A 576,716-nucleotide genomic window follows, 5' to 3' on the forward strand; every position below is an offset into this window, starting at 1 on the left:
AATCTAAATTGCCTGCACAATCTACCAAGGCTTTTATATTTAAATCACAGACAAAATGGTACATATTACCTTCAAGTTAGGGTGATCAAGCATTTGCCCAGCACTGTCCCATATTTGGCAGAAAAAGTCCCACGACCAGAACACCCTCAGCTCCAGGCCAACCAAGACAACTGGTCACCCTACCTCAAACAACAGTACAACAACCAGAATAATTATGTTCTTTAAAATTTCACCTTATAGACGATTTATAAATAATAATAATGAATTCATTGAATAAAGAAATAAAACATTGAGCTGGCTATTTTACATTATAGACTGAACTGGGTTTTTAAAAATTTTATTTTTAATTTTTAGTTGGAGTCTTACTTTTTTTACCCCATGTAGAAAGAGAATTAGTTTTGTTAATTAAACAAATCATCCATTATGTATCAGCCATCATGGTCAACAGCTGAAATTTCTCATATATTCACATACCACAATACGGTCTCATTAAACATAAGAATATCGAAACAAATACTAGAATAAATTCATTCAGTGAAACTCTAAAAAATAGTACTGAACCATAGGAGAAAAAGGAAGTCATTTAAATAGCCAAAGCTGTAAGAAAAATATTTTTGTTCTGAAATGGTCATGATTTCTCTTTCTCAGATGACAGAGGGTGTTGGGTAGAGATGTCAGCTTGGAAAGGATCGTCAGAATCCCTGGTAGGTGCTTTTTAACTGCCACTAATTCACTGCCAAATAATGTTATACAAATTATGTAGCCCAATGTTGTCTTAAGTGGATCTTCTGCAGTATCATAGTGAAATTTTGCTGATAGCAATATTATGAGCCTGAATCAATAATATTATGGGTCTGCTAATGAAGGAGCTGTAGCCAAAAAAACAAGGTGGAGAAACAACTATTAAAATGACATCTTGCATTCCTTTATGGTTTATGGAAGTTTTTAATGTATTTTATGATTATTTCCTTTTTATTGCATGGGTGACTTATGGTTATGAGAATTTACCCAAGTTCGCTTCGCTGATATGTGGAAGAAGAGGGCTAGGACTCAGCTTCTGACTTCTAGTCTGGCGCTCTCTCTAGTTTTCAGCTCTTTCCACTGTGTTTCAGACTTCGGAAGCCATTGAAAGTCTGACAGCTACAGTACCCTCTCCTCGAAACAATATCCATGTGCGTAGGACCTTTCCTATCAGCTGTAAGACCTGGGATGAGAGTACAGAGGGAGAGCCACACACCTCATGCCACAGGTTTCCCTCATCTCACCCTGTCCTACGCTGCCCATAGTAGTCTCGGGTTCCCCTGTCATCACTGGTCTCACCCTTTTAAGATCTTCAAAGGAAGGCCAAGTTCAAATATAGAATTCTTGGACTCCTTGGAACTTTTCTCTGGAAAGTGGTGACTTTCTCATCCCTGGCCTTCCCAACCCTTGGTGGGAGGTGGGGGCTGAGGGAGAATGGACTTTAGGATGACGCTTGAGCTATTTAGGTTGAAAAGTCCTGGGTTCTAGGGGCAGAACCATGGGCCAAAAAAGGAGGAAGCAGGCTTATAGTGGGCACTTTGCTTGGACCTCTGGGACATCAGGTCTGGTGGAGAGGGGCACAGCCAGAGTGGGGCATGCTAAGGCATCCGTCTTCCCTGATCTAAGAACAATGGTACATGTACACATACTCAAACACAATTGTATATACAACTTCTGGGATTCACAACTGTGGTATAGCTCTTCCACAGATCCCCAGCTAAGAACTTCTGATATCATTACTTAAGAATAGCAGTAAATCCCATTTGTATTGCTCTTAATAAAGTATAAAATGCTTTCACACTTAAAGCTCATAATCTCATTTACTTGATTCTCAGTTCTATCCATCCATTCATTCATCCATTCAATCCATTCATCTACTTTCCAAAGAATGTGCCAGGAGCGGGGCTATCAACTGTACAGGTAAAAGCAGATCCTTTCAAAAGGTTCCACAGTTACCATAGGACCAAGCAATGCTACTCCTACATACACATGAAAAAGAAATAAAACATATATCTATTTAAACACTTGTACATGCGACTTCACAGCAGCATTACTTATAATAGCCAAAAAGTAGAAACAACCCAAAAGTTCATCAACTGATGAATGGATAAACAAAATATGGTCTATCCATACAATGGAGTATTATTTCACAATACAAAGGAATAAAATACTGGTGCATGGGAATAATCTGAAGACTTTATGCCAAGTGAAAGATTCCAGGCACAAAAGCCACATCTAGTATGATTCCATTTATGTGAGATTCCCCAAACAGGCAGATCCACAGAGGCAGAAGGTAGATTAGAGGTATGCTAAGGATATGTAGGAAAGGCATAATGGGGTGTGGCTGCTAATGAGCAGAGGGCTTTTTGGGGGTGATGAAAATGTTCTCGACTTAGCTGTGATGGTCACACAACCTCCGGAATATACCGAAAACCAATGAATGGTATACTTTAAAAGGCAGAATTTTATAGTATCTGAATTATACCTTAATTTTAAAATAGATTTTCAGAACAAACCAAAGCAGATCTTGTTCTTGTGTTTATGAAGCCTGGCTCCCTTCGAGGTCTCTGCACTTATTAGGACAGGTTTCAAGATGGGGTGACCTGGCCTCACAGCGTGCCCACCATTTTATCCGTCCCCTTCCTGACAGGCCAGTGAAGGATTTGGCAGGAAGGAAACAGGTAGCTTCGCTTCTCAGAGTCGGTTTTCCACAGGTGACCTCCCTGGGCTGGGACACACACCCTGCTCCGGCGTGAGAGCTATCCCAGCCCGCGCACAACGCTGACCCCGCGTACCCCCAGGCTCCCGCGCACCCCAAAACCCCCGAGCAATTCCTAGCCCCCATCACATCTCCCAGCCCCCCACGCACCCCCAGCCCCCGCGCACCGTGGGCGCCCACGGCAGGGCTCTGGAGCCTCCTGCGCTGCCTGCCAGGCTGCCTGCACCGCAGAGGCCAAACAGGCAGCCGGCACATCCTGCCTCTTTTAAGTGGCAATTTCCTTTGGGGGTTTCAGTCAAGTGCAGCCCTGGGAAAATCTCGGCGAAGAGCTTTCCGAGAGGAAGCGTTCCCTGCACTTCCCGGAGAGTTGTGAAGCTCGAGAACTTTCTCTTTTGCTGGACGCGAGCCTCTGCAGAGTAATTAATGAACCGAGCGGGGCGCAGCTGGGAGGGCAGGCGCGGAGCGTCTGCTTCTGACTTCTGCAGGCAGAGGAGGAGCGGGTGGTGGAAGAGAAAGATTTTAAACGTGGAGGTTTCAGGTGGAGGAGGGAGACCTGGCAGGGATTTCATGGCCTTGAGATATGGTTGTCTTGGCGCCTCTGGAACTTTGTTTTCCTCGTGGGAAAGGAGGAATCGATTTCTTTCTGTAGGGGCTCATTACCACCTTTTTTTGGTGTGTATGGGGTTGCTGGTTCCCCCTTTAGTTACCGGGCAGGGTGGGCGGAAAATATTTCTCAATATTGGGCCGAAGACCACCTGTATTTGCATCATTTGGGTCGCTTGTGAGAAATAGGCCCCCCAGCTTCCTCCCTGACCTACTATATTGGAAATCGGGATTGGGGGATGGGGTGTGTGTGTTAAGGGCGGGGTGGGGGGCGGTTTCTAGCATAAAAATGTATATTTTTAATAACTTTGCTGGATGATTATTAAGCATGCTAAAGTTTAAGAGCCTCTGGTGGCCACAAAGTCCTTGCTGCTGAAGCGGATATGAAAGAACTAAAACCAAAAAAAAAAAAAAAAAAAAACACAAAAAAACAGCAGCACTTAAGAGCAGCAGGGTTGAAAGGGACTGGGTAGAATACAAACTAATGTCTTATTTAAAAAAAATAAACAAAACAAAACTGCCAGCGGATCCCCCATTGAATCACCACCCTACTCATTCACCTGCCCCGGGGCGCAAGCTGAATGGCTGCCTGATTAGCAGCCCTTGTCTGTGTCCTCAGGTCGGGGCTTCTTGTCTGTCCACAGAGTGGCTGCTGCTGAAAGGCATGGAAGGGTAAGTTCCTTGGCTGCCGTTGACATTGCCTTTGCCAGAGCTGTCATGAACGCTCTTCTGCCAGGTACCCCGTGTGTCTGATGTGTGTCCTAGTGTGAGGAGCTCCTAGGGAGGGAGAGCCTCCGAGTTAAAACGTGGTGAGGTATTCATTAAGATAGACAGGCAAACCCCATCCCAATGACTGAAGTCGACCTAATCCATCACTGAGCCTTCGAAGCAATCACCAGATAAGAAGCAACAGGAGACAAGAAGGAGAAAAGGCTTTTCTATAGGAAAGAAGGAAGATTTAATAAGTGCCTTAAAATATTTAGGAAGGACAAATTTTGAAACTGAAGGCTTTAAGTAATCACAAAAAGTTTTGAAGGAAATTCACTTGTGTATGAGGGTACATGTCTACAACTTGTTCAAGTATCAGTTTAAGCTCAAATATTAAATTTAACCATAAACGAGGCTGCCATCATAATAAACCTCAGAGCCCACCATGATATCAGAGGCCTATTTAGCCTGTGTTACCATCCTTTATATTTTCTTGGACTCCTTAACTATTTATCTTTGTATTCATCATGAAGACTTGCTGGCCTCATTCTTCTTGAATTTATGTTGTTAGTTGTCTTCGTTTTATTATTTTGTTTTTGAGTTACGGTCTCCTTCTGTTCCCAGGCTGGAGTGTGGTGGCATGATTAGGGCTCGCTGCAGCCTCAACCTCCCAGGCTCAAGCCACCCTCCTGCCTCAGCCCCAAGAGTGACTGTGACTACAAGCGTGCACCACCATGCCTGGCTAATTTTTGTATTTTTTTGTAGAAACAAGGATTCACCATGCTGCCCAGGCTGATCTCAAATGCCTGTGCTCAAGCGATCCACTGGCCTCAGCCTCCCAAAGTGCTGGAATTACAGGCACTCAGCCTTTTCACTTTGTAAAATGAGGCAGCCTACAATAGTACAAACAATTAAAAAGCTGGAGTGAGAGCCTCTGATTAACAGGTTTATATATTATTTAAAGTTGCAATGGTATGAACTGCAGAAGAACAAAAAGTAATAATTCAAATATAAAACATTTGGAGGTGGAAGAGGAAACTTAGAATAAATGAGCTAAATCCTCCCCTTTTCATATTAAGGTGTCTAGAGATATTATCTCAAGATGATAAATGGGGAAAAAGAGGTTAAACCTCTTATCTAGATTTATGGGGGTAACTGCTAAAAGAACCAAAAACAAACAGTTAAAAGAGGTTGAATCTGGGGAGTGGGATGGGGTGGAGGCAGACAGCAGAGGGGTAGAGGCTGCTGCTTTTCAGACCTTAAGTTCTTCTGTCCTCACTGATATGTTCCCACACATATGTATTACTTCAGTGGATTTTTTTAAAAGCAAAACCAAAAAGTCAGGAGAAAGGAAAATATGGTAGGAACATAAAATTGAGTCAAGAATTAGGTCTAAAAACACATACCGCATTCATTCACAGATTTGCTGCAGCTGGGCCACACATTTGGCTCTAAGCTGTGCCAGAGCAATTACAGAGGAACCCCTGGTCAGTCCATTGATAATATCCACAAGATGAAAACAGACCAACTAGAGAATTTTGGCTGCTCCTTGCTATTAAAATATCAGAATGAAATTTCTTCCAGGGATCTTCCTAAAGAAGACATGGAGAGATGATTAATATCCTCAACAATGTCTTTGAAATGTACAGAATAATGGTTTTCATGTTTTGTTTTTTCCCTTAGAATTCTCAACCCAGATTGCTGGTGTCACACTCAAGTGCAAGTTAGATAAATAAATAACTCAGTTCCCTGCTTGATCCAGGGATGGATTTTGGACTATCTTGAAAAAATATGCAGTTTTGTACTAACAGAATTGTTACTTTTAATTTTTAAAAATTAAAATAGAATTTCTCTCAACTGAGCTACTGAAAATTATTAGCTGAAAATGAGTTTAAAACTATATTTTCTAATTAACACCTGTTTTACAGCTAATCAATGTTGTCTGTTGAAATAGATCTGTGTATCCTAATAACCAGTCAAGTTGAGAGACAGATATTTTGTTTGTGATATTTGTGTCTATGCAAACATAAAGTACTATTATAAACACAACTATCTATACATATACACATTTCCTGTGCTTCTCTCTGGACAGCAAAGCCATGTTCTAATGCTATCTTCAGAATGTATATGGTGGGGACAGCCTAACAAGTGAAATGTTGTATTTCTGGTACTTCAGCAATTAGATAATATTGCATAGAAACTCAAATTTAATTTTATACTAACAATTATGATTTTCATATTACAAAATAAATGTGTTTATTAAAAATGAAAATACATAAAAAGAAGTAAATAGAACAGTTATTAATAGCATTAACTATTAATTAGTATTTTCTAAAAATTAAATAATATTCTATCGTACTCTAATGGACTATGATTTCCTCTAATACCAGTGTCTGTCTTTCCATATAATTAGACATTCTTGCAGAAAATCTTTTTAAAAGTCGATATAACCCATCACTCTGGTATATATTTAGGTTATTTAGCTAGTTGCCCACTGTTGGACATTCATTTAAAAAAAAACATGATATAGAAATTCAATATTAAAGGTTGAATTGATGGTTTCTTTAATATACTATTTCCCAAAAGAAAAATCTGAGGAAACTGAAAGATATTCTAAACAGGACAGACGTTTTTTCACAGTCCCATTTAAATTATATGGACAACAGTTTTTAACTACTATATAGCTTCCCAATACTTAGATACTTCCTTTCAGTTTGAAAGAGAAATTTCATGGTGATTAATAGAAGTATGGCTTATTAAAATATTTTAAATTAAAGAGTTGACTAGGGACGCTGAAATACTCTCATTCTACTTCACATTTGTGATGTTACTGGTTAAGTAAGACACTATAACTCACCTGGACCTACAACTCTCCTGGTCTCTTTTCCTATTTTAAAACTTCAATGACTGGGAAATATGCCTTCCCCTGTTGTTAACCCTCTAGTAGCATGATTCTTTAATTGCTCCATGGATCCTTGGTGTTTTGTAAGCTGAGATGACTGAGATGACTTATTGCCACAATCTAATAATGTATGTATTTTTCAAGTTTCCAGAAAAAAACTTGCTGGATAGAATTTTCTCATTTGAACATTTTTCTCCACAAATTTTACTTAAAACTTTGGCATCTGCTATGGCTTGTCTTTTTGAGACTACGTACAAAAAAAAAAAAACCAAACAAACAAAGAAACAAATCAACAAAACCCAAAACTAAAAATATCTTACAAACAGGCAATAAACAAATGGTAATGGAAAATGGAAGAACTCATAAGATACCTGTTGTTTAGTGCCACTAACTTGTTCTTTTCATGTCTGTGACTATTACGGCAGATCACACAGATACATATGTAGGTAATATCTGTCTTATTCTAGTAATCTTGTTTCTGGATTCTAGTTGACATGACAGAATGGAGGATATGAGCATGTACATCCCGGTGTTCTGGAACGAGTATAGTGCCACCTAGGTGTTTGGCCCTCCAAACCTGAGAACAAAGCAGTTATGTTCTGCATTGTGTGAACATCATGGAGTGCACTTACACAAACACACCTAGCTATAAACTTGGAAAATAAATAAATAGCCTATTGCTCCTAGTCTACAAACCTGTATAGCACGTTACCGTAGGAATACTGTAGGCAACTGTAACACAATGATAAGTATTTGTGTATCTAAACATATTTAAACCTAGAAGAGGTACAGGAGAAATATGGCATAGAAGATCAAACAATGGCACACCTGTATAGGGCACTTATCATGAATGGCACTTGCAGGACTGGAAGTTGCTCTGGATGAGTCAGTGAGTGAGTGGTGAGGGAACGTGAAGGCCTAGGACATTACTGTACACAATGGTGACTTTATAAACACTGTACACTTAGGCCACACTAAATTTGTAAAAGATAAAGTAATTGCACTATGACATTTCCACAGCTATGATGTCACTAGGGGATGGGAATTTTTCAGCTTTGCTATAATCTTAGGGGCCAATGTCCTACAAGTGGTCTGCTGCTGACTGCAAAGTCATTATGCAGGACGTGACTGTAACGCTGCAGGTAGAAATAAACTGCCAGCCCTTAGTGAATTACAGCTATGCTAAAATCATGACTTCTGCCAAAGCCCTTCTCCAGAAATCCCTGGCACACTCAGATAAAATGCTTCAACTCACGTCGCGTGTCTTGCAGTAGCACATGCTTCCAACAGTTTTTCTCCACCCCAGGCTGTAACAATAGCACTTGAACTGATGGAACACTTCTCAGTACCAGCTATCTCACTTCTCACGAAGCCCTTGGGGGTTTGGTGGGTAGCGGTGGGGGGGTGGTGGTGGGGGGGGGGTGGGGGGGGTGGGGGTGGGGGCGGTGTGTTCCCATTCCTGTTGTATCCACAGGGAAGTGAAAGTGCAGAGTTAAAAAAAACTCATCAAAGGCTGCAAAGCTGTAAGTGCCACTTCTTGCATTGTTTTCCTTTAGGGTTTTTCTCTGGGACACTCCCAGATCCTGTCTGAACATAGTTGTTAAGAGGCATCTGGTAGTTCTTGAATATGGGATTGTGAAAATAATAATCCAAACGGGACAACAGAAGAGGCTTTTGCTGACTGTGCCTATAAGCCTTGCCACATGACTTTTGTGTAGACTAGTCAGGGGGTACTTTTATAAACAAGGCTAGGTGAACATTTGAAGCCTTACTGTTCTTCAGATACTGGCCTAGAGGTAGGCTCCCTTCCTAGCATCTATTTGCTCTGTGATCTTAGGTAAGTTGTAGGTTCTCGTTGAGTATCAACTTCCTCATGTACCATTTTGGGGGTAGGACTAGATGAGCGCTCATGTCTCTCCCAAATTCAACCTTGTCTGACACAGCAACCCTCACCCCTACCCTCAAGCCCAAAAGGCTTGTGGAATCTGTGACTCCTACTGTGTTTTCCACGGGTGTCTCTGTGGGCTTAGTATGTCAGCAAGTCTACAGATTCAGCTCTGAGGATTGCCAGCAAAGGGCCATTTGTTGCACTCACACTCAAGGTGAGAAGTTACAAAAAGGTGATTTTATGTGGGATGGGCTTCTGGCCTACAATGCCTGCTCCCAAGGGTGCCCTCTCAATGCACAGTTCAAAGCACTGCCCAATACACATGCTGATTTCAGTGCGGCTTTTTGTAATGCCAAACGCCACTGACAAAAAGTGGGAAAGCCTCTCTCATTTTTATTGTGCTCCTGGCCATTCCAAGAGTCATTTCCTTTCCTTTCAGGGAGATAAAGAGACATATATTATGTGGGCAGAAGATGCTGCGTTCTGGTCAATAACGCAGGCCATAGAGGTCAATGGCTTTAAGCCAAGCCTGGCTGAAAGCTGCCATAAATTTTCAAAGGTTGGGGGAGGAAGATTTAGAGACTGATGTACACTGGCTGAGAGGAGGAAAGACACTGGGCATAAATGGGCCTCTAAAAAAGAACAGAGTTATCAGTCCCGTAAAATCCTGCAACAGTCTATACCGGGTCCCTGGAATGGGGAGAATTTTGCCCACCCAAGTTTTACTATGGACGAGAGACAAATAAAAAAAGATCTGAAAATAAATCTCCTAGGCCAAGTCATCCCTTGAGACTGAAACTTGAAGCCTTCTTCTCCGATTTTCCAATTCATCAGCATCTTCAGTGTTGATGAACCGACTCCAAGCTTGACGGCACAGCCCCATAAAGCTTCCATCTTGTCTGGTCTTAACTTGTTTCTCTGTCTTTCTCAAAGCCTACTTTAGTAATTGCATTAATATAAAAACATCGTATATTCAAACTCCACCTCCACCCTCCTCTACCTAAAAGCACCTGCTTTTGAAAGCCACCAAATTTATTTACCAGTTTTTGTAGAGGACTGGAAGTGTGTGTGTGTGTGTGTGTGTGTGTGTGTGTGTGTGTTGTGTGACTGTTGTAGAAATAAGGGTGGCTTCATCTCTTCTAAAAGCATGTGGGCTAAAATGTCCATCAATATAGCACTTGTAATTCCACAGTTACTAGAAGCACATGACAAATAACTTTTTAATAAAATTACTGGAGATATTGTAAATAACAAGATATTGGATTAGATGAATATGTCTGCCACAAAGTTCTGTTTTCATTCCATTAAACACATGATAAACACGAGAAAATACTAATAAGGAATCAGTACTAGGAAGTTTAATCCCACAAGGGGTACTTTGTGGCCTGTGTATGTGTATGTGTACATATGCATATTTGTGTATACAATAAGGATTTCCCTCAGAAGACAAAAGATGAAAATGCAGGGATTCTTAAACAAAGAATAATTACTTTAGGGGCTTAAAAAATCTTACATTATGTTTTATTTACTACTCTGACTCTTCACTTTGGTTGGCATTTTGCAAGCCTTCACATAGCCCTGAATAATTTTCTAAGCCTTATGCATATTTTATCTCAGTTCGTCAACCCTCTGAGAAACTGAAATGCAGTAAGAGTAAATATCTTATTTAGTAATTTTCAACAGCAGATCTGGGGTTGAAATAATACTAAAACCTGACAATGCATTTTTAAGTGGCTGCATCCATGCTAAACATGTTATAAATATTAACTTATGATTCTTCCAGTAAGACTCAATGATTCAAATACTATTATCTTTGCCATTTTACAGATGATGCAACTGAAGTTCAGAGAGGGTAAATAACTTTTCCAAGGACACATGGAGAATCAGTGTCTGAGTCAGGACTTATGTCCAGGTGATATTGAGGCCACATTTCCTTTAGAATGAATTTGAATGGAAACTTAATTTCAAGTCGCAATCCAGATAGTGGGTACATTTATACCAACAGCAGAAGAACATGGGAATTTCTTAGGGAAAGAAAAAGACAGCTTAACATGGTGAAACAGTACATTTTGGTTTTAATTTAACTTAGCTAACTCAATTGGCATCTCAGGTGAGTATTTAGCAGTAAGAAGATATTTATAATCAGATCTTCAAAAGTATCCTAAGGCCACCATTTATGTCTATATGGCACTGTGCCCAGGAAGATGTCACGTGCCTCACAAAGTCCCTACATACTATCTAGAAGAATTTAGTGTAAGAGAAAGTTAAGCACATTTTGGTGCCATAATGAAGGCAGGGAAGTTGGAGATGTTTATCATGTAGCCTACAGGCGCCAATAAGCCAACAAAGACTTGAAGTTGTAAACAAAATTCACTATCTCCTCCACTGGTCAGATCCAAAGAATAACCCCTAATAAACATTCTAGAGAAATGTAGAAATCTGTATCAGGGACTGGCTACTGCAAGAAATAGACCCTTTCAGAAGCAGAAGAAATTATTGTTGATCTGCATGAGGGTCTTAGAATATTAAAACATAAATGCCTAAATGTAATGTTAACAATTGCGGTATATTTTAAACGATGACATTTACCTGATAATGCTTCTAACACATACCCGTAAGTGCGGTGCCCTACAAATGTGCTACTCAGAGAATAATTACAGGATATATAAAAATATTAATTTATAGTATTCCATTGGGGGAATACGCCATTATAAGGACACTCATTTAAAGGTGTATGATGAATGACTTTTTTCACTGTACTAAAAAGAACAATTAAACTTGGGCTTTCATGTACTCACCCCTAATTACTTTCTACCCTGGAATAATTTTATTCCACTATTCTACTATTCTAGCTGTCTTTCATAACCTGCTCCCTGGAGGGAAGTTGGAAGATGAAGAACTATTTATTTTCATTATATTTCTTAGGTCCCTTTTCATTAATTCTCTTTTTACTATAATTCAAGGCATTTCTTTACTGTTTTACAGTACATCTATACTGCTTTTGAGTCTGGCAACTTCCCAAAATACACTATTAGCTGCTAGCAAGAATCATACTGGAAGGAAGTTAAAGAGTACATTTGTGTCTCTTCTCAAAATTAAATAGCGGAGCACTTTGGAGATAATGCTCTGCTAATCTATCTGTATTTTTGATCCAAGACACAGAATGGGATTTTCAACATCCCAAGTTTTGCCAGTGTCTCAAATAAGAAAGATGCTACCTTTAATTTTTAAAAAGTTAAAGCTATTTTGCCCGTTCTCTTCACTAATATTTGAAAGCTATTCTAAGCTGTATCTTCATTCACTCATCAAAAATGTGGTTAATAGTCTACTCCATGTAAGACATTGAGCTAGAAATTCAGAATAGAAAAATGACTTTTCAAAAAAAGCCCTGCTCTCAAGGAGCATAATTTGAATACTATGTTTTTCTACCAATTTAAACATGAGATGATTCAAAGGAGGTATGTAAGCAAATTAATGCAAGAACAGAAAACCAAATACTGTTATGTTCTCACTTATAAGCAGAAGCTAAGCATTGGGTAATCATGGACATAAAAACAGGAACAACAGATGCCGAGGACTGCTAGACAGGGGAGGGAAGGGAGCAATGGTTGAAAAACTAACTTTTGGGTACTATGCTCAGTGTCTGGTTCATTTATATATAGGTTCATTTATACCCCCAAACCTCAGCATCATGCAATATACCCAGATAACAAACCTGCACATATACCCACTGAATCTAAAATAAAAGTTGTTTAAAAAAAAAAAAAAAGGGAAGGATGAAGGAAGTGAGAAGAAATTAATTTGATTTAGCAAAACAGGCACAACTCAGAAATAACTGTTTAATATAGGTTTGAAAGGACTTTTAGTTCATAATGGAATCCTCTTCTCATTGTCAGGAAGGATTTCAAGACGTAAATGCCATTTTTCACCAGTCTTACCCCTTTGCAACATCCCATATGGGACGACGCCTTTTTGAAGCTTCAGAATCCCTTTGTTTCTGTTAGACCATGAGGTGTAATGTTCATTCCAGTATAATGCGCATGCAGGTGCCAAGACACTGGAAGTGAATTGGAACTTAGAAGCCTTTTCTCACTTACATCTGTCTTTGTTAATCTGTTCATGGTGTGTGTGTGTGTGTGTGTGTGTGTGTGTGTGTCTGTGTGTCTCTGTGTGTGATTGTATATATTTGATAGTTACAGGAAAAAAAGGACCATTCTAAATTGCTGAAAAGAGTCAGATTCATGTTTGAAGGAAAAGATGCCTAATTTGTTTGATCCACCCCTCATGTATCTCATCAGTAATCTCTCTAATCTGGATGAACTGGTTTTTACACGTGTTTCTTTTGTGCATACAGAGTGCTGCTGATCAGTCACACCATACACATCTCAGCTGCTTTTCTTTGAATTAAAGAATCTGGACAGCAAAATCAGAACACTAGCATGGTCAATACGGCACTGAGTTGTCATGTCCAGGCATAAAAGACATTAAAATGCAGACTCGGCTGGGACAATTTTATTTGTGATTCTCCTGAATCAGGGACAAGATGCCTTTGTTTTATAAAGAAAATATTAGCAGGACCAGGCTCTTCTGGCACAAAAGCAGGTGGAGGAATATACACCCCCTCCTAACCCGGGAAAGGGAGGGGAAAAGAAAGGAGGGAGGGAGGGGAGAGAGAGAGAACATAAAAGACTGAGCAGGAAGGACACAGCACGCCTCTGGAAATGGGCTCCTTTCGTGTAAGAACAATTATCCAGTCCCTGCAGCTGTTCACTAGACTTAATGCCCCAGTGCATTTTGCATCTATGTTTCCTTGTACCTTTTCCACGTTTATTAATTTCCATAGCTAAAACCAGAAGTGAAAAGGAGTAATTCTGCCCTTGCCATAGAGGGTGGACCACGGCAGTTACCTTCGCTTGTGGCATGCTTAGTGAATGCCGGGCACTAAGCATCTTACATATATCATCACATGGAATCCTCACAATACTCCTTTGAATTAGGAATGATCACCCCTAATTCAGAGATGAAGAAATAGAGACTCAAGGATCTCACAGCAAGTTGCAAAGCCAAGATCTCTCCAAAGCCAACACTCTGAATTCCCAGTCCTCAACTAGCTGCTGATAATTAAAATGGAGGTTTTTCCTATTACAGTGTGAATAAACTGGTTTTATACATATATCCCTCAGAGACTTGGGCACCAAGAAAACTCCATCTTTTCCAAAGGAGACTGCCAAGTTCCTACTCCATACCAGCTTAGCTTTAGGAGTAGCCTGGCAGTTTAGGGATTGTCTGTGGTTCTGGGAATCATCTCAAATAGAGTGGGGAAGATTGTCACCCAAGGTCCCAATTCGTTTCAAGAGTAAAACTGCTAGGACTTTAGATTTTCAAGTTTATCGTGGTCAATGGCGAAAATTGGTTAAATTTCTGTGCTCACTACCTTCTGCCCCCTCTTAACCCTCACTGAGTGGTTCATAACTGGCCACGAGCAAAGGTGGCCATCCCTATCACTAGGCCCACCCCCTGCCCACCCCAAAAGCCTGCTGGTAAGTAAAACTGCTCAACAGTTTAAGTGGAGCTCTAATTAATGAGTCTGATTCCTGCCTGACACGGGCTCATTTTTAACCTGGTAAACTCATTAAACTTCTGCTCTTCATTTAGCCATGGGTGACCAGAGTATCATAATTTCAACTAAGTGTGCTCAGTGATTTAATGGGCCTTGAGTTTCCCACATTCCCATAGTGTCCCATCTGAGGAGCTCAATCAGTATCGCTAGAAGTTTATTTAGTGCAAGGAGAGATCTCTCTGATCTGTCCTGAATTCAACCGAAGGCTTTAAAGACGAATGAAAGCAAACCGCTGGCTCCACAATTTCAAACGACCCATTCTGCTTTAACCGTAAATCAGCTAAGGAGTCTGAAATGCAGACAGTTTCCAGACAGACCAGGTCATCTCTTGAGTTAATGAGACAACCCATGCGCAAGCACAGCGCCTGCCTTTACCAGCAGATGCCAGCACTTCCCCTTCTCAGATAAGAGAGGGCCCAGGGATTTGGCCCCCACTCCACACATTCTGAGGTTTTTAAAATAAAGGCAGATTAAAAGAAACAAAAACAAACAACACACACACGAAACACAAAGATTGTTCTCTATCTGTTTTCATTCTGTGTCTGCCCAGTTAATCACATCAAAGGGAATTCTCAGAAAGAGCTATCTTTTTTCTCATTGTTGTTACTGCTATTTTTGGGTGAATGTGTGGATGTCTAATAAATAGCATTCTCATGTAAAAAAATTTCAAAACTCAAACAGGCCAGGGCTAGTTTGGTTTCTAGGTTCTCATGAAGTCCCCGTCAATAGCAAGCTCCCAGTAAGTGTTTTATAACAGTGACAGCTTTGCAAATACTGTAACATATGTAACTTGGACTGGGTCAATACATGGCGGGGAAATCAGACTGTGAGATGGTCGAGCTGTTCATTTTGGCTGTCTTTACAATCAATCAGCCAGACCAACTGAGCCTGCAGTGATACTCACTGATTATTGAGAAAGCTAAAACAAATGGATTGGCCGTGCTGTCTGCCAAGGCCCATTCGATAGCTACAACCTCTGTCAGGATACAGACAGGTGCCATCTTTTGAAAGCCAAAGTTATTAGAAACAACTCACAGGTTTTTCCAAAAGTAGGCTGCACTGTGGCTGCTGGAGGGAGGGAGGGATGGAGGGGGAGAGAGGAGAGGGAAGGGAGGGAGGAAGGGAGGGAGGGAGGGAGGGAGGGAAAGAAGGAAGGAAGGAAGGGAGGGAGGGAGGGAGGGACAGAGAGAGGGAGGGAGGGAGGGAGGGAGGGAGGGAGGGAGAGAGGGGGAGAGAGGGAAGGGAGGGAGGGACAGAGAGAGGGAGGGGGGAGGGAGGGAGGGAGAGACAAAGACGGAAGAAAGAAAGAAAAAGAAGGAGAAAGAAAGAAGGAAAAGGAAAAGAAGGAAGGAAGAGAATGAGTTCTATGTATTTCAATACATTTTGTTAGATTGATTTTGCAGAGTAACCCACTGTAGAAACCCAAAGTTTACAGGCTTTGGTGCCAGGCCACAGAATAAAAATTTCTGTCTTACCAATTGCCCCAGTTGTTTCTTCTTTGGTTACCTTTTGCTGTTGTGCTTAATTCAAAAGCTTGTAACAGAGTAGTCGTCTCAAACACATTAAGATAAAATTCTTAAAAAGAAACCCAAGTTCCAGAAGTGAAACGCAGGACTCCTAAGCCCTTTCTTATAACCTGCACAAGTGACTGGGTGTATTAAGCTACCACAGTTCCTTGTCATATTCTTTACTTCCAGCCAACTCAGCTGTGACTGCAGGAAGGATGAGTGTATTGTGTGAGCTGCCTAATCCAAATGTCTCTGAGTTGCTAGGTTTAGGCCAAGACGTTCCAAGAAAAACGAAGGCAGCCTCCCAGTCTTTGCCTAAAGTTGATTCCAATCACGTCTACTTAGAAGGCATTATCTTCACAGTATTTTCTTTGGGGACTTCATTGGTTGTAATAGAGATAACAAACAAAACCTACGTATCAACATTTCCAGTTAGAGAAAAAAGAGAAAATTGCAAGTAAAATAAATATATGTGAGGACAGTATTTCTAACTTCATTGAATTTCCTTAAGGATCTGGTGGAGATTGAGAATAGACTGACTACTAAGAAAACAGAGCTAACAAAAGGTGGGGTCTCAGAGATTTTAAGATGTTTATTATTTACTCATCATAAACTACTAACTATCTTTGGGGTATGAAAAATCAACTCCCCACCTCCCTTTTATTTTGTTTTGGTGTATTTTTGAGACAGCGTCTCGCTCTGTTGCCCAGGCTGAAGTGCAGTAACGCCATCTTGGCTCACTGCAACCTCCACTTACCAGGTTCAAGTAATTCTCCTGCCTCAGCCTCCTGAGTAGCTGGGATTACAGGCACCTGCCACCACGCCTGGCTAGACTGTGTATTTCTAGTAGAGACGGGATTTCATCATGTTGGCCAGGCTGGTCTTGAACTCCCAATCTTAGGTGTTCTGCCTGGGCATGAGCCACTGTGCCTGGCCCCCACCTTCCATTTAATCAAAGCTTTGGAGGAATCAAATTAAGGGAGATGACAGTGGTGAAATCGTTTTTCTGAGATACAAGGGAAGTCATGTGCAGGTCAGCAAAGAAGATAGAGGGAATGTATTATGTGATCATACTAACAAGAAATATATAACAAAATGTAATGAAATAGTCAAAGACTTTCATATCTACTGTGTTGTAGACTGGAAGTTGTCTCACCAATCGATATTCTTTCACCACGAAAAAAAAAAATCACTTAAGCAATAGAATCTCCTGAGTTTTAGCTGAGTGGCTGTCCAGTTGGACACTACATTTCCCAGCCTTCCTTGAAGCTAGGTGTGATCTCGTAACTAAGTTTGGCTGTTGAACAGTGTACAGAAGGGTCATGTCCTCAAAAGGAGGCTGCCTGCTCTCCACTTTGTCTTTTCCCCTTGCCAAAAACTGGAACGTAGACATGGTGGTGGTTCATTATCGATCATGTGGATTAGAACAACTCCTAGTGGATGGTGAAAAGAAGACACTTGGATTCGTGGATCACCTTGTGGAATGAAACCATCCCACAACCCTGGCCTGCCACCAGCCTGGATGTTTGTGAAAGAGGTGGTTTAGCGGAGTGCCTTGCTAATCGAGTGTGGTGTTTACACCAGCAGCAGCACCTGGGAGCTTATCAGAAATGCAGAATCCCAGACCCATCCACTGAATTGTATAATCCACATTCAAAAAGCATCTTCTGAAAATTCATACACACATTAGAAGCTGACTAGCATGAATATAGTGGTTAAAAGGATAGATTCTGGAGCCAGATCCTGGGTTCACATCTAAATCTGTGACTTAATTAGTTGTGTCTCTTTGGGCAAATTATTAAAATTCTATGTGGCTCAGTTTTCTTATCTGTAAATTAAGGATATTAATAATATCTTCCCCTAGGGTTGTAAGAATTATATCTGGTAATATAAGTAAATATATAAAGCTAGAGGTTGGTATAAAGCTATAGAAGAGTTTGCTATTATTATCACACACACACAAAAACTTGTATCTTGTTTAAGCTATTTGGTCTCTGATAAAGCTGTCAGACTTATAGATTTATTATAAAGTCTGTCGAGGGCCAGCAAGGTTTTTGCATAACGGAGAGGCTTTGTAACCACAGGAAATCTGTAAACTAACATTTTAATAAATCCATCTACTGTTAAAATAATAGGTCTGGGTGAAGATTTGGAGAAGGGTAGAAATTGTGTCACGTCTTATAACAACCGTGTATGTTGGCATTTTCAGGATAATCTTTACAGTAACATGTATTTATATTCAATGAACATTTATTAAGCACATACTATGTGTCAGGCGTTTTCCTAGGTGCTTGGGAAAAAAATCAGTAAAGAAAACTGACAAAACTCACAAAAAGCCCCACCCTCATGAAGTTCATATTCTAGTGCAAGTGTGGGAAGTGGTCTCTGGAGATGGGGAGTATCCATCAAGTTTATATTTCATTATCAGGTTGTGGTTCACGCTATGTTTCCTAATTACTAGTTTGGAAAATTTAAATATCGTAACTAGAGGAAGTGAAAAATAGATTGAAACATCCTATGGTCTATAAGATTGTGGTTACTATAAAATCTGTCCAGGGCACTTCCTGTGAAACTCTCAATCCAGAGCATTTCAGATTGCTGGTCATTGTTGAGGGTGACCCGCTGAGCCAGATCACCTGGCTCACTGTTTCAGCCCCATTTTTTTCAGTTGAATGGGCAGCTCTGTATACCAGGCATTCCAGGCACCTGTTGAAATGGCCACCTGGATTTGTGTGAGGTTTTGTGTGGAGACCTGCAGCCTGGCTGAAACAGCCATGGTGGAAACTGTGGCGCTTTTCAGCCCAGGAATCTCCTGGTCTGTGGGCAGTAAAATCTCATTTGGAAATGTGGCGATCACTCACCCTCTGTGTTCTTCTCACTGGGAACTACACTCCTGAGCTGTCTGTTCCTATTAGGCCATTTTGGATCTCTCCCTGTCTGATTTTATCTTGAAGGTGCCCTTAATCAGTGAAGTAAATTCCTTTTCATTCTCAATTTCCTCAGAGTTTATATCATAGCTGAGACATAACTTTGTCTAATGGCTTTTTTATATCTAACAAGATAATCACATATTTTTGCTTCTTTCTTGTGACATATTATTTCATATACACTGTTGGGTTTTGTTGGCTAATATTTGCCAGACATTTTTTTGCCAGTTTTCATAAGGTGCAATCGTCTATAGTTTTCTTGTGTTTCTTTGTCTATATTCAGTATAAGGGTAATACTAGTTTCATAATATTAGTTGGAAAATGTTTTCTACACCTCTATTTTCTGAAATAATGTGTATAAGATTAGTATTAGTTCTTCCTTAAATGTTTGGTAGACTTTAAACGTTTGAAGCTATGTGGGCCTGGATTTTTTAAAATATATGTTTGATAAGGTTTATAATTACAAATTTATTTTTTAAAGTTGTATAAGGCTATTAACGTTTTCTATTTCTTATTAGGTCAGTTTTTAAAAGTGTTATTTTTCAAATACTGGACCAAATACTTGGATCATTTCATCCAAGTTGTCTAATTTATTATTCATAACATTGCCTTATTATCCCTTTAATGTTCTTTAGCATCTGTATCATTTCCCCTCTTTCATTCTTGACATTGGTAATTTGTGTCTTCCCTGTTCTTTTTGATTAGTATAACTATAAGCTTATCAATTTATTAATTTTTCCCAAAGAAAGGTATTTTTTCCATTGTTTGTTCATTCTCTATTGTATTGATATGCCTTCTCCTGCATAGCTATAAATCAGTAAGTGAGAACTGATCTTAGAAGAACATGAAAACATAGTGGGAAAAAAGCAAATAAGGAAAAACATTAAACAACTATAGTTTTCAATGTGTTCAGCTAGGCACCATGGCAGCTCTGAGAATCACACACATTGTTCTCTGTCCTTAAGGATATCATTGTCTAATACTCTGCTGCTCAAACTTTTCCGTAAAGTTACACCAAATGTCAGAAAAGACTGAATAAGTACTTTTCATGACATAGGGCAGAGATTCTCAGACTTTTTTAGTTCATGGAAACCTAGTGTCTCAGTTTTCTCAAGGCACCTCGGATCAAAAGAAATCTATACAATTCCACTTATGAAGTAGATAGGTGCACATCATTTAATTTTTATGTCCTAATAACAAGTAGCCATTAAATAACAATACAAATATTTTTATTCAATTCTTAAATAACTACAAGTACTTATTAATGGGATGTCCACCTATTAAGCACTGAACAACTTTTAAAACTTTGGACTCACATACTGCCTATCTGTTTCATATTTATTTTCATGCAGTAGTTGCTTTTTTTCATTGCAACTGCTAAAAAGCAGCTTATCAAAGATATGTTATCAAATGAAATGTAGTATAATCTAATATCAAAAATATTATTATCCTGAGCTAGTAGTTTGCACACTGTTCGCTTGATATTGAATATCTCTGCTTTTTCCTCAAAAAAAAATAAAGCATTCCATGATGCCCCATGAGTCCACTCTAGTTCCCTGAGGTGCCTCAGCACAGTTTGGGAACTATGGATTTAGGGTGAAAAAGAAGAAAGCTCCTGAGAGCTAAATATACTTGAAAGTTTAAATATGTTAAATCTTTAAGGTTCATCTAAAGTTTTTCTTCTATTAAACGATACAATTGTATTCAAACATGATTTTATACTTCATAAAGATACCCCGTACTTATTTTATGGATCCCTGTATTCCCTGAGATACCATAGCAGAGTCCTGGGGATACCTCTACTGCAACTTGAGAGACAAGGATCTAGCTATGGAAATAAGATAATGTATACAGATGAGAGGTTGACCGAAAATCCAAGGCAACTCCACCACTAATGCTGGGTAAGGAGGAAGTAAAACAATATGACCATGTAATTTATAGTCTTAACCAGGATCTTTCTGAGACTGAAAGGGAGTGATACCAGTAGTAACTGGGAAAACAGACATAAACAAGGGCTAATCCCAGGCAAATAGGGAGGCATGTTTTCCTGGGAAAGATTGAAAATCATTGATTTTGCAAATTTACTGGGACTATACATGCATTCGCCAATAAAACATTTTCCACCAAGATCAAGAGAGTCCCTATTATATCCACCTCTGGATTTAAGAATAGTGAAACATTTCCCTCGACATTGCAACCCCTTCTCTGGGGAAAATAGCACAGCTAGGTCTTTTTTCTCACATAACGGCTAACTCTGAGGAACCTCTTTCAGTGTAAAAGCCTCCCTACATTCTTCTGAGAGGTGCACCATTGTGGCTTCTTTATTGGAGAAGTTCTCTTCTTCTGCCCATATCTATAAGAAGAGAATCTGGAACTCGTAACAACCAACAATCATGTGGGTTAACCATTACCATTTAAATCAGCAATTGAGTTCTAAGGTACTTAAAATTATGTACATAGATAGTAATGCCATCTTTTCTTCTACAGGAAAAAAGAGGCTGACTTTTTTTTTCTTGAGATGGAGTCTTGCTCTCTCACCCAGGCTGGAGTGCAATGTCACCATCTCAGCTCAGTGCAACCTCCACCTCCTGGGTCAAGTGATTGTCTTGCCTCAGCCTCCTGAGTAGCTGGAGTTACAGGCATGTGCTACTACACCTGGCTAATTTTTTGTATTTTTACTAAAGACAGGGTTTCACCATGTTGGCCAGGCTGGTCTCGAACTTCTGGCCTTGTGATCTGCCTGCTTCAGCCTCCCAGAGTGCTGGGATTACAGGTGTGAGCCACCGTGCCCAGCCTGCCATTTTTTTAAAGTAGTTCATTTAACTATCATAAACGTATGTTCAATTTTAATTCTGGTAAAAATTGTCTTATTTTTCTACATTTTTTATGTAGCCACTTCAATCAATTCTAAGACGCAAATATCTTTATATTTTGCTCTTTCTGAAATTAGGATACGTCCTACAATTAATGATATATCATAGTTTAACTGAATTAGGTCACTGTTTTCTGTGTGGTGGTACACAACATAATGATGTGTCTTTATAATTAATGGGGTCTTAGATTTAAAGAGATAAAGTTATTGTTCTGTAATAGAAAGATGATACTATTCATGTTGGAGTGATGTGAAGATTCAGCAATAAACTTTGTTTACAGGTAGGAAATGTGATAGAGTGAATAAAAAACTAGAATATGAGTAGAAACTCTCAGGTTATTTTTCTTTTGTTTTCTTTTTTTATTGAGATGTTAGTAAGGATTTTTGTTGTCAAATCAAGTGAGAGATACAACCGTAACACAGAAGATACAAATAAGTTAATTGTCTTGCTAATTTAGACTCAGTTCTCTCTGTGGAAAGGTCAGCTACTTTTGTAGACAAGATACCATCCAAAACAAAAACAGCAGATATTTGAGGCAGTGCTCAATACAATGGCTGAATACATATGTAATACATAAAAATAAGGCAGTTTCCTATTTTCTTTCCTCAATAAGCTATGTGAGCATATAAAGGTATGGGTCTCCTTTTAGAGAAAAATGCTTTTGTATAGAGAAATTATAATTTCCTCCATCCCCCTCCAAAAAAGGTGTTAATCCCCGAGATGAGCAAGGCAATCAAAACAGGGTAATACTAGTTTCTCATGAACCTCAAGACTATAACTATAGCTACTATCTTCTTTACCTAAAAAAACTTTAGCTTCCTTTTATCTGTACCAAACCAGTACACTAAATTTTTTCACTTACAAAGTTTTCAACCCTGTTGGAATTAAATTAATCTCACTGTAAAATACAAGAAAGAATAGGTAAGACCAGTGTTTGCTCTGTGTAATTTGTAAAACAGAAGCATTTTTTCCAACAACACTGGGCCTGGAGGTACCACATTAATAACTGGCTGCAGGCCAAAATGATCTTTTAGGTCTGCTAACAAGGCAGGGAGGGGAGAGTCCAGTTTCAGCAAAGATGAGGAGTTCATGCTAAGTTTCGCTTTTAGCTGTAGCCAGATCTCAAACAGATCCTAGGTCTCCCTAACTGACAAGGCCAGAACATAGTACCTTCACAGGGTCAAGAGGGCGAAAGTTGTCTAAACCAGTCAGTGAACATCGCTACTGCATAATTCGTCAGTGATCACACTGATAGTGATACAGGCATCAAGAAGTCTGGGTTTTGGAACAACTTACACATTTGTTATAGCAAAATATTTGTGTCCCCCCGCCATTCATCTGTTGAAACCTAATCACCAGTATAATGGTAGTTAGAAGTGGGGGCTTTTTGGTTGTGATTAGGTCCATTAATTGTATTAGTCCATTTTTATGCTGCTGATTAAGACATAGCCGAGACTAGTAAGAAGAAGTTCAATGGATGTACAGTTCCACATGGCTGGGAAGGCCTCACAACTACCGAGGAAGGCAAGGAAGAGCAAGTGACATTTTACTGGATGGCAGCAGGTAAGAGAGAGAGTTTGTGAAGGAAATTCCTGTTTTTAAAACAATCAGATCTCATGAGACTTACTCACTATCGTAAGAACAGCATGGGAAATACCCGTTTCCATGATTCAATTACCTTTCACCGGTTTCCTCCCATGACAACATGGAAATTGTGGGAATTACAATTTGAGATGAGATTTGGGTGGAGACGCAGCCAACCATATCAATCATAAAGGCATAGCTCTCATGAATGGGATTGGTGCCCTTATAAAACAGACCTCTCTCATACCTTTTGTCATGTGAGGACGTGGCAAAAAGAGAGCTGTCTATAAACCAGGTAGTAGGCCCTCAGCAGACACTGCATCTGTAGAGCCTTGGTCTTGGACTTTCCAGCCTCCAAAACCATGAGAAATGCATTTCTGACATTTATAAGCCATCTAGTCTACAGTATTTTGTTATAACAGCTTGCACTGACTAAGACAACATCATTTACCTAATAAGCAATGATAAACGTTCTTGTCTAGAGTAAATGACACAAAATATAATATATTACTGCTGAGGTTATTTAGTCTGACTTTAAATTCAAGCAGTACAAATGAATTCTTCCATACAATAAAGACAAACTTTGTACTCATGCTTCTCAAAGCCAATTATGTCTCCAGCTCTAGCCTCAGTTAAAAAAATTTTTTTTTTAAAAATATACTTTCCTTATGTTTGAGCCAAGCTGAAGAAGGAGTGGCGAGCAAAACACTATCCAGAATCCCTGGAATAGAAAGAGCTCTAGAATCCAGCAGGTATAAACATATTCAAGTTTGAGATTATGGTCTGTGGCAATCATTTCTGTCCTTCTATCGCTGGGATGTTCATCGTTGCTGGCTTAAAGGTTGCTGGATTTACAGCCATGCAGGTGGCCTGGATATAGCCTGAGAATAGGTCAGTTTCACTGGAAAGGGGCTACTTTTTCCCTCTGTAGTCCAGGTGATAAAGCCTCCTGAGGCAGACTCCTGTGGTAGGGGTGGCAGGGCGGGCTTTGTTCAAATATGCTCCATTTTTCTGATGAGTTTCTGTCTTTATCCCCACTTCTAAAACTGAACTTTGCTGGAATTTGGACCAGATAAGGCTGTGGAAGTACCAGAAGTGAACCAGTCTCTGGGTTTCTGCTTAGGGAAAGGTTGGGTGCTGCTTAGAGTGGACTGGGCCATTCAGGCGGCCTCTCTTTTTTCATTATTTCTCTCCTATGGAATTTTGGTTTGTGGAATGCTTCTGTCACTTAAAGGTACTTGATCACCTTGGTGGGAAGAACTTTGTGGGATGTGTAGCAGACATCTCTCAGCCTTGCCTATTGGTCACAATGCTGAATGCTCTCCTGTCTGTTTTGTAATAATTCACGATGACAATGGTAACTCTATCCTTCACTACCCAGACCTTAGCCATACTGTCAGTGGCCATAAGGTCATGGTAGGGGGGATACAGAGTTTTCTCTTATTCTACCGAGGTACAGAAATAGCTTGTTTCCAGGGAATTCTGCTCACATCTAGAGAAGAGGAATCAATCCGTAGGGTCCTTGAGGGGATCCTTATAGCCTGGCAGTACAGACTCATGGGTGGGATATCTTGCCTAGAGAACAGCTAGGCTTAAGAGCAGGCTCCCCTGGTTGTCTTGAAGCCATTGAAAGACTAGGACCCAGGTGATTTAGAGCTGAGTCCGTGCCACCACAGTGAAATGATGTGACAATTATGCTGATAGATACTCATGAGAAATATTGCCCAGCTGCTGCAAATTAGCAAAGCTTCCCTAGTAAAGTCTACTTTGTAGACTTTGTAGAGGTCTGTTTGTTCTCCACCATGGGGCTTTCTGTAACCCAGGCTCCACAGGACAGACAGAGGATCTATGGTGCAGTAGGGACCCAAGCCACGGTGTGGGCATTACTATGCTGGACTCCAGGCAAGTCTGGGCCTTGGGCACAGATAGGAGAGTATGGGCTGTGCAAGTGTAGGATTCCGGCGTTAACTTTCCTCTTTACTAGGTAAGTGACATTGAACAAGACACAATATCTCTAAGGCTGTTTCTTTGTCTGAAAACTGAGGATCAAATACTTACTCTGTCTACTTCATGGGGTTCTTGGAACATCAAACAGTCTTTGTTCTCATTGGTTTTATGAATCATGGAGGTATAATATAATTGTGTGAAATAAAAGACAAAGCATGTAAAAATACTGTGTGAGGTTTAAAGGGGCACACAAATGCAAAAATTACTGTTTCTGACTTTTTAATGGTAAATACAAGGTGAAATATTATTTTTATGTTCAATTAAATCCAACCATTATTTCTGAGGCCCTGCTTTAATACATGATTCTTTGGGACGTAGTGTTAAATTATCCACATGCACCTTAAGTCTGAGCAATTTTTGTGTGGTAAGTCCCCCACCCCCTGCCAAAAAAAGCAAAGATATAGCAGCCAGTGTTCTGGTGTTCTATGGCCTTTTTTTCCCCCCTAAGATCCACGCTTTGTTTCTTGCTAACTCACCTCTCACTGTAAATGTGTATAGGAAAAAAAATGTGAGTACCATAGATTAAGGCTGGAGACAATTGGCAGAACACAGGAGGAGAATCAGTGATGGAGGGAGGAGGTGGGAGAGAAAAAGAGGGACCTGGGAAATAGAAAAAAGAAAAGAAAATGTACACGTAAAATCAATCCTCCCGACTGTGGCATGCGGAGAGAAGGAACCAAGCTATAAAATTGGAAAGTGAGGACTTCAGATTCAATCAATCGGATGCCAGATGGACACGGCTTTAAAAAATGAGGCTATTATCACTGAAGTTCATTTGACGGAGCTTATGTGTGAGAGTCAAGGGATGATCACTCTTGTCTACAATCATAAAATAAGCTGCCATGGTGATTTATCACTTTACTCTTCTAATACAACCCAACCTTTAGGAGTGTCTATAAATTTGGTTCCTACCTTTTGAAAACTCTTACTATGTCACTGTAGATTAGCCCAGTCCTTGGCACATAGTAGGGATTTGTTAAGTGTTTGGTGTATAAATGAGTTGAAAGAATGCAGATCTAGTTATTTTATCTTTTCATGGTTTCAAAACTAGAAAAGAAAACTATACCTCTTACCCTTTTATGTCCTTAAACACAGATTCTTATTTAAGATTCCTCTAACCTAGGCAAATAACTTAGTAATAGCTAGGTGGTACTCACTGAATGATTACTGTGCTAGGCAGTGTGTTAAAAAGTTTACATAATCTCATTCAATCCTTGCAACAACCAGTGAGCACATAATTATCTCACTTTAAAAATGGAGAAAATAAAATTGAGGGAGGCTACCCTTAGAAAGGGAAAAAGTTTATACACCTAGTAAGTTGGGATAAGGTTAACCACCTGCATATGGGTTTTCTTTAATAATCATATTTTCACAGAAAAGTCTCAAGGAAGCACACCAAGAATTACAACTACCCTTTTCTAAACTGCAAAGGTGTGCAGAAAGTGTGTCCATTGAGGATAAACTATTGGCAGTAACCTTGAGAACAGAAGGAGTGGCTAGAGCAGGAGCATGTGGTTGCTTTTTGATGCCAACCAAAGTTAGAAATGCATTTTACATCCTAACACACACACATACACACACACTCACACATAACCACAATTAAGTATGTACATAACAGAAATGAAACGTTCACTGAGCAACGTTTACTGCCATTATGTGCGATGCATGATAATATTTTCCATTCTGTTCTTTTCCACTTACTTCTCTTTCCTTCTTTCCAATTCTCTTCCATTCTATATTATTTTATTACTTTAAATGCTGGTTGGGACCCAGTTATAATTGACTTCACTGTGCACTCGTGGGTAATGAGCTGCAGTCTGGAAACCAATGAGCTGGAAGGCTATAAAGGTGAAGGAGCCTGGAATATTGGGCTGTTATTGTATTTACTGTATGGGCTAAAGCAAGTAAGTTTCTTTGAACTTCAGATCCTTATCCATAAACTGGGGATAATAATAATAATACATACCTCGAAGGGATGCTGAGAAGAGTGAGCAATAAACATACACACCTACCCTAGCACCTAGTGTGTCCCACAGATGTATGGTGACAGCAGCGTAATAAGGTGGTTAGGAATGCAGAATGTTGGCCCTGTCACAAACTAGCTGTGTGATCTTAGGCAAATCACATAATCTCTGAGCTTTGGTTTACTCCTGTGTAAAAAATGAGGAAATAATAGTATTTAGTTAATAGGGTTGTTGTGAGCATTAAGTGTGATAAGAAGAGAGAAAGACAGAGAAAGAGAAATGTCAGAATTGCTCTATTTCACTCATTGGTATCTTCAAGAGGCCAAATCAAATTTGGCTGCAGCAAAGGAAATTATTTTTAGTGAAGAAAGGTTAGATCCAAAATTGGATTCCCTCTCTTTGTTCTTCCTTGACAGTGTTTTCACAAAACTCAATCTTTGGCTTGGGGTTAAAGGCCTTTTTTTCCCAATAAGTAGACTTAATAACATCAAAAATGAATAAATGAAAAAACTCTACAAGTTAAGTAGTGGAAAGCAAGTTTCATCCTTTGCAGGTGAGCTAAACAACTCTATGACATGGCCACACACTCCCTAAAGCCTTCCTTCTTACCACCTGTGCCAGGCAACCTCTAAGATATCCCCAATACTTCCTGGTATTCATACTCTGTAATACTCTTTTTCCATCAAGTGTGGATTGGACTAAGTGACTCATTTCTAACTAATAGGATAAAGTAGAAATGACAGTGTATGACTTAGACACTATGTCATAAGAGGTAATATGGCTTCGTCTCTCTCTTCTGGAGCTCACTCTGAAGGAAGCTAGCTGTCATGTGGTGAGCAGTACCATGAGAGGCCCATGTGATGAAACACTAAATCCTCCCACCAACAGTGAGGGAAGTGAGCTTGGAAACTGATCCTCCAGTCTCTTCAAAAGAATATAGCTCCAGCCAACAGATACCCTGAACCAGAACCACCCAGATAAACCACTTTGACCCAAAAAACTATGAGATAATATATGTGGTTTTAAGCTGCTATGTTTGGGGATAATTTGTTACACAGTAATAGATAGCTAATATATCACCCTTGAGCCTTGCTTCCCACATCATCTGTGTTAGGTCAGTCAGTTAATGATTTATTCATTAATTCTCTCATTCATTCCATGAGCTTTTATGGACTGCTCATTATGTGTTTGGCAGTGTGACTCTCTTCAAATCCTAACTTTAAGGAGTTTCAGACTAGTGGTGGATATACTGTGGGCAGACTCTTCCTGTTCAAAATGCTAGGTGCATGCTAAATGCCATTATGTGCTTTTGATAGAGGGCCTTGGAGACTCAGAGGAGGAACAAGGACTTCCTGCCTGGGCAGATGAAAGGACACACAGAGAAGATGACACGTGACCTAAGCCTTGATACCAAGATGTGATGGCTTTGCCATGTGTCCACTTGGTTGGGCTGAACTGCCTTCCCCAGAATTTCCTTTCTTCTATGTTTCTAGGTTGGGTGGGCCACAAGGCAGATTCCCACCCACAGAGAAGGGAAGCAGCAGTCATTTCTTAGTGTACAGGTATGAGGGGCTCCTAACTCACCTTGTTGGTGGGAAGCAGCAGCTGGCCTGCCATTGCTCTACTTTCCCCTGCGACCTTCAGTAGCATGTCTGACTCCCAGGCGAGGTGTGTGTGTTTAGCTCTGGGATGAAGGGCTTTGACTTCTGAAGGATACTCTCGTCAGCAAGGTGAGAAGCAACATGAGGGGACACGGTTTTAGTCCTGTTTTTGCTTGAGGTGCCAGCCTATTCCTGATTTTCTCTTCCTGTCTTCCCCCATGGACTTCAAGCTCCAGCCCTACATGTAGAGACAACAGCCTTACAGAGACTGCTTAACCAGGGCCCACGACCATGTAAGCCAGTTCCCTGTGACACACAGGAGGTAACTGGTAAATAGGTGGAAATGACGAGAAAGAGCACTGGATGCAGAGAGAATAAAATGAACAAAGGAGTGGAAGGGAAAAGGTACAAGTAATACGATAAGCACTTGCGTAACACCGGTTGTGACCAATCAGAATGAAGGCAGACCTCAGCACTCGCCAATCAGAACAAATGCTTGCCACAGGGCTGAAGCAGGGTTCTGGATGGCCTGGTGTGTCCCTTTTAGTTACTGAATTATAAGGTCTTACTGAAGGGAAGTCTGGGTGGGTCTCGGGGTGGTTAAAAGTATGGGAATGGGGATCAGAGAAGCAACTATTTACCAACTGGTGCCGAAATGTTTTAATATTTTAACAACTTGTGCTGTCATATGGATGCATTCCAGCTAAATGGAAGCTCTGAGAAAATATGTGTGGTGTGTGTGATGCGTAGCAAGTTGTTTAATGTGACTGGGATGTTAGCTGGCTTGGGGTATGGCTGTAGTTTTAACCCCCCAGTGACTCAATTCAATCGAATTGACTTAACCTGTTTTGTCTTAAGTGGCCATAGTCAAAACAGCTATGAAAAGTACTCCATGCAGAAATGCTACTTTATACCAATTACAGATGACCAAGAACCTATCCTTTCACTGAATGAGAGATCAGAAAGCAGGAATTTTAGCCAGGAGTCTGCTACTTTCACACTGTGACCTGGGCAAGTTACTTACCATGACCCATCCTGCAGCTAGAAGGCAATAGCCTTACTTGGGCTTCCCTCTCTGTAATTTTCTTGAGACCTGGAATGATCCTCCATTCTTTAAAACTATAATTAAGGCACATTTCACCCAAGAAGCCTGCCCTTAACCTCACAGGCTCAGCATGAAAATTTTAGGCTGTGGTAATTACTTTACATCAATTGATCTTTTATTTCCCTGTTCTCTTTAGTTAGCATCACAGGTGTGCAGCTTATCCCTCCTTTTGATTGGCTTGATCGCTCAACAGATATATGATTTACCAGATATCCCGTTTATCCTCTGTAATGTCCCCTGGTACCTAGAGCTCTTCATACAGCAGGTGCTTAATAAATACGTAAGTGTTCATATAGCACTTTGGTAAATGTTCCAGTTCCAAATAAAAATCAAATGAGACATTTTAAAATATTTAAGGGTTTTAGATTGTGTCTAGCACTGTATTGTCCCTACTTCCCTTCCACTGGCATGAATAATTAAGAATAGAGTTGGATCTCCGTGTGTGAATGCCCATAATAGTATTTGTGTGCATATAATAACAGTGTATAAATTAACTCATTTTGCTTCAAATTAAAAGCCATTCTTGTTTAACAGTTAGTGGGTATGAACACAAAGATCATTTCAGCATCTTAGAGCCACTAATTTCTTGTAGATAAGCTCAAGCTACCAAAAATTAATATTTATTATTAAGAAGAAATTCAAATCTTAAAGAGAGAAAAATAATATGGTCAACTCTGAGACACTTCAGATATTCTTGTCTTTGGAGAGTTAGGGTAGTTGGGCTTAATCTGCCACATTCTCACTAGTAAAAATGTCACTATTGAACTCACTATGCTTCTGGAAAATGAGAAATACAGATTGAATATTCTATAGGGAAAAATAAACACAGGAAAATGTTGGACCACGGTTTTAAAATAAGCGTCTAAACCCAAACAACAAGTGGATATACAACTAAGAGAGTAGTGATATGCGAATGCAATTGCTGAGAGTTTGAAATTTTGAACATGAATTTTTTCCTCTCAAGCAATTAAATTAGTAGAAGAAATTACTCTGAAAAAGCTGAACAGAGATGACTACAAACAAATAAAAAATTTAAGGCTTTTGATATTACCGTGAGGCCAATTTTTCTTCTTAAGCCTGGAAGAATTTCTGAAAAATTCTAAGGTAAGTATTTTCTGCTTGACTTGTTTTTTCTACTTAGCATATATATATTTAATTGAAGTTGAATATGTATACTGCATCCATGGGTAAAAATTAACATAGATATTTACCATGACCTTGTGATGTATACAAGGCAGAACAGAATAAGAATTTTTCTTCTCCAGTCTATTTCCCTGGAATAAATCATAAATTGTTCCATTGTTATTAAACCATTTTTCAATAGTGCAGCTCCTAGCATTAGCATAAATAAATACCTCTTCTAAATACAGAAAGCTAGTCACTGTTTTCTTCCCCCCACCCCTTTTTTTTAATGGGATCTTTCTTTGTCACCCAGGCTGGAGTGCAGTGGTGCTATCTCGGCTCATTGCAACCTCTGCCTCCCAGGTTCAAGCTATTCTCCTGCCTCAGCCACCCGAGTAGCTGGGATTACAGATGTCCACCACTACACCTGGCTAATTTTTGTGTTTTAGTAGAGATGGGGTTTCACCATGTTGGCCAGGCTGGTCTTGAACTTCTAACTTCGTGATCCGCCTGTCTTGGTCTCCCAAAGTGCAGGGATTACAAGTATGGGCACCACGCCTACCTGCGAGTAACTGTTTTCTTTCATCCAATCCTTCCGCCAGTTTGTTCACTAGTTGAAGTGAACAACCAGTGTTGTGTGTGTACTAGTGTGTGTAAGTGAAAAACCAGTTTTTAATTCTTAGCAAACTGCTCATTCCTCAACAGATGAAAAATCTCTTAATCTATGCCAGTGCTCTTTAGTCAGAATTGGTCTTCTGAGTCTATATTTTACTTCCTATCACTTTGCTTTCATGAAGAGCATCACAGAAGCTTATTCATTAGCATTCAGAGTCAGTCTCTAATGTAGGGGTAGCTCTAATGCAATTTACGTTTAGTTCTTTCCATGCTTCCAGTTCTTTACATCAAGCTCTCCTATTAGCTCTGAGGATAAGTGAGCCAATCAGAAAAGGTTTTGAGCCCTTAGCAAATCTCATCATAAAATATATCCAAACACTGTAATGTGAATGCAATCTTCATTAAGAATTTCCACCACCTGCTTGCTGAAGCCACAGCACAGCTCCACTCATAATTACCATGCAGGGGGCAGCATTAGTTAACAACATTAGACAAATGTTGCCATCTCTTTGTGCATGCTCATTAGCGCCAGGTGGGAAAATACAGGCATGGAAATTTTGGGTTGGCTCAGGCTTGGACAGTATTTATTCAGCTAACTTTCTGAGAATCCTTGAAAACCCAAAAAGGTTGGATTTGAAATAATTTTTTAAAAAACATGCTTCAGGGACAGTGTTAGTGTTCAGCTTCACTAATGAAAGCAGAAGGTTACTTTCACAGCGATGTGGCATTGGGCAAGTTGCTTACTTTCTCGGTTTCCCCAACTATAAAACAGGGATGACAATTTTATCCACCTTATAGGGTTTGTATTCAGATCAAATGAGGTGATACAAACAAAGCACTTTGAACAGAGCCTGGTGTGTTTTCATCATCATAGTCTTCTTCATCATGATCTTTGTTTTGCTAACTCTGCTTTCCATTGTTCATCTGAGCACACCAGGGAGCCCACAGGGACCCACCTGGGCCACAGAGAGCAATTTGACTCTGAAACACAGCAGCTTTTGTTTTCTTTTCTTTCTTAACCTACATCCTTGGAGCGCTTATTAAGTGCCAGTCACTATGCTAAACTGTTTGCAAACATTTTCTCATGTAAATCTCACAACAAGGCTAACAGGATAGATACAACTGTATTATAATTTCCATCTTATAGATGAGGAAATTGGAATTTGGAGAAATTAACTTGCTTGTAGAAGTAAGGTCCACAGACTCTAAGAAGTGGATGGAATTATATTTCATATTAACTTTGCTTTAGGTGTTACATTGACCTCAAGACTAATTATGAAACAAATTTTTAGAGCTGGAAAGGCCTTTCCCATCATGTAGTGCACATGTAGGAGTTAAGACTTAGAGAAGTTAAGGACTTCACTCAAGGTCATACAGCCAGCTGTGGCTAGCTGGGACCAGAAACTTTACAGAGGCCCTTGCCCCTCCAATGCTCTGTTTTTTCTCTATGTATTATTTTGCATAATTAATAGATTTCTTCAAAAGTGAAAATATTTAAACTGTGCATTGATCTCAAGGCATGAGCTTCTGCAGCAAGGAAATCATTTATATAAGAGGAAAATTAAGGGGAAAAAAGAAATACTTGGGATAGGTTTTTGAAATTTAAAATTAAACACAATTGCTTAAGTAACATCTTAAAAGATGGCATTATAGTCATACCCCAGAAGCCACAAATATGATAATAAAGGTTTACAGTGGCTGTTTTACCAGACATTCTTCAATCCCATTTTCTTTCCAGTGTTTATAACTAGGACGGAACTGAGGGAATTAAGAACAGCCTTCTTTCAGCTTCTCTAAGACTTCTGGTGTTTTAAAACTGAATTCCTGAGGGCAGGGAGGAAAAGGGAATTCCCTAACCTCTGCCCACCACCTCCTTTGCTACACACACAGACACACACACACACACACACACACACACACACACACACACTCTTCCTCCCAGAACGAAGTGTACTTTTCTTTTCTTTTTTCATCTATTCTGTCTCACAACCTCCACTCCCTCCCCCAAAACCTAAACTTCAGAACTTGGCTCAGTGGCATTCCCTCAAGATCAAAGTTAAATGGTAATTTCCATGAAAAACAAAGTCATTTCAGTCTCGCGCTCTCTCTCACTGAAGGCCTGGGTCTCACGCCAGTAAAACACACAAAAAAATTCCCCACTCCCTTTCTCGTCAGGATGACTCTCCATGCTCCCTATTCCTTTCTTCCGGAGTGTCTTCACTCCTGATACATTACTGTTTTTCTGTAGAGATGTCCACAGGAAGTTGCAGCTTCTAATTTAAGATTCAGCTACTTTCAGTGTCTCTTTTTCTCTCCTAGATAGGCAATGCCTATGAGGCTTAAGGCTGTAGCGAGAAAAGAACCAAGAAGCAGGGCAGTAGAAAGTTAGAAGGTAGAGAGAGGGAGCAGTGATGAAGAGGGGATCTTAGGAAATTCATATTTAGTAACTTTCTATATATTCAGTATCTTTGTGTGCATGAGAAACATATTCTAATTTTCCATATGAGTAACCTCAAGCTCACAGAATCTTTTCAAATATTCGAGATCACAGAGCTTCTAAGTGGCTTAGTTAAAATACTCCAGGCTTTTTGACCCCAGAGTCAAACAAAACCCATTTCTTGAGAATATCATAATAGAAAGGGATGAAAACTGGTCTCAATAGAAGTTACGAGCTTTCCTAGGGATTGCAACATGAAGTGTCTGTGCAAGAGTGTGAGTCAGTGACATAAATATAGGGAGGAGTGGGAGAGACTACCAGACATCATGATACCACCTTTACATACCTCCACTGCCTTGCTTCACTCATCTTCAGGGGAATCAGTCACCTGACCACTCAGCACAAAAAATGGGCCAAGAACAATAGCAAGGAAGCTGGAGCCTGGCAATGCCCCTTACCCTGTCACTGCCCCATCACCCCTCCATGCATAATCACAGATATGACCAGGCAGCTCCTTTATTGCAAGGTGAATGAGGAGGTTTTGACTTTCCCCTGAAAGTGGAAGGGGACCCACTCTAAAATCACTAACATTTTTCAGGAATCCTTCCACAAAGTAACCAATTGAAGAAACTGATAATAGGGGGAGTTCATATTTCCCTTTGTCTAAGGTGTCACTGAGTTTGACGCAAATTAAAATAACTGTCTTCCTCAAGAAATGGAAACAGTAATACACCATTTTGTTGGGGAATAACTTCAGAAAAATAAAATATAGGTGTGTGAGTGTTTTTCTTTTTCTTATTTGGAAGGAAAATATCAAATTCCGAACACAGGAAATCTCCCTGAGAGTCTGCCTCCAGTAGGAAAGCTCATTTTGCATTTTGTAAGTTTTATGAGAAAAGCATTAAGCTCTAATAAGTAGTTACTGTAGTATTTTTCCTTGGATGTTAGATTCATTTGTTGAGAATACAATAATACCATGGGATGAGGACTCATCCTCACAGAAGTTATGAGCTATCCTAGAGATTATGACATAAAATGTTCATGTATCTATTATTAAAAAAAATGAATCTGTTTTCTGTTGCTCCTTTTTCACTTAGTAGGAGAAAAAAGAAAAAAGTACTCTACAGAGTCTGTTTAAACAAACATAAAGACGAAGTCCTAGAGTGTATGTTCAATAACATCTTGGCTTAATAGACGGTCCTGACTTGGAAACAAGTAGATTTTCTGATATGATTGGACAGAAATATAAAATAATGGAAGGTAGAATTAACATTTCATGATCACACTCCTATGTCCATTGTCACCTAACTTTATAGTGCTATTTCACTCTTATTCTGGGCTAAACCATATGACCTGGGTTGGCCATGGGATATTAACAAATGAGGTGCAAACAGAGGCCTGAAAAGCACTTACGGATTTCCACTTGTTCTTGTCGTCTACCATAGCCCTGAGCATATATTTGCATTATCTTTCTGCTCATACAGAACAGAGCAAAGTCACCTCAGTCATGCAAGCTAAACTATCCTAGGTCAGTCAACAACCAGCCAATCCCTGCACAAGAGCAAAAGAATGTCTTAGCTGATCCAAGATCAGTAAAATCTCCTAACATGCCTCCCAGATGCATGAATAATAAATGTTTATTGTTGCTTGGTTTGTGGTGGTTTGTTATACAGCATTATTATGATACTAGATAACTAATACAAAACCTACAGTGATGAAATGGTTTCTGGATATCAAAACATATTATATATTGTGTTACATGTTACATGAAAGCCACAGTAGGAATATGTGTTAAGATAGAGTGTAGGCCTTTATGGGCAAGCCACTTCCAGATAGGGGAAGGATTCTCACTTAAAAGAGGAGATTATTCCTGATACCAATTACTCAGGGAAAAGCAGTGTATCTCCAAGCAGAAATTGAATCTGAGAGTATGGACCATTGTCAGTTGGGTAATATGGCAGGGTCTCTCCTGTGCAGGAGCCTTTTTCTAGGAGGATGTTTCTTTGAGGGGCCATTCAGAATGACTTCTGCTGTGTGGGAACTAGCCAGGAGCTGAGCAGTGAAGAACCCAGGAGGTTCCATGTGATGATGATGATGATGATGATGGCTGACACGAACTGAGCAGGTTGCTTACTGTACTCAGGTCTTGACATATGGCAGCTCATTTAATCTTCATAACGACCCTATAAGGTAGGCATTTTCTTTCCCTTGTTTTACACTTCAGGAAACTGAAGCCCAGAGCTATATTAAGTGACTTTTGCCCTTTGACTAAGGACAAAATAACAATTAACAAGTAGAGCTAGGTGGCCACAAATCTGGCTCAAGAACCTCTATTCTAAAGAGCTTATGGAACCAAACAACAAACAAGTTGAATAAGAACCAGGACTTTATACTTTGTAAGCTGGGTTGCTGATGGTTCTAGAACTATGTTTCTGACACTGTATGGTCAGGAAATTTTCACCACTATGAGGCCAATATGTTGGTGGCAGCAGGAAGGAAATTGAAAGATAGAGAGAGAGCTACTGTGGTAATGAGAGTGAGAGAGAGAGAAGGAAAAAAGTCTTGATGAGAAGGTAAAGTTGGGGCATGAAGTCAAATGCTCTTAGTCAGGGAGTCTTACTTTGTTCCCAGTTTTCCCAGGAGATTGTCTATGGGTGTTATTTTCTTAGAGGTTCTGGGTTTAATTTTAATGAAGAGAGTGGCCCTTCCTTATGTTTTGTATGTGCCAGGCAGTTTTGTAAGCTTTTCACATACATTATGCATTGAATTCTAACAACAACTCTTCAAAGAAGAAAGAGGCTTTTATCCTTAAAGATTAGTGCTATTTGAAGTGTGAATCCTGGACACGTGGCAGGCTGTGGACTCTTTCTTTCCAGTCCACAGCAAGGCAATACAGAAATGAAAAGTGGGCTGTTCAGAAGCTTTGAGAGAGTAATTTTCTGCTTGTTGAATCTAATAACCTTTAAAAAAATGAGTATATATCTTATATGTCTACATTTTTCTATTTAATTTTCCTGGAAATTCATATATTTTTTCAAAAGTATTTTTCCGCAAATGGATTGGAAATTTAAGAAATACAGTTTCAGAAGCATGATTCTATAACATGGAATGGAGGCTCAAAGAAACTGAGTAACTTGCCAAAGTTTCAGTCATTATGAAAAGAGCAGGACTAAAACTCAAGTCTTAATCCAATGCCCATCATATCATTTATTTTTATTAAAATTAATTTCCAACTTGACTCTACCCGCCTACACTTGCCTATTTAAATAATGATGTTAAGCTTGTCTTTTTTTGGGGTGGGAAGAGAATGATGGGATCTTTCGAATGGTGGTCAGTCAGGCCATTGCAAATGTAGAAATAGGACTTCGAAAAGAACGTGAAGCCAGGTGCAGTGGTGTGCAACTGTAGTTCCATCTACTCGGGAGCCTGAGGCGGGAGGATTGCTTGAACCCAGGAGTTCAAGGCCAACCTGGGCAGTAAAATGAAATCTCCACTTCTAAAAAACAGACAAAGACAAAATAAAAAATGATGCTACCAGTGTGTTTGTGTAGCAGACACTGCCATGACATTTACTTGGGACATGATTCATGCAGCATGACTTGGAAATAACAGTGAAAGCTTTTCTCTTGCTCCTTCTGCAACTCCCTAAGGGAGAAAAATAGGAAATACATAAAATTCTTATTTAAGAAAAATTGCTTAACAGACCCTACATCCCGTGAAGCAGTTCGTTTTGTGGTTTGAAATTCAAAGGAATTGTTTTCTATCATCTGTTAAAATAAAATCATGCTGTGATTACAGCAAGGAGTAGAAGATAGACATGAGCATTGGAACAAGACACACTTAGATTTGGGTTCTGCCTTTACCATTTTCTTGCTCTGTAACCTTGGCATCATGCTAATATTTCTGAATTTTTTTCCTCATTTATAAAATATGAATAATCCATACCTCACAGGATCTGGGGATAATTTAATAAAGGTAACTCACATCAACTACTTTTATCAAATATGAAGTAGAAGGATAATTATACCAGATATCCCCCAAACCAGATACATTTAACCTGCTTTTTAAAGATTCTCCCAAATGTTGTAGCTTACAATTTCAAAATAATTAACTAAAAGGTTTTTGAAAAAATGTTTAGTTATTTAGCTAGCAGGTTTTTTGAAATAAGGGATAAAACAAGGTTATTTGGCTCAGTTGAAAAAACTGAGCTAGCTGAAGAGTTTGCATGTTTTGTTTTCCCTATAGAAAGAGTGTAGTAAGTTAGGATGATATTCTGGTTTATCATACACTGAAACTTGTTTCATTAAATGTGTGATTTATTCACATTTATAGATTATTGATAATCTTATCTGATAAGAATGTTAGAGAGTCATAAGAGAAAGTAAAATTAGATTATATAACAGATGGTTTCTGGTATATGATAAGCACTGAATAAATGTATTTCCCCCTTATTCCACTTTACTTATAGGTGCTATAATTTCTAGGTCAATGTCACTCTATAGAATTTAATTATATACAATTACTACTGTTGTAGATTCTTACATTAAGACTTAACAGAATGAAATAATTTCTACTTGGGAGGTAGAAATGCAATGATTTAACACTGCTATAAATTTGCCCTGAAACCCTATAGTGAAATATCTCCAAACGAACAATAATAAAATCTGCATGATAGACAATTTTCAAGGTCTATACTTCATGTAGTTTCTAAAGTGGCACAGGGAGCCTTTGGCACTTCCTCAGTAATCTGTCCCTAAATTGTGTCAACAAATGCTTATGTACTCTTTATAGTTTTGCCTGCTTTTGCCTTTAACCATTTCAATATTCTTTTCTGAGCAAAACATAATCTATGCTTTAGAACATTAACTGATTTTCTTTGTAACATCCTACAGGGTCTGAAGACCAAAGCCTCCCTCGAGAGCTCATTTTAGGCAACATTGGAAACGATTTGAGAATACCACATAGGATTAGTTAGAAAACCACCTGGAAACCTTTAGTTCTTCCATCATGCTGTCACTTAGGTTGAATCTACACATTTTTGGATTCTTCTAGAGCATATCTATTAACAAGTTCACTGAGTTATTTAAGCACTAAATGAAATTAGGTCTGTAAAAGTACTTTCCAAACTACCAACAATACGCAAAGGCTGCAGAATGGCCAGATATTATGTCATAGGATGCTTTTGCTTCCTCACAGTCCCGTCAGGGTCACAAGATGGCTGCCATGGCCAAGTGTTGCAAAGTCTACAGCAGTGTACTAAGCAGGAAGGATGGGAGGAAGACTCCTTTTTATTGGGTAGGAAAATATTTCCCAGAAGCCCTATCCCTCAACAGGTTTCCTGTAGATTTTTGTTGGCCAAAACTGGGTCACATGGTCATCCCTAAGGGAGGGTAATGGAATAACTAATCTCAGGCAAGTGGAAACAGGATTACCATGGTTGGTTTCGACCAAAGGAACACAAAATGGTCTGATTTAAAGGTCTATGACATCTTGGCTTTAGTTCTCAGAGCCTAGCTTAGCTTTTTGGGGCTTCCTTACTTGTTGATTCCATATAAATAATTTCATTTTAACACTCCCTAGATATACTGACGATATATTCTGATTTCTCTTCTTAAATATACTTATCATTTTCCCAAAGAAAGTATGGCAATCTCAAAAAACATCTTCCTGTGTGCCTGAACTCAGTTACATGAATTTTTCCATGTTAATCCCTATACTTCTTGTTCATCTCATGCAACATGGAATTGAAGGGAAATAATGAGATTTGTAATCAGATGGACGTGTGTCTGAGTTGGGGCTTTATCGCATGTTAGTTTAATTAAGCTGTGGCACTTCTTTGAACCTCTGTTTCCTCATCTGCAAAAGGAAGACAAAAATATTCAACTTAAAGGGATAGCAAGTATCAGGCATATAGCAGGCATCCAAAAAAGGTTCATTTATGTTTATCTTTATTATCATGACACATATCCATTTCTGTGATTGCTTTATCTCTAAAACTGGTTCCAACTTTTCACTTGACTCATTTGACTTGGAGATTGTTCTTTTTTCTTTTGTTTTCTTTTTTCTTTTTTTTTCCTGTCCTGCTTTTGTTTTTGTTTTGTGGCTTATCCTGGTTTTAACCCTGTATAGGTGGCCCTCCTTATCATGGGCTTGCATCCTCAGATTCAATCAACTTCTGATTGAAAATACTTAGAAAATGACCTCCTGGGCTCAAACCATCCTCCCCAGCAGCTGGAACCACAGGCCCATGCCACTGCACCCAGATAATTTTTAAATTAAGTTTTTGTGGCACCAGGATCTTGCCATGTTGCCCAGGTTGGTCTTGAACTTTTAACCTCAAACCATCTTCCTGCCTCAGCCTCCCAAAGTGCTGGGATTACGGCATGAGCCACTAAGTCCAGTGCAAATTTTAAAAAAATACAGTAAAACAACTACTATTGCTACAGCTTTCATATTGTATGAGGTATTGATATGGCTTGTCTCTGTGTTACCACCCAAATCTCGAATTGTAATCTCCGTGTGCTGGGGGAGGGGGTTAGTGGGAGGTGACTAAATCAGGGGACAGACACCCCCCTTGCTGTTCTTATAATAGTGAATGAGTTCTCATGAAATCTGGTTGTTAGAAAGAGTGTGGCATGCCCCCTTCACTCTCCCTCTTCTGCTCTCCTATGGCAGGACATGCTTGCTTCCCCTCCACCTTCCACCATTATTGTGAGTTTCCTGAGGCCTCCTCCCAGTCATGTTTCCTGTTAAGTCTGCAGAACTATGAGTCACTTAAACCTCTTTTCTTCATAAATTACCTAGTCTTAGGTAGTTCTTCTTTTTTTTTTTTTTTCTTTTGAGATGGAGTCTCGCTCTGTTACCCAGTCTGGAGTGCAGTGGTGCAATCTTGGCTCACTGAAAACTCCACCTTCTGGCTCAAGCAATTCTCCTGCCTCAGCCTACTGAGTAGCTGGGATTATAGTTGTGTACTACCATGCCTAGCTAATTTTTGTATTTTTATTAGAGACAGGGTTTCACCATGTTGGTCAGGCTGGTTTCAAACTCCTGATCTTGTGATACACTCTCCTCAGCCTCCCAGAGTACTAGGATTATAGGCGTGAGCCACCATGCCCAGCCTGGATAATTCTTTATAGCAGTGTGAAAAGAGACTAATACTTAAAAGTAACACAGAGATGATTTAAAGTATTGAGAAGAATGTATATAGATTATATGCAAATGCCCCACCATTTCACATAAGGAATTTGAGTGTCTACAGATTTAGGTGTCTGCAGGGGAATACCTGGAATCAATTTCCTGTGGATATCAAGGGACAACTGTACTCTTTCAGGACATGCTCATTGGTTCTAGTATTCTGCTATTTGTCTGTTGGTTTTAATACGACTCTGAATAAAAGACACTCAGACCCCTGAGCCCTAGTCTGGAAGATATAGCAAAAATAAATGCTTGTGAAAATGAAAAAAAATAAACATAGTGGACATATTTTAAAAAGTGCAATAAAGATTAGCGAAGTCCAACTACAGTCACAACAAAGGCTGGCCATGTCAGGAAAAATATATTCAATATATATTTTTTACACATAAAATAAGTTTTTGTGACGTATTTGAGTGTAGATTGGAGATTTATCTCTAAAAATTTCTATATTTCTGTGTGTGTGTATGAGAGAGACAAAAAATTACATAAAGTGCATCAGGCAAAATGGAAATTGATGAATCTGGGTAAAGGGTACACGTTGGCTTTTGCAGCTTTATTGTATGTTTGAAAGTACAGCAAAATAAAAAGCACTTAAAATGTACAGACATTTCAATGAAATTCTCACAACTGAAGTATGTATTGAATATATTAGAGTGGTGGCTTGGGAGAGTGGGAGTTGAGACAGAGATATAGGAGAAAAACAAGGAAATAAAATCAGAATGAGGTCTTGCAATAGCTGATTGATGATGGCCGTGGACCATGAACTAGAGGGAATCATGGCCTTTTCTCTCTGCAGCAAGGTCGTAAGGGGACGATGAAGAGATAGGTGCAAGCTCCTTGTACATCTGGATACTCTTCTGAAGTATTAACTTCGGCTTGACTTGCTGAATTTTGCCCTTTCCCATGTGTGTCAGACAAGTAGCTGGACTCCTGGTATTTCCCTGCTTCAAGGATTTTCATAGGGCAGAAATCAGGAACAGTTTGAAGACAATTATATCTCCTGTCTTTTGTAAAAGCCTAAGCCAAACGATCTTCAGATGATGAGTGTATTTGAGGGTATTTAGAAAGAAGAGGGAGAGACTCACCTAGAATAAAAAGGAGAGAGAAGGAAGAAGCAATCTAGGGCAGGTGGGCTCTGGACACAGCTCTGAGACCCACCAAATAGTCATGTGTCTTAACTGGACCAGAAAAGACCATATGCCTAGGATAATAGGTAAAATGATAATTACCTTAAAGATAATCAGGGTGGACAGATAAGTGATGACTAGGGTGTTATCCCTGGTGTTATTCAGCTGGGTAAGACCCTTTCAGAACTCTGAGAGGGGAGTCTTGGTAACTCACATTTCCTGCCTGGTTAAACAGATGGATGTTCAGACTTAGATTTAATTTGATTGCAGAGCAACAGGAGATTTTCTTTACTCTTGGATTTTTCAACTAAAAGTCCAACATGCCTCAAGCACATACATGGTTCTATTTATAAAATAGCCATTTACAAAGCTGGTTTTTCAAACATGTAACTGTTTGTAATACTCTGTATAATATTATGTTATCACCTGCATCATATCATCATTTGATGCTTCAGCAAAAGAATAGAGGGGCCATTTTTATCAGTTCCTCAAGAAGAGAGCCTTAGAAATGATACATTCTATGTACTTTTGTTCAGAAATAACCCCTAGTTTTTATCTTTAGCCTCCTCCAAATGCCCTTAAAAAAATGTCACTCCAGTAGACAGAGGAAATGTGACCCTAGTATAATTTCTACAGTCTTCAGAAAGCTCAGGGTAGGGGACAGGCAATAGAACAGGTAATGGAATGGTGCTCAAGCAACTTATCAATGTCATGATTCCTAAGAAAAATTCAAAGAAAGAAAAGGGTACTTTTTTCTTCAGAGTATTTAACAATTTTAGAAATATCAATTGACTCCCAGTACTCTACATAAACAAAGACTAAAGAAGGCAGATATCCACATCTAATTCTTAGGGGTAGAGCAGTGAAGAAAATAGAAGAAAATAGATACTATAATTCTATAAGTTGGCAGAATTGAGGTGAGTGAAGAGAAAACTTATATTCTTGCTAAATGAGCAGCTGGATGGGAGGACAAGAAAGGAAAAAAGCTAGAAAGGGTAGATGGAGGCAGAAGGGGGCAGATAAAGAGCTCTACTGAACAAAACAGTCATGTTTCTCTGTATGTTTAGGAAAAATGCCTTCATGCTTGCAGAGGAAGACTTAAAGAAAAATCTGGTTTATAAAGTATTAACAAAGGTTCAGACATGCTTGATGTGCTTGAGATGGCACGTGTGTGCTCTGTCTTTTTAAGTAGTAAATTAGATCTTTTTCTACAGGTAGGTATTTGAAGCAGAGAGATAAAATAATGAGCCCAGTGTACTTCAAGTAATGGAAACATCTCTTTCTGGCAGCTTTTCAGCATTTTGAGCTTGAACCTGACATGACAGCCTGTCCTGGCTTACCCAGGATTACTTAGAATTGTGCTTCTTAAACTTTCATGTGTGTATACATCTCCTGAAGTGATTAAAAATGCAGTTTCTGGTTCAGTGTGTCTGAGCTGGTGCCTGAGTTTCTTCATTTCTACTAATTTCCAGGTGGTGCCAATGCTACTCCTCGTCAGACCACATTTTGAATAGCAAGGGACTGGAACACATACATATATTCAAAGATGCACAGTATGTACATACACACATGGATCTGGATACACTTATGGGTGCAAAAAGTCATTTGTTCATTTGTTTAGACAAATTTTGAGTGTATTATTTCAGAGTAGGTACTGTACACATATATCTATACATACGTTTTAGGGCTGATCTTTGCAGATGGATTTTAAAACGTTTGGAACATTTTTTAGGACTGATCTTTGCCAACGGATTTTAAAAGCAGAAAAGATTTCTTTGCTTCCCCAAGACATTCCATCATTCTCCAGTATCGATCTCTACAAGTGCTTTGCTCTCCTACTCTTAGATACTAGCCGACTTTAGGATGGGAAGCTGCTGCCTGATATTATTTATGTACAGGAGATGATCCCAATATTCTAAGGGATTCCTCTTCATTACCTGAAATTCTTAAAACTGCCATAAGACATAGAGGTAAAAACACGGGTATTAGAATCAGGAAGCCTGTGCTTAAATCTTGACTCAACACAACTTCAACCTCCTTGAGCTCCAGTGTTTGCATTTGCAATATGGTGATAATAAATTTTCCCTCATGGGAATGGCTACTCACCTAATTCAACAAATACCTATTGTAGGTTGATTGCCTGCAAAGGACATGGAAATATAGTTGCTTAAATTTCTCAACTGAAGGAATTCACTGCCTAGCAGAGAAAACAAAGACAGTAGACACATGTAAAGGAAATAGCACAAAGAAGTGGCTTACTTACTTCTTGGTAAAAAAAAAAAAACTCTTCCTAATCTTCAAAAACAACAACAACAACAACAACAACAACAACAACAAACTGTCTTCCTTTTTTTCCTCCAGTAAGTGAGAGCTAAGTTGGGCTTTGAAAAATAGGAAGAGTTACATGGTGGGAAAGGAGAGAATCATCACTAAAATTGCAGATTCTGACTCAGCACCTAAGGTGGGGCATGTGATTCTGGATTTCTAACAAGCTCCAGTTAATGCTCATAGTGTTGGTCCTTGGACCCACATTTTAAGACGCAAGTAGGGCATTTAGGTTAAAGAAACACCAGTACAAAGGTGACAGTGAAAAGCAACATGGTAGGTTTGAAGGATAGCAGCAGCTGCTCAAAATGGTTGCACCTTCAAGTACAGGGAAGGAAGTGACGCTGGAAAGTTGGTAGAGTTAGAGCAAGTGAGAATTACATGAAGAGAAAACAGTTAAGTTTTTCTGGCATATAGTGGACACTCAGAAATGGCTTATTTCGACCACCTATTTCACCAAAAATCCCACCAATGAGACAGGTATAAAGAGAATGCTTAATATGAGACAGTAAGATATTTAATCTCTTACTTTCATTTGAGGCCTGAGTCTACTTAATTCATGAAAATTAAGTAAATGAAAAGACATCTAGATGGTCATCTTCCCTGCCTCAGAGAAAGAAAGTGATTTCCAGGTTCAAACAGGGTTAAGCAGAAACCACTTCACAGGGCCAAATATTACATTAGGACAAAATTGTTCAGAATTAAATGAGATAACATGTGCATTCCTAGCATGTCATAAGTGCTTAACTTAGTTTCTCCTACTTTGAGCGGAGGAAGCCTCTGTATATTACAACTTCAATCCACAGGACAGGTGACTTATATTCTCACCCCCAAATACTACTCCTAATCACTTCATATTATAAAAGTTTTATTAAGACTTGAATCTCCTGTAAAAAGAAAATGTCCCCAAGAGGGAAACACTTGTTACTGTCTTCCCCCCTTTATAATGAATGCATCTTGATGCAATAAAAAGACCCTGATGGAGTATGGAGCTAGCACAAACCAATAAGAAAGATGTAAAACTTACAAATAAAGAATTTCTTATTTCTTCAGATTGTTTCAAAAAGCTAAGATACCCTTAAAAGCTTTAGAAAAATATGATGAATGTTCCCCAAACAACTTCATATATATGTAGCTCACTGGCCCTGATTACATTAATTCATCATTCATTCTTTCAGAAAACATTTCATTGAACACTTAGTATGTGTCAAGCATTGTTATAGCCACTGAAATACTAAGTAGAACAAAATAGAATCTATGACTCTAAGGTTCTACTAATAATATTGCAGAAATTCTCTGTAGTTATTTAATTTATTTTGTAAAAGAAACAAAGAGACCTAAGCAAACACGGGAAAGCATAACAATGTTTCTGTGTGTTGGTATACGGATTATTTGTTCTAGCATTTTGGTAATTTTTTGTATTTTTGGAATCTCTCAAAACAGTAATTGTATTTTTAAAAATCTCCTGTATCAGTCAACTATTTCTATAACAAAGCTGATGATCTAGGCTTGGCTTTAAGGGGTGACTCTGTTTCAAGCTATGTCACTGGCTACACTAGGCTTCTTACTAAATTGGACTTGGGTCTGCTCTATGTGTGTTTGTTCTGGGGCCCAGGCTGAAAGGACAGCACTTACCCAGGGGAAGTTCTTTACAAGGCAGTATGGCAGTCTGACTGAACAGAACATTTTAAGTCTCTGCTTGCATGGTGTCTGTGAATGTCCTTTTGCCTACAACAAGTCACTTACGTGATCAAGCCCAATGTCATGGGGAAGGAAAGTATACTCCACCTACCCACTGTGAAGTTAACCAGTCAGATGGTCAAGTACAACATCAATGGAGGAGGGAGAACAGAAGGAGTATGTCTTTAAAATGTCTATCATGCTCTCCAAACCAGTGGAAAAACCTGAGCTAAATATCTGAAAAGACTGCAATGGGTGAATAATGCAGAGGTATTTTACTCTGGCTATGGGGAGAAGTGTCTGGGAAGACTTCATGGAGGAAGTGATACTTGAGGAAATGTTTTCCAGATATACCAAATGGGCAATGGGTTCTGGGTAAAGGAAACAGAGTGTACAATGACACAAAGGCCCAAAAGAGCTTGATTCATACTGGAAACCAAAAGCAATTCCTTATGAATGGAAGTGTGAGTGTGTGCAGGCTGTGCATGCTTGCTGGGGGAGGAGAAATGAGGAGGTTGGTGGGTTTCTAAAACAGAGCAGAAGAACTCATAGAGCCATGCATAGTCAGTCAACAAAGGGCCTTGAACCTCATAAAAAGGAGTTTAAATTTTATCCTGCAAAGACCTGGGGACAGTGAAAAGGTTTACAGCAGCAATGTGACTTGAGTTTATTGATATTCTGGAAGAGCACGATGGCTATAAAAGGAAGAATAGATTGGAGGGTGACTAGTCAGGAAAGAAGGAAAGGAGTTAAGATGTGATTAGACTGGCTTCACTGCTAAATTCTACCAGATATTTAAGGAAGAATTAATAGCAATCATTCTCAAACACGTCTAAAAAATAAAGAGGAAGAAACACTTACTAACTTATTCTGTGAGGCCATATTACCCTAATACCAAAAGCCAGACAAACACAACAAAAGAAGAGACCAATATCCCTTATGATTATAGAAGCGAAAATCCTGAACAAAGTATGGACAAAAGAAATCTAAGGACATGTAAAAGGCTTATATACTATGACAAAGTGACATTTATTCAAGTACTACAAGAATCATTCAACATAAGAAAATCAATCAATATAATACACCACATTAATAGAATATGAGAATGAAACTTCATGGTGTGGGAAAGGGATTTGACGAAATCCAACATTCTTACACACACACACACACACACACACACACACACACTCTCTCTCTCTCTCTCTCTCTCTCTCTCTCAGGAAACCAGGAATACAAGAGAACTTCTTCAGCATGATAAAGGACACTTATGAACAGCCACTGTTAGCATCATACTCAATGGTGAAAGGTCAAAAGCTTTCCCCCAAAGATTAGGAACAAGACAAGGATGCCTACTTTCATCATTGTCATTCAACATTGTACTGGAAGTTCTAGCCGGAACAATTATGGAAGAAAAATGAAATAAAAGACATCCAAACTGGAATGACAGAAATAAAACTATCTCTATTCATAGATGACATGTTCCTATCTATTGAAAATTCCAAAGGATTCACATACAGACCCACAAAACCCCAATCATACTAGAGCTAATGAATGACTTTAGCTAAGTTGCAGTTTAGAATAACAATGAAAAAAATCAATTGTATTTTTTCTTTCATTGGAAATGATCAATCCGAAAAAGAAATTAAGAAAACAATTGCATTTACAATTACATGCAATTGAATATAAACATCTAGAAATACATCTAGAATATAAAAATGAATGTAACACTAGCATTTTAAATCTAACTAAAGAAGTGAAAGACTTGTACACTGAAAACAACAAAACACTGCGGAAATAAATTGAAGAACAACATTAATGGAAATACATTCCATGTTCATGAATTTGAAGATAATACAGATAGTCCCAACTTACAATGATTAGACTTACTGTTTTTTGAGTTTATGATGGTGGGAAAGTTGTAGGCATTCAGCATGCTCCCCAACTTACAATGGGGTTATGTCTAGAAAAATCTGTACATTGAAAACATCGTAAGTCAAAAACGCATTTCTGGCTTACAACATTTTCAGGTTATGATGGGCTTATCAGGATGTAATCCTGTTGTAAGTTGCAGAGTATCTGTATTGCTAAGATGAAATACTACCCAAAGCAATCTACAGATTCAATACAATCTCTTTCAAAATTCCAATGGCTTTTTTTTTTCTTTTTTTCAGAAATAGAAAAGATAATTCTCAAATTCATGTAGAATTGCAGGGGATCCTAAATAGCTAGAACAATACTGAAAAAGAAGAACCTTGAAGGACTCATAATTCCTAATTTCAAAGCTGTAGTAACTAAAACAGAATGGTGCTGGCATAAAAGAACATATAGACTAGTGAAATAGAATTGGAAAGTCCAAAAATAAACCCAGGTCAGCACAGTGGCTCACGCCTGTAACTCCAGCACTTTGGGAGGACAAGGTGGGTGAATCACCTGAGGTCAGGAGTTTAAGACCAGCCTGGCCAACATGGTGAAACCCCATCTCTACTAAAAATACAAAAATTAACCAGGTGTGGTGGTGTATGCCTGTAATCCCAGCTACTTGGTAGGCTGAGGCAGGAGAATCTCTGGAATATGGGAGGTGGGGGATGCAGTGAGCTGAGATCATGCCACTGCTCACTAGCCTGGGCAATGGAGTGAGGCTCCATCTCAATAAATAAATAAATAAATAAATAAATAAATAAATAAATAAGTAAACCCAAACATTTATAGCCAACTGATTTTTGATAAGGGTGCCAAGATCATTGAATAGTAAAAGAATAGTCTTTTAAACAAATGGTCCTGGAACAACTGGATAACCACATGTAAAATAATAAAGTTAGACCCCTACCTCACACTCTGAAATATTTAAGGGGGAGGGGAGAGGAGTATATGGGAACTTGTACTTTCTGTGAAATTTTTTTTAAAACTAAAACTAATCTAAAAAATAAGTATAATTTAAAAAATGAGACATCAATGGACACCACCAGAATAGCTCAAATTAAAAAAAATTTACAGTAACAAATGGTGAGGATTTAGAGCATCTAAAAATCTTATACATTGCTGATGGGAAGTGGAAATAAACACTCACTTTGGAAAACAGTCTGGCAGGTTTTTTTTTTTTTTTTTTTTTTTTTTTTTAAGTTAAACATATATTCACCATATGACTCAGCAATCCCACTCCTGGGAATTTGTACAAGAGAAATAAAAACATGTCCATAAAAAGGCTTACTATGAAATGCACATAGCAACTTCATTCACAAAAGCCAAACATTAGAAGCAAAAGTCCATCAACAAGGAATTGGATAAATAAATTATTGTATAAACTTACAATGGGATACTATTTGGAAAAACAAAAAACGAATTACTTATACACGCAACTTATATGAATCTCAAAAACATTATAAATGAAACAGCAAGACACAAACACTATATGCTATATTATTTCATTTCTATGAAATACTAGAAAAAAACCAAAGCTATATTGACTTAAAGCAAATTAATTCTTGCCAGGGACCAGGGTCAGATAGGTTATTGACTGCTATAAAGGCAAGGGAATGTTTAATGAGTAGTGAAAATGTTCTAAATTATAGTTGTGGTAGTGGTTACATGACAGTTATGCATTTGTCAAAATTTGTCAAATCTTACACTAAAATTTGGTAGATGTCATTATATATATAAAGTATACTTTAATAAAGTTGATTTACAAAATCATAGTTAAAAAGTAAAAAAATAAACCAATAACTTAAACACAAGACCTAAAACTATAAAACTCTTGGGAAAATAGGGGTAAATCTTCACAGCCTTGGTTTGGCAACAGATTCTTGAATAAAACACCAAATGCATGAGCAAGAAGAGAAAAAATAATAATATATTGGATTTTATCAAAATTAAAACCTTTTTTTCATCAAAGGATATTATCAAGAGAGTGAAAACACAACCTATTGGATGGGAGAAAATATTTGTAAATAATATATCTGATAAGGGTCTAGTATCCAGAATATATAAAGAACCATTATAATTCAACAATAGCAACAACAACAAAAAAAAACCTCAGTTTAAAAATAGGCAAAGGACTTAAATAGAAATTTCTTCCCAAAAGATATACAAATGACCAATAAGCACATGAAAAGGTGCTCAATAGCATTAAGGAAATACAAGTAAAAACTGCAAAGGGATACCACTTCCCACCCACTAGGCTAGCTATAATCAAAAACTAGAAAATAAGTGTAGGTGAAAATGTGGAACTGGAAGTCTTGTACATTGCTGGTGGGAATAATGTACAAACCAATTATATGTGGTTTGGTTGCTGTACAAAACTGTGTGGCTGCTGAGCCAAAAGTTAAGTATAGAATGACCATAGGACCTAGCAATTCCATCTCTAGGTATATAATCCCAAAAGAACTGCAAGCAGTACTTAGCAAATACATGTACACTCATGTTAATAACAGCATTATTCACATAGCCAAAAGATGGAAAAAATCCAAATGTCCATCAGCAGATAAATGAATAAACAAATTGTGGTATATACATCCAATGTAATATTATTCAGCCACAAAAAGAAATGAGGTACTGATATATGTTACAATAAGAAGGAGCCTAGAAAACATTATGTTATGTGAAAGAAGCAAGACATGAAAGATTATACATATGGTATGATTCCATTTATACAAGTTATCTCGTAAATCTATAGAGACAGAAAGATTGGTAGCTGTCAGAAGCTGGGGGAAAGGGAAACAGGAAGTAACTACTTAATGGGTATAGATTTACTTTTGGGGTGACAAAAATGTATTGGAATTAGATAGAGGTGGTGGTTGCCCAATATTATGGTTGTACTAAACGCCATCGAAATGTTCAGTTTAAAATGGTTATTATTATGTCAATTTCAACTCAGTTAAGAAATAATAAGGATATTGTTGGTCTTGATGAAAAACCATGAGCTTGAACTCAAGCAGAGGCCATGACAAAGGAGGAAAAGGAGCAGAACAGAAGAATGGTAACGGAATGACACTGAAACCCCTCATGTGGAAGAGCTCATGCTCTGTTATTATAGATGGGAACATGGAAGAAAGATGGGGTGTGAAGTGTGGGGGACAATGAGTTTAGTTGGGTCATGAGGGTTGGTGGTACTTGTGGAGGTGTGCAGGTAGAGAGGTCTCACTGTCAGGTGGACCTCTTTGCCACTGGAATATAATGGGAGAGAAGAGCTATAGGATACCTTGGTAGACAGACCTTATTCATAAAATTCCCTTCTGAATCAAATTATTGACAAAATAAGAAATCACTAAATTCTTACCTTCCTAGTACTGTGACACAAGTCCTTTCAGTAAATTCAGTTTTGCCCTTTAATTGATTAGTGAGGGTTGAGGTTTACATATTAAGGATTCATCTAGGGATATACAGCACATCTATTCTAGAGCCAAAATTTGTCCTATGCTCAGACTCAGCATTCCTCTTAAACGCCCCACTCACCAGGTTCCACTTCACCACTGACAGCAGCATTTGGCTGCTTAGTCTTCTGAGGAAATGTATCTATTTTCCAAAGTCTCTCCAATTCCAGATAATTAGCTGGAGCAGGTTTTATTGGTATCCTAAAGCCAGAACAAATTCATTGCTCTGAGCAAACCGAGCCTGATAATCCTTCTGCATCACACATTAGTATTCTCTGTGCCACCAATCCTTACATAGAGGAAGCACTTCTTCGCTGTAGGAGCACTGAACCAGCAACACCCATCTCTAAATTGTTACCACTCCCCGTCTTGTGTTCATGCCCCATAAGCTTAAAGTTTGGAATTTATTAGAAAAGTCAATTGCATTGAAAACAAAAACACTTTTGTAAAAGTATGCTAAAGGCATTCAAGAATTGAGGAAGAAATTATGAGTGCTGTGGAAATAGTTCCTTATTCACATCTGGAAAACATTTGCTAGGGGCACAAGGAGGGATGAATGAACTGCAGGTATGCATAGGAATTTAAGGTTTTTTCCTCTTTTCTTAAACTGCCTTCTCTCCTGTCACCCTTTTGGCTCCTCCTTAGTCTTCCCAGACAAGCTGCCTTGCAAATCTGCCCTTGCAAAGTTCTCCCATTCCAATTTAATTCTCTTTCCTTTTTTGTAGATGATTTTGAGCCACACAGCCCCAGATGGTCAGTCTGGGAACAGACACAGGCTTTTTCAAAGAGACAATATTGATTCCCTCTAGACCCACAATGACCTCTTTCTTCTAGCTCTTCTTACTCCAGTTCACAAGGTTTTTAATCCCCACTGAACACCGCACTTCAATATGGGTCAGAGGATGGGCCACAACTCAAAATCAACTGTTCCGATCCAGGAAGTTTGGACTGGCACAATCAGCAGGGTCTGGTGCCATTGTTTTTCACAGGCTCTCACCAGCTGGTCTGGCTATGCTTGGCTAAGAATTAGACAAGGGAGGGAGGATCTGGCTTGAATAGGAAGACAGACAAGGGCTGGCTTTAAAAGGTGACACCCTAAGGACAAGCTTGAAGGGACAGGGAATAGGCCACGTCTCTCACAGAGGTGGTTCTGCTTTTGTGGAAGAACCAAGGCAGGCAGGAGATAAACAAGTTGACACACACTTATCAGGCTCTGAAACAAAACCAAGATCAGAAGAACACTAAATCCACTCATTCCAAATCACACACTCCCCTCTGACTCCAGATCTAAGGAAAAACCTCCAAGGAGAACTTTGGTTCAAATTTTAATTTTCACAATAGGCTTGTGCTACACAAACATGCTCACAGCCATTAGATTTTCTTTTGGCAAGATAACTTTCTCAAGTGTGTGAAGCGTCATTTACCTAGCAGCAGGGAAATAAAAGGTGTCCTACTTAAATGAATTCTGTGGTGTGCTAACATACCAACGTTGTAAAAATGTAAACAATGCTACATAAAAAATTTTATAAAAATGTATTTTAATCGTAGATGTTAATATTATTATTACATATTTAGATTATTCCATTTGTGTTTAAACAGAGTTCATTAACCATAATAACTTTATATAAGGAGACAATATTATAAATGGTTTTGATCATGAGCTCCAGAATTAATAGAATTCTGTCATTCACTCACTAAGTACTTTGGAAGAGTCTTTTAATCTCTATAAGCTTTATTTTTCTCATTTGTAAAATGGGAGAGAGGTGATAATACTACCTACAGTGAGAATGAGTCAGACACTCTTACCATAAAAAAATACTTAACGTAATGCTGACAAATCATAAGCAGCTAATAAAAAGCATGAGTGCACTATTATTACTAATTTTTGATGATCATCATAAAGAATGTCAATAATTACACCTAATACAGTCAGTCCTTTTAGATAAGAGTTTGTTAAAGTGGATATGAATTCCACGGTGTTCTTGGGCTATGCTTGATGCTAAGTGATCTGTCACTATTCCTGTTTCTCCCTGTTTCTTAGCCTTTGCTTCTTGACATGGTATCCCATAGTTCTTCCCTTGCTGCTTTTAATCTGATCTCTCTGTCAACTAAGAAGAACCTTCCCTCTCTGCCGTCTGTCACTCACAAAGGAACCTACACAACCATATGGGCCAAGTCGGTAAACTTACATTTTTACCCAATGACAAATAAGCATACGAACCCTTCAAGACTTTCTTGCAGAGAAGAGTGCATGGGTTTTATAACAATAAGTTCTTTCAACTTGTGTAATGGTCTCTTGAAGTGAGGACATATCCACTACAAAAGCAGAGAACAGCACTATGCAGAGAGGGAATGGACGGCACAAAATCAGAGAGACAGGTAAGTGCCCAGCACATCAGAGAAAAGTTAGAGTTTGCTGTGGCTAGAAAATGCTGTGATATGATGAGACTGGTGATCTAGGGCTCAGTTCTTCAGAGCCATGTATAAGACTAAAAGAATGACTAAAATTATAGACATTTTCAATATTTTATGTATTAAGTGTTGTACCTGCATTATCTCATGTCATCCTCACTATAATCCTGTAAAATTTGTAACAATTATGCCCATTTTCTAGATGAGGAAATGGGTTTAGGAAGACTAAATCAATGTCTTAGGGCCAGTCCAGAACTATAATAGTTTCCCTTTATCCACGGGTTTGCTTTCTGTGGTTTAGGTTACCCATGGTCACCTATGGTCAGAAAATATCAGACGAAAAATTCCGTAAGTAAACAATTCATAAGTCTTAAATTACATGTCATTCTGAGTAGCATAATGAAATCTTATGCTGGCCCTCTCCATTCTGCCCAGGACAGGAGTCATCCCTTTGTCCAGTGGATCCATGCTGAATATACTACCTGCCTATTAGTCAGTTTGTAGCTGTCTTCGTTATCAGATAATAAAGAAATAAATGAATAAATAAAACAGTATCCATAGGGTTCAGGGTTGTATTAGGGTTCTCTAGAGAAACAGGACTAATAGGAGATTTTATATATATATATATATATATATATATATATATATATATATACACACACACACATATATATATATATATATATATATATATATATATACACACACACATATATATATGAAAAGGAGTTTATTAAGGCGTATTGACTCGCAATCACAAGGTGAAGTCCCGCAATAGGCTATCTGTAAAGTTGGCCTAGGATCACAAGGTGAAGTCCCACAACAGGCCATCTATAACCTGAGGAGCAAAAAAGCCACTTCAAGACCCCAAACCTCAAAATTAGGGATGCCAACAGTGCAGCCTTTAGTCTGTGGCTGAAGGCCCAATAGCCCCTGGCAGGCCACTGGTTTAAGTCCAAGAGTCCAAAAGCTGAAGAACTTGGAGTCTGATGTTCGAGGGCAGGAAGCATCTTGCATGGGAGAAAGATGAAGGCCAGAAGACTCAGCAAATCTAGTCCTTCCACGATCCTCTGCCTGCTTTTATCCTAGCTGCTGATTAGATGGTGCCCACCCAGATTGAGGATGGGTCTGCCTCTCCTAGTCCACTGACTCAAATATTAATCTCCTTGGCAACACCATCACAGACACGCCCACGAGCAATACTTTGCATCCTTCAATTCAATCAAGTTGACAATATTCACCATCACAAGTACTATCTGTGGTTTCAGGCATTCTCTGGGGGCCTTGAAACATATCAACCATATATAAGGCAGGACTACTGTATTTGGTTCCAAATGCTCTCCTTATAACTACCATCCTATACTGTCCTGAGAATTAGTCTGTGATAATAATTTTTACTTCATTGTATAGGCAATGGGGAGACAGGAGAGGTTTTAAGTGAAAAAGCAATATGATGAGATTTATTTTTAGGAAAATAAGTCGGTGCTTGATTATAAAGGAAACTGAAAGGAGGAAGAACAGTCTAGACATTCAAAATAGACATGAGCAAGACTTAAACTGAGGTTTTGAACGCAGGGATGGAGAGGAGGGCAGGGGCCCTAGAGTTATTTCCCGGGTAGAAGCAACAGGACTGGGGGACTGGATGGAGGAGGGAAAAGGAGAAGTAAAGTAAGTCACCCAAGTTTTTAGCCACCTGAATGAGTGAACTGTATGCTTCAGCCATCTACGATGAAGCAGCATGGCTTATTCTATCTTCCAGGAAATAGAAACACTAATGTTATCACTTTAAAAGGGGCCTATTATCATACATGATTGGATTAAACAGGATTGTTTAATACAGGACTTGTCAACATCTTTAAAAGCTACTGTGTATTGACAATCTCCAAGAGAACAACTCCATATGTACCAGGGGGATGTCTTGTAGCCTTGGTCATATAGGTCTGGGGCAAGAAGGATACCTAGAGGCAGAGGTTTGGGGCTTATTTTCTTCAGCAGCAGATCTTTGATGGCAGCATTTCTGTATTTTCTATCATGTCTGCTTACTTGGTAGGTGTTGCTTATTGAAGATATTTTTAAAATTCTGAAACTGATGGCTATGCATCATGAGTTGGAAATGCAATGTGGGTGAGAACTAAAATATATCTACCTCTGGGTGAAACCAAATTATATACAAACTGTTTAACATGCCACTCAAACTGGCTAGTCTTTGGAACCATTGAAATAAAATGTTCCTTAACTGAATACAAATATCAGAGACAAGATTTGATTAATTATTTTACATGCCTCTACAAGAATCAGGGGAATCTTAGACTTCACTGGAGCATAGGTTCAGGTTAAATTCATCTCAGTTGACTGGGTACTTACTCATCTCATGGGAAAAAAAAATCACCCATGCCATTTTTTGTAGCATCACATCAATTCTTTGTACATTGGCAGGAATATGATCCCAGCTGCACAAGTATGTGGTTTCTCTGGTCATACAGTAAATGTACTTGTGACCTTAAATAACCCACAAGGGTTTGAATGTCAGAGCTGGGAATCCCTTCCTGGGAATCACAGGTCAATCTGTTGACCTATCATTTTTCATCAGTGTGGGACAGATTGACTCTTGTTATCAAAGTTCTACTGGAACATCTAGTGCCACCATGGCTCACTTAGTCAGTGAGAGTCCACAAACTAATTTTTTTCATTCTTATTCTACTCAAACCTTAACGCATACAGAGAAGTGTCCTGTATGCTTTATGGAAATTAACTTTCAACCCCATAAGGTAGCATCATAATTAACCCTACTTAGTTAATGGAGGAGATGAGGTACAGAAAGATGAATGCAGTTGCCCAAGATCACACAGCCTCACACAGCAGAATGATTCTCTCCATCCACAGGTTATCTGGAAATTGATCATATTATAATACTTCCAGCAAAATTTCCCAAGCTTCATTCACATACTGCATATCCACCTACCACCTTTAACAGTGTATTTAAAAAATCACTTAATGTATTTAAAAAATCAATAGACTTTTAAAACTTTAGCTATGTCCAAAGAATAGAATACATAAATTCACAGAACCGATGTGATAAATTTTCCCTCGAATCCACAAGAAAATGAATTCTTGACTATTTTAAATTTTTGTCTTTGTCTTTCCTAAAATTTATTTTACGACTAACTTTGGATGTTTACTTTTCCTCTGAGCAGCTTATATCGTAAACTAGAAAATTATTCATTCTGAACATTAAATATGTGCAGTCATTTGATACAGTTAACATTTATAGAGTACCTGCTACTATGTTCAGGGCAGCATGCCACATTAATTCTTCATTCCACATCTCCCCCTCCATGAAGCTAAACCTGATAAGCAGAGCCCACACAGAGTTCTCCCCATCTTGGTCTGAGAGTGTGCAGGAGGTAATTGAGTGTTTCCTGGTCCTGTTCTATTCCCTAACTATGTCTTCTTTCCAAGGAAAATGTTACCCCTCGAGAACGCTACCATTATATCTCCCATTACCACTAGTAACAGAGCCATGAACTTCATGTTAGTGATTGAAAGCACAATCATTAATGCCCATGGAGAAAGTTGTCAGATCTGAAAACAGGAAGGGAAGGAGAAAGATCCAGTTATTGAGACCCCGCTATTTCTGAGCATCTTCCCATCATTATCTTGCTCATTTGTAATTAATCTTCACAACAGCCCTGTATACTAGGAAACTGAGGTAAAGATAGACCAAGTGGATTGCAGAAGTTCACATAGCTGGCAGGTGGCAGAACTGAGATCTTCCTGGCTCCAGGTGAGCTGCTGTTTCCAATGCAGCAGGCTGCTACACCTGCTTCTAGTGGAAAAGAACACATTAAAAGGAGTGAAGACAATCTCCTTCATCAGGGAAAGACACTGCAATGTCTCATGATCTCAAAACACGAGTCCTCTGCTGCCAATTGTTAAATTTTAAGGCAATAACAAACTGTGACCACTGGGGCGGGGTGGGGGAGGGGAACTATGGAAAGACAGCCTTAACATGAATAACCAGGGTAATTACCCATGCACACGATAAATTCTATGGGCAAGAGTCTTGACCAAGCTCTCACCCTCCATTCTGAGTCACACAAATTCCTGACTAGAACATGGCCAATTGGTTTATGTCCCAATGTGTTAGGCACCTGTGGGTCCAGCAGCTGCAAGGTTTTCCATGTTGGCTCATTCACAGTAGTTTAACAAGTCATGCCCAAGAGGAATTGAGGACCTGGCCCTTGACTCTGTTGAAGCCTCACTTAGCACTCTCATATTGAGAGACAGAAGTTGGCATGCTGTGAGGGTATACCCAAGATGGTGAGCAGAGTGGCTTCCCAAGGACCTCTGAGTGCCTCTGCATATGTGAGGATGGGACATGGGCTGCCATCTACTGCCCTGAAGATAGTGTGGCTTCATGCACCAGGCCTCAGCAACTCTCTACAGCACCCTGAGTGCCTACCTCTAGTCTGCCCTAGAACTAGCTTACGCTGTTGAAGCCTTTGTATGCTCTGCAGAGAGAGACATACTTCACTGAGAAGTCCCTTCCAGCATAGAGAGTGAGAGGGGTAGGATTTGAGAAGTACGTTTTCCAGAGAATGGAGATATTGCTAATTAAAAATGACTAAAACAACTTTTTACCTTAAACTGTCATGGACATTGAATTTCAGTAGGAGGAAATGCCCTGGTAATTTAATTTGGGGGATGGTGAGGGGATTTAACCCCTGTGGTAGTTAATATCTCAGCCTTTTTTTTTTTTCCTCCATAGAATGATAATTATTTCCCTTACGTAGGACTATTATAGGCATTGTAGATTGAAAACTGGTACATAAACTTGCAACAAATATTGGCTCCTTTCTTCTTTCTTCTTTCATGCATAACTTTTAGACTTAAAAATATCTCTATTTAAAAATTAAAATCTTAATTCAACATTAAACTTTCCCCTCATGACTATTTTAGAAATATGTTCATCCTTCAGTCTCTTTTTTAACACACATGCCACAGAGGTAAAGAGAGTGTGGAGGTTGTGTGTGGGTGCCTCAGAATGTCCTGGCTCTTGGGAAGGAAAGAAAAACAGAAAGAGCTGAACTTTATTCCCAGAGTACACTCATGCGATGAGCCACAGGACTCGGGCTGCAAAGTGGCCATGTGAAAATGCCTGGGAACCTCGGTTTTTTTCATAAGGACAGTAGATATTTTGAGCCAGCTCCCTCCTACTAGCAAGGAGAGGTTAAGAATGATCATAACTAATGTTCTTTTAGGTACCAGACATTCTCTGAAGCATTTAACACATTTAAATTCTTTCACTTTCTTTACAGAATTAATTTTCTGCAATAATCTTCACTGTAGACATGAGGAATCTGAGGCACAGAGCAGTTAGCTAGTTAGTTCAAGACCATTCAGTTGATAAGTGGAGGAGCCCATATGCAAATCTAGGCAGTGCACCCTGGCATCTAGCCCTCAATCACTCACCATTTCCTGATGCTGAAGAGATGGGGCAGGCACCATATGCTTAGTCAAGGCAGCCTGGCCTACGTCCCTCTCGTCTTTAGAGATGAACAGGCACACACACACAACACACACACACACACACACACACACACACACACACACACACACACTGCTGAGCTACCTTCTTAGAGGCTATCTGGGGAGAAAGGTAGACTGCATTCTTTGGGTGAGGTAAAGGGAAGGTTGGAAGAGACCACTTTTTCGACCTTTTTAAGAAGACTCATGCTTCAAGACAGGTGTTTCAGAGATACAGAGCCAGAAGAGTAAAATTACAAAGATGCTTATAATTGTGCATGAAGTATGCAATAGCATGGGTGTTGGATAGGGTAGAGTTGGGAAAGAAATATGGTGCTGTGAAGAAAGGCTGGCTCCAGATTTCAGAGATTTTCTTTGCATCAAAGTGTTTGATTTTACTGTTCAGGGCAGTGAGCCACCAACTTTTCTATCCTGCAGTTTTAGGAGAGTGACTGCATATTTTCATAAGTTCTGGGGCAGTGTTAGGAGTCAGTGATTCCTGTGAGATTCCTCTGGAATCCCATATTTAGTCTCTAACATTTGAGTCGATTATGTGTTCCACTCCATAACATATTTATATTTGTTAATATACGGATACATTACATTCATCACTTTTGGCAGTATAGAAGATCCATCATGGCTGGGCATGGTGGCTCACTCCTGTAATCCCAGCACTTTGGGAGGCCAAGGCAGGTGGATCACCTGAGGTCAGGAGTTTGAGACCAGCCTGGCCAACATGGTGAAACCCTGTCTCTACTTAAAAAATACAAAAATTAGCAGGGTGAGGTGGTGGGCACCTGTCATTCCAGCTACTCAGAAGGCTGAGGCAAGAGAATCATTTGAACCCAGGAGGTGGAGGTTGTAGTGAGCTGAGATGATGCCACTGCACTTCAGCCAGGGTGACAAGAGCAAAACTGTGTCTCAAAAAAAAAAAAAAAGATCCATCATGATTATCCTATGCCTTCATACTCTCCATAACAAGTAACTCCTGACCCCAAGTGGTACCTTTCCCTGGTTTGAGAATTGTAGCTCTAGTTACGAGGAGCCATTTAGAAGGTATTAAACTAAGCAGCGACATTACTGGATTTGAATTTTAGAAGGCTCTCAGTGGTAACAGCATGGAGAATGAAGTAAAGGAGAGCAAGGCAAGAGAGAGGGAGACAACCAGTTGGGAAACTGTCCATTATTGCAGGCAAAAGATGGTGAAAAAAAGGCAAAAAAGCAAACAATTTGCTGAGCTCTTCAGCTAGCCATGCTTCCTGAGAATAATTATGAGAGAGAGCACAGGGCATTTTCCTCAAGACAGGAAGAGAGATTTAGAACTTAATTATCTCCAGTTTTACTATTTCTTCTTAATAATTTTTGGAATCTGATCTTGGTGCTAGATTCTCAATAGTCGGACTAGGCATGAGTTCAGGGAACCAGCAAAACAGTGACACAGAAAGAAAGAGAAAGAGAGAAATTAGAATAAAGATAATTCCAGCACCCATTTAAGCTCAAAAGGTAAGTTTATTTTATAATTTGATACAACTTTCATTTTGACTTTCATATGGAAGTAGAGATACCATATTAGTTTAGGCCAGGATGCCTTTTAAATTCTTAAGCTATTCTTTGGATGAGGAACTGAGGTCCCCATTTGTGAGTCTAAGATTAGAAGAGGGGGTCAGGATCATTCCGCATACTCACACCAAGCATCAGACTCACCCAGCAACAGAAAGGGAAACCCCAGTCACAAATGCGCTGTTATAGATGAAGGGAGGCAAACAGAGAGAATTTACTGAGTGGTTAGAAATGATTCCACTGATGAAAAAAACAGGCATCCAACAGCAGCTAGGAGCAAGCAAGACAAACTCCAGTCTTCACAATTCCACCCAGATTCAGCTCTGTTTAGATTCTACCTGATGACATGGACGGACTCAGACAACACATTTTATTTGCCAGTGAAACACTATTAGAAACAACAGTTAATTTGCCTGTGTCCCTCACTGCAAGGGAGAAGCTGTTATTTTCCTTTTCCGTTTGAGACAGATTTATATCTGAATTTTATCAATAGAAGATTCAGCATTAATTTTCTCTGGCTCTTTCCAATAGGCCCTCCTAGTTTCTAATTCTTAGTTCATATCTGGCATCCTCATATTTTTGGGGGAAAAAAAGCCAATAATATTAAGGATAAGCTATGCAATAAAAAAATTATATTAATAATAATGCATGTCTCACTATTCAGCACTTACTCTGTGCCAGAAGCTATGGTAACTAATTTATATTCATTGTCTCAATTGATCTCCACAATGAAACCACAAAGTCTGTAATGATCATTTTCTCCATTTTAGAGATGGGAGATTGGGATTTAGAGATGGCAGAGCTGGGATTCAAATCCTGGCAGATGAACTCTGAGACTGCCTCTCTTCAGAAATGGGTCTCCCATTTAGACCCATCCAGGGTTTTCCATTCAGGGGTAAACTCAGCCTGCACTTGCACACACATACCCTGTTTTGAGTTCAACTTCCTTCGGGCAGTAGTACTTCCTGAAGCCTGTCAGTGATTCACTTCCAGGTCACCTCTACTCTCTGTGAGCCGTGTGAGACGTTTTAAATGCCCAAGCCACATTCATTTATTGTAGCTCCAGCATTTCTTTTCCTAGGGACATGCTATTTTCATTAGGATTAAAACAGCCCTCAGCAATAAATATTAAAAACCTGCCCAGTGAAAAGAGCAGCTTCCCCAGAAGCTTATGAGGATTAGAATTTTTAAGCAGGCCCCGCTTCCTATGACCACCCCTCTTCTCCATCCCTTTGTGTGCTCCCACATGGGTGTGCTTTCAGCATCAATCAGATTTGCTGTTTTGCTCAAATCCGTTCATACTAATTGTTTGCCCATATTGCTGTATGCTCTGGACAGAACGGTCTGGGAGAAATAGAAACTCACTCCTTCTCCCACCCCTGGGGGGATTCGGATTTTGTGTGCTTGATCTTTGTTGGTGGCAAGATAAAAATGCTTGCTATACATAGCAGCTTTCCTCCTTCATGTTCAACGGCAGCCCTGATGATGGGAGACCTCAGCCATCCTATTTGTTCTAAAGCCACCCACAGAAGAATCAGACCAGCAGAAGCCAGAAATAAGCTAGCTGGGGCTGCAAGTCTCTATGTGTGTGGTGGTATAGCAGAGAGACGGGAAAGTCAATTATTTTCAGTATGGATTTTGGTTCCACTGCTTCACGGTGTAAGATGGGGATCCCCCGTTTGTTCATCTGTAAAATGAAGATGCTAATACGTACCCACTGGGGCTGTTGGGAGAATTAAGGACCTATATAAAGTGTTTAGTGCAAGACTTGGAGCAGGGAGACACTGCTTTGCCTGACACTCCCTCCCCTCTCCGACTGCAAGCCTGAGCAGTAGGTGAGGCATTTATTATTCATGTTCATAAACATCCCCAAAGACTTGTGGTTCCTGTATTAAAAACCACATTGAGTGTTCCCAGCTAATTGGGTATCCTTGGGCCTGAGTTTTTCCACACAAATACATGAGCTTGGGATATTTTTAAAGTATACAGTAATTGCATTCTTGGACAAATGGTACATTTTCTAGAAAAGCACAGAGAATTCTTTCAGCACCCGGGCCTAGGTAGGAATTGCTTGATGTATGGGTAGCAAGTCATAGTAACAATGATTTACAATAAATACTTCAACAAAGAAAAGTCTAGGTAAACTCTATATTTCATCCTCCTGGCAATGAGCTACAAAAGGTTCGCATCTTAAATCAACTGGTGGTTGTACCCCAGAAGGATGTGGTCTAAATAGATTTGTGTGACAGGGTAATTACTCATCACGGAAAGGATCACAGCTGTCATTGTGGCTTCTCAGTAAGCAGTGAGTGAGTGAGCAGTTATGGAATTACAGGGCTGACCTCCTGTGCACTGCCCCACAGTCGTCCTGAGCCACAGTCACAGAGTTTCATCAGGGGAACCTAGAAGGCACAAAGCGGTCAACACCCATGGCTGAGAATACAAAGTCTAGAAGGGACCTCTTTTCAACTTCTTCATTCTGATCACTGTTGGTAATTTTGCCAAGTGAAAAAAGGGCTAAGTAGGAGTTCCCCAGTTTAGGATCTTAATGTTCAAGATCAGGCCTGAATGTTCAAGACAGCGTGGAGAGGTCCAGAGACTGCAGTCTTTGGAGTGACACAGACCCGTGCTGGAATTTCAGCCTTGCTGCTCACTGCATGATTGATCTGGAACTAAAAACACTCCACTTATCTCATTTCTTATTTTTCTAGCTATAAAAAGTACGTGATAATTCCTACTTTAAGAGATTTTAAACTAGTATGTACGAAAATAGTTGGCACTTAATGAACGTTACTATTTCACCTTTTGAAGTACCATTAGGTTCCAGGAACTGTGCTCAGCATGTTACACACACTTTGCTCATAACAACTCCCTAGTTTATGGATAAAGAATTGGAAGAATCTTGACCTAGTAGCTAGTATACAGCTAGTGAGTAGCAGAGACAGAATTTGACCTAGACAGGTTGGATCCAGACTGCCCTATAATCATCACGAGGAGAAAATATACCTTCAGCTGGAGCTTTGGAGTCTTTTTGTGTCAGTTCTCAGTAAAAATTGTATAGGGTCTCTATCTTCAAAGAGCTTATCCAGTCTCATTACAGGACAAGAGAGAAATATCAGAACACAAACAGCCCTGAGTATAGACCACCTGGCAACCAACAATAACTGCTGTGGGAGCTCAGTGAAGATCAGGAACTGACTCCAGGACCCACAGATCCCTCCTCCCATAGTCTTCAGATCTGCCACTTTTTTTTTTTTTTTGCACTGGAGTTTCTTATGGGTCAGTGCTACACAATTGTAAGGCTCTGATTTTGAATTAAAGGATGAACCCCAGCTTTGGCTTACGCATAAAGACAGGAAGTACACATGCCGTAGAGACTAAGTTAACAGTAAAATGTGATACTCTTCCTCCTCTATACACAGAGAAACCTTTCATGGGAAAAATAGGATCATTGTTGAGAGAGGATAGTTACGTATGAGATGGTACGAAGGATGAAAGGAGGTAGGAGTCATAAGTTGGAATTATTGCTTTTTAATTTTAGAAAGGTCACCTGATCCCAACAGATAGTAAGATGAATATTATCTTGGTATCCAAGAGCAAAGATCACATTTTGAGGCCCTTTCTCTCCCCATCCATTGCTCTAATGGGCCCACTGTCACTTTTAAAATGAATAATAAAATGGAAAGGTGGCAGTTGCATTTTGTGGGCCACAAAGGAGAATGTCAAAGGCTGGAGGATCAGCACTTTGGTTCTCATGGCAGGACCTGCATTGTCCCAGGTGCACCAGACATCCTGTCCTCTTAGATCCCAGCAATGAGTGGGCTGAGGATGGGAGGGAGCATGCACCCAGCCTCCCGCAAAGCCGTAGAGTGCTCTGTATGCCTCACACCGCACCCTCTCACCCTCCTGGCACTCTGTATTGTCTCTCATCTGCATGGGGAGAGGGGAACTGTCCTGCAGAAAAAATCTGGAAGGGGGTTAAGCCTAGCAGGAAGAGGAAGGAGCCAAGAAAGCCAATTAATTTTTCTTTGCTGCTTAAATCATTCTCGCCCAATCTGCTGAGCTGAGAATAAGCATAACTGTCCCCAAGGTGTCAAGGCCCTGCCTTTTTTTGGTAAATCACATGGAAATCAGAAATAGATCTACTGTGAAAAAGAGGCATCTCAGTCCACCCTCAGCTGGCAATGGTTGAATTTGGTGAATATTCATCTCTATTCCATGTCATCCGCCAGCTTTGAGGTCTGTTTGCCATATCACTAAAGAGGTTGCTAAGCATCTTCCTACAGAGTCTTTAAGATTTGTTACATGGATTTGGGCATTATACAAACATATCTTTGATCACGATGTCTCTGGCTAAAGGTTGCCTCTCCCAAAGAAATAAAGCTTCACAAAGAAACAACTACTTTGATCCAGCACTAAAATATTTACTAGAGTGATATCTCCCAAGATGTGTCTCCTCAAACATCAGTCCTATGATATATTCCCAGAAAAATATACTTCATGGAAAATATATAAGTCCCTTCTTAGATATTTACAATATGCATCAGCATATTGAAAGTGAGAATATTGTTCATAAGAGTTTAATACAGCATTTCTAAAATTTATTTGTTCATAGAATTCTTTTGATTTTCACAAGTTAGAGGCAGCCCTCAGCCCTGCTTTAGTGGAACATACTTGGGTGAATGCTGATGAATCCACAAGGACTGCTTTAGTACCACCGTCTCTGGTGCAGAGGCAAGCATTCTGCTTTTCACTGCAAGATTCAACATCGGAAGAGTAATAGTAACACCAGTAGCACTACCATCTCACACCAACTCTGTGTCTACACAGGCTGTTGAACCAGCACTGATGTACCAGTAGTTGAAAGGCATTTCTGAGCAATGTGCAAGGCTGCCATGTAAGAAAAACAATTAACATTTTCTTCTACCAAAAGGTTTACTGTAAGCTACTAACCTTGTTTTTGTTTTGTTTTGTTTTGTTTTGTTTTGTTTGTTTTCAGTAAAAATTATTAGTTTGGTACCCTTTTGAAAAGATAATAGCATAACAAAAGAAAATCTACCCAGGGTATATTCAGGCATGAGCACAGAGGGACTGTCACTGCACTTACTGTTAAACACTATGAGGCAGGTACTCTTATTAGACCCATTTTGTAGATGAGAAAACTGAAGGTAACGTACCTCAATGTCTCACTGCTGGTACATCACAGAGATAGGACTTGAACTCAGGCAGTAAGAGTTGAGAGATCACTCTCTTAACCACACAGATGGGACAGTTAAGTGGTAGAAACTCCAAACTGGTACATTCACAGTGACTGTCACCAAAAAGGCCACAGAAGTGTCTGGCCTGTCTTCTTCCATATGTAGAACAGCCAAACACTTCTGGATCTTTCCTCCCTCCTTGCCCACTGCCCATGTCTGGTGGCTTGAGGAGGGGGCAACAGCAGGGCTGGCTGGATTCCACATAACAGGGTTTTTCTTACCTGTGGCCTCCACACACATTCTCCACCTACCTATAGGGTTGACTCTATGGATGTACAACCAATGCATTCACAGCGGGCCCCATGTTTAAATGGCCCTGTGCTTGGTTTAACAGCCTACTGTCAGCATCCTGCAATTCTTAATAACTTTTGAAAAGGGGGCCTGTACTAGGCCCCATAAATGATAAATCTGGTTCTGCCTATTTGGTATTATTTTGTGTAGCAAATCTATATGAGAGGATCCCCCAAAACGCATAAAGAATGGTCACTGCAGATAACATATGGCAGCTAACCAAACACTTGAACACATTCACCATAGAAAACTATACCCATGATCACAGGTAAAATGATGCTTGTAAGACTCTAATCCAGCAATTAGTCACATATCCACTTATCTACAGGTCAACCCAAAGCCATGATTGTTTTCTATGTGCACATGGTGAGCATACTATTGTCAGAGAGAAACCCACCACTGCAGGAGAAACTACTTATTTTATGAGATCTTATTTAGAAATTACAAGCTATCAAAATGTTCAGACATTTTGGTACAGTAGTCCTACTTCGTGGAATTTAGATTCAGGAAATATTTTTTTAAAAGTATGAACCTCATATTCCTTGAAGTATTAGGAAGAAGGCAAGAAAAAACTACCTAAATGTTTAAAAAAGGGCTATGGTTAAGTAAATTATGGGTTCCATTTGATAGAATGAATGCCAGGGTTTGGCATGTAAAGGGCCAGGCAGTAAATATTTTATGCTTGTAGGTGATAGGGTTTCTGTTGCAACTACCAGCTCTGCTGTTGTAGCATGAAAGCAGCCATGGGCAACACAAAAATGAATGCATGTAGCTGTGTTCCAATGAAACTTCATAAAAACAGTTAGTGGACCAGATCTGACTGGCAAGAAGTAGCTTGCCAAAGCCTAGTACTGTCACTTAAATGATGATTATGAAGACTGCCTGAATGTGGGATGTTTAATGAAAAAGAAAAGGGTAAAAACTTGTATGACCATAATGATTACAACTGCATATATGTATATGTCTATGTATATAGAAAAATCTGGGATAAAAAATTCTATTCATATGTAATTAGTTGTTGGGCTAGAGTGCTAAGATTCTGGGTAATTTTCTTTTCTTTGCTCTAAGAGAGATTTTCTCAGCCCTGATATTCTTTTATATACAGAATGCTGAATATGAATAAAATAGATATAGATACAGACCCCTTAGAACCAGTATTAGCCAACAAGCAGCTAATAGACGACAAGGGAGCATTGGCTGCACTCATGCAATCACCATTTGCTTCATAGCCTTTGCTTCCTGAACGTTTAGCTCCCTACCTTTGGAGGTTTCCTTCCGTTGGCCTGACGCCAGACATGGGCAGGACATTTCTGTTGACCGGTGGTGAGCTGGGCCTATGACCACTCTGTGGGTCAGCCTTTTCCAGGGAAGCTGGGCATACAACTGAGCAGCTGAGAACCTGCAGTGGGAAGAGGGGGGAAAAGAGAAGTGGCACTGTGACATTCTTTTAGAGGAAAAAGGATAGTGCTAACTCTATCTTACCATGAATCCATCCGGTCAGTGACAGAATACAGGCTACCATACATTTGTGTATAAGACCACCCACCTGAAAGACTCTTGTTTTGCTTTATTGAACTATGGGAGATGTCCATTAGTGGACTTCACCATATACAGATGTAGTAAAAGCCTGACCAACGTGGTGAAACCCTGTCTCTATTAAAGATACAAAAATTAGCTGGGCCTGGTGACGAGCGCCTGTAATCCCGGCTACTCAGGAGGCTGAGACAAGAGAATCGCTTGAACCAGGGAGGTGGAGGTTGCAGTGAGCCAAGATTGTGCCACTGCACTCCAGCCTGGGAGACACGGTGAGACTCTGTTTAAAAAAAAAAAAAATGTTGAGCTGGAGTTTTATACGGAATTTTTTCCTTGCGCTTGAGGAAAAGGATTTGGTTTTGTATATGTGTTCACGGCAATATGCTGTACCTTGTCTCATTAAATTCAAAGAATGAAAGATTATAACAAATAGGCACTGCTTTTATTAAGCAGGCCCAACAATGCGCTGTGAAGTTGATGTTTTTTCTTCCTGTGGGATTTCATAATGAACCTGAGTTGATATAAAGAGGAGATTTCTGAACGAGGCAGACTTGAAAACAGTGTCACTTTTTTTGGAAAATAAAAAAGCTTCTTTTTTTCTTTCTCCTTGAAGGATCTGATACTAAATAAGAGATTTTCTCTTTATTGCTCCAGTCTGTTGGTTATTGCAATGAAATAATTTCCTAAACTATACCTTTGTTACTGTTACTGGTTTTCAGGGAAATAGTTGTACTATATCCAAATATGGGCATTAAAACTTTATAATAAAATCCATAGAAAGGAGGGTGTCTACAGAAAAGTCTCTTGAATTGTAATCTGCGTGGACTTGAAAATCACCTCAAAGATTAATGATTACCAATTACTTTATTCATAATTAATCACAAAGACAGGCAAATGGGAAGGTCCTCTTTCTTTTGAACAAATTGTTGGGTTCAGGAAATTATCCCATAGCAAGTACTTGGGCAAAGATGATTAACCTCCTGGCAATCCTAAAAGTGTTTAAGAAATAAAAATAATTAAGGAAACAAATTTTGAGGGTTTAATCTGACTTTACATATGTTATCTTGTTTAATCTTCACAGTGGCCTAAGGAATAGACACTGATATACCTTTTTTACAGACGAGGAAGTACGTAACAAGATCAAGTATCTTGCTTAAGATCACAAAGTTACTACATTGCTAAGCAAGGACTTGAACTCAAGCCTCTGAGTCTCTAAAATTTCATTTTTTACCTACTCCATTATACTGCCAAATCAAAGGGAAGTTTCTAAAGGATGAGGTGGGGTGGGGCACTGTGATATACTTAAGAAATCATTCTACTACAAGGACACGTGCACACGAATGTTCATTGCAGCACTGTTTACGATAGCAAAGACCTGGAACCAACCCCAATGCCCAACGATGATAGACTGGATAGGGAAAATGTGGTACATATACACCATGGAATATTACGCAGCCATCAAAAACGATGAGTTCACGTCCTTTGTAGGGACATGGATGAACCTGGAAACCATCATTCTCAGCAAACTGACACAAGAGCAGAAAATCAAACACCGTATATTCTCACTCATAGGTGGGTGTTGAACAATGAGAACACATGGACACAGGGAGGGGAGCACTACACACTGGGGTCCGTTGGGGGGAAATGGGGGAGGGGCGGGGGGGTGGGGAGGTGGGAAGAGATAGCATGGGGAGAAATGACAGATACAGGTGAGGGGACGGAAGGCAGCAAACCACACTGCTATGTGTGTACCTATGCAACAATCTTGCATGTTCATCACATGTACCCCCAAACCTAAAACGCAATAAAAAAAAAAAAAAAAAAAAAAAAAAGAAATGGAGAGGGCATTTCTTAAGTATACCAAGGGAAGGTTCTCCCAGAAATTTCAATTAGATGTAAAAGGGTAAAAATAATTTTACATTGTTTTCAGAATGTAAAATTATTCTGAAACTAGAGGCCAGTGATTCAACCAGGAGCTAAAGAGAGCGTGAAAATGGGAAAATCATGAGTAGTCAAAAATAATTAAGAACACCAAGATCCCATTCTCTGCTCCATTAAAAAAAAACAAACAAAACAAAAACCAAAAAAAAAAAAAAACAAAAAAAAAAAAACCCAGAAAAGAAACAAGTTTATCTGTCATATGAAAATAACCCAAAGTTGAGGGTAGGGCATAGGGTCAGCCATAGCCAGCATTTCAATACCTTCTTTTAGGAAATTTATATTATATTCTGTCATATCACATTGTGCTTATGTACACACAAACATAGTCACATATTAAAATACCCTATTTATCTGGCTTAATAAGAAAACATGATATAAATAGAATACAATATATACACATAGTATGTTAAGTAAAGAAATCAAGAATATATTTTATATTTACCTACTTTTTACATTTACATAGTAATATGTAATTAAGTTTAAAAATTAAAGAAATAAAAATGTACCCTACATTTATCTACATCCCGTATTTCCATATTCGTACACAATTAACTTAATTGCATATGAATTTAATATGAAATTAAATGCATATTACCTGCTCAGGGTATTTATCAGAAACATTATGAAGGGTATTAGGAAGGGGAGGGGCATGGTTAATAGATACAAAAATATAACTAGGTAGAATGAATGAGATCTAGTATCTGATAGCACAACAAGGTGACTACAGTCAACAATAATTTATTATACATTTTAGAATAACTGAGAGTATAACTGGATTGTTTGTAACATAAAAAAGGATAAATGCTTGAAAGGATGAACAGTCATTTATCCTGCTGTGATGATTAAGCATTGTATGCCTGTATCAAAATATCTCATATGCCCCATAAATATAAACACCTACTATGTACTCACGAAAATTAAAAAATTAAAATAAAAACATTCTTTCTAAAATTCATGCCATTAGATGTCATCAAGGCCTAGGAAATTCTCTGTCTCTCCATTATATAACACCAAACTACCATGCTCTTTGAAATCTAAAGCCTGCAATTTTAGGGATAGTCTGTATGGTGTCAAGAAAATAGTATATACTTTGGCATTACAAAGATCTGGAATTGACTCCCAACTGTGTGTTCTTATGTAAGTTGCTTAAGTTTTGCAAGCCTAACTTTTAAAATTTATAAAATGGGTATATAGTGCTTGCCTTCCTAAGAGCATTGCTATGAAGATAAAAGAAAATACATATCAAGGACCTATATATAACAAAGCTGAGTGCTCAGCATGTAAAAATTATTTTTACTACATTATTATTAGTGTCAACATCCTTGCTTTCTAGTGTGGGTGTTGTTTTCTCTAGTAAAATCCCAACTCTTAATTAGCTCACTCTATCATGCTAAGGACTGGTAAATCAGATGACAGCTGATAAAGTTTACTAGAATTATGTCCATAGTAGGAATAAATGAGCTCTGAGCACATAAAAAACATAATTTTCATGAGATCAATTTTGACTGTTGAAAATCAGACTCCCTGCTGCAGTGCTCTGTTCTAGAATCTTAAACAGACATGTAATAGGTTTCATCTTGTGTACCAACAGTGATCTCTTGGAAGTGGCTGCCTGAAAAGCTGGGTTGAAAAAGATTCTGCACCTGAGTCCTACTTTGGTTTTAGTATGAAAAGGTACATTGATTAACTGGTAATGTCTGCCTTGGGCAAGGGAAGGGGCTGGGATAATTTGTGTGACACATGTGCCACATATTTGCTCAGTCTAATCTAGGTACTCAGGCTCTCAAAATCATTTACCTTTATATAAATGGGATATACATGTGTGAATATATACGTATATAAATTCACATACATAAATCCATATAAGTGTTTATAAATCCACTTACGAGTATGTAAAGTAACCACTTTACTGAAAAATCTGAATGCAATGGGGATTTCAACATGGAACAATTTTATGTTTCACAAATCACTGTTACATCAGAAGTCCCTTTGGGCACATTCCATTAGTTTCCGTTAAAATCTAGTTACTTAAAATAGAATTAGTTCAATACAGTTTGAAAGTCTAATCCCAAAACTATTATAAATCTCCTGTCCTCTTCTGCAGCAAAGCTTGATGTGTATTTTAAGAGACTTGCACAGGTGAGGGTAAGTGGGCCTCTCTTTTAATTCCTTTTCCTCCTCCCTCTTTTTTTTTTTTTTTTTTAGATGGAGCCTCACTCTGTTGCCCAGGCTGGATTGTAGTGGCACGATCTCAGCTCACTGCAATATCAGCTTCCTGGGTCAAGCAATTCTTTTGCCTCAGCCCCCTCGAGTAGCTGGGACTACAGGTGCACACCACCACATCTGGCTAATATTTATATTTTTAAATAGAGATAGAGTTTCACCACATTTTGGCTAGTCCGGTCTTGAACTACTGACTTCAAATGATCTACCCACCTCGGCCTCCAAAAGTGTTGAGATTGCAGGCATGAGCTACTGCACCTTCTTCATTCTCTTAAGTCTGACTCTGGGATATGTCCTCTCCCCTAGACTATCCACCTGTGGGTCTCTATATATTTTGCGAAGAGGAGCTGGGAAGGGGCACAAGGGAGGGGATAAGGTCTCTGGCTGGCTGTCTACAGTGACTCATGTCTTTGGACTCATTTTGTCTTGGCCTGGCTCTGTTTGCCACTGGTCACTTCTGTGCATGGATATTCTCTATTTGGTTTTAGAGGATGGTGGTGACCTTGACTCTACTTCTCCATTGGGTAAATATATCTACATTTGTCTCCTACCATAGTTCCACACTTCCAACTTCCTCTCCAGATGAGACAACCCTCACTAGATAGCCACGCTGGCAGCCCTATGACTTCTGCTTCCTATACTGGAGCCCTAGAGAAATCCTTTTATATCTCCTAAAAGGTAAAGTTTGCTCCCATCTTCTTCCCAAGCATACGACATCACTGTAGTTCAGCCTAGGTCTCTGCTATCTTCAGAGACCTTTAGGAAAGAGGCAGGCTCTACACTCTATGTTCACTCATGCCCCAAATTCCAGAGGTTGCATTGAGGTCTCCCACTTACTCCCCTTCCATCCTCTGCTGTACCCCACTGGCAGCATCCAGGAGGGCCTTCAGTGTTCCAGCTCAGAAGAATATGCAGAGAGTGATGCTGTCAAGATGGGAAGAACAGGAGTTTTCTGGCTTCTCTCTCCCACAGAAAGTGAATTGGCAACTGTCCACAGGCAAGAATACCATTCTGAATATCCAAGAACTCAGGAGTAAGGCTGAGACACCCTGTTAGACTGCAGAACTGAAAAAAGCCATGATTGAGTGGTAAGAAAAATGGTTCTCATTAAGCCTACTCCCCTTGCCCAGGCTAACACAGTGCCATGCACAACGAATTCTGGACTCATAGTTTCTACAGTAGGAAAACTGAGTTGGAGGTGGACATTCAGCCTCCCCACCATTCTGGGGAGCAGTTGAAACAGGCTCACTCCCATCTCATCCTATGGGAAATATTGAGAGTAACAGCAGGGCTACTATGGGGTCAGTTAGAAATAAAGAAGGGGTGTTCAGCTACTTGGGAGGCTGAGACATGAGAATCACTTCAGCCCAGGAGGCAGAGGTTATAGTGAGTTGAGATTGTACCACAGCATTCCCGTCTTGGTGACAGAGTGAATTCTGTCTCAAAAACAAACAAACAACAACAACAACAACAACAACAAAAAACCACGGGGGTGGATTTCACAGCAGCTATCACCACACAAATTTTGGTAGTTGCTCCGAATTTTGGCCAATGGAGGTGCACATCAGACTACGGGAAACATGGTCCACAGGTCTCTTAGGATTGAATCACTAGCCACCTTCTCCACATGGCCCAAGTGCTCTCCCTAAGTCTTCCCGAGGTTGAGAGGCAACTATAGATGAGTAATTACCTGAGGAAGGAACATCTGTCCCTGTCTAGTACTAGTGGAGAGGTGACCCAACTAAGCCCTGGTTTTCTCATTAAGTCTTTCCCATGCCAGGAGACAACTGCAGGCCAGCAATTACCTATGCAGGGAGCATCTGGTGCTGCCCAACCCCAGCTGCAGCATGGTTACTCAACCAAACCTCAGTGTTCTGCTTAAGCCTCCTCTAGGCCAGCAGGCAAGCCCATATCTACATATACCTGTGGAGCAGAGTGTGTGGCCCTGCCCACCTTGTGTGGCCAGACAATAAGCCCAGCGACCTCACTCAGCCTTGGAGTCCATTGCATGGCTGTGCTCAACTACAAATTCCAAACAATAGTGCCATCTAGCCAGGGAATACATCCTACAACCATGCCTAATCAGATATAATTTCAGTGCCCAGCTCTACCTCATGGCAGAGTCCAGTCAGTGGTCTCACTGAACCACAGAGCACAATCAGCAATACCATTCACCCTCAGAACAGAAGAAGCAACCCAGCTCAACTTGAGAAATTGACAGCAAAGTCTGCATGCTCAATGTTGCCACAAGCCAACTCATCCACCTTCCAGGCAAGAGTAAATAATAAAGGTATATCACCATCAAAGAACACCTGGCGAAGCCAGAAGAGGTGGCCTTCTCCTCCAATAAGCAAGCCTCACTATAAGAACACAAAGATAATGAAAAATTAGGGAATTATTGTACCACCAAAAGAAACTGATAAATCTCTGTTAAGGGACCCAGAATAAATGATGATCTATAAAATGGCTGACATATACTTCAGAATAATCCTCTTGAAGAAGTTCAGGGAACTGTAAGAAAATATGGATACAAAATTAAGTAAAATTTGAAAAACTATTCATGAACAAAAAGAGAACTTAGATATTACATCAATAAAAAAATTATAGAGATAAAGAATATAATAACTGAACTGAAAAATTCAATAGACATTTTCAACAGCAGACTTGATCTAGGAGAAGAAAAGATGAGGGCATTTGAAGATGGGAAATTTGAAATTATCCCTTAAAAGGAGAAAGATAAAAATGAAAAAGAACAAGGCCTACAGGAATTATGGGACACCAGCAAGCAAAATAACATTTGTATAATAGGAATTCCTAAGGGAGAAGAGAATGAAAAGGGCCTACAAAGCATATTTATGGAAATAATGGCTAGAAATTTCCCAATCAAGGGAAAGAAAATAACATTTAGATACAGGAAGCCCAGAGATCATGAATCAAGTTTAACCTAAACAAGAGTTCACCAAGACACATTATAATCAAATTATTGAAAAATCAAAGAAAAGGAATACTGAAAACAGCAAAAGAATTCAAGAAAACATCAAAAGAATTATTTACTACAATCAAGTGGGATTTATCCCTGGAATTCAAAGATGGCTCAACATATGCAAACCAGCAAATGTGATATATCATATTGACAAAATGAAGGATAAAAATCATATGATCATCTCAATAGATGCATAAAAAGTGAGAAAATTCAACATCTTTTCATGACAAAAACTCTTAACAGATTAGGTATAGAAGTCATTTACTTCAACATAAACAATAAAAGCCATATGTGACAAATCCATAGCAAACATCATTCCCAATGGTGAAAAGTTGAAAGGTTTTCCTCTAAGATCAGGGACAAGGCAAAGATAACCACTGTATTAGTCCATTTTCATGCTGTTGATAAAGACATATACCTGATACTAGGTAACTCACAAAAGAAAGAGGTTTATTGGACTTATAGTTCTATGCAACTGGGGAGGCCTCACAATCATGGCAGAAGGCGAAAGGCATGTTTCACATGGTAGTAGACAAGAGACAAGAGCTTGTGCAGGGAAATTCACCTATTTAAACTGTCAGATCTCATGAGTCTTATTCACTATCATGAGAACAGCACAGGAAAGACCTGTCCCCATGATTCAATTGCCTCCTACCAGGTCCCTCCCACCACACGTGGGAATTCAAGATGAGATGTGGGTGGGGACACAGTCAAACCATATCACCCACTCTCACCACTTCGTTTCAACATAGTACAGAAAGTCCTAGCCAAAGGAATTAGACAAGAGAAACAATAAAAGGCATCATGATAGAAATGAAAGAGGTGAAATTGTCTCTATTGGATAATGACATGATCTTATATATAAAAGACTCCAAGATCCCATCATAAAACTACTAGAACTAGTAAACAAATTCAGTAAAGTTGTAGGATACAAAATCAGTAGCATGTCTACATACTAATAATGAATTACTCAGAAAGAAAGAATAAATAAATAATACATTTACTCTTTATTCTTTATTTCCATTTACAATAGCAACAAAATATTAAATACTTAGGTATAAATTTAACCTAAGTGGTAAAAGACTTGTATATTGAAAATTATAATTGCTGATGACAGAACCCTAAGAAAACCCAAAGAAATAGATAGATACCCCATGATCACGGATTAGAAAAATTATTATTGTGAATATGTTCATACTATCAAAAGTGATCTACAGGTTTAATACAATATCCATTAAAATTCCAATGTCATTTTTCACAGAAATGGAAAAAACAATTCTAAATCCATGTGAAACCACAAAAACCTCTGAATAGCCTAAACAGTCTTGAGCAAAAAGAATAAAGCTGGAGGCATTACACTCTCAGACTTCAAAACATATTATAATGTGGTTGTAATCAAGCCAGTATGGTAGTGGCATAAATGTAGGCATGTCTACCGATTGAACTGAACTTAAAAAAAAAAAAAAACAGATAAAAACCCATGCATTTATGGTTAACTAATTTTTTTACAAAGATTCCAAGGACACACAATGGAGAAAGGATGGTCTCTTCAATAAACCGTGTTGGAAAAACCAAACATACACATTCAACAGAGTAAAATTAGAGCCCTAGTATCCTACACTATACACAAAAATCAACTCAAGATAGATTAAAGACCTAAATATAAGACCTGAAGCTATGAAACTACTAGAAGAAAACATAGGGGGAAAGCTTCATGACATTGGTCTGGGCAATGATATTTTGCTAAGACTTCAAAAGCACAGGCAACAAAGCAAAAATTGACAGATGAAATGGCATCAAACTAAAAAGCTTTCATACAGTAAAGGAAACAACTAACCAAATGAAAAGACAACTTCCAGAATGGGTGAAAATAGTTGAATACCATGTGTCTGACAGAAGGTTAATATCCAAAATATATAAGAAAATCAAACAACAGTATAGTAAGAAAATAACCTGATTGAAAAACAGGCAAAGGACCAGAATAGAAAATTTTCAAAAGAAAACATTCAAATGGCCAATAGGGAGAAGAAAAAATTCTCAGCATCACTAATTATTAGGGAATTGCAAATTAAAACCACAGGGAAATATCACCTCAAATCTATTCAAGTGGTATTTATCAAAAAGATAAAAGATGGCTGGGCAGTGGTTCCTGCCTATAATCCTAGCACTTTGGGAGGCTGAGGCAAGAGGATCACTTGAACTCAGGAGTTTGAGATCAACCTCAGTAACAAAATGAGACTCTTTCTCTATTAAAAAATAAAAAATTAGTTGGGCATAGTGATACATGCCTATAGACTCAGCTAGCTACTCAGAAGGCTGAGATCAGAAGGTCTCTAGAGTCTGGGAGGTCAAGGCTGCAGTGAGCTATGATCATGCCACTGCACTCCAGTCTGAGTGACAGAGCAACACCCTGTCTCAGGAAAAAAAAAACCAAGAAGTTTGGAGTAGTTGCACTGAAAAGGGAATTCTTATACAGTGTTGATGGGAATTTAAGTTAGTACAGCCATCACGAAAAGCAGTATGGATAGTCCTCGAAAACTAAAAATAGAACTGCCGTGTGACCCAGCAACCCCACTTCTGGGTATACATCCAGAGGAAATGAGATCAATTTGTTGAAGGGATGTGTGCACCTCCACGATTATTGCAGCATTATTCACAACAGCCAAGATATGGAACAGATGAAAAAAGAAAGAAAAATGTGATATATATACACAATGGAATATCATTTAGCCTTAAATAGAGAAAAAACTCTGTCACTTGCAACAACATGGGTTAATCTGGAAAGCATTATGGTAAGTTAAATAAGCAAGGCACAGAAGGACAAGTACCGCATGCTCTCACTTGTATGTGGAATCTAATAAAGTTGAATTCATAGAAGTACAGAGGAGAATAATGGTTACCAGAGGCTGGGGAGAAAGCGTGTAGAGGGGGAGGAAAAGTTGTTGTCCAAAAGAGTACAAAGTTTCATATAGACAGCAGGAAGAGCTTTTGAGCTTTATTGCACAGTAGAGTGACTATAGTCAATAGCTATGTATTATATATTTCAAAATAACAGAGTATTTTCAAATGTCTCATCATAAGAAATGATAAGTACGGTGACAGAAATGTTAATTAGTTTGATTTAATCATGCTACATTCTATACATTTACCAAGATCACATTGTATCCTACAAATGTACAGAATTATAGTTTGTCAGTCAAGACATTGATAATATATTTTAAAAAGAAATAAACAAAAAAAGAACATGCAGTTTGGGTAGGGAGATCCTTGTCTCCCCTCTTTACTGGGGAACCCTCAATCTCTAAACTTGTGTCCCGTCTTTACGTATATAGTACAGCTGTTGCTTCTACGTATCTGGTGCTTAGCCTAACCTCGGCAGGTCAGAATATCAGAAAGGAAAGATGAACACAAAGTGGGGAAGAGTAAGGTTGAGCTGGAACCTGCATCAGTCTCACACTTCTGAATCTCCAACGTCGAAGATGGGTAGCCTTGTAAAAGCAGGTGAACTGTGCCAAGATGTTAAATATGTATCTGATCCAGGAGTTAGTTGAAGGAAGAAATATGGTAAGAGTCAGAAGAACTGTGAACTGGGTTGTTGAGTTACATAAAATCAGTTCAACATGTCTGAGCTGCTATAGCCTCTGACCTCCTAAAAGTAAATATGTCTGCTACTTCACTTTCGCCATTCAATTCTCATGCAAATGTCACTGTGGCCACCCCCATCCCTGACTACACAGAGAAGAGAATTCTGGGAAACACAGTTCTGGCTTAGCTAGGTTGACTCAGTACAAAAACACTACAAGGCCAACTCCAGTGATTCCCTCCTTTTCTCCAGCTCCCTCAACTTTCCATCTTTTTGTACAGATTCCAAAAGATCTAGGAACTGGGTAGTGGATAATGATAGCAGAGCTAACCTCTCAATAGTTCTGGATGGCATGTAGCCCAGTTATTAAGGATCTTTTAAAAATATACACTCTTTGATTCTTCCTGTTCTCAGTTTTGGACTCGAGTCACCAATTCCAAGGCAATAGGAAATGTCCCACTCCACATCCCATTATATAAGACTGCATGTAAATGAATTTTCGGAAAGAGAAGGGATCACTACTAGATCATCCATATACAGCTTTAGCTATTTAAGCATTTCTTTCTATTATTGCATGAACATGTTCACAAGTGTAATAACAAATTCTAAAGTCTACATCACAATTTTACTAATTCAGATCTGTACCATAGATTGGGAAACATAGGTGAGTGCTTTTTGAACTACAGGAGGAGTATATAAATTGATATCAAGTAGATCCTTGTTATTTTAGCTATATAATCCTTCCCCTTTCTAAGAAACATATTTCTATGGGACCAAAATGTTATTTTTTAGCTTGATTGTACTGTATTATTATAGAACTTAGAGTCCTTTCATAAGATATTGTTACTAGGAAAAACATGAAAATGTAATAGGTACTTTATTGATTTATACATACAATACCAATTCTAAGGCTTGGATTAGGAAGACATCTACTCAGGATATAAATGTGGATGTATAATAAACTTTTTAAAAAGTTTGTGAGGCCAAATGAACTGCATTTGTAAAATGTTCTACACTGACTCCTAAGTGATTTCCTGAGTATGTTTTACTTATAATTTATGTTCCATTCACCCATATCCATTCACTACCAAAAAGGATTTGAGGTGACTGATTTTCTAGATTTAACCTAATTCTATGCATAATTCAATATAAATAAACTGTGAACTATGTATGATTTATTTTACTCTTCAACTAAAGCTGTGTAAATATTTTCTCTGAACACTAAATATTTCTAAATCATGGAGAATATATTTAAATTAAGTGAACAATTTGTTGAAAGCAAGTATAATAAAAACCTACAACTATAAACACACACACACACACACACACACACACACACACACACACACACAAATGTAGAAAAAGATAGGAGAGGATCCACTCCCAGCTGTGAAAAGCAGTTCTCTCTGAAGAGGAGAGTGGGACCGCAGAAGGCAGGAAGAAGGGGCGTACTTGGGTATTAGGAGAGATAAAAGAGGGCTTCCACTTGCAGTTTTTACAATTAATATAAACTGTATGAATATGCATTTAAGGAAATAAACACTATTTTAATTAAAAGATAACATAGATTTTAATTTTAAAGGGCATAGTTGCAGAATAAAAATAAATTAATCATATTTTTTTCATTTTAATTTTTTTGAGACAGTGTCTCACTTTGTTGCCCAGGCTAGAGTGCAGCGGCATAATCTTGGCTCACTGGAACCTCCACCTCCTGACTTCAAACAATTCTTGTCTCTCAGCCTTCTGAGTAGCTGGGATTACAGGTGTGTGCCACCACTCCCAGCTATTTCTTTTTTTTTTTTTAGTAGAGACAGGTTTCACCATGTTGGCCAGGCTGGTCTTGAACTTCTGGCTTCAAGTGATCCACCTGCCTCAGCCTCTTGAAGTGCTGGGATTGCAGGTGTGTGCCACCATGCCTGGCCTCAAAATATATTATTCCAAATATAACACTGTATGCATATTAATAATAATAAATTTTTCTGTTATCTGGCCCAAAAATATCTTTATCATATATAATTAAGTTTAACAAAACAAGGATATTAGAAAGCATGTTTGGAGTGTGTGTGAGTCAGGGGTCTCTAGAGGGACGAACTAGTCGTCTGCAAGCTGAGGAACAAGGAAGCTACTGTGAGTCTCAAAACCTCAAAAGTAGGAAAGCCAACAATGCAGCCTGCAGTCTGTGGCCAAAGGCCTGAGAGACCCTGGAAAATCACTGGTGTAAGTTTCCAAGAGTCTAAAAGCTGAAGAATTTGGAGTCTGATGTTTGAGGGCAGGAAGCACCCAGCACAGAAGAAAGATGGAGGCCAGAAGACTCATCAAATCTGCTCTTTCCATGACTGATTTCATGCTGGCAGCTGATTAGATGATGCCCACCCAGATTTCCAGATTGAGGGTGGGTCTGCCTCTCCCAACCCACTGACACAAATGTTAACCTCCTTTGGCAATACCCTCACAGACATATCCAGGAACAATACGTTGTCTCCTTCAATCCAATCAAGTTGACACTCAATAGTAACCACCACAGAGTGATTGCAATTTTATAAAATGTTATCTATCTCCATCTTTCTTCCTCTCTCTCTCTCTGTCTGTCAAGAGTGTATGTGTGTGCACACGAATGTTCATTGCAGCACTGTTTACAAAAGCAAAGACCTGGAACCAACCCAAATGCCCAACGATGATAGACTGGATAGGGAAAATGTGGTACATATACACCATGGAATATTACGCAGCCATCAAAAACGATGAGTTCACGTCCTTTGTAGGGACATGGATGAACCTGGAAACCATCATTCTCAGCAAACTGACACAAGAGCAGAAAATCAAACACCGTATATTCTCACTCATAGGTGGGTGTTGAACAATGAGAACACATGGACACAGGGAGGGGAGCACTACACACTGGGGTCCGTTGGGGGGAAATGGGGGAGGGGCGGGGGGGTGGGGAGGTGGGAAGAGATAGCACGGGGAGAAATGACAGATACAGGTGAGGGGACGGAAGGCAGCAAACCACACTGCCATGTGTGTACCTATGCAACAATCTTGCATGTTCTTCACATGTACCCCAAAACCTAAAATGCAATAAAAAAAAAAGAAAAAAGAAAAAAAAAGTGTATGTGTGTGTTTTTTTCATGTGTGTAGAGGAATTGCCACAGGATAACCTATACACTAAAACATTAGAGTGATCATGTCTAGGTGGAGATTACAGGTGATCTTTCTCCATCTCCCTTGCTGCTGCTGCTTCTCCTTATCCTCTTTCTCCTCATTGTTCTCCTTTTCCTCCATTTTCTCTTTCTTCATGCTCATTTTTCTATATTTTCCTACCTTAAATTTGTGTTACTTTTATAGCTTAAAAATTATAACCTTAAAAAGTAAATGTCAGATAACAGTAACCATCCACATAATAGGGTTTTTGAGAACCCAGTACACATCAGCCACTATGTAAATTCAGTCAGTCCTTACCATCCCCTCTCTGAGGTAGGTATTGGTGTTATTATTATTTTATACACTTAAAAAAACTCTTATAAAGTGGGCCTGACACACCTGTAATCCCAGCACTTTGGGTGGCCAAGACTGGAGGATTGCTTGACGTGAGGAGTTCAAGACCAGCCTGGGCAACATGGCAAAATACTGTCTCTAAAAAACAGGCAAAAATTAGCTGGGCATGGTGGTATGCAGCTGTCATCCCAGCTCCTCAGGAGGCTGAGGTAGGAGGATCACTTGAGCCCCAGAGGCAGACGTTGAGTGAGCTGAGATTATGCCACAGCACTCCCAGTCTGGAAGACAGAGGGAGACCCCATCGCAAAAGTAAATAAGAAAAAAAAAAAAAAACAAAGAAAGAAAAAAGAAAGTAAGTGACTTGCTCAAGTTCATACAGCTAGAAAGATAAATTTAAATTTATTGGCCTTCAAAGCTCAGGCTCTTTCCTCTACATCACAAAGTACAGCCACAAATACTTTTTACCTTTTCTCCTTGAAATTTAGGAAAGTCAAATGAAAACTTGGAAATAAAAGATTACATTACATTCAACATCATTTAAATAAGGATATATAAAAGAGTTCCCATATGGCTCTTTTCTACTAGTCGTTACGTTTTATTTGTCCAATTGGAGAATTACAAATGAGAAGTTCACCCATCATGGGCACTTACATACTTTTGAGGTAATATACTGTATATATAGACATGACATATAAATGCACATATATATTTATATAAATTATATATGTGTACGCAAATATCCAAATATACAAGATTAGGAAATGAAAAATGAACATCTTCACATTAAAATAAGCAACTTTTCATGTGAATAATACAATAATTTTTATTTTTTAAAGTTACAAAAGTTAGGGAAGATAAAATTGGAAGGTGAGTGTGGATACATACATGTTAGTATGTGTACAATCAATTTGTTCTTAAAAGTACTGAGTTGTGCTAAGTTTTACTTCTTTGTATATTAAGGATTTTTATGAAGAATTGTGGAAAAGATTTATATGTATTTATATTTTTATATACACACATATATGTATATAATCTAAGGCAGCTATTCCAATTACTATTAATATTGGATTATTAACAGTAATCAAAATAGATCCACAAAAGCCACAGTACCTGGAGAACGAGCTCTGGATTTTCTTGCCTTGGAATATGTCCCATGGGAAAAAGGCCATTAGGTCACAGAGATGAGGTTCATGCAGAATCATCACGGCAGCAACAAAAAAGTTTCCAAGCAGACAGGTTCAGTATAATCTCCTATATGGATTATTCTGTCCATTTTCCTGGTGCTGTCTTCTTTTGTCTGCTTTCCAACTGCCGTCCCAAACTTCAGCTCAGATTTCTCCCTATGTGTTGGGCTACTCCTAATAATCATCTAATAATCATTTACTTATTTTATATCTAGTATTTTCAGTATATTATTATTAGCAGGAGAAGCCAATGGTCCCCAAGCTGCCAGCATCATCTCCTCTTACACCTCGCAGGTGCTGGACAGAGCAGCCCATGCCCATCTCTTCAGTTTCTGCCAACTCTGCCTCAGTTGACTACACTCTTACCGTAATCCAGATTCACCTTATTCTAGTGATTCCCAATATGTTAACAGTCTAAACCAGACATCCCGAAACTACGGGCCCGCGGGCCGCATGTGGCCCCCTGAGGCCATTCATCCAGCCTCCCGCTGCACTTCAGGAAGGGGCACCTCTTTCATTGGTGGTCAGTGAGAGGAGCACAGTATATGGCGGCCCTCCAACAGTCTGAGGGACAGTGAACTGGTCCCCTGTGTAAAAAGTTTGGGGATGCCTGGTCTAAACTCTGGCCTTACTTGTTTCTCCCAATGCCTCGCCTAAACTCCTGATTTAATGTATTCGATGCCTACTACCTAAACCAGATACATTTTTCCTCCTTCAGTGTTAACTACATTTAAGATACATTTTCTTATCAAAACCGTCTGACACTCTACTGCTTATGTCTTTCTGAAATGTCCTCTCTAAAAGGAAATGCATCTTTGCATTTTGAAAATTTTCTTCTCTATACAACCCACAAAATCTGTTTCCACTATATACCACAGAGGTCATTTTTGAATGATAAAAATACCAAAAACTTATTCAACCCTTATCATATAACAGGTATTTTTAAGCCGATTCATAGATACTTGTTTAACCTGTTTAACAACCCTTGGGGTAAGCACATTGCTAGCCACAGTTGATAGATGAAGGAACTAAGGCACAGAACAATTCCACAACTTGCCCAAGCTTTCACATCCTGCAAGTAGAGGAGGCAGGGCTTATGCCAAGTCAGTCAGGGTCACAGGCCATGTGCTCAGTAACTGCACCACCCCCCTTCACAATTCCTGTTGCTGAAGTCCACGCAGTGGGGTCCCTCATCCACATGCTCACCGTCTCACCCATAAAGGAATCATGATAACTAAGTCATATTACTAAAGGAAAGATCTCTGCTGCCTCTCTCTCACCAGTTCCATTCTGGGTCCTCAGTGTAAGACCCTGATGGCAAAGAATGTGAGTTGACTGTTAATAGAAACAAAAACAGTCAAACGAACAAACTCAATCCTTTGCTATTATCCTGCCTTGAATGGCAAATGTTCCCCAGAACAACCATCTGTTTGCTAATAAGGAATATCACATTACAGAACTGATGAAAAAGCACGTATTGGAATATCTGCTATGTGGCAGACATTATTCTATGCATATTCACCACATTAATGTACTAAACTAAAGAAGATGAGCAGAGAGCGGTATGGCCATGAAGAAGGTGGAGATCTGCAACCAACAGCAGACATAATATGGAAAAAGTAGTAAATTTAAGTGGGAAGAAATGCTTCAGTTACTAACATAAGAAAAAATAAAATGACACTGTGTATCGATTGTCATTTAGATACCGAGCAATCTGAAAAATTGGTCTATTCAGTTATAAAAGCCACGAGACACTGACTCTAAAATCATATCCACTATATATTTTCACAATGGATGTGAGTGAGGACATGGAAATAAAATGTATGGTCCAAAGGTTTGAAATTATTCCTTTGATCTGATATTAAAATGTTACAACAGAATGTAGTTAATAAGATCAACACACAAAGGATGGGTTTCCCATGCCTGATTTTAAAGAATATTTCATGTACACTGCTCTGCATTTCCATGGAAACACAAGGGGAACTCCATAGTGCAGTGAGCAGGAGGTAACAGAGAAAAGAGAGAGAATTAACAGCCTTGGTTACTGTTAATCATTACCTGGGTAGCAATTATTGCTTTTGGAAATTGCACAATCTTTATAGCTGTCACTCATTGGTGACCTCAGATTTCATTTAGTCTGGAAGCCAAAGGATTTAGTTCATTTCATTTGCATTCAGAAAGACCCCCACCTGTAACCACCAATCCCAAGATATGTCAAAGTACCTTTTCTCAGATCTTGCTTAGAAAGAGCACTCGTATGTGGGAGAAAAGGGACAATCTGTATAGCCTTAAGGCACCAACTTTTTCATTTACCCAGCTCTTGGCTCCTAGTGATTTTGTTCAGAATTAGAGAAGAGTTAGCCAAATGCCCAGAGAAGCAGCTGTTCCTCTAAAACAAACTGGAAAGGAAAACAACCGCTCCTCCTGCCCCCCACTAGAGGAAGGCAAATGGTTCCCAAACTGGTGTTTTTCAGGATTGTCTACCACTCTACTTAGGAATATGTTTTCCAATGAACTAAGGCCCCGTGGACATCCTAGAGCGAAGAACCTCTGTTCTATAAAGGAATATGGTGCTCGGGCATTAAGAAAGAGTGAAAAGTAGACAGAGCTGGTTAATCTGGCCTTTACTTAGCTGCATTTCCATGGAAATGCTTTCCCATTTTCCCAGTTGTCTCTGTAAATCAATTTAGATCTGCTTTGCTTAGGCTCCGGGCAGACAGAGTGGAATCACAGTCCTTTAAAGAGGTGTGAGTTTTTCTCATTTATCATCCTGGGGTGCTTGCTTCAAAGCCTAGTTGGAGGACTACTTAAAGGAAAACAAATCTAAACAAAACGGAACTGTGCCGTCTGGATTTAGTTGAAAATCTTGAGAATGTGCGGCAGAAAATTCCAAGCACAGACCTAGAAAGCGATTTGCAAGAGACCTCACAAAGGGCTTAGAAAAAATAAACAATCAATGAACTCATATCCACAAACACACACGCACACAGTCAGTGAGACTGGAATAGAAATGTGAACTTTATTGGAACCCACATTTGGCACAGGAATTCATTTTCCCAGCTTTGGCCTTCAGCAAGTAGGTTACTACTGAATTTTTGACAAGGCTGCCAAGCTTGACAGCCTTTCTACATTCATTGGTTCCCACTCAACCCTGTAAATATTTAAGCTATCTGTGGCACTGGGAATGTGATTAGATTATGTGATTCGGATTAGTAGATTCTCTGATAAGGAAAGACTTTAAGTTTACAAATTTAGAAAGTGTGAAAATGTGTGTGTGTGTGTGTGTGTGTGTTCACTTGTGTGTGTATATCCAGCTTTAAAGACGAGCAGGACATAGGTCACTGATTTTAGTTACTACAAAAACAGAGGGTGGCAGAGAACATTTTAAAGCCATAGAAGAGGACTGCTCCCAAAGCATGAAGCATCTGAGCCCAAAGAGATTTTGAACTAGGGTTTTCAAGTGTTTTTCAGTCTGTGGACATCTGTTGACTTACTGAGAAACACCTGAGGGGCAAAGAAAACCATTGTAATTCAGCCATCTGGTCGTCTTCTTGTTCAAGCATCTGTCCTCTGTACCCTCTTCCCTAGACCACCAGGCCAGTGGTGTTCAACGCTTTTTGATCTCAGCCTATTGTAAGAAATACATTTCACAATCCAACCCAGGATATTCACAATACTTCCATAGATATTATGGAAATAAATGTTCATGAATAATACTTAACCGAAGTTCACTTTGGTATTTTCTAGTCTATTCTATTCTGTTTTATTTTCTTTAATGCTTGTCATGACTCACTAAATTAATTTTATGTGTCACTAATGAATTGTGTCCTGCTGTTTGAAAACACTATGCTAGAATGTATTAACCTTAAGGGCAAGTATTCTAATCACTCTGTAACCCAGCTCCTAATACTTGGTCACTCAATAAGTATTTAATGAATAAATGAGTGGTAAATCAATAAATGAATAAGTTGAAGCTATTATTCTATATTCAGTATACAAAACAAGAATATAGACCAGCCTAGATAAGTAATATTTAAGCTACAAATTAGTCAGGAGAGATATAAAATAAAAGGTAAATATCCCCCTGCAGGTGGTGGTTTTAGATATTTGGGTGAGCATTATTACCTGCTCCTTGGTAATAGTAATAACAAGAGCTATGATCATAACAATAATGACTGCCCACACTTATTCATCAGCTACCACATACCAGCTGTTTCTGCGCTAGGAGAGGAGCTATGAAGATGAATGCCCTAATTCCAGTTCTTAAAAGGTTCTGCTATAGCACTCTTCCAATGCCTCTCCCAATGACCTGGAATGACCAAGTGACCTGGAATTCGAATCCCAGGTGAAATCACAGTATGGTATGGAAAGGTGGAAATGGCCTCTATAAGAGAGTCAGAGATGACAGTGACAACATCTCATGCCAACGGTTTTTATAAACATCTGCTCAGTGAACAGAGGAGTAGGGAGAGAGAAAAGAGGTCGAAGATGCATCATTGCTATTCAAGAATTATTCAGGACAACTTCTTTTGCCCCTGATAAAAGACACTATGCCATCCTGTGGAAACATCACCATAATAGTGACAGAGTATTATGTATTGATAAAACTTGCTGTCTTCGAATCCTGATCTGCTACTTCCTAACTGGCGTTGGTCAAACTGCATATTCTTTCTTTGCCTCAGCAATAGGATGGGGATTCTTTAAGATCTATTTCATCAGGCTGTTTTAAGGCAGAGCTTAAGAATGCAACTGCCTACAGGGGCCTGATGATAACTGAATGAAATTAAGGTGGTAAAAATTAGGGAATGGCATTAACTGTAGAAAACTGGAGAGCACAGGCCTCATTTAAGGCATTCAAATTTATCTTTTGAAAACACAGTTCCAGCCTACAGGCCAGATTTGTCTGCATGTCATCAGTCTGCAATTAAATAAGACAATGATCATAAAATGCTCCCACAGTGCCTAGCACATAGTAAGCACTCTATAAATTGGAGCTATTATTTTCTTGCATTTTAAAAATCCCTAGAACCCTTTGCAGATTCTCTTTAAGAGAGGAAATGAATGGCCTCAGAATTACTCCATTGCATGCCCCAGTTAATGGCATCATTAAAAATAAACAGGCCTTGAAGAACACACAACAGGGACAGGACAGTCTCTTCAATAAATGATATTGGTAAAACTGGATATCCACACGTGGAATAATGAAATTAGACCCTATCTCTTAACATATTTAAAAACACTCAAAACGAATTAAAGACTTAAATGTAAGACCTGAAACTATGAAGCAACTAGAAGAAAACACAGGGGAAAAGCTCCTAACATTAGCCTGGGCAATGACTTTTTGGATAAGACCGTAAAAGCACAGGCAACAAAAGCAAAATATAGACAAATGGGATTATGTCAGGCTAAAAAGCTTCTGCACAGCAAACAATCAACAGAAGAGACCATTTACAGAATGGGAGAAAATATTTGCAAACTATCCATCTAACAAAGGGTCGATGTCCAAATTATATAAGGAATTCAAACAACTATACAGTAGGAAAAGAAGTTAAAAACAGGCAAAATAACTGAATACAAATTTCTCAAAAGAAGACATACATGTGGCCAACATGTATATTTAAAAATGCTCAGCCATCACTAATCATCAGAGAGATGCAAATCAAAACCACAATGGGTTATTATCTCATCCCAGTTACAATGACTATTATCAAAAAGACAAAGATAGCATGGAGAAAAGAGAACCATTGCACACTGTTGGTGGGAATGTAAATTAGTACAGCTATTATGAAAAACGGTAGGGAAGTTGCCCCAATATTAAAAATGGAACTACCGTATGATCCAGTAACCCCACCACTGTGTATATATTCAAAGGAAATGCTATCAGTATGTCAAAAAGATATCTGCACTCCCATGTTTATTGCAGCGTTATTCACAATAGCCAAAATACGGAATCAATCTTAGTGGCCATCAACAGACGAATGGATAAAGGAAATGTGATCTACATATACAACGAAATACTATTTAACCGTAAAAAGGAATGACATACTGCTGTTTGTGACAACATGGATGAGGACAATACATTAAGTAGAATCAGCCCAAACCAGAAAGACAAATACTGCATGATCTCCCTCATGTGGAATCTAAAATGTTGATCTCACAGAAGTAGAAAGTAGAATGGTGGTTATCAGAGGTTAAGGGTTTTGAAGGGAGGAAGGGATGGAGAGGCGTTTGTAAAAGTATACACGAATACAATTAGGACGAATAGATTTTAAGATCTATTTCATAGCAAAGTGACCACAGATAATGACAATATATGGTATTCTTGAAAACATGCTTTCACCACGGAAATGATAACTATGTGAGGTAATGGATTTGTTGATTGCTTGGATATAGCCATTCCTCAATGTATATATACTTCAAAACATTGTGCTTTACATGATAAAAACATGAAATGTCAATTTTTTTAATGGGCTTTAGCTTAATCCAGTGACACAGTAAGTCAAGAAGCCTGCAGTCAGTCGTCTTCATATAAGAGAACGTGAAAGATCTCATGTCTAGGAAGCCAGAACCACCCACGGTGTGCAGGGAACTGTGCAGGAGAGACCCCTGGAATATACATTTAGGACTCTGATACCATTGCAATGATGAGTAGGAAGGCAGTCGCTGAAAGAAGCAAAGAAGATGGGATTCCTGCCAGCTGGTATTCATCTCCACCTGCCCAGCCCTTCCAAGGTTTTGGAGCGGGACAGACCTCGGGGTACGGTCCTCATTTCCCCCACTTGCAACACCCAAGGGGATTTTACCGGTCTACGCTTCACGTGTCTCCTGTGTTACACCAAGGGCGGTAGTGGATTAGCACTGATGCTGCAGCCAGCACTCCACTGCATAAGAGGGGTTCAATACTTTTAACCTTCCTTCCTCCCCGTTTCCTGGAATAGTTTTACATTGTTCTGGCTATTTATTTTTTTTGCTCGAACACCTCCTCAACTTCCACCTGTGTAAAAATGGGGGCAGGACAGTGCCCAAAGTCTCATCAGTTCTGCCTGCTCTCACGCTGCCACTCCCTTCCCTAATTGACTTCCATGGGTTCTAAATGACCCAAGTGGCTCCCCACCCTTCCCTCACTTCTTCCGCCTTCCACAGAAACGTGCCATTCTGCTCGGGCTTCTACCCCCGCCTTGCAGAGCCCATCAGTCTTACTAGAAAGCTCCCCAAAGAGCAATAAAAAGTTATGTCAATCTCAGGCCCACCTGTGGCATCTCTTGAGTACACATCCCCCTGTCCATCCTCCTCCTTTGATTCCAGGCTTTGTAAATCTTTTACCACATGTTGTCAAAAGCCCTGGCAGATCCCCCAAATCCTTCCCTGATAACACTCCTTCTCTTTAAACAACCTGGCAGTACTTCTAAGTGAGAAAAAAAAAAACCCTAAAATAAAATACACCGTGTTTAGTCTCTAAGGTCATTTCCTGGCTTTGTCCGGCAGTTTCTGTTTCCTCTAACTAATCACCAAGTGACAGTCCTGGATTTATTGTGGAGACTACTTGAAAGTTTGGGTGAACCTCTCAATCCAGACTACACACACCCTCTACCACCCTTCCTCCCACTTCCCAGCAATTTCTCACTCACTGTGATTTAGTGTAGGGCCTTGAGGTGCAACTGCGGCAGGAGACACATCGTTGTCGCTAAAGCTATTTGGAAGGCAAAGGGGCCAAACCAGCATGGTCTGCACAGCTGAGTGCTGTGGTTATAACAGAGCCCATGGGTCCACGCCTGGCTGGGGGATGGCAGCCTTCCACATCCCAGGCAGTAAGTGGCAGGGGAGCTGTGTGTCATTTTTGGCATGCTCATCATTCATTTCCAGCTTTCAGTAGGTGCCCTTTAATAATGACACCTAATATTTAAAAAGTATTTTCATGGGGAAGGCGAATTGCTTTACTTCACTTACTATCACAACAACCACGTGAGGTAAGAACCCCTTAACAATTTTTAGAGATGCCACAGTTCCGACCTCAGTCCATCTGACTACACCACCCATGCTCTCATGCTTTAGTCTCTGTTGGGCTGTGATATCCTCACCCCATAGTAATGATCCAAAGGTTCGATACCGCCTGATCTCAAGAGAAAACAGTCATAGTCAAATTCACCGACACTTGTGAAATGTCAGGCAGTTTTTGAGATAACCACATAGATTATTGCATTTAACCCTCACAACTACCCAAGAAAGTGCTTATGTTTATGAGCTCCGTTTTACAAAGGCAGAAATGAGATTCCATGTTAGAAGCAGCATTTGAACTCAGGCAATATGAACTTAATCCTTGAAAGTAGCTAAGTTCCTGGTGTGCGTGCGTGCGTGTGTGCGTGTGTGTGTGTATATGTGTGGTGGAGAACAGCCAGGTGAAACAAGCGAACAGTTATATTACGGTGTGACAAGCCCCATGTTAGTGTCACACACAGGGTGCCATGGCAATCATCCCGTGAGCCAATCATCCAGTCACTCATCACATTTCCTACGCTCCGATGATCTTTGGGGATCATAGAAAATGAGGCTGCATTAAACCTGAGGGTTTTTTGAAATGGCATCACAAAGTAGGTGACATTGGAGGTGAACTTTGATGGGGTAGAAAAGTTTACTACATTAGAATGTTTAACAGGAACTCTCTGGAGAGCACCTTTTAGATCAAGGTAATAGCATATGCAAAGGCATTCAGCGCCATGGGCAGGATCGAGGCCCTGCGCTGGGCCCCCATGGCTGGAGGGAAGAGGCAGGGCGTGGAGTGACTTGACAGTGGAGCTGAGGCCAGATGTGAAGATCCTTTTACATTGTTCTATCACATTTGAAATTATTTCTGAAAGTTATTGGGAACCTTGAGAGGTTTCAGGGGAACAGTCCTGTGATCACCTGGTGTTTTAGATAAATCACTACCTAAAGGGTGAACCAAAGGGGAAGTCATACCTGAGGTCTGGAGAGAGCTGCTAGGGTAACTGAGCTCCTCGCATACAACCATGCAGAAGTGCACTGTGAGAGTGCAATTGCGCCACACGGAAAGTCTCCAAGTACCAGACTATGAAGAGGAAGGGGACGGACTGGCTGCACCAATAGGGTGAGCCACTCACCTGGTCATGCATCCCATTTTCTATCCTTCTATGATCTTCGGGGACTGTACTCACAACTTCCTGGACAAACCCCACCCTTTCCGGCTCCACGGCTTTCTCTACCACTGCACCATCACTTACAGAGCTCTCGGTATGCGCCAGGCACTGTTGCAAGAGCTGTAACTACTAACTCATTTAATCTGCTTATATAAGGTAGATATGAGGTGAGTATAACCATAATCACAGTTTTACAAACAAGAAAAGTATTACTATTTAGTGAAATGAGCCCTTTTAGGAAACTACCAGGAGAGAGGAGAGAAAAGGGGAATTTGCAAATGTAGTAGCCCTCAGTATGTGATGCTATGTAGCTAAGTGATGACTCCACCTGATGGTCGCTCCACCCTACTCTCACCTCATATAGTCACTGGCACTTCCCGCTGGAGGAAAGAAACCCTTTTGATAAGGAAAATATCTGTTAGACTGCTTCTTTATTCCTTGGCCCCTCCAAAAACATCATGTATGCTGTGAGAACGCCACTCTGCTTTCAATATTTAGAATACATAGAGAAATAGGTATGGATATAGATATATATGTATACACGTACATATATTTACACACATTTATATGTATACACACGTATATATATTCACACCCTCATACATATGTATGTATAGGTGAAGTGAATTGCTTTACTTCACACATACATGCATATCCTGTGTGTGTGTGCATATATGTGTATACATATTCTTTTTAAGCAGAGAAAAATCTCATGATGCATTGAAATGCTAAGAATTCATTAAATTTTTAAAAATTAAAGAGCAAGTCACTAATTAACGGATTAAAAATAAGTTTAAAATTAATGCACCACAATTCTGAGGGAAAGATGTACTTTTTTAAAAGAAATGAAAAGAATGCTCAGAATAACACCAATGCTTATCACAGAGTGATGTGAGGATTCACTGAGATGAGCTGTACAAGGTCCCACCACAACGCTTGTTATAGAGCACAGCCTCCATATACATCATTTCATTTCCAGGTCCCCAGGGATAGAACTCCAGGCCGCTGGCCAGCCCCAATCCTGACTAGGGTTTTGGCACCTGTATCCAGACAACCTAGGACTCAGACGCAAGTCACCTCTGTTGCTGTAGGGGCAGTGGTGGGCTGTTAAATGTAGGCTCTGACTTAAATAGTGTGCACCAATTCTAATTGTGTAAATACTCCCATATTCACTGATATCAAGATACCAATATGACGTCAGAGAACCTAGAGTTGAGAGGGACACACTCTGGATCTTACGAGTCAGTGTCTGCTTTTCAAGCTCCTGATTGCCCCAGGGGACTGCATGTGTCTAGTCTGACGGGTTCCTATGTGTTTCCTAAGGCCTGATCTATACCTTGAACAACCTTCTGTTAACCAACCATCTGATCAGGTTCTTTGGTCTGAGTTACCCTGGACCATTTTAATTGGTTAAAACTTTGGGTGGGAGTTGAGGCCAGGAGATGCTCTTATCTCTTTCAAATGGGAGCTACTTCAACCTAAATTCCCTAATTCTTTCTGTTACAATGATTGCACATCTTTTCACTGTTTAATTAACAGAGAAGGAGAGCTCTCTAGTATATTTGACCCAGAGCAATTAAGCCACCAGCAAAGTTTGCAAGGAAAAGAAGGATGATGATTTAATTAGAGATTAAATAATGAATTATTAATTATTGAACTGAATTAGTGTTCATTAATTAGTTTGTAAAGTGCAATAATTACATCTTTTGTGTTTTAGTATGGGACTGTGTCTCATAATTATCTGCTAAGTCAATTATGTAGCCATTAGCATTTTGCCCAAGGGTCGGGTTACCATTATTTTTTGTTCTCTGCAGACTGTAGATGACGGAGAAGTATGGTAACTATGTTCCTTCACATAAATTGTATCCTGTTTACAGTAACATGTTAGACAACTTAGGTCACTGAGTGCTCAGTTCTGCAGTTATTGTGGACAAGGGGATGAACAATTCTGCATCATTTGCAGTAGAAAGCATTTTGCCCTTAGAGTTTCTGCCATTAATGAGGTGGTAGTGGGAGCTGATTCTAGTAAGAAACAGGAAGGACCCAACCCAGGGAGGAGCAGGTTAAAGGTGAGGAAGGGTAGGGACAGGAGTAGGGGGTGGGAAAACACACAGTGTATTGCAAGTTGACTTAACAATTCTTCATTCCCAGCACCTAACTCAAAACTAGAAAACGGCAAGATGTAACTCCAATTTCTTTCTTTACAGCTGGTACGCTTTGCCTTTTGGGGTCAAAAATACCTTGACGAATCAGATATTCAACACTTACACAAAAGATTGAATACAATTTTAGAGTTCACAGGCACCCTGAAGTTCATTCATGAACTCGCAGATTTGGATTTTCAGGGTTTAGAAATCTGCCTCTTAAATAAGCAGTTAGAGGAGGTTTTCTGTGTCTGAGAAACATAACTGGGTGGCTTTCTAAGTTAAAAACCCCTCCTACTTGGTGTTTTCAAAAAGACCCTTGAGCAACGTAATCACAGTGAAAGAATAACAGCATCACACATACCTGGCTCCGAATTCAAGCTTCTCTACTTAATTGCTGGGCATGTCATTTTACTGTTCTAAGCCTCGATTCCTTCACCACAAAAAAGTGGAGACTTGCAATGAAATACCTGATATGGTACCTTATAGGGATGTAATACCTAACATGCAGGGCTGCTAGGAGAAATAAATGAAAAAATAAATTGGAAAATACTAGTCTTAAGAAGTGTTTGTGACCTCCCTTTTAATTTTTAGTAGACAGGTAGAGGATAGAGAGTTGATAGAAATAATTTGTAACGATGGACAGAATTGTCATTAGAGTGTGAAGAACTGAATAATTGCTAAAGGAATGCACTATAATTTGCTAAATCAAGGCTATAATGATATGCCTGGTATCTGAAAACACATTAGCATGCTAAAAGGAAGTCCCACCAGTGCCATGACAGCTTACAGATGCCACAGCAACTCCCAGAAGTTACCCTATATGGTCTAAAAAGGGGAGGAACTCTCACTTCTGAGAATTCCCTGCCCCTTTCCTGGAAAACTCATGAATAATCCACCTCTTGTTTAGCATATGATCAGGAAATAACCATTAAAAATAGCCTACCAGCTGCTGTGCCTAGGGAATAGCCATCCTTTCATTCCTTTAATAAACTTGCTTTCACTTTACTCTGTTGGCTCACTCTCGAATTCTTTCCTGCAAGGATCCAAGAACCCATGTGGCCTCCTAGGCTGAACGTCAAAATTATTACAGTAGCACTGTAGATATTTTTCCAGACTGGACTGGAACAGTGAGGACAAAATTGACCAAAAAGAGATAAAGACATGGAGGAAGTTTTGCCAAAGATCTAAAAGGGATTGAAAATGCCTCAAAAGCACTGTCAGCTCTCACTGGTTGTTCTTCCTGCTTGATTATCTACATTACCCCTTCCTTGCAGAACGGTTTCAACCTGGATGAAATTTGTTTTTATTATAGAAATATTCCTCAGGTTTTATAACAGAAGTCGATGTAAAAGCATAAGATTTTCTCTATGCAAATTATCTTTGCAGAAATAAAAGATGCCTAAATTGCTTTGGGACATCTCTTTCTTTGTGGTATTGCATTACTTTTGTCTTCACTTCATTCTTTCAGATATTTTACAAATGGATTCAGCTGCTGGGGAAAATGTACTTATTCCTAAACATTTTGGCCTTCGAAGATTTAAGAACCAGTAGATACTGTTTAAAATGGAAAAAGCATTGATCCCACAATTGTCGGCAAATGTCCAACAGGAAAACCACATTCTATTTTAAGGGAGCTTATATTGCGAAATTACGTTGATGAACCTGCATGTTTGAAATTCATACTCCATTTCCTCTAAAGGAATGTCATCAATAGTAAATTGTGATGTTTCCCTGGTTTTCCCAAGAAATAATGTAGTTACAATGTGCTATATAATTACATTAAAAATACATATACTAAAACAAAGTACTGTACTATTATACCTATGGAAATTGAGAAAAAAATAGGAGCAATGAATGTGGTGGAATATTGAAGTCTAGGGCTGAGTCCTAGTTCTAATTTTTACTGACTTTGGGAAAATCAGTGAAGGTTGCTGAACATCCACAACAGTTAGGTATGAAAACCCTTGATTTTCTATGTGAAAGGAAGTAAGTTCTAAATAAGTTTGGTCAGTTAAATATGATGATTAAATAAGATAATATTTGTAAAGCACTATAGTGTTCATCATATAGGAAGTACTCAATAAATATTAGCTATCATTACCAGTATTAATCATTTTGAATTGTTGGAAACTTAATTCAGATGTGTAAGTTTGCTAAGAATATGCCAGTTCCTGAAAAAAGTGGAAACTTGCAATGAAAAATGAAGCTGCAGAAGAAAACCTCTCAAGATTTCGAAAGGGGCTGTACATGGTGGCTCAGGCCTGTAATCCTAGCACTTTAGGAGGCCAAGGAAAAAGGATTGCTTGATCCCAGGAATTCAACACCAATCTTAGCAACACAGTGAGACCTCATCTCTGTAAAAAATAAAAAAGTTAGTTGGCCGTGGTGGTGCACGTGTGTAGTCCCACCTACGTGGGAGGCTGGGAGGCTGAGGTGGGAGGACCACTTGGGCCCAGGAGGTCCAGGCTACAGTGAGCCAGGGTAGTGCTGTACTCCAGCCTGGGTGACAGAGTGAGACCCTGTCTCAAAAACAAACAATTTTGAAATGGACATCTCTCTGCACCTTTGAAAGGTTTAAAAGTTGATGATGCTAGGTTTTCTTCTCACCCAGTTTTATGTCAAAACATCTGCCTTGCCATGCCCTACAAAGAAAGTTATCAATAGCAGAACAGTAATTCCTGGCCTGAAATGGCTAGGAGTATCATTCAGCTCAGATAGGAATCATGAGGAAGAAGGAAAGGCAAGAGAAAGAGACAGGGAACACGACTCATAAGATAATAGAAATGGAGGAGAGAAAAAGAGACAGGATGCGGGGAGAGAATGAAATAGCTTAAGACTTGTGTGATTCTCTCTCAGCAGAAATTGTGAAAAGAAACGGAAGCAGATTCAAAGAGCTCTCCATACCATCTCCCAAGTGGCAATAACATCTTAATTTTATTTGTTAATTTATATTTTATTTTTATTATATATTGACAAATTTTAGTTGTATATATTTACGAGGCACAAAGTGATGCTATGATTTTTAATAAGATGTCAAATAATTAAATCAAGCTAATTAACCCATTCTTCACCTCAAATATTTGATGCTTGTTGTAATGGTAACATTTGAGATGTATTCTCTTAGCAATATTGAAATGTACAGTATTCAGTTATTAGCTATATTTACCACATGGTACAATAGAACTTAGAAAAAAATTCGAACTTATTCCTCCCATCTAACTGAAGCTTTGTACCCTCTGATTATCATCTCCCCATTCCCTCATTACCTAGTCTCTGGTAACTACCATTCTGTTCTCTGCTTCTATGAGTTCAATTGTTTTAGATTCCACGTGTAAGTGAGAACATGCAGTATCTGACTTTCTGTGTTTGTCTTATTTCACCTAGCAAAACATCTTCCAGTTTCATCCATGTTGTCACAAATAACAACATTCCTTCTTTTGTAAAGGCTGAACAGAATTTCATTACGTGTATACAGTCATTTCAGTCTCCCTGGGGGATATGTTCTAGGACCCTGGAGGATACCATAATCTAGGATGCCTGAGTCCCTTACATTAAATGGTATAACATTTGCATATAACCTATGCACATCTATCTATATGTATATATATCTATATGTGTGTGTATATCTATCTATCTATCTATATATGTATGTATACACACTTTTTTTTCTTTTCTTTTTAGATGGAGTTTCACTCTTGTTGCCCAGGCTGGAGTGCAATAGGACGTTCTCAGCTCACTGTAATCTTTGCCTTGAGGGTTCAAGTGATTCTCCTGCTTCAACCTCCCAAGTAGCTGGGATTACAGGTGCTGAAAAAAAATATCATAGAACCGTGCCCAGCTAATTGTTTTTTATACTTTTAGTAGAGATGGGGTTTCGCCATATTGGCCAGGCTGGTCTTTAACTCCTGACCTCAGGTGATCCACCCTCTTTGGCCTCCCAAAGTGCTGGGATTACAGGTGTGAGCCACTGTGCCCGGCCTATATTTTAAATCATCTCTAGATTACTTACATACCCAACACAATGTAAAGACTATGTAAATACTGGTTGTAGTTTTTAGGGAATAATGACAAGAGAGAAAAGTCTGTACGTGTACAGACTCAACCATCCACTTTTTTTTTTGCCAGAATATTTTAGATTTGAAGTTGGTTGATTCCACAAACGCAAAACTCACAGACACTGAGAGCTGACTGTATATGACATTTGCTCTATTTATCAGTTGATGGACACTTAGGTTGATTCTACAACTCAGCTATTGTGAATAGTGCTGCCATACATATGAGTGTGCAGATATCTCCATCATATTAATCTAGAGGATAAAGTGAGACTACTGAATTGACAATAACATTTAGCTATGGTTCTAGGGCAAGGATAAGTGAGTCAAATGTAAAACATTCTCCCATATAGACTATTACAAGTCAGATACCTATGATTTGGGCAATGTCTAACACAGTGGTTCTTAAGTAGGGGGGCATTTTTGCCTCCCAGGGAATATTTGGTAATGTCTGGAGACATTTTGGATTGTCTTGACTTTATGACTTTGGAAAAAAGAAAAGACAAGGGGTGGGGTCTGTAAATGGCCTCTAGTAGGTAGGGGCCAGAGATGCTACAAAACATTCCATAAGGAACAGCTCAGCTCTTTAACTAAGAGTTAGCCAGCCCCAAATGTCAAAAATGCTGAGGTTTAAAAAACCTGACCAAATGCAGTATCAAAAAATCATTTTTAGGATCATGATCACAACATTACCACTTCTAAAGTTTTGATCTAAAAACATCAGAATCGGGAGGGCTTGGGGAAAATGTGCTTGTTTCCCATTGTCTGACAATATAAATGTTGGATGCTTCAGGCTTTCAGCTCTGCGTCATCTGAATTCCCAAGTGTGGCAAACTGTGGCAAACTGTTTTAAAACTGAGTCTCCCCAAAATATTTCCATATAATTAGAGTCATTAACTCCAGAGTTAAGTTGATCGCTCTTGAATTCCACCTCTGCCATTTCCTGCCTGTGTGAGCTTGAACAAGTTAACCTCTAAGCTTCAGTTTCTTTGTTAAGTGAAGACAGTAATAGCCCTCATAAGGGATGAGAGATGAATGAGCTAACGAATAATAACAGCTATTGCCCTTGTTATTGTTTTAACTGTTCCCTCTCAGGTGACTGGGGTCTTTTGCCCAATACCCCAGTAAGAACCTTGGCTGCCTCTTAGCCTGGAATTCTATATTGCAGTGTCAGAAGTGAAAGGTCCAAGTCTAGAAGCCTGACTCAATGCCATGCTCTCTGCAGGTGACCCTGTGAACAAAAACTTAACACACTGCAGAAATGCTGAGTGTGAGGCACTTTTATTTGCAGTGCTTTCTCTTCTCCCACCTTCTCCCCTTTCTATGATATTTCAGCGGAGTCAGTAAAAGTATCAAAAAAAAAAAAAAAAAAAAAAAAGGCTTTTCCTGCAAGATAAAATCAGAAATTAAACTAAAACTCGCAGTCTCTTCATTTGCATTTTAAAAGTACAAGTTTCACAAATAATAAGCAAAAATAGATGGTTAGATTATAGGCCTGATATTACAGTGGCACAGATAATAGAAGGGGTAAAACCACGTGGAGGCAAAAAATAATTTCTGCTGCTAAGGAGGCAGGAAAGATAAGTCAAGAAAGGTCTCAGAAAGAGAGAATCAAACTGAATTTATTTTTTAAGTTATATAAAAATTTTTTTAAAGCAGGCGTAAAATGTGTTTTTTAAGCAAGAAAATGGATGGGTCTTAAATAGAAATGGAAATTCAACATAATATAAAATGTCACAGAAGTAATGGACTAAGAGAGAACAGATGTTAAAACTTAAATTAAAAAGGTGTGGGTGAAGGAGAAAAAGAAAGCAAGAGGAAAATATAGACAGAAGGGGGAAAGGAGGCAGCATGGTGTGGTGGAAAGACGCTGAACCAGACGGGCTGGCCCTGAGTCTTAGCCATGGTGTGTCTCGTCTGTGACCTTGACAAAATCTCAAACTTCCTTGTGCCTCAAATGACCCAAAGGGACTACCTGTGTTCCACTATGTCTAGAGTCATGCTGGGCCTGTCCTGGTGCACTGCAGGGGTGTGGGGCAGATGAGGAGGAGCTGGAAGCTGGAATAGGGGGTGCCCACTGGAATTCGGCAGCTGGTGGCAAGAGTGAGGGAAAGGATGGGAGGGAAGCCCAGTCCAGGGCGGAAGGAAATCTCTGGAAGGTGCAAGAACAATGGTGGATATTAGGGAGAAGGCGGCGTGATAACAATGGCATTCCCACAGGTGACCCAACTACAGTGGGAAGAATTTAGGAGCAGGTGAGACAAGCAGAAAAACGGAGGTTGGGATTGTGAAAATTGGCAGCAAGGCCCCAGTCCCTGGGCTTAGGTTTGGGGACATGTTTCCATTCCCCAGGGGTGGTTCACTGGCTGGGCAACTTGGAGCCCAGTGCTGGAGACTTGGAGGTACTGGGCACAGGGGAAGAAAATGAGTTGTAAGAACTGGAGAATGAGGTAGGAACCAAGTCACAGAAACAAGGATAAAAAGTCTCTCCTATATCAGGAAAGAGGCAGAGCTGGCACTGTAGGGAAGAGACAGCAAGGACCAAGGATACCAGATATGGGGATGCTGAGAAAGTTCTCTGTAGCTTTAATATGTGTTCATTTATTCATTCATTTACTCAGTTTAGGCAGAGGATAAATGATGGGTTCTTAATAGGTGCTAAGTTGTGTGGTCAAGTCTCATCTTTTCCATTTCCCAGCTCTCTGTCATTGGGTGAGTAACAACATTTCTAACTTTTGATTATAAAATAAGACTGAAACTATTTCATAAATTGATTGTTGTGAAGTATGTAAATATATTCATGGCACAGTCCCAAGAACAATGTGCATGCTCAATAAATGGAAGCCATCATCATTCATTCATTCAACATGTAACCAACACTTACCATCTTCTGAGTCTAAGTTGAGAGAGATGGAACAAGTTTTTGCTAGTGTTTAAAGATCTTGGTGCTATTAAAAATCTTGGTGCTATATTTTGTTGTAATAAATAGAACAAAAACAGGTATATGTGAGAAGTTTGAGAGACATTGTGCTCTAAGGAATATGAAAAGCAGCCGGAAAAACTTATGCTAATGCTAATATGGTTCAGAATGATTCCAGCTTCAGGGTGGGGAAGAAGGGCTGGTTAAGATGGAATAATGAATCAAATGGTGGCTGTGCTGTTGCTGGGACTTCTGAGCTTACAGTAAGATGCCAGAGGGCCTTGCCGGTTCTATCCCAATGTGCGTCACCCAGTTCTTTTGAACTCCCGCCAAATGACCTAGGCAAAAATGCCTTCAAGTGCAGGAATCTGAGTTCCCATTGGCTCTACTTTTCCAAGATCCACTTCTAGACTTGTTCTTTGCGGCTGCATGGAAATACATGAAGTAAGTTCTGAGGTTTTAAGTGGTTGCAGAACTAGTTGGGAGTGCCCACAGTCATTCATCAGTGAAGATGCATCATGGCTATTTGCAATTATTTTCCCTTCTGGAAAGCTGACCCAGGGAAGAGAAAGGATAGCACAGCCCCAGAGCCTACATGAGCTGCTTTCCACATGTATTTTGTAGTTTTAACCCTCACAACAAACTTAGGAGTTGAGCCGTTTGTCCACTTGTGGCAGATAAGGGTTAAAAGCTTAATAATTTTCTATGGGTCACACAATCTATGTGAAGGGGAAACGACCTGAGCACAGACCTGTTTAACTCCTAAGGTAATGCTTTAATTCCCTCTTACAAAGGGCAGCTCTGCTAATTACAGGCTCGGAATTTTTTTGAGGACATCTACTTTCTTTTAAAGAAGCAATGTCTACAACTAAAATAAATTAACCTGTGTGCATACATATGAGAATGAGGAGTGTGTGTGTGTGTGTGTGTGTGTGTGTGCGTGCGCACGCGCACGCACATGCATGCACAGGAAAAGAAAGAGAGAGACAGGGAGGTATTTCTTCTTTCATGTATAAAGCAGCAGCCCCTCCTCTTTCTTTTTTATTCCAGTGTAATCTATGCACATGCAAAATAATTATTTCTTCCTGTAGGAAGTGTCAGTCCTCCAAGCAAAGAAGAAAAGGCTACAGCATATGTTACCGACACATGTTTTTGCTAGTCTTGTCTCTGTTCCGCCTGCTGTGGCAATCAGCTTTTGCAAATACTGTCACTTACCAAATACAAAAAGCATGTGCATGCCCAGCCAATGGCCTGGGATAAACACAACCAGGCTTTTTGACTTGGAACATCCACCCAGAACAAGGGTTTTGTTTCAAAAGAACAAAACCAGCCTTGTATCATCAAAATCACTGGTGGGGAGAGAGACGGCAGTTAGGATAGAGGAAGACATGGACCCAACCCAACAAACTGCTTCAGGGTTGGCCTCATACATATGAAGGAAAATTGAAAGTATTTCATAGTGGGTCTGCTCAATCCAGTCAAACGAAAGATGGGCAGGGCTCAAAAACACTGCTGGAGAAGTTGGTATCTGGCCAAATGGCTAAGTAGCCAGTTGGGGGTCTGAGAAGCACACGCACAGAAGGGCTTTGAGCTCTGCCTCTTGGCAGGTTGCCCACCCATCAAGTTCTTCCAGAGCAGGGAGTTGGCAATGCGCACTCCTAATCCCAGAAGCACTTGACAGGTAGGCTTGCTGCCGAGAGCCCCCCCTCCCGATCCCCCCAGGTGCCAGACTCTGCACTGTGGCCGCGGCAGCTCCAAGCACTAGCATGAGACAAAGGAGAAGAGTCTGGCACCTGTGGTGGTGAGCCTGTCATCTTGTGGTGGGGCATTCGTCTGGTACTTCCTGGCTTGGCAAATGTGACGTTGAGGCATGGTTTCTGGTGGGTAGACTGTGGCAGGAATTGGCTGGGGTCAAGAAGGCACAGCTCTGGAGACCTCCAACCTGCCAGGAGCCCAGCACTTTCCAGAAGGCAGCTTCTAAGTATATTTAAATAATAAGCAGGAAGAGATGGTGGACATTTGTGGTGTCTCGGGAAAGAAAAAGAACAGCTTCACTTAAAGATACAGTCACAAGAGGGAAATCTGAACTAAGTGTACGCCCCTTAGGAACTCTGGAATATTGGAGAAGGCATCAAGGATCTCATTTGCATGAGGATATCTGAGCCTTCTGGAAGAAATGGTATAGAGGACTTTTACAGCTGACAGCCAGATTCTGCAATCCTGGAACTAAGACTTCTGAAGGAAGAATGAAAACCAGAGTTATCTAACCCTGGGGGACTGAGTTGGAGGAAGCACCCACCAAGGCAGAAGTGAGAGGACCTGGCCTTCCTTCTCGGTCCTAGGACTTACAGTGGAGGGACAGGCTTACGCAGCCTTCCAATATTCTCCTTTTCAGTAGCAAAGAATACAGGTGTACCTCCTTTTATTGTGTTTTGCTTTATTGCACTTCGCAGATAGTGTGTTTTTCACAAATTGAAGCTTTGTGGCAACAATATCTGTGTGCCATTTTTCCAACAGCATGTGCTCCCTTCATGGCTCTATGTCATGTTTTGGTGATTCTTGCAGTATTTCTAACTTTTTCATTAGTATTCTATCTGTTATGGTGGTCTGTGACCAGTAATCTTTAATCTTTGATGTTACTACTGTAATTGCTTTGAGGCACCACAAACCATGCCCATGTAAGACGGAAAACTTAATGGATAAATGTTATGTGTATTTTAATTGCTCCGATCACTGGCTTTTCCTCATCTCTCTCCTCTTTCTTGGGTCTCCCTATTTCCTAGAAACAACAACATGGAAATTAGACCAATTAATAACCCTACAATGGCCTGTAGGTGTTAAGGTGACAGAAAGAGTCACACATCTTTCACTTTAAATCAAAAGCCACAAATGATTAAGCTTAGTAAGGAAGGTATGTTGAAAGCCGAGACAGGCCAAAAGCTAGGCCTCTTGCACCAGTTAGCCAAGTTGTAAATGCAAAGGAAATGTTCTTGAAGGAAATTAAAAGTGCTACTCCAGTGAACAAAAGAATGAAAAGAAAGTGAAACAAACTTATTGCCTATATGGAGATATACAAAGAGATGAATGTTGTTTTCTTGCTTGCTAACACAGCACCCATTCTGCAGCCCATGTATCAAACAGTAATTTTAACTTTCAACTGTCGTTATTTAAGAAGTACATTTTGTAAGGTGATATCTGCCATAGATAGTGATTCCTCTGATGGATCCGGGCAAAGTAAATTGAAAACCTTCTGGAAAGGATTCATGATTCTGGATGCCATTTAGGGCATTGGTGATTCATGGCCGGAGGTCAAAATATCAACATTAATGAGAGTTTGGAAGAAGCTGACTCCAGCCCTCATAGATGACTTTGGAGAGGTTTAAAACTTCAGTGAGAAAGTCACCGCAGATGTGATGGGAATAGTAATAGAACTAGAATTAGAAGTGAAGCCTGAAGATGGCACCGAATTGCCACAATCTCATGATAAAACTTGAACAGATGAGGAATTGCTTCTTACGGAGGAGCAAAAAGAGTAGTTTATTGAGATGCAATATGCTTCTGATAAAGTTGCTGTGTTGAAATGGTGATGAGGATCTAGAAAAAACTTGGTCGATAAAGCAGTGGTAGGGTTTGAGAAGACTGACCGATTTTGAAAGAATTTCTACTGTGGGTAAAATGCTATCAAACAGCATCACATGTTACAGAAAAATCTTTCATGAAAGGAAGAATCAATCAATGCAGTAAATTTCACTGTTGTCTCATTTTAAGAAACTGTCACAGCCATACTAGCCTTCAGCAACCAGTACCCTGGTCAGCAGCCATCAACATCAAGGCAAGACCTTCTACCGGCTAAAGAGTATAACTCACTGAAGCCTGATCACTAGCATTGTTTTAGCAGTATTTTTTATTATGTATATTTTTAAACATAATGCAAACTTTTTAGGCAAAATACTATTCCACACTTAATAGACAATAGAGCAAATGTAACTTTCATATGCACGAGGAAACCAAAAAAATGTTTGTGACTTCCTTTACTGTGATGGTTTGGAACCCGAACCTGAAATACCTGAGGTATTCCTGTATATGGTAAGCCTTAAGGCCTAAAGGTCTGCAATCAAAAAAGACAGAACCTACCATTTCTGCCGTGAAAAGAGCAGTATTTGTGAGCACAGGACCCTGAACCACCATGAACCCATGGGGAGGGCAGGGAGGATGTTTAGTTTTACTTAACACTGGGAGGCAGGGTTGTGCTCATGGCTGTGGAAGTACCTCTTGCTTCATTCCTTTTGCTGGGTCAAGGAAGCCAGGGTATCTGGATGAAAGAGTCTCGGCTTGGGTCCCCACTGGGTTCTTGAGATAATGTACATTTTATGTCATCTAATAAATTGGGGATAAAAATTGTACGTGACCCAGAAGATCATAAAAGGAACTAATGTGGAGCTATAAAGCTCCAAAGAAATGCAGACTTGTTATTTTCTGCTACAGTGTTAGAATTTTGGTTATCCTATTTTTTTTTGTTTCTTTGTGTATAGGCCCTAATGCTACCATGCATGCGTCTATTACTAAGTCATTAAGTGCCAGAATACTCAGTCAAGGAAAAATTACCCCCAAACACTCATACTTGGTTGTTTTTAGAGTGACTCAGCACAGGGTAAGCACATGTCTTACACAGGCTTCATCTTCATGTGCTACAATTCATCTGGCTTGTGGCTGTCAACAATACCGAGGACCTTTTGAGAGCAGGAACCATCTTTTCTATCTCTACCTAACTAGCTTCTAGCACAGTGTCTGGTATAAAGTTAGTGCTGGTATATTTTTGTTAGATTAAATAAAATGTATCAATTTAGATGCTTTAAACATTTCTATATGTGGATCGTATAGATATACTCATGCATTTGGGCAAAAATTCATTGAGAACTTACTATATGCTAGACCCTGTGCCAGGCACTGGGTATATAATGTAAAATGGAAGCTTGAAGCCTAGTGGGAAAGACAGACTTCACCAAATGATCACACTAATAAACACAGGATCGCAAAAGAAGCACAGATTTCTCAGAGAGCATGTACAAAGCAACTGATCTACCAGGTGGGGAGGCTCCCTAACGAAGCGATACTTAGCTAAGACTTGAAAGAAGGGTGAGTATTAATATGGTTAAGTAAAACACAAAAAGGGAACACTGACATGTTATTATGAATACTATGTGCCACACAGTTCTGCTGGCCTTCGATGCATACTTCTGTCATTCTCACAAGAGTCCTGTTTGGAACTACTATGAGTGTGCCTAATCATCCGGTGAGAAAACCAAGGTGTGAGTGGCCAAGTATCTTGCCCAGGAGCCAGTGAGCGATGGGGTTTGAACCTGGTAGGCTGGTTCTAGAGCCATGCTCCCCACATATGGAAAGAACAACTCATGCAAAAGACTTGTGCCTTAGCAGTCCACAGAGAACAGGTCTTACTTACCCCTAGGCCACCCAGCCTCCTTGCTGCTCTCATATCAAAAGTCCCAACACAGAAAGATCTCCTTTCAGAAGAATTCTCTTGAGTGTGATGTCCTCATCTTGTTTCATCTGTAAGGCATCTTTTTTTTTTTTTTTTTTTTTTGAGATGGAGTTTCACTCTTGTTACCCAGGCTGGAGTGCAATGGCGCGATCTTGGCTCACCGCAACCTCCGCCTCCTGGGTTCAGGCAATTCTCCTGCCTCAGCCTCCTGAGTAGCTGGGATTATAGGCACGCACCACCATGCCCGGCTAATTTTTTGTATTTTTAGTAGAGACGGGGTTTCACCATGTTGACCATGCCGGGCGCGGTGGCTCAAGCCTGTAATCCCAGCACTTTGGGAGGCCGAGGCGGGTGGATCACGAGGTCGAAGGCATCTTTTTTATGTGCTACACACATGCTTGTGGAGCCAGGGTGCTGAGGCTGAACGGCCCAAAATAAAAACAAGTCCCCACTGTGCTGGGGTGGCCAGCAAATATCTCAACAGAGAGGCTGGTCAGCATCCATCTTTATATTGTCTAATTGCTTCTGAAGTGAGAAAAGAAAAAGAAAGGGACAGGCAGACCCAGCGGGTTTCTCTGTTGCATCTGATGACTGTAACTCACAGAGTAAGGAAGTCCTTAGGCAGACAATGCCCAATCTTCCTCCAGATTGGCAACACCAAAGAAAGGCTTTTTCATGGGCCTTTAAAATTGGTTGTCAACGGAAATGCAAATTGAGTTCATCTTTGTCTTGAAGCCATATGTCCTCTGGGATAAAAACAACATTTTTTTCTGTTGAGAATGCTGTCCAGGGTTTACTTGCTTACTACAGCTTAAGTGTGCACAATCTGGTCAGGGAGCCGTAAAAGGAGAAAGTGAACACTCAGAGTTACAAGTGAACCTCTACAGTCTTTAGAAAGAGAGAAAAACAGTTTGCAAACTGAGAAGCAGAGATGGAAAGGAAAGCCACTCTGTGGTGGGACACTGCCCACTTTTTCACAGGGGCCCTTACTCATCTCCCTTTATCGCCAGAGAATCTCATTTGCTATTTGATGTCACTTATTGCCTTTCAACTTTTTCAGCCAAGTTTTTCTCTCTTCTTAAAACAGTTTTCTTCCCAGTGACCCTCCAGGGTACTGCTTCTTTCCATCTACTTTCTAGTAAGATCCAGGATTCTTTCTTTTCCCCTTTTTGAATTCTTCTTTCCAGTGTCCACATGGAACAACCAGGAAGGCCACTTAGGGAGCCTAATTTTTATGGGACTACTATTCCTCTCCCTAATAATGTAAGTCTCTAGCTCTTTGCACTAGAGTTTGGGAAGGAGCCAGGTTCAGCAAGAGCGTATCAGGACCAGAGACTCAGAACAGCATCTGTCCAGCCTGAGGTTACAACAAGTGAGACTGACATGAAGGCCCAAGGGGAACAGTAACAGGTTCCAGCATTTGAGAACACAAGCTTTGGGGTCAAGTTGCCTGGACCTAAATTCTAGTTCTGCCACTTTCTAGCTCTGCAGACTGTTTGTTCAATCTTTCTAAGCTTCAGCTACTAATAATTAAAAAGGGAGGGCTATAGGGTCTACTACATAAGATTCTATAAGATAATACTTATGAAGCACTTAGCACTGTACCCAACAAAAGTCAGAGTCAGGTTAAATGTCAGCTATTTTCACTATTAAGATACAAAGATGGAAAGCAGTATCTTAGTTAGTTTGGGTGCCATAACAAAACACCAAAGCCTGGGTGGCTTCTAAACAACAGAAATGTATTTATTATGCCTCTGAAGGCTGGAAAGTCCAAGATCCACAATGGAAGATGACCCTCTGTGAGGAAGTGGGCCCTCACCAGACACTGAGTCTGCACTGTATCTGGAGAGGGCCCACTTCCTCCTGGAAGGCCATCTTCTCATTGTAATTATACATAGAGGAAATGGGGAGCTAGCCCTCTGGGGTCTCTTTAATAAAGAAAGGAATCCCAATCATGAGGGCTCTTCCCTCAAGACCTAATCACTTCCCCAAAGCCCCACCTCCTACTACCATCACCTTGGGGGTTACGATTTTAATGTGAGTTTTGGGGAGACACAAACATTCAGACCACTAAAGGATGAATTAAAGCAGGTAGGTTTGTTAGTAATAGATAAATAGTAGCAGTAGATAGATAATAGTAGTAGTAGTCAGATAAAGTAGATAGGTTAGTGGTTAGGTTAAAGTTAATACGGGAGGCCAATAGAAGCATGGTCAGGATCACATGGCAAAAACACTTATCCTACCTTGATTCCTTAGAGCAGGGAAAACCCAGGATTGGGATGCAAGACACCAGATTATTAACAATAGCTACCACTTATTAAGCATTACTACATGCCAAGAGCAATGCTAAATGCTTTAAATAACTTGTTTAAATACAATCCCCATAGTACTATGAGTGTAATTGTTATATCCTTGTAATGCTAGCACACTGTCTAGCACATAGCAGGTGCTCAATAAATAGTTGTTGACATTACAACATTTTGCAGCACTCCTAGGTTATCCTTTTTCAATATACATCATTTTCTTGGTAAGTCAAATGAGAAGGCTATTTTATTGGCATTTGACTTTTAACTACCTGAAGCACAGTAGAACGTACGTGTGTGATCAAACCTATCACTAGGATATTTCTACATTGGTGAAAAATCTTTTTTTTTTTTTTTTTTTTTTTTTTTTGAGGCGGAGTTTCGCTCTTGTTACCCAGGCTGGAGTGCAATGGCGCAATCTCGGCTCACCGCAACCTCCGCCTCCCGGGTTCAGGCCATTCTCCTGCCTCAGCCTCCTGAGTAGCTGGGATTACAGGCACGCGCCACCATGCCCAGCTAATTTTTTGTATCTTTAGTAGAGACGGGGTTTGACCATGTTGACCAGGATGGTCTCGATCTCTCGACCTCGTGATCCACCCGCCTCAGCCTCCCAAAGTGCTGGGATTACAGGCTTGAGCCACCGCGCCCGGCTCAAAATGTTTTCTGTATTTGTCTAGATTGAAAAAACCCAGCACAAGCCAACGATTTGTCAAATGGGATATTATTTAGAGAAATTGCTTGATGTTTTATAGGCTCACAAAGCTAGACTGAAAAATACTCTTCTTGGCAAATGTATAACAAAGTAATTAAAGGAGCCAACATTCAAAACAGGGAAGAGAAAATCTGAAACAGACACTGAGACAAATAAAACTAGAATATAGCTTCAGCTGGGTGGGGAAATACCAATTCATTCAGCAGTCCCTAAAAGGGAAAAATGAAATGCTGTAAAGTAATTCCCCTTAGCACATTTAAAAAAACAAACACACAAACAAACAAACAAGGATCTCAGTATTTCTAATGTGAAAAGATTTTATAAGTAGTAAAACCAAAGTTTAAAAATCTTCCCAGAAAAATTTAGATCCAGGCCTTTACTCCCCCCATCCTTTTTTTTTTAACTATTAGATATTTTATCAGCAATCCAAAGTGTTGGGTGACTTTAGAGGACAGGTATCATTAAAGGGCAACTATATATAAAAGGGACCTCCCTTTTCTTATCTAACAATAGACAAGGTATTAAGATGGGCAGCAAACTCTATTTTCTTTCAGGAGAATAACGAAATAGACCAAGCAGGAAAGGGACTCTTTTCTGTTTTGCAATGGTTATTGTACCCGAACACCACATCCATCCATCAATGACTTTATGTCTGAACACCTATGAAAATGTCCATATATTTCATAGTGTAGCACTCCACTAAGTGAGTGCATTAAGTTATTCCATGACTCCAGTGAACTTTTTTTTTTTCTTGGAGTATCTAGCTAGCTCATAGTTTAGTTACCATTTTTGGATGTGCATACGAAGCCACAGTCACTAAAGTAGGTGACACCCTTCTTTAATTCACCCCTAAATACAAACACTGACACACTCACACTAACCAATTACTCACATTGTTTCAGTCATGGTCAAATTAGATAAAGCTACCCTAAGTATTTACAAAAGAAAACATTCAATCCAGGTGACTGGTAACAAAGACGATAAAATACTTAAGAGAGCACATGGAGGGGACATAGAGGCAACCAAAGGTGAGGAACATCAGGAAGCTATGGTCACCCATAAACTAGAGGGATTAAAAGAACTTTGGCAGAAATTACTGGGTAGAAACTAGAAATGCACTGCATCTGTTACAGAGGAAGTCAGTGCAATGGAACAGACACGGCTCTCAGGAAGATGGGCCCAGATGCGAAGAGAAAAGGGAAAAACAACCCACCTCTTCCTTCCTTCTGCCCATAATCTTGCTTGTGTGCCCCAGTGGTTAAACCTAGCAAGAAGCTATCTGACAAAGGACACTGGGAAATACAGCTTTCAGGTGTTAGTCACCCTGTGGACTGGAGCAGAGCAGGAAAAAGGTATGGAATCTATCTGTTATCAATAGGCCAAGAACTGCCAATCACACACACACACACACACACACACACACACAAACACACACACACCCACACACCCCCCCCCCCTTGTTTTCAACATCAGAATTGTCACTCTGAATTTGAAGCTAATTGAATCAATGAAAAATAAGTAAAACTGACCAGCCTGGTCAACAGAGTGAAGCCCCATCTCTACTAAAAATACCAAAAAAAAAAAAAAAAAAAAAAAAAAAAAAGAAAGAAAGAAAGAAAAAAGAAAAGAAAACAATTAGCTGGGTGTGGTGGCACATGCCTGAACCATAAGAATCGCTTAAACCCGGGAGATGGAAGTTGCAGTGAGCCCATATCACGCCACTGTACTCTGGCCTTTCAAATAAATCAATAAAGCCATCTATCAGCAAGACAATTTAACTTTCCACGTCTACTTAGTTCTAGGAATCTAGGATGTCTTTCAATTCAAGGGAGCTTAGAAAAAAAGGAATGGAGACCTCATGCTTACCATATGTTAGGATCAGTGTTTGATGCTTTTTGAACATCATATGACTTTATCTCCACATCAACTCCATAGGTTTATTACAGGATGCAACGTTATAAAGATATATCAAATCTACTTGGTAGGTGAAGAAACTCAATGACGTGAATACATTACCCAACATAGTACAATAAGTAAATGTTGGAGCCTGGTTTTACATAATTTGGGTCTGACTTAAAATTTTCACAGACAACACGCAATCAGGGATGCAAATGATATAAAGCTGTAGCCTAACCAATTGCTTTCTGTTTTACTGTCTGTTATAATGATGTCATGATTGAAAAGGGGGGAGAATGAACTGAACTAAAACATAATTAAAGGGTGTATGATTTCCAAATTAACAGCAGAACACTAGAAAAAATGTTAAATAATCAATAAGGGAATAAAATAAAAAATACGTAAAAGAAGAAACATTAGAAAGTACCTAGTGAGATGGTAGATCTAAGCCCAAATATATCATTAATTACATTAAAGGAACTAAATGTACCAGCTAAGAGACAAAGATTGTCAGACTAGATAAAAGCACAAGATTCAACAATATTTTGTTAAGAAGTGACACCTTGAAACCAGAATATAGTTTAAATATAAAAGAACAGGAAAAGATATACCATGCAAACACTAATCAAAATAATTTATAACAATATCAATATTGAACAAAAAGTATTGCTAAAAACAAAGAGGATCACTTCATAATTATAATACTTTATATCATTTAAAGATTTAATTAGACTAATTTTTGATAGACCTTATCATGATACTGGGACATTTTATATATTCTCAGTATTTGATAGAAAAGCCAAAAAAATCAGCATGGATAGAGAAGATGTTAACATCATGACTAGACAACTTGATATCACGGACGTACAGGGAACAGTACTGCCAACACTTGCAATGTGAGTATATTCTCGTCAAGCATACATTGAAATTTACTAAAAGTTACCACATACTGAGCCATAAATTAAGACAAAGGCATTCTTCATCTCTGTTACTGGGAACTTTTTTTTTCTTTTCTTTTCTTTTTTATTTTTCCCCAAATCTACCTTCCATTTGCCTGTCTTGGTCTGTGTATATCATTTCAAAGGTTTTCTGAAATGTATTGTGATCCTTGGTGAGCTGTTAATATTTAGGGCTCAAACACGAGAGAGCTGGTTTTAAGCTCCCAGTATAGAAGGCAGGGCTTTCATTATTCACAAGGGACCCCTAATGTCACTGTCAATCGTCTTTTCCATGGGCTGGTTTTACTAAGAAGAATCCTTTAATTCCCCGTTTTCTCATATGTAAACTCGGGATAATAATTGTTCCTGGCTCACAGGACAGTGTAAGCATTAATGAGGTAATCCATATCAGGTGCTTAAAATAGTTCCTGGAACATGTGAACGTTCAATATATATTAGCCTCTGTTATTCAGAGTATTCAACCACCCTCATGGTTTCAATATTGCTGATGAGATGTGTTGATGATGCCCAAACATATACATCGCTTCCTTAACATTTCCATGTGGATATAGCTCAGTCGCCTCAAACTTAATATATCCACTGTTCTCTCATCTCAGTAAACAGCACTGTCACTTTCACACCTTTGAATCTTTTGTTCCTGGTCACATTCTCAAACCAGAATCCCAACTCCCCTTTTATGAGTTCATGGCCCTTCTCCCTCAACTGAGGTAGAAGGTACTAGGTGGCAAAGACATTCTCTGCCGTCTTCTCCTTCCAGGTTACGGACAGTGTGTCTCTGCACTGGCTGTGACTGAACCAGTGCATAAAATACAATGAGGCACTGAAATAAGGAACAATTGTAACCAATTAACACCGTAGTTGTAAAGCTTGATTCTTTAAAGATTTGATTTGTTTCTAGTTTCTAACTCCTTGATCTTCTTCTGTTCCTGTTTTTTCCATGGGGTTTATTTTTTTTCCTTGCTTCAACCCATCTTCAGTTATTTTCAGATAGAGCCTCATTCTCTCCACCATTTGGATTTTGCTTCATTTCATTTTATTTCCATTTCCTCATAACATTGCTTATGAGGACTCTCCCTATTCCCCAATTGTCATGCCCTGACAGCTGTTTCCTGGGCTCCTGGGCATCATAAGGTATCCGTGGATTCTTCACAGCAGACTGTTAAATTTGGAAATGAAGACTCTCATTCAGATATTTTTGGCTTTTTCTTTCAGACGGCACTGTTAGACCACTGGGGCTTCGTGTTGTTTATTCTCAGAGACTTCCTGGGGCATCAAGAATGACTTAAAACGATTAGTATGCTGCGCACCGGCATATATGACATCCAATCGCCCTACACTAAGCTGAATTTCAATGAGTTTTGTGTAAATGAATCAGAAACATATGGATTTCATATTATCTACACTTTTTTAAAAGTAGGAACTCAGTATTTGGGTTTCACTGAATATAAAATATTTGAAACTGAGATACAGCAAATCAGGGAAGAGAGGCTTTCCTAATTCTTGATAGCCATCTTGTCTCTGATATTCTAGTTAGTAATTGTGTTTGTTGATTTCTCATCAACTTCACTGTGCTCGCTTCTACATTTTCCTTCCTTATTCTAAATCCCTATTTATCCTTCCACTTCATCCATCTATCCAATAAATAGCTATCTGTTGATATTAGCACACGTAGAGCACTACTCTGCCCTGCCTGTGCTACCTCCCTGGAGGGCTCTATGAGCAGAGATTTCCAACACATTGTGAAAGTGTCACAATAGAGGGGCATAAAACGAGCCTTGAGGAGAGGGTAACTTTTTGTGCATTTTACATTTTCCTCCCTTTCGTTTGCTTTTCTTTTCACTCTCTTCACAAAGGTACTCTCCATTTTACTATATTTTCCTGCTCTGACCATCGTTTCTGGTCGTTTTTCTCCTTGCTACCATTTGCATGTTTATGTCCCCAACCCTGAAAATTTATACGTTGAAACCGAAATCCCAATGTGAAGGTATTTGGAGGTGGAGCCTTTGGGGATAATTAGGTCATGAGGGTGGAGCCCTGATGAATGAGATTATGACCTTATAAAAGAGACCCCAGAGACCTCCTTTACTCCTTCCATTAGGGAGTTTTACAGCAAAAAGATGGCTGTTTATGAACCAGGAAGCAGGTCCTCACCAAACACTGAATCTGCCAGTGCCTAGATCTTGGACTTTCCAGCCTCTAGAACTATGAGAAATAAATTATTGTTGCTTAGAGGCCACCCAGTATATGGTACTTTGTAATAGCTGCCCAAACAGACCCAGACACTCCCATCGGAGTTTTCTACAGCCACATTAGCGGCTTTCCAATTCCCCATTGTATAAATGCTTAGGCCCATCTGCCACTGCACACGCATAAGCAGTTTGATGCTTCCTCTACTTGACTCTTCACCATCGTCCTGAATGGAATCCCCATAGTCTGAGCCTTTTGCTGCCTTAGCCTGCATCACTTTGTTAGAGGTCTTCAATTTTATTTTTGGCAGGGGTGCCAAGATGGCCGTGAGAAGGCAACCCTGGAATGCAGCTCCCAGCCAATGAGACACAGAGGGCCAGATGACTTCACAATTCCAAATGAGGGGCCTGGTTAGTTTAGGTGGGACTGATAGGGCACTGAAAATAGCCCAGGGAAGAAGCCACAGGGGGCAAATCAAGACTGCGGTGGGGGGTGTCCCCACCGGAAACACGCAGCCAGCTGCAGCCAGCTCGTGGCGGGGGCGCTTCACCCCTAGGGGCTCCCATTCGGATCCTGTGCTTACCTCATCCCTCCTGCAACCCATGGTCCACGAGAGCCCTGCCAGACTGAGGCGCTGCCTGGGTAGTCAATGCAAATCTGAGCAGCGGCTCCTGCGGGGCTTGGCAAGTTGTCGCAGGGACCTGGGTGGGAGTTTGGACTAACGCCAGCGGGACGGACCATCCCACAGGGGGAGGCAGAGTTGAAAGCAGGGAAACAGACCATAAGGCCTGGCAGGCCCCACCTCCACAGAACTCAAACTGAAGCCCTTGCTAGAGAGCTTGGCACCAAATACACCAGTTTGACCCAAACCAGGAAGATCGAGCTCTGGGAGAGACGCCATTGGGAAGGCAGGGCCCATCTCACCTGCAAACAAACCCCAGGGAAAGACCACCCACCCAGCAACCTGACTGAACCCGAGAGAGCCCAGCATCGCCCTCTACCGGCCAAAAGAGATACAGATCCAACCTCAACAGAAAAAAATGTCCACTCAGAGAGAACTCCAGAAATCACCAACTTCAAAGATTAAAGGGAGATAAAACCACAAAGATTAGGAAAAAACAGTGCAAAAAGGATGAAACCATCGACGAAAAGAACACCTCTTTTCCTCCCAGGGATCACAACTCCTCACCATCAAGGGAACAAAAAAAGACAGAGAATGAATTTGACAAATTGACAGAGTAGGCTTCACAAGGTGGGTAATAACAAACTTCTCTGAGTTAAAAGACCATGTTCTAATGCAATGCAAAGAAACTAAAAACCTTGCAAAAAGGTTAGATGAAATGCTAACTAGAATAACCAGCTTAGAGAAGAATGTAAACAACTTGATGGAGCTGAAAAACACAGCATGAGAACTTTGCAAGGCATATACAAGTTTCAACAGCTGAATCAATCAAGTAGAAGAACGATATCAGAGATAGAAGATCAAATCAATAAAATAAAATGAGAAGGCAAGATTAGAGAAAAAAGAGTGGAAAAAAAAAAAAAGCCTCCAAAAACTATGGGATTATGTGAAAAGACCTAATCTATGCTTGATCAGCATACCTGAATGTGACAGGGAGAAAGAATCCACGTTGGAAAATACTCTTAAATATACTATCCAAGAGAATTTTCCCAACCTAACAAGGCAGGCCAACATTCAAATCCAGGCAATACAGAGAACACCACAAAGATATTCCTCAAGAAGAGCAACCCCAAGGCACATAATTGTCAGATTCACCAGGGTTGAAATGAAGGAAGAAATCCTAAGGGCAGCCAGAGAGAAAGGTTGAGTCACCCAAAAAGGAGAGACCATCAGACTCACATCAGATCTCTCAGCAGAAACCCTATAAGCTAGAAGGGAGTGGGGGCCAATATTCAACATCCTTAAAGAAAACAACTTTCAACCCAGAATTTCATATCTGGCCAAACTAAGCTTGATAAGTGAAGGAGAAATAAAATCCTTTATGGACAAGCAATTGCTGAGAGATTTTTTCGCTACAAGACCTGCCTTATAAGAGCTACTAAAGGAAGTACTAAACAGGGAACAGAACAACCAGTACCAGCCCCTGCAAAAACGTACCAAATAGAAAAGAATGACGAGGCAATGAAGAAACCACGTGAATTAATGGGCAAAACAACCAGCCAGTAACAAAATGGCAGGATCAAATTCAAACATAACAATATTAACATTGAACGTAAAAGGCCTAAACACCCCAATCAAAAGATACAGACTGGCAAACTGGATAAAAAGTCAAAACCCATCAGTGTGCTGTATTCAGGAGACCCATCTCACATCCAAAGATTCACATAGACTCAAAGGAATGGAAAAAGATTTACCAAGCAAATAGAGAGGAAAAAAAAAAAAAAAAAAAAAAAAAAGCAGGGGTAGCAATCTTAGTCACTGCTAAAATGGACTTTAAACCAACAAAAATCAAAAGAGACAAAGAACACCATTACATAATAGTGTAAGGATCAAAGCAACAAGAAGAGCTCACTATCCTAAATATATATGCACCCAACACAGGAGCACCCAGATACATAAAGCAAGTTCTTCACAACCTACAAAGAGACTTAGATTCCTGCACAATAATAGTGAAAGACTTTAACACTCCACTGACAATATTGGACAGATCAATGAGAAAGAAGGTCAACAAGGATATCCAGAACTCAAACAAAGATTTGGACCAAGCATACCTAATAGACATTTACAGGACACTCCACCCCAAATCCACAGAATACACATTCTTCTCAGCACCACATTGCACTTGCTCCAAAATTGACCATATAATTGGAAGTAAATTACTCCTCAGTAAATGCAAAAGAATGGAAATCATAACAAACAGTCTCTCAGACCACAGCACAATCAAATTAGAACTCAGGATTAAGAAAACCACTGAAAACTGCACAATCACATGGAAACTGAACAACTTGCTCCTGAATGATGAATGGGTAAACAATGAAATGAAGGCAAAAATAAAAACGTTCTTTGAAATCAACAAGAATGAAGACATAACATTCCAGGTCCTATGGGTCACATTTAAAGCAGTGTCTAGAGGGAAATTTATAGAATAAATGCCCACAGGAGAAGCAAGGAAAGATCTAAAATTGACCCCTATCGTCAAAATTGAAAGATCTAGAGGAGCAATCCTAAGGGGGGGGGGGGGGAAGATCAAAAAACCCAAAACCAAGCAGAAGACAAGAAATAACTAAGATCTAAGATCAGAGCAGAACTGAAGGAGACAGAGACACAAAAATCCCTTCAAACATTCAATAAATCCAGGAGCTGGTTTTTTGAAAAGATCAACGAAATAGACAAATCACTAGCTAGACTAATAAAAAAGAAGAGACAGAAGAATTGATCGAATAGATGCTATAAAAAACAATAAAGGGGAGATCATCACCGATTCCTCGTAAATACAAACTACCATCAGACATTACTACAAACAACTCTATGCACATAAACCAGTAAATCTGGAAGAAATTGATAAATTCCTGGACACTTGCACACGCCAACTAAGTCAAGAAGAAGTTGAAACCTGAATAGTCCAATAACAAGGTCTGAGGTTAAGGCAGCAATTAATAGCCTACTGACTAAAAATAGTCCAGGTCCAGATGGGCTCACAGCCGAATACCAGACATACAAAGAGGAGCTGGTACCATTCCTTTTGAAACTATTCCAAACAATATAAAAAGAGGGAATTCTCCCTAACTTTATGAGACCAACATCATCCTGATACCAAAATCTTCTGGCAGAGACACAACTAGAAAAGAAAACTACAGGCCAATACCCATGATGAACATAGATGCAAAAATCTTCAAGAAAATACTGGCAAACCAATTGCAACAGCACATCAAAAAGGTTCTCTACCACAATCAAGTAGGCTTCATCCTGGGGATGCAAGGCTGGTTCAACATATGCAGGTCTATAAACGTAATCCACCCCATAAACAGAACCAAAGACAAAACCCACATGATTATCTCAATACATGCAGAGAAAGCCTTTGACAAAATTCAAAAGTCCTTTATGCTAAAAACTCTCAATAAACTAGGTATGGATGGAACGTATCTCAAAACAATAAAAGATATTTACGAGAAACCCACAGCCAATATCATACTGAATGGGCGAAAACTAGAAGCATTCCCTTTAAAAACTGGCACTAGACAAGGATGCCCTCTCTTACCACTCCTATTCAATATAGTATTGGAATTCTAGCCAGAGCAATCAGGCAATAAAAAGAAATAAAGGGCATTCAATTAGGAAAGTAAGAAGTAAAATAGTCCCTATTTGCAGATGACATGATTGTATATTTAGAAGACCCCATCATCTCAGCCCAAAACCTCCTTAAGCTGATAAGCAACTTCAGCAAAATCTCGGAATACAAAATCAATGTGCAGAAATCACAAGCATTTCTATATACTAATAACAGACAAACAGAGAGCCAAATCATGAGCAAACTCCCATTATCAATTGCTACCAACAGAATAAAATACCTAGGAATACAGCTAACAAAGGATGTAAAAGATCTCTTCAAGGAGAACTACAAACCACTGATCAAGGAAATAAGAGAGGACACAAACAGATGGAAAAACATTCCATGCTCATGGTTAAGAAGAATCAATATTGTGAAAATGGCCATACTGCACAAAGTAATTTATAGATTCGATGCTATCCCCATCAAGCTACCACTTACCTTCTTCACAGAACTGGGAAAAAAAAACACTTTAAAGTTCATATGGAGCCAAAAGAGCCCACATAGCCAAGACAATCTTAAGCAAAAAGAAAAAAGCTGGAGGCATCACACTACCTGACTTCAAGCTATGCTACAAGGCTACAGTAATCAAAACAGCATGGTACTGGTACCAAAACAGAGATATAGACCAATGGAACAGAAAAAAGGCCTTGAAAGCAATGTCACACATCTATAACCATCTGATCTTTGACAAACCAGACAAAAACAAGCAATGGGGAAAGGATTCCCTGTTTAATAAATGGTGTTGGGAAAACTCGCTAGCCATATGCAGGAAGCTGAAACTGGACTCCTTCCTTACACCTTATACAAAAATTAACTCCAGATGGATTGAAGATTTAAACATAAGAACTAACACCATAAATACTCTAGAAGAAAACGTAGGCAATACCCTTCAGGACATAGGCACAGGCAAGAACTTCATGACTAAAACATCCAAAGCAATGGCAACACAAGCCAAAATAGATAAATGGGATCTAATTAAACTTAAGAGTTTCTGCACAGCAAAAGAAACAATCATTAGAGTTAACCAGCAATGAACAGAATGGGAAAAAAATTTTGCAATCTACTCATCAGACAAAGGGCTAATATTCAGAATCAACAAAGAACTAAAACAGAGTTACAAGAAGAAACAACAAACAAATCCATTCAAAAGTAGGCAAAGAACATGAACAGACACTTTACAAAAGAAGACAAATATGTGGCCAACAAACGTGAAAATAATGCTCATCATCACTGGTCATTAGAGAAATGCAAGTCAAAACCACATTGAGATACCATCTCACGCCAGTTCAAGTGACGATCATCAAAATATCTGGAAACATCAGATGCTGGAGAGGATGTGGAGAAACAGGAACACTTTTACACTGTTGGTGGGAGTGTAAATTAGTTCAACCATTGTGGAAGACGGTGTGGTGATTCCTCAAGGACCTAGAAATAGAAATTCCATTTGACCCAGCAATCCCATTACTAGGTATATACCCAAAGGATTATAAATTGTTGTATTATAAAGACATATGCACATGTATGTTCAATGCAGCTCTGTTTATGATAGCAAAGACCTGGAACCAACCCAAATACCCAATGATGATAGACTGGACAAAAAAAAAAAAAAATGTGGCATATATACACCATGGAATACTATGTAGCAATAAAAAATGATGAGTTCCTGTCCTTTGTAGAGACATGGATGAATCTGGAAACCATCAAGCTCAGCAAACTGATACAAGAATAGAAAACCAAATACTTCATGTTTTCACTCATAGGCAGGTAATGAACAATGAGAACACTTGGGCACAGGGAAGGGAACAACACTCACAGGACAAGGTGGGGAGGGGGAGGGGAGGGGAGAGGAGGGGCAGTGAGGTAGGGTGGGGAGGATGGAGAGGGATAACACCAGAGAAATGCCTGATGTAGGCACTTTGGGAAGCTGAAGGGGGAGGACTGCCTGAGCTCAAGAATTCATGACCACCCTGGGCAATGTGATGGAACCTCATCTCTACCAAAAACAACAAAAAATTAGCTGGGCGTAGGGGCAGGTGCCTGTAATCCCAGCTACTAAGGAGGCTGAGGCAGGAGAATCTCTTAAACCCAGGATGCAGAGGTTGCAGTGAGCCAAGACAGAGCCACTGCACTCCAGCCTGGGTGACGGAGTGAGACTGTGCCTCAATATGTAAAAAATAAAATACATCAATAAATAAACAGATATACCAGCTCTAAATTTTATATTCTTACTGCTGCACTATAGAGCTATGCTATGGTAGAAATAGCAGCTGTGTGGAGTATTAAAAAAATTTAGAAACTGAAATTTACTATACAAACTCTAATAAGAACCTAGCATGTTCTAGAAGACATCTTCCTCACAAAGATCATATATAAAATGGTAGCAGTACCTATACATAAGAAGATGTGAGATTTAAATGAGCTCATATATTTAGCAAAGAGCCTGGCATTGGTAACAGTATCCATTTTCCCAAGAAACAAAAGGCAAATTGAGCACTGTGTGTATGTACATATATATATTCATGAACAAATGGGTGGATGGTTGTATAGAAGACTATTATAAATAATATATAAATGGCTATATTTTTCAGATTCGAAGGAAGTGAAAAGAGACTCCCCTACTGAGGATACACGAGGACGTGGGATGGGAGATATTGTGGTCATCTGCAAAATACAATCTACCACAAAAGATTCTATTTCTAATTCTGTGAATGACCAACAAATGTTTGGATTAGTAATTTGAAGTTTGTACATTGTTGATCATCCTAAGTTCACACTTTTCTTAATGAGTTAATTCTGTAATAAGCAGTTGAATTTTTTTTAGTTCCTCTCTATCAAAAAGTTTTCCTAATCTGTGTGAATTCCCTATTGGATACATCTCAGTGGAAATCAGATTCTTACCTTTTACTATGGCATCTGCTAGCAACCAAAGCAAAAGCCCATGACCTGATCTCTGCCAACTCAACCCCCTTTTGGTCTCTGAAGCTTACTTGCATGGCATCAAGACCTATAGATAGGTAGATACGGCCATCAGCCTATAATCCAGCAACGTAATGTGAGGGAAGTTCTATATGCATCTCCATGCTCTTGAATGACACTAATGAACAAAGAAATTACATTTTTTCTTTTGTTTCTCCTTTCTCAAAATAAAAAATTTTAAAACCCCTCTCTTTACAACATTGTATTCTCTCAATCATTTTAAATTGTTTGGAGAGAAATATTTTCCTTAACACTTGTTGGGGTATTATTGGGAGAAATTATCTCTCCTTAGAGCCTTAACTTTATTTCAAATCCAGAGTGGAAACAGACATAATTTTTAAAATCCCAAGTAATTTTTGTTCACTTGATTGAACCACAAGTGTGTATGTGTGTGTGTGTGCATGTGCAAATGCACATATCACATATATATTCACAAATATTGGGCCAGAAGATTCATATTCTCAATGAAATTCTTTCTGAATTACTCTTGCTATTCCTAAAGCCATCATTTTTTAAAAATTAAATTTGAAAATATGATGATCATTATTATGTTATTAAATCATTCTTTCTAAATATTAGTAACATATTCGCTACCCTTTTGATGTACTGGGTCAAGTATTTTGTTTTACTGTTGTAAACTAGGTACATTTCACCTATCAGTAAAGGAGCTTGTGTCTTCAGCTCCTTTCTATTGTAGTAGGGGTAGATTTATCATATCTAGTCTTTCCTAACCAGACACCAATTAGTTGTGAGATGGCTGGTTAGAGTAGGGACTGTGGCTAAAAAATGGAGGGAAAATTCATTTGCTTACACGGAGATAAAACAAAGTGTTCACATTTGTCCCGTCATTTGTTCAATATGATCTAGATATTTGAAACTTATCAAACCCTTGGATGGAATACTTGTTCTCATCAAATACATTCATTCTTACTAATGATAATTTACATATGAGCAGGTATATTATTACTATTCAAGATGCAGAGGGTTTTTTTACACTTGAAAGTAGTAGTAGTAATCCTTTTCATTTGTTTAGTATATTACACCTTTCGAAGCACATACTAGTAATTCTTAAAACTGTGTGAGGTAGATATTATCCTCATTTTCCAGGTGAGAAAACCGAGGCTGAAAGTGGTTATTTGACTTCACAAGGTCAAGTTGTAAGTATCAGAACCATGATATGAAACTACATCATCTGACTGCAGTTCAGTAGGCTATCAAAACTATTCCCATGTTATTTTCCATTGGATTTTGTGGTTATCCTTCAGAAGTCCTTACTTTGGTAAACAAACAAACAAAACCTTTAAAATAAAGTCTAACAAAGGAGCATCAACATTTAAGATTGAACTTCCTGGTCAGAAACTTCCTGGCTCACAACTAGAGATTTCTAAATGATGGAAAGAGGGCAGTTAACATGTGTTCTTTCTTTCAGCCATAACTTTTCTTGTAGGTTTATAGTTATGGTTTGGCTGTGGAGTACAAAGCCATAAAACTTAATTGAATAGAAGTCAGATCAAGGTCTTTCAAGATAGACATAATGTAAGTCACACAAATAAAGATGAACCAACAATTTTTTAAAATTTATTACAAAGACCCAAGTGGAAAACACACCCTAATTTATAAAATCTCCCCACTGTGAAGCATATTTTGTGTGGCACACGGAGGAATAAACCCATAACTATTATTATTGGGAATGAAAGCTATATCATAAAAGTCATATCTGGAGGCTCAAAGTATGCTTCTGATACAAACCCATGCCCTTCATACACACACACACAAAGAACAAAGATATTTAGGAAAGGCTCAGATTTTCTCTACATTGGAGCATAAGTAACAATGACTCCCCCATGTAAAACCTCTTGCCAAGTCACATTAATACAATAAATATATCAAATACAGGCTGCATATAGAGACTCATGTCTGTAATCCAAGCACTTTGGGAGGATCACTTGACCCAAAAGTTCAAGGCTGCAGCGAGCTATGAATTGAGCCACTATACTCTCTTCTGGGCAACAGAGTGAGACCCTGTCTCTAACAAAATATATGCCTATACACACACACATACATTCACATGTACATGCATACATACATACATATATACATACAGTTTTCCACCCTGATTTCCACTGTTCTATAAGTTGGGGTCCCTTTTATTCCAATAAAATAACATCCATCAGTTCAGTCTGGGAATGCTTCAAAATGCTATTTTGATACTTTATTTTGCCCCCATGCTGCTGTAGTTGCATATTCTTCTCCCAATTTCTGAGTTAATCCTGTCCTACCCTGGAGTTAGTGAGTGCATTGACTATAGATAAGTATTTAAGGCAAGACTACATAGTTAATGTGATAGGCTGAATAATGGCATCCTAAAGGTGCCCATTTCCGAATCCCTGGAATTTATAAATATCTTCCCTTAAGAGGTAAAAAGGGACTTTGCAGATGTGATTAAGAATTCTGAGATGGAGAGATTATCCTGGATTATCCAGCTTGGCCCAATGTATTATTCACAAGGGTCCTCATAAGAGGGATGCAAGAGAACATTTAGAGAGAAGATGAGCAAGGATACAGAGAACTTGAACAATAGTATAAACCAGCTAGACCTAACAGACATACATAGAAAACTCCATTGAACAACAGCAGAATACACATTCTTCTCGTGTCTACATGGAATGTTCTCCAGGATGGACTATATACTAAACTGTAAAACAAATCTCCATAAATTATAAAAGATTGAAATCTTACAAAATATCTTTTCCAATCACAAGGAATAATGCAATTAGAAATCAATAACATAAGGAAAACTGGAGAATTCTTAAACAACATACTCTTAAATTGGTCAGAAAATAGATCACAAGACAATTAGAAAATACTTTGAGATGAATGAAAGTGAAAACACAGTATATCAAAACTTACAAGATGCAGTAACCACAGTGCTCCAAGTTAAATTTATAGCAAGCTGTAAATGCCTATATTTAGAAAGAATAAAGATCTCTTTCAAATCAATAACCCCATTTTATACCTTAGAGAACTAGAAGAAGATCAAAGTGAAACCAAAGCCAGCAGAGGGAAGGAAAGAATGAAAATTAGAGCAGAGATAAGCGAAATAGAAACTAGAAAAACAATAGAGAAAAATCAGTGAAATCAAAAGTTGATTCTTTGAAAAGATTAACAAGTTTCCCACACCTTTAGGTAAGTTCATGAAGAAAAAAGGGAGAGAAGATGCAAATCACAAAAAACAGAAATAAAGCTGTGGACACAAACAACTGTAAGTGAACAAGTTGGATAACCTAGATGAAATGGACAAATTCCTGAAAACATGCAAATGATCAACATGTACTCATGAAGAAATATACAATCTGAATAGACTTAAAACAAGTACAGAAACTGAATTAGTAGCAAAAAAAAAAAAAAAAAAATTCTTCTCAACAAAAAAGAGCTCAGGACCAGATGGCTTTGCTGGTGAATTATATCAAACATTTAAAGAAGAAAAACATCAATCCTTTTCAAACTCTCCCAAAAAATAGAAGAGAAGGGAACATTTTCTAACCCATTCCAAGAAGCCAGCTTTATTCCTGATACCAGAGTCAGACAGAGACATCACAGGAAAACTGTAATTTAATATTCCTCATAAACATAGATGCAAAAATCCTTAAAATATTAGCAAACCAAATTTAGAAACATATAAAAAGGATTATTATTAAGACCAAGTGGGATTTGTTCTAGGAATGTAAGATTGGCTTAATATATGAAAATCAATGACTTTTATACACCATTGTAACATAGCAAAGGACAAAAGCCACATGGCTATCTAAGTAGAGGCAGAAAAAACATTTGACAAAATCCAACACTGATTTATAATTACGATCTCTCAACAAACCAGAAATAGAAGGGAACTTTTCCAAATTGGTAAAGGGTATCCATGAAAAAATTCCAGTTAACATACTTAATGGTGAAAGAAAACTGTGTGCCTAAGAAATTAAAGACCACCAGATTAGAAAGAAAGAAGTAAAACTATATTTGCAGGCGACATGTAGAAATTCTTAGGGAACACACACACACAATGTGGAGCTACTAGAATGATTTTAGTAAGGTCGCAAGTTGCAAGATCAACATCCAAAATTCAATTTTATTTCTGTAAACTAATAGCAAATAATGAAAAAGTAAATTAAAAAAATTATTTTATTTATAAAAATAAAACAGAATAAGATACTTAACTGTAACGTTAACAAAAGAAACTCAGGATTTGTATACTGAAAACTACAAAACATTGCTGAAAGTAATTTAAAAATATACTCATAAATGGAAAGATATTCCATGTTTATGGATTATAAAATTCAAGTATTTATTATAAAAACTGACAAGATAATTTTAATATTTAAATGGCAATGCAAAAGACCTAAGGTAATCAAAGCAATTTTGAAGAAAAACAAATGTATTTACTATAAAGCTACAGTAACAAGACAGTATGGTATTCATGTAAGGATAGACCTATACAGATCAGTGGAACAGAATTTGTCTAGAAATATGTCTTATGTTTATGGTCAATTTATTTTTATTTTGTTTTCTTTGAGACAGTCTTTTTCTGTTGCCCAGGCTGGAACGCAGGGTGCATAATCTTGGCTTACCAGAGCCTTCACCTCCTTAGTTCAAGCAATTCTCCTGCCTCAGCCTCCCAGATAGCTGGGATTACAGACCTGTGCCACCACGCTCAGCTAATTTGTGTATTTTTACTAGAGATGGGATTTCACTATATTGGCCAGGTTGGTCTTCAACTCCTGATCTCAAGTGATCCACTTGCCTTGGCATCCCAGAGTGCTAAGATTATAGGCGTGAGCCACTATGCTCAGCTACTCGAATGATTTTTAATAAAAGTGCCAAGACAATTCAGTGAGAAAGGGATCGTCTTTTCAACAGATGGTTGTACTAGCACAATATACAAACTTTAATTTAAAATGGATCATCAATATCAACGCAAGAATTAAAAGTATAGCACGTCTGGAAGAAAACACATAAGAGGATTTTTATGGCCTTTGGTTAGTCAAGGAGTTCTTAGGTTAAAACCAAAGCACAAGCCATAAGGGCGGGGGTGGGGGGAACCTGGCAAACTGGACTTCATAAAAATTAAGAATGCTATATACATCTTGGACTACTATGCATCTATAAAAAGGATGAGTCTATGTCCTTTACAGGGACATGGATGAAGCTGGAAACCATCATTCTCAGCAAACCAACACAGAACAGAAAACCACACACCACACGTCCTCACTCATAAGTGGGAGTTGAACAATGAGAACATATGGACACAGGGATGGGAACATTACACTCCGGGGACGGTCAGAGGATGGGGGTCTAGGGAAGGGCTAGCATTAGGAGAAATACCTAATGTAGATGATGGGGTGACGGGTGCAGCAAATCACCATGGCACCTGTATACCTATGTAACAAGCCTGCACGTTCTGCACATATACCCCAGAACTTAAAGTAGAACAACAACAACAACAACAAAAAAAAAAAAAAAAAAAAAAAAAAATTAAGAGTGCTTCAAAAGACCAAAAGACACCATTAAGGAAAGGAAAGGACAAGCCACAGAGTGGATGAAAATATTTGCAAATCATATAGCTAATAAAAGTCTTGTATCTAGGCTGGGCATACTGGCTCACACCTATAATACCTGAGCTTTGGGAGGCTAAGGCAGGAGGATTGCTTGAGGCCAGGAGTTTAACACCAGCCTGGGAAACAGAGCATCTCTCCAAAAAGGAAAAAAAAAAAAAAGACCCAGGCATAGTGGCACATGCCTTTGGTCCTAGCTATTAAGGGGGCTGAAATGGGAGGATCACTTGATCCCAAAAGTTCAAGGTAGCAGTGAGCTATGATTAAATAAAAATAAAAGACTTGAATCTAAAATGTATAAATAACTCTCGAAGCTCAGTAGCAGAAACACAAACCAATTAGAAAATGAGCAAAATGACATGTGAATGGCTAACAAGCACATGTGAAAGTGCTTGACATCATTAGTCATTAACAAAACAAAAACTACAGGGAGTTACCACTGCATATCACCTAAAACGGTATGTTAAAAAATAGTATCCTGATCAATTGCTTGTGAAAATGTAAAATGGTACATCCACTACCCAAAACAGTTCAGCAGTTTCTTAAAACATTACACATAAACTTATCAAAGAACCCACCAATTCTACTCTTAAGAATCTACCTGAGAAATAAAAACATATGTAGAAGGATTTTAACATAAGTATTCATAGCAGCAGTACCATAATAGCCCCAAGCTAGAAATAATCCAAGTGTCTAACCATCTGATAAATGGATAAATAAAATGTGGTGTATCCATATAATGGAATATTTGTCAGCAGTTGAAAGGAATGCAAACACTGATACGTGTTAAAATATGGATGGACCTCAAAAACATAGTAAATGAAAAACGTGAGATCCACAATGATACATACTGTATGATTCCATTTATACGAAATGTACAAAAAAATGCAAATTTATAAAGACACAGAGTAGATCAATGTTGCTGGGGCTGGGAGTGTGTGAGTGGGTATTCATTGCAAACAGATTTGTGGGGAACTTAGGGGGCAAGGGAAAAGTTTTAAAATCAGACTGTGCTTGGAGTTTGTACATCTTTATAAATTTGTTTGAAATTATTGAATTGTAATTTATGGTAAATAAATTATTGCTCAATAAAGCTGTACCATTTTTTGTTTCATTTTTGAAGGGAATAAAAAGCCAAGAAAAAAAAATTCAGAGTAGGTTGTTATTTACATAGGCTGCTGCGCTTACTTTTATTGTAGCACTTAATTACACTCTCTTCAAATCAGCTGTCTAATTCTCTGACTTTCCCCCTGGAAATGTAAATGGAACACAACTGATGGCTTTGATAATTATTCTTTACTGCATTAGGTATTTAGATGGGGGCTACCTTGCTTGGCCAACTGACATCTCAAGCATCTGGCACTGAAGCTGAAAGCAGAAATCTGGAGGAGCCAGGAGATTAAAGAGAATAAAAGGCATGCAATATCCATATGATTCCATGAAGACATGTTTCATCGAACTGTTCAATGCACCCAAAGAGCCCAGGGTGAGAATCCCACTGGAATGACAGTTGACGTGCCTACCAGTCACCCTGGGGCAGGGAAGTGACACCAGCCTAAAGGAGAAAAGGAGGAGGGAGAGACAGTGAAAGTGAGTAGCGAGAACAAAATGTGAGCAAACAGCCTTCGTTACTGGCAGTTTGTCTGATTCCAAAACTGGCGTCCAACTGATGAGCTGCTGGAGACATGTGAGGGCCATTTGTATTCTCAAACCCCAAACATTCGTGTCATGGTCCTAAAACAATGACTCCTACAGCTATCACATTTCATAGCTCTGGGGAAAACCAGAAAAGGACAGCTTGGGCAGGGGTTCAAAGAGGAAACGTCTTCTGCCAAACCGAGCGGCCCCACTTCCTCTCTGCATAAGAGTGCGGTGGTGAGATGGACCTGCTTCCAGCAGTCTCCCAGACAAGACAAAGCGTCTCACCTGTGAATCAAAGTTCAGTGAGCAGCATAACAGGCTGGGGCAGGTTCCCATTTCACCCAGATTCTCCCCATAAAAGGCAGAGGATAGAGTAAGAATGCCAGTCCCAATATCCCATAAATGCCTGTGGATGGTGACGTGGGCTGGACAGAGGAATGGAGAGAGAGAAAAGGGAGGGGACCCTCACAGGAAGCTAATGTTTCTCAAGGGCTCACATGACAAGCCTTGTTAGGCACTTTTAGTCCTTTCAGCAACACTATGACGTGGGCATTGTTATAACCACTTTCCAGATAAGAAACTGGGGTTCAAAAATATTTTTTGCCTGTAAAATAGCTAACATTATGCATCATACCTATATACAGGCAAGAATCTAAAGCTTAAAATCTTGAGTGACTGGGCCGGGCGCAGTGGCTCACACCTGTAATCCCAGCACAACCAGGGTGGAAAGACCACGAGGTCAGGAGACCGAGACCATCCCAGCTAACTGTGAAAACCCATCTCTACTAAAAATACAAAAGTTAGCTAGGCATGGTGGCACATGCCTGTAGTCCCAGCTACTTGGGAGACTGAGGCTGGGGAATCGCTTGAACCCAGGAGACGGAGGTTGTACTGAGCTGAGATTGTGCCACTGCACTCCCACCTGGCAACAGAGCAAGACTCCCTCTCAAACAAAACAAAACAAAACAAAACAAAACCAAACAAAACAAAACCAAAAAATGTCTTGAGTGACCAGTGTTACGCATTTAGTAAGTAGCAGATCTGGGATTTAAATTCAGGTCCTTAGGAGCACTGAACCCCTGTTCTTTTTTATTACATATGCCACACTGTCCAATCAGATTTAAATAGTTTAAAAACATGTTCAGCCTTTTAGCTTAGGCTTTCTGATTTCTTGTTTCTGGATGATAATAAGCCAGCCAAAAGTCCTCCTGGGATTTCTTTTCTCCCCAAGGGCTGGAAGAATAAAAACACACCACCGTGCCCTTGAAGCTTCACTAACAATCACAGCTATAAAGGCTGGAGTCAATGCTGAGAGGATATTATTAACAAATGGCTTTAGAAAACCTTCAGAGGGTTTGCAGCCACCCACACCATTTGTAAAATCTTAGGGAAGAAACCTGATCCAGTAAATGATTGGGAAAAAACAAACCCTAGTATCAGAAATATAAAAGGAGGAGGATCATTGCCTTTAGACAATTTGCTTTATTGTGAACAATAAAAATGTTCCAGTTGATCCAACAAAAAATAATAAAAAACAAGGCTATTTTTAAAAAGGCATTTATAGGACTGCGGTTTCATTTCCTTTGCCTTTAGATCTTCAGGCTCTCATTCTGAGCAGCAGATGCTGTCATATAAGGCAGACCACCTGCTTTCCAGGGCATCTCTGCAACAAATAGCTTTGAGAGAGAGAGAAGAAAGATCACAGGATGAAAAGGAAAGAATTAGAAAGGGGGGAAACAGGAAATTAAGAAGTTGGCTTAATGCACATCTTCTGAATTATTCAACTGCTAAAAAGCCGACAGATTTCTTTTGACACTTGACTGTCTCACTCTGTGTCTATATCCATATTCCACTTTTTAAGGACCTACTTTAAGAGAATTCTGTCCATCTGCACAGCCCAGCTTTGTGACATATTTATCTTTCTTTGCAAAATGGAGGCATAAAAGTTTTATGGAACATGGATATTAATTAAATGGTATTTTAGTTCAGGGAAGTTGCCCAGCTTAAAAAGGACTCCTAGGAGTGAATCCTTTGTAAAGAACATGTTTTTGGAAATAAACATAGCCCACATTCACTCACTACCTCCCTCCAGCAAAATGACTTAGACATTGTTTTTGAGTCCCAAGGTTTCTAAATGCTTGTTAAACTCTTACTTAAAGCAACAGGTAATGACTTGTGTCTGCTGAACTGACCTCAAAGGCTAATTGTTTGGAGTGAACTGGGTCCCAATATGCCAAGGAAAAGAAGACATTAAAGAAATCATTCATATAATTCCAACCCACTTAACACACTCACCAGAAACGTACCAATAATAAAAGTGATAACAGGAAAATGTTCACAGTTTGGAAATCTCAGGAAACAATTTGTTCTAGATGGCATTTTTTCTATATCAAAGGTTTTCTTTTTATTAAAAACCCAAACGTTATTTTAGATTTTAACTGGTTTTAAAATCTTGTCAAATGTATCATTTGTTTCTTTGCCTTCTTAAACAGTATTTACTTAGTTATAATTTATTCAATTAATATTTCTAAAAGAATCTCAGAGAACTATGATATATTAAACATAATTTGAACTCTTCATGATGTCCCAGGATGCTTGCGTCAAACACTAGTGACAAGGATGGGTCTAAAACAAAGCAAGGCCCTTAGGAAGATAAGAATTCTTATTCTTATCTTAGGTCATACTCTATGGTGGCCATATCCTCCTGTGTTGTTTTAATTCTATGTCTGATTTTTAAACTTTTTTCAATCTTTCTTGGAGATACAGGGTGTATAGGTGCAGGTTTCTTACATAGGTATGTTGCACCCAGGTAAGAAGCATAGTACCCAATAGGTAGTTTGTCTACTCACACCCTTTCTCCTTCTCCTAGCTAGTAGTCCACAGTATCTGTTGTTCCCATGTTTATGTCCAGGTGTACTCAGCATTTGGCTCCCACTTGTAAGTGAGAACATGCAGTATTTGGTTTTCTGTTCCTGCATTAATTCAGTCAGGTTTATGGCCTCCAGCTTTATCCATGTTGCTGCAAAATACATAATTTCATTCGTTTTTATGGCTGCGTAGGACTCCACAGTGTATGTGTACCACATTTTCTTTATCCAAGCCACCATGGATGGGCACCTAGGTTGATTCCATGTCTTTGCTATTGTGAATAGTGTGGCAATGAACATATGAGTGTATGTGTCTGTCTGGTGTAATCATCTATTTTTATATGGGTATATACCTAGTAATGGGATTTCTGGGTCAAATGGTGGCTCTAGATTTTTTGAGAAGTTTTCAAACTGCTTTCCACAGTGGCTGAACTAATTTACATTCCCACCAACAGTGCATAAGCATTCCCTTTTCTCTGCAACCTCACCAGCAACTGCTATTTTTTAATAATAGTCATTCTGACTAGCATTTTCACCCAATTCTTGTACCTGTTGCTTCTTGAGCAATTGGTAACATTCAAGCTAAGTCTCTCAATAAATTTTTTGGGGATGCTTATATTAGAAGTATAAATTAGAAATAATAAATAAATTAGAAATAAATGATTCAGTGGTATGCCCTAGGAGTTGCTCTTGCTTGGGAGTGCTGAATGATGTCTTCCTGGAAGTGTCCTGACCCTAAAATACAGGGGATTGTCCAGAATTAGGGCTGAAAGGAGGTAGCAATGGCCATGCTCTTTCCCATACTAATATGGCTGAGTTTCGAAAATTAACTGATCCTATTTTCAGCCTGTTCATCTTCTCATGGCCCTACTGATTCTTCTGTTTCAATTTTGCATGTTTATTCTGATGACTCCCAGTTATTTATTTCCAGTTCACAGCTCTCACTGATGCATCAAACCTACAAATGGGACAACTGATTGGACATCTCCACTGGATATCCCAAGAGCACAACAAACTCAAAATGTTCCAAACGAATCCTATTTTCACCTCCCAAAACTACTCTTGTTTTTCTTAGTGTAGCAATGATCCCAACATACGTCTTCTTTGATAAGCCTGTTTTCCTTGACTTTCTTCTCCCTTATCCAAGCAACCACCAAAATGTTTGATTAAAACATTACATTAAAATTATGCAAATACAGCTTTACACACTTTGTTGAACTTAGTAAGGTATGCTGTCATATGCACAGAATTATGTCATTTTATTAGGTTTTAAGAATTTTTTTACCAAATGTAAAATTTTGCCTCCTATATTAAAATTTTCCTTAAAGTACTGCTTTAGTATCAGTCAGTCTTACAGTACTCTTCCCATGACAGCACTATTATAATACCATATATAATTGGCTATTTAACAGCACTATTATAATACCATATATAATTGGCTATTTAAACTATTTTTATTATAAACATGCAAACAGAAAAGTACATAAACTTACATGTAAAGTTTAACAAATTGTAGTAAAGCAAATACTTGTATAATTACAATGCAGGTTAACAAATATAACATTGCTGGCACCTCAAAATCATCCAGGCATCCCTTAAATATCACAATTCTCTCTTCCTGCCTAAAGTGGTCACTATTCTAATTTCTGTGGTAATAATTAGTTTCTTTTGTTTTCGTCACCTACGTATATACATCCTTAAGTAATACAATTCAGTTGCCTTAGAATCTTCTTTTTACATGTTCTAGAAATGGCACTATGCTGTGTGTATTATTTTGCTCCTGCTTTTTTTTTTTAACTCAACATTATGTTTGTAAGATTCATCCATATTATTTTATATAACTGAAGTTTTCTTAAAAATGACTATTTACTTGTCTATCTCTTCAATGGACTCTTAGTATCTTTCATGTCCCTTCTATTCACCACTGTTTCCACTACTTCCTAGTATGTATTCAAAAAATATTTGTTGTAAAAAACAAAACCATCTGTATCTACACAACTTACTGTCCACGTTAACATGACCTTATTATGCCACTGCTTTCATCCGTATGACTTTATTATTCCAGGAAAATCTTGCCCCAAAAGACAACAGCTACAAATAACTTTATTATTTATTTCAGAAGCTTCCTTGTAAAATCCTTTAAATGAACATGAAATTGCCCAGCTCTTTAATCAATGGCATCACACAACTGAAACAACTTCTTATTCTCCAAGATTCTCTGAACCTCTTGGCTCTAAATCTGCTTTGTTGGGTTCACAAATCCTAATATATTATGAGTGTTACTCAAACCTAATCAAGCCTCCAAACTGAAAAACCGGCCTTAAACAAAACTCTAAAACTCAATAAATGTCTCAATTTTGCTGTCTTTTGAGATGCACTAAAATTTTGTCAAGGTAGTGGCAGGTGATTGTACAAGCATTTGCTTTATCACCATTCATTACTCTTATAGTAAAACTAAGCTCAGCTTTGTCTCGTAAACAGATTGTTTGGATTATATTTTCAGGAACCTATCGTTTTAATATGATTGAGTTTGTAAATGAACCAAAGAAACCGCAGGCAGCATATTTAGGTTAGAAAGGTGGTGTGCTGAGTCGGGGAGAAGAAAACGGAAAAAAAAAAAGGGTGGTGTGCTTTGGCACAGCACAGCATTCCCGCTAGCTGCTAAAGCATCTAGCGCTTTGCAAAGAATAACAGCAGAGGCAAAGTCTTTCATGAAAACTAGTTTATAAAGGCTGCTACTTAAAGATTTTACTTTATGCAAGATCACTAGGATAGCCTGAGAATAGACCTTGAACAAGGTATGATTAATGCTCAACAACCCTCTATGGGTTTACAAATAGACCTTCAGAACAAGACTGCTTAGCCCATACTTCATGCTTTCTAAGCAAAGATGGACAGAATACTCCCAGGGTGCCTGTACAAATATTTGTCATGGCCAGTGATATGTTTTAGATCTATGTCCCTGCCTGAATCTCATGTTAAATTGTAATCCCCAGTGTTGGAGGTGGGGCCTGGTGGGAGGCGATTGGATTATGGAGGTGGTTTCTTAGAGTTTATCACCATCCTCCTTCATGCTGTTGTGATAGTGAGTTCTTGTGAAATCTCGTTGTTTAAAAGTGTGTGGCACCTCCCCAGTCTCTCTCTTCTTTCTCTCTGAGCATGTGAAGTACCTCCCTCTCTCTTTGCCTTCCACCAAGATTGGAAGCTTCCTGAGGCCACCCCAGAAGCAGAAGCTGCTATGTTTCCTGTGCAGTCTGCAAAACTGTAAGCCAATTAAGCTTCTTTTCTTTATAAATTACCTAGTCTCACAGTGTGAGAATGGAGTAACACAGCCAGTAAGTTTATGAAAGCCTTAAGCAGACTGAATTAAGAGATTGGAGTTCCATTCATTAGAAGAGGTAGGGGATTCAGAGTTTCCATTCATTTCCATCATTACTATCACGAATTATCACAGGATCAAAACACCAGTACAATGGTGAGACTCTGAGCTCAGGATAGAGGAAATGAATTTTGCATGTGCAGTGGATTTGACTTTTTGGAGACTTGAGGGTCACTGTGGTAGGATGAATAATGTCCTCTAAAATGTGTCTATGTTCTAATCTCAGAATTTATAAATGTTACATTATACGGTGTTTGGGGAAAAACTCTCTCGAACCATGTTTTTCCTCTACTCATACCACCACAATTATCAACACAGAATAAGACTAGAGGGGAAAGGTGAGTGGTCCTGTGGAACCGAGCCCCCAGCTTGTAGGATTCAACACTATCTCTGGATAGACAGTGTCAGAACTGAACTGTGGACACCCAGCTGTTGTCTGCTGCAGTCACAAGTCTGGGCCTCCAGAACTTCTGACCAATAGGCTTCAAGTTGGGGTTCCCACAACTCCCTCTTTGGGTTTGATGGATTTGCTGGAGTGGCCCACAGAACTCAAGGAAACACTTAGGCTGACTTGTTTATCATGAAGGATATTTAAAAGGGTACAAATAAACATGCAGATGAAGAGATACAGAGGGCATGGTCTGGAAGGGTCTCAAGTACAAGAACTTACGTTCTTGTGGGTTTAAGGTGCCCCACCTCCTGGCAGATGAGTTTTTCTTTACCTTTCCACCAGCCTGCACGTGTTAAGCTCTTTGGAAGCTCCCAAACTCTGTTCTTTAAACCTTTCATGGAGACTTCATTGGTCATCTATGACTGAAGCACAGACAACTGTTTCAAAATGTGATTGGACAAAAATTGTATGATATAAACCCAGCAAGTCCTATCTATTTAGATCCTTCTTGGTCTCTCTGTGCAACATTCCTGTCTCCAGAGTATGGGGCAGGACCGTCTGTGCAATGAGGGTCTTATGACCCACAAGCATATTAGAGTCCTGCCTTGGGCAGGTGAAAGGAGGACAAGAGAAGGTCAGAAAGATTTTGTTTCCTGAGGCCCAAAGTACCCCAGGATTATAATAAAAGACTGTAACTCCCTGTTATGGAATTTCTGATCTAAGAACTGTCGATAAAACCATATATATGCATATGGTTACGTAGTGATCTATATATTGTGATCTGTATATAGTATTTATAATCACAGTAACACATATAGCAAAAGAGACTTGGCAGGTATGAGTAAGTCAGACATCTTGAGATGTGAAGATTATCCTAGATTATCTAGTTGGCATGATGTAATCACAATGGTCCTTTTGAGAGACATGTGCGAATCCTCAGAGTCAGAGGAGAGGATGATGTAATGATGTAAGCAGAGAGTAGAGTCTCACCCTCCGAAGATGGAGAAAGGGGCCATAAGCCAAGGAATACAAGAAGCTGAAGGAGGCAAAGAAACAGATTTTCCCCTCAGAGCATTCAGAAGGAAGCAGACCTGCTAATATAATAATCTTAACCCACTGAACCTGCTTTTGGACTTCTGACTGCCAGAACTGTAAGAGAATAAATTTGTTTTGTTTTAAGCCACTAAGTTTGTGCTGATTTGTTATAGAGGTTACAGGAAAGTAACAGAGGCATTATACACAGCTCCATTAATGAGATTAAGATACTATGTTAGTTTTTTTATGGTTGTATTGGAAATTATCACAAATGCTGTGACTGAAAACAATACACATTTATTATTATCTCAGTTTTGTAAGTCAGGAATTCAGGTACAATTTAGCAGAGCCCTCTGTTCCGATCTCACCAAGCTATAATCAAGGTGTTTTTTGAGGCTGGAGGCTCATCTGTGGCTTAGGATTTTCTTTTAAGCCACAGTTGTTAGCAGATTTCATCTTGAAGCTGTAGACGTTATGGTGTTTGGGGGAGAGGGTCTCTGACGTCTTTATCTTTGGCCTCTAGATGCTTTATTTAAAGGGCTTATCTGATTAAGTCAGACCCACTAAGAATAATGTCTCTTTTGATTAATTCAAAAGTCGACTGGTTTGGGATCATAATTTTATCTTTGAAATCTTTACACCTTTGCCATATAACATAATCTAATCACAGATATTCCATTCTATTCCTAGATCCCACCAACACTCAAGGGGAGGCAATTATACTGAGTGTGTACACCAGGGGGTGGAAATAATGGGGACCATAGCTTACAGTCCTGCCTACCACAGACACATAAATGTAATATATAATTTTAATATTTTCAGAGATATTAATTTGTGTATCTTTAACTTCCACAGCTCTAGTTAAAACTCATTCACCATTTCCATTTTTTCCATAAAGCCTTAGGATCTTAAAGCAAAATTCTCATCCTTCTAGAGTTTGCAGAAAATCTAACTGAGAAAATTATTTTTCTATATGCATATATGTATACATTATATATGCATAGGTACATAATACTAGTAAAATACAAACACTTGTATATATTTGTGTGTGTGTGTCTATATATATATATTCTTGTAGAGAAAATTATTTTTCTACAGATTAGAAATCTTAGAGAAAAGTTGAGAAATTGAGTTACCCAGAATTATGAAAAAAGCAAGACAGTGGAAGCCTGGCATCAAAATCCAGGTCACAAGAATTCTTACTTGAAGCTCTACCCACTGTTCCATCACATACTCAGTATTTCCTTCTCACAAAACATATTATAACCTCCGTAGTAGAATTCAGATTTATATGCCATTAATGCCAATGATTTCCAGCAGGAGACCATAGTATGAGTTCTCACAAATGCTAGTGTTTTTCCTTCACACCTCCAGGGGAGCTTTCATTTTCTAACATTATCAATTAAGCACTAATACTCACTCTGTTCTCACTGCTTTGTGTATGTGCCTAAGAAATCGACATGGCCTCATTGCTCAATGCACACGTACTGTTTATTAGGCTCACATCCTTGCCACTTAGCCATGGAGTCCAATAATTTATCTGTTTTATTTAGGACAATTAATGGTATTGTTGGCAACCATATTGCATCGATAATTTGGCAGTTCTTATTAGGTCATGCCTAGCAGGCTCATGCAAATAATAGGAAGAGAGGAAGGAAGGAAGGGAGGGAGGGAGGGAGGGAGGGAGGAAAACTGCTTTTATTTTGTAGTTGCCTTATTCAGATGCCTTTCTAGTAGAAGATGCAGGTCAATGTAAATCAAGCTGCTATTTAATATGCTGCTCCTATAGTGCTGGCAGGAATCTAGTAAGATTAGAATATTAGAATATTTTCTAACATTCCAATTTGTAAATAATGCTTCTGTTTTTCTTTTCTCATTTGCCTTCTCTTGGAAATCAGAATTTCTACTGCAACAGACAAAACTCTAGGATAGGAGCTAGGGGCTATGGCTTGCGGTCCTAATTCTTCCTCTAATATGTTATATGATTTTTGACAAGTTACTCTGAACCTTGGCTTTACATGTAAGAAATAATGGAAACATGTAAGCTCCATCCAGCTCAAAAATTCTGATTTTCTATTGACTTAAATCCAAATGAAATTCAGTTTCTTTTTTATGCAATTTTTTTTATGTCACTACTTTGGTATTTCTACTTTTATTGCTTTTTAATAGCCTGTAAGTAACTCATATTCACTGTAACTGTTAACAGCAAAGTAGAAATGAAATTGGGAACAAAAATAATGATAAAACTGCCAGCCAGTGAGCAATTAGTATGTGCCTAACACCACGTTAAGTGCTTTACACATTTTATCTAATCCTTGGGATAATTCTCTGGTAGGATTATTACCACCATTTTACAGATGAGGAACTGCAGGCTTAGAATAATTGGATCACCTTGCAAAGTTATATTCCTAAGCTAGTCAGGAGTGAAGTTCGAATGTGAAAGTATGTCACTGGACTCCAAAGACTGTACTTTTAAGCATTAGACTTTTACATCACCCCTCACTTGTGGATGGCCTATCAAGCCCAACACGGTTAGACTGTAGGGTGACCCAAAGGGGCAATGCGGACTGTGGTTTGCACCTCACACTTCCCTCCGTTCCCCTCTTTGTAGGATATGAGGAGATCTGATGGCTTGTAGGTAGGGGTTCATTCCCTTCTGCTTTTAAATTTTACACTCCCCAGGGTCTCAGGGTCCTTATTAGCATTCTCCCATGCTTGAAGAATCAGGGGAGCTACACTTGCACTACTGCATCCCAAAAGACTCCCTTTTACTAGTAAACACTGCAGGGAAAAAAAATGACCACATTCCACCACCATCTTGCCACCCATTTGAAAAGAAATTGTGGGGAATGCTGGCAAGATGGCCACCTAAGAACAGCTCAGGACTTCAGCTCCCAGTGAAAGTGCAGAGGGTGAGTGGACGCCGCATTTCCAGACGAACTCTTATTGCCCACAGACCAGGAGATACCCAGGCAGAGGGGTCGCCAGCGTGGCAGTCCCAGCCGGTATGGCTGTTTTGGCCCCCGCAGGGCTGATTCCGCCCGCACAGCTGCTGTGACCACGCCCTGTGGCTGCGGTTCTCCGTACAAAAGCCACTGGTCTGGGAGCCCTCTTAGCTGGCGAGCAGAGCCCTGAGACGGCAGAGCTGCCCACTCATCTGAAATAGCGAGTCAGGCCAGGAGATTCCTAGGCAAAAAATCCGCCAGAGCCGGCGCCACAGTTCGAGCTGACTCCGTGAGTCGCAGCACGGGAGATCCCGGCGCCTTTTCAACAAGCGACCGGAACGTGGGGTCGTTCAACTTAAAAGAAAAGACTCTGGGTCAGGGAGCCAGGTGATCAGGCTCGGGTGGTCCCACCCCTCCACCCCCAACAACAACGAAAACAAAAACAGTAATTGGAAACCCTCTGGGTTGAGCCCTCCAAACCAAGCACAGCTGAACCGGGAGGGTCTGGCTCCGTGGGGGAGGGGCTTCCGCCATTACTGAGACTCTCCACCACTAGGGAGGCAGGCTGCCGTTGCCGAGGCAACCCGCCGTTGCCGAGGCAACCTGCCACAACAGAGAGAGTCCGCCATAACAGAGGCGGGGCCACCCTTGCCGAGACAGTTCTAACTACGCCCATATAAAAAGGACTACAGGGAAGAGCTCAGGACAGCTGGGCGGAGCCCACAGCAGCTCAGCAAAGCCCCTGCAGGCAGGCAGTGGCGAGGCCTGCTGCTAGCTGGGCGGGTCAGACCTGAAAGAAAAATGAAAAAAGGCAGTAGTGCAACGAAAACTCATAAAGCTCCAACTCCCTGGGACAGAGACAGACAACAGGTGGATAAACCCACAAAAATGGGAAGAAACCAGCGCAAAAAGGATGAAAACTCCCGAAACCAGAACACCTCTCCTCCTAAAAGGGATCACAACTCCTCACCAGCAAGGGAACCAGACCGGATGGAGAAGGAGGGTGATGAAATGACAGAATCAGACTTCAGAAGGTGGGTAGTAAGAAACTACAGTGAGCTAAAAGAACATGTTCTAACCCAACGCAAAGAAAATAGGAATCTTGAAAAAAGATTGGACGAACTGCTGACGAGAATGGACAGCATAGAGAGGAGTATAAGTGAATTGATGGAGCTGAAAAACGCAACACGAGAACTTCGTGAAGCATGCACAAGCTTCAACAGCCGAATTGACCAAGCAGAAGAAAGGATATCAGAGGTCGAAGATCAACTCAATGAAATAAAAAGAGAAGGCAAGAACAGAGAAAAAAGCGCAAAAAGGAATGAACAAAATCTTCAAGAAATGTGGGACTATGTGAAAAGACCTAATCGACGTCTGATAGGTGTACCTGAATGTGATGAAGAGAATGAATCCAAGCTGGAAAATACTCTTCAGGATATTATCCAGGAAAACTTCCCCAACCTAGCAAGGCAGACCAATATTCAAATCCAGGAACTACAGAGAACACCACAAAGATATTCCTCAAGAAGAGCAACCCCAAGGCACATAATCGTCAGATTCACCAGGGTTGAAATGAAAGAGAAAATGCTAAGGGCAGCCAGAGAGAAAGGTCGGGTTACCCACAAAGGGAAGCCCATTAGACTCACAGCAGATCTCTCAGCAGAAACCCTACAAGCCAGAAGAGATTGGGGGCCAATATTCAACATCCTTAAAGAAAAGAACTTTCAACCCAGAATCTCCTATCCAGCCAAACTAAGCTTCATAAGTGAAGGAAAAATAAAATCCTTTGTGAACAAGCAAGCACTCAGAGATTTCATCACCACCAAACCTGCTCTACAAGAACTCCTGAAAGAGGCTCTACACATATAAAGGAACAACCAGTACCAGCCACTCCAAAAACACACCAAATGGTAAAAGAGCATCAACACAATCAAGAATCTGCATCAACTAACCAAAAAAACAGCCAGGTAGCATCAAAATGACAGTATCAAATTCACACATAACAATACTATCCCTAAATGTCAATGGACTAAATGCCCCAATCAGAAGACACAGACTGGCAAATTGGATAAAAAGCCAAAACCCATCAGTGTGCTGTATCCAGGAAACTCATCTTACATGCAAGGATACACAAAGGCTCAAAATAAAGGGATGGAGGAAGATCTACCAAGCAAATGGAGAGCAAAAAAAGGCAGGAGTTGCAATTCTCATCTCTGATAAAATAGACTTTAAAGCAACAAAGATCAAAAGAGGACACCTGCATCCTCCCAAGCCTAAACCTGGAAGAAGCCGAAACCCTGAATAGACCAATAACATGGTCTGAAGTCGAGGCAGCAATAAAGAGCCTACCACCCAAAAAAAGCCCAGGTCCAGATGGGTTCACAGCCGAATTCTACCAGACATACAAAGAGGAGCTGATACCATTCCTTCTGAAACTATTCCAGACAATCCAAAAAGAGGGAATCCTTCCCAAATCATTTTACGAGACAAACATCATCCTGATACCAAAACCCGGCAGAGACTCAACAAGAAAAGAAAATTTCAGGCCAATATCCATGATGAACATAGATGCAAAAATCTTCAATAAAATGCTGGCAAACCGATTGCAACAGCATATCAAAAAGCTCATCCACCATGATCAAGTAGGATTCATCCCGGGGATGCAAGGTTGGTTCAACATATGCAAGTCCATAAACGTAATTCACCACATAAACAGAACCAAAGACAAAAACCACATGATTATCTCGATTGATGCAGAGAAGGCTTTTGATAAAATTCAACAACCCTTTATGCTAAAAACCCTCAATAAACTAGGTATTGACGGAACGTATCTCAAAACAATAAAAGCTATTTACGACAAACCAACAGCCAATATCATACTGAATGGGCAAAAACTGGAAGCATTCCCTTTGAAATCTGGCACTAGACAAGGGTGCCCTCTCTCACCACTCCTATTCAATATAGTACTGGAAGTTCTAGCCAGAGCAATCAGGCAAGAAAAAGAAATAAAGGGTAACCAAATTGGAAAGGAGGAAATCAAATTGTCTCTATTTGCAGATGACATGATTGTATATCTGGAAGACCCCATCATCTCAGCCCAAAATCTCCTGAAACTAACAACTTCAGCAAAGTCTCAGGATACAAAATCAACGTGCAAAAATCACAAGCATTCCTATACACCAGTAATAGACTTCAAGAGAGCCAAATCAAGAACGAACTGCCATTCACAATTGCTACAAAGAGAATAAAGTACCTAGGAATACAACTAACAAGGAACGTAAAGGAACTCTTCAAGGAGAACTACAAGCCATTGCTCAACGAAATAAGAGAGGATACAAACAGATGGAGAAACATTCCATGTTCATGGTTAGGAAGAATCAACATCGTGAAAATGGCCATACTGCCCAAAGTAATTTACAGATTCAACGCTATTCCCATCAAGCTACCAATGACCTTCTTCACAGAACTGGAAAAAAACACCTTAAACTTCATATGGAACCAAAAGAGAGCCCGCATAGCCAAGTCAATTCTAAGCAAAAAGAACAAAGCAGGAGGCATCACACTACCGGACTTCAAACTATACTACAAGGCTACAGTAATCAAAACAGCATGGTACTGGTACCAAAACAGAGATATAGACCAATGGAACAGAACAGAGGCCTCAGAGGAAATACAACATACCCACAACCATCTGATCTTCGACAAACCTGACAAAAACAAGCAATGGGGAAAGGACTCCCTGTTTAATAAATGGGGTTGGGAAAACTGGCTAGCCATGTGCAGAAAGCAGAAACAGGACCCCTTCCTGACACCTTACACCAAAATTAACTCCAGATGGATTAAAGACTTAAACATCAGACCTAATACCATAAAAACCTTAGAAGAAAATCTAGGCAAAACCATTCAGGACATAGGTGTAGGCAAGGACTCCACGACCAAAACGCCAAAAGCAATGGCAACAAAAGCCAAAATAGACAAATGGGACCTAATCAAACTCCACAGCTTCTGCACGGCAAAAGAAACAGTCAGTAGAGTGAATCGGCAACCAACAGAATGGGAAAAAATTTTTGCAGCCTACCCATCTGACAAGGGTCTGATATCCAGAATTTACAAAGAACTAAAGCAGATCTACAAGAAAAAAACAAACAAGCCTATTCAAAAATGGGCGAAGGATATGAACAGATACTTTACAAAAGAAGACATACAGGAGGCCAACAAACATATGAAAAAATGCTCATCATCACTGGTCATCAGAGAAATGCAAATCAAAACCACATTGAGATACCATCTCACACCAATTAGAATGGCGATCATTAAAAAATCGGGAAACAACAGATGCTGGAGAGGATGAGGAGAAATAGGAACACCTTTACACTGTTGGTGGGAATGTAAATTAATTCAACCATTGTGGAAGACAGTGTGGCGATTCCTCAAGGACCTAAAAATAGAAATCCCATTTGACCCAGCAATCCCATTACTGGGTATATATCCAAAGGATTATAAATCATTCTACTACAAGGACACGTGCACACGAATGTTCATTGCAGCACTGTTTACAATAGCAAAGACCTGGAACCAACCCAAATGCCCAACGATGATAGACTGGATAGGGAAAATGTGGTACATATACACCATGGAATATTACGCAGCCATCAAAAACGATGAGCTCACGTCCTTTGTAGGGACATGGATGAACCTGGAAACCATCATTCTCAGCAAACTGACACAAGAGCAGAAAATCAAACACCGTATATTCTCACTCATAGGTGGGTGTTGAACAATGAGAACACATGGACACAGGGAGGGGAGCACTACACACTGGGGTCCGTTGGGGGGAAATGGGGGAGGGGTGGGGAGGTGGGGAGGTGGGAAGAGATAGCATGGGGAGAAATGACAGATACAGGTGAGGGGACGGAAGGCAGCAAACCACACTGCCAAGTGTGTACCTATGCAACAATCTTGCATGTTCATCACATGTACCCCAAAACCTAAAATGCAATAAAAAAATAAAAAATAAAAAATAAAAAGAAATTGCTATAAAATTAATACGGTCATCCCTCAGTATCCCTGAGGAATTGGTTCCGGGATCTCCCTCGAATACCAAAATTCATGGATGCTCAAGTCCCTGATATAAAATGATGTTGTATTTGCATATAACCTATGTACATCCTCCTGTATATTTCAGATCATCTCTAGATTACTTATAATAGCTAATACAATGCAAATGCTATATAATAATAACAAGAAAAAAGTCTGCATGTGTTCAGTACAGCTGCAATCATTCTTTTTTCTGAATATTTTTGAGCTGATGTGGTGGGATTCACAGGTATGGAACCCAAGTCACAGAGGGCCAACCACATGACACATAAAAAATTAGGACTGAGCAAAAGATTCAAAGCAAAAAGTTCCTTAGAATTTCATAGTTGGATGAGCATTATAAATCATTTTTGTTCCTAGATGATGGAAAACAAGAGAGAGCTACCGAGTTTATAAAAGTCACCCATCTACTCAGTGTGATAGGAATGAGATTTACACCAGTTCCTTGACTTTCCTGGTGTTGTACTTTTCTTATTAGCAGGAAGTTCTGATTATAGGACACAGACACATGAAGAGAGAACCCACATGACGGTGGAGGCAGGGACGGAAGGAGGCCAACGGCAACTGCCAGACGAAGGATATCAAGGTGCACCAATAAATACCAGAAGCTGGGAAGAGGCAGGAAGGACTCAGAAAGAGTATCCTCCTGTGACACCTTGATTTGGGCCTCCAGAAAAGTGAGAAAATAAATGTTAAGCCAACTGCTTTGTGGCACTTGGTTGTGGGAGCCCTAGGCAATGAGTGCAGGGAGCTAAAGGGAATAGCAGGTTCCTGGGCTGGGGGTGAGGAGCCACCAAGGGGCAGGTGGAGGAAAGTCCAAAAAATGGTAGATTATTTCCTTATCTTGAGTATTGTGAATATTGCTACAATGCACATGGGAACACGGGCACATTGATAAGGAAATGTGTGATGCACACACACACACACACACACACACACACAAATACATACATATATAACAAAATATTATTCAGCCTTAAAAAGGAGGTCTTGCCATTTGCCACAATATGGATGGACATGAAGGCCTTAAGCCAGACGAAATAAACCAGACACAGAAAAAAAATATTGCATGATCTCACTTATATGTGGAATCTTTTTAAAAAAAACATTCAAATATTCAAAGTTAGAGAACAAAAAAGTAGTTATTGGGGCAGGACGTGGAGTGGGGAAGAGATGGAGAGATGCAGGTCAGAGGGACGCACAGTAGCAGACATGGAGGGTGAAGGAGTCTGGAGCTGTAACGAAGAACACGCAGACGAGTTAATCAATTCAATCAGTGATTTTTGTTAAATATTTCAGCTGCTCTTGTCAAAAATAAAAAGTAACTATGGGAGATGACAGCTATGTTAATCTGCTTCACTATAGTAACCATATTACTATCTACATGTATCGTATATAACATCCTGTCGTAAACCTCAAATACACATGATACAATTTATTTCTTAAATAAAATGTTTTAAAATAGTTAGAATTCCAAAGACAATTGTGTTCTACTTCACAGTCAGAATTCTACTGTGTGGTGCCCCTGCTTTAGTCCCAAGGAAGACCAGCTTTCAGGTGAGCACCTGCTACTCCCAGCTGCCCCGACCGAGCTTTCTGCAGAGCTATTAGTTGAGCAGCTCAGAAGTGCCTCTAGGGTCTCATGCTAAACTTGACCAGAATACCAAAAGTTAACCATTCTTTGCAGCTTAAGAATGTAGAAGGAGAAATCTCTATTCACTTGAGAAAGCTCCCAAGAGCATCTGATAGCTGCAAACTTGACATATATGTGATTCCTGTCATCCCTGCTAATCCTTTCTGATTTTTTGCTTGTTTCTTCTTGAATAACCCTCAACTGTGAAAAGCAACAGGGTGACTTTTATAGCCATTTTATCTGTAAAATATCCCTTTCCAAGTCCAGGAAAATACATCTTAGATGCAAGAACTAAATTAGAACTCTATTGGAACTAGAGGTTGGGCTCCACTACAGAGAATATGTAGGGAATGTACCGATGATAGTGAGGAGGGGCACAGGGCTGGAACAGCTCTGGGATAGGATTGGGGGATGCTTTCTGGCACAGGTTTACACCTGGTATTTCAGTAGCACTAGGGAAAAAAAAATGCCAGATGAACCTACAGGCTGCCCCTTTTTCTTGCAAGAGCACCAACAGAGGGAAGTCCCAGAGGCTTCAGTGCCAGACTGTGCACTCCACAGTTGCTGTAGGAAGTGGGAGCAGCTCTGAGCAGAACTTCCACATGGGCTTGTTTCTATTGCTATTAAAGGACTGCCCAATTCTTCCAGCCACCCCTCTTCCTCACCCCCACTCCCCAGCCCCCAACCAGGGCAGGTGCCAGCTGACCACTGAAGCAGGCTCTGCAGTGGGTACATCAGCTGAGACTGCTCCACCCACTGCAGAGCCTGATTCTGTGGTCAGCATAGGTTTCTGGGGCTTGTGACCATCTCCCCGCTGGCTGAAGTGAACTCTAACCACTACAAGAACAAGATGGTCATGTTTATCTTCTCTCCCTTCTTACCTTCCACAAACCAGAAATAGGCTTCGATAACTATAGCTGTGTGAAAGCCACAGAAATCCCACCCAGACAGGCCATGAGCATGGAGAAGCTGCTTCCAGAACCATTCCACCCGCCTCCATCTCCTTTCTGGCTGCTCCTTCAGCTCTAAGCTGGGCAAGCATCCTCTTTCTTTTGTCTTCCAGTTGAGCTCTGACCTTTTAGAGTCCCCTATCCAGGTTGCTGTAACCTAAAGACCCTTTCCTCCAAAAGAATGCCTCCCTATCCCAATCCTCAGCAAAAAGCATTCCCTATGGCAGTCCTAAGTCAATACTTTGGAAGAAAAGGGGACATAGATATACAGAAATAAAGAATTGTATGTGCTTCCTAATGAGCTTCATATAGTTACAGTTCCTGGAATATTCATATCTTAAAATACTAGTAACTTCTTGTAGTGGATTGAATGGTGACCTCCAAAAGAAATGTTCGTATGCTAGAACATGTGAACGTGACCTTATTTAGAAAAAGAGCCTTTGCACATTTAATTAAGAACACTGAGATGAGATCACCCTGAATATCCAGGTGGGCCCTAAATCCAATGACAAGGGTCCTTATAGAAACCAGAAGAGTGGAAAACACAGATGCAGAGGCAGAGGTTGGGGTTATGCAGCCACCAGAACCCGGAAGAGGCAAAGAAGGATGAGAGCCTAGCGAACAGGTTTTGGTTTTGGACTTCTGGCCTTCAGAAATCTGAGAAAATCAAATTACATTGTTTTAAGCCACAAAATTTGTGATAATTTGTTATGACACCCCTAAGAAATAAACAAACTTGTTAATTTCAAGAGGCACAGCCATGCAACTAACTACCTCGTTGAACGTAAATATACGCAGTTTTTTGCATTACCTTTCTTGCAATTTTCTGTGCAAATATAAACATACATATGCTTTGCTTTTCCTCTTATTTAATGCAAATGAGATATTATTTTGTTTTCCCACTTATTTTTTTTCCATTTAATATGTCATGGGCATACTGCACATTGACCACAAAAAGTTATTTAACTCCTCCCTGTAAACGTACCTTTAGTTTGTTTCTGTTATTTCACTATTTTGAATAATGGAACAAAGATAGCAATATACATATATCTTCATGTACAAGCACCATATGTCTGTGGGATAAATTCTTAGAAATGAATCCTGTAGGTTGAAAGGCAGGTGTTACCTAATTATCTTCTGAATGAATTGTTCCCGGTATCACTGTCACAGGGTTTGAGAGGTCCTCACCAGATGATATCCACCATTTTAAACATACTGGCCTATATTTTAACCTGAACCCAACGTAAATATTCTAATTAATGTTATTTCCTTCACCTCAGGGAAAATATCCTCCTCATATGGATTGTATTGTAGTTTTGTTCCCTCAGCCCTGATATGTACTACTGGGTTAATGTCAGCCATCCCTCATCATCTTTCAGGGGATTCTCACTTTAACCTGAAAAATATTTTGACTTTTGAGATCCTGGCTTGATGAGGTACGTGAATTTCCTGCCGCTTCACCAATCTTATGCCAGGTAAATTTGTCTATAACATCATGTACCTTAAGTCTCTCTTCCAGTCGACTGAGATTTTATTTGGTGATTATTTGACATTAATTGACAACATTCCAGGAATTAAGAATACAAACTTGATACCCTTAACTAGAGTGCTTGTCTGAGCAGGCTGCTGTATTTATTTGGGATAACACCCTTACTAAACTGAATTTTGTACATATGTACATTGTCATAGTTGCATGGGAGATCCAGGTTCTTATCTTTTTTGGCTGATTCCTCTTCCAGGAAAATCACATGGAGAAAGTGTTTTGGAAGGACCCACATGACCCTCTTCTCCCAGTTTATTCATCATCTATTTGCAGAGTTCTGTCAGTGGTGTTCAAGGCGGCAGCTCTGCTGTTCTGCAAATCCACTATTCTCGTCACATCCTTGCCAGGAGCGCGGCAGCCTGTGATCCCACCAGCCTCCCCTGCTCTGAGGTGGTTTTCTCTCTGCATGGCTGCTCTGGGGCACCGCCACCAGCTGGCTGCCTGTCAGCCGTGTGAGATGTAAATGTCCTTGCGCTTCCAGTCCTCCTTTACCACTTCTTGACATTTTGCTGTAATCTGGAAAGGGAGGTGGAAGATGCTCTGCACTTCCCACTTCTATTCCCCATGCTGGGGGAGCAAGGGAAGCACAGATTGTAGCTTGTAATTGATTTCAAATCTTTCTAAAAACAGGTTAAGAATTTTATATTATGTGCATGTTACCACAGTAAAAACAAAAACAAACAACAACAAAAATTAAGACCTGGAAGCACCCCCATTATCTTCCTTTCGAAAAAGCTACCCAAATAAAGCATTTTTAATCTGAACTGTGTCTCTCTCATCTCTGAATTATTCTGTGTCTCAATAGAGAAGCACACAGGCGATCGTGCCTTTCCTTGGCATGAATGCCCCGATTTCCAGGGTGCTGATAAGCCGTTCGGTGTTGTGCTGCAGTGCTGGGGACACTAAGCATATCTCCTTGTATATCTCACTCAGACAGCAAATGATTCCATCATGAATTCAGAGTTTCTGAAATTTTTGTTTCAGCCTCACCTTCCACTGTACCTTATGTGATTGGAGTACATATACTCAGAGGGGAGACAGGATGAACAAAAGTGCATGGCCAAGACCTTTCATTCTTTTTAGCCTCTCAGCTACTTGCTCTTTGGGGCTTCAGGGAGGACTGCCTGCGTCTCTAATTCCCCATTCCCAGCAGCAGTGCTGCACCTTACCACTGACCACATGAGCAAATGGGAACAAAACAGTAGACACCATGCTTTTCAGGCCACAGCCCATGTCTGAACAGGGACCTGAAAAAAGGTGGAAATAAGTGAGGGGTGGGGTAGAGTGCCACAAACTGGCTGGGGGTCAAAGTTGGAGGCAAAAATAACCATGGTGAAGGATTTCGATCCCAACAATGTGGGCTCATTACCGTGCTTCTCGCATGCTGTATTAGAGATGCATTAGCAGCCGAATTGCCATTCAGTCAAGTCTGCCAGTGTCTGGAAATCATTTTAAATACCATTTAGTAGCATTTAGATTATTTTATGATAACACAGTACCCATTGAAAGGATTATTAAACTCGTATTTGCTGTGGCCAGGGAAAAAAATAGAACATCTCTTCGAAAGATGACTCCCACAATTGCCCCTTCAGCAATTATTCATTTAGGAGCCTCTCTGCCAACATTAGAGCCTGATATAAATTGGCATATGCTAATGCAGGGCTCTGCTGTGCGTTTCTCCTTTAGGAGTTCAGGCTCTCATTACCTATCAATTGATGCACAGGATCCCAGACCCCATTTCCTCTAGTTTGATGTCACTGTTATATTGTTTGCTCTGAGCCAAAGTAATTTCTTTTCCTTTCCATATACCTATTGCTCCTTTGGTAATGGGTTTCCAGAGCAATATTGCAAATAATAAGCCAATGGTCAGAGTTTGCTTGCTTGCCTCCAAAAATAATACCTCATTAGGCAGCAGATCTTGGCTTTTCACTGTGGAGTGGGAGATTTATAAAAGGCATCATGTCTCATGGCTCTCAGAAGCCTGTAACTCACTTAAGGAAGATAATGTTGCCAAGTTAAACCTGGTGAGCTTCTCAGCAGGTACCTGAAAGCTGAATAACTAATATTTTAATTACACAAGCACATTGCTAAAAAAAAATTTTCAAGTAGCATACTTCAAGGGCAGTGGTCTGCTAGAGTTGACTTGTCCTGGCTAAGGAGGGCCAATGGCATACCTCTCTTCTCAACTCCAGGTTCAGTGACTTGGTGTCAGCTTGGGATGCTGACATAAAAATTGGGAAACACTACAAATCAGAATCCCTCTCTCCCTCCCTCCCTGCTTTCCTCCCTCCCTCCCTCGCTCGAGCCCTCCCTCCCTCTCCTAACCCTCTCCTTTTTTTGTTCCCCACAGAGCTTATTATTAAATATTCAGCATGTCCCACAACCTCAGTGGACTCTTCAGAGTGAAACGGTTCCCCAGACACCACTGGGTAACAAGACCTCATTCATTGCTGGAGGCTGACCATGAAAGTAGGCTGGCTGTTCCCTGGGTAGCACCAACTCTGACCCCAGGCTCATTATTTCTATGCAACTCATTCAATTCAATTTCTACACCTTCAGCTTCTCACATATCCCCCTAGATCACAACCAAGGAGCTTCAACAATGAAAGTACCATGAGCCTGATTATGCTCAGTTTTTAAAAAAGAAAAAAAATTACTCTTTTCAGGAATCTAGTTATGAAAAATATTAAGAGGTTTTGTGTATAGTTGAGGGTTTTGAGAGTTAGAGGAGACTGGGAAAGGATTGCTTCTGTTATTACATCTGTTGTTTTCCTGGAAAAAAAAAAAAAAAAAAAAAAAAAAAAAAAAAAAAAAAAAAAAAACAGGGAAAGTCTCAAAGTCTGTTTTGTTTGTTTTATTTTGCTTTGTGAGGAGACAGAGGGTGTTGCTCTGTCTCCTGGCCTGGTGTGCAGTGGCGTGATCACAGCTCGCTCCAACCTCAAACTTCTAGGCTCCAACAGTCCTCCCACCTCAGCCTCCAGAGCAGCTAGGACTGCAGGAGAGCGCCACCATGCCCAGCTAATTTTTAAAAATATTTTTGTAGAGATAGTATCTCCCTATGTTGCCCAAGCTGGTCTCAAAATCCTGGGTTCAAGCGATCCTCCTGCCTCAGTGTCCCTAAGTGGTAAGATTACAGGCGTGACACAGGCATGAGCTGCTGCACCCGGCCCCAAGGTTTGTTTTGAATGCTTTTAGCTTAAAGCTTTAATTATTAATGAATCAAAATTTCATTATGTAAACTCTTATCAGTACTTATATTCTAATGTGAAGAAGAAAGGTTTTGATGGAGGATGAAAGATCTAGAGGAAAGAGGATTCATGAGAAGAGAATGAAGCTTCCAAATAGAAATATTCTCAACTCATCATTACTTCCAGGACTAGCCTAGATTATAATAGCATTGTTTGACTAACATTTGAATTTCATAAGCACGCCATCCAAAATATTCAAGTCACATGAAGAGTACAAAATGGAAAGTCAAGTCTCTTTCCACTCATTCAGTTCCCCATCTCACTGCTACAGCTAGTTAATGGCAAAACTTTATTGTATTAATATATCTTTACAATATACAATAGTGTATTTGAATGCCAACTCTGCTATTGTATTTGATTATTAAGTATTTATTATGAGCCCATAATACTCACCAAAATTTTTTCAAATATGCTTTTGCTCAGACATACAGACATCAAACGATATTCATTAGTATTAAAAACCTGACTTGTTCATTGCATTAATTAAAAAAAAAAAAAAAAACAGTGTTTTTACTGCCTTCCCTTTGGAATTTTTTTTTCCCTCCAACTTAACCTTAATACAGTAGAGAAAATGCATGGAAAGTGAGAGTCCAGAGTTGATTTAACTTCTATTGGCAGGATTTTCTGCCCATGAAGATCCATGCTCCCAGAAGACTGCACACTGCTGGCTTCCTGTGTCCTCCTTCATCATAGCTCACTAGATGCATAAAACCAGATGAAACTGTTGCTCCTCCCTCCCAGAGAAATTTTTTGCTAGAGTCAAGACCATCAAAAATCTCCTAAAATGTTCACAATGGCAGCCTTCGAACATCCCCTCTCCAGCAATATCAAGGATCCAGATTTGGTCCTTGATATTGATTTGGCCTTTGATATTGATTTAGCCCATCCTCCCCATTCTCCACTGTTCATTCATTGAGCCACGTGGCTCGTATTGCCAGCACACCTGCTCAGGGCGGCTCACCCCTGTCTCCTGGACCCTTGAGGCTTGAGATACATTGCATGGCACATGACTCACTTTGAGCCCACAGCCTCCAAACCCTAAAGTGTTTGTGTTTGCCTATTATGGATTTCTGACTAAGGAGAAAAGGGTAAAACCCTGATCTTGTTATATGGCCTTTGCTGCATCACTGCCTTAACCACTGGCCTCTGACAGTTCCCTTGTCAAGAGAAGTGGATGTGCCGCACTGAGTTTTTTTATAAACAGTACTCTGTGGCTGTGAGGTGGCCCTCGCAGGTATTGTTTTTGTTGTCACAGTCTGAGTCTTGTCTCAGCCACGCATATCTATTCCTAGGTCACTAGCCTTTGCTCCTCTGTTGCCTGTTGTTGGTGTGTCTCTTAGTTTCTTGTACCACTTAGTTCCTAAAGCCTAGGCAATGCTATGCTAGTTGAGAAAATGATTATGCTTTTCTTTTTGTTCCTGACCAGGAGAACCTTAGCCCAGAGCATCTGGAGCAGCTAAAGAAGACACTCACTGGTGTTGTGGTTATATGCATGAGCCTTGTCTTGAGCTACACTTATAAGAGGTTATTTGAGTTTTTTGACCCACAGACTCCTACATATATTCTGTCTCTGCTCTTCCCTAGAATGATATTGCAAGGAAATAACCACTTTCCTTCCTAAATAGGCTACAACTCAGATACTTCAAAGGTGGCTGTGGAGATTAAATTCTGCACATAGAAATGACAGCTGGACCATATCTGTCTGGCTCTTGTCTGAATTCTTCTATGCAGAGCTTTATCTTTTCTATCTGCTTCTCCCCTCATGCTAGTCTGAGGATTTAAAGTTAGAGAGACATGAGTTCATTCTGGTCCCAAATGTGGACATTCATTCATTCATTCAATAAATATTGAGCACCTACTATATGCCAGACATTGTTCTAAACTCTGGTGATACTGGGGAAGATTCTTGATCTCTTCAGCTTTGCACAGCTAAAACAGGAATGAAATGTTTACATAAGAATAGATGTTAACAATAGGAACATAAACAAAGAGAAGCCCAGAAATCTAAATTATATGGTTTTCAAGATACACTTGATCTGTGGGGCTCATATATCAGGTCACATGTGAAATCTCAGCCTCAAAATTAGACTCACCGCTCAAGAAATAATTTGTATAAATCTGCTTTCAAAGTAGAGATCCGACTGCTCATCTCTCAAAGAGAGATAATATTTCCTCTGTCTACCATGAAAGCCTGTCTTGTTCCATAGGAGGCAAAAATTATGTAAAATTAACATCTTTGGATGTTCTATAGCTGGCCTTTCTTTTTTCCTACTTGATTTTAGCAAGATCGCAACAGCTGCATTGGAGGCCGGCCAAGATGGCCAACAAAATCAGCTAGTGTGTGTGCCCTGCTCTCACGGAAAGAAATAGAAGGAGTGAGAAAGTACAACACCTTCATCTGAAACATCCAGGTACGTGCACTGCGGTTCATCAAGAAAACAACTCAACCCACAGAGAATGGAGAAGAGCGAGACAGGACAACCACCCACCTGGGAGCAACGTAGATCTAGAGGAGCCTCTTGCCCAGGGAAGCAGTGAGTGGGTGATCGGGGGACCCACACTTCTCCCACAGATCTCTGCAACCCCAGGTCTGGAGATACCCTCTTGAATCCACTGCACCAGGACTTCAGTCTGACAGTCAGAGCCCGCGGAGTCTTGGCAGAGCAGCCTCTCAGGTTTACATGGAACCACAGGAGCTTTAGATACCCGGGCTTCCCAGCAAAAGCAGCCACAACTCCAGCAAAGCAGGAGGTTGGAACCACATACATACCCCTAGAAAAGGGGCTGAATCTAGGGGGCTGAGCAGCCACAGGCAGCAGGCCCCACTTCTGTGGCCTCTCACAGGATGAGTCAACCAAGAGTAGAAGCTTTACATGTCCCTGAGATGGAGCTCTCAGATGGAGGGGTGGCTGCCATCTTTGTTGCTTTGCTGCCTTAGCCATTGCTTCTTTTGAGCTCTAGGGAATCAGAGGCAACAGGGACTGGAGTGCTACTCCAGCATAGTGCAGCAGCTCTACGAAGACATGGCCAGACTGCTTTTTTATGTGGGTTCCGGATCCCATTTCTATTCACTAGGAAGAACTTCCCAGCCTAGGTCAACAATCATCCCCACCAGGTTTTCAGCAGCAGTTCCAAGCCTCCTGGGACAATGCTCCCAGAGTGGAGTGGGCCACCATCTTTGCTGTTTTGCATCCTTAGCTGTTGTTGCCTTTGGGTTTTGTAGAGTCCACAGGGACTGGAGGCTGGAGTGGACCCCAATGCAATATAGCTACTCTACAACAAAAGGGGTCAGATTGATTTTTTAATGTAGGTCTCTGATCCCATTTCTCCTCATTGGGCAGGAACACTCCATAAGGGTTCCCAGGCTCCCCAGCTGGTGTGCTTGGGCCAGCAACAAGTCTGCACTTCCCTGGGATGGTGTTCCCAGAGGGAGAGGCAGGCAGGCTACCATCTTTGCTGTTTGGCAGCTTTCACTATTGATACTTTCAGGTAGTGGAAAGTCCAAAGTGACTAGGGACTAGAATGGACTCCTACCACACTGCAGCAGCCCTAAACAAAAGCGGTCAGCGCCCATTCCCCTGAAAAAAGGGGGATGAAGGCAGGGAGCCAAGTGATCCCAGCCCCACAAAGACCAGCAAGCTGAGACCCACTGGCTTGAGATTTTCACAGCCACCACAGCAGTTTGAGCTCGACCTGGGACAGTCGAGCTGGGCGGAGGCAGGGGCATCCACCATTACTGAGGCAGTTCGAACCTTGTCTGTGTAAACAAAATCGCAGGGAAGTTTACATAGCAGTTGGGCGAAGCCTGCAGCAGCTCAGCAAGGCCTCTGCAGGCAGACTGTCACTAGATTCCCTTCTTGCTGGGCAGGGCATCTCTGAAAAAAGGCAGCAGCCTGTCAAGGTTTTATAAATAAAGCCCCACCTTCCTGGGACAGAGCACTTAGGAAAAGGGGTGGTTGTGAATTCCACTTCAGCAGACTTAAACGTCCCTGCCCAGCAGCCCTGAAGGGAGCAGTGAAGCTCCCAGCACAGTATTTGAGCTCTGAAAAGGGACAGAATGCTGGACAGACTGCCTCCTCAAGTGACTTCCTGACTCCCATGTATCCCAAGAGACACCTCACACAGGAGAGCTCTGGCTGCCATCTGGCAGGTACATTTCTGAGGCGAAGCTACCAGAGGAAGGAACAGGCAGCAATCCTTGCTGTTCTGCAGCTCCCATGGTTGATTCCCAGGCAAGCAGGGTGTGGAGTGGACCTACAGCAAACTCCAGCAGTTCTGCAGCAGAGGGGCCTGTTAGAAGGAAAACTAAAAAAAAAAACAGAAAGAAATTGCTTCAACATCAATAGAAAGGACATCCAGTCAGAGACCCCATCCAAAAGTTATCAAATTCAAAGATCAAAGGTAGATAAATCCACAAAGATGGGAAGAAACCAGAGCAAAATGGCTGAAATCACCAAAAACCAGAAGGCCTCTTCTCCTCCAAGGGATCACAGCTCCTAACCAGCAAGGGAACAAAACTGGATGGAGAATGAATGTAACAAATTGACAGAAGCAGGCTGCAGAAGGTGGGTAATAACAAACTTTTCTGAGCTAAAGGAGTATGTTCTTACCCAATGCAAAAAAACCAAAGAACCTTGAAAAAAGGTTAAACAAAATGCTGACTAGAAGAACCAGCTTAGAGAAGAACATAAATGACCTGATGGAGCTGAAAAACACAGCATGAGAACTTCACAAAGCATAAACAAGTTTCAATAGCTGAATTGATCAAGTGTAAGAAAGGATATCAGAGATTGAAGATCAACTCAATGAAATAAAACAAGAAGGCAAGGCTGGAGAAAAAAAGAGTGAAAAGAAATGAACAAAGCCTCCAAGAAATATGGGATTATGTGAAAAGACCAAATCTACATTTGATCAGTATACCTGAATGTGACAGGGAGATCGAATCCAAGCTGGAAAACACTCTTCAGCATATTATCCAGGTGAACTTTCCCAATCTAAAAGGCAGGCCAAGATTCAAATCCAGGAAATACAGAGACCACCACAAAGATGTTCCTCAAGAAGAGCAAATCCAAGGCACAAAATCATCATATTCACCAGGGTTGAAATAAAGAAAAAAAAAATGCTAAGGGCAGCAAGAGTAAAAGGTCGGGTTACCCACAAAGGGAAGCCCATCAGACTCACAGCAGATCTCTTGGCAGAAACCACAGAAGCCAGAAGAGAGTGAGGGCCAATATTCATCACTGTTAAAGAAAAGAACTTTCAAACCAGAATATCATATCCAGCCAAACTAAGCTTCATAAGTGAAGGAGAAATAAAATCCTTTATGGGCAAGCAATTGCTGAGAGATTTTGTCACCACTAGGCCTGCCTTAAAAGAGCTCCTGAAGGAAGCACTAAACATGGAAAGGAACAACTAGTACCTGCCTCCAAAAACATACCAAATGGTAAAGACCATCGACACAATAAAGAAATGGCATCAAGTAACAGGCAAAACAACCAGCTAGTATCAAAATGGCAGGATCAGATTCACACATAACAATATGACCTTAAATGTAAATGGGCTAAATGCCCCAATCAAAAGACACAGACTGGCAAACTGGATAAAGAGTCAAGACTATTGGTGTGCTGTATCCAGGAAAACCATCTCGAGTGCAAGGACAAACATAGGCTCAAAATAAAGGGATGGAGGAAGATTTACCAAGCAAATGGAGGTGGGGGGGGGGGAAGCAGGGGCTGCAATCCTAGTCTCTGATGAAACATAGTTTAAACCAACAAAGATCAAAAGAGACAAAGAAGGACATTACATGATGGCAAAAGGATCAAGGCAACAAGAAGAGCTAATGATCCTAAATATATATGCACCCAATACAGGAGCACCCAGATACATAAAGCAAGTTCTTAATGACCTATAAAGAGACTTAGACTCCCACACAATAATAGTGGGAGACTTAAACACTCCACTGTCAACATTAGATAGATCAACAAGACAGAAAATTAACAGGGATATCCAGACTTGAACTCAGAGCCAAGCAAACCTAATAGGCATTTACAGAACTCTCTACCCCAAATCCACAGAATATACATTCTTCTCAGCACCACATCACATCTACTCTAAAAATGACCACATAATTGGAAGTAAATCACTCCTCAGCAAATGCAAAAGAACAGAAATCATAAGAAACAGTCTCTCGGACCACAGTGCAATCAAATTAGAACTCAGGATTAAGAAACACTCAAAACCGCACAACTGCATCGAAACCAAACAACCTGCTCCTGAATGACTACTGGATAAAGAATGAAATGAAGGCAGAAATAAAGATGGTCTTCAAAACCAGTGAGAATGAAGACCCAATGTGCCAGAATCTCTGGGACACATTTAAAGCAGTGTCTAGAGAGAAATTTATAGCACTAAATGCCCACATGAGAAGTGAGGAAAAATCTGAAATCAACACCCTAACATTAAAATTAAAGGAACTAGTGGAACAAGACCAAACAACTTCAAAAGCTAGCAGAAGACAAGAAACAACTAAGATCAGAGCAGAACTAAAGAAGAGAGAGACACACACAAAAAAACCTTCAAAAAAAATCAATGAATCTGGAAGCTGTTTTTTCTTTTTTTTTGGGAAAAAAAGAAAAAAAGAGCAACAAAATAGACCACTAGCCAGACTAAGAGAGAGGAACTGAATAGATGCAATAAAAAATGATAAAAGGGATATCACCTCTGATTCCTTAGAAATATAAACTACCATCAGCGATTACTACAAACACCTCTATGCACATAAACCAGTAAATCTAGAAGAAATGAATAAATTTCTGGACACTTACACCCTCCCAAGACTGAACCAGGAAGAAGTTGAATCCCCAAATACACCAATAACAAGGTCTAAAGTTGAGGCAGCAGTTAATAGCCTACCAACCAAAAAAAGTCCAAGACCAAATGAGTTCATAGCTGAATTCTACTGGAGGTAGAAAGAGGAGCTGGTACCATTCCTTCTGAAATTCTTCCAAACAATACAAAAAGAGGGAATCCTCCCTAACTCATTTTATGAGATCAACATCATTCTAATGTCTAAACCTGGCAGAGACACACCTAAAAAAGAAAATTTCAGGCCAATATCCATGATGAACACTGATGCAAAAATCTTCAATAACATACTGACAAACCAAACCCAACAGCACATTAAAAAGCTTATCCATCATGATAAACTCAGCTTCATCTCTGGGATGCAAGGCTGGTTCAAGATACACAAATCTATAAATGTAATCCATCACATAAACAGAACCAAAAATAAAAACCACATGATTATCTTGATAGATGCAGAGAAGGCTTTTAACAAAATTCAACAGCCCTTTATGCTAAAAACCCTCAATAAACTAGGTATCAGTGGAACGTATCTCAAAATAATAAAAGCTATTTATGACAAGCCCACAGCCAATATCATACTGAATGGGCAAAAACTGGAAGCATTCCCTTTGAAAACTGGCAGTAGACAAGGATGCCCTCTGTCACCACTCCTATTCAACATAGTATTGGAAGTTCTGGCCAGAGCAATCAGGCAAGAAAAAGAAATAAAGGGTATTCAACTGGGAAAAGGGAAGTAAAATTGTCCCTATTTGCGGATGACATGATTTCATATTTAGAAGACCGCATTGTCTCATCCCCAAATCTCCTTAAGCTGATGAGCAACTTCAGCAGAGTCTTGGGATACAAAATCAATGTGCAAAAATTACAAGCATTCCTATACATCAATAACAGAAAAACAGAGTGTCAAATAATGAGTGGATTCCCATTCACAATTGCTAAAAGAGAATTAAATACCTAGGAATAAAACTAACAAGGGATGTGAAGGACCTCTTCAAAGAGAACTACAAACCACTGATCAAGGAAATAAGAGAGAACACAAACAGATAAAAAAAAATTCTATTCTCATGGTTAAGAAGAATCAATACCATGAAAATGGCCATACTGCCCAAAGTAATAGATTACATACTATCCCCATCAAGCTACCATTGGCCTTCTTCACAGAACGGGGGGAAAAAAAAAACCTTAAACTTCATATAGAACCAAAAAAGAACCTGCATAATCAAGACAATCCTAAGCAAAAAGAACAAAGCTGGAGGCATCATTCTGCTTGACTTCAACTATACTACAAGGCTACAATAATCAAAACAGCATGGTACTGGTACCAAAACAGATATATAGACCAATGGAACAGAACAGAGGCCTCGGAAGAAATGCTACACATCTACAACCATCTGCTCTTTGACAAACTTGACAAAAACAAGCAATGGGGAAAGGATTCCACATTTAATAAATGGAGTTGGGAAAAGTGGCTAGCTATATTCAGAAAGCTAAAACTGGACCCCTTCCTTATACCTTAACCAAAATTAACTCCAGATGAATTAAAGATTTAAACATAAGACCAAAACCATAAAAACCCTAGAAGAAAACCTAGGCAATACCATTCAGGACATAGGCATGGGCAAGGACTTCATGACTAAAACACCAAAAGCAATGGCAACAAAAGCCAAAATGGACAAATGGGATCTAATTAAACTTAAGAGTTTCTGCACAGCAAAAGAAGAAGAGGAAGAAGAAGAAGAAGAAGAAGAAGAAGAGGAAGAGGAAGAGGAAGAAGAGGAGGAGGAAGAAGGAGGAAGAAGAAAGAAGAAGAAGAAAGGAAGAAGAAGAAGAAAGGAAGAAGAAGAAGAAAGGAAGAAGAAGGAGGAGGAGGAGGAGGAAGAAAGGAAGGAAGGAAGGAGAAGAAGAAGAAAGAAGAAAGAAGAAGAAAGAAGAAAGAAGGAAGAAGGAAGAAGGAGGAGAAGAAGAAGAAAGAAAGAAGAAAGAAGAAAGAAAGGAAGAAAGAAAGAAGAAAGAAGAAGAAGAAGAAAAGAAGAAGAAGAAAGAAGAAGAGGAAGAAGAGGAAGAGGAAGAGGAAGAGGAAGAAGAAGAAGAAGAAGAAGAAGAAGAAGAAGAAGAAGAAGAAGAAGAAGTAGTAGTAGTAGTAGTAGAAGAAGGAGAAGGAGAAGGAGAAAGAAGGAGAATGAGAAGGAGAAGGAGAAGTAGAAACAAAAACCAATCATTAGAGTGAACCGGCAACCAACAGAATGGAAAAAAGTTTTTGCACTCTACCCATCTGACAAAGGGTTACTATCTAGAATCTACAAAGAACTTAAACAATTTACAAGAAAAAACAAACAACCCCATCAAAATAGTGGGCAAAGGATACAAACAGACACTTTTCAAAAGAAGACCTTTACACAGTCAACAAACATATAAAAAAATGCTCATCATCACTGGTCATTAGAGAAATGCAAATCAAAACCACATTGAGATACCACCTCACACCAGTTAGAATGGCGATCATCAAAAAATCTGGAGACAACAGATGCTGGAGAGGATGTGGAGAAATAGGAACACTTTTACACTGTTGGTGGGTGTGTAAATTAGTTCAACCATTGTGGAAGACAGTGTGGTGATTCCTCAAGGATCTAGAAATAGAAATACCATTTGACTCAGTAATAACATTACTGGGTATATACCCAAAGGATTAGAAATCACTCTATTAAAAAGACACATGAACGTGTATGTTCATTGTGGCATGTTTACAATAGCAAAGACTTGGAACCAATCCAAATGCCCATGATAGACTGGATTAAGAAAATGTGTCACATATATACCATGGAATACTATGCAGCCATAAAAAAGGATGAGTTCATGTTCTTTGCAGGGACATGGATGAAGCTGGAAACCATCATTCTCAGCAAACTGACACAAAAACAGAAAGCCAAGAGCTGCGTGTTCTCACTCCTCAGAGGATGTTGAACAATGAGAACACATGGACACAGGAAAGAGAACATCACACACCAAGGCCTGCTGGGAGGTGGGGGAGCTAGGGGAGGGATAGTAGGGGATAGGGGGATTTGGGAGGGATAGCATTAGGAGAAATACCTAATGTAGATGATGGGGGGATGGATGCAGCAAACCACCACCATGGCATGTGTGTACCTATGTAACAATCCTGCACAATCTGCACATGTACTCCAGAACTTAAAGTATTAAATAAAGAAAGAAACAAAGAAAGAAGAAAAAGAAAAGTGGTCAGACTGTTATGTGGGCCCCTGATCCCATATCCCCTCACTGGGTGGGTCCTCCCAGCCTGGGTCTCCAGCCATTCCCTGCTGGGGTAATTGAGCTTGGAGCAGCTCTGTAATTCCCTGGGATAGAGCTCCCAGTGGGAGGGATGGATTGCCCTCTTTACTGTTTTGCAGCCCTCGCCTTTACTGTCTCCAGGCTCTGGTGAGTCTGTAGGGACCGGAGACTGGTCTGGACCACCAGTACAGAACACCCACCTCATGGAAAAGTGACCAGACTGTTTTCCATGTAGGTCCCAGTCCACACTTCTCACTGGGAAGGACCAACCAACCTGGGACTCCAACACAACCACTCTGCCCCTGCCCGATCACCACAGACAGACCAGCATTTCCCCAAGGAAGAAACCTTAGCGTCAACCCTCAACCTCTCTGCCCCTGCACTTGCAATGCTACTGCCCTAACAGCTCGCAGGCTGGAAAAGGATAAAAGGCCTAGTGACTATACAGGTACCTCCAGCACACCATATCCTCCATATGAAGAGTCCAGCCTCTCATCCCTGGGAACCTCCACTCCACTGTTCACCAGGCAGAGTCCCTAGTTCACGACCACAGAACAGTCACCCCACCCACAGTGAATATACCCACTAGTAGCGGCCCAGAGTTTTCCTGGGGAGAGACTCCCAGAGGCATCTGACAGCCCCCCGCCACTGCCACAGTAGCAGTTCCATTCCTGCTGCCTTTCGTCTGACAGCTATGCCCAAGCTTACAGCATGCCACAGTCACCCGAACTTACAGCACACCCAGCACAGAGAGGAGACCAGTTTCTCCTCCTCGTGAGCCCTTGACTCCCTGATCCCCAACAAGTGGAATCCCAAGCTCACATTGGCAGTGCAGCTACCCCACCCCACTGGCTAAACCCTCCCAGTAACTGAAGCTCTGTGTTTCTCAGAGATGGGGCCCAAGGGGCAACCAAAAGTCCCTCTTTCCCTGCCTTTCTGTTGGTACTATCCTGCTACCTTCAGACTAAAAAAGGAACAAGGACCCTAAGTGCTTTATCCACACCTCCAACACTCAGAAGCTCATTGTTTAGTATTTTTTTTGTTTTGTTTTGGTATATAGTTTTTTTGTTAAGGTATCCTATTTATGTTAACATGCAATGGGCTTATTCAAATAAACACATAAAATATTTTCCGTAAATTCTCAAATTTAATTTCTAATATGGTAAACATTAATAAATATAATCTACATAAACAAAACTTATTTGGAGCCTGTGATGGTTAATTTTATGTGTCACCTTGACTGGGCCACAGGGTACCTAGATATTTGGTCAAACATTATTCTGGGTATTTCTGTAAACATGTTTTTGGACGAGATTAATATTTAAATAAGTAGATTGAGTAAAGCAGATTGCCTTTCCTATTGTGGATGGGCCTCATACTATCACCTGAATAGAACTAAAAATCTGAACTTTCTCCATGTGAGAGAAAATTCCCACCAACTGCTGTGATGCTGGCTTTTTTTCTGCTTTAATACTCAAAATGAAGCGTGGCTCGTCCTGGGTATTCAGCTCACTCACTCACTCTGCAGACCTTAGGACTTGCCCATCTCCACAATCGGGTGAGCCAATTCCTCATTTGTATGTATCTATCTGTAGTATCTGTATTAGTCTGTTTTCGTGCTGCAATAAAGACATACCCAAGACTGAGTAATTTATTTAAAAAAAAATTTTAATGGACTTAACAATTCCATGTGGCTGAGGAGGCCTCACAATCATGGTAGAAGGCAAAAGGCATGTCTTCCATGTCTTAGAGCAGACAAGAGAATTGAGAATCAAGCAAATGGGGAAACCCCTTATAAAATCATCAGATCCTGTGAGACTTATTCACTATCACAAGAACAGTATGGGGAAAACAACCTCTGTGATTCAATTATCTCCAACTGTGTACCTCCCACAACATGTGGAATTATGGGAGTTATAATTCAAGATGATATTTGGGTGGAAACACAGCCAAATTATGTTTCTATACATCCATCCATTCATCCATCCATCCATCCATCCTACCAATTCTGTTAGCCATCCATCCATCTATTCTATTGATTCTTTTCCTCTGGAGAACCCTAAAACATAATCCTTAGTAATTTTTAAGAGTATAACAGCATTATGAGACCAAAAAAGTTTGTTAACTATTGTTATAGAGTATATAACCTTATATCAAAGTATTACCAGGTATGACCCAGAATGAGTCTCTTTTTATTTACTTTAACTCAATAAGCCACCTTAATCTATAACCCATTCTTTCTCTCAGGAATATCTTCTTATGTGTATCATTGATTATTGATTTAGCCTCCTATAAGGACATCAATTATCCACATGTTGTTGACTCTTCATTCTCTGTTCTCTATGTCAATTATCTTTCCTCTCCAGTTTTTCTTACTTTTCTCTGTGTTTCAATGCTGTTATACTAATCCTTCTTATTTTACATATCTCTCGTTGCAATTACTTCTGTTGCCTTTTTATGCTACTATTTTATATCTTAATACCTTTCTGTTTCATAGAGGCAATGGGTTCCACTTCACTATTGCTCATTCCAAATAATTTCCTGGTTGCTTCTTCTGGATTTTACAAGAAAACATTATTTTGGAAATATACTTTTCTTCTAAGTGTTTTCTTATATTGCAGTTTTATTTTTTTTGGCTTGAGTTGAATTTTATTCTTTTTATAATGTTTCTCTTTGCTAATTCTTTAGTTGAAGAATTCTTTAAATTTTTTGGTTGTTATTATTCTGTTGTTTTGTTTTCAGAAAGCACTGTTGTTTGGTGAATGACTAATAATTGGCTCTGTTACTGCCTCTTGGGTGATGACTCCTTTTTCCCCAAATCTACATTTGGAATGTAGAATGACAGGCACTGGGTTCTAATCCAATTCCCAGCGACTTTCACCTAGTTCAAACTTACTAAATAAATAACTTATCTTTGTCCTACAACCTGATTTTCAACCACTGTAAATCAATATAACACATGATAAACAATTCTTAGCTTACACCTTGAATAAATATCCTCCAATGTCCACCCTACATGGTATACTTGGGGATTACAGCTTTGAGAATTAGCTCCACCATCATCATGATTCCCTACCTGCCTCTTGCCCTGTTCATTTTGTTGGCCTCTATCTCTGTAGATGTAATAGGATGATTGGGAGCAAAACTGATAGACAGAGTACTCAGACTGCCCCATAATTCACCATACTTGAGGTGAATTCTGAGTAATTTTTCAATACACTCCAACCTGCTTTATATTATAGGAAGCAAAGATTCACCACAAGATAGTGGCATTGAGTTATCTGAAAAATTTAGTCTTCAGTATTGATATGAGTTTTTCTATTTCTTCTATATCTTTAAAAATACTATAGTTGGATGTTGAGAGTCAATGGAATGAAAATTAAAAGACACATGTCACTTTGAGATCTCTGGTGTTATTAAATGAATTTCTAAATTATTGTAACTCTGAAACCTATGACATGAGTTCTACTGAGAATACAAGTAATCAGACTTCTTATAGGATGGACTGGGTATGATTCTCCCCTTAAGGTCACTAAGACAGTCCTAGTGTGGTTGCTGACCAAGTAGAATAGTGTCAAGATTGGATCTAGGGTTTCAGAATGTTAAAGAATAGTAAGAAGGTGGTACCAAGTATATAGTATATATAAAATATAAAATCTGGGGAAAAAGACTCAAGGGTCAAAGTAGAGAATGTTACTTAGTTATTAGGCTCTAAAAATGATCAAAGGGACAGATATGACTAATAACACTAAAGGTCATTCATTCAACAACATGTATTCATAAATATCCATTGATTTCAGACTATGTTACTAGTCCTCAAGCCAACGAAATATAGAACTCAAACAGGAATCCATAATAAGATGAGTGGGGCTGGGCGCAGTGGCTGAAGCCTGTAATCCCAGCACTTTGGGAGGCTGACGCGGATGGATCACAAGGTCAAGAGATCGAGACCATCCTGGTCAACATGGTGAAACCCCATCTCTACTAAAAATACAAAAAAGTAGCTGGGCATGGTGGCACTTGCCTGTAATCCGAGCTACTCAGGAGGCTGAGGCAGGAGAATTGCCTGAAGCCAGGAGGCGGAGGTTGTGGTGAGCCGAGATCGCGCCATTGCACTCCAGCCTGGGTAACAAGAGCGAAACTCCGTCTCAAAAAAAAAAAAAAAAAAAAAAAAGATGAGTGGGAAGGTCTAGAATTTTTGTTAGAAATAAGGCTATGATGCCCAAACTCTTTTCTTATTTTAAAGAAATAGAATCCAGATAGATACTGAGAAATACTTCTGCGACATTATATACTCATTATATTTCCATTTGATCTCCTTTCTTTACCCTCTAGGCCCAGAGCAAAGGAGTCATGTTGTCCCTTTGACCAAAGAGGAAACTGGCCTTATGCTCCAAATATAATAAACTCAGCATTAGGCCTAAGAAATCTAAAGGCCTTTGGCCAGCTTCCTAAAGATACGAACTGGCCACTTCCCATTTGTTCCTGAAGTGGGAGGAAACATTCAGGCCACAGGCATGCCAGGTTACAAGCCTGTCTGCAAGGGATTTCTAGAGAATCCATGTTCCACTTGTGACTGTCTCTCTATAAAACACAGGATGAAGGGAAAGATATAGTTAAATTCAAGTCAAGCTCCCTTAGGGAAAAATCTCTCACAATTTCTTTACTAGTACAATGAGTAACTCTGGTTTGGTATTTTCAGAGGCATTCCTAGCTTACTCTCTTAGCTCTTCTGCCACTGATTTTACACCCTGCTCTCCTTTCCAAGTATTGATTTAGGATATGCACAACTTAATGAAAAGAAAGCCAACAAAGAAATAAAAGCTTTAAAACACATCATTATGCAAATGGTAATGTATTTGCTGCCTCCACTGCCAACAGAACAAAAAGATAAAGGTGTATGTAGCAGCAGACAAATTTAGGTTAGTCACTGGAGGAAACTAGACATTACCCATCAAAGGACGACAACAACATGGCATAGGTTTCCCAAGGGAGACTGGAGAGCTTCTTCAGCAGGCTTTTGATATAAATGGTTGACAACAATATTTCTTGAAATATGTTAATAGAGTTCTATCCAGAGATAGGAGAAAGTACTTGATAATGTCCCCTGCCCATCCCTTGCTATTTGATGATTATAAATCATATAACTGTAATAACCCATTCACCTGGAAAAGGGCACTTATCTTTATCTCCTTCTCCCTTAAGCAACAAAACCCTTACCTTTTCTGAGCTGAAATCTGCTCACAGGTTACTTTTTGGTACTGACTTTCCTGTTTGTTCGCCAGCCTGACAAAAGTGTGTATATCCTATAAATTCTTATGGTTTTAATGAAATACCCAAGCTCTTCCTTCAAAAAAATTTTTAAGAAAAAAAATGTAGGTTTCAGGAGGATACAAGGAAGACAAACTATTATTTGCTTGTGTTAAAGGCCAGGCTCCAAACACTTCCCAAAAATCCTTTTCAGGCTCCTTCCAGGGGATGACCAAACATCAACCCTACACAAAACAGTCAGAGATTCAAGCTGTAGCTTTTCCTGCCTCCAAAGTTGACTAACAAGGCTTAACTGTAATTTCTAGGTACCTCAATTCTGTAATTCATTCCATTTTATTTTGTAGAAAATAGCTGCAATACATAAGGCCTTGGTCATGGTAGAATGTTAATAAGGATTTTTCTGCAGCCCCTTTCTACTGAAATGTGTCCAAATCCCACCACTCATGGCAGTTTCATAATTCTTTAATAACCACTCACCCATGAGCATGTCATCAAGACTTTTTGAGTCATGCTATCATTTGTATTACTGTCTCTGATTATGGGGCTTACATCATTTTCTTTTCCTATTCCAATTCATTTTTTTTTTTCTCAAGGCAGGTTCTCATTCTGTCACCTAGGTTAGAGTGCAGTGGTGCAGTCACAGCTCACTGCAGCCTCAACCTCCTGGGCTCAGGTGATCCTCCCACCTCAGCCTCCCAGGTAGCTGGGACAGCAGGCACATGACACCTGGCTAACATTTTGTGTTTTTTCGTAGAGACAGGGTTTTGCCACGGTGCCCAGGCTAGTCTTGAACTCCCAGGCTGAAGCCATCCACCCGCCTCAACCTTCCAGAGTGCTGGCATTACAAGCGTAAGCCCCTCTGCCCGGTCTCCCACTTACTTTTTAGTTCTCAGCTTAAGTATCTCTTTCTCAGGCAAGACTTCCCAGATGTTCCATATTAGGTTAGATACACTTACTAAACAACTATGTACATCTGTACCCAGGTGCATTTCTCTTGCACATCTCTCATCATAAGTGTAGATATTTGTAGAAGGTCTGCTTCTCATTAGACAATAAGTTCATGAAGATGGAAGGCTTTCATTAAGTTCACTACTCTATTTTCAGCATCTACCACAGTGTCTGACAGTATTCAACAAATGCTTTAAGTTATGTAATTCATTAATAAATTTTTAATACTCCAATGCTATAATACTTAAAAAAGTTAATATTTCTTTTTACTACCACAGATTCGAGTTTTCACTCTGAATACTTCATTTCACAGGATTTATTTAAATTCCTTCTCCACTGATCATTTTCTCATTTTAAGGAGAGTTCTTTTGTTTTGTTTTGTTTTATTTCTTCCATCCCCCTACTACCTGGTCCCCTGGTCCTTGAATTTTGGAAAGAAGCAAATTTCTTACAGACATTTTCTTTCTACAGGTATTGTGGGCCCTAAGAGAGAGACTAGATTTTCTGCTAATCTAGGCAGAGATGGGACTGCAAATTAATATAAATGAAACTAATTTTAACAATATATAATCATGTGTCATGTGAAAACATTTTAGTCAACAACAGACCAAATATACTGACAGTAGTTGCGTAAGATGATAATGCATATTTTTACTATACCTTTTCCATGTTTAGATGTGTTTAGATATACTAATGCTTACCACTGTGTTGTAACTGCCTACAGTATTTACTACAGTAACATGATATACAGATTTGTAGCCCGGGAGCAATAGATTATTCCATGTAGCTTAGGTGTGTAGTAGGCTATACTATCAGCTAGGTTTGTGTACGTATATTCTGTGATGTTCGCACAATGACAAAGTTCCACATTTCTCAGAATGTATCCTTATTAAGTGATATATGACCATATATGTAACCTCAAATGTAATGCAGACTAGTGAAGGAGATTATGCAGAAAGTAATTAACACAGCAGTCCTGAGACTGCTACCCTCAGAAAGACCTGCATGTAAGGTAAGCCCGTGGCTGACATCTAGGGACTTGAATTTCAGGAATATTTCCATAACCCTAACTGACAAGAGTGGTTCATTGTGCCTAAACGGCAAATAGTGTGGGTTATACTGTACACTTGCTTCTCTTCTGTGAATCTCAAACTTCAGTATATTCTAAGTAGAGAGTGCATATGTGACCAGCCCCCAATAAAAATCCTGGGTACTGAATTCCTAAGGAACATCCCTTGGGAGACAGCATTTTACATGTGTCATCACAACTTGTTTCTGGAGAAATTAAGTGTGTCCTACATGACTCTGTTGGAAGGGAACATTTGGAAACTTGCTCCTGGTTTCCTCTGGACTTTGCTCATACACCCATTCCCTCTATTGATTTTGCTTTGGATCCCTTCATGGTCATAAATCACGGTCATGAATGACTACATGCCGAGTCCTGAGAGTCCTCCTAAATCATCACCAAACCCAAGGATGTGGTCTGGAGAAACCCAACACACAAGAAGAACACACAAGTAATACCAATCAAAATTTTTTCAGTCACATGGAATGCCACTTTTTCAACATGATTCTGGAATTTTAGCTGGATAGTTCCATTAACATTATTTTTTTTAAAGATTTCCTCATATTTATGCAGCTATCATTGTCTTCTTTTTATATAAAGAGTGTTCTTTTTTCTTACATAGATACAGAATTATGTTAATTTTTTATTATGTTAAAACTTTCTATTTCGATGTCAAGCAATCTGAACTGCAAGGGATTTTGGAAGAAATCTAGTCCTACCCACTCACTTCACAAAGAAACTGAGGCCACAGCAGAAGAAATTTAAGGAAGGCTTCAACTGGCTTTAGAAATGAGCCCTCAAGATATGTGTGGTTTTGAAAAACCATTTAAACACTAAATGTAAAGTCACCAGAGTCTAGTATTTTTGATTGTTATATTAAAGCAAGAAAATAAGTGACAGGCAGTATTTTTTGTAGCAGGAATTTCCTTTGCTCTGAAATTGACCCAATTATGTTAGGAATTCAAGAAGATCTGTTGATAAGTGGTATCATCAGTCTAAAAGCTTCTATAAATAATCAAATCAACTCCAAAATAATATCTCACCCAAAGAAGTCCAACTTCTTTCACTAAATGCACTTTTTTTCCCACTCTTACACTAACCTCAAGCGGTTGTGAAAATCAAAGGCCGGCTCTGTGTACTTTCATCATATTCCAACTGTACCAGCCTCCTCCTACTCTTCCTGTTCTCCAAACTATAGGAAGGCAAGCCTTACACGCCACACAGAGGCAGTAGCAAGTGGGGCTAAAAAGTACCCATTGTTCCTATGTCCTCCCTTTGGTAAATTGTCATGACTCTTATTGATACTGGAATTAAATTTTAAATTATTTTAAGGGAAGGAAAAAATACTGATCCAATTAAAATTCATTTTGTATCTAATCATTCGAAAAATTACAGAGTTTCATAGTGATTTTTTCTTTCTCTGGTTTTGGACATGATTTACAAAAAACATAATGCTAGATTTCACCAATTCTAAGACTAAAACATGTTCTTAGCAAATTGTAACATCTCTCACATGAGGATTCATTTTATAATCAACAGCATGTCATAGGTTTAATTGGCAGCAGTTTCTTCTTAGTAGTGTGTTTAAAAAATGGAATCTTATACTTGATTATAAGATGAAATATGGTGGATACGTTTAAAGCACCTGTGAATTCAAGTAAACTGTGTGCTGGATATCTTCTGACACCCTTTCAGCTTTACTTTCCCCTTCTCCATCTTGCTAGCAGCCCTGGGAAGCTGACTTGTGGTGATGGCATCAAGCCGGTTCCCTTGCCCTACTGCTTTTGGTTGGATTTGGCAAACGCGAGGCACTGGCAGGAGAGTGGGAAGGCAGCAAGAGGGTGACGGGGATACATATTCTTATTCCTCACCCATGTTCTTCTGCAGGGTCATACAGGTTAGCCAGACACCCCTACTGAATGCGCAGGCTTTGCAGCCAGTCCAGCCATCCCTCTCCAGGTGTTAACTGTTCTCTCTCCTTGCCCCTTGACACCTAGGGTTTGTGCCCTCTCCAGGTGTTATTAGCCTAGAGGTACTGCATCATCTCTTGTTGCTTTTCTAAACAATGTCTTCATATTTATAAATAAGCCCCTTATTGATCGCTTCCCAAATTTCCAGTTTGCATATGCCATCTGTTTCTACTAGGGCCCTAACTGATACAAAAGTGCTTCAATCCTTGCTTCTCACGAACCAGCAGCATCTACGTCAGCTGAAAGCCTGTTGGAAATGTAGATTCTTGGGCCCCTCCTAGACCTACTGAGACAAAATCTGCATCTTAATAGGTTCCCCAAAGGTCTCAGTGTACATTAAAGTTTGAAAAGCACTGGTTTAACATACTGGTAGATACAGTCAAATCTAGCATCAGAATGTTAATGGCTTATTAAGATACTATTATCTGGTCCCCTTTGTCCACTGGGGGATGCTTCTCCAGCCCTTCTTTTATTATTTAAGCCAAAAAGATAATGCAAAATCTAAAATAAAATGTTCTTATTTGGCAAACTTAAAGAATCTTGTATAAAGAGTTGTTGATTCTGATTCTCATCTTCAAAGTAATTTCATTTTAAAATCAGCAGCACATTTGGAAGCAACCACAGAGGAAAACCATGCTTCCAGATATAGTTACGAATAATAACTAGGTCCATCTATGCCAAACACCATTAAGAAAATGCAAAAAAGTAGAGCTAACTGGACAAAAATCTTTGCCATATTGCATGTAAGTATTGGTAATTGGAGCCTCATTTGTCAGCACTAAGCTATTCATATTGATTTTTCTTTCTTTGCAAACTGGAAGTATGGGACACAGAATGAAGAAATGATTGTAAACAAGATCTCTCTGGATGAAGAAAAAAAGAGAACATTTCGTTAAAGTAAGAACACAATCCTCAATAATTTTCGACACTTGTCTGGCTGCAAGGCCGAATCTGCAGGCGGCTTTAAAATCCTGTGAATTTGCTGGTCTGTTTAAAACACTTCACACATTATTCAAAGGAAAAATCAGACGTGCTATGTATACAGATAGCTTTAAAGCCTTCCTTCCAGGTTAAAGAAATTTATGGGAATGCAGTTTAAGTTATTCATCCTCCTTACCATGTAAGATTACCTTGCTTTGCACCAGGTGTTCTTGAAAATAATCTGAAACTTCCCCATATTAAAGGAAAAATATTTGATTTATAGCTTGGGTTTAAACCTATAATGAGGCATTCCATTCTGAGTGATCTCACATACTCAAAGCAATAATAACCCCAGGGTGTCAGTGTACAGGAAGCCCTGCCTAGATGGACATTCTGCAGGGTCTGTGTCAGCCCTTTTTCTCTCTGCTCAGATTTGCTGGGGAGTGTGGTCCCTGGGGCCCTAAGAAGGGTCTTGGCTGAAGGTGAATCACTTCATTTTTAGTGTATCAATCTTGAAGAGCCCCCCTGACTTCCACCCTCACCAGCCACCTGCCCCTCCCCCAACCACCTCACCGCCATATTTGGTAAAGTGCAAGAAAACAAAGTTAGGTCTCCCATCTCTGAATGTCAGACTGACACTCATGTGGTGAGGGGCGCATGGTTAGGGGTGGAAAAACACAAGGCACAAATGAAGCAGTTAATTCTGGGTTCAACTTGTGGCTCTAGTACATTAGATAATTTGGCTAATGTGACATGCCTGGCAGCCACCCTGCCATGAGCTCCATCCTCAGAGTTTTGGGACATAGACCCCTCTTTTGCAATGGAGCATCTCCATGTCTTTTTGCTGATCTCTGGTCAAGTCATCTGGGGCTCTCCCCCAGGACTGGTCAATAAATCAGCTCAGCCCTTTCAAACCCCACAGTTCTAGGGAGCAAGGCATGGTGATGAAGAACAGATTTTACACCCACACTGCCTGGAGCCAAATCCTGGTTGCACCATTTACAGCTGTGAAAAGTGACTTCAATTCTCTGTGTCTCCATTTCCTCAATGGAAACTGAATTATTACTCTTTACAGGATTGAGGATTAAATGATTAATATGTAAAAAGCACACAAAATAGTGCTTGGCAAATAAAAGAGAATTATTTATATTTTTATGATTAGTATTACGTTCATTAAAAGTAGATTGCCAGATAAATATCTTGGCATGGTAAAACTTAGCTTTGCTAGTTTTTAACTGAAATGTCCACTGTTTAAAAGTTTGGTTAATATTTCCATAAGTTTTATCTATTGGTTATAAAAAATTTGTAAAATCGGGCATTATTAACATTTTAATGTATTTGCTTTCGAGTCATTTTTTTCTCTGAGCATGTTTGTAAAAATGCATCTGTATGTATATCCATTTTATTAAACAGCATGTATATATGCTTGTCTTTTGCCTATTTTCAATTATTCTTCATAAACATAATGCTTTGATGAATGGTCTTCTACATAAATTTTTATGTGCCGATTTCCTCTTTCAATCAAGATGGAATAACTGCATTCAGATTTACATTTCCACATAAAACAACAAAAGCAATCAGAAAAAACATATATAAAACAATAGTTTGAGCTGCTGAACAATAGGCAGCTTGGGACAGTGATCCCTGAGAGAGGGGAGACAAATGAGGTGAGCCCTATGATTGCCCCCACTTTTTGCCTGGAAAGCAATTCCAGACCATATTCTAGGAATAAAGAACCCAGACGGCAGCCAGTGGTTTTCCTGGTTCGAAGAGACAGGCTTGGGAGTTCTGAGAGGCTGAGGTTGATTGAGTCTGTATGACAGTGTTGGAGAAAAGTGAGCTGAACAGAAAGAGTGGTCCAAATATCTGCACAGGAACACCCATTCCCGCCCCCAAATAGCACAGATGTGTGAGGAAACTATCTGAGGTCAAGGAAAGAACCACCACAAAGGGGCAGATGAAATAATTAATGCAGCTCACACAGGGCCAGAGAGTGTCTATGTTCCATCTACCATGTGAGAAAACCTTATAATATTTAGGATATCAAGATAGTGCTCATAAGGCAATCACTTCAGTTGTGGAGCTAACCTAGTCCTGTGGTCCCAGCTAACAAAGCCTAAAGCAAGACATGAAAGGACAGATGGTTTCTAAGGAACTTCATGACATTTCTGCAAATATTTTCTTATAAATGAATACCCAAGAAGAATGCAGTACACCATGCCAAAAGTTCCACACTGAACTCAAAGAGAAATATTTGGAAGAAGAGAAGCCCATCTTGTCATGAGTAGGGGATATTCTGACCCAGTAATGCTCATTCATTCATAAATCTAATGAGTAACTACCATGTGCCATGAACCTCTACTCATTTAGCACCAACCAGTGGAGTCACACCCTTCTCCACATTCCATTCAGATAGCTAGTTCTCAGTCACTGTTTGAGGAACTAAGATATGGCCCAATTCCATACCATGCTCTGGCCAGCCTTTCTATAAGATGCTCTAAGGACAAAAGAAACTTTCTTTCTACCCCTGAAAGTTTGAGACTTTGTGTCTATGAAACAAACTGACAAAAGACAGATTGACAGGGGAAAAGACATACAAAGTTATTCAAATACAAGTATACAGGAGTCATACAAGTATGAAACTCAAAGAAAGACCAGATTGTTGAAGCTTAAATACTCTTTTCATAGAGGAGAGGAAAATTGGGGTTGTGGGAAATTTTAGAGGAAGAATAAATGAATTTTAGGGGAAATTAATCAGCTCAAAGAACATACAATAGCCTGAGACAAAGTATCTCTGGGCTCTGGGGAAAGTGGCAGCAAGTTATGGGAAGGGAAGGGGCAGAATTGCACTGCTAACAAAGGTTATCTTATCACACAGGTAGTGACTCAGGTAATATCCCTCAGGAGAACAGATGAAATTCTGTCCAGATGGGTAAAGGGCCAACTTTAGTTTCTTCTTTGGTGATTAATCTCTCCTGCTTAATGAGATTTCAGGCAGGAGACTGAAGGCAATTGTGTTTCTTTTGGAAGAACTACCCTCAGTCAGACATGGAAACGTCAAAGAGAATTCTTCCCTGTGCTTGGGGGAAAAAGGAAGGGAAAGTTGGAGAGACCTCGATTCTGAGGCAGTTTCCAAGGTACCTCCAATTTCCTTTAATTCAAAGTACCCAGGAAGCCAAAGCATCACACTCTGGGGTATTGATTTCTGACCCCCAACAATGTCTGTACAATGAACAGAAAGAAGACTATCCAATGAACATTCAAACTTGGTTTCTTAAGACATAATCAAATTGTGCTGCCTCTGAAGGCTTGATTTGTGCTAAGCCAACAAAAGGATCTGCTGGTGAAGAACACCCTGTTATAAAACTCACTGACACTCTGTGTCCAAGGCAGAACACACTGAGAATTCTGCTTTTCTCCTGTTCTTGGATCACACACTCAATAAATGGACTATCTATAGTGTGTTAAATGCCTGCCATCTTCTCTTTCCAAAATTGGCTATTAGATGGTTTCAATTTGAGACAATTTTAAGCAATGATTATATCAAACAAGAATCTAATTGGGGGAAAGTAATTTTTGGCAAAATCCCAAGCCAAGAGATTTTTTATCTGAGAAAATTACATACCGAAGCTGCCAACTCAGAACGAAAATCTTAGCAGCATTAAACACAATTCTGCCATTGTCCATTTCTATCAACTGTATTTAGTGAGAAGCCACACAGGACGGGGTAGAAGTTACTGGGAATTATTCTAAAGTTGTCTCAAGACCAAAAAATAAGATATGTGCCATTTGAAGGAAACTCAATAATAGACTCTAGTCCATTTTCCTGATTCAGAAGCCCAGCATGCACCATGACTTTGTTCCAATAGCTCTTACACCAGAATGCCATTCTCATAGTTTTAAATGTATCCAGACCTTTGACACTTCACTTATTCAAAAGCTTTTGCCATCTGTTTCAGTCTTCATGGATCTGTCTCTTCTCTGAGTGCCTGCAGATCTTCGAACCCTTAAGCATTTGATGAGGCGTGGTTTCAAAGAGAGCATTCATTCTCTGAGAGTTCTGATAGAGTGCCCAGAAAACAAGACCAGGTCCTGTGTTTCTCTTGAATTCATCACATAGTCCATCAGAACAATGGATTCAGTTCAGAGGCTAGTTTTCCTCTTTGTAGTTCTCCAATGGGCTTTTATAGCACCCTGTGCTTAATTCTTTCTCAGCACCTACCACATTGTGTTGTGATCTTTTCAATGCTTCTCTCTTTCAGTTATTAAATGAGAGTTCCCTGAGACCTGAGATCATGTCTAGGATGCATTAATATTCCAAGAACATACTTCAAAGAAAAATCCAATGCATACTTATGGAATGTATATAAATGAGAGAATGAATGCATAAAGAAATGAATTCTAGAAGCTCAGTAACTACTTATTGATCAGTTCATTGACTCTGAGGTAAGGGAGCAGAAGAGTTGTGTCTGTGCTTAACGAAAGTTGAAGACAATAGGCAACTTAGATCATCCAACTGTAATACAGGAGAGAAATGAGAAACAAAAGCAGCCACAGTCAGGTTAAGCCTTGTTAATAACCAAACGTTAAGACCAGTCTTACAAGTATACCAGTTTCTACCTTTTGAACAATTGTCTGGTCTTTCTACTCACTGCCTAGGAAATGTGCCTCTACCACTGTGGAAAGAAATCCAATCTCTTGGCTTCATTTCATCTGGTAGGATTAGGCTAGAAATGTATTTTGGCAGTGACTGAGAGCCCCTCCTAGCCCCCCTCCCCCATCATCATCCGGAGCCAAAGATAACACCTCCTTCCCTTGAAAGCAGGTATGGTCAAACAACTAGGTTCTGGCCAGTAGAGTATTAGCAGAAGGAAGGTATATGACTCCTGGAAAAATTCCCCAAAATAAAGAAGTATGCTCTTTTCTTCCTCTCCTTCCCTCCCATATTATAACAGAAGTTGTAACGTGGAGGAGGACGGAGCAACAGCATGGAAGGAGACCGCATCTCAGATATCAGTCTACATATTAGCCTCTTGCATGAAAGAGGTAATTCTGTCATTTTTTTCATTTCATGGTCTTTTGTAACAGCAGACTAGCTATGTCTTTACTAAGGCAACAAGAAACCAGCTACCACCTTTGTATGTAATAGAACTGCTAAGAGAGTACTGGAGAAAATATGAGGGAGAAAATTCAGCTTTTTAAAGTACCTAATGTAAATGCTTTTAAAAGTACCCTTATAGACAAAAGGCAGTATGCTAAATGACAATTCTAAAAAGTACTTATTCTGTTTGTCACTATAGAAATGAGGAAACTGAAGCTCAGAGAAGTCGACTCGCTTGCACAAGGTCACATACCTAGTACATGGTGCCAGGTCTGTTTGATTTCAAGGTCCACACTATTTCCCATTTACAACTGCACTAATAGTAACTGCTAACATTTACTAAGGCTTATTATGTGTCAAAACCTATGCTGAGCATTATGCATGAATTACCTAATTTAATTCTCCCAAAATTCTTTGAAATCAGTATACTATTGTCCTAACTTTACAGATGAAGAAAGAGGGCATTAGAGTTGTTATTAATATTATAAATTACTCCCAAAGTTATTAAATTAGTAAGAGGCAGTGTCTTAGTTTAAGCAGAGTCTGATTGACTCTAGGGCTCAACTCTTACCACCTTCAGCTTAACTACGAGCACACCTTCATATTAAACAATTACTGCATTGTAGAAGGAATGTCCAGCGTCCAATCTTTGACTTAGGCTAAAGATATTTCAACCTTCTGAACCCAAGAGTTTATTATGCATATGGTGGCTCATATGTGGTTTATCTACTCCTGTGTAGAGCTGGTGAGAATAAAAAGAAATAAAAAAACCTTTCTCTTAAATTATTTAATTCACAAGAACTACACAATAAGATCCAACTGCCACTACCAGTATGTACCTTACTGCATCAGCTGTTAATTTACTAACCTAGATCAATCAGTCATTGTATAGAAGTTGAAAGAAATTCATTATACATTTTTTGAACAATTTAATTCTGCTGAAATTCTACCAAGAAACTAGGAACATTACAAAGGATGAATGAAAAAAAAGACACAAATGAATAAAGCTTCCACATGACCTATATAAATCTAATAACAAAAGTGACCTATGTAACTCTAATAACACAACCTGATAAAGACATTAGAAGACCAAAAACGATAGGCTAATATCTCTCATGAGCACACAAGCTGTGATAAACAAGTCTAGGGTAGTCTTGCCTCCTGGTGTTCATGCCCCAAGATCATCTTCTCCCCTTCCTAGAGTGCAGGTGAGAACTGTGACTTGCTTCTAATCAATAAAATATGTCAAATGTGGTGGGATGTCACTCTTACTATTTCATCACATTATTTAAGACTATGTCTTGCTAGGAGACTAACTCCAGAGATATTTCTTAGCTGGCTTTGAAGAAGTCACCATGTTGGGAGGTCCATGTGGCAAAGAAGTGAGAGTGGTCTTAAAGAGCTGAACACAGCCTTTGGACAACAGCCAGCAAGTAGAGACCCTCAGCTGTACAACCATAAGAGAATAAATTATGCTAATAACCTAACCAAGCTTGGAAGCAGATCCTTGCCTAGTTTAGCCTTCCAATGAGAATGTAGCATGGTCAATACCTTGTGAGACTTTAAGCCTAGGATCCAATTAGACTACGACCAGCTCTTGCCTCCCAGAAACCGTGAGGCAATAAGTTACTTTAAATTACCACATTTTTTGTAATTTGTTATGCAGATTACAACACTTGAATAAAAATATTCTCAACAAAATTCAGCAATTCAAATCCACCAATATATAAAATAGGAATTAATTTCAAAACTGCAAAGTTGGTTCAACATTCAAAAATTCATGAGTTATTTTCCACATTGGCAGAAAAAAAAGGAGGTAAAGTCATAATCATCTCAATACCTGCAAGAAAAACACTTGACAAAATTTAACACCTCTATGGTAAACACTCAGAAAACCAGGAAAAGGAAATTTTCTCGATCAGTTAAAGAGCAACCACAAAAAGCCTACAGCTAATATCCTAATGAATAGGGTAAGGCTGCATGCTTTCACCAAAGATAAGAAACAAGACAAGAATGTCTGAGCTCACCTTTTCTGTTCAGCATTGTACTGAAGTTCCCATACAGTGCAATAAGGAAACCCAAGAAGTAATAGTCATAAAGATTAGAAAGGAAGAAGTAAAACTGTGTTTATGCAGAGACAACACAATTGTTTATATAGAAAATCCGAAGGAATGGTATTAGCTTTATACTGCTGCCATGACAATTATGACAAACTTAGAGGTGCGGAACAACACATATTTACTGCCTTGTAGTCTTATGGGTTATAAATGTGACACAAGTCTCACTGGGCTGAAATCAAGACTGTGGGCAGGGCTTTGTTTCAATCTGTTCCCTTGACTATTCCAGCTTCTAGAAACCACTCACATTCCTTCATTTCTTACCCTCTTTCTTGATTTTTAACACCAGCAGCATTGTTATCTCTCTGATCATTCTTCACACACAAATATTTTTTCCTAATCTGTGGCTTGGCTTTAAGTTTTCTACTATTTTGAAAAATCGATCTAAATTTTGATTGGGTAAATGTATCATATTTTTATTTTATGGTTAGCAATTTCTTATGCCCTAGTAAGCAGCTTTGTCTCTATTCACAATAGCAAAGACATGGAAGCAACCAAGATGCCCATCAGTGGTGGACTGGATAAAGAAAATGTGGTACATTTCATGGTATACCACGCAGCCATAAAAAGAATAAGTTCATGTCACTTGCAGCAACGTAGATGGACCTGGAGGCCATTATCCTAAGTGAATTAATGCAGAAACAGAAAACCACATACCACTTGCTCTCATAAGTGAGAGCTAAACTGAGTACACATGGACATAATGAAGGGAACACTAGACATCAGGGCCTACTTGAAGGTGGAGGTTGGGAGGAGGGTGAGGAGTGAAAAACTATCTATTGAGTACTATGCTGATTATCTGGGTGATAGAATTATCTATATACCAAATCCCCAGGTAACATTTACCCCTGTAACAAATCTGCACATGTACCCTCTGAATCTAAAATAAAAGTTGGGGGAGGGGGGGAGAAAAAGCAGCAGCTTTGCCCAATCCAAGGTTGCATAGCTTCTAGAGAGTTTCTAGTTTTTGTTTTATGCAGAGGCCTACGATCATTTTCAGATTTATTTCAAATTAATGTTTCGTATGGTGACAGGGATCAAGTTTGGCTATCCAGTTGACCTAGATCCATTTATGAAAAATAGTATTCTTTTTTCATTGAATTTCCTTGGCATCTTTATTGAAAATCAATTGATTTTATATATATGCCTATTTGCAAACTCTACTCTATTTCCTTTATTTATTTACCTATTCTTTAACCAATATACATTGCCTTAATTACTGAAGTCTTGTAAGTCTCAAAATTAGGTAGTATGGCTCCTCCCCAAATTTGTTACTCTTTCTCAGGCTTTTTTCAAAATTGTTTTGGGCATGTTAGATTCTTTGCATTTAATTTCTATAGAAATTAAATTCTAATTTCTAATTTCTATAGAAAAGCCTATTGGGATTTCCACTGAAATTGCATTGCATTTATAGGTCAATTTGGGAATAAATGGCATGTTAGCAATATGAAGTCTTCCAATCCATGAATGTTGTATAGCTGTCATTTACCTAGGCCTTCTTTATTTTCCGCCAGGAATATAATGTAGTTTTCAGTATAACAATCCTAAAAGTTCTTTGTTAGACTTATTTGATGCTATTATAAATGAAATTTTTAAAAGTATCACCTCGCAAATATTTGTCCAGGGGTTGAAAAACTATTTTTAGGGCCAAAAAACTTAGGTGCAGATCATGTGCATGTTTCTTAACAAAGAAATTAAAGTTATATTTGATTTCCTATCTGTCAATAAAATTTGGTTAAGCACCTACTGTATGCAAAGCTGTAGTTACCCAGGAATACTTTATTACATAAAAATGCTCTAGAGGATTTTTGAAGAAACGTGTTATAAGTGCTCACCAGGAATGTCCACTTTTTCTAGCAAATTTATAACTCAGTGGTTCTCAATCCTGATTGCACATTAGAAATACCTGCAGTGTTTTAAGAAAACACTGATATCCAGATCCTGCTCAAAGCTACTCCTAAGCAGAAATTTAAAACTTCTTTCTAAAAAGTTATTCCAAAATATTATTTTCCTTACCACATACATTTTGGACATGGTGCTGTTATTTTTCCTTCTTAAAAAAATATCCAGGCCCCTTTTAACTATATTACTTTCATTCTTACACACCTAGAGCTGTATATACGGCATGCATTACACATAACTTCAAAAAAATGAATGGAAGATTGCTTGCTAACAAAAACAAAAGGAAAAGAGAAATCTGCTAATGCAGCATTCCAAGGCATCTCCTGGGAATGTGTTCATTGGACTGAGGGCATTTCAGTGAGTTGAGCTGGGATCACCAAAGGTTCCATCGAGACTGGATACATAATTTGTTGGGTTAAGTACAAACTGAAAATAAGGGTCTCTTGCTCACAAATTATAAGAATTTCAAGACAATGACAGTAGAGCATTTAACCAAGCATGGAACTGTTCTAGGCATAAGGCCCTGTGCAAATGCACTGATTACTTGTCTATGAAGCCCCTCCTGGTTCTGAAGACCACAGTGCTCCCTGTACCCCCGATAGAGCTGCACACTTGCCGGCAATCAGGCATACAAGGAAAAGCAGTTGGTTGCATTTCTATCCCTATGACCATGAATTTATGTTGTTTGTTCATTTAAAACTCTACTTCTTAGGCTGGGTACAATGGCTCACTCCTGTAATCCCAGCACTTTGGGAGGCTGAAGCGGGTAGAACACTTAAAGTGAGGAGTTTGAGACCAGCTGGCGAACATGTTGAAACCCTGTCCTACTAAAAATACAAAAAAATGAGCTGGGCATGGTGGTGGGCACCTGTAATCCCAGCTACTTGGGAAGCTGAGGTAGAAGAATCACTTGAACCTGGGAAGCAGAGATTGCAGTGATTCGAGATTGCACCACCGCATTCCAGCCTGGGTGACAGAGCGAGACTCTGTCTCGAAGACACAAACAAACAAATAAAAACTCTACTTCTTAATTTTTGACTTATCCCCTCTTTTGACTCCTAGAGAAATCATTTTAAATTAAATCATCCTATCTTCTTGCCCTTGTTTTGGAAAAGGATACATATTTTTAGTGTTGCAAGTTTTCTTTTTTGACCAATTTCCATAAAACTTGAAAATCTGAAATAAGGACTTAAATCCCAGTTCTATTTTTATTGAGAGCCAGTCAATAAATATCATTCCTGGAGATTTCAGTTCTTGTCTTAAAGACTAGCAACATCTACTGATCACCCACTAGATGCTTTGTATTTGACTCATTCTATTCAGGCTGCTGTAACTAGACTAGGTGGCTTACAATAGACTACATGGCTTATAAATAACAGGAATTTGTTGTTCACAGTTCTAGAGTCTAGGAAGTTCAAGATCAAAGTGGATTCAGTATCTAGTGAAGACCTCCTATCTGGTCATACATGGTACCTTCTTGCTGTGTCCTCACATAATAGAACCTACAAGCTAGCTCTGTGGGGTCTTTTTTCAAAGGCACAAGTCCCAATTATGAATGCTCTATCTTCATGATATAATTACCTCCCAAAGGCCTCACTGTCTAATACTACCACCTTGAAGTTTAGGATTTCACATAATTTTTGGAGGGCATCTACATTCAGAACATAGTTTATTCATTTTTCTCCTCATGACAAAATTATAAAGGAAGAAATACTTTCTCTACTTTTCAGCAGACAAAGCTAAGATTCAGAAAGTTTAAGTAACTTGTCCAAATAGGAGGTACAGAGCAGTAACCAAGATTATAAACTCAAAATCAGGCAGATCTAGTTTCAAATCTTATATTTGTACTTACATGCATGAGACTGAAAAAATACTGACTCTTCTGAATTACATTTTCTATAACCGTACAATAGAAAAAATAATGCCTGCCTCATAGGATTGTCATATGGACTGAGCTAATACAATCAAAGTGCCTAGATAAATAAGATAAATAATAAACAGTGGTAATTATTAAAGTCATATGTCTAGTAAATACCAATGCTTAAATTATTTCTTCTTCTCTAAAAATGGCATTGGTAAATTTTCCACTCTCTTGTTTTAGATTATTCCTTGATTAAAGAAAAATAGTGAGCATCAACTATCTCCCAGTTAGCTTGAGGCCAGAACAAAAAACTATTAGTGCAAATATTGCAGACAATGTATAGTGCTCACTAGTATTTTGAAAATACTACACCTAACTCTTCAAAACCTTGGCTTTCTTCCCCACCTCTGATATTTAGGCTTAAATACCAAGAATATCTTTATTTCATAGAATAGCATGAAAAGTTGTTTTGCGAATGCACTTCAATGAGTTAACAGTCTTTCCAATACGTTCTATTCATCCTTGACACAATGGTGGACACCTGGCATATGTAACTCCTTTTATAATTTCCTTCTCAGTACATCTCCTATGCATAACTATATGATCTGATATATTCTGTCTTGGCAAAGTGCCATATATTTAACAGGCAGGAGAATGTGGGGCTTGATTATAATAGGCAAGAGAGAAGAGCTTCACATTTTCAAGATTCCAAAAGGCTAAAAAAAAAATTAAAAAAAATTAAAAAAAATCTATGATTCTGTACTATAAACCTGTGAAGAAAATAGGCAAACACGTTATTGAAAAAGAGAAAAAAAAAAGCTTTGGTATCTTTTTGATCACAAAAACTTGCACATTCCAAAAATTTTGGATACAGGAAAATTTAAAGAAAAAAATTTCAAGTTTCCAACCTCAAAGCCAACTGCATTTTGATGACTTTTCTTCAGATGCCATGTTGCCGCTCAGTTTCTGCCTGTATCTTTCTGTCCCATTTCTTCTTTCCTTTGTCATATACCTAGTGCCTTCATGCCAACTTCCATACATTCCCTCACCCACTGCTTCTCATGCGTTATGGACCAGTGTGGAAACATGGTGCCCTGTGCGCTAGAGTTTTCGTAATCCTCTCACCCCAGAGAAGTTTAATGTGCCCTGAGTTCCCTCTCCTATGTCTGTGGCCCTCTGCCTAAACTAATCTGGCAACACAACTGCTTATATTCAATAACTATACATACTCGACAGAGGCCTTGTTACTTTCAGAAGAGAAAACAGAGGGTAAGAATATTGGGTAACCCAAGGAAAGATTCACTTATTGAAGATAGGGCCATAAAAATTCATAAAACAAACATATGCTGAACATGGCTGGAGGTAGCACCTCAGTATGGTAGAAAGCATGGACAAACAATAGATCTAGATTCAAATCCAGATGCTCACTAACAGGCAACTCCCTTAACTTCTCCGAACCTCAGTGAAGTGGTAAAGTCAACTGCATAAGCTTGCCATGAGGCTTTAATGAATAACAAGTATAAAATGCCCAGTTCATAAGAGTTCCTTTAAAAAGATTAGTGCAAGGGGCTATGAGATTTTTTTTAAATGAATTAGATATGATTGTGTCCGCATGGAACTTGCTATCTAGAAGAATAAATAATACAGACACAAAAGTAATAATAATACTCATTTTTTAGAACTCATTATGATATGGATACATGTATTCATTTTACAGATGAGAAAACTAAGGCTCAGAGAAGGAAAGTGACTTGACTGAGGTCACAAAAACAGGAAATTACAAAATTAGAATTTGAACCTTTATCTGCTCAACTGCACATTGCATTAATATAACACAGGTGCTTATTTTTAAACCTTTATAAGTCTTATAGCCAGTGAATATACTCAACACAGGTGTAGATTTTACACTTCCTCTACATACAAGACTATAAGACACCTATACAAATGTTCTAGTACAGGGTCAGGGGAGAGTGATACCAGTACTCCCTCGGCTGCCCCAACTATTGTCTCAGTAGGTCATGTGTCCCCTCAGACCACTGTCTCTGGGTCCAGTTCAGCACAAGAGACTCACTTATGAGTTGCAGCCCTTGTGGCCTAGACTGTCTTTCAACTTTATTTGGGGCTCCAGAGCACTCTAGCCCATGGTGGTGAGGCTTGTGGAAACTCAATTGCTGACTGTGGGGATTGGCAAGTCCCCTCTGGCTAGGGCTGGTTTAAAAGCTCCCTCCATGGGTGGGTATAAGCTGAGTTTGGTCTAGTTTTTCTTTCTGCCCTAACAGGACAGTACGGAGTTCAATCACTCACAATTGCTGTGCTCTCCCTCTCCCCAACACACAGAATTGCTCTCTAGACCACTCTGCAGCTGCCAGCAGATGGGACAGGGGAAGGATGGTGCTGGCTGGTCCAGACTGTTTTTCCTACCACTTCAGCGCATCATTCAGTGATGTGAAGTTAAAACCAGGTACTGTGAGTGCTCACCTGATTTTCGGTTCTTATAAAGGGGTGTGTGTGTGTGTGTGTGTGTGTGTGTGTGTGTGTAGATATTTGTCAAACTAGTATCCTTGCAGTGGAGTTTTCTATTGTGCCATCTTGCTCTGCCCCAAATTCTCTGCCTGCATTTTTAATTTTTGTCAAGTTAGTATGTGTAAAAACGTATCTTTCTTTGCTTTTGATGTGAAATACCATGAGTAGTTGGAGCATTTCTTTATATGCTTATGAAAATGTTTACAGTTCTTCTTCTGTGAAAACCCGATCATGCCTTTTACTCATTTTTCTACTAGGTGGTTCACTATCTTACTGACTTGTAGGCATTGTTTTCTAGATATTAAACTTCTGTCAGTTAATTGCCCTTAAGCTTCCTACTTCCACTAGTTTATCCACGGCAATCAATCAGCAAGGTTAATTGTTCTGTAGAAACATCACCATACATGCCTACATAATCATCCCTAAATTCTTTTTAGAATTCAGCACATTAAATTTTAAAAATACATTTGAATACAACACAAATGAACACACTTTTTCTTTCATCCTTACTCCAAAGTTAGAGAGAGTTCCGGAAATGAGTGAGTCTTTAAGGATCAAAAGTGTTCAACAAAATCTTAGAAGAGGAATTTTGCCCATCCACCACTCATCTTTGTGTTTTTAGTTTGAGAGCATATTAAACACACATATATTTTGTGTCCATGCATATCCTTAATTCCCTTAATTATACCAGTCCTGAATTGTAGGCAGGAACAGAATGTGTTGAGGAGAGGGGGAGAATGTAGCACCAGAGGCAGGGAATGTTATTGGTGTTGCCTCTGTCTACAGGGTATATCATATTTTTAGGAAGAGGAGAAAAAAATACATTCTGAACTGGTTTTGGTTACTTACATTACAGACGGAATATCCATGCCTAGAACAGCTTTCATGGATTTGTCAATTGACATAAATTAAAACCAGACCAAACTTCGTTTCATCTTGTTTTCTATATATTTTTCTTGCCTTCTCCCCCTTTTCTTTACCCCACCCTAACCCCTCTCCTCTTCATGTCTTTAAAAATATTTTTGCTTTGTCCACATTTTCTGCTGTATTCAGACACATTTTCCCAATGCTCCGGTTCCCTTTCTGCCTGAGGGAATGTTTCCTCTCTCCTTCATTGCTTCATTCTAATCCTCTCAATTATCTAAGCCTCTGCCCAGAATCCCTAGTAAACATTCTGAAAGAGGGATGGGGCTCCATCTTACTGATTGAATAATTTTAATTTTTCTTGAGAAAAAAATTAAAGTCTAACTCTTTGTTTTATGCAAACATCATTTTTATATTAAGGCAATTACTTACATGTTTCCGTTATTTTAACAACAATGGAGAGAATTCCTTAACTTCAGAAAAACTTCTAAACACAAAAGCTTATCCAGCTCAGGAGAGGCAATGATGGAAAAAATAAAGAAGATTGTCTTCAATAAGACCTAGGTTTAACCCCAGTTCCATCTCTTTCCAGGGGTGGGACCGCTCTGTGAGTCTGTTTCCTTCTCTGTGAAACATTTAATGTGCAGGTATATTGTAGAGACTTTCAATGAGATAACTTGAGAACAGGAAAGGTCATTGTTCCAGTTAGGGTTCTAACTTAAGATTCAGGTTGCTTATTAGAAGGATAAGAGATGGACTGGAAGGTTAGGGAACAGTCATGGCAAGAAGTGCTAACCATGGTGCCCTGGAGGGCACAGAAACAGCAACAAGACCCATGTCAGGCAGTAGGCATGAATCAATTACCAGCACTTTTAGTCTTGTGGCAGTTTCTTAATGAGAGGACAGATGGTCACTCTATTAACACCCAAATTTTTCCCCAACCAGATAGCTGATTTTCCAAAGAAAATGAAAAAAATTTTGGAGGAAAAGTGTGTGTAACAGGGGCCCAACTCAGCCAATGCCTACTGTGTAGGAGCTCAGTGCTAATTCCATTTCTTAAACCTTTTGGTTTTGCTTAACATTCCCGGACTTTAAAATGAAATCGTGTAATTTCAGATTGATTTAGAAGGACCCACATCCCCAGGTCTAAGTCACCTGCTTAAGTCTTTAGGGTAAAAGAAAGTGTAGGAAAGGCAGATGATTTGTGTGTTTTAGAAATAAATGCATACTATAGTCCACACATTTTTCTTCCCTTCTCTGTCCATCATTTAGTTTGTAGGATTCTGAAGGGACTGGTGAAGGAAGAGATATCGTCTTCAAATGTTGCCAGATGAGACACACAGGTCCTGAGAGAAGCATTATTCCAATATTTATTATTGGATAATATGTCTTTAAAGATGTTAAGATTCATGTAAATAGAGACTATAATTCTTTTTACTGTTACTGCTAATAATAATGCTAATATCTCAGTAGATTTTGATGTCAAAACTAGAGTAATTATAATTTTAACTATTGGATTGCATTACTCTAATGTATTAAAACCATATTAATCAGAACAATGTTTAAAAGAGAACCCAGAGGGCCGGGTGCGGTGGCTCAAGCCTGTAATCCCAGCACTTTGGGAGGCCGAGGCGGGTGGATCACGAGGTCGAGAGATCGAGACCATCCTGGTCAACATGGTGAAACCCCGTCTCTACTAAAAATACAAAAAAACTAGCTGGGCGTGGTGGCGCGTGCCTGTAATCCCAGTTACTTAGGAGGCTGAGGCAGGAGAATTGCCTGAACCCAGGAGGCGGAGGTTGCGGTGAGCCGAGATCGCGCCATTGCACTCCAGTCTGGGTAACAAGAGCGAAACTCCGTCTCAAAAAAAAAAAAAGAGCCCAGAATTTTCAAAGGCCTTTTTCCTCCCGATCTCAAAATATATTTGTAGTGTGAAGTTAAGACTTTTTGTAGAATTAGAATGCAGAAAGAAATCCTACATTTATAGTCAATTTATTTTCAACAAAGGTGCTAAGACAACTCAATAGGGAAAGAATAACCTCTTCAATAAGTGGTGCTTGGACAATCAGACATTTACCTGCAAAAGAATGATGTTTCTTACCTCATACCACATACAAAAATTTAATTCAAAAATTAAGTGAAAAGACATAAAACTCTTTGAAGAAAATATAAGAGTATATCTTCATGACCTTGGATTAACAAAGGATTCATACATATGATGCCAAGAGCATGAGCAACAAAATTAAAAATATATAAAATGGACTTCAAAAGTAAAAACTTTTGTGACTTCATGGATACTACAAAGAAAGAAAGATAATTCACAGAATGGAGAAAATATTTTCAAATCGTATCTCTCATAAGAGCCTAATATCTAGAATATATAAAGAACCCATAACTCAACAGCAAATAAAACAATCAACTCACTTTTGAAATGGGCAAAGAACATGATTAGAGATTTCTTCTGAGAGAAATGGCCATACAAGTGGTCAGCAAGCTCATGAAAATATGCTTAATATCATTAGTTATTAGGGAAATGTAAATCAAAACTATAATGAGACACTTCACATCCACTTAAGAATGGCCATAATTTTTCAAACACAGAAAAACAACTTGGTGAAGACAATATGGAGAAATCAGGATCGTCCTACACTGCTGGTGGAAATGTAAAATGGTGCAGCTGCTGGTGAAAACTGTTTGATGGTTCTTCGATACATTAAGCATAGAATTACCGTAGGACCCAGCAATTTTATCAGCAATTTACCTGAGGAATTGAAAACAGATGTTCTAACAAAAACCTGTACCTGTATAGCACTGTTCCCAACAGCCGAAAGATGGAAGCCACCTAAGTGACCACCGGCTGATGAACAAATAAACAAAACGTGGTATATCCATATAATTGACTATTATTCACTCATAAGAAGAAATGAAGCACTGATATATGCTACAACACGGATGAAACTTGAATACATGCTAAGCAAAAGAATCCAGACCAAAAAAGGCCACACGCTTTATGAACTTATTTATTTGAAATGTCCAAAGTAGGCAAATCTGTGGAGACAGAAAGTAGATTAATGCCTGCCAAGGATTAGAGTTGGGGAGGAGAATAACAGCAATGGCTTAAAGAATGCAAGGTTTCCTTTTGTGTGTCGCAAATGGGAACTAGATAGAGGAAACGGTTGCACAACATTGGGAATGTGCTAAACGAAATGGTAAATGTTATGTCATGTATAATTTACTACAAGCACACACACACGTTAAGATTTCCTAGAAGGGTTTTTTTTTGTTTTGTTTTGTTTTGTTTTTGCCTGTAATTCTATTGTTTCTGATCTGAAGCTGCTGTGTAGAGATTCTTTCCCTTTGAATCTAAAACTTAATCCTCAGCCATACACCTTTTCATCTTTATGGCAACCCAATTCTCCTGGGTATAAGACTAGCTAATAATTGTATGCCAGAAACGTTTTATTTATTTCTTAAATATTTACAAAACTCCAAGTATGTGACGATTATTTTCTTAGACCCTGAAGATACCACCACGAATAAGAAATAAATATCCACTCTCAAAGTTAGCTCATTGCAAAGAGACAAGAAATAAATCAATGAAATAGGTAATTTCACAAGCTCTCAGTGTTATGGAAAAAGTAAAATAAGGTGGCATGGTGGAAAATAATAGGGAGAGAGGGGGATATAGTTCAGCCTGGGTGGTCAAGGAGTGCCTCTCTGAGGTGACATGTGAGCTGACATCTTGCATTCAGAAAGGTTTCAGGGGAAGAGTCTTCCAGGCAGAGGAAACCACGTAGACAAGAACCTAAGGCAAGAAAGGCTTTGGGTTGTTCAAAAAGGGCTCGAGTAGCTAAAAGCAGAATTAGAAAAAGAAGTCATTGATTTAATGTGAAATATAGGCATGAATCAGATCCTGTAAGGCTTGTAAGTTTATTAGGAAAGCTATTGCAGATTTTTTTTTTTTTTTTACACTGGTTCTCCTGACTTGATTTTAAAAGGAACCGAAAATCTGGATTTTAAGTGAAAACTCCTGATTTTTAAATGTTGGCAACTAAAATTTTTTTTGATGGGGGAGCAGGGTCTCACTCTCACCCAGGCTGGAGTGCAGGGGTGTGATTTCAGCTGACCGCAACCTCTGCCTCCCAGGTTGAAACCATCCTCCCAACATCAGCCTCCTGAGTAGCTGGGACTACAGTTGCGTGCCACCACACCCGGCTAATTTTTTGTATTTTTTGTAGAAAGAGTTTCCTGTTGCAGAATTTTAGGGAAGGGAAAACATAATCTGCTTAGTACTTTTAAAAACAGCACCACTCTGGCCGCTAAGTGGAGAATGTGTTGTAGGATGCTGAGTAGGAGACCAGTTAAGAGACTATGGGATTAGACTATGGATGCAAGGCAATGGTGGCCGGAGCTACATGGGAACAGTGGAGGTGGAAAAAATCATCTGAGACTCCTTGCCCTGTTGTCTGCCTTTCATTTGTGGCCCATTTCTGGTTTTGGACATCACATAGGATACCCTGCCATAGACCCAGCCTCAGTAACCTGTCCCAGCATGACTTTCCTGCCCTTATCTCCTGCATGGGGGCTGGAGGGACAGTATTCACAAACCACAACAACAAAAGTAGTGAAGAACAATAGCCTGAAACGTCTTCTGTTTTCCAGAATGTGGGCTCCGTAACAAATACACTGATCCAGAAACTTCCTGTTTATAAAAGGGGTCCAGCAGTTCAAAGCAGGGCTTGCTTTACAGGGAAGCAATACATTCCCTGCACACACAAGCAGAGCGAAGACTCTTAGCCCTGTCAATACCCCACTGGAGGGGATCTCCAAAGGCCACAAGATCATCTCCCCTCAGAGCAGGTTATTTATCCCATTGTGAGGCCAGATGGGGTGCCCAGATTCCAGGCTTCTCTGTGTTTCCCACCATTCATCCTTGAGGACTAGCATGAGGACCGGACTAGAGGCAGATGAAGAAATGGATACAGAATCCAAAGTAGACCAAGAATTTGCATGCAGGGAAAAGGACACCTGTCATGACATGCCTTGGAAAACAAAACTCCTTCACACTTCAACTTCCTCAGGAAAGGCCCAAGGTCTTAAAGGAAGATGCCCCACACAGATTCCCTGTTTAGAGGAAAATATAACTTCATTGTAGCAAAAGTCAAAGGCCTAAGTAGTAAGATGCAGGGGCTTTCATGTGATGAGGGAAAGCTGTGAGCCGTAGGAGGCTTTTGCTTATTCTTATTCCTGTGGGTATAATAAATTGGAAAGGAAAAGAAGCTGAAAGCTGAAGAGCTGCTACAGACAACTGCAAAAGGTTCAGGGATGTGCTGGGCAGATCAAGCACAAGGGTCCCTCTAAATTTCCTTAATTTATAAACAGACGACCAGACAGCATATGCAGGCCACTGAGCAAAAGCAGCAATAATCTAAAAGGACTGAAACATACAGCTACAGTGTCGTAAGAGAATAAAACGTACGGCCAGGTTAATCTGAGGTCTGTAGCTAATGAGGTGCATAACTGTGACTGTGCTTTGGGAATAATTAGGCATATATGGTAAACAGTTTATGTAATTAAGTGTAATTTTTGTACTTTTACGTAACTGAACATATTTTAGCTTTTTCTTTTCTCACTTTTAGTTTTCTAGTGTCCATACTATTAATACTGTACACATGGGTAATTTTTTCTGATTCTAACACTGTATTAGCACCCTCAGGAGGCAGACCCAAACCAATTAGCATTTGAACCTTCACAGTCTCTCCCTTCTACCCACACCTGTGTTTAGATCTCCCTGTCTTCCAAGGAGAAGCCTCCTTAGTTAGAACAGTTATTTGGGCATCACCATGTAGAAGCAGAAAGGGAAAAAGAAAACCCAGTATATCCATTGGGACTGAGAATTAGAGAAAAGTTAGCTGCAAGAATTTCTGAAGTGCTACATGAAAGAGTTAGATGATGGAGACAAGAGGAATTATTTTAAATGTGTTGCTGTGATCCGCTATTGCATCAAGAAATGCAAGTAAAACCTTTACATTATTTTGAAATTTCTATTGATTGCTAGATTTTTGCTTTTTGAGTTTTTGGCCATGATAAAGCTCTGAGACTAGACCACATGGGTCATATGATAAGTGTTTTAATCATTATTTCAAACGCTGTTACAAATATCTTTTAAAGGGCTCAAATCTCTCTCCCCAGTGGCATGGATTCCACTTTCACCAATTCTTGTACGAGATCTCAGGACCCTGGACTACCCAATTCCACTCAACCAGTCTGTCTGTCAATTTTTCACACATATGCAAAGCTTCATACACAGAAAGGATTATTTAAAACTATTTGGTTAATCACAACTGCTAAAATTATAAATGTCAAAACTTAAGTTTTATTATGTCTTTAGGTTCAATTTATGAATTTTGTTATTCTGTTTAAAAAAATCTCAAAAGAAAAGGTTGGTAGTATGTGTAATTATAAATTTAGCAGGTTAGATTTCACTAAGTGGTATAACCTATTTAAAATTAATTAAAATGTCAGAAACATTTTATGACAGTGTTTTGATTTGTCAATGTGCCTAGGCTACAGTCCCCCAGTTAATGAACCCAACTTGAATCTCAGTGTACCTATGAAGAGATTTGAATCCTATTCTGTTCACTTTAAGTAAGGGAGAGATTATTCTGGGTGAGCCTGACTTAATCAGTTGGAAAGCCTAAAAGTAGGGCTGAGGATTTTCCCTCCTAATAGCCTGCCTTATAGACCTCAGACTTGCTTAATCAGCCCTTGCATTGCAAAAGCCAATTCCTTGTGATAACTCATACATGCGTGCATGCGTGTGTGTGTACACGCACACACGCACATACACAGTTCTTACTAGACCTGCTTCTCAGATTAAACTCTTGACAGATAAACATTTACACATTTCAAATTTGATATAACTGATTCTTTCACAAACTTCAAATATCTGACAGGGCAAAGTTACGAACAATATAAGCAAAACTTTTATAAATCTGATAGGATACATTTTAAATGTTAAAAATATCAGGTTTTCTTAAACACGCAACACTGCTTGAAAAACTAATTATATTCTTACTTTTTTCAAATTAAAAATTACAAATCTAGTAATAATTAAGCATTGCAATGACAATCACAAAGCTAATATGCAATTTCTCTAAATTGTCAATTTTTCTCAACATTTCAAATGTCTAAAATAACAAAAAAGATTAAGATAATTATTCTAATTTACCTTCTGAAAACACAAAAGTATAAGTTTAATCTACTTCGTTATTTCTCTATTTATTTGTATACATTGCTAAAGTTACTCAACATCACTTACCCAGCTCTTAAAAGTCATAAAACTTAATTTGAATCAGGATAAGTGGTTTAATTCAGGAAAATGAAACAAACAACTGAACAGCAAGCTTGGCCTAAGATATATTCAAAAGATTTTATTTTGCAAGTGGGTCAGAAAAAGTTTTTACAGACAAATGCTTATGAGAAATATCTAAATATGAATTCAGTTTAACTTAATAAGGTGAATTCTATTTGACTCTTTCCTGTTTTGACAGAGGGGAAACTTCCAAAGAAATGGAGGTGACTGAGTTGAAGACAAGCAGGTTTTAATGAAAGGAAACAGGAACAGACCATGGAGGACAAAGTTTAGGAAACTGACCCAACAATGTACACATAGATTCATAGCTTCATGAAAACTGTGATACTGACAAGAGCTGAAGCTGTGAATATGGAGAGCCAGAAAGATATTCAAGAAAGCTTCATTAGAAAAACTGGGAAAGCTTTGGTGAGGCCACAGGAAAGGTCTACGATGATTTGAGAAGCTATGCTCCAGGTGGATGGATTGACTCTAAATACTGCCTATTATGAAGAAACATATCTATATCACGAAGAAGAAGCATATAGAATGAAGTTAAGGATTTTTTGTTGTCATTGCTTTAAACTTCTCAAGGAGGGTTTCCCTTAAAAAAAAAACAAAACAACAATAACAAAAGAAATATACTTGCAACGAGAAATGGAGGAAAGAGACCTGGAATCACGGAGGCCAGGGCAACTGCAGTCTGAAGACTTCACAGCAACTTCCAGAAGAGTTGAGGCCCCTGAGACTCCAAGAAAGAAAACCAGAAGAGCCACCAGGTTAAAGAGTCTAGTGTAAGTTTGCACAGTTTTAGAATAGGGATTTAGAGACTGGTAGGAATGAGAGCAGCTGAAGATGTAAAAAAAATTGGAGGCAATAAGAGAAAGGAAAATTTTCCGAAGTGTTATCAGAGTCCCATTAGTTCTCTTAGAAAAATTCAAATAAAGCCTGGAACTACATTTTAGTTAGTTTTGCTTGCTGGACTATGTGTAGAACTGCACCAGGGCCACTAAATGGTCTGTAATTTATTCAGATCACATATATTCAAGCGATTCACTAAATTCTTCTATGCAGAAATGGAAAGGTATACTTTTCGTTGTTTGCCAAAGAATGGCTATCAACCACTTCACCAGAAAAGCAAATCTGCTTTCCAAAAAGTCATCTCTTTTCTTATATTCAGGAACAAAAAAAATCTATGTGCCTTTTGCAGGTTTGTGTATTTCTCAGGATCCACATTATGTGTTTCAAAGAAAATGTATACTGCTGGTGGCAGGGTCCTTTTAGTCAATAATTTATTCAGCAACATCTTTTTAGAAGCCTCCATGTGCCCAGCACAGTGCTAGGTTCTAAGATCGAGAGATAAGGCTCAAATCCTTCAGGAAATTTGCAGCCTGATGGTGAAGACTCTCCACCACCAGGATTCTCCCAATCCTTTTGGAAACTGACTTAGCAACAATTATTTTAAAATCAGACAAATTTTAATTCTAACTCAATAAATCTATTCCAAGAAATTTGACCTGACAAAATGATTTTTATTTTCTAAATTTAATTTTTAATTACAATTAAAAATTTTAAGTTTTAATTATATCAATAATTAAAAGACAGATGTCAGCTCCAATCCTGTTTCTGCTGCTTATTAGACTATTACTTAGTTATTGTGGGCTAAGTAATTGCAGATAGCTAAGTACTATCTGCAATATGAAGATAATGATTCTAGCACACGAGGTCATTGTAAGCATTAACTGCGATAACACACGTAGAGTTTATCACTGTGCCTGAGACACGAAAGATGCTTAATAAACAATCATGTCTCCCCTTAAGTGATAACCACAGAGGGATTACAACTACACGGAAATCTATAAACATGTGAATAAGGCTAAAAAATGATGTGCTTGAACTAAATAGTTTTGCTAATGTGATGGATCATTAGATGGTTTTCTTTTTTTTTTTTTTTTTTCTTGAGATGGAGTCTCACTCTTGTTACCAGGCTAGAGTACAATGATGAGATCTTGGCTCCCTGAAACCTCTGCCTCCCAGGTTCGAGTAATTCTCTTGAGTAGCTGAAGTTACAGGTGCACGCCACCACACCCGGCTAATTTTTTGTATTTTTAGTGGAGACAGGGTTTCACCATGTTGGCCAGGCTGGTCTTGAACTCCTGACCTCAGGTGATTCACCCACCTCAGCCTCCTAAAGTGCAGGGATTACAGGCATGAACCACTGCACCTAGCCAAGGTTTTCTTTTTTCTTTCTTTTTTTTTTTTTTAATTTCCTAGAATGCTTTTTGGGGGCTGAAACTTCAAGCTCCAGACTCTGAAGTATATCCATAAATTTCATGCAGTCAGGAAATGCATTTTTCCTTTTCCAAAGACAAGACACATTCTGAAACATAATACAGAAAGAGCATTCTTGATTTCCATTCATGATCGGTGTCAGACATTCAGCAGCATGACTTAGCCACTCGTTTATTAGCCACTCAACAAACATTTACTGAAGATCTACTATGTGTCAGACACTAGGCTGGTGGCTGGATATTCGGAGTGAAATGATATGATCTTTGCATTTGAGGGCTCTATTTCTGGTATTTACTGACAAATCTATTATTACAGAATAAGTAAGCCCTACCACAGCACTGTGCCCAGTGTCACTACAGGAATCTGGAAGAGAGGTATCTCCATAAGCCTGCTTAGTTACAAAGCACTTCCTGGAGAACACAGAGCTTACACTGAGTTTTAAAGGCTGAGAAGTAGTAGCTACATAAAGAGGAGTCATGCCCAGAATAAAGAAAAGTACATACAAAGGCAAAGAAACAGCCCCAGCGACCAAGGGCAACCCAAAACAATCATTCCACACTTAACACTTAGGTGGTGCTCTCTGAAATTGTTCCGATTAATTTAAACCATGTTTCTCATTTACCAAGTTTTCTCACCAGAACGGAAGCTTTAAAACTGAAATTGCCCCAACATAGTTACCACTTTGCTCCCATACCGACTGAAAGACAGCCACAGAAATCATAAAGTTTGCAATAAACTGACCACAAATTATTTTTCAGAAAACAGGTCCCACTTAAGGATTAATGATAACTGATCATAGCCTCTAAGGAACACATAACAATAGCAATGATTCAGAAAAGCAGAGAGACAGAGCGTCCCCTAAAACAGTTATTTTCTCTGATGTCTTAGTTTGGCAGAAGATGGACTTCCTCAGTGACCAACAGCACTGGATTTTTACCCAGAATGTGTCTAAACACCTTTTCTTTTAATATCACCTTTTCAACCTCGTAGCAAGGACTTCATGCCACGTTGAAAGCAAGCAGTGGAGAAGGGCAAATTGAGTACAACTAGCAAAAAGGCTGTGCTTATGCTAATGACAGAGAATGCTCTCTAATATATAGATGTTATATTAAATGGAGGCACATCTCACACAGGCAGGCATCCGCAGTTTGGATAGAAGGCACGTGATAATTGTGGTCAAAAAGTACTGTTGAACATCCCATCAGCCATCCACAAAGAGTAACACACGTTTTGTGTTGACAACCCTGTTCACTGACGTGTGGGTAAATGAATAATGCATACGGTAAGAAAAGTCTGTAAGTGGCACCTATGCAAATGAAATTTAAGGCATTTTCATGTTAAGTATTTAAAAACTCATGTGCATAGTTGAATTTAAAAACTTAAACATGTGATGCGTCTCCACTGCTCAATACTTAATGCCAATGGAGGTGTCTAGGATTTGTACGGGCCTAAGGAATATATTCTGGCAGAGAGAATACTGAAGTTGAAATCAGAAGACTTGAGTTCAAGTTCTCCTACTGCAACTTATTGATAAAGAGGGCTTGCATCTCAGTCACACCAAACCTTTATGATTTTTGTCCAAAATGTCAAGATAATCTTGGAAATACTTGTGTCTATATTTTGGCTTGTGATATGTTGACATTGTGTATGAGATATGAGAGTAAAAGAGCCCTGGGCCACTGGGCCAGGAACTCATGGCTTCTATTCCTTTCTAGGCTTAATAATAAAAAACAATCCAGGACCTTTTTATTTCCCTTGGGTATCTTTACTCATTCTCTTACTCACTGCTCAATGAATATTTAGACTGTTTCTAAAGCTATTTTTAAACAGTAACAATATTTTTAAACAGAGTCAAAAAGGTTTCCCCCAATAGCCTCAAATATTGAATGAAAAATAGCCACAGGAATCATAATGTTTGCAATAAATGGACCACAAATTATTTTTCAGAAAACATGTCTCACTCAGTATTGATAACTAAATTTCAAAGTTAGGGAACAGAGTGAATAGTCAAGTTGTCAGCCTATCTGCCAAAATGAGTAGTACAATGATTCAAGAAAGAGGGAAACTGAGGCAGACAACGACACTGAGAAGGAACATCGTTCCGCTGTCCACAGCCCTGAGAGCTAAGGAAGTTATATATGTGATCATTGCCCCGGACCACTATCTTTGGAACCCCTTACAACTTTGAAAACCAAGATAACTTGTTTTTATCCTAACCTCTATACACTCTAATGGAGACAGCCCTTTGGATATGAATGGCTAAATTTGATTTTTCAAAGATGGTTGGTAAACTAGGCTTCATTTAGGATTTCCCAGGTACCTAGAGACTATTTTCCAAATAATTCAGGCTCAATAAAACTGCCAAGTGCGTTCTGTCATTTGATTTTTTTCAGATATGAGTAATTTAATCCATATGTTGCTCATTCATAAAAATCTCTACAATGTAATTTAAGATTTTTAAGAGCCATTTGTTTTCCCAGGAGGTCCTGGAGCTTACTTATTATTTTTCTAGAAACTATTATTTAAATCAAGTTTCAATACAGGTGGCTCTCTTTACCTTATGAATTTTGGACATGAAAAATTTAGGTTAGGTTAGAAAACAGATTCCAAAGTGATTTGCTTATTATTGTATTTGTAGACTATTTGTTCTGATGTCAATTTTTGTGGCTATTTACCTCAACCGTGTATGGAACTTAAAATCGTAGGAGTAAGCAATTCCTCCTCTATCCCAGCGTCTCATGGAAAGATTCTAAATCTCCATGCTCATGTGGGAGCTATATTTTCCCAGGGAACTAATGTTTCATTTATAAAATTCCTTTTTCAGTGTTCTCATTCTTCTATTTTCCTAGAAGATGAACTCACCTCATGCAGTCAGGAAGTGACACGTCTGTATCAGCAAGAAGAATCCTCCCCAGCAGATGAGGCTCAAGTTCCAACCTCAAAAAGTCATTTCACTCCCAGGCGAAGGCCGTACTGATGATGCCAATTCAAAGTCTCTGCCTTTCTCTTTTCCTTATTTCAACTTCATCTTCAAAAAGATAAAATCTGCCTCAGAAACAGCTTAGAAATCTGTTCTCACCCCCCACTCCTCCCCGCCTCACGGTCACCCTCCATTTTCTTTGGTCTGAAACCAATGGTGTAAATGAATTCACTTCTACATTGCTAATTGCCGTGGAAGCTGAGAACTCAGAGGCTGCAAATACATCTTTGTGGGGTTTTGTGCCATTTTGAAAGTACCGCTAGTCATTTAACTGCCTTGAGGAAACAACTCTACTACCCAAATGAGAACGGCCTCTGAGAACTGTCTGTTCCGTAGTAATTAAATGCAGGGCCTCTGGAAGCCGACTGCCTGCAATAAAATCTCAGGGCTACCACTTACTCCCTGCAAGTCCTCAGGCAAGTCGCTTTAATCCCTCTGTGCCTCAGTTTCCTCATCCATAAAATGGGGTTGACAGCAATATGTACCTGAAAAGATTATTGTGAGCAACTAATGAAATTAAGAGTTAGAACAAGGCCCAGCATAGTGTAAAGCATTCAAAAATGGCAGCTTTTCCGGGATCTCTCCCCTCTGACTAACTCCCTCCTGGGCCAGCAAACACTCTAAAGAGAATTCCCAAGCACCCGATTCAAGAGCTAGACACTTTACATGTACCTTTGCCTGCCATCTATTAATTTATTCCACAACTATCTATGGAGTTATGTGCCAGACTCTGTGCTATGAGCTGGGGTATTATTTCATTCCCATAAAAATATAGACCCAAGACTCACTTTTATCAACTGGTAGCAAAGGAAACAATACAGGAACCAATGCTCTTCTCTGCCCCGATCTGCCTCCTGTCTGAATCCGCACACTAAGGCTGGAGAATCAAATTTGTCCCAAATGGTTCTCACACACCAGAGACCCATTAACTTAAAACGCACTGATGCTTCTGGGAGAAAAAGACTGAAGGCTGTCAGCACTGTGTATTAACAGCTTCCGTCCAGCAGGCCCAGGCTCCTGACCCAGCTAAGGGGCCCCTTTTGCGTGGAAAGGGCCCGTGCTGCTCAACGAGACTATGTGGCGCGTTCGTTCCCTTCCAGGTGCTCAGGGACTGATGCGTGCTGCTCATTAGTGGTAAATGGTAGCTACGTGTGGAAATCCCAGCGTACTGCAAAGAGAATGCAACCCTAAGGAACCATAAATCACTTGCATTGATTCTCAAACTGACTGAGATGCAGCCAGAGAGTTGTTTGTTCAGAATTTAATTTGATTCATCAGCCATTGGACAGGGTTTTATTTGCTGTTAAACTGCTGCATTTCCAGCTACTGAAGCTGACTCAGGTGTTGCTGAGTTTTTGTCTTTGGGGTGGGGGAGGGAGGCAGATCTGTAGGCAGAGACGGTGGAATGCATTTTGTCCAAACCCTACTTCTGCCAGCGTGGAAAGCACTCAAGTGAAAAGTAAAACACGCTGATCACGTGTCATGGTAGATTTGGGTACCTGCTGCAATTGGGGTGCCATAGCTGGGCACAACAAGAAGTGGGTTGTGTTTGGCATCTTCTAATGGCAACCTTTCTATTCCCTTGTGAAGACCAAGGCATGGTGGATAGTATAGACTGCTATATTTACAGCTATTGGATGCAGCTCTAACAAGCCGACAAAAAAAAAAAAAAAAAAAAAAAGACCCCCTTATATATTTCCAGCTCTCAGTTAATCAGCCAACTGAAACCTTGACCTCAGAATTTTTCGCTTCCTGTTCTGCACCCCCTGATTTTCCCCTCCATATTAGCTGTTCACTATACTAAACTTAGCCTGAGCTATCCCATGATAATAGGCCACCTCCAGGGTCTTGGTATTATCCACCCACAAACTTTCCGCTTCTCTCAAAAGGGTCCTAATTTGGACAATACATTATATAATTATTGTATTTATAATGTGTGAGTCTCCTGCTAACTTGCAAACATGTCTTCAGGATTGCCTCAGAAATGAAAGCCTTGTCTTCCCAAAATTGAAAATTCCAGTCTCTTTCCTCTACCCCTCACCTGCTTTCCCTTACCTCCGATTCAACCACGACTCAAGTGAATCCTCTTGTCACACCTCCTGAAAAACTGAGGCTACGAAGCATGAGCTCCTTTATTTTTTTTCCTCTCTTCCCCAGAAGATTTCTCTATTATCGCTTACATTTTATGGCTTTGGAGGCAGCAAGAGTAGGTTCAAACGCCCAATCTGTCCACCATGTAGTGGCTATGTAAGCTTGGGCAAGTTTCCATGCCTACAAATTGAAGACCATCATTTCTATGCCACAGAACAGCTGGTATAATTAAGAATGAAAACAGCCATGATGAGGCTCACCTCGTGCACATGGTAGAGGGCATTATGAAAGGAGAGTTGCGCGGCTGTCTTTCCTCTATCTCTTCCATGTCTTAGCACCTTCCCCTACCTATGCTTTCTGTCTTATTGCTCTCTACTCTGTATAGGGACTTGATCCTGCAGTTGGCCCCCACTTACTGCAAGACCATCTGTGGTCCTCTCATTGTTGTGGTTTTCCCCTTGAAATTTATCAAGCCCTTACTTCTCCTATCCTGAATAATCTTTCTTGAGCTACAACTGTCTTGGCTTAGTCTAATATTTCACTCCTAAAATGACTGTGAAGTCTTCTGCTACCAGCTGACTGTATGCCACAGCTTAACATCTCCTTAATTAACTGAAATCTGGCTGATATTCTGACCATTCTATAATACTTGAGAAAGCCCTTTCTCATGACCTAGTATATAGATCACCACCACACACCCTTTCTAAGACATCTCTCTGATAACTTGAGTCATAATGCTCCCCTTTCTAGAAATGACGTGAGTGCCCTCAGGGTAGCGTACTGATGCTCACTCAAGCCCTTCTGTGATCTCAACCTCTCTTTCTGCACCTAACATGCTGTAAAGATAAAATTACAATAATTTAAAGAAGGCCAGCTGTGGTTGTTCACACTTGTAATTCCAGCGTTTTGAGAGACTGAGGTGGGGAAATCATTTGAGCTCAGGAGTTCAAGACCAGTGTCACCAAATAGCAAATCCCCATCTCTACTCAAAATACAAACATTAGCCAGGTGTGGTGGCAGGAGCCTATAATCCCAGCTACTTGGGAGGCTGAGGCAGGAGAACCATTGGAACCTAGGAGGTGGAGGTTGCAGTGAGCCAAGATTACACCATTGCACTCCAGCCTGGATGACAGAGTAAGATTCCACTCAAATAATAATTATTATTATTATTTAAATAGTTTCGTGATGAAATAGGTGAAGAAGATTTTGCTTACTATTTCCCTTCTTAGAGATTCTGACTGTATGTTAACAGATTAAAGGGTCTTTGAAGAGTTCCATAGGAGACAATACTTACCTGCTCAATAATTACCTTTTGCTTAGTAACACCCATGAAATACTTAGTTTTATTAATATTTGAATTTTTACTGTACAAATGTCTCCTCAAGTTATTCCTAAGTTACTAGCAAATAAAATTTGTGTTACATATTTTTTGTATGCCTCTCAAAGCCCATTTTCAGACATGGACATAGTATTAATATATACCCATTATAAACCAGACTGCAAGGTCACTGTTAAATATTTTTCTTGTTTTTTTAAATTAATTTACACTACATTTGTCTGAAATGAACGGGAAAGCAATGAACTATAAAGTTTCCATGACACAACTATTTTCTTTGGCTCTCCCAAATGCCTCATTTCTTCAAGTCTTTTTTTCAGAGATGGAGCCTTACTCCATAGCCCAGGCTGAAGTGCAGTAGCACAATCTCGGTTCACTGCAACCTCTGAGCCTGGGTTCAAGTGATTCTCCTGCCTCAGCCTCCCAAGTAGCTGGGATGACAGGCACCAGCCACCACGCCTGGCTAATTTTTGTATTTTTAGTAGAGACAGGGTTTCACCATGTCGGCCAGGCTGGACTCGAACTTCTGACTTCAAGTGATTTGCCCACCTTGGCTTCCCAAAGTGCTGGGATTACAGGTGTGAACCACTATGCCAGGCCTCTCCATGTCTTATATGACCTGAAGAAGGAAGGAGGTCACCTGCTAGAGCCAGGAGCCATGCTGGCTCCATTCAACACATGATCGCATGTAAGCTTTACAACCCTGTGAAACAGACATGATTATACACATTTCCACTGATGATAAAACTGAGGCTCAGAGTCACCCACCAATGAAGTAACAGAGTCTGCATTCAAATGTAGGTCTGCTGATTCTAAAAATCTGTGCTTTTTGTACACAAATTGGCAGCCTTTACTAATAGTGAGGTGAGTAGAAGCGACATGCAAATGTAGCAGGTAGGAGAAGAGAGTGCCCAAGAAGAGAAAACTATTTGTCCAGTGGCTGGGATGATACGCCCTTGCCAAGAGCATTGTGAGACACAGAAATTATAGCTGCCAGCTGCCAACTCTCAATCTTGGGCCATAGAGAACAGAGGAGAAAAAGATACAGAATAAAAAGAAGACTGAAAAAGAAACGAAAAGTAATATGCTCAAATAGCCTCAGCTGCTGCAATGCTATTTGCCCTAGAGAAAAAAAGAATACTGTTTTTCCTGACTTGACTTAGTGCTAATCAACTGGTATCGTGAAAATTCGACCAGACTATGCCAGGCAGTTTGTCTACTGCAAAAGATAATGAGAGAAAAAACTGTAAGATTCCATTAGAGCCACAGACTGTGTTTTATACTTTTCTCCCATGCGTGTTTCCTGCTTCCTAACAATCAAATACATAAGTGTTTACTAAATGCCATTTCAATGAATAAATGAAAATAGGTTTATGTCACAGAGCTATTTAAGTTCCCTACCACTGTAGCCACAAAACCTTTAAGAAGAAACAAGGTAGGGTATGAATTTATAAGTAAAATTGTTTCCAAATTGGTATTCAGAAAAGAGGAAATACATTAACATTGCTTGTGGGTGGTTTAGTACATCCATCATCAAAATGTCAATATTTCTACACATACGACTCTAATATTTTGATGGTGCATTATCATAACATCTAGTATTCAATCAACACTGCTGTGCATTCATGACCTCTGCAGCAAATCAAACTGTATCTTGTCAATCTATGTTGAGTGCAAGATCCACTGATGGAAATAATTTCTTCTACAAGACAGAAGTAAGGCTCCCTACATGTTACATGGTAAGTGAAAAACCAGTACAATGGGAAACAAATGGCTGGGTGGCCACACTTCACTAGACAGTAGGATGATAAGGGCAGAAATAAAAGAAGAAACACTTAGTTTGTGGTGCTTTTCACAGAGGATTCTTGCACCCTATATGAAAACCCAACTCTCTGAGGCTTTTTCTGTGAAATCACTGGCAGATAGGAACTTTTCAGCTAGCACATGTCAAAGCTTCTGCCAGGAATGTAAACTGTACAATAATTTTTTTATGTCTTTAGACACCTAAAACAGAAACCTTAAACACCCAAGTGTCAAAATAAGACAGATAACCCAATAAATTTGCTAGAGCAGGGACAGGGAAAACAAACACAGCCTTCTGTTATACGGATGTCTGTTAACTCGCTCCGACCACTAGCCTGAAACCTTAGCCTGCCACACGTCTTTCCTGTCGGGCTGTTTATTTAGACTCCCGTAAAGCCCCTCAGCACCCATTTTTAATTTTCAGTTTGCTTCTTGTCAGCTTTCTGAAAAGCATAGCAAGATCCACTGTTTAACAAAAACACACACAAATCAGAGAAGGAGGAGATGGATGGCAGAGGGTGGTGGGTGCAGGCATCCCCAAATGCACTGTGGGGGGACCACATTCCTGGTCTCATTTGTTTGCAATGGAGTGCAAGGGTTGTCAATCGGGGTCATTCAATCTTGCATGCCTGGATTTAACTATATGGCTATCTTCATAGGGAAGGTTTTGCGTCGTTCGATGCTATATTCTGCATTCATTGATAAAACACTCTGTAAATGCTCTTTGGAAATGTTGGTTAAAAAAAAAAAAAGAAAAAAGAAAACTTCAGTGGTCCTAGTTCATTTCATTCTGATAGTTTTCTATTCTTGATTAGATGGCTTCGAGAGGCCTCAAGTAATAATCCTGTCCTTCCAAAGAAGGATAATAGACTTTTGAGTTTAAAGATGATCATCAAATAATGTTATTCTCTTTAAATGCACCTGATAATCCACCAAGCAGCAACTACTTCTCAAGTAATTGTTACATGCAAAGTGCTGTAGTGAGACCTGAGTAGAGAAAACATACTTTGTGAACCAAAAATTGGAAGTCAGGGTTTCATGTGGAATAACTGCAGCAGATTCCAACTCAAGAGGCATCAGGGAGATGCACGGCAGGTTCCCCCAATACTGGGATTTACAGGCATTTTGATAACTTGAGCAGGGCTGATATTAAAGACTATTTAAAAGTGGGCTCCTTGCTCTGTGAAAGCAAGGCCTATAATCTGCAAAAGTAAGTCTTAGAATTATGGGGGATGTAACATTTTTTCATCTCTTCACTGTCTCCCCACTTTCACCCCCATGCAGTTGGAAGCAATCTCTCAGTTTCCCAGAAGCCCATAGGATCAATTTATACTTCTTCTTTAGGTAGGCATCAATCTCAACCGCGGATTGTAATTTATTCTCGCATATTATAGTGATTTTCCTAAGAACGTAAGATTTTCGAGAACTGGTGAGCAAAGAGAGAAATAAAAGTTCTTTTAAAAAAGTAAATTGCGCTTGTGATTCCATCACGTGTGTGTGTGTGTGTGTGTGTGTGTGTGTGTGTGTGCGCGCGCATATACAGGAAGAGGCAAAAGTCCCAGGTCACCTCCAACACATGCAATCCCACTCTTTCCCCACGGATAACCAATGTTAACACTTAACAGCCCTGTTTTCCTGGACTTATTCTGTGCTTAAATTTGAGATACAAGCATATATATGTATACATGTATATGCATGTATGTATACATCATATACAAATAGCCATACATACATGTATTTCTTTGTCACAAAGATGGGATTCTGCTGTATCTATTGATATACAATTTGTTTTTATATTAACATTTTATTTTGTATATCATGTCAAGACAGTACATACTTTTCTATGCATTCTTTCTAATGGTTGCATAGTATGGCATTAAATAATCATAACATCTTTTATTTAATGAATCCACCAACTGGGGAACACATAGCTCATTGCCAATTTTTGGTATTACAAAAAGGCTGCAATTCACATTCTTGTGAATATATTTTTTTCACTGATTTGTGTTACTATTTCTATAAGGTAGAGAGTCCCAGAAATGGTGATGCAGAGAACTGGGACTTGCCTGAGTTATTAATTTAGAAATTATTAAAAAGAAATAATGTAAGGTGGAGGGGCGAGGAATCATCAGCATCAGAAGCAGAGAGTCTGAAAGGCCAGCGTTGGTAGGGTCTGTCTGAGTCATGTTGAGAGAAAAGGAAGTCCGAGTCTCTGACATCAGGTGACTTGGTTCCACTGGCAAAACATCCTCTCTGAGGGGATCAAGTGCTACCAGCTCTCTTAGGTGATAACTCTAATTTTAGGTGATGATTGAATAATTTAAATATTGTCTAATTCCTATAGTTTATTCTGATTCTGATTCTATGCTCGCTAGGCAACATTCTAAATATAATATGGTTTCCCCAAAGATCTAACATGAGAAAGTTGAGTATAGGGGAAAATGTAGGCAGTAAACTCTCTGCCAGTCTGTGCACTGGATTTCTGTAAATCCTCCATGAGATACGGATCCTCTCAGTATAGTGGTAAAATTTGTTTTAAACCTATAAAATAGCCACCCTGTGGGTCCTGTTGAAAGACACCCTGTCATTAATATGATCAACATCTTGCCTCCAATCTATATTTTCAATTCCCAATGCAGATAACTAGTAGGCTCCTAGAAGGCAAGAGACACCCTTGATCTGAGTCTGTCATCTCCACTAGTAGGACAGTAGCAGAGTGGGCATCCATTACCAAGTCAGTTTCTCAATGTCCTTCACAATTCTCACGTCCACTCCCACTGCGACTCCGCTAGTCAGGATCTTATCCACAACATCAGCACTGCTTTCAACTGACTCCACTGTCTCCACTCTTGCTCTCCTTGAAAGCACATGAAGATAGTGTCCTCATATTTACAGAATAACGTAGAGCCCCCTGTGAACTGACCCTAAGACGCAAGATCTGGATCCATCATACCTTTGCAGTCCGATTTCTTCTACATCTCTTCTTTCATCTCCAGGCCTCTGCTTATATTATTCTCTTGCATTCCCACTGCCCTCTTTTTTGAGAAATCCAAAATAAATTTGTAAGATAGAATACATAAATGTCTTGCTGAAGAGCAGGGGCTTCTGTACTCAAGCAAAGGTTAATTGGGCTGGATGACATGCAGAGGGACGGGGAGAGTTGTGGGCTCACCAGTCAGGAGGACTTATCTGTCCCTACTCAACTCCATCCCCAGCTAAGAAAAAGTTATGGTGCCCATCAAAGAAAAAGGTTCAAAGCTTGCATTGTTGCAAATCCATACGAACGACTTTAATAGTAGGAACACTAGAAATTGTTAATGAATATAAAATGTTTATTATATAGAAATAAATTTTTGTTATTAAATATTTTCTAATATAAGGCAATTCAAGATCGGGACACCTTTCCCAGAAAGATTCTTATTTTACTATAATGCATGGAACATGTAATGCCCAAGTTCCAAGGATAAATTCTTGTCTAAAAGTTGTCCTGGTTTACTGTTTACCTTGCTGCTAGGAAACAGAGAAATACCTAACCATGTACTCACTACAAATGAAGTACTGACTTGGGTTTGGATACCTTTCCTGGCATTCAGTATTTACTCGAAAAAGGTTACAAAAATATCCAGAGCAGCTCTCTCCTTTAAATCAGATACCCAGTCCTCTGAGATTTGAGATTAGCTCACCTCCAAAGTTAGGATCCCCAGGTCTGCGAGACATGTAAAAAAGGTAAAAATTTCACAGAGGAATGAAAATCATGTGATAATGTGTGAATACTGTATAATACCATTTTGAGACAAAAATAAATGGGCAACATAATTATGCCTTAATTGGTCTTTATGTCAAGGTCTGGATGTCTGAACATTTCTCTTTCATATCTTATTTTAGAAGAAATAAAAATTGGACCAAAGCTAGAGAAAAGAGCTATTCCTGAGTTTGGCAAGTGCCCAGTGTAGATGTGCAGTAAATTCCTGACCAAACAGACCCTAACTCACAGGCTTCAATCCTTAACCTGATTTTTTTTTCCCTGTGTTCCACTTTAATAAGAGATTTTATCACAAGAGAAGAAGATCTCATTGAGGATTTTCTTCTGAAAGAAACTCACAAATTTCAGATGACTGCCCGTGGTCAGTATCAATTCTACCTATCTTGAGGAGCCAGCATCATAAAAGGAGTGCAACTAACCAGGGACAAAGAGACCTAGACCTAACCTCTTCCAAGTCTTGACTTCCTCATGCAAGTCACTTAGTCTTCTTGAGTTTCAATTTTCTTATTTATGAAATGTGGCTAACGACCCTGGCCGTCTCAGTCTCAGAGGAGGACTGGGAAAGTTAAATGAAGTAACATATAGGAGAATACTTTACCTCCCCAACACATTCTTGTCACTGACATATTGTCACTTTTCTATATTCAACCTAAAGATGTCTCCTGTGTTCTAGAGTTAGATGGGTACTATATGGGCAAGACAACTGTATGTCCTAAATTTTCCTGGGTGACCTGGATTTCAGCAGTTCTGCCTGACTGTCCAGATAAGTATATGCCTCAAAGTGTGCATTTTTACATAGGTTGGAAAGGGGAAAAGATAGCCACTTAATTTTTAATGATATATGTAAACATATATCATGTAATTAGAACTCTACACACAATATTTTAATAAGGATCACCTTCGTCTGAATGACATAGCATGGTCAATGATTAAAAAGTCTTTTATTTAAAAAAAAACTAAGTGCAAAAAGAGGATGCAACATGGAACTCTCTCAGGAGAGAAAAGGAACAAAGAGCTATCCAAGGCGTCTGTTTCCAAACAGGTAAAACTTACCCTTTGAATTAGATAAAACGCTTCTGTACCTTTTACTATGGGCATGAAGTCAAAGGAGGCATTCTTTCGATCAGAGCCGGATGTGAGTTATGATTACTTTAGAAGAAAATGCCTTTCACGGAAGTCTTTGGCAGCTGTATAGCTGGATTAGAAAGGAGTTAATTTAAGTGCATAAATAAATGGAATCTATATACATAGGAATTAGAGAATGTCATTCCTGACGTTTCAAAAGAATAGATTCTGACCTCAGTTGGAATATGCATGTAATGTGTCTCTCATTCCATCCCTAGCAATACTAATTGGTGTATTATTATTTCAACACTAAACAAAGAGAAATAGCACTTGTCCCTGGACCAACATGTTACCGTAGAAGTCCCAGTCTCAACACAAGGAATATTCTGTCAGTGGATGGAGCACATGCCCCTTGAAAACCCCACACAGCACAGGTGGTAAGTCACCCAGAAAGCCAATTCTGTTTGAATGCTTATGAAACCTCTAAGGAGAAATTCAAAACATTTTTTAAAAAATCACAGTTGTAAGTGAAATACTTCCAGAAACAATAAGCTGGGAAAGCATATGAAAAAACTCAGGGGTTTTTCTTCTACTTGAAAAGCCAGTCTTTCCTTCCTTTTTGACGTCTGTATGAATGCAGTATTTTAACAGGAGGCAATGATGACTTATGTCTGTATCCAGGTTGATTCTGAAACATTGAGCAGATTTGTACAACAAATCCTCAAGGAGGTGAAAAGTCCTGGTGAGAAACTCATCTAGTCCAGTTTGCAACTGCAACATCCAATTCAGGCAAACTCCTGGTAATTCCAATGACTTACCGCTCAAATCTCCGTCCAATGTGGCTGTTTGGTTTCAGTTCTCATTACTCTTCCATCTATGGCTCAGGTACAACCACTGCAATAATGCACACCAACAATGAGGAGACTTTTTGTTTTTGTTTTGAATCTATCAACCTGAACTTGGAAAAGTTAGAAATAATGACTTCCATGGGGATGATTTTTTTTCAGGCAGACATATTGAAATTATCCTAATTTTCCTTAGGATCATGTTTAAGATCAGAGATTGGCAAACTTTTTCTGTAATTGTAAATGTTTAACTCCACAGATTATACAGTTTCCATTGTAACGCCTCAACTTTGCTATTACATCATGCAATCAGTTACAGATAATATGTAAACAAGTTAGAATGGCTGTGTTCTAATAAAGTATTTTATGAACATATATTTGAATTTTATATAATTTTCATTTGTCAACAATATTACTTTTCTTTTGACTTTTTCCAACTATTTAAAAATGTAAAAAACACTCTTAGCTGGTAGACCATACAAAAACAGGCAGAAGGCCACATTTGGCCCATGGGCCAAAGTTTGCTGACCCATGTCTGACAAACTCAGAAGGAAAAAATTGCCAAGGGACATTTTCAGGAGTCACTACAGAGGAGGTTAGCTATGGCTGCAGCCCCTTCCTCAAAGGTTAAAGGCCAGTCACGGGTGACAGTCATTAGTGCTGGCCACTGAATATTCTCTGTTCTTTCCCTAGTCACATGGTAGCATTGTCACTTCCCACACCCTTATAGTCACTGTAGCATGTGACTATAGGAGATGTGAATGGAAAAGACATGTATTCCTTCCAGGTGAAAAATGAGTAAAGACATGATTTACCATATTCCCTTCTCTAGGTTATGGTACTTATGAATGGGTGAAGTACCCACAACTGACCTGCAGGTCATGTACCCTAAACAAGAAATAAGATTCTGTTGTGTGAAGCTACTGAAATTTTAGGGTGATTTGTTCACAGGTTAGCCTAGCCTGTACTAAATGCAAATGGCTTATTACATACTATGATCAGAAGATGACTGTGGCTCCTTAAAATAAAATATTTATACCTACATCAGCAGAAGACAGCCATTTGGCCAACAGAAAATAAGTTACCACATGTAATCATGGATTTATTGTCCTTCAATCTGTAACCTATTGAGAAAACTATATATATATATATATATATATATATATATATATATATATATATATTAGATAATTGTTAGATGCACTCAAGGGGTTATAAGACAGATAGTCTCATTCTGCTGATGGAAAAATAAAGTGCTATAAACTTTCTAGAAAGTTAATTTCTTATGCCCACCAAGATCTTTTATAATTTTTCAAACTTTTTGACTACAAACTCTATTTCTAAGAATCTAGCCTAAAAATCTAGTAAAGAATTCAGGCAAATATTTGTGAATAATGATATTCATTCTTGTCAAAATAATAAAAAGGAACTGAAAATAATTGTATGCAGCTTTATGAGAACTAATAGAAATTATGGCATATTCGTATAATGAAAAAGTTATACAACTATTTAAAATTAAGTTTATAAAGCAATTTAATAATGAAAAATAAATTATACTATAAATTCTATAATTCAGTGACATACACCTATATTTACATATAATACAGAGAAAGAGACAAAGAGAAAAACTGGAAGGAAACGCACCAAAACATAAACAATAGTTATTAATTTATTCCCTTGACATTTGTATGCTTTCCAAATTTTCTATAAGGAATGTATATTACTCTTCTAATCAAAGAAAGCAGTGAAAGGTGTTTTTAAAGTCATCCCAAACCAGCCAGCCTTAGACCCATCTCCTCAGAGCACCCCAAGTCTGTTTCTTCTTTCCATAAGCTATGAAATCCCCAAGTATCCTCTGTAGTGAAGAAACTCCCTACTTTCTAAACATTTTTACTTAGAACCCCTAATTAAGTTGTAGCATAAAACAACCCCAAGAAACTCACGCATAGAAATCCACATCAGAAAAATGGGCTGGGCCAGGCGCAGTGGCTAACGCCTGTAATCCCAGCACTTTGGGACGCTGAGGCAGGTGGATCACAAGGTCAGGAGTTTGAGACCAGCCTGGCCAGCATGGTGAAACCCCATCCCTACTAAAAATACAAAAAATTAGCTGGGCGTGGTGGTGGGCTACTCGGGAGGCCGAGGCTGGAGAATCGCTTGAACCCTTCACAGTCTGATCAGGTATTCGGTGCATGGCTTTCTGTTCCGTGGTTACAGCATCTTGGCTATTTTTTTTTTTTTTAATTTTATGGGACCATCATCTATAAGAGCTTCCTCAGAGGGCTTTGCTAGATCCTCTGCATTCAGCTGGCCAAACGAGCCATGCAAAAAAAAGAGAAAAGGGATACATCACTCTACCTTCATTCCATTTGCCAGAGAACAGTCACATGACCCCACTTAACCACAAGTGGGACTGAGGAATGTGGTCTTCCTATCTGTTCACAAATGGGAGGCGAGGATGGGGAACATCACCAGTCTCTGCCTAACCCACTACAGATAACTGAGAGTAGCTTTCAGCTCTCAATACTGCGTATTCCGGTTTACCTTAATCTTTTTCTAAAGGAACTGTACCACTCAGTTCATCTTTCCCCTACCAGATCCCCCAAATTGGTTTTGAATCCCACCTCCAATAAGTGGTTTTAAATGCCCCAGTCAAAAGAACTCATTCCTTTCTTTATGGACCTATTACATGAATTTCTATTATAACTATTCTCGGAGTCTGGGGCTTATATTAGGGAAATGGTGTGTTTTCCTTCATCAAAGGTAAGGGACTGAGCCAGGTATTATTCTTCACCATCTGCCGTGGTGTCCAGCCCCAGGTTTTCACATGCTAGGCACTGAGCAAATATTAACTCCCTTCCATTGCTTTTCCATCAACATTTGCGAAAGCTAACAGGGCAAAAATGCACCAGCCAGTGTTTCATAGAAATGCTGCCGGCTTTAGCGCTCCCTCTTAACAAATATTATATGAAGAACATTTATAAGAAGGTCCAGAAGAACCATCCAAGAAGGACATGAGCTTTAAAACCTCTTTGGGGATTGATTTAAGAACCAAAGGATCTAGCATAAGGTTTCTGATTCCTCTGATAATCCTACCTATTTTTCAGACTTTAAAATTCTCTGTGGACTTTGCCTTTTCCTGGAAAATCCAAGTTCTTTAGTAAATCAACTTTTCAGCCCAGTGGGTATAAAAACAGTCTGTGTAGTAAATGTGCTTTAGCTTTGCTGAGTTTGCAGGCAAGAAAGAAAAGCAAAGAAATAAAGTAAAAGTGAGAGGTGTGAACTTTCCCCATCCATCTTAATGGAGTGCTAACCTTCCTGCCTCAAGGTGACTGTTTGAATTCTAGAACTATTAAACAACAAGCTGAAATCCAAACACTCAGTCTGGGAGTGAAATTGCCTTGAAAAAGGACAGCTGTGTTCAGTTTTGACTAGGATGCAGGCTTAAGAAAGCAAGCACACCCCAAATAAACTGATTTTGGCTGTCCTCTGCCAGCTTTAGGCTCTATAATCCCTCCTCCTTGCTCTGCCCTGAAATGTTCACCCCGTTTGAAAGCTGGATTAGATGTAAAATGGGGCCTTGCTTTTAGGGATGGCATCTGAGGGCGGGCACATCAAATGAAAGACATTATCTTTTGTCAGAGAGCCCCTCAAAACTCTTAGAATTCAGAGTGCTTGTGATTGTTGATTTTCACCATTTGGAGTAATTTGTACAGTGCCTAGTACCAGGGATTGTATGGAGGGGAAAAGCAGAAAGAGGCTAGAGACTGACTAACAGAGCTTAACTTAAAACATTTAAAAGCAACACATGCTTATATAGAAAATTTAGAAACTGCAGACCGAAAGAAATAAACAAAAATTACCCAAGTCCGTATATTCCAAAACAAAACTGTTAACATTTCGGTGTTTTGCCCTGTAACAATTTTTCTCTGTATAGGATTCAGAAGGAATTTTTGTTCATTGGTTTGAAGCTATTGACCAGACCAGAAGAGAGACTGCAGGAGAAACTGAATCCAAAAAGGGCAACCTCTAGGCTTAATTTCCAAAGCATCCTTCTTGATAGTCTTCTCGTTTATAAAATAAAAGGACTGGAACCAAACAACTCCCTGCTGGTTCTGGTGTTTGGTAATTGGGTAAAAGCGTAAGAGAAAAAAACACCTGCTTTGAAGTCAAGTCAGACATGGACTTCATTTCCAGCTTTAGGACTTAGCACGTGTTTCACCTCGGGCAAATTCTTTAATTTCTTGACCTAGGTACCTCATCTTTAAAATATAAATAATAATATTACTTCATAATTACAGTATTTTAAAAACTAAAGGACATCATCTTGAAGATAATAAACAATCGAAGTTGTAATCATTGTTCTATGATTAATATGGGCTTGGGAGGAGTTTTAGGGAAGCTTTCCTAACATAACCCTCCTTCAGTTTCTCCTACTGTCTCAGTTCTGTCTGGTCAATAACTTCAAACAAAGGAACAAAAATTCCTACTGAAACCTATGCAGAAAAAAAGTATTGCAGGGCAAAATACCAAAACATTAACAGCATTGTTTTGGAATATACAGTCTTGAGTAATTTATGTTTATGTCTTTCTGTCTGGCAGTTTCTACATTTTCTATGTAAGCATGTGTTGCTTCTAAATGTTTTAATAAACATTTTTGACTAGGAAAAAGAGTAAATATTCAGCAGATACTGCGTGATCAGTAGGCTAATTATTAATCAGCTCTTTGCAGATTGCTGTTGCATAAATTGTGCAACTGTATACCACAGATTTAATGGGACAGTTCTAACTACGGACATTTTGTTCCATTTGTTTAACTTAGTCTGGTGTATATGGTTACTCTATACTGTTACACCAGTTGTTTGATTTAGTCTGAAATATATGATTACTCTATAAATGAGATACAATAGCAAATTACTGAAAACATACATGCTCCCACCTATCTAGGAGCTTCCATCATTAAAAAGTCCTGTGTGCATACTAAGATAATAATCAAATCAAACTATGTGATTCCTGAGCAGAAAGCAAGCACAAATTGCAGGGTGGCAAGCGAGAAAGTCACACTGGGTAATGGCAGCCTGCTGTGTTTGAACAGAGAACTCGTCTGGATTCAATGGAGCACTTTATGTTGATTGGTGGGAGAGATGACAAAGGAGGAGGGAAACGGGGGTGGGCGGGGGAAGCTTAAAAGGTAAACTAGAAATGGCTAAACAGTTTTCACCAGATGTGAAAGAGATGCAGTGGAGATGGGATTTTAACAGGATTTAGGAATTACAATAATTACAAAGAACTCCATGGACCTTAGGCTTACAAAAAAGAAGCATGTGACTCTACAGGTATCAGTCAGGTAACATTACATAATGTGTGGCTATAACCATGTTAGATTCTTTGCCAACTCAGTGTTTTCTAAGGTTAAAAAAAATTGATACCCACATAAATAAAATGTATTGGGCTCCATGTAATAGAATATAAGATTAAAAATGACTTGAAAAATGGAAGCCCAGAGGCATAGTGGTCTCCAGGTTGATGCAGTGACTCAGCAATCTCGAGGATCCAGACTTTCCAGGTGTGTTTCCCCTGCCATATTCTGTGTTTCATGGCCGTCTGCATAACCCAAGATGGCTGTAGCCATTCCAAGCATCATATACTCATACAACCCTGGTGTGAGTGGGGCAAGGAAGGCCGGAGGGACAAGGAAATTCTCTCTTATCAGGGAGAAAGAGATTTCCTGTAAGTTCCTCCAATGAATTTCCTATGTATCAATGGTCACCATTGGGTCAAACGGCCATTGCCATCAAGAAAAATAGGAAGGCAAGGGTCTGTGTTTTTAGTTACTAACACAGGCTGTGGTCTCTACCCACCTGAAAAAAGAAAATGGTGGCAATTAGCTATTGTGTACAGAATCAACAAGGAGTATCATAAGTGTTATATTTTAAACAAATTAAAATGCATGACTTCTTAGCCAATACTGCTTAAAATAAAAGTACCTGTATTCCTCATACCACCTCTCCACCACCACCTTTACCCTCCCCTTCACTCACACATATACACAGAGAGAACAAGTATTGGCCTGATTTTATTTTTTCTCTTTACTCTTCCGTTGGCTGCATTTATAGAACAAGATTATATTACAATTACAGAAGAGAGCATTTATTTTTCGCCTCTTAGATTTCTGTGGATTTTCCTGTTTGTTTCAGATGTAACTAAAGGAATTATAACAACAAAAAACAGAAGCCAGGAATATGTAGTTTTTGTGAATGTTTGTTTTCCTGAAAAACTTGAAAGAAATACTTAACAAACATTTTTTTAAATTGTACAATAAATGATAACTATTATATGTCCTTAGACATGGAAAGAAAATTAAGCAAAATAGGCATTACATAGACATAAGGGACATAATTGAAGCATCTTTTATTATTAACTCTTTTATATGCCATCAGCATAGTTTTTAAGACCAAAGGTGAATATGTTTTCATCACAGTCTAATTTTAAGTAAATAAAAATTGTTTCAGAATAGTATTTAAAATCAAAGGTCACCTATCCTGAATGACTTCAGAGTAATTAAAAAATGAAACTAAAAATGGATGACAAATTCCTATCTGCTTTGTTTTGCTTTCCAATAAAAACTAAATGCAACACAAAATAAGGAGAGTAATTTAAAATTGTCATGCATTATAATAATTTCTTTGTAATTAGAACACTTCATCTTTTATAAGAGCTTATTACTGTACCTGTGTAGTATATCTATCTGTGCAAATTTTTCTGAATTCCCTCAGGTAATTAGTTTTATGAAATATTGCTGGATGGCATATTCTCCCTCACCATTACTCCTGAGTTTTTATAAAATACAAGCATTCTTACTACAATGTTATGTTGAAAATGCAATTAACAGAAAATACTGTATGATATTCATGTCAAACATTACTTGGGTAAAATGCATATAGACTCTAAGTAGTCCTAGATGACCTAATTAGGCAAAACAAATTTATCTCCCAAATCTTGACACTATATTCCTTCTCTGAAGCAGATATTTAAGACCTTGGAAAGCAGCTGATTCTGCATTTAACCTCACAGCCTCCCATGACTTCATACCATATTATACAGTGAATCTATAAAATGACCCAGGATAATTCGTTTCAGCTCCATTTCAGTGAAGTCTTCATCCCTTTAGCCCATTGGCCAGCCCTACCTTTCTGCTGGATCCTATTTGCAACATCTTTATTACTTGCCATTTTGGAAGCCACAAACCATCTCAGATCTTTTATTCATCAACTCTTCGCCCAAGGCACATATGTTGCTAAACTCTCTCCAATAATTCAAAAAAAGGGAAACTTCATTTCCTTATGTTAAACAGTGGCATCCTACTGTTGTCTTTGCCTTTCCTGTTTATACTGAACCCTACACCAGCATTTTCCCTGCCAAAAGGTTCCACCAATGTCTAGAGTTTATCTGTTTATTAGAGTCTTGCACCCTTGCACCGTTCTCTTTCACTAAGTATAAGATAGCTATTTCCATTTAAAGGTAATTATTGCTGCAGTACTGCAACAGATCAATTAACATTTTCCCAAGTCAGTAGTACAAAGATCCAAGACAAAGATAAAGGAGAAAGATACTTCTGTTCACCAGACTGGAGTTGTAATTGGTTTTCCAATTAAGACTAGTTATCATGAGAAATTATTGGTTCCAAGACTAGAATGTTTACTAAACATTTACTAAACTGCAGTTACTTTGAGCCAAAGCAATAAGACAAGGCAAAACAATTTTTAAAAACTTATTACAATTTTTTATATTAATTCATTTGTCGAATATCTACTAAGTACTCAGAACTTTGATAAATAAGTGGGGAAGATGCAGAAGAAACACAAAACAGTAAATTTGTTAAACTATAGGAGTGTTTTCCATTAAGGATGATTATGGCCACATGAATCAAATCTCCCTACAAACTGCAAGATCAAAAAGAGGGAATAAATAAACCACACAAGAACCACACGTTTAACACTACCTTAAAAAGAAAATGCCATGAATTTCAAATTACCCACAAGACATAACCTTAATTTTAAAATTTTTACAGAGCTCTATTGGCAATACATTCTCAGAGACTGTAATGTAAGATACTGTCTTTGAGAGACTTCATAAAAATCAGGGGAAGAAAATAGAGTACATAGGTGAAACAGAAAAAGAAAATCACCCTCAAAAAGATGAAATTCAATATTAATTGCTAAAATGCTAAGCACATATCTGAGACTTTATCTGGAATAATACAAATGCTTAAAAAATAATTAAAATTTCTACTTCAAAAGCCTAAGATGGAAAAAAATAAGCAAACACACACACACACACACACACACACACACACACACACACACACAAGAAAAGATCAGAGCAGAAAATAAAGCATAAAGCAGAAAACCTATAGACTAACTTAATATTTCAAAATACTAGTTATTTAAAAGAGAAGCCAATAAAATAAAAAAACTGCCAAATAATTTATTTTTAAAAATGAGAAAACATATATATAGAAAATGAATGACTTGGAGGAATTACCTCTTGATACAAATAAAAGTTCTTTAAAAATTTATAAAATACTGTTATATATACTTCTATACAATTAAATTTGAGAACTTAGACAGAATGCATAAATTATTATGAAACTAAGCTTTGACAAAATTAACATTAAGAGAAATAAAAGTCTTTAAATGACAAATTTCCAGAGAAGACATAAAAATTATCAGGGAACTATCTCCCCAAGAGCAGCAGGCCAGCAGGCTCAGATGCTTTCATAGAGGAATTCTAATCAATCTTTAAAGGTGAGATAATCCCAAAGCTACATAGATTGTTTTAGAGCACAGAAAATCAATTAAAAATTCTTTTTGAAGTAAGTATAACATTGATACAGAAACCTGATTTTGATAAATAGCACAAAAAATAAAATTATAGGCCAATATCACTGATGAACATTAATGAAAAATCCTAAATAATATATCAGACAATAGATTCTAATACCTTATTAAGAAAATACAATCAAGTTAGATTTATCTAAGGGATGAAAAGATGGTTCAATATGAGAACCTACATTAACATAATTCCCTATGATAAGTCTAAAAGACTTATTGCCTCTCTAAATCCTGAAAAGTTCTTTGACAAATTTGATACCCATTCCTAACAAAATCTCTCCAGAAAATAAGAATGGATGCATATTTCTTTACTTTGGATATTTAATTTTATTTCTTTGACATGAAGATATGAAGATACACACACACTCCACACCACACGCATATCTATGTATCTACATATATATCTTACTTAATGAGGAGATGCTACAGTCCTAACAGGAGCTGGGGAAAAGGCTAGAAAACCTCCTATATTAGCTACTGTTTAATATTTTACTGGAGATACTAGCCAATGTAATTAGATACAACAAAATAATTAGATGCATAAGAATTAAAAGACAAATAAAACTATGTCTATATGCAGATGAATAATAGTTAAATGGTAAACTGTGGAGAATCAATGATGAAACTTAATGAAAGAATTCAGCAAGATAGCAAGAAACAAAATTAACCTATAAAAATCAGTAACCTAAACTTGGCATTGTGGTTTGAACCTGCAGTCTCAGGTACTCCAGAGGCTGAGGTAGGAGGATTGCTTGAGCCAGAAGTTTGAGGCCAGCCTGGGCAATATAGCAAGACCCCCTTAAAGGAAAAACAAACTAGCCTTCATATACACAAATAATAGTCAGTTAGAAGATAAAATTCAAAAGAGAAAACTTCATATAAACCAGCAACAAAAATAAAATGCCTAGGCATAAATTTAACCAAAAAAATTCACAACTTGTATGAAACAAATCATAAAATACTCTCAAAAGATATGAAAATAACATTGAAAAACATATCTTGTTCTTCATATCTCAACATCATCATATCAGTTCTCTTTGAACTAATTTATAAATTCAATTCAACCCAAATAAAAATGCTACAAAGTATTTTTTTCCTGCAAACTAGACAAGTTGATTCTGAAGTTCATTTAGAAAAATAAACATACAAAATAGCTAGGAACAAAAACTGAAAAGAAAGAACTATGGTTTGAGCTATGAGCCCTACCAAATACTTAAAAACACTGAAATGCCTCTATAATTAAAGGTGTGGTAATGGCATATGAACAAAAAGATCAATGAAATAGAACAGAAACAGAACACTCTAATATGGATATTTAGTACGCCATAAAGTGGTATCTCAAATGACTGAGGCACCAGAGACTTAAATAAATGATTTTGAGACATTCAGGTAGACATTTAAAAAAAGAAAAAGTATATATCCATTGTTCCCACCATACACAAGAATAAACTCTAAATGCATCAGGGATCAATATTTTTCTCTTTCTTTCTCTTTCTCTTTCTCTCTCTCTCTCTCTCTCTCTCTCTCTCTCTCTCTCTCTCTCTCTCTCTCTCTCCATATCTATCTCTATCTCTCTTTCTTTTCTTTTTTTTTTCCAAGATGGAGTCTTGCTCTGTCACCCAGGCTGGAGTGCAGTGGCACAATCTTGGCTCACTGCAACCTCCACCTCCCAGGTTTAAGCAATTCTCCTGCATCAGCCTCCCAATAGCTGGGATTACAGGCACCACCATGCCCAATTAATTTTTGTATTTTTTATAGAGACAGGGTTTCATCATGTTGGTCAGGCTGATCTTGAAATTCTGACTTCACAATCTGCCTGCCTTGGCCTCCCACAGTGCTGGGATTGCAGGCATGACCCACCATGCCTGGCTAAGTTTTTTTTTTTTAAATGAAATTGTGTAAGTACTAGAACAAAACCTAATGAATGTGTATATAACTTGGGTAAAGGAAAAAGGTTTCCTAAATGTCACTCAAAGTCCATGTGTGATAATGCAAAGACTGACAAATTTGATCACATAAAAGTAAAGGGTTTTTAAATTAAAAACAAACACACCAGAAACAAAAACAAATGATAATTTGGTAGCAACAACTGCAATATATATCACAGAAAAGGAACTATTATCCCAAATGTATAAAGCACTTTTTAAAATTGGGGAAGGGGGATGGAAACATGAGAAATCCTATAGGAATATGGACAAAAGACATGAGCAAAAATAATTCACCAAAAATAGGTAAAAATTACTTTAAAAATATGAAAAAAGTTAAACCACATTTATTGTAAGATAGATACAATCCCAATGACATAATTTTTCACCCATCAGATTGCCAAAAATTCAACAGTTGACTATGATCTGTCGGCAAAGCTCTGGAAAAACAAGCATACTCACATTGCTGGTAGGACTGCAAAATGATACAATTCTATAGAGGGGAATTTGGCAATATCCAGCAAAATTACTACGTAGCAATCCCAACTCTATAAAGCTATCTTGAAAATAAACTTTTAACAATATGAAAACAAATATGCATCTGATTATTCATTAAAGCATTACTTGCAATGGCAAAACACTGGAAACTATCTAATTGTCCAGAAATAGAAAGACTAAGTGTTTAAGCATGTCCATATTCAGGTGGGTCTTAGGAGGTTGATTGAACAAACTAAAGTATATCAATGACATGTAGTATGCAACCGTAAAACATAAGGAGAAGATCTCTGTCAAATGACAAAAAATATTTCCAGGATACCTTAGTAGGGGAAAAAATAACAATGTACAAGAATATATATAGTATGTTTCCTCTTAGGTAAGAAAGAAAATACAGATATCAGCTTATTTTTGCAAAAAGAAACACAGTAAGTTTAAGCCAGAAAGTAGTGCAATTGGTTACTTACAAAAAGTATGAAAGAACAGGGATAAAAGGAATAGTAGAGGGAGGATACTTCTCTGGGCATACTTTTATATATGGTTTTGACTATTGAAATGTGTTAATGTCCTTCATATTAAAAAGGTAAAATTAAATCAGTAAGAATGGCAGTAGAAAAAGGAAAAAAAACCTAAATCGCTAAACAGAAACATGTAAACCCAACTGTATTTCTTTTATGTTATCCAGGCTAGAATGCAGTGGCACAATCATAGCTCACTGCAGCCTCAACTGCCTGGGCTTAACCTATCCTCCCACCTGAGTAGCTGGGACTACAGGCACACACCACCACACCCAGCTAATTTCTTTACTTTTGTGGAGACAAGGTTTTACCATGTTGCCCAGGCTTGTTTCAAACTCCTAGGCCCAAGCAATCTATACACATTAGCCTCCCAAAGTGCTGGTATCACAGGTGTGAGCCACTGTGCCCTGCTATCCCCATTGTATTTCAAATGAATGGTGTAACCACACTGAATGGGAAAAATAAAAGGATACATTTAATTAACTTTTAAACAAAAGACTTTGATCATACACATTCTCAATCCAGTGGAAAAAAGAATAGCAAGCAAATCTTGAACTCTTTCATAGATTTGTTTTTATAATTGTATGTCTATGTAGCAATTCTGAAACAATTTTTTCTGTCTTGTAGGATTGAGAAAATGAGTAAATACATTTGTTTTATTGGAAGCTGAAGTTCTTACTGTGGAGAAAGAAACATACAAATACGGAATGGGGAAAAGCAAGAAAGAATCCTGTGGGTTGAGCTGGAATTGACATCAGTTTAAATCTGTGATTTTGCAAATAGATAGATATAGGTAGGCAGACAAAGACCTAGGAGCAATAACACACCAGTAGCTATGAACACACCTAGCATCCAAATCTTGGTTTCTAAATACCATTCCCCAATAAAGGATCAGTGTTCCTTGGACAAATGATTGATTCTACTGCTAAGGCAGGCAAGGTACAAAGTGAGACTGGAACAACTTGTTGTGCCAATAAACATGTGTAAGAAATGTTTCAGTCATCAGTAAAACAGCAGAGGTGAATTATAATACAAGATATAGGGTCTTACCTTTTCATCCAGGCTGCAGTGTAGTGGCATGATCATAGCTTACTGCAGCCTCAAATTTTAGCCTCAAGTAATCCTCACACCTCAGCTTCCCAGGAATCTGGGATCACAGGCATGAGCCACCATCCCCAGCTCTATTTTGTTTGATATTTGACTGCAGCAGTTTTTAGGCTTTACCTCTCCCTCTTCCTCTTGTGTTCTACTGTGAATAGCTGGAAAGAAAACCTTGACACTCTTTCCTTTCTTTAACACTGACAGGGGATTCAAACCACAGAAGTCCCACAGGGCATTAATGCATGCGTCCTACTCTGAAATGGTACAGAAAAAAATGTATTCAAATTATGTATATGATATGTGTGTATATATCTAACTACCTATCTACCATTCTATACTTATGTACATCTATCATCTATCAGTGTCTATCTGTATAGACCTAGGTAGATAGTTATAGAAGATTGAGAGAAAAAGATAAAACAAATGTGGCAAAATGACTAAAAACTAGTCAATCTGATAAAAAGCATATTGGACATCTTGGTATTATTCCTTAAGCTTTTCTCTAAGCTTAAAATTATTTCAAAATAAAAAGCCTTAAAAAAAGTATAGAATATGACACCAAGATCACAGGTAGCAAAATAAAAAATAGATAAATACAACTTCATCAAATTATCAGATTATCAAGATAGTGAAAAAATAACTTACCAGATGAAAGAAAATATTTACAAATCATGTATCTGCTAATTGATTAATATCTAGAATACATAAAGAACTCCTACAACTCAACAACAAAAATCAAATAATCCAATTCAAAATGGCCAAAGGACTGGAATAGACATTTTTCAAAAAAGATAACTAAATGGCCAATAAGCACAGGAAAAGATGCTTAATATCCTTAGTTATTAGGCAAATACAAATAAAAACTGCAATGAGATAACACTTTACACCCACTGGGATGGCTAAACTATAGAAGAAAAGGTAAAATAACAAGTGTTGACAAGAATGTAGAGAAACCGAAGCCCTTGTGTATTGCTGCTGGAAATGTAAATGATGCAGCCACTGTGGAGAACAATTTGGAATTCCTCAAAAAGTTATAGAGCTACCAAATGAACCAGTGGTTCCACTCCCAGGTGTGTATCTCAAAAAAATTGAAACCAGGGATTCAAACAGGCATTTGTTCACCAATGTTCATCCCAGCACTATTCACAGTAGCCAAAGGTATAAACAACCCAATGTCCATCAATAGATAAATGGATAAACAAAGTGTGGTATATACATACAATGAAATATTACTCAGTCATGAATAGAAATGACATATTGATACATATTACAAAATAGATAGACATCAAAAATACTGTATAAGTGAAATAAGCCAGACACAGAAGCACATTGTAAGATCACACACAAAGTACCAAGAACAGGCAAATTTTTTGATATAGTAAGTAGAATTAAAGATAATCAGGAGCTGAGAGGGAAGTTGTTAGTGTTTAATGAATACAGGGTTTATGTTGGGATTATGAAAAAGTTTGAGTATAGATTTAGGAGGATCATGGCAGATAGGAGGCAGGACTAGATTGCAGGTCTCACTTGGATGGATGGAGCAGCATGTGGAATCTTGCATCGTGAACTTTTGCTCCAGGACTATTGCAGGAATAAATCACGAAAGCAAAGAGAACTCACAGACTCTCTGAAGGAAGCGGAATGCTCCTGCAGGACCTGGGAGACATCCCAAATGCTAGCAGGTGCTGGTATCCGTGGCTGAGAGATCCACATACAGTTCATATCACAGGACTCTGTGCAGACAACCCCCAGTACTAGCCTGGAGCCTGGTAGACCTGCTGGGTGGCTAGATCCAGAAGAGAGATAACAATCACTACAGCTTGGTTCCCAGGAAACCACATATCTAGGAAAAGGGGAAGAGTGCTACATCAAAGGAATATACCGTGGGACAAAAGAATCTGAACAACAGCATTGAGCCCTAAACCTTCCTTGACATAGCCTATCCAAATGCGAAGAAACCAGAAAACCAATTCTGGTAACATGACAAAACAAGGTTCTTCAACACTCCCAAAAAAATCACACTAGGTCAACAGCAATGGTTCCAAATCAAGAAGAAATCCCTGACTTACCTGAGAAAGAATTCAGAAGGTCAGTTATTAAGCTAATCAAGGAGGCACCAGAAAAAAACAAAGCCCAATTTAAAGAAATCAAAAAAGTGATATAAGAAGTGAAGGGACAAATAATCAATAAAATATATCGCATAAATAAAAAATAATCACAACTTTAAGAAACAATGAGAAAACTTATAGAAATGCAGAATACTCTGGAAAGTCTCAGCAGTAGATGCAAACAGGCAAAAGAAAGAACTTCAGAGCTCAAAGACAAGTTTTTTTTATTAACCTGATCCAACAAAGACAAAGAAAAAAGAATAAGAAAACATGAACAAAGCCTCCCAGAAGTCTGGGATTATGTTGAACAACAAAACCTAAGAATAATCAGTATTCCTGAGGAAGAAGAGAAATCTAAAAGTTTTGAAAGTGTATTTGGAATAATACAGGAAAACTTCCCTGGCCTTGCTAGAGACCTAGACATCCAAATACAAAAAGCTCAAAGAACATCCAGGAAATTCATCCACCTAAAGATCATTGCCTAGGCACATTGTCATTGGGTTATTCAAAATTAAGACAATGAAAAAGGAATCTTAAGAGCTGTGAAACAAAAGTACCAGGTAACCTATAAAGGAAAACCTAGCAGATTAACAGCAGATTTCTCAGCAGAAACCCTACAAACTAGAATGGATTGGGGCCCTATCTTTAGCCTCCTTAAAGAAAACAATTATCAGCCAAGAATTTGTATCCAGCAAAACTAAGCTTCATAAATGAAGAAAAGATACAGTCTTTTTCAGACAAACAAATGCTGAAGAGAATTCACCACTACCAAGCCAGCATTATAAGAACTGCTAAAAGGAGCTCTAACTCTGGAAACAAATCCTGGAAACACATCAGAACAGAACCTCTTTAAAGCATAAATCTCACAGGACCTACAAAAAATACAATTAAAAAAAAAAGATATACAAGCAACAAATAGCATGATGAATAGAATAGTACCTCACATCTCACTACTAATGTTGAATGTAAATGGCTTAAATGTCCCACTTAAAAGATAAAGAATGGATAAGAATTCACCAACCATGTGTCTGCTGCCTTTAAGAAACTCACCTAACACATAAGGACTCACATAAACTTAAAGTAAAGGGGTGGAAAAGACATTCCATGCAATGAACACCAAAAGCAAGTGGGAGTAGCTATTCTTATATCAGACAAAACAAACTTTAAAGCAACAGCAGTTAAAAATGACAAAGAGGGACATTATTTAATGATAAAAGGCCTTATCCAACAGGAAAATATCAAAATCCTAAACATACAAGCACTTAACGGTGAAGGTCCCAAATTTATAAAACAATTGCTACTAGAACTAAGAAATGAGATAGCAACATAATAATATTGGGGGGCTTCAGTACTCCACTGACAGCACTAGACAGTCATCAATACAGAAAGTCAACAAAGAAAAAATGGATTTAAACTATATGCTGGAATGATAGACTTAACAGATATTTGCAGAACATTCTACCCAACAACCACAGAATATACATTCTACTCATCAGTGCTTGGAACTTTCTCTAAGTTCTTTACAGAACTGGAATTCTTCATAGAACTAGAAAAAAACAATTCTAAAATAAATATAGAACCAAAAACGAGTCCACACAGCCCAAGACTAAGCAAAAAGAACAAATCTGGAGGCATTACAACTATACTAGAAAACCATATCACCAAAACAGCATGGTGCTGATGCAAAATAGGCACATATACCAACGGAACAGAATAGAGAATCCAGAAATAAACCCAAATACTTACAGTCAACTCATCTTTGACAAAGCAACCAAAAACATAAAGTGAGGAAAAGATATCCTATTCAACAAATGGTGCCAGACAATTGGCAAGCCACATGTAGCAGAATGAAACTAGATCCCCAGCTCTTACTTAATACAAAAATAAACTCAAGATGGATTAAAAGCTTAAATCTAAGACCTGAAACTATTAAAATTCTGGAAGATAACATCGGAGAAACCCTTCTAGACATTGGCTTAGGCAAGATTTCATGACCAAGCACCCAAAAGCAAATGTAATTTTTAAAAAGATAAATAGCTGGGACTTAATTAAATTAAAGGGCTTTTGCATGGCAAAACGAACAAGCCCATTCAAAAATGGACGAAGGATATGAACAGACACTTTACAAAAGAAGACATACATGAGACCAACAAACATATGAAAAAATGCTCATCACTGGTCATTAGAGAAATGCAAATCAAAACCACATTGAGATACCATCTCACACCAGTTAGAATGGCCATCATTAAAAAATCTGGAGACAACAGATGCTGGAGAGGATGTGGAGAAATAGGAACACTTTTACACTGTTGGTGGGAGTGTAAATTAATTCAACCATTGTGGAAGACAGTGTGGCGATTCCTCAATGATCTAAAAATAGAAATCCCATTTGACCCAGCAATCCAATTACTGGGTATATATCCAAAGGATTATAAATCATTCTACTATAAGGACACATGCACACGAATGTTCATTGCAGCACTGTTTACAATAGCAAAGACCTGGAACCAACCCAAATGCCCATTGACGATAGACTGGATAGGGAAAATGTGGTACATATACACCATGGAATATTATGCAGCCATCAAAAACGATGAGTTCGCGTCCTTTGTAGGGACATGGATGAACCTGGAAACCATCATTCTCAGCAAACTGACACAAGAGCAGAAAATCAAACACCGCCATGTTCTCACTCATAGGTGGGTGTTGAACAATGAGAACACATGGACACAGGGAGGGGAGCACTACATGCTGGGGTCCGTTGGGGGGAAATGGGGGAGGGATGGGGAGGTGGGAAGGTGGGAAGAGGTAGCATGGGGAGAAATGACAGATACAGGTGAGGGGAAGGAAGGCAGCAAACCACACTGCCATGTGTGTACCTATGCAACAATCTTGCATATTCTTCACATGTACCCCCAAACCTAAAATGCAATTAAAAAAAAAAAAGGAACAGTCAGCAGAGTAAACAACCCACAGAATGGGAGAAAATCTTCACAATCTATATACCTGACAAAGGACTGATATCCAGAATCTACAACAAATTTGAAGAAACTAGCAAGAAAAAAACAATCCCATCAAAAAGTGAGCTAAGGACATAAATAGACATTTCTCAAAATAAAATATACAAATGGCCAAAAAAATGAAAAAATGCTCAACGTCACTAATAATCCAGGAAATGCAAATCAAAACCACAATGCGATACTACCTTACTCCTGCAAGAATGACCATAAGCAAAAAATAAAAAATAATACATGCTGGTGTGGATGCCATGAACAGGGAACACTTCTACATTGCCGGTAGGAATATAAACTAGTACAACCACTGTGGAAAACAGTGTGGATATTCCTTAAAGAACTAAAAGTAGAACTACCATTTGATCCAGCAATCCCACTACGGAGTATCTACCCAGAGGAAAAGAAGTCATTGTAGGAAAAAGATAATTGCACATGCATGTTTATGGCAGCACAATTCACAGCTGCAAAAATGTGGAACCAACCCAAATGCCCATCAGTTAATAAATGGATAAAGAAACTGGCATATACATAAGATGGACGGCTACTTAGCCAGAAAAAGGAATGAATTAATGGTATTTGCAGCAACCTGGATGAGATTCAAGACTACTGTTCTAAGTGAAGTAACTCAGGGATGGAAACGAAACATTGCATGTTCTCACTTATAAGTGAGAGCTAAGCTGTGAGGATGTGAAGACATACGAATGACACAATGGACTCTGGGGACTCAGGGGGAAAGGGTGGGATGGCGGTGAGGATAAAAAACTACAAATTGGGTGCAGTGTACCCTGCTCAGGTTATGGGTTCACCAAAATCTCACAAATAACTACTAAAGAATTTTATTAATTTAATCCAACACCACCTGTTCCCCAATAACTCTGGAAATAAAAAATTTAAGAAAAAAAGAAAAAGTTTGAGATATAGATAATGGTGATAGTTACACAACATTATGAATGACTTAATGCCACTTAATTATGCACTTACGATAAACACTATGCTATGTATATTTTACAAGTTTTTAAAAAATCAAAAAAGAAATGTATGTGAGAAAAGTATTACATAACTTTAAATATGATGCAAGATACATTAGAAACCATCAAAGTGCTCTATGGTTTGAATACAAAGAATCTGGTAGACACTTTCTTTAAAGCAAACAAACAAAAATAAAAACCTTAACCCATATCTTAGGAGAAAGAAGACTCTCAGTTTTGAAACCATGATGGAATGTACTGTGTATTATTATTCTTTAGTGGTAATCTAAGTAAACTGTAAGTTCCTTTAGATTGAAAATCTTCACTTTGTATTCCAAGATCTGTTATTAGATAAATAATTGTATGATGGAAGAATGGAGGGATGAATTAATTGGACTGAAGTTCTAAGCTTTATGGGTTAGAAAAAAACTAAGGTCTGAAAAAGTCAGAGAAGAGATCATGGAGAGGGTGTGAGCTGAGGTAGGAAGGACGTGAGGATTTGGAAGGGCAGAAAGATAAAGTGACGACCCGCTGGGTGAAAAACAGAGGCACTGACCAGTCTCATGCTTCCATGAAAGCGTAACGGCACTTGGGCTTTTTCATTCTTACCTTAGAGGCACTATGTTAAAAGCTAGGTTTTTCAGGTTTTTGGCTGAGCTTCTAGGCTCCAGTTCCATGAAGCTCAGATTTGTTAGGTGATCTTGAGGCTTAAAAATGGAATAGTGAGTCTTTTTCTTCTATTCACCCCAATTGAGCCATTTCTGAGTATAATATCTTCTAATTTAGGTAATTTTACTGGAAAAGGTCAAATGATTTATGATGTATAAAATTATAGTTGTGATTTCAGTTAGATGAATCAGAGAGTAAATCATAACCACAGAAAAAGAACAGCCTCGTAGATCAATCAGAGAATATCCTACCTGAAAATTCCAATATAAAAAGAGAGATCAATAAAGGTTTTGGAGAGCAATAAAAAACCTTTTTCAGAAATATCGTCATTAAAATAACTTCCTATAATCTCCCCCACTAGAAATAAACTCTGAAAAGGACTGGAAACAGCAATGGCTGGAAACACAGTGTACTACCGTGCAGAAGAAAATTGCCAGCCATAGACACTGATAAGGATGCGTAAGTTTTGTTTCCAGGAATTCAGCCAAGGGTATAAAAGAAGAAGTTAGACATTGGTGACTACAGGTCTTAGTTCGACTTTGCTTATAAACATTCACTTCCATATTTATTTTTCCCTTGCTAGTTTGAGAAAAATATAAATGTATTGAAATGTAAAGATACTAAATGCACAAAGCAAGTCGTAAAATCTGCAAATAAGCTTATTAAATACATGCTTATGAATACAAACTTTAGAATTCTGAGAAATATGCACCAAACTTCTAGAAAGAACTTTCTTACTATCTATTGTTCCTTATATATTTTAATAGTAGCAATATTTATTAACACAGTTTTTACTATGCACTCTTCTTTGTCTTTGATTTACAGAAATGTCTATTTTGAATTATTAACACGGTTATTTTGGCCATAGGTCTTCATAACAAATATTAGATTAGCTAATATTTATTTTTACTTATTTCTGTGAAGTTTTTTACTTTTACTTATTATCATTATTCCTGATATAGGCCATTTGTTAAATATATGTTTGTCAATTTAAGTTTCATGTTTGTAGTACGACTTTTTATTTAAACTTTCAAAAGTTTTTTTGAAAAAGGCCTTACCAGGCCAGATTTCCAGATTTTCGATTTTAAAAATGTTAATCCAACCCTGTTATTATCATATTTACCTCACCTTTTTTCCTGCCCCACCATCTCTAGAAAGAAATATCCTTTTTTTTTTTTTTTTTTTTTTTGAGACGGAGTTTCGCTCTTGTTACCCAGGCTGGAGTGCAATGGCGCGATCTCGGCTCACTGCAACCTCCGCCTCCTGGGTTCAGGCAATTCGCCTGCCTCAGCCTCCTGACTAGCTCGGATTACAGGCACGCGCCACCATGCCCAGCTAATTTTTTGTATTTTTAGTAGAGACGGGGTTTCACCATGTTGACCAGGTTGGTCTCGATCTCTCGACCTTGTGATCCACCCACCTCGGCCTCCCAAAGTGCTGGGATTACAGGCTTGAGCCACCGCGCCCGGCAATATCCTTTTTCTTCCTCTAAATTATTTCTCCCCAGTAGCTACTTTGTCTTTTGCGTAGCAACAGAGAAATATCTCCTCTAAAGGCCAAGGTCAAAGATACCAAAGGAGTACAAATGACCCTTTTTCTGAGGAGCAGGAATTTAGGTAGAGGTGTTGACCCCATTATATGATCTGATCAAGTCTTGAGAGGAAGCAAATGGTATGTTTGGGACATATAGAGTAAGATGCAAGACTGGGGAACCAAAGTGTATCCTGGTGTAGCTCTAAGTCCTAAGTTGATCCTTTAAGCTATTGGTGAACAAGAAATTAAATAAATAGATACTAAAATATAAGTAACTTGATTAAATGGATTCTAAAATATAAAAAAGTGTGCAAGACAAGGATTTATTGAGTGTTGATTACACCACATATAGTATACTAGTACACTATTTACATTATTACATAAATGTTCACAATAACTTTGAAAGCAAGAAATAAGCATCTCTCTTTTGAAGATGAGGGAAATTGAGTCACTGAGGAATTACAGAAATTGCCCAAGGGGACACACTCAGTAAGTAGAGAGCCAAGATTCGAACCCCTATCTATCTGCCTCCTTACTTTTTTACATAACATCTTTTTATATTTATACATAATATCTTCGTTCAAGTCAATATTCAGCCTCACCATTCTAAGCAAACGACTCCATCATTCACAGCATCTGCTATTAACTGTAGAGTCTGGATTGATAAGGTTCAGTTTGTTCCTTTCATGTAAGTGTAAATATTTTCAACCTTATAAGTGCAGGTAAAAAGTTAATGATCTGAACTGTTCAGAGTGAACCCATCTTCACAGTAATTCTTACAAACAAAATCACAGTGGCTTTCCTAATCCAATTTTAGCAAGAGAAAATGTTTCATGAAAGTAAATCATGGTAAAGTCCTATAACCTATCAGCTGTTACTGTCCTTTGCACCTCCTGTCCTCGGGTGCTAGACTGCTGTCTGCCTCCCCACGCAGTGCGCAAAGGCCTTTATTATTACCAGCTGAGAGCCAAGGCAGCTGAAGGGCACGTTGTCACTACAGTTTGCTCCCCCACATGTCAACATATTCTGAAAGCTACTGACATCTGATTTTAACTCCTTGCTGCCTTCTGTTCCTCTGACTTTGACAGATTTTAATGAGACGAGTGCTAGCCCGGGGTTTCCCTTCTCCACCTTCCCTGCCTCACCCCTCAGGAATTCACTTTTGTGCTGCATCCTTTGTGAAATGGCAAACTAAATAAGAAAAACCGCTGATAAGGAGGAATAGACTTATGCCCAGAGGATAAACTTAGCAGAGCTCACCTAGGCTGGCTGGCATTGAGCCCTGCCTCTACCTTTTTACACGTCACATAAAAGAGAAACAGCCAGTGCTTCCAGGACTCTTCGGTGTAAGTGCCAGGAGACGTGTCAAGCACAACTCAGTTCTCCAGCACATTGATACATTTAGTGTTTATAAAGAAAATTCAAGTGAGTCATCAGGTATACTCTCAACCCACATACCTAGGTGGATGCTCAGAATAACGTCCCTTTACTGAGCGCCACGTTCTAGGACTCTGTAAGAACAGCTTTGGGTTCAGAAAGACCTGTGTCCAAAATCACACTTCAATCACTTGGGGAATTTTCTTCAAAGAGTTTGAAAACTTCCCTTGCATATGGCAGACCTCCAGCCGGGTAAAGAGAATTACTGTGACCCCCTTCATCCCCTCATCTCCCATAAGGTTTTCTAATATCTCAGTTTAGAAACTCAAGGTTGGGTGCAGCTGGAAGAGAAGACCGTAGAAAGCTTGAGTAAGTGGAAGAAGATTCCTGGGGCCCAAGAAAGTTTGCCATGCTTGTCTAGAAAACAGCCACTCAGTCACATTGCCCTGCAGTACAGAGCCACGGGATGTCTTCAGGGCAAGGGTTCTGAGGTAGTGCACCCCAAACCTTATAGCTTGACCACAGCACACTAGAGGATGAGTAGTCCCACATGCCCCAATCAGAGAAAAAAAGGAAATGAAATGTCCTGTTGTGCTGACAGGTGGCCCAGAACATGAGATCATCATGACTAAAGGCGGTGGTAAAATATTCAAACATCAGCAGACGCCGGTCCATGCCCAAAGGCCAGATGGGACCCATTTTATCACCAGCAGAGACTGGACAAGGACACAGAAACTAGGGAGCCCTCCTCCTGGAACCACCATGTTGTTTCTGAAAGCTTCCCTCTGTGCACAGATGTCTTCCCAAAGAAAGGAAAAAGGAAAGGGAAGGGGAAGAAGTCTTCAAAGACTGTGCTCTACCCCAAAGTCAATAGATTGAGACTGAGATAACAACACTTAAGTTGACTGGAAAAAAATCAGCATGACAAAATGAATAGAATAGACTGTGCTCCAGGACAGAATGAGAGTTAAGTGCAAAACTAAATTCCAACATGGTTAAAGAAAACAGTTACATTTTAAATTGCAGAGTGTGCTAGTATTACCTGATAAACATATTGCTTCTATTTCTCTCTAAATATTGCTAAAAATATTATTGAACATAACTGCACAGAAAGGAACTTAGTACACTCACGACCAAAAATTTTTCCTAAGATGACATTAAGCCACAAATCAATATCCACTGATTGGTTCAACCAGTAACCAACATAGTATATTTACAGTCACCCATGGTGCTCCATATGTCCCATGAGGGCATCAATAAAGATTTTGGCCATTGCGTGGCTGAAATCGACATACACAAAATCTAGATAGAGTATGATGTAAGAAACAAGTGCAGGCTGTGGAGTTAGAAAATCTCTCTTTAAATTCCACAAAGTATATTTACTTCATATATTTATGATTTCTTTTTTTAAAAAGTTTTTGCATTTGCAAAGTGAGGATCAAATTCACTAATAACACCTGAATCAAGACCTGCTATGACGATCAACGGAGGTTACATACATTGTAAATAATAACCGCTGTGCAGATATTGGTTATTATCTCTTAATATATGGATGTCTTATTTAAATCTCATTATTTTAAAAAAGAAATGATGGGTTTGTTATATGCCTTTGTGACAAATCCATGTTGACTTTCAGTGATCTCTGTTTAACTTTTCAAGTACTTATAAACCATCCATTTTTTAAAATTCATCCAAAAAATTTGCCAAGGGAAGTTTCAGAAATCCTCTGTCTATTTTTTAAAACAAGGACTTTTTGGCATGTCTCCAGTTATTAATAATTCCATGGAGATTACTGGCATGGTTCAATGATAACATTTATAATTCTTTTAAGTTTTCTAAGACATTAATAATTAGAGCCTAAAGACTTGGGCATAAGTATAACTACCCCGTTGACTCTTCAACTAACCTGTTCTTTTCCTACATCAGGCGAAGTACACAAACCTCCAAGCCATGTTCGTTTGCTCCTCTTCAATTTAAAGATAATGTTCCTTAACACAAAAGAGAAGCCAAATGAGAAATCAAGAACTCTGCTTTCTCTTAATTTTCTTGTAATAGCATAGCTTGCTACTAAGAGTGAGCTGTTTCTTCCCCATTTCCCATTCTTGCCCACAACTGAGCTCACAGTGGGCTCTGTCCTTTCTGACACTGACACCCTTCTTGAGAGTGGTACTCCTCTTTGGCAGCTCTCTTTGGTCATAAGCCCCTCCTGCCACCTTCAGCACATGTTCATGTCAAAAAGAAATTGTCTTAAAAGACAGCCCATGCAGAAAAATTCTTGGCATTTGAAAGAAAGCTCCAGGTACCAAATTGGAGCCCAGATTGTAAGGGATAGTGACTAATAGTTTTGTAGTTAACCAGTCCCAAGTTCAAACACTAGTTCTTACAGTCTCCAGCAGTACATCCTGGGGAAATAAAAATACCTCTTTATCTCCAGCAGTACATCCTGGGGAAATAAAAATACCTCTCTAAGCCTTAGTTTTCTCATCTGAAAAAAAAAAAAAAAAAAAAGAATGCCTGTATCATCAAATCACATATAAGTGATGATATATTTCAAAGTCCAGCAGCATCCTGCTCTGGTGGGCGTGTAAAGAAGCTTGGTAAAAAAGAAATGAATTCACATTAATGTCTAAGTATAAAGGCAGAAAATAAAACTTCATGGTAAGAACCAAAATCTTAACAATAGGCATATTTGGGCCACAATCTTTTCACTTGTCTGAATGTTCTAAGATTCCTGTAAGAGGCAACGATTCCTTTTAAAGTTGATTTATAAAAAGAGTTCAATAGTTCAGTCCTCTCTGTTTAAAGATAAAGCAGGATTTTTTTTTTTTAACTCTCATGTTTTAAAAAGTCTTTTAGAAGAAACACTCCCCGGGGAAAACACAGTTTTGAACCGAACCTAGTATCTACCTTAGTGGCTCATAGCTGGACTTGGGAAAAGGAATTCTGTCTTCACAGGAGCATTTAGTGAGCTATGATTATGTGATCATCCCAAAGACAGGTGTGGGGAGGACTAATATATTAGCTCAGGGAGCGTTCGGCATAGCTGGAAAGAGAAGATTAACCATAATATAAGTATGTGCCCTATTTTGTATTATGGATTATAAATATAAGAAAGAAGATCAGAGAAGTTGGGATGAGTGTGACGTGAAGCAGGATGTCCCCAGAACTGCTTTCTACAGCAACACAACCATGTCCCTTCGGAGAGTTGCTTACTGGCAACTAAACTATATTGCTCACTGGTATGTTGGAGGAACCTGTTTAACTTTGAATAAAACAATCATTTCTTAAACATACTTGACAACAGAAGCTCTTTTTTAGGGAATACTTTTAGCAACTTGCAGAGTTACCCAACCTCAGAGCTAAGGTTAGCAAGAACAGATTCATGCAGGATATGCACTTGCTCTGGGCCTTGAGGAATGGGTAACTTCTAGATGAGCAGAGGATGGAAGAGGCTTCAGAGTATGAATCATTAAAGGGGTAAAAACATAGACTCAAGACATATCTATGATCAGGGCTGATCTTGAGAGCTAGAGGTAGGCCTAGAAGGAAAGGGGGAAAGGGTCAAGTAGCCCCAGATTTTAAAGTTCAGAAGGGTGTGGACCAGAGGTTTTCAAAAGGCAAACTTTGCATCACCTGCATCAGAATTTGCATTGGTGCTTGTTAAACAGTACTCAGCTCCATCAAACTCAAAAGCTTCTACACAGTGAAGAAAACAATCAAAAGTAATTGAGAGAAATACAATTAGAGAATGGGAGAAAATATTTGCAAACCATACATCTGGCAACAGTTAATATCCAAAATATGTAAGGAACTCCAACGACTCAATGATAACAAAACAAATAACCCAATTTAAAAATGGGCAAAGGACCTGAATAGAGAGTTCTTAAAAGAAGACATATAAATGATCAAGAGGTTCACAAAAAAATGCTCAGCCACATTAATTATTAGGGAAATGGCAATGAAAACTACAATAGGATATTACCTTATACCTGTCTGAATGACTATTGCCAAAAAAAAACAAAAGATAGGCTAGGCATGGTGGCTCATGCCTGTAATGCCAGCACTTTGAGAGTCTGAGGCGGGTAGGTCATGAGGTCAAGAGATCGAGACCATCCTAATCAAAATGGTGACAGCCCGTCTCTACTAAAATACAAAAATTAGCCAGGTATGGTGGTGGGTGCCTGTAGTCCCAGCTACTCAGGAGGTTAAGGCAGAAGAATCACTTGAACCCAGGAGGCAGAGGTTGCAGTGAGCTGAGATTGCGCTACTGTACTCCAGCCTGGCAACAGAGCGAGACTCCCTCTCAAAAAAAAAAAAAAAAAAAAAAAAGATAACAAATGTTGGTGAGGTAGTGAAGGTAAGGAAGCCCTTGCATAGGGGGTGGGAATATAAACTAGTACAGCTATATGGAAAACAGTATGGAGCCTCCTCAAAAAATCAAAAATAGAACTACCATATGTGATCCAGCAATCTCACTGCTGAGTATATATCTAAAGAAAATGAAATCAGTATGTCAAACAGATAATTGCAATCTCATGTTTACTGCAGTGTTATTCATGATAGTTAAGACATGAGATCAACCTAGTGTCTATCAGGGATGAATGGATAAAGACGATGTGGCATACATACACATGATATTCAACCTTAAAGAGAAGGAAATCTTTTCATTTGCAAGAACATGGATAAACCTGGAGGACATTATGCTAAGTGAAATAAGTCAGCCACAGAAAGACAAATACTGCATGATATGACTTACACATGGAATCTAAAAAGCTGAACTTATGCAAGCAGCGAATAGAATGGCGGTTATCTGGGTTGAGCAGGGATGTTGAGGAGATGTTGGTCAAAGAATACAAAATTCTATTAAGAGAGGAAGAATCAGTTCAAGAGATCTATTATGTAACATGATGACTATAGTTAACAGTATATCATATTCTTAAAAATTACTAAGTATTCTCAACACACAAAAACGTATGGGAGGTAATACATATGTTAATTAGCTTGATTAGGACATTCCATGATGCATCCGTATTTCAAAACATTATATTGTACACGATATATACAATATTATTTGTTAATATTAATAAATTTTTAAAAAGGAAAAAACATTACTCAGCTCCAACCTCAGTTCTACTGAAGGTGGTCCTGATAATTTGCATTTTAAAATAGCTCCCAAGGTGACCTTTAAGCACTCCAAAGTTCGTGAAAACTAGAAGCCCGGTACAGAAGGGGAAAAACAAGCTAGATTTGACTGGAAAATAAAGTTTAACTGGAAAAACAAACACCCCTACACTCATGCATTTATTTATCCGAGATGTATTGAGCACCAGATGTATGCCAGGCCCTCTTCAAGGTCTCAGTTTGCTTTGCTTTTGTGATTGGAAAAAAATTGGTTCCTGCCCTCTTGGGACATATACCCAATGGTCAATTAAGATATATTTATTGTTTAGGAGCCTTGGAGTTCTGACTTGGGTGCCGTGATGAGGCTTCCTTAGCTCACTTTCTGAGGAGTGGGCCGACCTTAAGAATAGGGAGTCTACTGTTAGCACACAGGGTAGTGGGTGGTGGGGGATGGGCGGGTGGGACTCATTAGGAGCCCTAAAGGCCCCTGACCATTTGATCAATCTTGAAAATGTGGTGTCTGCCTTATTCCTGAGGCCCATTTCTACCCAGTGCCCTATTGAAATAAGTAGATTTTTGCCTCAGTCCATTTCCCCACGCCTCTATCCTGTTTCCCTGCTTATCTCTGAACACTTATCTCTGTAGTATCTCTTCTGATCATTCTGACTGAAACAATCTAACTGGAGTCCTGCTTACTGGCTGGCTTAACTTCCTGGACTCTCTTGGAAGTACTCTCTCTTGACCATCTGTCTTCCTGGAGCCACATGGATGGCCACTCCCAAACTCCCAACCACAGCGCCTCGACCACCTCCCTACTCGACACATTGAATTCATCTTTTGCCAGCTACCTACCTGAACTACAACCTACTTTTGCTGTTGACTCAGGTGGTTTTGTAGAGTCAGCTTTGTGGTTAAGCAGTCCCAGGTTCAATTCCTAATTTTTACAATCTCGAACTGCACATCCTTGAGAAATGAAAATATATCTCTAAGCCTTGGTTTTCTCATTTGGAAAAAAAAAAAGAAGAAAAATAATGCCTATCTCCTCAAATTATGTAAGATTAAATGTGATGATATACTTTAAAGTCCTAGTACAAAGTCTGGCACAGAGCAGGTATTTAATCAATGAGAGACATTTTTATTAATCTTGGGCATCTTTACCCTCCAGACTGTAATTTTCTTCTAGCACCTATATCCATGCCTGTTTCTACAACTTCATTCTGACCTTTGGGCAGGGGCGTGGGGTAAGAGTGGAGTACGGGGATCAAGTTCTGAGTCCCGTCCTTATGCACACTCTCCAAAAATGGCACCTTTACAAAGATTTTTAGAGGTAATATGCTGACTAAGCTAGAAAAGGCATGAGGGGAGAGCATTGTGAAATCAAGGCCTGGAGACAGTGCTCCCTGTCTCATGAGCCAGAAGAGCTGGTCCTATTCTCCCTCATCCCCATCCCATCCCATACCATCCCATCTCGTCCCATCCATGTACCTATGCTTATTTCCAGTGGTGTCAGAACCTGGTTTGGCCCCTAGCACCAACATATAATGGAGCAGATCTAGGCTGACCTCCAATACAACATTGCTTTGATATGCCCATAGGTTCTACAGAAGACCTACTTAAAAAATTTTTTTTTCTGTCATTCATTTAATTACCCAATAATTTGCCAATCAGAACTTGGTGGACATTTTCCAGAACAAATAGTAAAAGAGAGAATTCTCTGCCTCTATTTTCTCCTTTTTCTTACTACCCATTGCTTACTCAATTAAGTCCAAACGTATGAGACTGGAGTACAAAGTCCCGAGTGATCAGACTCACATTTCCCATATCAACAGCCTCATCTCATCCCCTTCAGCCATCCTTCAGCTTTCAGCTGCAGTCATGCTTCAATTCTTGCAGTGCTAGAACTTTCCTCTCTCCAAATCTCTTTGTTCATGCTGCTCTGTCTCCCTGCATACTTCCTCTCCAATTCGTTACCTGGAAAACTTTCATTCAAAGTTGAATACTCTGCCCAGCGGTCATTTCCTTTAGGAGTCATACCCTCTCCTTCTCCCATTCTTGGCTAGGTGCATTCTGTTGCACCCACAACATTCGAACAACTCGTAGCAATGCGCTTCTCAGACCATACCATAATTAATCATCTGTTTATGGTCAGCCTCTCCTAGACCCTTGCTACTCAAAGTGTTAGAAATGCAGAATCTCTATGCCCACCTCAGACCCATTGAATTAAAATTTTAATTTTAAGATCCCAGGTGATTCCTCTGCTCATGAAAATGTGGAAAGGCTGCCTTAACAGGTAGACTGTGCAGATCCTCAGAAGGTGGGACTGTCTTTCATCTCTGAAGCGTCAGCAATAGCACGGTACCTGGCAATGTCATAGGGCTGAATTTGGCATCATGTCTGTGCCCTGATCCCCATCTGGTCTCTTAGATTGGTTTTCTATCCCTGTCAGAAGAGGGTTAGAGTCAGAAGCTGTTTTCAAGGGATGCCTTGTAGAATTTCTGCTACAATGTCCATGCAACAAGGTGCATCCCAAAATCAGAGGATGCGCTCCACTTCTCTTCATGGGATCCAGCACGGCTGGACGAGTGGACCCCTGGTTGCTTTGGAGTTCCCATCTGAGGTGCCATGATGAGGCTTCCTTAGCTCATTTTCTGAGAAGTAGGCTAGCCTTAACAATAGGGAGTCTGCTGTGAACAAATGGGTGGGTCAGGGGCACTCATTAGGAACTCCAATTAACACTTTAGGGATCCTTGCAGGAACCGAAGGTCCTGAATGAGCAAATGAGAGCAAGAGTAGTGTGGTAGGCAGAATAACGGCCCCCAGCTATACATCCACATTCTAATTCCCAAAATCAGTGAGTTTTACTTTACATTTATGTATATGGTGAAAAGGGCTTTGCAAATTTTATTAAGGATTTTGAAATGGGGAGAATAGCCGCAATTATCTTGGTGGGCTTGAGATAATCACAATGGTCCTTACAAGAGGAAGGCAGGAAGGTTAGAATCAGGTAAGTAGGGGAAATGACAACAGAAACAGAAGCTGGAATGATGGGAGGAGAAGCCATGAGCCAAGGAATGAAGATGGCCTCTAGAAACTGGGAAAAGCAAGGAAACAGATGCTCCCTAGAGCTGCCTAAAGGAACCAGTCCTGTTGGCACATGGACTGTAGCCCAGTAAAACTGATGGTAGGCTTCCAGCCTCCAGAACTATAAGAGAATAAAGGTGTGCTGTTTTAAGCTACCAAATTTGTAGTAATTTGTTACAGCAGCATTGGAAAATTAATACAAGTAGGAAACCTGAGTTGTTCATATTAATGTGAGTCCCTTTGTTTACAAAGCCGGGGAATGCTATAATATCTGGGTTACCCAAGCTAAACTCTGACAGTTCTAGACTGCCAGAAATTAGGGTGTTGCTTTTTTCTCCAGTTGATTGGCTCTTAGAGAGTTCCAGGAAAAAACATACTTCCTTGGGGGTGTTGGTTGGGAAAAGCAAGAAGTTGTTTCAATCTCAATTTTCAGAAGATCCAATGTTTTTAAAGCAGATTTACTACTCCACACAAGAATGCTCTCCCAAAGGCATCTTTCCAGCCTAAAACCCCAAGTAGTTCTTAAGAGCCAAAGTTTCCAGAGAACAACAATGAAGTCGTCATCCTGTGTTGATAAATCGACTGCTGGGAGCTCTGGAGATTTGGTGGGGAAAGCCAGTCATCACAACCGTGTAGTTAAAGTCCCTGGGGCCATCAATGCCGAAAACCAGTAGCTTCTATTAATAAATCACTACCTTCCCAGAAGAACTGTATTTTTTTTTTATTATTGTTGGTTTATGGAAGAAATCTTAAAGAAAAAAAGTGTGAGGAGTGGGCAATGTCAGATCTGTCTAGACCATGAAATCCACCTGACATTATGATTCTTATGGACCATTTGAGCTATCCCCTTTGAAAGATCTCATTAAAAGTGGAGCTCTCAACAGCTTTGAATTTCACATGGCATGAGCCTCCCTTTGGAGAGCTAACAATGGTCTAGATGCCAGAGAATCCCAAGTGCTGAACAGTTTCCTTGGTGTCCACAGCTAAAGCTACTTTCTCAAGGTTTCTGCAAATCGCATTACTTTAGCTACGGATTTCTGATTCTGATCCCCCTGGAAGAGGTTTCTCCTAAGTTTCCAGCCCTATAAACAAGTGGCAGTGACTGCACAATTCTGCCTCTGAAAGGGACTGCCCACCTTACCTGCCTAGAGTAGCATTCTCAGTCTAAGCGTGCTGGGAAGGGAGGGGAGATGGGCTATTCATTCAGATTCTAAGACAGCCAGAGTGGGGCTGATCCAAGCATCCAGGAGAAATGACAGCTTAATTCCTGGAGCCCCACTGGGAAGCCATGGCAGGGGTTAATTAATTTCCTCTCCAGCGATTCCTTGGGAGAGTTTGCATTGGTTCATAGCTGTGTGAACCCACAACACTCCCTGCGTGAAGTCTGGCGAAAGAGGCAAAATGAGCTTGTATGCATTTCTCTGCTGGTATCTTTGTTTCTCCATTGCTGGAGATAAGTCAGGTAACTCATTGACTATGCTTGGAAAGGACAGCAGCCAGGGCAGTCTTCAGGGAAACTGCAAAATATCCTAGGTTTTCCTCTGGCTTGTCAAGACAATTCTTTTAGGGCCCATCTTCCTATCTCTCTCAGATCTTTGCCCTACCAAATTAATATAGGCAAACTCCAGATAATAATTTAAAAATTTTAATCACCTATTAGATTTATGCAATAAACATATCAATATCTAACTTATGCCAGAAGCTAATAAGAAGTGATTTAATAAGGGAAGTAACATTTCCTAAGCATCTAATATACATCATACATTGTGCTCATTTATACTCAAAATTCTCTGGAGAATACACTCCTTCTGGCCCCACTGTATAAAGGAGAAAAGTGAGGCTCAGAAAAGTTAAATAATTTCTCCCAGCATCATGTAACTAGTAAGTTATGGATAAAGTAAGAATTTGAACCTTGTCTGTTGGACTCCAAATCTGTGCTTTTTCTGTATTAGTTATGAGCTTGAAATCTGGAATTAAAAAATAAAAATTTTTTTAAAATCACTAAATTTAAATTTGGGCTTTGATACTTAGCAATTGTATGACTTTGGGAAAATTACTTAAATTCTCTGAGTGTTTTCATCTTTAAAAAGGGATGACAAAAATGGTATCAACTTCGCAGGATTAATGAGGATTAGATAATATTTATATATTGGTTAGTACAGTACTTTGTACATAATAAGTTCTCCAAAAGTGTTAACTGTACACGATTATTTTTCCATTCTCTTCTCAAGGAGCTTACTCTCTAACAGCAATTTCCACACTAACATGCTTCCTGTCTCTAAAATTTCAATATTTGTGAATTAAATTTTAAATATTGTTTTCCCTACAGCAAAAATCTCAGATAGAGTGCTCTTGAGTCACTTAGGGTCATAAAATTGGCCTAATCAAGTTAATCACGATGTTTTCTAGACCTTTGTTTTTTATTTTTTTGCAGGACAGACAAGACCTTTGGATCTCTTACTCCCACTGATAAAAATATCTATTATTGCTTTTAGCTTAAAGAATATCATTGGTGATCTCCTCACTAAGTATATAGTTTGTATACTTACTGCTTCTGTGGACATAAAAATATCTCTAAGGGTTTTGTACAATCACATGCAATCTCAAGATCCTGATTCAATTGTTTCCTATAAATGAGTTCATAAATGATGCTTTCCTGTGCCTGTGTAATTTATCAGACCATAATCCTCACCACGTATAAGTACACTGTAGGAGGTGAGTGCCTAAGACCAGAAGTGAAGTGTAACTGCACAGCTAGCCCAAAGAGCATTCTGGCAGTATCTGGAGAAACTATGAGAGTTTGTGCCCTCTGGCTAGGTAATTCCATTCCCTGGCATATATTTAAGAAAAATTCTCACATGGATCCGCCAGGGACCACCTAAGAGAATGTAGAGTATGGCTTCCTTGTGACAGGAGAGAATTCAGGGCAAATTAGACATCCATGAAGAGGGAAACAGAAGAGTAAAATGTGGTGGTAAGTGCCCTCTAAGGGATACTATGCAGTGAGTAGATGCAATGAATTTTATTTAATTTTAGCTGTGTGGATAGATCATAAAAGAAATCTCAAATGAAAAAAGAGTGAGGTTTCCAGCACAAAACCAACTACACTCGGGCGGCATGTCTTATTTTAAAAGGGTACACACATATTTATGAACACTGTTCAAACATGTTAGAGGGTCCTGGCATGGACCAATGAAAATAAGATGCTATATGCACAGAGGGGTAAGATGAACTCAACTTTCCGCAGCTCAGGTCCAACCAAACCAAAGCAAGTAAGGGAGAGGTTCAGATCAACTGCAATAGGCATGTGGAGGAAAGTGTAAAAATCCTAATTTTAAAAGATCAAACAAATTTTCATGGAAGAATTGGCATTCTAGCTGCAGGATTAGGTGGTTGAAGGTGGAAAAGGTCTTTGAAGTCAGAGGTAACTGCTCAAGCAAAGGCTCTTAAAGAAGCCAGAAGTTAATCAGGAAAGGATGCAATGAGCATGGTAGCGAAGGACTGGGACAGAGTGGGTGAGAAGGCCAAGAAGAAGGACAAAGGCTGGAGTCGGAGAGGCCCTGAAAGCTGCACTAAAGACTATTTTGTAGACAAGGGGTAGCAGGTGAATGTTTTAAACTGAGAAGATATACATATTTAAGAAAGGTATTCTGAGAGCTGAGTAGGGAGAAAGCTGACGATAGTCAGAGATACATCTTGTAGAGGAGGAATCATTTACACCAGAATCACACGGACACTTATTAGAAATGCAGCTTCCTGGAGCCTACTTCAGTCCATTGTGTCAGAAGGGATCCAGATACAGCCCTGGAATCTACATTTTTAAACCAGCCTCTAGGTGTCACTTAATTCAATCAAGATTAAAAACTATGTCATCTTAAACCTCAGTTGCATATTAAGATATAATCAGTTGGAAAGACATTTAAATTCCTGATACCAGGGCTGCTCATCAGACAAATTGCATTGAAATCTCTGGGCCTGGGGCCTGAGCATCAGTATTTTTTGAAGCTCCTTAAGTAATTCCAACATGCAGCCAAGGCTGAGAACCACTGCACTGCCAAGAGCCTTCTTTAGAAAACTCAAGAGCCAGCAAGACTTCCCCTTATTCTATCTTCATTTAATCTCCAGCTAATTTGATTCTCTACTTAATTGGATCAAAGCCTCAGGCTCTAAGTCACTTATATTAAAAATATAAATTACCAAGCCTTTTATTTCAAGAACCCCTAGGCTCACAGTACAGTGCTTTTTCATCCCTAGTCTTGGGCAATTGACATTTGATTATCATAAAAGGGCTAAAGTCGGAATTAAATAAAAGTAGCAAGTGCTCTAGTTTCCACTGGTGAAAAGAAACAATAGCAGGTGGTGGAACAGTCCACATGCCTTGGTATTGAGTATACCTTGAAATCATCTACATTCAAAATATTTGATGCATCTATCAATTAAGGTAACAGGAATGGGTTTGAAATAAAGTAACAGATTGGATTTGTAACCCTGAATAGTATTAAGGCACACCAATTAGGCCTTGAAATTTTATTATTTATTAGTCAGTGAACAGACTTCTGCTTTAAAATGGTACCCGGCTAGAGCTTCCTCGGGTATTCTCCCAGCTTCCCTTTAAAATTTCTCTGAAGAAAAAGAAAAGCAAGAAAACTTGAAAGCTCATACCACCCAAAACAAAGAGTATCAACCCAGTGCCAGAATCTGGGAAGACTTTTCCTTAAATAGAAATTATATATAATTTATTTTTAATATATGTATTTTAACACCCAACTGACATCCCTTAATGAAATGTAGTTGATCTTTTAATATATAAGCAAATGTCTATCAATATAGGTTCTGAAATTAATACTGGATGCGGAAACTGATAAACAGGATAGTTTAAAGATGATAAATATTTTAGGATGTTAATTTTTAAAATACGTAACAGAGAGACGTACAAAAAATAACTGAATATAGACACTAAGTTCTTAAACAGAATATACTGTATTGCTACTGAAAGTTATCTGTAAATTGAATGACTTATCTACAGAAATCCCAACAGGGTTTTTATTTTATTTTGAAATATGGCAAAATGATCCTATGACTTAAAAGAAAAATCAAAGGGGGCAGTGCCAAGAAAACACTGACAAGGAAGACTTTCTCTATCAGATGTTGAAATTTATCAAAGAATTCTACTAATCAAATAGAAGTAGCGCAGGAATAGAATCACTGGACTAGGATAGAGAGTGTGTAAATATGAAAATTTAATACATGATTAAATGAGGTATTTCTAATTATCACAGAAAAAGATTGACTGATTTTCTGGGAAAACAAAAGTAAGCATTCCCTCCATCATTCCACTAAGAAGAATTCTGGGCAAATCAAAGATTTAAATGCTTTAACATGATAAAATGTCTTTTAAGCCTGTTATGGAAACCAGAAATCAAAGAATGAAGATTGATAAATCTGCTTACCTATAAGACTTAGACTTCTGTATGGAAGAAAGAAGGAGAAGAAAGAAGAAAAAATACTTCCATAAACCAATGGATATCAGGTAAGGCACTATTCTTTAGAGACTTAAATCCATTTGACTTAAGCCCCATTGCAGACCCTTTGGTACTCTTCATCACCTCTCCAAGATTACTGTACACATTCACATGCTTGTGTCCACTCCTCACCCTTCTCAAAAAATTTTTTGTTCTAAATTAATTCACAGCTTGGTTACTTTTCTTTGATTTCCCTAAAATTTCATTCAAAATATTTATTTAACAGAGTTTATTGAAGGTTTAGAATTTGAAGAGATATACCAACAATATCAAATTGAATATCAGATAGCTTTGTCCTAAGAACTCCTTTGTATAACCCACCGTTTGTAATATATTATTAACAAAATTTTTCTGCAGGCTTTAGTTTCTTGCCATGTTGTCTATCCCTATCTATCTCTCACAGTATTTTTTTCACCTCTCACTTCTCAACTTTTTCTAACTCTCCACATTTCTATTTTATTAATGAATATTACATGAATTAGAAAAATGCGCAAAAATAGAAAATACCCAGGTCAAGTAAAACAGCATCATTGACATTTGAGGAGACACACACACACACACACACACATACACACACACACACACACACTCTACATCTTTTCCCATCACAACCACCACTCCATCTGCTAGAAATTAACAATATTCTAAGATTGCTGGTAATTACATTCTTGTTTTTCTTTATACTTTAATTATCTAGGCATACATCCGTAAACCATAAGTTAGTTTCTTTTTAACTTTTTATTAATAGAATAATATTGGATATGTTCTTTGTGTCTCACTTTTCTTCCCCAACTCACGTTGATAAGGTTCGTCCACGCTGGAACATGTAACTTTAATGTATTCACGTTCACAGCTGTATAGTTTTCATACTACCATTATTCATCTGTGTTACTGCTGATGGCTATCTGCATTATTTCCAGTTAGGGGAAACTATAAATAATGCTTCAATGAAAATTACTGTATATACACCTTAATATAATAAATATTATTTATATACACATTTTTCTGTGTCCCTACACTAGGTGTTTACACTAGTCTAACCAGTGATTCATGAGAATTTCTGATATTCTACATCTCCAAAAACATTTGGCATCAACAAACATCTAAGTGTGTTTTTACTGATATTTTAATTTATATTTATCTGATTACTCATTAGATTTTAGGAAATTTTTGTATATTTATTGACCATTTGGATTTCTTCTTTGTGAAATGTCTGTCTAAATCTTTTGCCTGTTTTTTAAATTGGTTGTCTGCCTTTTTCTCTCAATTTGTAAGTTATATATATATATATATATATATATATATATATATATATATATACTCAGCACTAATCCTTTATCAATTACATGTATTGCAAAAATCTACTTTTCTCTCTCATTAGCATGTCTTCCATTTAATGTTTTCCAGCCTACCCATGAGTTCGGCTGGCCCTTTGCTTCACTGTTTCCTAATGAACTGCTCCCTCATTGTTCATCATCTAAGTGATGCCTCAAGATGTTCTCCTAAGCAAAATTAATTTCTCACTTAAAATGGTCTCATGGCAGAAGTTAAAATAACAAAAAGCTTACTTCATTATACAAGATTCAAATAAAAAGAAAATTTTTAAAAATTCATATGATAGTTATTGTCCATAGTATACAAAAATAGGTTATACAAAACCATAAGAAAAAGTCAGAGACCACTTAAAAATGGGCAAAAAATATGAACAGGCAATTAATAAAAGAAGAAATACCAAAGGTCAATAAATACGTGGTATTTGCTTAATATCACTGATTAACCAAATGTAACTAAATACAGTTTGATATAAACATTCACCTATGACAAAGCTTGACCAAACTCTATACTTATGAGAGCACGGAAAACAAGGACTATCATGAACAGTTAATGGAAGTATACATTTGAACTTGCTGGAACACTATTTGACAATACGTATAAGAAAAAGTCAATGCAGTCTTTGAATCTCAAATATATCTTTTTAAAGTTTATCTTAGGAAGATACATGCCTAGCTGTGAAAAGAAAGATGCAGAAGGCTTTCATTGCAACATTATTAATAGTAATGAAGTGAAGTGAAATGCCCGGCAGCCCCCAGGGCCGGTTACTGTCTCCACAGGACTGCACTTGCATTGTCTAACAAGTGGGTTTCAAAATAATGCCACATAGGCTGAACATTTTACTTGCCCAACATATGATAATTGATTTTTTAATGTGAATTTAATGCCTTACTTAAAAATTAGTAGATTCCACTTTAAAATCTGGATTTAGGACTTCTCTAGAAAAATCAGATTCAGTGGCTCTGAGCCATCTATATTTTCTTATGATAACAATCATCTAGAATTAAACTCCCCTACAGTTTGCCATTTCCTATGTCAGGCCTAGCTAACACCTGCACTATTTTAGTTTATAGCCCATAGGATAATAATTCATTACATATCTTGCCAAAGAGGCTTGCAAAGGATTTGCTTTTTCCTGCCTTTTAAAATAACTTTATTTTCCTAATTATAAAAGTAAAGCAAGCTCACTGTGGAAAAGTTGAAACATGAAAATGCATTAAAAAAGAAACCAAGAATAGTAATATCATCCCCTCCTAAAAACAACACTTGTGGAATTTGTATATGTATTATTTCAATTCCTTTGTCCATGCATATATGCCTTGTATAAAATAGAAATCATGCTTGTATTCTGATATTTTCTGAAACATCCCACTGTATGGATGTCATAAAATTTACACAGCCCTTCTTCTAATGTTGAACATTTGATTAGATTGCCTGTGTTTTTGTGTGATGGGGGGTTGTTTTTGTTTTTAGTGTAGTAAATAATAAATAATGCTGGAGTGAAGATCTTGTCCTATAGTTTAGCATTTCTGTATTGCCTGGATAAGAGATTTCCAGAAAGGAAATTTCTGAATGAAAGTATATAAAAGCATTTTTAAGTTCCTTTCTACAGAGAGGATCGCCAAATTGGTTTCCAAACTTAGTTGGATGAATGTATGTTCTCACAATAGAAAAAGAGACCCCTTCTTGAATGTATACGTTTTCCCATAGATATAAATAGTTTGGGGCCATTTTTATCACTGTAGCTTCTGAAGTCCATTAATTCTGCTGATTGGGATGATGTATTTTATTTATTTAGTTAGTTAATTATTGAGACTGGATCTCACTCTGTCACCCAGGCCGGAATATAATGGCACAATCATGGCTCACTGCAGTCTCAACCTCCCAGGCTAAGGTGATCCTCCCCCCTCAGCCTCCTGAGTAGCTGAGACTACAGGCATGCACCACCACGCCCAGCTAATTTTGTATTTTTTCTTGAGACAGGATTTCACTATGTTGGCCAGGCTGGTCTTGAACTTCTGACTTCAAGTAATCCGCCCACCTTGGCCTTCCAAAGTTCCGGGATTATAGGCATGAGCTGAGCCAGGCCATGATTGGGGGTGATTTTTCATATCCATGTTAACAATAACATTTCCTTGTCAGTGAGGACCTTGCGAGGCCATAAAACACACAGAAGCAGGATCGGTTCAAAGAGACTAATATCATTTCTGAGGTCACACCTGCAGTCTCTCATGAATGTAAAGGTGAAAAATGAAAAGGTACCTGAAACACAACCCTGACATCACTATCCCTGCAAATCCTTACCGCACAAAGACGGGACGGCCACCTCCCAAGAAAAAGATGCTGAAGATTTCCCTTCCCCTTGGCTGCATCAAAGAGAGTAAAGGCGGTTACAAAACACCCCACTCTTAAAGGCAGTCATCTCCAGATGTTGTAGCCCCAGGTACCAAGGCTCTACACCAGATGTGAATCCCAGGGACTGAGGGGTGAGAGAGCTTGGAGCACACAGCTGCAGATGATGAGGTCATCAGCACAGTTTGGAGAAAGGATGAGTTCACTCGGGAAAGGGGGAAAAAAGCATGTCACTTTTCTTTTTTCTTGTTTGAAGTCACTAAGCTTCAGGGTTCAGGAGTGAATTGTTGCTCTGACTTTATTCTTTGGAGGCGGGTGGCTGCCTGCCAGAGGCAGCTGCGTGCGGGTCATTTGCATTGCATGCAGTCTCTGGTTTTAGAGGGAAGCTCTTCCTTTCCTTAGATCATCTGCTTCTTTAGAGTCAGAGCCACTGCCTCACACAGATTGTATTCGCCCTTTAATCTTTTCCCCTCCCTCTCCCTGACTTACTCCATGCAGTTTAACAAGCTTCCCAGACAGGTCCAGCAGGCTCATCCCGATAGCTTTGAAAGCCAGCTGGCGGACAAAGGAGGAATTATTTCATACACTCGTGGCTGGGTGGGTGTGGAAGAGAGGCAATTTGTGAAACACATGGGGTCCCCTTGCACCTCTCTCTCTCTCTCTCTCTTTCTTTCTTTCTCCTCATCTCTCTCCCCAAGCCATCCACCCCGAGGTGCTAATACCTAGATACCTAGTAGCCTGGGTTTTGGCTGGGTCTGACCTTCTGAAGCAGTTAAGATTGCTAAACTTTCAACCGGCTCTGGCAAACCTGGTGGGGCCATGAGAAAGCAGTTTCCCAGAAGGAGGAGCAAATTCTCTTTTGTGTATGGGCACATTCTTGAAGTTTCACCAAGGTGATGCAGAGGCTAAACGGAGTGTGGATCAGGCTGTCCAACGTGGGGAAACTTCCTTTTAGCTAAATGAGGCACCTCTTTTTTTGGATGGTGCAGGAAAAGTAGAAAAGAAACAGAAGGTAGACTAGGCATGGGACAAGGAAGTATGGACCTTTTTCTGGAGAGAAAAAGTTGTTTCTGACCAGCCTATTGCTTATTAACTGACAAGAATGTTTCAGGTGTCATTTTATTTTATTTTTTTCTCTCTCCAGTTAGGGATGATTTCGGCCATTACTTTAGAAATGATACCAAATGGAGAGGAAGTGGTCCGTTTCAACTTCATCTGTGAAACTCAAGCTGGATAGAGTCCATGTACTAGGAACCAACAAAAAGAACAATCAGAGAGGTGTGTTAGCCACTGTTGAACACCTATGTGCTGAGACAGGCACCATATATTACTAAACCCAAGATGTTCTTCCCATCCTCAGAGAGCCTAGCAATCAATAAAGCAGAGAGCCGCTTAATAATATCAGATGGACTACCAGTGGCAACTGGGAGGGTCCTGATTCTTATTACTAATGTTGCTATGAGGCATCTTGAGGGTGTTTTAAATTTTTAATCATTTTAGAGTGAGAGAATATCTATTAACTACAATTCGAATAGCAGGATTTTCAGTATTTTTCAATTTGCTTTGAGAATAAAGAAAAAGGGAGAAAAGGTAACAATAGGTTTTTTTTAAAATAATGTTTCAAGAGCTATCACAATCTCCCAAGCATTCTGTTACCCAGGCTGGAGTGTAATGGTGCAATCTCGGCTCACTGCAACCTTTGCCTCCTGAGTTCAAGCAATTCTCATGCCTTGGCCTCCCGAGTAGCTGAGACTACAGTAACCTGCCGTCATGCCTGGCCAATTTTTTAAAATTATTTTTGTAGAGACGGGGTTTCACCATGTTGGCCAGGCTGGTCTTGAACTCCTGACCTCAGGTGATCCACCTACCTCGGTCTCCCAGAGTTCTAGGATTATAGGCGTAAACCTATATTTCATAGTATATTCACTATGAAAACCAGCGGGTATTCGGTTTTCATAGTGAATATACTCAGATTCTTCAGATAAGAAAAACAAACACCTTTCTTTACCAACCATTTATACCAGATACTGGTTAACACTGCCACATACCTTATTGTGTTTAATCTTCATAATAACCTTAAATATATATATATATATATATATATATATATATATATATATATATATATATAATTTCCATTTCACAGAGTAGCATCTAGCTCCACACACTTCAAATCTGGTTTCTCCTCCACTGCCTACGTATCTCCAGTGTCAAACACTGTTAAGACACTTTCACGTGGAGATATTGGGAGTCAACTTCTGTCTCTGCCTCTTTCTGTGCACCCTGCCAGGGGGGTCAGCACACTGGGCTGTAGGCATGGCTAGAAACCATTCCTATACCCAGATGGCCAGCAGTAAAGTAACTGCCTGTGGAAGAGACGTTGATTCTCACACATTTATTCCACTAAACCCACACTAAATGTATCTCTAACTCAACTGTCTTAGATCCCTCCAACCCGTGCAACAGAGGGGAAATCTAATAGAGGGAAAGTAGAAATGGAGACAGTAGTCAACTCATCTGGTTTAAAACACCTTACTTTTAGAAATTTTGCAACAAAAATACAAACATAGGAACACATTGCTAGCCGCCTTCTCAGGGGTCTCAAAAGAGGCCCAGAAGCTGAAGCTTTATTAGCTTCATAGTAAATTGGCCTCTGCCCAGGGACTCTGTCATTGTCCAAAGCATTTGGCATTGACTTCAGAGCTTACTTCATGCGTGTCTGAATAGCCTCATTGGTAGCTGTAAGGGTTGATTGGATTTTTGGAAGCAACCAAAGTCTTTTGGACTAGAGTGTTATGGTTCAGGTAATTGGTCAAGCTGTGGAGTCCTATTTGGAGGTCACAAGTATGGTGGTTTTCTTCTGTAGCTCATTAACTGTATCTGAGAACAGTTCTCTAAAACAGGGGTTTTGTCCTGCGAATCACAAAATACAGCCTGGGATTATTCCAGGGTCCTTTAAGAAAGAAGCGGCACCATCCACTTTGCATCTCCCAGTACCCAAAGTCCAGACTGTAACTCAGCCAGTTGTCTGTCTCCTTCAAGTACACAGAGTGGGACACAGAGCTGGAATGTCTCTTGGCTGCATGCTCCAGACTGGGGATTTGCTTATCCTTACAGCTAATAGCTATCATGAGCTCTGTCTTTGGGAAAGGGTTTTGTTTTGCCCTAAACTTCATCCCATGGCTCTAATCCCACTGCATTTGTCATCTTCAGCCTCACTGAATACAGAGAAAGGGAGGCTTCAACCAGCTTGCCAGAGAGGTAAATAGGTTTAAACTTCACCACAGATGGCCTCATCTCGCAGTGCCAGATTTTTATCAACAACTGGTGTGGCTACTGACATGGCAAAAACACCACAGCTAGGCCTGGCTCCTGTCCACTTCTGTGATAACAGAGACCAAGATGGGATAGAAGACACAGTGACAGCTCAACAATTCGAGGTAGAGAAGGGACAAGAAAGAAAGTGAGAGATTGAGGGAAAAGAGAACTGTCATGTCATAAACTAGAAGTGATTTAATAGAGTGAGTATGAAAATGAAAGCATATTGAATTTGTCTGATTTGTTTACTTATTTAATGCCTGCCTCATTCTACAGAGGACTATGCCCTTTGTATTTTTAATTAGGGTTCTATCAAAATGGAAACAGTTTTCTTAAAAATTCTCCGCTTTGAGTTTAAAGAGAGGAGGAATGTAACATTTTTAAATTGTTCATTATTTCAAAATGTCATTCTTTCTGTCTCCCTATGTAGTCAGCTGCCACTTCCCCACCATTTGCAATGCCTTTTCCTCAAAAACGTGGCAATTAGGGTGAGTATGTATTCATCATTGGTATACAGCCACACATCAGCAGTTGTCTGGAATAGGGAGAAAAAGAGAGAGGGAAATCAAAAAAAAAAAAAAAAAAAGAAAGAAAGAAAGAAAGAAAGAAGAAAGGAAAAACATTGTTTGGCCTGCAATCTTTGGGAAGTCGCCAGAATCTTTTTCTAGCCAACCAATCCCATTCCATGGGGTGTGTGTGTGTGTGTGTGTGTGTGTGTGTGTGTTCATGCTCTAAGCTTGGGTGAGCATGGAACACTCAGATGCCCACCAATTGCTGAGATACGTGAAGCAGAAGAAGTGCTACTAGCAGTGGTCATGGTCCAAGTGATTATCAAAGCCCTTCTCTTCCTGATCAGGTTTTGTGCAAAACACACGAGAGAATGAAAGGAAGGACTGATGACTGCTTGTTTGGCATTTCTTTGTAGTCAGGGCCTTTTCTTCCCCTGAGGTGGTGGTTGTTGTTAACTGAAATTGTGTGAAACTCCTTCTGTGCAGAAACTGGAGCTTCCTCTTTGAAGCCGGAGGGTCTTTGTTTTACACCTAACTTGGTGCCATTTTCGACAGGAGCGTTTGTATTGGGGTCTGGTCAATGCCTGCCACCCAGAATTCAGTGAGGCTGTTTGCCAGGTGGGAAAAAGCAGTTATGGTGGGGCCTAAGGGGATAGTTGTGGGTTTCAGGAGGGGAGAGATGGGGAGGAGTTGCCCATAAATAGAAAGACAAAGGAAAACACTAAAAGTTGACTTTGAATGGCGGGTTGGAGCTCTCAGTTCTCTTTTGGGATTTAAATGTGCCAGAAAAGAATGTTCTGGGACTGGGAAAAAGAGGGGAGGAAGGCAAGTCGGCTATATTGCTGGATTACAGAAAAATACAAGGAGAGAGGGTAGAAGTTTACAAAATGTAACTATAATAAAACCTTTAATCCCTGGCTTTGAGAACAGGAATGGGCTTAGTAGGCATTAACTTAGAAAGCGGTAATTTCCAGGGTTTCCCCAAAACACTAAATTTCACTTTTTGAAGTTTGTATTCAAATTTTTAATTTAGAAAACACTCAAAGGCGTTAAATGCTCAATTTGTAATGCACTGGAGTAAAGTAGATTTCCATCTCACCAGAGTTAGATTTCAAGGTTGGCAAATATTGCTTATTAGCAAAATTGGCTTGAATATCCTTAAATCCCCCATTAATTAACACACATCCCTGAATAATAATTCTTATCCGCACTAAAGTTGGAGAACCAATGACTAAAAGGGGGGAAAAAAAGACTGTGTTCGCATGTCACGATTTTCTTTAATAGCACTACTAAATCTAAGCTGTGAACAGGGCAAGAGTGGCAATCTCCAGAGTGTGTCTGCTTGGCGATGGGTTTACTCCCCTCCCTTTCTGCATTAAACTCCTATTACCTTAATACATGTCATGATATTTTTGTGGTGGTGGCAATTAAACTAGATAATACAGTTCTTCTTATGGCAGGGAGTTGCCCCAAAAGTTAGCATGTGAATTTGCTCCTAATTCGGCTCCACTGTATACCAAACCATTAACTTTTGGGCTCAGCCCTACCATTAATTAGCAGTTGAACCCAAGCAAGCAACTTAAGCCCTCAAGACTTGCATGTATCAGAGGACTAGCTGACCTCTTTTTTTTGGTGGGAAGGAGACGGAGTTGTGCTCTTGTGGCCCGGGCTGGAGTGCAATGGCGCAATGTTGGCTCACTGCAACATCTGCCTCCTGGGTTCAAGCAGTTCTCCTGCCTTAGCATCCTGAGTAGTTGAGATTACAAACATGTGCCACAACACTTGGCTAATTATTTTTGCATTATTAGTAGAAATAGGTTTTCACCATGTGGGCCAGGCTGGTCTCAAACTCCTGACCTCAGGTGATCCACCTGCCTCAGCCACCCAACGTGCTAGGATTACAAGGGTGAGCCACTGCGCCCAGCAGGACTAGATGACTTCTAAATCCTCTCCTTTACTAACAGTCCATGCTACTACTTTAAAACCTCATTTTGGCCAGGTGCAGCGGCTTACGCCTATAATCCCAGCACTTGAAGAAGTAAAGGCCAGAGGATCACTTGAGGCTGGGAGTTCAAGACCAACCTAGGAAACATAGTGAGACCCTGCCTCGAAAGAAAGAAAGAAAGAAGGAAGGAAGGAGGGAAGGAAGGAAGGAAGGAAGGAAGGAGAGAGAGAGAGAGAGAAAGAGAGAGAGAAAGAAAGAAGTAAAGAAAGAAAGAACAAGAATGAGGAAGAGGAGGAGGAGGGAAGGAGGAGAGGGAGGAGGAGAAATTAGCTGGGTATGGTGACAGGTGCCTGTAATCCCAGCCTCTGGGGAGACTGAGGTGGGAGGAGTACTTGAGCCCAGGAGGTCAACATTGCAGTGAGACCCACTGGACCACTGCCCTCCAGCTAGGACAATGGAGCAAGACTCTGTCAAAGAAACAAAGAAGGAAGGAAAGTGAGAAGGAAAGGAAAGAAAGAGAAGGAAAGGGCAGGGAAGGGCAGGGCAAGGCAGGGCAGAGCAGGGCAGGGCAGGGCAGGGCAGGGAAGAGCAGGGCAGGGCAGGGCAGGGCAGGGCAGGGCAGGGCAGGGAAGAGCAGGGCAGGGAAGAGCAGGGAAGAGCAGGACAGGGCAGAGCAGGGCAGGGCAGGGCAGGGCAGGACAGGGCAGGGAAGAGCAGGGCAGGGAAGAGCAGGGCAGGGCAGAGCAGGGCAGGGCAGGGCAGGACAGGACAGGGCAGGGAAGGGAAGGGCAGGGAAGAGAGGAAGGAAGGAGAGAAAGGGAAAAAAAGGAAAAGAGCCCTCATCTTTTGTCTGATAGCATTACACTGGGCTTTCACTGTATGCTATTTTAGTTCCATGAGAAGGTCACTCAAGTAGGGCCAGATTATCAACTAATGGACAGCTGACTCGGCTTCATTCTGGAGCCAGAAGCTGCTCCTCTACTTTGGTTGGACACCTGCAATCCCCGGACTTGGGACCTAGTGAATACCAGGTATAAAATAGGTAAATACATGATCATAAACTGAAAGGAAAAAAAAAAATACCTCCCAACCCAAACTCTGTGGTAGTGGTACCTTTATGGTTCATGTTTGCTGGGTTGGCCTGTGGCATATACACATCAGCAGACCCATAATGTTGCGCCCTTTCAAACAAATATTCTTTGAATATTTATTTAACATGTATTTAATGTAAATGGTCCGAAACTCTTCCTAGTTACGAAAACTGTTTTCAGAAACAGTCGCATTACTAATTCACTCTCTTTGACTGAATTATATTCAATATATTAATACGAAAGAACATTCAAAAAAATATGAAAACACATTCAGAGTTTAAAGATAAAGAACTAAATATGTTAAATACAGATGTAATGAGCTCCAAAAAGCCAAAGATTACTGCTTGTGTATTTTGAACTAGAAATGAAGAAGCTCCAGAGGCAACTTACAGGGTGAAGTCATTGAATTGCATTAATTAGAGAAACACATATATAGTAACTGAGAGGTAATAAAACCTTGTACAGCTGAATTACTGAAAGCCTGCTAAATGAAAAGTCAGTGAAAGAATTCACAGCATTGCCACCTTAAAAGTAATTTGTTGAATTAAAGATTTAGCTGGAAACAGAGCTGCGTTGCTATGTCTTCTGCATGATTTTACTTCTGTCTTATAAACAAAAGAATCTACACGCATGGCTGTTTTGCTTGCATTTGTCCAATATCAGAAACAACTAATCATCAAAGAAGATTATTTTTATGTGAATTATTGACAACACACAAGTCGTGCTAAAATATTCAAAGTGTTGAATAACTTTTACTTAATCTATGGACTTATCCTGGACCAACTGTGTCACGTTGCACTGGTGTTGCAAAAGCAATGGGAGGTTAAGCCGCCGGCACCTTGGCATAAATCATGGCAGTCGCACCAAACCATGCCACCAGTTATTGTATTCTTCATCACTACATGCTTACAATGAAACACACAAAACAAAAACAAAAACTTGTTTCATGTAAGAATACACTTGTTAATGCAATAAAAAGTATAACTTTTTTTAAACATGATCCTTCAGTTGAATTGCTGAATGCCTGCTAGATGAAAAGTCAGTAAAAGAATTCACAGCGTTGCCACATTCAAAGCAACTTGTTGAATTCTTAACAAACACACTTTTAAAAAACTACATGAGAAAACGGAGAGTACGCACAAAGCATTTCTTCCTGCTGATGTATGATGGGTTTTTTTCCCTGGATGTCTTGAAGAAAAGCATTGAATTGCAAGCTGAACTACTCAGTCTTTTCATGGAATGCCATTTTGAATGGCTTACATAAAAACTAAGGTTATTCAGATTTAGGTAGTTAGCAGACATTTTCTGAAAAATGACTGAAGTGAGACTGACGCATTAAAGAAAACAACGGACACCATTTATTGTCAGTTATGAAAGTTAAACTTTCAAGCACAAGCTAGAATTTTGGAAAACTCGTCACCATGACCATGACAGCTTCTCAATGCTTAAAGCCTCTTCTTATGAGGTCAACAGTGATATTAATGAATTATATGATATTTTATTATGTTATTATATTTATATTGTATTTATATCATGATTTCATGTTTTATAATGAAATGCATCTGTGGTTCACTTAGTGAACCAATGTTTTCCAAATGACTAATACCTAATGTTACAAAATCTTGCCTGGTTAATAAATCCATTCAAAGTATAAGATAGACCAATAAATTTTTATGTGACAGAGTATAAAAAGTTTATTGATTGGTTTTAGATTCCCCGTTGCAACTAACTTTTAAGAAACTACCACTTGTCAAGTTTTGGCATTGTGTCAAAGAATATCCACAATTATCTGAAAAGTCTATATTAAAATAATTTCCCCATTTCAATTACATAACTCTGTCAGTTTGGCTTTTGTACAGGTAGTTAAATCAAAAGAACGTGTTATAGCAGAGGGAATGCAGAAGCAGCTATGAAAATTCAGCACCTATTAAGCCATATATAGAGACTTGCAAAAACGTTAAACAATGGCATTATTCTCATAAAGTTTTTGTGAAAGAAAAATAAAAATAAGCTGTAGTCGCTTTCTTAAAAAAAATTATGTTAACATGTAATAGGTTTATTATTTTTAATTTAAAAAACCTTTTTAAAATTTCTGTTTTAAGTTCTAACATAACAGAAATTGATGATACATAAACCCCATAAACAAAAAAACTAAGGTGGGTGGTGGATGGATCTTCATAATTTTCCAATGAATAAAGAAGTCCTACAGCCAAAATACTTGAGAACTGTTGACGTATGCCATTATATTTACTCTGTATTTCACTCTTTTGTTTATTCATCTAACCCTCTCACATGATTAAATTATTTGAGGATAAACACTGTATTTTCATTGAACCTGTAACCATCCTCAGTGCCTAATATTTAGTAGATGCTAAGTAACTTTCATTGAAGGAATGAATGAGTGAATCATTCAACTTTAGTATCTGAAATTTTCTTGCATTCTGTAATGTAGACTTTGGTATCTGAAATTTTCCTGTGTTCTGAAACAGCCAAGAAAAAATTCAGCAATGACAATGACCACATTGTGGAGAAAAACATAAAGGAAAGACCACAATTCTTTCACATGTCTTTTAAGCTTCTCTATGGCTTACCCATGTAGCCTTACCACCATGACTCCTTGCCTCATGCCTCATGATTCAGCAGCATCAAACTGCTACTAAATCACACTCTTGATCATTGTCCTTGGTACTCAGAATTCATTCACTCACACGCTCTATACAGTTCTAATTCTGAACCTTTAGGATTCAGATCAGGCGAGGAAACGAGGCAACTCTATTCACTGTCTACTATAATACTCTCGCCATATCTTTTTCATTGCACAGTGACAATTTGTCTATAATTATCTTTCTATATCTGTCTTCCCTTCTAGACTGTCTCACACCTTTTTGTATTCTTAGTACTATGCATAGTCTGACACTTAATGGGTGTTTTAAATGTTAGTTAGACTGAACTGAAATGATTCATATCCATGATGTTAAATTTGAGGTAGAAACCAACGTCATTCGCTTTCATTGAACACTTACACGTGTCAGCCACTACAATGGGCACTGGGGATTACAAATATTTACATCAGTGAGCTTATGGTCCAATGCAGAGGAGGGGATACACAAATGGCAAAATATAATAAACAAGCTACATGCACAGGTTTCTGCATATTCTTTCAACAAATAGCTAGAACACCTATATCTACCAAGACATTTTTTCAAGACACAAACAGAACTCTGCCTTCGGTGACTTAAATACTTGTAAAGGAGACAGGCATTAAACAAATATCACACAAGTAAGCATATAATTGTAAATAGTGAGCAAGATTGAGAAGGAAAAGTAGTGACACATCATTATCAGGGATGGAAAAGGGATCAGAAAAGGTGCCCCTCAGGAAATGGTGCAGGGGGTAGGCACGTGTAGGTGGTAACCACAGGGGAAGTGCCGAGACGAACATTCCAAGCAGGTTAATGTGGCTGGGGTAGAAGCCCTGACAGGAAAGCAAGCATTTGCCAGCTTTGCCAGGCTTGAAAACTGGAGAGAGCGAGGGCTAGAATAACGGGAGAGGGGCTTGCATAGCACTGAAGGCTGAAGCAGCCCGGGGCTAAGCTTCAGTGCTTCATTTTCCTCCGCTGATATGCAGAACTATGATTCTGGGTGGTCTGTATTCATTGCACATAAGCCTCTAAAGATAAATGGAGACTGTTTCCTCAAGTAACTACTGCTAAGAGAAAAGTTTTCGTCAGATGTATTTCTCCATCAGGGCTTTTCCCATAGGGCACCTAAAACCTTGATTTATCATAAATGTTTCACCCAGTATACACACACAGTAATACAAATGTGGCATATTTAAACGCATCCCTCAGAGAAATTTGCTGGCAGTGATGATGACCCATAAATACAGGAAAAAATGGCTCAGCTATGGTTGTTTCCAGAACGAGTAGATAGACCTTCATCCAGGCTACTGCCCAGAGGCTGAAACATAACTTAAGAGAGTCATGACCGTGTTATGGGAAAACCCGTTCTGGAGCTGGGACCTACTCCTCCTTTAGGACTAGCTCCAGAAATAAGAGGAATACTAACAAAGCTCCGTGGATTTCTTCAGCTGGTTTGTTGGATGTGGGGAGCAAGGAAGTGGGTCTGGCCAGTCAGCATCATGTTGAATAACTAACATGTGGTGCCTGGGTTCAAACTACAGCTCAACTGCTTACTAGCTCTGTGATCCTGGTTAACTCACCCTGTCACTCTCTGTAAAATGGAGACATAAGTAGTATCTGTTTCATAGACTGCTGTGAGCATTAAATGTGATGATGTAACTCAGGGCTTAGCATTCATTAAATGTCACCTATTACGGTTATGATGGCTCACAGCAGTCAATCAGCCAGAGCATTTCCAGGTCTCAATATGACAGGCTTCAAGACCAACTTAACCGACTGTTTGATCCGCATCTGTAACTACTGGTTTAGCCTGTTAAGGCCACATTTCTGTAATGAATCACCCTGCTTTTAGTCTTCTTGCAGATAACATTCATTTTATGAAATTCTAGCCAACGAGCCATGCAAGAAAACTACTTGGTTTTTTATTTTCCTTCCTTATTGCTCATAACCTCTATATCCTGCAAAAATATTCTAAGAAAGCCCTCTCTATTAAAATCTGAAACACAGTGCTAAATAAGCTCTCTCTTCCCAGAATTTGCCAACTCCTTCCTTTGCTACTCTGAACAGATACTGCAGTTTTGAGATTAGCAGTTCTCTTGTCCTGTCACTCACCAACACCCCCCGACTGGGGGCTCTTGAATCCCCGTTCAGATCTGAGAGCTCTCACAAGTCCTCATTTAACATCCAGCAACGCCTTGAAACCAAATGCCAGCGACACTCACCCTAAGACTGGGTAAAACATGAAGTAATTACAGACTTTGATATTTTTCCGACCACAAGCCCCCTCAAAGTCAAACGTGTCCATGAGAGAAAAGTGGCTCTTTCTTACCTAATCTACAGTGGAACAGGAATCAATAGAAACCACATCAAGATTGTGCTTGGTAAAAAATAAGAAAGACTTTCAAAAGTATACATTTGGTGTAAGCATATCTGAATATGAAATAACTAGAATAACACTGTCCTTCTTAACCTTGATCATAAGGCCTTTCATAGGAATATCTCAATACCTCAAATGAAAGAAAGTACTTAGAACCTTGAAACACTTTTTAAAACCTGCAGACAGCTTAATTGAAGGGGTCTTGTGAACAGTTCATTGTCAGGGGTTTCTAGCAAGTGTTATTTCTTCCTGAATTCCACGAACCAAGTTCTCTGAAGTTTACCTTCACACAGGATGAACAAGCCCACCACAGCACTAAAAAGGATAAAAGACCTAATGTGGTTTTCTTTGAGGGACAGGTTTAACGCCCGCGCCGAAACACCCAGACCCAGCACCTGGCAGGGTGGCAGAGAGGCAGGTGGCCTCCGTTAGTTACAGCTTAAACTAACATCACATACAACATTTAAAGCAAGTGCCAGCACCCAGAAAAGTAATTTCTGACAGTAAACAAATGGGTCTTTAAAAAAAAAAAAAAATGTGTCAGGTAGTAGAAAGCAATGACAAAAGACAAACATTTGGCTAAATAGCATTTAAAGAAGAGAAGAAAAGATGGACAAAATCATCATGTAGAAGGTTCTTGTGCACACAAATGATGCCAAGGGATGGGGCTTGTAGGCCAGGGGAGGGGAGGGAAGAGAAATTTGACATGTGATTATCATCACAATCACAGTGCTCTTGCTGCCTGCTTCAGGTCTACCTTAGTCTGAACGGTCAAAATAAACCTTTTGGATCTAGACTGTGTCCTGGAATAGGCAGAACTTTAGGTTTTAGAAGGACAAGACTGCCTTTGGCATTAGAAAGAAGACAAAAAGGCTGGGCATGGTGTCTCAAGCCTGTAATCCTAGCACTTTGGGAGGCCGAGTCGGGTGGATCACGAGGTCAAGAGATCGAGACTATCCTGGCCAACATGGTGAAACCCCGTCTCTACTAAATATACAAAAAATTAGCTGGGCATGGTGGCGCGTGCCTGTAATCCCAGCTACTCGGGAGGCTGAGGCAGGAGAATTGCCTGAACCCAGGAGGCGGAGGTTGCGGTGAGCCAAGATCGCGCCATTGCACTCCAGCCTGGGTAACAAGAGCGAAACTCCATCCCAAAAAAAAAGACAAACAAGATTTTTGTATTATTACCATTAAACATACATCAGATAAACAGCTGCTGGAGCTAATGGCAAGAAAAGAGACACAAAGTTAGAATAAGCCTTTGTTATCCTGACTGGTGTTAGCACTGGTCTTCCCCATCTTCTAGAAAATACCTTTTCATTTTTGTAATTACAAAAATAATACATGTTGGCCAGGCATGGTGGCTCACGCCTCTAATCCTAGCACTTTGGGAGGCCAACACAGGCAGATCACCTGAGGTCAGGAGTTCGAGACCAGCCTGACCAACATGGAGAAACCCTGTCTCTACTAAAAATACAAAATTACCTGGGTGTGGGGGCACATGCCTGTAATCCCAGCTACTCTAAAGCCTGAGGCAAGAGAATTGCTTGAATCCAGGAAGTGGATTGCAGTGAGCTGAGATTGCACCATTTCACTCCAGCCTGGCCAACAAGAGCAAGAGTTCGTCCTAAAATAATAACAAATGTTAATTGCAAAACTTAGAGACTTGGAGTGAGTATTTAAATCAGCTAGACATGGATGTAAATCTACAGTAATTGTACTAGATATGCTTGCAAAACCAAAAACTATTAAACATTATTCCTAAAAAATTAGAAATGTTATAAAATAGTAATTTTAGCAATAATTAATAACAATAATCTAGAACTAAACCCCCAATTTATACTGTCAAAAACTGTTAACCAAGAAAGTAAGGGAGCTTAAAAAAATCTTAAGACTATTAAATTATTTGTCTTGAATAAGGAGTCTCAAAAGATTTGTGTTTATTTTTTACTTTAATAATTTAAGAGGTATTGGTCAAAGAACAATTTTTTAACTTAAAAAGAAATAAAATTAAAATAGAAAATGAAACTTCCAGAGCACTATAGAAAATAAAAGCCAATAAATTGTAATTTATATACGTGGGGGAGGTACTGGAAATAAAAGAAGCCTAAAGAAAATAATTAATATAAGATATCAGAAGTAAAATCAAATATCAATAAATGGTTTGAACTTCCCTATTACAACACAAAAGAATTCAAAACAAATTTTTAAAATTCAGTGATCATCTACGACAAGTGATAAAAAGACACAAAGATCTTAAGTAAATACATGTCAAAAAATGAATATCAGTAAAAGTATAATTCAAGACAATAAGCATGAGACAAAAAGTATAATTTCACAATGATAAGTGGTTAGATTTATAACAAAGATATGAGTCAAGACATTTTATATATCAAAAATTTCCTGCTTCCAAATATACAAAGGAAAACAATATTTGAAATATGAGATGAAAGTGACAGAAATAAAACAGAATTGGGGCCAGGCGCGGTGGCTCATGCCTATAATCCCAGCACTTTGGGAGGCTGAGGTGGATGGATAACTTGAGGTCAGGGGTTTGAGACCAGCTTGGACGACATGGTAAAATCCCATCTCTACTAAAAATACAAAACTTAGCAGGACATGGTGGCACTTGCCTGTAATCCCAGCTACTCAGGAGGCTGAGTTTATTTGCCAATTCTAGAAAATATTATGTATATATTATATACACAATAGACTATAACTATATAGTCTATATTATAGTTATATATATAGTTGTATATATCATGTAATATACTAAACATATATTATGTATGTGCATATATATATATATATATATATATATATATATAATAGAATTGGTAAATAAACCAGAACCCTCTTTGTTTTAGAAAGATCAATGATGCCAGGGATAAATAAGGAAATAAGAAAGCTGAAAAATAACAATAAATATGTGTGATTTACTAATTATCTATAGATATATCTCTGAAACATTGTAGCCTACGGATAATGTTTTTGGCTCCCATGAAACATTAACAAAAACAAGTATGTGTATTAAATTTGTGTATATACACATATTCATAAAAATATAATCATACTTAAAATACAAGTGTTTTCAAAAAACAGAAATTTTATCAATCTCATAGGCCATACTGTATAAAAAATTAATATCCTCAGCAAACCAATGCAGGAACAGAAAACTAAACACCTCATGTTCTCACTTATAAGTGGGAGTTGAAAAGTGAACCCATAGACACAGGGAGGGGCACAACACACACTGACAGAGGGTGTGTGTGGGTGGGAAGGGAGAGCATTAGGCAAAAATAGCTAATGCATGCTGGGCTTAATACGCAGGTTGATAGGTGCAACAAATCAGCATGGCACACATTTACATGTGTAGCAAACTTGCAGAACCTGTACATGTGTCCCAAAACTTAATAAAATAAATAGTCAAAAGAAAATAAATTCCATCCATTTGGAAGTTGTAAAACACTCCTTTAAGCAATTTTTCATTTAAAGACAAAGTTAAAAACTGGATTTACACATTATTTAGAAAATAAATATCATAACATACAGGATGAAGTCAAATTATATCAAATTATATCAGATAAAAATTCATATTCTTTCTTTTTTTTTTTTTTTTTTTTTTTGAGGCAGAGTCTTGCTCTGTCACCCACCCAGATTGGAGTGCAGTGGCACAATCTCGGCTCACTGCACCTCCACATTCCCAGTTCAAGCAACTCTCCTGCCTCAGCCTCCCAAGTAGCTGGGATTACAAGTGTGCAAAAATTCATATTCTTAAGCAAGAAAGACGTTATTAAGCAAGAAAGACAAAATATAATAAACTTAACATTAAGTTTAAAAGTCAGAATTGTAAGAAAAACTTATAGAAGGGATTAATGAGGATAACATAAAAGACTTAAAGGCAAAAAAGTAAAATCAATAAATATGTCTATTCCAGCATAAAATAATGCTTTAAAAAGTTATTACAGTTTACCAGCCTTCTGTCCTTAATCTGAAAACAAAATCTTTGGAAGAGAAGATATAGATAACCATAGCCATGGAGCTTTTTAAATTATGTAATACTCTGTACAATTTTGTGTTCATATAATAAAGTGAAGAATATCCTCAAAAATATATATTACCAAAATTTGCTCAGGAACTTAAAAACTTATATAAACTAATAACTAGAAAATAACTGGGAAAAGTTGCCAAAAATAGTAATATGATTTTTAGTGCTTATTATGTGTTCTGCTTTATACTAAGTGCTTTATCCATTATCCCTGATATACAACCCTGTAGGATAGATATTATGATCTATATCTATTTCACTCTGTATTTCCCTTATCAATAACTTATTACATGCTCATGTAAGTGGCATCATGCACTATTTGTTTTTCTGTGGCTGACTTATTTCCATTGTCATAATGGCTTCAAGTTTCATCCATATTGTTGTGAATGGCAGAATTTCCTTTTCTTAAGGCTGAAAAATATTTTCTTGTATGTATATACCACATTTTATTAATTTATCTATCAATGAACATTTAAGGTATTCCAACATCTTGGCTATTATGAAGTGTGCTGCAATGAACATAGTCACATTCATAGAATCAAAGAGTGGCATCATGATTACCAGAGTCTGCGGAGAGGGGAAGATGGAGAGTTACTATTCAGTGGGCATGGTTTCAGTCTAGCCAAATGAGTAACTGATAAAGATCTACTGTGCTATGTTGTACTTACAGTCAACAATAATGTTTTGTACACTTAAGATTTGTTAAAAGTGTAAATCTCATGTTAAGTATTCTTATCACAGTAAAATGATAATAAGTTTAATTGAAAAAAATTTATTTTATTCTGTAGGTTGCCTGTTCACTCTGATGATAGTTTCTTTGGCTGTGCAGAAGCTCTTTAGTTTAATTAGATCCCATTTGCCAACTTGGGCTTTTGTTGTCATTGCTTTTGGTGTTTTAGTCATGAAGTCTCCGCCCATCCCTATGTCCTGAATGGTATTACCTAGGTTTTCTTCTAGAGTTTTTATGATTTTAGGTCTTATGTTGAAGTCTTTAACTTGAGGTGTAAGAAGGGGTACTGTTTCAGCTTTCTGCATATGGCTAGCCAGTTTTCCCAACACCACTCATTAAATAGGGAATCCTTTCCCCACTGCTTGTTTTTGTCAGGTTTGTCAAAGATCAGATGGTTGTAGATGTGTGGTGTTATTTCTGAGGCCTCTGTTCTGTTCCATTCATCTACACATCTGTTTTGGTACCAGTATCATGCTGTTTTGGTTACTGTAACCTTGTAGTACAGTTTGAAGTCAGGTAGCATGATGCCTCCAGCTTTGTTCTTTTTGCTTCGGATTGTCTTGGCTATGTAGGCTCTTTTTGGTTCCATATGAAATTTAAAGCAGTTTTTTCTAATTGTGTGAAGGAAGACAATGGTAGCTTGATAGGGATAGCATTGGATCTATAAATTACTTTGGGCAGTAGGACCATTTACACAAGATATTGATTCTTCCTATTCATGATCATGGAATGTTTTCCATTCGTTTGTAATCTCTCTTATTTCCATGAGCATTGGTTTGTAGTTCTCTTTGAAGAGGTCCTTCACATCCCTTGTAAGTTGTATTCCTAGGTATTTAATTCTTTTTGTAGCAATTGTAAAAAAAAAAAAAAAAAATTTGCAATCTATTCCTCTGACAAAGGGCTACTATCAAGAATCTACAAAGAACTTAAACAAATTTACAAGAAAAAAAAAACCATCAAAAAGTGAATGAAAGATATGAACAGACACTTCTCAAAAGAAGACATTTGTGTGGCCAACAAACATATGAAAAAAAGCTCATTATCACTGGTCATTAGAGAAATGCAAATCAAAACCACAATGAGATACCATCTCACACCAGTTAGAATGGCAATCATTAAAAAGTCAGGAAACAACAGCTACTGGAGAGGATGTGGAGAAATAGGAACACTTTTACACTGTTGGTGGGAGTGTAAATTAGTTCAACCATTGTGGAAGACAGTGTGGAGATTCCTCAAGGATCTAGAACAGGCATCCCCAAACTACGGCCCATGGGCCGCATGCAGCCCCCTGAGGCCATTTATCCGGCCCCCTGGCCGTACTTCAGGAAGGGGCACCTCTTTCATTGGTGGTCAGTGAGAGGAGCACAGTATGTGGCGGCCCTCCAATGGTCTGAGGGACAGTGAACTGGCCCCCTGTGCAAAAAGTTTGGGGACGCCTGATCTAGAACCAGAAATACCATTTGACCCTGCAATCATATTACTGGGTCTCTGCTCAAAGGATTTTATATCATTCTATTATAAAGACACATGCACACATATGTTTATTGTGGCACTATTCACAATTGCAAAGTCCTGGAACCAACCCAAATGCCCATCAATGATAGACTGGATAAAGAAAATGTGGCACACATACATCATGGAATACTATGCAGCCATAAAAAGCATGGGTTTCTGTCATTTGCAGAGACATGGATGAAGCTGGAAACCATCATTCTCAGCAAACACAGGAAGAGAAAACTAAATACTGCATGTTCTCACTCATAAGTGGGAGTCGAACAATGAGAATACATGGACACATGGAGGGGAACATCACATACCAGGGCCTATCGGGGGTGGGGGACTAGGGGAGGAATAGCATTAGGAGAAATACCTAATATAGGTGACGGGTTGATGGGTGCAGCAGACCACCATGGCACATGTATGCTTATGCAACAAACCTGCATATTCTGCACATGTACCCCAGAACTTAAAGTATAACAATAATAATAATGTTTGTGATATTCTGCTATTATGAGTTATCTTCCCTACTAAATTCCAAGCACCACAAGACAGGCACTGTGTTCACCATAAGCATCACCATATTCCTAGAACTGACGTTCACATAAAGCCTCGCAGATAAATGCAACTCAATAAACAACTAATTGAAGGAATGAGAACACTGGGAATGACCGTAGTAGAATACAACATAGAAAATTACAGTCCAGTCTCATTTATGTATATGGATATAAAAATCCTATCCAATGCATTTATTTGTTCAACTATAATATGAGTTGCATTCTGAAGTATCTTAATTCATTCACTGCTACAACAAAATACTTTAGACTGGGTGGCTTATAAACAACAAAAATTTGTTTTTCATAGTTCTCAAGGCTGGGAAGTTCAAGATCAAGGCATTGGCAGATTTAGTGTCTGGTGGGGGCCAACTGCCTGGTTCACAGATGGTGCCTTCTCACTGTGACCTCACATGGTAGAAGGGGATAGCTAGCTCTCTTAGGTCTCTTTTATGAGGACCCTGCTCCCAATCATGAAAGCTCTGTCATCCACTGAATCCACCCCAAAGGTCTCACATTCAAATACCACCACCCTGGACATTAGAATTTCAACATATCAATTTTGTGGGGGACAAAAGCATTCAGATCATAGCACTAAGAAACCTCATATTATTGAGAACTATATTATCAAACAGTTCTTTCAATGTGTAGAATGAGAAGACTCACAAGAACAAAGTTACCTTTCTGAAAAAAAGTTTAATTGATTTTTAATAGAAAAAAAATGTGTACCTGAGCAATGTAGCATTTGATTATGGTTTGCGCTCAAGTAAAGGCTTTTCCTGTATCTTCCAGTGCTGTCATTAGCCCAGGACTTCTTATACACCCTTACCAATGTTATCATCTTTACCAGACCACTTTTCCTTTTTTCTTGTACTATTTCTATCAGTAAGCTGATGACTTCAGCTGTCACCCTTGTAGTACAAGGCTATTGCTTTTGTCTGCCAGCACCTCCACTGAACTTTTTCTGGTAACAGACCTGCCCCTGAGGCAGGGAACCCATGATGCAGGCTGGGCCTGCGAGACTACCCCTGGCTCCAGCCACTATGACTGGTCCAAGGAGTGAGCACTAAGCCAAAATAGATGAGTCCACCACCCAGAGAGGAAGCACGCAAACGTCACACGGTAGTTCCCAGTCCTGAGATCTTATTGTACAGCCATTAATTCAAGTCCATTATGTGCCCGATAGCCTCTCAATAAATCCTTTCACTGCTGTTCAAATCAGCCTGGGTCCCCTGTTACTTGCAGCAGGGGAAACCCATTAATTAATAGATCTACTTTTTTTGATAAATCATAAAGCCATTCAAACAAAATAAGAGGGTTTTTTTTTTTTTCTTCTCTATTTCCCTTGCAATGTGAGTTCCTGATATCAATGGTGCCTTGGGCAGTCAGTCTAATGCAAAATTTATTTCCTAAATAATGCACCATGTTGTAACCCATTTGCCTCAGGAAAATGTGTGCTATATTAGAAAAATATCAGCACTAGATGAAAAGGATGACCTGTCATAGATTAAGCTTAATTTTGGTTTATTTCTTTGTCTCCTCTTCCAAATAAGAGCTAGAGGACATACATATTTTCCCTTGGAAACTGAAATTTTTCTAAAGCAAAAAATGGTTGGAGGGAGCTGGGCAATAGGCATATTTAAGATATTTGTGTTATACAAATCTAGGACCCCATTAGGTAACAAAGCTCTTACTGTCTTTATCAGAGAGGAGAGAAGTGTTAGATGTTTCTGTTAAAGTGTCAAAAAAAAAAAAAAAAGGAGTATGATAGGTGATCTAGGGGCTTTCAAAAGACAATTCTGGTCTGAACTGTGGGTTCTGACCTTCTTTTGTTATCTCTCCTGGGACAGTGATGACATCCAGTGTCTCATTTTTGGTGGGTTAAATGGACAGATTCTATCACTCTGTTCTTTGCTAATATCATTGAACAGAAAGCTATCTCAATTTTTGAACAAATGTTTCTCAGAGAATATTTACAAGCATTACACATTTCATTTGTTGTAAAAAAAAATGCTTCTGGGACAAGTATACAAATATTTCAGTGTGCCTTAGTTGAAATCAATATTTAATAGTCAAGATTGGTTGTTTCCATCTTTTTCCCAAGGCAGAGAGAGAAAATATATAATTAAATGTGTCTTAAACTTATGGAGGGTTCAGGCATATAATGGGAATTTGGAGAAGGTTTATCTCAAAAGACTCTTAAAAGCTGGTTAGAATGAACTTAAATGTGCACATTTGCTCACCAAAAGTCAAGAAGAAAAATGTTCCTGATAGACTCAAACAGAACCAATGCCATGTCTATCACCAATAGAATGAATACATAGATTGTCGTATAGTCACACAATGGAATACCATACAACAATAAGAATGAAAAATCTGTATCTATACTCAACATATGTCATACTCATAAATATAATATGGAGTAAAAGAAGCCAGACATAAAAATTGCCAACTGTATGATTCCATATATATAAAGTTCAAAACCAGGCAAAACTAATCAATGGTATTAGGATTCAGCTTAGTAGTTACCTTTGCAGGGATGAGTAGTGATCAGAAAGAGCTTACAAGGAGGGTAGTGGCACTTCTGGAGTCCAGGTGATGTTCACCATCTTAATGCAGGTACCAGCTACACTGACGTGTTCCTTTTGCATAATTTATCAGTCTGGAAACCTATGATTTGTGCTCTCCTCTGCATGTATGCAGTACTTCGTTATAAGTTTTTTTTTAATTGACAGGAGCAATAACAAAGAACGAGCTGGTGCTGGGAGCAAGTTAGCCTTCTAGGCCCATGGGTCTCAACCTTTTTTATCTTATGGCACATACAGGCCATGATAAAATTTGAACACACGTGAGGTAAACAAAGTGATTGTTTAAAGCCTGAAACTGTATTAGAGACCCGATTTGTCTTAACAGTGCTACCCAAATCTCTCACTGAACTACGGCTTTCCAGATTGCTTTTTCCTGGAGAATATCTGTTTCAAATTATTTTTTCCCATGTGTTTTGGCTTCATTTTTTCTACGTGAGTCACATCTGGCTATCTCCTTCTCCTTCTATATTCCTGATCCCAGTTTGCTTTTGTGTTGCTTTTCTAACTTCATTGCAGCTTTCAACACCTTTCACTTTTGCATCCTCCAAGCATTTTGTTAAACCAGTTACATGCATTTTCCAGTGAACTCAAAGAAAATAGTCAACCAGTCATTAGAAGCCCTAGATTTATTTCTGGCTTTAAGCAACTTACTTGCCTTCTTTGGGTATAATCTGTGGATTGGGGTAACCCATTTTCTTAGCCACCACAGAGGAGTGCCTGCAGGAAGGTAAAGGCATGCACATATGTTGAGCCTTGAGCTTCCAAAAGGTATAAAAGAGAAAATTCATTCTGAACTAGGAAGGCACTGCAAGCCACCATCATCAGAACTTAGATCTCCAGATTCGTCCACTTATTTGCTCCTGTTGGGTGTCACTATCAACTATTCATGGGTTCCATCCCTGACATTTGTCTATCCAGCCATTTGAGTCTTTGACTTGACCCCTGTAAAAGAACTCTTGCTATGTCACTGGTCTATAATTAGACTTTGCTATTCCAACCTACAATCCTTTGGATTTCTAGTGCTCCATCCAACCATTCTGGCTCGATAAAATACTTTCACCACGACCACACATACGTGTGTGTGTGCTTGTGTTGGGATGTGTGCCCTTGTGTTGGGAGCACTAAAAACCATCCTGCAAGAGTTTCTACTCTATACCTAGAAGTTCTTAAGCCAGGGGTTTCTAGACTTGAATTTTATGAATTAGAAATTTATAATGGGGTAACTGTTGTGTGATGATTGTTCTCTGGAGTGCTAACATCCTATGAAGTTCTAGTTCTGATACTCAATATGCTAGTTGTTTATTCAAGTTCATACAGGATTGATCCATATCTTTTAATGCCCTGCTATGTTCGTTTTCTATTCTATGTAACAAGTTACCACAAATTTAGCAGCTTCCATCGTCACACATATTTATTATCTCACAGTTTCTATAGGTCAGAAGACCAGGCAAAGCTTAGCTGGATTCTCCACTTCTGAGTCTCATCATGCTGAAATCCAGGTGTTAGCCAAAGGTGCAGTCTCATTAGAGGCTCAGAGCCATCTGGAACCCAAGGAGAATGATTTTGGGCATTCAGCAATCCTAATGATGAAGTGCTGAGGGCTTAATTCACTTTAACAAAATTAGAGAGTCAGAGAATTGAGAAAGGACAAGAGTTAGGGAAAGATATGAGCTCTGTCATTGTATGTGAGGGTGAGGGAAATAGCAAGGGAAGAAGACGTACAGTCCCCTATGTTTGAGTTACTCAATGGAGTTGGGTGGCCTTCAGCATTCCCATTAGTGGATGGTTTCAGAGAGAGACACTGTTAACACATGTGGCAGAGGGTGTGGAGAAGACTGTGTATACTTGCTAGTGAAATGAGCTGAGGAAGGACTCCTACTAGCAGGCAGATGCTCAAAGTATAACGTGGGCCTTCACTGAGACGTGGGAAGAGCACTAGAAGTCTGCAGCACAGAGATCTGTTCCCAGTGCCAGTGCTAGAGTTGAACACTGACTCTAAAAGAAAGCAAAGAGTGAGACCTTCTGAGTAAGTCACCCAGGGTTGCATTGTTCTTCTCCAGCCACTTTGGTATTGCTTCCTGAAGGCTAGGCCAGTCTTGGAGATTTTAATAAAATGTCCTCAGTTGAATGGACCCATTCTGTGCCAAGTTTCTCCTAATTGGCAGGTTGTGCTTATGTTAAGCAATTCTTAACATTGCCTTTGTTGATAGATTATTAAACTTTAGGTGAATTAACAGTAGCTCTTCATCAGGAAGATCAATGACCCTTGGTCCAGGATAATTACTCAGAACACTTGTATTTACTGTTCTGCATCTGTGTGGCCTTTGGATGGTAGCACATTTGGCAGTGCACATGTTGAAATATTGAGAACTCAAGACTGAAAATTTACTAGACTTGCACCTGGGTCCAGCTGTACCACAGCTAGTCCTGCGATATTTTTCAACAAGCAATTTCATAATTTCTCTCCATCTCAACTGTAAAATTGGAGTTCATATTAGAGAGTGATTAAGTGTTCTTTATATATCCAGCACTAAACTAGGCTCTGGTTGTGGAGGGAGGATAATTAAAGAATTAGGGCTTAATCCCTGCTTTGGGAGAATCTGTCCTACCTACCATACAGGGTTGAAAATACCTAATGAGGTGGTTTCTATGCTTTGATAAAGTGTAACATGCTATATAAGTGTAATTTATCATTCCTTTTACTGGAGAAATAGTTCAGTATTATTTACTGAAGAATGATTCTCTTTACATGCTGATTCCTATAGTTAATTTTTTTTTTTCTCCTCACAACATGATAGCTTCCAAGTATTTCTCACTGATTTCCCATCCCAAGGAAATGCCTGGTTCTTTAGGTCAGTGACTGCATCCTATAACATTGTTACGTGGAGAAATGGAAGTAATTTTTTTCTTCTTTGTCATTCTATCCTCCCAGACTCTGACTACTTTCAGCCCTCATTAAAAGGGCTTGGTGGAAAAGTAATACCTTCGTTTCATCACCACCTCTGATGCACCCCCGCGCTGACTCCAAACAGCTCATGTTCACCAAAATTGAGCTTTCCTCTTATTCTCACATATTCATTCAGAGCTCCATATGGGCAAGCAGGAGATCCCAGATGGCCTGACCACTTCCTGGATCAGAAATCTTCTCAGTATATAAAATAGAAATCTCTTTGATGATCCATGTATTTGTCAAGATTTGTTACACAACACATGTCCCAGGGAAGTCTCCTGTGATTTCCGGCACCTCTACCATAAACCTAGAAAGGCAGTTGGTCGGTTGGTTGGTTTATTTCCCTTTCACTCGGGCAGTTGGTTGCAGAGTTTCCTTTTTTTTTTTTTTTTAATGTCTCATCTCCTAACTTAGAATGCTGTCACAAGGGCCTTACTTTTAAAAACATGTCAATGCTAAGATCCAGGATGGAGTGCTGATTGTCTACAGTTCTCCTTTGAGATAAATTTCTTATCATTTATTTGAGTTTCCTAACCCTCACCTAACTAAATGGAAAATATCTAGTCTAAACAACTTTCACCTCAAAAGGAAATGACCAACACTCACTTAACCTAAGCAAAATGTATTCTTTCTTTACCAAAACTGTGCTGAATATCTACTATGTTTGATACTGTTCCCTGAGTGCTTAGCCCACAGAGTTTACAAAATAGACAAAAGATTCTGACCCTTCTAAGTATTCTTATCCTTATCTTATCACTAGAGCTTACAGAGTGGTGAGGAGGAGAGAGACAATGAACATAATCAGAAGCAGAATCAGAAGAAGAAGAAAACATTGTTTTTAAAGATATCACACTAATTGTGATAAGTGCCATGGAGAAGATAAGACTGACAGGGAGCGCCAGGGTGGGGGATGCAATTTGAAATTTTAAACACTAATAATAGACTGTGGGAGACAAGTACAGAAGCAGAAAGCTAATCGTGGCTTAGAATAGAGTGAGGGCAGTAAGGGTGATGAGAGGTGGCCATTTTCTGGACTTCCTTTTAAATTAGAATCAACAGAGTTGTTGGTGAGTTGAATTTGAGAAAAAGAAAAGAAAGTTACCATGAAATAAACTAATTGAAGTTAAAAAAATAAACAAGACTTGTTTTGAAAGATGAGGACAGAGGAGTTATCAGATGTTAAGAGGAGAAGGTATGAAGTAATAATTTAGGGGGGAAAACTTAAGGAGAAAAGAAAGATTTAAAACCATACTAAATGGTAGTTATCTAAAATTGAAAAAAAATACATAAATTCTCAGATTGGAAGTGCGTCCTCAAGTCCTGAACAAAATATATAAAAATAAATCCACATCTAGATACATTGTAACAAACGAGCAGAACCTCAAAGAAAATGGAAGACCTTTAAAGCTCTCAGAGAGCAGACTTTTCCTTAGCTACAGTCAGTGCCAAAAATAACAGAATAATATCTTCAGTGCTGACAGGAAATAACTGTCAACCTGCAATTTCATGTCCAGTCTTTCAACTGTATGAACAAAATAAAGGTATTTTCTACCCAGCAAAGACTTTGGGTATTTATTGCCCACAGACACTCAGGAAGGAAATTACTCAATCAGAAGAAAAGTGAACCCAGAAAAAAGAAATAAAACAGCACAGAAAAGAAATAAAAACAACTAAGTATTTTGAATTTTTGACGATACAAAAGCCGTAAACAGAAAGCTGGAAGTGGGAGATTGCTCATTGGTAGTAAAAGTAGGCTAAGATCTTGTTATATCTGGCATGAAAATAGAAATATCAAATAACTAAATGTTGGTATAAAATGTATGGTTAAATATTTTATTAAACATGTAAGAGTGACAACTAAAATAGTAGGAAAATAATCTAGCTTATGAAACAGGAAAACGGAGAAAAGAATGTAGAAACTGTATTAGTCTACCAGAAGAAAGGAAGTCAAAGAAAATAAGCAAGAATAAAGAGGGCCAACAGAAAACCTAAAATGAAAGGATAAAAATAAACTCAAATATAGCAGAAAATAATAAATGTATTTCAGCTTCCCTAATAAAATGCGAAGTTTAGTATTGAGAGTGTTTTGTAGGCAATTAAAACTAGATTTTGTTTTAGTATCCTGTCTGGTAATTTCTGGTTTAGAGAAGAAAAGACAAGGTAAACTTCCAACTAATTTTATATCAATGTTTGTATAACATTGATTGAAAACTAGATGAGGCGGGGCTTAGTGGCTCAAGCCTGTAATCCCAGCACTTTGGGAGGCCGAGGCGGGTGGATCACGAGGTCAAGAGATCGAGACCATCCTGGCCAACATGGTGAAACCCCGTCTCTACTAAATATACAAAAAATTAGCTGGGCATGGTGGCGCGTGCCTGTAATCCCAGCTACTCGGGAGGCTGAGGCAGGAGAATTGCCTGAACCCAGGAGGCGGAGGTTGCGGTGAGCCGAGATCGCGCCATTGCACTCCAGCCTGGGTAACGAGCGAAACTCCGTCTCAAAAAAAAAAAAAAAAAAAGAAAGAAAACTAGATGAACTATTAAAAGAAAAGGATATATTTGAAAACAGATGCAAAATCTTAAATAAAGCATTAGCGAGTCATCTGGCAGAGTGTAAAATCCAAACAAGGTTTATTTCAGGAATATAAGGATAGTTCAGTAGAAGAAAATCTATGTCACACACCTTAAGTACAGATTAAAGAAGATTAGTATATAATTATTTTAGTAGGTGCAAAAAAATGATGAAATGTGGTATTTATTAAGATTTTTAAAATCTCCGCAAACTAGAATTATAAATGATAAGGGAACTTCCTTGACACCATAAACCTATAGCAAGCATTATCTTAATAAAGCACTTGATCCACTGTGACTGCTTCACTTTAATACGGTAATGAAGTTCTAACTTATTAAATAAGAGAAAAAAAGGAGCAGTATAAAACCTGAAAAGGAATAAGCAAACCCCTGCTTATTTGTGGATGATATGATTGCCTAGGGAATGAAAAAGAGTCTATACAAAGTTAAAATCAAAAAGTTTAAGGTTTATACACAAAAATCAGTAGTGTTCCTACTGATTGTGGACTAGCAATAACCACATTGAAACGTAATAGACAAAAGAGATACCACTCAAAACACAAATAAAATGTAAAAGCCACCTAGGGATAAATCTGAGAAAGGATAACCTATAACTTTATGGAAGATGCTTAGAAACAGCATTGAAGAATGTAGAAAAAGACCTGAGTAAATGAACATAAATAGCATATTCATTGATAGAAAGATTCAATGTTATAAAGATATCATCTTCTCAAATTGATTCATAAACTCAATTTCAATAAAGATACCAACAGGCTGGGCTCACACCTCTAATTCCAGCACTTTGGGAGACCAAGGTGGGAGGATCAACTCAAGCCGGGTGTTTAAAACCACCCTAGTCAACATAGCAACAACAACAACAACAACAACAACAACAACAGCAAATCCCAACTGAAATTTCCATGGAATTTAAAAAGCTTCTCCTAAAACGTTTGTGGGAAAAAAAAAAGGGGAGGGGGGAGGGAGATCTTGAAGAACAAAATGAATAGTTTGATCCTATCAAATATCATAATTTATCACAGAGAGTAGCAATTATAAGAGTATGCTATTGGTGCAGACAAATACATCGATGGACTAGGATAGAAAGATCTAAAAACAGATCTGTGTATATGGGAAAAATGGATATATAGTGGAGGTGGCTTACAAATTCCCGAGGATAAGATAGATGATTATTTAATAAATAGTGTTAGAATAATTGTTTACTTAGGTAGAAAACAAAACAAAATTATATACCTGTATTATTCTGTTTTCACACTGCTATAAAGAGCTACCTGAGACTGAGTAATTTATAAAGAAATGAAGGTTAACTGACTCACAGTTCTGCATGGTTGAGGAACCTCAGGAAACTTGCAATCGTGGAAGAAGGCAAAGAAGCAAGTACCTTCTTCACATGGAAACAGGAGAGAGAGTGAGGAGGGAGCTGCCAAACACTTTAAACCATCAGATCTCCTGAGAACTTGCTCACTATAACAAGAAAAGCATGAGGAAACTGCCCTTATGATCCAATCACCTCCCACCAGGTCCCTCCCTTGACATGTGGTATTACCATTCAAGATGAGATTTGGGTGGGGACACAGAGCCAAACAATATCAATACCAATTCTATACCAAAAAACCTCAGAGATGAATAAAGCTCTAAAAATGAAAAATACAAGTTTAAAATATTTAGAAGAAATTAAGCTAGAATGTCTTTATGTCTTCAAGTTAGATAAGGATTTCTTATCTAGCTACAAAAGGAAAATCTCATTGAGTCATAAACAGGAGTTGCCCAATTTGAATATTATCAGAGAAATTCAATTTACAACAGTAATAATACATCCAATCGTAACCATAAGTTTGGCAAACATTAAAGCCTGAAAACACTTACAAGTATTGACATGGATGTCATAAAACCAGAACTCTCATGCGCTACTGGCAGAAAAATGGATTGATCAAATGCTTTGAAGAGCCATTTGGTTATATACACTAATGTAGATGTTCATACTCTAGCGAGTCCCCTTCAAGGTAAATAATAGAACAGTGTTTTTAAAACTGCAGGTTAACAGATAACAAAATCAATTTAGGGGGAAGGGGAGGAGTGAACAGCAGGGAGAGGAATAGGCAGAGAAGGAGAGCGCAGGAGGGAGGAAAGTGGAAAAAGTATCGGAATGCATCACCGATTGGAAGGTGTAGTCAACACTGTTGGTGCCCTGCCCAGATCTTCTTTGCAGGGCTAATGAATTCATTCCCAACTGCTGTATTAGCTGCTAACCGCTCACAGCTGCCCTCTTTTCCAGAGCTTACCCTTGGCTGATGGGAGCTACTTCAGCTAGAAATATTTGGGAGCTTACAGTCTTCTCTGGAGCCCACCAAGCAGCCAATGACTGACAAATAAGAGGTATGAAAGTCGGGAGCCCCCGGCTTCACTATTTCCTGAGAGATCAAGCTGAGGCTAGAACTCAGTGGAAACCACATCTTTGCTTAACTCCTTCCTCTGTTCTGTCCTGCTCCTCTTTCTACTTTATAGGTTTTCCCCAGCACAGGGAAGTCCGTCTCAGGCTTTGCTTCTAGGGAACCTGACCTAAGAAAGAAGGGTGCTTATTTTTAAGAGCTTGTGTATGTATATTGGGTTATAAAGTAAAACGTATTTTTAGAAGTTTTAATGCTTCTGCTCTAGTGAGAATCTTGCAGATTTGCACAAGTAAACATGTCTAACAATGTACATTGTTGTGGTAAAAACTAAGAGACAGTCTTAAGGTCTGTCGGTAGGAGCATGGATAAATGCATATGGAAATAATAAATCCCACTCTCATAAATACTTTTGGGGAGGAGGAAGGGAATGGAAGTCAAAAGGGCTGTACAGGAATTTTCACTTGTATCTACAATATTGCCTTCATAATTTTTCTAATAAATGTAGAAAAATTCAACTTCATTAAAGCTGGGACATGAGTGGGTATATTAGGTGTTTGTGATATTTTCTACACCTTATATGTATATGAAATATTTCATTTAAAGGGAGCAAGATGTGAGGGCTCTAAATCCTCACTCACCCATTCCACTCATTTCCTTGATGCACTCCTATGGAATATGCATCTATGAGGAAGTCATTTGTTTCCTCCTTTTTGATAATAAAAAATTATGTTACGTTGTATTTCTCTCCTTTGATCTTTATTCTAAAGATACTCATGGGAGAACTATATTAGATGTCAATAATAACAAACCATATGGGTGTTTACAATTAGCTTGTGCTCTCAGTGGCCATGGGTCTGAGGATATCGTTTTGCTACATTTTTCCTCTTGTTTACTGTCCCAAATCCTTTAGAAAGTGACAAAAATAGTATGTACATACATAGGAAGGGGAGAAGAAAGGGAGAAGAGATAGAGGGAAGAATGAACAAAAGGAAAGTGAAAGCAAAGGAAAAAAGAAATGGGATCATACAGTTTATCAGTGAAAACGCTTAAACCATGGAGATGGTCGTTTCATTTCCGTTCCTAAGGGTGAATCAGAACTAATGACATTGGAGAAAGTTTCAGCAGCCAGTTATATTCTGGCTGCAAGTTGGTTTTTGTTAGTTTGTCTGTTTCTATTTGCTTTGTGAGTATGCAAGGAAACTGAGGAAAAGTTAGTCTTCTATCTCCCACTGTAGCTCCATACACCATAGTTCCAAAAGAAAAGGCTTTCCATTTTTTCTGTCAAAAGCATCCAAAAACCATGTATTTTCTTCCAGCTTCTTTTGGCGTAAGGTGAAGCATACGGGGAATTTGCAGGAGATCAAGTCCATCAGCCAGGCATCAGACTGTAATGATTTGTGGCCATGTACGGATAAAGAGACCATAGTTGTCCATTAACTGCATACATATGGCATCTGGGAATGTAAACTCACAGCCTTCACCTTCAAAACCACATGCTACCCAGGGAGGTAAAACTGTGGTTCACAACATGTGAGTTGTGACCCTGAGTAGTCTGCCAACATTTGGCAGGTGGGCGGCTAGAGATGAATTGTGTGCCTACTGCAATTTCCTTTCTTTGGGGTTCCCTTGGGTGTATGTGTGCACATATTCTCTACGCCATAATATAGACCTGCCAGGGAGCTGGAGCAATACCTGATGAAGACCTGAAACAATACACATTCATATTCCTGTCTCGTCATCTAGTGGGCACATTCTTCCATCTGTCTTCATTTTAAATACATTACAGATATATGTTTACATATTGCGTGGGCCTCTGCAACTTTTGTAATCTCTATCAACCATGTGTGTGTATTACAGCCCCGACAGGGAAATCTGACTGTTTGCAAACAGAGGTATACCCAGCCAGCAAAGTAGGCTCTGACTAACGTTGGAGAAATAATTTAGGACTAAAGTATTTGTTCTGATTTGTGCTAACAAGGAGGAACCTAATGGTAAGGACATACTTGAACAGCTGTCTTCCTGTCTTCCTTGTCCGTCCCAAATCCTTTCTAAGGGATTAATTGCATTGTTCATTCTCTAAATCCAAACTCTGGTGGTAACTTTATCTCAGCATCAGTAACAAATCCCTTTTAGACTGTTTATGCTCTCGTTGGTTCTGAATGGCCTTGAAAGGTTGCCTTTTTGAAAATGGTCAAGTTTTCCTACCTGCCATGACACACAGAGTCAATTGTTTTAAAACATAAATATGATATGTTGACTCTGCTGTTCAAGTCAATGAAATATTTTAACTAAGCTTTGCCAATGAAAATCTTTGATTTGTTTTTGGTTTCTTTGGTATGTGATGGTGTGTAAGCTCACTTTTCTTCAGGGCTGTGAGCCTGTACTAACTTGGCAAGTGGTCCACACCTGCTTGCATCATCTTCATGATGTTTTAATACCCAGTTGGCCTCAAGAATATTTAACGATAGCTCAACCACGTGAGCTAAAGGTCTCATGGAGAACTAAAAGCATAATCGTACACATTTCTAAAGAAAAGGCTTACACATTTAAAAAAAGAAAAAACTAAGCAGAATCAATTGAAGATGACTGCAGCTATGAGGCAGCTATGTTTCTGTAATGCATTATTAATATAACAAAAATAGTGTTTCTTCTGCCCTTCTATACCCTGCTATCAGCGTGGCCTTGGGGCATTTCAGAACAGTCTAGGCAGCCAACTGTGTTCAATAATCACCTGAGCTCAGGCTTAAAGACTGAATCTCTAAAGTTACTGCCTATGGTTTTCCCACATCTACTGGGACAATTGCCACCAACAAGATGACACACATATCTCCCAACAACTAACAATAACATTCAGAGATGGGGTAGTCTGACATTTTTTTCCCCAAAGGAAATGTAGTCACAGAAATTCTGCTCCATCCACAATGAAAACAACTTGTTTCAGTTTAGCTCCTTGGAGCCCAAATCTGGACTCTCTTCCCTCCAGAATAGAATCTTCATTTTCTTACCACAAAATCAAAAGTCATGGGACTTCACCTCTTATAACACAAACACTAGAATGTCTGATATTGACAAAATCCTTCCCATGCATATTCCTAGTTTACTACATTTCAAACATTACTTGTACATGACTTTTTGGTCACAGGATTTGAGAACAAACAGAATTTAGAAATGTTTGACCTAATTTTCTGAAGTAGAAGAAACTCTAGACAGGGATTTCCAAGAATCAGGGCTCAAGGTCAAAGTCCTTGAACTACCTGTTCTTCTCCTCTTCAAAACCTAAGCTCGGTTCCAGCTCTCACTCAAAAGTACAGAGTGCTGACTCTGGTGGGGGTCACAGACTATCAGCTCCCAGTTGCACTTACATACACACCCAGAGAAGTAATATTGATGATGGAGCATGAATTCCCAAGCAAGGGAATTGGCACCCTTTGCAAATTGTGTTTTTAAAAAGAATCCAAGGGGCACAAATGTGAAGATGGAAAATGGGGAGGTGAAGATAACTCCAAGAGGAAGGGAATTAGACTGGCTTGCTGCAGGGTGGGTATACTGGAGTAAGTTTCTTCGGAAATTCTCTGCTATTGCCCTGAGAGGGAAGAAGAGGGAATGCCCCATTATCTCTGATCTGGGAAGAGGTTGAGTCCTAGAAGAAAGAAAAGATTGTGATGATCCTTAGGAGGGTACAGCCAGTCTGGCACCCAGTCTACAACCTGTGCCTGCCTGCTCCATGTGCGGCTCAGAGCATGTGGACAAGGAAGGAGAGACAAAAGCAGGAGAGGCCAGAGCTCCCAGCGGAGGAAGGAAAGCTAAGGTTGCTCACTCTGGAGAAGGGGCGTAGACAGTGGTAAATGGAGGGTGAAGTGTTGTGGTGGCTGCAGGGTGCAGATTCTCCCAGAAGTCCTAAAGGCCACCAACCAGGGCCTGTCACCCCTGGCAACAAGGGCCTCTGCAAGAAGAAAGGGACTTCGTGATGCTGCAGAACCTGGGAGCAGAGGACTGGATGTCAGTTTTGATGTAACCATGTTATTTCTCTTTTGCTGCCTTGTAACCCCCAGAGTTCTGATTCTTGAGGGAATATATGCTATCTATTTTCTAATTCTGTTTGTTTCTTTCATTCATCACAGCTCATTACATTCCTACAGCCTGATGGCGCGCTCATTTCCTGCTGAGAAGCAGTGTAGCTCAGTGAAGACGGGTTCTGAAGTCCGATGGCTGAGGTTCAAATCCAGGCTCTGTTACTTAATAACAATGTGACCTTGATCAAGTGCTTTGACCTGTTGTGCTTTGCTTTTCTTCTCTATATAAGGAAAGCATAGTCTGAATATCTACCTCATCAGTTTTTGAGGAAGGAGTGAATAGGCTAATACATATAAAGAACTTACAACAGTGCCTGGTCTATGTTAAACACACAGGAGATAGTGTGGAAAAGCTTTTACTTTTTAAAATTAGAGACTCGAGTGAAAAGAGCCTCATAACAGACTATTTCATTTATACAATAGAGTGACAATGTGCCAGGCACTAAACAAGAGTCTAGGATACAAAAAATAACATTACTCAGTTGATTCATTTGTCACCTTTTCCTTTGGGCTTCCCAATCTTGGGTCCTTTATCATAAGCTCTCATTTTACTCTTCCTTTTGCATCAAAGCATTTATCACAGTGCATTAATATTCTACATTTTGTGTGACTGTTTTTCTATTTCTTTCTTTTTTTAAATTAATGTCTGTCTTGAGCCTCACTGTAAGGCTTATCATAGGCTTTCATTTTGCTCTTACTTTTGCATCAAGGCATTTATTATCGAGGCATTTATTTTAGTGTATTCATTTATATTTTGAGTGATTGTTTTTCTGTTTCTTTTTTTAAGTTAATGTTTGTCTTGAACCACACTGCAAGCCTTCCAAGGACAGGAATTGGGATCTATATACTGTTGTATTCCCATTGTACAACCTCACATCTCATAGTAGAAGCTCAATGGATATTCGTTGAATGAGTAAATAATCCAAGAGAAATAACTAGATATAACTTTATAGAAGTTTTCATTAGAACCCAGAACAGTGAAGGAGATAGGTGGTGAATGTTGAATAAAATATCTATCACCAGCAGTCAAGCTCTGCTTTCATAGGATAACACGTGTCTGTGCTAAGTAAATCATTTCTCCAAAAGAGAACATGGAATCCCTGGTACTTTGTCCTTAGGTTGCTTTCTTATCTGAGATAGAAACATGGCACCTGGACAGGCAAGCAAGCAGCTCTTAATTTTAAATATTCAACACAGATATATACAATACTCAAAATCTGAGTGGGGGATAAAGAGGTGAATCTATCTAAAATAAATGTCTTTCATTATAAAGAAGCAGTTGTTTATTGATTTCCAAAAATCTTTGTGTGAGTGTTGGTTTGAAAGGGAAAAGGCCATCATGAAAGTAAGCATTCCATTTGTATTGGCTAGAAGTTGTGAATCAAAACTTTTCAAAGATAAGTTTTCTTCTGTACTTGATTCACCATCAGAGGGTTATCAATTTTTCTTGCCCATGTTCACTGTCATGTTTGAGAGGCATACTGAGCAGGTTGGCTCTAAACCAATCGAGTCCAAGCTTTAGGACCAGCAAATGCTGAATTTACAATCATGTACTCAGAAACTCCTGAAGAATTGAACTAAAATATACACCAGAATCCTGAATAATTAAATGGCTTCTGTTGCATAAAATCAGCCTTCCCCAGTCCTGAAAAGTCGAATTGTTTCCACCTGCAGTGGGTGGAACTGTTTGCACAGTGGACTGCAGCAGCAAGCTTGTCGGGGCACTGGTACCAGACGTGGGGGTGATTATGCTATCTGAAAGGTATGTGCCTGTGATTTCCTAATTATTGCTGCCTACTTGTTTGGTCCTGCAGGAAATCAGGGATGCTTACAGCTAAACGTGACCCAGATCAATGAAAGATGGAGCGGGTGGGGACAGACAAGCACAATAAGCAAGCAGAAGCCAGGTGTGTCTCACACTGTCAGGCTAAAGTGGAGCCTGAATCACAAATACCAGAGACTCAAAAGAGTATCTAATCTGGGAGCTCAGGGCAAGGTGGAACCTCCAGGTTACTCCTTGGCTATATTCTGCTTTTTTTTGAAACTGCAAAATTTGCAAAGGGAAACTTTCAGATAGTATTTCATTCATTCATTTGTTTGTTCTTCTTGAGCCTAAAGCATACTTTTATATGTATTATATATAGTAAGCATCATCTTTCTTTAAAAGGGGTACATGTGCAGATCTTATAGGATTGTTACATAAGTATACACATGCCAGGGTAGTTTACTGCCTCCATCCCCTGTCACCTACATCAGGTATTTCTCCTAATGTTATCCCTCCCCAACCTCCCCACCCCCTGCTATCCCTTCCCTAACAGCCCCTCCCACAGACCCCAGTGTGTGATGTTCCCCTCCCTGCCTCCATGTGTTCTCATTGTTCAACACCCACTTATGAGTGAGAACATGCAGTGTTTGGTTTTCTGTTCTTGTGTCAGTTTGCTGAGAATGGTGGTTTCCAGATTCATCCATGTCCCTGTAAAGGATATCAACTCATCCTTTTTTATGGCTGCATAGTATTCATGGTGTATATGTGCCACATTTTCTTTATCCAGTCTACCATTGTTGGGCATTTGGATTGACTCCAAGTCTTTGCTATTGTAAACAGTGCCACAGTGAACATACGTGTGCATGTGTCTTTAAAATAGAATGATTTCTAATCCTTTGGGTATATACCCACTAATGGGATTGCTGGATCAAATTTCTACATCCTTGAGGAATCACCATGCTGTCTTCCACAATGGTTGAACTAATTTACACTCCCACCAACAGTGTAAAAGCATTCCTGTTTCTCCACAGCCTCTCCAGCATCTGTTGTCTCCTGATTTTTTAATGATCATGGTTCTATCTGGCATGAGATGGTATCTCATTGTGGTTTTGATTTGCATTTCTCTAATGACCAGTGATGATGTGCACTTTTTTCACGTTTTTTGGCCTCATGTATGTCTTCTTTTGAAAAGTGTCTGTTCATATCCTTTGCCCACTGTTTAATGGGGTTGTTTTTATCTTCTAAATTTGTTTTAGTTCTTTGTAGATTCTGGATATTAGCCCTTTGTCAGGTAGCTTGCAAAAATTTTTTCTCATTCTGTTGGTTGCCAGTTCACTCTAATGATTGTCTCTTTTGCTGTGCAGAAGCTGTGGAGTTTAATTAGATCCCATTTGTCTATTTTGGCTTTTGTTGCCATTGCTTTTGGTGTTTTAGTCATGAAGTCCTTGCCTATGCCTATGTCCTGAATGGTTTTGCCTAGGTTTTCTTCTAGGGTTTTTATGATGTTAGGTCTTATGCTTAAATCTTTAGTCCATCTGGAGTTAATTTTTGTATAAGGTGTAAGGAAGGGGTCCAGTTTCAACTTTCTGCACATGGCTAGCCAGTTTTCCCAAAGCCAGTTATTAAACAGGGAATCCTTTCCTCGTTGCTTTTTTTGTCCAGTTTGTCAAAGATCAGACGGTTGTAGATGTGTGGCATTACTTCCAAAGCCTCTGTTCTGTTCCATTGGTCTATATCTCTGTTTTAGTACCAATACCATGCTGTTTTGATTACTGTACCCTTGTACTATACTTTGAATTCAGGTAGCATGATGCCTCCAGCTTTGTTCTTTTTGCTTAGGATTGTCTCGGCTATGTGGGCTCTTTTTTGGTTCCATATGAAGTTTGAGGTGTTTTTTTCCAGTTCTGTGAAGAAGGTCAGTGGTAGCTTGATGGGGATAGTATTTAATCTAAAAATCATATTGGGCAGAATGGTCATTTTCATGATATGGATTCTTCCTAACCATAAGCATGGAATGTTTTTGCATCTGTTTGTGTCCTCTCTGATTTCCTTGAGCAGTGGTTTCTAGTTCTCCTTGAAGAGGTCCTTTACATCCTTTGTTAGTTTTATTCCTAGGTATTTTATTCTCTGTGTAGCAATTGTGAATGGCAGTTCATTCTTGATTTGGCTCTCTTTAAGTCTGTTATTTGTGTATAGGAATGTTTGTGATTTCTGCACATTGATTTTGTATCCTGAGACTTTACTAAAGTTGCTTATCATCTTAAGGAGATTTGGGGCTAGCAATGGTGTCTCCTAAATATCCAATCATGTAATCTGCAAATAGAGACAATTGGACTTCCTATTTTCCTAATTGAATATCCTCTATTTCTTTTTCTTGCCTGATTGCTCTGGCTAGAACTTCCAATACTATGTTGAATAGGAATGGTGAGAGAGATTTGTGTATGTTGAACCAGCCTTGCATACCCAGGATGAAGCCTACTTGATTGTGATAGATAAGCTTTTTGATGTGCTATTGGATTTGGTTTGCCAGTATTTTATGGAAGATTTTTGTGTCAATGTTCATCATGGATATTGGCCTGAAATATTCTTTTTCAGTTGTGTGTCTGCCAGGTTTTGGTATCAGGATGATGTTGGTCCCATAAAATGATTTGGGAAGAATTCCCTCTATTTGGATTGTTTGGAAGGAATGGTACCAGCTCCTCTTTCTACCTCTGGTATAATTCAGCTGTGAACCTGTCTGGTCCTGGGCTCTTTTTGGTTGGTAGGCTATTAATTGCTGCCTCAACTTCAAACCTTGTTATTGGTCTGTTCAGGGATTCCACTTCTTCCTGGTTTAGTCTTGGAAGGGTGCTAGTGTCAGGAATATATCCATTTCTTCTAGATTTACTGGGTTTATGTGCATAGAAGTGTTTGTAGTAATCTCTGATGGTAGTTTATATTTCTGTGGAATTGGTGGTCATATCCCCTTTATCATTTTTTATTGCATCAATTCGATTCTTCTCTCTTTTCTTTTTTATTAGTCTGGCTAGCAGTCTATTGACTTTGTTGATCTTTTCAGAAAACCAGCTGCTGGATTCGTTGATTTTTTGAATGGTTTTTTGTGTCTCTGTCTCCTTCAGTTCTGCTCTGATCTTAGTTATTTCTTGTCTTCTGCTAGCTTTTGAAGTCGTTTGATCTTGCTCCTCTAGTTCTTTTAATTGTGATGACAGGGTGTCAATTTTAGATCTTTCCTCACTTCTTATGTGGGCATTTATTGCTATAAATTTCCCTCTAGACACTGCTTTACATGTGCCCCAGAGATTCTGGTATATTGGGTCTTCATTCTCATTGGTTTGGAAGAACGTCTTTATTTCTGCCTTCCTTTCATTATTTATCCAGTAGTCATTCAGGAGCAGGTTGTTTGGTTTCTATGTAGTTGTGCTGTTTTGAGTGAGTTTCTTAATCCTGAGTTCTAATTTGATTACACTGTGGTCTGAGAGACTGGTTGTTATGATTGCTGTTCTTTTGCATTTGCTGAGGAGTGATTTACTTCCAATTATGTGGTCAGTTTTAGAGTAAGTGTGATGTTGTGCTGAGAATGTATATTCTGCGGATTTAGGGTGGAGAGTTCTGCAGATTCTACTAGGTTCACTTGATCCAGATCTGAGTTCAAGTCTTGAATATCCTTGTTAATTTTCTGTCTCATTGATCTGTCTGATACTGACAGTGGAGTGTTAAAGTCTTCCACTATTATTGTGTGGGAGTCTACATCCTTTGTAGGTCGTTAAGAACTTGCTTTATGTATCTGGGTGCTCCTGTATTGGGTACATACATATTTAGGATTGTTAGCTCCTCTTGTTGCATTGATCCTTTCACCATCATGTAGTGCCCTTCCTTGTCTCTTTTGATCTTTGTTGGTTTAAAGCCTGTTTTATCAGAGACTAGGATTGCAACCCCTATTTTTTTTTGCTCTCCATTTGCTTAGTACATCTTCCTCCATCCCTTTATTTTGAGTCTATGTGTGTCTTTGTACGTGAGATAGGTTTCCTGAATACAGCACACCGATGGGTCTTGACTTTTTATTCAATATGCCAGTCTGTGTCTTTCAATTGGGGCATTTAGCCTATTTACATTTAAGGTTAATATTGTTATGTGTGAATTTGATTCTGCCATTTTGATGCTAGCTGGTTGTTTTGCCTGTTCGCTGACACAGTTCCTTCGTTGTGTCGATACTCTTTATCATTTGGTATGTTTTTGGAGTGGCTGGTACTAGTTGTTCCTTTCCATGTTTAGTTCTTCTTTCTGGAGCTCTTGTAAGGCCACCCTGGTGATGAGGAAATCTCTCAGCAATTGCTTGTTTGTCAAGGATTTTATTTCTCCTTCACTTATGAAGCACAGTTTGACTGGATATGAAATCCTGGGTTGAAAGTTCTTTTCTTTAAGGATGTTGAATATTGGTCCCCACTCTCTTCTGGTTTGTAGGGTTTCTGCCAAGAGATCCACTGTGAGTCTGAGCATCATCTTTGATAATAATAGTGGCCACCATTTATTGAGCACCTTGCAGGGGCAGACTCTGTACTAGGTGAAGGTAGTTCATAAAATTTACTGCCAAAAAAGAAACAGGCTGGAAAAAGTTAAGTCGATGACCCCTGATTAGGTAGCCAGAAGATGGCAGAGCTGGTATTGGGGTCCAGATATTTCTGACACCAGCATTCATGGTCTCTGCATCAAAGTAAATCACCTCTCTCAAACCTATTCCTAGGAATTTCTAGGGAAAGAAGAAAGGAAGAAACCTGGGTGGATATTGATGACACAGACTAGAGAAGGTTGAGAAACCCTGAGCACACTGTTTTGCCATCTGGAACTTGGGAATGCTCTGCATGTCTCTTTTCATGTTTTGCTATTCATGCTCAAGAAAGAGCACTCACCTAGCACTGGAGCAATCCAGTTTTTGTTTGTTGTTAATGATTCTTAGTATGACTTGATCTTAGCAGTCTTAATAAAGCGCAGGGGGATAATTCAGATCTCTGTTGTAGTGGGTGTCTTAGCTCTATCTTTATAGGCAGAGTCCTCCTTGCCCTCTAGACAGAAGTAGTCTCGTCATTTCTATAGTGTTGAGTCATTCATTCTGAATTTGCAGAGCTAGAATCAGATAGTTTTGGAAGCCTGTATCCCTGTTTTCATTTACTGAAATGCTCTGGAAAGCTTGGGTGGAGGTGACAACCACACTCTGTGGTGCAGGAGCTCCTAATTTGTAGCTCCTGACTTGGAGTCATCTTGGCTTCTCAGAAGACCTGAGGACCCTTGGGCTGGAAACTGACATGTGGGTGGTCCAGCTGAGCCTGCACAGAAGGAAAAATGCAGATCTGTTCCTGCCTATTCAGATTCAACTACATTTATGAGGTCTGACACCTGCCAAGTACTTTGATACTTTCAAGTGTTATTTCATTTCACCCTCACACCCACTCCAAGAGGCTGAAGTATTTTTCACATGCTATAAATTTTTAAAGGGCCACAGAGAGGTACAGTGTCTTATGCATGATCAGGCACCTTTTGCACAGTAAAGCCAAAAACTTTGACCTTCACATTCAGCAGTTTTTCCATTTCATAGGCTGAGAAACCAATTTAGCTGTCTGCAGCAACATTTAAATTTCCATTATACTGGAACTCTGACTAGCTTGTTCTAGCACCCACCATACCACCCCAGATCAAGTTGGAGATAACGAAAGCAAAGGGGTTCATACATTGTGAACTGAGTTGGCCGAGGAAATTGTAAATAAAATCTAAGTTAGTTAGAAAACACAGCAATCAATGCTTTAAATGGGGCCCAGGGAGCAGGTGCACCCCTGACAAAAGTATACATGGAAGTTCCCAGTCAAATCCTATTTTCTCCCTCCCTGGGCTGCTTCTAGCACTATGAGGGGCCCTGCTTGCATGCTTTGGGACACCCCAGTGTACACGTCTGAGCTTTGCATACATCTGTTATCAAATGTTTGCATTCTTCCAAAATGCATATGTTGAAGTATTAACCCCCAACGTGACTGTATTTGGAGATAAGGACTTTAGGGGGTAGTCAAGGTTAAATGATGTTGTAAGGATGAGGCGCTAGTTTAATAGAACTGATGGCCTTATAAGAAGAGGAAAAGAGAAACCTCCTTCTCCCCCTGACTCTTCTTCCTGCCTTCTAGTGACCTCAGAGAAAAGGTCATAGGAGGACATATCTAGAAAGCAGCCATCTATAAGCCAGGAAGAGAGCCCTCACCAGAAAATAACTTGGCTGAATCCTTGATCCTGGACCTCTAGCCTCCAAAACTATGAGAAAATAAATTCCCATTGTTTAAGCCTCTCAGTCCATGGCATTTTTACAACAGTCTGAATTGACTAATACAACACCCTATCTAAATAGCCACTGAGCGAAGTTCACCTGGTCCTCAGTAGGCTGAGGCTAGGGTTGCCAGAAAATATACAGGATTCCCAGTTACATTAGAGTTTCAGATAAATTATGAACAATTTTTAAGCGTTAACTGTGTGTTAAGCATTGCTTGGGACATTATACTAAAATTTTACCTGCTATTTAGCTGAAATTCAAATTTAACTGTGTATCTGCTATTTCATCCTGTATTTTTACTTGCTAAATCTGGCAACACCAACTGAGGCTCTCTAGTCAGGGAGTTCCAGAGACCTCCAGGGACCTCGGTGTTCAGAGCATTGCCTAATGGGTAAGGGGCCTGGTCAGGGAGAGGTGGGCCCCAGATAGGCACAGCCTGTTGGTCCTCCAGACTCTTTACCCAATAGGGAGGGGCCCTCTTCCGCACGAGGTACGGGAAAGGGGTCACTCTTATCCATGCCTAAAGGCAGTATTGGTAGCAGATAGCTTGGAAAGGAGTAGATGAGAAGAGCTTGAATTTAAGAATAAAGAGACCTAGCCTCCACCATGAGCCTTGGACAAGTTACTGAATCTCTCTGAACTTTAATTACCTGAACTGTATATAAACAAATGTTTACATGGAATAATATTTGCAAGAAACCTAGCCCCATGCTTCACACATAGTAGGTCTCAATACCAGCTACTTCTATAGTCAAAGAAAAAGAAGTCTGTGGTATGAAAATGCTTTGAGGTTCCTTGCCTTCTGGCATTTGTTTGTTTGTTTGTTGTCACAGAATTGATTCATGCCAGCTAAACAGGAAGAGGGTGTTAGGTGTTCCCATTTGCCCATGAATGGGTTAGGAAAGGGTCACCCTGTCCAGTGGTAGCTTCCCAGGAAGCTGAGAGAGGGAGAGACTGGGCTAAGCATTCCAAGAGAGGTGAGAGAGAGCTTGACCCCTTCTGCCCCATGAATTGATATGCCTCCCTCTCCCCGACTGTTACTCATAGGTCTCTGGGGCCTCGTGGGTAAGTGAGGCCCTTTCCAAGAGGGCAGAGAAAGAGAGGTGGAGGAGAGAGCAGAGCAGCCACCCTACCTGGGCAGAAGATGCCACGAGGCATGTAAATATTCTCTTAATTCACAGATTTGTTTTTCCATCTTGAACTTAATCCCAGGGATTGTAACTCAAGGCCACGAGGATGCACAAAAAGGGACCCCACCCTAAGGCTAAGTGCTGAGTGTTGGAGAAAACATGCAAATGATCTTGGAACCTCATGAAAGCTCAAGACTCCTCTCTCAATTTCAGTCTCATTCCCAAGCATCACCCTGTGCGATTTGACTCAGAGTGTTTCCCTGTTTAAACATCAATAGTAAGAAGTAGGGACAATCTTGCATGTCCTTCACATGTACCCGAAAAGCTAAAATGCAATTAAAAAAAAAAAAAAGGTAGGGAGTGAAGGCAAACTGGCCTGGGGCCAAACTAAGCAGCTTCCTTTTTAACTTGGGTGTATTAATGGGAGCAGAACAGTTTTGAGCTCTACGATTGGCCCTCGGGTTCCTTTCTTTCACAGATGATAGCAGGGTTTTGAGTGACTGGGAATTGAAGTGACTATGAGGTTGGTCATTTCATGGGGGTTCTAAGACTCTGAGGCAGGGGTACTGCATTTAGGGTGAGCAAAGGGGAGGAAAATTCCAGGAAGAGGGGTTCTGAGAAGAGATTACCTAGAGTACAAATGGAAATCTGCCAGTTGAGATGACTATAGTACTTCACCAGCCCCTTCTGCACCTGGGAAGGTCTCTCGTAACCCATCATAGAGTCTCTGCCCCTGAAAGGCTACTGCATCCATAGATTCTCTCCCACACACAGATAAATTGAGGCGCAGTTTCAGAAGCCTTAACTTCGTAAAAAGAGGCTTTCTCCTCCCTCCTCTCCTGCCTCAGATCCATTCTCCTCCTGGAAGAAAGCATTTCTCATTCTGTTTTAAATGACAGTAATGAAGACGTGATATGAAACAATAAAATGTGAGTACCTTTACCAATGAAAAGCGTGTGTCATCAGAATCTACCCACACCTGCAAAGACACCCGACCAGTGGTTACCTGGTGTTAACACTGACATTTTCTTACACTCATCATATTAGGACCCAAAAGAAATTACTCCCATAAACTTATATGAAACTTTGAATCTGAATGAGTTCTGAAGTCAAATAATTAGGCGCCTACTATGTGTAATAAAATAAGTGCAATACAGATGACCAGTTCAATTCAGCAGGTGTTTACTGAGGGTCCACTAGGGAAGCAGGTAGCATAATAATGGGCTCTGAGCTCATGGCCTGTGTCTGCATCTGGACCCCACCATCCGCTAGTTGTGTGAGTTTTCGAAGGCGATTTTAATCCCTGTTAGCCCAGACCTCTCGGAATACAGACTATGAGGGTATTACTTAATTGGGCTATTATGAGGATTAATTATCAAGCCTTCACACAGTGCCTGGCACAGAATTGTTCAATAAATATGTCAGAGGATACAAGGATAATTGCATGATCTCTGTCCTCAAGAAGCTTACAGCCTTGAGAGAGAATAAAGACAAACTGCCATCTGTACTAGGAGAGGGGTGTGCCACAGTGCTAAAGGGACCATGAGCCACTAATCCCAGCAGAAGGCTGAGGAGAGAGGAGCGGGAGGAGGTTGGGAGTACAAGCCAAACCTGGAAAGATTATGATGTGGACTTAGCCAAGCCAAAGGAACAGGAGGAACAGAGATGCAGGACAGCATTACGGCTTCCAAAAAACATGGCTACAACATCAGTCACCACCTTGTTTCACTTCCACCATTGCCTAGTCCTCTCTAAAGTAAATCTAGCTGCCACCATTTCTAAAGTTCACCCCGTCATTCTCCTCTAAAATCTTCTCGAGCTTCTAATGACCTCCTAGCCTCATTCACCAAAAGCATCTCCTGCTTTGAGCATCCCCTCCACCACGCCCATCCTATGGACTAACACACCAACAGGTGCTGGCCCAGTACTCTGGCAGCTGCTGGCCAAGCCACAGGAGATTGGACATTCTTTCTCCTCTCCCCCACCATCTCCAGCATTAACTTGACTAAAACACTTCTTTGCCTCAGTCTACCAGTCCATAAAATAAAAGCATGCATTCTGGTCATTTAGACAGAAGGAGAATTGTAAATTACACAGGCTTACAGAGTCCTGAGAAATAGGGCTAAAGAAACACTCGCCACTTAAAATATGTAACTAAAGAGGAAAGAATTCCCACTCAATACATTGCTGGGTTGGTGGATTTGTTTGAGCACATCCAAGGTTGAATGCTTCCTACCATCAACTGGAAATGAGGAAATCCAGAGCTTCGGCTCCAGGAATGTGCTTCATATGTTCAGAATTGTTCTCCAAATCAGCAACTGACTGTAGTGGTCCAATGGGAAAATACAGCAGTTACCACGTCAGGGCCCTGCTCTTAAGGCTGTGAGCGCATGACGGGGAAGGAGCCATGAGGGACACTCCTGGAAATTTCAGCTTAGTGTGGATGTGTTAGGTTTTCTCTTCTCTCATCAACTCTGACTCCGGGTTGCAACACCTGACATGGGAAAGAATGTCCTCCTAAATAGCTGTGGTGAAAACATTGTAATGCTAATTAAAAACAGAGAATGTAGCTAAAGTGGAAGGAAACATTGCTCCATTAATGGCTTTGTCATTTGCCAAAACCTTATTTCTTTGCTGCCTGCAATTTGGTTAATTAATCTTTCACTGTTGATCTACTGCTGTCAACTAGGCAATATATGCAAACCACATTTCTAACTCCAGCCTGGTCTTCAGCCTCTGAAATACTAGGGGGATGGGGGGAGTTAAATAACCAATCTACAAACCACTTGCAAAATGAAAAGTTTCATTTCCCGTGCATAAGGTGCCAAGACCTTTCTTCAATAACCCAGTAGTGTTTTATTTCTCAGCTGGTGGAATTTCAAATTAGTAGAAACTTCCGTGGTTTCTTACAGACCTCCTTGGTTACAGAGGAAAGAACTCCACACCCACTCTCAATACTGTGGGTGTTTTTACTACTCCTTTTATTGCTAAGCTTGCACTTACATTCTTTTTACTTTCTTTCTGCACAATTTTTAAAAATTATAAATTAGCACCTTCATTCCCTTCCTGGTTGGCATCTGCTGTATTTTGAATGAGAATGCATTCAAATCCTCTTTTCATGAGACTATTGCAATCAGAAAAACACATAAGCAGAATGCTGACATACCAGCTCCTTCATTCTGTTTTATGGTTATATTTATGAAATATTTGATACATGCAAGGAGGTGCTATTTATAAAAATTCACAGCACACTAAACAGTATATAATTCTGTTTGTGGATACATATATACTTAAGTAGTAAAAATATTAAAGCATGTTTGGAAATTATAAGCATCATCTTCAGTATTTGAGGATATCTTCAACCTGAGATCATTTTACTAGCCAGATTGTAACATGCTTACACAGACAGACACACGCACACATTTACATGTACATACACATTTGCTCTCAATTTTGTTACATATATGAACAAGGCATTCTAGGGTTTTCTTACCAGCCTAGAGAATATCTTAGAAGACTTTCAATATTTTCTTTAAAATAAAAGGGAAGCAGAGCAAATGACATGTTGTCAATGGGGGTGACGCTAAATAACTTCACTTTTGGACGTGTTTGGCCGCCTTCTGGTAGCTCACCTCCTGTGTCTATGTTTGAGGCAGGCTCTGGCTTGGCTCCAGGACAGTGTGACAGTCAAGGCCTGAGAAGTCTCTTCTTTCTAAGATAATTTCTCGGGTTTCTTTGTTTTATTGGTGGATAGAAGGAGGGACCTTGAGGGGAAGGGAATGTGGAGAAGGGGGGCCAGGCGGGAATTTCTAAACTCAAACAGGAAGTCCTGCTGCTGTCCCAGTTGGCATCAGCAGGACAGCCCATGCGGAATGGCTTAAGTTAATCCAGGGAGTCTGGGCCACTTTGGACTAATTCCTTTGAGAGCCTCCAAGTATCCAAGGAGTATCTCTGACTCTGGCAGCCCGTCCAAGGTAGTTTTGAAGAAAGAGAGAGAGAAACAGAGAGAGAGAGAGAGAGAGAGAGAGAGAGAGAGAGGAAAGGAAAACTATCCGGTTAAAACATGTACCTTTCAACAGCTATGGGTCAGACACCAAAATGAATTTATAAGATCCCAAGGAGACAAGGAAAGTGGGAACAAGTCAAAAATAAGATGCTCATTTCAGCATCGGAAAGAGCAGAAAGGAGGGAGCATTATTAGAAAGGGCCTTTAAGCCAGCACTGAGGGATAAAAGAGACCAGATGGCCCTCACCCCCAGGCCAGGCAGAGGACCCGCCCAGCCCCTCACACTGTCCCCTGTGAAATGCTGTCCTCAGATCCTGTCAGATTTATGCTCGCCTTTGCGCCACTCCGCAAGCAGTATCCAGTGCTGAACATCTTTGAAATTCTGTTGGATTCCAAGTGAAAAATTGCTCTGCCTTCAAAGCTAAATGGAAGTTTGGTAGATGCATATGCTTTTTCCTTAGGTTCAAAATAGAAATTACTCTCCTCACCATCTCTGTGCATTCATAGTTTCCTTTTTCAAGCAAAAAGGGAAATTATGTTGGGGGAAGCATCCTATAAAAACAGAGGATATTACATAATAACAGTATTGCTTCTCCAGAGAAGCAAATTTTTCTACATTTTCTTTAAAACAGAAATGTAGCTTGCTTTCATTCAATGCACTGTGTTTACTTCTTTTATTTAAAAAAAAAATCTATGGTTTTGATAGTGTCAGCATCATTATTTGCTCATATCTCATTTTAAAACATTTTGCAAGTGTCTGAAATAATGTAAATAAACCTTTCAAGGAGTTAGTGCTAGGTGCAGAAAATACAGGAAATTGTCATATCCTAAGTCATGTATTCCTATGGAGGTTTTGGTGGGGGGCATCAGGATATGTTATGATAGGAAAAATTTAAAATATTTATTGATCTACGATTATGCATTAAGTAGCCCCTAGTGACACAAAAATAAACAAAGATCTTACAATCCATGGTTCCTGCCCTCAAGGAGTTGATATCTAATGGGAGGAGAGAGGAAGGTGGAGAGGACGAGTCAACAAATACCTGTAATTAATAACAAGTGGCAGGTGCTATAACTGAGTTAAGCATCAAGTTTCATGGGCTACCCATGAAGGAGCAATTATTTCCACAGAACCGTGACTGTATCAAGGAAACCTACACGTAGATAATATTTGTGAGACGAGACGTCAGAGGATCCCAGAGAAAGGTAACAAAGGCCAAGAGAGGTAGAAGTCGATGATGTTTTCTGGAAGCAGTAAGGAGTCCAGTATGGGCAGAGCATGGAGACTGGCAGTGGCAAGGAGTGGCTAATGATGGAATGGAAGTGTGGGTTTGGAGTCAGAAGCAGCTCCTCAAAGGCTTGGATTGCGGTGCTAAGGAAGGCAGACCCCCAAGCCATGGTGAGGAGAATAATCAGAGCTTACAAAGAACACCTTGGTCTTCAGATGCTGTGTTGAAAGGACAAGGGAATCAAAATTTTTGGACTATAAAGTATTAGGATGAACAAAACGCAGGGGGAGATAAAGTCCCATTGGATCTGGAGAGAAAATCGAAATGCTAAACTTAACAACAAACTTTAACTTAGTCAGAAGATCGTTTGGCTAAAATAGGAGATAATAGTAGCTAACTTTGACTGTCTGCTGTTATATCAAGATCCATGTGAACCTTCTTATTTAACCTTGAAGACTACTCAATAAATTAGGTACTATTATTATAGTTATTTTATAGATGAGGAAAATGAGGCAAAGAGAAGTTTAGTGAACAGCCTAAGGTTGCCAGTTAGTATAAGGGGGAGCCAGGATTTGAACATGGGCTGTCCAACCTCCCCAAAACTCACTATGTATACTGCTCACAGAGAAGGAAACATGCTGTGGAAAAAGAAGAAATAAGATCATGTGTGCATAAATTTTGAGGTTGCTGCAGGATATCAAGTTACAGATTTCTAATAAATAGCTATGAATATAGGTCTGACACTCAGAGAAAGATGCATTCATTCCACAAATAATATTTCTTGAGCACTTATTTTGTACCTGATGCTACATCAGAGCTGGAGTTATAGCATCATCTAAATACTAATATTTGTGGAGCACTGACATGTGACATATATGTACATTAAATTTTAGTAAAGCAAAAATTTCCATCACACAGCTGAACACATACTCTTTAACTCAGAGATAGCTCCTTCTGCAAAACAAATAATTCATCCCTTAGGCACCTGTTTTTGCAATTTCAGAATTACCCACATTGGATTTTCTTAAAGCAAAGCACCCTATAAACATGCAGACATTCAGTCAAGAGGAAAGAGTTCATTTTAATTTTATGAACCACTCAGCACATGTATTGGGCTTAGGAAATAATAAAATAAATATATCTCAGTCAGTTGTATTGATAAAATTTAATAAGAAGACTACAGTAATGAAAAGTTACTCACAGATCAATAGAACCCAGATCTCCCTCAAGAAAAGAGGGGAAAATTCAATGATAAAGTTCAAGATCATGGGGAAGAAGGGAGAAGCCCCTGACATTTGACCTGCCCTGGTCTTTGGGCCTTAGAATCCTTCAGCAACTGCAGTTGTACTGTCTGCCTGTTAGCCAAGCACATCATTCCCAAACACACCCCAGATGTTGTAGCCTGACGGGAGCAACCATGAGGGCTGCCTGTACCCACACCAGTCCCAACTGAAGCTACCACCACCACTCTATCTCCACTGCCAGCCCCAACACAGCTACTGCGTGAGATCTGTTCTAGCTTAACTATGCAAAGGAGATAGCACCAGGATCCCTATCTGTTTCAGTGCTACAAGACCATTATGCAGTGTGCTGCATTATTTTGAAGTGAGACTCCTTTCACAGAAAAACAACATGTGAGACAACTTATATCTTGAACTTAGATAGCATCTTCTGCTAAGTGTCTCAGCTGACTTTCAGATATTATCTCATGAAATCTTCAGAGATTTCTATACTGAAAATATTTTTCAGTAGTGGCATAAATGTCAGGGCATTTCTGTGAATATATGCGTTAAATGAGGGCATTTCCTGACATCTCCACCCACTGAAGAACCAACAGCTTATTTTCTTTTCAAAAAAATCCCACAGTGGTATCATCCTTACATCAGCATCAGCAGACCCTCACCAGGAACTCCAAGCACATATAGTACAGTCTTGTCTCTCTCACTCTGTGGTCCAAATGTCTGTGTCCTCACAAAATTCTTATGCTGAAATGCTCACTCTAAGGTGATGGCACTAGGAGGTAGGGCCATTGGGAAGTCATAGATTATGAGGATGGCGACCCCCGGATGAGACTAGTGCCTGTATAATAGAGAGTTGAGAAAGACTCCTTATGGCTTCCAGCATGTAAGATTGAGGTGAAAAATCGGTTGTCCACCAGGAAGTAGGCCCTCTCCAGACACCTAATCTGCCAGTGCCCTCATCTTAGACTTCTCAGTCTCCAAAACTGTGAGAAATAAATTTCTATTGTTGGCTAGCCAAAAGTCTGTAGTATGGTTTTATGACAGCCCAAACAGACTAAGATACTTTCATACTTTCATGATCCACTATTTTCCAGAGTTGGAGCCTTTTCAGGTGACCATCACAAAGAACCAACAGGCCACACAGCATAACAGTGAAGAGCATGAGTTTGAAATCAAACTTATATCCTGTGAAAACTTGGGATAGCATTCTAACCTCTATGAATCTTAGTTTCTTTGTCTGTGAAATGGGAATAATAATAAGACCTCCTGGAGATCCAAGATGGCTGAATAGGAACAGCTCTGGGGTACAGTTCCCAGCAAGAAGAATGCAGAGGGTGAGTGATCACCACATTTCCAAACGAGTTTTTACTGCCCACAGACCAGGAGATCTGGGCTGAAAAATGCCATGAGCTTCCAGTACGGCTGTTTCAGCCAGCCCTGCGGGTCTCTACACAAAAACTCACACAAATCTGGGTGGCCATTTCAACAGGCACCTGGAACGCCTGGGATACAGAGCTGCCCATTCAGCTGAAAAAAAGCAGGCTGAAACAGGGAGCCAGGTGATCTGGCTCAGCAGGTCCCACCCCAACAAAGACCAGCAATATGAAATGCTGTGGATTAAGAGTTTTGCAGCAATTACAGCTGGACCTGGGACAGTCCAGCTCAGTGGGGTGAAGGGTGTCAGCCATTACCGAGGCAATCCACCACTACCAAAGCAGTCCACCATTACCAAGGCAGTCCACCATTACCAAGGCAGTCTGCCATTACTGAGGCAATCCACCTTTACTGAGGCAGTCCACCATTACTGAGGCAGTCCACCATTACTGAGGCAGTCCACCATTACTGAGGCAGACCACCATTACTGAGGCAGTTCTAACAGGAAGTTCACACAGCAGCTGGGGAGAGCCCACAGCAGCTCAGTAATGCCTCTGCCGGCAGACTGCAGCTAGACTACCACCTTGCTGGCCAGGGGATCTCTGAAAAAAGGCAGCAGCATGTCAGGAACTTATAAATAAAGCCCCACCTTCCCAGGATAGAGCACCTGGGGAAAAATGCATTTATGAGTTCCTCTGCAGCAGACTTAAATGTACCTGCCCAGAAGCTCTGAACAGAACAATGGAGCTCCCAGCTCAGCATTTGAGCTTCTGTAAGGGACAGACTGTCTCCTCAAGTAGCTCCCTGACCCCTGTATATCCAAAGAGACACCTCATAAAGGAGAGTGCAGGCTGACATCTAGTGGCTACCCTTCCGGGATGAAGATAACAGAAGAAGAAACTGGCAGCAACCCTTACTGTTCTTCAGCCCCCATGGGTGATCCCCAGGCAAGCAGGGTCTAAAGTGGACCTCCAGCAGGCCTACAGCAGAGGGGCCTGACAGTTAAAAGGAAAACTAAAAAACAGAATGAAATAACTTCAACATCAACAAAAAGGATGTCCATTCAGAGACCCTATTCAAAAGACACAAACTCCAAAGACCACACGCAGATAACTTCACTAAGATAGGAAGAAACCAGCACAAAAAGGATGAAAACACCAAAAACCAGAACACCTCTCCTCCTCCAAGGGATCACAACTCCACATCAGGAAGGGAACAAAACTGGATGGAGAATGAGTCTGATGAATGACAGAAACAGGCTTCAGAAGGTGGGTAATAACAAACTTCTCTGAACTAAAAGAACATGTTCTAACCAGTTCAAAGAAACTAAGAACAAGAAAAAAAGAAAGGTTAGACGAAATGCTAACAAGAATGAACAGCTTAGAGAAGAATACAAATGACCTGATGGAACTGAAAAACACAACAAGAGAATTTCATGAAGCATACACAAGTTTCAATAGCCGAATTGACCAAGCAGAAGAAATGATCTCAGAGACTGAAGATCAACTCAATAAAATAAAATGAGAAGGCAAGATTAGAGAAAAAAGAATGAAAAGAAATAAACAAAGCCTCCAAGAAATATGGGATTATGTGAAAAGACCTAATCTTCATTTGATAGGTGTACATGAATGTGACAGAGAGAATGAATCCAAGCTGGAAAACACTCTTCAGGATATTATCCAAGAGAAATTCCCCAACCTAGCAAAGCAGTCCACCATTCAATTCCAGGAAATACAGAGAACACCACAAAGATATTCCTCAAGAAGAGCAACCCCAAGGCACATAATCTTCAGATTCACCAGGGTTGAAATGAAGAAAAAAATGCTAAGGGCAGTCAGAGAGAAAGGTCAGGTTACCAAAAGGGAAAGCCCACCAGACTCACAACAGATCTCTTGGCAGAAACCCTACAAGCCAGAAGAGAGTTGGGGCCAACATTCAACATCCTTATAGTAAAGAACTTTCAACCTAGAATTTTATATCCAGACAAACTAAGCTTCATAAGTGAAGGAGAAATAAAATCCTTTATAAACAAGCAATTGCTGAGAGATTTCCTCACCACCAGGGCGGCCTTACAAGAGCTCCTGAAAGAAGCACTAAACATTGAAAGGAACAACCAGTACCAGCCTCTCCAAAAATGTACCAAATGGTAAAAAGCATTAACGCAATGAAGAAAATGTATCAACTAACAGGCAAAACAACCAGCTAGCATCAAAATGGCAGAATCAAATTCACATATAACAATATTAACCTTAAATGTAAATGGGCTAAATGCCCAAATCAAAAGATGAAGACTGGCAAATTGGATGAAAAGTCAAAATCCATCAGTGTGTGTATTCAGGAAACCAATCTCACAAGCAAGGACACACATAGACTCAAAATAAAGGCATGGAGAAAGATTTACCAAGCAAATGGAGAGCAATAAAAAACAGGAGTTGCAATCCTAGTCTCTGATAAAATAGACTTTAAACCAACAAAGATCAAAAGAGACAGAGAAGGGCATTACATAATGGTAAAAGGATCAATGCAACAAGAAGAGCTAAAGATCCTGAATATATTCACACTCAATACAGGAGCACCCAGATACGTAAAGCAAGTTCTTAATGCCCTACAAAGAGACTTAGACTCCCACACAGTAATAGTGGGAGACTTTAACACTCCACTGTCAATATCAGACAGATCAATGAGACAGAAAATTAACAAGGATACCCAGAACCTGAACTCAGATCTGGAGCAAGTAAACCTAATAGACATCTACAGAACTCTTCCCCCTAAATCCACAGAATATACATTCTTCTCAGCACCACATTGCACCTACTCTAAAATTGACCACATAATTGGAAGTAAATCACTCCTCAGCAAATGCAAAATAATGGAAATCATAAGTCTCTCAACCACAGTACAATCTAATTACAACTCAGGATTAAGAAACTAACTCAGAACTGCACAACTTCATGGAAACTGAACAACTGGCTCCTGAATGTTGACTGGATAAACAACGAAATGAAGTAGAAATAAAGATGTTCTTTGAAAACAGTGAGAACAAAGACACAATGTACCAGAAACTCTAGGACATATTTAAAGCAGTATCTAGAGGGAAATTTATAGCAATAAATGCCCAAATGAGAAGTAAGGAAAGATCTAAAATCAACACTCCATCATCAAAATTGAAAGAGCTAGAGGAGCAAGATCAGAAAAACTCAAAATCTAGCAGAAGATAAGAAATAACTAAGATGAGAGCAGAACCAAAGGAGATAGAGACACAAAAAACTCTTCAAAAAATCAATAAATCCAGGAGCTGGTTTTTTGAAAAGATCAACAAAATAGGCTGCTAGCCAGATAAATACAAAAGAAAAGAGAGAAGACTCAAATAGATGCAATAAAAATGATAAAGGGGATATCACCACCAGTTCCACAGAAATACAAACCACCACCATCAGAGATTACTACAAACAACTCTAGGCACATAAACCAGTAATCCTGGAAGAAATTGATAAATTCCTGGTCACTTGCACCCTCCCAAGCCTAAACGAGGAAGAAGTTGAAACCCTGAATAGACAGATAACAAGAGCTGAAGTTGAGGCAGTAATTAATAGCCTACCAACCAAAAAAGCCCAGGTACAGATGGATTCACAGCCAAATTCTACCAGACGTACAAAGAGGAGCTGGCACCACTCCTTCTGAAACTATTCCAAACAATCCAAAAAGAGGAAATCCTTCCCAAATCATTTTATGAGACCAACATCAGCCTAACACCAAAACCCAGAAGAGAGTCAACAAAAAAAGAAAACTTGAGGCCAATATCCATCACGAACATAGATGCAAAAATCTTCAATAAAATACTGGAAAACCAATTGCAGCGGCACATCAAAAAGCTTATCCATCACGATCAAGTAGGATTCATCCCAGGGATGCAAGGCTGGTGCAACATACACAAGTCTATAAATGTAATCCATCACATAAACAGAACCAAGAACAAAAAACACATGATTATTTCAATACATGCATAGAAGGCCTTCAACAAAACTCAACAGCACTTTATGCTAAAAACTCTCAATAAACTAGGTATCAATGGAATGTATCTCAAAATAATAAAAGCTATTTATGAGAAACCTACAGCCAATATCATACTGACTGGCCAAAAGCTGGAAGCATTCCCTTTGAAATCTAACACTAGACAAGGATGCCCTCTGTCACCACTCCTATTCAATATAGGGTTGGAAGTTCTAGCCAGAGCAATCAGGCAAGAGAAGAAATAAAAGGTATTCAATTAGGAAAATAGGAAGTCAAATTGTCTCTATTTGCAGATGACATGATTGAATATTTAGAAGACCCCATTGTCTCAGCCCCAAATCTCCTGAAACTGATAAGCAACTTCAGCAAAGTCTCAGGATACAAAATCAGTGTGCAGAAATCACAAGCATTCCTATACACCAATAACAGACTAAAAGAGAACCAAATCAAGAGCAAACTGCCATTCACAATTGCTACACAGAGAATAAAATACTAGGAATACAACTAACAAAAGATGTAAAGGACTTCTTCAAGGAAAACTGTGAACCACTGCTCAAGGAAATAAGAGAGGATGCAAACAGATGGAAAAATCTTCCATGCTCATGGTTAGGAAGAATCAATATTGTGAAAATGGCCATACTGCCCAAAGTAATTTATAGATTCAACACTAACCCCATCAAGCTACCTATGACCCTTTTCACAGAACTGGAGAAAAACACCTTAAACTACATATGGAACCAAAAGAGAGCCCACATAGCCAAGACAATCCTAAGCAAAAAGAACGAAGCTGGAGGCATCATGCTACCTGACTTCAAACTATACTACAAGGCTACAGTAATCAAAACAGCATGGTAGTGGTACCAAAACAGAGATATAGACCAATGGAACAGAACAGAGGCCTTAGAGGCAATGCCACATGTCTACAACCATCTGATCTTTAACAAACCTGACAAAAACAAGCAATGGGGAAAGGATTCCCTGTTTAATAAATGATGGTGGGATGACTGGCTAGCCATGTGCAGAAAAAAAAAACTGGACCCCTTCCGGACACCTTACACTAAAATTAACTCCAGATGGATTAAGAGTTAAACATAAGAACTAACACCATAAAAATCCTAGAAGGAAACCTAGGCAAAACTATTCAGGACATAGGCATAGGCAAGGACTTCATGACTAAAACACCAAAAGCATTGGCAACAAAAGCCAAAATAGACAAATGGGGTCTAATTAAACTCCAGAGCTTCTGTACAGCAAAACAAACAATCATTAGAGTGAATCAGCAACCAACAGAATGGGTAAAAATTTTTGCAATCTACCCATCTGACAAAGGGCTAATATCCAGAATGTACAAAGAACTAAAACAGATTTACAACAAACAAACAAACAAACAAACAAACAAACCCATTCCAAATTGGGTGAAGGACATGAACAGACACTTTTCAAAAAAAAAAACATATATGAGGCCAACAAACATATGAAAAAATGCTCATCGTCACTGGTCATTAGAGAAATGCAAATCAAAAACCACATTGAGATACCACCTCACACCAGTTAGAATGGTGATCATTTAAAAAAATCTGGAGACAACAGATGCTGGAGAGGATGTGGAGAAATAGGAACACTTTTACACTGTTGGTGGGAGTGTAAATTAATTCAATCATTGTGGAAGACAGTGTGGCAATTCCTCAAGGGCCTAGAAATAGAAATTCCATTTGACCCAGCAATCCCATTACTGGGTATATGTCCAAAGGATTTTAAATTGTTCTATTATAAAGACACATGCACAGGTATGTTCATTGTGGCACTGTTTATAATAACAAAGACCTGGGACTAACCCAAATGCCCATCAATGATAGACTAGACAAGGAAAACATGGCACATATACACCATAGAATACTATGCAGCCATAAAAAGTGACGAGTTTGTGTTCTTTGTAGGGATATGGATGAATCAGCAAACTGACAAAAGACCAGAAAAGCAAACACCGCATGTTCTCACTCATAGGCGGGTGTTGAACAATGAGAACACAGGGACACAGGGAGGGGAGCATCATAAACTGGGGTCTGTTGGGGGGCTAGGGGAGGGACAGTGCGGGGTAGGGAGGTTGGGGAGGGATAACATGGGGAGAAATGCCAGATATAGATGACGGGGATGGAGGCAGCAAACCAAATTCCCATGTATGTACCTATGCAGTATGTACCTATGCAACAATTCTGCATGATCTGCACATGTACCCCAGAATCTAAAGTACAATAATATATATATGTATATTATATATTATATTATATATATTATATTATATATATATAAAGATCTCCTGCTGTGCTTATGAGAATTGAGTTCTTATGTACAAAGGGCTTAGAGTACATGGTAAGCCCTCAATAAATATTTCTTGATTATATCCACCTGTCTGTCCACAAGTGTATAAAGCAAAGACCATGGAAGTGGATGTCAGAACATCTAGATTCCAGTTGCATTTCTCCCACTAAATAACTGTGTGTTCTTGATAAACTCAACCTCTCTGAAATGTAGTTTCTGATCCTGAGTTGGAATGGATTCTTCCAAACAACTGATTTTTTGGGAGGCAGCTGTAACTGGCATCAATAGTGAACCCAAGGACGCTTATGGGAGCTCCCACCAGATCTCTAACATGCACTTTATACATCCGAGTATGTTTCTGCCTTGGCTCAAGGCCCTAATAGGTGTTAAAGAAAGATTTCAAAAATAGAGCACATCTTATTTGGTTTGAACTTCTATCACAAGTATACCATAGGCTGAGTTGCTTAAGCAACAGAAATTTCTCACAGTTCTGGAGGTTGGGAATTCCAAAATCCAAGTGCCAACAGATCTGGCTTATGGTGAAAGACCTTATCCTAGTTTTTATATGGCCGTCTTCCTGCTGTGTCCTCACATGGCAGAGAGAAGAGAAAGAGAAGCAGGCTCTCTTGTGTCTCTTTTATAAGTGCTGAGGCAGAAAAATTGCTTGAACGCAGGAGGCAGAGGCTACAGTGAGCCTAGATTGCACCACTGCACTCCAGCCTGGGCAGCAGAATGAAACTCTGTCTCAAAAAATAAAAAAATAAATAAAGAGATAGTCCATCTGAAATGTCATGTAACACTGAGTAAATGACAACTGCTATTATTAAAATTATAACTAGGCTGATTATTGTTATTTCCAATTGAAAGGGAGGAAGGAGTGGTCACAGTGGCTGAGCTCACTCTAAACACTGACCTCTTGGACCTAGAAAATAAACCTTACTCATAGACTCTTCTATATAGATTCTTCTCCTGGTTTCATATTCAAATAAATGAAAATATGTAGAATTTCCTAAGTAACTCAGAATCTAAAACAAAGAAAAGTTACATTTACAAGTTTTCTTGGGAAGGAAATATTTTGAAATTTTGCTAAATAATGAGCAGAGAAAGATTTTAAACCAAGTTAATACGTGATAACAACAATCGCAAGACCTATTATGATTATCCCAGTCTGTCTGTGCATAGCATCATATCTAATTCCCATAGCAGCTCTGTGATGTAGATAGGGAAAGGATCACTAAACCGATTTAGCACATGAGGAAATTGGAGACTAGAATAATCAATCACCCTGCTCATGTTAGGCAATGGTAGATCCAGAATTAGAACTCAGGTGACCTGGCCCACTGTTTCTCCAAAATCATTCTGGAAGTCCTACAAGTCTTCTCCTCAAAATGTTTTGTGAGTAATCTTTAGACTACAGATGACAAAGAGCCCCCATCTGGGTCATGGCAGACATCACCAATCAACAGTGGCTCTTTCCTAATGAGCCCCAAAGTCTTCTTTAACAGAGCCCTTCAGGAACCATTACCAGTTCATCAGATCTAGCAAGTGAAATGAAATTTCTCTGTTGCCCAGACATTAGACCTTAAAGAACGAAAACTCAAGTCTTTATAGCAGAGGCCAAGCTGGTCATGGATATAAGTGAAATAGTGGGAATGTCAGTACGCACTCCCACCTCATGCGAATGTGCTGGGCACAAGAGCCTGTGTCATGGATTAAGGAACAGCCAATTCACCTCCAGCCAATGTTTTACTATGTTGAAGTGAAAGCTCAACATTGTCATATCATAATTAAAAAAAAAAAAAAGAAAAAGAAAAAGAAAGAGAAATCTAAATTCTAGATGGTATCTAAAATTTCCCAATTATTTAATACCATGCAGCCTAAACAGACTGAGTGTATGGGTCACATCCGTCAGTTTGTGACCTTAACTATAAACCAAGTCTTGTGATCCTTGACATTCTCTGAATTCTGAGCATCCATGTAAGCTTCACAGCCTGATTCCTGGAAGCACACTTCCCACCTCGATTAATTAGATCAGTGAGATGTATTTGAATGAGCTACTCAAAATATGCTAGGCGCCAGCTGGCTTCAGTGTTCACCTCCTCCAGACAGAGGGGTCAGCGTTAGTCTCTGCTGGGCTCAGCCCATAGAGAAGGCAGTGAAAAAGGAAAACCACATCTTTCTTTATATGACAAGGAAAGCCAGCAAAAGACACACAACCAACCTCCAGGAAAATCTTGATGCCTACATTTGTCTCTCAGAATGTTCTCTCTACTTCTCTCTCCTCCCGAGCCTCTTGTTCTCTTAGGTATTTTCTTCCAACAAGATCCCCCATGTTTGTCCCCACCCGCCCTTATCCCTTTTTCAGCACCGTTTCTAGAAGCAGAATGAGTCTAGCAAATTCCATCATGAGCTTTCTCCTCCTCTCTGCAAACATTTCAAACAAGAAAACTCAGATTAAAGCTATACTGACTCCAAGGAAAAACTGATCAAAATGTTAGCCATAACTTTCTCCAAGTAGGGTGGCTGTGTACAATTTGCATTTTCTTCATTAAACTTTTTCATGTTTGCTCAATCTACTACCACTAACAATCATCAGTTTTTAATAGAGAGGATGGGAGCTATTGTTCACAGGGAGCAAACACTCATAAGATAAAGTAAATATCAAAATTATGTAATAAACTGGTCAAGTTACATGGATGGTATATCAGTTAAAATACCTTTGGCTGTAGCAATTTTTAAAAATCTTTTCCAATTGGTTTAAACAAAAGTTTAACCAGAGATTTAGAAGTAAACCTCTTCTAAGATGGCTCCAGGGATGGTTGATTCAACAGCTCAATGATTCTCCAGGATCCCTCTGTCACACACAACATATTAGTTGTATAAGTCAGCTTCCTTCATGGGCTCAAGATGCTGCTGCAGTTCCAGGCATGATAGCCATGCTCCACAATGTCCAGAGGTAGAACAGGATTGGCCTGCCTCTGCATCCTACTGAAACAAGACATCTTTCCCAGAAGCCTAAGGCAGACTTTGCCACTTGCTTCTTGGACTACGGTCACCTGCCCATTCCTAGGATTTGGGTCACCTACCCATTCCCAGGCCAATCATGGGCAAAGAGAATGAGATGTCCATGAATAACCTGAGAGAATTATTTCAGTTGGAACATATGTTGGGAAGCTGACCACAGGGACTAAAAGACATGTTCACATTATAAATGAAAGTAGACTGCTATGAACAATGAGAAGATCATGATAAGGCTCATTTTGAAGGGCTCAGAGTCCACAAATATTCCATCCAAAGGGTGTGTCTGGAAAAGCATATGGGTTGTATTCCTAATATTGCCTTAGATTTATATAGCAATTAATAGTTTGTATTGTACTTTCCCACAAACTTCCCCATTGGTATTTCATGTCTTGGGGGATGACACTATTAACTATTATCCCAATTCACAGAAAAGGAACCAGCTAAGCACTGTGCCTGGTGTCTCACGGCTAGCAAGAAATAGAGGTGGGACAGGATGCCAGGATTTTTGACACTTAGTTCACCAGCCTTTCTACTACACCATGCGACTTTCACTATAAAAATGCTCAACAGGGATAGAGCATGTGTTTCCAAAATACACACACACACACACACACACACACACACACACACACACACTGTGATCTCACTTGATTCCCAAAACAACATTATGAGACCTTAGGCAAGGTGGAGTTGTCTTTATTTGCAGATAGGGATACTGAGGTTCAACCAGGCTGATGGTAAGAAACTCAGGTTTGGGTGAACTGAACTCATCTTGTTTTGCTTTTTACTACCAATTGGTAGTAGTTGCTCCCCCTCCCCCCTCATCGCCTCGGTCCTTCTCAACACCTGAACCTAAATCAGCAAGCGTGCCTCCAAAAAGCGTGGGATCCCCACTCCAAATTTTCACACTCTAGGACCCCTTCTCGTTTCAAAGTCCATTCCTGTCTGTCACGCCTAACTAAGCAGCCTGTGCTTCCCTGCAAGCTCCTCACAACGCCCCATTCATTGTTGCTTCAGGCTTCTCTGACCTTCCAATGGGATGATTAGTTAATCTCATCAACTAATTTGCTAAAGAAAGACTGCAGGCTCTTCCTTTTTCTAGGGAAGAATAACAATGGCATGTTAGAGACAAGGCATCCACTTTTGTTGCCTATCCCAAGGCAATTACCCCTAGAGTCGGAATTTTTGGACAGGGCAGAGGGAAATCTTGACTGTTAGGACATAGGTGATTAGGAGCCTGTTTTCTTAATTATTCTCAAGCTGGGCAAAGAGAATATTATGATGCAGAAAGAGCCCTGACCTGAGAGAAGACATACCTGCTGTAAGATCTTAGTATCTAAGCTGTCATTTACAAAATATGAATATTAACTCCAGCCCAGCTCACTTCCCAGAGTTTTTAAAGACTTTATCAAAGCATTCATGAATGTGGAGTTATTTTATTAAACAGTTGCATCTAGGGGAGTGGATGCCTTGTAATTTGCCATTACTTCAGTAATAATTGTTAGTACCATCTTATTTCCAAGTGTAACAGGTAGATAAAAGGAGAAAGACCAGATCTTACTATTATTTATCCAAGGCCAGTGATCCAGGGCAGGGTTCTCAACTTTGGCTCCACACTGGGATCATCTAGAGATTTTTACAGAATATGATGTCCAGACTCTACTCTGAACCGATTAATTTGGAATCTAATCTCTGGGGAAGTGGGGCCCAGGCATCAGTACTTTTTATTAGCTCTCCAGGTGATTCTCTGTGTAGCCAGGGTTGTGAACTGCTGCACTGGGGTGGTCCAGTAGCAGACAAATTAATTGGATTCTTTTTCTTTCAATCATGCAACCACACTTGGGGGACAGGGTGACACAGTCAATTCACAGGGGGTCAGAGCATCCGTGGTTCTCTTTCTTGGCACTGGGTCAGGTGTATGTCATGACCCATTCTGAGCACTGTAATTATTTCTTAGAACCACTGGATGTTTCATACCAAACACTTTAAAAATGTGACTTGGGGCTGGTAAAGGAGGACCAATGAGGGAGAATGGTGTGGGAGAGAGGGAATATGAGGTTGAAAGAAAGAGATAAAAGCAAAGACAGAGACAAAGACAGGCAGCGGGTGGGGTGCAGAGAAGCAGCAGCAGAAAATAAAACTGCTGATAGTAGCTTCCAGAATTCAGACCTGCTTTCAAACCATATGGCAGAGATATTAGCTTGCCTGTAATTACTACAACATTCTCAACTGCAGAATGACTTTCATTAAAACCCATGGATTGAGGCACTTGGAATTTGCGAATAATTCTTACTTTGAGCTCTAGCTTTATTATGTCTCTGTTTGAAGTTGATGTTTCTTGGGGAGGGTGAGACTCCAGTTGTTCATCAAGCTGCTATTTCAGAAATAATGCCATCAAAATCAATTTAATGAGCATTTGTTTAGCACTCACTGTGTGCCAGGCTCTGTGCTAGGAGCTCCGTACTGGGAATAGATATCCCTTAGCTACATCCATTCAACAAATATATTCAACAGCAACACATGCCAGGCACTGTGTGGGGTGATGCAGGGGTAGGATATCCCTAGCAGATTGATAAGAATGCAGGCAATTACTTGTGGTAGGGGCACTGTGTATAATGAGTTGTACCTCCATTAAGTTGCTTCAGGTGGTGAAGGCACCAGAATGGTAACTGCATTCATCTTTGACCAGGAGGGCACCTAGAGTAAGTCCACAGTGACCACTACCTAGTGACCCATGAAAAAGGCGGGGGTGACAACGTTTAGTTTCATGACTCCAAGCAGGCTCCCAGATGGGGATTGTGTTAGTGTATTCTCACACTGCTAATAAAGACATACCCAAGACTGGGTAATTTATAAAGAAAAAGAGGTTTAATGGACTCACAGTTCCACATGGCTGGGGAAGCCTCACAATCTTGCCAGAAAGTGACGGAGAGGCAAAGGCACATCTTACATGGTGGCAGACAAGAAGCATGTGTATGGAAACTCCCCTTTTTAAAACCATCAGATCTCCTGAGACTTACTATCACAAGAACAGCACGGGAAAAACCCACCCCCATGACACAATTACCTCCTACTGACTCCCTCCCATGACACATGGAGATTATTACAATTCAAGGTGAGATTTGGGAGGGAACACAGAGCCAAACCATATCATGGGTTGTTACTCTACCTCTCTGGAATAAAATGTGATCAATAATAAAAAGTGATCAAAAATAACTCCCAAGTTCAGGGTTTAACATGTTTAATATCTATACCATCATGCTCAATCACTTACCACTTAGCTGAGAGGTGACAAATGGTTTCATTTTACATGTTATCTTTGATCTACTGGAAATGACTGCCTAGAGTACCGCTAATAAGATTTCTTGGCTCAATGAGACGACAAGTTTTGCCATGGGGTGGCATTAAACAGTATAGTTTCCAGCCCTGACGCTGCCCAGTCTTCCTTATTCTAGTGTTCTCTTGCTGCACAATAAACTACCCCCAAGTTAGTGGCTTAAAACACCAGTTCTTTATTTTCCTTATGAATCTGCAATTTGGGCAGAGCTCACAGGAGATAGTCATGTCTGATATACACGGTATCATCTGGAGCAGCTCATTTGAGGCTGCAGGATCCACTTCCAAGTTGACTCACATTGAGAGCGCAGATGTAGCTGTCAGCTGGGGTCTCAGTTTCTACTCCTGTGAGTCTCTCTATGAGGCTGCTTGGACTTTCTCACAGCATGGTGAGTGGGGCCTAAGAAACAGCAAGTGAAAGTTGCTAAGATCTTAAGAGTTGGTCCTAGAAAATGGCCTAACATCACTTTTGTCATATTCAACTGGTCAATGCAGTCATAGAACCCACTCAGGTTAAAAGGAATAGAAAATGTGTAAAGGAATTCATGGTCATACTTAATCTGCCACAGCATCCTTCTGTTTTGTGAAGCAAGTTGAGCCCAACTCCAATTGTGTATTGTCTTAGTCCATTTGTGCTGGTCTGGCAGAATACGACAGACTGGGTAATTGATGCAAAAAGAAATTTATTTGCTTACAGTTTTGGAGGCTGGAAAACCCAAGATCAAGGTGAGGGCATTCTTTTTATGTGAACCCATGCTAGAAGGTCAGAAAGTGAGAGAGCACAAGATTGTGAACTCACCCTTTCGTATCAAACCCATTCCTGTGAAAACAGTATTAAGTATTTCACTCTGCCCTCATTAGGCCCCACCTCCCAACACTGTTGCCTTGGGGATTACGTTTCCAAAGCATGCCTCTGGGGAGACAGGTTCAAACCGTAGCATTTGCTAGGGTAGTTCATAACGAAAAGCGTTAGGTGAAGCTTAAGACTAATAGCTTGGGAAAAAATGGTGTAGAATGTGAGACCTCTAGACCTCTAGTTGCAAGCAGCTCTGCCCTGATACATCCTTCCTGCTAAGCCTCTGCTCTTCTGACAACACTCAAGAACTGCAAAGGCTACACAATGAAGGGAGACAGTCCTGCCAAGACTTTGCCAATCTTTTCGGGAAGTAGCATGTCTGGGCTGTATTCATAAATTTCTTTTCTCTGAGTTACAACTGGGGCTTGCACTTTCTGTATTGTCTTTCCTGCCTAACTGCTACCTCTTGGGTAGCTGTCCCAAGGGTTCTTTTCTTCACCTTTCTAATCCTTACATGCTCTGCCATCAAGCATTATAAATATTGTGGGATTCCCAATCCAACTGTGCAGTTCTTAGGTTCAGGAGAGAGGTTGGGATCAGATTTTCTAGAGCCGTGTATTCAGTGAGGACTTTCTGATACCCTGGAGATGATTCATCTACCATACCTAGACAGTAGAAGCAACCTCTGGAGGTAATGAATTGCAAACAAGCTTGTAGCTCCTTTTATTCTTTTTATTTTTATTTGCTCCTGCCATGCCCAGTGAGCATGAAATGGTTCCCAAGGTTAGAAAGAGAGGAAACCAAAAAGAAAAAAACAATAGTAAAACTCCAGCATGTCTCTCTCTCTCTCTCTCTCTCTCTCTCTCTCTCCCCCCCCGCCCACCGCTTCTCTGAGGTGAATGAGCATGCAGAGTCAGTATTATTCTCTTTGCACAATTAAAAGATTCTTCTATTTGCCTTTGGTTACTAAAAGCTTAATCATTTCAGAGAATCAGAGACTTCAGCACTTTCAGCTCATGTAAATGAGAGGCACTAACAATCTGTTTTTAAATTGGTTGTGGGTCTTCTGAGGTCTACTATTTCAGTTTATACCCAATGACTAGAAATTTTCCAGAGTCCCTTGGCTAGCAGTATACACAGCCAGACTGGTCTGATCCCAGTTGCAATTAGTGATGAATACATAGTAAGGTTAAAAAATATTTTTCAGGTTCAGAGATTTAGGAACAAATAGACTCCCAAACTAGGAAAAACACTCAATGTCTAGAAACTTCAAGGTCATGAGTTAAAATCTACCTCTTTTTTGGTTTTCAGTCAAATTGAAAGGCCTGGTGCACTTTATTTTTCTATAGTTGACTCAGCTCTACATCTGTGGTTCCAACCCTTCTGATCATACCAGATACATTAGCACAGCAGAAAGGAAAAGACAGTGGTGTTAGGACTGATGTTAAGATTCAGCTCCTGCCTTAAACCAGTGGCGTGGAATTGGGCCTCTGGAAAGAAGCATGTCTATAAGCACAGAAAGAGAGGTGATTTGAAACCAGACTGAATAGAGTCTGAATCCCAGATCTGCCAGTTACTGTTATTAACTAGGCCAGTTTACTTACATCTCTAAATGTCTTTCTTCTTCATCTGTAAAATAAAAGCAAAAGTACCCAATTCATCAGTTTGTTATGACAACTAAATAAAATAATTTATGGAAATTACCTGGCACATAGCAAACCCTCAATAAGTAATGGTTCCCATCCCCTGGGCCGCCGATTTTTCTAAAATGAGTGGGCTCATTGGTTTGACATCACCATACAGAAACAGTGTTTTCCATGACACTGGCATGGGCCCTTAGCTCATGGAGTCTGTGTGTAAACATTTAAGAAAAGGGGGCTGTCCGAAAAGATCCTTAAGACCTAACTATGAAGAGCAAGGTGAGTGCTAAGAATAAATCAATGATGTCCTTCCCTTAAAACCTTTTTTCGTTATAGTTTTCCTCTCCCTAAACTCCTCCTCTCACCCCCACACACACCCCATGTGGTAGGGAGAGTACTGACTCCCAAAGATGTCCAAGTCCTAACACCCAGACCTGTGATGTGTTACATCACATGTGAAAAGGGACTTTGTTGATATGATTAAATTAATAAGTGTGATGATCAATTCTGACTGTTAACTTGACCAGATTAAGAGTTACCCAGTTAGCTGGTAAAGCATTAATTATTCGGAATGCTTCTGTAAGCACTGAGCCTACTATCCCTCCACTGTTGAAAGAGAAATCCAGGAGGTTTGACATTTGATTAGAATAATTGGACTGCCCCAGGTTCATCTGTGAGGGTGTTTTCAGAGGAAACTGGAATGTGGGTCAGTGGACTGAGTGGGGGATCATCTGCCCTCAACATAGGCAGGTGCCATCCAATCAGCTGGGGGTCTAAACAGAACAAAACAGTATAGGAAGTGTAAATTCCTGCTCTCTCTCTGGAACCAGGACACTCTTCTCCTGTCCTCGGACATCAGCACTCCAAATTCTCTGACCTTTGGGCTCTGGGACTCACACCAGCAGCCATGGGCCTTTCAGCCTTTGGCCTCCGGCTAATAACTTCACCATGAAGCCATGCTATTGGCTTTTCTGGTTCTCCAGCTTGCAGATGATCTGTCATGAGTCTTCTGAGCCTCCATTTTCTTGTAAGCCAATTTTCCTAATAAATCTCTCATCTATCTATCTCATCTATCTATCTACTTTATCAATCAATCTACTGTCTCTCTATCCATCTATCCATCCACCTATCCATCCATTCATCCATCCATCCATCCTTTCATCCATCCATCCATCCTTCCTTCCATCCATCCATCCATCCATCCATGCTATTAATTCTGTCTTTCTGGAAAGCTCCAACTAAAACATTAAGTTTAAAGACCCTGAGATGGGGAGATTATGATGGATTATCTGGGTGGTTACGGGACTAGTAAACATGGAATAAGGGGACAGAAGGAGAGTCAGAGGGAAATGAAACCTTGGAAGAATGGTAAGAGAGATGCATCATTGTTGGCTTCCAAGATGGAGGAAGAAACCAGAAGCCAAGGAATGTGAATGGTTTCTAAGAAGTGGAAAAGGCAAGAAAACAGATTCTCTCCTAGAGCCTCCCGGAAAAATTGAAGCCCTGCTGATACCTTGATTATAGCCCAGTGAGACCCATTTTAGATTTCTGACTTCCAGAATTGTGAGATTTAAAAAATTATGTTAGTTTAAGCCACAAAATTTGTGGTTGTTTGTTATATTAGCAATAGAAAATTAATACACACAGATAATGCTATAATTATTTAGATAAAATAACATCACCCCAGCCCTAGAGAAAATTATTTTTAATAATACTACTATGTGGGAGAGTTACATTTTATTAATCAAAAAAAACCCTAAAAGTTTGCTTTTAATTTATTTGTCACACCCCCCCTACCCTGCCCAACCAAGATAAGAGATGAGCAGTGGTTGAAGAAAAGCCCTTAGAAGCTCCTCAAAAATGAATGAGTTATATGTCTACCATTTGGGACAGAGTCAGAGACATTAACTGAAACTTAATCATCTCAAGTCTCTGGAGAGAGACTTGAGACCCAAATAGTCCCCAGATATCATCTCAAGTCTTAATTATCTCAAGTCTTAATCATCTCAAGCCTCTGGAGAGAGACTTCAGATCCAAACAGTCCCCAGTAGCTATGATTTGAATGTTTGCCCCCCGCTAAAACTCATGCTAAAAGTTAATTGCCTTTGTAATAGTATTAAGAGGTAAGACCTGGCAGGGCACAGTGGCTCATGCCTATAACCCTAGCACTTTGGGAGACTGAGGTGGGAGGATTGCTTGAGCCCAGACGTTTGAGACCAGCCTGGGCAACATGCCAAAACCCACTTCTACCAAAATTATAAAAAATAGCTAGGTGTTATGGCATGTATCTGTAGTCCCAGCTACCCAGGAGGTTAAGTTTGGAGGTCACCTGAGCTTTGGATGTTGAGGCTGAGTCAGCCATAATTGTGCCACTGCATTCCAGCCTGTGTGACAGTTAGATCCTGTCTCAAAAAACAAAAAAATAAAATGTGAGACCTTTAAGAGGCAATAAGGCCATGACAGTTCCAACCTCATGGGTGGGCCTAGTGCCATTTTAAAAGGGCAAGTTTGGCCCTTCTTGCCCTCTCTTGTACTTCCACTTCCTGCTATGGAATAATGCAGCAAGAAATCCATTGCCGAATACTGGCACCTTAATCTTGAACTTCAAAGACTAGCACTTGGAGCCAATAAATTTCAGTATTCTGACACAGCAGCAGGAATGGACTAAGAATCCAGTCATCCAAAATAAAACTTACTAATTAAGAAAGCTAATGGGAAATAATAACTTTTTAAGGTGAGTTGTAGGGAACCTTTTATTATAGTAGAGATCTTGGTTTCTGGGTAGGTAAATACAATTAGATAACAAGTTTCAATTTCATTTTGTAGATATCCATACGACATAGGTCAGGATTAAAATACTATCTATCTTGGTCCATTTTGTTCTGCTATAACAGAATACCACAGACTTCATAATTTCTTTTTCTTTTTTTTCTTTTTTTTGAGACAGAGTTTCACTCTTGTTACCCAGGCTGGAGTGCAATGGCGCGATCTCGGCTCACCGCAACCTCCGCCTCCTGGGTTCAGACAATTCTCCTGCCTCAGCCTCCTGAGTAGCTGGGATTACAGGCACGCACCACCATGCCCAGCTAATTTTTTGTATTTTTAGTAGAGACGAGGTTTTACCATGTTGACTAGGATGGTCTCGATCTCTTGACCTCATGATCCACCCACCTCGGCCTCCCAAAGTGCTGGGATTAGAGGCTTGAGCCACCGCGCCCGGCCAGACTTCATAGTTCTTTTCTTTTCTTTTCTTTTCTTTTTCATTTCCATTGCTTTTATTAAAAAAAAATTTTTTTTTTTATTTCAATAGGTTTGTGGAGAACAGGTGGTGTTTGGTTACATGAATAAGTTCTTTACGGTGATTGCTGAGATTTTGGTGCACCTATCCCCTGAAGAGCGTACACTGTACCCAGTGTGTATTCTTTAATTCCTCACCAGCCCCTGCCCCTTACCCTGATTCCCAAAGTCCACTTTATCATTCTTATGCCTTTGCATCCTCATAGCTTAGCTCTCATATATGAGTGAGAACATATAATGTTTGGTTTTCCATTCCTGAGTTACTTCACTTAGAATAACTGACAGACTTCCTAATTTTTTAAAAATGGAAATGTATTTAGCTCATGGTTCTGAGTCTGGGAAGTCCAGTATTAATGGACTGGCATCTAGTGAGGGCCTTCAGCCTTCGTCATTCCATGGTAGAAGAGCAAAAGGGAGGACAGGCCAGCAAGCATGTGTGAAAGGAAGAGTGCCAGGGCAGACTTGCTTTATGACAGTCCACTCTCTCCAGAACGAACCCACTACTGTAATAAACGCTCATCCATTCCTGAGGACTCCACCCTCATGACTCAATCGCCACCTGTTAGGCCCCAGCACAGCTGAATTGGGGATTAAGTTTCCAACATGTGAATTTTGGGGGATACATTTAAACCACAGTACTATCATAATTGTATTTTCTTTTTTCTATAAAGTTTACTGTCTTCTATTGGTAAAGCCTGGCTATTTTGAAAACTTGTAGAAAACACCAAATCATTTTTTTAAGTAACTCCATAAACAAAAGACAACATTGCTAACATAGTACATTTCCTTTGTACAGATAGGAAAAGGCAGCCCCCAAAAGAGAAATAACCCTGTAATACTATTGTTCTCTAACCAAGCTTGCTTCCAGCTTACTCAGAATTTTACTTATAAGCAAATAAATAAAACTAATCTCACCAAAGGTGAAAGGTTCCACTGGGGTTAGACAAACATGGTTTGAATCTTAGTTTTGGCCTGTCCTACCTAGGTGACTCTGGCAAATCAGCTACTCGAGCAGCCGAAGTCTCCTTGTCTGTAACACAAGAATAATCAGGTCTATTCCCGGTTACTGTTTGACGGAAGGCAAAGTGCCTAGCACAGTGACCAATAAAGGAAAGTAGTCATTGTTGGCTCTTAAGTACTTTTTTTAGGAATTCTCCAGCAGAATTTTTTTCAGGATCCCTAACAGCTTCGCCGGCCACTGGTACCTCAGAGCTAATCATAACCTCTGCCTGCCTGGAAAGCACATTTACCTCAGCACAGCCCAGAAATAGCCGTCTAATATCTACAACTGGAGAAGCGGTTATTTTCCATTTATGAAACCTTATCAGGAGCATTATCTCATTTCATATTTGGGCACCAGCCTGTGTAAAATGGAAACCATCAAGCTGGATTTGTTCAGAATCTGCCATCTGGCTGCTTTCCCCTGGCTCCCTGAATGAACTTCTGCCGGAATGTTCTTACCCATCCTCTTCCCACTCTCTGCCCCTCGTCATGCCCTCCTAGGTGTCTGCACTGAAGTTAGTACATTTTTCCACTGCCACGCGTGCCTTTCTACTCTGCAGGGTTGGGTTTGAATCTTTTTTTTTTTTCCCTAATCTTGAGAACAGGAAACATGGCATTTTATTCTTCCCAGTGCTTGGCAGAGCGGCGCTTAGTAAATGTCAGTTAATGTTCATTGAGGGAAGAAATCAATCAGGGTAGAATAAATGGGTGGATAAATGGAACTGGTAAATTCATGAATTGTCCTCATCCACCGGAGCCGGCACCTATGCTAACCCAGTTAGCCCAATACTAACCCCGTTCAAAATTCCTGTGCACTTTTTTGTTTCCTCACTACTGGTTTGTTCTGAGGTTACCTAGAAGGATAGTCAGCAATAAAATTAACCAAGACCTTTGTGGAGGAGACTAAGAGAGAATTCTTTTCTTTTTGGTGGGGGTGGGGCTGAGACAGGATCTCACTCTGTTGCCCAGGCTTGACTACAGTATCGTGATTATGGCCCACTGTAGCCTGAACCTCCTGAGTTCAAGCAATCTGCCCACCTCAGCCTCCTGAGTACTGGGATCACAGGTATGTACCACCATCCCTGGATAATTTTTAAATTTTTTATAGAGACCGGGGTCTTACTATGTTGCCAGGGCTGGGCTCAAACTCCTGGAATCAAGCAGTCCTCCCACCTCAGCCCCCCAGAGCACTAAGATTACAGGCAGGAACCACTGCACCCCATGGAAAAGGATTCCTTACATTTCAGCTCACGTGCTTTCTAGTGAAAAACTGGGAAGCTAGCAAGATTCCAAGGGCACCACCACACTGTGCTTCGTGTGAATAGCAGTCCTGAATCAGTGTGCCTACATGTTTACATGAAGGATGCGCTTCCTAGTAGCCAGAGCTAGTAGCTAGCACTAATTTGACCCTATATCACGTGCTGCTTTTTGAAGACTTGCAATGTTCCTTGGTGCCTCTGGGACAAAGCCCACCCTGAACACTTCCATTGTTGCAGGAAGTAAACCTGGTTCTCTTCTCCCTTGTGCCCTCCTGGATATCCAAGGCTCTAACACAGTGAAGGCTTTAAGGGACCGTCATGTCTGGCTGGGAAGATACAAATCTCCTGTCTTGTTCAGAGGTTTGAATGGTTTCTCTTCTTGCTCTGCACCTCTGAGCTGGCCCGGGTGTCTGGAATTACTAGCTCTTGACAAGAGAGACCCAATGCCTGTTCCTTCTGACTTCTGTCACAGTCATCCCTGAGGGCCCCTATCCCAAGCAACACAAGGCATTCCATGTGCCCAGAAGACGCTCAGGTGTAACAAAGGCAGTTAGGAGCAAGGACACTAAAGGAACAACAACTCTGTTCAAATGTCAGTTCTGACACAACCTCTCTGTGCCTCAGTTTCCACACCTATATGGTTAGCATAACTATCTACATCACAGTTCCTTAAGAGGATGACATGAGTTCCTGCTTGTAAAGTACTTTGGACAAAGTAATCCCCTTTCCTCAGATAACTCAGCTCAGCTCATCCATGGTGGGCAGGGCCAGCAAAAAGCCAAAGGTCAGGATGGTCACCCTTGCTTCATATGCTGTAGCCGAATTTGCCCTTCTCCAAAGATTTTCCTTAAGAAAACATCAAGTCAAGAACTTCTGAAACAAATCTTTTCTTGGTGCAATGGTGGCATGAAAAGAGGTGGAGCTGAAGTATCAAACACAACTGGCATCCAATTCTGTGTTCAGCACTTACTAACTATGGAAATTTGGACAAAAGACAATCTCAGTTTTGGGTTCCTCCTCTGGAAGATGAGAGCAATCAATTATATCTACATCCTACAGTGTCCTTGTCATATTTGAGGTCATATGAAAGATAACCTATGGTAAAATGTAGGTGCTCAATATTTGTTTCTCTTTTTCCTGACCCTAAACTTTTCATTTTATAGAAAACAGAGGCCTAAGGAAGTTAGGTAAGTCACTTAATCCCTATAGAAACCAACATGCCTGTAAAACAGAGAAGGTGGTGTAAATGCCCTCGGAGCGCCTGTCAGTTCTAAAATGCATTATCTCTGAGTTCAGGATGGCACAGGAGTCACCGTTGCTGGAGCATGGTAAGCCACTCCATCAATGAGCACAGAGGCCTATCTAGGATTCACTCGTGCTCCCAGCCCTGGTCCATTAGGGTCTATTAGCACGGGTCTTTTGCCACCTGAGGATACATCCAGGCCAGCTGGAGGAGCAGCCCTCTGCCAAATAGCTCTGCTCTTGCAGCAGACTACAGTGGGAGGTCCACATCAATGGCTGCCTGCCTGCACCTCTAGAGCCTTCCTCATCATGTGAGGATTAGAAAGAAAGGATATCTATGGCTTCTCTTAAAGCAGCCAGCAGTGGGTGAACAAGCACAGTCTACTGTATGGATTCCTAGAAAAGACAGGGAATCTATGGGCCTGGGTTATTGACTGTCATAAAAGGAAGCGGAAGAACAGTCACCCAGTCTCTGGGTGTTCCCTGTAGCCCAAGATCTAACCCATTCTCCAGATAACTTCTCTTCTCCTAGTTAATAGTTCTTAAGCCATGAAAAGCCCTTTGATGACTGCTTTTCTAGTTTCCACAAAGACCTAGGTAATTTTTTTTTTTTTTTTTTTTTTTTTTGGCACATCTGCTAAGCACCTAATACATTTTTCTTTTCAGGAAAATTCAGGGGACACACAGAATTATAAACAATGGCATCCCAAAACTTGCTGAAATTTCAGAGCTACATTTCACAACCTTTGTTTTTCTGAAAACGAGTCTAGGTCCTACACAAGCAAGTCTGAAAATCTCTGCATCCTTGGAAATTCACACTGTACTTTACAGAGCCAAGGCACTGAGCAGTACTGTAATTAAAAGAAAGCTAGGTCAGGTGCAGTGGCTCATGCCTGTAATTCCAACACTTTGGGAGGCTGAGGCATGAGGATCACTTGAGGCCAGAGGTTCAAGACCCACCTGGGCAACAGAATGAAACCCCATCTCTACAAAAATAAAATAATCAGCTAGGCATGGTGGAACACACCTGTAGTCCCAGCTACTTGAGTGGCTGAAGCAGGAGCATCACTTGAGTCAAGGTGTTGAAGGCCAGCCTAGATGACAGAGCAAGACCCTGTCTCTTATGAAAAAAAAAAAAAAAATAGCTAGTTTGGTTTGTTTCACTGACAAAACAAAAATTATCATAAAACACAGAACACTTTTGAAACAAATTTTTGTGAAGATACCAATGTTCTTCATTAAATGGCTTCTTTAATCACAAAGATATTTCCATCAAATAGAAAATCTAGTTTTCACAATCACCACCACCATCGCCACCCTCTAACCCCTCGTCCACCAACTCAAATTTGTCCAGGTCTCCTGGTAATTTTGGAATAAGAATATGGCAATTGCTTGTCCAGATCTCCCAGAAAACTCACTTTCAGGTCAGTGATCCCAGAATGGTGGTCTCTCCTAGTGCACGTCTGGCCAGGACCCCGCATGCCTCCACCACCCCACAGCTACACTTTCCTGTCAGGGGCTCTTTGGTGGTAGGTGAAGATTAACACTCTGACGAAGGGGTTCCAGTCTTTAAAAGAGCCTAAAATAGGCAGTCAGGGAAGACTCTAAGAGGAGGCATTGGATGCCCCGCCTTTTCATGGGCTCCAGTAACACCCTCTGAGTACACATTTCCCAAGCCCAGCATTGTGTCTGCCACAGAGTAGGTGATCAATAAATGAATAAATTGCACTTGGCATATTGCAGGACTACATTCCATTTTTAGGGAACATTTGCCTCTCAACTATGAAATTGCCAAGGGGAGACAAAATTTTTTTTAAATTTCGTGTGCCCAGTATCTATAAAGCGCTTGGTTCATGGACCTAGCAAGAGTGAGTGAATGAGTCAACCGAGTAACGAGTGAATGACTTTAAGCTTTCTCATTGGTTCTTCCTACTGAGTTCCAGGAAGTGAGAATAGGGTACTCAACCTTCTCTCAAACACTTCTAAGCTCCCCATCCCAGTGGGTTGCCTGGCCCCTACTTTTCCTCCTCCCCCTTTCTCCCCCACAGCCAGGTTACCTGCTATTCAGCTCCTTTGCTAGAAGGAGGAAATGGAAAATGAGTAGCCTGAGGTGCAAGGGAACTACTTTAGCCACATTGGCTTGAGAAGATTAACATCGACATGGGAAGCAGGGCTTGGGTTGCCTTGAGAAGATTAACACTGACAGGAGAAGCAGGGCTTGGGTTCGCTCCCTCTCACACTCAGGTGTGAGTTGTTCACAATGCACTGAAAACTGAATATAGGGAGGAACCGAGGAGAGGAAGCTGCCTCACAGCCAACAGCCTCACAGTCTTCTTCCTCTACCTCAGGCCTCACGCCCCACTGCTATGGTTTGAACGTTTTTCCCCTCGGAAAGTCATGTTGAAACTTAACTCCCAACATAGCAGTATTGACAGGTGGAGCCTTTAAGAGGAGATTGAGGGCTCTGTCCTTTTGAACGGACTAATTCATTTATGGATTGATGAATTAATGAGTTAATGGAGGAATAGGTTAGCATGGGAGTGGGACTGATGGGTTTATAAGAAGAGGAAGAGAGATCTGAGCTAGCACACTCAGCTCCCTCACCATGTGATGCTCCTTACCTCCTCAAAACTCTCAGAGTCTCCACCAGCAAGAAGGCCCTCACCAGATGCAGCCCCTCAGTCTTGGACTTCTCAGCCTCCAAAACTGTGACAAATCAAATCCTTTTCTTTAAAAATAGCCTAGATGTAGGTATTCTGTTATAAGCAACAGAAAGCAGACTAAGACATCTACCCCTTCAGGCATGCACGTCATGTAAAGGATTCAGGCATCCTTCCAGGGCCTATTTAAAGATACTCAGTTCAGATATTTTCCCATTTGTCTCATACTCATTGTAGGCAGTCTCTGGCCCAAAATAAATGCTGTGTGTGTAGAGGAACTATGAAAGAGAACTCCTAAGGAAGTACCATTCCGGGACATTGAGGTCTCCACATTCAAGGACATCCTCTTCAACAGCTAGCTAACAAGAGTTGAATCTACCATGGGCCCTTTTACAGCTAGCAATTTTTGTTATTATTGCTAAGAATTACTTTTAGGCATAATTTGGCAGTTAAGGATTTAATACTTGCTGCTTTGACAATTTAAAAATATGACAATACTTTAAATGAATTTCTGAGGGTGGGGAGTTGTTTGATTTTTTGCCTGAAGCATGAATTTTTATGCCCCACCTAAGTTGGTGTGCAGGAGGGAGTCTTAGCCATGGAGGAGTCTAGACAGCCATAAAATCTCAACAGTTTTGTGGCTCTCCCTTAATATAAACGCATATGAATCTTTCCAGCACTCTGCAGGGCAGGCTTTTTTATCCCTGCCACATAGGTGAGAAAAGGAGATGCATCCATGATGTTGGGAACTGAGGATGTGGCTGTCTCAGGAGCATCTCTACTATACCATGGGTCTGAATCCAAATCCCCAGTGCCTCATTCCTCAGCTCATCTGTTCCTCCCACCCATGACTCTCCTGAACTTCATTTCATTTCTCCGTTGTCAGCAAGTAAAAGTTTCGCAGGTAGGTGGGGTATAGTGAGTAGGGACAGGAGTGAAAGGAGGAGTGTTCTGGGTGTCTCTCTTCATTCCCGGCAGCTCTGTTTCTTCCGCTTTGTATGTATCCCTGATAGCAAACGTCCTTTAATATCCAGATAAGAACAACCCAAACCCTCATTCTACCACCAAGGAGAAGTACAACCTGCTCCCCACACCCCTACCAGTATTTTTTTCAATTTCTTAGAGGCTTACCTTCTGATAGTCACTCTACCTCATACTTTGTTTTCACTACATTTGTCAATCTGAGTCATATGGCTTCTTTGTTGCTTTTGGTTTTTATCTTCTTCTTGGCACTGACCCAAACAAAGGACTTGACCCCTTTCCTCTGACCCCATTTCCTCTTAGTCTGTTTGGTGATGTTATAACAATACCTGAGCCTGAGTAATTTGTGAGAAAAGAGGTTTATTTAGCTCACAATTCTTCAGGCTAGGAGGTTCAGGGGCATGGCCACGCGATCTGGCAAGATCATTTATGCTGCATCATAATATGGTGGAGAATTTTGAAGGGGAAGCAGATAGGTGAAGAGGGAAGACTGGTGGGGCATCTTGGCTTTATAACAACCTACTCTAGCAGGAACCAATCCATTCCTGCAAAAAATAATCCAGTCTTATCAGAGAGAGAACTCATTCACAACCACCAGAAGGGCACCAACCCATTCATAAAGGATTTGACCCCATGACCCAAACAGCTTCCAATAGGCTTCACTTTCCCAGCAGTGGAACACCGGGGAATCAAATTTCAACATGCATTTTGGTGAGAATAAACAAACCATAGCACTACCCTTCCCTATCTCACACATAAGGGAGATGTCTAGGCTATACTTTTACTGTAGAATTAGGAAGAATGATAAGGAGTTTCCTGTGTACCTCACAGGATCTAATTTAAGAGAATTAGTCATAACTATTCATGACAAGTCCTGTAACTCAGCCTCTCCATCCGTCTTCCTCCTCTCTCTTTGCTACACATCCCCACCATCAAATTCAAGTTTATTACCTGTACAAAGCCTTTAGCTGTCTCTTGGTTGCCTTCTCCCTGAAGGTGACTTAGCAAAGAATAAAGTGCTTTCCCTAAGGAGCTCTAGTCTCTGCTAGAAAGGTAATGATCTTTCCCATCCCAATGGCATGCCTACTCATTCATTCATTCATTCAACAAATATTTATTGAGTGTCAGACTCTGGGGATACATTAGTTAGCAATGGGACAAAAACCCCTGTCATAGTGGTGTTCACATTCTAGTGGAACTTTGCATAAACTTTATTTTAAAAACAAAAATGCTTTTATACAACAAAATTTGAAAGCTGATGTCTTAGAATGTTTTTCAGAAAGCATTTAGAATTCTGCTATTCCTGCCTAGTCTTCTTAAATAAAGGGGGAACAGAGGGAAGAACTTGCCTTTGTTCTCTGGAATCCAGTTTCCCTTTTTGTCTCCTTCCTTTTTAAAAGGACTATTTTCTTCTCTGTTCCCTCGGTTTTGCTCAGCTCCTGTCTCCTGCTTCATCCTCCCTGAAATAAACGAAGCAGCACCATCCTCTTTGGTCTATCTTACTCTTGCTTTAAGATTATCATCTCCAAGGGGTCCTTCCCATAAAGGGCTCCCATAGAGCCTTTTCCCCACTCACCCACCTCAGCATTCTCTCCTCTCTCATCTAAATTAATTCTCTTGCCCTATTTCGAAGATGTTCTCTGTGCTGGCTGGATGTGCTGCTTTGTAGATCATTAAACTGTCCCCCACATAATTTACAGCTCCCTCCAATGATGCATGTCTGACTGTAGATGTCACCAACAGATGTCTGGGGAGTTACATCCTACCCAGAATATGCTCTCCTGCAGTTTCAAGAGTTACACTGTGTGTCTTTATTCATCCTCTCCTCCTGGGCTAGTGGGGTTTGCCAGATATATGCTGCTGCTGCTTTCTTTTATGGGATTTCCTTTTTTATTTTTATTTTTTGCTTATACCCAACAGATCATCTCAGAGAAATCACTTTACAAATGACTGAGATTATCAGCACACAGAAGGCCTCTCTCACAGCACTGCTAGGTGCAATAGACAAACAATATCAGATATGTTTCTGCAACTGATTTTGTTCCTGAAGCATCTTAGGAAAGAAAAGCTCAAGCAAGAGACTGGCACAGATGCTGAATATTTTTATATTCAAAAAACAAAAAAGCATCTACAAACAACACACACTATCCAAATATTTTGCTATTTTGTTTTACTTGGACTCCATTTTGTTATAAAAAAAGGATTGAAGGGGCTTGCAAAATGCGTGCAGTATATAAAGAGGAGCAAAAAAAAAAAAAAAAGATAAAGAAATTCAACTTTAAAAATTAAGAAAATTAGATTATCCAATTGTAAGGATATTGCAAAATGTGCACTTAATCAGATTTGGTGCTGTGCTTCCTAATGGCCAGAGCAAAGAGGAAAACACAGTCAGCTTGAGATGCTACCAATCTGGAGGGGAAGAGGTTAGACTATTAAGTCACATTCACTGTTTCACAAGAATTTGGAGCCACTTCCTGCATTTTGGGGGTGAGGGTCTAGAAGGACAGTTATCCTGCAATACTTAGGAGTCCTAAAGAATTGTCCTGCTCAAAATGCCAACTATACACCTTTGAGAATGGCTGTCTTGCATAATTCATAGAGTCTAAGTCAAAAACTCAAGAATAAACCAGTAATTCAGGGGAAGCACCAGCACTAAAATTAGCAAATGAAGTCCTTTTTGAGACTTCCTAAAAGGGACTAACTCAGTAGTATAGCAAACATCAAGATGCTCTAACAGATATCAGAGAGACTCCTGAAATCATTTCTACCATCATCTAGACAGAATTGCTGTTGCAGAGTCTCACAATGTGACGGTTCATCCTGACAAGTGTGTGTAGCTCAGGCTCCCTAATTTTGATTCCGATTCCACAAATGTAAGCTGAGTACCAGGTAGTGTTCTAGACTCTACCCTGATACCCTGAAGGTTGGAAGGCTAAACAAGACCCTATTCCTCTCTGAATGAGATGATTTTGTAATAAGGTCATCATCCCCTCTAAAGCAAGTTGAAAAATTGAGAAAGTAAAACCCCAAATTCTGTAATATAACTCTCATATGAACATATCAACCAGTCTTCAAAATAAACCAACGGACTGATCAGGCAGCTCAAAACAACAAAAAGAAGAAAAGCATAGCAGCCTAAAATTCATGGCATCTATTGTTGCAGTCAAGGTTTCTTTGGTTTCCAGCTCTAAAAATCAACTCTGGCTCTCTACAGGAAAAAACAAAACAAACAAACAAAAAAAAAAAAAAAAAAAAAAAAAACAAGAGGTTTATTAGGAGATTATCAGAGACCCACTGAGAATGCATGGGAAGCTGAAGCCAATAGAAACAGCACTAGGAGATTTCCCCATGGAGCCCAGCAGTGATATCCAGCATGTTGCAACTGCTGCAAGTAAAGGTTACCAGCCCTCGGTGTGTTCTTTACTGAATCCTGATCCCAAGCTAGGATCTGATTGGCCAAACCAAGCCTAGGTCATACACCCACATCCTGGCTGCCATGGGGTGAGAAAAAGAGGATCTACCATCAGTGACTTCTATAGTGTGAGGCAGACTATGTGTCTAACCAATACCACACCCAACAGAGGATGTGGACAGCCAAAAACCATGATGCTTGTCCTTGAGGGAGTGCAGGACACACTATCCCCACAATATGGCTCCATGGAAATTGAGAAAACAGAATAAGCAGAAAGGTCACTCTCTCTGACCTTGTCCCATCTTTCTGTGTGAAAGCTAGTCATAAAAGAATTTTCTGACCTTCCTCCCCTGAAAGCAAGTTATAAAACCCTCATGCAACAGATGTCCTGCTCCATTCCCAGAGAAAAGAAGCAAAGACACAGAGATTCCAAGAAGAATCTGAACAAAAAGGATCCTAAGTTACATGATTTGCTTCCATGTCCCCACCCAAATCTCATCCTATTGCTCCCATAATTCCTACTTGCTGTCAAAGGGACCCACTGGGAGATGATTGAATCATGGGAGTAAGTCTTTCCATGTTGTGATAGTGAATGGGTCTCATGAGATCTGATGGTGTTAAAAATGAGAGTTTCCCTGCACAAGCTCTCTCTTTACCTGCTTCCATCCACATAAGCCATGACTTGCTCCTCCTTGCCCTCTGCCATGATTGTGAGGCTTCCTAGCCACATGGAACTGTAAGCTCAATGAAACCTCTTTCTTTTATAAATTGCCCAGTCTCAGGTTTATCTTTATTAGCAGTAGGAAAATGGACTAATACACCAAGTTTCTCCAGTTGATTAATATTAAACCATACCAAATTTGTTTTGTTCAATCATATTTCTATACAGCCATCCATTCCCCATCAAACTTAAGCATAAAAAGACAGTTTTACCCATTTCTTTGGGTCTTCATTTCTGAAGGCTCTCATGTTAGATGCAATAAATTTGTTAGACTTTTCTCTCGTTAATCTTTCTTTTGTTATTTGGGTATCAGCCATGAGCCTTGTGATGGATGAGAGAATGATATGACTTTTTCTCCCCCTCATCTACAATATCTATTGATTTATGTCTCTACTCATTCAATCAACAGATGTGTGCTAGACAGTGTTCTGAGCACTGAGGATGTAAGAGGGGATAAGCCAAAGTTCCTGCTCTCCTGACACTTATATTTTAGTGGGTGGGTAGGAGGTAGATAATGAACAAATAAATAGATAATGATACCAGTTGTTGTGGCTTCAAGGACTATGGATATAACTAAAACAGGGGAGGGGGACCAGGAGTGCAGCAGGGGAGCTGCTCTTCTATGTAGAGTGATTGTGGAGAAGATCATGTGGCTACGTGGGAGAAGAGGTGAGGGGCCAAGATTATGAAAGGCATTCTAGGTCACACGAAGAACTTTGACTCTAATTCTAAATAAGATAAAAATTCTTTAGAGAGTTTTAGTCAAAAAAGTGTCTTCATCCAATTAATATTTTACTTGGGTAATTTTGGCTGCTGGATTGAGAATTGGCTTTTGAGGTACAAGGGAAAAAGAGGAGGGATTATTGTGAAATTCATGTCTCTCTCCTGACTGTGATACTACACTGTGTAGTCAGAGAGTTTATAGGTGAAGAGAACTCTGGAAAGGGTCTAGTCTAACACCATGAAGCAGCTCAGAAATGTGAAAGAACCACTGCAGTTCTGGCAGGGCTGAGGTATGAGCCAGGCTTCCTGCCTTGCACCTGGGCTATCTTCACTAAGTTACAATGATGACAGAAGAGGGTTTATCCCTCTTTGTCCCCCAAGATAGTAGACTATAGCTTCCTCATCCACCCAGATCTCTTGGGGTGAAGAAACTCTGCCCTTGTCAGGCCCCTCTCTGCACTGTGGGATGAGCATGCCATGGTGTAGAAGCTTGGGTGATGGTACTGGACATCAGTCACTGAGCCTCTCCCAGCCACTGTCTGGCCAGAAGAGGTTGACCTTAGTGGCTGCCTTTTGTGATGCATTACTTTCTCCCTCAACCCACTCAGCCAGACCCTAGATGACAGGATTAGGGGTGGACTCATAATCAAAGGCAATATATCTGAGGGCTGGCCAGGGAGCTATGATGATGCGACCCAGTGAGAAAAGGTAAGCATAGCCAATAGGATTCCCCTTCTGGCATCTGAACTAAGACATAACAACAAGAGATTCGCAGCCGTGGGGCCTGAAGCTAAAAGTAAACATAGACACAGAGCTGGATTAGGGGTTATGCCACACAAGTTAGGAGAGAACAGACCACAGAGAAAAGAGAAGAGGCCTTGAATATCATAGTACCCATGGAGGACACAGGAAGTGACTGGCTCGCACTAATGCCAGAACACAGTAACTCAATAAAAATCACAAATTCCTTCTGCTCAAATTCTTAGAGTCACCTTGCTCTGAGGCCCGGCAGTTCTGTTGTTTGTTTGTTTGTTTGTTTGTTTTTAAACGTGTATAGATACAGTAGCATCTGCTCCTAAATGTCTAGGCTTTAGAAATACCCACCTCTGAAAACCACATGATTATCTCAATAGATGCAGAGAATGCCTTTGACAAAATTCAATGGTACTTTATGCTAAAAAGTCTAAATAAATTAGGCATCAGTGGAACATATCTCAAAACAATAGAAGCTTTTATGACAGCTAATATCATACTGAAGGGGCAAAAACTGGAAGCATTCTCTTTGAAATACGGCACTAGACAAGGATGCCCTCTCTCACCACTCCTACTCAATATAGCATTGGAAGTTCTAGCCATAGCAATTAGGCAAGAAAAGAAAATAAAGGATATTCAATTAGGAAAGGAAGAAGTCAAATTGTCTCTATTTGCAGACGACATGATTGTATATTTAGAAGACCTCATTGTCTCAGCCCAAAATCTCCTTAAACTTGATAAGCAAGTGCAGCAAAGTCTCAGAATACAAAATCAATGTGCAGATATCAAAACCAATAACAGACAAACAGAGCCAAATCAAGAGTGAACTCCCATTCACAATTGCTACAAAGAGAATAAAATACCTAGGAATACAACTAACAAAGGATGCAATGGACTTCTTCAAGGAGAACTACAAAACCCTGCTCAAGGAAATAAGAAACAACACAAACAGATGGAAAAACATTCCATGCTCATGGTCAGGAGGAATCAATATTGTGAAATTGGCCATACTGCCCAAAGTAATTTATGGATTCAATGCTATCCCTATCAAGCTACCAATGAGCTTCTTCACAAAGCTGGAAAAAAAAAACACACACACACCTTAAACTTCATATAGAACCAAAAAAAGAGCACACATAGCCAAGACAACCCTAAGCAAAAAGAGCAAAGCTGGAGGCATCACGTTACCTGACTTCAAACTATACTACAAGGCTATAGTAATCAAAACAGCATGATACTGGTACCAAAACCAGGATATAGACCAATGAAACAGAACAGAGGCCTCAGAGGTAATGCCACAGGTCTACAACCTCTGATATTTGACAAACCTGACAAAAACAAGCAATGGGGAAAGGATTCCTGTTTAATAAATGGAGTTAGGAAAAGTGGCTACCCATGTGCAGAAAATGAAACTTGACCCCTTCCTGACACCTTACACTAAAATTAACTCCAGATGAATTAAAAGCTTAAACATAAGACCAAACACCATAAAATCTCTACAAGAAAACCTAGGCAAAACCATTCAGGACATAGGCATAGGCAAGGACTTCATAACTAAAACACCAAAAGCATTGGCAACAAAAGCCAAAATAGGCAAATGGGATCTCATTAAACTCCAGAGCTTCTGCACAGCAAGCGAAACCATCATAAGAGTGAACCGGCAACCAACAGAAAGGGAAAAAACTTTTGCAATCTACCCATCTGACAAAGGGCTAATATCCAGAATCTACAAAGAACTAAAACAGATTTACAAGAAAAAAAAACAAACAAATCCATTCAAAAGTGGGCAAAGGATATGAACAGATGCTTTTCAAAAGAAGACATATATGAGGCCAAAAACATATGAAAAAATGCTTATCATCACTGGTCATTAGAGAAATGCAAATCAAAACCACATTGAGATACTATCTCACGCCAGTTAGAATGGCAATCATTAAAAAATCTGGAGACAACAGATGCTGGAGGTGATGTGGAGAAATAGGAACACTTTTACACTGTTGCTGGGTATGTAAATTAGTTCAACCATTGTGGAAGACAGTGTGGCAATTCCTCAAGGACCTAGAAATAGAAGTTCCATTTGACCCAGCAAACCCATTACTGGGTATATATCCAAAGGATTATAAATCATTCTATCATAAAGACACATGCATACGTATGTTCATTGTGGCACTGTTAACAATAGCAAAGACCTGGAACCAACCCAAAAGCCCATTGATGATAGACTGGACAAGGAAAATGTGGCACATATACACCAGGGAATACTATGCAGACATTAAAAAAAACGATGGGTTTGTGTCCTTTGTAGGGACGTGGATTAATCTGGAAACCATCATTCTCACCAAACTGCCACAAGAACAGAAAATCAAACACCACATGTTCTCACTCATAGGCAGGTGCTGAACAATGAGAAAACATGGACACAGGGAGGGGAGAACACACACTGGGGTCTGTTGGAGGGAACTAGGGGAGGGACAGCACTGGGTGGGGAGGTTGGGGAGAGATAACATGTGGAGAAATGCCAGGTATAGATGATGAGGGAATGGAGGTAGCAAACCATATTGCCATCTATGTATCTATGCAGCAATCCTGCATGATCTGCACATGTACCCTAGAACCTAAAGTACAATTTAAAAAAAGAAAAAAAAAAAAAAAGAAATAGTCACCTCTGCTGAGCTAGTCTGGATTTCAGGCCACCACCAAGAAGACCACACCTAAAATAGTATATTCCCCTTCTTAGATACCTCCTCACTTCCCAGCTCTGATGAGGGATCCTCAAAGCCTTTTTCCTAATGCCTCTATATCCAGGGTAAGTTTATAGACAATCTCATTTTACTCCAAGGATATGTTGATTGAGATATATCTGTAGTGATCCACATCTTTAAAATTCTGCAGATGTATTATTCCATTTTCATACTGGGTAATTTATAAAGAAAAAGAGATTTAATGAACTGACAGTTTGATGTGGCTGTGGAGGCCTCATAATCTTGGCAGAAAGTGAAAGAGGACTGAAGACAAGTCTTACATGATGGCAGGCAAGAGAGCATGTGTAAGGTAATTCAACTTTATAAAACTATTGGCTCTCATGAGACTTATTTACTATCACAAGAACAGCATAGGAAAAGCCCACCCCCATCATGCAATTACCTCCTACCAGGACATGTGGGAAATATGGGAGCTACAATTCAAGATGAGATTTGGGTGGGGACACAGCCAAATCATATCATTCTGTCCCTGGCCCCTCCCAAATCTCAATGTCCTTACATTTCAAAATCAGTCACGCCTTCTCAACAGTCCCCCAAAGTTTTAACTCATTTCAGCATTAACTCAAAATGTCCAAAGTCTCATCTGAGACAAGGTAAGTCCCTTCCACCTATGAGCCTGTAAAATCAAAAGCAAGTTAGTTTCTTCCTAGATACAATGTGGACACAGGCAATCAGTAAATGCAGCCATTCCAAATGCAAGAAATTGGCCAAAACAAAGGACCTACAGTCCCCAGGCAAGTCCAAAATCTGGCAGGGCAGTCAAATCTTTAAGCTTCAAAATGATTTTCTTTGACTCCAAGTCTCACATCCAGTCACACTGATGTGAGAGTAGGGTTCCCATAGTCTTGGGCAGCACTACCCCTGTGGCTTTGCAGGGTAAAGCCCCCTCCTGGCTACTTTCATGGGGTGGCATTGAGTGTCTGCAGCTTTTCCACGTATACGGTGCAAGCTGTCAGTGGATCTACTATTCTGGGGTCTGGAGGATGATGTCTTTCTTCTCACAGCTTCACTGGGCAGTGCCCCAGTGGGGACTCTGTGTGGGGGCTCCCACCCCATATTTCCCTTCCACACTGCCCTAACAGACATTCTGTATGAGGGCCCTGCCCCTGCAGCACACCTCTGCCTGGACATCCAGGAATTTCTATACATCCTCTGAAATCTAGACGGAGGTTCCCAAACCTTAATGCTTGACTTCTGTACACCTGTGGACCCAACACCATATGTAAGCCACCAAGGTTTTGGACTCTACCCTCTGAAGCAATGGCCTGAGCTGTATGTTGGCCCCTTTTAGCCACTGCTGGGACACGGAGCACCAAGTTCCAAGACTGGACAAAGCATCAGGGCCCTGGACCTGGCCCCCTGAAACCATTTTTTCCTCCTAGGCCTCCTGGCTTGTGATGGGAGGAGCTGCTGTGAGGTCTACTGACATGCCCTGGAGACGTTTTCCCCATTGTCTTGGTGATTAGCATTTGGCTCCTCATTACTAATGCAAATTTCTGTAGCCAGCTTGAATTCCTTCTCAAAAAATGGGTTTTTCTTTTCTAGCACATCATCAGGTTACAAAGTTTTCAAATTCTCATGCTCTGTTTCCCTTTTAAATATGTTTCCAACTTCAAACCATATCTTTGTGAATGAATTAAACTGAGTGCTTTTATGAGTACCCAAGACACATCTTGAATGGTTTGCTGCCTCAAAATTTCTTTCACCAGATATCCTAAGTCATCTCTCAAGTTCAAAGTTCCACAGATCTCTAGGGCAGGGGCAAAATGCCACTAGTCTCTTTGCTAAAGCATAACAAGAGTCATCTTTGTTCCAGCTCCCAAGAAGTTCCTCATCTCCGTCTAGACCACCACAACCTGGACTTTGTTGTCCATATCACTACCAGCATTTTGGTCAAAGCAACTCAACAAGTCTCTATGAAGTTCCAGATTTTCTCACATCTTCCTGTCTTCTGAGCCCTCCAAGTCTCTAGGAAGTTTAAACTTTCTCAAATTTCCCTGTCTTCTTCTGAGCCCTCTAAACTATTACAACCTTTGTTTGTTACCCAGTTCCAAAGTCACGTCCACATTTTTAGGTATCTTTACAGCAGTAACCCACTCTACTAGTATGAATTTATTGTATTAGTCCATTCTCACACTGCTAATAAAGACATACCTGAGACTGGGTTATTTATAAAGGAAAGAGGTTTAATTGACTCACAGTTCCACAGAGCTTGGGAGACCTGAAGACACTTACAATCATGGCAGAAGGGGAAGCTAACACATCCTTCTTCATATGGCAGCAGGAAGGAGAAGAATGAAAGTAAAATGGGGGAAAGCTGTTTATAAAACCATCAGCTCTCATAAGACTTATTCACTATCACAAGAACAACATGAAAAAAACCCACCCCCATTATTCAATTACCTCCCACTAGGTCCCTCCCATGACACGTGGGGATTATGAGCACTACAATTCAAGATGAGATCTGGATGGGGACACAGGCAAAGTATATAAGCATATGTTGATTATTTGAAATCAGTCGGGCATGGTGGCTCATACCTGTAATCCCAGCACTTTGGTAGGCTAAGGCTAGCAGATCACCTGAGGTCAGGAGTTCAAGACCAGCTTGTCCAACATGGTGAAATCCTGTCTCTACTAAAAATACAAAAATTAGCCAGGTATGATGGTGGGTGCCTGTAATCCCAGCTACTCAGGAGGCTGAAACAGGAGAATCACTTGGACGGTAGGAGGCAGAGGTTGCAGTGAGCCCAGATCATGCCACTGCACTCCAGCCTGAGCAACAAGAGTAAAGCTCTGTCTCAAAAAATAAATAAAATAAAATATAGGCTATCTTTTAAAAAGCTATGTTGATGATATTGCAGTTCCATCAACAATGTCTAACCAAGATGTCTGCACAGTCCTCCTGCTGGTCTAATAGCCTACTTGGCTCATAGAGTTAAATGCCAAGGGATCCTATATTTTTACTGTCTTGTATAAAGCATAATTAGGAAGGTAAGATTACCTTTTAAGGTGTAGACAATTTTTTCCTTGTGTTACTGAACTGATCATTTCACCTCTACTATTAAAATAAATGCTCTTTCCAATGGCTCGTATGGCTGGTCATGAGCAGGTCTCCAGGTCTCAGGGGCATATTCTCATTGATATCAGTGATGTAGATCTTCTAAGCTGAGTATTTATAAAATTTGTCAGCAACCCACTGAGGATCAGGACTTTGAGATTCAGCTTACTGAATGGTCCCATCCTTAAAATTCTCACATACATGCCCCTGCCAAACAAATAAAGGATTCTAAGGAGCACGGTCTGGCAGGAAACATAGCCCTGCCAATGGCAGAGACATTGTGCCAATGGCAGAGACATTGTCTTAGTTTGAGTTCCTAAGAAGCAGAGTCTGAGATGGGGATTCTTGAAAAAGTGGTTTATTAGGGGAGTGGGCTTGGGAGAAAGGGTGCAAAAAGCTGAATGGGGCTCAGAAAAAAGTTAAACAAGCATGTGGCTCAGGTGACTCCAGTGTGATCCCACAGGGAGGCCTGGGACACAAATTACCACAGAGGTGGTCCTATCTTCAGGCAAGGTGCCTTTTATGTTTGTTTGTTTGTTTGTTTGTTTGTTTGGTACCTTGTTAGTCACTGGGCTTCAGAGGGTGGTGAGGAGGTAGGTATATAATCTCGAGATTGAAGCAGCTTCCATCTGACCAGAGGTAATTCTCTGCATAAGAGGGTGCTAGGAGCTCTTAGCAGCCAATGCAGCCCCAGATCACAGGAGGCACCAGCCTGGTGAGGGAGGTCTGGGCTGGGCATCTCCGAAGTTGCCCTGAATGACTGTGCAAGAATCAGTAGTGACCACCGTTACCAAAGAGAAAAAAAAATCGCTGGTACCAGAGCCACATCAGGTTTTGGATTTATGGTTTTGATTTTGTTTTTATTTTTATTTATCAACTTGGGCCCCTATGCTAGGTTAAAGTGTGGGCCTACCAAAAGACACGTCCACATCCTAAACACCAGAGGCTATGAATGTGGCCTTATTGGTAAAAGAGTTTCAGAAGATATAATTAGGTGAAGGATCTCAAGATGAGATCACCCTGGATTATCTGATTGGGCTCTAAATCTAATGACAAATATCCTTATAAGAAACAGAAGACACAGATACAGAGGTTACAGCTACGTGAAGATACAGACCATGCAGCCAGAAGCCAAGGGAGGCCTGGAGCCACCAGAAACAGGAGGAGACAAGGAACAGAATCTTCCATAGAGCATTTGGAGGAAGAAATGGTCGCTGTCACCAGGCTGGCATGCAGTGGCACTATCGTGGCTCATTGCAGCCTCGACTTCCTGGGCTCAATGGATCCCCCCACCTCAGCCTCAAGTAGCTGGGACTACAGGCATGAGACACCATGCCTGGCCAATTTTTGTATTTTTCATTGAGACAGGGTTTCACCATGTTGCACAAGCTGATCTTGAATTCCTGGCTCAAGGGATTGTCCAGCCTCAGTCTCCCAATTACAACCATGAATTACCATGCCCATCCCAACATGAAGTTTGTAATGAAACATAGCTGTAACAGCAGTCTTTATCTTATTTATACTTCTTGTCTTAAGGAAATGATAAACTTTTTATACTTTTTATTGAAGTATATACTTTATCTATATATTCAAATATGCAGATATCATTAGGATAGAGCTTGATGAATTTGCACAAACTGAACAGAATCATGTGGCCAGCACCCAGGTAAAATATAGAGCATTACCGGCACCCCAGAAACATCCACGTACTCCTTCTCAGTCACTACTCCCTCACAAGAAAAGACATGATGCTGATTTTTAATCACATGTTAACTTTGCCTATTTTCAAACGTTATATAAATGTAATCATACAGTATATATTCTTTTATGTGTGTCTTCGTTTGTGCCACAGAGTGTTGGTCAGATTTATCCATAATGTTGCATGTAATGAACTGCTCAGCCTCGTTGGTATATAGTATTTGATTTGGGGAATATCCCACAGCAGATCCATTCATTCTACTAATAATGGACATTTGGGTCGTTGTCTGTTTTTAGCTATTACAAATAGTGCTGCTATAAAGATTCTAGTTTGCAGCTTTTGGCAAACATACATATAGAATAATCTGGGGAAAATTGATATCTCTACAGTATTAAATCTTCCAAAACATGAACAAGGTACCTTTACTTAAGCCTTTTTATCATTTCTCTCAGTATTGTTTTGTAGTCTTTTTTGTTGAAGACTGGAACATTTTTCATTTAATTTATTCCTTAGTGTTTTATATATTTGATGCTCTCATAAATCGCACTGGGACTGTGGGATTTTAAGGAGATGGAACATTTTAATAGCCTGAGCTTTACTGCCTTTCTCGACAAGAATCCTAAAATTTTCTTTTATTAAAATGATAGGAGGAGAAAGATTATTTAAATATCCCAAACTGTTAAAACTGACGAAAGGGAAAACAAATAAGACCAGAGGCTGCAATTAGCCAATTAGAGTGCCAACCACAAATTCCAGTTTTCACTTCCAACAGTATCTAACAGGCCCCAAGAAACCCTTTCCCAGAAAAGGATCCAAAAGAAACAAGTTGAAATTCCATGGTTTGTGTAAAAGAAATAAATTCTTCTTTACTGATCTCTGGCTAGAGCGTTGAGTACTTATTCTGATTCCAAAATTTGAAAAGGGAGGCAAAATCCAGTATTTATCCATTTGTGTTATGTGTCTAGTGCATTTTACATAATTATCTCTTAATTTTCATGACAAACCTATACGCTGCTAGCATTTATTCAATTTTCTAGTTGAGGAATCTGAAATGCAAGAGATTAATGCCCCAAATCATACTCTATCAGTGATAGAAATGCAAATTCAGGCCTGACAGATGCCAAAGGCAATCTCCTACCCCAATCTTTAGAAGTAACATGAATTGGTATCTTTCCAACTATTAAAGACATGTTCATTACAGACATTTTGAAAAATATAGAAAAGTATGAAGAAATGATTTTAAAGATATATATTGATTTTTTTACTCAACATCACTTACAATAACATCCTCACAACTTTACATATTCTTCAACATTACCACTCTAACATCTGCATACGTTTTCATCAGTTAATATACCATAATATTTAGACCAAATACCTTTCATGTTGGACACTTAAAGCTATTTCTATTTTTCATGTAATCCATGACTCTGCAAAGAACATTGCATCTTTATCATTGCAACTTTGGACACACTTCTGATTATTTCTTTATGGTAAATTCCTCTAAGTATTCTCCTGAGTTAAAGGGATAGAAACATGTTAAGGCTGTTAATACACAGGGTCAATCCTCCTCCTCCTCCCTTCCCTCCTATCTCCCAGATAAGTCACAGCTTCTTCCTACTCCCCTTAGCAGGAGAGAGTGGCCATCTGCTGTGTCTTTGGATATTACCACTTAGAAAAATATTTCCCAATCGGATAGGCCTTTAAAAATCATATTAATTTATACTTTTTTAAATACCAGTGGTGTTGAGCATCTACTTATTGGCCATGCATATTTGTCCATTTGGATGTCAGTGTTTCTCAACCAATGCTCTCTGGATCACTTGCATTAGAATGCTTATGTGCGGCTGGGCGCAGTGGCTCACACCTGTAATCCCAGCACTTTGGGAGGTCTAGGCGGGCAGATCACAAGGTCAGGAGACCGAGACCATCCTTACTAACACAGTGAAACCCCATCTCTACTAAAAATACAAAAATTAACCAGGTGTGGTGGCACGCACCTGTAATCCCAGCTACTCTGGAGGCTGAGGCAGGAGAATTGCTTGAACCCGGGAGACGGAGGTTGCAGTGAGCCGAGATCATGCCACTGCAGCACTCCAGCCTGGGCAATAGAGCAAGACTCCATCTCAAAAAAAAAAAAAAAAAAAAAAAAAAATAGAAGATTCCTGAGTCCCTATTAAGACTACCTAAAATGATCCCTGCATGGGAGTTGGAGGAAGGAAATCTGATTTTGTTAGCTCTGCTGGCAATTTGTATGGACTCTAGATTTGAACATCACTGTCCTCCTCCAGTCGGGCCTTGTGGATTGTAGGCCTTGAAGCAGCAAACAAGTCTATATGTCAGCCGCGGAAGAGACCCAAATTTCCCCGAGTTATGGCCAGAGTGTCTATACAGGTCCGCAGCAGCATCAGTCCTTGCCTCCTCCGAAAAAAATTATTCAACTGAGGGGCATAAAGCAGAAAAAGAGACTGAGGCAAGTTCCTGAGCAAGAATGGAAGTCTATTAGAAGGCTTCCATTCCAAAAAGCCTTTAGAATAGGAAAGAAAGAAAAGATCACTTGGGAGAGACCCAAGTGGGCACCTGAAGGTCCAAGGGAGAAAAAAGCAAAAAAAAAAAAAAAAAGGGCTGTTAATCTGGATTGGAGAGCTCTGTAGGCTTGCCTCTTTCCCGTGAATCTTCCCTTAGGGTGTAGGCTTCCCCCAAGCGCAGTGCTTTCCTTGCTCCCTGGAACTGAGCACCAGCACTGTGTTTAGGGAAATATAGGCATGCCCATCTGAGGCTTTTTCCTTTTTCCAGTGGCCTGTGCTCCCGGGATGTCATACTTCGCCATTTTGTCTCCTAACATGCATGCCCAAGAAGCTGCTTCTTCCTGGGTTCTGCATTCAATGAACATTTTTAATATTAACAGGTGTGGACCATCAGGAGCTTGTCTCTCCCTGGCTGCTGAATTATCATTTCTAGAGAGGAAATGCGATAATTGCCAAATGATCACCCGACATTTCTAGTGGGTGGGGGAGAGCCCTCTCCTGCCCCGTTCATGCCTAAGTACCTGTAACATACACAGACAAGGACTTGATTCCTTTATAAGTCAAAATCACTGGTGATCCTCACATGAAGCTTTTGTTTGTCTATGTAATTTAAATGTGCTTTCAGGTACTTTTTTTTCTTTTTTTTTTTAGAGATGGGTTCTCACTCTGTTGCCCAGAATGGCGTGCAGTAGTGTGATCATATGATCATAGCTCACTGCAGCCTCGAACTCCTAGGCTCAAGGAATCCTCCCAACATCCCAAGTAGCTGGAACCACCGGCACACACCACCATACCCAGCTCAGGTACATTAACTTAATAACTGCAGAGAAATCTCTGAGATATCATAGTTCAACCCCTCATTAAGCCATGTGAATAAGCTTAAAACACAATGTTTTGTTTTGTGGTACAGTCAAGCCAATGACTAAAGATTCAATATCTCTGCCCAGCAGGATTCTAGCTACATAGCAAAAGAAGAGATTTTTTAAAGAAGATACAATTTTTATTTCGAAGAGATTGAGACATCCTGCAAGAGCTGTAAAACTAGGAATACAAATAGAGAACCAAGCAAAATAAAGTACCATCCAGTCCTGGATTTCAAGGAGCCGGGTGAAAAGCCTAATAGGGTGGGGTTCTTAGCCTCTCCTATCTTATTTCCCTTCACTGATTAGGCCCTAGCAAATAGAAACAAAAGGATTGTTGCCCTGAGGACAGCATGTAGATGTTTAAAGACATTCAGCTTCTGTAAATGCCTTACAGGGAATTATAAGGACAGAAAAACTACAGTGCTATTGTTTGAGAATCAGCTTTTTTCTTATGCCTTTGCCATTTAAACAAGCCAAACATAAATCTCTGAGCAGTTTTTAAATGTTACAGTGTAAGGATTACCTAATATTTACTACCAGGAGGCCAAAATGATCCAAACAATAGGCCAGAGCTAGCAGGATGGGCAGGAGGTGGCACGTCATACTCACATGAGGAAACCTCTTCCCAAGGAAATAGGTAGAAATATCCCTGTTATAGACCGAATCATGTTGCCCTCCAAATTCACATTGAAGTCCTAACCCTCAATGTGACTGCATGTGGAAATAGGGCCTTGTATTAGTCTGAGGGCTCCAGAGAAACTGAACCAATGGGATGTATATATAGTATGTAGAAAGAGGTTTATTATAAGGAATTGGCTTGTGTGATTATGCAGGTTGGCAAGACACTGATATGCAGAGTGAGTTGGCAAGCTGGAGACCAAGGAAAGCAATTTAATTCTAGTCCAAGGCTGCAGGCCTGAGAACCAGGATGAATTGATGTTTCAGTCTGAGTCTGAAAGCAGGAAAAAAGCCGATGCTTCAATTCCAAGGCTGTCTAACAGGAAGAATGCGCTTCTAGTTGGGGAAGGATCAGGCTTTTTATTCTACTTAGGTCTTTACCTGATTGGATGAGGGCCACTGACATCAGAGAGGGCAAGTTGCTTTGCTCAGTTTACCAATTTCAATGTTAACTTCATCCAAAATCACTTTACAGATGCACCCAGGATGTTTCAGCAAATATCTGGGTGCCCTGTAGCCTAATCAACTTGATGTACAAAATTAACTATCACAAAAAAGGTGAGGATTAAACATTAAGGTCATAAGGGTGGGGCCCTAATTCAATATGATTGGTACCTTTATAAAAAGAGGAGACTGGGACACACACAGAGACACCAAGGAAGCACATGCACAGAGAAAAGGCCATGTGATGACACAGCAAGCAAGTGGCTGTCGGCAAGCCACGGAAGAGGCTCAGGAGAAACCAAACACCTTGATCCTGGACTTCCAGCCTCCAGAACTGTGAGAAATAAATTTCTGTTAAGACACACAGAATGTGATATTTTGTTATGATAGCCTGAGCAGACTAACACAGTCCCCTTTCCAGGAAGGAAGAGAGAACAGCTTTCCTGCTGCAAACTGTCAAGTATGAAGATCTTATGCCTGCACTGTGCTATGCATTTTTCATCCACTGCCCTCATTTATCCTTAGGACACTGTCCAGAGGTGGGTGTGCATATTTTTGCATCAGTTAGGAATAGGCTTGGTTGCACATAATAGAGAATCCAAGCTACCACGGCCTGACCAAATGAAGGGTTATTTTTCTCATATTCAATAACTGCAGAAGAAAGCAGACCAAGGCTATGAGGCAGCTCAGGGAAATGGCGTGGCAGCTGCCACATCCAGGCTCCATCAAGCTTCTGTTTAGCCATCCTTCACACATGGCTTTTGTTCTTATGTTTATTGCCTTGGACTAACAAGAATGTAACTCTATCTCTGGCATTCAGGTAGGAAGAACAGGAAGGATGATGAGCGAAAGGCACAAGACAACTCAGTTTTTGTTTTAAAAAAGGTTTCACAGCAAAGCAGAGCTCCTTCTTACAGCGCATTAGATTGCTCTATGTTATGCTACCAGCGGAGCTGAGATCTGTCATTTTAGCTGAACAGAATGGAAGGAGAAGGAGAGAATGACTACTGGCAGGCCACCAGCAGTGTGCGCCACCTTCCCCTTGAACGGATGAGTATGGTTAAATTATACACATCAGTTACTATTTAAGCACTTCAGGAGGGGGATGCTGTTGATAATAATGCCAGGACGGCCGGCACAAAACAGGCCTCTCCTGAACAAAGTGGTTGGATGCACTACAGAGGAGGCCGAGAAAGGACAGTTAACTTGTCCAAGGGCACACTGAGGATTCCAGCGCAGCTCACTCTAACTCCAACACCCCATGCTCCTGAACAACTGCACTAGAATGTTATGATTATCAGGATGCAGATGGGGGATTCTTTGCCTCAGAAACACTAGAGTGCTTGCCAAAAATACCGATTCCTCGACCCCACCTCAGGGCTTTAGATTCACTAAGTCTAGGGTAGAGGCCCTGAGGCCTTCTTCCTAAATAAACACGCCAGGGTGAGTCTGATGCAATGAGCTACATTCCAGAAAACATTGTTTTAAGACAACATTGTATAAATAAGCAAAACTCCTCCTCCATGCTTTAACTAAGAGAAAAATGACATTCCTTCAACTTCTGTGACTCAGTAATTTAAAAGGACAATGGCACACTTCATACAGGACCTGGTCCTCCTGGTGAGGACTTCCCACTTCCTAGGGAAGCTGGGACCCAGGCAAACATCCACCTCGTTGGAGAGAGCAAAGGATAGCATGAGAGGCTGGGGGAGGGTCACAGCAGTTCCGTGCCCAGAGGTGTGTGGTTCTCCTCTCTCCTGCCTAGGTAACTTTTATGTGCTGAGCCTATCAACTCCCTTGGGGTGAGGTGGGGTGGGTCACAGGAAACCAGCCCTATTCTGATAACCACAGAACAAAAGGGTTTCCTCTAGAAAAAATACCCAAATAAGACGGAGTAAGTATAGACTTTTCACTCACAGAACAAATAGTTTTTTAACACCTACTTTTTGGCAGAGACCTAGTGCTAGGGTTATGTTGATGAAAATACACAAGCTACCTGCCCTCACAGAGCTTTCAGTTGAGCAATGAGAGAAATCCTACATCAAAGAACCTCACTGGTGAATTCATACTTAACACACTGCCTCCACTGGTCTGAAGGAAGCCTCCAGAGGTCCAGGCCCTCACAGAATGCCAAAACGACCTGTCTACCTCTTCTAGTTAATTATTCAAACTCAGTTTGTATAACACTCCCTTGGTCCAGGTCAAACTCCCTGATATTGGCTGATACTCAAATATCTGTTAAATGCACATATGAAGAATGAATGCTCTAAGGCCAAGCATTGAAAGTTTTCTCAATTTTTACACACATTGATTGCAAGGTATACAAACAATTTGATGACACTTTCTCTCTCTCTTTGGTTGGGAGAGGGAAGGAAGGAGTTAGAGAAAACACACGCGCACATTAAAATTTCCAGACCATAAGATGCATCTAAATTTTGTGAGTTTGAAAATGCAGAGAAACACATTTTAGAAACAAGGAAAAGCAGTACTTAGTGACTTGCAACCATCACCTGCTCCTCATGTGGCGGGAACAGGGGAGTATACATTAGTAAATCAGTATTTTCCGCATTTACTTGTAGGAACCTCAAGGCCAGGGAAGGTCAGACTTGGTGAAATGCAAGGGTTCACATGGCAGTTTGTATTTTCAAAAGCCTCTTATTCCTCATGTTGTTCTTAAAAGGTGACATCAACACTTCCACCAAGAAGTAAGGTTTGTTCCCTCCTCTTGAATCTAGAGGGTGAGTGCATGGGTGGGGGATGGGTAACTTTTCCAAACTATAGAATACAGTGGAAAGGGCCAGGTACAGTGGCTCATGTCTGTAATTCCAACACTTTGGGAGGCTAAGGTAGGTGGCTCAATTGAGGCCAGGAGTTTGAGACCAACCTGGACAAGATGGTGAAACCTTGTCTCTACTACAAATACAAACAATTAGCAAGGCATAGTGGTGCATACCTGTAGTCCCAGCTGCTTAAAAGGCTGATGCACAAGAATCACTTTAACCTGGAAGGCAGAGGTTGCAGTGAGCAGAGATCATGCCATTGTACTCCAGCCTGAGTGACAGAGTGAGACTGTCTCAAAAAAAAAAAAAACCAACAAAAAAAATTCAGTGGAAGGGACACTATGTAATTTCCAAGGCTAGGTTACCTCTCTGCCTAGCTCTGGCTGTCTCTTAGGATGCTCATTCTCAGTACAGTTCAGCTGCCATGTTGGCAGGAAGCACAGTCCACATGAAGAGGCCATATGTAGATGTTCCAGCTGACAGCATTAGAGAATGTCTCAACAGACAGCCAGCATCAACCACCATAAGACAAGTCTCTGAGGAAGCCTTCAGATAATTCCAGCCACTAGATTTCAAGTCACCCCAGCTGCCATTAAGTGGTGCAGACAACCTGTCCCTACAGAGCCCTGAGCAGTTTGCAGATCTGTGAGCAAAACACAGTCATCATTAATTCAAGTCACTAAGTTTGGTGGGCAGTTTGTGATAGAGCCATTGTAACTGAAACAGCATGCAAACACTGGCTAGTTCGTTCTTAGCAATAACCACAGGAACATGGTAACAGCTAAGTTTTACATCCTCCTTTGGAGTTTGCTTCTCGTACTCTTTCATTTCACCAAGAAATTATTGTCATCACCTCCACTTCACAAGCAAGGAAACTGAGGCACAGAAAGGCAAAGCAATTTGTCCACAGGCATACTTTCTTCTCCATGTGGGCAAGACAAGGCTTAGTGGAGTTACTAAGAGGCATTAAAGGAGTGCAGGTTTTGAATGCTGTCTCTTCACCATTTCTTGCTGCCTGCCTTCAGATAGGTCATCAACCTTCCTGAGTCTTAGTTCTCTCATTTGTAAAATACAGATGAAAATAGTACCACTTTGTGGAATTTTTACTGAGTGTTTAACTACACAGGCAGCACTTAAAACAAAGTCAGACCCAGAGTCAGGCACTCTTTTGTCTTGTGGCTCCAGCAGCACAGTGCCTTTGACAGGGCTGGCACTCCAAGAACATTTCCTGGATGAATGAATGAACAAATGAATTCAACTCTCATCCACTGGGTCCAAAAAGCCTCCTCCTGTTATATCAGGCTGCCATACTTAGGGATTATAGCTAGATAGCTAGCAGGGTTGATTTTCCTTGGCTAATACTAAATGGAAACTGTGTCCTGGGTTGGCACAAAATGGAAAAATTGGAATTTTTTTCCTATGCTTCTATGAATCTTCCATTAATAGAAGCATTTGAAAATTCAGAATTTAAACACACACACACACACACACACACACACACACACACACACAGCTAGCATCACATGGTGCGCATAAATCAGGGCTGGGATGCTCACTCCTTAGAAAGGATTGCCCCAACCTTGGCTGAGCTCTTGCCCTCAGAGCCAGGACAGTGGCTTACAGGCCCCTTTGCCCAGCACCCAACCCCGAAGCAAACCCCCCACTTCCCCAGCTACTCTGCCGAAAACAAGGAACAGAAATCAATTTCTTTCTAGCCGTACTGAGTGCAGCAAGAAGGGTAAGGCCAAACTCTGTCAAACAAACAATGTAGAAAACCCGATTTAATACTGAGATGGACCCAATTCTCTGACAGGCGTGCTAAATGTGATTAAAGCTGCACGACATTCCCCGCATACCCATCTGCCGCTTTGAGGAGCCCACAGCTGTTCTGATTTCTGATGTACAGTTTCTTGTCAGTTGTTTCAAATGCATTTCATCTTGCCTGTAATCTGGGCTCTCCCTCCCTCGCCCCTCGTCAGGCCATCCTTGGCCAGCTTCTCTAAGCAGTTGCTGATATCCACATGCCTTTGGCCGGGGGTCTGTAGAGGCATGTGTGAGCTCTGGCTGGTGCAAAAATGTGTGATCACAGAGAAAGCTTAGCGCTTTCGTGGCTGGAATGAGTCTCTTGGATCCTAAGCTGTTGTGACGCCACCACCTGCGGCTCCTGCAGGTTTTGCTGCAGGGTGAGGGGAAAGGGCAGGGACAAATCATTTTGGATGCTACAGACAGCTGTCCCTGAGATGCCCACCAGCTACCATGGAAATACAATCTAAGCTCTGGAAGTCCATTGCAGGCACACTTGGGGTTCTGGGGAAAGGCAGAGGCAGAAATGGAAGTGGGGTTCTTATGGGTGAGGGATGGAGTCCACAGAGGCCATTGCAGCCTTGATACCAGAAGGTACAGACAAGGCGGAGGACCACTGATTTCAAGAGGACTGGACCACCTAGCATTGGCCCATATGACATCTTCATGAGAATGTTTTAAAAGTGGGGCTATGGCCCTGCACCAAGGTATACAACCTGGCAAGCAGGGCATAGGCTGGATTTCAGCCCCACTCACCCTCTTGACCAGGGGTCCTTGTGCAACAAACAACCTGTACAACCACACATACCAACAATGAACGGAGGAAGAACTCCAAGGAGCATAGGGAGGTCATGATGAGAAGCACGGGGGCAAAATAAGTGAAAAATGCCTGCCCTTAAGCAACTCAGAGTGAACAAGGCTAGCATCTGGACATAGAAGACCCAGGGGAGCATAAGAGAAGGGCCAAGAGAGAAACAGAAAAACAGAATGCCAAAGGATTTAAAGAGGAGAACATTCTTCTGATTGGGGAAATCCAGAAAGGTTTGCAGAGAGAGATGGCATTTGAAATGAAAAGGAGAAAGGGACACAAAGGCATTTCAAACAGTTGGAGAAGCATGAACAAAAAAATGGCAGAGGGGAGATCAGGGTCATGTAATGGAACACTCCACAGTTCGATTTATCTGGAGCTTAAAGTGGATGCAAGAGGTGACATCTCATATCTACCTTGGGCTACACAAGAAGGATGCCATGGCAGACACCTCATGCATGGAGAACGAGACCCTGACCCTGATTCCCTCTCCATGTGTCTCTGGCCAGCCCATCTTCACCCCAAGGATGACCCCCGACTGCTTGCGTATTTGCTCATCGTGGCCTCCACTGTGTCATCTTTTCTCTCAGGCCATTACCTTCTTGTTTTGTTTGCTGGACAATGGAGCACTAAAGTTATTTGGGGATATATTATAGAGGATCTTGAATGACAACTACGGAGGATCGTGAATGTAACAAAGATGTGGGCTTTGTAGCAGATTTAGGGGTGAAGAAGAGCCACTGGCCATTTTTGACATGATTCGTGATCAAAGTGACATGATCAAAACGCACAGAGGAAAATCACCCTCTGTGGAGAAAGGATTGGAGAGGAACAAGGTAGGACCAAATAGGATGCTATGCTCCGGGTGGGGAAAATGGAGGGAACAAAGGGGCAGGAAGGAAAAGCAGGGCCAGTTCTAAAGACAATATAGAGACTAGAAAGGGTGTCTGGTGGGAAATTGGGTCAAATCCTTGAATTCTGTCCATCTTTAGTCCTTCCAGTCTGCACTGGGCTTCTGGATGCAAAGGCTAAGTGTTGTGTTTCTACGTACCCAACCCCAACGCAGCAGAGAGTGCTGACACCATGCTGGAGCCAGCCAATCAAAAAACGACTTGCTTGTACAGAGGGAAACTGACTACAGTGCATCTGTCTCCCAGATAGTTGGTGTCTTCCTGGGGAATGACACAATGGGAGTAGCAGAAATTAAGCCACCAGACTAGAATGTTATTACAGAATCAATCACTTTCATGGAAAACTTTATTCTACTAATAGTCTCTCAGTTTCAAGTGTAAGATTTGATCTGTTGGGAAAGAAATATGGGAGAGGGAGAAAAGGGAGAAGAATAGGGAGAAAAGATGAGGGAAGTCACATATACCCCTTCTTAAGGCTCCAATTCACTTAAGACAAACTTAAAGTAACATCTTAACAAATAGTTCAGAAACACAAACATATTGATTCTCCCTTATCTACCTATATTCACTTGCTAAGGCTGCTGTAACAAAGTACTGCAAACCGGTGCCTTCAACAACAGAAATTTGTTGTCTTAAGGTTTGGTTTTTTGTTTTGTTTTGTTTTGTTTTTAGGATAGGGTCTCATTCTGTTATCCAGGCTGGAGTGCAGTGGCACAAACAGTTCACTGCAACCTTGAACCCCTGGGCTCAAGCGATCCTTCTACTTCTGTGGGACCACAGGCATGGACCACCACACCCAGACACTTCCTTTATTTTTGTAGAGATGGGGTCTCCTCATCTTGCCCAGTCTAGTCTCAAACTCCTGGGCTCAAGCAATCCTCCTGTCTTAGTCTCCCAAAGTGCTGAGATTACAGGCATAAGCCCACAACTGGGCCTGTCTCACAGTTATGGAGGCTCGAAGTTCAAAATCAAGGGATCGGCAGGGCCATGCTTTCTCTAAAACCTGTAAGGGAACCCTTCGTTGCCACTTCCTAGCTTCTGGTAGTTTGCTGGCAATCTTTGATGTTCCTTGGCTTGTCACTGCACAACATCAATCTCTGCCTTCATCTTCACATGGCATTTTCCCTGTGTGTCTCTCTTGATTCTTTTTATAAGGACATTAGTCATACTGGATTAGGGACCAGTCCTACTCTTGTATGAATTCTTCTTAAATAATCACATCTACATCAATTTTATTTTGAAATAACATCACATTCTGAGATGCTGGGGATTAGGACTTCAACATATCTTTTTATGAGAACACAACTCAACATCTAACACTCCCACATTTTCCTGTTCCTTCTCCCAGAAAGGTAGGTTTGGCTCCCAAAGAGGGCCTCATCTAGGAGATTCCTTTTCTGACCTATCTCATCTCTTCACACCTCCGTTTCCACTCTAGGCATTTCTCAGGGAGGCAGAATGGATTTGGTGTCAATGTAGGGAACCCCTGTGACTTGTCTTGGGGTCCAATCCTAACTGCAAGATTGGTTGGCTGACGGAGGGAGGTCAGCTGGTCACAAAAGCTCAGGAGCTCACGCAGATCCTCCCCTACCTTGAGGTATTCCTAAGGAAGCACTGTTGTTATCACCTTCACTCTGGTCAAAGGGATGGCAGAGCCTTCCTTGCTTTCTGGCTCAAGGGTGGACATACTCTTCCCCCGGCAGGGTTTCCACACAAAAACATAAATATTATCCTTTGCTCATTTCCTAAGATCTATGACACTTGCTATGAAACCCCAGAGGTTGTTAAGAATACCTTTCCCTCCCCACCCTCCTATTCTCTGTTGTCAATTTGCTTTTCTGCAAGGGGTTCTCCCAGAGATATCTGAAGACATTTATTTAATACAATGTCCATTCCTACCCACTTAATCCTTTTTTCAGCAGGGATCAGTCCATTTAACTTCACATAGTAAGCCAACCAAGCCCTCAGGCTCCACACAGAAAGGATGCTATGGCAGACACCACAAGCATGGAGAATGAGGCCCTGACTTCCTTTCCATGTGTCTCTGGCTAGCCCATCTTCACGGTGACAATGACCCCCGACTGCTTGTACATTTGCTCATCATGGCCTCTACCACACCATCTTTTCTCTCAGACCATCATCTTCTTGCTTTGTTCCCTGGACTTTGAAGTACCTGCTTCCATCCTGGAATGGCACATCAGCAGCCTGCTACTTCAGGCACAGCCACACCCTGTAGTGCAGTATAAACCCCATACTCGTAGGTTTCACCCGCGCTGGCCTAGTCTCTCATGGAGCCTCGAACTACCAAATGCAGAGAAGCCACGAGAATGAGTCAGGCACAACCCTGCCACATTTCTCCATGTGACTGCTCATCACGGTGACAATGATGATATTGGAATACCTCCTAGGAAGGGGCTGATTGTTGCTTCCTAATCCCCCATGAAACAAGCACGTTAGCTTGCTGTACCCTGCTAACCAGCCTGGGCAGAGCTGCTGTTGCACTCTGGGAAACATGGCACTCTTGCTTGTCTCGGAAATAATTCAGACTCCTCCCTCAAAGCCCAGTTCTGCTGCCTCAATGTTTTCTTAAGATACATGTTGAAAACAACAACTCTGTATTACAGAAAAGCACTTGAGTATAGGCTCTTCAGTTCTTTTAAAGGCATCACAGAAATCACTTAGTGATTTCCTTAAAGAATAAACATGTATTAATTGGAAATGAAGCTGGCTTAATTCAATAAATATTAGCTGGAAAATATTACGTTTCAGGCACAAAAGACAAAAGAAAAATAAGGCACCATCCCTAACCTCATGAGTGCACACTGGTGACAGAAGCACAGTACACATGGCCACCCGACACTGGTATAACATCAAAGGTCATGTTCCTACAAGCCTGAGCTCTTCCTTACCCAAACCTCAGGTCACATTTGTACCAATCTGGTCAGATACAGGCAAAACTCAAATTGTCATTTACTAAATACACCCATTTTCGATCAGGTATAAATAAATAAATAATAAGATAAATAAAACCACAAACTGTATCTGTGCATGTCACACACATACATATACAAATATATAACGAGTAATGCAACCTCAAAAGACACAGTCACAAATGCCATAATCCAGAATGTCGAAATCCCAAAAGATCAAAATCCCTGAAGTCTAAAATTCCTAACATCTAAAAATCCCTGATGTCTAAAATCCCCAAAATCACAATCCCGAAAGATTAAAATACCAAATGTTGAAATCCCCAAAGCAGAATCCTAGGGGAGGGATTAGTACGTTTTCAGTTGTACACCGGATAGCTGCATCGTGTTAGTTCCATCATCTTAGGAAGAACTATTATCTTGTTAATGTTTTTGTTTGGAAATTGAGTACAGTTTAAGAGTGCCAAGTGGACAAGGAGTAGATTTGTGGACTTAATTTTAGGTACTAACTTGGCAGAATTTAGGAATACCTAGAAATCTGATAAAGCATTATTTTGGGTGTGGCTTTGAGTGTGTTTCCAGAGATTAGTGTGTGAGTGTGAATGAACTAGGCAGGGAGGATCTGCCCTCAGTGTTGGCAGGTACCGTCTAATCACCCAGGGGCCCCGAACAAGCAGATACAAAAGGTGAATTGTTCTTTTTCTAAAGCTGAGACATTTTTCTTCTGCTGCTTTGGACATCAGACATTCAGGCTCTGGGCTCCAGGACTTATACCAGTGGCTCCCTGGGCCCTGAGGCTTTTGGCCTTGGACAGAGAGTTACACCATCTGCTTTCTAGGTTCTAAGGCTTTTGAACTTGCGCAAAGCCACGCTACCAGCATCCCAGGATTTCCAGCTTGCAAGTGACCTGTCCTGGGACGTCTCAGTCTCCATAATTGCATGAGACAATTCCCCAATAAATCCTCTCTCATGTATCTGTATCTATATCATATTGTTTCTATCTCTCTGGAGAGCCCTGACTAATATAGATTTGGTACTGGGGAAACCAGATATCTTTCTTTCTTACTGCGTTCCTTACAACACAATGGAAGAGATCCGTGAAATTGTTTCCTCTAATTTAAGTGTATGAGGCTACTTAATGGTGAAAGATAAAAGTTTAAAGCTAATTATGATTGGTGCTACAAAAGCAGAAAATCAGCTCATTCCAATAGCCAAGAAATAATCAGACTTTCAGATGGATAGCATACACTTAAAAAATTTGTAGACCACAACCATTCTCCAAATAAAAGTGCAATGAGTGTTTCCAAACTAATAGAAGTGAAAACAGATGAAAAACACAAGAAATATCCCTTGCCCAGTTATTTAATTGTGTACAACTTCTGCCCCTTCACACACAGCACCAATTGACTATGTTATATACTTTATCTTTGCATCATTTCTAATACTGGAGCTATAAACTGCACAAGGACTTTTAGAGAGTTCTAATTTATTTTTGGCATTTTTAAAAAATTGACACCAAGAAAGTGCTTTATCACTCTATTGACTTTGTATGTAAACACTACGCATGTGTGTAAAAATATTGAAACTTCCCCAGTAAATGAAAATGTAAAGATTTTCTCTTTCACAAATGCAGATGCACCAAAAAGATATCTTTTTGGTGCCTCTGCATTTGCAAAAGATATGATTTCTCGAGATTCTAATTCTTCGGGCAACTGCCTATGCAGTGGTGACCCATTGTGGTTTTTGTTTGCTCTCATCAAAAGATTTAAGTTGTCCATCATGGTGACCACAGTTATAAAGCTGCGTTCACAGAATTACCAACCACAGTGGTATGCATTTATAAATTTCACTTTCTGACCTATTTCTTTGTGTATACAGTTCATCTGCTCGTAACTGTTATGCCCCCGTGACTGTTGTTAGTACACCTGACTGTTCATGTTTGCAAAAACATGTATGTTATTATTGACTAGTCTATTGTGTAAAGCAGTCTAGGAAGTATGCTGTAATTCTTTCATGCTTCTCAAATAAATCCCCCTTTTAAAATGAAAATAAATTTATTTTAAAGAATTTTTAGTTTTTCCAGAATTATATTTTGGGGATTTTGGACTAGGAATTTTGATCTCTTGGGGCTTCAACATTCAGGATTATAGTGTTTGGAATTGTGTCTTTAGTGTTTTGCCAACAAGTGACAGAGCAAGGATTCAAACCCAGGTCTGTCCCATTCCAAAGACCATCCTCATAGTCAGTGTGCAGACTGTCTGGGTGCTACTGTGCTCCAGGAAAACCTGGAGGGAAGGTTACAGATTGAGCCTCATAATCCAGGTTGGGATCGAGACTACACCACCATCATCTGTATTACACATTAATCCTGATCAAGGAGAGAAATCAGATCTGAAGACCAAAGAAGCAGAATCCAGGGGCCAGGGTGAGCTGGTAAACAGGAAATGAGGCTGCAGTCAGAAGGCCACGGGGACTGAAAGCAGGGGAAGGTGAGATGGGAGGAGGGAATATAAACCGGCCGCGAGGAAGGGTTTGGCCTGTGGACTGTAAATGAGGCAAGGGTCTCATTCTGATTAGTCACTGGCTAGATGTGTGAACCTGCCTGCCTCAGGGACAGTGGCAGGTCTGGGACAGACCCAAGGCAATGGCAGGCCCCACCTAGGCAGCTGCCAAAAGTCTTGTACAGGGTCCAGCACTGCTGACTCCGGCCTGTGACAGCTCTCAGATGCAACACGGGTGGCTCCGTGGGTGTTTCTCTGGGGAGGCTGAGCACAGTCCAAATAATGCACAGCAGACTTTGAGGCCCTCCCAGCCGAACCTTTTTAGGTTACAGACCGTGCTGTGTTTATACTCCCAGGGACGGAACATCCTTTGCTCACAGCCCCACACCCCACCCCCACCCACCATCTCCCCAACTTTGGCAAATGCCTAGAGTCTGAGCAATCTGTGCAGACATGTTGTGAATCACTGTCAGTTCAAGTACACAATATTCCCTGACTTTAACCCTCCTCAGCTTGGTTGCCTTGCACGCTCCCACTCCAGGCACTGGTGGAGGCGAACTCCATAAGGAAGTAGCAGCCCCCAATTCTCTGGAACTGGTAGCAACAGCAGGCAGGTCAGCCGCAGAACTGGGTGACTGTATCCATGAGGCTCAGACAGTGCCAGGCACAGCCCCAGAGACTTTGCATTCCTGCAGTTCTGTCAGCAAGTGATTATTATGTCTATTATGAGTATGAGGAAATTAAGGTTCAGAATGATTCAATATTTTTCTTTTTCTTTTTTTTTTTTTTTTGAGACGGAGTTTCACTCTTGTTACCCAGGCTGGAGTGCAATGGCGTGATCTCGGCTCACCGCAACCTCCGCCTCCTGGGTTCAGGCAATTCTCCTTCCTCAGCCTCCTGAGTAGCTGGGATTACAGGCACGCGCCACCATGCCCAGCTAATTTTTTGTATTTTTAGTAGAGACAGGGTTTCACCATGTTGACCAGGATGGTCTTGATCTGTTGACCCCGTGATCCACCCGCCTTGGCCTCCCAAAGTGCTGAGATTACAGGCTTGAGCCACCGCACCCGGCCTCTTTTTTCTTTTATGAGATGGAGTCTTGCTCTTGTCACCGAGGCTGGAGTGCAGTGGCATGATATTGGCTCACTGCACCTCCGCCTCCTGGATTCAAGCAATTCTCCTGCCTCAGTCTCCCAAGTAGCTAGAATTATAGACACCCACCACCAGACCCAGCTAATTTTTATATTTTTAGTAGAGACAGTGTTTCACCATGTTGGCCAGGCTGGTCTTGAACTCCTGATCTCAGGTGATACACCTGCCTCAATCTCCCAAAGTGCTGGGATTATATGTGTGACCACTGTGCCAGGCCCAGAAGGATTAATTTTCATACACACTAAAGTGAGAGAGCTAAGATTTAAAACTAGGTATGTTCTTCTAATATACAATGTTCTATCTCAAATCCTCATGTTTTCAATAATTTTTGTTAGCAGCCATGACAGTAATAGCAGGAGCCTGTGGGCTAGACACTACGCTAAATGCTTTGTATGTACGAAGTCATTTAATCCTTCCAAACAGTGCTGAGGAAGATACAACTACTGTCTTCATTTTAGAGATGAGGTCTGAGGCGAGAGAGGTGAGCGGCAGCAGAGAGGTGAAGAGGTAGTGAGTCAGCCCTGCATTCTTCATTTCCTTTGCCCTTCTCCTTGCTAGAGCCCACTCAGCCAGATGGGGCAGCCCGAGTCTCATAGGACTCCAAATTCTGAATAGCTCATCTACAGGCCTATGCTGAACAGGGAGGATCCTGGAGGACATGAGGCCATGGAGGGTCTGAGAGATGGTTTGGGGTTGGGATGTAGATACAATATGTCCCATGAAGTCATTCTCCAAATAAAGCAGAGAAGGACAGTATGGGGGTCTTGAGATAAATAAGCAAGAATGGTTAGACGGGAAAGCTTGGAGGTTTCTAAAGATTCATAGAGAGGAGACAGAAGCAGGCATGGCAGGCCCATTAAAGGAATAATACAAATTAGCCCTTGCACACAGCCCTGGGTCCCAGGTCACAAAGGATCTTCACAGACATGAACACATATTTTATTTAGGGATTCGAAGTTTCCATTATGAGGCAACATAGCATGTGGGAAAGGAGCTTGGGACGAGAAGAAGGATAGAGATCTTCAGCAGGTGAGAATACACTAAGGGTGGTCCCAAGAAGGGCTGTTCATGCTGAGAAGCGGATTGGTGGGCTCTGGAGTAGTGAATCCAGAAGACGCTAAAGCAGCGTCGGTCATTTCCTGCCATGCTTGTGATGCCCGTCGGGCATAATCACTCTCTTGAGGGGCCTCCAGCATCTCATTTGAGAGTGTCTCTTTGTCACTTTGTCTATCATTTGTCTATCTTTGTCAGTTTGTCACTCCGACTATCATTAGCCAGGAAGGGGAGACTCCTTATGAACCCACTGGACTGCTGATTCCTGAAACCCCAGAGTGATCCACAAGGGACTGAAGGACCATCCTCTCCCTATTCCTCACCCCAACTACTGGGACCAAATTCAGCTTGAACTCACCTTCCCTGGGCACCTACCACACAGAATGCTAGGTGCAATTCTAATTTTGAAGACAAAGAAACTTGCTCAGGGAGAGACTTGCTTGATGTCATGGAAATCTGTAAGTGGCAGAGCTAGGATCCAAACCTGGACCTCTTACTCCAAGGGCATCATTCTTTTCATGACATCATACTGCCTTCTAGGAAGATCAGCTAACTCCATGCTTCTAGACTCTACACAATATTCAATAACTCTGATGACTCCGAATTCAGGAAATGTCTATCAAATGGACCAGGGTTTGCTTTTTAAGCTTATCTTTATTTCTAGTACTTCCTGAGAAAGAGTAAAGTATTCTGAAATATAGAAGACAAAGAGATAGGTAGATAAATGCATACATAAATACGTAGATGATAGATGGACAGATGGGCAAACTTTATTTATTTATTTATGAGATACAGTCTCACTCTGTCACCCAGGCTGGAGCGCAGTGGCATCATGATAATGGCTCACTGCAGCCTCTGCCACCTGGCTTCAAGTGATTCTTCTGCCACAGCCTCCCAAGTAGCTGGGACTATAGGCACATGCCACCACATCTGGCTAATTTTTTGTATTTTTAGTAGAGACTGGGTTTCACCATGTTGGCCAGGCTCATCTCAAACTCCTGACAGACTGTATTTTTTATTTTTGTGAGACATAGTAAATGTAAATATATAATACATATATATATGGGGTACATTAAGTTTATATATATATATATATATACTTTATATATATATATATATACTTTATATATATATACTTAATGTACCCCATATATATATATGTATTATATATTTACATTTACTATATACATATATATATGGGGTACATAGTATGTATATATATATATGTACATTAAGTGTTTAGATACAGGCATGCAATGTATGATAATTACATCATGGAAAATGGATTATGAATCCCCTCAAGCATTTATCCTTTGTGTTATAAACAATGTAATTATATCTTTGAGTTATTGGACAGACTTTAAATTGAGTTTTGGTATTAGCTCCTCCATCAAACTTTGTGACTTTGAAATATAGTCACTTAGATTTCTTTTGTTTGTTTTTTTGTTTTTGTTTTGTTTCTGTAAAATGGCCTTCTCAAAGCCCTTCTCATGGAACTACTGTTAGAAACGACCTCTACCAGTGCCTGACGTACCCAGAGATTCTTACTAGTCTCCCCTTCGTGTTAAAATGGTGCTTTAGAATTATGTCCAAATTCAAGAGCAAGGACCCAACTCAAATACTGTTTGAAACATCCAGAATGTCTGTTTTTGACATCAAGTTGGTGCATAGATTTGACAGCCTGGTACCCATAGAGTCCCACCCAAGAACATTTCCTTCAAAACAGGTTCCTGTTACAGAAACAGCCCTGGTTTTAAATATACTCCCTTCTCTCATAAAAATGCCCCAGCCAGCTAAAGCCATTCTGTTTAAAATATTTAATTAATACCTTCACAGAGGTCTGGAACTTATTAAAGACTCTTGGGGACCATGTCTTAGGGGCAACGCTTTGTTCTAAGCAGCTCTATGTGTTACAGATAACATAAAGTACTGGAATGTGCTTTCTATTAAAAGCAGGGACACTTGCCTGCCTGCTGTTGCAAACCCCTTTGTCGTCATCGTGACACATTAAGGCATAATCCAAGTACAACATACACACACAAACAGTGTCAATCCAACCACTTAGTAAAAAGAGTTCCGGTAAAACCACAAGAAAGGTCTGGTGATTAGACGAGGGGATTAAAAACTGGAGGAACACTTCCTTTACCTCCTCTCTCAACTGAAGAGACCACAAAGGCACATTGCTCCCCAAGCAAACAAGAGCAAAAACCCAAAGGCGCACACTTTGCTCTACCTGTGGTATCTTCTCGGTTTCTCAGCCTTTGGCGAGTAAAAGAAGCATTGGTTAAAAGTCTTACCTTCCAAGCAAGGAAACATGCTCTTAGTCCCCCTTTGTCTCACGGCCTGAAGACTGGCAAAAGCTTCACATCCGTTGTTGTTTGGGGAGTACATTTTTTTCTCATTTTTTCATAGGTTCAATTTTGAAAACCTTGGAAAACATGAAAAAGAAAATAATTATTTTAACCATAACCCTACCCGCTAGACATGACTTTGCTGCATTTCTCTCCTTCTACGCGTGTCATTTCACGAGCTGCCTTACTGTACATTTACCCTTTTATTTCCAGCTTCTTTTCCCTTAAAGACATTGGGGGAAATGCTCAGCGTATCATAGCAAGAGATAAAGACATTTTTAAAGAAGTGAAGCCTTTTTTTTCAGGCAGTTTTAGATTCACAGCAAAATTGAGAGGAAGGTACAGAGATTTCCAGTACACTCCTTGCACCCCCACACGTAAAGCCTCCTTCATTATCAACATCCCCCACCAGTGTGGTACATTTCTTACAACTGTCAACCGACATTGACGCATCACAATCACCCAAAGTTCATGGTTCATTAGGATTCACTCTTGTTGTTGCACATTCTATGGGTCTGAACAGGTGTATTAATGACATGTATCCACCATGAGAGTATCATTCAGAGTAGTTTCACTGCCCTAAAACCCCTCTGTGCTCTGCCTGTACACCTCTCCTCCTCACTAACCCTTGGCCTTTTGGTCTTTTTACTGTCTTCATAGTTTTGCCCTTTCCAGAATGTCACAGAGTTGGGATTATATAGTATATAGCCTTTACAACTGACTTCTTTTGCTTAGTTATATGCATTTAAGTATCTTCATGGCCTGACAGCTCAGTTCTTTTTAACGCTGAATAATATTCCATTGTATGGATATACCACCGTTTATTTATCTATTCACCTACAGAAAGAGATCTTGTTTACCAGTTTTTGGCAATTACGCATAAAGCTGCTATTAACATCTGTGTGTAGGTTTTTGTATAGTTTTCAACTCCCTTGGGTAGCTACCAAGGAGCTCAGTTGCTGGGCTGTATGGTAAGCATATTTTTAGTTTTGTAAGAAACTGACAAACTGTCTTCCCAAACAGCCATACTGTTATATTTTGCACTCCCACCAGCAATGAATGAGAGCTCCTGGTGCTTCCCATCCTTGTCAGCATTTAGAGTTGTCAGGGTTCTGGGTTTTGGCTATTCTAACAGGTATGGAATGGTATCTCATTGTTTAAATTTGCATTTCCCAAATGACAGATGATGTGGAGCATCTTTTCATATGCTTCTTTGCCATCTGTATATCTTACATGGTGAGGTATCTGTTAAGATCTTTGGCTTATTTTTAATCAGGTTGTTTTCATATTTTGGGTTTGGATAACAGTCCTTTTCAGAGTGTCTTTTACAAATATTTTCTCCCAGTCTGTGGCTTGTCTTCTCATTCTCTTGACTATGTCTTTCACAGAGCAGAAGTTCTGAATTTTAATGAAGTCTGGCTTATCAATTATTTCTTTCATGGATTGTGCCTTTGGTGGTGTGTCATTTATTTTTAATTGCCAAGGAGGATACCATTGTGGGGCTGAGCCTAACATTAATATAACCAATTATTTCCCATATGGTCAACATTGAGGTTGAGTTTTTCACTATTATAAACAACGAAATGATAGCATCTTGATAATTGTGCACTTTCTGGATTGGATTATTTCCTTTGGATAAATTCCTAAAGGAGAAATGAATGAATCAAAGTCTCAATCTTTTTAGAGTATCCAATATATTTTGCTAAATTTATGTGCCCCAAAAGGCTGTACCACTTAACCCTCTTGCCTGCATGTGAGAATACCCATCTCATCATACTTTAAAAAACAAAATTGACTAAGATATATAGATATATCTGTTTTTTTTGTTGTTGTTGTTGTTGTTTTGTTGTTGTTTTTTTTGAAAAAGGAAAAAAATCATTATAAGGCTGCTGCCCTTTTTCAGGCATCACAGGAGTACAGTTACCATCCCTCTTCTTACCCTTCCATTTACATTAAAAAAGAATCCCGAGGGAAAACAGGGGCCTCCAAAGTGTACCCCTCCTCCCACCTGAGTGACTAGGGAGGGAAAATTGAAGGTCTTTTACAAAATCCTAACATGGCTGAGAGCAAGGACTTACACTGTGGCCCCTGTACTTCAGCCAAGATCTTCTAAGAGTTTATTTATTTTTCTCTCTTTTTCCTTTGATAATCAACAAATTTAATGTATTCATTTTAAATCCCTTACGACTGTTCCCTTTCCCAGGAGCAGAATGAAGTAATCTAGTTCTCACGTTCTGACAGCATAGTTTAAGGGCCACAAAAGATGATTGCCCCCAGCCCATAGAGCCAGGGGTAGTTCAAATAACCGGAGATTTGCTAAAACAATCATGCAAGAGACATTTGCACCAGCGCCTTGAAGCTCTTCCAACCCTTAGGTACCCAACTGCTCCCTCCTTCAAGAGTAAAAGTCTTTCATCCACCTGACTGTAGCCATATCTTGAAATTTAATTGAACTTTGCCATCAGAAGAGTCCGTTTTATTTTTATGAGAGACACAGGCAATGTTCTTCTTAAGTAGGGACACCTAGCAAAACCTCACTGTCTTCCTAGTCTTGGTATCTTACCTGAAGCTAAGATGGAGGCAGAGAAGTGGGCTCTCAGCTCAGCGGGTGCTGCGTATCTTATGCTTTGGGGGTTTGGATGGGGCAAGACTTGGCAAGTACCTTCAACCTGATGGTCCCTAAGTGACAGTGACCACATAAGATGTATCCAAGTCTACCGAGAATCTCTGCTACATTTCATGACATGGCTATAAAACAGTTCCAAGTACAAATTTGTTAGTGTTGGGTTTTATGCTGAGTGACTCTGAAATATCTGATTAAAGGGGCTAGCTTCAGTTTCCACTCTGAAAACCTGGCTTGAATTTACTACTGCCTCACACAGGATTGCCTCAAGCTGGATCTCTCTACTTCAGTGGCAGGCAGGTTAACTATTTCACTGCTGGATGTTCTGTCCCTCACTGCCAGCCCACCCCAGCCCCCTTCCGAAATTGCCATTCCACAACCCCAGGAGTGGATTCTGCACGGTGATTCCTGCAAAGGACTTATAAAGCATAGAGGAAAACTGACCATCTGGCCTGAGTGCTCTTTTTTGAAGGGTAAAGAAGATATTTACAGATTCCATTATAATAAACACATTTTAAAAACGGTTTTAAAGTGCTTAAAAATATGGAAATACAGAGAATTTTTAAAAAATACTTTTAACAGACAAATAATTCTCATTGGTATTTTATATAAAATATGTATAAGTTTGGAAAGTTCCAATCACACAGAAAGGTAGACAGTGAAAGGTATGAAAATAATGCAAAGCCTACCTTAACCATCAGAATAAATACAAAACCCATTATATGCTTATTCTTATAGGTAAATTACTTTTTATTTAAATATGTACATTTTGAATTATGCTGTGTCTCCAGGAACACAATCCTTATATAAAATGAGATAGCCCTGTACTATTTTCATTTTTCTATTTTACAGAGGAGGAAACCAAGCTAGAGAGAGAGAGGAAAAAAAGTAACCTGCCTAAAGTCTCAGGGATAATAAGCAGCAGAGCAATGACATAGTTCTGGCTAGGATTCCAGAGACACGTACAAGCTCACTTGGGTCATGACAGTCTGCCCAACATCCCTGCTGCCAGGTGTCCATAGCCCACAATGAGTCTTATGATCATGCCACACCCCAAGTACTTAAATGACTCCTCATTTCATATACAGTACTGGAGAGTGGATTGGATTTAGAAAACACTATTTAGCACAAAGTTATTTATAGACATGCATGTTAGAGAAAGTGGATTCTACCACGTAGGGTAATATTATTTTAATAGTTACAAAGGAGTTGGTGTAGGTGACTACATATCTTTGTTAAAGGCTTTATGATAATGGTGATAATGGCAATTGACATCTTAACAAGATTAAGGTCAGAAGGTAGCAATAATAGCTGTCATTTTTGCCTTAAACTCTTCAAGATGGGAGGGGGAGACTGGTCTAAATAAAAATAGTTATCCAATATCAGTATCTACCATGTAGCAGAGACTGTGCTAAGTATTTTACATACATTGCATATTTGAGCATGTAACTCTGTACAGTCAAGACCATTATCCCAATATATAGATGAGGGCACTAAGGCTCCAAGATGTCAAGCAAATCTACCAAGACCACCCAATGGCAAGTGGCTGAATTGGTTTGTCAGGGCTGCCTTAACAAAGCGCCACAGACCGGGCAGCTTAAACAACGGAGATGTATTTCTCACAGTCCCGGAGGCTAGAAGTCTGGGATCAAGTTGAGGGCAGGGCTGGTTTCTTCAGAAGCCTCTCTCCTTGGCTTATAGATGGCTAGTCTTCTCCTTCTGCCTTCAGTGGTCTTTTCTCTGTGTGTCTCTGTCCTAATCTCCCCTTTTTATAAGAATACCCGTCATTCTAGATTAGAGCCTAACCCAATGACTTCACTTCAAATTACTAATCTCTTTAAAGACCCTATCTCCAAACATAGTCACATTATTCTGACGTACTGGGGATTAGGACTTCAATGTATGAATTGGATAGAAACACAAGTCAGCCCACAGCACTGGCTGAGCCAGGATTCTGATACAACTCTGTGATGTTGGAAGTTACTCCATGTTGCCTTGGAATTCAGAATGCTTCTTTAACTCCTCTGGCCTGTTCCAATGAGATTTAGGAAAAACTACAAAATTCGCAACTTCTATTTACAATCACTACAGTTCTTTTAACCACAGTGAACAAAAAAACGCAAGGCCCAAAGCATAGTACTTGATTTGTCTCTACCACAGGCAAATATAAGATGCTGAGCCTTTACGTAGCCATCTTGCTAATTTTTTTTCCCAAAAGGTTCCACAAATAGAGAAAGACCCAAAGGCTTCTGCAAACCTGTTTCTAAGATTTAGCTGCCATTCTTGCCTGGGGTTATATCCACCTCTATGTCCTGCCTGAGGACTCTCTGGTGGGATCACCAGCGCAGAGCCAGGGAGGTGGCACAGTCACTGATTGGGCAGGGCATGACCAGATGACTGTGTTGAGTGTCTTTGTGTCATCCCATAAATAATATCATAGCTACACCCCTTTACAGTCCTTAATGTTATTTTCTTTTCTTTTCTTTCTTTCTTTCTTTTTTTTTTTTTTTTTGAGACTGAGTCTCACTCTGTCACCCAGGCTGGAGTGCAGTGGTGTGATCTTGGTTCACTGTAACCTCTGCCTCCTTGGTTCAAGCAACTCTCCTGCCTCAGCCTCCCCAGGAGCTGGGATTACAGCTGCATGCTACTTCGCCTGGCTAACTTTTTGTATTTTTAGTAGAGACGGGGTTTCACCATGTTGGCCACGCTGGTCTTGAACTCTTGACCTCAAGTGATCTGCTCACCTCGGCCTCCCAAAGTGCTGAGATTATAGACCTTAATGATATTTTCTGAGACTGACTTATCTGCATATCACCCTCACAATTTCTACCATATCTGCATTCACCCTGTCATTTTACCTACTATATTTTAAATCATCTTATATGTTTGGTTTAAATTGATCTTTAAAGGGAATATTTAAATAATTATCTTAAATGGAAAACCTATGTCATTTGCCACAGATAGAAGGTAACCACAAAAAAGTACAAAACATCAAACTGTTATAATTAAATTCTAGCTAGGTACAGCTGTTTGCCACCTCTTTCTCTGCTTAAAAATGGTGGCGTGTAGATTGGGACATGTAACAGAGGCGCTTGAGACATGCTAGTCCTGAAGTGAGACTTTCTTATGAATTAATCAGAAGTTGAAACAAACTTGAAGGGAGAAGAACTTCTTCACTCTGTGTTTAGCATTCTCTGATGCTGGGACTTTGTCCTACTGCAAACCCAATTCCACCCACATTTGGGAAAAGCTGCCTTCTGCTTTTCAGAGCACTTTAACAATCCTCTAATATGAGCAGAGCAGATATTTTACACTTATTCTCGAAATGAGAAAATTCCAGCAAATTGTAGGCATTGTGAGAAACTCCTGAACTCCAGGCAAGCTTCTCATTTGGCATTCAGAGTTGGACAACTGCACTTGGGGTCCAGGAATGAGGGGTCGGCAGGAAATACTTATTGCTTAAAGAGATGACTTTCTATAGTTGGCTCGGCCCCTTTGTTGGTCTTGAGCCAAATGCTACACAACTGGAAACCAAATCTAGGCTCAGAGACACATGCTAGACCCAAGTTTCCGGGACTCAGTCCCTGACCAGGTTGCAGAAGGTGCTGGGATAACATCCGTTTCTCCCAGGGAACGAGGGACCTCAAGCTTTCTTTGCTCAGCTGCAGCAATTGATTTGACCACAAGATTTACCAGGTCCCGCTCATCCTGCCTTTGTTCTGCAAATAGCTCATCCAGTTCTCAAATCAAAGGCTCCTCTAAGCCCTGGCTGGTAAAGCGTGGCCACGAGCAGCACCTGAGAGCCTGTGAGAAATGCACAATCGCAGCACACCACCCCACGCCACAGCCCACTCCCTGCCCCACAATGGATCAACTGAACCCTTGAATCCAAATCTCCAGGTTAACAAAGTCACCAAGTGATTTGCAATGCACATTGAAGTTCAAAAAGCACTACTTTCAAAGACCGTGATCAGGCGGTCACCCTGGACTGCAAGCTGTGGATCCTTCAGCTGTGTGGTTCTTATGCTCAGAGCTGGGAGCTCCCACTCTAAATGCTGCAACCACTTGGAGCACTGTTCTAATCCAGGGTTCCCTAATTACCAGCTGTGGGAACTAAAATAGTCACTCAGCCCTTTGGGGCCTCTGTCAGTGCATCTGTAAAATAAGGAGAACAAATTCCTTCTCCCAGAGGTATCTGGAGTAGCCCATGTCTGTAGAGCACTTCATGCAGTGCCTGACACACGCTGAGTGGCACCAGATGAGTGACACAAGCTCATTCAACAAACATGCACTGATGATCTAAAATGTCTGGGCTCTGGGGCTATGACACTGAAAAGGACAGACAAGGGTGGTTGGAAAGAAATAAGGAAGAATTTCAGTAGTGATGAGGATCTTAAAGAAAATAAATCATGCAAGCAAGTAACAGGAATGGGAGCAGGTACTATCAGCAGAGTGGTCAGAGACGCTGCGTCTGAGGAAATGACTTTCAAACCAAGGCCCAGATCAGGAAAAGAGGCAGCCACATGGAGATCTGGAGGCAGAGCACTCTGGACAGAGGGTACACCAGGCAGAGGTGCAAAAGCCCTGATCTGGAACAAGCTTGCCAGAGAAGAGGACGAGAAAGAAAGGTCAGGATGGCTGGCATATAGGTATTACAAGACAAGGCTGCAGAGATAGGTGGATTCATTTTTATCACACCCTAACCCACCATCAGCGCTGAAATCATCCACGTCCACCATTGGCTGTAGTCAGAAATTCTCCCCCAGGACAGACGGCAGAAAGCCTCGAAGACCAAGACCGTGCCTTGGTGTCCCAGTGTCCAGCTTCACGGATGTTTACCTGCCTGAGTTCCTACTGAGGAAGGAGGGACTTCAGATCCAACACCCAATGTTTTGGAGAAAAAAGCAGTCTCTCCTCTGCAAGGAACCCATGTGTTCTGGCTAGAGGGAGTTGATGTCTCCCAGCTGGGATGGATTTTCTGCTGATTTTACAAATAAGCCAACCACGCCAAATCCAATGGGAAGCACGCCCAAAGCAGCCAGCAAGATCAGATTAGGAGTTTTCACCAAAGGGTTAGGTGATGCTAGCTATGAGCCAGACCTGGTGGCTCCAAAGTTGCCCTCAATTTTATCAGCCAGAATTCAAAGAAGTTTTAGGCAAAGGGAAAACAGCTGGCTTGTCTTAGAGGTTTAAACCTCGCCTGCGGTATCACACCATGCTATGTATTCAAAATCCCAGTTTACAAATAACTGAGACTTGCTTCTGACTTGAGCCTAACAACGCTGAGAGGCAGGGTGAGTCTTACCATCCCTCTTGCAATGAGAGTTCTAATGCTCTGAGAGAGGGTAGGTTGTGGTGGTAAAACCAAGACTTCAAAGCAGACTTTCTGGCCTTCGACCGGTCGCCTTTCCACTGGACCAGCCATTGCCGTTAGCAACATACCCATTTTCCCCACAATCTTCTCTTCAAGAACATCTTTCTTCCCACCATCCCTGCCTCCTGTCTGTCCCCTCCCACGACTGCCATTGCTAACTCTAGCTAATCCTCTTCTTGCTATCTCCATGTCATCGGAAAGCATAATCCACGATAATTCCCCTAATCGAAAGTCATCTGGTCAGCACTTTAACTCCTCCTACAACCTTAATACCCCTCCACCATGTAACCCAACAAATTCGGTTCCTGGGAATTCAGATGTGGACATCTTTGGAGGGCTGTTATTCTGCCTAGCACATGCAGTGTGTCTCTGAGCAGCCATTTCTTGGCAACAACTTTACACTGTGGAGGATTTACTGCCTCACTTGTTGAGTCATCACTATCATCACCACCTTCATATCCTCCAAACACTCAGCCAGGTGTTTCTAGTTTGGGGTTACTTAACCCTTAAGAGTCTCTATATCATTTTGTAAACTCTACATGCTCAATTCTTTTTTTCTTTTTTTAATACCCGCCTGCATTGGAAGGAAGAACTTCACAGTCCCACCCCTTTTCCCCTCCACAATGTTAAGACTTAGAGAAAGTTTAAATTCCACTTTGGGTGGAGCCCAAACATGAAAGGTTCCATTCCAGAGGAAAAATTTACTGAGAACATCTCTGCTGGAGGAAGAGAAGCCATTTCACAGTCTTAATTAGAACAAGCCTGCCTTTGACAATCAACCTAGACAATGTTTATAGCTACACAGTCTCTGTATAGTGTGTCAGCATCTCACCTCCTCCCAAATGGGGAGAGAGGCTGTACAAATGCATTCAACTAGTTGCTTTACTAATTACATCACACATACCAGAGTTACCAAGGCTGGCTGAATCTAATTACATTAAATGCATCTACGTGAAGATTTCCAATACATTCAGAAAGATGTTTTAAAGATTTCAAGCCTTGGAATAAAAGATGTAATGAAGTCTGGCCACATTATTCTGTTGGTCTGGGGTAATGTAAACACAAGTCAGGGCTCTGTGTATCTGATTCTTCCTGCCGTAAACTCTTGGAGGGGCCATATGGAACAGAGGATGCTTTCCACATTGGATGGATCCCTTTAGAGAATTCTGTGCTGGGACTGCAAATATCTCTCGGCTCTTTGGATGCCAAGGAAAAATTCAAGACTCTCACCTTCCCCCTTTCATTTCAGAAAACTTTACTGTGCACCGGGCCTTATCAGTAACTCTGGGAGATGATACAGGGAACACAAAGAAGAATAAGACAAGCTCCCGGCAGGCCAGTGGATGAGGATTGCCAAGCAGCCTAATTATTTGGGACCATTTTAAAAGAATGTTTTTTAGCTATTTGTTGGATATTTATTTAGTGATGGTGGGAAGTAAATGATTTAATAATCATTGTATGCAGCAGTAAAGGTACCAACTTTACCTCTCTATGGGTTGAAATAAAATGTTCAAACAACTTAGGTTCATTTCTAGAGCTCTTGTTTTCTTCCCTGTTTTGAACTGTGGTTTGTTTTTCAGTCAGACCACTTTTTGGACAAAGAAACATATTAAAGAGTTTTGAGTTTAGGCAATAAAATAATTCAGTAATTGCCAATAAACAACACTCTACCAGCCTTATGTGGTTTCAGAATTGTGACCGAGTGGTCTTAGGAGAGTGTGGCCATTGGTTCACTGCAGATTGCATGTGCTTGTAACAAAAATTCTCACCAATGTCCCTTGAATCCTGGAAAGAGATGCCTTCCATTCCAGGGTGCTATCAACAACAGCAAGAGAAAAACTCATTCCTGTTTTGCCCTTCATGTAAGGAACAGTATCATGTAAATGAGTTAATTGTTACATATACATTATTACATACATATTATTTTAATGTATTCAACAAATATTTATTATGTGCCCACTATATTCCAGGACTGTTCCAACTACTGAGCCTAATTCAAAAAACAAACTAGATAATGCCCCGTTTATGTAAAGTTTACATTTTAATAGATTATGGGGAGAAACAATAAACAAACAAATCTATGGATTAATTTTAGATAATGGTAGGTTCAATTAAGAAAATCAAATAGGAAGATGTGATAAGAAATAAGAATGCTGGCTATTCAAGAGCTCAAGATATATGCTGTTCTGTGACTGTGGAGCTGATGTAGATTTTTATTTGTAATTGAGCTGAGATCGGATTGTCAAGAAAGAACTGCCCATGCAAAGACTTGGGGGAAAAGCAGCCCAGGTAAAGGCAACAGCAAATGGAAAGGCGCACATAGGCTTGTGGTATTGAGGAGTAGATAGAAGCCTGGCAGGGCTGCAGCAGAGCATCCAGGTAAATTGTTAGAGAATGAGAGGGCAGGGAAGAGAGGCAGATTTTATAGGCTATGATAAGAGGGTTGCATTTTATCCTAAATGTAATGGGAAACCATTAAAATGTTTAATAAAATGAGTGACAGGATATTTTTACCCATTTAAGAGATTCTGCCAGTTAGTGGATAGAGACTAGATTATTATGAGAAAAAGAATGGGAATTGGACGAATACTTGATGCGCTCATGGGAATCGAAGCAAAACATTAGGGTGGCTTCGATGATGATTACAACTGTGCAGTGGAATCTGGATATGTTTTGGAGATGGAGCCTACAGGACTTGCTGTGGTGTGGTGTAACAGCAGAGTTGAGAGGAACTCCGGGACCATTAACCAAGATGAGAAAGATGCTTTGGAAGCACAGGAAATCAAGAGTTCTGTTTTAGACATGATCTGTGAGATGGTGTGGCCTGAATCTGTATATATCAAGTTGGCAGCTGAAGGTACTTGCTCAACGGACAGGTCAGGGCAATAGATATAAATTTGGATCACTTGCTTGTAGACAGTATTTAAAAGCCATGGGCCAAGAGAGTGTAGACAGAGATTAAGTCCACTGACGCATTAATATCCCTTTTTAGATCAATCCTTCTGGAAGCTGCTTGACTGGTCCACTCCTTATCAAGCTCTGAACACAGTGCTTATTCTGAAGGAGCTCACAACCTAACAGAAGATAGGCAGATGGCTACAAAACAGTGCACTGTGTATTATACGTAATGAAACTATGGGCTGGGCATTGTGGGAAAACCGAGGAGAGCATGACTAATAGCTTGACTCATAAGGAAGACAGCGTATCAAAGATGGCATCAGAAAGGAACATGAAGGATAAGGACAGTTTTCCCACATAGCAAAAAGAAATTAACACGTGCAAAGGCATAGAAGCAGGCCATATTGGTGAGGTTTCATGAAACTATTTATATATCATATCCCAAAAACTAACATCATGCTTAATGAGAAGACATAATATACATTCCCATTGAAGTCAGCAGCAACACAAAGAACTTCCGTATTCACTACAGCCTTTTAGCACTAGTCTAGAGATACATGCCAACACGATTAGGAAAGACAAAGAATACACAGTTCAGAACTTGCCAGGAGGTCTAGTTATCAGTGTTTGCAGATGATATGATCACATACTTAAGGGAATAATAAAAGCATAGGAAAAAATATTAAAATGAGTAAGAAAACTAAAAAAGTCAGTTATATATGAAATTAGTGCCAAAAAGAAATCAACAGCCTCAAATATAAAAACAACAATCAGTTGGAAAGTACAGCAGATCCCATTTACAACAGCAACCTAAAGAATAAAATAACTAGAAATCTAAGAAATATGATTTCAGTGAAAGCACTGGCAGAACTTTTTTTCACTAAGCAGATTTTAAATCTTATACAGTAAATATATAGCAATGAGAATATTTAGAAAAAAATCTGAAAAAGAAAAGTAAGAAAGACAGACTGGATGTACCAGCTGGTATAACATAAAGCTAGAGTAATTAAAACATCATGGTCCTGATTTAAAAAATAAAATCCAGAAGCAGACTCCAAAACATATGAAAATGTACAATGTGACAGAGGTGGCATTTTATATCAGTGGTGAAAAACACATAATTAAGCAAATGGTGTTGAGACAACTAAGTAGCCATTTAGAAAAAAATAAAGCAGGGTTTCTAAATTTATCCATCTGACCAAAGTAAATTCCTGATGAGTGTAAGTCACTAGAAAAACATGGAAAAAATATTTTAAAATCTTAGAAATGGAAAGACCTGAGTATGAGAGAAAAAAAAAAAAACAACCCCGGAACCATAAAGAATAAAATGTATACATTCAACTCTACAAAAATTAAACATTGTGTACAAGAAACACAGGAAATCAAGTCAGACAATGACAACATGCTTGGGAAACCATTTGTAACACGTGTAACAAACAACTCATTCTCTAAATATATATAATCACCAAAAATCAGTTAGAAAAAGGCCAAAAACACAAAAGAAAAATGGCAAAGGACCTGGATGGACACGATTCTGTGGCACACACTCCCCCACCACATACACACTCCGGGAGGTTTTAAAACACTTAAAAAGACATTTAAAAGAAAGCAAATGAGCTGCATTTCTTACATTTCAAATTATCAAATATCAAATCCTTGAATGCAGCAATTTTTGGAGAGTAGAAACAGCTATTCATTTGAATAGTTGCTAGGATTATAAATTGATGCAACCTCAGTGCAGAGCAACGAAATACTCACACCAAAATGTATGGCACATGTACTCCTTTACCCGGAGATTCTACTTTGGAGAATTTATTCTATAGATATGTTGGTACATGTGCACAAAGCTGTAGCCACAAAGATATTCCTGCGGCATTGTTTATAATAGCGAAAGAGTGGAAATAACCTAAGTTATCATCAATAAGGGAGTGGTTTCATAGATAATGGCACTTCCTCACAATATTTCAGCAGAAGCCATTCAAAGATTTGCTCTCTCTGTACTAACCGCCACCAAGACACAGTGTTACAGTTTTTAAAATAATGTGAAACATAATCTATCTTTTCCAGAAAAACAGAAGGATACACAAATTTATGCTTGTATATATAGGAAACCAGCAACAATGATTGCCTTTAGGTAGGGGAAGGACATGGTTGAAACACAGAGATGGGAAGGAGACTTACACATACCTGAACCATGTTCCTGCATCACCCACTAAAAACCAACTACGTAACAGAAAGATGAAGATCATAATCATTTTGTATTGTGGCTTGAGATTAAGATGTGTGTTGTGGGGGGATTCAGGGGCAGAGATGAGACTGAATAACAAAATCAATTTTGTGGAATTATGAGCATTAGAAAAATGTTCTTAACACTTAGCAACTGGCCTGTTGTAGGTGTCCAATAAATGTTAGCTATTATTACCCACAGATTACATAACAGGAACACACATCATTTAGTGAAGTGGGAGGTTTTGATTTGCAGGTTTAACTAGGGTAGAGTGAATTCTCCCATTACTCTTTCTGTTGCACACCCAGATGGTAAGGTCTGGTGAAGGCCACCTGTGAGTCCCCGAGGGCGCTGACTATGAGGTGAGAGCCAGGGGCTGGCCTACAGCCACATTTCATACCCCAGCCTCAGCCCAGAGGGCATCCAACCCAGAACACACCTTTCTTCTTGGGCGATGAATCCTGCAATAAACACCTCCCCCGCCCTTCACATTTTAAAATCTCCCTTTCCATAGGGGTGGGCTCGCAGCAACCATCCTGGTCCTGTGTGCTCCCTCCACCACCATAAACACAATTGATTGGATAAGCTGTGGACACCTGACTGACTCAAGCTGATCCAATCAGATTTTCGTCTTTGGGAATTTGGAACTTGAACTTGAACCAAGTCAGTCTCTATGTGGCTGGAAATACAAAACATAAATATGGGAGCTGTGAATCAGAGCAGCAGCAGAAAAATCCAGTCCTCTATATTACAAAAAAAAAAAAAAAAGAGAGAGAGAGAGAGACAGAGAGAGAGAAGAATGAGTTACAGAAGGCTTCCAGATTCTGGTTCTAATCCCCTCTACAGGCACAGTTACAGTCGTGCCTTTATATTCTGTGAGATGTTTCTGGAATCTTAGAAATCATGCCCTTTTTCTTTTTTTCTTTTCTTTTCTTTTCTTTAAGCCAAGTTGACGGGTTTCTAAGTTGTCGGTTTTCTGTTTTGTTTTGCAATTAAAACATCAAAACCAACCCAGACACTGAAGACATGGTAAATCCCAACCTCCTATTGATTGTAACAGAGGAATATGGGTGAGGCCAAAGCAACTTCTATCAAGCTTGAGATCAGGTTTGATACCTCTTGGCAAAGCAAAGCCACGTGCCAGGGAGAGGATGTCTGTTATAGCTGGGTGAGCAGAGTACTTACGGCAGCTCAAAGTGGTTGCAGAGAGGAAGGGAGGGAGAGCTGGACGTAAGAGGCTCCCGCAGAGAATCTGCCGTGGCTGTTGGATTCGTTTCTGTCTTCATTCATTTTGTGTTGCTGTAACAGAATTCCTGAGGCTGAGCGATTTGTAAAAGAAGGAGATTTATTTAGTTCACAGTTCTGTTGACAGGAAAGTTCGACAGCATGGCTCTGACACCTGTCGAGCTCCAGCAAGGGCCATGGGCTGCTTCATCTTTTGGTGGAAAAGCAGAAAGGCCATTGGTCACATGCAAAGAGGCAGGCAAGAGGAGCTGGACTCACCTATAACAACCACTCCCTCAGGGACTAATCCATTCCCTCCACAGGGGGAGAGGGAACTCAGTTCTGAGAGACCGCATTCATCTATGCATGAGAGCAGCATTATCCCAGGACCCAAATGCCTCTCCCGGGGCCCTCGTCCCAACACTGCCATCAGGGGAATGAAATGTCAACATGAAATTTGGTGGGGGCAACCCACATGGAAACCGTCACAGATTTCTGGGACTGACATAATAGAGCACCACAAGCTGGGTGGCTTAGAATATTAATAATGGAAATGTATTGTTTCACAGTTTTAGAGGCAAGACGTCTGAAATCAGCGCCACGTGGCCATGCTATCTCTGAAATGCGAAGGGGAGAATCCTTCCTGGCCTCTGCCTGGTTTCTGGTGGTGGCCATCGACTCTTGGCATTCCTTGGCTTGCCACAGCGTGGTGCCAAACTTTGTCTGTATCATCAAATGGAGATCTCCCTGTGGGTCTCTGTCCCCGCATGAGTGCTCTCCTGTGTCTAAATCTCCCATTTCTTCTAAGGACACCTGTCATTGGATTAGTGCCCACCTTAATGATCTTATCTTAATTGATTACACTTGCAAAGGTCTAATTTCCAAAAAGTTCACACTCACATGCACCAAGGGTTAGGACTTCAGTATTTTTTGGTGGAACACAACTCAACCCACAGCAGTGGTCAAAGGGACGGGGACTACTGCTACTCACTGCGATGCTTATCATTCATTCAGAAAAATGGAAATCATGCTGAGAGTTTAAAGCAGAGGGGATTTGGGGCAGGGAAGCAGTAACAGGTGATAGAGAGGCTGAGAGGCCAAACAGGAGGCAGTATACAACCCAGAGATCAGCATGAGCAGAAAGCTGCTACCATGCCTCAACTGCACAGACAAATTGAGTGGCAGGGTTAGGCAAGACGTGGGGCCTGGGCAGCTCTTTCAGGAGGAAATTGGAGCCTGGTAGGAGCAAAGAAAGAGAGGAGAAATAGCTGGGCTTCCTCCCTCTTCCCACCCTTCAATCTTTTGCCAAGGCCTCCACTAGCCAGGGATCTGGCTGACACCAGAGACTGCAGGGATGGCCTCCTGCCACACAGAGAGAGCAGGGGCGCGGAGGGAATAAAGCCGAGGGCAAGCAGCCCAGGTCTAGCCTACCCACTCTGCACCAGACTTCAAAGTCTCACCACAACTTAGGACGTGAGAATTACTACTCTAATCTTACAGAGATGCTGAGACTGTGAGAGAATGTAAGTAGCTCACTCCAGATCACCAACTCCGAGCTCCATTCCATCTTGGGTCTGCACATGTGGTTGCTCTAGAGGCTGTGGCTCCTTCCCCCCATCTTTGCAGGTTCCATACTGATTCCTTCTTGCCTCTATCTGTGCTGTCCCCATACACAGGCCCCATACAAACAAACCACGAGGGAAACTCCTGCCGTAAGGGACCCAGTGGACAAAGACAGACTCAACAACCATGGGGTCACCATCGATATTTCCTCTCTTCTCTTGCCCTTTGGGTTTTTGCTCAGATCTCAGGCCACACCTGCTCTCTCTCTGGCTCCCACTCTCCCCCTCTGACCTGCCCCTGTAAACATCCTAACCTGCTTCCCTGGCTAACGCCTTTTTTATCCTTGAGACCTCATCCTAGTCATCACGTTTTCCAGGAGCCCTTCTCTGGCCCCTCCGACCACCCCGCCAGGTGCCCCTTGGCTGCAGATAACTCCTCTTTCATTATCCTCATGCACTTTGTGACTTGGGGCCTGGTCGGACAGCCTACTGAATCATTCATTCATGGGTGATCTGTTGTTCCATTTCTTCATTTCTACCAGGTGCCTGGTTCTGTATTCCTTTGCTGTGGGGATTTTTCCAGAGGGAAAGTGGAAGCTGAAGGAAAACACTGCTCTTCACGTAAAACACCCAGTCCTCAGCAGGCAAGGCAAAGGGAGCAAGCCCTTCCTTCCATGACAGGAAGACGAGAAGAGAAATTCTCAAGGTAGACGACAGTAGACAGATGCCAAGCTTAGCAGACACCAAAATGAAGTGTAGCCAAGGGTTAGTAGAATCGTTTTCCCCTGAACACATTTTCTAAAAATTCAGCCTTTAAAAAAAAAATTTTTGGCCGGGCGCGGTGGCTCAAGCCTGTAATCCCAGCACTTTGGGAGGCCGAGGCGGGTGGATCACGAGGTCAAGAGATCGAGACCATCCTGGTCAACATGGTGAAACCCCGTCTCTACTAAAAATACAAAAAATTAGCTGGGCATGGTGGCGTGTGCCTGTAATCCCAGCTACTCGGGAGGCTGAGGCAGGAGAATTGCCTGAACCCAGGAGGCGGAGGTTGCGGTGAGCCGAGACCGTGCCATTGCACTCCAGCCTGGGCAACAAGAGCGAAACTCCGTCTCAAAAAAAAAAAAAAAAATTTTTTTTGAGTCAGTGTCTTGCTCTGTCACCACGCTGGAATGCAGTGAGACAATCATGGCTCATTGCAGCCTCAAACTCCTGGCCTCAAGCAATCCTCCCACCTTGGCCTCCCAAAGTGCCGGGCTTTTTAGCAATTTTAAGTCGTATGTTGACATGGCTGCTATTAAGAGTATGACAGATGACAGAGGAAAGAAGTTGGACAAGAAGTGCCCAGTCCCCTATCAGAAGCTGGACAAGAGTACCCACACCCCTATCATCCAAGGGGTGGCTCCGGCTCTATTCTGTAGACCACCCCTCCCATCACTGGATAGAACTTGCCTGTTTCTCCAACAGAAGCATGCCTAGGAAGCCATGAAGAGCCCTCAGAGCGCTGGCCAAGCCGAGCACCAGAGGAAGCCAGGGCCTTGTCATGGACTTTCCAGCTCGGGTGGAGATGCACATGCCCACAGGTCACATGGACACAGTAGAACACGCTGAGCTGCCTCACGTCTTGGCCTCCTTGCCCATCGAGGGCCTGAAGTAAAATAGAGATGTGGGCAGCAGCTAGGATGGACCAGAAACCCTTCCTGTGTTTCCAGAGTCTTCCTGAAGGTCCTGGACTTGTGGTGCAAACCTAGGACCTAGAATTTCCTGCAGCCCTGGCAGGATGAGGGCTTACAGTCAGCTTTGATTTAAAGAAAACAAACAAAAGTGTGTCTTTTCACACATGAATTGTTGAGTGAGGTTCATGCCCACACGATTTGTTTAATGTCTGACTTTTCCAAGTCCCTGACAGCCAAGACTGCCTGAACTCACGGCCCAACGTATAGAAAGTGCTTGGTCAATATTTGCTGAGTCAAGTGAATGGGGAGTTTTGGAAGTGAAATCTTGGAAGAGCATTCCTCTATTTCCTCCAGGCTGGCACTGCAGGCATCAGCTCCAGGAGGCATTTGTCCTGATGGTCCCCTAAACCCTACTGACACATGAGCAGAGGCTGCAAAACTGCCCTGGCGGTTTCTGTCCAGGCAGGCACTCCCTCTGTGGTGAGAAATACCTCTGAAGTTGCCTAGCATCTTGGGGCTCCTTGCCCATCTTTTGAATTTTCAAGTGCCCCAAGCTATTGTGAATGCATTCAATGTTTATATTCCAAGCAGCTTGAATCTATGCCTTGCAAAAATGCAAGTTGGAAAGTTAATTCATTCCTTTATGTCAAGGTAATTGCAGTTTCACCCTAATCCTCTCTTGTCAAAGACATTTCTACAATGCAGGGAGTTATCTTTCACAAGAGACACTTCAAGGTGATTTAATAACAACACTTGCTATGAGTCACATTTTCCCTGTAGTCATCTACTCTTCAGCTTGGGAGAACAGGGCTTCAAGTACAGAAGAGAGAAGGCATTTGGCTAGGCTCATAACCACTTACACACTCTCAGCCAAATGGACACCTTCAAGAAAAAAAAGAAAGCCCTAATGAGCACTTGTAGTAACTAAGGTGCTAAACGAGATCATTCAAAGCAATGCTATTTTTGTTTGTTTGCTTTAGGGCAAGCTATATTCACTCAGTGCTTTGAAACTTAAGACGCATATGAATTTCAAGACTGTGGACAAAGAGGAAATTTGATATGGAGTTTAATTATTAATTCAGCATTTACTGAGCCCCTACTATGAGCTGTGCTAGGGGCTTGGCTGCACCAGCACACAGGCTTGCCTGCCAGCTGCCCTCCCCATGCTAGCGGGCCAGCAGGACTGCAGATGTCAAACAAATAACAAAGGCCAAAGGTCTCTCTTTCTCTCTCTGTCTCTGTCTCTTTTAAATGCAAAACTATAAATTTATTTTATATACTCCTTTTGACTTCATCTGCATGACAATAGGAATACAGATGGATTTTTTAATGTGACCAAATTCCCATCTCACTGCACAGTGGGAAAAGTGTACCCACTCTTCACAGTGTCTAATTCTCCCCTTGCGGTGGAGCACACCAAAAGGCAGAGCACATTGGCTGGGACGTGACCAAGTTTCAGGCAATTTGGGTGTGAAAGGCCAGCAGGCAGCTTTATCTTGAAGATTGTTCAGTTCCACAGGGGGACAGACTCTCCCACCAACCATGCCTCTGTCAGCCTCAGCCCAAGAGGAAACTGAGATGAATAAGAGAGATGGAAAGACTTATCATGGTGGCTCCCTGAAAACAAAAAAATACATACCAACAAAACACATTTTTCCATCAAAATTAAACAATTAAGTCAAGAGGGCAACTTTGCCAAGTGCCACTTACTCCCACCTCCAGCTGGAATTTTCTGGGCATGCCAGCACTAGTGTTACTTGCTGTAGGCAGATTCTCTACCCATACTTAAAAAAACCCTCACCCGCTACTCCTGATGGAGTTCTTAGCATGCCTCTTTCAACTGGATTTCTAAACAAGGAACAATGTAATTGGCAGGTAATAACAGGTTAACAGGATTGTTTTAACAGATACTGGGTCCCTTTCAGTTTAAACTTTCACCAGCCAAGAGGTTCTATACAGAAGACCCGCACATCAGAGCCATGCAATGAGAAGCCAAAACACTGGAGAGCTGCAACCCTGAATGAAGGAGTCAGGTTTGCATATTGATTCCAAAGAAAATTGCTACTTTTTTTTTTTTTTTTTTTTTTGAGACGGAGTTTCGCTCTTGTTACCCAGGCTGGAGTGCAATGGCGCGATCTCAGCTCACCGCAACCTCCGCCTCCTGGGTTCAAGCAATTCTCCTGCCTCAGCCTCCCGAGTAGCTGGGATTACAGGCGTGCGCCACCATGCCCAGCTAATTTTTTTTTGTATTTTTAGTAGAGACGGGGTTTCACCACGTTGGCCAGAATGGTCTCGATCTGTTGACCTCGTGATCCATCCGCCTCGGCCTCCCAAAGTGCTGGGATTACAGGCGTGAGCCACCGCGCCTGGCCGAAAATTGCTACTCTTATCCATGTATGATGTTGTGCTTTAAATACGATCATTTAAGATGTTACTTGGAGTGTAGCTACCTGGAACCCTTGGTGAAATGAAATGGGATAGAAAGGAATAAGATTGTTGGAGGCTTTAACTATCTGTCCTACACTTTTGAAAGTTAGAGAAACGAAGAGCAGCATCTGCTGCCTCCGTATTGGTGATCGTATTTTCCACCAGCCATCGGCTCTCTTTAGTTGGAGACAATCCTTTGCCGCAACAGAGGATCTAAGCTGCCAACAGAAGGTCCTTATGTTCAGATAGATTCCCATGCAAACAGAGCAGAACATTTGAAACGAGGAGCCTCACACCAGTCCCCTGTGGGTCTGAGTTCCTGAAGCTCCCCGCAGGGAGTGCACACTGTCATTATGCTGCTCCACAGAAAGAGATGGAAGCTGGGTGGCTCCTTCCCGATGGCTCTTGTATGAGCTAATGATCCTACAAGAAATGCAGAAAACACTAGCCATGTGATTTCAAGATAGCGACAAGAGCTTAGCTGAGGTTTCCACAGAAGGTCATGGGAAGGGGTGTGGAGTATAGGCATGGGTACCACCAGGGCTGAGAACCACTAGTTTAGCTTAAAACAGCTGCCTTTCTTCACCAAAATAGATGGGTAAATAATGCACCCAGCTTTCCAGGGGGACAGCGCAAACAAGTACTCTTTCAAGGTAATTTTTGTATCCCACAGGGATGGCAGGGTCGTGTGGGGAACGAGAGCTGTGGAGTGCCGATGTAGGATTATTTGGAGCCAGGTATGTGGGTCCCAAAGCAGATGTCAATGCTTAAAATTAATAGGAATCGGAGAGCCATGCCTAGATCTTTGCTCTGAGATAAGTCATAGTACCCAAAAAGGAAGCCCAGGTAGTGGAAAAGGTTGAGTTAGAGCTGGGCTGTCTGAAGGGAAGGCAGGGAATGGCTTACGCACCAGCAGGAAGCCAGTTTCCACCTTTCGTATTCAGTGAGGTTCCCACAGGGCATGGCCTTCATTCCTGGGGTGCCCTGCCCTCAACTCACTGGGTGTCTGTGGTTCTCAGTGGCTAGAGTTCGGTTCTGTGCATAAGAGGCAACTTGGAGGAAGAAATGGACTTTAGTTCAGTTCCACCAACATGAGCGTATATTCACTGGGCATCGGGTACTGGGATTTCAAAAAACGGGACATTGATGTAACACACTGATAATGGAGCCAAAATCTAAACCACTGGAAAACCCAGGGTGACCACTCCACTTAAGTGCCACAAATAGCTATTTTACATAATCAAAGCTTTGGGCTCGAAGGCCTTGTTCATGCTTATGCTGCTCACTCATGACCTTTCTCAGGAATTAGTGCTGCCATATGTTGGAGATTTACCTGTATTCGATTTTCACATGCCTGAGACTCGATTCTTGGCTTCAACTCAGCAAATGTCTATCTCTCTAGGGCTACCTATCCGAATCTTTCCAGTCCTTTCAAATGCCTGTCTGGGAGAAAAATATTTTTGGACTTTCAAAACAGAAGCTAGGAAAAGCCTGGTGAGCCCCAGGGGTACAATCGCATCCCGTGTTCATTCACATTCTACTCAGACTTTCTGCCACAGCAACCTGTTGGTTGTAATCCAACCACAATTTAAGCAGATAACATTTGGGGACCTTGCTCCAACAGATTTAGAGTAACCCAATTCCACGTTTTCTGCACTGAGCAGCATGCACAACTATCACCTTGAAAATTATGCTGGAACTCTGTTACTGAGTGACATCTGTCCAAGATTAGCAGCCCCAAGGGCTGGGAAGCCTGGTGCTAGCTGCATGTTAGAGTCACCTGAGAAGCTTGAAAAAGTACTGGTACCTGGCACCCCACCACCAAAGATTCTAATTGTTCTCTGTTGGGGCAATGTTTTCTTTTAATCTTTGCTAGGCTTCATATTACTGCTAATCACTTTTAGAGAGTGAGTGCTTATAACCAAAATCCCAGCCAGGTTATCTGCAGCCCCTGTATTTCCTCCTTGATGCCATTTAACAATAACCCATGGACTTTTGATGACGGGACATCTTTAGTTCTCCAAATGGAAATCTGAAAACCTGCTGTGCCAAATAGAAGCCTGAGATTGTCAGTGAAACTAACATGTACCAGCTGGTCTTCATAAAATGATTCTGAGGTTTCTAAGAATTACCCACAACACTGAAGATGGGTGGCTTAGAGTTTGTTGACCCCCAAAGAGAAGGGTGTGTTTGACTGTGAGAAACGGTTGTCCTTGCCATTCTCCAGCTATTACCCACCGTCTTTGTATCGAATTACCTTAAAAGTATTGACTCACAGAAGTAACCCACATTGGTAAACCTAACTTTAGTCTAAACGCCTTGGTCATCAACAAGGCTTTCTCCAACTGTGGAAAAATCTACTCCCAAATTTGCCACATTCTCATTCTCTCCATCTAACAAGAAAGAAATAAACTGTCCATTGTCCAGCGTACTTGGATCTTTTTATCTCAAAAAAAATTTTTTTTTTAATGCTAATGTTGACTTGGCATGGTGGCTCGCACCTGTAATCCCAGCACTTTGGGAGGCCAAGGCAGGAGGATTGCTACTTGAGTCCAGGAGTTCGAGACCAGCCTGGGCAACATGGTGAAACACTGCCTCTACAAAAAAAAAAAAAAAAAAAAAAAAAAAAAAAAAGCAGCAGCCAGGAATGGTGGTGCATACCTACGGTATCACCTGAGCCTGGGAGGTTGAGGCTGCAGTGAGCCAAGATCGCACCACTGTTCTCTAGCTTAGGTAAAAAAGCAAAGCAAAACAAAAACCACTTATTTTGTGGGCTGGGAGAAATAAATGATGAAGACTGGATTCATTTTGGATTCGCTTCTGGTTCCTCAGTGAACTTTGAATATATGCCATTATTGATATTTAATATGTAATCCTGGCTGGGAAAGAGGGAAGTCAAAGATTGCTGGCTTTTTCTCTCTCCATGCCATTTGTCTTGAATATCTCAAGACACTTTCCACTGGAGTTAAAACACCAGATCCTAGTTCCAAGTTACTTCTGATACTGAGGTGTTCCTCCTAAGTTTTCCCCGCCCTCCACCCCTCCCCAGGTTTCATCAGTCTATTTTTGTTAGCTGGGTTTGTTTCCTGTCTGCCTCCCATGAGGTCCTTCAGGGCTGAGGCTGAGTCTTTTCCCCTAAATGCATCCAATCTGACCCAGAGTCGGCATTCATATGTGTGACAATAAATGAACACACAAATGAATGATGTATCAACTCCCCCCAAAGCTAGCTGCAAGGAGCCTAGCTGGAGGACAAGAGGAAAAGGCTAGGGCCACAGGGGAGTACCACGAGCAGAGCCTGTACGACGGAGATTTATTGCTGAGACTTATGTTTTTGCCTCCATTTGCCCACTGTTGTTTTGTCAGTCAATATCTCTAGTTGTTGAATAACATTCATTTATACATTATTTAGTAGGTGCAATCAGTCAAAGTCCCCATGATCATGGCCCTGCTTTTAAAACTTGCCTCTTATCTGTAAACACATTTCCTGAGCTGCTCTATCTTTTCATCTTGTCTAGGTGATCTATAGCAATATCCCAGAACCTGCCTATTTTCTTTTTAATCCCCTGATGGATTATAAATAGCCTCTTCTAAACCTCCCCAAAGCTCTAAAGACAAATTCCTGCTTTCTAAATTATTAGCCACCTCTTGCTCCGAGCTCAGACCCCTTCAGCAGGCCGTCCTCCTTCCCCAGGGCAGACACAAAAGCCTTCTACACTTCCCTGGCCTCATGCTAAAGGAACACTATGGCAACGACCAATGTTTGGAACGACTGCAGCCGGACACACACATCACTCACTGCTTCACATGCTTCATAGCGGTGATTAAAAAAGAGAAATCTAGCATAAAAGAAGGGCAGGAGAAGAAAGCAAATGAGAGAGAACAATGAGCCACAGGAGAAAAGGACGGAGCTAGGAGAGACCTGAGCGAAACCTGGGAGAACACAAGTGAGCACAAGAAGGGAAAAGGGAACAGTGGGGAACAGAGCGCACCCCGGCTCTCTTTGACCTTAGGGCCCTGCACATTTGCTGAAATACCCAAGTCTGTCAAACCACCACTGAAGCAAATGCTGTAAGAAGAGGCAACGTGGCCGGAAAGAACTCGGCGCTCTCTGATGTCCCATGGATCCGTTCTATTCTGCAGGTAAGAGAGAGAAACAACCCCATTGCCTAACTTCCTAGATTGCAGAGAAACTGCTGGGCACGTGGTGGATCCTGGGGCCCATTGTTCTCAAGAACTTGCTGTAACTAGCCCCTTGGATGTACACTTACGAAGGACTGTTTCCAGGACACCTTCCTCCTCCATTTAAAATTTACTCACACTTGCAAACAGGAATCCTCTCCTCCCCCAACCCCACGGTCATCTCTCAGGCCAGAGTTGAGCAGGCAGGTTGCCCTTCTCTGAGCTGGATTCTTTCTGTGTATTAATTTTCAATTTCCAGTCACAACCGAATCTATTAAGAAGCACTTATTCTCAGCAAACCTCTTGAGCAAGCTCTCATTTGCTATTTCTCAGTTTAAACTCCTTCCTACCACCCGCTTCAGTGTTGACCCTGAATTTGGCACAGTGGCTCAGTACCCACCTTTGTCTCCGCATCAGTCTCCGACTGGTTTTCTCAGGCCTCCATGCCATAAGAATCAGCCTCAGCCTTTCTGAATCCCTATGCGGCTTAGCAGATGTGGTGGCACTTTGTAAATGCAGTCTATGAAAAGCTTTTAGCAAAAATGCACAGAGGGCAGCCTCTTGGCCTTCTGTGGGCACGCTCTCAGCTGCTCCAAGGGCATCCTTAAGTATAGTATCATTTTGAGCCTCTCAACTCTAAATAGCCAAGCCTTCCCTACAATTTATGCTCCTTGCCATCCCTGAAAGTGGGTAAACCCCGCTGGTATGAAATGAACATCCTTTAAAAAAACAACTCCATTTCTTAGGCTCCAAGTCTATGCGATTGAAGGGCACAGAAATGTGCAAACATGTTCCTAAAGGCTTGATGCTGTGTAACTGTAGGCCCCTCTTCCCCGGAGCTAATCTTTATTGTGAGTTCACCAAGTTCCAGGCATTGTGCTGATTTTCAGGCATTATCTCATTTGATCCACCCCCAAACTCCAGAATGATCTTTGAAACAGAAGTTAGATATGACATTTCTCAGCACAAAACTCTCCAGTGGCTTTCTGTCTCATTCAGAGGAAAAGTCAAGTCCCTACTGTCAGCCGTCGTGAAGCCCCATGAGCTCTCCGATCACGTTTTCTGGAGAGCCGTCTTTCAGTCCTGCACTCTAGCTAGCCTTGCTGTTCCTCTCACTTGTCCACCAACTCCGCTCTTCTCCTAATGCTTATCTTCTTAACTCTCAAATGTCCTCTTCTCAGTGAGAAGACGGCTGCCCAATGTGCACTGTACCCCATCTCCACCCTGTGTCCCATAGGCTGCTCGCATTCTCTTCATTGCACCCTGCTACATTCCACCTGCTACATATTTGTTTATCGTCTCCACCAACTAGAAAGTAGCCGGAGGAGGACAGGACTTTTGCTCATTTCAAATCCCTGGGGACTACAAAAAGGGCGTTTGCAATCAAACATTTTTTAGTAAATAAATGCATTAAAGAATTCTCCTTATCTCCATTTTCCAGTTGAGAAGCGGGTTTAGGGAGGTTAATTAACTCGGATCTTAGAGCCAGTAAGTACAAATAGTACTTACTGGGCTCATCAACTGCTATTCCCAAGTTCAAAATGCCTTTGTGGGAAATATTTTTGCCATGTGCATTCAATTGGGTGTGATTTGACCAAAGCAGGAAGCTGAGATGGAAGAAGATGAAAAAAAAGTCACTGGGGAAGCTGGGTCTGGAACCCACCACGCACACTCATTCTTCCAAACTGACCTATCTTGTGGGTACTGCTCTCCTCACTCTTGACATTGAACAAATTAAATCCTTCATTAAATATATACCATAGCATTAAAGTGCAGGACAGATAACATAAATTTTTCATCCTTTTGAGGAACAATGTGAGGCTGCTTATTTGTAAGTATCTTGGAACTATTTACTAGATGAAATGTTTTTCAAAGGGAAAAGATTATATGAGACAAATCAACCTTAGACACAGTAGTCTGTAAACTCCTAGAGGGTATATACGGTGCTATATTCTCCCTGATTAGCACCAAGAATGACCTATAGTAGGCATTTGATAAATGTTTATTGAATGAATACATATGTTTGGAGATGAAATTTTAGTTTCGTCTGTAAGAGCAAATTTAGATAGTGGCATCTTCTCTGGGCCAGCCAATGACACACAGTTGTACGAAAACAGCGCCAGGGGAGGGTCAGTTACATTTGAAAGAAAGTCACAATCCCAATGGAAAGTTTTACAAATGGAATATATAACTAGTTGCATGGAGTATCCTCAGTTATGAGAGAGAAACCTGGGCGGAATCTGCCACCTCATTGCTGGGAGGAAATATATGTTGTTGGAGTGCATCCTCCAAGCAGCCAGTGAGGAGGTGGGCTGCTTTCTAGCCGTTAAAACATCCCAGGGGCTGGGCACGGTGGCTCACACCTGTAAGCCTAATACTATAGGAGGCCGAGGGGGGCAGATCACTTGAGGTCAGGAATTTGAGACCACGCCTGGCCAATATGGTGAAACCCATCTGTACTAAAAATACAAAAATTAGCCAGGTGTGGTGGTGGGTGCCTGTAATCTCAGCTACTCAGGAGACTGAGGCAAGAGAATCGCTTGAACCCAGGAGGCGGAAGTTGTAGTGGGCTGAGATCATGTCATTGCACTCCAGCCTACGCGAAAGAACGAGACTCTGTCTTAAAAAACTCAAAAATCAAAAACAAACAGAAAAAATTAAAAAAACTAAACTAAAACCATCCCAGAGGAAAGACAAATGGCTGTGATTTACAAACCGGAAAGTTGAATTGGTGGAGCCGTACACAAGCAGTGTAAAAAAATCCCAGTGGAGACTTTTCCTCTGCATAATCCCTTTTTCCTTCCTCATGCAGGCCTCAGAGCTCCGCCACATTCCCCTCAGGGGAGGAGAATGGAGCCCCATTTAGGAACAAAATTTTCACTGTGCCCCTGCTTCCTTGGGTTTGTCTAAGTGTCTGGGATATCAGGAAGGGCCTCTAGGTGTTCAGCACTTTTGGGTCGAGAAACAATCTAATTGCTGAAGGCAAGCCTTCAAAGTGGACAGCCATCCAGATGACATTCTAGAATCTTCCAGCTGACATGGCAACTCAGGGAACCTCTACCTGAGTGAGCACGGGACTTCGTGACTAGCTTCCAATGAACACAATATGGCAAAAGTGATGGGATGTTATTTCAACGATCAGGTCACAAAAGACTATAACTTTCACCTTGCTAGCAGACTCTCTTTCTTACCAGCTTTCATGGAGCAAGCTGCCAGTTTGGGAAGCCCAAGTGGCAAGAAATTGAGGGTGTCCATCAGCCAACTGCCAGCAGGGAACTGGGACCCTCGGTCCAAAAGCCCATGAAAAAACGGAATCCTGCCAACAATCACTAAGTAAAGTTGGAAACACCATGCCTCAGTTGAACCTTGTGATGACCTGGCCAGTATTTTGGTTGCGTCCATGGGAGAGGCCCTGAGCTGCAAGATCTAGCCAAGCCATACTCAGATTACACAGAAACTGTCACATAATAAATATGTATTTTGTTTTAGATGGAGTTTCACTCTTGTTACCCAGGCTGGAGTGTAATGGCACTATCTTGGCTCACCGCAACCTCCGCCTCCTGGGTTCAAGCAATTCTCCTGCCTCAGCTTCCTGAATAGCTGGGACTATAGGCGTGCACCACCATGCCCAGCTAATTTTTTTTTGTATTTTTAGTAGAGACGGGGTTTCACCATGTTGATCAGGATGGCCTTGATCTCTTGACCTTGTGATCCACCCACCTCGGCCTCCCAAAGTGCTGGGTCACCACGCCCAGCCAAATAAATATGTATTGTTTTAAGCTGCCAACATTTGTGTGTGGTGGGGGCGGGCAATTTGTTACAAAGCAATAGATAATACAATATATTAAAAATGTAATGAAAACTCAGTGGGATACACACGCAAAGAGTCATGTTAAAAGTGTCCAAAGCTTGGAGTCATAGGATACTTAGAGTAAGTACTCGCTGGAGGAGAAGTATGGGATCTTACTTCACAATGCAAAGCTGTTCATGCTCTTCCAACCTCCACTCCCACTGTAGCTGCCCATTTATCCACTGGATAAAGCATAAGTTCCTTAGTCTAGCAACAAGGTCTGACATCATGTGGCCTCAGCCTATTTCTCCAATTTTGTCTCCTACTTTCCTACCGCTTACACTCCATCTTTAAGTCATACCATCCTACATGTACTTGCCCCAAATGCTCTATACTTTTCCCTCTGTCCATACTGCTCCCTCTGCCTAGAATACCTTCCTGTACAGGTTCAGTTACATGTTTCCTTGGTGCTCTGTAGACTCCATTTAAATCCCTACATTGCCTTCTCACTCTCTTTTATCACCTGTCCATGTGTCCCATATAACTTTTGGTTTCTTTGCTGAGTATCCCTCTAGCTTTAAGCTCCACATTGAGCCTCTTCTTCAACTTGGGATCCTCAGAGCTAGTTCGCCATCTGGCAAATCACTTCAGTCAACAACTTATGAAAGAATAACCATGGGATGGACCTGCCAGGAGGAGACACAATTACTTATTGGCTTAACTGTAATTTATGCCATGCTATTGAAATCATAGGCAGTGTACAATAAAAGGAGCTACATTCAGAAGGTTAGTAGCACACACAATTAAAAGCCATATAGAAAGATGAAAAAGCAAATCTGCCAAACAGTAGGCATATTTGTCACAATGGAGGATGGCATTTCATCCTAAGTCTGCCATCAGACAAGCAAGAACCTTGCAATTGGGTTCCTCTTCAAAATTCCTCCGCTAAGACAAAAGAAAGGCTTCCGCACAGTTTTTCAAAATTATTCAGGTTTTCATCCTATATATTGGCTTTACTCACCTTCCTGGTGTATCAAATCAATTCAAAGAGAAAGAGGAGAGGATTTTAAATGAATATCTTATTTTTATGCCCTTCAAGAAATCTGCCTTCCTCCCCATTTGTTACCAACTAAAATTGACAAACTGACCCAGAGTTAAATCAACTTAGGGATCACTCAAGGAGCAAAACCAACCACCTTTTTCATAAAGAAATGTTCAGAGAAGAAGGTAGCAATTACACTTTATCAGTGAAAATGTCTTTCTTACAAAGTATACTCATTACGTGGAAAGTTTGATGATCCTTTTACTTTAAATCAGAGGTAACTTAGCATGGATGCCCTTCATTTTGAAGAAAGAGAAAATATTTGATGATTTGATGATTCATCAAAAATTTGTTTCTATGAAACAGGCTTACTGTTTTGAGGGATTTCAATGCAAAATTCATAATCAGCCTTGGAAAAGAAATGTCTTATATCCTATAAAACTGGGATGGCTTAAAAAGTTCTATTCCTGCTCAGTCAACTTACTGAAAATTATCATCATCTTTGACCTACAGAAAGGAATATATCCAGAACCTAAGATAAAATCTGTTTCTTTAGGTCAAAAATCAACTCTGCAATCAAGGTTGTGGAGAGTCCTTGCAGAGTAGATGACTTTGAGTTTTATAAATTGGTTAGGTGTAGGGACATGATCAATAGTTCGATGATTTGACTAAAATGTGCTGAAAAACAACCTGTAGGGAGGATTTGTATAACTCTGCACAAACATTCTTGAACCTGAAAATCCAAACTGAGTTATATTGAGACTAACAAACTTAATATATGCCACCAAAGGAGAAGGCTGTATCATCTCAAGGAAATAATTTTTGACCATGGTTAGTAAGTATGTAGGAAATGATGCATTCATTGAAATGTAAAACTGGCAGTAGGCTTACGATGGCAATGGGCAGTGCCAGCAGTGGCTGTGGCATCCTGGAGCAGGAGGATTTGGTGTGGTTCTAGTGTGGCACAGGCCAGAGTGATGATTCTGACATTTGGGATGCTACAGCACTGCTAAAAGTGGATGATAAAGCCGTGGCTTCATTTAAACCATGCTCTAAAGAATGGTAATATTTGTGAAACTTCAGATAAATCAAAATGTATGCCTAATAGAAAGCCTTCTAAGAAGAATAAAAGCCCCCCCCCCCAAAAAAAAAAAAGAATACTGCAACTTTCTTGAAGTAGTGAAAAGTTGGGCACAAATGTTTTGCCATTTGGTCAGAAGACAGTGGCATTTACCCAGCTACCATTGCTTCTGTTGATCTGAAGAGAGGAAGCTGTGTTGTGGTTTACACTGGATATAGAAGTAGGAGCTAATCTGTGTGATCTAGTTTCTTCAACCTCTGTAGCTAATATAGGACAGAATGCTCAAGAGAATGAAAACGAAAGTCAAGATTCAGTGGAGGAAAGTGAGAACTCCAGATCCTGGAAACAAATCATGTAGTATCAGGTCAAAAGCTACTCCATGGAATTCTTTTCTCCCTCCACCAAACCCCATGCCAGCATCAGGACTGGGACCAGGAAAGCCAGGTCAGATCTAAAATTCAATAGCCCACCATCCATACCACCCTACTTCCTATCATGCCGGCTGCCTCCATTTCCTTCTGGACCACGAATAATCCCCCCACCACCTCTCACATGACTAGATTTTCTTGATGATGATAATACTTTAGGAAGTATGTTAATCTCTTGGTACATGAGTGGCTATCATTCTGGCTACTATACAGGGTATGGAAAATCAAAAAGAAGGAAGGTGCTCACATTCCGATTAATGAGTAAATATGCCATTATTATGAAAGTGAATCTTACTTTTGCAAAATTTTACGGTTTGTGGAAAACAAATATTTTTGAATATTTTAAAAACTAAAATGTTAAAAAGTTAAAAGTATTAAACATATTTTGATGCCAAAACTATTAGATAAAAGATTGAGCTACATCCCTACTAGAATTCTCATGGTATCAAACTATCACCTCACCAAAACTTACTGGTTGGTTGTGTGGAAAAACTATACTTTTACAATAAAGAGTTCCTTAGGCTCTGTTGACATTTTACATCACTATTAGTCAGAAAACCAGACATGTTTTCTGATCTGTGTTGCAGTATGACCTACACATATTGCACTGTACCCTCTCTGACCTATGAAGTGCTCTGGTCAAAAAAGATTAACTGAAATTTAGTCAAGCCTTTAGATCTAATTTCTTGTTTGCAGGAGATGCTGGGGATAGAGTAACAAGTTAAAAGATACCACTAAAGAAACAATCAGACAGAACCAGAATGCAGAATGTTATAGAAAGTAACTGGCCCCATTACTTCAAAATATCAGTGTTGCCAAAAAAAAAAAAAAAAAAAAGGACGTGGAATGGATAACTCTTCTAAATTAAGTTACTTAAGAGACATCATAACCTAATGTAATGTGGAATCTTTGACTGGACCTTGGTGAAAAGTCATCTATAAAGAAAACAGGGGCTAAGGGGGCTGAGAAATTTTGAATATGGACTAGACTTTGAATGATATTAGATCATTATTACTAATTTTATGAGCTGTGAGAAGGATGAAGTTTATAAAATAATATCTTAATTTCCATACTAAATTCTTTAGGAATGAGGTGCTATAATGTCCCTTAAAATGTTTTAAAATGGTTTTGCAAAATGTGCATGAAGCATATTTGACAAAATGGTAATGAATCTAACCGGTGTGTATATGGGTGTTCATTGTGCTATGTCTTCCTATTTTCTATATGTTTAAAAGTATATATTTTTTAAAAATTAAAAAGGCCAAACTCAAACAAAAATAAACAGTTTTCTTCTTATACTAGAATTGTTACAAATTTCATTATGTAAAACTTTAAAAATGTATACTTAGTGTGGGTTATCTGAATCGGGACAGACTAAAGCTTTCAGCGTCAACAGCTGTCTTCCTCAGAGAACGTTCGAGTGGTGCATTCTGATTTATTTTTATCCAGATTGAGTTGCATTTGGTATGACTTTTTCTTATGTACAGTGCTTTAGAAGACTTCATCTTTTCTGATCGATAACTCATCAGACAACCTAACAGGGAACTACATCTACTTTCCAGGCAGCCATCAACACACAGAAAGCCCGAGGAGAATTACTCAGGGACCGCAACATTCTGTGCCATCAGCACATAACCTTGTCCTTTGTACACTCTCAACCCAGCCTCATGAATACTGGCCACAAGGGAAAATCAGCCAAATGCTAGAACCGAGAATGGATTTACGGGTTAGTGTGCTCTAAGTAAGCAAAGACACAGTTCTTTGCCTCCACTACAAAGTGTTTCCTACACTCCCAGGTAAGAATTACCTGAAGCATGTGTTAAGCCTGCAGTGACACAGCCCCCAGAGTCTAGGTCAGAAAACCTGGAATGAACACGGCCCTCAGGAATCTCTATTTGTGACAAGGAAAACAGTATCCTGATAGCTAAAAAGGCCGCAAAATTGTTGCTAGGATGGCAGCCTCCAAACATAGCTGCATGCTAGAATCACCACAGGAATGTTCATAATTTAGGAAGCCTAGGGCTTACTGAATAAGGATCCCTGGCATTGGGAGCCAGGACTTTATTTTTTACACTCCCACCTTGACTACGCAGTAGAATAATCTGGGGAACATTTGAAAATACCAGGATCCAAAGCTTCATGCAAAGCAATGACTCAGAACCTCTCGAAGAGGAGTAGTTTACAAAAGCTCCTTAGGTGATGAAACCAGACCACAGCTCAGCATATGAGAAACACCAAATTCAGTGGTTTAAGATGAAGTGAAGCTGGAGTCATCAGCTTTTAATCTTTATTCATCCAACCAGAGTAGCACAAAGCGACTATACATTGACTTTGGGGCACACATGGCTGGGCTGGTGCTCCAGGCTGCTCCCTGTGCATAGCTTTAAGTTGAACCATTGATTCAGGTCTCTCTAAAAAGCCTGTGAAATTCAGATCAAATTAAAAAGGGTCCCATCTGTAATGGGATTAAGGAAGCTGGGACCCCAGAAAGGCTGTTCAGTCTGTCTGCCAGTTAAGGATTTCCATATAGCTTCAAAGAAGTTCTAACCACATGATGACATTATTGCTCAGGAGTGAAGAGATTCTATCACCAGCAGAATGAAAAGGAAATACTCCAGACACAGCAGCTACATTTTCACAAGATCCTCAGGATAGTGGTCCTCACGTGGCAGGCACTCAGTAAATATCTCATGAATGACTCCCATTACTATGGGTAAAACCCGAGTCTTTTTTAAGATGTCTCACTGTGGATTTGTCCCCAACTTCTGAAGAAAGAGCCACCACGGTCATCATCATGAATTATGATACAATGAACAACTAGAACTAGTAGCAAACTGCTTTAATTTTAATGTAGGTCAAATAAGTTTTGTTTAGATATTTAAAAAGTCTTTACTTAAACATTCCAAAAGATGGGGATTTCAAAACTGGCACCTCCCCATCTGTAGGGTATAATAATTGTTCCCCAAAATGACCACATTCTAGTCCCTAGAACCTGTAAATATGTTACCGTACCTGGCAAATGAGCAAAGTTGAGGGAAATTGTTCCTAGATTATCTGGGTGGTCCCAAGGTAATTCAAGTTTCATTAGAAGAAGAAAGAAAGGCTGTGTGCATGGTAGCACATGCCTGCAATCCCAACACTTTGGAAGGCCAAGGTAGGAGAAGGGCTTGAGGCCAGAAGTTCAAGACCAGCTTGGGCAACATGGCAAGACCCTATAGCTACAAACAATGAATTAGCAGGGTATGCTGATGCATGTTTACAGTCCCAGCTGCTAGGAAGAAGGCTGAGGTGGGAGGATTGCTTGAGCCCGGGAGGTCGACACTGCAGTGGGCCATGATCATGCCACTGCACTCTAGCCTAGGTGACAGAGCAAAACCCTGCCCCAGGAAAAACAAAAAAGCAAAAAACCAAAAAACCATGATGGAAGACAGACACAGTTCAGAGTCAGGGAGAAAATGAAATAAATGATATTTCTAGCTTTGAAGTTAGAGGAAGGGGGCACGAGCCAAGGAATGCAGGTAGCCTGTAGAACAGGCGTCCCCAAACTTTTTACACAGGGGGCCAGTTCACTGTCCCTCAGACCGTTGGAGGGCCGCCACACACTGTGCTCCTCTCACTGACCACCAATGAAAGAGGTGGCTCTTCCTGAAGTGCGGCGGGGGGCCGGATAAATGGCCTCAGGGGGCCACATGCGGCCCGTGGGCCGTAGTTTGGGGACACCTGCTCTAGAAGATGAAACAGGTAGAGAAATGGATTCTGCCGCTCCCGACCCCCACCACCCTGGAAAAGCTACTGGAATAAATGCAGCCTTGTTGACAGTTTGATTTTAGCCCAGTGAAACTCGCTTAACACTTCTGACCCCTGAAGTTGCAAGATAATAAATTGTTGTTATTTTAAGCCGCAAACTTCATGGCAATTTGTTACAAAAACAATAGGAAACTAACACATCACACAATATTTAAGAGAAAAAATAATTAGAAGAATAATGACTAAGTTAGCATTTCAACATCGCAAAAGGGGCTATATTTGCATCCTCTATAAGATGATGTGGCTAGCCACATCCCTTCAAAACTGTGGTGTGACTTTTAAGAGTATAATGCTGAAATAAAGGTTACTGAGGTGCTTGCTAAAAATCAGATCACAGACTATAAAATAACAATGAACATTTCTATGTGGTATATGTGCCTTAAGAAAAAGTGACATCATTAACGTCTTGTACACAGTAAATAAATAAGTAGAGCGTCTGGCTAACCAAGATCACAACTTGGGCTTACTCCAGGTGAATGCCCAACACTCTCAAGAGAATGGCTTCCCACGCAAATACCACTCACCGAAGTGGTAAACCACTGCTGTGTAAAGATGACAGTCATGCTCATACTGTATACCCACCCTTCTCCAGAAGGCACTATGCAACCATGTTCGAAAGGGCATGCTCTCACGCTGTCCTTCCTGTGACCCAGGACACCATTCATGACATGTTTGTGTAGGCTCGGGAAATGTGTAGTCATGCAAGGGGGCAAACCAGTTAGTTTACAAGAGGTTTGAACCTGGGACCTCAGCTTCACCTGTGTTCCCTCGAGCAGAACTCATCAAGTAGAAATGTGTTCAACTCTATCTGTTCTATGTGGCCTGGCTCTGAGGCAAGAGAATTCATTCCCTTCATTCCCATGGGCTGAAAACAGCTTTGAAGGAGCAGCAGTCGGTCACATACCTGATGACTGCCCTGCAAGAATGTGCACCTGAGGAAGGGCAATGATCATGGCTGTTTGTATAGTGGGCACATCAAAACAGGCTGAAGACACTTGGGGTTGAATGGCAAACAGCACCAGTGTAATCCTACATATTTTTGCAAAATTCCCCACCAACTAAAGAGAACAGAGAATTCACTGAGAGAATCATCTCATCAGACTCCAACAGCATCATAACTCGCATTTATTAAGCACTTTACTGTGGACCAGGCACAGTGTGCTAAGTGTGTTACAAACATCTAACTTTTACAGTCACCTTAAAACAGAGGTCCATGGTTCATCTCATCTCACAAATGAGAAAAACAAAGTACAGAAAAATATGTTGTTTTAGGGTTATATGGCTAGGAGTGACAGACCTGGCATTCAGAACCAAATTTTTCTGCCTCTAATGTTATATTACTTTTAATATAGTAGGCGAGTAAGACATAATTTTAAGGAAAGAGGCAGCAGAGAATTGGCATCAAGGTAGCAATCTACTTGCAAGCCAAGGAAGGTATTTATTTACAGCCATTTATTTCAGTGGTTCATCATTTTTTGAGCATTTGGTCTATCTGTGCTAGAAATTGTGCCCATACAACTTGGAATCACCAAAATATCAAAGGATATCAGGTAGTAGGACTGGGAGACAGAATGAAAACCTACCAAATTCCAGAACATGATCTAACAGGGAGAGGACCTGCCAACTGAGCAATTCCACCAGGATATGGCAGCAGAAGCCAGAGTGACTCGGGGCAGGGTGGGGGATGATAATGAAGAGGCACCATCGCAAACAAAGGTGTCAGGTGTGAGGAAAACAAACGCAACCTCAACATGCAACAGGCTCAGGAAATGGGGTCAGAGACCTCAAATATGGAATGCACCCTTCTTGCATGCAGGACTGATGTTCAATACAGCCTATTCACCTAGTCAATTGATAGGCTAACACAAGGGTAGGGTGAGGAAGGAGGGGGTGGCTTGGAGACCACATCAATTGCAAAGCCTCTTCAGCAACACTGATAATGCCCTTTCAATCCTGGATCCCGCAGGTGAGGGAGATGCTCAATTGCTACCACGCAGCAGCAGCTGTCAAGGTTCAGAACACAACATCTCAAAACATGGCACCCTTGGAATACTGAGTATTTAAAACTGAAGGAAATTGAGAAAACTCAGAAGCAGAAAGATCACTCTTTCCCCCACATTTCTCCCAGGAAGATCGGTCATGTAAAACATTTTCTGACTTACCTTACCTGAAAGGAGGTCAAAATGATCCGCATTCCAAAGGAGTCCTGCCCTATTCCCCAACGCCAAAAGAATCTGAACAATCAGGCCTTGCTAAGTGTCCCCAGTTCATTGCCATTAGGTCACATCCCCTTTTCGGATACTTTCGCATGACTTTCCATTCTTCATCCAAGTTAAGTATAAAAACTGAGCTTCCTCTGGGTCTCTTGGGCCTTCATTTCTGAAGGCTCCCACGTCACATACAATTTGTCTTGAATGAATCTGCTCTGCTTCTCTCTTGCTAATTTATCTTTAATACAGGAGTGTCAGCCACGAACCTTGCAATGGGTAAGGAAAGATCTTTTTCTACCCTACACAGCCCAACCAAATACCTTTTATCATATGCATAAGTGCATCATACAGTCTATTCATCTATTCACCTATAAGCGCATATGATAAAAGTGGAAAGCGAAATCTGAGGGTATACTTTCAGTTCCACATGTCCCAAAGCGTTCCTCGAAGCTACAGTGACTACATTCCCTGATTTGCCAAAGACAGCTTTGGTTTATTCACGTTGCCCTGGGATGAATATTAATAGTGTCCCATTTCCTTCTCAAAAATGTTCCAGTTTGCCAGACATGGTGGTATGTAACTGTAGTCCCAACTACTTCGTAGACTAAGGTGGGAGGTTCACTTAAGCCTAGGAGGTCAAGGCCATACCATGCTATGACGTGCCTGTGAATGGCTACTGTACTACAGCCCCAGCAACACAGAGAAATCCTCTATCTAAAAATTCTAGTTTGGCCAAAAATTTACATGGTTAGCTAATCCAGAAAACCACTTCTGGAGATATTAATAGCTGTTGTCCTCTGAAACTCTGCTACCCAAACTATGTTGTAAACCTTGAAGATTGAAATATAGTTTAAAACTATTTTGAGAAACATTTTCTTAAATGCAAAACAGCTATTGTCTTGCATAACTACTATTGTCTTACATACAGTTTGAGAAATATTGCATTAAATAAAGTTAAAACAAGTTTGATTGTTGCTAGAACATGTGGCTCTCCAAAGATTTAATATATTAGCATGCCATGAATTGCCAAGAGGGTCATACGCTGGGAAGTTTTTCCAAACTTAAACGCAAAACCATTCTTCATGAAATGTCAAAAGAGGTTCATGTTCCATAAAATGCTCCCACATTTTCATTTGACAAATACAGGTGTCTTGTATGTCTTGGATTTTTTCTAGGTCCTGCAATCAGCTGTTGACAAAGTCCTTACCCTCGGGAGCTTCTGTTCTAGTGAGGGACACAGGTAACAAACATAGACACAAATAAATACTGTAATTTGGAAAACAGTGATTTATCCCCCAATTGATTCAAAGTCAAAACAAAACTCCCAACATCTAACAATTCTGAGGGATATTCATGAAGCAACCTGTCTTCAGATGTGAGTTGACAATGATCTGTGTCTCTCAAAAGCCATCGCTGGGCTTCGTGTTTCCTGAATGAAAGAAGCTTCCCTTAACAAGTCTCCCCCTTTGAGCTGAGTGTGCTTCATTTGGCATTCTCATTAGTATAAATGTGCTTTTGGGGGAGTCCACCTTTATTTGGCTGGCTTGTGGACCGTATTCACATGTATCTCTAATTTAATGCTATTTCCTGTCCTAGCTGGAGTGAGGTGTTATTTAAAACAGCGTCACTTTCAAAAGAGATGTTAATAGGTGCTTAGCACCCAGAAAATACATTCCAACAAATGGAGAGTTATTACATTCTGTGCCACACATCCCATCCCCTAGGGCTGGGGCGAGAGACAAGAAAGTTCTTAAACACACACACACACACACACACACACACACACACACCCCTACCCTTTGATTGGTTCTCTGCAGAATAGAAACTCACATTTAAATGAATAAGCCAAGTTAAAACTTTCCATCCTGGAACAAAGCAAAAGGAAAGCCTCTTTATGTTGCACGGACTATAGATGCCACGGGCTGAGCCTGTCCCAAAGCTTCCCTCCACTGCTCAAAAACTAAGCCATCTTGCTGCGTTTAGCACTTCTCACCAGACCACCCACCCAGACACGGATACACAAACCACATGTGTGAGGAATGCTGTTCGGCTAGGAAATCAGTATCAGTATTTCAACCTTATTACTTGCACAGACGGCCCTTTTAGTGAGACTCATTTGTTTTATCTTTTCAATAGCTTTGATTATTTTCTTTTAATGGCCTGGATTTATCCTTTTCTACCCTTTTGAAGCTTCAGAGCTCTGTGGTGGGGACTGCACGGGGTGGGAGACATGATTAGAAGGGGAAAATGAGCAAATAACTTTGCCTTTACTCACCATCTATCTCCCACTCCCTGTGGGCACCTCCTATTCCGTGCAGATTGCCCAGTGCCCCAGTAGTCACCCTGAATTGTAAACGTGGATTCAGGGAGCCTTCTCATTCAGGTGGTAGACTATTTGTGTTGTTATTTAAGAGACATGGGGCCCAGTTATCATCATCAGAGTGTTTTTTGTTTTGTGCCCTGTATTTCTCTTGTTTGCTCCTAGGGACCACATTGGTTACCCTTCTTTAATTAAGGGGAAATTAAGACCAAAAGGCTGAGAGCCAGAGGCAATTTAACAACCTCTGGAAAAAATTGGAAATGCCTCTACAGAAGGGGACCGCATAAACAGGAAGGTGTGGATACTATTACCTGGCAGAGAAAGCAGAAGCTTTGGAATGTGCTCTGTGTTTTCTATTTGGGTGGTATCCCTGGCAAGGAAACCAATAAAATACACTTAGTTGCTCCACTAATCAGAGTAAAACAAGACCCCTAGTTTTGAAGACTCCATGAATTACTAACCAGAGAGGTCTGGGGGTCAGGCTTGGTTACCTGTCATCTCTCTCCCGGTTTCCTTGCATATTGAAATGGGGTCGTAAATTAGAGAGACAGGGAGCACATGTATTGGGGAATACTATGTGGTGCACTGCACCCCTGGGTGAGTGTGCCTCACTAGGGCCAGGGGCTAACCTTGACCCTTTCTATACACTGGAGAAGGAATAAGGCCATTATTTCAAATAAAACTGAGTATGCCGCAACAAGGGAACAGATTAGTCCAATCCAATTACGGTCATTAGAAAGTCTTACTGCCACCCCAGCCCATCTGGGACTGATACTTCCATACCTACAATCAGTTTTGGGTTGATAAGAGACAAAGCAGTCCACTCTAATCCCCTAAATGGCTTGTCAGCCTGAATGAAGGTAAGGTCAGTTTCTCAAATTTGATGTAAATCTCTTTACCATTAAGTAAGAGCATCACACCCAGTTCCTTGGTTATTTACCAAACTGAATGTATTTTATTCTCTTTGTCGTAGTGGTTGTTGTCCTTGCTGTCTAATCAAGGTAGCAGTTCCTGCTGTGAAAGTAAATGCAGGGACTTTGTAAGATCCACCCTCTGGCTACAGCACATTGTTTCTAAACAAACGCCTCCAAAAAAAGAGGGGAGAAAGAAAAAAATATCGTCCACACACATAGCCCAGTTTATGTCGAGAATGTATCCCACTGCTGCGTGTTCCCATCTCTGCAGGGCTTTAAAAAAAAAAAAATACTATATATATACTGACTTTAGGACACAGAATGGTGCTAGACACGATGAACCCCTAAAATGAATGAGGCGTGTACTCTCTGCATTCAGCTGGTTTTGGACACACTGTCCTTTCTCTGGAGGCCTCAGATCTCCCCATCCATTCTTCTTTAGAAACAGCAGCACTTCTTGAGAAAAGGCTAGGGGCTTTTTCCTGTATGCAAAATAAAGCCAAACTTTGGTCAAATGACTCTTAGAAAATCAGTACAATTATACATTTTTAAAATGGTGCTGCAATAGATTATGTGAGTTTAAGTAAAACACCTATTTCTACCAATCTGTACTTACATTTCAACATGGATTTTAGAGAAGGGAAATACATCTTACAGTGTGCCTTAAATTTACACAGAAGCATGTACACACATACACAATGTATCTTTCAACATAACTACACATACACAGTCCATTAAAAAGATACTGACAGATTTATAAAAATGTATTGGTCTTGCACTGTTAATCTCAATAATACATTTTCACTTAATTTATTTTTGCACTGCATGGTAGCTCTGGCCACCATTAAGGATCTGTCAGCATTTCCATCATAACTCTATTTTCAGAATACTGGAGTACAAGTGCCAAAATACATATTTACAGTTTACAGACAGCGGTGGCTTTGTCTTCCTTTTAAATTGACTTCTTCAATGCATCTTTACAAGGAATATTCAGGGATGGCAGAGCCTACATAAAAAAAGCATCATAGAAAACAAAAGAGGTCAAAAGATGTAGACTTCCAGCCCAAGACTAAACTAAACCATGAGAATCGACTCCTTAACATTCACTGCAGCTGTAGTAGTCTCTACATCATAGTCATAGTTTTAGAGCAACAGTCCAAAGCAAGATTACTCTGATAATATATATGTATATATATATGTATATATATATAAATATAGGAGCAGTACATAGCATTAGTACACAAAACGCTAAAAGTGGAAAGTAATAAGCATACAGCAAATTACTCCAGAGCGGATCACTTCTACAGTGACAAAAATGAACACGAGCCACCAAACAGACACTGACCATTTCCAACACTGGACATCCAACTCCATTAAGTAGGCAGAGTTAAAACATTGAAGAGTAAAGTCTCTGTTAAACAAGTATATTAACTACATTTGTGGAGCTTGAAGTGGTAAATGGGATGTTATACAAGCCTAAATTGGTTTCTTCTCTCTCTCTCTCTCTCTCTGTCTCTCTCTCTCTCTCTCTTTTTTAAAGATTAAGTGGGTCTAAAAAAGATACAGGCAAAAAAAATTCCTTTTTGGTTGAAGACATTTTTAGTGGAAGAAAACTCATTTTATTGGCTCTTTCCACCAAAAGGTGAGTATTCAGATAAGAGATATTTGCCTAGCAATTTTAAATGTTTCGGACACTCTCTTAGGAGATACTTTTTCCTAAAGTTTTTGTCTCCTGAAGGTTTTATGCTCTTCCCTACTTTGACACTATATGAAAGCATGTATAGACATACCTATTTGTCTGTGTTAAGATTGAGAGAGAGGAAGATTATGATGAGGATCGTGAAGTAGCTGCAAAATATTTTTGTTGCTAACATGACCGTTATATCCTAAGATAGAAGGACCCCCAACCCCACCAACACACATTCTGCTGCAAAACCAGAGGCAAAAGCTAATTGATAAGGAGTTGGAGGGGCAGGGTTTTTGTACATGTTATTTTTCCCCAGCTAATCACTGAGGAAAAATTTTTTAAAGTTTATCATACTCTGGCTGGTTCAAACCACATTCACATTCACCCAATTAATTTTATTTGAAACATCTATTTATATATGTACACCAAAGAAATTAAACCCTGCCGTTTTCCCTTTGTGCTTAAGAAATCAGAGCCACTGGTAGAGTACTCATGTGTCAAAGATACTCTTAATAGGCTTCCAAGTTGGGTGTATATAAATGTGGCAGCCTGAGCAGGTTACTTTAACAGGAGTATTATAACTACTTGAAATTAATTCAAAGGGATCTTTTTATTTCTGTATTTAAAGATTAGACGAGAGCAAGAGTACTTCAAAAAAAAAAAAATCAACGTGACTCTCACTCTGAATTTTGTGAAAAACTTATTTTGCTATCTTGAGTAGTAGATGGGTTTTTCTGAATTTTATCAATTTACAAACTTACATTTTAAGATATTCTGAAGACATTAACTTTACTACCTAATTTTCAAGTCTAAAGTTTATCATGTGATAGCTGCCCTTCTTATTATCCCTTTTGTTTGGCCATTTTTTCTCTTAGTTTTTTGGTTAGTAACTTAAGGGAAAACAATTTTACATTGGCAAATCATAGGTTTTGCCCCCACAATTTAGTAACAGAAATAAAAATGGCCCAAATTACATATACGCTTCTAGTTAAACGGCACAGCTATATTAAACCATATAAATTTCTGGTTTGATCAGAAGGTGTGAGTTAGCAGTTTGAAATTTTAAAATATTTAAAGAATTTGTAACATTTCCATATAAACATTACCCTCCCCTTTCCAGCTATAAAGTTAAAAACAAAACACAACTGAAAGTACACAGTTCATCAGTCACCTAACATCCAAAATGACTCAAAGTTTCTCTGCACATCAAGAAGTGGACTATACAACAAACGCTTCAAGTACGGTTCATGCCAATCATCATTACAAATCATATCATTATCGAGAAAGTACACTTGGCCTCTGGGAGGACGCTTCAGAGAAATAATTTACAAGGAGCATGGCTGGATTATAGTTTTTTTAAAGAAAAAAATAGTTTCTTTGGATAGAAAGAAACAGTGTAAAAAAAATCCCCTTTTTAAAATGCAGAAATAACTCCATTATCAATCTGCATTTATAGAACTGCCCAAAAGAATGGGTCTGGAAAGACCATTTTCTCTACAGACACTAGTTAATCTCTGTATGAAAAGACAGCATCTGGCATGGGGACAAATAAGGGAGATACTGGTCTATTAGCACACATAGAGACTTTCTTAAGGCTGACCCAATGACGAACCTTTGGATCCAGAAGTATTTCTTCATTGCTCTTCTTTTCAGTTGAATTTCTAGGAAAACCTTGGAAGATGAGCTGTTTTTATTTTTCATTTCTCCACTTATGGAGAAGATGGAATAATGACGCCAAAAGTACTTTTTTTTTTTTCTTTTAAAAATAATTTGCTTTCTTTTGCATGCCACAGGACAGATTTCTAGTTTGAAAACAAGGGTATAACAAGAACAAAAATATCCCCCCATCCCCAATCATCTTTCACCAATACAAGAAATCCTTCTGGACACATTAGCAAGCGACTAAACAGGTATTGAACCACGGAATCTACAAGTTAATACATAATCTGTTATGGCATAATAACCAAGAATTTTCCCCCAAAGAAAGATTTTAATTTTTTCAAATATAAAAAAGTCTAAGAGAATCATATATGAACAAACAAAAATCTCTGATTCCATGTTTTTAGGATAAAGATGAGTAACACACTGGCAGCTGACGAAAGCTGAAACTCTTACTAATAAATAGATCCAAATTAAGAATTTCTACAACTTTTCTTTTTAGAAAACAGGACCAGAATTCCTTTTTTTTTTTTTTTTATGATGATCCTGTGGAATGCCTTTACTTCCATATTCACCTAATATTGTAACAGTAAAACAGACAGAAGAATGTTGATGACAGCTCAACAATGCTGGATTCAGGACATTTACAGATACACTTTTGTTTAAAAGTCCTACAAGTTTATTGACTAAGGCTAGACAGCAATTCATATGATCCTATTTGGTGCATTTTCTACCATGGTCCAAGATCATTACATGGATACAGCCAAGGACTGGGCCCCAACTTTCAGGAAAAAGACCACAAAGAAGAAAATCAAGGTGGCTATTTGGTCCCCCCAGTTGATAATCTGTGTCCTGGAACTGGAAAAATGAAAGGTGGAAAATACAGACTGCAACAAGTTAAAGGACTTGGAAAAAGTTGGTGGAAAGTGGCACAGTATACGAGTAAGGTCACTGGGCTCGGGATGGCAAGAGCGCTGCACTGAAAGAGCATCCACGGGACCAAGTACTTAGAATGTCTGATGGTGTCATTCCCTCAACGACTTTAGAATATCTGTATGCGATAATAAATAGATCAGTTATGTAATAAGGCAGTGTGTTGAATATGCATTTGTTCTGTGGAATGAACCACCACAGAGAGATACATGATACCATACACATTCTTTGAGTTTTCTTGTGTTGTGTTTGATTTGTTTGTTTTCAAGGCTATCCAGGCTAACTCTTCCCGGGGATTTCCTTGGAGAGAAGAGTGATCCGCTGAGGCTGGTTTGCTTTAACCTCTCCTTTATCAAGAGATGATGACTGGCTTTAAAGAAAAATAAAGCTGAAGGTTGTTTGATTTTTATTTTTTTCCCTTTTGGTTGCATCATTCTGAGTGTTTCCATATAAACAACAACGAAAAAATCACAACCAAAAAAAAAAAAAAGATAGTTTTTGATGCATCCAGTTATTGTATCCTCAGGATGTTCCAGATGTTTCCAGGTAACTCTGTAGTTTACGGACTGTGGTTTTGTCCAGTGAGCAAAGATCAAAATCAAATGTTGTGTTTGTGATATGAAAGTGTCCAGTTTCTTCTATAAGGTTCACGATCTAGAGGAGTGAAGAAGAGAAAGTTTGGGCAATAAGCAGCAGACATCAAAAAGCAAAGAGAAAGTAATGGAGGGGGGATCAAATATGAAATCAAGGGATAAATATTCTTATTTATAGCAAGAAGGTCTCATACCATGAATAGCATTAAACTGTCTCCGTCAACTTGGTAAATCAAAGGTATATTAAGCCTTAGAAATTCCCAGTGAGAACCTGTATTGCTTTTCATACCCTTTAAACTGATTCCTGCTTTCAAGTCATGAACAGAGTATTTAACTGTGAGTGAGTAGTTAGGGGGAGAAAACATTTCAAGACCCTTTAAAAATTAGTTACTGACTCTACAGACAGTGATTATACATAGCAGACACACAACAAATCCCCCTTAGAAATAACAAAACTACTTAAGCACAAACACACACACACACACACACACACACAAACCTATATAACATCATTTTCCTTTATCATTATATAATTGTTAATAATTTGGAAAATACAGGAACTCATCCCCCGCCGCCCAAAAAAAAAAAAAAAAAAAGAAAAAGAAAAAGAAACTGTCTACAATCCTACCCCCTGAGATGATAGGTAGTGACCAGAGGGGCTCAAGGGAGCCTTCTAAGGTACTGGAACCGTTTTGTTGTTCGATTTGGGTGCTGGTTACATAAGATATGGCCACTTGGCGAAAATGCACCTTTCTGTATGCTTTGTTATACTTCAACAGAAAAATAAAAACATATATATTACTTTTAGTTGTGTTTAGTTGATTCCCCTGAATATCTTGGGGGGATTTTAAATATTTAAGATATTTAATTAAATAGAAATATTATCTAGAAAAAGAAAGGATGCCTATGTCCTGTCATTTGGAATAGTTATACCTCATTTCTTCTTGTATTGGTTCTAACTTTCAGAAAAATGTTAAATGAAAGAGATGACGATTACTGTTCTCTTGCCCTGGCTTTCAGGAGAACACTTCTGAAGTCTCAAGATTAAGAACGATGTTGCTTATCAGTTTGAGCGATTCTTTTATCTTGCAAAGTGTCTTTTCAGTCCTGTTCTACTAACAATTTTATTGGACATGGATGCTGTACCAGAGCAGTGTGGGTGTGAAGTAGGTGTGTTGGGGACAAAGTTTTTTGGGGGAGGGAGAAAAGTTAGTATCAGGGCGATAGGAAAATATTTGCGCAGAGTAAACAGCTGGCAAATTTCCACCAGATCTGAGTTGTCTATTATTCTCTATCACTTACTTCTGATTAGTTTTAGGTCAATCTTAAAAAAGAGAACAATTGTAATGATTGAGCCTATCATTTATTTAATGAAGTTTTGGATTACCTAATGCCAAGTTGAGTAACAGCAGAACTGAAACTCTTAACCTTCTCTTCTTACGATTAGCTTTCCTTTAAAAAATACAGTAAATTTGTGAACTACTCCCTCTAGGTCGCTGGCTCTTAATAGAAAATGTGCTCCCCATTTCTGACATATTATTTGACTTCCACAATAGTATAAATACATATTCACCCTCAATCCAATTAACTACTCAGCTCCAGATTGAGCTGTTATTGTCTTACCCAGTCTCTGGAACTATCTTTTAGGGCTGTAACTATGGCCTTAGTAATAAAACAAGCTACTGTCATAGTGGAAGCAATGACAGATGCTGCTAACTAACTCCCTAATATCCATTTATTCCTTCTTTTTTATTAACAGAAGGCCAATTTTCTGACAGCTTCCCAGCTACAATGCTTGCCTTCCAGACCTACTTGCAGCACTTGTCAGATGCCGCTATTTAAAATTTATTTGTCAGAACTCACTGTTTTCAGGGTTATTTTTGAAGAGGGTATGGACAATGGGCATGTGTCTTTTGCCTTCTTTTCTTCTTCCTGTTTGCAATGAAAATACAATGCTTGGAAGTGCAGCAGCTGTCTTCCCATTAAGAAGAAGAATACAACATATGAAAGATAGGAGAACAGAAAGACAAGGAGCCTGTGTCCTCAGGGCCATCTTTTAAACCACTACCTCAACCACGGATTAATTACATCCAGGCTTACTGTTACAGGTGGGGAGGGATTCAGAAGGAAACCTTACTTGCTTAAACCACTAGACTCAAGGTTCTGTTACATGCATGCATCAAGACATTCTTAGAAGGCGTGCACCGAATTATGGTTAAAGTACTACATTTATGAAAAAATTTATCCAACAAGATATTATTAATACTAAAAGATCTAAAATGGACACTCATTTATTAATAGTAATAGAACTTTCAACAAGTCATCCACACATTCTATGTACATACAGAACCACACACACACAGCTATGCCCACACAGAGACTTTTCATGCTAATCATATACTTACTATATAATTAACATCAATTGAACTAAGAGTATGTATTTTCTGGAATAATTTTTTTTTTTTGCCATTTTGTGTAAAAATACTATGGATCTAGTGAAAATGTGTAAATTTCAGGATGGAAACAAGTAGTCTCTTCAGAGCTATTAGAATTTCAAATTTATACAATGAAGGCAAATGACAATCAGACCAGAATTTAACTCCTTTCCCCAGCCAGCTAACCAGGAGGTAATTGACAAAGCATTCAGAACAGAGTTCTGTATTTGGTTTATCAAATTCTGACTCTGCTCACTCTTTCAATGGCATTGGACAGAATATCATAACCTTTGAGCCTCGGTTTTCTCATCTGTAAAATGGGAGTAATGCTACCTGTTCTACTTGTACAAGTTTGGACAGATGATCAAACAAGGTATCATAAGTAAAGCTTCTTATAAATGGTAAATTGCTACATAGGTCAGGATAACATGATTATGATTACCTTATAAACTGCTCCTTAATTATCTGGGAGGTAACTAAACTGAGCATGAATTATAGACCTGATACTTTTTCCTCCCGGCCCCAATGAGTGTTAGTCATTTCATTAGCACTAAAATAAATGAGGCAAGAAAATGCCAGAAACTAAAACTCAGAAAGGCCTGCTTGAATTAAAAAAAGATAATTCATTCTTATAAGAAAACAGTTTTCCATGACCCAATATAGTTGCTCCCTAATTATTTAACAGCAAATAGAAAACTGGGCAATAAAAAAATCCCTTCTGGAAAAAAAGCCACTTAATTTTAAAGCATATAAACACTTTTTCCCACTAGGAACTTCGGCCCGGGCATTTCTCATGTGTTGTACTATCTTGCAGATCTCCAGCACCTCCATCACCACCCCCACCTCCTCTATCAGCATGCCGTGCCCTGCCTGCAGCCATACATGCACAATATAAAGGGGCTCTGATAAATCTAACTAAATGAGCCCCACATTTTTATGGGAGCCCATAAGAATATATCAAGGTAGATGCAGAGAAACAGCCTTAATGCAGTAGCAGTGGCAGCAGCTGAGGAGTTGGGAACTATTTGCCAAAGGGAACCGCATTAATGATTTGAATTATTAGAGCATGTGCCCAATTCTCAATTAAGTAAGGGCTGCATAAAGAAAAATAAGTGTGCATTCCTTTCCAGGAATCCCGATAGTTAGAGCATCAGAAACAACATTAACATGCTTTATTCCAATGACACAAGCCACAAAGCCTGAGCACACGCCATGAGGGCCTGAAGAACTCCACTCTGCCTTTCTATGGGAATACGCTCATTGCTGATGCAGTGTGGCTTAACCTTGATGTCACTCTCTGTATCATAATGCAATAATTAACGTCTGTCCAAAATAATAATAATAGATAGAATGACTGCCGATAAGTAAAACAGGCAACCGGGTACATATGGGTAGTGGAAAAGGAAGAGTGTTAACTGCTTAAGTCATTCTTCAGATGATGGTTGTTGTGAAAACATTCATGATGGATTATTTCCTGCCACATCAGCCTTTCAAGGGGTTCTATGCAGCCTGTTGGATGCCTCATTTTGTTTTAAACAGGGTAAGATCCACTTGTCAGATCTGTGGCTCTCTTCTCCAATTTTTAACTATAAAAAAGTGGATGCATTGATTTTAGTATGATTATACTTTCAAAAACCAGGGCTTTTTTCATGTGAAGCAGCCTCTTCACTGTGGGAAAGAATGAACAGGCTTTGCTTTAACTGCTTCTGTATGAAGTGGAGCCAGGTCTGGGATAACACAGGTCTTCCCACAGAATGGCCTCTATTATGGTCTGGAAAGCACTGTACACCACCACATAAAAATGTGTGCCCATCCCTTGGTTAAGGGGCAGGCCATCAGGCTCCAATCTACAAGGGCTGTTGAGATATGACAAGTAATTTTCCAGGATGGAGAATAGCATTTAGAGCAGAAAACTTCTCAGGGAGGGTTCTCTGGGTTCTTAGAAGGAATATTCTAATATGCTGTGCATTCCCCATTCCCTGAAGACAATTCTAAAAGAATGATAGCTGGTTTCTAAATTGCTAAGGTATCCTCTAAGGAAACCTGGTTTCCCACAGAGTTTTCTTCTCCCAGACTTGGGTGCAAATCCCGGCTTAGAGCTCCATTGCTGGGGAGGTTAGATGTGTTCAATCTTACTTTCCAAGTGAATGTGGAACATGTGGTTTTAAAGAGAAATCAAATTATTCATCAGTCCTAGGTAATCACTTCTCTTGGTTTGACTGTGTCTACTCTACTGTATTTATACCCTTTGAAAAAGTGGCTTAGGAACACAGGCTCCTTGATCCAATGCTGTCTGTTCATTAAACTAGCTGCTGAGTGCCAGGACTGCATGCCCCCAGAGTAAAACAAGGCTATTAACCGCTTTTTGTGAGCCAAATAAAACTGTCAGACCAGAGTTTTGGATAGGATGCATTTAACAGGGAAGGACCGAGATGTGATCCTGGGCCCACTAGAAATTCTGCTTCAGGTATTTAAGTCTGCACGGCAAAGAATACATAGACTTTGTGGAATGCATGCCATGAGATGAGCAGCCCTGAAGGTGGAGAATAACATTAGTCCTCAATAGTGCTATGTTTTACAAAAGGAATTAATTAAGCAGTAAACCGTGACAGGACATGCATCATGGTATCATAATCACAAGCCTCAGCTGCATTACAAGGCAAAAGGCCAAAGACTGAGAGCTTTCAACCGGCCTGGGAATGCAATTAGGGTGAAATGCTGTGTGCCCTGGAGTGCCTTTATGCCAGGTTAAAAATTCATAGATATTACTCTCTCCCTCTAGAATACTAAAATAATGCACTTGGATGGAATTCTCCAGTAAGCCACCTTTCTTCACAATTCTTTCAAAGGTAAAAATAAAGGACAACTTTAAATTGGAAATGCCAATGACACCCCAAGGTAAGATCTGCCCAATGGCCTAGTATCCTTGAATCACTGACTGAGCTTTCTTTGTGAAGATGACCCAACCCTGCACAAACACCTGTCCCACCCTCCTGTGAGATTACTATGGACCCAGCTCAGGCATTAATAGCTTTATTGGACAATTGCTCCGCAGTGGTTCAGAGCTGGTGTTTGGAAGAGATGGAAAGATTACACAATAGATTTGCAATTAGCATTAAGTCAGTTAGCCTCAGATATTTGGTAAATGACAGTAAAACAACATTTGGTTCTTCAAAAGAGGCCTAAGAAGAATATTAGCAAAGTACTAGACCACCACTTATGGTAGGCCACTCAAGTCCTGCTTCCTTGCCCCTACTAACTAAAAAGAAACTGCAAGAAATAAACTCATCTGTAGTTAAGAATCATAGGTCTGTAGTCTTTTGTTCAAATCTAAAACTCTAGAAGGGTTAAAAAGCTTATCAGGCCAATCAGGAAACTTGGCAAGTTGGAGAGTGCATATTTATAGATTTAAGCAAAAATGTACACAGAATATAAATGTGACCACCAGCCATTAAATGTTAAAAAAACAAAACAAAACAAAACAACAAAAAAAAACCCAACACACAGCTGGGGTAGATTACATACTAACTTCAAGTCATTTGAAAGTAGTAAAAAGAAAAAATTCAAACAGTAAAACAATCTACATATCTGCCCCACAATTTAGAACACACATTCTCCTCTTTGGGTGTTAAAAGAAAATTATCAATAGCTGCTGGAAATGCAACAGAGGCATACATCGCTAACTGGATGAAAATGAAAAACCACCCTTCTTATCTTCTCAAAAAATCAAATTGTACTAATAGAAGTTTCCCCACTCTACAAGTATTCCACAATTGAGTTCATAATAGAATGTACATTGTACAAGATAAGGAAAATGAAGAAAATATTTATTTTCCTTAGAATAGTATTGAAGGTTACTAAATTGAATCACAAACGTTTACAACACTTAACTCAAATTGTTATCATTATTTTCCCATGAAACCAGAAGTCTGGCCCCAAAGGTTTTTGCATTTCTACTGTCCCCTCCCTTAGCCCACATTACACTGGTCAGCTGAGGAATCACTACAATCCAGTATCACTTCCCAAACTGCCCAGTTCTCATCATCCACAGCACAAGAGGAGGGAGATAGTCGCCACAGAGCTCCAAAGCAGACTTTCAGGTGGCATCAGAAATGAGAACCCTTCCCAAATACGTCTACAGGTGGCATTCGCCAGGTTTTGATGGTGTGGGGCTGCAGTGGCCTCCAGGTGCTATCACACTACCGCAGGACAAACCAGGCCTTGACGTTTCTGAAAAGGGTTGGGCTAAAAAGCATTTCTCACCTGCTGCAGAATGTGTCTTTCTCTCAGCGTCATTAACCTTCTGTGAAGCTCTACCAGTTCATCTAGGTATGCCTGAAAGAGAAGAAGGTCCCCCAAAAGAACAAGCACTTTAAGAAGTAGTTCAAAAATAAATGAGTATGTAAGGAAGAATACATAGGCAGCAGCTGCAGGTTTCGCATTATACCACTCTGGCCCAGGCTGTGTGGACTCAGTGCCCAAAGGCCTCTGCAGACCAAGCCTCTCTTGGACCAGCCATCACCTTTATCACGCCAACTTTAAAAAGTTGGAGAGAATTCTTAGACTTAATTGTTCTTATGAAGATTCAAGTCAGTAGACTCACTTTCCTCCAACAATATCTCTACAACAGGTAGGGAAATTCAGTGCTAAGTCGTGAGTTTAAACATATCAAAAGCTACTTTCATTTTTTTCACTCCTGAATCTCAGAAGGTTTCTAAGAGAAAAACTTCTAAGTTTGAACATGAAAGCAACAATGTACATTACCAATTAAGTCAGGGCAACTTTGTGGTGTGGGGTTTTTCTTGTTTGTTTTGCTTTTGTTTTAAAAAGGTGTTCCGGTCATACCAAACATTGCTAGTAAACAATGCTCGCAAGTGACACAAAAAAGAATGTCTTATGAAAAACAGGGAGTGCTAACTAATCAGCATCTGATTTGTGAAGAGCTCTCGCCTGAAACTGCAGAGAAGACACCTGTCTTTCCAAATGCACAGACTCAGGAGTCTTTGTTAGTGTAACTGCATGGGTGCCCCCAGCACCATGTGCAATAAAGACAAATGAAAAGATTTGTGAAGCATTACAGAGGTCTGCCCTGGCCTTACAAAGCAGGATTAGGGCCCTACCCAAAACAGGTAACTTAACCCCACCAGGTCTTGCAGACAGATTTCAGATGCATGATGCACACTCTGGGAAAGCACACTGCACTAGTATCAGATGTCTTGCTTACCTACGTCTGAGATTCCTTAACCTGCTACCTCTACACAATTCTCTTACTTCCCAATTCAATGTGCCTGAAATCCCTTGGTAACGTAGGAATGATGGCAAATGACAGCATGAGGCCAAGCGTAACACTGAAGACATAAACAAGACATGCAAAATAAACTACAAAGCACTGGGATGAAATACTCATCATTTAGGCGTCTTGGACACTTTGATGAAAAAATGAAACGAGAACCAGCAAGGATGATCAAGGGGAACAGAAAGAAACAGACTTGTCAGTGTTGAAGTCCTCCTAGTAACAGACTGGAAACCTACCTTGTCACATTCACCATTCTTTATTTGCTTATCTGATTTGCTTTGCTTTATTGGACTTTTCACTTCAAGAATCTAGAGATCAAAGAGAACACTGTGTTAAATTTTATTTCAAGCATCTCTTAGCTAACTAGCCACATAAACAAAGGCACTCACTGAATGAAATGTACAGTAGCATTTACTATCCAACTAGCATTTCTTTTCCGTACATTTTCCTTCTTCTCTCTAATCTTATTTTCCTTGGAAAATAAGTTACTTGGATCTGAAATGCTGAGTCAGAGGAGTGGAACTAAAAAAAAAAAGTTGATGATAAGGAAACTGATCTAAGCTTCCAAGGCTGCTTCTCTTTTGCAGCAAGACTCTCACCATATGTATAGCAGCTGAGTTAAACTGAGATTATAGTTCTCTCTGGCAAGAATATTTTTCCTATTCATTCTGCTGTTTCAGCATGACTACTAGTGTTCAGTATGCTAGGGATGATGAAAACAAATACTCAAATGCCCCTTTTAGTACCTAACTTTCACATTCTAAAAATTACTCATATATGCTAAACTGATGTAGCTTTGGAAATGAAGATGGCCATGAGTTATACTGGTTGCTCCCAATTTGGGATCCTCCAACTCAAGAAATAAAGAGATAGAACTAACTTCTGTCTTTTAAGAAATGATGTGTTTACCCTTGGTAAAACACTAAGTGCCTTTCCTTTTATCTGGACTGATTACAACTTAAGTTATGAGTAGTTTTACATATTATATAGAAGCTTTGGTGGGAAACTATGTTTCTACTTAATAAAAAGGAGAAGAAAATTATTTCTTAATAAATGCAGCTGATTTCTTTGACAGCATCTTCAAAACTGGGGATTAAAAGAGAAGCATTTTTAAATGACTCTCACTTGAAAAAGCTGAGAACCACTAAATTTATAAATAATGAGTGTTTACAAATGTGTATGAACATAAAAAGCAAAGAAATTTGTCTTTTTCATTATAACTCATTATGAAGTGAGTTACTACAAACGGAGACTAATATTAAAGGAGGAAAATTCCAAATAAAGGACTAGTTTATCTTAAGAAGTTTTATATTCCTACTGTTCTCTTTACCTAGTCTCTGCCCTAATGGAGTAACAGTTCTGTCCACAAGTCTACCACATTCAATAACATAAAGATTTTAAGAATGAGTCCACTTTTAATCTGTAGTGGCATGAGCACCGATTAGGCTCAGAAGCCCAAGTTCAAATCCCAGCCTTATCATTTAATGTTTCTGGACTGCAAAGGATGAAATGGCAGAGCTGAACAAGTTAACACCCAGATTCCCACTCAGCTTTAACATTTTTTACTACTAATGAACATTTTACTGGATGAAAATAGGAACATGACATCCTGGAAAAGACCAAATACTCCTCAAAGGGCATGTGTTTATTTTAATTGAGAATAATGCACAGGGAAAAAGTGTCCTTCTAACAGTCTTTCCTGAGAATCATACTTTTTTCATTGCTTTTAATATGAAGATAACCAAATGACTAATTTGGCCAGGCTAACTTAAAAGACAATACTTTTGGCAACACAAGGAAATTACTTGTTAGCAGAGGCAAGGCGATCATTTTTAACATGCTCCACTGTAAGGGAAACCAAATACTCCACTGCATTTAGAGTTTCTTCCTCCATTGTTGTTGGAAGTGAGACCTCAAGGGAAAAATCAGCGCTGAGACCTAGGAGTAAGTAGGTCAGTAGATGGCACTCCTCGCCAACTCAGTTACTGGGCTGGGCATGCAGAGACAATCTGCTGAGATTTCAGGCAAAAAAGAAAAAAAAAAAGTGCCTGCCTGCTTGCCTTGTGCATTACAGAACTGAATTTTGTTCCCATCATATCCTGCTGCCTCCCACGATCCCCTCCTCCAACTCCCTGCACTCTGGCTGTTGAAGTGACTTGAGGACGCTGCATTTGCAATAGAACTTTGCTAACTAGGTTTAGAGAGTTCTGCCACATTTTCTTCAAAGCAGAAAATAGAACATTTGGACGCTTAAGTCTCACCCCACACATTCCGTAAGTGCTACAGCACAGAAGGCCAAAATACATTGAAATCCTAGTTTCTTTCTTCTGAAGCTGCAGTGGCAGGAACAAAAGCTCCGGGTGTCAGTGACCCGCCTCAAGTTACTGAGTGGCTGCCCAGAGAGGGCTCAGTTAATCTTCCTTCTTTGATCTCTCCCTGCTCCAAAATAAACAGCTTTGTCAAAACCTCATTCTGAGAGAGCTCAGCCCTGCTGAAGACAATTGTTTTATTTATGATCATTTCTTATCTTTAGGGAAACAACTTCAGAATAAAAAAGTACAACACCTTGTCTTCCACAGGCTTATTTTAAACCAGTTTAACTGGATAGACGCTTTTTAATTTCATTCAACATGCCTTGCAGGCTGATAGGTGATTTATGATACTCTGAATATTGACTTGTGTCCAGTGGATCACTTCCTTCCTTCAAGTCCTTTCTCCCCTCCCTCCCCACCATGCTTTTGGCTAAAAAAGATGTATTTTGCTTTTGTTTGAAAGTCACATAAAGGAGGTTTGGAGTGAAAAAAACCATCTCTGGTTAAAATGATGCAACACTCTTTATTATTCCCTTTTAAACTGTACTGAGAAGCAAAGCCACCTAGACTGCCCAGCTACTCCATGTACAGATACAGTAGTATCTGAAAACAGAGGAATTGTGGTTTAGTAGCACTTCTGTCTTTAATCTGAGGAATGTCTTGACAAACTTTCAAGATTATATTTTTCTGTATCCCTTTATGAAGACTGACAACTCAGTTATGCACAGATAGATCTTTCACGCTAATGACAGTGGCTCCCAACAGTACTCAGGTTAATTACTTGCTTGTTTGATGTGTGAGTCTACGTTCACTTTTATTCAGTATGAAAATGTTTGACTCCATTAGTACTTCCCCTCTTCTCTAGTCCCTGGAAAATCTGAGAAAAGGGAGTGGACAATTCAGCTTTGCCTGGTACTTAACCACACTCAGAGATCATTATTAATTCATAGAGAGAGAACGGGCAAGGAGTATGGAAGAAGGAAACTCAGAGTCTTCCCATTTTGGAGTTAGTCCTTCTAAGTACATTCTCAATTCTTTAATGTGAAAATTCAGATTCATACTCTCTCTCCATCCCTGTCTCTCTCCCACTACTTTACTCCCTCCCTCCTGCACACTTACACACACATTCAAATATGACTAAAAAGTCATTCCAGAGTAAAATTTAATTGCTTTTTTAAAAAAATGTTTACTCTCTTACACCATCAACATAGAGAACTAAGATATACTAATAACTTTTTTAAGTCCAAGAAGCTTGACTTTTTTCTTTTTTCTTTTTTCTTTTTTTTTTTTTTTTTTTTGAGACGGAGTTTCGCTCTTGTTACCCAGGCTGGAGTGCAATGGCGCGATCTCGGCTCACCGCATCCTCCGCCTCCTGGGTTCAGGCAATTCTCCTGCCTCAGCCTCCTGAGTAGCTGGGATTACAGGCACGTGCCACCATGCCCAGCTAATTTTTTGTATTTTTAGTAGAGATGGGGTTTCACCGTGTTGACCACGTTGGTCTCGATCTCTTGACCTCGTGATCCACCTGCCTCGGCCTCCCAAAGTGCTGGGATTACAGGCTTGAGCCACTGCGCCCGGCCGGGATAGTACCACACCTGATCCCAATGCAAGTGACTTGAGGGGGCTAAGAAATCAACACTAAACAAAGTTTTAAAAACCTTTTCTTGTCCTCTCAGCTCCGAGACATAGTACTAAGGAGGTAACCTCTCTTGTGGCACATGTATTTCCTAACCCAAACTACCTGAAAGTAGAAACACATGGACTTTCTTATCATGCTTACAGGTGCATGGAGAAAGTGACACATAATAGAGTATTACTGGCAGACTGATGATTCACAAGTGTGAAGCGGCATTTGCCAAATAAACATGCCAAAGAACCAGGGGTATGCTACTTAATCAGATAAGGTCACTTTTACCCTCTCCCCATAGATGCTATCCGTTTTGGTTTTATTTTGCTAGACAGGTGAAAAATAGTCTGACAAAGAGTCTAAACCTTTCCCTAAAGCCAAGGTCAGTTCAAGACTGCCTATTCAGGAAGGGCTTAAGGGCAGCCACAAAGTTTGAAGGGCATAAAAGGAGCTTGCTGGAGCTGCATTCCCTAGCAAGCCTACTCTTCACTGTGACTAGGAGAGATACTGAAGGAAATTAGAAAGGGGCACAAAAGCAGAGCCTAATGCCCTTCCCTCCTGGCACTGCCACCGCTGTGCCCATGATGTATTGTAGCTCGGATACACCACCCCCTAGATGCAGAAATCAAGCCGAAACAGGCTTAAGTTGGATTTTAAAATATCATCAAGGTACAAATTCTGTCCTAATGCCAGTTCTCACTGAAGCACAAATTTACGAAAGGATCCCAAATTATCTAGTTAACCAGTCCAGTGTTCTCAGATGACTGGCCATGATGCATATATCCTTCCTCTTTTTACTTTCCTCTGAAATGCCTGACTTGTGGTGGCAGGCATCCACACCAGAGGTAAAACATGGCTGGCCCTGAAGATGGGGAAGAGCCGGGATATGGAAAAAGAAGTAAATAAGTCACTGAATACCCCATCTGTAACAGATAATGAGCTGGACTTCGATTTTTATGTAGGACACAAAGAAACTGCAGTTGAACTCTAACTCTAAAGAGCACTATTACCATTCCTGCTTAACAAGAATGGATTGGCATTATAGACAAACCTTATAAATGAGGAATTTTATACCATAAGAGATCTTTGTAAGTGCTTTAAATAAAATGCAAAAAGAAATGGTCTTCAGCTATAAACTAACATTTTCCAAGTAACACAAAGACCACAAATTTAAGGGCAAGACCATTTAAAATTGAAGGACACCTGTGAAACATAGTATTTTCAGAAAAACACAGTTGAGTTTTCAAGTTAATATTCGTGTAATAACTTGAATTAAGCATTTATTGTAGAGGTCATAGGAAATCTGTTGAAACAAAAAGATAAGAAAAACTACGGTAGTAAGAGCATCAACTCAATGCTCAGTGAGGCTTTTACATTGTTCATGATACTGAAAATAGTTTATTTTAGTTGGTAAAGAAAATATCCCAATCTAATTTATTTAACAAATGCTCTTTATCCTAGCCTTCAAAGTTCTGCCTAGGTCTTATCCAAATAAAATAATTATATTTTAGTTGACTATCAAATTAATATACTTTCCTTTAGCTCAAGTTGTAACAACATGATAATGACCATTATGTTGTCAGCATTTTATTAATTATTCCTTAAAATCCCAAGTAATAATCCGTTTTTCTTGGACGAGAAATCTGAGGTCGACCACCTATCATAATGAACCATCATCAAGTGAGTACCAGTCGGGGCTGGGTACTGCTTTTTACTCTTTAGGTATATTATTTGTCATCTTCCCAATAACCTAAAAGGTAGCATCAATGTCATTTAACAGATAAGGAAACTGAGAATCAAAAGCTAAAAGTCAATTTCCCACCAGTACATTACCAGTAGGAAAGAACCGGGCTTTATACTAGCCTCAAAGGTCGTATTCTTCCTAATTAAGGCACCTACTTACTGCTGAGGTGTAAAGTATATTGAAACCAGGAGTAAATGGGCAATACATTTTGTCATGCTCTCTTATTGCACCTACTTAACCCATCCAGTGGAACACACTCATCTTCTCATGACAACAGAAGCTCTTTTATCCTAACTACATGTTTATTCCAAAAGCTGTGGCTTCCCATCTATCTGGCATCAAGAGAAGTTTGTTTAAAATTCAGGGGTGAAAAGTTTCACATGCTTTGTAAAAATGATTAACCTAGCTCTGCAGAGTCTCGACAAGTGCAAACCCCACAATTTACCTGGTTGTTGTTGGTTTTTAATAAGGGCGGTGGAGGTTCATGATGCAGGGGTGAAGACGCAGAACTGCTTTCGCTATCACTGCCATCACTTAAGCTAACTCTGAAAAGAAATAGAGACAAGTTATCCAGATCATTACAAGCAGATGATTCTTGAAATATCCATAGGAATTGGTGCGGAAAGCATGGAATCCATTCAATATCCTTGACAAGTTCATTTTAACTCACTACCGCTAACATGTTTGGGGCTTACTTTGTACCCGGAACTGTGTTAAATGCTATACCTGCCATTTCTCTTTTTCAATATCTCCTATTTCACAGATGAGTAAACTGAGACTTAGAAAGACTGGGCCACTCACCTAGGGTCACATAGGTAAAAGTGGTGGCTCTGGAATTCAAATACCAGCAATGTGGCCCAAAGTTAGTGCTCAGCCACTATACTTTACAGAAGGACAGCAAATTAGACCGTTTGAAGGTTACTGTCTTTATTTTCCTTTCCGCCTACCAATCTGCTACAGACGAAAAAGTCACAAACATGGCTAGAATACAGGCTGCAGGGGAAGAAGCAACTGCATAAACGAAACTTCATGAAGAACGTGGAAAACAGCTGTGCACCACTGACAGCACAGAGCGACATCTAAGGAACGAACGTGTGGAGCCTGGCATGCTGGGACCACTACCGATCATTTCTGCTGTGCCATTATTCAAGGCTGTCTCTAGTTCTGAACACTGATACAACAATTCATTGGAAATACGCTACAGGAACACAAAGAAACGGTATGTTTGGGATACATGCTTTAGAAAACTACAATGTGATTATGGAGGCCGAGTTGGAGTGATACAGCCTTGAGTCTAGGAGTGTGAGGACTTCCAGAACCTGAAATAAGCAAACAATGGAGCTCCCTGCCAACGTTCTGCTGGTATCTTAATTCCAGCCCCATAAGACTTTGTTCGAACTTCTGGCCTCCAGAACGATAAGAGAATAATTTTCTTTTTTTTTTTTAACTACTAAATTTGTGATAATCTGTTACAGCCCCATTAGGAAATTAATACATCATCTGAAACCTTAAACATAGAAAAGCAAAACTTTTCTTATTAAGCATTTTTCTAAATTAAGAAAAATCCATCACAAACTAGATGTCTATCAAGAGAAAATAAATGAACAGAAAATCAGTGAAATCAAAAGCTGGCTTCTTGAGATCAGCTGAAATTCAGAAAACTCGACTCAGACTGAGTAGCAAAAAACAAAAGTTATAAGACACAGCTTACCAATATTAGAAGTGACAGAGATAACAGTACAACAGAATATACTGATATTAAGTGAATAAAAGGGAATATTAGGAACAAATTTATCACCATAAATTCAACTCAGATGAAATGAATCAATTCCCTAAAAAAAATCAAAATCATCAAATCTCTCTCCTGAAGAAATATATTCCCTGAGCAACACTGTATCTATTAAGGCAACTGAAATTATAATAAACAACAAAAACCTTTCCCTAAAAAAAATTCCTTGTATAAGTTGAAGATGGTTTCACTGATTAATTTTGTCACATACTTAAAGTCTAATACCAGCTCCACATAAACTCTCCCAGGAAACAAAATCTAAGTATTGTAACTGATGTTCCATGTATTAAGGTATCTTTTCTTCCTGGCTGATGAAGACATAGTCTCTCTAAACCATGTGTGAGCTTTGGGAATTGAATGGCCTGCTGGTTTTTGATTATTCTTTTCCTAGCCCTGTGGAGGTTTCCACCATGGATATGCAGACGCATACTTTGCCAGAAATGTGAAGGATACCTCTACAGATCTCCAAAATTCTCTTTACTGCTTCCTCTTACTCAAACTAGACCTACAATCTCTGACTCTGTAACCTAGCAGCACTTTCAGACTTCCCTTTAAGTTCTTCCTTCCTGCACTATGTCTTGGAACCTACCTCCAACCAGCGCACCAGAGCCATTACGGACTTACTGATTTTCCTTTCCTCAGAGATCACAGCCCTTACAGAGCCTATTGTCCAATGTTTGCAAGAATGTTGTTTACAATATTTTCTTTGCTTTTCTAGTTTATAGTAGCAGTTCGATTTCTTTATTATTATACTTCAAGTTCTGGGATACATGTGCAGTATGGGCAGGTTTGTTACGTAGCTATACACTTGCCATGGTGGTTTCCTGCATCCATCAACCCATCATCTACATTAGGTATTTCTCTAATGCTATCCCTCCTCTATCCTCCCACCCCCTGACAGGCCCTGGTGTATGATGTTCCCCTCCTGTGTCCATTTGTTTTAATTGTTCAATTCCCACTTAGGAGTGAGAGCATGAAGTGTTTGGTTTTCTATTCCTGTGTTAGTTTGCTGAGAATGATGGTTTTCAGCTTCATTTATGTCCCAGAAAATGACATCGCTCATCCTTTCTTATGGTCATATAGTATTCCATGGTGTATATGAACCACATTTTCTTTATCCAGTCTGTCACTGACGGGCATTTGGGTTGTTTCAAGTCTTTGCTATTGTGAACAGTGCTGCAATAAACATACATGTACATGTGTCTTTATAGTAGAATGATTTATAATCCTTTCGGTATATACCCAGTATGGGATTGCTGGGTGAAATAGGATTTCTGGTTCTAGATCCTCAAGAACTGCCACACTGTCTTCCACAATGGTTTAACTCATTTACACTCCTACCAACAGTGTAAAAGCATTCCTATTTCTCCACATCCTCTCCAGCATCTGCTGTCTCCTGGCTTTTTAATGATCACCATTCTAACTGGTGTGAGATGGTATCTCATTGTGGTTTTGATTTGCATTTCTCTAATGACCAATGATGATGAGCATTTTTTCATGTTTATTGGCCACATAAATGTCTTCCTTTGAGAAATGTCTGTTCATATCCTTTGCCCACTTTTTAACGGGGTGGTTTTTCTCTGGTAAATCTATTTAAGTTCCTTGTAGATTCTGGATATTAGTCCTTTGTCAGATGGATAGATTGCAAAATTTTTCTCCCTTTCTGTTCATTGCCCATTCACTCTGATGACAGTTTCTCTTGCTGTGCAGAAGCTCTTTAGTTTAATTAGATCCCATTAGTCAATTTTGCCTTTTATTGCCATTGCTTTTGGTGTTTTAGTCATGAAGTCTTTGCCCATGCCTATGTCTTGAATGGTACTGCCTAGGTTTTCTTCTAGGGTTTTTATGGTTTTAGGTCTTAGGCTTAAATCTTTAATCCATCTTGAGTTAATTTTTGTATAAGGTGTAAGAAAGAGGTCCAGTTTCAGTTTTCTGCACATGGCTAGCCAGTTTTCCCAACACCATTTATTAAATAGAGAATCCTTCCCCATTGCTTGTTTTTGTCAGGTTTGTGAAAGATCAGATGGTTGTAGCTGTGTGGCATTATTTCTGAGGCCTCTGTTCTGTTCCATTGGTCTATATATCTGTTTTGGTACCAGTACCATGCTGTTTTGATTACTGTAGCCTTGTAGTATAGTTTGAAGTCAGGTAGCATGATGCCTCCGGCTTCGTTCTTTTTGCTTAGGATTGTCTTGCTATGTGGGCTCTTTTTTGGTTCCATAGGAAATTTAAATCATTTTTTCTAATTTTGTAAAGAAAGCCAATGGTAGCTTGAAGGGAACAGCATTGAATCTATAAGTTACTTTGGGCAGGATGGCCATTTTCACAATACTGATTATTTCTAATCATGAGCATGGAATGTTTTTTCATTTGTTTGTGTCCTCTCTTATTTCCTTAAGCAGTGGTTTGTAGTTCTCCTTGAAGAGGTCCTTCACATCTCTTCTAAGTTGTATTCTTAGGTATTTTGTTCTCCTTGTAGCAATTGTGAATGGGAGTTCACTCATGATTGGTTTCTCTGTTTGTCTATTTTTGGTGTATAGGCATGCTTGTGATTTCTGTACAATGATTTTTATATTCTGAGACTTTGCTGAAGTTGCTTATCAGCTTAAGGAGATTTTGGGCTGAAACAATGCAGTTTTCTAACTATACAACAATGTCATCTACAAACAGACAATTTGACTTCCTCCTTTCCTAATTGAATACATTTCTTTCTTTCTCTTGCCTGATTGCCCTGGTCAGAACTTCCAATACTATGTTGAATAGGAGTGGTGAGAGAGGGCATCCTTGTCTTGTGCCAGTTTTCAAAGGGAATGCTTCCAGCTTTTGACCATTCAGTATGATACTGGCTGTAGGTTTGCCATAAATAGCTCTGATTATTTTGAGAGATGTTCCATCATTACCTAGGTTATTGAGTTTTTAGCATGAAGGGCTGTTGAATTTTATCAAAGACCTTTTCTGCATCTATTGAGATAATCGTGTAGTTTTTGTCACTGGTTCTGTTTATATGATGGATTACATTTATTGATTTGCATATGTTGAACCAGCCTTGCCTCCCAGGGATAAAGCCCAAATCTCCTTCTGCCTACATGTTAAATTCTCATTAAATTTAGGACCCATCTAGATATTCCACAATAATCCCCCATCTCAAGATCCTTTAATGTAAATGTATTTGCAAAGTCCCTTTTACTAAATGAATTAATATTCATGGTTTCAGGGTTAGGCTGTGGATATGTCAGGAGGACATTTTTCAGCATACCATTGGTGACCATCACAGTAGCGTCAATTACAAGCAGAGAAAATGCTAAGTCAAATACTGCGAAATTGTCTTCCAAAAAGTTGCCACCACTTATAATATCGCAACAATATATAGGTTCCCATTTCCCTGCACTCATAAATAGAATTTAATTTCTCATAAGTATAATTTAATTTCAAACATTTGAATCTTTGCTCACCAGAGATGTGAACAATTTCGTTGTATTCTTATAAAACGTAAACTTCTTTCATTAGTAGATTAAATATATACTTTGATCTGGTTTTCGAGTCATGCCTAAAAAGTACAGTACTTTACATTCTAAGCAACAAAATATTCTCTACATTTTCCTCCATTATTTTTAGAAACTCAATCTCAAATCTATCTGCAGTTTATAAATATTAATGTAATTCTGTGTGTCTTAACTCTACCAAGAATTTTTAATTCATGACTTTAAAATATCTTCATCAGTTTTAATTTTATTATTTTGCTATTAGCCTTGCTTTCTTAGTACCTGATATTAATATCCGAGTTTTGTTTTCATTTTGAATAAATTTATTTGAAGTGTTCTTTAAAAAAGATAACTACAGTGACATCTTTTAAAAATTAAACAAGTAAAGGCAATAAACATCACCTCCTCCCCATTTTTTCTTTTCAGAAGAAAATGGAACTTTCTTTTATCCAGAATAGGAGCGATTTCTTTATTTGACTGTGCTGAATGTAGTCTTCCCTCAGTGTTTGCTCCCCCTCTCTGGTTATATAGCACCTAATGTGATATGCTTCTCAGAAACAGAAACTGTTTTAGAAATCAGGATAGCTTTTCTTTCACTCTGAATAGGCAATCACATTCTAGCTCTCTAACATTCAGAGAGACAAGATACAAGATAGGAAATGAAAAAGGATACCCTGGGACATCCTTTTAGCAAAAACTGATAGAACTTGTTTTTCGTAACTAAATTACATTAATGAAGTGTTCAGTTGAAGCGCTGTTTTGAAACACTTCTTGAGTGAAGTGGAAGGCTGAGTATTTAAACTGATTAAACAGTTGAGACTTCACAAGTGCAGTGAAGATCAAATGTTACACTGGCGCCGTCATGCTAACACAGCGCATGTCAGGCAGGGAACAAGAAAAGCAGCCCCAACAATGTCTATCTCCATCAAATGACTCACAAACCTGCATGATGACCACATCAACTCAGGGATTGGAGCAGTAAGTAGGTGGGCAAAAGCTAATCAGAGAATATCCAGGTCTTCTAAATAACAATGTGGAAAATCATCTAAATAGGTCATACATTTTCATTAACTAAATTTGAGAGCAGCCAGTGGTCAGGATTTTGGTTGATATAAGTAAGTTACTTTAAGTTTCAGTTCATTTTCAGGTCTTTTTTCCCCTGCCAGTTTCCTTTTTTATCAGACAAAAGACTTCTAAAGGGAATGTTATAAGCCAATGTCATAATAAAGAGGTTATGTTCTCCGATTTAAAAGGAATGCTGACAGCGAAGTTTGAGAGACAAGGAGAGAAAGAGGTGTTAAATACGACCGTAAGAAACCGTCTTGAATAGACGGAGACTTTAGGAAATCGTCATTGAGATATCTGTTAGGCCACATACCCTAAGGAGGCTCTTTTCAGAGAACACCAAAGTATAGGCAATTAGGAAACATATGTTCTCCCCAGTTTGGGTTAAGATTGCATTTTCTTAAATCTCAGGGTCTTCTACATAGTAACGGATAACAGGAAAAGATTTAATGCAATATATTATAAATGTAATTGGATTTTAAGTTCAAGTAGATTTGTATTTTTTCCACCCAAGACAAATTAAAGTGAGCATGCCTATTTGTTTTCCTCATGATAAAGAAATAAAATCCTCAGGGCAATTTCAATTTGACTATTAATTATAAGTGACATGAATTACCATCTTATAATGTGGAATTATGCCTCAGAGCATTAAAGCTACTTAAGGCACCTAATTGTCAGCACACTTAAAAGGAATTTATTTTCTGGAAAACACACAGGTGATCCTAGTTTTAATTAGGTCACACACGTAATTCACTAGAGCCAATTATCTATTTCTAACTACAAACAGCAAACACATTTCTTCCAATTCTGAGACCATCTCCAGCAGTAGATCTACACAAACTCTTCCAATGAAAACAGATTTTAGTTCAATGGTCAGTCCCGCCACTTGGCATCCAAGGAAGGGCTTCTAATATGACTTTTTCCTATAAAATTTTTAGAGGAAAAGCCTCTTTCTGAGAAAAAGGGGAAATGGTTCCTTGTAAAGCCAATGTAGGCAAGCCAAGGTGCCCCAGGATCAAACAAATGTGACCATCTACCGCCGTTTTTGGTGTTTCACACCTTCACTGTGATTATACCAGTAGGCTAGTGCGAGTCTGATTTCATCACAGGCAACCTCTTTCCTTCCCAGACACTCACCTGCGACTTCGGCTGCCTCCTCTATTTACAGGTCTCTCCATTTCAGAGTCATTGTCATTATCCTCCACTTCGTCTGATTCGTCCTCATTGTCATCGGAATGCAGATCTTTCATGATAGACCTTAAAGGACCTGAGTAATGACAGTGAACCACAGGCTATCAAACATACACTCAAACACACTCAGCCATTTTAGAAAGAGGGGAATGCCTACTAGCCTGAACATTGGTTAACAATAATCATCATATATATTTATACAATTTACAAGGCAAATTTGGGATAGTTTCTAAAACTCAATCTCTGCCAAAACACTACTGTTTTCATAATAGATTCCCAAACTGTTCATTGAAGAATCTCTATTTTCTAGGAAAATTTTTCTGTGTACTTTTCTTCCCTAAGAAAAATTATACCTAAAAAGAAAAAGAAAGATCTATTAGTATGTTTTGTTAGGTTAATCCATGTATTGAAAAGTTGAGATTAATAAATCACTGTGGCTGTAACTTGTTCTTGGCAATGCAGCCTTTGTGTGGTAGTTTTTGATCTATTAAGGTTTAGCTGTTCCTTTTATTTCAAGGTCAATTTCAGGTCAAGCAAGCATTTCGGTCAAGTTCAGATTATAAAGTATTTCAATTCCATGGTGTAATATCCTACCTCTGATCTTCATATTGATCTTGGACACAAGGTCTTAACGCAGCAATGTTAAGCAGCCAATTTTCATTTCACTTTTTAAGAAATTGCTGGCAAAATACCAGCTTGTGTAAAGATAAATAAGATCACGTAATAAATCAGGTACCCAGAAAAATCAAGATAGTATCCAGTATCAGATAGGAAAAAGAAAAAAAAAATCAAAGTCGAATTTTATTCTAGGGCAGGACAGAGAGGAAAACACACACAAACACAAACTCATTCGTGTGGCTTATTTCCACTTTACTAGTCTAAATGTGAAGAAAAATAGATCATTTTAATTTTAACAGAAGAGGCTATAAAGACAATGAAGAAAGAGAGGCACTTTCATTCTGGATTGGACCATTCTTAAAGTCTAATCTATGACAGAGATATGTGAGATATTACTATCTTGACTCTCTACAATCTCTCTGTCTGCAAAATCCAAATTTTTCTGCTTTTGTAGTGGGTTTATTTCTTTGGAAGTGAGTGAAACAAGACGTCTGAATAGCCAAAATGGTCACTGTCTTTTATTTGATTTTTTCCTGGAGCTTAGCCTTAGTTCAAACACACATAACAATTTAATCCTTTTCAAAACATTCAAGGCCATCCGGAATTCAGTGCGGTCAATGAAAAAGGCAATGTTCAATACTACGTGAAAACACAAATTCTACTTTGATATCTACGCATTTTTCATGTAAAAACAGTACACATTTGAAGATTTTCCACATACACAAAAATGGAAAATATGATTAAATATTCTAGTTTAAATTTCTTTATTCTGAGTTCAAGTTAACACTTGACCATGAGTAGAGAAAAACAAAAGCTAGCCAATTAGCATTTCCTTAAGAAAGACTATTAATATGTAGGAAAAAAATGCAGGAGGAAAATCGAAAACCTATTCCCCTATGTCAAAGCTTTTTAAATACAGCTTTTGCTATTGTACTTCCTTTGGGAACTCCCTGGAATGGGCTGTGTCTATAACCCTTTGGCAGCAATGAGAATCTGATGGCAGGGACTGGAGAAAGGGAAATTTCCAGAGCCTTGCTTCATACATCAGAACAATACTCAATTGTATTCCTAAGGGAAATAAATATAACTGCATAAAAGCCAACTTATGATTCAAATAATAAAACAGTAGAAGATAGGTGATATATCAACCCATTAAGATGTTTTATGAGAAAAGCATCTCCTAGTTTGCAGGAGATGTTGATACCTTGTTGCCTGGTCTGAGATGGTGTGAAGCTGGAGCTGGAGCTGGAGCTGGAGCTGGCAGGACTGGGTTGTTCAGACTTTAAAGAAGAAAGAGGCACCATCAATAAATGTACAGGACACCACACATCTAAAGTTGAAAACAGTATCGTTGCTCAAAGCAGCCTCTTCAAAAACGATGATGAATTTCATTATGTCAAAGTACTAACACAGGAGAGTCATGTTATCTTTTGTTGTCCCTACCTTATTTTTATTACATGCAGAAACAAGTATAAAAACTCAGGAATGAAGAGATAAACACCTGGGTGTTACATGAGAAAAGGGCCTGGCTTTGATTTCGCTCCTATGTTTACTGCTATACAGGTATCTCTCTTTTTTTAAATCATACTTTAAGTTTTGGGATACATGTGCAGAACGTGCAGGTTTGTTATGTAGGTGTATACATGTGCCACGGTGGTTTGCAGCATCCATGAACCTGTCACCTACATTGGGTATTTTTCCTAATGCTATCTCTCCCCAACCCCTATCCCCCAACAGGCCCCAGTGTGTAATGTTCTCCTCCTGTGTCCACGTGTTCTCATTGTTCAACTCCCTCTTATGAGTGAGAACATGTGGTATTCGGCTTGGTGTTAGTTTGCTGAGAATCATGGTTTTCAGCTTCATCCGTGTCCCTGAAAAGGACATGAATTCATCCTTTTTTATGGTTGCATAGTATTCCATGGCGTATGTGCTACATTTTCTTTATCCGGTCTATCATTGATGGGCATTTGGGTTAGTTCCAAGTCTTTGCTATTGTGAACAGTGCTGCAATAAACATATGTGTGCATGTGTCTTTATAACAGAATGATTTATAATCCTTTGGATATTTATCCGGTAATGGGATTGCTGGGTCAAATGGTATTTCTGGTTCTAGATCCCTGAGGAATCACCACACTGTCTTCCACATGGTTGAACTAATTTACACTTCCACCAACAGTGCAAAGTGTTCCTATTTCTCCACATCCTTTTCAGCATCTGTTGTTTCCTGACTTATGATCACCATTTTAACTGGTATGTGATGGTATCTCATTGTGGTTTTGATTTGCATTTCAAAAGAAAAAAATTCTACAGTCAACAAACATATGAAAAAAAAAGCTCATCATCACTGGTCATTAGAGAAACACAGGTCTCTTTCTAAGAGATACCTTGATTACCCTTTCTATACTGTTTGATCGACTCAACTGGTTAAAGCACAGTAGCAATGTGGCTAAGGTTACTCATTCAATCACATTATGAGCCAGTTAATTTCACTGTGGTCCAAGGCCATGACCCAACCCTAATCCTTTTGATCCACAGTTCACAAATGGAGGCCAATATTCACAACAATACCCAGACAGGTCCAAATGAATCAAGGGAAAATGCTGCCATTCTTTTTTTTTTTTTTTTTTTTTTTTTTTTTGTAAATTCTCTTTAATTCTACATCCTATTAGAGGCCGGGAAAGAGTGTCACACACATACCCTAACCTCTTACTCTCTCTGAATTCTCCTTATCCTTTAATACCTAGAAAGTTCCACATTCTCTTTGACCCACCCAACTCAGTTCTCTACCTTCTCCAAAACCACTGAAATACAGCAGAAGTATCCTCTGTTTTCTTGCTAGAGGTACGACAGTATTGCACTGCCTCTGATGTGTCTTTTCTCCCCATATACTCTGTAGACTGCCAGCACTTGAGAAATTAGGGGTCTGTCTTGTGCTTCTCGTAATCCTCGTACTCAGCAAAATGCATTGCATACGAGAGGCAATTTTTATCTGTGACTAAAGGCAGCACATTAGCCCCTGTATTCCACCTTCTGCCACAGTTTTTTGAAAGATTCTATGGCAGGTAAAGACAGGCAAAGCAGATAGACAGGTGTAAGTGTGCAAAGACACCGATCATACCAACACACTTGAATATTACATATTTAAGGCAAATTTATTTCAAGATAACTTGGTAATGCTCTTATAACCAAATTTATCTCCATCCTATTTTTAATATGCTCATGGTCTTAATTTGAGAAATATTTGGGGTTTCCTATGTATAGGACAAATCTTTTGACTTCAAAGTGACCAAATCAGAGGACAAGGAAGAATGCAACCAGAAATCACTAAATGAGGATGAAAATCTCAGTATATATTTGTCTCTCACCACTAATTTTTTTCATCTCCCCTTCCAGCACTGAATTTTCACCCCCTTCTTCCAAGGTAGTACCAAGCTCTACCAACTTGGACACAAGGAAACACTTTCAGACATTCCTAATGCACAATTCACATCCTCAGCCTGAATGGGAAAGCAGGTGTCAGCAATCTACCACTCATTCTGCAGGAAAAGAGCCAGGCAGGATCTCTAATGAGCAGCAGGCGGCCTCCCAACCCTTCAGCACTGCAAGATTTACTTGAGTATTGTAACACAATGTCTTACACATTGCTGTTTGCGGGCCACAAAGAAAAGTTGGTTTACAAGTACAAATGCTCTGTGAGGTATTCTTCATTTCTGTTGAGTGGCTCTTCTACTGCTGAGCCCCAATGGTGAGCTACACAAATGAAAGGGCATTCAGTTGGCATTTATGTGCACTGCCCAGCTGTAAAACATTTCTCCCAGGGTTTGCAGAGTATTCCTCTTCCTCTCCAAGTTGCTCCTTTCAGCCATGAAGAGTGCCTGCAAATGATACTATTTTGATAGCTTGGGAAACCATCTGAGAGCCAAAAAGGAGGTTTCTTACAGTGAGCCGAGAGAGCCCTAATTCCTCATCTTGCCTGGCTCGTTCACACTGCACTGGACTTAAAGGAGCCACTCTGCCAGAGCTATTTGCTGAGAGTGACATTAGCTAGGATGACAAGAGAAAATGGTGGCCATCTCTCCAACTATCCCACATGAAACATGACTCCTCTGTCTCAAGCATCATGTCAATTCCAGAACCAAACCAGGAGGCAGCCTTCCTTTAGCTTCTTACCCATAAACAAGGTTAGTAATTCCACAGTTGCTGATCATCAAAAAACTGACCAATAGTAAGAAACATAACACAACAGGAAAAAGGGCTTTTTATTCGTCATTTCAGATTAACACATTGCTTCTGCCACAAAGTATTTGAGAAGGTTTACAACAAAAGACATTAATTCTATAAGGACATTAAAATGAAAGTTTAAAGTAAAAGAGCTGGATAAAGAAGGATAAAATGCTGAAGAGTGGGCAACAAAGCAATGTCCTGAAAGCTTTTAGTAGTCAGGACAGAACAAGCATTTGCAGGCGATGGGACCTTTAAAATGATCTAAGGCAGTGCATCTCACGCTTTCATGGACAACAGAAGCCCAGTGGGCCGGGCTCGGTGTCTCAGGCCTGTAATCCCAAGGTGGGTGGATCACAAACAAGGTCAGGTGTTCGAGACCAGCCGATATAGTGAAACCCCATCTCTACTAAAAATACAACAAATAGACAGGCGTGGTAGCGGGTGCCTGTATCCCAGCTACTTGGGAGGCTGAGGCAGGAGAATCGCTTGAACCTGGGAGGTGGAGGTTGTAGTGAGCTGAGATCGTGCCACTGCACTACAGCCCGGGTGACAGTGCAAGACTCTGTCTCAAAAACAAACAAAAGCCATGGGAGGACTTGTTAAACACAGCCTGATGCTCCACCCAGGAGTTCCGGATTCAGTAGGTCGAGGGACACGGGTGAGTGGAACAGGAGCCTGAAATTTATACAAGATCACAGGTAATGATGACATTGCAGGTCCAGGGACCAGCCACACTGGAGAGAACCACTGATCGAGGACCCAGAGACTGATAATCACAGATATTCAGAATTCGCTGGGAGCAGCCTATATACGAGGAGATTCTGATTTAATAGGTTGATAGTGGAGATCCAGGCAATTTATTAAAAAGCTTACACAAGCGATTCTGATGAAAACTACAAGATGAGGCCACTGATTCTTTATTAGTCTGCCTTTCTTCGCTAAACACACACAAAAAAACACACAATTTTCAAAGAATTTTAAATTTAAGAAAGCATCATAGTAAATTCAACATGAGAAACATTAGAAAAAAAATGGACTTATCCAGAGGCAGCCTGAAAGAACACAACTGCCACTCAATGAAAACATTTATGAAGCATGTACAACCATGGTGTGGTGAAGACACCTTAAACAAACTTAACTCGCCTAGTACAGAATTCACCTGCATGTTAACTGCTCAAAAAGCCACTCTGCGGCTAGAGGAAGCTGCTAGTCTTACATTTCATCAAGTTCAACCAACAGACGTGTAGTTCACTGTGAGTTACGTATTTTATTTTTTAAACATCTTATTTATCCTCCAAAAACAACCAAGGATGGTTATATAAACTAAAGAAGGTTACTTGCTTTACACACAAAAAAATTAATCATCAACAGGGCTAGATGAAGATCTTCACAGGGCTTAAGGATTGCCATGCTGTACTACTCTCCTTTCCCCACCCTATTCCCTAGGAAACATTTTAAATATGTGCTGGTGTCTGTGTGCATGTGAGGGCATGCACATGTGTAAATGCTAAACCAAAATTGAAGAAAAGTCCAATGAGGTTCTGATTTTTTCCCCTTGCTCACTAATATAACACTTGTTTTTCAAATATCAAAATTCTCCTCCCCCCAAAAATGTTTTACTTCTTCTTGCTGATCCTCTAACCACACACTGACCTGACCTACTGGGAAATGAAACACTATGCATGAAGTTTCTTTAAATGGTATGTATGCTCCACAGTGATAAAAGTGCAGGCATCCTCTGTTTCCTCTTACCACTTTGCCAACAACATGTGCTCACTCCGTGTCTCTCCAGCACATACTGGAAATTCTTGCAACACTACAAATTTTTGCATTATTATTCTATCTGTTATGGTGATCTGAGATCAGTGATCTTTGATGCTACTATTTTAATGGCTTTGGGGCACCACAAACCACACCCATGTAAGACAGCAAAATAAATGTTGTGTGTGTCTCACTGCTCCACAAACCTGTCAATCCCCATCCTGCTCCTCCTTGGGCCTCCCTGTTCCCTGAGATACAATAATATTGAAATTAGGCCAATAAATAATCCTACAATAGCCTCTAAATGTTCAAATGAAAGGAAGAGTCATATATTCATGGAGTTTTGCTCTTGTCGTCCAGGCTGGAATGCACTGGCACAATCTCAACTCACTGCAACCTCTGCCTTCCAGGTTCAAGTGATTCTCCTGCCTCAGCCTCCTAAGGCACTGGGATCATAGGTGTGCGCCACCATGCCAAGCTAATTTTTGTATTTTTGGTAGCGATGGCATTTTTCCATGTTAGCCAGGCTGGTTTCAAACTCCTGACTTCAGGTGACCTACCCACCTCGGCCTCCCAAAGTGCACGGATGACAGGCATAAGCCACCACACCCGGCCACATCTCTCACTTTAAATCAAAGCTACAAATGATTAGGCTTAGTGAAAAAGGCATGTCAAGAGGTGATAGGCTAAAAGCTAGGCCTCTGGCACCAAATATTTAGCCAAGTTGTGAATGCAAAGGAAAAGTTCTTGAATTAAAAGTGCTACATCAGTGAACTCACGAATGATAAGAAAGCAAAACAGCCTTACTGTTGATACAGAGAAAGTTGTAGTGGTCTGGATATAAGATCACACCAGCCACAACAGTCCCTTAAACCAAAGCCTAATCCAGAGCAAGAATCCCTAATTCTCTTTAATTTTATAAATTCTGTGAGGTGAGGAAGCTTCAGACGGAAAGTTTGATGCTAGTAGAGGTTGGTTCATGAGGTTTAAGGAAATAAGGCACCTCTGTAACATAAAAGTGCAAGTTGAAGGAGCAAGAGCTGATACAGAAGCTAAAGCAAGTTATCCAGAAGATCTAGCTAACAACATGGATGAAGGTGGCTACCATAAACAGATTTTCTACGCAGATGAAACAGCCTTCTCCTGGAAGAAGATGCCATTTAGAGCTTTCATAGGTAGAGGGAAGTCAAGGCCTGGCTTCAAAGCTTCAAAGGACAAGCTGACACTCTTTTTAGGGGCCAATACAACTGGTAAATTTTGAAGTTAATGCTCATTTGCCATTCTGAAAAGCCTAGGGCCCTTAAGAATTATGCTAAATCTACTCTGCCTTTGCTATAGAAATGGAACAACAAAGCCTGGATGACAGCACATCTGTTTACAGCATGGTTTACTAAATAGTTTGAGCCCACTGTTGAGACCTACTACCCCGAATAAAAGACATGTGTCAAACTATTATTGCTCATTGACAATGTACCTTGTCACTCGAAAGCTCTGAGGGAGATGTACAAGGAAGTTTCATGCCTGCTAACACATTATTCCATAGCTCATGAATCAAGAAGTAATTTCAGCTTTCCAATTTTATTATTTAAGACATACATCTTGTAAGGCTATAGCTGACATAGTGATTCCTCTGAAGGATCTGAGCAAAGTAAATTAAAAAACCTTCTGGAAAAAGGATTCACCATTCTAGATTCCATTATGAACATTCATGATTCACAAGAGGAGATCAAAATATGAACATGACAAGGAGTTTGGAAAAAGCTGAATTCAACTTGCATGGATAACTTTGAAGGGTTCAAGACTTTAGTGGAGGAAGTCACTGCAGATGTGGTGGAAACAGAAAGAGAATTAGAAATGGAGTCTAAAGATGTGATTGCAGTTCTGTAATCTTGTAATATTTGAACGGATGAGAAGTTGTTTCTTACGGATGAGCAAAGAAAGTCGTTTCTTGAGAGGAAATCTACTCCTGGTGAAAATGCTAGGAACACTGTTGAAATGACAATAAAGAATTTTGAATATTATATAAACCGTGTTGATAAAGCAATGGCAGGGTTTGAAAGAATTGAGTCCAATTCTACTGCACTATCAAACAACCTCATGTGCTACCGATAAATCTTTTGTGAAAGGAAGTCAACCCATGCAGCAAACTTCATTGTCTTATTTTCAAAAAATTGACACAGCCACTCATAACTTCAGCACCTCAATAGATCAGTAGTCATCAACATCTAGGCGAGACCTTCTACCAGCAAAAAGACTATGATTAGTTGAAGGCTCAGATAATTGTAAGCATTTTTGGCAACAAGGTATATTTTAATAAGGTAATGTACACTGCCACATTTAATAGACTACAATATAGTATAAATATAACTTTTATAGGCACTGGGAAACCGAAACCTTCACATGACTCATTTTTTTGTGCTATTTGCTTTACTGCAATTGTCTGGAACCTAACCTGTAGTGTCTCGAAGGTATGCCTACATATGCTTAAGTATCTTAATTCTACTGTGTGCTAGTATATTTTTGGGAAGATTGCTTAAACATTAGTTTGCTCATAGAGTGAGGGCACTGAACCTCATATAGAAGTGATTATGTTAAATTGATATAATAAAGTAAAAACACTTAGCACACTGCTGTTCTAATGGTAGCTAATCAACATTTGGTTGCTACTATTATTTACAATAGGCCACCTCCTCTACTGCCTAAAACAAGATATATCTTTACTACTACAACAATGGGCCTACCAGGATTTGCAATGCAATCTTCAACATTAAATGCCTGTGCAAAATCATTTTGCAATGGATTTTCTACAGAGTATTACTTTGTCCAAGACAAGTAAGAAAACCACATATTCACAACTAGAAGTATTTCAAAAGCGAGCACGTGACAAGGTAGATCACAGGAGAAGGCCCGCACAAACTGGCACTGATCCTGTACTGAGAGCATACTTCCTCCACAGTTAACATATGTCACAAGTACTTCTGTCTTTTCTAATGAGCAATATTTATGAACAGAATTCTGGTGACTTGATCTTTAAAGTAATCAAAATAAAGAGGAAGGAGGGAGAATGTTATATACCTTTCTTTAGTGCAAAGGGAAAGAGTAAAGTATAACTAGTTAAATAGAAATTATTTCAGACACATTGCTATACTTTTCATAAATGTATACCTCGCCTGGAAACAGGACACCTATAGCCTGCTATAAACATGATCTCTTCTCTGCACAAATATCCAGAAAGACTGTGCAGGAATACTAATAAAAAAAGAAAACACAAATATAAGACACATTATTTACTTATCTGTTCAATTTTCATCATGGCCAACTGAAGTAGTCGGTTCTTCCCATAGTTCTAGGACTTCCTCCATTAAAAAAAAAATCATCTTACACATTATATAGCTTTTTTGTTTAACAGAAATGCTTAAAAGTTTACCTCATTTAGTTTCTCCTCTGTAAGAACCTAAAAATGATCCACTCAATTTTTATACATTTTTAAAACTAACCTAACAGGCCAGGTGCAGTGGCTAATGCCTGTAACCCCAGCACTTTGGGAGGCCAAGGCATGAAGACTGCCTGAAGCCAGGAGTTCAAGACCAGCCTAGGTAACATAGTGACATCCCCATCTCTACAAAAAATAAAAATATTAGCCAGGCATGGTGGAACATGCCTGTAGTCCCAGCTACTTGGGAGGCTGAGGCAGTAGGATCCCCTAAGCCCAGGAGTTTGAGGCTGCGGTGAGCTACAATTGTACCACTGCACTCCATTTGGGGAGTCTATCTCAAAATAAAAGATATAATATCCATGTCACAAGACGAGAGTCTATCTCAAAATAAAAGATATAATATCCATGCCACACAATTGTGGAGAAATGTTCTCCATCAGATGAGTGAAATCTACCTTACAAAATTCCCATTAATAGGTAAAATATTGAGGCCTAACCCCCAATGCCCCAATGTGTTAGTATTTGGAGATGGGACTTTTGGAAGGTAATTAGGTTTAAAATGAGATCATGAATGCAGGGCTCCCTTAATGGAACTGTTGTCATTGTTAGAACAGACACCAGAAAGCTTGCTTCTTTTCTTTTGTACTGTGTGAGGACACAGAAAGAAGGCAGCCATCTGCCAGCCAGAAGAGAGACCTTACCAGGTTCCTTGTTGGACTACCAGCCTCTAAAACTGTGAGAAATAAATTCCTCTTGCTTAAGGCAACCAGTCTACGGTATTTTGTTATGGCAGCCCAAGCTGGCTAAGATAGCAAGGCACATTTTTTATCATAATTTTTCAGATGATAAAACTGAAACACAGAGTAAGATTAAATGACTGGGGATAGTAATATTTAGGTGAATTAGAACTGGATTTTCTGACTTGTAATCCAGTGTTCTTTGTACTGTAACTATTAACTTTGAAAAAGTGCAATTAATTTAAAGCAGTGTTCTGAACATACTAACACCCTTTTATAACATTAGTGTCAGGGAACAAAGTTTTCTCACTGCAGAAGATGTAAGGAATATCCTCAGTCCCCAAGGGACATCTTGTGATCCACACCCAGAAGCAAACCAGTGGTAAAACAAAACACTTCATCCCAGGGGGGTTAATGTGTCTGATCAATTGCTTCTAACATCTGTACAATCAATATTACAATGAATCCTGACTAGAAACCTCACTAGTTCAATCAGTTTCATAAAGGAAAACACGGAAGTTTCTTCTCTGAACTGCCCTAATCCTCTTGGGACTGGCACTGATTAACAGGGCCAACGAGCACATCAGGCAACAAGGTACAATCATTTGCCTTCAAAGGTGATCTACCCTCTTTTCCTAACTCTTCAATATAAAATCCCTTAATATCCAAGAAGAAAATTACACATTCAATGCTTTAAATAACCTGTTAACAGCTCTTTCTTTCAAAACATAGTGGAACTGGGGAAAGGACACTAGAGAGCAACCTTTATTTCTAGACACCTATTCAAGGCTATCTTATAATGTTATCATATAACAGCAACACTGAATTGAACCACAGAGAAGACTACATCTCTCTTTAGTAGATACTCTCCATTTCTATAATGGCAACTTGAATGAACTTGATGTTAGATTAGAATCACATTTAGCCTCTTGGGTTCTTATGTTATCAGAAGCTATTGTTATACACATCATTTTCTGATAAAAGAGCAAGATCCTATGAATTATCCTCTCGACTGTTAGCAAAACAAGAAATATCCTTATTTCTTTTATATTTTCAACTCACAGATATAAAATCATCATGGATTCCAAGAGAACTGGCTTGTATTGAGGTGCCTGTTTTTTACAATTGCATTTACTTCTTCATCATTATCATTATCTTCACTGTTATTATTAAATGCTGTCATTTGGACTTACCACTACTTGTCTGAGAATTGAAAATCTCATTAGGAAATAAAATGGCCTTGGGGAGCAAGGGTCTATAAATCTTTCCCTAAGACCCTTTTCCACACTTAGGAATGGCTATAATTTTCTTTCAGCTTCCTCCCTTTTAAGCAGAAGAGCCTCAAGTCTTTTATCTCTCATCACCATTTGTACTTTAAAAGCTGCTACTAGAGTAGCCAGAACACGTGCTCTTTCAAAAAATCCAGTTGTTGCAAGATGTGTTCTAAGATCACTGGCTGAAGAATCCCTGTTAAGAGCTTTGAGAATGAGAAATCATCTGAAATCAGACCACTTATAGTCATACTACCTATAAACATAGTAGTATTTTTGAGCAAAGAATACATGTATAGAGGTTGGGTTTCATAACTGGCCTTTTACTACACCACTTAGTTGTAATGCCAGAGACCTATCTTTTAGCTGTTTTTTCTCTTGCTTTCTCTTTTGTGTGTTTTGGGAGTGATGAGTAGAGAAAGAAAAACGTTACAAGTGAGGGAGTTTAAAGCTGTAATTGCTCACAGAAGAGAAATAAGAAGGAAAAAAGTTTCCGGATAGAAGTGCCCCATAATTAATTGTTATTGGAGTTGACCAATGGACAGTAAAACACCACTACTTGTCAGTTTGCAATAAGATCTTGAAATTATTGTCAGAACTATTCAGTTACTTGTGAAATAACCATCCTGTACAGAGCACAAGAAACTTAAGATAGTGCAAAAATCACTGTTGTCTTCTCAACATTTATAACAGCAACACTGAATTGAACACTGATTTGAACAACGTCCTAAAAAGTATATTATATGTGACTATAGGTCTCAGTATTGGATTATAAATATTCAAGTATATTTTGGATTATAAAAAAGTATTAAAGTAAATTAAATAGAATAATTCTGGAAATAAAGGTGACAAATGAAATGAAATAAAACATAGATATATCTGAAGAGATTATTTTGACAAGACATTTAACTACATTTCCTTATTAACTTTAACTTTTTAAAAAAATGAGTTAGTTTAAAATGTTCATAAAGCATTTGAGTGACACCAACATAATCTTTACAGATTTACACAGATGTCAAGAAGTATTAGTTTTAATCTTTGGAGTATCTGACAGAATTTTCCCGATTAAATGTGAAACCTGGATTTACTATCATGGCAGTAGCATTAAGAGTTTATTTTATTTGCTAAGAACTTATATCCATGGTAGTTTGACTTTTAATATAATCAAAATCCACCGGGGAAAATGTGTTGACTTAAGACTACCTCATTTTCACCAGGTCAAAAATGCAACATTTTCTCATTATCAGTTTGTAAAATAAAGATTAATGATGGTTGCAAGGATTATTTCTTTATAAGCCTTATAGCTTCCTCACTAGAATTACAATACTGGAGCTCTTTCCTCTATCTAAATCAAGAAATTCCAAAGTTCTTTAGGCGTGGGTATGCACATATATGTGTACATAGATGTGTGTAGGACAATCCGTAGTAGTAAAAGAAAATAAGATCTCTTTTCATATTTGTCTTTTACTTTTAAATTTTCAATTTTTTGTATGTGTTTTCTTATACATAATATGAAAAGTACAGCATAACTTATTCTTGTACATAGTAACCTCGCTTACTAAAATTTGGAAATGTACATATATTGGGGATCCAGGTTTACAGGGAGAGATGAGTTCTAATACCAACTCTGTAAGTTTTCATTCTGTAATTTACTTCCTCAAATGTATCACATGATTTCAAGTTTTGGAGTGATACATGCTAAATAAACAGGACAGTCTCATTACAATTCACACAGAAACTATCTAGATTTTTGCATTTTACAGTATTTTTGATCAAAATCAAACTAAGAGCTTAAAAGTTTACTTTTCACATTTAATAGAAATACTGTAAACAGAGTTCCTTATTGAAGAAGAGGTAACACAAACTTATTTAAAAGATTTTAAAGTGCACATAAATTTTCTTAAAAACCCAATACAAAATACTTTACATAATTCCCCTAGAAATTTGAAGTTAACTGTGCCTCTATTTGAGAGTCTACTTTTATAGTGTTTACAGAAAACTATACAATATTAAGTGAAATTGTTTATAATCAGTCTAAATATGCTATACTTACATTCACTTCTATTTAAAATGTTAAGTCCTATGAAAAAGTTTGTAAAAAATAACCATTATAAGAAGTCCCTCTATCTTAATGAAAATGAACTAAAATAGCAAAACCATGTTACATTTACAAGACAGCTCTCACGTGAAAACATTAGGAGGTGGATTCTTTTGTTTTGTTCTCAGTGTAGCCCCCTTGAAAATGTGGGTGTTGAGAATCACATATTCCCTATTAGTAGTGTTAGATTCCTGCCCAGAATAGGAGGAATGCTACTGCTTATAAGGCTCTAAAGGAACCTGCATTTCCATGCACACATCTTATATAAGCCTAACAGTTGCTTTTCTTCATAAATCAATCTATTGTTGCACTTCATAATGAGAAGGCAGATTTACTGCCTTTTACTGCCTTTTCTCACCATCAGAAAGATGCCTATTTGGGTAACAGAACATTTCTCTTCTTCAAGGGTGTTTGGGATTAGGGAGGCAGGGGCAAGAACCTTTAACATCTGCTCCCTTCAAATGAATGACACCTCTAGTTCTCACAGCCTGGACGTTGAAAAGCAAATACTCTAACTTGATAAAATTCTCTGACTTGAAGAAGCACAACACCTAAATACGCCGAAGTCACATCTCTAAAACATACATTTGGGATGTAGAGGTTAAACTACAAAACTAAAGAACACAGAATTTACACTGTCACTCAAAAGCTCCCAAATCATCATCACAGTGAGAACAATTGGAGTTTAGAATAAAGACATTGGATCTCTTGAATTTTTTTCTAGCCTTAAAAACAAATCTAAATTACTATCTGGTAAGACTTTAATCATTTGAATCTCAATATTATGCAGTAATAACAAAACAGTGTGCAATATAAACTTGCATTCTCCTGTTTTTATTTAATTTTTCCCCTTAGGGAGAAATAGATAAGAATTACAAACTTTAGATGGAAGGCACTTGTCAGCATCTAATTCCTAACCATCTGCCTTTTAAAAATATACGCTCACACATACTCACCCATTCACTCCAGTTAGGCTTAACATTCTTAACAAGTGAGTAGATCTTGATGGATCTAAACAGAAGTTTCAGTAACCATAGTTCCACTTTTGTAAACAAAGCTATCTACAAACAGGCATCATGATTTCTCCTAGCAAAAGCAGTTAACCATAAATTTAAAACAGACAGACACCATCTAAAACAAATAAATAAATAAACTGGGGCAGGTGCTGGATTCAAGAAGAATCTCTATTTTTGAAGAAAACTGAATTACATCTCCTTGTTCATGAATATGCAGTATTGCCCGGTGAGCTAACATTCTTGTTACTTCAGGCTATCTTTTGTCACTTAAGCAATGGTTTCTGACAGTTTTACAGGCTGTTATCCCAAAGACTTCAGTATTTATGGCCTTTATTCACTAGGGCTTTCTACTCTTATCCACTGGTTACTAATCGCTAAATAGATTTTTTTTTTTTTAATGGGACTGAAATTAGCTCACAGGATGTCCTTCAACAATGGCAGCTCAGGACAGCACAGGTAAAAGGTCTTCTCAGCCTCTTCCTCTCTCTCTTCAATTTTCTCTTCCTACAGGCAAGTTAATGAGGGTCCAGATCCACACTGTTCAATTAGAGCAATAGCACATATGATTTATAGCATTCTTTGGGGATGGTTTGGAATCATTTCTGAATTGATACTCAGAAACTCATTCAAGTTTATATATCTCAAGAATGATTTAAAGACCTAACTTGTTTTTAATCTTCATAAAAACAAGAGCAATTCCTATGCATGGAATCATCATTCAGGAATTATTATTCAATTCTACAAACCTTACTATACACACATGTGAATGTACAATTCAAATATGGATACTTTTAAAACTTCAACACAGTTAGTTTATAACCTGCCATTCCAATTTCTTCCTACCAAGTAAAGGCTGGTTATTATCTTTTATCTGCTACATTTAAACACCATAGGTAGAAAATCAAAGAGAAAACACGGACCTTTCTCTTCACTTAATTTCACCTGACTTAAATATCTTCTAAGAGACTGGTTGGTTTTTATCTCATGAACAATATGAAATGTATAACAGGGTAGATTCTCTTTTCTAACTGGCTGCTGGAAACTTGAAAAGCAAATTAGTCTGGAAAGCGCTGTTTTCTTATAAACTAAAAATGTGAAAGAAAGCCAGTAATATTGATGTTATTATTGTCGTGATCTTCCTGATGAACTGAGCAAACTGCCTGAGAATGGGCTGGGCAATGGTGGGAGGAAGGGAAGAGACTAGCTTTAAAGAACCACTAAGGCTCCACTTATTGCACTACAATATAATTTACTAAATATGACTCTTCCTAGAATAAAAGGAATTTATTAGGATCAGCTTCTGTTTTCTCTGAAATTGTGCTGAAATGATATCTCAAAAGCAAATGCTCCAACAAAGTACTTTGAGCCTTTAGACATTTCCACATTTGGGTAAAAGCAACAATGTTTTAGTGCATCAGAAAAACAACTTTAAATGATTAGCATTCACATACAACATACAATTACTATGCCTGTTTATACGTAATATTAACTATTTGGACATCATGTGATTGCATTTAATTTACAGAGACCCACATGACAAATTCTCCTTGAATGTAATTTCTGCTGAAGAATGTGCATGCTTTTTGATATCCCAAATACAAAACTCCACAACTGTCATATTTTTCTAAAAAAAATGACAGAACTTTTTATACAGCCCATGTATAAAAAGCACCTAACTCTGAACAAATGCTGTGTTTTTTAAATATTGTAACTATGTATCTTAGGTTATATTTGCCATGTATATTAACCTGTAAACCAATCCAAATTCCATTCAGTCATATAACTATCAAACAAGTGAAAAATTAAATACATGTACTTGTATAAGAATTTACATAGTTATATTTTTGATTTAATAAACAATATTTAATATAAATTAAGTGCTAACTAATTTTTACTGGTGGTTCGATAACAAGGGATATTCTGTTATTTTTCTGGTAAGTTAAATTTTGCAGTGTTTAGTTTTATATTTAAAAATATGTGAACGGAGAAAATCATGTTGGATATATGACTTTTCAACATAAATAAGCTATATAATTATGAAAAATGTGAGAACAACATTATTCTGAATGCAGATTCATTTCAGATTAGTAAGTTAATTAGAGGTCTAATCCTTAGCTTCTCTAAGAAAATAAGAGAAATTGTTTAATATGATAATCATGAGTTAAAAAAAACCTTTCTATTTCTTTAACATGCATTTAAAAATTCACTGGTAGATAAAGTACTTGCAAATGCTCTGAAGTCAGAAGAGAAAGGTATCTTTTTTCCCCACTTTGAATCACTCTGGAGAAAAAAATGCACATTGGGGCTCCTATTTTTAAACTTCTTCCCCATTTTTTTCTTAATTAGATGAATGTATGTTATATGCAAATTAGTCATCTAAAATTGATAAGATTTTCCTGAATTTTTCTATAAATCAAAACCTCCTATGGCTTTTATTTGTTCCATCCCTCTCACCCCATTTTTCATTACCTTATCTAATATCCCAGAAACTATCTTGCCTATTAAATTACTACTCATAGTAAATAAACTTTACATAGAGTTTATCTTTAAAAATTAGAAACACAGAAAGCAAAGAAATTGTCCTCACCTCTTTTAAAAGAAAACGGCATAGCCCTCAGGAAAACAGAAGTGCCCCTAAGTTCATGTGTGTTGGCAAGGAATTGAGGGCTGTTAAGAATGGTCCTCTTGAAAAGAAAGACGTCTCCGTAGGCACCCACATGTATATTTAGATTAGATTGGCAGTTTAAATGACAGCAAACACATGGTCATGACTTCCCAATTGCTCATTCATCTAACACACACACAGGCTAATCAGAAGCAAACATCCACCCCGAACTGTTTTAGAAACTAGCTTCTCCCATCTGATACTACTGTATGTGTGGTAAGCATTCTTCTAGAGAGATCGGATATCAAATGCTTAAATATCTCTCTTAGTAATACCAGGATCTTGAGTCACATTGATTTAGAATTCCAGAATGTATTTTAAAGACAGCCTGAAATTGACTTACAACAATTCCTTGCTCTAGCCTGCGGGGTTTTATGAAGCACAAAGTAAAGAAATGACTATGTAAAGGTTGCAGGATCTGTTTGTCTTACGGGTATTTTTAACTGTAAGACCTGCCTATCCTATCAGTAATAGCACACACTCCTATTCTGTAAACAGGGCAAAGTCACTACAGAGGATCACATTTTCTTGTGCAAATAAAGGGTGGTAGAGTTAAAAGGTGGAGACACCAAATGTGAGCTTTAAGCTCCTATTCATAATTTGAGCTTCAGTCACATTTTCCAGTAAGTTAAAAAAAAAAAAAAAAAAAAAAAAAGAGAAAACACAGATGGCACTGTTTGCTGGCAGCTATCAACTACACCTACAACACTATTGTGTTGTATATATGCATACACATTGAGATTTATATATATTAAGATGTGTTAGTGAGGAGCAGAAAACAAATGCAGCTATCAGCTCTTTGAGGGGTACATTATTTTAAATGGCAAACAATTTTAAAATAATTATACTTTATTTTTGACATGAACTTTGCGTTTTAATCTCAATGTCAAATATTTTGAAAAGTCTAGATTAGTATGAGGGTGAAAGGAATGGAACACTATAATAATTTGGTGCTGAGGAACATCAAACCTGGTTTGAATCTCAGTTCCACCACTTCCTAGCTATGTGACCTTAGCACGTAACATCATTTCTCCAGGTCTCAGTTCCTTCATTTCTAACATGGGGAAACATAAGTAATAATGGTACCAATTCATGTTGGTAATGTTAGAATACTGACAATGCAAAGCAGTTAGGACAGAGCACTGAATAAATGATGACTAAGTATTAGTCACTATTATCATCAATATGAATAAATAAAAAATTATGATATTAAAAAGTTACATCTGAGTCCATTTGGCTTGTTCACCCTCTCCCCCCATAATAGTCTTCCCTGAAAAACACTTGACACTTCAAGAAATAAGGTAACTTCCTTTAGACTAATCCAAAATTTATTTTCTCTCAAGCTTCTCCTGGAACAGGCAGCAGATACAGTACCTAGTTCAATGCCCAATGTGCAAGACATTCTAGCATGGACTTCTACATAAACAGAATCAACAAAGGTGAGAATTAAAAAGTGACTGTTAGCCAGGCACGGTGGCTCAAGCCTGTAATCCCAGCACTTTGGGAGGCCGAGGCAGGTGGATCACAAGGTCAAGAGAGCGAGACCATCCTGGTCAACATGGTGAAACCCCGTCTCTACTTAAAATACAAAAAATTAGCTGGGCATGGTGGTGCGTGCTTGTAATCCCAGCTACTCAGGAGGCTGAGGCAGGAGAATTGTTTGAACCCAGGAAGTGGAGGTTGCGGTGAGTCGAGATCACGCCATTGCACTCCAGCCTGGGTAACAAGAGCAAAACTCCGTCTCAAAAAAAAAAAAAAAAAAAAAAAAAAGTGACTGTTAAACTAAGTACAAATCATCTACAAGAATTAAAATGTGATTGTTAATCTAAGTACAAATCATCTATAGGTAAGAACTGCCTGATCAGGTAATATTTGAGAATTCTTAGAAAAAAGAAAGTGGGCTGGGCACAGTGGCTCACGCCTGTAATCCCAGCACTTTGGGAGGCCGAGGCGGGTGGATCATGAGGTCAGTAGATTGAGACCATCCTCGCCAACATGGCAAAACCGCATCTCTGCTAAAATACAGAAAATTAGCACGTGCCTGTAGTGTCGGCTACTCGGGAGGCTGAGGCAGGGAGAATCACTTGAACCTGGGAGGCAGAGGTTGCAGTGAGCCTGTACTCTAGCCTGGTGACAGAGCAAGACTCTGTATCCAAAAAAAAAAAAAAAAAAAAAAAAAAAAAAAAAAGTGAAACTTGTTTAGGGCATCCTATTGTTTGAGACTGAGAAGTTTTTCATTTTGGAGAAAAACTGGGCTCCAAGACTCTCAAGAAAATGATTCATTTAAATAAAATACTAATATCATGATACTGTTCTTGACAGTTCATCTCAAATTTTGTCGACTTACACACTTCTGCCATATGTTAACTTGTCTTGGTAGTAAAAAGACAAAACAGATAGATGCTGAATGCTTAATGGCAAAAATATTCGTCCTCCAGCTTTTGATACTTCATGAAACATTACAAAGGAATTCAGAGGTGGGCCAAAACCTCAAACTTAATTGAAACTCGTTAGTGTTGTCTGACAAATTAAGACAGTGAGTCACCGTTATTATATAGCATCTGCTCATGTGGTATATCAACAATGCCAATTATTTCTTTTTTCTTTAAAACTACAATCACTACACATACACAGTTCTTGCACTCCTAGTGAGAGGTTTTGTTATACACAGAAGTAAGCAAGTTTGATGTACTCACATTTCCTAAGAAATAAGAAAATTGTCAATGTTATCCAAAAACGTGTTCTTAATGCTCAGTTTGTACCTATCATTAAAATTTAATATAATCTAACACAATTATCATCAATGGGATGCAGGTGTTGGATAATTATATTAGTATCAACACTACAGGCAAATTAAGATTTCTTCCCATGTGATGGAGTTCTGATAAATATCTCGTTGGTTTACTGAATGCTGAAGATGAAAAGGCCCTGCATATGGCACTAATAAATCAAATGGAGTCATCAAATCTACAGTCTGTTTTCTTTGGCTAAAACTGCAAAGTTTTACTTACAGAGACTTATCTACTTCTAAAAATTCTCTGCCAAACCAAATTTGACTCACCAAGTATACAGAAAATATAGCACTCCCCAGCTGCACCCTCCTGGGGTGTCTGAAGGCCAGAGATACTGCTATGTGGTGGTCCAGATTATCTGGTCTTTTCCTCTTCCTTGCCTTTTTCGATCTTATAATTAACCAAAAATTCTTCCAGAAAAATAAGAAGTTGCCTGTAGACTCAGACTGAAGCGTTACAAAATATTTTTATTTATTAATAAACCCTACTATAAGTAAAGGTACTTAATAAAAATCTAACCTATTAACATACACACTGAAAATAATAAAGGGGTCTACAAAACATTTTCCTGACTCTATTTAAATATCAGTAAGAATTCCTAAAGCTTGAAATTCTACTCAGGTATATATAGTATAATTAGTCACGTTCTGATAAACTGACTGTAAACTTTGTGTGAGAGGAGTATTATCCGAAAGAGAAGGGGCTAGGGAAAGATAATGTAAGCAATATCCCAGGAAAAATCCCACTTTTAGTTGATTTGCTTAAGGAGACTACTCTGATAAACCATCTGCTCCATGATATTTTGAATCTTGAAGAAAATACACAAATCAATGGTAGGATTATGGTGTTTTTAACTTTCTTCTTTATAAAACAATTCTGTACCTTTCAGAAATTTTTACAATAATTATGTTTGAAATATATGAATAAAAATAACAAGACATCTGTTCTTGGTTCAGCTGAGAACATCATAAAGCAGTAAAAAATACTTATGTTTCAAAGTCTAAAAGGATTTTAGACTTAATTTGTCTTAAAACGTTAAAATCTCAGCTGAAAATTTTGGCTGACACCACTCCCACTCCCAGGTCACAATTAAAAATGTCTCCAGATGGTGCCCAATGGGGTGGGGTAGGGGGAACACTACCCTAGGATGTTTTCTCAAGAAGTTATCTACAAGAGTCTCATATAATCATATACCACTAAATGACAGATGATTCCATTTTAATCAAATTCTAATCTTAAGACCATTATGAAATGATACTTTTTGTCTGATGAGATCCATTTCAATGGTCTCTCTCTAGCACTGATGCTAAGGCGCATTCTAAAGCAAACTAGAATCTCTGCCTTCTGAGACATTTGTCTCATCTCTCCTTTTAGTGAAGGGGACCATCACTCCACTCGGGTTCTGCTGAGTCAGCCCTGCTGTCCCTTAGATTGAAACTGAATTCCCATTCCCAGTGGACACTGCCATTTCTGTATTTCATATACAGAACTTGTAGGGATGTGTGCTATTTGGTTAACAGGGTCCAAAAAGCACCGTATGGAAGTACATACTTTACATAATGTTATCTGAAATGAAAAAAAAAAAGTTTGCAATTAAAGTAAATACAAGAGTGGTGTTATCAGTCAGTTTATGTTTAGGGCAAGTGTATTTTGTGCACAAAATGATGTTTCAAGGAGAGTTTCCAAGGCACAGTATGTTAAAGAGTAAGGAGAAGGGTCTCTCATTCAAAACTCTCGCTGGTCCGCAGTCCCAAGCCTACTCCCTTAGAAGCCAAGAAACCAAAAATCTAACAAGTTAGACTCCGAATTCTGTGTGGTTTTTCCTTCCATAGCTTTGCTAAAGAAAGACCAACAAGGAGTTGATCTGGCTCCTGTCATCAAGCTTTGTTTGGAGGCCCAAACGCTGGAGGAAGGAACATGGCAGAATTGGATAAAGCCTATTGACAGCAGCTTTCGCCTGCCACAGTCATCACCGGAAGTGACAGACTCCATTCGATCGATGCCCCAAGCTCCTATTCTGAAGACGTGTTGGAATGAGACAGCCAAGTGAGTATCTGCCTACGTCAAATATTCTAGACCCCAAAAAGTCCCCAGTAAGAAATGCTAACTGCCTTTTATGGCCATTAATATTGGCCACTCTGCTCCTATGGTGAAAACCAGTCTATTTTCTGGATATATATAAAATTCTGAACTAAAACTAGATAATAATAAATTATAGGCCTAGTACTAATTTATCCAGACATTCACTACTCTTCAATACAGAAATTATTATTCTAATTATCTTAATATATTAAGTTGACCTTTCATATCCTTTTCATATCTGGTAAAATTCTACTATTCTACTTTTTGCTTTGTGTAAAAGTTAGCTAAATATCTGTATTAGCCATTTTTCCCTGCAGTCACACTACCCAAAGATGAGGATAGAAAACAGATCTTTCTTACTTTGGATCCTCTATAGCAGGAGTTGGCAGCCTTTTCCTATAAAAGACTGAATAGTAAATGTTTTAGACTTCACAGGCTGTTCAGTCTCTGTCAGAGCGCCTCCAGAGCTCCTCAACTCTACCCTTGTAGCATGAAAGCAGTCATAGACAGTATGTAAACAAATGGCGTAACTGTGTTCAATAAAACTTTATTTACAAAAACAAGCAGGGTGCCAGATTTGGTTCACAGGCTATTTTTGCTGATCCCTCCTCTATGGGTATTTAGTACAGCAATATCACACTTAGAGTTGCTAGGGATTTGGTGAACTTTGTTGAAGCAGATATCTGATTTAGTTTATCCCATTATTGGTTTATATTTGTTTGAAAACACAATTCTGGCTTTTTTGTTTTTGAGGTTGTTGGGGGGGAAGCTTAACAACCTCCTTCACTAGCTATGCAGTTTTCCATTCCTTAAAGACACTCTGTCCCATGGCAGCTAAACAACTTTATCCCGCAGAACAGCAGTGTTCTGACCTTGTTGTCCAGGTTTCTCAGAGTTACTGTGGAAGATACAGCTGTGATATATTATCCTGAAGAGTGAGTTTTCATGCCAATTATATTGTTGAATGTACACAAATGAAAGTCTCATCAATAAAATAAATTACTCTCTACCAGATAGTTCCTTTGATATGGCAACATCTTAGAAAAGGCAGTTTGAGAAACGTTGAATTCTCAGCCACTACAGGAAGGGCTATCTAAAGGCCACTCATTTAGCAAATCAATTCATTGTCTCAAAAATTCAGATATTTTATATGGATAGATTTTAAATATCTGGAAGTTCCAGTTCTATAAACAGAAATACAGGATTGGCTCACTCAGAGGGGTGGTGGGGGGTTGCGGGGGTTAACATCACAATTGCCCCCCAAAACTACCTAACCAAATGAAACAAATACATGTGCTTTATGGTCAAATTGATGTTTTAAGAGGATCAGCCAGAAGACATTTTCAACTAGAAGAAATTTTCCACACTAGAATCTGTAACCAGATTGATTCATGTATAGACCTCAAAGCAAAAAGGGAGATCAAGTATTGAATGAGTTAGAAAATTTGTATTTGATTGCTTCTTTTGATCACTTATTCTAATAAACAACAAAACTAAACCATCAGCTAAAAAGTAAAATCAAAGGTTGAAGATGTTTGAAGAAGGCAGTAGAATTTGTCCTTTGTTTATAAAGAAAGGACAGTGAGGCCCTGTCAGGAAAAGGAAGGAAAGGGAAAGGAAAAGATAAAAAGAAGGAAAGGAAAACCACTTGAAATGGGTCAACTATATTTAAATAAGTTGCATTTTAAAAGTCACATTGACATATACTGACAATTGCTCACTAAATTTTTTGTCTTATTTTGTCCAGTAAGGCAACTTGATTCAGCTCCTATATTTTAAAAGGTCAAAATGTAATTAAGTTATGTATACTTTGAGGCATTGTGTAGGACATTTGGTGCATCAGATTATTATGGAAGTTCCTAAAATGGAAATGTTATGAGAAGCAACCAAGGCGAGTTAATGATGAGTCCGGCGGCAATCTTTCCAACGAACCACAGATAAAACATGAAACATTAGCCAAAGAAAACAGTAGTAGATTTGATACTGTTACATTAAGAAGGATATGAATTAGAAAAATATGTTGAGATATTTGGAGGAAAAAAGTGGTAAGTTTAAAGAGAGAACTTAAAAGTAAGATATTAATTTTCCCCAAGATTGTAAACAGAGTTAGGGCTTTAAAATCAAAACTTAAAACTGTGTTACACAGACTGAGATCTACTAACTGAAAAACAGAAAATAGCATTAATGTAAAATGAAAATTGTATAAACATCGGATAAATGCACTGATCCTAAAATAATTATAAATTCCTCTGTGTGAAACATCAGCAAATGTTGTACATACAAAAATTACATGTTCTTGAATGCCTACTACGTGTCTAGAAATGTCTTAGCACACTGGACAAACAGTGCTAATGAGCCCTAATATGATTCTTGACTTTAAAGACAATGTAGAGTATTTTATAATTTAAACTTTGACTGCCTCTGCTTCGGTATTTCACGTATACCAAGAACTCTGGCAAATTGACTGACACACTTCAAATATGAAAATAACAATGTCTCCAAAATACTTACATAATAGGGAGCATTAAAGTTTCTTTTTTAAAAGCTGAATTAGAAGTACAAATTAACATTTGGAGAAACAATTTCCTTTCTATAATAGTAAGACACATTAGGTATTTTATAGATTAAAAATTGAGGTGTGCCAGGAATGGTGGTGCAAGCCTGTAATCCCAGCTACTCAGGGAAATCTCATCTCATTTGAAAAAAAAAAAAAAAAGGATAAATAAGTAAGCAAATCGGGGTTTAATTTACATGCTTGTATGTAGTAAAGTGCACAATCTAGGTGTACAGCTCAATTAATTTTACGTATTTATATACCCATGTAACTACCACCAGATCAAGATGTAGAACAGTTCACCTGTTGACAATTTTGGACAACAGTTTACTAGGTGATGATGCTGGATTTCTTGCTTGGTCCTAACAACTCTCCTGGGGAATGGGGTAGAAAAAGTTTTTAAGGCAAATCAATTGACATCAATCAATCATTTTGTAGGAATAAAACCACATCTAGGTGACTGATGATCTGTGTTTAGAAAACGCTTGCTAATTTCTAGGAAAGGGAAAAGCAGAGAGAAAAAGAAGAAAAGGAGGTGGAGCAGGTGCCTGCAGATAGTGATCAACAAGGTAAGTAAGATACGGTAATTAAGGTACCAACCCGGGGAAAACTGTATTCATTCCTCCCACGTTTATTTTTCAAGGAAGGTGGATAGTATGAGGAAATTATCACTGTAAGGTATGAAACCAGAAGGCCCTCAAGCTAGATCTAATGAACAACATAAAGTGAGCCTGGGGGAATCAAAGAGCTGCCTGAAACACAGGGAATCATCATCCCATCTCCACTCTCCATCTATTTATTTACTGAGTATTTTTCATGAGAAAATATCAGCCTATGTTTACCTGTTTCTGATCCACTTTCCATATTTACCTCTTGTCAATCTAATCTTACATTATTGCACCTAACATGACTTTTATCAACTACCATGTTTTTCCTCAAACAAGACAGGTTTTAAAAATATACTATTCCTGTCACTATGAAATGTGGTTCTCTAAAGCTGTAGTAGAAGGAAGATATGTATGTGATAAATGTCCAGCTAACAAGCAGAAATGATGCAAGTTTGTGAAAGTTAAGATTTTAGTATTTATCTATTATTTCTCTAATTGTATTTTACCATCTTAATACACTAAAGCCCAGATGCTATGTAAGGTTAAAGACAGAAAACAAAAAGACAAAACTATATGGAAGCCAATAGGCAGTCTAAGGAGGGGTGTATCACTGGTGGCTTACTACAAGAATCCACACACCTTACAGGTAAGCAGGAACTTCCCAGGAAAAATATCCTTCAGTTTGCTTATCCTAGGCCTCCTGAGCTCCCTGAGTTACCAAGAATCCAAATCTACTCTTAATCAGAACACTCTAAGAAACTTCTAAGAGCACTGCTTCCAAAATAAAGATAATTACTATGTCTCTTGTCAATCTCACTTCCTCAAACCATGCCTTGTAAGAAACTTCAATGTCCAGAGACTGCCCTCTGAACTATATTTCAATTTTGTCAGCATCTTTAAAGTGTGCCACCAAACCTAAGACCCAGATGCAGTCTGACGAAAGGTGACAGAACTGTAATTTAATGACTGATAAACAATTTTTCTATTAATACAGTCTTAGATTGAGCTAGCTTATACAGAACTGACAATCTACTAAAATCCGCAAGATCCTCCTCCTCTCCATATAAACTGTCTCTAAGGCCCACCTCCCTTTTCCTTTACTAATCAAAATAATGACTTAATTTTAAATGAAGAAATTTATATTTGTTATATTTCCCTTTCTTGGGTTTACCTAGCATTTCTACTTGATGAGAATTTTTTCTTGTAATTCTAGGGTTAAGTGGAATATATTATTCCTCCCAGCTTTGGGTTACTGGTGAACATAGCTTTCATATCTTTAACTCAGTAAACATAACGAATAGGAAGGGGCAAAAGCCAAAGCCCTGTCACCCTCTACAAGAGATCTCTTTATAGGCTGACACAGACTCTTTAAATACATTTGTAGAGTGAGTACAAATCCATTCATCTCAAGAATTACCAGGTCTGCATGTCTCCTCTACCTTATCTTAAGGTATCGTCTAAAGACTGATGACCTGTAATCCAGCACTTTGGGAGGCTGAGGCAGCTGGACTACCTGAGGTCAGGAGTTCAAGACCAGCTTGACCAACATGGTGGAACCCCGTCTCTACTAAAAATACAAAATTACCTGGGCATGGTGACATATGCCTCTAATCCCAGCTACCTGAGAGGCTGAGGCAGGATAATTGATTGAACTCAGGAGGCAGAGGTTGCAGTGACCCGAGATCATACCAGTGCACTCCATGGAGCCTGGGCAACAAGAGTGAAACTCCATCTCAAAAAAAAAAATAAAGGCTTATGAGCCATTGCATTCTCTAGTCAACCTTATAAAAAATAAAGAAATTAGAATTGTTAGGTATAATACCTGCTAGAACCTAGTGACAACCACAGTCTTTTCCAAATGCTCCTTAGTTACATATTCCAAATTCAGTCCCAGAGTTTACTGAGAAATACTGTAGGACTTATCAATCGGCAGTTTCTGGAATGTGAGGATTTGTCAGGACCACTCACAGAAGATTGTGCTCATTTTATCACTGGATATTGATTGTTGCATTTCCAAGGCTAAATGCTCATATTACTCACTTATAACACTATCTTTAACTGTAGCATTGTTATCATCTACAGCAGACCTTGCTATAAAGATTTCCCCTGGATTTAAAAAACATTCAGTGATATAATTAAATACAGGTCTGAATGTCTTAGGTGCCATGCTATGAAAAGGTCAGTGACTGAAGACTGTAAATACGTGCAATGCCTGTCGTCTTCTTTACTCCAACAGTTATGCCTCACATAACTACTTTTTACTGCGTGACAGAAGTAACGCTAGTTGACAGAGGAAAAAGTTATTATTAGACCTTTTTTCAATTATGTAGTAAGTAGTCATGCATTTTTTTAAAAGCCCCAATCTAGTAAGAACAGGTAAAAATACTTTAAGAGCATAGAAAATTAGAGTAACAAGAAAAACTGGCAACTGTAACTTGAGATCTACTTATAACTAGCATTATCATGTTTTAAACATATATAATAAATTGGTTCTGATTATTTGATATTTTTCTTAAAAGCATTTCATCATTAATAAGAGTTATCATTCCTATAAACCTTCATCTCTAAAAAAGATTTACAGTCATTTTAATTATCCTTCACAACAACTCTATCAAATCATTCAATGCCACCATCCCCGATTCTGATTCTTTCCAGATGAGGAAAATGACTCATACCTAGTTTAGAGAATTTTCACCCGTACAATGCAGCAAGGATCTGGCTGGATTCCCATATAGGCTTCTGGCTGAGAGACCAAACACAGACACCCAAAGCAAAAGGTCCAGGGTTGGGGGAGTGTTGCGGGACAGGTACCTCCTCCAGAATTAGAATCAAGGTTTCAGGCATTTGCCACCTATGGAGGCAGGGAGGCAGAGCAGGTTTTCCCATCTGAACACAAAATAAGACACTAGCTGTGCAAAAAGAAGATGAAGCCTATCTTTAGGAAACCCAGCTATGATTCTTCCCACCTAGACACTGAGAATTAACAGTTTAAGGCTGCTACAGTGTCTTAGTTCTGATAGGGTGCAAAGAAGGGAAACTTAGGGATGGTGAGAAGGTGACTTAACTCAATATTCCTAGTAAGTAAATTCGGGGTCCAAAACCAAGGCACCGTGCCTGGGTGTACAGACTTTACTATCTGGAAGCAGGAACTGATCTACTCAGAATATGGAACTAGTTGTAACTTCTACCAGAGATACCACCTTTGCTGGGGGTTATCTTCAGTCACAGAGTGTGACACACTGGCTGTAAGATACACCTTGTAACAAACATGGAACGTATTTTTAAACTCCTTCTCAGAAAAGGGAAGAGAGTCAGGAATAAAAGGTCAGGGGAAAGAGGTGAGAGAAATAAGGCTTCCACAAAAGAATGACATGCCAGTAAACAGGAAATCTTGGTTTATTTCAATTATTTTAAACAGGCCTATTAAAAAAACTGTGAGCGCCCGCCCCCCCCAACTTCCTTTTTGGTAGAGGGAGGTGTGGGAAGAGGTTTCTGTCCAAGGTGACCCATGTGAGAAAGTGGCAGGTGAAAGAAAAGTCCCACAAGAGTAAGGAAAGGCCATAATCTCCCCTATGTTCAACGGTCACCACCTGTGAAGCTAACAGTCAGAGGATCTAACCCAGGGTGTCTCCCATGGCAACAGATGGATCAGTGAATTAGTCACTGCCCTTCCCAGGATGCAAGGCATAAAGCACTTTGGAGGGAAGGTGGTTAAGCACTGCATCCTCCTGAAACAAACCTGACATCTGCTTAATCTTCTCCGCTGGCCTCCAACTCCATACTGGATATTTCAATGGATAACAACTTGAAAGCTCCATGTGGACTTCTCTTTCATTATTATTATTTCAAACTCTAAATGTTATCTGCTTAAGGATCTTACTTTGGCTTCATGCCCTGGCAGAAGGCAAGATTTTTAGCTAATAAGGGTCTGGAGGCTTTACAAGACCACAGGAGTTTTCAAAAATATTCGTACATATTCATAATAGTCAAATTAATAGATCTGATGCCAGACGTAAAGTGCCATTTTATGTGAAGCTTTAAAAGGTACTAATGGGGTAACTTTTAAAGCTACTTTAAAACATGCAGCTATGAATCTAATGCAAAACTCTGTTTCCCTTTCATGTTGGCTACGTGTTCACTGCTCTGTAATAAACTCATCAGAAAAAACTTGGCATCTTTCTCCCCTGGATAGATATCTGGTATTCAGGAAAGAAATTTAGGTCAAACACCTTTTAATTGTCCTTTCTGTAATAATTAAAAGCTTTTCCTTTGACTTAGTGACATGGTTCACAACCACATACAATAAAAGCAAAATAAATCTTTCCTGTGTGGTACATTACCTGCCTTAAGATAGATTAAAACATGTCAGCCAAGTCTGCACTTCTATAGGCTTTAAGCCGTTGAAGAGCCAACAAAAGTACTGAAGGCAGAGCATCAGGTAAACAGGATGAAGGAAAACCATGGGTAACAACTACACTGTAGAATTTTCTGAACACAGGACCCCTTTGTTCATGACAGCATAGGCTTGTTGCTGGAGAAAGCAGAATCCCTATCTTTAAAATGTCCAGTTCTAATCAGGAGACAAGATGAAGCATAAAGGCAAAAGTTAACTAATACATACGAATACAACCTCTGTAATGGCAATGTCACCTCATGAACAGAAACTATCAAATGAAACAGTAAAATGCTTACTATAGACCATCATTTAAAAAATTTTTTAAGCTAAAGTCATCTCTTTTAACATCTTGTGAGAACTTTAAACTTTGAGAACTCTTTTACTCATATAGTTCCTCTAACAGTATGTGAAGTAGGCATGGAAAGAATAAAGGGGAGAGGAAGGAAGGAAACTAATTTAGAAATATTCAAATTCTATTGGAATTTACAGACTTTCAACTATGTGCCAGGTACTTTTTACTACCCTTTGATTCACACAACCATTTTGTGAGATATTATTCACATCTCAGAGATTATAAAATTAAGATTCAAAGTTGCCAATACGAATTTGCCCCAGATCACAGAGCTAGTTCAACGGTCAGACCCGGGGCCCTTTCCCAGGTCTCAAGATTCTTTCTAGGGTGCTACTTACTCAACTGGTTTATAAAACAGTTTGTGTTCCTCACCAAAATAAGGACCATCTGCTTTCTTGAGCCCAAGGTGCTACGGTTCCAGGCAGATTCCTGCATCACCCGGCATGTATTTACAGGAGCACACAAGTTCTGAAGGGAAACAGTGGGCATAGATGCCATCAAAGCTGACAGAACCTACAAACGCATCTAGAAAGATACGCACGTAGCAGGTGAGGTATGTCTAACATTGTCTTTGATACAACGGAATAGTGGAAGAAGCAAAAGGCAAAAGGGTGTTGTTGCTGGAGTAAGGCTTATCCTAAGTCAAAGATCAAGCAAAAAGGAACCACAATCCAAGGTGAAGCACAATCGAGATTTCTGGACGCTGGAGATCCATCAGGGGAAAGATGCTAGAACTAGTTAAAGGCACACACACACACACACACACACACACACACTGTAAGCATTTTACTTTAACTGAAAATTTATAAATACATATTAATCAACCAATCTTTTGATATAGAATCAAGGAGTTTGCAGTAGAGTCTGAAAAGGCTTTCTTACATAAATCACATTTGATGCATTATCTATTGATGAGCAAGAAGCCAGAGACTTGAATAGCTATCAGAACGCAAGAGTGCTAGAGTCTCATAACTTTTTTCTGCCTCGGGGTTTTACACCTTATTTGAAAGTATATATATTTTAAGGGATTACCCTTCAGTTTTTAACTCAGTTTTCATAGAAACAATTGCTTTTTGTATACGATTGGTTTATAAAACATTTAATTAACTAACGTAATTGAAGAACAACTTATATATGGAACAACTATGTTGGCTTCTCAGTGAGTGTAATATTCAATTTTTGGAAGAAGTATATACCATATAAGCTACAACCCACCAGCAATGGGCAACAGTGAATATGCTTTACAGGGAGACGGAGAGAATTGTGATCAGTGCAGACTCATTACCGCAGCTTCTTTTGACTGCAGAACATGTAGGGCCCTATGAAAGCTGGGTAGAAGGGCAGCTCTTCAGGACCCATGAGCAAATTACAACTGAGGGGACCTCCAGAACTGAATACAGGAGGGAACCCATCAATTTATATTTACCTAGGTTTTAGGATATCTGAATAAAGTTTCAAAATATATGTGACAAGGTTATGTCTTTCCTTAAGAGAAGATGGCTGTGATAACATCTTCCTTTCTAAAATGATGACTGCTGTCTTTAGAGTTCATTTTTTTATCTTATAATCCCAACCTCCCACAGTGATAAATTATATTTGGGTATAATTTTTGTCTTACAGATGTAATGATGACTCTTTTAAAACCACTCTTAGAAACGCTACAGTATAGCCAACGAATGTAAATATATATATATATATGTGTATATATATATATATATATATATATATATATACACATATATATATACATATATATATACACACACATATATATATATCAGAAGACAAGTGCCAACAAAGACACAACTAAGACCCTAATTTTTCGGGGGAGCTAACTTAATCTTCCACACCTTGTTTCTCTAACTATGCTACTCTTCAATATAACTCTTTTTCACAATACTTGACCCTTGTAGTTAGGAATGTATATCTTTTGCGTTTTTTCATTCATTATTCTGCATATACAATGAACATTTTTAATTTTTATTTTATTTTCATTTTTAGATAGGGTCTCAACCAGGTTGGAGTGCAGTGGTACAAGGAAAGCTCACTGCAGTCTTGAACTCCCAGGCTCAAGCGATCCCTCACTTCAGCCACTCAAGCAGCTGGTATGTACCACCACACTCAGCTTATTTTTTAAATTTTTTTAGACTGTCTCCCTTTGTTGCCCAGGCTGGTCTCAAACTCCTGGCTTCAAGCAGTTCTCCTGTCTCAGCTTCCCAAAGTGTTGGGATTACAGGTATGAGTCACTGTGTCTGGCTACAATAAACATTTAATTATATGGTTGTAGTTACTCAGATGTGATGGTTTAATAAGTACTTTACAGCTAAATTAAGCTTATTAATTTAAATCTATCATCTTGACAATTATGCAACCTGAGAAAACAGAAGTGGGGAGTGGGAGAAAGCAAGTCCCTTTTACACAGTATACAAGTGGCATTTTACCCGTTCCAATAATTTCAAGAGCACTGTAAACATTAGAGGGAATATAATCATATTTCATGATCACAAAGACAGCAAAAACAAGGTGGCCATATAACTTTCACGTTATCATGCCTCTGCACAGTCCCTATAGGAAACAGGGAGGCAGAAATTTCTTTCACTGCAACATCCTGTTATTGAAATTTCTCCGAAAACTATTTGCTTTTTTAAAATAGAGAAGCAAATGTTTCGGGATTTTAGGCTCTGACATCCCTCTGCTGTCTCAATAAAAGATTAGTTTGTGGTCCCTGCCTCCCCTGTGTTGTTTTTGTGGTTTAATATCCTTCATGGTGAAATTTTTTTAAAAAAATCTTTTGTCTTTCTGTGGGAGTTTTCAAGAGCTACACACTCCTTGACTGGCTTATGTACTCCAACAAAAAGGCAAGGGGCTGTGAGGGCAGGTAAGAGTGAAATCCAATTTATGCAACTTGCTTACTGTGCCTCCAATTTATCCTGGGATTTTGTTATGTAAACTTATCTGCACAAGGGTGACTTACACCCTATACTGTGTACTTCTGAGAGGGCCAAGACTTGTCTTATTTATATAGGGTGTTCCCTCACTCATGTGACCTGCCTACTCCACCTTCATGAAGACGACAGACCAAAAATCCCATCTCCAGATCACACAGATGTATTTATAGTTAAGACTCCTCAACTAGACATGCATCAAGTACTTCAGAGGAGTCTTAACTATAAATACATACACATATATTAACACATCGTGGCACTATTTAACTCAGTATTTGTTGAGTGCCAATTAAGTGCCAGGGACCATGCAAAGAGCTTTAACATTAGAAAATTAAGAGACAGGGTTTGCCCTCCAAATAGTCCACTGGTCAGGAGAAAAACACTTTAATTTGAGAGAGAAACAATCATCATCAAAGTATACATAAACTGCATATGGTAGGTGCACAAAGGAGGAAGGGGTTACTTGGGGTGTGGCAGATTATTTAGAAAAGCTTCCAAGAATAAGTGAAAGTTAACCAGGTCATAAAGGACTAAGGGTATTACATCGGGACATAAAACAGAATGGAACACTCAAGGAATCATGGATTGCTAATATTTTAAGATGATTAAAGCATAGGGGAGAGGAAAGAAAGATAAGGATGAAAAGGTCAGACTGGAGAAGCCTTAAAAGCAATACTTAAAAAATAATTTGAAGCATTTGAAACCGTTGGAGGCTGACAGGGAACCAAACTCGTTCTTTTGAAAACAAATGGAAAGAATCAAGCACTATGTTTTACTTTTCTATACAAACTACTGCTGGTTTGGCGGGGTTGGCGGGGGGAGTAGAAAAGGGTCAGTTTCTCTTTATAGGTGAACTCTGGCTAGTAAATGAAGAAAGAATGAGGGAGCAAAAATACCAACATCCCCCAATCCATAATTAATTAATACTTACAGCAATGAGCATCAATGGTTGCTAACATTAAAAAAAAAAAGAGATAACCTTACCTTAGAGGCCTTCTAATAAAAGAATATAACCTACCCATGAGATGATTTGGCCCAGAAAAACAAAACTAAAAAAACTAACAAGACTCTGACCATGATTCTGACTATTGACTTACGGAAAAGACACCATGAAGATACTGTCAACAAAATCTAAAACGAGAAATTCTACAACAACCTAGTTTTTTCCCTCCTGCATCTTTTTTGTTTTGTTTTGTTTTGTTTTGTTTTTGAGACAGAGTTTTGCTCTTGTTACCCAGGCTGGAGTGCAATGGCGCGATCTCGGCTCACCGCAACCTCCGCCTCCTGGGTTCAGGCGATTCTCCTGCCTCAGCCTCCCGAGTTGCTGGGATTACAGGCACGCACCACCATGCCCAGCTAATTTTTTGTATTTTTAGTAGAGACGGGGTTTCACCATGTTGACCAGGATGGTCTTGATCTCTCGACCTCGTGATCCACCCGCCTCAGCCTCCCAAAGTGCTGGGATTACAGGCGTGAGCCACTGCGCCCGGCCTCCTCCTGTATCTTTATGTGAAAAAAGAGAGATGATGGAGAACGTATAAAAAAACTTAATAGATGCTTTTACAAATTGCAAGATGCGAACTTTATTTAGATTTCAGTTCTAACAAAATATAAAGAGAAAAACTTTATTTAGATTTCAGTTCTAACAAAATATAAAGAGAAAACATGACGTTTTGATTCCATTGGAAATTTCTCCAGTGGCTAGATATTTGATGATATTAAGATTTGACTAATTACTTTAGATGTGATCATGGTATTTAGTTTTCTTTGTTTGTTCGTTTGTTTTTGAGACACAGTTTTGCTCTGTCACCAGGCTGGGGTGCAGTGGCGTGGTCTCAGCTCTCTGCAACCTCTACCTCCCAGGTTCAAGCAATTCTCCTGCTTCAGCCTCCCGAGTAGCTGGGACGATGCCACCATGCCCAGCTAATTTTTGTATTTTCACTAGAGACGGGGGTTTCACCATCTTGGTCAGGATGCTCTTGACCTCCTGACCTCATGATCCGCCTGCCTCGGCCTCCCAAAGTGCTGGGATTACAGGTATGAGCCACCATGCCCAGCCTCGTTCTATTTTTTTTAAGTCTTATCTTTTAGAGATTCATACTGAAATATCTATAAATGAAGTAATATATTTCGGATCTCATTAAAAATCATACCAGGCTAGAAGATGGCATTACACAGGAAACAAAATTGACCATCCATTAATAATTGTTGAAGCTGAGTGACAGTCAATGAAGGGTTCATTATACTACTTTGTGCATTTCATGTATACTTGAAAGTCTTCATAATGAAGTATTACAAGAAAAAAACATGTTAAAGACAATTTGGTACTTACTCCATACAAGTGCTGCAGTTTTGAAACTATGAAACAATTAAAATGCCAACTGTAAAGATAGTATTTTGAAAATGACCTATAACACCATCATCTTAACTAGCTGATTTATCTCCTTTTGCATATTTTCTTCTAGAATTTGTATTTTAGAAAGTTTTGTAGAGAAGAACCTGAGAAAGGAAAGAGACAGGAGATAGGAAGAACAACTCAAAAGTCTCCAATCTCAACCAAGTTAAATCGATGAGAATCCAACCCAAGTGCAGAATAGAAGCCGGAGGAGACTCACAGCTATATTTGGAGCAAACCTGATAAGGAATCGCAACCAAATAAAATGACATCTGAGGGAAAAAAATAATTTTCACAGCACCAAAATCACTACCTAAAATTATACATTTCCTCTTACTTGAAGGTAAAGCTCTGCTCCTATCTTATGCACTGTATTATCCCCAGGGCCCAACAACCCATAATAGACACTTACTATTTTTTAAAAAATATATGCTTAATAATAACAGATATTTCTAATTTAGGTTAATAAAAACAGATGGAATATATATTTACCCAATTAGAAAACACAGGAAAGTGTTTTGAGAAAACGGGTACAGCTAAATCAGTTAGGAAGTGTGCCCACCTGCTAGTAATATATACATGAGCTAACATAAAGTTGAGTTTTTTCCATTACATCAGAAATCCAGTAAGATAGACAGGATCAGTATTGCAATGTCAAGAATCGGGAATCCCTTCCTGATTAGTCCCTTCCTGCCTTTGTGTTCCTCCATACTCTGTATATGCTTCTAACAACGTGGCAGCTAGAGCACCAGCCATCACTTCCAAGTTCCAGGCAAGAAGCAGAAGAGGGAAAGACAAAATGGTACATGCCAGCTGAGTCAGCTTCTTTTAAAGAGCTTCCTGTAATTCCCACCTAATAACTTCCATTTATACCTCTATTAGCCAGATTCAACCACAGAATAATACCTAACTGCAAGGAAAACAGGGGAACTTTTTTTTTTTATAGGAATATTAGTGCCCTAATAAAATAAAAATTCTGTTAGTAAGAAGAGGAGGGTAATGATATTGAATAACCAGCAATGTCTGCAAGAAATACTTTAGACTATATTGTACCTTGGTATCTGTTGTATTTCAGGTTCCTGTTGATCAGAGTTGTCCAGCTGCTAGCTTTTGAGAACAGTTGGTGTTGAAGAAGATGTAAAAAATATATTGGTAACAGGTGATTGCCCAGGGACCGACTATATAACAGAAAAGGAAAAACTGAGAATGGCTAACTTAATGGTGGTAGAGGAAGGTCAGCGGGCAAAAGAGACTCACGGGGAGTGACATCAAGGTAGGTAGAATGGAGTCAAGCAACTGAGCAAAGAGCAAGTTAAAGGTGCCAGTAAGGTCAAAGTCAGTGCTTAGGAAATGGTTTCTACATCAGGATCTGGAAGGCACTAGTGACATTTTCCACTGGTAGTTTTAAGAACAGTTTCAAGAGCAAAACCCAGACCATAATGTGTTGAGGAATAAGGGAGCTTTTGAGATGTCCATCGGTGAAAGAAAGGAAATGAAGGCGCCATAGTCTAAAGAGCATCAGAGTTCACTGGAAAGTTGGAGGGAGGTATGTTTGGTCTGAAGGATGCCTCGCTGTATTTGTAGACAGACTAAGGAAAACAATCCAGGACACAGAGGCAGATACTGAAGAGCCTGGAGGGTGGAAAGGAGGAGGATTGTGTTTCATCCACTGAGAACGGCAGTTTATCCAAGTAAAGGAAAGAGGCATGAATTAGTAGAGATGAGGGTTTGGGGTCAGCGGGAGAATACTTTTTATTTATTTTTCAGACAGGGTTCTGCTATATGGCTCAGACTAGTCTCAAGCTGCTAGAGACCAATCATGCCTCTTTCCTTCAAAGCTCAGCTTAAATTTTAACTTTGTACTATCTGCACCAACTAATGCAGTGCCTGTACATAGGAAGTACCTACCACATACTATTTTTAATTGTTACTAAACATAATTACGGTAATCAAAGAATATTACAAACCATTAAACACATTTAGAAGAAAATGTTTTCAATAACTCAAAGTGACATGATTTACCATGCTTAAAAAAACAGAAGAGTCACATAATAAAGCAAAGATCAGCAATTTATTTTATTTTATTATTATTTTTTAGACAGAGTTCTGCTCTGTGGCCAGGCTGGAGTGCAGGGATGCTATCTCAGCTCTCTGCAACCTCTGCCTCCCAGGTTCAAGGGAATTTTCCTGCCTCAGCCTCCCTAGTAGCTGGGACTATGGGTGTGAGCCACCATGCCCAGCTTTTTTGTATTTTTAGTAAAGATGGGTTTTCACCATGTTGGGCAAGATGGTCTCAATCTCCTGACCTCATGATCTGCCTGCCTTGTCCTCACAAAGCGCTGGGATAGCTCTATAATTTATTTTTTACAACTCAGTGCTATGATTCTAAGCACTGAGGTCTCAAAGCAGGGACACTCTAGAAATTTCTTTCGCTACTTATTTAAAGTAATATCTGAGGGGCCCATATATGTATTTTCCCTCTATGACCAAGAAAGGCAAAGAAATTACCTTTTCTGTGTCACAGGTTCTGGTATTTCTTCCTATCCCTGTGCTTCCTAACCTCTATATTTTCAGAACTCAAAGATAAAAGTGTTGTCTCCAAACATTTTAGTAAATGCTCTTCCATTTTATCCTGCTTACTAGAAGGAACTTTGACTTTATCTGGGAATATATCACTGCACAGTCACCTTTGGTGACCTAAAGAAGCCTCTTAGGGGTGATTTTTCTTTGTGGACCTTGACACTGCTTTCAAAGTTTACAGTCATAAATTGTTACCCACTGAGAACAATTTCTCAAGCTTGGTTAAATAATTACATAGACACCAAAAGAAAATAACCCTCTACTCCTAGCATGGCATTATCTTGTCTCCTAATTCAAAGAAAGCACAGCCTACATTTTGAATAACTTAGAGAAACTATAAAATGAATTTACAAAACCAGAATTTTCAGAAAGAAGTTTCCAAACTGGAGGACACCATTTGTTATTTGGTGGCATCTTCTGGGAGAGGCTGATATTGCAGGTCAGCTCTGTGAAACATAAATACTCTTGCAAAAGCACATGGGAAAACCCTGAGAACAGGGAACCAGTTCTGATGCTATAGTGTAATAAGATGCAGTCTAGAACCACAGGTCAGCTTTATTTTAAGTGAGGATGTCTAAGAAGCTAGAGGCTTCTGGATGTTTTACATCTCTTCCCTCAATTCTGGCTGTGCATGCCAAGTCCACCTATGAGAACAACCTGTCACCTCCTGAAGGCCACTGGTAAAGCCCAAATCAATAGGTCAAAGAAACCGGATTCCTAAGTGGGACAAAATGAGACATTTAAGGCTTTCTCAGCAGCAATGCCAACTTCATGAAGCAGGCCTCTATAATTTTAGTATGAATCCAAGGAATAATAAGATTTGTTTTATCACCAACCTCCTTCTTAGGTAGGTACCCTGCCTACCAACAGGGTTCAAATCCTAGCTCCACCACTTTTAAAGATGGCAACCTTGGACAAGATTCTTCGTCTTGGAGCCTCTGCTTCCTCATCTATAAAATGGTGATAATAATAATAACTATTTTATAGAGTTGTTTTGAGGGGTGAATGAGATAAATCATGTCAAGTACATAGAAGGGTGACTAACAGAGTAAACACTCAAGTTTAGCTATGGCTATAAGGCATCTTCATGGTACGGTGAAGCTACTCTTGCAAAGGCCATGTTGAGTCTCATTGTTGGCTTTGTGTCTAAAGATGACAAATAGAACAATTCCATAAAAAAGCATAGGTCATAAAGCAAGAAACAATAATGCATCAAATAGGTGATGTAGCTCTCTTAAAGAAGGCTCACAGAATTTATTGGAAGAGAGATTCTGGTTCAATACACGTGTATGGAAATCCTGTTTTGGCAATTTTTGATGACCACCAGCTCTGCAAAGATAGAGCCCCTTTGTGTTCACAATCTTCTGCTACCCAAGAGCTTCTAAGGAATCACTTAATTTAAGAACTGAGATACCACAGTGGGCCTAGTATGGACTGAAACAAAGAAACAAAAAGGCCTCTGACTGGTTTTTTTTAACCTCCTTTTTAACTGCTTTTTTCAAATAAACCAGAAATATGAATGAATAAATGAACAGCTGTCTGGCTAGGCTGCCTCCTCCTTACTGTGATCATACCCAACACAGAAAAAAAAACAAAAATACGTTAGAAAACATGGACAGGTGAAATAGCTCCATGCACCCAACAAAGTTAACTTTTGTCCAGTAATTTGAATTAATGTTTCACATTGAGCAGAATCTACCAGAGGAAGAACTGCAACCCTTCAGGTATTTTTACCTCCAGTTATAAAACACAGAAAACAGAAGCCTCCAATGAGAACTCACCCCCTGGAGAGCAGGGGCAGCCCTTTAATGAATGGCCTCTCCAGCTGCTCCCTCACCATACTTACAGACTTTACAGCTCTTGCATGTGCTGGAATTACAAGTCATTAAAAAGCCACTTTGAAAACACAATAAAGACCTTCTTCTCTGACTGCAACAACCTTCCATCACATAAAAACCTAAGGCCAATGCTTCAACAGCAGGACTTTTACTGCCAGCTCCAGACAGTTTAAGCAAGGCAATGAACAGGGTGGGGCGGGAGGAAATGAGAAACAACAAAAGAAGGGAAGTTTCTTTTTCCTTCTTCCTTTTTTTCTTTTTGAAAGAAACTTCTGGTAAGGTGGTTTAAAGGGTTTATCCTGCATCGGAGTCACCATCCACCCTTGGGAAAAATGCTGCCATCTGATGAGATTTTGTTTTCCTCCTTCAGGAAGGTTTTCTCCAAGAAAACACCTTGGTAAGCTCAAACTATCGAAAGACATGACTGAAATCTCTCTTCTCACACTGCAGGCTGAAGGATGTAACATTTTAACAAATATAATTTGTCCATTTTCAGGGAAAGATCATTAAAACCTTTTATTTCTTCACTTTAAAACTATGATTACATCCTCAGAGCAAGGCAAGAAAGAAGAAGGCAATGATCAGAAAATTACAATCATAACTGAATCTGATATGTGATTATTTCAATTTTCATTTACTGTTTTTTTTCTCCTCTGTTGTGAATACCAAACTTCTTCCTATCACAAGACATGATCAACTATGCACTTCTCTTCAGGAGCAAAATTATATGAAAAACTCACAAAAAACGGGAAATTACAGGAAAGGTGAATGGTATTTGTTTTTTTCCCTTTCTATCAATTAAAGTTTAAGCAGGTTAATAAAAAGCACAATTATAAACCTTTAGTTGACATTGATACAATCCCTTTGTAACTAACTGCTAGTCACCAGTCACTTACAGTAAGTACAGTGGAACATATGTACCCCAAAGAGATGAACTCCTAAACCAAGAACTACTGTACTCTAACGGGAATAGCCTCAGTTCTTGAATGTAAAATGTTCTTAACAAAAACATTCCCCTATCATGCTTTCTGTATTTGCTAAAGCTCACCCACTATAACACAGTCCTTCTGCCTCTCTACCTTATCCCAGCCCCTACCAAATTCCTCTGTAGGGAAAAATTATTGACAAACTTTGATGTGACAGTAAAGATTTCTTTATGAGAAACATTTCAAGAATCACAAAATGTATTTAAAAATTATTCTTTCAGTTATATTAACAGAAACTCAAATCATTTCTTAGGATATTTTAACAGTAACAGCAAAAAAGAAAAAGAAAAAACAAAGTGTCCACCCAGTGCAGTACTTGGTATGTTCTTGTCCTTTATCTCATTTAATTAAAAAGCTGAAAGATCTGAGAAACTTTGGTTTATCTTTCAGCTTAAAACTTAGACATTTTGTCTTGTACTTTTACACTGATCAAGTAACAGAAGCATATCAACATCAAGACCATAGACCTTGTGAAGACAAAATTCAGAACAAAGTGACAAAAGACAAAATTCAAAACAAAGTGACTTAGAGTACCAAGTACTGCAGCACATAAACCCACACCCTTGAGAAAGGGACACCAGAGTTGTGCAGTATATTTGAATAACAAAAAGTCCCTTTCAAAGCTACAGGGTACATAGGTTCCCAGAAGTCAAATCATACATAGCAAATAGCTAACTAACATTTTTTTTTATTAGTGTAAGTGCTTTACCCAGATTGATTTATTAAATTTTCACAATAATCCTACAAAGAAGATACTATCATGATCTCCATCTTACAAAAGAGGAAACTTAGAAACAGAGAAAGTTAAATTATTTGCCCAAGATCACTGGTGGCACTGAAATTTTTAACACAGGCTATCTGACACCAAATGGCAGAATTCTAGTTAACCTATCCACCTACCTTTCACTTAACAAAAAATAAGAGATTGATCCCTCAAACACCAGTCAGGCATATAAACCACGGATGTCCAACTTCTTTCTTCTCACATACCAAGTATATAAAAATCTGGCCCAAACTAAGCTTTGTAACCCATCTTAATATGACTGACATTTTTATATAAAACCTGAATTGAATTTGATTCTAGAAAAGGTTTTTTAAAATGTTCATCTTTTAAACTACAATAAACCTATACTGAGGTGAGATGTTTTCTTTTTCTTTTTTTTTTGAGACAGAGTCTGGCTCTGTCACCCAGGCTGGAGTGCAATGGAGAGCTCTCACTCACTGCAACCTCCGCCTTCTGGGTTCAAGCGATTCTCCTGCCTCAGCCTCCTGAGTAGCTGGGATTACAGGCGTGTACCACCACGCCTGGCTAATTTTTGTATTTTTAGTATAGACGGGGTTTCACCATGTTGGTCAGGCTGGTCTCGAATGCCCGACCTTGTAATCTACCTGCCTCGGCTGCCCAAAGTGCTGGGATTACAGGTGTGAGCCACCGTGCCCAGCCGAGAAGTCTTCTTTATAGACATACTAGACGAATAATCATCTTCCCCAGCCTTCCTCATTCTTCAAACTCTTCTGATTTATTTGTGTCTTTTTTCTGTTTCCTAAGTCCATTATCTCAGCTCATTATGTCTAAAATCACCTACCACCCCATCTCCCACAAATGAATGTAAATCTGGCTCATATTCAAATAACAAAGCTGGAAAGGATCTTAAGAGAGATCAGGTCACATAATCACACTTACCCAGAGGCAGACACACAATCAGGACAACGTGTACAGTGCTCCCTGAAGTGCCCCAAGCTACCAAGTCAGTTACTGTCCAAGGTAACACTTGTAACGGTGAGCACTAGCAGTCCATAGCAGTCCATAGCTTAGTGCTCTCCATTATAAGTGTCCCCTTCCTGTTCCTTTTGTCTTGCTGGCAGGAGGGATGCCAGGTAGAAGACAGTCTAAACAAAGGCTATCTTTTCTACTGGATAAATGGAATTTCAACTCTCTCTTACCCTCCTTTGCTCATAGAAAGGTCTTTGGGTTCATGGTTTATATGACAGCACTTTTGTCAATTTTCTTCTGTTACACTACCTACATTTCAGGTATTAAACCAATAGCAACAACAATAAAAGCATTACTAGTACCAGAAGACTAATAAGGAAGGTACAGTTGTTGGGTTTTAAACAAATAATACCTGAAAGCCTTTACAGGCTTTCTCTGCAATGCTGTGCAGAGTACATTACAAAAATTACTATTGTAATCACTGGATTTGTGGCTCTAATATGTTATATACCAGTTTGAAAATTTACTATCTACTGTAAAGTATTCCCATTCTAACTCTTCATTCCAGAAGACTTTTCAAGGTATACTGTTGAATAAATACACAAAATTGAACAAGAATTTTATTAAAAGAATGACATACTTTATAAATCATATATATGGAGGGAGCAAGAGGCAAACAAAAGGAGAATAAACAAAATGATCTAGAGAGGAAGATCATCTGTGACAGTTTCATGTAGAAAGAGCTTTCAACAGGGCTTTCTGAACACCATTTGGTCTTCTCATAAATCAGCAAACATTCTAAAAAGGTGCCTTTCAAAATTTTGGCCCCTATAAGAAACACACACACACCCTCTCTGAAATAAGATTTTCATAAGCCATTACCTACCCATACTAATTACAATGTGTTGGTTTTTTTTCTAATGCTAGCGATATGTTAAATTTATTTCACAGTTCACTGGTGAATCACAACCCATGATTTGAAAACCTCTATACTAGAAGAATTGCTACATGTCAGAATATAAAAAGACAAAGTTGCTAAATTTGACAATAGTGATAGACTAATCACAACCCAACAGCATCTCAAGGTGATCTGAAACAAAGGTCTACCATACAACAAAAGGTCCAAGTAACATCTGCATTAAGAGTAAGTTTCAAATTAAGAGGAAAGGTAAGAAGGAAAAATAAATAGTTGAGATATTAGAACAAACACATTCAACTCTCATATCCATTTCACGAACTATAACTGTAAAGCCTTTACCAAATATTGGAACAAATTTTCCCAGCATCCAGTATTTTATATGCTACTGTCCTAATCCGATTTTCTACTAAAATTTAAACACTAGCTATAGAGAGTAGGTTAGTCTGGGGACTTCCTGGGGAAGTGACCACTGGGGATCAGTGTCAGCAACATGTCCTGACCCTGGCTGGCTTTCTACCAAGAACGGTGCAAACCCAGGACAAGAAATCTACTACTAAAGCCTCCCAGCCTTTGCCAGCACTTAAACTAGAGGCATCTGTGGGCAACGCAAGGGACGAAAAGAACAGTTTTCTAAGACTGCCAATAATTTCAGCCCGATAGCTTCTTTGACTATTGCCTAGAAATCCTGTCAAGCTAATGTAAGGAGATTATTGGGACTGATCATTACCAATAAGTAACTGAAAAAGGGGCAACATCAGGAAAACAAGGAAAGTAAGGAGATAACTTCAAGGTAATGTTTATTCTTCAAAAACATTATCAAATACTTCTGAATTAGTAAAAACCCTGACACTAGAAGCCTAAGATTTATTACATCAGTAAGAGGTTAGAATAAATAATCTGAAAATCCCTTCCACTGTTGAAAATCTCTAATTATAAGTTTAAATCCCAATATCGAAAACCATCTTTCAGGGTTATTAGAAGGTCAGATGCTCTTTTAGGCATCCCTAAAGGATAATTCCACCCATTAATGAAAAACTTGCAGTGAAGATCACATACCCCACCCCTTCCAAATCAGTGGCTAAACAATGACGAAAAAGACTAAATATTCTTTTTTCAAAATACTACTTCCTGGTTTTACAGATACACACAAATGTTAAAATTTATCAAATTATACATTTTAAATATGTGTAGTATATTGTTACATCATTTTGCCTCAATAAAACCGGTAAAATAAAAATACTATCACCAGCCTTCTATCAACGTAAACATGTTACTTCATTCCAATATCAAAACATCAACATTATAGCCCTAGTTTGTTTGTTTTTTGTTTGTTTGTTTGTTTTTGTTTTTCTTGAGACAGAGTCTTGCTGTGTCACCAGGCACCAGGCACCAGGCACCAGGCTGGAGTGCAGTGGTGCGATCTCGGCTCACCACAACCTCTGCCTCCCAGGTTCAAGCAATTCTCCTGCCTCAGCCTCCTGAGTAGCTGGGACTACAGATGCATGCCACCACGCCCAGCTAATTTTTGTATTTTTTAGTAAAGACAGGGTTTCACCATGGTCTCAATCTCTTGACCTTGTGATCCGCCCTCCTCAGCCTCCCAAAGTGCTGGAATTACAGGTGTGAACCACCACGCCCAGCCTAGCCCTAATATTTTCTAAGTTTCTCTTTTAAATTTATTTTCCCTTTTATTCAAGTTTTATTGTATTCTTCTCATTTTTCGAAGTCATCAATCATTGGAAAGGATAGATACCAAGCTTTGATGAGCACCTAAATTGTCTGCTGCTATTCAAATGACCCGTTACTGCACTATGGAAATAGCTTTCCTTTACAACTTAAATAACAGCCTAAAAATCTGCAGATTCCTTAATGATTTCATTTCCTTCTTCCCATTAGTTAAGGAAATGCATTTCTAGGCCAGATCTATCAATGTGCTACCATTCCATGGTTCAGCATTCATTTTCTTCCCTCATTCTTTATTATGAAGCTATTTGAAATAAAATCTGAAAATAAGGGGAAGGAAGAAAGCCAGTAAGAACTACTCACATCAGATTTAGAGGATATATTCTCCTCCACATCTGAATCATTGGGATCCACAATATCATCAAATGGCGGTAAAGTTGATTTCTTCTTCTCTGATGTCTCACTTTCAATTTTGACCTTTCCCATCTTGACATGAGATTTATCTTTTATCTGTTTTTTGTCAGCAGAACAAGTGAGTATCAGTGGTGGTGCACTAGAAAAACTTTTAAATAAAGCCTCTGAGCTACTCTTTTTCCTTTTTTTGGCTGAGAGTTCTTCAGAATCTGAAATGGGTGGCCTTTTACTAGGAGCCTTCTTATCTTGTCCACTGGTGATGGTGAGTAAGTTACTGTCTGGTTTTGGCTCTTTTGACATGGGTTTAGGTTCCTTGAAGGCCATCTTAGGAACTATTTTCTCTTCTTTCAGTGGTTTATTTTCTTTGGGTTTCTTAGAGGATTCTTTGGAAGATTTGTTGTGATCCCTGGAAGGTTCTTTGAAGGCACTTTTATGTTCTCTGGAGTCTTTAGAAGGTTTTTCCTTGTGCTCCTTCATTAATTTGTGAGGCTTTGAAAAACTGGTACTACTGCTGCTGCTGCTGCTGCTACTGCTGCTGCTGCTGCTGCTGCTGCTGCTGCTGCTGCTACTGCTGCTGCTACTACTGCTGCTGCTGCTGCTGCTGCTGCTACTGCTGCTGCTGCTGCTGCTGCTGGTATGAATACTCCTATTAGGGTCCTGCAAAAAGGGGAGAAGAAAATGAAACTCTCAGAACTAAATAGCAATGAAGAGTCAAAAGAGAACTACATAAAATGATCCTTCTTTGATTGCTCTCAAGCTACCACTAAAATACCAAAAATATTTTAATATAACCCCAAAACCACAATATAACAGGTGAGAATAGTGTATAAGAGAATGATAGTGAGAGTAGGTTATCAAAGAATTTAATAAGGCAAGCTGTTTTCTAAATCATTTGAAGCATTGAGTCTTAAAACATTTCAATTCAACAAATGTTAACAACTGCTTGTCCTAGAAGATTCAAGGATGAATAACAAATGGCCCCACTCTTAATAACTATGATGTATCTATGATTGACAGTTGTTGTAAGCGCCATCTATAAAATGCCGTGACAACCAAAAGAAGGGAACTATTTAATTCTGTTGGGAGCATGGGGAGAAGAATAATTCAAAAATTCATAAAGATGTAACATCTGAATTTGGTCCTGGAGCATATACAGGTGATTACTGGAAAGAAAAGAATTTCCTTAGATACCAGGGACCAGAAGAAACTAAATGAAAAGGAGCAAAGCACAGATTGTATTTGGGGAGCAACACTCATCTACAGAACGAGACTGAGAAGGATGCAGAAAAATAGCCCAGCTTCACCTAGTGAGGTCAGATTACATTAAATTTCAAATGGCTTTGCAATATAAGAAATCATAAGACCCCCAAAAGTAAAGAAAATAATTCTCAATTTTAAACAAAAAGCAATTATTTTTAGGCTGTCTAAAATTTCATCAGTTAAGAACTATATCTCTCATCCACTAGGAAAAAAATAAAAGGAAGTTAATAGAACAAAGATTTTATCTATCCATTAATTGGACTAGAAGGTCTTTGGCAATTACCATATTATGATTATGAGAAAAGAGGTAGTTGCTGGCTATTTCATTTTAAATGTGATAAATTTTTCCACTCATATAAACACATCAGAATGTAAAACCTATATATAATATTTCTGTTTAGGAACAAAATCTAAGTCCATACTTACCATACTTATGAACCTCTACCATTAATAGTAAGAATAAGAAACAGAGTAGATCCTGGACATGCAAAAATCCACATCAATACTAAAAGAAGAGCTCTTTCTTGCTTACTTCCACCTCCTAATGGAACCAAAGACAAATAAATGTCCAAATTTTCAACTCGAATTTATATCTTCAGGCTTGCTTACTGTCTTTCACCTCTAACTCACCCACTTAAGCCCAATGATATATAAATCAATCTATATTCCTTAAATATCTAGCATGACACAAGACAGATAGTAAGCAGGGGCTATGTTTTTCACTAAAATGAGCAATCTATTTATTGGGTCTATGCAAAAACGACACACACAAAAAATACATAGGTATATGGATAAGCATCACAAAGTAATAGTCAAATGAAAATTATTGTTCTATATTAGTAGAAATATATTTTTTGGTTTCTTAATAAATATTTTGTCTTATTTGCTCAACCACAAAATGACATATTGCACAATTTATTTATTTTCTGAAGTCAGTGGTTTCAAAATTATAAAATGGATGAAGTTACTAAGCAAAGATTTGTTTTTATCCATCAAACTAGATAATTCCTTAGATAACATCATAATCTGAGATTTAAAAGCAAAATTCAAAAGATAGGATTCATATTACTGAAACTTCATTATTTTATAAATTCTATTACATGACATTTCCTGCAATGTTAAGCAATACATGAATAATTAAAATAAAGCATAATGTACAAACTAAATTAAGGAAGAACATTTTGAAATCTAATATCCTTGAGTTTTTTTTAATCGGCTTGTTGACTCACTGAGTTTTGACAATTTCCAATCAGTATTCTAATTATGGCTCTAGAATACCCAAGTGTCACTGTTTAATATTCAACCTATATGAAGTATTACACATATTTTTAAAGTAAGTTTTAAAGCATAGAATTTTTAACCCACCAACATATTTCTACTGTTAAGTATTCAAAAAACAGCAACATTCCGTAACAGGAGGAAAATAAAACCTCTGTATAGGTCCTTCCATGATTTATTTTTAAAATCCTTCTTTAGAACAAACTGGAATTCTTAAATTCAGGGTACCTATTGGTATCTGACGCAGCTTCTTGTATCATAAAAAGGTTAAATTCCTTTTTTAATTACATGCATATAGTGCAAGGTACAAAACTCCAGAAATACATCTTCTTGTAACGTTTTACTTCTCACGTTGGTCTGAGTATTTAATGTCTACTGTTACCTTTTTAGCCACTCTACAAATCATGGTACAAGCAAGTGACCCAGCCATTCTTGTTCCTTCCTTTTTTGTAATTACGACCTCAAAAATTTTTAAGCTAAGAGAACAAAAGTTAAGAGGACAAACGCGTTCCATAACAATGTCTTAAACAAATAAAATTTAAAGGGAGAGAGAGCAGTTTTTAAGGCAGCATTTTATTTGGCCTTTACCTGTGACAAATGTCAAAGTTCAAATATATTGTCACCAGTCTCCATGTTTGTACATGTAATAAATGTAAAAACACTGGCTCAGATACACAGCCAGGCATTAAATCACTGACAAAGAATAAAAGCTTTCACTGATTTTCAGCCTATGTCTATACATGTATATAGATACCTATAGTTATACCTATCTATAGATAGACTAATAGATATAAATATGGCTCTTGTCACTGGCTTTTTAAATTTTTCACTGAACCATTAACCCCAACAGTAAGTGCCACTGAGCAGCACAGACTAATTACCATTCGATGTGACGTTTACATGTGTTGTATAATTCAAAATCTCTTTGCCTGAGGCTGATTAGGACAAGCTGAATATCAAGCGATCTAACAGAGAGCACGTGTGCAAAATTTAAATCTCAAATATTTAAGGCAAATGATTGTTTAAAAATATACATATATTTGCACTAATTTTACAACTTGTGACTACAGGATACAATATTTACTCTCATCTATTCAGATTGTACTAAATGCTTCCTTGTTTTAATTTTTTGGAACAGAATGAGTGCCTTTAATGTTTAATCTTTTCTAATACTCCTTGTCAGCAACTCAGGTAGAGGACTTAAGGAAAAAATCACAACTACTGGCCAGAAGAAGGTTTTCTGATTATATGTGGCTTTCAGTTTCCGTGTTACCTCCATGTCAGCTTCTAAGAACCACTGACAACTCATAGCTGATTCTTGGCTCCTGTTTCTTCCCACTGACTATCCCTCTTATTTTTGGTTTCTGTCCTATTTTAACTGGCTTCTGTCTTGTGCAAGATTTTCAGATCCATCATATTTTGTTCACTGAAATTTGCATACAGACAAGTAAACTCTCAGAACAGTTTTACTTCTCAAAACTAAAACTCTCGTAGTAGTTTATTTGTTCAAACTGCAGTTATACAAGGACACTTCCTAAAAATTGTAGTGTGGTCCAAGAAGTTACGCATATATAGGGATAGGAAAAACCATGATAGTCAAAGATAAGATTTGAAAATAAAAATCTCCTCTATAATGTCATTAAACACACAATGAATAACACAGAGGGAAGACATGCCATCTGAAACTACAAAGAGCTTTGTGCAGTGGCAGTATTGTAGCCAATGAGATTTATGCAAGGCACAATTACTGCTAATTGAAGCTACGAGTGGAGTATTAAAATTCAGAATTCTGGGGCTGGGGGAGGCCTTGAATTTGATTTAACTTTCCCACTTCAATTCCAAATCCAACCCCATTTACCTCTCTTGAACTAGTCAGCTCGGGAGTCAGCAGGCAGTGGCCTGAAGAATGTAGCCACAGGCTTATGGGCATCTTGAGAAAAATAACTGGTGCAGGATTTGCTCTGCCTGATCCAAAAGAGTTGGTTTGTTTTTTTTAGAGATGGGGTCTTGCTATGTTGCCCAGGCTGGAATGCAGTAGCTATTCACACACATGATCACTGCATGATACAGCCTGAAACTCCAGGGCTCAAGTGATCCTCCTGCCTCACTCTCCCAAGAAACTGGAACAACAGGTGCATGTGCCACCATGCCCAGCTTCCAGAAGAGTTTCACACATAGGTAACTACATGCAAGTATGGCCAGCCTTCCCCGGACTCAGAAGGCACTTAATATAGGAAGACCGTCTGTTCTTAGGGCTGGGAAATGTAAGGAGATCAGAAGGAAGGCAGAGTCCTCTAGGTGTAATAAACAAGAAATAGATAATATTCCTGCTGCTACTATGCACGTTGAGATGCCTGTACCTTTCATCACTTACAGAATTACAACAGCCTAAAGTCCCTAACAGCTTAACCTCAATCCAAATGCGCATAGAACTGACATACTTAAGGGTGGGAGGGAATAGGAAGAAGCAGATCTAACAGATTTTCTGGAGGAGAAGGATGAAATACTGAGGTCAAAAGCAGTACGACCACTTCAGGAGAATCAAGTGTAAAAAACAACTTCTAGAAAAAAATGCTTAAAAACTAAAATTTAAATATTTATATTCTCAAGCTCAATAATTCAGTAGATAAAGGAGAAGACTGATGCTAACTGGGAGCATAAAAGATCAAATAAAAGAAATCTCAAAGCACTAAGCAAAAATACAGAGGTGAAAATCATCATGGGAAAAGAGAAGAGCCTTGAATGGATCAAGGAAACAAAACATACAGTCATAAGAAGAGTTACAGAAGGAGGAAACAGAAAACACAGAAGAGGCAATAATTAAAGTAATATAGAAAAAAATGTCATAAACTAAAGAGAGGATTGAATTACAATCTCACAGGGCTCTCCAAGATCCAGGCAAAGATAATGAGAAATGACGCCCAGGCCAAAAAACAACAACAAAAAACAAACAAACAAAAAAAAAACCAAACAAAACCAAAACACTACAATTCCTATACCTTAAAACTAAAAAAGAAAAAAAACCTGACAAGCATCCAGAGAGAATAATTCCTTAAAACTGAATAAGAATTAAATTTACATTGTACTTCTCATCTGTAATACTGAAATAGAGAAGAAAGAACAGTAACATCCGTACAGGTGGGAGAGAAAGCAGTACAACGCAAACATCCTACACACACAGACTGGGGTGAAAGATGTATTCGCCAAAATTTAAAAATTCAAATAGCACATCAACCACTGTTTCCCACCAAAGGAAAGGATTTGAGAAAAGAGTCTAGTTAAACAATAACTGAACCAAAAATGTTTTATGTATGGGAAGGGGAAGAAATGGGGGATACAGTGTATGTTGCACAATATACAGACTTAAATCTAAATGAAAAATAAACTGTAATGTAAGTGTTCAACATGAATTCCTGACACAGAAAAGTCTAACAATCTGAACCTAAACAACTAAATTATTTCCACAAAAATTTAGGAATGAAAGAAGAGGATTAGGGTGTTAAGGTGAAAAAGTGCTGGTATCTTTTTTCATGTTAAAGTGGAAGAAAAATTGGATTATGAGCAATTAGAAGGGACAGTGGCCAATGATGAAATGGAAAAGTGCAGAACTCTCACATCAACAAAGGGAAAAGAGAAAATATCAACTTCAAAATACAAGTAAAATTAAGAAAAGTGAAAAAATGTTCATTGCAGCACTGTTTACAATAGCAAAGACCTGGAACCAACCCAAATGCCCAACGATGATAGACTGGATAGGGAAAATGTGGTACATATACACCATGGAATATTATGCAGCCATCAAAAACGATGAGTTCACGTCCTTTGTAGGGACATGGATGAACCTGGAAACCATCATTCTCAGCAAACTGACACAAGAGCAGAAAATCAAACACCGTATATTCTCGCTCATAGGCGGGTGTTGAACAATGAGAACACATGGACACAGGGAGGGGAGCACTACACACTGGGGTCCGTTGGGGGGAAATGGGGGAGGGGCGGGGGGGTGGGGAGGTGGGAAGAGATAGCATGGGGAGAAATGACAGATACAGGTGAGGGGACGGAAGGCAGCAAAGCACACTGCCATGTGTGTACCTATGCAACAATCTTGCATGTTCATCACATGTACCCCAAAACCTAAAATGCAATAAAAAAAAAAAAAGAAAAGGAAAAAAAAAAAAAAGAAAAGTGAAAAAAGTCACAAATATAAATAATGAATGAGGTGAAAAGACAGTAATAAGATCAAATATAACTCAGAATAAAAATGAAAGAACTGAATTCTCCCACTGGAAGATAACTGTCAGACTGGGCTAAAAAGACAAAGATCAGATAAAGGCTGTTACAAGCCATACTTAAAGTCAAGTGATTGAAAAATGTTTAAAATAATGGAATGGGCAAAGAAATATCAGCTAAATACCCCCAAAACAAAGTATGAGTGCTAGAGTGCTAGATTAGTATCAGATCATGTGGAATTCAATGTTAAGAGCACCAAATAGGAAAAAAAACTGTAAAAAGTTACATTATATAAAGCAAAAGGTATTTACTACTTAAAAAAATTTTTTAAATAGTTGAATGAGTAATCAACATATCTTTGTCATAAATTGACAGATCTAATAAAACAAAATGAGGACATAGTATAATTGACAAAAACAACTCACGCACTGATTTAATAATTATGTATTGAACTTTCTATCTCTTGAATAAAGTTTAGAAGTTTTATATGTATCCATAGAACACTGACAAAAATCAATCATAAGGTATCATAAACTTTAAAATATCCATTTAAAAATGCCTGTATAGATTAAATTGGCTGACTATACTCCAAGAAAATTTTAAAATTAAAGACAAAATCAATCAATCAAATGAAAATAGCACTCCATATAAAAAGCTCTGGAGACACAGAAAAACATGTGCTCAAAGGAAAATTCATAGCCTTTATTTCATTTATTATTTAAATGGAAATGAAGAGGTGCAGGGAGAAGAGAGAAACCAAGTACAAAGAGAGAAACCAAGTACAAAGCTAAACTGAGTATTCGCTTTGAGAAACTAACATCCACAAACCATACAAACATTATAATACCCAACAAAATGAAGAAAGTAAAAGAAACAAATTTCACCAACATTAATGCTTTAATTCTATAATTGTATAATGTCTTGAAATACATGTTTAGTGTTCCAATCCTAAGGAGAAATTTGTCAAGCTAATTCTGACTTAAAGAAAATTTACAGTCCACTTCTCTACATCAACTAAAAGAAGTGAAGTTTCTTGTGTGTAAAATTTCTTGAATTAAAAACCCTAATTTGCCATGAAAGGAATAAGATTAATGAGCAGATAGCAATTTATAAATATTTCAGAATAGGTAAGTACCAAAAGAATGAACGAAACAGTTCAGAGAGAGAGAATGTACTAAGGGAAAGAGTGAAGCAAAATGGACTGCTTATGATATTTACAGGATTTTTAGCACCATATGACTTCATATGGTAAATGTTTTATTTAAAATTAATATTATAAAATAATAAAATTATAAAACAGAAAACACCTTAACAATTGGTAGGATTAATTTTTTAAAAATGAATCAAAACTTATTTATTTTTTTTTATTGCATTTTAGGTTTTGGGGTACGTGTGAAGAACATGCAAGATTGTTGCATAGGTACATACATGGCAGTGTAATTTGCTGCCTTCCTCCCCATCACCTATATCTGGCATTTCTCCCCATGCTATCTCTCCCCAACTTCCCACCCCACACTGTCCCTCCCCTATTTCCCCCCAACAGAACCCAGTGTGTGATGCTCCCCTCCCTGTGTCCATGTGTTCTCATTGTTCAACACCCGCCTATGAGTGAGAACACGTGGTGTTTGATTTTCTGCTCTTGGATCAGTTTGCTGAGAATGATGGTTTCCAAGTTCATCCATGTCCCTACAAAGGACACGAACTCATTGTTTTTGATGGCCGCATAATATTGCATGGTGTATATGTGCCATATTTTCCCTGTCCAGTCTATCACTGATGGGCATTTGGGTTGGTTCCAGGTCTTTGCTATTGTAAACAGTGCTGCAATGAACATTCATTTGCATATGTCCTTAGAGTAGAACGATTTATAATCCTTTGGATATATGCCCAGTAATGGGATTGCTGGGTCAAATGGAATTTCTATTTCTATGTCCTTAAGCAATTGCCACACTGTCTTCCACAATGGCTAAACTAATTTACACTCCCACCAACAGTGTAAAAGTGTTCCTATTTCTCCACATCCTCTCCAGCATCTGTTGTCTCCAGATTTTTTAATGATCGCCATTCTAACTAGCGTGAGATGGTATCTCAATGTAGTTTTAGTTTGCATTTCTCTGATGACCAGTGATGATGAGCATTTTTTCATATGTTTGTGGGCCTCATGTATGTCTTCTTTTGTAAAGTATCTGTTCATATCCTTTGCCCACTTTTGAATGGGCTTGTTTGGTTTTTTCCTTGTAAATCTGTTTTAGTTCTTTGTAAATTCTGGATATCAGCCCTTTGTCAGATGGGTAAACTGCAAAAATTTTTTCCCATTCTGTTGGTTGCTGAAGAATCAAAACTTACTTAAACCTCAAGTCTAAACAGAGACATTGAGACCCATAATCTAACATTTCTTAGTCAACAGATAGAAGATTAAAAGAACACGCCACAAGTGGAAGAGAAATGACACCTGAGAAGAGCAAGAGCCTTTCATTCAAAACAATCTATGTGGCCAGTGCAGAAAAAGAACATAAAATAGTTACACAGAAAAAGAAAGGTCTGCTATTTTAGAACACAATGCTTTGGAAGGTTTTACTTGTTTTGACTTTTCAATAATGTCCTATTTTTTCAGGTGACATTCAACTAGAAAGTTAGAGGGAACTCTACAATATATCTTAGCAGCACCCAAATAATAAAGCCATTTCTAGACCTGACCAGGGAAGAGGAGCAGTTTTACAAAACTGAAGAACTACATCCTAAAATGCTCCAGTTTACTCAGATCAGAAAATAGTCAACCAATACAGATATAATCATGCTTACAGAAATACATGTAAATCTGGATTTTGCACAAATGACAAAAGATACAGCAATCATGCTAACAGTTAAGCAAGAACCAACACATAACATGAAAGAAGAGCAACCGATGATGCTGATAGCTCAAGGAGAGATTCGGGAGAACAACACCACATTTCCCTCAGCCATACCTGACTATGAATTCTGCCAATTATTTATTTTAAAAGACAGGCCTTAAGAGCAACTGCAAAGAGTAGCAAGATCTGGGAAACAAAGGAAACTCACCTGAAAACTTTAAAGAGGAGATCAATATTAACTAATCACTTTAGGGAGGTGATCTGGTAGCAACATGAGACAGTAGTGGTGACAGTGGTGGCAGCAGTAATAGCTTACTGAATGCTTACTATAAAGACTCATGTAGAAGTTTCATCATTATTAATTCAACAGCCTTGTGAAATAGCTATCATTAGCCCTAAATCCTTTTTTCTTTTCTTTTCTTTTTTTTTTTTTTTTTGAGACAGAGTCTCACAGAGTCTGGAGTGCAGTGGTGCAATCTTGGCTCACTGCAACCTCCACCTCCCAGGTTCAAGTGATTCTCCTGACTCAGCCTCCTGAATAGCTGAGACTACAGGCCATACCTGGCTAATTTTTGTATTTTTAGTAGAGATGAGGTTTCACCATGTTGGCCAGGATGGTCTCAATCTCTTGACCTCGTGATCCACCCACGTTGGACTCCCAAAGTGCTGGGATTATATGCGTAAGCCACCATGCCCAGCCTATTAGCCCTAATTTTTAAGTGAGGAAACTGAGGTACAACTACCAGTGTGCCCAGAGAGACATAAATAATTAGTGATAAAACTGACATTCAAGCCCCCAGGTAGTCTGACTCCAATGCCCAGTCTTATCCACTGTACGTTTATTTAGACTTGTAAAGTCAACTGGTTTCAAAATCAGCTGTCAATCTTACCAATATAATCTGAGACAGAAATGAAAGAAGAGAGAGAATGGGGGAGGGGCTCAATGACTGTAAAAGAACATCATCAAATTATGCCTGTTGCCTAGGTAGAACTATACAAATGAAATTCTCCTTATTTCCAGTAGAGGGGGTAAAATATTATTTTTTCGTAGGTGATAAAAAAATGCAATGGGCCCTCCTGGCCTTCCATATCCAAGGGCTTTACAACCACAGATTCAGCCAACCATGGACCAAGAATATTCAGGAAAAGGCCAGGTACAGTGGCTCATGCCAGTAATTGCTGCATTTAGGGAGTCCAAGGAAGGAGGGTTCCTTGAGCCCAGGGGTTCAAGACCAGCCTGGGCAACATGGTGAGACCCTGTCTCTACAAAAAAATTTTAAAAATTTGCCAGGCATGGTGGCATGTGCTTGTAGTCCTAGCTACTCAGGAGGCTCAGGTGGGAGGATAGTTTGAGCCCAGGAGTTCAAGACCAGCCTGGGCAATATAGTGAGACTTCAACTCTACTAAAATTTTTAAAAATTAGCTGAATATGGTGTTGCATGCCTGCGGGGGCTGAGGTAGGAGGATCTCTTGAGCATAGGAGGTCACTGTACTCCAGCCTGAGCAACAGAACATGACTATCTGAAAAGAAAAGAGAAGGGAAAAGGAAAGGGAAAAGGGAAGGAAAAGGGGAAGAATTCAGGGGAAAGAAACTTAAAAATAATGCAGAATTTTAAAATATAGTATAACAACTATTTACATAGCACTTATATTGTGTTGGGTATTATAATTAATCTAGAAATGATTTAAGGCATACAAGAGGATGTGCATAAATTATATGCAAATATTATGACATTTTGTATAAGGGACTTGAGCATCCATAGATTTTGATACGTGAGGGAGTCTGAGAATCGATCAATCCCCCATGAATACTGAGAGGCAACTGTAATTTATTTTAAAATCAGAGACTCTTTTGTATACATTTCAAGTGGGTTAAACTTTGAGTCTTTTGGTACCAAATAAATATTTTTAAGTTGATAAATTTATTAAGAGAGTTGTGTTCAGAAGGCTTTTGTGATATTGAGAAAAATCAGCCTCTCTTATAATGCCCTGGCAGAGCACATGGTGTTTCCAGTTATTTCAAAGAGTATCATAAAACTGCAAGATGCTTCTCATCTCACATTAAATGTTTTCAATTTTGAAGAGATAAAAATTTATAGTGCTCAAATCACATAAATGATCACCTCCAAAAACAATGAAGTGGGAGAGGTCACCATTTTAAGAAAACTGGAGAATCTTCTAAGGGCCCCTATAGGCTGTAATTAGAAAGAGGGAATTTGAAATATTTTGCACAAAAACAAGGCATAATAAAGAAAAATAACCAAAAGCTACAAAAATAAATGGCTGTGCAAAGAATAAAATCTAACAGTAAACATTTTACCCAGTAATAATAGTAAACAATGTTCACTGATTTTCAACTTTTAGAAGGTAATCTGCTTAGCTCTATCACTTGCTAAGTGACTTAAATTTTCTTGTCCGTAAAATGACATTACCATAATATTACGTATACCATAAAGTCAGCCTAATGATTAAAGTTTAATATATGTGAAGTACCTATGTCTGTATATATGTATGCATCATAAATAATATGTATATGTAATATGGCAGGCACAAGGCAGGAACTATGTGAATGCTTTCAATTACTACCACCACCACCACTACTACAGACAAGCACAGAAGACTTAACATTTTTATTACATAGCACAATGTTATCAACCTATACAATGTAAAAAGTAAGCATCTGAACTGGAGCAGAGAAGAGAAAGAAACCTTAGGATAACCTGAACTTACAAAGCTGAGAATCAAGGGACACTGTCCACAGATGGTGAGACAAGTAATCTAGTTCTACATTAAACATCTAGAAAGTTATAAAAGTAACCAAGAGATAAATTTAAAATGGTGTCATATTAGATGTCATTAATATGGTATCATATGGAGCTGGGTTAGATTCTCATGCAAAAAACAGCCACATAGCATACAGTTTGGAAACTCTGAGCATTTACCTTAGAATTTAAATACAAAGGCTGGGCACAGTGGCTCACATCTGTAATCCCAGCACTTTCGAATGCCAAGGTGGGTGGATCACAAGATCGAGACCATCCTGGCCAACATGGTGAAACCCTATCCCCACTAAAAATACAAAAATTAGCTGGGTGTGGTGGCGCAAACCTGTAATCCTACTCAGGAGGCTGAGGCAGGACAATCCCTTGAACTTGGGAGGCGGAGATTGCAGTGAGCTGAGATCACGCCACTGCCCTTCAGCCTGGCGATAGAGCAAGACTCCATGTCAAAAAAAAGAATAAAAAAAGTTAAATACAGAAACAGTTAAAGTGGTTCCTTCCAGAAAGTGGGAAGGAGGTTCGGGAAGACTAGAACATAGGACTTCTGCTTTTTGTTAAACACTTGGCTATTTTTTTCAGCTATGTAAGTGTTATTTTGATATAAATATCTTCAACTTCACAAATGTACTTTATCCTCTTCCTTTTCAGGCACCCATTTGCACTTCAGAGATACTATTAAATACATTTTGTATCAGAAAAATAAAAAGAGAAATGATTCAACAATGTGACTAGTACCTTTCTATCTATTAAATACATTTCAATTTTCCTTCTGATGTCATTTGACTGTTATCTTACTGGTTTTGAGTAAACTAGAATCAAGCATCAAGCTACAGATGTAGCTTCTAAGATTGCACTTTGAGTTATATACATTTTACTTACGTCATTAATAAGATTACAAAATCTACAAATTATATTTATGAGAAACAGAAACAAATGAAAAAATTTATTTCAGCTCTGAAGTGAAAAGAATAAGTAGTAAATTTTCATTTGTCCAGCCTTCTGTTCTAAAGAATTTCTGTAAACCCAATAAATATTTTTTAATATTAAAAATACACTGAGGTACTATATATGCACTTAAATGAAGCTTATGTATAAAGTACTAATTGGCAAAAATACTTAATGTTTTACAAAATAATGGTTTAAAAAAATAAAATATTTAAATGCCCCTTTTTCCCTCAAATGACTATGCCTTGTTTCAGCTATGTTTTATGTGCTATAAAATCCTTTTGTTTCAGAATCCAAACTCATTTAAAATTCTCCTATTTATATACTACTCCCTGACTTGCTATGGCTTAAGTTCTAAATCATAGTTAAGTACTATTAACTGTAAGTTATATTTAGAAGACTGTAGTTTCAAGTAAACTTCTGCTTATCTTTGTGGTTTGAAACTAGAAATTCAAAGTAATATTTATATCACTTCTCTTTCTAGGTTTTTGTATATTTAGCTTTGTACAGTTCCTGTTTTTTTTAAACCAGCTTAAAAACACATTAGCCAGATCATTCCAGACTTCTCTCTTAGTACTCGCTTGAATTTCTGACAATTTAGCTTGATAAATAATTGTCAAATAACAGAGAATAGCCAATCTTCGGATTATATTATTAATCACAATAGAATGGCTGGAAGTATAAAATGAAAAACAGTACCTGACACATAAAAATATAATAAATATACTGCATAAATAAAAGCCCAAAGAGATGCAACTGAACAATGCAAACATATAATCAGGTTTATGCTATCTTGTAACCTTCTCTCAATTGTTATTTAATACATATTTATGAGGTCTCCAGCATACGCAAAGTACTATGCTGGAACTGATTACATGCTATGGCTTCATGGAAAACAACTCTTAATTTGGGCAATACGGTGTTCTCTTTGGGAGTTCTTACCGTAATACAATCAGATATTAGATAATTACAACAAAACTTCATTGCTGGGCCTTTAAAAAAATGAAGAAAATATTCAAGACTCAAGAGTATATGAAACAGAAAGATAAAAGACAGGCATTAAAACGTGAACTACAGTCACACATGAAAGATGGGGCTGCCTAAAGGACATACATGCCTGTGTTCTCATGGTTCTCTAAAGACCAAACTTGGGGCCTACAGCACATTTGGAGACCTAAACCTCAGGGTCTCACAGAAACTCAGAAGAAGCCTTTACAAATCTGCTGTTGGGGAAAAATACTCTGAATTCAGGCCTCAGGATTCCCAATATGAACTTGCAATTTAAAAATATTCCTGAATACAAAGAAACAAGCCACCATAATGTGAGGTAAAAGGACTTTAATGCTTCATATAGGGAAATCACCAAAAGCAGGCTATAAATAACTATATATGGAGTATGGAAAGGAAAAACATTGGAATCCAAAAAGTGATGAAAGCAATAAGAAATTAATAAGAATGACCGGGCCACTGAAAAGAAACAAATAAGACTTTAAGAAATGAAGAAAAAAAAAAACAAAAAAAACCACTGTTGGAATCAATATCTCAATGGACTAGTTAAACAGCAGACTGAACACAGCTGAAAAGAATTAGTGAACTGGAAGACAGATATGAATAAACTGCCAGAATACGCACAAAAGATGCAAGAAAATGGGAAATATAAAAGCTATTAAGAGACATGGAGAACAGAACAAAAATAACAAATATCAAATCAGAGACCCAGAAAGAATAAAGAACATAGGGCTACAATGGCTGGGAATTTTGCAAACATGGCAAAAGTCATGAATCCACAGATAAACCAAGCATAATATAAAAATAATATATACAAATTAAAATGAATTTAATACTAGACATATTATACTAAAAATGAAGAACACCAAAACAAAAAGACTATAAAGGCAATTAAGAAACAAGAGATCACGTATTAAGAACAGCCAGTGGTACACTGGTGACAGCTAATACAGGCTTGACTGAGAGCCAACTATTAAATTTTTAGGAATTTTTTTCAGACAGTTTTTAACAGTAAATGCATTGTATAAATTAAACAAGACTATTATTTTATAATATAAAATTGTAAGCAGAGAAATATTAAAAGCAGAGGTAACTGATTATGAAAACAGCATTTTCTAATGAGCTTACTACATATTATTATTAGCTGCTTTCTTGAGTTAACTGTCTCTGTTGTATCAGGATGGCAGAAATAATTCCTAACTGTATGTTCTTCCCAACTTTGCAATAACTGATATAATATGGTGAGAGTATCTGCACCACAAAAATAAGCAAACACTGAATATCGTAACTTTTTCCTTCAGCGAGATAGTTGCTAAACATCTATTAGTACAACCCTAAATCAGACTTACACCAGACTTCAAAGAAACAATAGAAAAATATTTTCAAATATTTAAAGGAAATAAAACCTAGAATTGTAAAACCAGAAAAAACACTTTCATAATAAAGGCAATAATCAAAACTTCTATAGATTAACACAAACTGAGTGTTTACTAACATGAGCCTTTTAGTAAAAGAACATCCACAGGATTTATATCAGGAATAAAGAAAACAAGTTTAAGAAGAAATTATGGTAATACAATTAAGCTAAAATTTAAAAACCTTTTTATGTTTTTAAAAAATTCTACATATTTGCAATTATATAAATATATTTCTATAACTTTCAAATTAAAGAAGAAATTAAAATTTTTCAACTTCATCATATTGAATGATAAAGAAAATGCTACATTAAGTTTGTGGAAGTAATTAAAACAGGACTTGAAAAAATTTTAGCCACCAATCCTTGTCTGAGAAGAAAATGATGGATGATTAATGAACAGCAGCATAATAAACTCGAGCAAAAGAAAGACTATAAAGATTTTTTTAACCCTAATAAAACAGTCAACAAAGCCTAAAGAAAAGACCTCTGAAAAGAACTAGTAAAACTAGTTCTTCACAGTCCTCTCTGAAAGACTGAATTAAAACAAAGCAGAGAAAGTACAAATAAAGCACAGGAAGAAAAAAAATAGAAAACATCTACAAGTATAGCACAGATAAAATAGGTAAGAATATATTATAAATAATTTTATTGCAACAAATGTGAAAGCAAATCTTAGGGAAAATATGACTTAGAAAGCAGACTCTCCCAAAAAATAAAAATTAAGAAGAATCCTATATTAATATCAAATAAGTAGTTTGAAATCTTCCTACAAAGAAAACATCAGGCCCACAGGGTTTCGAAAGCAAGTTCTAGGAAAAGATCATCTTAATGTTAAAGAAACTCTTCTAAAGAATAGGAAAGAGGCAGGCATAGTAGTTCATGCCTGTAATCCCAGTGGTTTTAGGAGACCAAGGTGGGAGGCCAGAAGTTCAAGACCAGCCTAGGCAATATAGCAAGACCCCATTGCTAAAAAAAAAAATGAAAACTTGATCAGGTGTGGTGGCACACAGCTATAGTCCTAGCTAATCAGGAGGCTCAGGCTTGAGAACCTCTTGAAATCAGGAATCGGAGGCTGAAGTGAGCCATGACTTCACCACTGTACTCCAGCCTGGGGAACAGGGTGAGGCCCTGTCTCTTAAAAAAAAATAATAATAGAGAAAAGAAAACATTTTATTTGATATGGTTAACATTATCAAAGCAACAAATCCTAACCAGGTAGAGTAAGAGAAAGAAGCACATGGCCCAATCTAACTCGAGAATATAAATGCAAAAATTTTTGAATAGAATATTAGCATAACTAATCCAATTGTAGGGTTAAAAAGAAAGAAAGAAAAAACCTAATAAATCAAGAACAAATTGGGTTTAATCCCAACAGTCAGGAGTAGTTTGGCATGACAGAAATGCTTGTCAAGCACCACATTAACAGATTAAAGGAGAATAAAACCATCTGTTCATCTCAATAGATATTGAAACGTTTTCTGATAAAATCAAAAATTCATCCATGATTTTTTAAAAAATGAAAACAAACAAAATTCCTTACAAACATGACTAGGAGATAAATTCCTTATCTTGACAAAGTGTAGTTACTAAAGTCCAATGGCGACAACATTCTAAATAGCAAATTATTAGGATCAGTCCTTTTCAAATTGAGTTTTTCCTGGTATTTCTACTGGCTTGGGACTGCAAAACGCAGTGGGGGAGGGAAAGGACAGGACAATTGGAAATAAGACAGATGTATGTCATTATTCACATTTAATTGTCAACACAGAGATATAAAAGGACTGGTACAGAATTATAGTAAGTTTAGTAAGATGTTAGGAGTCACATCAATATCCTAAGGTAGACTGCATATTTACACATCAGGAACAAACAGGTAACATTTAATATTAATATTAGTAATAGCAATACAAAATGTAAAGTAGGTAGGAATAAACAAATCATAAAACTACAGAGACACTTTAAAGGCATTAAAGAACATTTAAATGAATTCATAGAGAAACTAGGTTCATAGACAAGAATATTCTTCATCCACAGATTCAACGTAATTTCAATTCAAATTCCAACAGTTTTTTCAGAGAACTTGCACTGATTCCAAAATTTATATGAAGAAAAAACAACGATCTACCAGAACTTGTTAAATATATAGTAAACCTCTTTATGAAATGATAGTAATTACAACATTGCAGTACTGCTACAGAGATTAACAAACTGATCAATGGAACAGAAATGTACACCCTTCCAAACAGACTCACGAATATTTGAAAAGCTGATGTTTCCCAAGGTGGATCATTGAGGAAAGCATAGACAACTCAATAAAACTGTTGGAACTGGTTTTCTATATAGAAAAAAATTTAAATTAGAATCTTACCTCATATATACATAAAATTAATTCCAGATGTTTGAAAATATTTCAAATGTTAGACAAAACTTATAAAACTTGTTCAGAAAAAAAAATTCAGGAGAATATCTATATGACCTTGGGGCATATGAGAATATATTAAATGGGACATTAAAAAGAACTATTTTTAAAAATCTTATCACATTAAGAATTTGTCTATCAAAAGATATCATAAAGTAAAAAAAAAACCACTAACTGAGAAAACTAGGAAAACATGTCAACAGTAAATATAAACAATGAACTCGTATCTCCAGAATATTAAAATATCTCTAATAAGTAAATAGAAAAATGAGTGGAAGACATGAACAAACGTTTCACAGAAGAAGCAGCATGAGTGGCCCCTGAAATATTATGTTCAGCTTCATTAATGAACATATAATTACTGAAATGCAAAATAAGATAATAATGATACAATTTTATGTGCCTATTAAATGTGGATAGATGAACAAGTCTGACCAGAAAATAGAACAATGAGATCTCTTTTACATGCTGATATGAGACTATAAATTGTTGTAACTATTATATAAAATAAATTAAAGCTAAATAGGTGAATACTCTTTGATGGCAATTTTATTCATAGGTATACAATCTAAGACAGCATTTCTCTGAAAGTGGTCAACGGACCAGCAATATTATTATTACCTGGATGCTTATAAGAAATTCAGATTTTTAAGCTTCACCCTAGACCTACTGAGTAGGAATTTCTGCAGTTGGGCCCAGCAGTCCTTATGTTTCTTAACTCTCCTGGTGATTCTCATGTACCCTAGAGTTTGGGAACCACTAAGTTACAGCAGTATTATTCAAATAGAACTGGTTCAGTCAGGTTGGAAACCAATATAGTGGACTGCATCACTGTTTATAAGTCAACCAGTACAAAATTAAATAGACTGAGTTCCATGCAGTAAAGGTAAGCATGGCTTATGAAACTTTTGTCTTATTTGTCCATGCACACCTATTTATGTATATGGGTACTTGATCATTATGGAAAACATGTTTCTTACTATGCGTCATGGTCATAGAAGTCTGAAATCTACTGCCCTACAGAAACTCTTGCATGGGTATACTGGAAACTTGCAGAAAATGGTTCATAATTGCAAAAACAAATAAAAAGGAGTAATCTAGATCTCTAGATAACAAGAAAATGAATACACAAGTCATGATATAATCACTCTTTGGACCATATAAGGCAGTGAAATAAACAGACAATAACAAAGACAACTCTTATAATGCTGAATAAAGTCAAAGTCACAAAAAATACATACAGTATTATACCATTTTCATAACAAAAAATAAGCAAAGCTGAGCAAACGAAAGAATACATACATTTGTGGTAAAAACATGTTTAAAAATTCAGGAAACCTTAGGAGGGTAATTACACCTAGGGAAGGCAAAGGAATGGAGCGAGAAGGCATATACAGATAGTTTGAGTGGTTTGTAATATTACATTTTTATCGTAAGAAAAATTCAAAATTCCTGATGTCACAATCTTCCAGTCTAGGAAGAGAAATTCACATTCAAATTGAGCAGATATTTATTAGCTAATATGAGCAAAAAACAGACACATTGTCTCATTTAATCTTCTTAAGTGTCCTGTGTAGCAAGTACTTGGTAAAGAATAGGCAATCAAGTATATGCTGAGTGAATAAATGCTTTAATAATTTTATAATACTAAAAGAGACAGAGTTTGATTATCCAGTATGTATTACAGTTCTACCCACAGGAGTTAAATGAAATAACATAACATTGGAGAGTTGTTAATATAGTCTTATCTTTTTCACATTCTATTACTTATTAACAAAAGTATAATGAGAAAAATATTCAAGTTAAATCACTTTTTTTCTATCAAAGAATTAAATTTTGATCAACGGTATAAAATCTAACAAACTATAAGGCAGAATTAGTTAGTATGTCATGTCTACAACACCAAAGTTTTCCCTTTGTCCTTAAAAGTAGAGTTAGCTATATGTGAGGCACATACAGGGTGGGGGGAAAAGCAGAGTTGTCCTAATACAGGAAAAAAAAATCACCAAGGCTGGGGAAAAAAACAATCTGTGCTTCTTTTACTCTATGCATTTTAATAACAACAACAGTTTTAAAAGTGTAAAGTCAAAACCTTTTTTTCATTGAATACATAATAGAGTAAATAAACACACTTGGGAAATGGCTGCCTTACAAAATTATTTCCATCCTTCACAAAAAAAAACTATTTCCCTTCACAGAGCTCCTTCATATGCATGTTTTTGTTTTTAAATTTTGATTCACTGTTGTATCTCTCCAGCACCTGGAGTAATGGCTGACTCCTAATAGGCACATAATAAGTATTTGCCTTTGAATGAATTTATACATTTATTGAGTATTTACTATATAGTAGGCACCGGGGGATACCACATCAAATATATTATAGTCCCCATCCATTCAGAGCTAACACAAGTGATTAATAAAAATAAATTATGCCCTTTCGCTTCCTGAACAATTCAGTCTAAAAGCTCTTAGGCTGGGCCAAGCAAAGGAGCCAGGAGTGGGAAGGGGTGCTTAAAAGTGAAGGAACACCCATACCGTAGCTGGGAGCCACTAAAAGGATCTGCTTTTCAGAGAAATGGCTGAATTCAGAGCAGGGATAAGAAACTACAAAATCAGCTTGACGTATCTTTTTATAGAAAAAGGTTAAGAGTATGCAAAGAAACCAGACCAAAGGGGCTCGCACTGGCCAAATCAGGAAAATTTAAGTTATGAAAATAAATAATGATAATAATAGGTTATCACTGAAAAAAGTATATACCCATGAGTCCATGATGATAAAATAAACATAAGAATAAACTTAAGTTTGAGGAAAAATGGAATATTTACATCTTCTCAAAGTAGCTTTCAATAAAACACTTATTAATTACAAAGAGAAATTATACAGTAGAGAAGCCTGGAAGATGGTATTTGAATCAAGTGATGAGCATTAACATCAAAAGTAATGTCTCAATGGAAATCAGGATCACGTAATATGGTTCAATGAGAAGAGCCCAGATATTTCTGCCAAAGATGCATAACCTGAATCTAGTTTCCAGGAAATATACATACCCAACTACGTATATTTAGTAAATAACTGGCCTGAAGTCTTTAAAATTTTCAAGTTCATGAAAGTCAAGGAAAGACCAAGAAACTCTCTCCAGTTGAAGGGGGCTAAGACATGATAAATGCTATGTATGACTCTAGACTAGATCCTTTTGCTGTCAAAATAAAGGAGATTACTGGAACAATCTGCAACAAAACTGGAATAGGATGAGGATAACAAATTAATAATGTATTCTGCTAATTCCTGACTTGGATGGTTATATTGTAGTTACGTAAGAGTATGCCCTTGTTTGCAGAAAATAAACTCTAAAGTATTCAGGGACAGTGGAGCATCAATACTGGCAACTTGCTCTCAAATGGTCAGGAAAGAAAAGTTCTTTGTTTCATACTTGCAAATTTGTATTACAAGTGTGTGAGATTATTTCCAAATTTTTTTAAATCATAAAGTAAGTAAATAATAGTATTTGTGGAAGCCCCACATCTCGATCTATGCACCATAGACTAAAGGACTCTGGGAAGGGCAATGTAATCAGAGGATGTCTTCAAGGGGCCTTCAGTCTGTTCCAATTTTCTTGACTTGGCTCTCTCTCCAAGGACTCGTAACATACTGTGCAGACCTAAATTGTACCATATTATCCTAAGAGAAATATAAATACCATCCCGAATGGAACAAAGGCTTCCTTATACAAATTAGATTTGTCAGCCAAATCAAGTCTTTTCTAATAAGAGGAAAGGCAGTGGTCTTCTCTCAAAAATGCCAAATGAAGTGGTTGTTCTATCTATATCACACACAAAAGCAAAGCAAACAAAAAACAAGCATAGTCTGAAGTTCTCAGTTCATCTCCTCTCAACTAAAATATATTGTCTCGGTTGCAGAAAAAAGTCAGTACACTTGTAACATAAATCCAAGTGTATTTGCGAACAGCATTTCTACATCTTATTGGGAAAATCAGCTCAACTTAGTAGAATTTGTTGTAGAAACAAGACAATTCTACACACATGCACTTCGACCATCTAATGATTTACATAAAAGAACAGCTTTCTTAAAAAAAAAATTGTTTTTTATCATCCTTAATCTTTAGGGACTCAGAGCCTGCCTGGAGTGGGATGGGAATGGAGGCCAATAAAAGAGCTCCTGGCACCCCACTAAAAGAAGCAGATGTCTGAGTACCACAGCCTTTTCTCCTGAAGCACACGAGGGCAGCCTGGACTGGTGACTATCAATTTGTTTTGTTTTCCTTCTTTCTTTCTGTTTTAGAGACAGGGTCTCGGTATGTTATCCAGGCTGGACTTGAATTCCTGGGCTCCAGCCATCCTCCTGCCTCAACCTCCTTAGTAGCTGGGACTATAGATGCTCACCGCCACACCCGGTATTTTTTATAAAATAAGAAACTGAGCTAGATTATTTCAGTCCTCTTAAAAGATAAGAATGCATTATCCCCTAAAACTTGACCAAGGGTTAAGCCTTGATAGAAAGCAGAAAAAAGAAAAGAAAAGAAAAGAAAAGAAATCAGTGATCTTTCACTATATACCCAGAATCCGGCGTTGTGTGGCCCACAGTAGGTACTCAAATCAAAATGAAAGTATTTATATCTCCTCCAAACAAGGCAAGCAGTAAGCTAAAAGACGCCTCTTGGCAAGAAACTTTTGTTTTTGTTTATTAAACACTCAGAGCTACGTAAGCAGAAGAGGGAGGAGTAAGGATGGTATCTGAAGGAAAAAGGAGCATGGGAAGACTTAGGAAGGTCCTCTGCCACTTGATTTTCAGAAGCAAAAGACATTAGCTTTGTATATGGAACTTCAATCTATGAAGCAAGAAACAAAAGAATCAAAATCTTCTACCAGAGAAGGGTTCTAGGACTTGAAAAGCACCTTGGATTTCCTGAGTCTGTCTTACTGGTCCTAGATTCAATTATTCTCAACCATTTTTAGATCATTTTAGATAAATCCAAAAGATTGTGTATGTGTGGTGGGGGTAATGAAAGATGACTATCAAGAGGCCAAAGCAGCTCTTCCAGAGAAAAGGTAGCAAGTCCGCCACAGTATACCGATTCTATTAAGGTGTATTACCAGCCTACTTTCCTGCTCTGAGCAGAAAATCTTTCAATATCTAAGCACTCAAAAAATCACCATACACCATGACTTATTTGTATCTCTATTTTCAAAACCCTAGTAGATTACAGTTATTTGTTGACTTTCTTGTAGGCTTTTCATATGCTGATTAATGTTGCATTAACCATTTTTAAACACTACATCTAAAGTCATGCATATCCTTGCTGTTCAACTGAATAGAAGAAAGACTCCAAAAATTATGATTGCTTCTTAACTTACAGAAAATGCAAACTTAACCAATCCCCACAGATAGTTTGATGCTGGCTTTAGAAAGTTTGGGGGAAAGGGATTTCTAATTATCATATTCTCCGCATAAACTGTGTTTTCAGAAGCAAGAGAAATACAGGAAAATTTAGTCTACAAAGCAATAAACAAAAGGATGAAGTCTGCTGCTGCCAACCAGTGAGCTGCTTCACTGGCAGCTTACCCAGGTTGTCTTTAGAAAAGGGATTCATGCAAGACTGCTCCATTGGTCCTAATGCAACTAAGAGAAGTGGCCCTAGGGATTTTTATTTCTAATTCTTTGTCTCCTTTTAATTGCATTTCCAAAAAGAAAACTAACATCATTCTGTGTAACCCTAGAAAGAATATGAAAAACAGTGAACGAAAACCCCGACTCAGCTATCTTTTGCTTGACTGATTTCAGTATTTGATGCCTTAGTTTATTAATCCATAAAATGGCAACCTTGACCTATTCTATCAAAGAATGTCATCAGCTATAAAACTGTATGATTTACTTATTTTATAGCCATGAAAATAACACCTGATCCACATGCCCAGAATCTAAATGTAATAAAAATAATGAAAGTGGTTATGGGTTTTTCCTACATAGCAGTCACTGTGCTAATCACTTCTCATGCATTATCTCAAGTCATCCCTATAACTACTGTATCTTGGTAGATGGCACAAAACCTCATTTTACAAACGAGCAAACAGACTGTTAGAGATCAGTGATATATTCAAAGACACACAACTACTAAGCACCAATACCAGCATTTGAAAAAAAAGTGGGGGGAGCTGTGTTATGAGTCTGCCTTTTTAACTGTTGTGCTGTATTCACGACACCAAAGGGGGAAAAAAAAAATCAGATCAGTATACAGAAAATCAAGCAGTGAGAAAGCTACATATATCTCAATTCCTATAGGTGTTACTATTATCTTCAAGGCTGATCAATCCAGAAGAGTTTAATGAAGGATCTGTGAGACATTCATATTCTATGTTGCTCTACAGTACAGAAAGACATCTCTAGTGTCAGGTTATTTTTCATTTTAAAAAGGTAAATCGGAATGAAGGTTTAATTACAGCATTTTTTATTAAAAAATAAAAATAAAGCCAAAATTGAGTATATGTACATAAGCCACAAAAATCTCTTCCAGAAAAGAATAAAAAAGAACAGATTTCAGATAAAATGATCCCAGGGGTTGGTGTGGATAGAGAAGTAAAGAAGCTCCAGAAGCCTGACTCTGGGAGAGGGTGTGATGGACGAAAGAAGCCAATCCCTTCTGTCAAGAGTAGGAACGGAAATCTAAGAAGGAGAAATAGAGGGGACGTAAGAGAAACGACTCAACTAGAACTAGTTCTAGCCCTGGCCCTCAGACCCATGGGAAAGTACCCATCAGATAAAGTACATCTTCCAACTGGAACATAGTAGAAGGTATTTTTATCAATGCTGATCTCTAGAATATTCCTGATTTAGAGTTCACTGATGATCTCTTTGTCAAAGTATTCAGAGTTCAAACTCATCAGAAAGGAAAATTCCACTTCACTTAATCTTTATTTTAAAAAAACAATAAATAACTATCTTTTGTGTGAAATTCCCTACAGCAAGGGCTACATAATTCAGCTGGTCTTCTAATTTTTGTAGCCATACGCTCTCAAAGGATTAGCCTGGTCTCATATCACTGGTACTTGAAACCCCTGGTTTAGCAAAACAGTCTTATCAAAATTCTGCTCCCTATGCTTAAACCAGACTTTTATAGGGGTCTGTGAATGCTGGATAATAGCATCATAGGCTAAAAGCACAAAGCAGAGTGGCAGAGTGAGAGATCAAGCTAAACCTTTGAAAGGACATGGCTATTCAAAATCGGAATACTCTAAAAACAAATTTTCAAGAAAGATTTATTTATTATTTCTCCAGATAACTCTGACTAGATTATATCAAACAAGATAGCTTACCTTATTATGAACCTATAAATAGTGCCACTGCAAATGGCTGTCCAGATGGTACCCTGCATAGGAAGTGTGGCCAACTGGATGAGGATGAGCTGAAATTCAGCTACGCTATGCCAGCCGTGCCATGCCCCTTGGGCTGGGGTTTGTAGGGTGGGGAGAAGTAGCAGCACTTTGCTTACTTATTTAGAGACAGGGTCTTCATCTGTCATCAAGGCTGGGGCCGTAGTACAGTGGCAGAAATCATAACTCACTGGAGCCTCAAATTCCTGGGCTCAAGCAATCCTTCCACTTCAGCCTCCCGAGTAGCTAGGACTATAGGTACGTGTCACTACACCCAGCTAATTTCATTTGATTTTTTTTTTTTTTTTTTTTTGGAGAGACAGGGATCTCACTATGTGGCCCAGACTGGTCTCAAACTCCTGGCCTCAAGTGATCTCCCACCTCAGTCTTCCAAATTGCTGGAATTCTAAGCATGACATTTATTTTTAATTTGCCCAAAGACACAATGGTTACCATATGCATGGACTTCTGTCTATATTACCCATACAAATCCCTATCTTAAGTCACCACAAGTTCATATAAAGGCTATTTGTAAAGCCAACGAAATTTTTGTTATATTTCATTTTACTCTAATAGTAATTGATTGGGCCAGTTTGTTTCACGAATAGGGCATCTTTGTTTCACTCAATATTTCCATTATTTATCCATTTCATACTACCTACAGGCCCACAATCTACCCTGTAGGGAAAGGGAAGGTGAGAATGACATTTACAAAGACAAGCTGCAAAATCTACACCTACAATAATCTATATTAAATTACATATGTTAGACGAGGCACAGTGGCTCACATCTATAATCCTAGCACCTTCAGCGGCCGAGGTGGGTAGATCACTTGCAGTCAGGAGTTCAAGACCAGTCTGGCCAACATGGTGAAACCCCAACTCTCCTAAAAAAATACAAAAATTAGCTGAGTTTGGTGCTGTGTACCTGTAGTCCCAGCTACTCAGGAGACTCAGGCAGGAGAATCTCTTGAACCCAGGAGGTGGAGGCTACAGTTAGCTACAATGATGTCACTATACTCCAGCTTTGGTGACACAGCAAGACTCCATCTCAAAAAAAAATCTACAGATCTTTCCAAATAACTGATCCATTATGGACTAAACCACCACCAAAAAAAAGAAAAAAAAAATAGAACATTATACTTCTGTATTGTCAAAACCATAAAGAGAAAATTTCAAATTTGTGCACAACAGTTCTTTTGTTCTTACTATTATAATTTCTGGGTCTTAAGCCAGTAAGTTTAATTTTGAGAAACAGAGTACCAGAGAGAGGGGTCGGTGGGTGGGAGAGGGATAAATCAATGGAGCACGTTAATGGTAAGTTCTTAACAACCAAAAATTTTACAACAGTCCTCTGAAGTGTGAGGACATAGAATAAAGTCATATACATTTAAAATCTATGCAAGTTATGTTCAATATATTAAATGCCAAATAGAGATATTCAGTGGGATCTCATCTACATGAAAATTTAACGTGAAATACTGACAGAAGTTATAGTCACTGAAAAGATTACAATGATTTGTTTTCTTTTTTACTTTTCTAGACCACACTTTCTAAAATTAGCACATATGTATTTTAAAATCAGGGAAAATATTAGATTATTTCTTGAAACTAAAATATGTTCTTTCTGGTGGAACATTATTATTACGTCAAATCACTGTGATGGTAACCTTTTACTTTCACCATTCCAGGTAAGAGAAATCATGGTTTTTACCCAAAATATAATAAATCTGTAGAAAAAAGGAGATCATGTCAATAAATAAACTAATTATTTGCTGACTGCTTAACTATGTACCAGATTACATTTAATAATCTCAAACAGGAGAAAGGAGACCTTATGCTTATCTTAGATTTGTATAAACCTAAGCCCAAGGTAAGATAGCAGCAGATCCAAGAACTGAATTTGTGCCTTCAGATATCAAATCAAACATTCTTTCTGTTACAGCATGGCTATATCCCTTGTGGTAATGAAGATTATTATATTAAATCACCTATCCTCTATCCTCATCCCCTGAAAATGAACCAAACATGCCTACTTCGAATCTCAGACAGTTGTTTCTTAAAGTGCTATCTTCAGATCTCGATTACTGTCAGGTTTTCTCATAACTTAGGAAACAAGAAAAAAGGCTGAAAACAAAATGTTAATCACAGCCTCCGTTCTCCTCCTTTCTTTCCCCCAAAATTGTTTTCATATTATAGCGTATGAATCCCAAAATATCTGGTGGGGACAGTCTAAATAGGCAGCTGTGCTCATAGACAACTCCCTTACCATCCTAGAAAAGAGTGAACCTTGATGAAGTATTAGATACGCTTTGTACGCATCCTTGAAAGAAGTACATAAAGAGCTAGTACCTGAGAAAGACAAGAGAGAAAAACAGAATCAACAGTTTTCAAATGCAATATTTTTGTATTTAGACAGAGAAATAATTATTTCTTTTTTTTTTTTTTTTTTTTTTTTGAGACGGAGTTTTCACTCTTGTTACCCAGGCTGGAGTGCAATGGTGCGATCTCGGCTCACCGCAACCTCCGCCTCCTGGGCTCAGGCAATTCTCCTGCCTCAGCCTCCTGAGTAGCTGGGATTACAGGCATGTGCCACCATGCCCAGCTAGTTTTTTGTATTTTTAGTAGAGACGGGGTTTTACCATGTTGACCAGGATGGTCTTGATCTCTCGACCTCGTGATCCACCTGCCTCAGCCTCCCAAAGTGCTGGGATTACAGGCTTGAGCCACCGCGCCCGGCCACATAATTATTTCTTAATTGGAAATTTCTCCAACGTTCACATCCTTTCATTTCTTTCCTTAACTGTTCGTTTCTTATTTTCTTGGCTTTTTGTGCATTGGGGACAAGAGGTAGTGACAAGGTTAAGTGACGGCTTTAAGGTATCACAGCATTCCCTTTCAAAACTAAATTAAGGTAACTGTATTGACAGTTTCATACATACAGTCAGCTAAACTGCTACTCCTTGGAAGTCTGCAGAAAGAAATGGGGCACACCTTACAATCCTGACAACTAAACACTCCAAAAAAAAAAAAATGCTTTTCTTAGTATGCATTCTAAGAACATCTCTCTCTCTCCTCTCTTTTTCTTTCAGTCTTTGCTCAGTTTATGCAGTAATGGCGTTTGAGCAGAGTGGAAAGTTTGCCCCTATTTTTTTCCTCCTCACTTAAAAGGTAAACACGTAGTTGGGAAGGAAGGAACAAATGAAGGCAAGAAAATTGTTTTATCGCACAGGTTTTTCTGGTACATATTTTCAAAGGCCTGTAACTGCCCTGCAATCAATGAGTATGACTTTAAGAAGACATTAAATCATAAAAAGATTAAACGGGTTGAGTAACATAAATACCTTTGTATTATCATGACCATGCTTTCCCTAAAAGATTTATGAGACTGACGTTACATTTGAAATTAAGGCTCACAATTTTGACGTTCTACCTATCGTTTATATGCATGTTCCACTTTCCTGACTTAATTTTCCAGAGTTTGGGTGGGGGGATGGTGAGTGGCAGACAAGGGTATAGAAAGAAGGAGAAAATGCCAAATATGACAGAAAATTAACTTCTAAGAAATAACCACATAAATAAAGCAGCCTGCTTGGTCTTACATTTATTTAAGTAAACCACCTTTTATCAGTGGCAGTAAAAAAGCAGCAGCATTCTTTTATCTTTTGAAGCGACAATTACAGAATTATATACATCAGAAAATAATGTAAAAGGCACTTATTCCAAAACAAATATCCAAAAATCCAACGAAGCTGTCCAATGGCAGCCACTAAAACAATCTTCCCTATATTATTTTCTTTGAGTCATTTTTAAAATAAGCAGCCAGCTATCCATCTCTAGGCACTGTCTAGTTGAGTTTGCCACAAAAGCCACTTATATTTTTAGAATCCAAAGTCTTGACAAATCAGTTCCTAAGAACATAATTTGTTACACATCGAAGAAAGCCTGAAAACACAGACCTTGGTTAAAGAGGCTTCCGTATCTTTTTGTAACCTTTCCAAATGTAAGTATGTGGGAAGAGTACCCATAAATTTAAGTTGAAACCGAAAACGCTTAGAATATTTCCAATTTAAAATACATTAAAATGTGGTCTTTGAAAGGAAATGAAAATGGTTTTTTAAGCATATGAAAAGTTGTTCACCATCACTCATAAGAGAAATGTGAATTACAAATGAGATGCCATTTTTCATCCATCAGATTGGGGGAGAGGGTAGTTCAATAAATCGTCCTGTGAAGAAATAGGCACTCACATACTATTTGGTGCAGGCATAGAGTAGTATAACTCTTTGGCAGGGAATGTGTACATGTCTACCAAAATTTAAATTTCACCTTGCCTTGGACCCACAATTCTACTCTAAGAAATTTATCCTACAGACATATGCATGTGCACAAAGAGCTATGTATCACTTTATTTACTACAGTATTACTGGTGTCCTAGAGGAAAACTTACTATACGTCATGCTGTACTGTGTGTATATTTACCTATTCAAAAAAATTAAAATGTGAGGGGAAGAAAATGCGATCCATACAGTTGAGAAATTGGAATTATTCTGAACTCCCCTACAAAGGAAACACTAAACCATCCTACACAAGATTCATTCCAAATCCTGGTAATAAAATGCTGTGTTCAGATGGCTTGACACAGCTGCATTAGTGAAAGCTCCTTAACCTAAGATCCTTCTGGCCTTTTAATAAGCAAAACCCCTCGTTGGAGGTCCATTGTGGACCTGAACTTCACTTCACAATAAGCAGCATTTCAGAAAGATTCCAATTTATTCCTTGCAAAAACAGATCATATATAAATGTAACTGTCACTCCCAGAAACAGGACTGCATTATGCTGCAGATTTAATACAGACTGGAAGCATGCTCCCCATGTCTTCTCCAGCAAACCTTGCCAAACGGGCGTCTGAAATGTCCTACTGAAACAGGTGGTGTCTGAACGGAATTGGATTTCTGCCTATAGAAACCCTAGTTTTAACAACTGCCGCGGTTAGTTTTAATTTTCAGTCCTCAAAATTAACTGCTTGCCAGTGTTTCAGAAATAGGACTGAACAACATGTTTAGACTTTGCCCTGTTTAATTGAGGAAAGGAAGGAAGGAAGGAAGGAAGGAAGGAAGGAAGGAAGGAGAGAAATAAAGAGGGACGAAAGGCAGGAAGGAGGAAAGAACAAGCACCCAACGCCCTACCACCGTCCCATAAAAAACCACAGAACCAAAGCAGGCCGTTTGGTTTCCAGGCCCCAAAACAAGACACTGTAAAATAAACTTGATTTTCCAAAGACGCTTGCCTCTTTTGTGCTTTCTTCATAGAAGCACAAGGATCCGACTACCTTGCTAGACATGTATGTGAACTCTCCTAAGGAAACACATAGCCTTCAGAAGCCTTTAATCTGCTAAAAACTCAGAATTAAGAACCATAAGAATCCATTTTTCTAATGAAAACTTACATCTTATAAAAGAATATTCCAACCCCTTTACACAAGCAAAATACAGGCACTTTATCCAAACAAAATACAAACAGAGTGCCAACAGCTTGAAGAAAGAAACCACGGGCTAATCTTTAAACACAACACAGATCTTCCGAGGCACTGGTCACTGCTAAACATGTTTTCCTGTGAATAAATGTTGAGTAGCTTGCATTAAATAGCAGATCTTTTTCACGGTACCTTTAAGTGCCTGATATAAAGATGGTTAAGTGTCTGTTGATATTCTAAACCAGTAATCGAGTGGAAAAGAACTAAGATACGGGGTACCTACTATGTGCCTGTTACACATTCCCTATGAGGAAAACACTGCCATGTCTGTTTCACAGCTAATAAACTGAGATTCAAAAAGATACAATGGTTTTTCCAGGGTAACCCAGCTTGAAGACGATAAAGTTTTTATCCAAACCAGCCTGACTTTAAAACTTTTCCAACTGTATCATACTTCTTTCCACCCAGAAATTCAGAAAGACAAGTTAGTAGAATAATGAATTTTAGTTCTCTGATACACAATATTGAATATACAGTTTATGTTTACTTTTCCAACACCCAAAGAAAAGCTCATTTTCTTTCACCTATCTCATAGTAATAGATGTCAAACTATTCTGCAATGTTTTCAGTATGACTGAATTCAAGCTACTAAAAAAGTAATAAATGGAGAGAAAAGTATCTGTCATGATCACAAGTCTTTTAATCTTAATATCATAATGAGCACAGTTTGAGAATCACTGATCCAAAAGGATCAATCATTTCATTTTTTAAAAATGGGAAAGGCGGGTGGATCACGAGGTCAAGAGATCAAGACCATCTTGGTCAACATGGTGAAACCCCGTCTCTACTAAAAAAAAATACAAAAAATTAGCTGGGCGTGGTGGTGCGTGCCTGTAATCCCAGCTACTCAGGAAGCTGAGGCAGGAGAATTGCCTGAACCCAGGAGGCGGAGGTTGCAGTGAGCTGAGATCAAGCCATTGCACTCCAGCCTGGGTAACAAGAGTGAAACTCTGTCTCAAAAAAAAAAAAAAAAAAAAAAAATGGGAAAGGCATAGAAATATCTGAGCAAATAGAGAGGTGCTTCTCCACAGAATACACCTGGTCCTTCTGCTTAAAATTAAAAGAAAGATTATCTTTGTTCTAGCCCTCAAACGTTTACTGCTCACTGCTGTCTTTCCCCTACCAAAAAATAAAGATCTCAAAGGAAATATCCTACCTTAACATAATAATAAATAGAATAAAATTTATATATAATAAATATAAATAACAATTTTTAAAATAAGTTCTCAAGTTGTTCTTTCCCATTTCATAACCCCTCCCCTCTTTTTCTTACTTAAGGTCTGACAAGAGGCTGGACACGGTGACTCACGCCTATAGTCACAGCACTTTGATAAGCAGAGGGGAGCTGATCACTTCAGCTCAGGAGGTCAAGACCAGGCCTGGCAAAACCCTGTCTCTACAAAAAATACAAAAATTAGTCAAGTGTGATGGTTCATGCCTGTAGTCCCAGCTACTCAGGAGGCTGAGGTGTGAGGATCACTTGAACCCAGGAGGTTGAGGCTGCAGTAAGCCATGGCTGTACCATACTGCACTCCAGCCTGAGTGATAGAATAAGACCCTATCTCAAAAAAAATAAAAATAAAAAGCTACCAGCCTGGACAACATAGTAAGACCCTGTCTCTACATTTTTTTTTTTTAATTACAAAGTGTGGTGGCATGCACCTGTAGTCACGGCTATTTGGGAAGCTGAGGTGGGATGTTCATTTCAGCCCAGAAGGACAAGCCTGCGGTGTACATAAATCAAGCCACTGCACTCCAGCCTGGACAATAGCGTGAGAGTCTATCTCAATTAAAAAAAAAATAAGACAGGCTAGGTCTTAAACCAAATCCCCAGTATCCCCAGCAAGCTCCCATGAGCTCTCTAATTTAATGGAAGCTACTTTCAAGGGTACTATGAAATAAATCGCTCTGTATTCAATACTCTCAGAAAATAATGTTTTAATCTAAATGTGCCCTAGCCACAGTATTTTTGCTTTTATAAAAACAACACACTTAGTATTAGGGAACTAAGTAACAGAAGAACACAGGGTACATTTCTTCAAGGGGGACAAACACCAAAATATGAGACTATTTAGGAAATAATATGACATTAAAATTAAAAACAAACTCCAATGAAAAGAATAGCATGCTACTGACCCCTCCCCCACAAAAGTTGTTACAGGCTTATAGATTATAAAGTAGAAATAAATTTGCAGTTTTTCAAGATTCTATGGCAAAAAGTTCTTTGGAATTATTTTCTTCTAAAAGCTGAAAAACATTTTTTTCCAAGATGCTGCCAGCTCTATAAACAAGCTTTCTGATCTCTTGAAAAGTGACACCCAGCTTTCAATAGCTCTATGTACTTTTAGTTTAAAAGAAAAAAGTAAAAGAGAAGAAACCATAGCCAAACACTAAGTGTACTCCACTCGTGCCTTAAGTTATATATAATGATTAGAAGAATGGTTCCATTTATTTTCCTTTTAAGGCAGAATATATACATCTATGCCACATATATAATCTTTAGGATTAAGGAGGAAAGTATCCCCTTTCCCATCACAAAATCCAGGCCAAAAAAAAAAAAGTTTATCTGAAGACACAATTGTGAACAATCAGTTTTTTCTCATGAAATCAAAATGGCTCTTAAGTTAGTAACACCATGACAGGCTATGTTAATACTAAGACAAGACAAATGGTTAAAGCCTGGTATAAGTAATACAAGGCACTCAAAAATCTAGGTAAGCCAAAAAGTCTATTGATTTTTTTTTTTTTACATTTCTATAGAAGCTTAATCTTCCCATATGAAATGGAGAGAATCTGGGGAATTACTATGATTTTTAATGCATGTTTTTACTACAAAATTCACTGCAATTAGTCCCTTAAATAACTTATAATATTTCAAATAGCATATGCCTGGAATAGTTCACATTTCAACTTACTATTTTTGAGTTGTCAAGACACAATCTAATTCTAACAGGAAAATATCTGCTGGCTTCAAACAGCACTTAAACACAAAGAAGGAAAGTTAGGAGTCAAGAATACTCATTCTGAGATAAAGGCTGAGTAGTGCACAAGATGAGAAATCAACTAGAGACCTTATCAGGCTGCAGCACTGCACTCTGCTACATTATCACTGACTGTAACCTCCTTTCCAGCTCACAGGCAATCCTCGACTTCTCTGGGACTAAGTGGTTGTTTTAGAAAGTTCTTGTGTCATATTTACTTTTTTCCTACGACCCTTATCAGAAGCATGATATACTTAAGTTCCATAAATTGTATACTCCAATTACCCACCCCACTACACAACCCAAGAGAGATAATCAGAAGTGTAAAATGCAAAATTCATAAGTAAAAAAAACAATGAGGATGACTAGTATTTAAACTGGACCAGTTGATTGTTAAGGGCATAGCCATAGGCAAATAGCATCAACACTATGTTCCTGATGACTACAAAAAGAGTAAAATAAGAGTTATTTTTTCAAACAACTTCCTTAATAAACATATAGTAAGTTCCTAACTTTAAAATAAGTTGTGTTACAAAAGCCCACTTCTTCATGAAGCTGTATTTCCCCCCATAGAATACTCTAAGTGGCATTCCACTTCCAAAGCTGGCCCACCAATACCCTCCTAACCCATAATCTACTGACATACGTACAACAAGGAATAAAACATGGTAAAGGTACTTGCAATGCTTCAAATGCATATTCATAGTTCAGGTAAAAGGACAGCAGTCTAGCAAAACAGAACTCCCAAAACGGGGTCCACATCACCCAGAATATTCACACAATTCTATATATGAGCAACTTTCTCATAAGAGGAACCACAGCTTTTCTTAGGTTCTCAAAGTGGTTGTTCATGTACCCAATAAAAAGAACTGTGCCCCCTAAAAATGTAAGCTCCTTCCTAAAAAGCCCTCAGGTAGAGCTTATCAGTGATATAACGCATCTTGACAGGTTATGGTCTATAAATGCATACAGAAAATAACTTCATAAATAGAAAGAAAACTGTACAAAAACCTTACGGAGAAATTAAGTGAAGAATACCCTGGAGAAAAGAACACATTCCAAAACAGACAGGGTGTGAAGTGCCCACATAATATGATACGTAAGTTCATGTGAAGTAAGCGCTGATGATCCTAGTGACATCTATTGTCAAATAGATTTTGGCTAATCAATAGTGTTTGTATAGCTGACTCAGCTACAGAATCAAACATTCCGAATGTTTATGTTTGCAAGAGGTCCACTTAAAATTCTTTTCCATACTAGTCAAATCACAAGAGCAAAAATTTACCGCACCTTTGCTACCATTACTTTAAAAAAGAAAATCCATCTTTTATCTACATGAAATTCAAACAAACAAAAATATGTATTTAAATGACCCAAACATGTAATATGAGTGAAGATACCTTTTCTATTAATTGTAATCAAGAAAACTTGGATTTCTTTTTATATAATTTTAATGTGACTTGCAACATAACCCAAAAGTTTCTATAACTGACATAATGCAGTTCAGACATTATTCTTTTCTTAAATGAGGACAGTTTATTGCTTGTTTGTTTTTGGGTTTTGTCAAAAGTAAATCTGAGCTGCATAGATCTTAAGGCTGTTTTAATGAACAGTGTAATTTCAAACATATACCTATCTAAAATATTCTTGTTTGCCTACCTCTTCATCTCAACCCATGAATCCACAGCTTAAGTGATTAAGGTACTTCATCTCTTTTTCCTCTCCCAAAACCTTATTATACTTTTTAACACATCAGGAACTACGTATTTTTTGTTTTTGTTTTTGTTTTTTAACAGGAACACTTCTCACAAGAGAGTGCCACTTACCCCTCCTGCCTTCAGCAACTTTCTCCTAAAGTCCTCTGTGGGGTTGTTGAAAGTTAGCTTTTCACAGCGGAGGTGATTCACTGGTGGATGGCCTTCAAGATGCAGGAATAAGTCATAATCAAAGCGGACTTTCCTAGGTTCTTCCTGGAGGTTAACAAAAATTATGAAAGAAAAAAAAAAGAGTGAGGCATAAGTGAAATTTTAAAAGCAAAAATTTATTCCTCATAGAAAATAGAAAAGACCTAAGACATCTAAAAGATAAACTGTCAAAGTAGTACTAGGGTAAAAAAGTATGGAATCATCATGAAACAACATGGAAATATCCAATAAAGCAGATTCTTATGTTAGGCGAAATGAAATAAGAAAAAATTCTCATCTTCCCCATGATCTTTCAGGTGATGGGATACCAGCAACATAGCCACCCAACTAGAAACCAAGCACATTCTCTTCTCTTCCCTACCCCACTACACTCACCATCAAAGGCTGCTGTTTTCTCCATAAATATTTCTTCAACAAGCCCTCTAACTCCTACTACCAGGCTCTTACTCACGACCCAAACTACTATACACTCTCAACTTTGGGACATAGTCTCTACAATTCCTCCTCCAACCAGGCCAGAAGATGACCTATATGAAACAAAAATCCACCTATTTTCACTTCCTAGTTAAAATTTTAACAGCTTCCAATGGCCATTAGGCTAAAACCCCTAAACTCACTTGAATGTCACATAAGGGCCTTCATAATCTATCTTTTGGCTTCAGATCCCACCACTCCCCTCTGTCCATCTGATGGTCTAGCACCATCCCACTGCTAGTTGCTTCCCAGTACCTACCATGTTCTAGGTTAAGTCTGGTTTCATTCTTGCTTTGCATTACTACCTTCACTGCCTACCTCCATTTTTCTACCTACGGCTTTACCCTCATAACTTCCCACTCCTCCCAACTCAAGATTTCACTTTCAGGAAAACTTCCATGAACTCCCAAATCCCTCCCCACTGCCTCTCCTCTATTCTGTGTGCATCTTTCTCTTACCCTTGCCACATCTTAGAGTAATTGCCTTCTTATCACCATTTACCTTGCTGCATCAGAAGATTGTTGGAAATAGGAACAATGTTTGAATCATCACCGTACTCTCAAAAACTAATTTATGCCTATACACAGTAGAAATGCAATAAGTATTTGTGAGATTAATAAGAATGGCATTTTTTGCTGAATAACTAACTAGGACAAAATAGTATCCTATGCAAAAGAACACAATAATTAGAATTTCATGATACCCAGGTTCAACTCTCAAAAGCCATTACTTAAGTTGACTAAACGTTTATCTCTCTCTACATATTGATCTTTAGCCATGCAAGGTGAAAATACAGACTCAAGATAATGATGACAACTAACATATACTTTAATATTCATCTGATTTAATTTTCATCACTCTCTTTGGGAGAGATGTGAACCCTGTTTTGTTGTTATATTACTAATACATGATGAAACAAAATGATTTGAATCCATTTCTTTTGAATCAAGGGTCTTAGCACCTGAAATTGTCAGAATACAGAAATTAACTACTCAAAATTCACGGTTTCCACTTCCTTATCCAAACTTCCGAAATCACAAACTCTACTCATTTCCTCACTACCCCTTCACTTCCACTACAATCTGACGTAAAACTTACTTTTTCTCTCTCTTACCAGGTTGCCATTCTTTCCTGGTTTTCCTCATAGGAAAAGCTGTTCCTTCTCAATCTTCTTCATTAACTTTCTTCTCTTTCTTCATTGACCCTTAAATGTCCTTTACCTTTCTGCAAAGTTTCCCAAGGAGATGACACCCATTCACAAGGAGTCTGGTCCACCTATGCGACAGTGACTCCCCTAAGTGTATCTCCAGCCCAGCTCTCATTGACTGCCACATACACATGTTCCACAGGTTGACTTATAACAGCATCTAATTCATGCATTATGCTAAACTAAAGTTACCTTCATATGTCTTTTCTCCTATCCTCTATTATCTTGGAAAGAGCAATTCTAACTGCTTGCCAAGGTTAAAATACACAAAAACCACTCCCAAGTGTTCCTTCTTCCTCACTCATTACTGTCGAATTTTCTCCAAGTTCTATTTAGTATTCCTGCTTATGAACTCTCAAATCTACCACCTTTTCTCTAAGGCATAAACATTGTCCTAGCTTAGACTGTCACCATTCCTCATTTGATCTCCTCCCTGACTTTGATCTTACCTCATTTTGCTTCCCACAATGACCAGAAAATTATCTAACACAAAAATCAGATTACAGCTTTCCACTGATACTAAAGCCTTTAATGGTTCATCATTTTCTGCAATAAAATCCCACTTCCTTGGAATAACCATTGCAGTCTCCTTTCCTGTATTTCTTTTGATTTCTTACTATACTCTGTTCTCCCACAATTTTGAAGCATCCCCAATATTTCATGTTAACTCACTGATTTGGCTTTTCAGAAGTAGTGCTCCCCACATCTAAAATGTCCTCCTTTCCAGCATAGCTCCCTCTTTATTGCCTTGTTAATGCAAACTCATTATTCAAAACTCAGCTAAAGCATTAATTCCACTGCAAAGTCTTTCTGACCCTCCCAATATAATCTAAATTAGACATCCCTCATGGCATCCCTCTACTAACGCAATTATCACATTGAATTATGACCATTTTATTTATCTGTCTTCCAAGTTATAAAACAGAAGATGTAACTTTGGAATTAATTTTAAAAGGAGAGCAGTTTTCTGCCATGTAACTGGGAGCATGAACTGGTAAAGCCTTATTGGTAGATATCTTGGCAATATCTATCAAAATACTAAATACATACGATGCTTGACCTAGTAATTCTACTTCTAAGAATCTCTGCCATAGAAATATTCAAATATAGGTACAAAAACATACTATAAAATGTTCATAGTAGCATTGTTTATAATAGCAAGAAAATAAGAATGATCTTCATCATTACCACATAATACCATTCAGGTGTTTAAAAATACTGACTTTGAAAGGCATATTTCTAGCTGAATTAAAGGCATGTCACAGAAAAATATTAAATCATGCTCCTGACAATCTCTATGCTGACACACATTTTATCTATGCAAATACACGGAGGGAAATCTGGGAATGCTGTACCCAATAGTTAACAATCATTAAATGAAATCAAGGGACTAAAACTCCTAAGTTCTATTCTGTATACTTTTCCTAGGAAAATATATAATCCTACATGCTTTCTTAAAGGGAAAAACATATTGAAAAATACTTAATTACCAGTATAGAAAGAATGATGTGGTAACAACATCACTCTAGGATCTACAACAGTCTAAAACAGAACAAAAACATCACTTTTCAATAAAACCAAGGGTAAGCACCATGGAAAATGACTCCCTGAATCCTGAGTATCACTTTTTAAAATATTTTTTTAAGGAAAAAGTACTCATAAACTTGTGTTCTGGCCAACTAAATATCTTCTCTGAGAAGGCAGACATCGACATTATGTCAGTCTATCCTCCTCAGAAAACATTCTTCTTCAAAGTTCAAATGAGAAAGCATGTGCCTGCTCTCTCTATATAAATAATACATTTCCTAGAGGTGGAAATCTGTTTTTGGCAATATCGAGTTACCCTCTCTCACTCTGCAGAAGCTTCAATCCTTGACATTTACTCTCTCTTTTCTGAGAACAGATTGAAAGAAAGAAGCATGGGATCCTCTCAAACCGAAATCGACTATGTTTCAGTGTGCCTGTTGGTTTACAGTTTCTGAAACACACGATTCTCACAACTAGGCTTATTTTGTTGAGCAAAAATACAAAATAAGACAGAACAAACATACATAAACTTAAGTACTGACACTCTACCACCCCTCTTGACTCTGACAGCTCAGATAAATGAGCAGAACTGAAGATAAGCTCATGAGAGAACCAGGAAGAACACAAGGATGGGGATGTGACCAAGGACAGGATATCTTTAACATGAAGAATTAGGACTCTTCCATCATTACCTGGAATTCTTTTTGCTGCTTTCCCTCATTCCTGTGAAAACTCTGAACCATGCTTTTTCATAAACCATTTGATATGGTTTGGCTTAAAGAGATCAGTGATTACCATTTTGGAAAAGATAAATATGTTTGGAAAATAGAAAGAAGAATTACAGTTTTTCAGTAAAATAGAAAAAGAAGAATTATAGTTTTTCATCTCTTTAAAGGAACACTTAATGAATTTCATATAATCTGACTTCATATAATTAAAATTATCTTCTTCAAAGCCACTTCCTTGATAATTAAGGGTAATGACAGCCAAAATTCCTAGAAGACAAATTTAACTTTTATTTTAAACTCATCTAGTGATACAAGTGCTTATGAGTCAAAATTATTTTAAACATCATTTGGTTAATGGTGGATCTTCTACTGAAAGATTAATGGGTAAAGATTACATACCTTGTTTTTAAAATAAACCTCAATTGGCAAAATGAAACCAGCATACCCAGATTCTTCTACTTTGTAAGGTGGATCTTTGCACACTGCAACATTAAAAAAGAAAATAGGTAAGATGAGAATAATAGGCAAAAAGGCATTCTTCTTTAAAAAACAGCAAAGAATCCCATTCTACCATCCAGATCACATCCAATTTTCGTAGCCCCTTGCTAATCCCCCAGTTGAGTTTCTATCCTTTATTTATCCTTTTATCCTTTATTTATTTATCTATCCTTTATTTCTTCTCCAGAAACTATAAAAATTTCTCCTATGTAAAGCAGATGTTTAAGTCATTTATTCAAATCTTGGTGAAGAACAGCTCATCACAGTCAGGCATGATTATTAATTAGTGAACTTCATTTGTTAGTACCTAGCCCCAAAGCTTTAGGGAAACTGAGGATTGCTCCCTATGATCCAATGTTTGAAAAGAACTGTAAACTTCCTAACAAGAGTATTATCTACATCTAGTCTTTGATGCAAATCACTCCCCACCTTAACTCCTAACTTGTCTGAGATGTTCTGACTTCTATGCCATCCTCTTTCCTTAGAAAAATCCGAAACCCAGAGTTTCTCAATGATGCATAACCTACCTCCTTCACATACTCAAAAAGAACGCTTACTGAAATATCAATATACATACAAACACTTAAGAACGAATCAAATTGTAAGAATAGACAAGAAACAATAAGGTTTTTATTTCTCGTGGAGTTAAAAGGAAGCAAGGCTATTAGGTGAGTTCTTGGGGAATGAGAGACCCTAAGAAGCTAAACAGGATTTTATTCCACTAAAGTTTCAACTAAATGAAAATCAATCACAAGCCAACTGAAACCATGCTAGTTAAGACTTCATTTTGGTGATATCACAAAGTAAACACATATATGCCAAATATCAAGGCCACACACACTGATGCCCTGAGTTCTCTTCAGCAGCCCCTGCTAACCTGTCCCTTTGTCACCTACCAAAACCCCCTATGATCATTCCAATGCATTTCCCGCAATGTGACCAGCATTTCCCTCCTGCGCATGGTCCTCCTTCTGGTCCTTCCACCACACCTTGAAGCTACTCTTAGTATCCTCCACAAATTCTAATTCTCATTCCTTCACAAGACCTTTCTAGACCACAGAGTATTACCATCTCTTTTCCTTATATCATCCTGAAAAGTTAAATGTCTGAATCAGTGCCCTGACATTGAATAGAGTTCCTTAGGACCATATATTGAAGGATCTTGTCTGCTAATTTCCTTTCACTTCTCAAGGACAGAAAGCACATTCACCTCAAGAAGATAAAGAGTGTCAAGGGCTCAGGAGACAGCAGCCAGCATACTTGGGTGCCAATCCATGATCCTCCTCAGACTAGACGGGCTACCTCTACAAAATTATTTCACCTCAGATCCCGGGGCTCCTCTTCAAGACAGGATGAAGACTAAATGGGGTGACTGTTATGGACTGAATGTTTGTATTACCCTAAACCTCATAAATTGAAATACTATCAGGAGGTAGGAACTTTGGAAGGTGATTAGGTCATGAAGGGGAAACCCTCATGAACGAGATTAGCACCCTAGAGAGCTGCCTTGCCCCTTCCTCTAGGTGAGGACATAGTGAGAAGACAGCAGTCTGCAACTGAGGAGATCTCCCACCAGAATCCCACCATGCTGGCACTCTGATCTGGGACTTTCAGTATTGTTTATAAGCCATCCAGTGTATGGTACATTGATAAAGCATCTTGAATGGATAAGCAGAGTGATGTGTGTAAAAGATGCAGCACGGGGCCTGGCACACATAAGTTCTCAGTAAGTGACTCAAGCCAGCCAGGAAATCTAACCCTAAAACACCCAATAATCATGTAGCTTTTCTGGGTGAAAACAAAACGCATGCAACAAGCAGAGCACCATCGATTTGGGTCAGAAGACTCAGGTCCACAGCCCAGGACTGAATATTTTCTAGACCGTCTATGTTTTCTCTCCCTTTAAAGGAGAGGAAATACCATCTACACAACTGAAGGCATGGCCATCATCAAGTAAGGAGACTATATGCAGGGAAACGGGAACACAAGGCATTTTTATTACAGAAGTGATGTTGATAATGTACATGAACATTGGTTCGATATTGAGCAAAAATATTAAGCAAAAAAAAGGTAAACTTTTTCCCAAGGGGTGAAGCCCACCTTAGGAAAATTGCCCTAAACTGACATCAGAAGTAAATCAAAAATGAGCCATCTCACTTGACCTTATAGGTTTCTTTAATAGAGAAATGAAAAAGTGAAAGGTTCAAGAGTGGCTTCAGTCTTGCCTTTACTGACCACCTGTCAACTCATCATGAATATTCAAATACTGTGAACCCTGGGGAGAAGTGAGAGAGCATCACTAAATGCATTGAGCAGCCCCTAGCCCACCTCAGCAAGAAGGCTAGTGTCACACTCATGACATTTCCAGGAGGCAGAGCTCCTTTTCAGAACAGCAGTTTCAGTGTCCAGGTTGCTTGGGATTAATCATGCCAACGTCATTGGAAGGAAGTTTATTTTGTGGGCTGCTGCACATGCCAGAGAAGTTATAGCTGTTCCTCTACATACTCTTTTGTATAATTTATTTTCTCTCTTCTGAATGCAAATTGCTCCTATTATCGGAAACAGCTGTTAGTGACCATATCTTATCATTGAATGTCTTTGGATTTTTTCCCCCCAACTCTTTAAAGGAAATGACCTGCTACTTACTAATAGTCTATAGAAATGTGATTTTATAAGAAACTGTTTACCAACTCATACAATTATTTTTAAATGCAATAATTTCATCAATAACAATGAACAATGTCTGTAAAGCCATGTGTTCTTAATTAGAAGCAAACAATAGGAACTTTTTACACACAATAAACAGGCTAGAAAATTAGTAGCCATGTAAATAATAACTTACAGTTCTAATCTTAAGAAAGTCAAATTAGGGAAAGTTGTTTATTTATTTGAGTATTTTATGATCAGAATCATTAGTATGAGTGTCTTAGTTCAAAACAAAAAACACAAGTCAAAACTAAGAAACATTTTAGCCAGTAGGAATAGTGTATTAGATATAAAGCAATTCTTTTTTAAAGTGTTAAAACCATGTTTGGGAGGGATCACCTTCTGTCACTTGCAACACTTCTTCATTCAGAGTCTCTTCTCCCACTGCATCAAGTTTATGATATCTAAGCATTCTAAACACTTAAATTCATTCTTCCTCTTGATTGTTCAAGAATCACATGATCCTTAAGATCTATGTAATAAAAGGCCAAGTTTCAGAAGCTATTGAAGGAATATTCACCTTTAGAAAGGCATAAAAAATCTTTAGGTGACAGTAAAATGGCAGAGTTAACATTGACTTTTCAAATTCTCACGTTTTGCTATATGCATATGCGTTCTCAAATATTAATTCAGGCAAAATCATTAAAAGCTTTTTTCCATCTGTAAAACCCAGCCCAGATGTTAACTCTGTCAGAACATCTCCCTTGGCCCTCTTCCATGATCTTGTTGCAATGAACAAGTTAGTAGGTAAGCCATTTACCTCTTAGACTCCTCTGCTAGACTGACCCCCCTCGAGGTCAGCAACCACATGATTATTCATATCTCTAATGCCTGACACTATCATTGAGCCAAATAATATGTACTCAACAAATGTTTGTTAAATTTAACTCTTAAAAGACTCATGCTACCATTCACTGATTTACCATTGCCAAATAAGTTGCTTTTTCAATACAAGTGGTAAGTTGACCTTCACCAATCAAACTCTTCTCCAAACTCCCTACAAGCAACATAAACTTTTAAAACTTTTAACAAATTGGTGCAGGTGACAGAAAAGTGTTGCCACAGACGAAATTTTTCTTGAGTACTGTGGAACTGGTCCTAGTTCCGAGGGCACTACATTTTAAGCAATGGAGTTAATCAACCGGGCCAGAAGATCTCTAAGGCCATTTTGAAACGAACACTCAACAGCCATAAATAAATGGCTCCCCTTCTCCTCTCCTTCCACACATTGCTACCCATGTGCTCCGAGACTCTAATTGGGAGAGATTTTCAAAACTCTCTTTGTCCAATTAATCCTATGTACCACACACGGTCTATGAGAATAGTATTTTGAAAATTCATGCCTGAGAGAAACAGGTCAAATTTTTTGTTTAAAAAAAGCGTAATTGAGTTTAATTGCATTTTTCCCTGAAATGGTTTTTCAAAATAATAGACACAATATAGATTCAAATATATAATATGTAGTATGACACTAACCATACATTGACCAATAACCTATTTAAGTTTTAGTTGGAAAACATGTTCACAAGGAAGAAAAACACATGGAAAGGGGGAAAAGAAAATGATCTGGCAAAGTTTAAATAAGTAAGGACTTTTAATACATAAGAAGTCAAATCCTTACTTATTAAGTCCTTACTGAAAATTTTAATATTCTCATTTAGAAATAAAGGATTTGACAAAGAGCTATGCTTGGTACACAGAAATAAATGCTCCTTAAATGAATAAATTTATGCTCATAAAATAAATTACTTATATGTATATTCAATAAATAAATGTAATTAATAGGAGCCTTTTTTTTTAGCACCAAAAGAAAAAATTCTGCCAACTCCATAAGATCTTCATTTAAACTTCAGAAATATTATTAGGCAACAGTTTTTTCCTGAAACCTCAGGAAAACAGCTTGTAGTCTCCTCTCCAGAGCATTCCTTCAGTCTATTTGTTTTGATGTTATGATTTATAGCCATCAGAATACTTTTGTTAAGAACATGGCCCAGTTGCCCATTGATCATTATTAGCTTTATTTACTATGCAGACAGTCCTTCAGGAAGGAAACACATGAACCCTCTATATATAGACTGGTTATTACTACTGCTTTGTGCCAAATGTCCCTTTCAGCTTTAGCATTTTGGACTCCCTCACATCCTGCTTCAGTTCTACCACATCAGAGCCCCCAGGAATGGGGCGAACAGGGTCCTGCTCAGCCCATCTCTCTGCTCCCAAACAGTTCTGCATGAGCATCTGGAAGTCTTGAGCCAGCGTCTGAAGGTCTGAGCACCAGAGAGTAGCTTACCTCACCTACCACTAAACATGGCTTAAGGCTTTATAGTCAAGACATTATGAAAACAAAAATCAACAGCTGGGTTGTGTTTTCATTTTTATAAGCACACACACGCACACACAAAAAAGATTCGCCATTGCTTCTATTCAGCCTATTTCAAAACAGATTATTCCTAAAGAATGAAATTTTTAAAAGTTTTCCCTCTTTTGTGTTTTACTTCCTCCATTTCCTTAAAAAAGAATTAAAGATAAAATCAACCAATATATTGAGTTATGTGTTGAGTTATTCTCACCTTGTGGGTTTTCTAACCTCCTCTGGACTCGCCACTCAAGGCGCGACTCAACAGCACCTCCTCTGGAGAGCCTACTGCCAATATGCCATACAAAAAAACGGCCATTTCTCTCTTCTACCTTTTTCTCATTGCATCATATTAGCTAATCCTAATATATCTGCTACCATCAAGTCCCATCCTCATCCCTGCTTAATTCTGAGCTTTCCAAAAGCTAATGCTGCTTCTCACACCTCCTCTCATCCCTTACCCCAGACCATCATTTATGAAATTGAGTTAAATTTATGAAACATAACTTCAGCAATGAGTTTTAAAAGAAGGGATGGAGAAACCCTGACAGTTGGGGAAAAAGTATACAAGGCTTGGACAGCAAACAGAAAATATGAGCAAAGGCATCAGGAGAGTAAAATCGAGTATAATGAGACAGTTGGTATAAGCAGAAACACTGAAAACAATGAAACAACAGACAATACAAATAAAGTTTACATTTGTATAGAGAATATCATGCTATACACACTCAGAAATTCATGGCAAAAGTCCAGGAGGGGAAAAATGGATTGTACTCATAAAGGACGGATCATTAAATTTGAAACGTTAACAGAGAACCCCTGGATTTGAAACAAGAATACAAGACTCCAAATTGGCTATATTGCAAAAATCTTTTTTTTTTTTTTTTGAGACGGAGTTTCACTCTTGTTACCCAGGCTGGAGTGCAATGGCGCGATCTCGGCTCACCGCAACCTCCGCCTTCTGGGTTCAGGCAATTCTCCTGCCTCAGCCTCCTGAGTAGCTGGGATTACAGGCACACACCACCATGCCCAGCTAACTTTTTGTATTTTTAGTAGAGACGGGGTTTCACCATGTTGACCAGGATGGTCTCGATCTCTCGACCTCGTGATCCACCCGCCTCGGCCTCCCAAAGTGCTGGGATTACAAGCTTGAGCCACCGCGCCTGGCGCAAAAATATTAATGATGATACATAAAAATTACTTCATTTGTTAGTAACTTGGAATCTTTACTTATATACTCAGAATAGCCCTAGCTTCTCTTTCAAGGGGGTGAGGAGGAGGAGAAATCTTCTTTAACGTACACACAAAATTTTTAGCTTTCTGAGTTTAGTCATTAGAGTTAGCAAAGCCCATGCAGCTGAGGTTAAGTCAATACATTTCATTTTCAGGGAATAATATAACAGCTATGTTAAAACAGGACTGCCTTCACAACCATTTCTTCAAGGAATGTATAATAGATAAGCCAGCAAAATTCAGAAGTTTCCCAAAACTAGCTAATATTATGAATTGTCAGGAAATATTAAATATAATTCCTCAGGCTTATATCTTTCACTAAAATTGATAGTGCTTCTCCAGCGACTTGCCCTAAGTTCCCTCAATATAACTCAGTATAGAATTGTTTCAAATGATTAGCCTGCTGGAAATATACGTTCAAGCTAATATGATGGGAAACCGAAAACCTGTATCTTCAGAGAAAGGTCAACACAGATCTAATTTTTTATTGAAAATTATACAAATGGAAAAATCTTGAGACTTGTATTTCAAGAATTATTATCATTTTCTTTAAGTTAAACCTTGGGCAAAACATCCATATTTCAGAAAGTCCATCTGGAAAAGTAACATTAGCTACACATAAATGATATTCTAGGAAAGTAACTAAGAATTGTTCCCAATATTTGGCAGGAACATCTTCATTTCAGTGTGCACTACTACATCATCAAAACTGGTCATCAGAAACACAGTTCTTCTCGGGTTTTTTAAAAATGAAATATATAAAAAGCCATTAAAGAGTATCACTTCCTAAAATAATTGCCTTTTGATTTCTGTAGGTAGCAGAAAAAACAAACCTTGGGACAGCCCTCTGGCATCAAAATTTTACCCAGACTTCCGTGTACTACACGTGGCCCAGCTATTGTTAAAACTGGTAGTTTTTTATTTAGAGGGAAAAAAGAATTTTAATGTGTTAATTTATAAAATTATACTTTTCATTAATATTAACTCATTTCTTCTCAATAATAGCCAAATTAATTCATAAAGCACTGCAAAATCTTAAGGCTACAAAGATAAGACAAGGTTCTTGCTCTCAGTCTAACCAGGGACTGTCGCCTGCTAAGTCTGAGTTCTATTTTAGGGACTGTGGATAGAGCAACAAACAAGTGACGTGCCCCCTGCACTTAAACTTATATCCACTGCTGGGAGACAAAGGGAGGAAGAGGAGAGAAAGACAACATGCATATATAAAATATTGAGAAAGTATTGAGTGACAAGTGCTACATAAAAATAACAGCACTGAATAAAAAGTGCTATGATAATAAAGCAGACTAAGAGAACAGGAGCTCTTTTTAAATTTTAGAATCATAGTCCCTCTCTAAGGAAGTGACATTTAAGTTGAGACCTGAAGAAAAAAAAGACGGGGTGGGTATGTGTTGGCCCGACAGGAAAAAAATGACATTTATGTTGGTTACAGGGGAAGATGCGCAAACTATCTGAAGCCTGTCCTTATGTTCACCTCCAGCACTACTTAGCCCCTGACCTGATTTCTTCCTCTATAACTGAGGCAAAAGCCATTTCCTCCTTCTAAACATTTCCTACCTGTGTTTCTCTTCCATGAATTCACCATTTAATAACCCACACAGGTTTGGCTCTTATAATTTCATGATAATCTCATTTCTCATATCTTAAATTCTCCTAATGCTATAAACCCCCAAGAGCTTATAATCACTCTACATTATGAAGATTTTATAAGCAGATATAATTGTTGGGAATTTATATAACCTAATTTTTCTTTTTCAATCTGTCCCTTGAAATTTTAGAGTTCCTAAAGACAATATAGAATCTAGACTAAGGAATACCAAAGCATAAAAAAAAACAGTGAAGTGCAACTTGAGAAAAGGAAAGATAACAGGTGAAAAGCTATGTACACAAGGAAGGGAAATAATGTTACAGAAGAAAAAAATACATGGTTCAGGAGACACAGGGGAAAAGTACAAAAAGAGATAATGTTCAAATTATTAATATACAGTAGTTCTAATTTTCTCAAACATATAATCACCTTAAAAGGATAATTTTCAACTGAAATAGACAGGTTTTTACATTTAATAAATGCATTGTATATGAGTCACTTTTAAATACACTACACCCATATTCTCTTATGTAAGATGCAATTTCATTTTTTATTCTGACCCTTTTTCTGCAAATACAGAGGACAACAAAATTGTGTTACACATAGCAGTTATCAATTGCAGTAGGGTGACAGAATTGGTAATTTGTGATAAAATCATCAATCATAATAAATCAAAATTAAAACCCATTCTGAGTTTTGAAAAATAGCCCAGGAGACCAACACAATCTAACTTCACAGAAACACCAAAACATGAAGACCTAATTTTTCTTAATAATCTTTGCTTCATTTCCTTTTCCAGGAGAGGATGCAAAATTGTCCTAACTTCAGAAGAAGAATTAAGAACAAGAGTTCTTTTCAGTATCTTGTGAACTCTACTTTTTTTCCCCCCTGCATAACATTTGGCATAGTGGTAAGCCTATCGTAAATATCCTAATTGATTTAAACTCCATTGTACAAAGAAAGAATGAGGCTGATGTTAATATGATGATGCCAGTTTATACAGGGTGTATATAGGAGTACTGTTTCTGCTTAGCCCGACAATCTTTCAATCTTCTTCAATAAACCAGGGAAAATCCAGTTTCTCCACTTTTCTCAAGCAGGGATTTCCAACTGTGTTCCCGGAAATGCTACATCTTCGCAGGGTGTTTAGGTGATTCTACAAAACAACAGGGTATTTGCCCCGAACAATGAAAAACTGAACAGTGGAAGGACCCATCCTAGTTTTAGACACAGCTTGGGTATCTCTTGTCCAAAATGCCTGGGATCAGAGGTTGATTTTGGATTTTTTAAGATTTTGGAATATTTGCCTTATACTTACAGGTTCAGATTTCAAATCCAAAGATCCCAATCCAAAATGCTCCAGTGATTTCCTTTGGGTGTCATGTTGGCATTCAAAAGTTTCAGATTTTGGAGCCATTTTGCATTTCAGATTTTTAGGTGAGAGACTCAACCTGCACAGCGTTAGTGTCCCCTTAACATTATGTGGAAAAAAAAAATGGCTAAAACAAAATCTGAAACCACTGCTCAAAAGCATGTACATTATGAAGTCTTAGTTACATCATTTAAGTAAATCTACTTTGTTACAGAGTGTGGGGGTTTTTTGCTTGCTCCTACCAAACACAGTATCGGTTTACTGTTTTCTCCCTATCCTGATTATAGAAGTGAAAAACACAGATCTCTCGGGTTTCTAACTCTGGCATGTCTTTGGGCTAAATAGGTAACAGGATAAAAAACAGCTTTTACTCATCTCTGCAGGTCAACTTTTACAAATACCTTCTGGTTATCAACTGTGGTACTAATTGCACAGTATCCAATGGTCTCTGAATTGCAGGAATTACTAAGTAGAGGGACAAATATAGCAGCACAAATATAAATGGAAGAGAAATCAAAACAAACCTCAAAACTACTAGTAGTCAGTGTTGTAGGAGGGTGCTCACAAACTGAAGTGCTTAGGGAACAAACCAGGGACAAGCAGTCAGTCATTGGGCTTATGTTTGTTTTAAAGCAAGCAGCTATGACTGTCAAAAGGAAGAAGAAAATTTTAATGAGCAGTAATGATTCTAGAAAAAATTAGTAGAAGATTATAACACAAGCTAGAGTATATGTGAAATATTCCACAGGATGGCAAGTGAATTAGGTAGGTATTTCTTAACAGTTCTTTTTAATCTTGAGACACTAAGAAAATAAGAGGAGCGTGGAGAGAGAGAGAGAGAGAGAGAGAGAGAGAGAGAGAGAGAGAGAGAGAACCAAGATATTAGCAAAGATTTTTTTTTTTTTAATTGAGACAAGGTCATTATGTTGTCCAGGTTAGACTTGAACTCCTGGCCTCAAGCGATCCTCTTGCCTCAGCCTCCCAATTAGCTGGGACTATAAGGCTCTACCAGCGTGCCCAGCTTAAAATTTTTAAAGTCCAGTCTGGGTGTGGTGGCTCATGCCTATAATCCCAGCACTTTGGGAGGCTGAGGGGGATGGATTATGAGGTCCAGAGATCGAGACCATCCTGACCAACATGGTGAAAACCCCGTCTCTATTAAAAATACAAAAATTAGCTGGGTGTGAACCTGGGAGATGGAGGTTGCCGTGAGCCGAGAACGCACCACTGCACTACAGCCTGGGCAACAGAGAGAGACTCTGTCACACACACACACATACAAAAATTAAAACTCAATGATGAACAGATTTAATCTTATTTGGGAGTAATAAAAAAATCACTATTTTGAGAACAGAAGCAAAGGTAACCAAATAATGCACATAGCATGTTTATTGCCCATTGCCCCAAATAAACAAAAGGAACAGGGAGTACAGAAAATGAAGCCTAAATATGAAGAAAGAGGAGGAAAAAGGAGGGTGAAGGTTAAGATGCTGCTAGAAATTACTACTGTACCTCAAATACAAAAAGGAATTCTCAAGTATGCTGCTGAAGCTTACTGTAATAACTGGCACATGTTTTGCTCACTTAAATCAAGGGCTCATTGAAAACTAAATTAGCAACAGGTGGCATTTTGTGGCAGAGACAGGTAGGTACAATAAGGAGGCCGAGGACTTTCCTGGTCGAGAGCCAGAGCCTTTGAGGAAGATCCTTAGGTTCAGATGCCATCTTGGACAGATTATGTTCTGTTCCCTCATTTACAATGTGAAGCTAATACTATTGCCTACTTCATATAGCTCCTATAAACGTTAAAAGATTATCCATGCTAGAAAGCATGACATTGTCCCTTAACTTTTAAAACACTATCTGAAAACTAGAAATCACCCGGTTATCTTATAGTAGTCAAATGCAAAGCATAAATATTAGAGAATTTTTTGGACTTTCCCCCCAAAACGGAGTGAAATACATATATTTGCCATCAGTGTAATTAAATATTCTTAAACTTGTTTTTATTTTTTGCTGCCATAGCTCCTTGACAGGTATATATGAAAAAAGAAAATGTTCCTCACTTGGAGTTCTTTTAGCTAATCTACCACTAACAGTACTATTAGCAGTGAGGCCGTATTAGTCAGCTCACCTGAAAACTCATGAAGCCCAAGTGAGGACATATTGTGAAAAGGCTTTATGTGAGGCTTCCGAGGTTATGTACTAAAGCAGGAACATGGAAATATTGCAATAAAACAAATGAATAGAAAATGGAAATGTAATCTGAGTTTGAGTCCTGTGGTACAGTAAAAGAAAAATCAGCAGGGAATCAAGGGACATGGTTCTGGCTCCATTTCTTTGACAAACTAGACATTTGTCCTTTTAACCACTTACTGCAGCCCTACTCTGTCACATAAGAAGCCAGTGTCCATTTCAGAGGCTGCTTCTACATCTAAAATTCTATCATTCTAAGGACCAGCCACATATGCTACTTCTACTCTAACTTGAAAGCAAATGCATTTTGTTTTTTCGTTATCTTCGTTTAAGCATAAAACATTTATCAGCTAAACACAACATCTGCTGTTAACACAAGCAGGAAATTGAGACAAAACAAGCAAACAAACAACAAAAATGAAGATATTTAAAATTGCACTTGAACTGTTTTAAATATATTTGGTAAAGGCGTTTTTCTTAAATAGAGAACAATGGTATTTTGTATTAGACCATTAAATAAAGGAATACCAAATATAACTGTAAATACTAAATATAAAGGAATAATAATTGTCCCATACAAAAAACATTAGATTTTCATTTTCTTGTTTCCATTCTTACTCTAGAGTCACCTTAACTATGCTGAGTAAAACCCTGTTTTGCGTGTATAAATCAAACCAGCAATTTGATTCCTCAGGAACTTGGTATAATTTAGTTAAAGCTGCATATGAACTCTAGCATTAAGAAATGAAACAACAGAACCTACCTGGCAGCATTTATAAGAAACATCATGCCTTTAAAACGGTAAAATAGAAAATGAGATCAACTGTATACACATTAGGCATAGCACATATGTAAAAAGCTCTTGAATGTTACAATTTTTCTATATATTGCACTTGCAACACCCTTGTTCTTAATCATGGTGAAGCATATTACATTGCTTTTTAAATAGAACGCACCCTGCCAATGCAGTCAATCTTAATAGTATTCCAGAACAGCATGCCCATATGAAAGATAGATTGATGAATAGGTTTATGCCCTATTCAAGGAGATGAAACAAGCTCAGTAGAAAGATTAAATAAGGCTCCTGCCAATAGTGGAATCTTAAAGAGAAGAACACAACTCAAACCAAATGTTACAGGCAAAGGTCAAACAAAAGAATAATTAAGATCCTAACTTGAAGAGCTAGCTCGCATTTGCTAATTCGATGTAATGAGGGAAAAAAAAAAAATCTCTCTTCTTAAAATGTGACCATAACAACTTTCACTGAGTCTGTCTTAAAAGATAAATTATAAAACTGAATAAAGGTGAGCTAAGTCCCAAATAATCTTCACAGGGAACCATTCCTATTGTAAATAGACTGGACCTTAGGTACAAGACACATTAAAATCCTACTGTCATATTGTACTTTAAAAATAAATTCTAGAACTATAAAATGTCAAATAGTAACAGAAGTATGAATTTTGGTAAAAAGTTTCCAGTTAATTTTGTGTAGAATTCTATCATAGCCTAATTTATTTATATAAAAAGGAATTTTAAAAAGAAAAAAACCAGCAATTTGTTTCCAGAGTACTACTGTTTGTTGACTTAAATGTCCAGCCATCAGTTTCAATCTATTCTAACAGGGTATTTAACTAAATGGATAAACATGTATTTCTCACTGTGCATACATACCACCTTCAAAATGGAAGTATAATCTCAGTTCTTGGAAAATGTGGAAAGAATACAATAGTGCTAAAAGATTAGAGAAATGTTGACCATGTTAGTAGCAAATATTTGGGAGGCATTATAATCCCATCTTGAGAAGGCTAGTTTATTTAAATCTCTCATGGGACAACAGGTAGATCTGTGTTTTATTTTAAAAAGTTGCTCTCCCTGTGTGCTGTCATTTCCTATGTGGAAACCCACAATCTAATTTAGTTTTCTCTCCTAAATAGCAATGTTTTCGGACAGTGATGCTGATATCCGCTAATGAACTAAGTGAATCATGTGAATTAGTATGCCTAGGTCAATGCCATGCCCATGGAGTAAATACAGTCAACCAGAAAGACTACCAAGAAACCGAACAAGCTTTTCCTACCCTGTCAATTCCTTTTCCTTGATTCTATGTTTTCATTAAGAAATGCTAGTAAATTCTAAACCCATCTGACTCTAGTTTCTTCCTGTGATGTCAAGCTTCTACCCTATTGTTCAGCTTCTACCCTAAACCAAAGGTACAAAGGAGGGTAGAGAGGGAGTAATAAACTAAACAATAGTACTTGACATCACGTATAGAAAATTTTAATTTTTTTTTTTTTTTTTTTTTTTTTTGAGACGGAGTTTCGCTCTTGTTACCCAGGCTGGAGTGCAATGGCACGATCTCGGCTCACCGCAACCTCCGCTTCCTGGGTTCAGGCAATTCTCCTGCCTCAGCCTCCTGAGTAGCTGGGATTATAGGCACGCGCCACCATGCCCAGCTAATTTTTTGTATTTTTAGTAGAGACGGGGTTTCACCATGTTGACCAGGTTGGTCTCGATCTCTCGACCTTGTGATCCACCCACCTCGGCCTCCCAAAGTGCTGGGATTACAGGCTTGAGCCACCGCGCCCGGCCTTAAAAATTTTAATATTTTTAAATGATGCTTTATTTATAAATACATGCATTTGCTCTCACACATACTCTAAATAAACACATCAAACATTGCAAATAAGTCATTTTCTTTCCTACTTGCAACAAAAAGCAGTACGACATTTAAAGACGGCAAATTTCAAATTACTTCTTCTTTGGAGATAACAATAAAGGTATGATTTATTTAACATCTTTCACCAAGTCCCTGAAAGATCACTGATGTCACATAAATCTATAACATAAGGAAATAAGTAGCTTAAGAGCCCTGCCAGCCACCCTTTTTTAAAGATGGAATATGACAACTTAAGCAATTTACTCAGAGGTCAGTGAGCTAATTCCTGGCATTCAATCAATAGATATTTATTAAAGTATTCTGTGTAGCATTTTGTGCTGGATGTTTAGATGAAAATTATTTTTTTCTTTTTCCTTATTTGGATCTTCTCATTTTTCTACAAAAACAAAAACTGTTACTTGTAATAATAAGAAAAATCTTTAAAACAGTAATGTGACGTTGAGTGAAATTAAGAGGAATTTGGAGAAATGTAACGTCTCTGGAATTTGAAACATTCAGAAAGTCAAGGAGGACTGAGTTCTAGGTCTTCCACCTATGCATACTTTCCACTCTACCTTTTCCTGTGAAAAACACACAGGCAACAAGTTTACAAAGATACCAGATTTAGAGCCAGCTAAACTGTGTTCTTTGCTGCTCTGACATTTCCTAGCTGTAGTAATCCACATTAGGTAGGTTATTTAACTTCTCTCTACCTCAGATTCTCCTATCCATAAAACAATGAAAGCATGGCTGTGCAAATTCAACATAACACATTATTATTATTATTATTATTTTTGAGACAGAGTTTCACTCTTGTTACCCAGGCTGGAGTGCAATGGCGCGATCTCGGCTCACCACAACCTCCGCCTCCTGGGTTCAGGCAATTCTCCTGCCTCAGCCTCCTGAGTAGCTGGGATTACAGGCACGTGCCACCATGCCCAGCTAATTTTTTGTATCTTTAGTAGAGACGGGGTTTCGCCATGTTGACCCGGATGGTCTCGATCTCTTGACCTCATGATCCACACACCTCAGCCTCCCAAAGTGCTGGGATTACAGGCTTGAGCCACCGCGCCCGGCCATAACGCATTATTTTATGAGAAAACTGATTTGTAAATGCTAAACTCCTGTCAAACATTACTCATAAAACATATTTTGCCAATAATTATGCACACTTTCACTAAATGGGGACAAAGAGAAGGTGCCACTGAGCCAAAATTTCTGACTAACCAAGAGATAGGTGTTAGAGATACTGAGACATAGTTCTGCCCCTAAGGATGTCACCTATCATTAGTTGGATAGAAAACTCTAGTAGGATATGGACATTACACCTTTACCACCAACACAGCAAAGAAAATGAAGACCCTAAAAGAATATATGATTAGAATAGCATAATACTGCTAAACAATTAAGATGAAATAAATGACATAAGTTCGAAAGTTTCTCCTTTTACAAATATTATTTACTCAAACTTCATGTTTTAGTTTAATGCTTTTATTATCTCTTCATGGCTTTAATTCTAGTTTTATTTAGATAATGTGTTATAGCTGTCAAAATATGTTTCTAGGAATTTTTTATATTAAAACCCAGATATTATTTAATTTTATTAGGATTTTCATTTGCCTTAATTTTACTGAGATAACAGGAACTATATTAATAAACTAGTACGCAAATTTTTCAAGTTGTCATGGATTTCCTAGGATAGGTTTATATTCTGAGATAGTTCCAACCCTCAATGCCACTGCCACGACTTATTTTCAACAAATGTGTTGCCTGCCATTCACTTACTCCTTTCCCAAACGTCACACATTTATTATACACCAGGACTAATAATGCAAGTATGAATGAAATAAGGACTTAACCTCCAAAGAATCAGAGGTTGGCATTTTCTATCCAAGCATTTTAGATCCCAAGTAAGAATTTCAAGTACTGCCCACCCCTACCACTGGGGGTTGGGCACTAAATAAGTGAAGGTGCCAAGTATTTAGTAGCAGTAGTTGAACATCCTAAATTGAACAAACTTCAGATGGGCTTAAACCAACTACACAGAAAATACATAAAAGCCCCTGCATGTTTTTGAAGAAACAATTCTTAACCAAAAGAAAAAAAAAAGCTTTTCATAAGCAAAGTGCTAATACAAATACCAAGCAAATCAACTTTAGAAATATCTTAAGTTCTAAACCATATCCTTTCCTTAATCATATTAGTTCGACAATGTAATTGCAATTCAATCCTCTAGCAGTCATTCAAAAGTTGGCCACGCTCCCAAAAAAACTTCAACTGCTATTCTTTCCATTTTTTTCTTTTTACTAGCACTATACTTAAAAAAAAAAAAATGTTTCTTAGCTAAGACTTCATTGGTTAAACTACACCTAGAACAGTGGTCTCTGGATCAGTAACAGCAGCATCACCTGAAAGACTTGTTAGAAATACCAATTCTTGGTCTCTTAAATCCCAAACTCAGGGGTAGTCTGCAGCAATCTGTTCTCCCAAACCTTTCAGGAGATTCTGATGCTTGCTCAAGTTTGAGATCCACCGCACTGGAGTTCATCCCATATATTCAGCCTAGTCAAAGAAAAGATGTTTTCTCTGCAAATCACTTTTTCTTATTGCTTCAGTTACACTGCTAATTTTTTCCTCCACCAAATGGTTAAAGTTACTTCTCTTATCTGAAAAACTGCATCATTTTCTAAGACACTTTTTTAAGGAGTATGATATATAATCATGCCCTGTATTTCCCTTTCTGTATAACATTATTTAAATAATACAAAAATTGTTATAATGTTGAGTTTCACTAATTATAATTTTAAAAAAACATAGAACAACAACAAAATAAAATGTTCATGAGTAAAATTATGATCCTTAATGTGATAATAACACAAGAGGTGTGTCTGTTTATTGTTCAATCACTGCCAGGAAGACACAGACATGGTCATGGGAGGAATTTTCTAAACATCAGTAAACATCAGAGGCTACACAATAGTTGCTTTTCATTGGTTCATAAAGAATAGGACTGGGTCCAATATTCAAGCTTAATCCACCAGATAATACTCAAACTTTTCCCATAAGAACTGTCAAGAACTTAGTAATCCCACAATGTCACTGCTATGAAAAACATTTTTTTAAAAAAGCAAAAGACAACAACAACAACAAGAAAACTATGCTAATAAACTCAAAAAACAAAGTAGCTGCAGGCTGCTTCACAACAATGGACTCAAAGCCTGGCTCATGTACAACAATGAAGTACAATACATAAATAATTATTGTGCAACTTGTAAATTACTACTGTACTTTCTAGTCATTGCACGAATAGAATTTATTGTACCACATTCTTGCTTCAAGTCTATTCCTAGAAGGCTAGAGATGATGCCTAATGGAAGTGTCAATTGCCTACAGACATGGAATAAAGTTGATTCCCTTAAATGATGATAATATAACCAGCCTCTGGATACTCAGGATGCTGACCTTGCTGCAGCTGCTTCTGATGTGAAAGTGTTGGCTGGAAGTGTCTTTTTCTGTCTCTTGGCTCCTAAACTTACAGTTTATCATTTCTGAAGCCCTCGACACCATTTCTATAACTCTCTCAATATTGGACTGATTTGAAACAAAAGATTCTTCAGTAATTTCGGCTTAAGACCACACAGAAATTTGTATAATACGCTGCTTAAAGAAATGAATAAAGAAAATTGAAGGCGAAGATTTGAAGTGGTGGTAAAGAGTCTACATCTGTTGTCATCTAAATAGAACACCTTGGAAATTAGCTTGTGTAGATATTAATGTTCAAACACAGCTATGTGTACTTACATTTTGAATGACTGCTGACACGCAATTAATATTCATTCTGTGAAGCCAATTACTCTTAAGCTATTGCTGTTAACATAAATAGCCCTACCCTATCTTATTATTCTGTTCCTACACATGAATCTCCTCATCCATATGCTACAAGGCTCGGTCTACCACCAAAGACTCTGCCTTCATTCAGCGGAGACCCCGAGAAACACCCTTCTATTCCATTCTGGCTTGTTTTTTCCCACATACAGCCCCCTCTCTGATCTAGCTATTTGCTCAAGAAAATAGTGCCCTATAAGCAGTTTGACCAAAGAGGGGAAAAAAGCAGACCAAAGGGTGTCCTATGACTAAAATGTAATGAGGGCAATGTTCTCCCACAGCTATTAAGCTGATTTTGAAGGCAGCATCCACAGAAAGCACTTGATAGAAACACACTCCTTTGTAAAAATATGTTTCAATATATCTATTCCAAATCCCATCAGAACTTGAATGTTTTTAAATAGATGATAGGTCAAAGGGAGTAGTGTTCTAAATAGTGGAGGACTTTATTACATATGTCCACGTCCAGGACTGAACTAGAGTAACTTAATGCTATGCATTCACCAAAGAGCTATCAGCCTAGTACATCAAGCCAAAGCTTTAAGGCTACTTGACACTATAAAGTAATGGCAAGAGAAATGGGGGAAAAACTGAATTAAGTTAACTAAATTAAATTAATTAAATTCATTTAAATCAAATGAATTTAATGAATAAATAAATAAATAAATAAATGAAAAATCCATTGGCTTAAGAGTAGATTCATGCACTTTAAAGGTCAGTATGATTTATACAACTTTAAAGGCTCAAGGTGAAGTTATTTGTGATGGGATGGCAGCTCTAGAAAGAAACTCAAACACAGCAGAAATGTCAGCCACTTGACTGTTAACAACTGTGCTTTCTGCAGTAAATTTCTATAATGTGAAAGAGGGTAGCCAAACAGATCTCTCTCAATAATTCACCTAAAAAGACATCCCATCCCCTAAGTCTTAACAACTTTTCACAAAGCTGCCCATCAAATCTCCCCTCTTGGAAGTCATCCTGCATTTTATTAACTTAATGGTATAATTTAAAATTCTGGTCTGCTGCATTAAAAATAAGGCATGAATCAGTTTCAGTTAAGAAATATTTAAATTTTTAGTTACATACCAAGTTTCACACAACTTTCTACTATTATTCGGCTGTACTGAAATAAGTCATGCATATATAAAGGACAATTCAACATGATCAGAGAAATATCATTTATAGCCCATGGTATTTGGTGCATTCATTTAAAACAAAACAAAACCTGGTTCAGGTTCCTAGTCCAGGTCCCTGGTTCAGGTCACTGGGTCAGGAGTGGAAGACCCTCATTCTCACATTAGTTTTATGGGAAAAATCACATTTGATTTCCATTATATCGATTTACATTACCTAGCTATTCCAGTATTTGGCATACTTTAAATATAAGAACTTTTCACCCACCAAAGTTGAGTCCTTCTCCAAAATATACATAATATTTCATTTCAATAGGTTGAAGGTAAACTATCAGTAAAGCTACCAATTAATGTGTTATTTCGGTCAGCCACAAAATTGTCCTACTGAAACAAACCATGCATTTCACTAATACATGTTTTTCTAAATAACAAATATGATAATACTACCTAAAGGTTTTCCCAGTTATTCCAAACTTATTTGATTCGAAAAAAGGAAAATTACTGTCTCAACATTAATGCTGCTATTGTGTGTGTGTGTGTGTGTGTGTGTGTGTATGTGTGTGTGTGTATGTTTAAGAGACAGGGTCACATTCTGTCACCCAAGCTGGAGTGCAGTCATGCCATCATAGCTCACAGTAACCTTGAATTCTATTTGGTGAAGATATTTCCAGATAAAATGCCATGTGATCAATATGGTTAATAAAATAGGAGCGGGGGCCGGGCGCGGTGGCTCAAGCCTGTAATCCCAGCACTTTGGGAGGCTGAGGTGGGTGGATCATGAAGTCAAGAGATCGAGACCATCCTGGTCAACATGGTGAAACCCCATCTCTACTAAAAACACAAAAAATTAGCTGGACATGGTGGTGCGTGCCTGTAATCCTAGCTACTCAGGAGGCTGAGGCAGGAGAATTGCCTGAACCCAGGAAGCCGAGGTTGCAGTGAGCCGAGATCGCGCCATTGCACTCCAGCCTGGGTAACAAGAGCGAAACTCTGTCTCAAAAAAAAAAAATGTTGAAAAAATAAAATAAAATAGGAGCGGGAACAGTACTTGAGCAATGCATACACTCTTCAGATTTTGTGCCATCTTCTCTACGAGACTCAAGGCAAGTCAGCAGGTTTGCTTTTTAAGCAAGTTACAGTGACCCAAATCAGGAAAATACATTTTAACAGAGACCCTGAGACAGCAACTTCGTTTTACTCAGTGTCCCAGAATTAAACATACTAACAATGTTATCTCATAGATTTCAGTATATCTTATCCACATGTTCCCTCTTCATTATAGTATATAAATTTAAGTTCTATCAGTCACTTGTAAAATACTACCAAAAAATTTATAACCTTAAAACAAATAAGTAATGGCAATTCAATTCAAAAATAAATGGTAATGCATATAATTATAAACCAAAAACCAAACAAGAGCCTATAAAATTACACTGGAGGCTCTATAAATCATATGGTACCTGATTGAGATTCCTTGGAAATGCCAGTGAAAACCAACCATCTAAGCATTTATAATAAAAAACATGTTACATTCAAAGACAATATTTATCTTGAAGCCCTCTAAGCCCATCTTAAATAAGTGGTGTATTCATTCTAAAGACTGACATTTTCATTGATTTCTCAATATTAAATAAAAATTGTTAAGAATGATTATAATCAAGAAAATTATCAACTAGCTCAAATGTCCTGGTTTAAATTTATAGCAGTAACCGTAGCATATGTTAAGGAATCTATCCTTTAAAACAAACAAAACAGTTATTTCCATCTGTGAATAAAGGCCAGGCTTTAAAACCTATGGTCTTTTGTTGTTTCCATCACGCTGTAAACATGCTATAAATAGTCTGACAGACAGTTTCACCTTTAATTGAACCAACTCTGACTAGAACAGGGATATGGACTTTTGTCTCCTCCTTCCCCTGGGGCCCAGTGGGATGAATGTCGGAGGGATTCCACACAAGCTTTAGATGTCTTGGACTTAGACCCTATTTGTTTTGGAATCATGGGTTCCTTTCTTATTAAATTCTTCTTTTTGCCAGGAGAAAACTGGAACAAAAATGAAAAAGTGTTGGTTTTAAGGGTTGCTCTATTTGTCATGATTGGAAATTTCAAGGCTCTTTTTTCTGTCTTTGTACTGCAACACACTCTGCAAGTTGCTTATACCCTTTGTTTTTTTAAGTAGTATTTTAGAGAGAGGAGTGAAACAACTGGAGTCTCTGTTTTATCATTGTATTTGACTAACAAACTCTGAGGCAGCCTCTCTCGCATCCCAATTAAAAATCTTTGACAGTAGACCCCAATAAGTTAAAACCAACTCTGTCACCTAAAACTGAAGCTGACTATCAACCTATCACCTTTATGTGAGCCTACCGTCCTAATGATCAGAAGGATGACAAAACTGAATAGGGGATGGGAGGGGAGGGGAGGAGAGCACAGGGGAGGGGAGGGGAGGGGAGGGGAGGGGAGGGAAGGGAAGGGGAGGGAGGGGGGGAGAGGGAAGAACAAGCAAGCCTTCCTTCCTCTCCTATATGCTCTGGGGCCCAGGAAGAGCTATACAACTTCTCCCTGGAACTTAGTTTCTTCTATAAAATAAAGGGTAGAGGTAGTGACCTTTCCGGCTCTACAGTTCTACTATATTCCAGGGAGATACAGAAAGGGTACACAGTAGTATTAACCTAATCCCAGCGGTAAGAGCTATTTTTGCAAGCTCACTTTTACCCTAAAATGAGATGACCAATCACTGCTATGAAAGCAACAAAGGAAATCCTAAAGAGAAAGGAATATTTTCTATGACTGTATGTTTCATAGATTATTAATCAATACTGCATTGACAATTTAGGGTTTCATTTTTAATTAGGTTGCAGAAGAAGTGCTGTTCCAGCCCTTGCAACTTCATCCACTATTTACAACTGCCAAAGTAAAAGTACAATAATTATGGAAGGTGGATCAAAAGAAACAAAGCCTCCTTCAAAGAACAAGTCCCCTAAACCCTGCCCTAGGGCTTAGAGTAGCCGTGTTTCCAGCATGACAAGAGCTTGGGTAGATCCTCTGCAACTGCTTGGTGATCACAGATTCTTAGTGGACTGGCAGTGGCTGTACTGGGAAGCAGCATCTTGTTCCTCTACCTCTGCAGTCTCCTCTCAGATATGTGAACTGAAGTTAACAGGGCATTCTTTGCATACACTAAGGGTTTTATAAACATTGCTGGCTTTCACTGAAGAGCTTCAGTGAGCAGAAGAGATGTAAGTTCTGTGAAAAGAGTTGTTCTGTCTTGTTTAGCACTGTCCCTCAGTGACTAAAACAATACCTGGCACAGAAGAGATGCTCACTAAGCACAGACAGGCTGACTAACATGCCTCTTGAAAGTCAGCCAGAAAGGTAACGTAGAACATGGCTAGTGAACTGCAGTGTGAGACACTGTACTCCGTCAAGGAACAACTCAACCAACTGATCCTAGTCTTATAAAGCCGTAACAGCCTAGGTTCAAAGATGACACTAGACGTCTTCTCTTGCTCTGCACGTGATCACTACAGTTAAGACAGAAGATACATCTATGGCAAGGTGAAAAGAGCATAGGGCCGTAAATAAGATGACCTGGTTTCAATTCTAAATCCACTCCTTAATAGCTATGACCTGGGGCAAGTCATTTTAACCTCTCAGCTTTCGTAATGGGTAACAAGGGAATACTACTTCACAGTCTAGTTGGATTTAGAAATGAGGCCATGTATAAGAAATCACCTGGAGGGAAGGCGAGAAGGAGAAGGAGGGAAAGGGAGAAAACTTCAGCAAAGGTGAAGTTCCATCTCCAGAAACTTCAACATGGAATTTTCCATAGAGGGCTTGGTGTACAATAGCAGCTGTGGGAATGCTCTTGAGAGACTTTAGGAAGAATGAGATTGACAGGAACTGATGACAGTTTGGATTTGAAAGCTCTCAATTAAAGAGATCTTGGTCTGCCCTCATCTGGCAGGGCCTGAATTCCTTCTCTTATGTGACTCCTAACATGATGAATCTCTTTAATTAGAGAGGAGTGGGTAGTCTGGAAAGAACGATTTAAAATGGTTTCCTTTACAAGTTTAAATGTTTCTGATATGACATAATGCTGCTGGCTGGTATGTTTTTGTTTTTGTTGGTGAGGGTGTTCCTGGTTCTTTTTATGCTTTCGGGTTTCTTATGCAAGTTGTTAACTTTGTACTTGTACCCGAAGGCAATTACTGTGAAGATGTACCTTTTAAGCACTAGAACTATTTCTCTTAATTAATTTGCTTTTTATATTGTTACTGCTGTTGGCCTCCCTTCACATATAGAACAAAACCTTTTTTTTTCTTATAGCTCTTTTTTTTTTTTTTACAAAAAGGAAAATGGGTGATTTTCTCTCCTCACTCTAAATAAATCCTGAAAAACTAGTTTATCAAATCCGGATCCAATTCTAGGCTTATACCTTCCACATTTGACTCAAAGCAAGCAGTTCAGAGAGGAGAAAGGAATAAGTCCGAGAGAAGTCAGGTACTATGGTTTCTCGTTCCAGCCTGTCACTAATTACCTGGCTTGAGACTTTGGGTGAGTCAAAAATTTCCCATGACTCGGTTTCCTTAATCAGACATGGGTGATAGTACCTTTCCTTCCTAGGATGCTGTAAATAATACTTGTTTCTAAGTAAAAATATTCTACACATAGTAAAAAAATCAACATTTGAAACATCATACAGATAACATTCATTTGTATATATAACAAAATTTGGATAAAGATCATGAAATATTTTACAGGGAAATAATACACCACAATGGCTTAATTTCCATAATTCACAACAATGCCATGGTATATATGATACAACAGCTGACTTATGTGAAAATAAGAGTAGAAATTACCTAATGTCCATGCTCTGAACCATTGCAACAGAGCGCTCCCATGGTGTCGAGTTGTGTTTCTGGTGTTATTACAATATAAAATGTGAGCATATCACAGCTTATAACAAGGTACAGTCCTTTCTATAAATACAAGAGGTATTCCATTTGCTCTCTTTCTTGGCCTAACCCCATATCCTTTCTCCCATTGACTTGATTTCTGGAAAGCAGGTTTACAGCAAAGAAATAAGCAAAATGTAAAAGTAAAACATGAGAACTGAATATCAAAAGTTTGCAGAGAGTTGGGCATGCTGGCTCACGCCTGTCATCCCAACACTTTGGGAAGCTGAGGCAGGCGGATTGCCTGAGATCAGGAGTTCGAGACCAGCCTGAGCAACAAGGTGAAGTCCCATCTCTACTAAAAATACAAAAAATCAGCTGGGTGTGGTGGCATGCACCTGCATTCCTAGCTATTCGGGAGGCTAAGGCAGGAGAATTGCTTGAACCCAGGAGGCAAAGGTTGCAGTGAGCCGAGAACGTACCACTGCACTCCAGTCTAGGTGACAGAGCAAGACTGTATCTCATTTAAAAAAAAAAAAAAAAAAAGTTTGCAGAAAGAACTGATGCTGTCTCCTTGAGAGCCAAACTGTAAGCTACAAACCTGTTGGGGCTTTCCGAGCCTTTCTATTTCATTCCTTCATTTCAGGGGGCCTAAAAATAAATGCATGAAATAGCTCTTCCGTGAGCCCCAAGGCTTCCACTCCTTTATTCCTGGCTCCTTGACTTGCACAGGAAGGCTTCCAGTTCGGGAAGTTTCTCTTCATGCAAACAGATCCACTTGAATAATTCCTGAGCTACGATGAGCAAAGACAAATTTCCATATGCAAACTCAACAATGAAGAATTGACAGTTTCAGATTGTGCCACCCTGCTGTTGGCCTGTTTCAAAACTGCATCTGCAAAGAGGGTCAGGATGCCTTTTCCTCCATGTATTGTAGAGACAGCCCAGGTCTTGTGAGCTAGACACTTCAGAGCAATTTTGCTCTTCAAAACAAAAGTATGTTTCTGTTCAGCCCAATGGAATCAGGAAGATCATCAATTAGCATTCATAGAGCACTGATGCACTGACTCACGACCAAGCCTTGCACACTTTTGGAAGTGAGAAAGGGCCAACCACTAGGAATCCATTTATTTTAATATCTCAGGGGACCTCATATAATGATAGGTACATAGTAGATGCTCAGTTCTTTACTGACCACCTATAAAATGCTAGGCATTACAAATACAAAGATAGCTAGGTCAGAGGGACCCTATTCAAAGGAGAATAAAAGGCAAAGCTATAAATAGTTATACTGTGAGAACTGTAATGTTAAAAGTACTGGCAAAGAATAGAAGTAGCACCAAAAAAAAAAAAAAATATGTGTCAGGATCAGTTTCATGGGAGGTGGTATTTAGGGGATATTCCTAAAACTAAGCCTTAAAAACAAGTATTATTGGTAGAAAAATAATTATAGTTCAGGAACCTGAAGTAAAAGAGAGAACTAAGAATTGCCAGTCCTACTAAAGCCAAGTTATCCCCGATAAATTGTTTCAGTGCACTGTTTGGGAACTGGAATATTAATATACTATTTTCCTAAGGATGGACTCACATATTACATTCAGACAGTTAAGAGTTATTTATCTCCCATTAAGATATTGGCCAAATCCTGATTTAATTCCCCGATCACTGTCACAGAAGCAAACATTTTCCTATTTTCCTCAGGAATCTGAAGGACCCCAGACCAAAAACGAAATTTAAGAGATGCCTAAAGGAATGGCCTCAAGTTATACAATTATCTGATATGCAATTGCTCAGCTCATTGGAATACTCATTCTGCTTTATAAAATGAAGTGTTGCCCAATTCTAGAATGGTGAGTAAAATCAATTAAGATCTTTAAATTTGATTTGCAATTTTGTCTTTTGATCATTTAAAAGGTGATATCCTATATAAACACAACATATGCTACTAGGATTTCTTACCTAATAACAGCCAAAAGGTTTAATAATAGATTATGATAAAGATACAGAGTTCCAACAAGTCCTAAAAGAGAGAGTAAATACTAAATTAGTATAAGAGGTATTAGCGGACTGTTTTCATTTCTTTTTTAATCCAAGAAGAGCTCAAATGCGTACACATTTATTTCTCAGGTAATAAATCTCTCCCATTAGAGGGAACACCCACAAATCTGTCCCTGCCATTTACTTATACCTGTTGTTTCTTACACAAATCATGAGTTTAACACATCACCCAATAACCTATTAGGGTTATATCCTGTTTATAACCAAGAAACAGATTTTCTGCCCTCTTGTCCTAGCAGTCTACCCTCAATTTTCTTTGCTGATCTTAGGATTGCACAGTATTACTCAGATGCTAAGAACAGAATTGACAAATGACAAGTGATTCTGGCTTCTCCAAGTGGAGAAAAACAAACTGTGGAAAAGAAAAAGACAACTAGAGGCCAACTGTCAATCATTTCAGGCTCTTAAAAACTAACCAGCAATCCCACATCCTGTAATCCATATTAATGCAATGATCAGAAATGCTCCAATAAAAAGCATCATGGATATTCATCATATTACTAAAAAAAATTATAAATAATTATCTCTCTTTTTTTTTTTTTTTTTTGAGACAGGGTCTTTCTCTGTCATCCAGGCTAGAGTGTATTGTTGCAATCATGGCTCACTGTAACCTTGATCTTTTGGTTTCAGGTGACCCTCCCATCTCAAATTACCAAGTAGCTGGGACTACAGGCATGTACCACCACATCTGGCTATTTTTTTTTTTTTTACTTTTTGTAAAGACAGGGGTCTCACTATGTTGCCCACGCTGGTCTTGAACTCCTGGGCTCATGTGATCCTCCCACCTTGGCCTCCCAAAGTGCCAGGATTACACTCCTTAGCCACTGAGCCTGGCCAATTATTACAATTTTTAAAAGGAGAAAATATGTGCACCTAATTTTTTAAAAGGAGAGAACCACCAGCAAACTGTTAATACTATATTTTAAGTATAAGATGCCCCTGAATGTAAGACTCAATATGACTTCATGTTATACTAAGGAGATAACACAGTCAGTAAAAGTCTTAATTTAGCGATATATTCCATTTTCAGAGGTTAAAATATAGATCTTAAAATCTATAAAATATAATAGTGATACAATTACAGTTGATTAATTATTTGTGGGCACTTGAACATATAATAAGAGATTTGGCTAAAGATAATGTGCACACAGAGGCAATCCAGTCAAGCTGGTAATGGAGAGAAACCTTACCAAATTAATTTTCTTACTAGTATCACTATATTTTCCATTTAGGTCTACTCAAAATTTTCATGAGAAAGTATTATGAGAAAACTGTAATACATCCTTCACCACGCTCTCCAGCTTATGCTTTTGACTTTGTTCTTCTCACAGAATAATTGGTCTACTATCATTAGCACACTGCTATAGTAATGCTGTATTGGAGGAAGTTCTCCATCGCTGAATTTTTCCTTAATTACCACACTCAACTGCGTGCAGTTTATAGAACCAGAAATATTTATACACTTTTGGCTTTTATTACCTCAACACTAGAAGATGCCCCTACTACCCTACATGGTAAATGTAACCCCAGAATTACTCCTTTTTCCTGGTCTGCTTCCCCCCATACTGCCATGATTTCTCTGGTGTCTTTCTCCAAAGCTCAAAATGACCGATTTCTCCTCTGGAATCTTTGAAATTTGCTTCTCTGTCCCTCCCATTAGTTTGTAATCTGTAAAATCTGTAAAAAGAACTGCCTCTCCTGCAAGACAGTACCAGTGCCTGATACAGTGCTTAACCCAAAGCATTCAAAATGTTCAATCAAATACTGAAAATAAATCATGACTACAAGAACATAAACTAGAGAACAATAATTATACAATCGCAATCACCTTTTGAACATAGTCAAATATTTTCAAAAGATAAGGAGTATGTATGGTAAAGGTCTTTGAAAATGTGAATCAAACTTATATAAGTTCCCTACTGCAAAATCTATAATTACATTTCTTTTTCTTTTGAGACAGAGTCTCTCCCTGTCACCCAGGCTGGAGTGCAGTGGCACAGTGTTGGCTTACTACAACCTCTATCTCCCAGGTTCAAGCCATTCTCCTGCCTCAGTCTCCTGAGTAGCTGGGATTACAAGCACCCACCACCATGCCCAGCTAATTTTTGTATTTTTAGTATAAAAGGGAATTCACCAGGCGGGGTGCTGTGACTCACACCTGTAATCCCAGCACTTTGGGAGTCCGAGGTGGCTGGATCACGAGACCAAGAGATTGAGACCATCCTGGTCAACATGGTGAAACCCTGTCTCTACTAAAAAAAATACAAAAATTAGCTGGGCCTGGTGGCGTGCACCTGTAGTCCCAGCTACTTGGGAGGCTGAGGCAGGAGCACTGCTTGAACCCGGCAGGTGGAGGGTGCAGTGAGCCGAGCTCAAGCCACTGCACTCCAGCCTCGCACCTGGCAACAAAGTAAGACTCTGTCAAAAAAAAAAAAATGGGGGGAATTCATCACGTTGACCACATCATTTATATATATATATATATATATATATATATATATATATATATATTTTTTTTTTTTTTTTTTTTTTTTTTTTTTGAGACAAGAGTTTCACTCTTGTTACCCAGGCTGGAGTGCAATGGCGCGATCTCGGCTCACCGCAACCTCTGCCTCCTGGGTTCAGGCAATTCTCCTGCCTCAGCCTCCTGAGTAGCTGGGATTACAGGCACGCGCCACCATGCCCAGCTAATTTTTTGTATTTTTAGTAGAGACAGGGTTTCACCATGTTGACCAGGATGGTCTCGATCTCTCGACCTCGTGATCCACCCGCCTCAGCCTCCCAAAGTGCTGGGATTACAGGCTTGAGCCGCCGCGCCCGGCCATTTGTATTTCTTAATCAGATTTTAAAGCAAGAGAATATTCAAGTCTCAGTTACTGATTTGATTTACATATAAAATATCTGTGGTATTTAAATTTCTTTTAATTGGTGAAAATCTCTTAGGGAACTACAAGTTCCACACATTATTTTGAGAACGCTTTTGGCTAACTGGCTCCTAGAATGATATGAGTGGAAACCTAAACAATATATCTTATTTTCAAATAATTCATTTACTGTAATATCACTACACTTGTTTCTCACACATTCCAAACATAAGAAGCCATGAAATGCCACCACAATAATATAGTGCAGACACTAAGCCAAGATGTCTAAAACCACATTAAAAAGATACACAATATATTGAAGTTTTTTTTAAAGTCACTACATTTTCTGCTTTCAATCACTCAATTTTAATAAAAGAATATATACACACACGCACAGGTGTGTGTGTGTGTGTGTGTGTGTGTGTGTGTGTGTGAAGTGATTTAATATATAAAGACTGGAAGCTATAAAACCAAGTAGTGATTTCTTACCAGAAGCAGGATTGGGGAATAAGGTAAAATTTTTATACTTTGAAAATGATAAATAAATCAGTATCATTAATTACAACATTGGGAAAACAGAGTTCACTTGGTCTAAACCTTGTACTATATACATACAGCACTTCTTGAACAATTGTCTAAATAGTGATAAAATAAGAATGTCCACACAGAGATGCGTGTATTGTATTATTTTCAGCCATGAAGTAACACTTCGCTCACACACAAGTCATAGTCAAGTCATCCATTTCCTGATATAAAATTTGTGTCTGACAGTGACATGATAAACATTTTTTATATTCTTTGACCACTATTCTATCATTTCCCAGAAAGATTCTGGTTATATATACACAAAAACATATAACCAGAAATCAGGTAATATACAAAAATATATAGCTTTTCTTATATGGCAGCAATAACTGCTTTCTGGAATAACTATTTCCAATATACAACAGAACAATAGGCCCCATTTATAAAAGCTGCAAAAACTCAATGAACTCAAGAAACACAGGTTACCTATAAAGTTATATAACTTTACTGAGAGATATAAAATAAGACTTGAATAAATAAAAAGATATAACATGCTCTTAGATTGAAAGATGCACTATCACAAAAAGGCTAATTTTCCATACCTTTAACACAATTCCAACAAACATCCTGTCCCCTACAGGCCAACATTAAAGCACACTAACTGGCAACCCTCCAGAAAAAAGCAGCTGGTAATACATGAAATGATATTCCACCTCACGATTTTCTGAAGGATTGGCAAGAAGTTTTAAGTAAGATAAGGTTACACTCCTACAATGCAAATTGGTATCACCTCTTTAGAAGTTACATGGCAACAAATGTTTCTAGATATTCTCCAAAGGCCAGCTCTCAGTGATATCTTTGAGTCTTTAAACCAGGGGTCCCCAAACTTCTTACACAGGGGGCCAATTCACTGTCCCTCAGACTGTTGGAGGGCTGGACTATGCAAGGTGTGACACCCTTCACAGCCAGCGCTGCTGCCTCCACTATCCCAGACAGTGGTATACAGTGTCACAGGCCCAGCACCGCCTCCAGTGCTGTATACAGGGATGGCGGTGATCAGTCTGTGACGCTGTGTATACAGCGTCCTGGACATCTGCAGCAGCGGTGGGCCTCTTCTGTGGGAAGCCCACTGCTGCATGTTTCCCCTATTATAAGACACCTCCTAAAAATAAGACAGCCTCCGTCTTTTGGGGGTAAAATTTACATAAGACAGAGTCTTATAATAGGGGAAACACGGTGTGTAGTAATGTGGGGGGAGACTTTTGGGCAAAGGGAGGTTATAGGGGCCATTATGCTGTTGTACATTTAGGGGAGTATGGGGGCCACTGTACTGTGTAGTAATGGTTATAGTGCTTTGCCTTTCTTCCTACTTCTGCTGTTATTTCACACTGCTTCCGGTGATGTGGGGCTCCGCAGCCGCAGACCGGATGTGAGTCATATGACGTGATTCTGGAGCCGTGATGCGTGCATCCTGTGTCACCGGAAGTAGTACTGTACGTGAGCGATGCCGCGCTTTGAGGTGCCACCACATACAAGTACTCCAGGAGCACAGGATGTGGATGCATCCTGTGCTCCTCTCACCGACCACCAGTGAAAGAGGCGCCCCTTCCTGAAGTGCGGCGGGGGCCGGATAAATGGCCTCAGGGGGCTGCATGTGGCCCATGGGCCGTAGTTTGGGGACCCCTACTTTAAACTGTCAGGCAGACCTACTCTGCAGTATTGCATCATTACTGTATTGTACCCCTGTCTGCCCACTCTTTCAGCGGATGCCTAAGCCTCCATCAGCTTGTTTATTCTCCAAAGGCAATGGACATAGATTTTGTTATCTTTGTATCTGTACTCATTGATGAACAGAAAACTGTGCTAGGGGAATCTGGGAAGAAATGAAAACTCACAACTCATGACATAACAATAAAACCACCTTAACTTCTACATTTGTGATTATCAATTGTTATTGCTGATATAACAAAATAAAATTATTTAATCAGACTATAAAAATTATTTATGTATTCATCTGTGTTTATCACCTGCAATTATGGCAGAGAGGGCATTAGCTAAATAAATAGGTTCTAAAGCTGGTGCATAAAAGTTGCAAAGCAGTAGTAGTTTAATATTAAAATATTCCTCACTTCATCTTTCATTTCTTCTCCTGGTCTGCTAAACATAAGGAGAAAAAAAGGGTAAAAGTGCTCCTTATGAAGCAATGGGCTCTGTCTGTTTACCTTTATTTCTAACTATCCACGGCTAAAATCTTGTTGCTGTCTAGCAAAATCATAGGACCTTTGCTACTACGATGAAATTATATTCATGTCCAACATATGATTCAGTTATGTGCAAAATAAATTAATAAATGCAGCTAGAAACCTGCCTGCCTCTACAGAAGTTTATTGCCACTAGTAAGAGAAAAACCTAACCTAATTTCAACTCGAGCCATGCTTTCCCATGTCAAAAGTCAGAATATTGCTTTATATGCCCTAATCAGTACTATTCATCACTTTCTACAACAAAAAAAGATGACCATTTTCCTCTATTTTAGAAGTATCTATCTGTCCCAATAATTTAGTTATCAAAGTATCCACAATCCAAGTGGCACGATTTAGGAATAACTCCTTTTCATCAAACTAATTTTAAAGCAACCTTGTGGCATATGAGACACAATTTATGTCAAAAAATCAAAGCATCAGTGGTCTAAGAAAACAAGAGATTATTTCCATTGAATTCTAGTAGCCACAGACTAAACATTCAAGATAGTGAGTAAAAGATCTGAGGAAAAACAAAACCGAAATTATATAACATTTGAGAGAGATTAGTATCAGTAAAACCCATAACTTAAGTTCAAAGCTTTATTTTTTCTTCAATAGCATGCCACTTCTGCTAAAGACAAGTTACATTCATATATTCCTAATGTTCAAATCCTGCACATTAAAAATAATCAAAAGTATACAAGGCAGGTAATGTTACTTATTAATGCCTTAGGCAATAAATTAAATCTGATACCCGTAAACCAAATCTTCCATAAAGGATAAGTGCTTTTTAAGGTAAAGATTACAAAAACAAATTAATTAAGTCACATTCATAGAGATAGAAAGTAACACAGTGGTTGCCAGGGTCCAGAAGGAGGGGCAAATGGGGAGTTACTATTTAATAGATACAAACTTTCAGCTTGGGATGACAAAAAAGTTCTGAGGATGCATAGTGGTAATCATTGTGCAACAGTGTGAATATGCTTAATGCCACTGAACTGTGAAAATGGCAAATTTAATGTTATGTATATTTTACCACAATAAAAAATGGAAAAAAAAACTAATAATCAAACTGATAATCCAAACTGAATGACAAACTGAACAATGTGTACCAGTAGAAAAAGATTAAAACTTCATTAGCAATTTAAAAGACTTAAAGAGTGCTAATCATTTCTCTGATTTAAGACTAATGACATCAGTAAGAATGACAATTTTCTCAACAAATTAAGCAAACATAAGACTTTAATTCTGATAACATGGATACTCAAAAATAGTTAAAATTTAAAAAGCAATATGTAGAATCTGATTCTTTCAAAGAGCTTCTGAAAGATTTGTTCTCCTAAAATGAAATTTGGTAAGGAAGGCTCAAATTCACCGAAAAGTGGTTAATGTAAAGGAACAAATGCCCAGTTTTCCATGAAAGAAATTGTACTGCCAGATAAAGCAGTAAAACTTAAAGATCAGATAAACGGTGAGTGGACACTGTTGATCCTAGTTTTAGACGGAAAGGCATTTTTGAAAAGACTCACCATGCGAATGTCCAGCCAACCCCTGTAATAAAATTCAAAGGCAGCAAAGCAAGCAAGGCACTTTGGCAAAAAGTGTTTAAACTGCTCAGCACAAAAGAGTTATTTCATGTTACGCTATCTTCTTGGGAAAAAGAAATATTTTTAGACAGTATGTAAGTGTCAGAAAGAATCTAAGATATTAATACCATTTATGAACAAAGAGAAGTAACAAAGTGAACACTATTCCACAAAGTATATTAAACAAACTTCTAGTTTCTCCTGGCTTAACAAGGGAGAGTGTCGGGAGGGAAAAGAGGTGGGACACTGGGCATGTCAATGGAATAGAAAGAATATACAAAAAATAAATTTTATAAAATTCTTTCAATGAATTGGTCCCCGAGTCAAACAGGTTTCTATATTTACAGAGGCAAGCCTATGTAAATATCATATAAACACTGTCACTAGAAGGTTTAACACCTTTTCAAAGGTGTTTCTTGGCATCTCAAAGGTGAAGATTTGTATTCTCTTTCTTGGCAGGTCTCTAGTATGTCTAACAAAATGATTAAAGGAAGACTTAGATTTGTAGATCAAGAAAACATCTCCAAATGGTAAGAGAAACCGGGGGTGATTATCACCTTGCTATTGGTCTTTGGCTAATAGGTTCAGTATTTAGGGCGGCCACCCTGAAGATGTTAATGCGACCCTTCTATCTGCTGGAGCAATTGGCTAGCTTTGTACTCAGCCATCACAATAGCTGTACTTACAACCTACCTTCAAATACAAGATACTAAAGGAATGGCTAAGAGTACATAAAACATCCTGAAAAAGCGCAAGGCAAAGCAATTCAATGTCTGTGCTCCAATGACAATAAGTCTGTCGTAGCAGCTTCCTATATAAAGGACAAGCTATTTTATTTTTGTGATTTGATGACAATCAAGGCTAGGGGAAAAGGTAAAGGGAAACTACACATTCTAATTAATGTTCCAAGCAGGTGCCAGAGATACCAAATAAAACTCCTGTAATACTTTTTCTGAGTCAGGGAAATAAAATGAATAAAATCAAGAGAGAAATTACATTCAAGCTAATAACCAATGGCAAGTACTCAAATAAATACATGGCAAACTGTAAGGTGCTAAAGATACAAAAGAAATACGTGGTGCCCACCTTCAAGGAGTTAACTCTGTGCTCCTCTGATAAAGATGTGGTTTCTTCCATTACTGCCAGTCACCTCCATAACTGCTCTTCACCGTCACTGATTAACTACCATGACAGGCAGAATCCTAAAGCTCCCCCATCCCCTCAAGATTCCTGTCCTCTGGCTATTCAACTAAACACTAATCTAGATACTACTGTGAAGAGATTCTGTAAATATACTTAAGGTTACTAATCAACTGACCATAGGATATGAAGATTATCCAAATGGTCCCAATCTAACCACATGAGACTTTAAAAGTGGAGAACTTTCTTCAGTTACAGTCAGAGAGATGGGGTACAAGAGAGAAGTCAGGGAGATCCTAGCATGAGAAGAATTTGTCATGCCATTGCTGGCTTTGAAATGTAGGGGCCCACATTCAAGGACCAGAGAGAAGCCTCTAGTTCCATTCATGGACCACAGAGAAGCCTCTAGTTCCTGAGGGCTGCCCCAGCTTACAGTCAGTAAAGAAACAGAGACCTCAGCCCCACAGCCCCAAGAAGCCAGATTCTGCCAAGAACCTGAATGAACCTAGGAGCAGATTCTTCCCAGAGCCCAGCTGGCAATGCTGAGATTTCAGCCTCAGGAAACCCAAAACAGAGAAACAAGTTAGGGCAATCCCAGCTTCTGACCCAGAGAATTATGAGATAAAGTCTCGTTTTAAGCCATTAAATGTGTGTTAATTTGCTATGGCAGCAACAGAAAATTAATGCAAGAATCTACAATATGCAAGTGTTGGGACACAGGAACCCATTTAATTCTCACAACAACCCTAAACAGTTTTCACCCTCCATTTGACAAACAAAGCAACTAAAGAACAGAGATTTAAATAACCTGCTTAAGAACACAGAACCTAGAAACTAGTAATGACTAGAGTGGTCTGCTGTATAGTCAAGAAAACTAGTTGGCCCATAAGAGTTATAACATGAATTAAAAACTGCAGCTGGAATCTGACTAAATTTCACTCAACAAGGAAATAACATCATTTGAAAGATCAGAAAACTTTAAAGAGTTTATAATGAAAGGTTCTCTAAATCAGAGGGGTACATTTTTGTAATGTCTTTAAGTGGTGACATTAATATAACAGCATATAATTTTCTTAAGTCAACCCAACAGGAAAAACTATATTACTAAAACTCAAACCTATGTAACTATGTACTTCTTCCTGCATATTCAAAAATCAAAAATGATACTTTGTCAGTCAAAGGCTACTTTTTAACATAACTTTGATTTTCTTTTTATTCTTATCCATAAAACCATTTTAAATATGGCATAAGAAAAAAAAATGAAAGTAATTTTTAAAAACCATGTGAGACAGTCTTTTAAGAAAAGAGAAAAATGAGGAAATATACAGTACCATACTATTTAGAGGAAATACATCCCTGCTCAAGAAAGCAGAAAATTCCAGATAAAGGCCGTAATACAGAAAGGCATCAAGGCCAAAATACAAACCAAAAATGAAATCTAGTATTTATTTTAGGAGGAAGATAAACAGCCAGTCAATCCCAATGCAGTGGCTATAGAAGATGAATAAATGGCATTTCCTACTCCTCAAAGAGTTACTGCTAAAGATATTAAAAATTTAAAAAGAATTTGTGTTTTTGTTCTTTAAGAGAGACTCAGTCAAAACTCAAGTGAGAAATGAACAACTGCTATTCTAGAACAGTAAGTGGCAAAAAGTACAAATGGCAGAAATAATATTTGGGGAGATGATCTTTAAATAACCACATATACACCTGGAGCTTCATTCATCAATAGCACATTCATCTAGTGCTGACGTTTTCTCTGCGACTTTTCACCGTGAATTGGTGACATTCAGAGTACAGTACAAAGAAAGATTGGGGAACACAGAAGGACTTGCACTGAGGAACAGCATGATATAGAATATGGAATTTCTTCTCAAATAAACCAATCCTGAATTTCCAACCTGTAATGTGAATTTATGTTGTTAAATGAATGCCTATTTGTGTTTTGTGTACAGATACTGTACTCATGTCATTGTTAGGTTTAGTAATAAAACATAAATAACCTATTAGAAAAAAAAGGATTTCTAGCCTCACAAATTTAAAAGCTTAAATCTAACCATAGTTAATATTTTCAATACTAATATCCTATTTTTAAAATCTCCACCTTTGTCATTATTAATTATGCATAGGATTGATATCAATCATTAAGTTGCAAGCGTTCCTAAAGTAAATTGCATGCATCTATTTAGATTTTTTCAGAGGCTGATAACATACTAATTGTAATTTAGAAAATGAAGGTACCAATATCACTTTTAACCTTTAGATTCTGCAAAACTGAATGAGCTAGAAAAAGAACTCACGGAAGGTTTTGATCATATTCTCGTTCTTAGGTTGGATGGTCATTTCATGGATGTACGTTTTGTTATTTTGTTTTATAGTTTCTACATTACATATAATCCTTTATATGTACCAAGTGCTACAGTTTAAAATAAACTAAAGAAGTTATATAATTTCTTGAAAATATAGGTATAAACATAAAATCATGAAAACAGCACTTTTTACTTCCCACACACATTAATTCTACATAATTAAATTTCCCACAAATATTAAGATATACATCAACGTGCTAGATTTAATAGAAAAAATCATTTATAGAAGAGCACAAAATAGTTACTCAAGAGAAATTAGGACCCACTTCAAAACTAAAATCTCTAAATACCTAAGTTAAATTAAGAACTCACTTCAAAACTAAAATCTCTAAATTAAATATCTATTAATATGCTAAATTAAGAAATTTAGTAAATATATAGAAAATACAGTTTATAGATCTGGTCTTGAAAAACTTTTTCTCTATCTACAAATTCAATGTCATAAGACTCTCAAGCAACTAAAATGCTGCAGGCTAGATAGAAGTTTAGGGTTGTTTAGAATATATTCATGACCTATCCAATTGATTGTCTTACCTTTAAATACTGGCCAAAAATAAACGTTACAAATCAGTTTATAGACTGGATTGTACACCTGTTTCCATTTTTTTTCTTCTACAGGTATTATTCCCATTTCCAATTTCTTTTCTATTTGCCTAATGGATCACAGCTATCTCAGTATTTTGCCCTAAAGAAAGCTCAGAGGATTAGGAGTTAAACATTATAAACTTGTTCTCATTATTAGAAACTTTATCTTGAAGTGTCCTCCTATTCTCATTATTAGAACATTGTTTAAAAACATTAGCCACATAAACAACTCATATTTCTCCAGAAAGCGTCCCACTTATCCTATCACAATTTATCAAAAAACAAGTTTCCAGCCTTTTCAACAGTTGTTTAAAATGTGTTAAAGATAGAACCAGGTTAATCTGACCTGTCCAACTCCAGCTTAGCTTTTAACACCTTGTCATAACATCCTTATCTTTTAACACTCAAGAAGGGTTAATATTTCTTTATAAATAGTTCCTCAACTTCACAGACAAGTCTATAAAGAAAGCTTTCCTATAAGAATATAAATTTAAGTTCTGACAAGCTATCTTAAAGAAAAAATGTTGACCACAGAAAAGCATTACACATAGATGTTCGTTAGTATTATTTATCACAGGAAGATATAAAGAATCCACTTAAACATTCAACAAGAAAAATTATTATCTAAATGGCATTCCTCTAATTATGAAGCCATCAAAAATAATGTTCACTCCGAAAAATGTATAATTACATGAGAAACACCTTATGTTACAGAAACTATGAAGAATAGGATAATTATTATTTTTAAAAACTGAAAAATATTATAAAGTATGCTAAGTTTTTTTATATTATTATCCCCCTACAAATGGTATACAATACATATTCATAATTTTTAAAATCTGTTAACACTACAGTTATTTTCCTACTTCTCATATTTTAAAACATGCTGGTACCACAACCATTTTAACACCTAGTCCCCATTAAGCACATATCTCCTTCCTCAGTTTTCTGGAATGCACATTTTGAATATACTCAACCATCTGAAACGCAGATGAAAATTTCTCAGATAGAAACTAATAACAGACTTGGTCTTTGGGAAGATGTATTTAATTGCAAAGTTTTCATTTATTATCCTGGATGACAAAGTCAAGCTGAAAACTATTCAAGTATCTTTGTTAAAAAATGTATTTGACTATCCACAATCATTACGGCATATAAACACAATTTGGCTTCCAGAATCCCTAGGAATTCTTTTATCAGCCTTTGTCAGGATCCTAAGGAATTTTCACAGCTGCTAAATGACTTCTGTGGTCCATCATATCACTCTACTGAGAGATACAGTCATTTGGCTATAGCTTTTACCATTCTTCAGGGGAGATGAGATTTATGCACAAATCCAGAAAGCTTTAAAGATGTTCACTTGCTCATTTTTGCTTTTAATCTTCAACTTCACTATAAAGGATCAACTCAAAATTAAGAAATAGTTTAAGAAATAAGCTAATAATTCCTTGAAGTATTTGAATCTCTCTCTGAACATTTTTTCCTAACTTCAAATTCATACTGCAATGATATTTCCCAGATATAATCTAACTGCCTAAAGTTTTCTTTGAAAATATTCAAAACCTACCTATTTTAATAGCACATGATGCCATTTTACTAATGTTTTCAGGCTGCCCATTTTAAAAGGTAAAACAAAGTGGTGACAGCTAAAAAGTCTTTTCAAATTAATTCCCCATTTTCATCCTTGAAACAAATTTCCCTACTATGGACATTTTCTCAATATCAGAATGTTGTTCAAAATTACTCAAGTTGGTCCTGAATTTGATACCCATAAACAATTCATTTAATTTCATATATATTAAAACTGAAAAATGAGTATTTTATTAAGTTTACAGATACCAAATGTATCTTTCCAAGGGAAAGAAGTCCTCCATAGTTGCACTCCACATGTACGCAAGATGATTTGTTTTCCTTCCCTAGGGAATTCGCATCTGCATGAGAGGTTGGCGTTTAAATTGGCCCACTTTTATAAATTAAAAATTGTAATACATTTACAGCTAGCTGAATAGGAAATTTCAGTACTTCCTTCCCGCCAAACTACAAGGTAGCTACTTAATTAATAGGAGTCTGCCATTATCTGTTTGTCCTCAAAACAAGAAGTGGGCCTACATAATCATTTTTCTCTCTTTCCATCATACTTACTGTAAAAAGTTTAATAATATGAGAAACCATACCCAAAATTACACTCAGAAAACCTACTGCCTTGCTTCTCAGTGTGGTGTGCAAATCAGTGACATGAGTAAAAATCCCCTGGGAGCTTGCTGTAACTACAGAATCTCAGACTCCCCACCCTGACCTACAGAATCACAATCTGCATTTAACAAGGCACCCAGGTTATCAGTCTGCACATTAAAGTTTGCGAAGTACTAGTCTAGAGGTTAAAGTAGAAGGCAGAATGATATACTATCTCCTGCTTGCACGTTCTACGCTGTAAAAAAAAAGCTGCAAAAAATCTAGTCAGCAATGAATAAACCATTCCTAGAGATTACTAGTAAATCTTTAATTAAATTCAGCCATTCCACGTAGATTTAGAAAATGTGTGGCTGACGCTCAGTGCCTATCAACAGCATTTTCCTTGCACAACCAGAACTCGATGTTTTAATAACATGCTGAAAATAAGTACATCTGTTTGGCATTCTCTATTAAGAAAGCTTACTAAAAAATTGTCCTCTTTTTCAACCCTAAGATGGGTCTTGTGGATGAAATCTATTTTTAATTGCTCCAAGTTAAAAATGTTTTAAAGAACCTTAATGTAAGAATTTTAATTGACCAATTTTAGGAAGCATTTACTTTAAATATTAACTTAAATAAGCTTGAGACAAATATATAACACCTGTCATAGTCCTGGGGCTCATAGTAAACAGTCAATGTTATACCTGTAACAAAGGGTCCTCATAATTTCAAGAAGGATTTTCATTAAAAAAAACTGCATTTTATAATACAGTTTGAGTCACAAAAGTACATTTTACACAACTTTCCACAGGTATGTTCAATATACAACATGTTACACCTGTACTGACCTGTGATTAGTCTACAGATTTTTTAACAAGATGCTTTAAGGATTTCAACTGTAACCTACTACAAAAGTTATACTTTATCTGGTTTATACTTCACTGGGTTATACTTCATCCCTCTACAATCAGCCTTGTTCTAAACAGAGCCCTTAAGTAAATTAAATCTTTAGGAAAACACATTTTTTTGTTTGTAAAGAAAGAAAGACTTCCTGAATGGTACAGAATGTTTCCTTGAGAAACTGTTTATGTTACTGTCTTGAAAAGGTGTTTATGTTGCTATAAACACCTTCCATGTAAGAGGGGATGCAGTCTCCCCATTGTTTATATTGTAATCAGCCCTGTTTCTGGTAAGATCTACCCTTATAACTCATGCCTGAACTAACCTTCACTCCATTCTATCCCAATTACATCACTCTAAATTATACTGAGTACAGGGGAGGTTAGGTTCATAACAAATACTATAAACAGACACAACACATAAAAAAAAATAAGTACTATAATTACAAAGCTCATTAATTAGCAGGAGGTTGTGGTTTGTGCTGTGTTAGCCTGGTTAGGCTGAAACTATTTTTCCTAGGATCTTCCAGTATGGTTCTAGGTTAAAGTTGACATGGAACCAGAAAGTAGGTCTGGAAGGTAAAAGTCATCATGGTTAGTTGACAGACACTATGCCAGTGGATTCAGGCTTATCTCTGCTCTTCCCAAATCCCTGTCCAACTTCCTAAGGTGGATCTATAGCTAAATGGTGTCTTTAGTTCTAACATACTTACACAGATGATAGGCACATTGAGCCACAGCTTCCCAGAGACACTCGCCCAAAAGCCTTTCTCATGTGTGGCCCTCAGACTAACTGGGGACACCACTGATCCTCTAACTTCCCTCTTGGACTTTCACTAGTCAAGCCTCCATTACAAATGCTTAAGATTTAATTTCTATAATAAATTCCTTATGCTAACAATTCATTATAGTTCATCTTCCATGATCAAACCACAACTGATTCTCAAGACGATTTACTTGTTGGCTCTAGATTTAAATGGTTTCTTATCATTGAAGAGATGCTGTAGTATCCAACAGTAAGGGCAAGCCACCTCCCCTTCTGATGTTCAGCTGACAGACAGTAGACTGTGGCCTGAGGTCTAAACCCCTCTGATCCTCCAAACCTACACTTCTCCTATACACTTTTCTATGTTATTTTTGTTCTAGCTTTATTGACACACAATTGATATTAAAAATCACATAAAGTGATAATTATTTGGTATGTTTTGACATAAATATATACCCAGAAAACCATCACCACAGTCAAGATAATGAACATCCATTGACCCATAAAAGGTTCCTCTTGTTCTTCGTGATCCTTTCCCCTCCCTTCCCTGCCTAGGCTTCCATTTTCAGGTAACCACTGATCTGCTTCCTGTTCTTATCATTACACTGTGTTTTATAGAATTTTGTAGACATGGAATCATACAATGTGTATACTTTCTTCTAGGGTCGGCCTCTTTCACTAAATGTAACTATTTAAATTACTTTGAGAATCACCCATGGTGTCGTATATCAATAGTTCATTTCTCTTTATTGCTGAGCAGTGTTTTATTATGTGGAATTATCACAATTTGTTTATCCATTCACCTGTTGGTAGACATTTGGGTTGCCTACAGTTTGGGGCAATTACAAAAAAGCTCATATGAACTTGTATAAGTGTGTAAGTCTTTGTACAGATACATACTTTCAATTCTCATGGGTAAATACCTACAAGCAGAATGACTGGGTAGGTATGTCCTCAATGTTTTACGATTTTTTTTAAAAAACTGTTTCCAAAGTGATTATACCATTTTAAGTGTCCATCAGCTAAGTAAAAGAGTTTTTCTTTGGGTGCAGGGGCTGCTTGTGATTGCAACAGTTTGGGAGAGTGACGCAGGTGGATCACTTGAGGCCAGGAGTTTGACTGGCCAACATGATGAAACCTCGCCTCTACTAAAAAATACAAAAATTAGCTGACTGTGGGGCATGCACTTGTGGTCCCAGCTGCTCAGGAGGCTGAAGAAGGAGAATCGCTTGAACCCAAGAGGTGAAGGCAGAGGCTGTAGTGAGCAGATTTTGTGCCACTGTACTCCAGTCTAGGTGATAGATCAAGACTCCATCTCAAAACAACCAAAAAAACAAAAAACAAAAAACAAAAAAACCAGAGTTCTCCTAGTTGTTCTACCTTTACCAGTATTTGGTGTGATCAGTCTTTTAAATTTTAGCCAGTCTACTAAGAGTGTAATAGTCTTTTCTAGTGGTTTTAATTTGCATTTTCCAAATGACTTACGATGCTGAGTATCTTTTCTTGCGCTTCTTTGACATCTGTAGTATATCTCCTTTGATGAAGTGTCTATTCAAATCTTTTGCCCATTTTATAACTGAACCATATTATTCAGCTATAGGTTATTCACGTAATCTAGCTCAAGTTTGTCCAACCGGCCGCTACAGGCCACATGCAGCCCAAGATGCCTTTGAACGGGCCCAAAACAAATTTGTAAACTTTTGAAAAACATTATGAGATTTTCTTATTTTTGGCGATTTGTATTTTTTTTTTTTTAGCTCATCAGCTATCGTTAGTGTATTCTATGTGTGGCCCAAGACAATTCTTCTTCCAATGTGGCCCAGAGAGGCCAAAACACTGGATGCCCGGATCTAGATTGATGCCCTTGTCAGACATATGCTAACAACTGTGTTCTCCCAGGGTGTGCCTTATCTCTTTCAACTTTTGAAGAGCAAATTGTTTTCACTGTTTCAACGTAACTTTAAACACTAAAGTTTAGTGCCTTAGTTTTTGTGTATTTGCTGGCATTCTTTGGCGTTTCTTAGATGTAGCAACGTAACTCCAACCTCGCCTCCATCTTCCCATGGGTTTCTTCCCGCCTCTTCATCTTCATACACCCTCCTTATAAAGACACCAGTCATTGGACTTGGGCCAACAGTAATCCATGATGAATGACTTCATCCTAAATTGATCGCATCTACTAAAGCCACTATTTCCAAATAAGGTCACATTCAAAGGTACCTGGGGTTAGGATTCAACATATATTCAGGAGGACACAACTCAACCCATAGCAGGCACTTAGTATTTAATTTTTTTTGTAAACCCACTGTTAATGATACAGGGAGGCTACACACGTGTGAGGGCAGAGAGTACATGGGGTATTTCTACATCTTCCTCTCAATTTTGCTGTGGACTTCAAACTGCTCTAAATATGGTGTCTTTTAAAAAAACACTGAACAACAAATTATTTGACATAAGCTCTGACCTCGTTCAAACAGTCCATTTTTGCTGCAATAACTGTTTTCATAGAGGTGTCTTCAAAGTAAGTTGCAGAATTTACTCATGGTCTTACTTCCCCAAAACATGCACTCCTGAGCAATACAATCAGCTCAGCTTAAAGATCTACCCTGGGCTATCTCCTTATTACCAACCGTTAGGTAAAGGTATATGAAGAAAAAAAACCCTGTTATATGACTGTTTCTTTTAGATCTCTATTGATCTGTCCCCAACTAGGATGTAAAAATGTAGCATGCTCCTATAGTCCCAGCTACTCAAAAGGCTGGGGTAGGAGGATCATTTGAGCTTAGGACTTTGAGTCCAGCCTGGACAACACAGCAAGAACTTGTCCCTTTAAAACAAAATATGGGAGAACAGGGTTAATGCAGTGACAACTCTAAATCTGCATTCAGAGATGCCTCTTATTGCATCCCTGTCTTCCTTCAATACCACCTAGAAGAAAACGGAGATATGCTTCTCCAAAGAAACATGCTCCAATTATCTGTCGATACATAATAAGTCACCCCCAAGCTTAGTTTGAAACAGTAAGAGTCATTTTATTTTTCTCAGGGTCAGGAACTCAGGTTTGATTGTGTGGTTCTAGCTCAGAGTTTCTCATTTGGCTGCACTGAAATGGTGCCTGAAGCTAGAGCAGTCGGGGGCTACTAGGGCAACGGTCTGGCTGCTTATACAGCTGGTCTTCTCAGGGCCTTTGGTCTCTCCTCACAACACCATGGCCTCTGAACAGCTGGACTGTTTACATGAAGGCTGCAGGTTTCACAAATGAACACTGTGTTTCAGCAAAGAAAGTAGCATCACCTTTTCTAATCTAGCTTCAGAAATTACATAGCATCATTTCTGCATTGGCTGAAACAGGCACAAAAGCCAACCTAGCTTCAAAAAGCAAAGACAAAGACCCCACCTCTCAAAGACAGAAGTGTCAAAATCAACTGTGAGAAGACTCATCTGGGTGAAAGGTAACTTTACAGAAATCTTTGGAAAATTCAATTTGCCCCAGAACATATCCTAGTTCTCCCTGTGGGCATCAAGAACTGCTGACCACTCAGTTCGAATTAAAGTCTAAGGAAAAGCTACAAACTGAAATGTCCAGAGCTCAATATTTTCTCTATTCTTACTTCTCCCAATACGGTTTCCCATCTTGTCTACTAGAGCTGAGTGTATCTTACTGACTTAGGTCCTCCAGGTGTTCCGTGCTATAAAAAGTGAATTCGGAAAAATTTCTTACCACCAGTGATACAGAGAACCTAACAGCAATCTCTTGATCCACAGCTGCATCATTTTCCACTCCCTCCACTTCAAGACTTCTTTATAATCAAGGCCCAGAAACCAGGGTTACACTCCAGCCCTCCCAATAATTATTAAGAATTGTCTATAATTCAGAGTTTCAAATCATCCTTTCATTGCTTTAATGTGAATTTCCCATTATAAAACAGGCATACACACACATATATCACTTTCCTTAGCTAAATATGAATGATTTTTGGATAATTTACCAATTATGGTTCATAGTATCCATTCACTAGTTAAAATGCCTAGGAATTATATTTCCCTTTCTACTTCCATAAATCATGATGTCACAAATCTTTATTCAAATATACCATTTTTATGGCACCTCATTTACTTTAAGATTCTCTCGTTCTCCATAAAATGTAATGGAGAATGAATTCCACACAACAAATATTGATGGAACACTGAATACATACCAGGCCTTCTGCTATGCGCGAGGTCACGAAGGCAAATCAGTTTTCTTCCCCTCACATAGTTAGGCCAACTAACTATGAAGGGAAATTTACCAACAACCATGATATCACTTACCAAATCCAAAGGAACCCTCATTAAGACCTAGGAGACTCAGTTAAAACCACACCCAAGAGGCTGGGCATGGTGGCTCACACATGTAATCTCAGCACTTTGGGAGGCCAAGGCAGGCAGATCACCTGAGGTCAGGAGTTCAAGACTAGCCTGGCCAACATGGTGAAGCCTCATCGCTACTAAAAATACAAAAATTAGCTGGGCTTGGTTGTACATGCCTGTAATTCCTGCTACTGGGGAGGCTGAGGCAGGAGACTCACTTGAATCCAGGTGGCAGAGGTTGCAGTGAGCCAAGATTATGCCATTGCACTCCAGCCTGGGCAACAAGAGCAAAACTCCCACCTCAAAAAAAAAAAAAAAAAAAAAAAAAAACACCCGAAAGGGCTACCTTTTAAGGAAAAGTAGGTAAATATTTGCCAACAATGAAATACAGGGTACTGACTGTAGGCAAAGTTAAAGTGTAAGCAAAAATCCCCTGGCTTGACAGGGCACCACAAATGAACCTGACTTTAAGTGTGGTTCCAGGTGCCTACCTGGAGGCAAATGCCAGCCTGTGATGTTCCTTACACAGCCCTGTAAAGAGCTGAATTCTATAGGTAATAGTCAGCCACCAGGTATTTTTAAGAGGTTAAAAAAAAAAAAGTGCAGACAACATGATCTCATACAGTTGCTTGTCTGCATGTGTGGGTTCCACATCTGTGGATTTAACCAACCACAGATCAAAATATTAGGGGAAAAAATTATGTCTGTACTCAACATGTACAAACTTTTTTCTTGTCATTATTCCCTAAGCAATACAGTATAACAACTATTTACATAAAATTTACATTTTATTGGGTATTATAAATAATCTGGAGATGATTTAAAGTATACAGGAGAATGTGCATAGGTTATATGCAAATACTGTGTCATTTTCTATCAGAGATTTCAGAATCCATGGGTTTGGGTATCCAAAGGAGGTCCTGGAACCAGTCCCCTACAGATATTGAGGGATGACTGTATACAAATATCCCTAATGTCTCCATCACAAACCTGTTAGAACTAACAAATGAATTCAGTGAAGTTGCAGGAAACAAAATCGACATTAAAAAAAAACTACCATCTCTATACACTAAAAATGAGCTATCTAAAAGAGAAATTAAGAAAACAGGTCGGGCGCAGTGGCTCATGCCTGTAATCCCAGCACTTTGGGAGGCCGAGGTGGGCAGATCACCTGAGGTCAGGAGTTCAAGACCAGCCTGACCAACATGGAGCAACCCCATCTCTACTAAAAATAAAAAGTTAGCTGGGTGTGGTAGCACATGCTTGTAATCCCAGCTACTTGGGAGGCTGAGGCAGGAGAATTGCTTGAACCCAGGAGGTAGAGGTTGCAGTGAGCCAGGATCATGCCATTGTACTCCAGCCCCAGCCTAAGCAACAAGAGCAAAACTCTGTCTCAAAAAAAGAAAAGGAAAAGAAAAAGAAACAATCCATTCACGATAGCAAACAAAAAGAATAGAATGCTTAGGAATAAATTTAAACCAAGGAAGTAAAAGATCTGTACACCAGAAACTGTAAAACATTGATGAAAAAGACTGAAAATGACACAAATAAATGGAAAGACATACTGTGCTCACAAATGAAGAAACTGTATTAAAATGTCCATACTATCCAAAGTGATCTACAGATTCCTCAATCAAAATTTGAATGACTTTTTCACAGAAATAGAAAAAACAATTGTAAAATTTGTATGGAACCCAAAAGATGCCAAATAACCAAAGTAATCTCAAGCAAAAAAGAACAAAGCTAGAGGCATCACACTATCTAACTTCAAAATATACTATAAAGCTATAGTAATCAATACAGCATGGAACTTCTGTAAGAAGAGACACATAGATCAAGGGAACAGAATAGAGGGCTCAGAAATAAATCCACACACATACAGTCAATTGATTTTCAACAAAGGTACCAAGAATGCACGAAGAGGAAAACACGGCCTCTTCAATAAATGCTGTTGGGAAAACTGGACACCCATACACATAAGAATGAAATTCGACTCTTACTTCCTACCAAATATAAAAATCAACTCAAAATGGACTAAAGACTCAAATGTAATCCTTCAAACTGTAAAACTACTATGAGAAAACATAGGGGAAATTCTCCATGATATTAGTCTGGGTGATGTTTCTTTGGATACGACCCCAAAAGCACAGGCAACCAAAAATAAAAACAAAAATAGACAAGTGGGATTTCATCAAACTAAAGAGCTCTGAACAGCAAATAAAACAATCAATGGAATGAAAGACAACCTACAGCCTGAAAAAAATATATGAAAACCATGCATCTGATAAAATACTAATATCCAGAATATATGAGCAACTCAACTCAATAGCAAGAAAACAACCTCATTTTTAAATGGGTGAAGGACTTGAATAGACATTAAGAAGACATACAAATGACCAACAGGTGTGTGAAAAAACACCCAACATTACTAATCATCAGAGACATGCAAACACCATAATGAGATACCACCTCACACCTGCTAGAATGCCTATTATCAAAAAGATGAAGATACATTTTTGCAAGGATGTAGAGACTAGAGAAAAAAGAACCCTTGTATATTGTTGGTGGGAATGAAAACTAGTATAGCTAATATGGAAAACATTTTGAAGTTCCTGAAAAATTAAATTATTGACCTTGCAATTCCACAACTGTGTATATATCCAAAGGAAACAAAACTAGGATTTCAAAAAGGTATCTCTACTTCCATTTTCACTGCAGTACTAGTTACAACAATCAAGATACGGAATCAACCTAAGTGTCCATGAAGAGAAGAACGGACAAAGAAAATGTGATACATATCCGCAATGCGATTGTGTGTGTGTATAGTGTGTGTGTGTGTGTGTGTGTGTATATATACATATAGTGTGTGTATATATACATATTGTGTGTGTGTTTGTGTGTGTGTGTGTGTTTGTGTATGAATACTATTCAGCCTTTAAAAAGAAGGAAATGCTGTCATTTTCAACAACGTGGATGAACCTGGAAGACATTATGTTAAGTGAAATAGGCCAGATGCAGAAAGACAAATATCACGTGATTTTATGTGCATGTGTAATATTTAAAAGCTGAACTGATTGAAACAAAGAGTAGAACGGTAGAGGGGGGGTGGAGAGTTGGAAAAATATTCAAAGTATATAAAATTTCACTTGATAACAGGAATAAGTTCAAGAGATCTATTGTACATTATGGTGGCTACAGTTAATAACAATGCATTTTATTTTGGAAACCATTAAGGAGATTTTTTTTAAGTGTTCTCACCACAAATAAATGATAAGTATCTGAGATAATGCATGTGTTAATTAGCTCAATTTAGCCATTTCACAATTTCACAATGTATACATATTTCCACATCACATTATAAACTACAAATATATATGATTTTTATTTGTCAATTTAAAAAATTAATTTTTTTAGGTAGAAAAATTTAATGAGACCCATGTTTTCAGAAAGGTATTTGGCCACATGGGGAAAATGGTTTGAGGGAAGGGTGCTTGAAAGTAGGAAAAACTACTAAGTTGAGGTCAAAGGAAAGAAGGGCTCACCGTAAGGCAAAAGACATGGAGTGAACAAAACAGATAAAGGGCATCCAATTCAGTGACTGATGGCTTGAACCAGAACGGGGAGTGGGTGTTGGTGGTAATCAAAGTATCCTGTCAAAATGAGAATCTACAGAAGTTGGTGAGATGCATGTATCAAAGTCAAATAGATCAAAAGCTAAGAGAGGAAATACACCAAGACGACAGTGATTTTAAACTTACTTTCTGCAAGAAGCTTGGTTAATTATAGAACACCACCCATAAATGGCACACTAAGAGACAGAAATGACCTAAACACATAATCACAAACTTAAGTAGTATGCCTCTTCATCCTGGTGATCGCTTTATTTGCCATATTATAAACTTTTTTTTTCTCCAACATAATTGGAATGTAGAATGTCTGAGATGTCAGAGAACAAGAAACTTTAAAAACAAAGTCATAAAAAGGAATAACAGAACACGAATGGAATCTGCACAAAGTACACATATGTAACAGCAAAAATAACAAAAGGGCAGATGATAAGAATTTGAAGAGGTTAGCCTATAAGTTCTAACGTAAAAACCCTTCTATTTCAGTAATTCCTGATTCATCCTTCCCTTGGCTTATGGCATTGTTTCCCATGTCTCACTTGAACTATCATGACACACACTTCTCTTGTTACAAAGAAGTGGGCTTCATTGCACCAGCAGTTAGCAGGTTTTTCCTCTTCCTCTTTGCTTGTATTGCCTCACCTTGGAAGGCTTATGGTACAGGTTAGCAGTAGGCTTGGCATGTCACATTAGAATATATCCAAGTGTTAACTGTTCATACTAGCCACTAGCTTCAGACACCCCCTAAGTGTGACCCCAGCTCAGCCATTTTTTAGCCATTGTCACGTGAGCTAAAATGTCCTTCATGATCCAACTTCACTTTCCCAAAGATGGTACAGAAAACATGCATTTCTGTCTTGCTATCTTTGAGAAACAAGAGATAGTTGGTCACTGACAGTAGTCACTATTCAAACGTTACCAGCCCTACTCTTTTTTTGGGGGAGGGGGGGGCAGTGGGCGGGAATGGAGTCTTGCTCTGTCACCCAGGCTGGAGTGCAGTGGTGTAATTTTGGCTCACTGCAACCTCTGCCTCCAGGTTCAAGCAATTCTTCTGACTCAGCACCCCAAGTAGCTGGGATTACAGGTGTGCACCACCTCACTCAGTGGTTTTTGTATTTTTAGTAGAGACGGGGTTTCTTCATGTTGGATAGGCTGGTCATGAACTCCTATCTCAGGTGATCCACTCGCCTCTGTCTCCCAAAGCGCTGAGATTACAAGCATGAGCCACCGCACCCAGTCCCTGCTCTTTCAAGAGAACTGTCTGATGAGCTTTCTGGGGCCACTGGTTAGACTGCTAGCTCTCCCTTGCCTCTTCAGCCTTTCCATCCTGAATACAATTCCAGAGCTATAACCGTTAAGTAAATTCTGTTTTTTTTTTTTTTTTTTTAACATTTTAAATATTAAACAACTATACAAAGCCAGTCTTCAGTGAAACATGCTGTTGGTATAAGGATACAGATTTCTGGCTTTGACTCATTTCCAGTTATTATGCATTCCAAATCACATGCCAAAATTTTAATGAACTTTCAAATTTACATTTATGAAAACAGACCTTGGCACACATAAATGGGTTATTTTTCCATATCACTTTTCAAAAGGTGCCTCATAGTTAAAATGATTCTGAGCTGTCTTCTGTCATTCAAGATGAACTCTACAAAAGAACTTAGTGTTCTTACTTTTACACTAATTTATTCTACATTGATTTTAGTCAGCATATGGTAAGCATATGGGAAAGAGAAGTGTTTCTGGAAGCTGTTAGAACTGCATGTAATCAAAATCTACCAGTAGAAACCTAATTTGATTAATTGAAAATTAAAGTAGTAGTTAATCACTTGCTATTTAAATGGGGGGTGGGTATCACTTAAAAATGAATCTTTCTCAAACATGTAAAATTAATTCTCTTTGTTCCAAATCACCAACACTTACTATTCAATTGGCAGTATGAAGAGTGCAAGGCACCCCCTAAAATCTTTAACAAGTAGGCCCTGGCTTAATACAAAATTGAGTGGTAAACTTTCAAGACCCTATCTATATTTGGAAGATAATTGTTTCTTTAAACATCACTTTGGCAGTTAATTGATCTTTAAAAGAAGGGAAAGAGGACTAGCTGAATCCAGACAAAGTTCCACCAATATCTAACTCTTAAATTCTGACGCTTACAAACAATCTACAAATTCATATAATCTGTTAATTGATCATCTTTCGGCAATCTACTTCTTACTTACAAGGCACCAAAAGAAAATCAGCATCTGGGGAAGAGCTAAGAAAATACTTCCAAAGCCTAAAATTGCCTGCCCCAAGTTGATCACGGCCTAGGCTCAGAACTTCCTTAATTTTTTAAAAATGATAATGCTAACCCTACAAAAAGATATTCACAAAAAGGTCCGATTTTATACAACATTTCTTAAAGCCTGCCTTTAAAATAAGACACCCTTGTGGGTTCCTCTTTTCCCCCTGAACCTTTGGTCTAACAAAGTAATCAAAACCAAAATTAATCTCATGTTCAAAGCCAACAGATGATTTCTTAGCATTACCCAATTTCCTCCTGCCCAGGCATGCAAGAATTTGCTTATTAACTTCCTCAAAGACAGAGCAGCAATATTAGAAGAAAATTAACCAATCACAAAATGTAATGTAGTCTATTCCCAAAATGGAAAAAAAATAAAATAAACTTCAAGCCCAGAAAAATAGATAAATCAATTGGCTTAACATTTTCTTGTTAAAATCGTAATAGGATAGAAGGAAAAGGAAAAGTACTCTTCACAATAAGAATCTATACCCATCCAAATAAAGTGTGTCTAAAATCATGATAAGGCATCAAAATACAACACGTTTGTTTAAAAAAGAATAAAACCAGTTTACATGGGGGGAGAGGTAGTCATACTAAATCTGGAAATTAATTTAATAACATTAAGATATTCAAATATATAGTTCCCTGCTGCTTAATCCAAAAAGAGAGGTTCTATTTCAATGCATCACAATAAAATAGTTTAGCATCTGTCTCCTACTAGCCAGAATCACAGATTTTGAGATTGCTCTAAATTTAAAATACTGCAACTTTCCTGTCATAAAGTTCTTATTTATGGCCTCACAAAACTGCAGGTAAACGAAAAACTCACAGAACACAAGTAAGGATGGCAACGGATCCATTCCCTTACCTCTCACCCCACATTCCACCCTTCCCCTTTTATAAAGAAAAATGTCTTCAATCCTATCAGTTTCCTTTCACAAACACTCTGCATCATGTATCCTCAGGAGGCCCATCCACTAAAAGGAGAATGAAAGTGTTTACAGATGGCAGAAAGAGATAGGAGAGGACACTAAGGCAGTGCCAACACTATCGTCCCAGGATCTAGAGACCTAAAGCAGAAGAAATTCTAGTCAACAAAACCCCAGTCATAACTGTAGGGAGAAACTGAAAGTAAATCTTGGAGGTAAAGAATGAAGAAGACAAAAGATTAGTTAAAGATTCAGGCTACAAGAAAGGATTAGATAGATAAGCACAAACTATTGCTTTACAAAGTCAGACTCCACACAATTCAAGTACAGTAGCCTCGTGAATTAAAGAAACTAAACAGAACGAAAAGTAAATTTTTTAAAAAAGTTTTAAACCCAAACGGCTAACAAGATTTGACATGTTCACTAACAGAAGTATAAAATAAGTATCTAAAAACCCCACAGGTCTAGCAAAAATAAAATATGGCTAAGCATCCCCATTTTACTATACCCCAAAAACATTTCTATTTTATGGCATCACTAATTTACATGGCTGTCATCTCTATATCCTCAAGGAACTCATAACCAAAAGAATATGGCGTATGATTTCATTTTAAATAATTTCATTTTTAAAGTCTGGTGACTCTGTGTTTGGAAAGGGGTGGTGAAGACCTGACAAGGAATTAGAGGTCAATGTACACCTGTGGGAATCAGCAGCTCATGGTCTCTGTTCTCTTCCTGCAAGAGAGGTCTCTACTGTCCTAGGTTTCATATTTTGTATGAAGCAGGTGCAGTGCCCACAACAGTTTACATTCCGTGAATATCTAATGTACGCCAGTTCTGCCTAGGTTCTTCAAACTCTCTCTGTTCAGAGTCCAGACTAGGTACCCTGATCATCTGGTAGCACAAGTCACTAAAGTCTACCTAAGATGGCAATCTTGTTGTTTTATGGTGTATTTTTGTTTAGTATGTTCACCATGGACAGTATACTCATTAACGTATGTGCTGAAAGGTTTATTTATTCTGTTCAAAGTTCAGCTAAAATGTAGTGAGGACAAAGCATTTACTATTTCTTTATAATTCTTTGTCTCTAGATAAAAAATGGCTCTCGGGAGGCTGAGGTAGGCGGATCATGACATCAGGAGATCGAGACAATCCTGGTCAACATGTGAAACCCTGTCTCTACTAAAAATACAAAAATTAGCTGGGCTCAGTAGTAGGTGCCTGTAATCCCAGCTACTCAAAAGGCTGAGGCAGGAGAACAGCCTGAATCAGGGAATCGGAGGTTTCAGTGAGCCGAGATGGCGCCACTGCACTCCAGTCTGGCAACAGAGATTCCACCTCAAAAAAAAAAAAAAAAAAAAAAAATGGCTCTCACTCTCTAGTTGTGCTTGCAGTGGCTTTAAGTCACTGAAACACTCAGGTGTTGAGTAGGAGGTGGCCCTTTTGAATTTGTTGAACACATGTTTCTCTTCTACCTTGCTCTTTCTCCTAAGACAAGCATTAATAACTACGCTTGAGGTTTTGGCTTTTTTTAAGCATAAATAACTGAAATACTGTATGATACCATGTTAAAAGCCACCACTGCAAAACTGTGTTAATACAACAGTTCAAGTCATTGCTGTAATGTATATGGCACTGCATCTTTCACGAACAAACAAAACGTAACCTAAACTTCGTCTTACATACATCCCTGAAAACAGATCATATTTCACTAATACCACAGATTTTTGTTTTATATCTTGCTAAATGATTAAGTCATCTTTACTGTAAAAGAACTGTCAATCAGAGCATAGTATAATGATTGGGGTAAATTTTTTTTTTTAAGTTTACATCCGATATCCACCACTTACAAACTTAAGCAGGCTAGCTGGCTTCCTGGAAGCCTAGGTTCTTCATAAAGATGAGAATATCTACATTATATTAGCTGAATTAAGATAATCAAATGTGAAAATGTTTTACAAACCCTAAAATTCTATTTTAAAAAAACATGAAGAAAGACTGACAGACTATATTACCTAAATATTTAATATTTCTGCATAGCAAAAGACCAAGGCACCACCATCAAATGATAAACTAGAAGAAAATATTTCCAACACATCTGAAAGAGAGTTAATGTCTTTAAAGAATTCCAACAATTTGATAAACAAAAAGAACCTCAGAGGAAAAAAGATGAGCAATGAATAGGAGAAATGTGAATAAATTAAAAATATGTGAAAAGGTACTCAACCTTACTGGTTGGCAGACTTCTGTAAATAAAAGATCAATTTTGCAAAAAAATGGGGATTGTTAATATTCAGAGTTGGTAGTACTATAAGGAAATAAACATTTTCATATACTACTTGGGAGAGGGCGTTGAAAGTCTACAATCTTCCACAAAGTTATATGGTAAAGTGTTATTATTTAAATTTTTAAAATTATACATCCTTTAGGAATCCCACTTTCAGTGTTTATTCAACTGAACTAAAGCATGACTATTTAAAGATATGTACTCAAGAATGCTTTGCCATCACGGCTTCGAAGAACAAAAACTGGAAATGTGGTTGCCATCAATACCAGAAAGGCTAAATAATAGTCAGTTCTCTCTATAGAATATTATGCAGCCATGAAAAATAATGAATTATATATCTGCATCTGTTGACCTCAAAATAAGTACAAGATTTGTCTAAGTGAAAAATTAAAGTCAGAGAATAATCATGTAACTGGTATTATTTAATATTATAAAATTTAGAACATTTTTAAACATGTCTATTAGAGGCTGATACTAGAGGGGTGGTGTATGTGTGTGTGCATGTTCATATGGAGGAATGTTTATTAATTTTGGGGGTGACTGAGATGTAAAACTTAAGCGTATTACTTTTGTAATTTTTAAAAAAACTCTGAGAAAAAATAAGTGATTAACACCAAATAAAACTGATCAAACCCAGTATTGAAAAGAATATATGCAAATAATAAAAAATTACAATTGCAGTATCTTTTTTCAAACACAAAAAATTAATCTACTGAGAAATTTTAAGTATAACACAGTAAGTTACTGCTGTAATCTTTACAGTAAACTATCTCACAATTCCTTGTCTCAGACTATCAAGAAAAGTAAAAGCAACAGTGCATTACATTATAAGATGGTAGGAAAGGTGTTATGCTATGAAGCTTCATTAAACGTATCGCAAACATTGGGAAGACTGAGGCAGGAGGACAGGTAGATCCCAGGATTTCATGGCCTATCACAGTGCCTATGAATAGCCACTGTACTCCAGTCTCACAACACAGTCCCTAAGACAATATAGAAATTTTTTTTTTAATGCATCGCATACAGATACAGACATCACCTCTGCCTCTCCTTCCTCTTCAGCAGGTAAAGTTTAGAAGAGGAACACCTATAAGTGCTCACACTGAAGGCAGAGAAGGGCACCAGCAGCCACAGCAGACATTCATAATCTATCACAGCAATCTTCTCTGCAGAGCGGAGAACAGCCTCAGAATGGCATTGCCACTACAGAGTCCTAAAATAGCTCATCCCTGAGTAGAAGAGGCAGAAAAGCTAGCTGACCTTTCTGGAGGGGAAAAAAGAAAAAAGCCCCCAAGTCTGAGCTGAAGATGAGACACATGCCTCTTCATGCACTTAACCTAGCACTTCAAGAGCAAGCTTTCAAAAGTATTCCTTTAATAAATACTAATCTAAAACACTCATTCTTGATCTGTCTCCAAAAAAGGCTGCGATGGTGGTGTTTTGGGGACTGTGGAACAACAGATGTCTCCCAATTTGGCTCCTAATCTGAAATTCCATTAAAAAACATATTTTCACTCCACAATAGATCTTTCTTAGACGTTTAATACAGCAACAGCATACTACCATGAATCAGCAATATCAGATACTTGCCCACTTCGACAGGTTGGTATATTCTCCTAACCTTAAAACAGAGGTTCTCAAACTGTGCCTCCAGAAGTATTAGCACTACCTGGAAACATTTGGAAGTACAAATTATCAGGCCCCACCCCAAAGTTAATAAATCAGAAACTTTGGGAGAAGAGTCTAGTGTGTTCTGATTCTGATAATGGCTAATGTTTCAGAACCATGGCCCCTAACTATCCATTACAAACAGCATCTATGTGTGCAAGTATTTTTATCCCACACGTCCTCTAAGTTTAATGGTAACAATGCTGTTTAAGCAGCAGGCTATGTTACGTCATTAAAGTTCATTTACATTTTTGTTTTTTTAATGCAGCTGATTTTATTTTCAAGAAACTTTGTTCCCAGAAGTCAGTATGTAACTGAAGTTACTAAAATAACTATGACCATCACCACAACTGCTTCTAACTATACCGCCACAAAGCACAGTACATGACCAAACACATCTCTACTCTAAGCCTGCAGTTCGCAGAGCCTGTCCTTTGGTTAGAACTCCTGTTTACGGCATTTGCCATTTTGCGTCACAAGCTATACATGACTAAGTAAATAATACAAACATACTCCACTGCATAGGACAATTCAATACAAATGATCAAACATCCCCTATATACAAGACACCATATTAAGAACCATAAGTGAGGCAATGTTATATTTCCTTCTAATTTCATCTTGGGCTATCTCTCTGGAGAGTGGCCATAAATTCTAGGCTTGCCCTCACAGGGCTCTAGGAAATGTAGTCATAGATATTTACAATGTAGCTTTCATGAGATCCTTCTTCATCCTGGCAGACAGCCTAATGCCTAAGTGTCTGACCTATGACCAGGTGTCCCTCTCACAGGAAACTGGTTTACATTGGCGGGCACCCTTGTGGCTCTTGTCTGACCAGTGTCCGGTTTATTCCTCCCAAGGTAGCCCTCTCAGGGCGAGCTCTAGGAGGAAAATTAGTTCTTGGTCTGTCAGTCTGATGTGACGCAGAGGAGGAAACACAACACAAACACATGAAATAACAGAAGCAACATATGACAAATCAGTGAGAAAAGAGGGGTACCAATGCAGGCCAAAGACAAGCTGGCAGGGAAATGCACTCAACGAGCAGGTGGGGAGCCAGAGAGAGATGAGTTATGGGCCAAGGCCTTTATTGGGGTCCAAGCAACTAATTAAGTGGGTTTTCCATGGGGAGTTCTAACTGGTGGGTTTAGAGCAAGCAGGCAAAAGTCCATGGAGTCACACTGTGAATGAGAGTGGTTACTGTGGCATATCTGTGGCAGTCCATGCAGGGTATGGGGGTCAGTCAGGTAGGCTGTATCTGTATGTCCCCGAGTGAGGTGGTTGTACATGGCAGGTATCTGGCTCGACCACACTGAGGAACCAGGAGAAGGCAGGGAGTGGACAGCGTGCCAAGGATACAGAAGGAGTCTGCTTCTGTATGAAAAAGTTAAACCTAGATTCAGAATAGACGCCGAGGTAACATAAAACTATAAGAATTCACTATAATTCATATCTTGGTGCCTGGACATCAGTTTCTAAATGTCAGTAAGAGTAAGTCTAAGGGGTGGATGCACTGACTGTAAGGAGAAAGTGGATTTCGTGGTCATATTCAGAGGCACAAGGCAAGAGATTCTGGTGGAAAGTTGGGGTGGTAGGAAAAGACACCAGTGGGTAGGCGGTCCTCTCCTCTAGGGAGTAGGGCATTGACTGATATGAAGCAGGTGTCTCCTGAGGAAAGTAGCATTCTCCATTAATTGTAGTAACCCATTCCAGATTTTCCTTTTGGTATGGAAGTATAGGGGTGTACATTTGAGCAGAGAACAAGGAGAACAGCAGGATCATGGGCTAAGGAGACAGTGGGTTCAGGAAGAAAACAAAAAAAATGTCCTGCATCCTGCTGAGTGGAGGTTTTAGTGTCCCAGGGGAAGTAGTCACACCCAGGGGAAGTAATCGCAGGGGACAACGTCATCTCCAATGGAGAGGTCCTGGGTTGGGTGATATCATCTGGGTTGCGAGACTGGGGTATGGCTTTTCAAGTGGCTGCCCACTTGAGTTGATGCAGGCCTCTGGACTGTAAACCATTAAACACCCAAACCAGCAGTAATGAGATTAGTATTCAACAGATACGCAATATGCAGCTGTAGCATTTAGGGCATGTGAGGGTGTGTGTATGTGTGGAAATTTAAGCACAAATAGGTCCCATATCAAATGAGAAACCGTCTGGCCCATTGGACATTCTATTTTTAATGGGTCCCAGGAAAGAATGTGCCCTTGATCTAGCTACCAGCCCTTATGGGATGGCAGCAAGATCACAAATGTGCAAAGATATAACCTAGGGCAAGACAGAAACTGTTAGGGCCTTATTTGTTGGACTGGAATTTGACAAGGAGTTGTTTGAGGAGATCATTACACCTCTCAACTAAACCATTACCTAACACTCTGATAGGTGTTCAATACTGGTTTCCTGAAAGATGCTTTCAGTAGAACTTTCATGTTTTCCAGGACATGAAAGTTCTACTGAAAGCATCTTTCAAGAAACCAGTGTTGTGTTCTAGGAAGTGAAATATGTTACCACCAGTAATATCTTCGAGGCAGGAGATTCTCAGAGTTTCTCACCTTGAAGGAACAATTTTTAGGCAATGGTCCAAATGTTTATAATAAACGTAACGATGACACTGTTGGCCAGGGCATTCAGTGCTGAGGTGCCTGCCTGAAGTTTGGCTAAGTTTCTTTTGAAATTGTAAATAATCTAGGACTGGCATACTTCAGGGACCTGGTGAATAGGAACTACAGGGTTTAAAGTTACTTTTCTTTTCCCCTTGGGCTTGAGGCCAACACCATTTTTAGTTCCTATATCTGATTGATAAGAGAAAATGCGGGAGGAGGAAGAGACCTGGTATCTCTAGGCAGCGGCCTTTCCTTGGGATGGCCAGAGACTGTGAGCTCATTAGTCCCTTTTCGTCCCCCATACTAACCGTTTTGGGTTGTTTTCTTTTTGGCAAAATCTTTGAGAATGGCTATGCAGCTAAATAATTATTTTGCTTTCTTTGGATATTTATCTGACAAGCTCCGGGGGTCCCAAATGGTAACCATGGTAAGCAGCCACCTCTACTTATGGTTGCTGTCAGCCAGAGTCATCATGGGCTGCTGACTCTTTTGAGGGTCTCCCCAACGACCTCATCTGGATCAGGTTGTGGCCTCCCCCAAAAGCTCAAGCACATCATCCTTCCCTGATATAAGACTCTGTGGCTGGGGAGTATGTCTGATAAAGATTGAGTCAATATGTATTCTGCATCAGAGCAACATCTATTTGCTTTTACACAAGACTCACAAGCAATGTTACTAGATATGTTATATTGCGTGCCATGGGAGTGTAACACATAATGACAAAGAAATAAAAAACAGAAGCCAAGCCAGTTAAGTAAGAGATATCTAGATGTCCACCATAAACCCCAGACCCAGCTCCAGGACTCTGTGGCTATGAACACCAGCCTTGCCTCAGGTATCTCCTGGCTCCTCTAAGGACTCACCAACCCCACCTGTGACCTACGTGAAGGAGGAGAAAGTAACCCCATCACATAAACTTGGAAACAAATGTTTCCATTTTACACTAACCAGCTCTCTAGTCACAGCCAGCACAAACTATATTGTGACTTTTTTTTTTTTTTTTTTCCCCCGAGACGGAGTTTCGGGGAAACTTGTTACCCAGGCTGGAGTGCAATGGCGCGATCTCGGCTCACCGCAACCTCCACCTATTCTCCTGCCTCAGCCTCCTGAGTAGCTGGGATTACAGGCACGCACCACCATGCCCAGCTAATTTTTTTGTATTTTTAGTAGAGACGGGGTTTCACCATGTTGATCAGGATGGTCTCGATCTCTTGACCTCGTGATCCACCTGCCTCGGCCTCCCAAAGTGCTGGGATTACAGGCGTGAGCCACCGCGCCCAGCCTATATTGTGACTTTTTTAAAAATCACACTCTAATCTGATAGGTACCCTCACAAAAATATGCAGAAAAGCGCAACACTCTACATGAACACACACTGAAATACTTTAAATTACAGTTAATCACAGAGCTAGGGCATCTACAGTCTTGGTACTCTAGTTTCTTGGCTTACCTCCAAAACCTGCATTACCTGTCAGGTCCCCCTTGTTATTCCTCATTTTCTGTCTCAGGAATGCTATTGATGCTATCGTGTTAAACAACCATCATGCCAAAAGGCACATAATACTATAAAACTTTATTTGCAAGGTTGAGCAGAAACATCTATTTTTTTTATATCAAAGCTTATTAGAATGCTCTATCCTCTATATAGAGTATAGAATCATGTCCAGATATCCTTGTACCAAAAAAGAATCTGGGCCTCTCCCAACAAGTAGTTACAACACCTAGAAAGATTACGTGGGAATCTTAAATTGGTAACACATTTTACCTCAACTCTGTTTCCAAATATATTTTTAGCAAGTTCAATGCACAAGCTAACAGGTAAAAATCTGTCCCTAGGAGGTATATTAGTTTTACAATAGGATAAGAGAATTTAAAATATAATAAATCCAACTCATGCATTTTAAGCATCTACTCAACTTTCAGGGATATGCTAGGAATTTTCAGCAATATACTAAAAATCACTATCCAGTTTAAAGATAAATGTTCCACTTTATTAATTCATTATAGGAAAAAATATACCTACCCAGTTTTTCTATTTTTTTAAGTAGACTAATTTCATTTTGTTCAATAAGTATTGATATACTGTCCAAGTGCTAGTATAGATTGTTTCAGACTGTAAGGAGCTTTTAACCCAGTATTATATATTTATTGAGTATTATGTCACTGGAATTTTGGAAAATTTCCCCAGAAACACAGAAAAGGAAATGCTATATTGAGCTTTTTACAAAGTACTGGCCAATAATTTCTATCTACTGTAAAGGGCTACAAAACCAACATCAACAAAGAACAACACAAATCTCATAGTTCTATCCACTGAGAGGGACCAGCGGGAGTGGCATCCCAGTAACAATGAACAAAAATGGCACCCAGATTGCAGTTTCTAAATACAGTCCTCCAGTAAAAGGAACCAAGGTTCTTTAGAAAATTGGTTGAATTCAAGGTAGGGGCAGTGAAAATACAAGGTGTGCCTGGATCATCCCAGCATGGGGGGGATCAGGTTGGGGAGGCAGAAAATAAAGAAGCAGGACCAGGCACAGTGGCTCACACCTATTATCCCAGCACTTTGGGAGGCTGAAACAAACAGCTAACTTAAGGTCAGGAGTTTGAGACCAGCCTGGCCAACAGGGTGAAACCTCATCTACTTGGGAGGCTGAGGGAGAAGAATCACTTGAACCTGAGAGACAGAGGTTGTAGTGAAGCCAAGATCCTGCCACTGCACTGCAGCCTGGGAGACAAAGAGCGAAATTCTGTCTCAGAAACAAAACAAAACAAAAAAAAAGGCAAGAAAGAAAATAAAATAGAGCAGCAGATGGCAAACAAGATGAAGGCTTGTCAGAAGGCATAGAAGGCAACTTGCAAGAAATTACTATGACCAAAAGTTGTGGTAATTGATGCAACAAAATGAACAATAATAGTATAACCCTAAGAATAAATAAATATCCATGAAGCATAATGCTATAGATGAATGAGGCATAGTGCTATAGATGAATGAATGAACAAAATGAATGAATGAAAAAATGATAGGCTGTGTGCAGTGGTTCATGCCTGTAGTACTGGCACTTTGGGGGGCAGAGGCAGGTGGATCACCTGAGTTCAGGAGTTCAAGATCAGCCTGGCCAATATGATGAAACCTTACCTCTACTAAAAATACAAAAATTAGCCAGGCATGGTGGCATGTGCCTGTAATCCCAGCTATTCAGGAGGCTGAGGCAGGAGAATCACTTGAACCTAGGAGGCAGAGGTTGCAGTAGCCAAGATCTCGCCACTGCACACCAGCCTGGGCAACAGAGCAAAAACTTCGTCTCAAAACAAACAAACAAAAAGGCAACTTTTCCTTACAGAAGAATTCTAATTAATAAATATAGAAGAAAATAAGAAAAACAGAAAAACACCATTACAACACTGCAGTGGTAACTGCTCCAGGAAAAAAATGCAAGGATAGAAACAAAAATAAGTGGGCAAAATTTTAAACACAAACAAGATATCACCCAGTCTCTAAGTAAATCTCCCAAAACATTTAGTAATCATAAAGACAAAATAAAATTTTACAGTGAAGGATTCTAATAGATATCTCCTTAAACAAGTGAATACGATTAACATCAGTAATACATACAGACATCATGTAGCATGTACCCCTGAGGTGATGGAATGAAATGAGAAGGGCTTATCAACTGTGTGGAATCCTTCTCAATAATATAATCACAGTCTAATCGTAAGAAAACATCAGACAAGTCCGAAATCAAGGAACATTCTACAAAATACCTGACCAAGAGTTTTCAAAAGTATCAAGGTCGTGAAAGACAAAGACAGACTGAACAACTCTCACAGATAAAGGAGACTAAACAAACATGAAAACTAACTGCAAGGTGGGATCCTGGTTTGGATCCTAGAACAGAAAAGGGACATGAGTAAGGAACTTGTAAAATTTAAATAAATTCTGTATTGCACCAAGGTTAATTATTAGATTTGGCCATTGTTCTATGTTTATTTAAGATATTAATATAAGGAGAAGCTGGTGAAGTACGTACAGGAATTCTTTTTCCTATTTTTGCAAATCTTCATTAACTCTAGAACTACCTCAGAATGAAGTCTTAAAGAATGTAATAGAAAAACATGATCCCAGACCAAAAAAATGCAGTATAATTATAGAGAAAATTATAAAGTTCTATAGCGTACATAAAA

General features: G+C 39.0%; 1 protein-coding gene, 1 long non-coding RNA gene and 2 pseudogenes across 3 annotated transcripts in view; 2 read left to right on the plus strand and 2 right to left on the minus strand.

Annotated features, from left to right (window-relative positions):
- Window positions 1-68,135: 68,135 nt before the first annotated feature.
- Window positions 68,136-376,319, minus strand: LOC141583733 (uncharacterized). Its single transcript, XR_012516592.1, has 3 exons — window positions 375,702-376,319; window positions 361,341-361,471; window positions 68,136-68,342 (listed from the first exon to the last, which is right to left on the minus strand). It is a non-coding gene; the product is annotated as an uncharacterized LOC141583733 (long non-coding RNA).
- A 14,989-nt stretch (window positions 376,320-391,308) lies between these two features.
- LOC101040998 (survival motor neuron protein-like) lies at window positions 391,309-391,952 on the plus strand (annotated as a pseudogene).
- A 9,242-nt stretch (window positions 391,953-401,194) lies between these two features.
- The window catches only part of MLLT3 (MLLT3 super elongation complex subunit), a 281,686-nt gene continuing 106,164 nt past the window's right edge, over window positions 401,195-576,716 (minus strand). For both annotated transcript variants that reach the window (XM_003928129.4, XM_039475174.2), the window contains exons 3-11: window positions 513,425-513,507; window positions 508,991-509,134; window positions 473,023-473,730; window positions 428,812-428,887; window positions 426,936-427,065; window positions 419,908-420,007; window positions 414,016-414,087; window positions 412,747-412,818; window positions 401,195-406,109 (exon numbers count right to left, since the gene is read on the minus strand). In XM_003928129.4, coding sequence (XP_003928178.2) covers window positions 405,978-406,109; window positions 412,747-412,818; window positions 414,016-414,087; window positions 419,908-420,007; window positions 426,936-427,065; window positions 428,812-428,887; window positions 473,023-473,730; window positions 508,991-509,134; window positions 513,425-513,507 — 1,517 coding nt within the window. In that variant the 3' untranslated portion in view covers window positions 401,195-405,977. The remainder of the gene's footprint in view (window positions 406,110-412,746; window positions 412,819-414,015; window positions 414,088-419,907; window positions 420,008-426,935; window positions 427,066-428,811; window positions 428,888-473,022; window positions 473,731-508,990; window positions 509,135-513,424; window positions 513,508-576,716) is intronic.
- On the plus strand, window positions 477,305-477,371 carry LOC120366537 (U4 spliceosomal RNA; annotated as a pseudogene).

Source organism: Saimiri boliviensis, chromosome 2, assembly GCF_048565385.1.
Source record: "Saimiri boliviensis isolate mSaiBol1 chromosome 2, mSaiBol1.pri, whole genome shotgun sequence".
Classification (NCBI taxonomy): domain Eukaryota; kingdom Metazoa; phylum Chordata; class Mammalia; order Primates; family Cebidae; genus Saimiri; species Saimiri boliviensis.